This window comes from Acinonyx jubatus, chromosome A2 (assembly GCF_027475565.1).
Source record: "Acinonyx jubatus isolate Ajub_Pintada_27869175 chromosome A2, VMU_Ajub_asm_v1.0, whole genome shotgun sequence".
Taxonomy (NCBI): domain Eukaryota; kingdom Metazoa; phylum Chordata; class Mammalia; order Carnivora; family Felidae; genus Acinonyx; species Acinonyx jubatus.
This window is the reverse complement of record NC_069383.1, coordinates 46,419,854-46,989,218: the sequence shown is the minus strand read 5'-3', so window position 1 is coordinate 46,989,218 and position 569,365 is coordinate 46,419,854. Positions and strand designations below refer to the sequence as shown.

The following is a 569,365-nucleotide window of genomic DNA, read 5'->3' as shown; positions in this document are numbered from 1 at the left end:
CCGAGCGCGGGTGATTGTGTTCTGTAGATGCCACTCAAGTGTGGTGGCCTCTGTGTTGACACCGTGTTGACTCCACGGGCTGAAAGAGTAAGAATGACTTCTGCCACTGAAATGAAGAAGGTTGACGAGGGACACTGGAATTTTACACGGGGAGGCTCAAAATCTGAGTTTCCATATGTTCGAACGTGGACGTTAATAGAAAAATGTATTTTATGAGAAAGCGTTTAGGCTTTGACCAAATGCGCTCTGGTATTATTGTGTTAATGTCTCTGTTTATAAAAACGGCCCCGAGGTCAGCTCAGCCGGTCACTGGGCTGAGGAGAAATCTCGTCTTTGTTCTGCCCCCGGGGTTGAGGATGCCATTGCTGCGTGTTTCCTCTCCAACTTCCTTTCCTCTGATTGTGCACACCCGCGCCTGTGCACACGCTCACGCCCACCTGGCTGTGCGTTGTGTGTGCGGGTCGCGTGCGGCGTCAGAGCTCGCCTGGTGCAGAGCTCCACCCGGATGGGTCAGCGAGGCAGGCCGCCTGCGGTGGTTGTCACGGAAGAGGTTCCATAGTTAGACACATTCCTGACTTTCCCGAACATAGAACACTTACGAAGAGGCAGTGTGGTGCAGCGGAAGGAGCGCCGGCCCAGGAGTTAGGACAGAGACCTGGGTTCTAGTCCTGGCTCTGCCGGTGACCGTGTGACCTTGGGCAAATCACCTAACTTGCCTGAAACAAGGGGTGTTTTCCCTTCCTGCTTCCACCACGGTCGCCCCATAACTGCCTTAGGACGTGTGTGTGTGTGGAGAGCAACCGTCAAGGAAAGCTTTAGGGAAATGAGAAAGAAATACATTTTGAATCACGCCAAGATGCTAACCTGAGGATCCTGGCCACAGGACCACCTTGGAGTATGTTTCTGTTGGTCTGTGAGTGTTGAAACCCCCTAAAGCGTGATCCCGAGGGGCTGATGACTTCCTGTCCCTTACACAAGAGGATAAAGTAAGGCTTCTGAAGATCTAGAAACACACTTGTCCCGGATAGGCAGGCTTCGTCATTGGAAGGCATAGCTTTTCCTTGTGCCCTGATAGACGGTGGCTTCGGAAGTGGAATAAGTTCCCTGAAGAGTAGCTGGAAGAGAGTGGAAGAGGAATACTTTTGCTTTTTTGCCATGTCATCCAGTAGAAAGAAAAACGCGAGAGAGAATGTGTGTGAGTGCGTATAGATGTGCGAATGGTGGTGGCACACGTGTGGGGGGGTGGCGATCGGTGGCTTGTTGGTCATTGTGGGCCAGCTGTGAAGTCAGGCCTCTGGCGACGTGAAAAAACCTTGATCCTGGGTTTGAGAGACATTTTCCGTATGGCAACTGGCCCCTGTCTCTGCCTGATGGTCCTACTGAGCGCACTTCGGGGAACCGGAGAATGAGTTAGGGAGCCAGGGAGGGAGGTGGGACCCCACGCAATGCCTGCCAGCACCCCGGATTCAAGTACACGGAGACGTCCCCTCAAGTCTCCCAGGCTCATAGCAGCACGTAGGACTTTTTTTTTTTTTTTTTTTTTTTTAATGTGACTAGAACATGAAAAGTCTTTGATTTAGGAATTCTCCTTGGGTCCTGGTTGCCAGAACCAGGTTTCGTGTCCTTCAGTGAAAAATCTCTCTCCTCTCGTAGCTACTGTCATTTTTCACATACAAACGGAAACCTTTCCTCCAGCACAACTACGTCTCTAACTGTTGTGTCTGTCTCCTAAGAGCACAAAGCGGATGGACCTAGGGGGGCTGTGCTTGCAGAGCATCGTCGGAACTCATATTTTAGAAATCTACCTTGCACGTGAAAATTCACAGGTTGGGAAACCGGTATGAACACATCTGATTTCCCACGGTTCGAGAGGCACATGGGAACAGGCGGGACTTAATCTGGGGCGGGAGGAGATGAGAGAGGGAGAATGGGAGAGTTAGGGAGTCCGATTCTTAAAAGAAAAAGCCCGAAGGCAGTTATCACGTAAGGTATAGGAAAACTGTCTTCATGGCATTCACGCTAGGAGCCCGCTTTCCTCAAAGGGATGGCCTGAATGTTGAGAGGCGAGGCCTGTGTCGGGGGTGGCTTTGTGGCTTTACAGATGCCCCCCAGCCAAGGAGACCGCGGGCGCGTCCTGCAAATACGGTGGGGTTTTCCTCAATAAGCCAGCCGTCAGCCAGAGAAGCCTGTCTTCCCAAAGTGCCAACGGATCGGGGGGCTCTCATCACCTGGCAGGCGGAACGTGAACCAGACTGGATCTTGCCCTCAGTGTGGAGGCGGCCGGGGGCTGGAGGGCAGAGCCCGCCCACTGACTCCAAGGTGCTTGAGGGTGGTAGAAAGAGCACAATGAAATCCCAAGGGGCTCACAGATCCCTCTTCCCTATAATGAGTGTTAACCCCGAAGAGGTGCCCCTGCCTATTGCTTCAGATGACCAGAGAAGCCTGAGAGTTTTTTGTTTTGTTTTGTGTTTTTAATTAAAAACTCATCCTCTTCCACAAAGACCCAATTAGTTATCTTGGTTTTGTGACACCAGGTATGACACGAAAGGCTGAAGTGGCTTAGATTCTCTACAGCATATCTGAAACTTGCCAGAATGCCGGGAGCCTCTGGTGTCCATGGCAACGTCGTGTCCATGGCAAAATATCTATAGCTTGTGTTCCCCGGACAAATTGTTAAATAATATGTTGTCGTCGATATTTTTATTTAAATGCGTATTATAAAAATAGAGGGCCCGTGAGCGTTACATGTTAGAAGCCTCATGTAAAGCACTGTGTGGCCGAATGGGCCCAAGCCATTGAGAGCGTGCGCCGGGCCACACGAAAATAAACATTTAATTTACTGAGAACTGGATTCAAATTCTTCGGTACTGCAGAGAAGGCGGATAGTCTGTTCTTTGTAAAACTGCCTTTCCCTGGTTTTTTCTTTTGTTTCGTTTTTGTTGCTGAAGAGTCATTCTTTAAGTACCTTCTGAGAGCCAGATGGATAAAGACACAGAGCAGTACCGTGCACCCCTGTCGGCTTTTTAGAGGAGAAAGCAAATCGTCCACCCTGGGGAAAATCCGACACTATCTGTGGGCCAGTCTTAATTGGTGTGTGAGAGCAGAGTTGAGTCATCTACTTGAGAAGCAAAATCAAGGAACAGTTTTGGGTTTCTTTTTCCTTAGGCAGAAACGTTTCATGCAAGGTGTGTATGTTTTCTTTGCCTTTATATTTCCTTTCCGCGGAATCTCTTGTACATTACAAAACTGTGAAATGGGTTGCCAAAAAATTGTTGCCCTTTGTTTTAGATGCCTCTGGCAGTGTAAATCCTAAACCGATCCCTGTCTGCATCTGCACCTGCCCCTCTCCCCTGCGAGAGAGGATCTCATCCACCCATGTAATTACCATACGCTTGCTATTAAAGAGCCTTCCAAACTATGGTGGTGTTTGCCTCTTTTTTACTCCCTCCACAATGTTTGGTCTGAGAGGACACCTCATGTGACACAAACAAAGGGACAAAGAATGAGGACCGTCAGCTAGCTTGTGGTTGCCAGTGTCAGGGCTGGGTGGGAGATGGCCGGCGGGGGGGAAGAGAGGGAGAAGGCAGTTACGTGAACCACTGACATGATTCAAATGCTGTGGAATTTTGTGACATTAATATATCTGTGCTGATGTCGTGGCTGGTGTTTAGTGCTTTCCCAGTCTTCCTTCAGACCTAGTACTTTAGGTGTGTATACGATGGGTATGACAACCCTATTTTCCCCCATCATAGTGAGGAATCCTTTGTGGCACCGGCTGGAAACCTGTGGTCACTCTGTGATGAATGACCCTGTTTCCCCACTACTCTCTTCCCAGTTATGACTATTTCGTAAGCAGTGACATTTAAAGGATCCGCCCGAAGTTCATGGTGAAGTCCCATTCTTTGATTAAGAGCAGGTTTCTTTCCCCAAATGAATAGGTCTCCATAGATTGTTAAATGAGATTTGAGATTGCCTCAGGAGACAACAGCGTAGAGGTTGGTGTGTGTGTCTTAGATAATTTCATTTGCAGTTCTTTGTGTTTGGCACGGCTGTTGTCAGAGATTGGACATGAGTAGTGGGCTGTGTGCAGGCATTCCCAGTCTCACTCAGTCAACGATTCTTTCTTCCTTTCTTTTTTTTTTTTAATTTATTTTGAGAGAGAGAGGGAGGGAGAGAGACAATTCCAAGCAGCCTCCTCACCATCTGCATGACGCCCGATGTAGGACTTGAACTCGTGGAACCGGGAGATCACGACCTGAGCCGAAACCAAGAATCAGACACTTAACGGACTGAACCACCCAGGCTCCCCCAGTCAACAATGCTGACCTCAGCACGGTGCTGGCATGATCTTCCCCAACCAAAGCCTTTCTTCTGGGGGAGTTTCTTTGTGACTGTTATTTGATCACTTTTCACAGATAAACTTTTTTTTAAAAAAAATGTTCATTCTTTTTGAGAAAGAGAGAGAGTGCGGGGGAGGGGCAGAGAGAGAGAGGGAGACAGAGGGTCTGAAGCAGGCTCTGCCCTGAGAGCAGAGAGCCCACCCGATGCGGGGCTTGAACTCATGAACCGAGAGATCATGATCTGAGCTGAAGTTGGACGCTTAACCGACGGAGCCACCCAGGTGCCCCCACAGGCAAACTTGTTAAAATGTAGTTCGACTCCTTTATCTAATTGCAGAGACCAGTGTTAGAAAGACCCACATTTCCCCCTTTGTGGTGAATCGTTCTGAAATCCATTGGCTGGGGGTAAAGGTTCTAGCCCGGGCTCCCCCCTGACCAGCGATGTGGCCGTGTCACCTCTCCCCGCCCCCCATCTTTGTCTCCTCATCTGTAAAAATAAGACTGTGGACTCATTTCTAAGTTCCTTCCAGGCACTAGCATTGTGGGGATGTGTCTTGTCTTGGCTAGTGGGGCTAGGGAGGGTGGGAAGCAACGTTTATAATGAAACTGTTGTCTCATGAAACCAGGACTGGGTGGTGACATTGGCAGAACTGTGTTTCTCTGATTTTGAGCCCATCTTCCTAGAATTCCTTCTAGGGGCCAAAATAGTGGGTGCACGTCAGCCCAGATGCTCATGTCCCAGGGTGCTTCCTCCTGCCTTCCTACACTTCTCTTTGCGATCAATCCTGTGGAATAAAGAGCCACAACAAAAGAGGAAGATTTGGGGTATTTTGCTTTGGACTGTAACTCGCAGTCTCATTTCCTTTAGAAACGAATCTCGCTTCCATAGGAAAGTCAGGTCCGGCGGGACGCTTTTTTTTTTTTTTTTTTTTCCCAGTGTTCATTGTGGACACGAATGGGTTGAAGTCAAACAAAGTAAACCGAACTAAACCCACCACCCAGTATCTGGACCCTGTGCCGGGGTTTGGACCACGTACGGGCTTGACGCCTGTATGCGGGGGGTGTGGCACAGCGTTTTGCCTGGTGCCCTGAATCGGGGTGAGCGAACGTTCTTTCCCTTTGGCAGGCCTGGCCATCTGTTACTTTGGAAACCCCAGAAACGCGTCCTGAGATAAGCTGGCACTGTACTTTTCCTCTTAGATCCGTAGTAGAAAAGTAGCTCTGAAACGCTCTATCTCTGATCTGCCTTTTTTCCCTTTTGGAGCAGAAAACATTGACATTTATGAAAATCTGGGCCAGCCGTAGTTAGGCAGCCTAAGAATGAGGTAGGCATTTCCTATTAGGTAACGTTGAAAGGAGCAGAGACATTTCCTCCTCCTCATTTTCTAGGAAAATACGGCAACACCACTGATGGAGAAACCGGCTGTAGAACGAAGCTGGTCCTTTGGGATGCTTTTTAATTGGAAGCCTCTAGAGGTCAGCACTGCATAAAAAAGGGCTTTCTAGTTCTGGGTCAAGCCGGCGCCCGGGTCTTGGTGGAGCATTTGGGAGAGAAGGGCCAGCAGACCCCCGGCACGAGGAGAGAGGTGAAGAGCCGGGCTGTGTGTGGGAGAGCAAGGCAAAGGGTCCTTTCCCTTATACAAAGCCCTAACATTTGTCCTGGGTTGTTTTTCTCCACCCCCCGCTTCTCATCCATCTTTCCCTACAGCTCCCACACCCTGGTGGGCACACACTGTCAGCTCAATAAACACGACTTATTGACCGATCGATGAAGCGTGGCATTTAGCTCATTCGGAGAAGGGCTGGGGAGACGCCAAAGAGGAGATGGACGGCACAGTGCACTTTGCTTTGAGCGAGGGGAGGGGCCCCTCTGGGCCCCGGCGGCCCAGAGCCTTTCTCGTTATTAGGCGGCAGGCTTTGCTCAGCCCTGCAACTTGCAGTCAAACTTCAGGGTGCCATGGGCAGTGCTGGGACCACAGGTTTCCACTTGGAACCCCATCAGGCTCCCTGATGCTCCCAGATCAGGAGTGGGTGGGGAAGGCTTTTAGGACCCTTAGATCTGACCAGAACGGAAGTGGTTGGGAGTCCCCCAAAACGGGTTGACACTCCTGGGGCAGGGAGGGGAGACTCCAGGGCACGAGATGCAGTTGGAATATTCTTGGGCTGGTGGCTCAGGCTTCACAGCCCGCCGCAGGCAAATCCAAACCCGGAGGCAGCGTTGGGAGCTCCCCGTAGCTCCCTGTGGTGCCTCGGAGTTTCTTTTTAGCCCAAGAAGGACCAGAAAAGCCCTTTCTCTCTTCTCTCTCTCTTGTTCAGGATTTTTCGTGTTCCTGTCTCCTGAGTTAGGCCTAACCTAGCCCACAAATGGTGTTGACAGCTCTCCTTTGCTGGGTGATTTCACTGGGCCTGGGACCCACTGACGGAAAAGGGATATTAGTGGAAAGGACAACTAACATGCCGCACACACAACAGAAGCCCAGACTCCCCGGAAAAACGTCTTACCAGTCAGCGACTTAACGGCAGTCTCACTGCTACCATTAGGTTTCAGAATCATCCTGGTGAGTGTGGACAAGGCCCAAGGTTCCCTGCTCCCCAGTGTTGGTTGTATTCTGTGCAACTGACTCTTCGGGCGTCTTGTCGTGAAGCCGGCAGTGCTGAGTGAATAAATCCAAGCTGTGTACGGCATTACATACAAAACTCTATTTTAACAAACTTTTATAAAGCTCCTTCTGAGTACCAGATTAAGTAGCAAGCACAAAGCTCCTTTTAACTCCTCGTATCCTTCCAGCATAAGGTAGATGTCATTTGGTAGCCCCCTTTGACAGATAAGGAAACTGAGGCACACAGAAGTTAAGCAAATTTCACAAAATCACACAGCTAGTAAGTTCTGGAGCTGGGATTCGAACCAAGGCAGTTTGCCTTCAGAGCCCTTTTAACTGCTCTGCTCTGAATAGGGTCATCGGGGTTGGTCTTAACGTTTAATGAAACCTCTGGCTCTTTGCTCAGCACTGCGGAGGCCCTGCCCGTAAGCTTCACGCAGAGAATGCTAAACACTATTAGTCTGCTTGGTTGCTGTGCACAGCATGGACTAAAGGGAACGTTACTTTAAGTCTTTGCCTTGCCCAGGACCAGGTTGGCCATGCCCGGTGGATTAGGGTGCTGAGACATTTTTTTTTTTCTAGTATCCATGTGGTGGCAAAGATTTAAAAGTGATTGGAAGAATTGGAACAACAGGTTTGTTGAAATAATTTAGTAAATTGGTAAGACAAGAGGATCTCTAGGCAGGTGTGCGGCTGTGGGGACAAACAGTACGCTGTCCTTTCTGTTCCCTTCTTTCTAGGTCTCGCCCCCTGAATGGCCCTTTCCGGGGCCGTTACAGACTCTTCTAATAACAGAAGAGGCTATTACAGACACCTGGTCATGAAGCGGCTTTTACCCAAGCTTGCCCTGAAGTAGCCAGGCGCGTAATTCGCTCTGTGGTCAGGCCAGGACCTGAGAGCAGGGAGAAAGCTCTCCTTGTCCGCTTACCGCTCATACCAGTCACCACCACACAATGGAGACTTCTGTCTCCGTGTATCTCCCTGGGTCGTCCCAACACGCTTCCAGCCCCCCCCCCACCCCCCCGCCCTCCAGCCCTTGCCTTCCGCCTCTGTGCCAAGACAGCAGCGTGCACCCCGTCAATGCCCCCAGCAATGCTGCTTGTCTTAGCACGGCTTTGTGCAGACTGCCTGGAAATCGAAGGACGCGTTGCAAAGACAAAGTCAAGTTTGATTTGGAGCTCGTGTTCTTGTTTGGATGACCTCCACCGTTGTTTCCTCTGCAAATGCAGGGGACAAAAGAGCCGGCCAGGTCATAGCCCGTAAGAAATGTTGGCGTCCCAACCCGGCCTTCCTGGGTTCTGAGGTCTCGGGTGGCCTCATGCAGATCCCCCGTGATTGGGACCTTGTGGTCTTGGCACGCCGGCGTGGGCTTGTGGGCTCCTGGCTGCAGGGAGAGTGGGCGGCACCCTGGGAGCAGCGCTTTCCCGTTTGTCAAACGACGTGCAGCTGAAGGGAAGAAAAGCAGAAAAGGTGAGTCAAAAACACTCCTTTGAAAACGGTAGTTCTCCAGGGATCACGAGGCTGCGCAGGTTTGGAAAGAGAAGGGCACAGTGTTACATTGTAACGAAGACAAAGTTGGTTTCCTGGATCCGGCTCTTCCTTCCCATAGGGCCTTGGTCTTTTAAATCTGTGGTTTCTTCTGCTTAGATGTGTGAAGGGCCACTTGGAGCCTTAGGCTGCAAGGGGCAGTAAAAATACAAACCGTTGTGGAGGATCAACTTTAACATGGGTCTGGGGAGTGTCAGGGTTTAACAGTTTCTGACTGCAATATTCCCTGTCATCAGAAATAGAAATCTCATAGCTCGAGAGGACTTCAGCTACAGTCTCACCCCAGATCTCACCCTGCGATAGGATTTCAAGTCGCATGCACCCTTGAGGGCTGTGTCAGTGTCTGCCTCTCCCCCGACCGCACCCCTCCGTTCTCTCCTCCCCAACCTTGCCTGACATCGAGCACTCTGTATGTTACAGTTTATCCGCATTTAAAACGGGGATATAATTACGTCCTTTACTAGACAACGCTATGTCTTCAGAAGCAGGTGCTTTGTATTTGCGAGTGGCCTTAGCTTCCAAAGTGTACTCAGAGGAAAGTCCCAGTATGCAAAACAACTGTTGGGTAACCCAGGCCACTTGTGAGCTGGCTTGCGCGGTGTCACTAAAACCCGTGCTTTGGCGGAGGAGTTGGGTCATACTTCGTGATAGAGCTGGACTGTCCTGATCTCTTTTGATTCCCCCTTCCTTCGAAGACTATTTCTGACTCTTGCCAGCTCCCAAACAGCTCCTATAACTGGTTACAAGAAGGGCTAAGTGGGATGATAGGACTGATTTGGGGTGAAGCTCTTTTTTTTTTTTTTTTAATTTTTTTAAGTTTATTTATTTATTTTGAGAGAGACTGAGCCAACATGAGTAGGGGAGGGGCAGAGAGAGAGACAGAGAGAGTCAATCTCAAGCAGGCTCCACACCATCAGCACAGAGCCTGACACAGGGCTCGAACTCACGAAAAGTGAGATCAGGACCTGAGCCGAAACTGAGAGTCAGACACTTAGCCAACTGAGCCACCCAAGCACCCCTGGGGTGAAGCTCTTGCCGGGCTGGAAACATAATCTGGTGCCCTCCTCATGAGAGAGGTGGGTGGGAAGCGTCTCCCCATGCAGCTCGCGAGCTTTTGGAAAAGATCTCTCATCCGGAAGCAGGCCAAAAATGTCATCTAACTCCGTGCTCATGAACTCATCAAACCCACCCACATGGTGTGTTCTCTTCAGAACTGGGGCCAGCCCTCTGCATCATGCGTGAGAGAGTATTCCCCAAAGTGCACTTCAAACCTTGCTCTGACCCCGCAACTGTTCAGCTCTGGAAGAGTGCCGACAAAATTGGCCACGCGCTCTGGAAAATCTCATTTGGAAGCTCGTGTTGGTGAGTCTGGATGGGATTTTGACCCAACGGACGCGGGATCGGGTATTCTACTTGCTGCTTGGAGTCCACCCCCCCAGGGACGGCCCTGCCTGCTGCTGAGGGAGAGGGCTACAGATGTGGAGCGGGGCGCAGCGGCTGCTGGGAAACACAATGACCTCGGTCTCTTGGTCTGTCATCAAGACAATGGCACTTTTGTGCATCCTCTAGAAATAGAACTTTTCATCTGGCACCACAGCGTGCTACATTCTGGAGCAGTGATGTCACAAGAAGGCAGAGACTAGGGGATTCATCCTCCTAGGCAGGGTGACTGACACTGTTTCCCGATCTCCGCACATTTACTGATGTCACCCATTTCCCCCAAACCACAGCGGCCTCGGGGGGTGGAGAGAATCACAACGAAAGGCAGATTCTCATGTCTGTGGCTCTGAAACTTACTCTGGGGATTCCCAGCCCTTCTCTCTCCCGTTCCTCCCAAATAGCCCGGGCTGTTCCTTGAGATGTCTCTTGTATGTTTCACAGGCTCGCCTTCACTGGTACCCGGTGTTCTCCTTTCTGGCTTTAACTCACGGCCGTTTCTGCTAATGCTGCACAGCTCCAAAGCGTAGCTGGGCTGGGACAGGCTCAGTCACTGTCCACCAAAGGTACCCGCCTTGTGCCACTGCCTGCCAGTGTGGGCCCCGCGGCCACCGGTCCAAGGCGTTCAGGCCCTGGCCGTGTGGCCCAGGGTGCTGGCAACCATGCAGGTGCTGCCCTGGTGACAGCCTGCTCTGTTTGTATTTATCTGTTAATCCAGCCACTCACCAGAGGAGTCTGAGTCCCGAAAGTTCAATGTGCTTCTGCATGACGGGCTCAGAAAAAGCTTTTATCCAGCCTTTCCCAAGGTCACCCTCCAACGTTAGTGAGCCTGGCATGTTTCTTGTGAGTTCTGCCCACGGAGGCTCATCGGCCCCTCCTGGAACAGGCTCTTGAAAGGTCTACCTGTCCTAGACCTGGTCAATCTGTCCAGAAATGGCAGAAGCTGGAACTTGCCATCCTCCTGTATTAGGGTGGGTAGGTGCCTCGGGTGACCCCCACCATGCTGAGTGGGGGGGCAGGGTTTAGCCAGGACTGGAAGGCTCAAGGTCCCGTGATTTGAAGTATCCTGTGCCACACAGGAAGTACTTTAGTAAAGACATGAGTCAGGTGACTCCACACTGTAAAAGCTATTATGCATAGAGTTGACCATTAAAAAGTGATTTCTTGGGGCACCTGGGTGGCTCAGTCAATATGTGTGTGACTTTTGCTCAGGTCATGATCTCCTGGTCCATGAGTTCAAGCCCCCTCGTTGGGCTGTGTGCTGACAGCTCAGAGCCTGGAGCCTGCTTCAGATTCTGTGTCTCCCTCTCTCTCTCCCCCTCCCCCGCTCACGCTCTGTCTCTCTCTCTCTCTCTCTCTCTCTCTCTCTCAAAATAAGAAATACACATTTTTTAAAACAAAGTGATTTCTAGATCCTCAGTCTAACAAAAGCCTAGGCCACCAATCAGGCTTTTAAGTGGGGAGCCTGTGAAACGGGCAGGTTCTTGGACTGGTGCCCCCAGGGCCTGGTGAACACGGGCAGCTGTGTGCTTACAGATATTCCAGGCGGTGCTGTCTCAGGTGGTCCACACTCGGAGAAACCCTGCGGTTGAGCTGGCCTCCAGGCTAGGAATCATTCACTGTGTTGGGAGGGAGCCAAAGACTCACCAGGCAGTCCCTGTGTGCCAGGCGCTGGGCAAAATGCCTTCATGGTCCTAACGCATCTTTTTCCACAAAGAGAAAATCCTTATAGAGATGCCACAGTTTTGTCTCCATTAAAATCTCATGACTTGGAGAAAAAAAAAAAAAAGCCACTCCTCTAAGCTCACGTGGTGGCAGAACCGGGAATAAAAGCCAGTTTTGTCTAATTGCAAAGCCTTAGTCTCTTGTCACAAGACGTCACGCTGCTCTTGCGGCATTTGGGGAACAATAATGGGCAGAGGCCAAGTTGTATTTGTCGGCGGTGCTTTTTTACAGCTAAAAACTATTAACACCACCCTCATTACATGGCAAAGAAATGAGAAGATCGTAAAGAGACCGGAAGGCTAAAGAACCGAGGACCCCCTGAAATTCACGACACTCTCCACAATATAAATGTACCATCCAGCGGGCCAACTGAAGATGACATTTCCCACCAGATAATAAGCTACATGCGGGTAGAGGTGCTCTCTCTTCCACTCTCCACGTATCCCCTGTGCTTAGCACAGTCCTGGCATGGGGTAGGCGATCACGAAACCTTTGTGGAATGAATGAGTGAATGAATGAATGAGGTATGGGGAGAAGAAAGAAATGTTCCTCTTTCTCTCAGGAACGTGGAGAGACTGCTTTGCTCTGAGATTGACCTGCTGTCGCTCACTCATGCGTGGAAGCACACAGACCCCAAGACACAACCTTCACGGACCTGCCTTTATCCCTACAACTCAGAGAAACTGTGTCCAAGAGTTGGTAATGTTGTTGGTAAGTCTCCAAGACTTTTGCGTTTTACCAGGGGATGGGAACAGCAGCGGGTGGATGTCCCAGGTCGCTGTGCCCGTGACCTCGTGATCCCTGAGTGACCATCAAGGACGTGCCAGCAGGAGATAGGAAAGTCATAAAGCCAGATGCAGCCCTAGACGCATCCTGGGACACATCCTTTCCCCGGTGGGAAAGCAAGAAATGTGCCGTGGCCCTTCCTGCTTTCTGCGCGATAGCTGACCTAGGATAGAGGCTGCCCGAGACACAAGACACCCACTTTCTGGTGCTCTCCAAGGCTGCCTGCGTCTACACCATCTCGGAGAAGACTCAGAAACTGCCCCATCCCAGCAGGACAGCCCAGGAGCAGAAAAATGCCCTAGGTGCCTTCTAGGCATGGTGAGAAATCAGTATGACAGTTGCTCTATCAAACTGTCTTAATCGTTACCTTCAAGAAGATGGAATCTTTTGGTGCCTCTTTTCCAGCCGCCATGGTATGAAACTCCAAATCAATCAGAAGAAAAAATCTGGAAAGAACATAATGCCTTAATCAGCTTGGGCTGCTATAATAGAACACCACAGACTGAGTGGCTTATAAAAAACAGCAATTTATTTCTTACAGTTCTGGACGTCCAAGATCAAGGCACCAGCAGATTCAGTGTCTAATGAGGATCTTCCTCTCGGTTCATGTGTCCGCACATGGCAGGATGGGTTGAGGGAGCTTTCTGGAGCCCCTTCTGTAAGGGCACGGATCCCATTCACGAGGGCACTGCTCCCGTGACCTCATCACCTTCCAAAAGTCTTACCTCCAAACACCATCACGTTGGAGATTAGGTTTCTACGTATGAGTCTTGGGGGAACACGTTCAGTTTATAGCATAAAGTCACCTAGGTTTCTGCATCTAGAATAATGTCCATGGGCCCCCCCATCACCTGTGCTCAGTCACAGGAACTCTCGGGCTTCTTTTTCCCAATTCTCTCTTTAAAAAAAAATCTTCCGAAATACTCACCACCCCCCCCCACCCCCCGTCAGGCCCCAGAATTTCATGATCACCAAGGAAGGAAGTGGGGTGGGTCCCTGAAGGCCTCACAGGCCCGGTCCACCAGTGCTGGGCCACCGATTCTGTGAAAGCTGTTGGCACAACTGGCCTTTGAGACCCAGTGTCCTCAGAACCCTGTTTTTGTCTTGCTTCCTCTTTTCTTTTCCGGTCACTTCATTCCAACTGGTTGTTCCTTTCCTACCCCTCTTCCACCTCCCTTCTCATTACTGCACTGACATATTTCCCATTACGGGCCCGCCTTTCTCCCTGGTGACCTTCGAGCAGGCTTTGACTCCCAGGTGTGGTAACCAAACGATAGCCTTGACCCTTCTGCTTCGGACCCCACAGAAGACCGAGTGGCGTTTCCCTGCTATTTCCAAAGATAGGAACTGGGATTTTTGACTTGAGAGAGCTGCATGAGGGCTCTGACACCTTCTCGAAGCTGGGCCACTAGGGGGTAGAACTGAGTTCTGATTGGGACCAGGTCCCCCTGCAGTATCTTCCAGTCGTGTCTGTGTTGACCTCCGGGAGCACCAAGTCGTGCTAATTAACGTGTTCACAAAAGACACGACTGGAATCACTGTTCAAGAGGATCGGTGAGCCTGGCGTGATTCGAGAGTCGGGTTCATTTACCTGCCAGTCAAACAAAACCTCCAAGCTGCCTGGTTTCCCCGTAACACTAACCGCAGCCGCCTTCAGGAGGGGTCCGCCCCAGTGCTGGTTGGTGACGGCCCCAGGCTACGGGGTTCTCTGCCCAGCAGCGGCCCCTCTGCCCAGATTATCTTTCCCCACCGCGCCTGCAGCTGGTCCTGCGCAGAACGCAAAGACGTGGTGTGGATGCCGCTAAGACTGCTAGTCGGGAAGCCCTGCAAAGGACTTCTATTTTTAGAGAAGGCATTCCTCTGGCGCTCAGGCGCTCTCCGGCCTGCTGAGAAGTCGGCTGCCCTTCCCAAAGGGCAAGGCTGCAAACCTCCTCTGCCGCAGAAAGGCGTTGTTCTGCCACAAACAATGGTAGGGTGGCCCTGGCACGATGTCAGATGAGTTGATGGCAGCTGGTTATGCGTTCCCTCTCTGCGTTGACAGCTGAGCCCCGCCAGATCCAGAGCAGTCTTGGATTTGGGTTTTGGAGGATGAATCACACCGAAAGCCAGGGATGGTCTAGCTCCCGTTGGCTTAACTAAGGAAATGGCCATAAGCCATAGGTTGTTATTTAGTTCTGGCTGCCTGTGTCTTCAGGGGCAATGTGATTGCTAAATGCGGCCCAACGGGCAGCCAGGGCCGGCGCAGGGCAAGAGTCACGGTGGTCAGCCAGGTGGCCGTCCTGGAGGGAACTGCGGTAGACGGCCGGGCTGTTTCAGGTAAAAGCAGAAAGGGCCACACCTCTGCAAGTGAGCGCTATCCGTGTCCTTATGAAGCCTTCACGTTTTCATTCATCGGTTCACCTGGACGGTACCTGGGATGCAGAGTAACCGGCCTTGTGGTTGAGAATGGGCGCTTTTGAGAAATACAATCACCCTCCAGTCCAGCCCGGCCACTTACTCGTGCTGGGACTTGAAGCCAGTTAATTTCCCCAGTCCTCAGATTTTCCGTTGGTAATTTGGGATAAATAACCCAATAGAAAAACAAACCAAGAAAACAGAGAGGCGACCCACTGAGGAACAAATGCAAATGGCCAATAAATACATGAAAACGTATTCAAGCCCTGGTTGTCGGGAACCTGTAAATTAAGACGGGACCTCATTCTTGGAAATTCTTAGAAAGATCGATAATGTCCAGCATTGGCACGGAGGCCATGCCCCTGTTGGTGGGAAAGTGAATTGGTTCAACCACCTTAAAGGATCATTTGTCAGTCTCTTACCATATGTTTTCTGTGCAAGTCCTTTGACTTCACAGTCCCGCTGCTAGGAACCTATCCTGAAGAAATAATTGTGCATATGGATATGGGTGTTCATTATGGTATTGCTTGGAGTATGCTTTTTTTTCAAAAAGGAATGGAGATGATCTGTTTCTCAGCAGAGAGGTAGTAAGTCCCAGGCGGGTGACTGCAGGTGGCCCTATAGTTTCTGATACCAACAATTGGAACATAATGTGGCGGGAGAGGGGTGACGACAGCAGGAGGGAGGAAGGAAGATGTTCACGCTTCACTCTTTTTACTTAAATCTATGCTTTTGCATCTTTTCTGTCCCAGTTCACCTCTCTGCACCGCATTCCCGCCAAGTTCCGTGGCTCAAGTTATGCAGATTGTTGTGGTAATCCCCAGATCGATTTCCTAGGTGTTCAAACATGGTTTGGGGCTGATCTAGCTGCGTTTCAGGGATGAGACAAACTCAGGGTCTCCATGCTCCTCCGCCATCTTAACTCCTCTCCAAAGAACTATCGTTTCTCATCTTCAACAGTATGCCCTGTAAGGTCATCCCTGTTCCATATCGAGCTGTCAGGGCAACACTGAGATGTGAAGGCTGCAGCCACAGCAGAGCTTAGAGGGAGAGTGTGAAATCAGAAGTTCGGATCTGGGCACCTGAAATCTCAGATGCCCCTTAGACATCCCAGTGGCGATGTTAGAGGAGTCTGATGTGGGGGTTGGGAATCGCATTTGATGAGGAGTCCCCTAGGGTTTGTGGGTGGTGTGGAGAGAAGTTCCCTCAAAAAGAGAGGGTGGGTACCCAGAGCCAACCATAGTGGGTACCCAAGCCCTGGATTCCAGTGCCTTTGGCACGAATTGACTTCTGCTATGTATTTAAACACTCGTAGTGTCTTAATCAATCCTTCCCACCTATTGGCATCATTGGCACCTTATAAAAGTCTCCCTCCATCTTATTGTTAGCACTGCTTCCTGCTTTTCCTTTGAACCTACAGCCCTGTCTGGCTGAACTCTTTTGGTGGTTTCTGGAGTTCCCAGCTTTGCCTTCACTCGACATCCCATCTTTAGCTCCCCAAACTCCAAGCTTCGTAGCTGATTCAGGGAAGCCCTTCCTGCTCTTCCCACTGAGTACCTCTGCCCACTGCTCTCCCCCACTGTCTTCAAGACCCAGCCTAGGCAGAGCCCAGACCGCTTGCTCACTCAGATGTCAACAATTGCACACTTCTGTGTGTGTGTGTGTGTGTGTGTTTTTGCAGTTTCTCACGTAAATCCCCAAAGATAGCCATTAACATCATCATTTCTATTATTATCCAGGCCACGTTGACAGATGAGAAAATGGAGGTTTCAAGGGCAGGCGGGGAATAACCTGCCAAATCCACCCAGATGGGAAGTGTCTTAACATTCTATTGCCGCGTAACAAATTGCTACAAACTCAGCACCTTAAAACAGTGCACATGGATTGTTTCACGGCCCCCGTGCTTCAGGAGCCTGGGGGTAGCTTAGCCGGGCGCTCTGCTTCTGAGTCTGTCACGGGCTGCCGGCAGAGTGTCAGCCAGGGCAGGGGTTTCATCCGAAAGCTCAACGGGGCAAGGATCCGCTTCCAAGGTTCTCAGTGGTTGTTGACAGAATTCAGTTCCTTTGAGCTGTTGGTCTGAGGGCCTCACATCCTTGCCAACTGTTGAACCGGAGGCCACTCTCTGCAGCTTGCTGTGGGGGCCCAGATTTCAGTCTGGGTGATGAACCAACCCCTGACTGACAGAATGTCCTTCTGTGGTGACAGCTGGGAGAGACGGCCGCTTGCTTCATCCGTGTGTGAGCTGAGAGAGCAATGGAGTCTGCTGGCAAGGCAGAGCCCATCATCTCTTCTAACCTAATCTCAGAAGTGCCATCCTGTCACCTTTGCTATATTCTGTTGGCTAGAAGGAAGTTGCCAGGCCAGCCCACGCTCAGGGGGAGGGACCATACTAGGAGGGGGATCACTGGGGGACATCGGAGTCAGGCTGCCACAGGAAGTAACAGCTGAGGTGTTAACTCAGTTATGTGAGCCTCCTGTCTTTGAGATCTTCTTTCTCTGCACGCCTGGATCCTCATGGTTGTTCCCTGCTACAGTCTGAACAGAAAGATAACAGTAACATCACTTTCCCTGTGTGACTCCACCAGTTGAAAACTCTTAGCCAGTGATATTAAGTAGCCTGATTTTAATAAGCAAGAAATGGGAGTTTCAAAATCCAAAACAAAGTGTTATTTATTTTAATGTTTTTAATGTTTATTTATTTTTGAGAGAGAAAGAGAGACAGAGTATGACTGGGGAGGAACAGAGAGAGAAGGAGACACAGAATCAGAAGCAGGCTCCAGGCTCTGAACTGTCAGCACAGAGCCCGACGCGGGGCTCGAACTCACAAACAGCGAGATCACGACCTGAGCTGAAGTTGGACGCTCACCCTACTGAGCCACCCAGGTGCCCCAACAAAGGATTATTTAAAGCTGAGTAGCTTAAGTGATGCAGAGGACAGCACATGGTACCGTGTTATAAAGGCAGCTGATACAACTGTTGGCCCTTTCCAAACCAGTCTTGAACCCGCAGACCACTGTTAAAGAATCTCCATATGCCCAACCCAGCAAATTGGTCTTTTATTGAATGCCGCCACTCCGGAGAGAGAGGTGGGTCAGCGGAGCAGGAGAAAGAAAGCCAGGCATGACATTATCACCTCAGCCTTCTCTGTGAGCCGTCTTCCTCCAGGCCACTCGGGTGGACACAGATTTCAGTCTGGGTGATGAACCAACCCCTGACTGACAGAATGTCCTTCTGTGGTGACAGCTGGGAGAGATGGTTAGTGTCTGCCCTCTCGGCCCATGTCCCCCACCAAAACTCCCCCTGAAAACTTCTGACAGGGACAGTTGCCAGCACGGTGGCTTCTTGGCAAGAAGCACTTGGCTTCTTGTATGACAATCTGACATCCCTCTGCTCCCACGTCTGTTTTTCAGACCACTGCTGGGTTGGGCTCTCCCCTTACTGCCCCCACTCACCAGAATGGTCACTCAGTTTCCACGATTCCCATTCATCTCATCATCTGGGACCTTCTGTCTCTAGCTTGACCCCGATGGGTATGTTTAATTAGTAACTATTTATTAAGAACTCACCATAGGGACATCTGGCTGGCTTAGTCAGTACAGCATGTAACTCTTGATCTCAGAGTTGTGAGTTCAAGCCCCACATTGGGTGTAGAGATAAGAAAGAAAGAGAGAAAGAGAGAAAGAGAGAAAGAAAGAAGAAAGAGAAAGAAAGAAGAAAGAAAGAAAGAAAGAAAGAAAGAAAGAAAGAAAGAAAGAAAGAAAGGAAGAAAGAAAAAGAAAAAAAGAAAAAGAAAAAGAAGGAAGGAAGGAAGGAAGGAAGGAAGGAAGGAAGGAAGGAAGGAAAAGAAAGAGGGAGGAAAAAGAATTCACTATAGGTAGATGTTCTTCCAGGCACTGAAAAAGAGATATTCCTTGTATGTGGACATACATACGCAGATACCTATGACGTAGAGGTTAAGGGCACAGCTTAGAAGTCAGATAAATCCTGCGGCTCCTGGCTGGCTCAGTCAGTAAAGCACATGACTCTTAATCTCGGGGTTATGATTTCGAGCCCCACACTGGGTATAGAGATTACTTAAAAATAAAATAATTTTTTTTTTAAATAAAAGCTTTAAAGGGGCGCCTGGGTGGCTCAGTCGGTTAAGCGTCCGACTTTGGCTCAGGTCATGATCTCATGGTTCGTGGCTTCAAGCCCCGTGTCGGGCTCTGTGCTGACAGCTCGGAGCCTGGAGCCTGCTTCAGATTCTGTGTCTCCCTCTCTCTCTGCCCTTCCCCTATTCGTGCTCTGTCTCTCAAAAACAAATATATGTAAAAAAAAAAAGTTTTTTTTTTAAAATAAAAGCTTTAAAAAAAAGAAGTCAGATAGATCCTGCTGTTTAGTGGCAGTCGACTCTACTTGGCAAGTTCCTTAAACTTTCTGAGCCCCAGTTTCCTCTTCTGTAACGTGGAGATCAGTAGTCCTACCTTGTAGGACTGTTGTGAGAATTAAGTGAAATCATTCGTGTGCAGCACTTAGGAGTATGCCTACCACACACGAAGCACTTAACGGTACTTCTCCGTGATCAGCACAGGACAGACCCTTAGCAGCAATTTCCCGTCCCCACCAGACTGTAGGCTCCATGGAGGCTGGGACCACATCTCTCGCCTTTGCAGCTGCGGCCTCAGTACCTAGCACAATGCCTGGCACACGGTAAGGGCTCCCTAGACCTTTGTGGAAAGGGCTTATAAATAAATAAATAAATAAATAAATAATACTGCCGTGAAAGACAAAATATTTACCTAGTTCCGCTTTCCAGGGAGCGCGGAGGTCTCTGAATATCATCTAATTCAAAGTCCACCTTGGGTGGTAAGTGGCAAGTTCGGCCACCTAGTTAAACAGTTGACCAGGGTCTAATGGCACAGGCTGGGACTCAGGATTCAGACTCTCAGCTCACTGCGTCCAGCATACCCAGTACGCTGACATCATCTTCCCAGCCTGACTGATGTGGCAAATAGGGAAAAGCCCCTCCGATAGGGACTTTCTAATTTGTGGTGACCATGACTCATTTTGAAAGAAACCATTCAGTTATCCCAGGCGTGGTGCTGAGCAAGTGGCAGAGGGAAAGCCAGCTGCCTTGTTCTTGTTGGTCCAAGAGTGTGATCCAAAGGTCTCTGCAGACTTCATCCGGTACCCCCGTGGGTCATTTTCCTGCATGGTGAGGCTATCCGCTCAAGCGTGACCAGCGGCTATTCTTGAAGATCAAGAGCAAATCTCAGTGTCAGGTGATCTGGCTTCTAGTCCGGCTGCACTAGCTGGGTGACCTTGGACACGTTTACTTAATGTCCCTGTGTTTTCATTTTCTCCTCTGAAAGGGAGGGAAAGTAGCACCTGGTAAGGATTTGATGTTACGATGCGTGACAGAAGGTACCCAGCACAGTTGCTAGGGCAAGCTTGTGGAATGGGATCCGAATGTGGGGCCGGCATTCGTCATCCCCTGTGGTGACAGGCCCAGGAAATCTCCTGGTCCCCTGAATCTCCCTCGTAGCTGGCCTGATGCCCTCTGGCACGCGGGGCCAGGTGGTGATTTTCAAGATTGATTTCAGAACAGAACTCGTTTGTATCGTTTTGTCTAAGTTCCATCCAAAACTTGACATGGGATTGGAACCGAAGTGTATGAAGCCAGTGGAGTCTGCACTCATCAGAGCAGAGCCGGGGACCTGTGACCTGCCCCTCGACCTTCTGAGGTGGCCTCCCACGTATCCCCCTGGGCCCCAGGGCTTCCCGGAACTTGGTTTGAAAACGACCCAACTAAAGTATTTTACATGGCCTCTGTCAGAGTAAGAGTCGTATCAACACGTTATTATAACGCATCATTACTATTTATTGCTGACATTTACAGCACTGGTTCTCAGACTTCAGCCTGCGTCAGAATCGCCTGGACCTCTTGTTAAAACACAGGTTATTGGGCCCCACACCCAGAGTTTCTGATTCCATTGTTTTGGGGAGGGACCGAGAGAGAATTTGCACTTCTTTTTTTTTTTATTTATTTATTTTTTTAACGTTTATTTATGTTTGAGACAGAGAGCGAGCATGAACGGGGGAGGGGCAGAGAGAGAGGGAGACACAGAATCCGAAACAGGCTCCGGGCTCTGAGCGGTCAGCACAGAGCCTGACGCAGGGCTCGAGCTCACGGACCGCGAGATCATGACCTGAGCCGAAGTCGGCCGCCCAACCGACTGAGCCACCCAGGCGCCCTGAGAATTTGCACTTCTAACTAATTCGTAGGGCTGCTGCTGCTGGCGTCTGGGAACCCTGTGACAGCTGCCGATTTCACGTGTGCTTTCCGTGTGACGGGCACTGTGCTGGACTCTTCACCTGGGTCGTTTTATTTCATGCTCACAAGTGCGCTTTGAGGGAGGGATTGTGCTATTTATAACCCTTATTTACAGATGAGGAAACGAAGGCTGAGAGAGTCAGATAACTTGCTCAAGGTCTTACAGCTACTGAGTGGAAGATTCCAGTCCAGTCCCCACGCTGCACCATAACGTTCAAATGAAAACGTTTTGGAAGGAGGGGATGGGCACACTTATTGCCCTATACTTACTTTCATTCACTGACCCAGGGCAAACAAGTTAATGAAATGAACTGGCTCTGAGAGAGAGGGTTCCAGCCCGGTTGAGGTTTAACGGAGAGCAGGAAAACCAGACACAACAGCAATGCTTGAAGAATTGTGCTTACCGAGGTGTGCCCATTTGGAACACCTAGGAAGCCACACGACTTCTCAGATACCCTGGAGACATTTGACCAAGAAGGGGGCGGTCCTTGTGACAAAGGATAGAAAACAAAATGGCACTTCGTTGATTTATTACTTCGTTCATTTGCAAAAACTTACTGAACGAACCTACCGAATATGCTGGGTGCTGTTTGGTGCTGGGGATACAATGGGAAGTAAAAATAGGCATGGTCCGTGATTCTCAGACCCTACAGTACACTCAACATTATTAAGTCTAGTAACAATTTTGCCCGAGTCTTGATATCTTGAAATTCAGCTTTGGCCACAGGATTCTTTCGTGCCCCAGCCGGCTGGTTCTGGCTCTTCCAAATCGTATTATCTTATAGTATCCGAGCTGTCTGTTGACCTAGTGAATTTCCATTCTGACTCATGCAGTTCAACCCTGTCTGACATCATCATCTCAAAAGTCTGTCTTCTCAATAGATCTTTTTCAAATTCTTGATTACAGACAGGATTTGGCTGGTCTTTGGTGACTGGTAGCTTTCAAATATGACTAATAGGTAGATGGTGTTTAATTGGCCTGTTCTTGTGTTCTTACCCATTACTGCTAATTACCCAGTGTGTTGGATATGCCGGGTGGATGCCTAATGACTGGTCTAATGACGAGCTGGAACACCATATTCAGATCCAAGATATCATGGTCCTGGGAGGCAGGTTCATGTGGTTCTTCATTCTGTCACCTACCACCTTTCCTGTTAGAGTGGGTTTGAGGCGGCCACGTCAGATTCTAGAGATCATATAGCACGGTTCGATTGCAAGGAAATGTCCCCTGCATCCTGGGCCTCGCCTGCTATGTGTGAAAACTTATTTGGATGAACACTCTGTGTTACTTGTTCCGATTTGGATTTGCTCACTCCAGCAAGGTTATGACCTATAAAAAAAAAAAAAAAAAGTATTAATTTAGTAGTCTTGACAGCTCGCACGTCAAGTTTCAAAGAATCCTGTGAAAGAAAGAAAATGAAAAGGGAAGAAAGGAAGGCTAGGAAAGAAAGGCTAGTGAGAGATCTGTGACTGATGTGAAATACGGAGTTTTTACCATGAGCTCAAGGAACCCTCCAGGCTGCCTCCCAGAGACCCAATTTCTGGCTCTCTAATCTGTAGATGGGTTTGCATTAAAAACAAAGCTCAACTTAAGCGTCAAAGTAAGAAGTCAGTATTCAGGGCAGACAGAGAGACTGTTTGTTGTGAACAAGCGGCAGTGATCAGTCATCTCCGAGAGTTGTCCCAGAGAAAGAGTTTGAAACCCAGACTATAATGATAGCTGGCACGTGGGACCTGTGGAATGAAGTCAGTGCTTCCAAAAAAGGAAACAATGAAAAACAATACAAAGAAGCAGCAGCCTACACATTAACGTTCATGAACGTACGTTAACATTGACATTAACTTTGGGTTAATGTCAAATTTTACTAACCAATCCCAACAGACCCACTCGTGATTATTCTTACTGGGGCGTTTTCAGTGGAAAAGTATCCAGTCGGTAAAAAGCTTCAGTAGTTGTGTTACGAAGGACACTATTTTCATTTTGACACAAAATTAGCCTGGGCTCTTGTGCCCACCTAGATACCCTCATGCTGCCTACTCTGCCCTTGATTTGGGCAGAGTGCCCCTCCAGCATGACATTCAGCCTAGGTCCTATCCTTGTCTAGCCAGGGCCACAGCAGAATAGGGGACAGGGGAAGACGAGGGTGAGGAGTTGGGTATCACTGAGTGTTTAAGAGCTCAGGCTCTAGAGCCAGAAAAACATAGGTTTCGATCTCAAATCTGCCTCTTACTATGTGGCCCCGGGCCTCAGGTTCCTGATAAGTCTTGATAATAACGTTGACTCATTACAGAGATTCAGTGAGATAGTATACACTCAGGGTTTGGTGCATTGCATGGCGCATGATATATAATCAGCAAGTGATCCCTGTGGTTACTGGAGTCTTGGTCTTAGTATTTGTATGGGTGGTTTAAAAGAATAAAGTAGGTGGGTCAAGAGCAGTTCTCAGATGAATTTGTACCAGCTATGAAGTTGGTCCAAATTAGTCTCTAAATCCATTATACAGTGCCTTCTAAAGAACATTCTACAAAAATTAAAAAGCCCTATATCTGGGCTGCCCAGTATAGTTTAGCCATTGGCGCATGAGCTACTGAGCACGTGAAATCTGACTAGAGAGAGTAGATTTTCAAATGTAATTAACTTAAACGTAAGTAGCCATAGGTGATCTGTGACTACCACGTTGGTCAGCAGAACTTCATAAGATTAAAGTTGCCAAATCTGCACGAGAAAGGGCAGACAGACATTGTGAGGGAAAAGTTAAATGTGAGTGGAAGGAAGCGTAGAGCTCAGAGGATTGGAAACATCAGAAAGAATCAAATGTTTAATGAGTGATGGACATGATTCTGATTACAGCCCCTTAGCACAAACACCAGTAAAATATGAAACATCTGTAAACATTAGAAGTCAAACAGTCCAGTTTCAAGAGCTGTTTGACAAATTCCAATTCCACTGAAATGCAAGAGATTGAACTTTGACTTGGAATTTAGAGTCGCAAAACGTGCACCACTTGGTCAACAGCCCTGATGAATAAATGAGGCAGCATCAGACCTAATCGTGAATCCCATCAGGCAGAGAGGAGTTTCCTGAATGCCCTTCTCACGGTGCACGTTGAACTTGGACAGGTGAGAATCATTTTGGGGGAAAGATAATAGAGGAAGCAATGTTTACGTGATCACCGCTGAATTGGCAACGAGCTCGCTCTTTGGCAGCCTAATGGAAAAGCCCAGATGGGGAGAAAATAAAGTTGGCATGTTTTCTGTTCCTACCGGCACAACCCAAGATACAGGTATAAATGGTGTTTGTTCAGTAATAACTCAAATGTGTCACTGATATTGTGACAGAATGTCCGGGGTCTATAATAAGTTTCAATATTAAAAGAATTATAATCCAGAGGGTCAGGGGTCTAAGATGAAAAAAAAAGGCTCAAACGGCACTGGTTTTATTTACAGAGCAAGGCATATTTACACAGAGATCCCGCATAGTTGGGGTAAAAGTGGCTTTACCTTGGGAATGAAGAGACACGGTGCCTTCCTGGATACCATGTATGGATGAGACCTGGTTTCCGCTGGTTACCAGTTGGGGGCCCTTCAGCCAGTTATTTACATACTCTGTGCCCCACAGTTTCCACAGGTGTAAAAATGGGGTTGGGACTGACTGCCTCATAAGATTCTTACAAGGGCCAAGTAGAAAACAATTTGGAAAACTGTAATGTACTTTGCAGACGGGAAGTGTTATCATTGCCACTGTTGTTTTGACTTTCTCAGTAATGCTCCGAGAGAGGGAGCAGCACAGCTGACCGTTTTACAGATGAAGGGACGAAGCTGAGAGGGCGGGGTTCCATGACTTGCCCAAGGTCATGGGCTGCCAGCACTGTGATGGCGGTACGAAACATCGGGTGTTAGCCAATGGACACAGAAGGTTCCTATTTCTTTTGAATCCTTTGCTTTAAGAAATGCTTAAACTCATGGGGTTGTGAGACTGGAACAGCCAGACTGCCTTTGGGTCCAGACAAGAGGGCCCCGTGTGTTAGTTAGAAGGGCCTGCAAACTGGACCAGATCCAGCCTGTTTGGGTAAGTAACGTTTTATTAGAACACAGTTGCGCTCATTCATTTACGAATTGTCTGCGGCTGCGTTTGTATTATAGTGGTGCAGTTGAGCAATGGCAGTAGTGACCAAAGCCAAAACTATTTACTCTCTGGCCCAGGACCCACAAAGTGTACCCACTCCTGGGTGCAAGGGCCCCAGTATCGCCAACCACACACAAATAAGTGTATCGAAGAGCACACGGGCACTCTCTCCCTGGGGATCTGATCAGCACTTGGCAGGGTGTGACCCATGCCCCCAAACAGCCACTGTCGTTACCCAGACCTCCACGTCCGCATCGTGTCCACAAAAGAGACCACCTCTGGATGCCGATAGGGTTTAGGGCTTCCACTGTTCCTGACTCTGGTGGGTACAGATGGCTTTGGGGTATGAGGAGGATTTGAGGTACACTTAGACTTCTGTTACTTGGATCAGAAAGGACACATCGATTAATTTGTCAAACCCTTCCTCTCGGCCAGCATAACGGGACTGGATTGTTGCATAACCAAGTATCGGTTCCCAATGGAGTCAGGCATCTTTGCTTCTCTTTGAGTTTCGATTCCTGGTTCTGGTTCTAGGGGTGCTCAGAGATTGGCGTGGTATTTACAACAGATGCACACGGTAACTGGGGAACGGTTTGCAGTATTAGCGCATATTACATTTAAAAATTTTTTTATGTGGATCTCAAGATGAGATTCTTCAACTGGCAGCTTGACGGATGTTGAACACTAGAACCACGAGTGGTTTTATTTTTCGAAAATGATTTTATCTAAATCATTTAAAAATTTTTTTAATGTTTATTTATTTTTGAGAGAGACAGAGACAGAATGCGAGTGGGTTAGGGGCAGAGAGAGAGGGAGACACAGAAGCTGAAGCAGGCTCCAGGCTCTGAGCTGTCAGCACAGAGCCCGACGCGGGGCTCGAACTCACGAGCTGTGAGATCGTGACCTGAGCCGAGGTCAGACTCTCAACCGACTGAGCCACCCAGGCGCCCCTAAATAATTTTGATTTAAACTTTTGGCATTCGCATACTGTGCGTTGTGTTTTGCCTTTCAATTTTAAGGACAAATTTCTAATTTTTAGAAGACATCTTTGGGAACATGAACATTGAAAATGGTTAATTTTTTCACCTTTATTTTAATTTGCATTATTTGATGAAAATATATGCAGATTTCATATACTCTGAATGCTCTTTTGACTTATTTTTATAGTCCTTTGAGCATTAATGTCAATGAAATAAGATCTGGGTTTCTTATTTATGATGGGAGTCACTCTTCTTTGGTTTTGGCAATAGCAGAAATGATATGCCTATCTTTGATTTTTATTTTTCTTTAAGACAACAGATGGGAAAGAGACTGAATGGAATCATTAATATGGTTATTTTTCCCCATCCCCCAACCGCCTGAAAGGAATTCTCAGTTACATGCATTACCTGTTACCTCAGTATTTCTGGGAATCTATTTCTTAGGGGGGGAGAAAAGTTCTCTTCAGGATTAGGGCTACACAATCCCATGTGACTGCTTTCTGGAGGGTTCGGGTCTCTTTCTCCAGTGACTAATTACTAGGAGGCTGCTTCTCAGAGGTTCCTGCAGCTGCCAGCACCAAGTTCCTTGAAGCCCCATCTGTGGTTGTCTTGCCCAGGAGGAGCAGGAAGGGGCTGCTGGGCTGGCCTGGAAACTAGAAACGAGGGTCCCTTAGCCCCTTTTGGCCCATAGACGGCCGCTTCTCCAGGGGTGCCTCGGGACCAGCCAGCCACTCAAGGAGCCAACCAAAAGCCTACTTCTCCTGTGGTGGGGAGAGACATACTTCCAAATCCACCCACGGCTCTCCTGGAAAACTGGCACACGCCCTTGTTGAGTATCCAAGTGGCTCCAAGGCTAGCGCTCAACTCTGGCACCCCGGCACTTGGGGGAGCTTCTCCCACACTCCGGAGGAAATACGTATTCGTTCATGCATTAGCTCACTCACTCACTGAGCAAATGTTGACTGCTTGCCCACTGTGCCAGCCGCTGTGGTGGGCATGAGGCACACTGTGAACGTGGTCTTCTTGCGGTACAGTAAGAAATATATCTGGCCTTTGTCTCTGGTTCCTAGTGCCGAGCTTCCAAAACCCCTGGAACTCCGTCAGGGGACTGTCTGTTGTTTTTCGTGATGAGCTCCTTTCCGTCACCCTTGAGTTTATGCCAGGGAGGTGACATAGGGCGGGCGGGGTTCCTCGGTCGCCTCAGAAAGACCCAAAGTTTGGAAGGTTCGAGGTTTCAGCCCCGTCCGCCATCGTGGGGTGGGAGGACGGGTTGCTGGAGAGTGAACTCCACAAAAACTCTTGAGGTGGGTGAGAGAGAGTCAGAGCAAGGGTGTGATTATGGGACTTGAGCCCCTGGATGTCATCTGAAATGGCTGGGTATCTCACTTTGCAGTCCCACAAACCAACAGGCTCCCTTTTTTGTTTAAGTTCATTGAAATTGGGGTTTTCTTCACTTACAAACACGAGCCTTGATTCATAGAGCAGACGGGCAGAAAATCTACTTCACAGCGATGTGACGAATGCCATTATAATAGACAGAAGAAGGGAGGCATGGGTGAGTGGCTGTGCGGCAGATGCTGTTGGTGCCTATCTCCTTGGCCTACCGTGGACATCTCCTGTGGCTTCGGGGGCCCTTTCCATACTGTCATCAGCTTCCTCCTCAGTACCCGAGCGTGTCTGTCTGCCTGGAGGAATGTGCTTGGCCCCAGCACGGGACAGACTGAGTAACAATATCTTAAATGAGAGAGTTGATTTCTTCTTCACGGAATAGCAGCCTGGTCCGGTGAAGTTGTCAGGGCTTCAATCTCCTTCCATATTTTCTTCTCATCATTCCTAGGGTGCTGACCTGGTCCTAAGGGGTCCCAGCTGTGCCTATGTCCACATGTCTGTTGTTTTGCTTGTTGATTCACTGCCGAGTGACCCCTTGTTCCCTCCTATGACCACTTTTTAGTGCCACCCATAGGCACCTGGTGACCTGGTGGCTCTCGCAGAGAACTTGGGAAAGGCGGAAGACATCTTGGCTGCCATCTTGCCACTTCCATAAATCGACACACTCCAATCCCTCCCACCTTCCAGGTCCTTCCATCATCCCCTGCCTCCTCTAAATCTCAGTGTGGAGTGGAGAGCAGGGCAGGGCATGCCTTCAGGACCCGTCAGTGGCCTCCTGCTTCTTCAATCTGCTCTCCTTCTCCCACTGGGAAAACTCCAGTTTGGGTGAGAGAATGGGGATCAGGATAGCTGTGTCCCTTCATCAGGTTTTTCTTCCAAATGTATTTTTTCATGCTCTGGGTTTTCCTTGCTGTCCCTGAGACTTAAGCTTTTGAAATCAAAGGCAAAGAACTGACTTCTTAACGTATTTCTCAGCTTTTAGCACCGTCTCCTCATCTCTGAGGCAACTTGGGTGTCAGGCTGACTGGTGGGGAAAGGACACAGTGTAGAAGGACAGAGGGAGGGGAAACACATCAGAGAACACATCAGTCTAGCACCTGAGCACCAGGAAAACCACAAGGCTGTGACTGAATAGGACACCGTAGCTTCCTGCTACCAAGATTTGGAAACCTGGCTCGCACACTCGTGTCTGGTACATTTTTTTGTCCTGGAAGCCCGAATAACCCCTGAGAATATTTTAATTTTGCGAAGAAAATCATGCATATTTCCCTAACGAGGCTGCTAGGTTGTGGCCAATTTCAAAGTAACAGCAAATACCGTGACTATGCCCTCAAATCCAATATTCATCGGAAATATGCCAGGCTCTGATCTGCCACTGACGTATAAGTCAAATATGTTTCCATGGCAGCCACCCGTCCCTGTGACCAGCCAAGAGTCTATCCCTGACCAAAAAAAAAACAAAAAAAAAAACATTGTTGTGTCTCTAGGAATGAGACCCAAGCTGGTGATTGCCAGGTCTACCCCACGGCGCCAACCTTTGCAAGGCTATGAACCAAGTTTCCCGCTTTCAGGTCTTTCTGATCTACCCGCCAAGCCTCACTTGCAGGGTATGAAGCTAAATGTAACTCCTGTGGCAGATGGTCAGGTCACCTTTCAGTAAAATAAGGAAAATGACAGCCAAGGACCTGCATGCCATTTCTGGCACAAACATATTGCAGGTTGCAAATCCCTGCTCTACCTGCGTAAAAATGCCGTCAATGGACTACAGACAGAGATGTCTTTCTTTTTTCTTTTTTTCTTTTTTTTAACGTTCATTTATTTTTGAGAGAGAGACAGAGTGTACGTGGGAGACGGGCAGAGAGAGAGGGAGACACAGAATCCGAAGCAGGCTCCAGGCTCCAAGCTGTCAGCACAGAGCCCGATGTGGGGCTCGGACTCACAAACCGTGAGATCACGACCCGAGCCGGAGTGGGACGCCCAACGAATGGAGCCATCCAGGGGCCCCAGAGGTGTCTCTCTTAAAGTGTGTTCTGTGCAACATGTCAGACACTATAGGAAAATGGGATTGTATGATCAGATCTCTTTAGCATGTCAGCTTCTGTTGAAGTTGAAGAGTCTGTTGAAGATGAAAGATGGTGGTGCAATGTGTAATGTTGACCCATTCACATGGCCCTTGTGGACTTTCTGACACAGATAGCTCCTGGGACCGTGGCTGGGCGGGACACACTTTGAGAACTGCTGTGACAGCACACACGTCTCTTGTTACAGGATATTGCCCTGTGGTCCTGACCATTGTGGCTTGGGGTTAGAAGAAAATATTATTTTGTAGACGCTAAGTGACTAAGAAGCAGCAATTTGGAGTTACTATCAAAGCAGCATCTCATCATTCCTGTAAATGTCCAGATACCAAGAAATCAATGGCTGGATCATTGCCACTGCCCATTCCAGGGCCGGGCTTGTCTGGCTTTGTTTCTACGTGTCCAAGGTCCAAGTTGTTTCTCTTATTTATACTTTCTTTTTTGAGACACAAGCACGGTCTCGAATAACCCTGAAACACAGCAAGGATCACACAAAGCATCTCAAGAGTCTTTTCGGGTGATGAGTCCGTGGCCTATTTCTTATGAAATTCATTCATCCAAGTACTGGTTAGCACCTCCTATGTATTAGGCCCTACAGAACGTGCAAGGTTGACTAAGGTAAAGCCTCTATTCTTAAATATCTCCTGTGCCAGCCTCTTATGTTCTAGAAAAATGTTACAGTAATGCATTTATAGATAAAGGAACCCATCTGGAGATGAAGTAAATAGCTGGTTCCAGTTTTGGTGCTGTGAGATGAGAGGCTGTTCCAAGGCAGCAGAATAAGGAAGGAAGATCATTACTTCACTTCCACTTAATTTTAGTGAACTTCTTGGAAGAGGTGGTGTTTTGACAGATCTGAAAGAAGAGCATTGGACCGATCTCAAGATGAGTCGTTCAATAAATGTATGAGGATCCAGGCTTGGAAAGTCAGTATTGTGAACGAAAGGAGGCCACCTCCACTGACAGCTCAGAAGCAGTAACGCTGGGTATTCTAAATGTCTTTGTTCACTGTCGAAGAAAGTTTTTCTATGTTTCCTAATTCCCACCGTTGTGAACTGCCAAGCCAGTGTTTCATTATAATCTTGGCTCTTAAACAGTACAGTTCATCCAAAGACGACAGGGTCTTGTGAACAGAAATTCGGCCTTGGACCAAGGTTGTAATAGATTGTACTCTTCATTATACAGGTGAGGAAAAGGGACCATGACAGATTTGCGGTGGAGCAAGAGGGCAGACCCCATGCGGTGTTTCAGAAATTGTGAACTCTGACTGACCCACGAGATGACTTACTTTTGGAGGAAGTGGTGTGGAAGGAGGACCATAAATGGAAAATTGGGGAGGAGGGGGGAATGTTCCCTCCATCCACTACTCCCTCAAGCATCATTTGAGCCCCCCAGGGAAATGTTAGCATGGTATGATGCTTAACAAATTTTAAAGGAGAAAATAAAATGATTTTTCTATTCAAGCCCAATTAAGATCTACATGAAGACCTGGATAATTTCTCCTCTCACCCAAAATGAACAAAAGGCCAATTAATAATGTTAGGATGTGACCTCACTGTGGTTAAAAATATTTATGTTGTGGGACGCCTGGGTGGCTCAGTTGGTTAAACACCTGACTTCGGCTCAGGGCATGATCTCACGGTTCGTGGGTTCGAGCCCCGCACTGGGCTCTGTGCTGACAGCTCAGAGCCTGGAGCCTGCTTCCGATTCTGTGTCTCCCTCTCTCTCTGCCCCTCCCCCGTTCATGTTCTGTCTCTCTCTGTCTCAAAAATAAATAAAGGTTAAAAAAATTTTTTAAAAAAACATGGAAAAATAATTTTAAAAAATATTTGCGTTGCTTGAATGTAAAATGGCGGGTAACCCATTCAGGACTAGTGTGGGCAATAGGAAATAATAAACAGAAGAGAGAAAAGGAAATAAAAATGCAGTGGCAATAATAGGCTTGGATTAACACCAGTATTTTCAAAGATGCCCGCACAGCTTCAGGTTCAATAGAAGTCCTTTTGCCAAGGACTCTGACACATTTCATCCATCAGCAGACTGGCCACCGTTTCCTAAGGAATGTCCCTAGGATCAGCCCCTTCCCTCTCATCCTCTGTGCCAGAGCCCATCTTGTTCTCCCAACGCTGTAACCATCATTGCGTGGCCGTGAAGCTCAGTCTGGCTGCTGTGTATGCTGCCTCTGAGTTATAATCCACCTTATCTGATTTTCCCACATGCACCCCGTCGTTCATTTTTTTCCCTCCATCTGTAACTGAGGAAATAACAGATAATTGGTTAGATGGCTAATTGAGCCTCAACCAGGCACTTCAGACTTGTCCTGGTTTGTTTGGTGCCCTGCGGAGGCAGATGGGATCCAACTCTTTGGTTTATTTCAGTGGCTTGGAATCCTTGCAGTTGGCTACAAGGGAGAGGTGGTGCCTAGTGTTGGATGTTTCCTGGCCAGGGGACAGGGTGTAGGTGGCAGTGCCCCTCCGTGGTTCTGTGGACAGTTTGGAGGCCCTTCTAAGAGAGAAAGGTTCACAGCAAAAGCTGGAGAGGCTGTTCTTGTACAGTGATCTATGATATTGGGGTGAGATTGTAAGGCGGAGGGTGAAGGCGGGGTGCCCAAACAAAGCTGCTAAGCTGTGTCGCCACTGTACCACGTGATGATCTGTTGCAGAACCGGGAAAGGGCCACTTTCCCCACTGCTGCAGAAAATTCAGCCCCTGTCTGGCCCCATGAGACCTGGCAGCTTCGAGAACAGGAGGCTGTGATAAACGACCAGAGGCTGGCCGAGAACCTGGTGTGGATTTATGAGTGGGCCATTCTCTGCTACCCAGGGAGAGTAAACTAAAACGTTAAAAAGAATAAGCCAGCCCCCTTGAGCTAGAAGCTGCCGGTGCCCACCCATACCTGTGTGCACTGCTCCTCCCGTGGGCACCGGGCATCTCCCCGCCACCTTGCACTGTAGGGACCGTGTAACTAGTCCTGGCCAGAGACTAGTGGAGGGATGGAAGCCACTCTGAGGAAATCACTGGCTTCTTCAATCTTTCTGTGAGATCCTCGACCCCCTCTCTCTTCACTGAGCTGCTGGCTGAATGTAGAGGACCCAGTAGAGGATTCTAGAACCCTAGGTGATAACAGGGCCACAAGATGGAAGGAGCCTGGGGCGCTGAATGATGGCATGGAGCAATCTCTCATACCACACCCCCCTCTTTCCTGGACTATGAAGTGAGTGAAAATTTAAACTTTTTTGTGTGTGTTAAACCACTGAGATTTGGAGCTCGCCTGTTATAGTGACTACCACACTGGCTAATACTGAACTGACGGTGAAAAGTCATGACGTGGAGAGAGGGGCCAAGGCTACTTACTGGTACCTTCTCAAGTGTTTTTCAGTGACGTTTCCAGATGCAGATAAGAGTGCATGCATATCCCCAGGTCCTGGGGCTCATGACCCAGCTGGTTTGCTTTAAGTTTCCGTTCCCTCTTAGTCTTCTGAATGGAAAATTTGTCTTCCTTTCTAGAATATATTCATGTTTATCTTCATGTAAAAATAATATTTGCTGAGATTTAGCCCTCAAGTTGAATTGACTTTTAACCTAGCATCCCAAGTAGCAGCCCTGTTACAGTTTGTCTCCAAAGATCCCTTCCATTGCCTCCCCGCCTGCACCCGCCCCCGACCTCTCTGCCCTGGTTGTTGGTGAAAAGCAAAGCTATGTCAGGAAACCCCTTGCAGGGTTTCAGTGAGTTAACACCCTTCAGATTTCAGATGCCTGACTTAATTCTTTAAAAACAAAAATGAAAGCAAATTTGGTCTCATTTGGTGTTAATGCTGAGGCTGTTCAAAATGTCTTCACCACTTGGCTTCACAAAAAAGACAGAGCTGAAAAAAAAAAAAAAGTAGGGGCGCCTGGGTGGCTCAGTCAGTTAAGCGGCCGACTTCGGCTCAGGTCATGATCTCACGATCTGTGAGTTCGAGCCCCGCGTCGGGCTCTGTGCTGACAGCTCGGAGCCTGGAGCCTGTTTCAGATTCTTGTCTCCCTCTCTCTGACCCTCCCCCGTGCATGCTCTGTCTCTCTCTGTCTCAAAAATAAATAAACGTTAAAAAAATAAAATAAAAAAAAAAAAAGGTAAAGAAGTAAAAGAAGACTGAAGACGTTTCCTGAGGCTATGTCCCTCTCTGAGGTGGGAGAGGCAAGATGTAGAGACAGCTAATGTTTTTGCTCCTGCCTCAGTGGGTTTTCCTCCTGCTCTGATTGGGGTCACACGGCCCAGATGATGACAAGCCAGAAATGTAGCCTGGGTCCTGGAGCGTCACCTAGTCAACACTTGATTTTCAAAAAGGAATCCATCAAGATTACCTTAGATCAGGGGAAGTCACCTGAGTCCACTCCTGGGCACACTGAAAACCCCCCAAATCTCTTTGTCTTTTCTCAGGGTTCTTATTTGCTTATCTTCAGTGAGTTATGTGGGGGACTCACTGAGAAATTCACTGCCAGCGGCAGAGGTAGGAGCATCAAAAGAGTCTTGGTTGGACCGGCTTCTCCCTACGTCATGGACTTAATTTTATCCTATGGTCCTCGACATAGACTTAACCACCATTTTGTCAATACAGGACCGTGAAAAAAGCTGCTGAAACACAAAGAACAGAAAACAGGAACTTGAAGAGATATTTATATTTCAATATTCGTAGCAGCATCATTCATAGGACCGAAAGGTAAGAAGCGTCCATGCCCATTGTTGGCTCCATGGATGAACAAAATGTGATACACACACAAACAGTGGAACTACCCACCCCTTTAAAAAGGAGGAAATTCTGGGGCACCTGGGTGGCTCAATCGGTTAAGTATCTGACGTCGGCTCAGGTCATGATCTCATGGGTTGTGGGTTCGAGCTCTGCGTCGGGCTCTGTGCTCACAGCTCAGAGCCTGGAGCCTGCTTCGGATTCCGTGTCTCCTTCTCTCTCTGCCCCTCCCCCACTCACTCTCTGTCTCCGTCTCTCTCTCTCTCTCTCTCTCAAAAAAAAATACACATTAAAAAAAAAAAAAAAGGGAGGCAATTCTGACCCATGTTGCCACATGGATGAACCTTGAGAACATTGTGCTAACTGAAATAAGCCAGTCACCAAAAAAACAAATACTGTTCAATTCCTTGTATATGAAGTACTTAGAGTAGTTGAATTTCTAGAGACAGAAAGGAGAAGGGTGGTTGCCGCGGGCTGTGGGGAGGCAGGGGGTGGAGTTCGTGTCTGATGGGTCAAGAGTTTCAGTTTGGGAAGATGAAAAAGAAAAGCTTTGGTGATAAACGGCGGGGATGGTTGCACAACAGTGTGGACGTACTTAATACCACTGAACTGTACGTTTTAACACGGTGAAGACGGTAAATTTGACATTCCGTGCTTTCTACCACATAACATGTGGAAGGCAAGCGACATTGGGGAATACGTTGGGAGGAGGAGACGGTCCCCTTGCCCCTCCCCTACGCCCAGATAACCTGGGCAATTGGAGTCATTTCTGTAGTTACAGATTTTGTTTGCACGTAAGCACCCAGTTAGTGATTCATTTTGCTGCTTTCGACTCCTGAGCGAAAGAGTAAAGCAATTTCCTCCTTTTCCTCCTTCACGGCAAAGAACCAGGATTTTGTGTTCTTCAGTTCTGGGCCCACTTCTCCCGTGGAGAATGATTGGCTTTTCTGTGGTTTAAAGGCTGCTGAAAAGGCAACCCCCACGCAGGTCTCTATTTGGTCAATTTGGTCATTGGGGGCCCTTCTAAGGAGGGCTGGGAGTTACCCGAAATGGGGAAGGGTTGGAGCAGGGAGGTGGAGACTGGGAATTTGAGATGGGGGGGGGGTGGCTTTGAAGGGCTGGGAGGGGTTGCAGACTCAATACTAAAAGGAAGATGTGGATGTGGGGGGCATGGGTCCCCAGAGGGAAGTTATGTTAGTACCTGAGAGAAGGAGCCACTGATGGCTTGCAGAAGGGTTCAAGGCAGGGCCCGTGTCAGTGAGGAGGTGCGCATACGCTCACATGATGGCCACCTACGGTGTGGAGAGATGCCCACCAAGGGTACAGAACCAATGCCCGTGGCAGCAGCAGGTGGCAGAAGGGGCCTTCCGCCCAGGACAACCACAGTGGATTAGGGAGCAGGCACCACCTTTATTTTGGGGGACCACACACACTTCCCTTTCAAGTGCCAGTCCCTTGAAGGAGGGGAAAGAGCCCAGGCTTGGGTGGGGGGAAGGAGGGAGGAGTAAGTGCTCAGCTGGATAGGAGTCGATGGGGAAGAAACAAAGACGTGTGTCGCTGCCTACATCTTTAACAAGTGCCTTGGAACACATCCAGCCGTCACAATTGTCCAAATTTTACTCCAAATCCAATCTGTGACTCCTATTGTCTTCTTCCACTGGGGGACACTTAGAAAGACGTAACAGATGGCTGTGTGTGGCAATAGTGTTCCTTCCCCACTGCCAGGAGTGAGTTGTTTTTTTTTTCATCGATGCCTTTCTCTTTCATCCAAAAATAATTTTTCTTCATATCAAAAGCAATACATTGTTTTGATATCGTAGAAAAGCATAAAGAAGAAAATTTAAATCTCCCACAATGCTACCAGCCCAGAGACAACCACTGCTAAAATTTTACTGCACTTTCTGCCCGGTTTCTCCCCCGTGCATGGGTTAGTGTCTTTGGCCAAATACGTACGTCTTTCAGGTCCCGCTGCCCAGGTGTACTGATGAGCCTATACTAAACTTTTCTGATTCCAGGCCCTTCATGCAGCAGCAGACAAAGCTGGTGGGGGGACAGTGTGGGACATGAGTCAGAGAGAACACTAATCCACCCATAAGGGACTTAAATACCATCTTCTCAGCAGATTCCTGATCAGCCACAGACCTGATCTGACCATAAGCAGTTTAGATTACATTCCGCTGGTTCCAAATGTTTGTTGGAACTGGTGTGATATTTGTCCATAAAAACAAAATTATAAATGGTGGTTAGATTTGCAGGCCATAAAGCTCAAGATGACCAGCGGTGGAACTGAGAGATCGTTGATAACTGTTCTGATCACAGATTCCTCTTAAGCCCTTCTGAAATCGTCCCTCGGAGACCTGAATCCCGGATGTCTGAGTCTTGACCACTCCCCTTGTCTACCCTAAATTTTCAGAGGGTAGGAGGACTCAGGTGGGAGAGTCACAGCGTCATTCACAAGTCCAGCACTGCTAATTAGGGAGTCGGTATTGAAACCGTGGGCTTTGGAGACAGCCCTGCCTGGGTTCAAATCCCAGCGCTGCCTGGAATTAGTTATGTGAGTCTGGGACGCTCGCTTAACCTCTTTGAGTCTATTTTCTCGCCTATAAAGTGGGAATCATAATGCATATTCCTAAGGATTTCTGTGAAGGTTAGAGAAGATAGGACGTGAATTCTTGGACTCGAAAATGACAATATCCCACAGATTCCCACCATTGATTTAAATTACTGAAATGAGGACCTTTCTTAAATATCGATAAATACACTCTTTACAACTATACGACCAAAGGCAAGAGTACAAGTCGAGAAAAACCAACAGAACTAAAGTTGGCTCTTGTGATTAATGCTGTTATTTTGCTGAAATTAATCCGGCTTCTTGAAACACCAGTTTCTAGGACGGGGTTCTTTTGAGCCGGGCATCCCGAACCCACCATGTGCCGCGCGATGGTTCAACTTGCCGACAACCTTTCTCGGGTCTGGACATTGTAACCTGGAGGGCTGTAGGCTACGTGTGGCCCATGGATGGACGTGTTTCACCTGACCCTCATAGGATTCATTTTTTCCAATTAGCTGCCGTTATAAAAGAATGAAGATATTACACCTAAAATGCGCTGTTCCCGCTCCTCTTGAAAGGCTGGAAGAGCCAGCCCTGCAGGACTGCAGGGTCGGGGGGGTGAATGGCAGTCCCCTGTCACCTGAGCTGGGCTTCCCAACTCCACTCTCCTGGCTCTTCCCATGTGCGTAAGCTGCCAGCCTCTGTGGGATTTGCTCTGGGACCTCTTCCTCTGTGACTTACACCCGTTCCTCAGCAGCCCGTGACGGCCAAACAGCATTTCAAGACACCCCCAAAAGGTAAGAAACACAAGAGCAAAAAAACTTCTGCTGAAATTGTGAGCAGCATTCCGTTCTCCCGTGTCCATCCAGATGACCCGGACGAGTTTGTTTGCGTACATGTGCTTGAAGGTTTTTATTGAAGCGCAAAGACAAAATGTTGAAATCCTCCTAAGCTATCCTTCGTTCCTCCAGGATCCCCGAACCCCCACTTTGAGTGCCGATTCCCTCTCAGAGTCCGCAGGAGGAACCAACGCTGCCGACACCTTGATTTCAGACTTCCAGCCTCCAGCACCATGAGAGCATACATTTCGGTTGTTTTAAGCCACCCAGTCTGGAGTAGTTTGTTAGGACAGCCTTAGGGAGCTCAGATAGTCACCTTGCATAGAATCGGACCCCAGGAGAGAATGAACCGGACGTGACTATCATTGAAGGGAAAGAAACTGAAGAGAGGGAATAGTACCAGTCCAAAAATGCAGTAGGTGGTTCCCCATCCCTCGCCTCTGGCGGACACGCGAGTGGATTATGGCCCATTCTCCCCCACGCCGCCACCATCATCAGACCCCTGCCCTCTTCTGTCTGTGGCTTCTTCAAGGTATACTTTCCACTGCCTTGCACCTCCTTAATCTCCAGTCTTCTCTCTCTACGTATGTAGTGAGGGCTGGGTAGAACAGAACACCAGAACAGGTGCATGGCAGGGAGAGACGGATGAGAAGCAGGGTCCAGCTCGGGGGTGGGGGGTGGGGGTGGGAGATGGCTGCTGGGAAAGAGGAAGGCCAACGCAGCCAGGAAGCACACAGCATCTAATACACATTCTGTCCACAATTGGAACCAGGCAGACCCCGAGAGACAGCATCTGAAGACAATGCCGGAAGTATCTCAGAGAGAAGTCTTTGTTCTGGCCTCGCCAATACAAAACAAAACTGTTTTTTTTCTTTTCAGGCAAAAAGACACCTAAATAGCACTCCAGTCTTCAACAGAGCTGGGTGCAGAAACAAACCACCAGTTCATGCAGTGTGAGTTTTTAAGGGTATGTTCCAATTTTCTGCGCCCTCTTCCAGGGCAGATGTGAAACCTTGTGTTCACTCCAGTGCTCCTTTCCGGGCAGCGCGTGGGGGCTTTCCCAGCCAGTGTGTTCCCCCCTCGCACATCGCTGCCTGCCACGGTCACGGACAGCACCTCAGTTGAACTCTGACCTGTCTCGTCCTGACGCCCACCAAGCCTGCTGCTGTCTGTCTATTGTAACATTTCTGTCTGTCCTCAGATCTTTGGAATAAGCTGACTGTATTTCACCAGACCTTATGGCTCCTCGTCTGTTACCTTCACGCCCTTCACACTGACGTGCTGTGCTCAACTTTGCAACCAAGTGTTTCACTGGCTGGTGGCGTTTTCTCCCCCATTCCCGTCCTACCCTCCTGCTATTTGCATTGCATTAATATGCAAATAAAACGAAATGAAACACTTCCTCTTGGGTTGAGAATTCGCAGTTTTAGGGCTGAAGATGGGCTGCTTTAGTTTTTCATAGACTTTTGTGACACCACGTTCTGCTGCTGTGTTGGAACGTAGGACCGTTCCCAGATGTGTGCCTGCCTGCTTTCCTTATTCTCTTCCTTCCCCTTTCTCTCTCTTGCCCTTGCTGGGGATCAGGACATGCTATCCCAAAATATAGAATGCCAAAATATTGGCATATTGAATGTATTTTAAGCTGAAAGAGTTTGAGAAACTGGCAAAAGCAGGAAGGTCACTCTGACTCCCCTCCCCTCCGCCACCCTTCTTCCTTGAAACTGGTCGTAAAACTCGCATGTGAGAGGTACCCTCCCTACACCTGGAGGAAAGGAACAACCTTATAAAAAGAATCCCCCCAAACAGGTCTTGTTAATTTTTCCCCAGTTTACTATACTTACCTCAACATATTAACCTATCATATTCCTCCACGATTGTCCACTCGTCATCAAACCTAGCCTAAAAATACTCAGGTCTAATTGTTCCTCTGGATCTTCATTTCCTTATGAAGGCTCCCATGTCACGTAAAACTTAAATAAATTTATGTGCATTTCTTCTGTTAACCTGTCCTTGTTACTTTAATTCCAGGGACCCTAAGAAGGGCAAGGAAAATGTTTTCATCTCCTATACGCTCTATTTCTTCTTTCCTTTATTTATGTTGTGATGGTAAAATATATGTAACATAGAAGTTACCATTTTAACCGTTTTTAACGATATGGTTCAGTGGCATTAAATACATTTGCTAGCAAGTTAATTTTGTAGATATCAATAAACTGATTCTAAAGTTTATGCAGAAAGTCCAAAGAAAACAGAATAGCCAATAGTATATTAAAGGAGAAGAACAAAGTTGGGCAACTGACACTCCCCAGCTTCAAGACTTTTATTCATTTATTTAAAAAAGGTTTTTTTGATGTTTATTTATTGTTGAGAGAGACAGAGACAGAATGCGAGTGGGTTAGGGGCACAGAGAGAGGGAGACACAGAATCTGAAGCAGGCTTCAGGCTCTGAGCCATCAGCACAGAGCCTGATGCGGGGCTCGAACTCATGAGCTGTGAGATCGTGACCCGAGCCAAAGTCGGACACTCAACCGACTGAGCCACCCAGGCGCCCCTAGTTTTTTAATAAAGCTACAGTAAGTGTGGTATTGCTGAAAGAACAGACAAATAGATCAATAGAACAGAACCGAGAGCTCCGAAGCGGACTCACATAAATACAATGAACTGATATTTGACAAAGGAATGGAAGCAAATACAATATGCAAAAGATAGTCTTTTCAACAAATGGTCCTGGAATGACTGGACATCCACATGCAAAAAGACGAATCTAGACACAGGCCTTATATTCTTCACCAAAATTAATTCAAAATGGATCAGAGACCTGAATGTAGGATGCAAACCTATGAAACTCCTAGGAGATAATATAGGAGAAAATCTAGATGACTTCGGGTATGACAATGATTTCTTAAATACGACACCAAAGGTACATGAAAGAAGTCATTGGTAAGCTGGACTTTATGGAAATTAAAAATGCATGCTATGCAAAAGACAGTGTTGAGAGAATGAGAGAAAAGCCACAGAACTGGGAGAAAATATTTGCAAAAGACATATCTGATAAGGGACTATTATGCAAAATGTGCAAAGAACCCTTAAAGCTCAAAAATAAGAAAACCAACAACCTGATTAAAATCTCAGCAGAAAAACCTGAAAAGACACCTCACCAAAGAATACATACAAATACAGGGTCCCTGTGAGTGGTCAGTCATTTGAGCACTGACGGCGTAGAGCCTGCTTGGGATTCTCTCCCTCTCCCTCTCTCTCTCTCTGCCCCTCCCCCCACTCTCTCTTTCTCTCTCAAAATAAATAAATTTTTTTTTTAAAAAGAGAGAGAATACATACAGATGGCAAAGAAACATATGAAAAGATACTCCACATCTTACTTCATTAGGGAGATGCAACTTAAAATAAGATACCACCTCACACCTATGAGAATGGCCAAAATCCAGAACACCGACAACACCAAATGTTTGGGAGGATGTGGAGAGACAGAATTCTCATTCTCTGCTGTTGATGATGCAAAATGGTAGAGCTATGTGGAAGATCACTTGGAAGTTTCCTATAAAACTAAACATACTCTTAACATATGACCCAGAAATTGTGTTCTTTGGTTGTAAGTCAAATGAGCTGAAAAGTCGTCTGGCATCGTTACTCATAATAGCCCAAACTCGGAAGCAATCAAGGTCTTTTAGTAGGTAAATGGATGTATAAACTGCGGTACATCCAGACAATGGAATAGTATTCAGTGCTGAAAAGAATGGAGCCATCAAGCTATGAAGACTTCATGACAGATTAAGTGAAAGAAGCCAATATGAGTAGGCTCTATACTGTACAATTCCAACTATATGAGATTCTGGAAAAGGCAAAACCATGGAGATGGTGAAAAGATCAGTGATCATCAGGGGCCAGTGGGAAAGGAGGGATGAATAGTAGGAGGAGAGAGGATTTTTAGGGCAGTGAAATTATTCTGTATGACACTATAATGGTAGATATGTGTGATTATACATTTATCAAAATCCATAGAATGTACAACACCGAGAGTGAGCCCTAATGTGAACCATGGACTTTGGTTGGTAATGATGTGTCAATGTAGGCTCATCGCTTGCAACAAATATACCACCCTGATGAGGGATGTTGATAAGGGGTAGGCTGTGGTGCGTGGCCATAGAGTTATATGGGAACTCTGTTCTTTCTACTCAGTGTTGCTGAAAACTGCTCTAAAAATGTCTGTTTAATAAATAAATATTTTAGATAATTCAATATTCACTTACCATATGACCTTGTCCTTCCACTCCTAGGTATTTACACAAGAGAAACGAAAACGAATGCCCACACAAGGACCAGGACACAAATGTTCACAGAGCAGTCTTATTCATATGAGCTAAAAACTGGAAACAACACAAATGTCCATCAGTGGGTGAGTAGATAAATAGGGCATATCTATGAAGCAGAACACTGCTAGCAATAAAAAGGAACACGCTGCTGATATCCGTCATTACACTGAGTCAAAGAAGCCAGAAGCAAAGGGTACATATTATATAATGCCATTTATATAAAATTCTAGAAAATGTAAATTAATCTGTGCGGTGACAAGACAGATCAGCAATGTGGAGCCCAGGGGTGGAGGAGGAAATTACCACATGGGGCATAAGGAGACTTTGGGGGGCAATGGAAATGTTCTATGTCTTAATCGTGGCTGTGATTTCACACATGTGTATTCCTGTTAAAAGTCACCAAAGCGCACACTTTAAAAGGGTGTAGTTCATTATATGTAATTACATCTCAATCCAGTAGAAGAAATCTAATCACTTAAATTAACAAAGGGCTTTCACTTGAATCAGGTTTGTTGAAAAATTGAGCATTAGGACTAAAGAAAAGCCGGATCTGGAGGAGAATATGTATTAGAAGCTATCAAAATGATTTTTTGGTCCAGCGTTTCCACATCAGGAAATTGATTTTAAGGAAATCACAAGAATGTCCATCCTCATATTACTCATAAAGGACAAACTGAAATGACCTAACGGTTAATAAAGGGCATTATGGCATACACATATGCTATTCCATTATCTAACATGAAAAGTCATGTTATTTAAGGGTATTTATTGACACAGACTTTTACAATACACTAACAAGGGGAAGGGGGAGTCTGTTTACCAACACACATATACGGTATGATCCCATCTTTAAAAAATATCATTATGTCCCTAAATACATAGAAGTCTGGGTGGTAGTAGTCACATGGGTGGGTATGACATCCACATGGGTGGATCCAACATCTGTTCTCTCTTCCATGGTGGTAGAATGTTTGACAGGGTTCATGTTCATCCAGCTGAAGGCTACATTTCCCAGCCTCTGTGGCAGCTACATATGACTATGTTCAAGCTAATGGGATCTGAACAGAAGTGTTTGCGACTACAGGTGATTTCTCTGAAAGGCAAGGGGCACGTTCTCCCCGGTCTTTCCACCTTTTCCAATGGCGGAATGAAGCAGCGGTGAAGAGCCATCGTGGACCATGCACACAGGGGAAAGAGCCAGGAATGTTGGAGCAAGAAGATATAAAAAACCGGGGCCTCTGACCGTGTCACAGAGCAGAGCCAAATTACCGACTCCAGTGTTTGCATGAAAGGGAAGTGAAATCCTACGCTTTTTAAGCAACGATTTTTCTTTGGGTTTCTTAAATGTGGCGAATCAATAGCTATCCTACTCAATGCATGTAGGGAAAAGACGGGTTAAAGAAGGGAGTGGTTAAGAGAGAAATGCAGCCGATAGGTCAAATAAGGTGGGGGCCGAAGAGCTGGTGACCCCGGGGAGAGCGTTTTCAAGGGGGAATAAGATCAGAACCTCAGTTCTAAGAGTCAACTCCAAGTGAGGAAGGATGGACAGTAAATGTAAGCACGCTGCCAAGTTTCGCCATAAAGGAGGCAATAACTAGGTAATAACTGGAGAGCGACGTGGGGTTGGAGAAAAATCCTGCCTCTCCTCCGTTGCACTCTTCCATGGCGTTCTCGGAGAACAGGAACCTCTCCTAACAGTAATGGCGAATGTTCCCAGCCTGTTTTACTTACTGATGATTGTGTAAAAGTTACTCCAAACTACTGTGCCCTTCAACCGTGTTACATCTCAATAAAGCTGTTGTTACAAAGAAAGCAACCTACTGCAGAATAGAGGACTATTTCAGCAAATTGTGGTATATCCAGTAGGTGGACTCTTCTATAGCAATTACCAGCGATAAGAAGAGTAAGAAATAACACTGGGAACTGTTTATAAATGGGGACAAATGGAAAAGGCAGCACGAAGTTCTGAGCACGCTGAAAATTTTGTAGAAATGTGTATGTGCGGGCAAGGCTAGAAGAGCTTCTGCAAGAGGAAAATACCTTCGTTGGGGAGGTAGAACACCATGGATTTTCCCCCTTTAATTGGCGTTTTCTGCGATGTTGCTGTATTTTCTAATTAGGCTCCTGATCCTTTCGTTTTGCGTCCCTTCGGTTCTGTTCGTGTCAGGCCTCTTCCGCACGTGCTCTGACAGAGCAGGTCCTGTGTCGGTCTACAGTACTTTGTTCCTGTGTGGCCCACTCCCGAGGCAGCAGGGACACTTGCACGGGGCTTTAGATGGGGGCAGTGGCGCGGCCTGGAGTGACGCAGCGCTTGTGTGTTCGTCAGTCCTAATAACAGGCTTGCTCCCTCTCCTGCCTGGGGCTGTCACACGGGCTTCCAGGCGCAGACAGGTTCTATTTCATAATCACTTCCTTATTAGTCATTCTCTTCCCACTTCCCCTTTCTGCCACCTTCGAAAACACACTGGTTTAGCAAGCCCCGCGTGCCTGAATCACGGCCAGGCTTCCCGCTCCCCGTCTGCCCGCCCCAGCTGCTCGCCCTTCGTTTAGCAAACGAGACAAGGCTTCACTTACCTTGGCAGCATCTGAAGATGGAGAAACAGCTACTACCTGTGTCAGCGGCAAAGTGTCCCGCCTGCCCCTCCCTCTCTCTCCCTCGCTCCTGACTTAGTCTCTTTTCACTGAGAGGCTACTTGGGGAAACATGCTATTATGCTTTCCTAGGTGTCACGCAATTACAAAGGCAATTTTCCAGGGAGATGGGCTCAGCAGGCCAGTGCCCCAAAATGGGGATAGAAGGGAGTTAGGCCTTTTCATCATACCCCGTTGGCTCCAAGTCCCCATTTTGCTTGCCATGATGGTGCTCGCTCTCTGCTTAAGGTCAGCCCTGCCCCTCCGATGATACACACAGAAAGACAGCCGATGGCAGCCTGACATTTACAGTCTCGTGGGCCATGCTGTCTGCATTCCCAGAGTCAAGTGTGGGCAGCAGGTCCCTGATAAAGGTTTGCAAGTCAGAGCCAGAGAGGCGCCTGCCAAGTCCCTGTCACCTGGCTGCATGCAGGAGCCAGAGGGGTGGGGCAGACAGCCAGCGTGCCAAGGGTACAGGTGCAGCTCCAGCCGTGGGTTCTGCCGGGCAGGCCCTTTGGCTGTAAGCAGCCAACCTGATGTCTGTTACACTGTTCCCCAAGGTGGCCACGCTAAGGCTCAATGCAACACAGTAGAATGACCAGTATGCTGTCCAATTGATTGGTTCTTCAAATGAGACTTTTTGCTTTGGGAAGAAGACCAGTTTACAGTGAGGGCAGCCTAGGCAGTGCCGGAAAAAAATGTAGGTGCTCGGCAGCGCGTGGGGCATCTATGTGGCCTCCACCAGCTGTCATTTTGGGCCCACTGATTCTTGTGTCTACTCCAAAGCAGTCTTTCAGAGCCGTCTTCTCTCTTACGTTTCCTCCCTTACCCTTAGCCTTCCTCACTCTCTTTTTGACACTCTGTTTTACATCTGCACAAAACTTTTGGCAGAAATACATTTTGGGGGCGCCTGGGTGGCTCAGTCGGTTAAGCATCCGACTTCGGCTCAGGTCACGATCTCGCGGTCCGTGGGTTCGAGCCCCGCGTCGGGCTCTGTGCTGACCGCTCAGAGCCTGGAGCCTGTTTCAGAGTCTGTGTCTCCCTCTTTCTCTGACCCTCCCCTGTTCATGCTCTCTCTCTGTCTCAAAAATAAATAAATGTTAAAAAAAAAAATTAAAAAAAAAAAGAAATACATTTTGCAAGCTATAGTCACAGTAAGAATGCCAGGTGCCATCTGAGTGGGAGAGACGTCAAGCAACGTATGATGATGTGCTCTGTTGCAGCTGGGATCCTTCACCCTTTCTCTCTCCTCTTCTGCCTTTCCTGAATCCCCTACTGGGCAAGAGAATGCAAGCATAGGAACAGGTGCGCATCTCCTTTCCCCTCCTCCACATTCTGGAAGGCGGTACAGTACCAAGAAGTCTTCCTTCCCAGTGTTTGTGATTTACATAATGAAAAATGCTTCCTGTCTGTGCCCATTTCATTATTATGGTAAATAGACAGTATTCCAAAACAGTGGGGAAGAGTTATCAAGTTGGACCCTCAATGATTTAAAATTACATTTATTCAAAACCACAAGGAGATACCAACCTCACACCTGTCAGAATGGCTAACATGAACAACTCAGGCAATGACAGATGTTGGCGAGGATGCAGAGACAGAGGATCTCTTTTGCGTTGTTGGTGGGAATGCAAGCTGGTGCAGCCACTCTGGAGAACGGTATGAAGGTTCCTCAAAAAACTAAAAATGGAACCACCCCACGACCCAGCAATTGCACTACTAGGCATTTACCCACGGGATACAGGGGTGCTGTTTCGCAGGGACACAGGCACCCCCATGTTTATAGCAGCACTATTGACAATAGCCAAAACATGGAAAGAGCCCAAATGTCCATTGATGGATGAATGGATAAAGAAAATGTGGAGTATTACTCGGCAATCAAAAAGAATGAAATCTTGCCATTTGCAACTACGTGGATGGAACCGGAGGGTATGATGCTAGGTGAAATGAGTCAGAGAAAGACAAAAATCATACGGCTTCACTCATATGAGGACTTTAAGAGACAAAACAGATGAACACAAGGGAAGGGAAACAAAAATAATCTAAAAACAGGGAGGGGGACAAAACAGAAGAGACTCATAAATTTGGGGAACAAACTGAGGGTTGCTGGAGGGGGTGTGGGAGGGGGGATGGGCTAAATGGGTCAGGGGCACTAGGGAATCTACTCCTGAAATCATTGTGGCGCTATATGCTAGCTAATTTGGATGTAAATTTTAAAAAATAAAACTAAAAAAAATGCTAACTGTAATATAAAAAAGGGATGGTGTTGGAAATCCCTCGGACATCCTAAGTACTGGTAACGAAGATTTTAGATTTGATCTCCACCGTTGGCGGATTGAGACATTTGAAGGACAGATACGACTTGACTGTCCTGAACTGCAGACCCTTGTCAGTCCCCAGGAGGTGATGAAGCCCTTGAAGGTAGACTGTGTCATGTGGAAACATTTTTGCAGTTCTACTAGGTCTGGTGCAGGAGGGAGTCAGTAACTATCTGTTTATTTATTAATAGACAACTGTTTCCTGAAAAGGACCAACAATATCCATATGTTGAACAGAGGTACTTTCATTAGGACAATTAGTTATTTAATAAATGTATGAATTGTATATTCCCTCCATATTTCATCACACCAGGGGAATCAGCTGAGCTAGGAACGCACAGCAGCCGCCAAATTAAGAATGCCTTAGCTGCTCCGAGGGATACTATTTTCACGTATGGCATCGATTACTAGGAGTCTGTGGGACAATTAGGAGTATTTGTGCAATTTTACAGAGCTGTGACTGCTTACGTGAGCTGCTTTGCTCGACCTGGCTTACTCCAAAGCCCTCTAGGATGTGAGTTCAGGTGTATTCACCCCGTCGCACGGCAGGACCAAAGGAGGCTACAGCGTTGGGTGTTGGGCTAGCCTGTGACTCTCTGCCCAGGTGTACGTCACTGTCACCTGTGGAACTTCTTGAACAACACCTGTTGCCCGGGCTCCTCCCAGGACCGATTAAATCAAGATCTCTGGAGCGGGTCCAGGTATCATATTTTTCAGGCTCTCTAGAGGAGTCTCAAATGGAGCCAGGGCTGGCACCTTCTGGAAAGCCAGAGGGAGGAAGAGGCACAAAGAAGGAAAGGTAAGAGGAGAGCATTCCTTTCTGCTTTCTGCAAGCTCCCGGTTTGCCTTCAGCCAATAGTGCTGCTCAAACTTTAATACGTACGCAGACCACCTGGGGGTCTGGCTGAAATGCAGATTCTGATTCAGGGCTTGAGATTCCGCATTCCTAGTGAACCACCAGACGGTACAGGGGTGGCTGGGTGGCAGGCCACCCTTGGAGTAGCAACGATCCAGAGTTGCAAAGTCCAGTAAGCTGACCATGAGCCACCTGTGGCTACTGGGCAGGTGAAACATGGCCAGTCCACGTTGCAATGTGCTGTAAGTACAAAATAAACACAAGTTGGAAGCTTTATTACAAAAAAAGAACATAAAATATGTCAGTAGTAACTTTTGTAGTGATTACATGTTGAAATGACAATACCTTAAATATAGTGGGTTAAATTAAATGTATTATGAGATTAATTTTACCTGTTCCTTCTCATTTTTAAATTTATTTTAATGTTTATTCATTTTTGAGAGAGGGAGAGAGCAGGGGAGGGGCAGAGAGAGAGGGAGGCACAGCATCTGAAGCAGGCTCCAGGTTCCAAGCTGTCGGCATAGAGCCCAATGCGGGGCTTGAACTCACAAGCTGTGAGATCATGACCTGAGCCGAAGTTGGATGTTTAACCCACAGAGCCACCCAGGCACCTTTCTTCTTACTTTAAAAAAAAAATGTAACTACTAGGTCCGGGCGCCTGGGTGGCTCAGTCAGTTAGGCATCTGACTGGGGCTCAGGTCATGATATCACGGTTCATGGGTTCAAGCCCTGCATCGGGCTCTGTGCTGACACCTCAGAGCCTGGAGCCTGCTTCGGATTCTGTGCCTCCCTCTCTCTCTGTCCCTCCCCGCTTGCACTCTGTCTCTTTCTCAAAAATAAATAAATATTAAAAAAAATTTTAATGTAACCACTAGGAAATTTAAAATTACTTACTAATTGCATCATATTTCTTTTGGACAGTGTTGGCCTAGAATACTGTTCACAGCAACTGCGCGGTGGTGAGAGTATTTAAAGGGGCCTGGATGTGAACGCAGTTGTGGGTGGCTGGTTTCCTGCTTGGAACACAGACTGTCACTCACTGGGTGCTCACCGAGAGCTCTCACTGTTCTGAGTGCTTTGTAGGAATTCACTCACAACAGCCGGTGAGATAAGTGTTACTATAATTTCCACTTAACAGATTGGGGACTTTGAGTCAGAGATAGAATAAGCAACTTGCCTACACTCAGCAAGTGTAGTGAGTTTTAGAAGCCCCTGCTGTAGACCCTGTCTACCTATGTATGTCCTTCCTCCACAGAGCAAACAGACCAGGGGGCCAAGAGGATGTGCCTCCTGGAACTCGTACTCCCATCCCTATTCTAGAACATGCGCTGGTTACTCAGAATCTCAGAGTTCCCTGCCCACAGAGTTAGAAGGTAATTTGCAAGGCCTATGTGGATCTCTTCCCTGGATCCATCCTCCTAAGGTTGGATTGTTCCTGACGGATCTGGGTTGTGGCTGAGGCCAGCCTTTTGCAGGGGGCAGGAGGCATGGATAGAGCTTCACTGCAAGATGGAACCAGGGTTGGAAAGAGAGGTAGGGCAGGCTGGGTGATGGGGGCTTCCAGTCGTGCTGCTGCTCTGGACCCCACTAATGTCAAGAGCAGGCCTAGTGCCCAGATCTACAGGCTGAGGGGCTGACATAGCTGAAGATGGTTAGCTTCCAAGACTTTGCAGGTGACTCTGGGCCTGGAGACTCACCCTCACATACAACAGCCACAAGGAAAGCCTTACTACGGCGCTGATTGGAGGCCAGCGGTGACCTTCAGAAGTCCTGTTTCTGCCTTGGTATATAAGCCAACGTGGACTCTGACGGTGGCAGTTTCCATGCCTGCCCCTTCCCATTTTCTCCTCAAATTCAAAATGGCCCCCCTTATGGACAGCAGCCCTTTTGTTCCAGAAAGCAATAAATAAATAAATAAATAAATAAATAAATAAATAAATAAATAAATAAAAATAAGAGCCTCACTGTCGAAATCACAGTGCTGGAATGTATTTCAATAGTTTAGTACTACCAGAGGGAAAAACAAAACAAAACAAAACACCCTGAGCTTTGATAGAGAGTTCATTCTTGTAGGTGCAAAAGGGAAGAACGAGAATATCTTTGCATTTTTCTTTCTGTAACATACAGAGGGTGGTTATATGTACCCCTGAATCTTTTGTGCTGAGTGCCATTAGAGCCTTCTCAAGTCTTACAAAGGAAGATTCTGGAAAACAGAGCACTGTGGACCCCTACCCTTGCTGGGCCGGTGGCAAGAGACTTTTCAGGGCTCCAGTCCTTGCTGTGAAACATTGTTTTCTTTTGTCTGCCTTCCAGGCGGTTCTTTCCTGGGCATTAGATGGGACTTCAGTGATCAACATCAGGAGAAGCCCTCGCCATAGGCGGCTTTGTTAGCAACATGCAAATATTCCCCTTATCTAGAAGCCTATCCTCAGCCTCCTTCTGACGCTTCCTTTCTTGCCGGATTATCTTTTGAACTGCACGTAAGATAAATTCTTAATATTCCACTTAACAGCATCTAAAATAAATTCTTGGCTTTCCTTCACTGGGGAGAGGAAGAAGAAAACACAGCAGCAGAGCAAGAATCTAAACAGCCTGCAAGGTCAGGCCAGGGTGAAGGAGATAATCCTTATCTCCTCCGAGATCAAAATAAGAGGCAATTAATTCACTTGGCTGTGCAAGGGGCTCTGGGTAGACATTGAAAGAACGCCCAGATAATGAGGATTTCTGAACTGGGGAATGAATTGCCTGGGTGGGATAGAATCTTCTTCCCTGGAGGTACTTAGGAGCTGGAGCAAGAGCCAGGCGGTACGTAAGTGCTGATCGGCTTGCGTGGACGGAGAAGAATTCGCCCTGTGTCTGCTCAGGAGGACGATGAGGGCAGCTAGCTGAATAAAATCCGTCTCTCCCCTCCCTTCTAGGTCTTCTCAGGCAATTCACATAAACCAGGCCAGCTGTGATAAATACCTTGCATTGTAGATTTCTAAAACGCTTTCATGTTTTCCGTTGGTTCTTACAGTGGCTGCTCCACGAGTTAGCTGGAAAACGCTTGTATTGTGGCCATGGGGAGGGGACAGCAGAGTGTGGGGAGCTGCTCCCCCTCGCACAGCTGGTTAGCACCAGGGCCGGGACTACCACTGGGCTCCGGATGCGTTGCTCTTTTCCACTGAAGGTTGAACACTGAATCCGGTGAAGTATTAGGGGTGGTGGGGATTCTGCTATAGCTTACATGGCATTTCTGAAAATCTTCAATGTGTTTAAAAATGAAAATAATGTGGACTTCTCACCTTACCTCCTTGTTAATGTTTGGCTGGAGGGTGGGATGGCTTGAGCGTTATTAGAATTGACACGAACCACAGATGCCACTACATTGAAAAAAACAAGGTGGGGGCGGGGGGGTTGCTGTCCTCTGCCCAATTGCACGGTCTGCTTCCCTGTGAGGCTTTGTCCCAGGGGCTTGACGCCAAACCAGAAAACTCTGGGGAACAGCATTGCTGCAAAGAGCCCAGTCTCACTCCAGGCAGATAAACCAGATGATTTGGTTCCGGCTTCATCGGCCCGACTCAGTCCCGCATGGCTGCTTTCCTTAAGAAATCGAGAGTAAAACTGAATTTTAAAAAATAATGAAAACCACTCTATATCTCTTCTATGGATCTGAAGTCAAAGAAGGGTGGAGCTGAGTTTCTGTGTTCAGAGGGTTTTTCCAGGGAAGTGACAGGTGGGGTGTAGTCCTAACGTGGAATCCTGGAAATGGGCTGGCTGCAAGTATTCACCTTCGAATCAATTGCAAATGCCTTTCTGGCTGCCCACCACCTACGACTGCAGCCCTCACCTAGTCTCGTTTTAAGGTACAGGCTTGTTACAAAAATGTCACATGGAGATCAGCAATGTCTGTGAAAATCAGAAAAATAAACATTTAATATTCCATAGTATTTGTAAACATGAAAAAACCAAAGACCTTTTTAATTCTTCTATAGGAAATACCACTCTGGGACTTGAGAAGAAGGGGTTAGATTTTTCTGCTTTAAATTTTGGCTACGTATATTATATATATTATATATATATGTATATGTGTGTGTCTACATATATTATATATATAATATACACACACATACGTAGATACATATACACATACACACACACCTATGTAGACACGCACATATTTGCATATGTGTATGAATCCCTTAGACACACACCCTCTTCCAGATAAATCATCCAAATCTGTATTTGCCTGTGTGCAAACATACCATACAGATCCAACACACACACACACACACACACACACACACACACACACACCAGAACCCACAGAACTGAATTCCAGCAATATTTGTTTTGTTTTGTTATCTACTGATGATGGCACCTTTAATTTTACCCTTTTGTAACAGAAGGTCTGGGGCTCCTGGCTATGACACTGAACAGTGTTTTCTTCCCTTAAGTTTATTTATTTATTGGGGGCGAGGAGGGGCAGGGAGAGAGAGGGAGAGAGTGAATCCCAAGCAGGCTCCACGCTGTCAGTGCCGATCCCCACGCGGGGCTTGATCCCATGAACCGTGAGATCATGACCTGAGCTGAAACCAAGAGTCTGATGCTTAACCAACTGAACCACCCAGGCGCCCCACCAAACAAGTTTTTGTTTTTTTTTTTTAATCTGAGAAAGGAAGGAAGGAAGAAAGGAGGAGTTTTAGCAGAATTAGTTGGGTGGTAGAGGCCTCTCGAAAGCACCTTGCCTCTCACAGGTAGCAGAGAAGGAAGAACGAGAAACTGGAGGGGAGACTTTCCTGCTCCCATTTCCTGCACGAAGAAACTCCCTCTTAAAGTGAGTTGGTACAACCCATCTGCAGGGTATATTTGTCTTATCCATCCATTTGGATCCCATTCTTGTTGCAGAAATTATCCTTGAGAGGCAATGGAACAAATGTGCAAAGATGAATATGTTGGGATGCACATTAGTGACAAGCGAGACAATTAAAGACAACGTAACGTCTGTCAAGGCAAGACATTATTTAATGTGTGGTAAATGTACCATGCTATACCCCCACATATCACAATGAACTGCCATTCAAATGGTGATCCATATTCCTTGCCTGGAAAGATAATGAGAAGTGCTATTTAATGAGTGTTGACCGTGTGGCAGGTGTTTTACATATATGGTGTTACTCAATGCTCATAACCAAGTTCAAGGGATGATAATCCTCATTTTACCGATGAGGAAAATGGCCTGAGGTTAAGTAGGACCAAATCACAGATTCAGGAAGCAGTCGGTTAAGATTTAAACTTTACAGCCCACTTCGAAACATCTTTGCCCATAGCACTGTTTTGTTTTTTTTTTTTAATTTTCGAGACTGAGAGAGAGAGAGAGCACAAGCCGGGGAGAGGGGCAGAAGAAGAGAGAGAGAATCTTAAGCAGGCTCCATGCTCAGCGAGGAACCAGATCCACAGCCCTGGGATGATGACCTGCGCTGAAATAGAGAGTCGGATGTTCGACCAAGTGAGCCACCCAGGTGCCTCTCACAGCACCTTTTTGGATGAAATGATTAAGGTAATAAAGGGACTCCATTTACACAAGTCCATATACAGAAACAGGAAAGCAGGAGAGTTGGAGAAATCACCCAATGGGTGAGACCTACAGGCTTTGGAGTAAGAATGAGATCAAATCCCAGCTCCCCACATAACCTCGAGCAAGTAACTGGACATCTCTGACACTTCGGTTCTTGTAATTATAAAAGAAAGGCAATGTGGCCCATCTCATGAATTTGTTATAAGATTAAACACTAATTGGGAGCTATCATATAATGCAAAGAGACATCTGGAAAGCTGTTCACCTATGTACAAACAGAGGTCGTATCACTAAGGAGCAATATTTGGAGGTGATTTTTTTTTTTTCTGCGTGTCTTCATATCGTTTTCAAGACAGGAAATCCAGGAAAGCTTTTGTTTGTTTGTTTTGGAAAATAATAATCAGGTGGCAAAGAATGGGGGTGAGGAGGAAAAGGGAGAGAAGATGAATTCAGTGAAGGGGATGTGGCACCATCCTTGCTAAACTGTTGCCAGGGGGGTTGAGAGCTTGAATCAGAGCGTTCTGCCTCATGAATGAGCATAATGTGCATTTTCATCAGCTCAAAGAACATTCGGTAGGAGTCACACAGGTCTGATTGTAGAGGAGGACTTTTGCTAGGGCTGCTGTTACCAGGCCTGGCCCATGTCTCTGTGCCCTTGGCCAGATTCCTGACTTCTCCAGAAGCTCTGCTCTTTCCTCTGGGAAGGAAAGCAATCTGAAAAAGGAATCGTGTGAAGATATAAGGGATTCGTCAAGTTATGGGAGTCCTCTCTAAGTCATTATATTAATTAAAAAAAAAAAAAAAGAGGGGCACCTGAATGGCTCAGTTGGTTAAGAGTCTGACTCCATTTCAGCTCTGGTCGTGATCTCAGGGTTAGTGGGTTCAAGCCCCACCCTGTGAGTGCAGAGCCTGCTTAGGATTCTCTCTCTCTCTCTCTCTCTCTCTCTCTCTCTCGGCCCTTCCCTGCTAGGATTCTCTCTCTCTCCCTCAAAATAAATAAATAAAATTAAAAAAAAAAAAGAATTCAGTGGAACTCTTGGCCTCTGAGGGAGAGACTATATTTGTCTAACCACTTAAAGTTAATTTAGATTTGTACCAAACTCTTAGAATTATACATACAGTTTTTAAAATCTTTTTTTAATGTTTATCCATTTTTGAGAGAGACAGAGTGTGAGTGGGGGAGGGGCAAAGAGAGAGGAAGACACAGAATCCGAAGCAGGCTCCAGGCTCCGAGCTGTCAGCACAGGACCCAACGCGGGGCTCGAACCCATGAACCGCGAGATCATGACCCGAGCTGAAGTTGGATGTTTACCCAACTGAACCACCCAGGAGTCCCAGAACGATACATACGTTTTGATCTAGCAATTCTACTTTTAAGAATTTACCCCAAGGAAATAAGCATAAGTATACAAAATGTGTAGCTATAGGAATATTCATTATAGTACCCCTTTATAATTGTGAAAATTAAGTCCTGACTACACGTCCAATAGGGGATTGCATAAATTACATAGCTCTGTTCAGTGTAAAACATAGGCCCCTCTCAAAGTGCTGTTGTAGGAGTATATTTATTGTCATGGTGAAACGTTCACGATATGATATTAAGTAAAAAAAGCCAGGCCCAAAACAAAGTATTCCCAAGGTGAAAAAAGGATATTTATACTAAGGCTTTTGAAGCATAGAAAACTGTTAGCAATATTTGTTTCTGAACTGTATGAGATTATTTTCTTTTGTTCACTTATTGAATATATATCATTTTGGGAATAAATAAATAAGTAATGCTATTATAATTTTATTTTTTTAAGGCACAGGAACCCAAAGTATACCCGCACTGCTCTGCATCACCCTAGGCCGCTAGCTTCACGAGGTCATGTACCACCCCTGCTTTAGTCCGTCATTATGATGCCAGCACCTGTCACGATGCCTGACATGGTAAAGTTCTTCATATATATTTGTCGAATGAATGAATGAATGAAATGTATGAAGAAACAAAGTGATGGCAACAGGGGGCCCAGATAGAAGAGAAACTCAAAACGAACTCAACATACAGCTGCTTGACCTCCTCCGTGTAATTTGGTAGGTGAGCTCTGTAGGATGAGACCCAGTCATCTTTTTTTTTAAATGCTTATTTATTTATTTATTTATTTAGAGAGAGTTCACGGGTGAATGGGGGAAGAGCAGAGAGAGAAGGAGAAAGAGGATCCCAAGCAGACTCCACACTCAGCTCAGAGCCCGACATGGGGCTTGATCTCACGACCATGAGGTCATGACCTGAGCTGAAATCAAGAGTTGGATGCTTAACCGACTAAGCCACCCCGGCTTAGTTCATCTTGGAACCCCTCACAGTGCCTTGCATATAGTAGGGGGTGCTCAATAAATGTTGCATGAAAATGTAAACAATGGTTTATCTTTTTCCTCCTGGGATCATTTCTGCAGACTTTCCAGTAACATGTAAACGCATGCCTGGTGGCAGGTCATGTGCAAGAACTGTAATAATGGCCATGGCAACAGGAAGCTGTGCCAGTTGGGGTTAGGTTTGTTGTAAAGTAACAGAAAAAAAAAACAACAAAGAATGATTTTTTTAAATGAAAAGTTCATTTCTTTCTAATGTTTAAGAGATCTAGAGGTAGGCAGCCCAGAGTTAGAAGAGAGTTCTGTGGTGTTAGGGACCCAGCTTTATTCTCTTTGTTGCTCTGCCACAATGGCTTCCATTCCCAAAGTCAACTCATGGTCCAAAATGGCTCCTGGAGCTCCAATCATTTCATCAGAATTCCAGCAAGAAGAAAAGAATAAGAGAAGAGATACCTGCTCCCTCTCCAGAAGTTGCATACATGACCTCCACTATATCCCATTGACCAGAGCTTTGTCAAGGGAGCCTGATGAATGTAATTTTTATTCTGGGATATCTTGTTCCCAGTTCATGATTGGCGGTTCTCTAACCGTGGAAGAAAAGAAAAACTGACCTTGGAAAACAACTGGCAGCTTCTGTCACCGAGGTGTCATTGACCATCCTATCACTAGCCAACCAGAGTCTCATCAAATGCATAGCACCTACAAAGGAAAGTCACCGGGTACTTGGGGCTGCTGCTGACAAACACTGCTCTTTAGTTGCCTTTTAACGACACATTTCCATTTCTAGCACAATCTCTGCCGCTGCCACGGGGGTGATCGGGGTCACTGCTTTCTCCCTAGCAGAGCTGGACCATAAACCAGAAGTCAGCATCTTTCCTGCTTCAGCAATTGCTTATGTCCTGCCGATCATGACTGGCTACAGCATTCAAATCATCAGAGAAATCCAGAAGTGCTGTGAGGGAGTCTCATTACATAAATGAGGAAAGAAACAGAGGAGGCTAAAAGTCTCAGAGTTTATCTTTAAGGTATTGGAGTGAGGCCACGGGGTGCTGCCCTTCCTGACATCACCATGGGTCTGGCGGGCCACTAGACGTGAGAGGAGAGAAGAAATGGTTGGCCCTTAGAGCAAAAGACAAGGAAGCGTTCTTTCTTTGTGGAAATGATACGAAGCAAAGAATCATAATCCTCTTAGCAGCTGCCATTTAGTTAGGTGTTGGGCAAGCCCTTTGGTTGCCAACATCCAAGGCAGCCCTCCACAATCCTCACTTCCCAGCGTGCATGTGCTTACATGGTCCCCTTCTGTGTTGAATCAGGACTGACCTGTACGACCAACAGAATACAGTGGAGGTGGTGACGTGCAACTCCTGGGGCTAAGTGGTAAAAGGTATTGCAACTTCTGCCTTGGTCCTTGGATGGATTGCACTCGGGGAAGCCAGTCACCATGCACCAAGGACACTCTACAAGTCCTGTAGACAGGCCTGTGTGGAGAGGAACCAAGACATCCTGCTAAACACCAACTTCTCGACCTAACATAGTGACCAACACTAGATGTGGTTCCTCCAGCTCCTGTCTGTCCATCAGATGAACTGCAGCCCAGGCTGCCATTGGGCTGAACTGGATGAAAAGTTCCATCCAGGGGCGTCTGGGTGGCTCAGTCGGTTAAGCATCCACCTTCGGCTCAGGTCATGATCTCATGGTTCGTGGGTTCAAGCCCTGTGTCGGGCTCTGTGCTGACAGCTTGGAGCCTGGAGCCTGTTTCAGATACTGTGTGTCTGTGTCTCTCTCTCTCTCTCTACCCGCTCCCCCACCCATCCTCTGTCTGTTTGTCTCTCTCAAGTGAATAAACTTAAAAACAGATGATTTTTTAAAAAAGAAATTCCATCCAGAACCATCCAGCTGAGCCACTCCTAAATTCCTGACCCTCAAAAACCATGAGATAATAAAAAGACTTATTGTTGCTTTAAGCCACTATATTGGGGGGTAATTTGTCATGCGGCAGTAGATAACTAACACATCCTTTATATATAACGTATTTATCACAACACTCTGAACTAGGCATTATGACCCCCATTTTACTGATAGGGAGACCAAGGCCTAGAAAGGTTAGTTTGTTTTCCCCAGTCAGAGCAGCTGGTGAGGCCAAGCTGGCACTCCAGATTAGCTCTGCCCGCACAAAACCTGTGCACTGAACAGCTGCTCGCTGTGCTAGAGACCGTGGGGACCCATCTAGGACTTTCCACAATGCCTGGAAACAGAGCTAAATGCTCCCGAATGAACTGAGTGGTCCTGTTATGGTGAGGTTTACCTGCTAACGTCTGGGATTATGCAGGCCCAATAGACAGTTGTGGGTCTGTGGCCTAAAATCCACAGCCAGCGTGAAACTCAAGGGCACAGTCATGCTGTGAAACATCAGGCACTGCCTGCCGTGGGAGCCCCATTTAGGCCCTTGGGATGCAGAAATGTTCCTGAAGTCACAGCAGACGTTTAAATTTTTTTTTTTTAACGTTTTATTTATTTTTGAGACAGAGAGAGACAGAGCATGAACAGGGGAGGGGCAGAGAGAGAGGGAGACACAGAATCGGAAGCAGGCTGAGCCATCAGCCCAGAGCCCGACGCGGGGCTTGAACTCACGGACCGCGAGATCGTGACCTGAGCTGAAGTCGGCCGCTTAACCGACTGAGCCACCCAGGCGCCCCCACAGCAGACGTTTAAACAGCCTCAGGACAGTTGTCTCGCATGAGGTCTCACTAGATCAAGTTTTAAAGTTTTCTGAATACAGAGGGCCGGGATGGGGTCTCTGGCCAGGAACGTGGAATGCAATGATCATTTGCCCTTCACTTTTTTCCTATGGTGGGTCAGTTTCCATTTAACAACATGGCTGCCTGCCAGTGTGCTAATGGGGCCAAATTCAGTCTGTGCCTCCTTGTCAGCAAAAGGATGTGAACGTTCCTCTGAAGGCACATCAAGGAATGGGCTTCTGAGCTCCTCGTTTGAACTAACTGGTTCATGTGTGTCTCATTCTGACCAGAGCCCTCACTGAGAGACCGGCAGTCACTTGATGTCTAGTGGAAACTTCTGGTCCTGCCGTCCTGTTGACTAAGAAACCCGAGGTCGTGGGTACGAGGTCTGTCCTCATTGCCCAGGCTTCTCTGTTGCACTCCAGACGCAAATCTGCTCTGGCAACCACATAAGCAGTCCAGTAAATGAGGGAGGAAGGTCTCTTTCTGAAGGATGAAATGTCACTTCTAAAACAGAACTCATTCTCTCTTTTCAGCTCTCTCAAACTTTCCGTCCTACGAGTGGTGCCAATATGCCCCTGAGCTCAAAATTTTGGCATCAACATTGACAGTTTCCTCCGTTCGGCCCTTCAAATGGAGCCAGCCATCCAGGCTTCTCAAGTGCGCCTTCAAACTCTCCTAGGATGATTTCTTTCCATTCCTGCTTTGCCTTTGGGTCGTTACATAGTTGGATACCTGGGCCTAAATTCCCCTTCCCTTCAACGGCTCTAAACTACCTACTGCAACGATCCTAAATTTGTTTGTCTACCTTTCAAGACCCTGCATAATTTTCTCCTACCTGATTTTATTTTCCACGGCTCTCAATGCTAATCCGTCTACACAGACATGCACATAGACACATCCACATTCCCGTGGGTGTACACGCCCTTCCACCATCACCCACCTTTCCCTCGGGCTGCCTCCTCCTGCACACTTTTGGATGGTCTCTGTAATCCTGGCTTTGTCCGTCGGAACGCACCCCGGGAGGGCGTTTACCACCTCCGGCACCAGTCTACCGTAATCTCTCCTTCGACCACCTCCACAGGCTGTGGTTTTCGGCGACAAGCCACACCTCTGCACTTACCCCCGTTTTCCTGATCCCTCAGGCTTCTGGAATCCCCCTGGACTCAAAAAGCCTTCGAGAAAACAAAAGTAGAACCGATGGACAGTAGAGCACCGCGGCTGAGGGCCAGCTCACCAGCACTGCGAGGCAGAGCCACTGTCCAGGGACCGCACGGTGCTGAGATCCGTGGCTTGCTGGGCTGAAGGAGAAGCCCCCACTAATTGGTTCAGACCACAGAGGTCAACCCCACGAACATCCGGTAAGACAGGCACGATGAAAGCCATACAAGCCGGGAGAGAAGAAAGCAGCTGTGGTGAGTGGGGCTGGGTGTGATTAGAAGTGCCAACAGGCGCTGTGGACGGCGGTGGAGAAGCAAGTTGATGACGAGGCGACAGAAGACGCCAGCTCTGGGGTCTGCGGGGGTGGCAACAGGCCCACGCTCACTCGTGTGCTCGCTCTCTCTCTCTCTCTCTCTGTGCAACAGCCCTTGGAAACGAGGAAGATTCTGGGGACGCAGCAGCTTCCTGTCCTGCCTAGAAGGCATGGTTCTGCTGCCGCAGGTGGAGGGGTGGGAGTGGCCAGCCGTGTGAAACCCCTGGCAGTGTGTGTGGCCCCTCTGCCTCGCCTGCCAGAGGCTACCACTCAAGTGCCCCCAGGGACCAAGCAGGGAATGCGCGTGTGCAAGGTGGGGCAGGTGTCAGGAACAGAGAGGGGTAGGGACCATGACGAGTGGAAGAGCACACACGCCATCAGAAAGCATCCGAATGCGCATCGTCTTAAGATAGCGTGCAGGCGAAACAAACATGGGTTTGGCCCACATGTGGCCCACAGACACCCCGCCTATTGTCTCTGGGCTCCGCAGGTGCGTGTGCAACACACTACAAGGACTGACGATGGCAGGGGTGACCCTGAGTTGCCAACACGTTGGTGAAGCTCTCTCAAACTGCCAGTACAGATGTGGTCCGATGCGGTTATCTTACCTGGACCTGGGGGGGGGGGGCTCAGCTGGATGACACGGCTTCACCAGCCGTGCTCACAGTGTATGCTCAGTGAGCAGTCAGGGATCCTAACAGCTCCCGTGGCTGCACAGAACTTTATTATTATTATTTTTTTAATATTTATTTATTTTGAGAAGGGGGGAGGGAGGGGCAGAGAGAGAGAGAGGGAGAACGAGAATCCCAAGCAGGCTCCACGTTGTCAGCACAGAGCCCATCGCAGGGGCTCGATCTCATGAACCATGAGATCCTGACCTGAGCCAAAGTCAAGAGTAGGACGCTTAACCGACTGAGCCCCCCAGGCCCCCCACAGAACTTTAGAAAGTCAACGGGGGAGAGGCCTGGAATCTTACTGTTCCCTCAGTAGCAGTCATTGGTGGCTTCCTGCCTTAAAGGCTCGGCCATAGTTACAATTCTGCTGCTGTTACCCCGTAACTCTTCGACTTTCCCTCTCTCTGCCTCTTGGCTTCTACTTGTCCCTGACTTAACATCGCTTCTTAGCAACTGCTTATTCGTGACTTGTCTTGCCTTGTGGCTTCTGCCTCTCCTTGCGTGACCCAGCTTCCGTTTCATAGGTGAGCCAGTCAACATCTGCCCAGTGCCTTTGCTGGAGAGCTCTTATGCCAGATGGCCTCATAGGCTACTCACTACCCTACAGATGGGTGCTTTCAGTGAAGTTCCAAGAGTCAGAGTCAACTTTGGCCAGAGAAACATGGTCCTCGGCACAAAGCATGGGACTCATTTATAAAGAGCTACTGATGCTTGCTCTCAGAAGGGGCAGTGAGCATAGCAGATACTTGGAACGTCGTGCCCACAACACTAAGATATATATAATTTTTTTTAAGTAATTTCTACTACCCACAATGTGAGGATCAAATTCACAACCCCCAAGACAGAGAGTCTCATGCTCTACCGACCGAGCCAGCCAGGCGCCCCTAAGATATCTTAAGCTACATTCAGGATACTCTCTTTGTGAAGGCAGGGGGAAAAGTCAGTTCGAATAGGCATGGAAATCAAAGGCTTACCTCTCAGATAAACTGACAGAATACCCAGTTCAGAGCAGCTTAAATAACTATGGACTCTTCTCCCGCTAGAAGTAGAGAGAGGTAGTTATTGGTATTGGTTCAGCCACTCTATGATATTAGGACAACCATCTCTGAGATTCCTTTGGCTTGTACCTCCTGGTTACAAAATTGCTGCTGCAGATCTGTGTTCAAGAACGAAGGAAGGTTCAGGGCACCCGGGTGGCTCAGTCGGTTAAGCGTCTGACTTCGGCTCAGGTCATGATCTCACAGCTTGTGGGTTCGAGCCCCGCATCGGGCTCTGTGCTGACAGCTCGGAGCCTGGAGCCTGCTTCGGTTTCTGTGTCCCCCTCTCTCTCTGCCCCTCCCCCACTCACACGCACTCTTAAAAATAAACATTAAAAAAAAAAAAAGAATGAGAGAAGGTTCTTACCAGCTGAGTTGGTCCCTTTTATCAGGAGAGCTAAAGCCTTCCTAGAACCCACCCACCTTCACCAGTCCACTTTCCCTTAACATCCCTCTGGCCTGGGCTGTGGCGCCCTCGTTGCAGGCAGGCTGGGAAATCGAGTGCCTCGCTCTCTAGTGAGATTGATAGCACCTTGTTTCTTACGCATAGGGATTTTCTCGCGTTGTGTTTTCAATGCACCATACAGCACTGGGCGCCTTAGGAAGGAAGTATGAAGTAACAAAAAAAAAGCACAGAAAAAAGGATAGGTTTAAACACCAGCTCCATGATTTCCTCTGTAATCAAAAGCAATGAACTTGCTGAAAGTCATCCTCAAGCTAAAGAAAAAGGGGTACCAAATACTTCCTTGCAGGGCTGTTGTGAGAATTAAATAAGATAGTGTGTTTACAATCCTTGGCCAGGAAGAGATACCCCCAAGTGATTACTGTTCTACCATGGTCTGTTGTCTTCTGTTTGATGGGCACACGGTGGGTGGACACATGGTGGAAGGCAGTAGAGCTTGACGGTCAAGAGCACAGGCCCCAAAGTCAAGTGGTTGGGTCCAGTCCCATTCTCCACCACTAACTAGCTGTGTGACCTCGGAGAAGTTTGCAGTCTCTCTGAGCTTCAGTTCCCCTCTTGGAGACTAGAGGTAATAGACCATAGCTCATAGGGGTACACTTGGAAGAAAAGAAGAGATAATGTCCCTTTAAAGCACTGGGCCTGGGCCACAAAGCACACATGCGGTAAATGTTGGCTATTATTATTAATTGCCGGGGTGCCTGGGTGGCTCAGTCGGTCGAGCTCAGCTCGAGACTTCGGCTCAGCTCATGATCTCACGGCTCATGAGTTCGAGCCCCGCGTTGGGCTCTGTGCTGACGGCTCAGAACCCGGAGCCTGCTTCGGATTCTGCGTCTCCCTCTCTCTCTGCCCCTCCCCCACTCATGCTCTGTCTCTCAAAAATGAATAAATGTTAAAAAAAGATAAAAATATATATATATATATTAATTGCATTTTTTTCTCCCTTGGCCCAGAACTAAAACCTATTGAACCAGAAGAGCAAGTACCTTGCTGTTGAAACTTTTAAAACCAAGTGGTCTTCAATGCCCTAAAATACACAAACTATCGAACCAGAAGCAGCAGCGCACCAAGAGTCGGGGAGTGTTGGAGCAGGTGGGGTGGGGTGGTCTGCCCTGGATTCAGGCAATAAGAAGGTACATTGTCTGCAGAGCACTCTTTTAATAATAATTTTTTTTGACACAGGGCTTGATCTCACGGCCATGAGCTCGTGACCCGAGCTGAAATCCGATGCTTAACTGACTGAGCCACCCAGGTGCCCCAATAACTACTTTAAAACCCCCAAGTAAGATAAAAAATTTATTTGCTTTTCATTACCACCATGTGCCAAGATTTCTAAACAATGTAAGTGATCAAATAGACTCCCCAAACCCCATCACGTTTGCCCAAGTTCTAAAGGATTGCTACAATTACTGTTGAGTTTTAATAATAGGCAAGCTTCGCATTAGCACATTTTTATTAGCCTTTAATACATATCGCATTCTACTGGAGAATTCCAAGTTCTGCAGTCAGCCTCTGACACCCGCAGAGTCTGGCCCTAACTGTTTGGAATCACAAGAGCCCCCTTCAGATTGTCTGCAATTCCCTAGTCCTTCACTCTCCTGCATGTAAACCACAGCCTCTGGATCGACCATGAGAACGCAGGGCCCCTAGAGACAAAGAGAGGAAACTCGAGTCACTTCAATTCTGTGTGGCTTTGGGGAATTTGATGTGTATTGAAAGTTAAAACAGCTACCAGATGGTGAACTACAAGGTGTGATATTTTCGTTTGGCAGATGCAAATTTTATTTCATACATGGTATATCGTACCCCAGTTGAGTGAACTTTTAAAGTAAACTCCTTCTTTGAAATTATGTCTTTGTTTTTAAAATTAAAGAGCAAATCAAGATGCTGGTGCTCATTGCTGATTGCTTCACGATCATTCCTGAAAACAATTTGTATCAGAGAGGAAGATGTGAGGCATGATTCGCCCTGATTAGATTAACGTTGCCGCCCGGGTGCTGCGATCCGCAAAGATGGGAGAAGGCGGAGGAAGGCGAGCAAACACCTGTATGTTTTTATTCACATTTCAACCTATCTGAAATCACAATGTGTGTCACTGTTGCCCCTAGATGGGTGGTAGTCGTGACGTATCGTCACTGCCAGAGCCCGTGCGTCAACACCAGCGTCCGTGTGGAAGAAAACCCCAGGGATAATAACGAGTCACTCTTCAAGCAATGCTGCAGGAACCACTGCCTTGCTGGACCAAGGAACAGCAAGATGGGGCAGGTGGAACAGAGGGACACTGAACTGGGCATGGCTTAAAAGAGTTCTATGTTTTTTTTTTAAATTTGTTTTTGATGTTTATTTTTGAGAGAGACAGAGGGAGAGTGCAAGTGGGAGCAGGGGAGGGGCAGAGAGAGAGAGGGAGACACAGAATCCGAAGCAGGATCCAGGCTCTGGGCTGTCAGCACAGAGCCCGACGTGGGGCTCGAACTCACGAACCGTGAGATCATGACCTGGCGCTTCCCTGAGTGAGCCACCCAGGCGCCCCTGTTTCTTCTTTTGATGTATGAATGCACAAGAGTGATAGAAGATAAATGTGTGGGTACAAGGATGCTCTCTGCATAAATACAAAATTTTTAAATTCTAAAAAAAAAAAAAAAAAAAAGGAGCTACTCTGGTAGCAAACGTGGCCACATAGGAGGGGTCTCAGAGAGAACCTAGCCCAAGCCCCTCATTTTACAGCCGCCCCAAAGAGAATCGTCCGAGGTCACCCTGATGGTCAGCGAAGACAACTAGACAAAAGTCTCCTGGCTATTGCTGGACCACCTTCTCCTTCATCCGCTCCCAAGCTAAGGAAAGTAGCACCACAGTGTTGGTGCTTTGTAAACTGTGATAAAGAAGCAAGTGTTTAGAAACTTACAGTCAAATCCTAGCACACACTGCAGGCCTCTTTTGTGACTCATCGTGCAAGTTCATATCCACCCGGCCTCACCCTGCTCAGTGAAACAAGTATGCTCGGCGAGGCAAGTGCCAATCACGTGGACTAGCTGCCACGCCAAGTCGCCACGGAGGTCTCAACGTTTTCTCTCAATTCCGCTCTTTGTCATGGCTGGTACCGGTTCTCAGACCGGCCCTGAGTAGCTCCGTCCCACCATCGTACAAAGTCTGTAACAGACTGATGACAGAGAACATCCCTGGATATCTCCGTAAGCAAAGGCTTAAGTCTCTGCGTTGTTTTGTTTTCATTTCGTTCCCCGGGCGTGGTCTGTGAGGGTTAGGAGCACAGGTTTGAATGAGAATCACGACTAGCTGTGTGGCCTTGGGCTGGTGCCTCAACCTCTCTGAGCATGAATTTTCTCACCCGTGGAATCAGGGCACGTGAGTAGCCAGCTCGAGGGACGCGTGTGCAAACGCCAGGGGGCCTCGTAAGCATTAGCTATTATTAGTGTTATTAACCCTCGCCTACTAATGGGGAAGGTCATCAGAAACACCTGACGGCCAACTGACCCGTGAGTTGGACCCGGGCATTTAGAGGCTCCTCACCCCCACCCCTGTCCTGGGAAGTTGGGTTCCGCTTGCCTTTCCCGCTCCCAGAGGCTGCTCAAGAACGTAGATGTGAGATAATGATGCGGTTTAACAACACCTGCACGGTATATGTGCGCCTAGTTAAAGCCTCTACATAAACTTCTAAGATCTGGCGGGGGCAGGCGTGGCCACCTATTCGTCCCGCTCCTGACCAAGAGAAGCCTCCTATGTAAGTTCCCTTTGCTTATTAGCATTGCCACCTATGACCTGGAGCGGCCTGCCTCTTTCTTTGGTCCCTCCTTGCCCTCCGTGTACAGGGCCAATTTTAGATTACACCAAGGAGGATCCCGAGAGGGTCGTGAGCCAATACTTACCTTTTTGGCTGGGGGGGGGGGGGGGGGAGATAGAGGTCGTGATGTGTGTCATTGTGCAGCTACCATGGACGTAGCATAGGACAAGGAGAGCACTAGGCCAGGAGTCAGGGTTGTGGCTCCTGCCATGTTCTCTGGTGACCCGGCCTGTGTCACCATGTTGATGCACATTCAGTAAGCAATAATGGGGCTTTGTCTGGTGCCAGGCCTTGCGCTGGGTGCTGGTTGAGAAAGGGTCTCTGACCTGGAATCTCTCACGTTATGGAAGAGACAGAGACACTGACGGCACATAGTAGGTGCACATCCAGAAGTTGCAGTCCCTCACAGAGGAGCCCCAGCCAGCTCTGGTGGGAGTAAATGAGCCTCTCCGTCTATAGTTCTGAGTTCGAGCCCACAGAGTGAGCGTGAGTTAGACTCACGTTAGAGAGGGACGCCTTCCCCTTCTCTGCCTCCCTTGAGGAGAGATTTTGCCCTAAGTGTACCCGTGACCCCCCCTCCACCTCCTGACCCGATCTGATCTGAGTGGTAAATCTGGGAGAACAACTGGGTGCTGGATTCTTTGCTTGGCTGCTCCCCCATGTGGTCCCTTGGGAGCCTCCTCTCGCAGGAAGCCGGCCCCCTGTGCTGAGTTCCAGGGCAGGCCCCTGCCCATCCTGGGGACCTGTGGGGAGACCCTCACAGGCCAGCTCTACCTGCGAATGGGTGAAGGGTTGGCCCATTTGGGGGTTCAGCTCACAGACCTACTGAGCCACATTCTCCTGCTTCACTTCAATCAGCAAGAAAAGATGATACACGGGGGCGCCTGGGTGGCTCAGTCGGTGAAGCATCTGACTTTGGCTCGGGTCACGATCTCACGGTTCGTGAGTTCAAGCCCCACATCAGGCTCTGCGCTGGCAGTGCGGAGCCTGCTCGGGATTCCCTCTCTCTCCCTGTCTCTTTGCCCCTCCCCTACTCTTTTTCTCTCAAAATAAATTTAAAAAAAGAAAAGACGATACATGTTGGGCATCACCTGCAGATATTCTTTGATTTATTTCTCAATAAGTTTGGAATTTGGTCAAGAGAGAGCGATGTTATTTCCTGCGCCCCTGGGGGATCCCAGAAGTTAGGTATAACATGTCACTAGACGGACCGCAAGCTCCTTGCCGCAGGACCCAGGGGCGTGTTCACAGAGTGGCATCTCTGGCTAGGACACCATTGATGGTTGCTCACTGATACTGGTTAAATCACTTAGTGGTTTAGGTGCGGGGGGCTGGAGGGAGGCGCAGGCAGAGGGGAACAGAAAAGCTACAGAGAAGGTGAGGTGTTTTATTCAGGCTTCAAGAGATAAGAAGCAATCTGCCAACAAAGCGAGGTAGAAATAGGCACTGAGCAGTGAGTGTCCGGGGCGGGGCTCGTTCTGTGACCATTTGTGAATTTCCTTCATTGTGAAACCCACTTTTTTCATCTGTAGAACGAGGATAAGACAACTGCCCTCGCCTCCTTCGCTCGGTCCTTGGGAGTGTCCTACAACATACCAGGGGGCAGAAATGTTTGCAAACTAAAAAGTGCTGCGCGAATCGTTATCTAATACTCAGCCTCCAGCACAAACATCAACTGTCAGCAGAGAGGGTTAGAACAGAATTCTGTTCAAGTTGACGAATTCTTTTAATCTTTTAGAAACTGAACCCTCCCAGAAATGGTTTTTTGTTAATGTCCGATGCCCACAGCTGAACCACCAAGCCTCCTGTCTCTTACTAAAGCACGGGTCCCACACAATCTGGCTCGCCTTTACGGATGTGTTAAAAATGATATTTTCAGGGAGAAAAACAGACAGTGTTGTCAGTTTGACATTCCTGGCTGGGATATTTCCAGGCTGCTGATGTCTATATGCAAACAATACATTCAGAAACCAAATGGGTGCCTTATGAATTTCTTTCTTCTCCCCAGTTTGCGCGGAGGGGAGGCCAGTAGAAAATGTAGTGGCAATCAAATTTCAATGGTAATGAAACAAAGAGACGTTTTTGACTGTGGGTAGTATTTAAATAATCATGAAAGCAGCAGCTGGCTCCTTCCTCTCTTTTGTCCAATTAGGAGGCTCTTTCTCTGCGAGGAATACTCCATGGCAAGCATACCTGACCCTCCATGTGTCCAAAGTCTGTCTGAAAGACTGACTTCTCATCAGACAAAGCCACTTAGAAAAAGAAACGGCACAATTTATTTTTCTGCCTTGGTACGATGCCACCTCAGAGAAAGGCTGCTAGCTCGGAGCAGAAACCGTCTTTCATCCCTGGCGTGTCAGGGAGGGCTGTTTCTTCTAGGGCTTGGAGGGGATTGTGCTAGGTGAGGTAAGAACCCCGTAGAGCCAGCGGCTGTCGGCAAACAAAGGGGCTCGGTGGGACGTGTGAGAGAACGTGTGCATTAGGGCGAGGAGGTTCGGAGTTGCCGCGCAGCAGCAGCTCTGGGAAGGGAGAAGCTCTGTAAATAATCCACTTGCAGACAGTTTTAATGCTTGGAGAATAGTAGCAGCCCATGTGCAGAAACCACCTGATAGGGCACACTGCAAATTGCACTTCTAGCGATACGGATGTGCTTTCGCTGCGAGCTGAAGTTCTGGCAGCCTAGGGAGGAAGAGGGACAAGAAGGAAGGCTTTGAACTATAGCTGTAGCTGTCCTCTGCTCCCTGGTGCCGCAGGGAAGGGGCTCTACCGCAGGGGGGATCCTAGCTATTGATGAGAGCCAGCGTAATTTCTCCCCCAGACTCAAGACTGATCTCCAGTTGCTGACAAAGCTCACGGAGCCTGGTCGTAGTGGTCACTGATCACCTCTAGTGTGTCCAGCTCGGTGCGAGGTCCTCTGGGGGAGTCAGAAGACCTCACCGTAATCCCTAGCGTCCGTAGAGCGCTGGATGGCTTACAAAGTGGTTTGCACTTCAGGAGTTGTAGCTTTTTGCCTCCCAATAATCCTAAGGGGTAAGAAGGGATTTGGAAGTTATTTCCCAGGGAAGAGGAGTAATGCAGTCAGACTTCATAATACTAATAACTCAGATGTATTGAGCATTTGCTGGAATTACCTTCTGAATTTTCACATGGAGTTTCCACAAGCACCATCATCTCCAACTTGCAGATGAGAAGACAGAGGCTCAGAGAAGTGAATACGCAGGTCCTACCACTGGGCCATGGCAGAGTGAGGCTCTCAGCCAGCCAGCTATGCTGCCTGGACGGGCAGCCTCCCCGTTTGGACATTGGGTCCTGTTCTTCCTCCCAGGGAGAGAGCTTCAACAAGCATTAAGAACCTACTGCGTGGGGTGCCTGGGTGTCTCAGTCAGTTAAGCATCTGACTCTTGGTTTCAGCTCACGTCATGATCTCGCGGTTCGTGGGTTTGAGCCCTGTGTCGGGCTCCTTGCTGTCAGCACAGAGCCTGCTTAGGATTCTCTCTCCCTCTCTCCCTCTGCCCCTCCCCTTGCCTCTCTCTCTCTCTCTCTCTCTCTCTCAAAATTAATACACATTTAAAAAGAGCCTACTGGGTGTCAAAAATAGCTCTAGATGCCATTCAACACATATTTCCTGAGTGCCCACTGTGTGCCAGGCACTGTTTTGTGCTTGGCGTACATCAAGGAGCAAAGCTCTCTGCCTTCCAGGAGCTTACATTCTCTTGGGGCGGGCCGATGTAAACATGATATGGTTAAGGAAACAGCGTGGTATATTAGAAAGTGATAAGCTCTATGGAAAAAAAGAAACTTCAGGGCACAGGAAAGGGGACCAGGAGCGCTAGAGTTAGGGGTAAAAGAGACGGGATATGATTGTAAATAAGATGGTCAGGGAGGTCTCATTGAGAAGGTGACATTCAAGTATAAACATTGACAGATGTGGGGGAAGTAATCATCCCCTCGCATAGCGAAGAGCACTTCAGGCAGAAGGAACAGGAAATGTGTGGTGTGGCCAGAACGGCGAGGAGAGCGGAGGGCAATGGAAGATGTGTAATGGGGGACCAGGCCATGGCGGGCCTCGTGAGCTCTTGACTTTCCCTCTGAGTGAAATGGAAAACCCTGCCAGGCCCTGAGCAGCAGAACAGCCTCTTCTGACCTCTGGACCACACTGGTTGCTATTTTGAAAATGGCCTCCAAGGGGGCAAGGGTGGGGGCAGGGAGGCCAGCCAGGAGGCTGCTGCAGTGATCCAGATAAGAGGCGATTCGGCCTGCGATGGTGAACAGAGGTCGGATTCTGCATGTTTTTTGACCATAGATTCCCCACCAGGTCATTAGACCTGCTAAAACCCGGTGAAAAGAAAGTTGTTTTCGTCAAAGAGGAGAGTAGAACATAGGAACTCGTGAGTGGTGATTAAAACAACAACAACAACAACAACTGAGAAACAGTGCCAGCTAGGAATGAACTATACTTATAATGACCCAACAGAAAGCACCAAACTGTAAAACCAGAAAACATAATAGAGTCTTTGTTTTTATTCTTTATATCATTAAATTCAATGTATTCATGCAAATTAGCGAGCCTGGCGAGCAAAGCCACGTCATTTATAAGTTTATCCTCGTGATTGTGCTGTGAGTGCAGTCCAGAGAAAGAGTGACGGTATTTTAGGAACCATTGCTTCTTTGTCTTCCAAGCTGAACTCGTAACTATTTTAATCCACTGGGAAATGCAAATAAAAGAAGAATAGGAAGGAAAAGAATGCATGTATTATGGAACTGTTCCTGATCCCTAGGACGATGACATCTTGTGATTTTGAGGATTCAGAGGAGATTGGGTCTTTCTTGTCTTATAGATTCCATCTCTCAGATACTAATTTGGAAAACAAAAGTGGCCAGATGGACTTCCCATCCCTATCTCATGAGAGGAAGGTGAGTTGTACACAGTGTGGAAGGCAGTCATCCCTGGCGTGGTGTTTTCATCCTCTCTGAATGTAGCAAAGGAAGTGTTTTGCTGGGAACACAGATTGGATCGTCACTTGGTCTTGTATCACAAGTCCGTGTGGGCGGGGAATGAGCACCAGCAATGTTTTCTGATTGACTCCTGTGTGCCAGCCCTCTGCTGTCTCCTTCACCTTTGCTTACCCAGCGTCCGGTCTTTTAAATCAGCCCGATGTTGTTCCTTATTAAGGTGCACGCCATCTTTAATAGTCACAGTTGAATGAAGATCTTGCTTTCTGCTCAACTATATCCTCAATGCTCTTCTATTAAGGGGACATTATTCTTAATGGAATTCCCTCCTAAAAGTGGGCTTTTAGAATCAGGAACTAGTCTGGAAGATCCATATGGTCCTGCTTGCCAGGGTTGGGTCGGGGAGCAAATCGTACAGCCAATATCAGACTGTGGGGTGAGAAAGTATGACCCAACTTTCCCCTGAGGAGACTACTATGGATAAATGTCTCAGCTTCTTCTCTGCCAAATACACTTAAATACTCAAAGCATTCTTACTAATCAGGATCGCTATTTCTGGAAATTCTAGCCACCAACAGACAAGAAAAGGAAATAAGTAAACAGCGTGATTATTCTTTGTGAAACTTAATCAGGGAGGGGAGGGAAAAAAAAAAAAAAAAAAAGCTCAGTAAGGAGCCACTGCTAGAAATCCGCTTTGAGGGAAAGCTAAGAGACCAGCCCTGGCTCAGCAGAGCCTCAGACATCAACTTGCTGACTTATGGTAGACAGGACGTTTATTCTTACATCGAACTTTGTCCACACTCGATGTAAGATCAGAAGAAAGAGAAAAGTTTGTGAACCCTATGTCCAAGAAGAAAACAGAGGGCTGAAAATGAAGGCTTCCTTATTCTTTAACCATCTAAAAAGAAAGTCGGACATTCCAGACCAAGGACTATGGCTACGAGAACTTCGGGTATACAGCCAAATTTCTCACATTTTTTAAAACTCCATGATGCATGATGATCCTTTATATGCCTGTCCCCATCACTAAACACACACGTACACACACACACTCACACAGGGATTAGTGATAAACCTTTAATAAGACAAGAGTCTACAAGTCTGTTTTCAGGAACAATGACCGTAAGATTGTTGTCCTATCCCACAGACAGGTTTGAGAAACCCAAAAGTGATGCAGTAGGTGGTAGCAATGACTGAGGTTGCAGTTAGGCTGGATTTGGGGGAATGGAGTGCCAGGTGTTTAAAAATGGATCCAAAATTCTGCTTGGATGTGGCAGACAGGTCCAGCCCATGAGAATGGCTGGGGGAGACAGGGATGGTCACTTGACCTCTGGGGGGGCAACCTCAAAGAATATTAGAATAATTTTTCTTTTGGTTTCAAAATATCTTCTCCATGGCTTTCAGTACATGGATCTTTCTAAGTGTGTCTGAATCTAAGAAGGCTGTTTCATGGCAAGGCAGACTTTTCCCCTTGTTGCCATGGAAACGGCACGGTGCTCGTGTCTCGGCAGTGTATGTGCACATATACGCACTGTATATTCATATGTTCTCAGGGAGATGCCTTTTATGCCTTCTCCTTCTGGTGTTCTCTAGAATTTTAAAAGATACATCCAGAGCCAGAAATTATAATTTTACTAATTATTGCCACCCAATGGTTATTATCCCCTTAGCTTTTCATTAAAAATTCTGATGTCAGGGGGCGCCTGGGTGGCTCTGTCGGTTAAGCGTCCGACTTCGGCTCAGGTCGTGATCTCACAGTCTGTGAGTTCGAGCCCCGCGTCGGGCTCTGTGCTGACAGCTCAGAGCCTGGAGCCTGTTTCAGATTCTGTGTGTCTCTCTCTCTCTCTGACCCTCCCCCATTCATGCTCTGTCTCTCTCTGTCTCAAAAATAAATAAAGGTTAAAAAATTTAAAAAAAAATTCTGATGTTAGGTTTTTCTACGACATAGTCTCTCCTGGAGGTGAAATAATCTATTATTTTCCCCTTCATCTACCTCCAACTTTTCTTCCACTTCTTAAATGAACATACTATAGATCTCAATATATCTAGTTTATTAATTAAAAAAGAAACCTAGGGGCACCTGGGTGATTCAGTCGGTTAGGTGTCCAACTTTGGCTCAGGTCATGATCTCCTGGTTCATGAGTTTGAGCCCCACGTCAGGCTCTGGGCTGATAGCTCAGAGCCTGGAGGCTCCTTTGGATTCTGTGTTTCCCTCTCTCTCTGCCTCTTCCCCACTTGTGCTCTGACTCTCTCTCAAAAATAAATAAACATAAAAAAAAAAAGAGGGGTACCTGGGTGGCTCAGTGGGTTAAGCATCTGACTTCTGCTCAGGTCATGGTCTCCTAGTTCGTGGCTTTGAGCCCCATGTTGGGCCCTGTGCTGACAGCTCAGAGCCTGGAGCCTGCTTCAGATTTTGTGTCTCCCTCTCTCTCTGCCCTCCCCTGTTCATGTTCTGTCTCTCTCTCTCTCTCAAACATAAACACTAAAAAATTTTTAAAAAGAAAAAAGAAACCTAGGGGTGCCCAGGTGGCTCAGTGGGTTAAGCATCCAACTCCTGATCTCAGCTCAGGTCATGATCTCACCTTTCATGAGACTGAGCCCCAAGTCCGGCTTCACTCTGACAGCCGGAGCCTGCTTGGGATTCTCTCTCTCCCTCTCTCCGTCCCTCCCCTGCTCACTCTCTCACAAAATAAAGAAAACATTAGAAAAAAGAAAGAAACCTAGTCCAGATTTTACTCAACCTTTCTGATGGGTAAATGGTGCATTTTAGGTACTTCATTCCCTTAACTATTCTTTGTCCAAAATATTTTTAACTGGCAACACAGCGATTTTTCAGAGGAGTGGTGATGAGTCACAAGTTTGAGTGTGGGACTGATGTTGTCTGGTTTCATTTTCAATCTATATAAACTTGAAAAGAAACTAAACGAATCTCTGATGCAGAGGAGTAATTTATTTCAGCAGGTCTTTCTTGGGCACCTACTCTCTGACCGTAAATGACCCAGTTCCCTTGAGAGCTGATTCTGACTATGTGGAGAATCTCAGGGACAACTTTCAAGCTGGCCGGGCAGCACAGTGTGTGTGTGTCAGGAGACCCGTCCTGGATTTCACCACCGGCTCTGGGCTTTCACTTCAACTGAATTGGGCTGTAGGATCGTAACCTATAAAATGAACGACTTGAATTAGACTATCGCTCTGGTCCTTTTAGCTCCGTGATGCCATTCCTGTAATTCCGTTTCAGAGCCCGGCCTGATGGAGGTATGTAGTTGATCAGGCAGCCTGAGCAAGGCCCACAGGCTAGGGAGTGACTCAGCTGTGCCAGTGGGTGAGGTCTGACACCGTATCAGTCTTCCTGTCCCTTGTTGTACCCATATCTACCCAATGCGTTGGCCTACACAGTGGGATGGCGCTCCTTCCCGAGTGTCCCTCCGAGACCATGCCCTCTTCTGCTTTCATCAAATCTGACTGTCCTTTGTCACTCCCCCACTGAATTCCTCAACCTGCTACATTCCTTCACGCCAGCCTATCCAGTGGCTTCATTAGCTACATTCAAGGTCCTATTCTTTCATTATGAAGTTACTTTTTGAAGATCCAGACCCTGCCAAAGTCTCCAATTCAGTTCCTACAACTTGCCCTCTCACATGCTTTGCTTTAGCCTCAGGGACAATTCCTGGAACTCACCAAGCTCCCAACTGCCCCGGGCCTTGGCCTATGGCCAGTGCCGCTGCGGCTGCCCAGAAGGGCTCTTCCTGTGCTCAGCCCTCGGTTAACTCCTTCCCACCCTCAGGCTCACTCAAAGTCCCTCCCCATCTGAGCCATTGCTCTCCTCTTCTCCTTCTTGAATCTTCCCACCAAGGACAATTTTGTAATCCTTGACTGTCCATCTCCCCCGGTAGGTGATAAAACTCCACAAGAGCATTGTGTCATCATATACACAGTGCCTGGCCCACCCGAGATTTAGTGCACGGACGAGCAAACGAATGACAGCTCTTGTCCCAAAGAGGAGACAAATGTTGGCAATCTCAGGCCCCAACCCACGCTGACGGGGGAGAGACATTTTTGAACAGGTCAGACTTGCCTCTCGCCTATATTTGCAGTGCTCACCTGGCTCTTGAAGGACAGACATCAGCAGCAGAAAACCTCATTACTTCCAAAGGTACCGGCTTAGCCTACAATTATTTGTCAACAGGAAGGCTCTGACTCACTGTGAAACATTTCTTTACAGAAATCCAAAGCGTTTTACAAAGGGGCGAACGTATTGGTGACGACAGCTCTTAGAATATAGAGCACGATGGTAGGAACAGCAGATCGAGATAGAAAAGTTGCGACTTGCTCCCATCTCATGGCGAACCTTTAGTGGAACGAGGACCCGAAGCTAACTTTTGCCCACCAAGTCACTGCCTCTCTGGGCCTCAGTTTTCTTCCTCTATAGATGCATTTCCTCCCTTCCCCGATGTCATTCCTCAATGGACACTGGAACACCATGATTTAATGCAACTCTTCTGAAATCGGTAATGCCCAAATCCCTCCCTTGTATTTAAAAAAAAAAAAGAGTATAGACGAATGTCAGGCATTTAAGTACTACACATAAAGTAATTTTTAAGTGTTGTGATGTTTGTGATTTTGTCAGCTCTTTACAAATTGTTATATTCTCTAAATATTCATGTTTATATCTTAAAAAAATCACTCACGGGGCGCCTGGGTGGCTCGGTCGGTTAAGTGTCTGACTTTGGCTCAGGTCATGATCTGACGGTCCGTGAGTTCGAGCCCCGCGTCGGGCTCTGTGCTGACCGCTCAGAGCCTGGAGCCTGTTTCAGATTCTGTGTCTCCCTCTCTCTCTGCCCCTCCCCTGTTCATGCTCTGTCTCTCTCTGTCTCAGGAATAAATAAACGTTAAAAAAAAAATTTTTTTTTTTAAATCACTCACACGCGAACTTTTCCTTAAACAATTGGCTGATAAGAGTACACATATTTCTGGGAATACAAAAAAGCATTAGTGCCATTTTTGCAGCCCAGATTGATGCTGGCAGGCCTACAGTTGTCCCGCTTGTTCAATTTGTCCTGCCTGAAGAACAGATAGGACTGAGGGATTGCCCTCAAATCTTTGAATGTTTGTTCCAGCTTTAGAATATGGTTTCACATCCTGTTTTTACCGTTAAATCAATGCGAATTAGAAAAATCATCCAACCCCTTTATGTGTTAGTTTTTTCGCACGTCAGAGGTAAAGAGTACCTGGCTCTACGTATGTCCCAAGGGATTTGGCAAAGACTGTCGGAATTAGTGGCTGTGGCCGTGCCAGTTCCGTGGAGAGGTCTGACCTCAGGGCAGCACAACGATGTAGGCTTGTCAGGGATCTGTGGCACTTCTGTTACCGGGTGCCACAGAGGATTTCTGGAGTGGAGTTCTGTGGCCTAAGAAGACCGATTTGATGTTACTTTTAGAACAGTGCCTTCCCAGAGGACCAAGTCCCATTGGGTCTGGTCTACAGACAATAAGCGAATTAAAGATAAGCGTGCTATATGTGTCTGTGTGCAAGTGTGTGAATGTGCAGGTTACTGTCGGCTGTTCTTCTGAGGTAATTTCCTTCCTCAAATTGGTGTTTTTAACATCCATAAAATATACTCATCCATAAGATTCTGAAGTCCGCTTAGAAAACCTGAGCTGGGGCGCCTGGGTGGCTCAGTCGGTTAAGCGGCCGACTTCGGCTCAGGTCATGATCTCGCGGTCTGTGGGTTCGAGCCCCGTGTTGGGCTCTGTGCTGACAGCTCAGAGCCTGGAGCCTGTTTCAGATTCTATGTCTCCCTCTTCCTCCTACCCTCCCCTGCTCATGCTGTCTCTATCTCTCTGTCTCAAAAATAAATAAATGTTAAAAAAAAAAAAAAAAACACCTGAGCTGAAGGACAACCTTGTTATTGTTTCTTGGATCTTCTATGACCTGGTTTTGTCCATCAATGATTAACTTACTTTGGCTAGCAGGGGTAATGCTAAAGTTTGAAAATTCACCTAGCTTTCTAAGTGGAAGGACGCTAACATTTACTGAGCTAAACTGTGTGCCCAGAACTGCTTTGGTGATTCCGTGCCCATTATTGCATTAAATCTTCTTCGTAACGTGATGAGGAAGTATTACGCTCCCTGAAGCTCGAGGAAGACCAGTCACTTGATCAAGGTCCCAAGTTGCTAGCCAGCAAAATCTGAATCTGAACTTAGTTTGTCTGAGACCAACGTCCATTGCCTTTTCACCTCACTGGCTTAATCCCCCAAATGAAACCACTAGATACATATTCTAACCTGGAATATGCCTCTTTTATGTTGCAGTATAATTAATGTCAGTGTGATATTCGTTTCAGGTGTACGATACAGCGATTCAACAATTCTTTACATTACTCAGTGCTCGTCACATCATGATAACTGTACTCTTAATCGCCTTCACCTGTTTCACCCATCCCCCTACCCACCTCCCCTCTGGTAACCATCAGTTTGTTCTCTATAGTTAAGAGTCTGTCGTTGGGGGGGGGGGGGTGGGGAGGGATACAATTTTGATGTCAATTGAAGGCTATTTTCTGTCTGTAGAGTGTGTGACAGAATCCGAAGAGGTCCCAAGGCCAAGCACCAAGTAAGACCAAATGCCCAAGTCACACCGTGTCTCTGAGTATGCTCCAGAGCTAGGTGTAAAACATTCTGGATTATCTCCTCTTTGGTACCATCTATCCTTGATTGTCCCTTTGTCTTTTATTCTCCTTAAGAATAACTAGTGTTGGCTAGACTTCATGACGTCAAAAAACAAATAATTCATTTGCCCTCCAGGGCCATAACCAGTGATTGCCCTTCTAGTCAGTGATACATGGGCCAGTGTTTATATCTGATACCTTGTTTTATCTGTGGTCAAATTCTGCTCTGAAGATAACAAAGAAAGTTGAACGTTCTGAATTTTAAAGACTTCATTGTGAAGAAATTTGCTCAAGAAAAGGCCAAGTCTCTGGGAAGAAAGACCGAGAATCTCTAAGCCCCAGGTTTGCAAGCCTTGGTTAAAAAGGTAGAGTCCTAGCCTGCCTGCCTGCCTGAAGGTTCCCATTTAGTAGGTTGGTAGTGGGGTCCTGGAATCAACGTTTTAACAAACCAGGGGATTAAGTACAAGCAAAAGCTGCAGGGAACACACATTGGGAAACAGTTCTAAGATACATCTCATCCAAGGAGGATATAATTCTTCACTTACTAGATGGAGGTTCTTTCCTTTCTTTTTTTCTTTTCGGCTGACAGAGATAAAAGACCGCACCTCTTTACCCTAATGCTGAGAGGGAACTACGTGAACCTCCACAAAACAACTCATTTTCTGGGCATGTTTCAATATAAAAAATGGTTAGCTGTGGAGAATTCCAGAGAGCTGAGGTGGGGGAGGGGTGGTAACCAAGGAATGCTAAAGATCCAAGAGAGGACGCCCTCACGAATACCCTTCATGAGGACAAGGAATGTGCTTGGCCCAATCAGTATGAAGGCAATAAATCTGGACTAAGCAGTCGCACTAATTCAAAAGTCCTTTGGAATTTCCAGACAGTTCTGTTTTTTATCGAGTATACGAGTCAGCATATCTTTCAAAAGCTGCCTGAAAATGCCAACGCTCTGGCTGGCTGCCATGTTTCTCCAAGGTGACGCGTACCGTGTGCAGGGCTGTCTTCATGGTTGTTTATGGGCAAGGAGCCATTTTGGTTGATCAGCACCTGAGCCAAACCAGTTGTTAAATATACTGAATGCCATCCCTGACTGTGCCAATACCTCTTGGGCAAGTGTTGGCCATGGAGGTTCACAAAGAGTGAAGGGTGTAAAGGGTGCCTTGAGAAAGGAGAGCTGGAACCTCAGGCAGGGTGGGAAGAGGAGGGGCAGGGAATGCAGAAATACTTAGTTCACTGTCCCCAATTAACTGGGGTGGCAATCTCTTTAAAGGAGTCAGGGCTGAAGGGCAGGGCATGGCTCCTGGGGCCTGAGCTGAACTTGATTCAGAGATCATAGTCTCAGCAGTGATCATCTGCAGTGATTGATTACTGATGTCTGCCAAGGGCTCAAGAAGGGCAGTGTATGTGTGGCATGCTTGTTAGCTGGGCTCTAACTGACGTGGAGCTACATTTTGAACTCTCCAGCATTTTGCTGATCTCTCCCTTCAGAAACACACACCAGCTTTTTCTTTCTCCTCATGAATATACATAGCCATCAACATGCTGCTCGAATAAGAGATTTATAGTAGTTTAGGCAGACTCTCTCAGAGGTATCTGGCCTAATGAGCAGTAAATGCCACTCAGCATATGTCGCTAAAAACTATGAACAGGGAAATCCCTATAAGATAGCTTTCCCTGTGTAGCCACTTATTTTCTTTGCAACAGATGTCCAACGCATCAGGTTCTTTCGTGCCCTGGAACCAACTGTCACCCTCAAATCCCCTGGAGTGGATCATGACTGTGGTAGGATTTATGACATCTGTCACCGGGCTTCACACAGAAGACCTGGTAGATTAATATGAAATATGACTGAGTTCATCAGCACTTTCAGCCATAACTGAGCACTCTGGAAACATCTGTACCACTTGAGCATGCTGATGTTCCCAGTTGTGTCCAGCTGAATGGATAGGAAATGGGACCAAATAGGGCACTTATCTCCCTTCCTTATCACACTCCACTGCCTGGATTTTGACCTTTTTTTTTTTTTTTTTTAATAAAAATCAAATATCCTTGGGGTACCTGGACCACTCAGTCAGTTAAGCATCCAACTCTTGATTTCAGTTCGGGTCATGATCTTACCATGTGGGATCGAGCCCCATGTCAGGCTCCACGCTGAGCATAGAACCTACTTGGGATTCTCTCTCTCTCTCTCTCTCTCTGCCCCTCCCTTGCTTACTCTCTCTCAAAATAAATAAGTAAACTTTAAAAAATCAAATATCCTTTTTAAAAAATTGTTTTTAAGTTTATTTTGAGAGAGAGAAAGAGAGTACACAAGTGGGGGGAGCAGAGAGAGAGGGAGAAAGAGAGAATCCCAAGGAGGGTCCGCACTGCCAGCATAGAGCCTGATGCAGGGCTTGAACCCACAAACTATGAGATCATAACCCAAGCCAAAGTCAAGAGCCAGACGCTCAACCGACTTGAGCCACCCAGGTGCCCCACAAAAATTAAATACCCTTAAATATTAAATCATATTGATTAAATCATCTTGCTACAAGATTTCTAGAACTTGTGTTTTCATTGGAAAGCACCAGTCTTTGATAATGTAACCAAAGTTTCTAACACCAGAGAGTTTGCTTTACAGTTTGATCTGGAAGTTTTGTGCTTTGGGCTTTTTGGGGGTTGGTGTGCTTATGGTACTGGGTTGAATTAGTCAGGATTCTCCAGAGAAACATATATGTATATATATATATGGACCTATTATAGGAATTGGCTCATGGGAATATGGAGGCCGAGAAGTCCCACAATCTGCTGTCTGCAAGCTGGAGAGCCAGGAAAGACAGTGGTATAATTCAGTCCAAGTCAGAAACCTAGGGAACCAGGAGCACTGATGGGCCAGGGCAGAAGAAGATAGATGTCCCAGCTCAAGCAAAAACAGCAAATTCTCCCTTCCTCTACCTGTTTGTCCAATTCACTTCCTCAATGGACTGGATGATACCCACCTACGTGCTAAAGACGATCTTCTTTACTCAGTCTACTGATTCAAATACTAATCTCTTCTAGAAACACCCTCACAGACACACAGAGAAATGATGTTTTGCCAGCTAACTGGGCATCCCTTAGCTCAGTCAAGTCGACACATAAAATCAACCATCATATGGCTTGAGAGCATAGATTCTTAAAACTCATTACGATTTAGAGAAATCATACCCTTTAGAGAAATGGTATTTGTCAGTTTTTTTTAAAAAAAAAGCAGTGTGATATTTGATTACTAATGTGAATTGTAGAAAAATGCCATTGAGGAATTGTGTGGAGAAATACCAAGAAGAAACAGCAGTAGGATGGGGAAAATAGTTTGGGCCATCGAACCTGTTTTCTGTTACGTGATGTCAAATGACAGTTCCATTTGTTGAGTTATCAATGTGATGTAGAAGGTTAGGAGCCACACCTGACTTCAGATCCTAACCCACCACCTATTAGCAGTGTGGCCTTGGGCTAGTTTTTAAATCTAAGTCCCCGTTTTGTCCCTTTTGAAACAGGGATAGTAATAGCTTTTACTTCATGGGATTCAATGAGAAAAGCCAATGGGAATATACGCGAGGTAACCTAGCACCGTGTCTGGAACACGGTAAGTGTGTGTTAAGTGTTAGTCATCGTTATTATCGTTTATTATCAGCATTAGGAAGCAGGAGCCCTTTCCTCAACGACTTACTTAAATTAATAATCAGGGTAACAACAACAGTAGCAAACACACGTCCAGGCCCTTAACACGTATTCAACTACAACCACCCTATGAGGAAGGTACTAATGTTATTACCACCCGTAACTTATAACTGAGGAAACTGGGTCACAGTGAGATTAAGTATTCACCCGTTTGTGTCTGGCTTACTTCCCTTAGCGTGACATTTTCAATGTTCACCCGCATTGTAGCATGTATCAAAGTTTCGTTCCTTTTCGGGGCTTTTTAAAAATTCAGGCACCTGTTGGGGCACCTGGCTGGCTCGGTTGGAAAGGTGTGCGACTCGTGATCTTGGGGTTGTGAGTTTGAGGCCCACGCTCGGTGTAGAGTTTACTTAAAAAATAAACTAAATTCATTCGTCTGTTGATAGACACTTGCCTTGTTTTCATTTTCTAGCTACCATGAAAAGGGCTGCTAGGGACATGGGTAAATGAGTATCTGTTTGAGTCCCTGCTTTCAGTTCTTTTGGGTGTATCCCTGGAAGTGGAGTTGGTGGATCACGTGGTAATTCTATGGGTAACTTTTTGAGGAAACACGATATTGTTTAGCACCAAAGCTGCACCATTTTACATTCCCACCAACAGTATACCACAGTTCTGGTTTCTTCAAATCCTCATCCACACTTCCTCCTCCTCCCTTTTTGGTAATAGCTATCTCAATGTGTTTTTTAATATACCTTTTTAAGTTGTTTGTTCTTAAGTTTATTTATTTTTAGAGAGACAGAGATAGTGCGAGTGGGGAAGGGCCAGAGAGAGGGGGAGAGAAAGAGAGAGAGAGAATCACCAGCAGGCTCTGGGCTGCCAGTGCAGAGCCCGACGTGGGGCTTGAACCCCCGAAACTGTGAGAGTGTGACCTGAGCCAAAACCAAGGTCAGACACTTAACCTACTGAGCCACCCAGGTGCCCCAAAGGTGCGATAGTTAATTTTATGTGTCAGCTTGACTAGGTCATGGGGTGCCCAGATACGTGGTCAAGTTATTCTCCATTCTCCATGTGCCTTTGAGGGTGTCCCTGGATGAGGTTAACATTTAAATCGGTAGACTGAATAAAACGGATGGCCCTCCCTAATGTGAGCCTCATCCAATCAGTTGAAGGACTGATTAGAAACATAAGACAGACCCTGAGTAAGAAGGAACTTCTCCTGCCTAACTGACTTTGAGTTGGGATGTTGGTCTTTTGTTGCCTTTGGACTCAAACTGAAACACTGGCTCTTCCTGAGTCTTGAAGCCTACTGGCTTTGGGGCTGGAACTACATTAGCATCCTTGGTTCTCAGGACTTCAGAGTTGGACTGGAACTACCATCCACTCTCCTGAGTCTCCAGCTTGCCAAATGCAGATCTTGGGACTTTACAGCCTCCAGAATCATGTGACCCAATTCCTTATCATAAATCTCTCGATAGATAGACAGACTGACAGATGGATAGATAAGGGGCAGGGAGGAAGAAAGGAAGGAAGGGAGGGAGGGAAGGAGGAAGGAAGGAAGGAAGGAAGGAAGGAAGGAAGGAAGGAAGGAAGGAAGACCCCTCTTATTCTGGGTTTGTCTAGAGAATGCTGGCTAACACAAATGGAAAGAAAAAATAATAAAGTAAAACCTTGGATTCTTATGTACATGTAACCTGAAATAATAAAAACCGACACAGTGTTGGATTTCATTATGTAATCCAAGGAGAGACAGGCATATTTGGATCCTGAGATTCCGCTTTGCGATAAAGTTTTAAACTGAAATCTAAATTCCAATGGTTTGGACAAAGTGTTTCTCCTTAGAATCTCTAAAGATAGGCTACGGAAAACTATAAAACAAGAAAGATCACAGTTAAAAACACTACAATGAAACATTAAGGAAAAGAAGAATGGGAGCTCCATAGAGGAATGAGAAGAGACAAAAACTTAGGGCAAGTATATTTAAATGAAACTTCCTCTTCTATTAACATTTCTAGGCCCCAGAGAAGGAAGTTCCATGAGTATATATTGACAAGTCACTAGAAAGGAAATATAAGAGGTATCTATACATTTGAAAAAAAATGTTCAACTTCATTAATGAAAGAAATTTCAAACCATTGAAATAGCCATGTTTTTGCGACAATGTGAATTCTCACTGCTGGTCAGGATGTGGTAAAAAATTAGCAGGAAGGGAAATGGATATGAACAAGGTTCATGGATATGAACTTGGATATGAGCTTTCCGGACACCATTTGGCAACACGTTTTAAGAGGCTCGAAAATGCTCATCCTTTCGACACTGTACTTTAATTCTTAGGGAAATATTTTTCTTAGGGAAACAAACTTTATATCAAACAATGTGCACTGCGTTATTACGTAGGACAGTAAAAGAAAAGAAAAGAAAAGAAAAGAAAAGAAAAGAAGAGTGCTACAGACAGCTTAAATGTTCACAAAAGGTAATGATTCAGTAGATCCTATCTATGAAGTAATCTATAAAGTAGTTTTTAAAAACTGTGTTCGTGAAGTGTTCGTAACGTTGCAAATGCTTATAATAAGGTTAAAGAGGAAAAAAATCAATACTAAACTTACATGCCAAGCAGGGCCTAAACTGCCTAGGACAGGTCCTAGAATGCCAGCCATTCCTTATGGTTCTCTCATATGGGTCTTTTATCCGGTGACCTTTCCAGCTGACCACAGCTGGGCCAGGGATGGAACGCTGCCCAGGAAAAGGCCGTTTATCTACAGAATGGCCACCAGGGAAGATAGTGATTAACTGGACCATGCAGAACATTCCTCGGCAGAACCTGAAGTTGAGGCCCAGGGACAGCAAAGCAATTGGACACAGGGGAGAGGTTAAAAAGTTGTCAAGTCTCCACCATGGTGGCGATGAAGCAGTGTCTCCATTATCTACTGTTGTATAACACACCATCCCCAAACTTGGTGTCTTAAAACAGCAATAAAAATTTACCTTGCTGGGGCACCTGGGTGGTTCAGTCGGTTGGGCGTCTGACTTCGGCTCAGGTCATGATCTCACGGTTCGTGAGTCCGAGCCCTCCATCGGGCTCTGTGCTGACAGCTCAGAGCCTGGAGCCTGCTTTGGATTCTGTGTCTCCTTCTCTCTCTGCCCCTCTCCCGCTTGTGCTCTGTCTCTGTCTCTCAAAAATAAATAAATGTAAAAAAAAAAAAATTTACCTTGCTAACACATCTATTTTTTATTTTATTTATTATCATTTTTTAAGTAGGCTTCATGTCCAGGGTGACGCCTAATGTGGGGCTTAAACTCTTGACCCTGAGCCGAGATCAAGAGTCGGGGGCTTAACCGACTAAGCCACTCATTTGTAGGTGCCCTCACAAGTCTATAATTTGTCAGAGCTGAGTGGTGACAGTTATTTTCTGTTTCATGAGGAGAGTCAGGGAGGGAAGTTCACCTGGGGGTAGAGGGTCCAGTTTCAATATGGCTCACTCACAGAGCTGGCACATTTGGGCTCACTATGAGCCATGGGCCTCTGTTCTCCTCCACATGGTTTTCTTCATGGACTTCCTCCCAACATGGTGACTGGGTTTCAAAAGGACAAGGTTGAAGAGCATGACTTTTCTTTTCTTTTCTTTTCTTTTCTTTTCTTTTCTTTTCTTTTCTTTCTTTTTTCTTTTCTTCCCTTCCCTTTCCTTTCCTTTCCTTTCCTTTCCTTTCCTTTCCTTTCTGTTCCTTTCTTTTAGCACATGGCATGTTTATGACCTGGACTTAGAAGTCAGAGCGTTGTTGGAGGTCACCAAGGTCATCCTAGTATCAAAGGCAGGGGTCATAGGCTCCCCATCTTGCCACAGGAGTGGCAACGGTCTGCAGCGGCACGGGGAATAGGAGATACTGTTGCAGCCATCTTTGGAAAACACCGTCTGCCACAAGTCCATAGGGTTAAGGAAGTGAGAGGGAAATAAATAACCTGGTTTGCTAAAGTTGTGCTGGGTCCTGCATGACCTGAAGTCTCAGAGCTACATTCTAGACACCATGAGACCTGATATTCAGTCCTGGGGGCCCATGATATCAGGCCTGTGCTCTTACAGTAAACTTCCATTTCTTTATTACTTAAGGTGACTTTAGCAAACCTTCCACCTTGCATCAACTGCAACAAAAGCCCAACTAATCCAGACACATCATGATTTCAGTTATTGAAAGAAAAATGAGGGGTAGCCTGGGTGGCTAGGTCGGTTAAGTGTCTGACTCTTGATCTTTATTAAGGTCCTGAGTTCAGTCCCCATGTTGGTCTCCATGCTGAGTGTGGAGCCTACTAACAAAGGAAAGGAAGAAAGAAAGAGAAATTAATGGAAGGAAGATTGGAAATATGTTGAAATGTTAATAGTAGTTGACTCCGAGTGGTAGATTCTTGGGTGATTTTTTTGGGTGATTTACCCCCTTTGAGATTATTATTTTTTAATATGAAATTTATCATCAAATTGGTTTCCATACATTTAAGATTATTTTTAAAACACTGAGGGGTGCCTTGGTGGCTCAGTTGGTTAAGCGTCTGGCTTTGGCTCAGGTCATGATCTCGAGGTTCATGAGTTTGAGCCCCGCATCAGGCTCTGTGCTGTCAGCTCAGAGCCTGGAGCCTGCTTCAGATTCTGTGTCTTCCTCTCTCTCTGTCCCTCCCTTGCTCACTCTCTCTCTCTCTCTCTCTCTCAAAAAATGAATAAACAGTAAAAAAAAAATCATTAAAAAATCAAAAAACACAGGAAGGCTAAAAAGAACTAAAAAGCTTTACTCAGAAAAGAAATAAGGTTCTTCATGGTGTGGAGATCTGTCTTATAAATGAGCCTTCTATCATGTTATGTCCAGTTCCTTAGACCTGGTTCTCATAATGGCCCTGATTGTACCTCGTTCTTCCTAAACCTCATTTTTAATAATCCCAGCTTGGGGCCAGTTATTTGCCAGATGGCTTTCTAGACATCATCGTGTGTAATGAAGACCCTACAATTGGGAGTTCAAGGAAATTGTAAGAGGCCTCTTGTCTGGTCTGCTTCTCTCATTCTTCCCTGCCCTTGAGCAAGCAGACCCTCAGAAAGGGCAGACTATTAAGCCCACTCTGCAGACAACCACTGCATCAGGTTGGTCAGTCAGGCCTGCCAGTTTCTCGAAAGCTCTGTTGCTTGTCACAAAGAACAATGACACTCCACCGCGGGAAAGTCCTCATGGGCTCAGGACTCCATTTCAACTCAAATCCACTGAAGGGTCCCCATTTTGTTATTTCTGCTCTCCCACGACTGCTAGCTGGTCCAAAAGTAGCGATGAAGCAAGTTCAAGCCAAACTCTCTCCATTCTACAGATCCTCTAGAGCTGTCCCCACTGGCTCTGTCCCTTTCACATTGTCTTGTATGGGGACAGGACACCTACTGTCACCAGCAGGCATGGCCCCTCAACGTGGTGGGAAGTCAGCTCAGCTCCCAGAGATTACCAGAGCATTCTCTCTCATCCCCCTCCCCCACTTCTCTTTTCCTTTTCTTGCTCACCCTGCCTCACACACTCCCACCCCCTTTCACCTCTCTCACATGTGTCATTGCATGCACGCATGCACACACACACACACACCCTCTACTGTCACCTCGCGCAGATCTGTTCATCAGGGTTTTTGTTGTGCCTTGGTACAGTGTGGTTTCCCCTCATTCAACACCGAAACCTCTTTTATCCTTTATCCTCAATCCCTACCTACTATCTTATTGCCTGCAGATAGGCTATGTTTCCAAGCCTCTGTGAGCTTTGTAAGTGTTGTGTTTGCTGAGAAGTTCCAAGCATCCAGGTTTTTTTTTTTAAGTTTACTTATTTTGAGAGAGATGGAGACAGTGCCAATGGGGGAGGGGCAGAGAGAGAGAGCGAGAGGGAGAATCCCAGCAGGAGGCTCCATGCTCCCAGCGCAGAGCCCCGATGTGGGGCTCAAACCCACAAAACTTCCTGATTGTGACCTGAGCCGAAACCAAGAGTCGGGTGCTGAACTAACTGAGCCACGCAGGCGCCCCGCATCCAGACACGTTCATGGTCAAAATGGCTAGGGAAAAAGGGGTGGGGTCAAGCCAACATAGGGGATCTGTGACATTTGTTATTCCAAATGTGTGACCTCAGGAGGAGCCCTGCCACGTACTAGTGAGACCGGGCTTTCAGATCTGCCCCATGTTCCCTTAGAAACGGTGAGGGCTTCTCGGACAAACGAGATTGCTGTATCTTGGAGGCACCTCTCCGTAAGCGCATGTTCTGGCAAGAAGTAATCACTGTTGTGACCTACAGTAATGGGTCTGAGCGCTGGTGTGGAGCGACTTCGACGCATTTCTCATTGGCTCGTTTGACAATTGCAGAAGTATTAACAGCAGCTTGGCAGAATCATCTCGATCACACGAGCACAAGGTGAAAGCGGCAATTGGTTTTTCCTTGGTCACTGCGTTTATGAAGAAGCTTCACCTGTGAGGCCTCTGCCTGCTCGCCCGGCACAGAGACTGCCCAGCCAGAAAGAGTCGTCCCTTCGTACAGCCATGCTTGTGTGCCAGGAACGTTGGGGTTTGGTGCTAAGGCATTTTAGTCCTTTTGAAAACCTTGGGGAACAATTAGCTGGAATAGTTTTGTATCGCTAAAGCCAAAAACTGTCTGATGAAGGGCCCATCTCTTCCTTGCTTTCTGAAACAAAACAAAAAAACCCCTGTTACTTAATGCAGTATGCAGCATGAAATACAGTTTTAACTTTAACTACAATTCAACAAACCTTTACTTAATTGCAACGATTTGTTCTAGGCCCTGAGGAGGGAACAGTCTTTAAAACAGGATTCTCTCTCTCAAAGAGCTCATTTCCTAAACAAAGTAATTAGACCTGTGTGATAAATGTTGCAAGTATATACGAGGGACAAGGGGGGGACACAGGGGAGGAAGAAATGAACTCTGGAGGGTTCAGGAAGTCTTTCTGCAGGAAAAAAGTGCTTGCGGTTTTGCGGAATGAGTAGGAGTTAGTCTTGCAAACAAGGTGGAGAACAGGACATCATTCCAGACAGAGCGACAGAGGCAATACTGTGGGTAAAGGCATAGACAACCGATCTGTATGGGGAAGGCAGTGAGGTCAGGAGTCGATAAGACAAATTGGGAGAAAATGGTGGGGTCAAGAGCCTAATGGTGTTCATGAAGTCTTTTTAATTTTTAATTGAGATACAGTTTACAACCATAGGATCTGCCCTTTTAAAGTACCCTTTAAAAAATGGTTTTTAGTACATTCACCAAGTTGTACAACCATCACCCCTTTCTAATTCCAGAGCATTTTCATCACCCCAAAAGGAACCCTGTCACCCCCTTTTTCCCTCCCCCTGGCTTGCTTCTGGAAAACACTAAGCCACGCTCTGTCTCTATGGATTCACCTACTCTGGACATTTTATATACATGGAATCATAGAATATGGGGCTTTTTCCATCTCGTTTCTTTCACGGAGCATAGTGTTTTCAAGTTTCATCCATTTTGTAGCATGTAACATTATTCCTTTTTAGGGTAGAGTAATATTCCATTGTATTTGTTAATCAGTTGATGGCCATCTGGGTTGTTTTCACCTCTTGGCTATTACAAATAATGCTGCTATGAACATTTGTTTACACCCTTTTGCGTGACACATGTTTTTAATTCTCTTAGGTATGTACCTAGAAATAGAATTTCCGGGTCTCGTGATTACTCTCTGTTTAACTATTTTTGTTTGTTTAGTTCTTATTGCATAATCATAAACTTAACCCTGCAATCCAGCCAAACTTGGAGGAGAGTAAGGAAAATGTGGAACCCACAGAACTGCAGCGAAAGCACAAAGATTATCGAACAATTTGAGCAGATGGGGGTGAAGGGGGCTCTTCTGAGCTACAGAAGGAATGGTCTGGTAGTTAAGATAAAAACACAAGTCAAATGGTGATCTTCCTGCTGGTCTTGCCATTCATGGACCCAAAGTGTTTCATGGCTTCTACAACATACCCTCTTTCGCCCTGCCAAGACCACATGCTTGCCATCCAGCCACTCAGTGTCGGCAGTGCAGATGAAAAACTGGGAAGCATTTGTGTTGGGTCCAGCATTGGCCATGGACCAGATGCCGGGGTCCATGTGCTTCAGAATGAAATTCTCATCATCGCATTTCTCCCCATCGATGGACTTGTCGCCAGTGCCATTCATGGTGTGGGAAGTCACTGCCCTGGCACAGAAATCCCAGAATAGTCCTATGAAAGCAGGAACCTTTAGAGCCAAATCCTTTTGGCCCAGTGCTCAGAGCACGAAAGTTCTCTGCTGTCTTTGGAACTTTGTCCGCAAACAGCTCAAAGGACACGCGGCCCAAGGGTTTGTTGTCCGTGGCGATGTTGGAGAACGTCATGGGGTTCACCACGGCTAGGCAGCGCAGGCAGCTCTGGGGTAGGGGTGTCTCCAAGGTCTCTGTTTAACTTTCCGAGGAACAATTAGACTGTTTTTCAAAGAGGCCATGCCATTTCCCATTTCTGTGAGCAATCACAAGGGGTTTCAATTTCTGCGCATCCTTACCCACACATGTTATTTCTGTCTTTTTTTATTCTACCCATCCTAGTAGATGATGGGTAGACTAATGATGTTGAACATCCCTCTGTGTGCTCATCGGCATTGGCAAATATTCTTTGGAGAAATGTATATTCAAATCCTTTGCCCATTTGTCAATTGATGCGAACCTCATAAAATTTACAAAGCTTTAGTTGGACTGACACCGAGAGAAGAATAAAAGTACTAAAATCGAGACATTACTACCAACCTTACGGGGAATTCTATGAACATTCGTATGCCAACAAATAAATCAACTGGATCTTCTCAAAATAAAAAATGTGCTTCAAAGGACACGATTACAGTAGAAAGACAACCCACAGAATAGGGGAAAATATTTGGAGATCATGTGTCTTGTAAGGTTTGCTCTCCGGCATCTATAAATAACGAACTCTTACAACTCAATAATAAGACAAATAACCCAATTGCTCTCAGGGCACAGGATTCATCCATCTTTGGTCTTACGCACAGAGTCATGAATATTCATTAAGTAAACTTCTTTCAATTGATTTTTTTCATTGTTTATAATAGCAAAGCGCTCGTGGCCTACACCACCGATGTGTGTGCGAAAGTATCAGACACTGCAATGTCCTAACCGGGCCATTACCAAGTTACATCCAAATACAAGCAAAGACATCAAGATTTGGGGCTGAAAAACACTCTCAACACAATTGCTTAAACCCGCTACCGCTCTGGACAAGGAAAACACGCTTCAAGTTCAACTCCCAGACTGTGAAAGTGAGACCCAGGGGACCTGGGGTAAATTCAGCGTCTCTGTCTCTAATTTCCTAACCACATGTTTCCACTAGACTCAGAAGTAAACAGCATGAGGAAGCAGGGAAATTGCCTCACCCTCAAGCCGCTGCAAGCTCCTTCTCCTTCAGATCCATCGGAGCCTCCAGGGAAGAGGGTCCAGATTTGGCTTCGAGGACTCATGCCCCTGCTGCCTTCAACGTGCCGTGTGGCCAGGGTCCCACTCCCACTGCTCCAGAAAGTTGAACAACGATGGACGCTCTCGCGTCAGGAATGGTGTCAGTCTTCATCCCACGCTAGCTGAGGGTCCTGAATGAACGAATCGGTCGTCAGTCCCCAAACCTGCTCCTTCTATCACCTTCTGGGGCACTCTCTCTCCCGTTTGCCCTTCTACCCGCTCTGACCCCATCTTTCTTCCCCAGCTCCTCTTCTCCCACCAGCCCCTTCCCGTTTCTTGCAAGTGCATCCTAGGTTTCATATTTCATATTTTCTCCCTCCCTAGCTCCTCTCCCTTGGTGATTTTCAGCAACTTCCTCCTAGCACCGTTATCTATAGTGACCCAGTCTCTGTCCCCAGTCTCCACCTGTGAGCTCCACGCCTTGAGCCCTAACCGCCTGTGGGACGCTGACACTGACAACGGTTTTGAGCAAGTGTCTCCAACTCGACGTGCCTCGGACTGTACCAGCTCTCCCCCAAACCTGCTCCTCTTCTTGCCTTCCTTAGCTTAGTCCTCACATCACCCAGCCTGGAAATTCTGAGTCATGAAATATTCTCCCTCCCCCTCCCTCTGTCCCCATATATTCAATCCACTGCATTTCTGACAAAACCATTCCTGGACATCTCTCCTCTCCACCCCCCGCTGCCTTCCCAGCTATCTGCCCGACTGTAGGCACGGCCTCTCCTTCCCAATCTGCACTGCTACCAGAGTCTGCTCTCATACACCCAAACGTGAACAGTGTCCGGCCTTCAGGTTTTTCCGGAGCTAGGGTGACTGGACGTCCCTGTTAGCCTGGACCAGGGCAGTTGTGTGTTGGGTGTTCTCTTATTCCCTCTGGGCTACCTGCCCTTTTATTCCCAAAAGTGACCTAGATGGATGATGAATTACGTGGTCATCCTCTGACGGCTAACAGGATGAAATCCCAGCTCTTTTATCTGCCTTAGAGTCTGGCCCAGGCTAACTTTCTAGCCCTATCTTCTTCCACTCTGGCCACCTGCCATTCCCCAAACATACTGACCTGACCATCCCAAGCAGTTTCCTACCTTATCGCCACTGTCCATGCTGTTCTCTCTTCCTGAACGCCTTCCCCCCCTTCCCACTTATCAACTCCTCCTGAACCTTCACTGCCACAACAGCACCTCTTCTGTGACACCTCATATGCGGTCTGTCCCCATCCCCACCTGTCAGAGCCTGCTGCTCCCCGTCCTCCCCCAGACCCCTAGCCTGTGATCCTGCAGAGGTTCAATTTGTTCACACCTCTGCCGTGGGTTCTTGGAATCCGGTACAACACCTGGAATGTTGCAGTCTTCAAAGGGTTTTGCAAGAGAGGATTTAAAGAAGCATGAAGTCAGGAGTATTTTCTCTGGCTCTGATTAGAATTAGGAGCTTTTATCCTTCATATGGGACTTGCTCGAGAAAATCCAACATGTCAGAGCCACGTCTGTTTCTTCGTCTATAAATTAATAAGGACAATAATTGCTGCTGCCCAAAGCTACCCATGTGAACTCAGTAGGGTAATAAAAACAGGTCCTGCTGTTGAAGTATAACACGTTGAAATAAAGAGTGAGATGAGCTTTGCATCTCCTGTCATCTGGCCCTCAGCCCGGGGCCTGTGGAGGGTGGGGGCAGGAGAAGTTTCTGAGCGCTGGCAGATGGCTAAATGGAGAATTACCTATGGGAGGTCAAAATGATTTATCCCCATTCAAATGAAACTAATGTGAGGAATAACCATCTATTGATCACGTGCACGGGTCAAATACCGTGCTAAGAATGTTACATGCCGTCTCTTTATGTAAAGCCCATCTCATAAGATGGATGTTATGATTTCCCATTTCACATTTGAAGAAGCTGAAGCCCAGAGAGGTTAAGTTCATTTGCCAAGGGCACGAGGCTAGTAAGTGGAGTTGGGATACATAATCATGCTACTGATAATGCACATGTATGTGTCTGAGTCTTTCGGAAGTGTGCTGCTTGGTCCTCACAACCACTCCACGAGTTACCATCATCAGACGGGAAAACTCTTAAGTAGATGGCCCAAGGTCACACAGCTAGTAAGAAACTGTGCCAGGCACTTTACTCCAGAAACCACACGCCTGGCCACCACCTTTGCTGGCTTTCAGGTCTGTTTGATTTTGCTGTCTCGGCTTATTCTATGTTGCCAGCCTCCATCAGACACTCTACTCTTGTTCCTGAAAGTGTAGTCTGCAGACAAACAGTATCAACACCACCTGGAAAGTACGTGAGAAAGAATCTTGAACCCCACTGCAAACCTAGGGAATCAGAAGGTGCATCATAACAAGATCCCGAGGTCCTGGTCTAAGCCCTTGGGTCTCAACCTTGTCTGCATGCTGGACTCCCCAGGGGAGCTTGAAAGTGTCCTGATGTTGGGGCTCCACGGACAGCGATTCTGTTTCATTGTCTGGGTGTGGTGTGAGTCCTGGGCTTTTAAAAAGCTTCCCAGGGGATTCTGATGTGATGACAGGGCTGAGAACCACTCTCTTAAGCAAATACACTGTTGGTTCCTTCCTTCCCTCATTCCTTTATGTGCAATAGACCTCACTAAAGGGCACGCACAGCTTGCTGGGGAGATGGACAAAAAAAAACCCACCCAATTACAATATAGTATAAGAAGCACTATGAAATCATTATTCCAGGGCCAGGAGAGACTCAAAGGAAGGCCCAATGTCTGGGTCTGCATGAAGGAATCAAGGCAAGTTGCTCACAGGACTCTCAAGGACAGATAAGAGCTCTTGGATCTGCTGAGGGGGGTGGTGAGCTGGTGTGGGTGAAGGGAAGGTTCTGTGTTTACTAGTAAAATGAGCTTTATAGAATTTTAAGCTAGAACAGATTACACAGATCACTTAATGAATCCAATGGTTTCCTAACATTTTTGACTATGGCCCGATTTAGGAGACACATTTTATGTGTTGGCCCAGAATATATACAGAGTTTCATGGAATAGTATTAACCTTCACTACATGTGATGCACTTTGATATCTTCTAGTCTTTCAACACACTTCTCTTTCATTAGATAAAAAAAATCCTTGGGGCCCTTGGGTGGCTCAGTCGGTTAAGTGTCCAACTTTGGCTCAGGTCATGATCTCACCGTTCATGAGTTCAAGCCCCGTGTCGGGCTCTGTGCTGACAGCTCAGAGCCAGGAGTCTGCTTTGGATTCTGTGTCTCCATCTCTCTCTTCCCTCCCCCACTCATTCTCTCTCTCTCTCTCTCTCTCTCTCAAAAATAAGCATTAAAAAAAATTTTTTTAAGGAAAAAAAAAAATCCTGGGCATGCCTAACTGAACTGGTCTTCTGTTCCACTAACAGGTCATAACCTGCAGTATAAAAGACCTGACTTAATCTCTTCCATTTTTTCCTTGAGGAAACAATGACCAAGAATATTTAGACAAGCTGGCCTGAAAGAGTAAGGAAAAGTGTATTTAAATCCCAGTGTAAAGAATTAGTCTTAGCAATAAAGAAACCCTTCTCTAGGGGATTAGTTGTTGGAGATTTCAGAAGGACTTGTCTTCTTTGGAAGTCCTACCAATTTTCTGGGAGGCTAAGACAGCCCTGTAGAGAAGGCAAAAGGGTGAATTAACAAATGAAGTGTCCAAGTACTTTCTAGCCCCACTAAAATATCCTAGATGGATGAATATTACTAAGCAAGAATTCTCAGTTTAGCTAGGTTTGGGGAGGAGTCAATGTCACCTGGAACGCAGGGGGGAGGGGGTTGTGGAGAGAGCCCTATTAGACCCCCCTGGGGCCCATCTAATATTCATGACTCCCAGCCATTCTGATATGCACCCTGCCCCTTTAAGGCCAAAATTCCAGCTGACAATAAGCGCTACTGAGGTTGATGGAGGTCTGTCATTCACTCCAGTGCATTGGGACAGGCAGGAAAAACAAAGGTGAGAACCACTGATCTCTTGAGCAATGGTTCGCCAACTTTTTGGTTTCACAGGCCCCATAAAAATTCAAACTGAGTTTAGGAATCAATAACAGGGTGCAAACGTTTATTGTGTCAAATAAGGAAGTAAAAAAGAAAAACCCAAATACACAAAAAAACAAATCTCCCCCCCCCCAAACTACTGCCATCTACAACTATCATGAGGATAGAAGGGACATGATCTTAAACGAAAGGAAAGTCTTGCAAATTGAATACATTTAGCTTTAAGAAAATTTTTTAGAGTTTATTTTCATTTATTTTGAGAGAGAGAGAGAGAGAGAGAGGGAGCGAGAGGGGGAAGGGCAGAGAGAGAGGGAGACAGAATCCCAAGCAGGCTCCGCGCTGTCAGCACAGGGGCGGATGCGGGGCTCCAACTCACACACTGTGAGATCATGACCCGAGCCAAAACCAAGGGTTGGACGCTTAGCTGATGGAACCACCCAAGCATCCCTCCCTTTAACAAATTTTAAAGAAATGTTTAATTATGGTAACTATACATAAGACAAAATGTATCGTCTTAACTGTTTTTCAGGGTACAGTTCTATGGCGTGAATTAAATTCAATTGCTGTGCGACCAATCTCCAGGGCTCTTCCTCTTGCAAAACTGAAAATCTGTATTCGTTAACGAGTCACGAAATCCTCCTCCCCGCAGCCCCTGGGAACCATCATCCTACTTTCTGCCCTATGAATGTGGCTACTCTCTAGCTACCTCATATAAGTGGAATCATACACTATTTGTCTTTTTGAGACTGGCTCATTTCACTTAGTGTAATGTCCTCAAGGTTCATCCCTGTTGTAGCACGTGTCAGAATTTCCTTCCTTTTGAGGTCTGAATAATATTCCATCGTGTTACAATGTTACATTCATCCATGGATGGACACAGGTCGCTTCCACTTCTGGACTGTTGTCAATAATGGTGCTATGCACATGGGTGTACAAATATTTGTTTGAGTCCCTGCTTTCAGTTCCTTTGGGTGTAAACCCAGAGGTGGGATTTGGGGGTCATATGGTAATTGTATGTTTAATTTTTTTAGGAATCATCATACTGTTTGAAGACATTGAGCTCTATATAGATTAAAAAAAAAAGCAACTACTCATTGTCCTAATTTTTTTTATTTCACTATGAATATTTCATTACAGACTGGCATTTGTTTATAGATCAATGCCTAGAATGACTGCTCCAACACATACAAATAAATACAAGAAACCAGAAAATCTGGATTCTTTATATTTTGTCTGACAAGAAAGCGAATTCTTTTAAATCATAAAACATCCATTAAGTAGTTTGGAAAATTATACATAAGCCACTAGCTTGATTACACTAAATATGAAAAACAAGACAGTTCCTATTATTCAATTTATCATGTTATCATCATTTCAAATTTGACCGTAAGTCACAGTCATTCTAATATTGGGCATTGAAGGTAACAGACACTTGTTTTTCTCCTTATATGAAGTCTGTGTATATCAAGCTAAGTAAATTTTCTGCATGGTGGGGCTTTGAAAAAAAAAAATTTTTTTTGGAGTGGTATGTACATTTTAGGTTCTTTGTGAGCTACAGAGGAAATTCTTTTCCTACTGAAAGTCATGAGTTATTATCAAACAACCTTAATTCAGTAGAACAAAAATCCTACCGTATTAAAATGAAATCCTAACCGTAGCTGTCATTCTCCTCATTATTACTGGTCTTGGCAGGGGGTGCGTGGGTGGCTCAGTTGGTTCAGCGTCCGACTTCGGCTCAGGTTATGATCTCACAACTCATGAGTTCAAGCCCCGCGTCGTCGGGCTCTGTGCTGACAGCTCAGAGCCTGGAGCCTGCTTCAGATTCTGTGTCTCCCTCTCTCTCTGCCCCTAACCCACTCACATCCTGTCTCTATCTCTCTCAAAAATAAACATTAAAAAAAAAGTACTGGTCTTGGCAGTATTTTTCACTTCTTCACCCAATCATTGGTGGGAGATGGTGATGAAGAGATAACAAAATTTATTAGTAGTATGCCATCTGGTTAAAAAATATGCTGGAGAAACCAGATAGACATACATTTGAACATTTAATTGAAATGTTTTACTGAAGAAATTAAAGATCTCCTCTAATTCCTCCCTAGAAGTTCAGTGAATCACAATCTCAATGTATTACAAGTTCTGAAAAGCAACAAATTGTCTTTTCCAAACCTATGAGTCTGTTGTTTGCACAAGTCCTATCTGAAGTTCCTTCCTATTTATCTTTCCTTTTTTTTCCTCTCCTCACGGAAGTAACTGAATTCTGGAAATGCTTTTACCGCTCATATTTTTGACGGTGAAAACTGAATCAGAAGATGCCTAATGGACTTTTTTCCCCCCATTTTGCCCTGTCTCTGCAAAATATGTGTTTTTAGTGCAGCACATTTTATTTTCCTATTTGTATGAATTGCTTGAAGCTTGACATTAACATGTCACAGAAGAAAATGCTCTACAGGTATGAAAAAAACACATCGTAAGATCTGATTATTTCATGATGTTTAGGTCTGTTTGTTTCAGTGAGAAGGTTGTAAGAGTGTTTTGGACATTGGTGTGCTAGAGGTTAGTATTTGTTCATCTGTAGTTAATGTGCATGTTTTGCCCATGAGAATGATAGGAAAATGTATCTGCCTCCAATCATTTGATTAGACCTGTGGAATCTTCTTTCATGCCCACTGCTACTGATGTGGGTCAGCCTCTCATTAATTTTTTATTCTGGTAAGATATACACAACGTAAAATTTATCACTTTAAACATTTTTAAGTATAGAGCTCAGTGGCATTAAGTACATTCACATTATCGTACAGCTAATCATTTTCTACCTGGGTTGCTGCACTAGCCTTTAAAATCTAGCCTTGTTATGGGATGCCTGGGTGGCTCAGTCACTTAAGCATCTGACTTTGGCTCAGGTCAGGATCTCACGGTTGGTGAGTTTGAGCCCCATGTCGAGCTCTGTGCTGACAGCTCAGAGCCTGGAGTCTGCTTCAAATTCTGTGTCTCCCTCTCTCTGCCCCTCCCCTGCTCATGCCTCTGTGTCTCTCTTTCTCTCAAAAGTAAATAAACGTTTAAAAAAAGTTAAAAATTCAGCCTTGCTTCTAATTTTGCCCCCATTACGGAAAGACATAGAAATCTGACCTCTGTTGACTTATTTTCACCATGTGCATAGGGGAAAAATGGAAAAAAATGGATGGGGCATTCTTTGCCATTTCTTCTGTGCTTTCGGCTTCAGAATTGATGAAAACCTAATGGGGATCAAGTTCTAGGGGCAAAGAAGGGCATACGTACCTGCCGCCCTCGTTCCATCCCTGATGCGGGTTATTTCTTGCTCGGGACATCACACCCAAAGCAATTGTTCTGTGAACCTAGAAAATATACATGCTCTTAAAAACTCATCTGGCATTCAAGTGTCTAACCACCGGAAGCACGAAAAGGTTTTTAGAAGTAAAATGTTTTGGCTTTACAATGTGTGCAAATAATCATTTCAAAAACTTAAGAGCTAGGACTCTCAGGTGGTTAAACTTGGACAGGTTCACACAAGTGTTAAAGGAGCCTGCCTTGCCCTCGGCCCCACCGGTGGGGGAGCTGGAATCCCCTGGTCTGCACTGAGTCTTGAGTCCTGGAGAGGGGTGGGGGGGGGGGGGTGGGGGGAGGACTTGTGCTTTAGAAACAAGGAGCCCATCCATGCAGCGGGCTCAGGTTTCAAGCCTTTGGCAGTGCAGTTTTGTATCACTAGATGTCAGTGTGGGCTTTCACAGCTGCCACCTTCTTTCCTCTGTGGGACTCGTACCAGACTTCACCCAGGGGCCTTCCTCAAGTCCTGGCATACGCAGGCCTATCTTCAGAACCGCAATTTCACCAAATCTATCATCCGCTTTCGAATTTTTAAAACACAAAGACCCCAAGACTGCTCCTTTTAATGCTATGGCCTTCTGATCTCAATGCTTGCATTTAGAAGGCGGTCTGAGAGGCTGTTGTGAGGCAGGTGATGGGACGTCGTTGGGGCTATGCTCCACGTGGGGTCTTTTAAAAGCACCGTAGATACTGGTAGTGCCCGGCTGCAGGAGACCACAATGTCCTATGCTACCAGGGCTCAAGAGTGGGGCAGGGAGCCAAGAAGAAATACGTATGATCCACCACGTAAAGATTTAAGGATTTCATGGTCATGTTTATTAGATTTTTTTCTGGTTTTCAGGCAGATTATAGCCGGGGGCTAGGGGGCGTTCTGAAACCTTAAAGGATAGTCATTAGTTTCCCGTTGCTGCTGTAACAAGTTACCACAAACTTTGTTGCTTAAAACCACAGAAATCTATCATCTTATGGCTCTAGACAGAGCTTGGAAATCCCGAATGGGTCTAACTGGGTTAAAGTCAAGATGTTGGAAGATCTGTGCTCTTCTTGGAGGCTCTCGGGAAGGATCTGTTTCCTTGCCTTTTCCAGTTTCCAGAAGTCACTGGCATTCCTTGGCTTGCAGTCCCTTTCTGTGTTCAAAGCCAGCAGCGGCCAATCAGGTCTTCCTCCACTCCACTTCCTCTGTCCCTCCTCCTCCCTCTTTGATTTTCAAGAACCCTTGTCCTTACATGGGGCCACTCAGACAATCCAGGACAATCTCCCTGTCTCAGGTTCCTTCATTTATTTGCACCTGCAAAGTCCTTCTTGCCACAGACGGTAACATATTCACAGGGATGAGCGCATGGACATCTTTAGGTGGGCATTTTTCTGCCTGTCGTAGTCATCATTTTAAAAATAATAAACGATGCAATGTTTGAGGTGATGAGCCTTTTAATAGCCTAATTTAGTGTAATAGGACCCTGCTGTTTGTACCGTAGACCGTGTTAGAAACTAACAAGCCCTGGATTTCCTTCGTTCCTGGAATGTTAACAATGAAGAAAAATAAATTTGCCACGCCTAGCATTAATATTTGGTCGCCCTCCAATCTGACTGCACAGCACTAACTCTGCTGCCCCTTGTGACTCCCCATTTTCGGGAGGTCTCTCCTAGGGATGGCACCCAGCTAGTACAGGGCGAACACACACGGAGAACAGGAGACGTGGCTCCAGCGCTGACAAGCGTTGTGCAAGAAGCAATCCGGGGCTCGGAGAAACCTGACTAAAGTAACCCACGTACCCCTCCATGAAAATTCCACATCGGCTGGGTGTCTAAAGCCAAGAGAACTTAACCCCATGCCTTGCCACAACCTAAAGGCCGGTTTTGTTCTGCTTTGTAAACCTGACTTGGTCTCCCTACTTCTCACACTTGATCTTTCCCCCATATTTCCCACCTAGCGATACCAGGGACCAGAAAGCTTACCTGTCACCCTTGAGCGTCCCTTCTCGGTCATGCACAAAATCCAATTGGTTTCCAAGACATGTGGAGGCTTCTCTCTCTCTCTCTCTCAGTTTATTTATTTATTTTCAGAGAGAGAGAGAGAGAGCCTGCGAGCAGGAGAGGGCAGAGAGAGAGAGAGAGAGAGAGAATCCCAAGCAGGCTCCATGCTGTAGCATTTGAATCTGCCCTACGTCAGTCTCTTCTGCTTCACTCTTTTCCCCCCTCCTATCAATAAATACTCCAAAATGCCTCCTGAGTTATCCTTCTAAACTGTAAATACAATCACGCTACTTCCCTGTTTGCAGGGTGGTTCCCTTTTGCCTTCTGGAATGATTCCAACCTCTTAGCCCAGCGCACCAAGCCTCTTAGACTCTGCCTCAACCTACTTTCCCAGGCTGTTCGCTCACCTCAAGGCCTCCTAATCTTCATTCCAGCTACAATGAGCTGCTTGCAGCACTTCAGAGGCTCAAAGCTCTCCCTTGCTTCATGTTCCCTCGGCCTGGAATGCCTGTGGTTGCTTAAGCCAGCTCTCTCTCTCTCAAGACTCAGCTCACTATCACTTCTGGGAATGCATCCTTGTCCTTCACCCAACCCCCATCCCTGCACTCAGCTCCTGCGTGCACTTACCACACTGCACTCGATACATCTCATTATTTATGTCTGTGTTCCTGATGATAAGCTGTAAGGTTCTTGGAGGCAGGGACCCTGTTTGATTTAACTTTGCATCCCCTGTGCTAAACACAGGGCCTGACATATTACTGACGTGCAGTCGCTTTTGGTTTAAGGAACGAAGACATCTCCGGTTTGGGTCCCAAGGTATCCTGATGTCTCCAGGCACCAGGGACGGACTCAGATCAGGGCTATGTTCTGAAACCTCCCCAGTTTAGGCCTGTGGCCTCTAGAGTACAGCCAGAGAGCCCAGCTGGCTTTTGGGAAATGGGGGGTGGGGCAGGTTGAACTGAACAGTAGCTTTTATTGCTCTGGATTTTTGTTTTGTTTTGCTTTGGTTTTTTGTGGGTTTTTTTGTTTGTTTGTTTTGTTTTGTTTTTCTCGTTTCCCAGGAAAGTTAGTCCCGCAATTATGAGCTTACCGCTTCCAATCTGGCCCAACCTGAGAGCATATATCAATCAGTAGCAACTCTAAGGGAATCGACCACCTAAGGCACGGGCTGCCCTGGCCCAAGAGTGCAGAAGACAGCAAATGTGGCCCACACAAACGTAATGTGGTAATAGCAGCCTGTTAAGTCAGTAGTAATTCAGGACATGCGTTATCACCGCTAGCCCTCGTGATCCCCAGCAGTTACTGAATGTCTTGTGTGTGCACGCTGTCTGGGAGCTCTACAAGCAGGCACTGTAGGGACTTAAAAATAAAACAGAAACAGAGTTTCCGTACTTGGGAGGCTTGTGCAATCTATAGGCCAAAAATAGGGAGCTTGCCTTTACTGGGGCTTTTGGCTACCTCTGGGGGGAGGGGGGAAGGAGGTGGTAAGGGAAAATGTCTTATAAGACTTTTTAATCATTCATGTCTAACCATAGTGATTTAAACCAGTGGTAGGAAGCAGGGATGAGAGAGCATAGGCATTGGGGGCGGAGCCACATGCATTATGTAGCAGAGAACTATTTTTTCCCCAGATTCTTCTTCACTTCAGTAGGCTGGGAAAATTCCCTTGATACTGACGCCGTGTCACACCTTTCCACTGAGCGTTATACCTTTTCAACAGTAGGTCCCTAATAAAGATCAGGGATTCCTTTGAAAACGCTAGGTACGGAATCTGAGCGATTTCTTCATAATGGAGGAACAGTAGCATGGGTTGTGGTTGTTTTGTGTTAAGGGTTTTAAAATAAGGGCTTTTAACGATTTTTTAAAAATACCGTTCGCAAGCCAAAGTGGATTGAAAGTAGAGCATAATATAAATATTTAAGCTCTGATTACTACTTTATGCCATTTTGATAAGAAAGAATTAAGTTATTTTTATATAATAAAGATTGTGTCTCGACCTGTATTTAGAAAGGAAAATGATTCAGAATCTATGTTTAACATGGCTTAGGGATCTGGTCACCGACTGATTAACATGAAGTGCTTTTACAGCACATTTAATCCTATTCAGGACCCCAAAGTCTCCTTAGTGGAAGTGTAATTTAACTGCCCTCTAGAATCAAAAGATATTTTTTTAAAAAGTTTTAATTTTTTTTTAAATGTTTATTTATTTTTGAGACAATGCGAGAGACAGAGTGCAAGCAGCGGAGGGGCAGACAGAGGGAGACACAGAATCTGAAGCGGGCTCCAGGCTCTGAGCTGTCAGCCCAGAGCCCGACATGGGACTCGAACTCACGAACCGCGAGATCATGACCTGAGCCGAAGTCGGACGCTTAACCGACTGAGCCACTCAGGCACCCCCAAAAAGTTTTAAATATTAGAGATTTCAAACAGATAATCCTGGTCTCTCAGTGACAGTTTCTTTTCAAATTTCATTGAGATATATATGCATGCACACCCATCCGTCCCACGGTAGAAAGATATAGGCTGGCCATCATGATATGTCAGAGTGTCCTCAAGATTCATGATGTACATATTTCTTAGTAAATCACTGCTAAACAATTATCACCCATAAAGCATTAAGTGTCAATGATGCATTCAAATTACACAAAGTGGACGGGACACCTGGGTGGCTCAGTCAGTTAAGCATCCGACTTGGGTTCAGGTCATGATCTCACGGTTCATGACTTTGAGCCTCTCATCAGGCTCTCTGCTGTCAGTGTGGAACCTGCTTCAGATTCTCAGTCTCCCTACCCCGCCCCCCCTTCCCGGCTTGTGCGCTGTCTCTCTCAAAAATAAAAATAAAAAATAAACATTTAAAAATTTAAAAAATAAAATTGCACAAAGTAGTAAAATCAGTACCAGTATTGGTATATGTGACAATATCACGACCTGCTACAGATCATATGCAAATTAGTACAATTTGCTAGAGATAATGACACTGAGATAAAAATTCGTGTATCTATTAACAAATTTCAAAGTCTTTTCAAACAGAGACTGAGTCACTTGAGACTCGCAACTCCTCTGTGAGACTGGTATTATGATCATCTGTGTTTTACAGAGGAAACAGGTTTAGCCAGGTTCACTAGTTTGCCCTAAATCCCACAGTCAGCGCTAGACAGAGCCAGGACCTAACTCTGGCCTGAGCTCGCCCACTTCATGGTGGGTGCACTTGTACTCCTGTAGCACTTGGCTCCTTCCTTTGGAAGACAGACATGATTGATTAAAGCATCAATGCGAGTAAAGGGAAAAGAGAATTTGGCGTACTCAGAGAAAAGTAAAAGTGTGTTAAGGGCATTGTATACATTATGGATGTTCTCTGTAAAAAATTACCCAACGATGTGGTCCCTAAATATTCCTCTAAACTAACTTCAGTTTTACAATGTAAGAGACAAGTTTCTAATCACCACTAAAATCCTAAGCAGTGTTTTCTGTATTAAGATGTATCAAGATAAATTTTAGATGGTCCATTTATGTCTTTAAAGAAATGAAACCTATGGGGCGCCTGGGTGGCGCAGTGGGTTAAGCGTCCGACTTCAGCCAGGTCACGATCTCGCGGTCCGTGAGTTCGAGCCCCGCGTCAGGCTCTGGGCTGATGGCTCAGAGCCTGGAGCCTGTTTCCGATTCTGTGTCTCCCTCTCTCTCTGCCCCTCCCCCGTTCATGCTCTGTCTCTCTCTGTCCCAAAAATAAATAAAAACGTTGAAAAAAAAATTTAAAAAAAAGAAATGAAACCTATTTAAAGATAGGTAATAATACGGACAGTCCTATAGTTTGGTAAAGAGACTGGGTATTGTAAAAGAAAAGAGACAGAGAAAGAGAGTTTGTAGTGTGTAACACTAAAAAACAAACAAACAAACCAGGCAAAACCATGGCTATCTTTTACCTACTATAATGAGAGGAAATGTGGGCTGGCAGAGACCTTGGCAAAAAGTGCTGAAGTCCTGCTGCCTGCAGGAGGGCCTTAAGACTATGCCACACAGGGGCACCTGGCTGGCTTAGGCGACTCTTGATCTGGCGGTCAAGAGTTCGAGCCCCTCGTTGACGGTAGAGTTTGCTTAACATAAATCAGTAAGTAAATAAATAAATAAAGAGGGGGCGAGACATTTGCAAGGACATGGATGGAGTTGGAGAGAATACTGCTAAGTGAAATAAGTCAGCCTGAGAAAGATGAATGTGGGAATTTAAAAAATAAAACAAACGAGCAAAGGAGAAAACACAGAGAGAGAGAGAGAGAGAGAGAGAGAGCACCAAGCCAAGAAACAGATTCTTAACTATTGAGAACAAGCTGATGGTTAGCAGGGGGGAGGCAGGTGAGGGCTGGGTGAAACAGGTGGTGGAGATTAAGGAGTGCACTTGTCCTTGTGAGCACCAGGTGATGTTGAATCACTATCTTGTACACCTGAAATGAATACAACACTGTATGTTAACTACACTGGGATTAAAAACTTTTTTTAAGTTTTATAATAATAAATAAACAAAAGAGTGGGCAAGAGAGGGAAGAGAAGCACAGAAAAGAGTAAGTGCCAAAGAGAAGAGACTCACCTAAACTGAAATTCAAACGGGGTCACAGCAAACCCAGCAGTCAGGTGTGGGTTTGTTGTTGTTTTTTTTTTTTTTAAGATTTTTATTTTTTTAAGTAATCTCTATACCACTAAGCTCTACCAGCTAAGCCAGCCGGGTGCTCCATTAGTCAGGTATTTTTACTGACAAGCCCCAAACTAGCTTATCTGTTCCAGTGTGGGTTTCTGGCCACCAATGTTGTCAATGTGTGGTGCTTTAACAATTCAAAGTAATTTTGAACCTCAAAAGCCATGGGTCAAAGTATCACCATTTAAACCATGTGAGGAGGAAGAAAAACAGAACATATTTTTTCATATGATTATGAAAAGCTTCAAAGATTAGGAATTTTAAAGAGCTGGGACTCTGTTCTCTTTAAGAGTCACTGAGACATGAAAAGAACAATTCTGATGATGTACAGGAAAGCATCATTTAGACCAGTGCTTCTCCAAATACAGTCTGAAGTGGTGTGGCACCAGCTTCCCTGGGCTGCTTGTTAGAATGCCAATGTTCAAGGCCCAACCCTGAACTAGGGAGTGGGAATCATGGAGGGTGGGGCCTGGCAATCGGCTTTAACAAGATCTCTAGATGATTCTTTTTCGTACACTAAAGCTTGCAAAGCACTGATTCAGACCATCCTTAGTCAAACTGCAGATTACAACCCATTAATGGGTTGTAAAATCAATTCTGTAGGCAGTGACCGGCATTTTACAAAAGTGAAATGGAATACAACAGAAAATGGAGTGCATCCCAAGTTGCATGGGTATGAGCTCATAAAATTTGTTTCAGTTCTAGATCTGTATGTATACCCATGTGTACCGATTTAGATGAAGCAGCACTTTTAATTTTTGAAGAACTGGTAGGATATAATAAGAAGCTACAAATTTTATATGAAGCCAGAGCTGTTTGGTTGACGATAAAACACAGTGACAGCTTAATGTGGATTCCTGTTTGGAGAGAGATTGAGGAAGGAAGGAAAAGGGCCAAGGAAAAAACATAGCAAGCCAAGGTTTTCTAACTCCAGAATCCTCATGGGGAAAGAATCAAAAAGGCCTATCCAGAGAGGAAATCTACCACAGAGGAGATGTCAAGGAGGGTAAATAGAAGATAAGGTCATGTATGACCTTCAAGAAACAATCATTGGGGCGCCTGGGTGGTTCGGTCAGTTAAGCGTCCGACTTAGGTCATGAACTCTTGGTCCATGGGTTCCAGCCCCGGGTCAGGCTCTGTGCTGACAGCTCAGAGCCTGGAGCCTGCTTCAGATTCTGTCTCCCTCTCTTTCTCTGCCCCTCCTCTGCTTGCGCTCTCTTAAAAATAAATAAACATTAAAACATTTTTTAAAAATAACAATCATTTAAGTAGGAATATTCATTCACTCATTTATTCATTCACGGATCATTTGTTTTCCATCAAAGGTGCCAGGCACTGTGTTTGGTGCTGGGGGTATAGAATACATGTGAGGCCTATCGTGGACTGCATTATTTAGTGACAAGCAAGCAAGGTCAATAGCATGATCAGTGCTGTGAAGAAGTATTAACACAGCATTTAGTGGGAATACAGAAGTCAACCTGCGATGGCGAGGTTGGGACTGGGGCCACAGGGGACATCCACATGGAGAGGGCATTTAATCAAAATGGTGATCACATCGTAACATGGTATTCTACTGTGAAACTAATCAGTGATTATTTAGAGTAGTGTTTTCTCAAACATTAGTGTGCGTCAGAATCACTTAGCGGACTTGTTCAAGCACTTTTCCATTCAGTAGGTCTGGGGTGGGGGTCTGAAAATCTGCCTTTCTGACAAGTTTCCAGGCAATGCAGATACTGTTAATCTGGAGACTGTTTTTTGTGGATCACTGATCTACATGGCTAATTAAAGAGTTGTGTTAGACAGCATTTCTAGAAACACAATTTAGAGTAGATAGAATTTAGGGGCACGTGGGTGGCTCAGTTGGTTGAGTGTCCGACTTCGGCTCAGGTCATGATCTCGAGGTTTGTGAGTTGGAGCCCCACGTCGGGCTCTGTGCTGACAGCTCAGAGCCTGAAGCCTACTTTGGATTCTGTGTCTCCCTATCTCTCTGCCCCTCCCATGCTCATGCTCTGTCTCTCTCTCTCTGTCTCTCAATAATAAATAAACATTAAAAAAATTTTTTTAAAATACAAAAGATAGAATTTAGCTGATCCCCATGCACACAAAAAATTAGTTTTTCTTCACTATATTTTGATGGCTTAATAACAGTAACTGTCACTAGAAAATTTTCATTTAAATTAACTTGATTGTAAAATGTTTTACTAAGATTTAATACTTAGATATTTGACAGTCAGGCAACTAACTGTTCTTGTTTGTGACAAAGACATACTTGCTTTGTACTTGCCAAAACTGTTTCCTTTTCTTTCTGGGCACACACATAAAACCGCATTTCCTGACCCCTTTGCAGCTAGGTTAGACCATGAGAGTGATTTCTGCCAGCTTGGGTGGTGGGTAGGAGGGATGCAAACCCTTCCAGGCTTGGCCAAAACTTCTTTCAATATCAGTCCTTTTCCCTTGGCCAGCCAGGTACACAGGTTCTAGAGAAGGGCTCTGTTAGGGGTCCGAGGGCCTGCGTAGCCATTAGGTAAGAGTGTGGGTCCCTGAGTCACCACTTGAAGAGAAACCCAAGATTGCCACTCAGGTGGGAAACCGTTTGAAGAGAGATGAGAGGGCAGATCAAGTGAGCTCACAAATGTGCTTTCCTTCCTTGCATCATGGCCCTCAAGGTTAGGGGTTTGATTCCACTGAGTAGCTTAGCCTGTCCTGACTAACATGCTTTGCCTGGTGCTGAGTAACACAAAACACATGTTTATGAGCTAAATAATTAATTTCAATTTGTGTTCTCTTCTATCCAACATTCAGCCTGTAAAATGGCCTCCTGGCCACTCATTTGTTCAACAAATACTTACCTAGAGGCTACTGTGTGCCAAGCACTGCCAATGGTGAGCAAGAAAACTACACACTTTCCATGCTCTCATGGAATTTAGTCTTGTGAGAAAGGGACATAAATCAAACAATTGCTCAAATGTGTAAAATTCCAGCTGTTATGCGTGCTATGAATGTTGGAAACCTGGTACTATAAGGGGATTTTTTTTTCCTAGTTAGGAATAAATATTGAGTGCTTTCAGGTGTAATTACCGTCTGAGTGAAAATGATTTAAAAATATAAGTTTGGATGTGATGATGCAAAATATAACTAAATCTGGATACAACTAAGAGTCATACAGTTTTATTAAGTCGTTTCATTTAATAGTTTTAACTACTGAATGGCATTTGCTCCATATTATAGTTACATAAACTTTTTTTTAAAGTTTATTTATTTATTTTGAAAAGAGAGTGTGAGTGAGGGAGAGGCAGAGAGAGAATCCCAACTGCCTCTGGCTATTAGCGCAGAGCGTGACTGTGGGCTTGATCTCACCAATCACATGAGATCCTGACCTGAGCCAAGATCAACACTGAGTCACCCAGGCACCACTACCTAAACTTTTAAAATGCATATATGATGATGAATGTGATATCCTTTAGCTTATCAGTTGTTATCTCCTCAGAGACTTGCAAAACTCTTTTACTTTTTTTAAATCATAGTGTCTGTTACTTTTCTATATTCCTGCTGAACCAGAGTTTTACACTGAAGGCCCCATTCAGTAAAAGTTAAATCAGATCAAATCACTAAATACCTTCTTGAACTAGAACTTATTCTGGTGACCACTTTAGCCTTTCAAAATTTTCTCTGCTTACCAAGTAAACAATGGTTTCAGTAAGCTCATACATAAGATGACAGAATTTTAGATTTGCATGGAATAGTTTTGTTTTCCCATTCTCAGATACACTGATATATACGCATATGTACATACACACACTGATACATATATATTGATAAATACACATACACGTTCTCATATATATATATACATACATACACACACAATGCATCTATATCTGTACATATATTCTTCACTTCTGTTTAAAAACTTGATTCTCATACATAAATGATGAAAATACACCAATGACATTACAAATATGGGAAAAATAGATTTATTTTTACAGTTTGTACAAAAATACCGGTTGCTATTTTCACAAGAGAGGACACTTCAGCCATTTTCAAAACGAATTTCCAGACCATGCTCTGTCACCAAGATACTACATCACAGTAATGAACCGAAGAGAATTTTCCTAAATTCCATTTTAGAGACATAGTGGGATCTTTTTTTTTTTAAGTTTATTTATCTATTTAAGTCATCTCTACACCCAACCTGGGGGCTTAAACTCACCCCCCACGGTCGGCAGACCGAGCCAGTCTGGGGCCCCTAGAGAAATTATTGCATTTTAAGGCTGCGGGTGCCCTAGGGATTTAATCCCAGGTCAGGAAACTAATGTCCAAAAAGGTAAAATTTGCTTACTGCATGTAAGTTATTTCTGCTCCCAGACCCAGACCCCTGGTCTCCTAAATCGGGTGTAGCTTTCTCTGCACCACAGTTTTTGCTTTACTACTGAAGGTCAGGCTCGATTATCTTTCGTTCTTCCAACTGCGCTTCCTCCACCAGCAGTTTTATGGGATAGGTCTAATTAAGATGGAGCTGGCTTCTGCCTTCTTGGTTATTTCTTTTGTTTTCGCTGTTCATAGTCTTATCATCAATATTGCTGAACTTCTGTTTTATTAAAAAGAGATGCTCTGAATAATACCAAAGAGAACCTTAACACCCACCCAAACTGAAAGTTCCGGACCCAAGACCCAGCCATTCCCAGGCTCAGCTGGGAAAACGTGAAGTTCCTACAGCCGGTGTAACCCAGGGTCCTGGAGCCACGTGCAAGAGGAGGGGCCGCTTTCTGGTTGGCGCCCCGAGGGGCTTCATCCCTCCAATCCGCTTAGGCCCCGCGGTGAAGGAGGGGGCGCGCCCTGGGGAGGGGGCGGAGCCAACGACCTGTCCATCACCGAGTCCACGGGTGGCAGCACCTACCACACCGCTGTACCTAGGCGAGGCGGGGCCGGGGCGGGAAGGCCGCGGCCGGGGGAGGCGGAGCCGGGCCGGCGGGAGCCAATCCGCCGGGCGGCGCGAGGGGGTGGGGGTGGGGCTACCGCCCGCGACCCAAACACCCGGCCCGGTGCACTTTGGAGCCGCGCTGCTCCTCGGCCTTCCGGTGTGAAGGCCGGGGAACCTCCTCCCCTACTGGGCACCCCCACCTTCGTGGCCCAGACCCCCCCCGCCCCTCTTTTGCGGGGGGGAGTGCGGCGACGGTTGCCGGGAAGCGCGCGCCGCCCCTCCCTTCCCTCCTCCGTCCTTCCCTCACGCGCCACCCGTTTTTCCTCTTTCTCCGTTAATAACAGCTGGGTGGCTGGGGGAGGAGGGAAGGTGGCCCCGGCGGAGTCTGGGCGGGCGCCTCCCACTCACCCGCGAGCCGCCGTGTGAGCGGGAGGATGGCGGCGGTAGTTGCGGCCGCCCGGGAGGAGGCGGTACCGAGGCCCCGGGCGCAGAGCGCGGCGGCGGCGGCAGAGAGCGGCAGCGGCCCGTCCCGGAGCACCAGAACCGAAACCAGCGGCAGCCGCACAGCCACCTGAGCCGCCCCTCCCGCCGGAGCTAGAGAGCGGCGTCCGCCGCAGCCCGACCTCCTTCCTCTCCGCCTCTCCTCGTTTCCTGCGACCTCCCGCAGGCCACCGGTCTCGCCCGCCGCCCCCGAGCACAAGAGCGCGCCGGGCGCCTACCGCCCTTCGGGGCGCGGGGCGGCGGTCCTGGACGTGCGGGCTTCTTCTTGCGCGGGGCGCGGCGCCTCGGCCCTTCCCGCTCGTTCCTGCGCTCGCTCCCGCCCTCCCGGCGCTCCGGGCGCCGCGCGCGGGCCCGGCCTGGGGCTGGGCGGACATGGGCGCCAAGCAGAGCGGCCCGGCCGCTGCTAACGGCCGCACTCGCGCCTACTCGGGCTCGGATCTACCTTCCAGCAGCAGCGGAGGGGCCAATGGGACCGCGGGCGGTGGCGGCGGCGGTGGCGGCGGAGGGGCGCGGGCCGCGGCCCCGGGGAGGTTTCCGGCTCAGGTGTCCGGCGCGCACCAGCCCAGCGCCTCGGTCGGCGCCGCGGCGGCCTCGGCGGCCCCGCGCAGCCGCTCCCTCGGCGGGGCCGGGGGGAGCGTGGCGTCGGCGGCCCGCGCGGCGCAGTCCTCCTTCAACATCCCCAACAGCAGCAGCGGCCCGTACGGCTCGCAGGACTCGGTGCACAGCAGCCCCGAGGACGGCGGCAGCAGCAGGGACCGGCCGGCGGGCGGGGGCCCCGGCGGACCGCGCCTGGTGATCGGCTCCTTACCAGCTCACCTCTCGCCGCACATGTTTGGAGGTACGGCTCCCTCCCCTCTCCGGCTCCCCGGTTCCCTGCCTCCCGCGGGCGGCACGTGGGCCGCGGCCGCGCTGGGTTTTTACCCTTCTCCTTTTCTCCTTCAGCCTGAGCGCCGCGGCTTTGCCTCGCGGCCCCCGCTCGCCCCTCTGGGGAGGAAAAGCGCCGCTTAACCCTGGCGGCGCCGCTCCCGCTGCGCCCTGGGCTTTGGGTTTTAGACACCGGGTGCACCCCCGCCTCAGAGTGGGTCCCCAGCAGAGGAGGCACACGTTTTCCCCTTGGGGTGCAGGGAGCAAAGATTGTTTTTGAAACAAACCGACCTTGCAGCCCTCGTGCTTGTGGCTTTTTAGTATCAGGAAGTGAGCGGAAGACCCATTGCCAAACGTAGTGCTAACTGGGGACCCAAGTGGTGAGCGTTTTCTAAAGGCCAAGAGTCAAAGGGTCTCCAAGGAACGTGGGAGTATTTGGAAAAGGAGGGAGTTCTCTCCTTTGGACTGGCTGTTAATATAAAACTGTAATTCTTAAGTCTATGTCAGTAGCCACACCTACTGCGAGCAGTTGAATGGGTTGAATGTGTGATGAAAAAAATGCATTTTTGACTCCAGTGAACTGCGACTTTAGGTAATGGTTAATGCGAGCTCCTCTTACTTTGGAGGAGGAGGGCATTTTAAACATTGAAACCAGTTTCTTAAAGAGAGGCTGAGTATCAGGACTCTGCCCAAAAGATGCAGTAAGAGCCGAGGTGCTTCGGAAAAGCAGTGTTGACAAGAGTTCAGGAAAAGTCACTTGTGAGAAATGGACATTTTTAATAGGGAAATGATGTGCTTTTGTGTAGAAACAGAGGAAGGGTGCACTTGATCTGAGGAAACGGAGTTTGGCCGCCTCGTGTGTTCAGTGGTGATTTACTTTACCTCAAAACGGTTAATACAGTAAATGAATCAAGAAACCCCTCCCTTCCCAGTTCATGAAAAGAAATTGAAGTTTAATCTGATTAGAGATGCTGACTATAGAAGATAAACCTCCCCATATCATTGCATTATGTTCACAAGTGAGCGCAGCTAGAACAGTGAAAACACTATCCCCTCCATTTTTGTGGCCCTTTTATTCATGTTTCCAAATGTGAGAGATTTGAGTTGAAGTGAAATGTTCAATAATGTTATTTATCTGCCCTAATGTTCTGTACTATCAATATTCATGGTAGCATAATTGAAAACGAGAATGTCATGTTTAGTTTTTTCCATGTTTTTAATGCTGCTTTGCACATTCAATATAGAATAACTCTTTACCTATCTTTAATTGTTACAATTTTGATACGTAAGTAGAAATACTGACATTTCCTAAAATTGGGCCATTAAAAGCTTTTCCTTTTTTGAGAAAAAGAACTAGTGCCGTCCTTACTGTGGCTTGATCGTAATTAACATAGTTGAAGGTTAGTTTGATCGTAATTAACACGGCTGTAGTCACTACATTGAGGAGTAACAAGAGTTTCTTGAGAATGGGAGATTAAAGAGCACCTGGGTGGCACAGGTGTTTAAGCATCTGCCTCTTGATTTCAGCTCAGGTCATGATCTCACACAGTTTGTGGGTTCCAGCCCCGTGTTGGGCTCTGCGCTGATGGTGTGGAGCCTGCTTGGGATTCTCTTTCTCCTTGTCTCTCTCTCTCAAAGTTAAATAGGTAAACTTTAAAAGTTAGGGCCGCCTGGGTGGCTCAGTCGGTTGGGCATCCGACTTCGGCTCAGGTCACGATCTCATGGTTCGTGAGTTCAAGCCCAACGTCGGGCTCTGGGCTGACAGTTCAGAGCCTGGAGCCTGTTTCGGATTCTGTGTCTCCCTCTCTCTGCCCCTTCCCTGCTCATGCTCTGTCTCTTTCTGTCTCAAAAATCAACATTAAAAAAAAAAGTTAAAAAAAATCTTAAAGTGAAAAAGCAACTGCATTTAGCAGTTATGATCATCAAAAAATGTATTTAAAAGCTTGCTAAAGGAATACGAAAAAGCCTGTCAAATTAATATCTCATTTCTTTAATATACTGATTACTATCTCTTTTTTACGAGCTGGTAATTTCCTTTAACAAAGAGTCAGTAGATCTGTATGGGTTTATTTTCTCAAAAAAGAAAAAAAACAAAAAAAAAAAACCCTTCCATTTAGAGCAGGGGAAGATAGTTGACATTCATGCTATTGCTATTAATTCATAGTAAATTAGCAAATGAAAAGACCTGGTTCCTAAAAGTAGAAGTAAAGCAAATTTATCTTGTTGAAGTTCCTAGTTTTGTTTTGTGCACCTAGTTTTGTTTTTTTGTTTGTTTTTAAATACCTTGGGGGTTAGGATGACTGGAGCCTACTAACACAGTAACACTGTGGAACTTGTGGCAGTATTTCTTCCAGGTCTGTATACAGAATGGCATCCTAATGGCCTAAGTTCTCTGATGTATGCAGCTAATTCAGTTTTTTCTACTATGCATTTAGAAGGATTCTAGTTATGTATCATTCTTGGGAAATTGGAGAAAACGGTCAAATTATCTGTGCTTGGTAGTTCAGATGAGGAACCCCAGTTAAGAGAGCCTGGAAGGGGATCAGAGAAATTACTTGCTTCTATTGTATGGTAGGAACAAATCAGTATGCCACTACCTTGAATCCTAGTTAAGACAAGTGGATGGAGCACACTTATGCAGAAACACATCTTTGTAGTGGCATTTGATTTCATGAGATTTTTGCTTCTATTTCAGTGGATAGGTTCATCAGGGAGATTTAATAGAAGCAAGATTTTCCTCATCCTGAGATTTAGGAAACCAGATGAATCTTATCTTCTTTTTATGTATTTTTCAGATGATGAACCTTATTTTAAAAATTAGACTTGATTATACTTCATTTTGACTTAATTTCTTAGTATGTATTATGGTATTAATGTGTTTATTCAGTTACAGGTTGTACAGATGTTTGGGTGTATATAAAGTAAGGCCCTCTGAAAATTGAGAAAAGGAATTATTTCTGAATTAGTGTGAAGTTTTGCTGTAATTTTGTAAAACTTATTTTAATTGATGTTTACATTATTCCTAAAAAGAAAATACAGTGCTAATAAGATTCAAAATTGTTACTCTCTTTTAGGATGTCATGTGATTTATGGAAAAGGAAAATCTAAACGGTACCACTTTTTTTTTTTTTAAATATTAGTCTAACAGGTTGAATTGTTACTAGTTTCGTCATAATGAATAACCAAATTGCATGAAGTTTTCTCTGTTGGTTTTATGTTTTGAATGTGCATTTTAGCTGTGTATACTTTCTTATTTCTCTCTGGAGAAAACCTGAAGAGAGGTGCTTAATCCAGATACTTTAGTTTACAGAAATTCCCTAGAACTGAAGGATGTTTCTTTTGTTTTATGACTGCTGAGTTTAATACTATTAAAATGAACAAAAGCCTTCTCTTGGCTATCATGTTTGTTTTAAAACAGGTCTTCACTGATATATAGGCCAATAATTTAAAAGCCTTGGTGGCATTTTAGGATTTTTTCGGCTTTTTGTCTACATTTTCCCTATTAAGTTGCTGGTGTTCATAAAATCAATTATTGTGGGGGCACCTGGGTGGTTCAGTGGGTTAAGCATCTGGCTCTTGATCTCTGCTCAAGTCATGATCTCAAGGTTCATGGGATCGAGCCCGGTGTCAGGCTGTGTGCTGTTTGGGATTCCCAACGTAGCCTGTTTGGGATTCTCTCTCTGCCTCTCCCTCCTTTTACCTCTCTCTCCACCCCCCGTCAAAATAAATAAACTTAAAATCAATTATTGTGAGTGGTAGAATAGTAGTCTTTAATGATCCAGCAAGGATGGGGAAGGAAAATTGGAGTATACAAATATACCAGTGAATGGAGATTATTTCTGGAGAAATCATGTGGGCTTCTGTTAGAACCTATCCATGCACCTAGAAGTGACCATGTAAAATGAATTAATCTGGACAGTTAACTGGTGGTACTCAATTGCTTTTGGCCTTCTAATTGGCTTGAGTTGTGTCCTTGAGTGTTTCAGTAGTCTGTAATTCAGGCGCCTCCTGTTCCTGAGGAAACTTGCTTCCTTATGTTGGAGTGTATGTTATCTCTTAACACGAATATGTTAAATAAAACCTGTATTTCCAGGCAGATTTATTTCTCTTAATCTTCAAGATAGGTGAAGGTTTTTAAGGTAGTTGATTATCTTCATTAGTTGTTACTGAATTGTTCTCATTCTTACCAGTTATCTAGTGCCAAAAATGTTTGAATTTGGGATGTTGTGATTAATCTTCCTTCGCTGAATTTTATTCAATTGAAAATCTTTGTGCAGTGTGGCAGAATAGAAATATGTGCTTTTTCCTAAGCAAAATTACACTTAAAACTACCACCTCTGTCACTTCTCAAAAGAACAAGAACTCTGGTGGTTAATATATTTTTTCACATTTTTTTTTTAAGGATTTCTTTTTTAAAATGTTTTCGAGAAAGCATGAGTGGGGGAGGGGCAGAGAGAGGGAGAGAGAATCCCAAACAGGCTGGGCACTGTCTGTGCAGAACCTGACTTGTAGGGCTCGATCTCATAAACCATGTGAGATCATGACCTGAGCCTAAGAAATCAAGAGTTGGAGGCTGAATCTACTAAGCCACCCAGGTGGCCCAGTGTTTCTCACTTGTAATCCCACGTGTCTTTAAACACCGTAGAAGATACCTTGCATCGTATGCTTTGCTAAAGTGTGGACTCTGACCTAGAAGTTTCTGCATTGGGAATATTTTGAGTGTCATCCTTGTGCAGGGGCCATGCTAATCTTGTCTGTATCATTCCAGTTTTAGTATAGGGACTGCCGAAGGGAGCACGGGAATATTTTGACAGTTCTTTTTTTCCCTCCTCTCTTCTACCTCCAGCTTTATTTTATTACTTTTTCCCCTGGAAACTTCTCTTGACTGCAGGGTAGAAGATGGGCTGGAGGGAGGGGTGGTTTGTGTTGCACCGGGCATCATCTGATAGGAAAGCTGTCTGACCTAAGTACCTCAGATGCTTTGCTGGCTGCAAAGACAGTTGTTTCACTAAGGATGGTGCCTCCAGCAAGTCCCCAGCCCCCTCCAATTTGATTGCTTTGCCTGGTAACTAGTAAATGGGTTCTTATTTGTTTTTTGGTTACCAGTGTCATTAGATACCAGCTTTTTTTAATGTTTATTTTTGGGAGGGGGGAGGGCCAGAGAGAGAGGGGGATAGAGAATCCCACACAGGCTCTGTGCTGACAGCAGAGGCCGATGCAAGACTTGAACTCACGAACCATGAGATTATGACCTGAGCTAAAGTTGTACGCTTAACTGACTGAGCCACCCAGGCTCCCCTAGATACTAGCTTTTAAAGTATTATTTATTCTGTGTTTATAAGGAGAATTGCCTTAATATTATACTTATTGCATATACTGGGTATATGTACAATTGGGTATATTAGTAAGTTGGTTAAAAAAAGAAATACAGGCAAAGTTTTATGTAGCAAAGTATTTTAATTTAAAAATTAAATGTTTTAATTATGCATGCACTTGACTGGTATTAACTGATGATTTAAATTTGTTCTGTACTTGTTTAAGTGTTTAGAAATTGGGGAAAACATGTCTTGTGTAAACAACAAAGGGTTCAGAAATACCTTAGGTTCTCATTATATGTTTTCCATGCTCCTTATTAACAAATTACTATAATTTTTTTTTTTTTTTTTACATTTTTTTATATTTTAGAGACAGAGTGCAAGCATGGGAGGGGCAGAGAGAGAGGAAGACACAGAATCAGAAGCAGGCTCCAGGCTCAGGCTGTCAGTACAGAGCCCAATGTGGGCTCGAACCCATGAACCGCGAGATCATGACCTGAGTTGAAGTTGAACACTCAACCAACTGAGCCCCCAGGAACCCCCCCTTTTTTTTAAATTTTAGAGTGCAAGCAGGGGAGAGGGGGCAGAGGGAGGGAGATAAAACAGGCTCCACACTCAATGCAGAGCCTGACAAAGAAGGGCTTGATCCCTCGATCCTGGGATCATGACCTGAGCCAAAATCAAGGGTCGGGTGCTTAACTGGCTGAGCCAACCAGATGCCCCAAATTACTGTAAATTTTGCTGACCAAAACAATGCATATTTATTATCTCACGGTTTCTATAGGTCAGGAATCTGGGTTCAGTTTAGCGTGGTTCTTTTGCAAGACTGCAATAAAGGTATGCTAGGACTGGGTTGTTTTTTCAAGACTCGACTGGGATAGCATCTACTTTCAAGCCCCCTCTGGTTGGTAAAATTGATTTCCTCATGGTTGCTAAGCTCATGGCAGCTTGCTTCTTCAAAGCCAGCAAAGGAGAAAGTCTAGCAAGATGAACTGATGCTATACTCTTACGTAAATACGTGCGTGTAATCACACACAGCCCGTTGCTTTACTGCTTCCACTGGTTAGAAATCATAGGCCCTGCTCAGACTCAAGGGGAGGGAATGACAGGTGTAAATTTCAGAAGGCAGAGATCATATGTGACCATCGTAAAGTGTAACCACCTTTGGTTATAGACTTCGTTTGGCCAGTTAAAGATGGAACTGTTCTAACTTTATTTTTAAATTCATTTTTTATTTACTTTAGAAAAGTTGTAATAATGAATGTGGTAAATGTTGCTTTAGTAAACATAATTTTTTTCTTTTTAAGGGCTGGCATTGTAGTTGTCAGGGGTACAAACCTGGCCTCTCTTGTGCTTGCTCAGGTCCCAGTTGAATTTGAGATTATTATATATTGTAACAAGTGCCATAATAAGACTATTACAAAATGCTTTGTAAGGTATGTTGTCTCAGGTAAGGAATACTTCACAGAGGAAGGTAACACCTGAACTGTATTTTGAAAGGTTTAGAAGTTGTATGCAGGGGAGACGCTATAGACTAAAGAATCCACAAAAGCCTTGGATTTTGATAGGGTACACTGAAAGGTTTGGATTGTAGTGTGTAAGGAGGACTGATGAGGGCATGAAACTGGAAAACTCGGTTTGGACCATTTGTTGAAGGATTTTATAGTGCTCTGCCTTTGTTTTACCTAACCAACCAAGTTTTAAAGTAGCAACACTCCTATCATAGTTGATACGGATGGCAACCTTCCTGAGTACTGCAGTGTGCAGTCTGTGACACTGTTTATGACATTGCTAATCATGATTAAGTTGGTTGTTAGGAGGGGAGAGGTAGCAGGAAGATAAGCTAGGAGGACTCTTGCTTTAAATTTTTTTTATTTCAGAGAGCGCGTGAACAGGCAAGGGGGGGGGGGGGGGCGGGGAAAGAGAATCTTAAGCAGCCTCCTCACTCAGCTCAGAGCCCAACCCAGGACTCCATCTCACTACCTGGGATCATGACCTGAGCTGAAATCAAGAGTCAAAAGCTCAACTGAGCCACCCGCGTGCCCCAGGCTAGGACTCTTTTAGACTATAATTGGTGGAAGATGCCTAAATTGAAATTATGGCATTGGTGAAGGAGAGGAAAAGTTGGATTTGATTAAGATTTCTAAGGTAGAACCAATAGGATTGAGAGCCTGGATGCATAGTGATGTCATTAACCAATATTAAAAAAGGAAAGAAGAAATTTCAGGAAATGATTAGTTCTTTTAGGCCTGCTTAAATTTTGCGTGGTTATAGGAGTTCCATTTAGAAGTATCCTTTAAGCAGTTGGAACATCACTAATGTAGAACATTACAAAAACTTGAGAAATAATCAGATTGTAAGTGAAGCCAAAAAATGGACAAAATTACTATGGGATGAATATAAATTGAGGAGCAAGCATGGAGGCCTGGGGAACAAGAATTTTAAGAGACAAGCAGAGTAGGAGAACAGCCATTAGAATTGAACCCAAGGAAAAGAAGTTGATTGAAATATTTTTTATTATAAAAATAATATTGATTAGAAAAAACCAGAAAATACTGAAAAACACACAAAAGAAATAGCAAATCACTTGTAATCTTGCCACCAGAAATAACTAGAAGAAAATGTCGATGTCTACTTTTTCATATACATGTTTTTGGAACATTCATTCTATGCTTTTCATTTTAAACTTTTCTCATGTTCTAATGTAAGATTGTAAGGCTACACATTTCCCTCTGAGAGTTGCTTTAGGTGAATCCCGCAAATTGTGAAGTGGTTTTACCTTGGAGTTAAAAATATTGCTTAATTTCTCTTGTGATTTCTTCTTTGATATATGGGTTTGATATTCTTTGATAACACCCTGTTTCCACTTCATCAGTTTCTTCCATCACTTTGAATTTTTTATAACGTGGTTTTTAATGACTGCTCAGGGTTCCAAAATTCAATCCATAAACATTTAATGAGAACCTATTTTGCCATTCACTGTCCTAGGGATACAGAAGTGAAGAAATAAAACACATGTCCCTGCTTTCAGGTACCTTATTTTCTACTCTAGGGAGACAGTAAACAAGTAAAAACATAGTGTGTCAGAGGGTGTTGAATGCAATGGGGAAAAATGGAGTGGGAAGGTGGGTAGAGATTGTGGGGTGGAGGCTTGCCCCTGTTTTAAATGTTTTGGAGATCACCTCACTGACAAGGTTGACATTCAAACCAAGGGGAGGGAGCAAGCCATGAAAGATCTCTAGGAGAAAAGCATACCCAGGCAGAAGGAACAATTTCTAGAAAGGCCCTGAGAAATGAATGTACCTGATGTGTCCTGGGAACAGCTGTGAAACCAGTATATTTGGAGTGCAGAGGGTTGTAGGTGAGAGCAGAGAGGGGTTGGGTAGGACAGAATCCTAAAATGTCTTGTAACCACTGACCTGGTGTTTTGACTTTTGTTTTAGGGAGAGATGGGGAGGCATTTGAGAGTTTTTTGAGCAGAAGATTGACATAACTGGACTTGGGCTTAAAAAAATTTTTTTTTATGTTTATTTTTGAGAGCGAGGACACACGCACGCACAGGGGAGAGGCAAAGAGAGAGGGAGACAGAATCTGAAGCAGGCTCTGCGCTAACAGCAGCAAGAGTGACACAGGGCTTGAACTCAAACCATGAGATCATGACCTGAGCTGAAGTCAGATGCCTAAGCCTAACTGACTGGGTCCCCCAGTGCCCCCCTCTCCTCATACTTGGGCTTTAGAGGATTACTCCGCCACGATGTGAGAGTGGATGCTGGAGGGCAAGACTCAGGTAAGGAGTTAAAAAAATCAGGGCAGCAGATAACAGTGGCTTGGGCCAGGGTGGTAGTGCTGGAGGCGGTGTGGACTGGCCAGATTCTTGATGTCCTTCCTGTTCTTACCAACCAGATATGCGAAGGAGGGAGAGTGAGAGGGGAGCTGGGGTTTTATACAGTTTGCTTGCAGTGGGCGCTGTCACCGTGTACTATTGCTGTCAGAACCCTGACTCACAAATGTTTTATGTTTCTCCAGTCACTTCTTAAAAATTTATCAGAGATGTGGCATTGTTTGAACCAAAGGTATGCATTTGTTCAAGGCATTTGATGTTTATTACTGAATTGCCCTTTGGAAAGGGCTGCTTCTTCAAGCAAGGTATAATTTCAGGACTATCTGATTTTTTTTTTTCTCCCCATGAAAACTCCAGTGAGGTTTTTTAATACTTAAAATGGATTTTGAGTAATGTCTGTCAGTCATTATTGTATTCAGTGCCCGTTTTTTTTTTTTTCAACGTTTATTTATTTTTGGGACAGAGAGACAGAGCATGAACGGGGGAGGGGCAGAGAGAGAGAGACACACAGAATCGGAAACAGGCTCCAGGCTCTGAGCCATCAGCCCAGAGCCTGATGCGGGGCTCGAACTCACGGACCGCGAGATCGTGACCTGGCTGAAGTCAGACGCTTAACCGACTGCGCCACCCAGGCGCCCCCAGTGCCCATTTTTTAATAATAAATTTAGTGTATCAAAAAAGAATAAGTACATTCCATCATTTGAATTTAATGAATTCTGACATCTTGTATATCCTAATTTTTGTTTGAATTCTGATTAGTCTGTGATAATGTGTCAGTTCTATTTGTATACATATGAGCTGAGAAAAATAAACCATATACTGTGCATAGTGAGTTATTACATGTAATTCATTTCAAAGAACCAGCTTTTGGTTTGAATAAATTTTACTACTTTTATTGATTTTTTTTTAATTTTTTTTTTTTAACGTTTATTTATTTTTGAGACAGAGAGACAGAGCATGAATGGGGGAGGGTCAGAGAGAGGGAGACACAGAATCCAAAACAGGCTCCAGGCTCTGAGCTGTCAGCACGGAGCCTGATGCGGGGCTCGAACCCACGGACCATGAGATCATGACCTGAGCCGAAATTGGAAGCTCAACTGACTGAGCCACCCAGACGCCCCTATTATTGATTTTTAAATTTCATTAGTATTCTTTTATTTTCTTTCTCATTTTGTAAAGTTAATTTTGCCCTTTCTCCTAGCTTTTCTTAAATTTTATTTTTTTTTAAAAATTTGTTTAATGGGGCGCCTGGGTGGCGCAGTGGGTTAAGCGTCCGACTTCAGCCAGGTCACGATCTCGCGGTCCGTGAGTTCGAGCCCCGCGTCAGGCTCTGGGCTGATGGCTCAGAGCCTGGAGCCTGTTTCCGATTCTGTGTCTCCCTCTCTCTCTGCCCCTCCCCCGTTCATGCTCTGTCTCTCTCTGTCCCAAAAATAAATAAACGTTGGAAAAAAAAAAAAAGACCTTTAAAAATTTGTTTAATGTTTTATTATTTTTGAGAGACAAAATACTAGTGGGGGAGGGGCAGAGAGAGAGGGAGACACAGAATCTGAAACAGGCTCCAGGCTCCGAGCTGTCAGCAGAGAGCCCTATGCGGGGCTCAAACTCACAAGCTGTGAGATTATGACCTGAGCTGAAGTCAGATGCTTAACCAACTGAGCCACCCAGGCACCCCTAATTTTTTTTTTTTAAGTAAGCTCTACACCCAGTGTAGAATTCACGACCTTGAGATAAAGGGTTGCGTGCTCTACCAGAGCCAGCCAAGTTTCTTAGTTCATTTTATTTTTCATTTGTTCTTTTTTTAATGATAAAAACAGTAAGGCAATGATTACCCCCTTGGTACATATAAGTAGTCATTTCCCATAGCTTTAGATACTTAGTATTTTCACTGTCATTAAATGAACTCCCTTGAGAAATAATTTTGTTCACTACATTTATTTATTAGTTTTTAAGTTTATTTATCTTGAGAAGGAGCATGCATGGGATAATGGCACAGAGAGGGAGAGAGAGAATTCCAAGCAGGTTCTGTGCTGTCAGCGCGGAGCCTGATGCAGATTCAATCTCATGAACGATGAGATCGTGACCTGAGCCAAAATCAAGAGTTGGTCGCTTAACTGACTGAGCCACCCAGGTGCCCTTTGTTCACTACATTTAGATTTTTTTTTCTTTTAGCGAGGAGTTAAAGTGTGGCTTTAACATGTTTTGGTGGGAAATTTACTGTTCTTACTGCCCTTTTGTTATTTCTAGTGTTCCCTAGAAGTGTTGCATTGTGGTCATAGAGTCTTAAGACTTTTTCAGTGGCAAATGATAGAAACACAGTGCAAAATAGCATTAAGTGGGAAGACGATATTACATGTGTTGGAATGGTTCTGTGTTCATTCATGCACTGCATATTTGGTAGGTCCTTTCAATCTGCTAACTCTGGTCTTTCATTTTGGGTAGTTTTTAAAAATTATTTCTGTGATTATTTCTTCCACCATTTTCTTTTCTCATTATTTCAGTGTTGGATATAGAGTGATCCTTTGCTTTATCTTTTTTATATCTTTTTGTTCTTTAGGGGGGATTTTTCCCCCCAGCTTTTATCTTCTAATCCTTTAGTTGATTTTTGTCTGTTTCTGTAATCTTTTAAAATTTCCGAGAGTTTTTTATTGTGAATTTTTTCATACATTTTGTTTGTGTTTTGTGGGTACAAGATCTTATTCCTAAGACTATTAATGACATGTGTTTGTGTGTATGCATATGCTTTTTTTTACCCTCCCAATTACTCAGTTTCTTCCCAGTTGCTTTTTCTGTTTGACTTCAGTCTTTCATTAGGTTCTTTCTTCAAATGTTTGGTGATCGTTGGTTGGTTATTCACTCATTTTTAAAGCACTAAAAAGCTGATTGGAAGCTGTCTGAACACCTAGGGTTATCTGTCTGTGCCCTTTTTCTTAGGAATTAAGAAATTCCTAAGAATTAGTGTCTTTTTCTCTTGAATTGGTCATATTTTCCAGAGTGGCTTCTCTCTCTCTCTCTCTCTCTCTCTCTCTCTTTTTGGCCTGGAGGATGCACTTTTTTATACCTCTATTCTAGGAGCGGAGGAGAAGAAAGTCGGGACTGTTAACACTCAGTGTGGTACTTTTCACTTAATTTTCATATTCGTTATCAGTAGGGACCTCTGCCTGTCACTATTCCTGTTGTCCCCAAGTCCAGAAACTTTTCTCCCTCCAAATAACAAACCTTCAGTCTAATGCCAGGGTTGGGGTGGAATAGCTGCCTGGTTGCTGCAAGTCAAGGAGGACAACTGGAAAGAGACTTGGAGTAACTCTCTTTTTAGTCCTTTTCTCGCGCCTGCCACTTCATGTGGCTGCTGTAAATCTGGTTGCTTTTCTGCTTTCCTAGTTCTGTGATGAAAGTTGCCACTGCTTTTCTTTCTGTAGTCTAACGATAACCCTTTTATCCCCTCTATCTTTTATAGGCTTATTTCCTTGAAAAAAATACATTCTTACAGATTTTAGTAGGATGTTTGAACTGAGCAGAGGCTGATAAATATGTTCAGGCAATTGTCTTTAACTGGAAGTCCTCTTTTTTTTTTTTAATTGCCTAAGAAATATGAATCCATTTTTATGAAATTTTGACGGCTCGGATAAAATGAAAGTCACTTTCACTCCCCTGGTGATGCATTCACTCCCCAGATGTCACTATTATGATTGTTTTGTATGTGTACTTCCTAACTTTTTGGTAAATTGATTCACATACTTGGAGAAAAACGGTTTCATTTGTATGAAATTTTGTGATAGAGCTTATTGACAAGACCGGCGGGGGCGTACTATCTTCTGAAACCTGTTTTTTTCTCTTTAATGGGTTTAGGAACTTTTTATGTGGGAGGACATAGGAGTGTAACTCTTCTGTAACTGCCGCATACTTACTATTCCATAATCTGCATATATACTGTAGTTTAACCCTTCTTCTGTCGGTAAGCATTTAGGACATTTACAGTTCACCAGTGTTGTAAAAAACACCTTTATGAATATGTGCACATGTATGGATCTTTCTCAGACATCAACCCTCTGGAATTAATGTCAGACTCCAGGTTTAAGGGCACTGAAGACTGCCCTCACTTCAGATTCAGTTACCTTTTGGGGTTCCCAGGCCATCTGTACTTCTGATCAGCTGACTACAAATTTGGAGGAACTGGGGTGGCAGGGGAAGGTCCCATGACTGTTCAGGTTTGGGAATTCACTAGAATAACTCATGGTACTCAGGAAAATGCTATACATGGGACTATAGTTTTATTATTAAAGGATATAAAGTAGGAGCGGCCAAATGAAGAGACACGGTGTGAGGTCTGGGAGGATCGTGAACACAGTGCTTTCCTGCTTTCTCCTTACCCTCCTACCACAACTGTGTGTTCACAAACTAGAAAGCTCCCCCAAACCAGGTGTCCCTTTTTATTTGGGTTTTATTACGTAGATATGGTTGGTTAAATATTGGCCATATGATTAGCTTAATCTCTGACCCTCTTTCCTCCCTAGAGGTTGCCTGGCTCATTGCCCCTCACGCCTTCACTCACAGGGTTGGTCTTTCTGGTGACTAGCCCCCATTCTGAATTGTCTCAGTAGCATGAAGTCACATGTCACCGAGGGGGCTTGTGAATAGTGAAGACATTCTTATCACTCGGGAAATTCCAAGAGTTTCAGAAGCTCTGTGCCAGGAACCTAGGAACAAAGACCAGACGGACACCTAGAAGTAGAATTTTCTGATTGAATGGTATACACACTCTAATTTTTAATAAATATTGAAACTCCCTCTCAGAGGCATTAGTAATCTGCTTTGTACCATATATGACAATACTAAATTTTCCATAGCTTTTCTGGTATTAGATGCTATTTTTCGTTCATTTCACTTGATGAAAACTTTTGATGTGCATTTCCTGATTGCTAGTGAAAATGAGCATTTTTCCATATATTATTAGCCATGTATATTTCTTTTTTGAATTGCCTACTCATTGACTTTGTTCATTTTTCTGTTATGTTGTCATCTATTTTATTTATATTGATTTGTAGTTCATTATATATTCTACAAATTAGTTTTGGGTTGTTTATATGTTTTAAATATTTCCTCTCAGGTTATTGACTTAAATTTTTATGAATTAGATTTATTGTGTCAATTCTAATGGCACAGGGTTATGAATTTAAATTATTAAAATGCTAAGCTCTCGTTTCCTATAAGTGAAGAAGAAAGGGCCTTTAGTAATGGCAAGATTTTGGGGAGTGATTTTTAGCTATCTCAGATATATTAGAGCTAGTTTCATAGGGATTTAAATTATATAGGCCCCCATTTGTGTCTGTCCCATTATTTGGGAACATTTAAACTCTTTAAAAGTAATGAAGAATGGAAAGAAGAGGGAGAATATGTATTGTGGCAGTATGATGAGAGAAGTCCAAGGGTAGTAACTAATTTTTTAAAAATTGTGTGAATGGTATTTATCCAGATCATTCCTCTTCTGTTTTATTAAAGGTGATGTAAAATTGACCATAACTCTAAGTGACATAATTCTATAAATATTAAATTCTCTATTCTAATAATTTATTATATGTATAGTATCCTTATAAATTGCTATGTGATGTGTTCTTTATGGAATGAGAAGTATGTAGTAGAAGACTTAGTTCTTTTAAAATTTTACCATTGAGGGGCGCCTGGGTGGTTCAGTGGGTTGGGCTTCTGACTTCCGCTCAGATCATGATGTCGTGGTTCATGAGTTCAAGCCCTGCGTTGGGCTTTGTGATGACAGTGTGGCACCTGCTTGGGATTTCTCCTCCCCCCCCCCTTTCCCCCCCTCCCTCTCTCTCTCCCCCCTCTCTCTCCCTCTCCCCCCCCCTTGCACTTTCTCTCCCTGAGTGAATAAACTTTTAAAAAATGTTTTTTAATTTTACCGTTGAAGGGGCACCTGGCTGGCTTAGTCAGTAGAGCATGCAACTGTTTAAAAAAATTTTTTTAATGTTTATTTATTTTTGAGAGAGACAGAAACAGAGGATGAGCAGGGGAGGGGCAGAGAGAGAGATACAAAATCCAAAGCAGGCTCCAGGTTCTGAGCTGTCAGCATAGAACCCAACTAGGGACTTGAATCCTTGAACCAAGAGATCCTGACCTGAGCTGAAGTTGTATGCTCAACTGACTGAGCCACCCAGGAGCCCTGGGCATGCACCTTTTGATCTTGGGGTCATGAGTTGAAGCCCCATGTTGGGTGCAGAGCTAACTTTATTTATTTATTTATTTACCATTGAAGAGATTTCTTAGAAATTTAAATGATTTTTTTTGACTTAAAACTTTCAGGAATACATAGTTCAATAAATATCAACGAAGCCTTGTTTATAGAACTCTTAATTGTATATGTATATACAACATACTGAATATATCTTTATATCCCAGCATGAGGGTTACCTTAATATTGATCTTGTGTAATATTTACTAGCTCACATCTGTAGACATTTTATAGTTGATAAAAACATATTTACATATACTCTGTTTTTTGGGGGGTAGGAGGCTTTATTTCATTGGAGGGACAGGAGGGAGAATCTGGACACAGGCAGCACGTGGGGTGGGGGTCAGGGGATACCCTCTATATTTTCAAGTAAATTATATAGGCATCTTTGTAAGATGCAGAGAACATAGTTTCCCTGTTTCATAAATGAGAAAACTGAGATGTAAAGAAATTTGGCTTTTAAGTTGTATAAATCATAATGACTCTGAATCAGGTCATTGCTTTTTTTTCATTCCATCCTATGGATTAGTTTCCTATGGATGTTGTAACAAATTACCACCAGTAATTTGTCATTACCACTAATGACTTAAAACCACACAAATTTATTACAGCTGTGGAGGTTAGAGATACAAAATGGGTCCCACTAGTTTGAAACCAAGGTGTTTGTAGGCTGCTTCTGGAGGTTCTGAGGGAGTACCTGTTTCCTTGTCTCTTTCTAGCATCCAGAGACCACCTGCATTTCTTGGCTTAGGACCCCTTCCTCTGTCTTCAAAGGGAACAGTATTGGGCCAGGTTTTCACACGCTGACCTCTCTCTGGTTTTGACTCTTCTGCCTCATTTCCATATTTTAAGGACCCTTGTAATTGAGTTGGGCCTACCCAGATAATCTAGGATTATCTCTCTATTTTAAGATCAGTGATTAGCAACCTTAATTCCACTTTGCCATGTAACCTAACATGATTCCAGGGATTAGGCTGTATACATGAAGCAATGACAATGAGTGGACGGGTTTACAAAAAACCAGTAACAAAAAAATGCAGTGATCATCAGATCTAGTCTCTTGAATGATTGAAAGCAGAGTTGTCACTTCTTTGACAGACCTCTTTGTGGAAAGGAAGTAACTACTTTTTTTTCCTTAAGAACGTAGGGTTAATTTGCATACGTTGGAATGCACAGATTATAAATGTGCGGTTTGAAGAGTTTTGACAAATACATTAACACGCCATCAGAGTAGAGAACATTTTCTTCACCCTGGAAGGTTCTCTTATGCTCCTTCCCAGTCATTCTCACCCTGCTTCCAAGAGGCTGATTAATATTACCTATTTCTACGTTCGCTGATTAGTTTTGCCTGTTCTTGAACTACATATAAATGGAGTCATACAGCAAGTCCTCTTTGACGTTGAGGGTTTGGGGCAATTGTAAAGTAAGTTAGAAATGGAAGACCTTGGAAAGATGCATGCAATTCTTCCCTAACTGCTGCCATTATCCTGCTCTGTCCCTTCATGCTACTCCATCCCCACTTGCTGTACAACTCTGTAATGTGTGCACACCGAAACTAAGAATATGCTAAGTACTCGATGGATATGTAGTAGAAAGCATGATTGTGTAAATATCTTAAAATTCAAGATAAACTGAACTTGAAAAAACTAATGCTTAAATTTATCCCTACTTGGTATATTCTTTCAGTTATCTGATTGGCAAAGTTTTTGGATGCCATTAAATGTTTTAGATGGTATTCACTATAGCAAAGCAGGATATAGTGGTTGATTCATTTGCAAATTGTCAATTCTCAGGAGAAGGATAAAGTTCAGGGAACTTTATTTTTAGGGTCAGTATTTTCCAAGTAGGGAAGTGGTTGAACAAAAACTTGAGAGTTGGAACTTCACTATGTTTTTGGTTTAGTATAAAACTTTTTTAAAAATTCAGGGGGCGCCTTGGGTGGTTCAGTCAGTTGAGCATCTGACTTTGGTTCAGGTCATGATCTCAGGGTTTGTGAGTTTGAGCCCTGCGTCAGGCCATGCAGAGCCTGCTTGGGATTCTTTTTCTCTCCCTCTCTCTCTCTGCTCCTCCCCTACCTGCTCTCTCCTCTCTCTGCCACAATAAATAAGTAAACTTTAAAAAATTCAATAGACAATGGCCAGGCATAATTTTCTTTACGCCTGTAACTTGTTTTTGTTTTCATACGAGTCCAATAAGTATAAATGAGTCAGGTCTCATATTAAGTTTTGTGTACAACTCACCTGTACTCCAAAATAACAGCTTGGCCAAAGAGAAATTCGGCCTTTATGCAAGAGGAATCAGCAAAGGGAGTTCTTGTGGCTATTGTGATGGCGAGGTGGACTGTCCCCACTCTCAGATGTGAAATCTGTACTCCCCAAAGAGGACACTGGTGAAGAGAAGGATGTGCTCATCTGTTGTAGCCTTCAGGGTAGAGAAAGGGGACAGGGGTGGAGAGCATCAGCCGGGGGATTCCTTTAGTAATTAGGAGGAGGAGTGTTTTTATTTATATATTAAAAAAATAAAATTTGACCTAACATTGTGTAAATTTAAGGTGTACAGCGTGACGATTCGATGCACGTACGTGTGAAATGATGATCAAGATAAAGTTAACATTTCATCACCTCACATAATTACCAGTTTTTTGGTGGAGAGAACATTTCGGATGTACTGTCTTAGCAAATTTCAACTCTAATGTAGGACTACTAGCAATAGCCACTATGCTGTACTTATTCATCTCGTAACTGGAAGTTTGCACCCTTTGACCAACATCTCATTTTCTCCACCACCCAGCCCTGGCAGCTACCACTCTGTTTCTACGAGTTTGGCTCGTTAAGTCATTTATTATTTATTAAAGTATAACTAACATAGTGTTAGATTTCACGCATACAACATAATGACTCAGCAGTTCTGTACATTATTTGGTGCTCGTCACGATAAGTACAGTCACCATCTGTCACAGTACAACACCATCACAATATTGACTATTTTCTGTGCTGTACTTTTCATCTCCGTGACTTCATTTTATTTTTATTTATTTTTAAGTAAACTCTGCCCCCCGACATGGGGCTCAAACTTAGGACACTGAGATCAAGAGTCACACGCTGTACTGACTGAGATAGCCAGGCATCCCACCAAGACTTTATTTTATAATTGGGAGTTGGTACCTCTTAATCTCCTTTATCCATTTCACCCATCCCCTCATCCTCCTCCTGTCAGCCACCAGTTCTCTGTATTTAAGAGTCTGGTTTTTTGCTTGTTTCTTTGTCCATTTATTTTTTTTGGTTTTTGGTTTTTTTTTTTAGATTCCACATAAAAATGAAATCATATGGTAATTTGCCTTTTTCTGTCTGGCTTATTTCACTTAGCATTATACCCTCTACGTCCGTCTATGTTGCAGATAGCGAGATCTCATTCTTTTTTATGGCTGAGTAATATTCCTGTGTGTGTGTGTGTGTGCGTGCGTGCGCGTGCGTGCATGCATGCATGTACCGCCTTGGGGAAGGAGTGCTTTAAAAAGCTAGTAAACAGGCTTGACGAAAATTCCTAAAAGTCGGGAGTATGGTTAGCTGCATTCACTCTTGATATGTTATTTTTGGAAGGGTCACAGGTTATGGTGAGAACAAGTTCTACCTTGAAGTCAATAAAAGTAGCTTTATGACCTTCATTTTTCATTTTCTTGGATTTCACTTTCTGAGGTAAACTAAAGAATAATAAGGCTTTTAAATAAAAAGCCGTGTCCATTTTTAAAAATTTGAATATACTAGTGCAGGCGATTTTCATTATTAGAGGTTCCACAAAGACAATTAAATGTACAGTATAAAACCAGATGATTAGGTCAGCAGCCCGGAGACACTGCCCTCTTGCAGGCTAGTGCACTAAAGGGAATCCTGATGGTACTTGTAGAAAGTTACCTGCTGTTGCTTGTTCAGAGAAGGAGGTGGTTTCACTTTGTTCAGAGGTGGTGGTGAATTTGTGCTCTCAGCATCATTTCCTTGGTGTTCTGAAAGCAGTTTTCCCCCTGGGAGTCCAGCACTATAAAGGAATGTGAGAAATTTGACAAGCTTATTACTCCACAAAAAGTTGGTCTGTTGGGTACCAAATTGTCTACCATCCCATTGACATTATCCTTTTGCTTTGTATGCACATATTGAACATCTTAAGCCATTTTTAAAAAGTAGTGTCATATGTAGCAGGGACTAGAGAAAAATACTCCTCATGCTATATAGGAAAATGTGATAGTGGACTTCAGAAGCAAAGGTAGCACAGGGCTTAGATATTTTGTGTTTTAGCTGACTTTAAAATTGAGGGGTAGAGGAAACTTGTTCTCTTACTGTCGTACATAATCTGATTTTTTTCTTTGTTGCTTACTTAGTCATTAAATATTTTTTAAGTTTATTTTGAGAGAGAGAGCGAGAGAGATACAGAGCACGTGAGCAGGGGAGGGGCAGAGTGAGAGGAGTGCGAGAATCCCAAGCAGGCTCAGCACTATCAGCGCAGCAGATATGGGGCTCGAACTCCCAAACCACGAGGTCATGACCTGAGCCGAAACTAAGAGTAGTATGCTTAACTGGCTGAACCATCCAGGCACCCCTCAGTCATTAAATATTTAATACCTGCTGCAGTAGGCTACATAGGTTTTGTGGTACTGAGAATGCAAAGGAGAGAGACACTTTTGTTCCCTAAGAGCACATAGTCTAGTGGAGACATAGCTTGGAAACAAATGATTATAAAAATGGTATGTGGTTTGTTTTGGTAATTTTGTACTAAATGAGTGTATATGTGTAATGAAGAAAAAAGGCCTAGAGGTGTTATCCGTAAATTAAAAGTTGGTTATCTCTGGCAAGTAGGAACACTGCTTTCTATTATGTATTGCTTTGTGTCAACAGTAATACACCTGTAATTTTTATAAACAGAAGAGAATTGGTAGTGGTGTCACCACCATGGCTACTCTGTTCCTCTTCCTGTACTCCCATTACTCATACTTCCAGAGTTCAGATTCACGCTCAAGTCTGTCTGGCTTGGCTCTGGGTAGTGCACTCTGGTCCCAAGGAGCAATACCTACTTCAGATAGCATCCTTGACAGTTTAATCCTATTGAACACTTCTCCCATAAGATTCTCCTGGAAGGAAGAGCTCTGTATGTAGATAGGCAAGTTTGTAACCTATTCAAGGTCTGCAGTAAAGAAATATGAATAACTCATTTTTTTCAATGTTTTTTTATTTTTTTTATTTTTGGGACAGAGAGAGACAGAGCATGAACGGGGGAGGGGCAGAGACAAAGGGAGACCCAGAATCGGAAACAGGCTCCAGGCTCTGAGCCATCAGCCCAGAGCCCGACGCGGGGCTCGAACTCGCGGACCGCGAGATCATGACCTGGCCGAAGTCGGACGCTTAACCGACTGCGCCACCCAGGCGCCGCATGAATAACTCATTTTAATTCCTCATTTCCCAAATTAATTTCATAGTAACTCCCTCCCCCCCCCCCCCCCAGTAATACTTTACTGATGTTCTGTGGTTTTCACACTTCAGTGGGCCTGAGATTCCCTCCTACCCCCACAGTTTTGATTCAATTAAATTCGGGATGGGACACCAGAATTTGCACTTTTTTAACGAGTTTCCAGGTGTTGCTGATGCTCCTGGTCCAGGAACTGTATCTTGTGTTCACTTTTGTATGTGATTTGCACTTCCATCTTGCCTTGATGTATAAACTCAGAACTCTGCTAGATTATGATGTTGTTTTCCTGCTGGAAGAAAAGTATCTTAAAAGCAAAAAATGTGTTTAGCATAGAAGGAGCTTCCAAAGGGGGCTTCATTAACTAAATTACCCCAGGGGCATTATTTCCCCTCTATCGTCAGTATTTTTCTGCTGCCCTGTGAGCTTCAACTTAGTCATTTGTAGATGGAAATGATTAAACCTGCTCTAGAAGGTTGTGATAAAGATTAAATGATATAATATTTGCAAAAGTGCCTAGTATAAGGCATGGTGCATTACAATTGCTTACCACCTTGCTAATTGAAGTTCATTTTCTGGACCAATGGTATTAACCTTCACTTGGGAGCCTATTAGAAACAATTTCAGGCCCCACCTCAGGCTTATGGAAACAGAATCTGCATTATGAAAATGCCTAGGTGATTTGTATGCACATAACTGCAGGAAAAGCTTTCCTGGTGCATTATGTGACTTATTCTCTACTTTATAAACTGACTACCCAGGACTCTTTTTGTATAGATGTTAACTATTCCAGAGCCCAGAAATACTTTGCCCAAAATGACAATATCCACCTTGGTGTTTCCTGACCATAAAATAATGTATACTGGGGTGCCTGGCTGGGCCAGTTGGTAGAACATGTGATTCTTAATCTCAGGGTCGTGAGTTCAAGCCCCTGCCCCGCCCCAGGCATGGAGCCTGTTAAGAGAATAATGTATACTATTATTAAAACTTGAAATAACACATAAAACAAACAAAAAAAAATGTGGAAATCCACTCCCTGTGATAGATAAATAAATCACTGGCACTTTTGTACAGTAGTCAGCATATGTCTTTCTACATGTGTATATGTGCACACCCAGTTTTGGGGTGCCTTCTTTCCCTTTTCTCCCCCACACCCATACCTTATTCTGCAAGATAAACTAACCCAGTGTTTAGCTTCTGAAAGCTATCCATTGATATCCATTGATACAGTAAATACATGTTTATAGGGATTTTGTGGTCCTTGTTTTACGAAAATGGAATTATATGGGTGCTTGTCTGCATCTTTTCCCACTTAAAATACTGTGGAAATTCCTCAATTAGTATCACACTCTTTTTAATAACTGCTTTAGGCCATGGTAAGGATATTGGACAAATTATTCAGCTGTTTTTACTGGCCAGTTTTTGTTACTACATACAGAAGAATCCTTATTCTTTATATACTTGATTCCATTATTGCTAGGATAAATTGCCAGGTGGGAATTTCTGGATCAAAGGGTAATTTTTAAAAATAATTTTTATTATGAATTGTATTTTACATACGCAAAAGTATGTAACACACATATGCATCTAATGAAGTGAATCTTCCTGTATTACCACCCATGCTAAGAAGTAGAACACTCATAGTTTCTTAAAATCTCCCTCCTATTATGTGCCCTTCTATTATTTTCTCATTGTTTTTCTTTATAGCTTTCCCACTCAGTTAGGCATCCCTACACAGTTGACATGTGTAACAGTAAGCTTGGTTTTGAATATTTTGAATATTATATTAATAGAGTCATTCTAAACATATGACATTATTTGTATATATCACTTATGTTATTGTCTGGAGCTATAGCTTATTCCACTTCATTTATCCATCACATTCCATTGAATGAATACCACAATTTATCCATTTTTATTGTTGATGGAATTGGAGGCGTTTTTAGTTTTGCATCATTATAAACAGTGCCACCATGAACATTTTTATTTGTGACTCCTGGGGCACATGTTCACAAGTACTCCGGGGCAGTGGTCTTCAAACTTTTTTGGGTTTTTTTTTATCCCCCTAATAATTTTTTTAAGCTGTCTATCTCCTTGCACATTTTCAAGTTGATATCTGATTTATCATGTTTATTTTTTTTTTTTAATTTTTTTTTTCAACGTTTATTTTTTTTTGGGACAGAGACAGAGCATGAACGGGGGAGGGGCAGAGAGAGAGGGAGACACAGAATCGGAAACAGGCTCCAGGCTCTGAGCCATCAGCCCAGAGCCTGACGCGGGGCTCGAACTCACGGACCGCGAGATCGTGACCTGGCTGAAGTCGGACGCTTAACCGACTGCGCCACCCAGGTGCCCCTGATTTATCATGTTTAAATAGTTGCAATTATGTAATTTCAGAAATATTAAAAATACTGATCTTTTAAGATACCACTTTTATTTTTTTCAAATTTTAATTCCAGTATAATTAACATAGTCTTATATTAGTTTTGGGTGTATAATGCAGTGATTCAACAATTCTGTACACTACTTAGTGCTCTTCATAAGTGTCCTCTTAATCCCCTTCACCTGTTTCACTCGTTCCCCCCCCCCCCCCCCCATCTCCCCTGGGGTAACCATCAGTTCTCTATAGTTAAGAGTTTGGTTTGTCTCTTTTTTCCTTTGTTCTGTTGTTTCTTAAATTCCACATATGAGTGAAATCCTATGGTATTTGTCTTTCTCTGCTGGCTCATTTCACTTCGCGTTGTGCCTGCCCTCCAGATCCATCTCTCTGCTGGCTCATTTCACTTCGCGTTGTGCCTGCCCTCCAGATCCATCCACGTTGTTGCAAAGGGCAAAATCTCATTCTTTTTTAAGACGGAATCATATTCCATGGTGTGTGTGTATCACATCTTATCCATTCATCTATCAGTGGACATTCAGGCTTCTTCCATAATTTGGCCCTTGTAAATAATGCAATAAACACGGGCACATGTATCTTTTCAAATTAGTGTTTTCATATTCTTTGTATAAATAGTAGTGGAATTACCGGATCGTAGGGTAGTTCTGTTTTTAACTTTTTGAGGAACTTCGACTGTTTTCCACGGTGGCTGCACCAGTTAGCTTTCCATCCGTGCCAACACTTGTTTCTTGTGTGTTTGATTTTAGCTATTCTGAGATGTCTGAGGCGATACCTCGTTGTTTTAAGTTTTTAATTCCAGTTAACATGGTGTTGCGTTAGTTTTAGGCTAGGTTAAATTACTATATTGCACATCACCCTGTGCTCATCACAAGTGCCCTCCCTAAATCCCTATTACCTGTTTAACCGCCCCCCCCCACTTCCCCTGTGGTAACTATGAATATATATATATATATGAATGTGTATATAAATATATATAATCATCAGCTTGTTCTCTATAGTAAAAAGTCTGTTTCTTGGTTTGTCTCTTTTTTTTCCCCCTCTTTGCTTGTTTGTTTCTTTTTTAAGTTTATGTGAGAGAGAGGACGTGAGTTGGGGGGTGGTGCAGAGAGAGAGAATCCCAAGCAGGCTCTGTGCTGTCAGTGTGGAGCCCGACTCCGGGCTCCATCTCATGAACCAGTTCTGGCCTAAGAATTTGTAGCTTTCTTTGCCAGCTTATTAATGTTCTTAAGATTTTTTTGTTTTTAATCCTGGATTTGGAGTTGCTTCTGTTAGGAGGGTTGATCTCAGTACTGTTCCGCTATATTCCTGGAACAGCATTCTCTATTATTCAGTAGACTTTGCCAGACTGCTTTCTAGGGAAATACAAACTTAAGTAGTAATGCGATAGCACTTTATGCTGGTCAGACTGGCAGAAAGGAAAGTCATAGCATACCGTTACAGGTGATATGGGTTGTAAATGATACTCGTGGAAATGTAAATTGCGCTAGTCTTTTAGGAAACTTCGACAGCTTTTATCAGGCAAAAATTGTCATGTCAAAGGAGTGGATTGGGGGAAGTATGTGGCTGCAAATGCAGCTGGCCATTGCTTTCATTTTTCTGTGGTGAAGAGTGGAGAAAAATGTGAATGAATGTTACCAGCCTCTCAACGTTTGGGGGCAGCGGGGTGGGGCTTGCTTAACTAAACAGCAGGAATAGGTGGACTTAGGGGACACTCACATAGGCTTAGAAGAAATAATTGAGAGAACCTGATTAGAATATTACAACTTTCTTTCTTGCTAATCTACCCAAAAAAGTGTAATAGGAAAATGAGAAATCAACAAAGGACTGGGTGAATTAAAAAGGGAACTTTATGACAGTGGTGTTCTGGAACAAGCTCTTCCTGGAGTTGATGGCTAAACTCAGGATTTTGGCAACCACTGTTGAAGTGAAATTATGTAAACTGACAATTAAATAAATTGTATTTAAAACATAGGTAGTAGATTCTCAAAGCTCATCACTTCCTAGTTATTTTACTACATTTTACTTTTTTGTGTTTTTGAGGTTATTGACATGCATTGTATATGGATAGATATGTATATGTTATTTTATTACATTTTACTTTTTTGTGTTTTTGAGGTTATTGACATGCATTGTATATGGACACTATATCAGTCAGCTGTTGCCTGCCTCTTCCCGGTTCTGTGTTCAGTGAGGACCGTTTGGAAGTTTGAAATCGGTCATAGATTATACCATTGAAATCAGTAAATACTAAAAGTCAGGATTTTTTCTCTTTTGGAGAGTAGTTGTTAAACATCTACCACTGGGTATAAATAACATTTCGCTGTTTGAGATTCTGATTGCCTTTCATCGTTGTAGATGTACTTATTTTCTGAAGATTTGGGCCTTCCAGTCTCCTCCGTAAAACATTAATTGGGAGTACCCCGGTGGCTCAGTTGGTTAAGTGACCAACTCTTGATTTCAGCTTAGGTCAGGTTCTTATCCGTAGTTAGACTGAGCCCCGTCAGGCTCTGTGCTAACAGCGCCCAGCCTGCTTGGGATTCATTCTCTCTCTCTCTCTCACTCACTCACTCACTCACTCATACTCTCTCTCACTCTGTCTCACTCTCTCTCTCCCTCCCTCCCCTGTGCACAAGCACTCACTCTGTCTCTCAAAATAAACACATTTTAAAAAATAAACGCTAATTGTTCCTAAGGAAATGAGGAACTATTTATACTAGTTCTCAAATATTGTAAACATTATCTTGAGCTAAGGAAAATATGCCTCTACTTAGCTTCTACTTGTATGTAGACTGTATTTTTGCAAATTTGTTCTCCTAGTCTTTTAAAACAATGTTATTTAAAGGTGTCCTTGAAAAATCTTTCTTTATAACAACCATACAGAATTTGTCTGCCTTGAAAGCCATTAGTTTCATTGAGTTTCTTGTAGCAAGAAGGAATATACTCTTTTTTTGTTCTTTCTAACATGGACATGTTTGTGTGTACTGTGTGTGTACATGATTTAATTCTTAACAGTGGTGTTCTAGATGAGTTGATCAGTTAACACTAAGAAACATTACTTCTCTAGTATTTCTGCTTATGATTGAATTTGATTTTTTGTAAGATTAAAATGTTGTTTTAATTATTTCCTACTTGTATATTTGGTGTCTTTATGTTCTGGTACTTTAGAAAAATCAGTGAATTGAGGAAACTTTCCATGAGACTTGTGATTCACTTTTATCTGTCATGCATATTTTCAGCACTTACAGAAATAAGAAAATTCTGAAACATTGTGAAAATATTATTCTAAGTTGCTTATTTATTACCATCTATTTAGTATAGTTTAAAATTTTGGGTCTGTAGTTGGACCTTTGTGACTTTGGCCAAATCATTTAAAGTCTATCAGCCTCTTATTTTCTCGGTATTAAAGTGGTGATAATAACACCCCTACCACATATAGTGGTTTTGAAGATTGGGTGAGATAATGTAGTATTTAGCAAATAACTTGGCTCATGGTAAAGTGCTCTGCAAATGTGAGCCAGCATCCTTATCAAAATGATAAATTCTCCTATCTACAAGTTTCCTTATGGTGGATATGAAAGCTGGTAGTAAGTAAAAGATTGCATGAAACACTTAAAATAGCAAAACCTATTATTGAAACAAAGTCATGAAGAGGAAAATTCAGTCTTTGGTGGCATATTATTAGGTGCATATTAGTGAGGTGATTAAGTGTTGTCACCTTTCATTTGTTCAGGATAATAGTTTGATATCAGCCGTGCCAGCAGATAATGAGACCGTGTGTTTTGTTCACTGCGATGCTAATCACCCACTTTGGTTCTATAAATATATTTTGGATAAATGTAGATGATTTTCCTAAAATACTGGATAGCCTACTTGCTATAGAATAGAATTTAAGTCAGAATAGGATTTTCCTGCCATTAGTCATTTAAGTTGCATGTTGCCTTGTTGGCCATAATAAAAGTTAGACTTTACCTTCTTTCCCTTCCCAAGTCTGCTTTTCAAGATAGCCAGCTGTTAAGTAGTTCTATGTCCAAATAATAAGCAAAACAGGAATAAGAGGCAGAAGCGGGGAGCATTGATAACCCACCTCTCAATACTACTAGAAAGTTGGCTGCCTAACCTCGTATTTTGTATTTATTTGCTATTTTATTCTAGGTGCCTAGAGTTGATACTGTGTTGCCACTTTTTATTCTTAGTATTGATTGGGTTTTCCCTCTTTTTTCTACTCTGCTACCTCTATTCCTTCTGGAACCAGTAGTTTAATGGTAAGTATTTAAATAAGATTTACAAAGTTTTTGACCTAGTGAGGAATTTTTTACCCTCACCTGTCTCGGTGAAAACTTTGTAGACTCCAGATGGTCTCTGTGGTTTCCCAGGTTTTCATTGTTGCCTTGTTTGTGTGTAGACTGACAGAACTTTAGTTTTGAGGTACTCCTGTCCTTGCATGCTGTGTCAAATGGCATCCATTGTTTGTGTGTTTCATAGTGATGTTTTTCTTGGAGCTTGCACTCTTTTTTCCCTTCTTTCTGCTGGTTGTTTTTGTTTTTGTTTTTGTTTGGTGGGTGGGTTGGGGTGGGAAAGAAAAAAAGCACACATCTGCACTTTCATTTCTCCTGCAGTATTTGGAATCTTTCCAAATTTTGCCAGTTAGCTACTTGTAAGATGTCTCTTCTGTATACATTAAATGTATAGTTACTGTTATCTTTGGGCAGAATTGTAGATTGAGTCCAAGGCTGTTAAGTGATACTGTTGTCCTCCATTGACTCTTAACTGCTAAATTTTCTACCAAACTCTGTTGCTTTATTTCTAGTTAGAAAATTCAAGGTGTTTGAGCCTTTGGGGTATTTTCGAAATATGATTTCTAGGATTTATCATAGCAGTATCTATTCATCATGCTGTTGCCTCAAAACTTTGTATTTTAATTTAATGAAACTTGCATTTACCACCAAGCCTAATATTTAATTTTTTGAACTCAGCTTATGAAATAGAACTTTATTGATTAAAAGGGTGAGGCTAGGTTTAGTGCACTAAGATTTAAATAGGAAACTTTAGAAAGTCACTTTCATAACATTCTGTCATCAAAGACAATCTCTTAAAATTTTTTTCTTGTTTATACATAAGAAAAATGTGTAAACAGAATATAGTTTTACAAAATGAATACCAGTGCAACTATCATCAGTGTCTAGAAGTCGATAGAACATTGCCGATACTTTAGAAACCCTCCCCTCTGTCTTTCCCGATAACTTTTTCTTTCTTTTAAAATAACCATAATCTTTTATGATATTTCCTTGCTTTTCTTTGTTTTGTCATTTCTATATGTAATTCTAAAGCATATCTTTGAATTTATCAGCTTGATATAAGTGGAATCATACTCTTGTTTTGGGTCATCTTTTCCCCCCAGTATTATTATTGTAAGATTTATTTATATTGTGTGTAGGATAGGGGAAGAAAAATAACTTTCCCTCTACCTTTCTGAGTTCTTAGCTGAGACTCCTGTACTAAAAGGTTAATAAGACAAAACCAAACAAGTTTATTAACATGTATGCTTTATGAATAACATGGGAGAAACCCAGAGAAAAAAGAGTAGCTCTCCCATGGTGGCTTAGATGGCTTAGAAATCAGGCCTGAATATCATCTTAAGAGGGAAAAGGAGCGAGGAGAGGTAGTCCTCTCAGAGGAGAGTACGTGATTTTCTAGGAAAGCTGAAGGGGCTATTTAGAAGAGTAGGTGAGAGGTATGTGTGTGACTGTTGGTTTGGATGTGGTGGCAACTTCTAGTCTTCTCTCCTGTGATAGGGTCAACTCTCCCTGGTTGATGAAACTCCCAGGGAGGGGATTTATGGCAATGGGAGATCATTTCTTTAGATAATGAGGGAGTTCGGAGTAAGCCTCCCCCTGTATTTGCTGCTTTCAGCTGAGAATGACCGCTGTACCGAAGAGGTCTGCTTCAGAGTGGTGTCCTCTGCTCTTCTGTAGCCACCGTCATCCACACCCATCAGTCCGTTCTATGAATACGTCCTCGTTTATTTAGCCCTTCCGGTTATGAACACTGCTGCTGTATTTTGTTAACACGCATCCAGGTGCACGTGTGCACAGATTTCTTTAGGATGCTGTTCGCTCGAAGGTGTGGTCCTCTGACCGTCTGGCTGCATTGGTGTTGTCACCTGGGAGCGTGTCAGAAATGTGGATTCTTGGGCTCCACCTTCACCTTGGTGAAGTCTCAGGGGACCAGGAAACAAGCTCTCTGGATGACTCTTCTATACATTAAAGTTTGAGAATCACTGCTCTGGGATACATACTTTGAAGTGGAATTGCTGAATCATAGGTTACACGTACCTTCAGCTTTGTTTGGTTTCTGATATAGTTGTATCAGTTTATACTCAGGTTGGTGGTGGTTGAGAGTCCATTGTTAGCCTGCATCCTCTGTAGCAAGTAGTATTGCCAGAGTGTGCATTTTTTTAAATTAGAATTTTAGTATTTTCTGAGTTCACTTTAACAACAGTTGAATTTTGTCTTTTTGTATTTACTGCAAAAGTTAACTTCTTACACTTGTGGAAGACTTTCTAAAAAATATTTCAGGTTTTCAGATACACTAGAAGAAGTAAAGTGAACTCGTAGACTTCATGTACCCATCATCCACATTTACCAGTTAATTATATTTTGCCGTATTTGCTTCATGTGTCTCTTTTCTCTGAAATATTTTAAGGCAGATTGCAGACACCCTATCATTTTCCCCTATGTATTTGTGCATATTTGAAATATATCCCATTTTCTTTACGTGATGATACTGTCCTTCTTAATGAGGGCCTTTTTTATTTTAAAAAGTTAGAGCAACATCATATTAAAAACATGTAAAAACTCTGAAATAATGACAAAGCACAGTTTGTAAACTCTTACCGTTTGGGATATCGTGAGTGAGAGATTTTAAGTGAACTTCTGGTCTTTGAACATTCTCTACATTCTTCTAATGTATTCAGTTAAGTAATCATACTGAATCCTTTATATTTCACCAGCAGAGTCAGAAATTCAGGTTTCTTAAAATGATTGATTATCCCAGGTTTTACTTTTAGGGACAAGAAAATGTTAGTGCTTAGAAATTTACTGCTTCTCTAATAAAATGCAACATATGTAATGATGTCTGTCCTAGTTGAGGATTTGAATAGACTGTTAAAAAAGACCTTATTCTGACTTTTTATTCTTAGAAGCAACCCTTCCAGAGTCCATACAGTCTTTCACATCTGCCACTGGTTTGCTGTTGAGTTGTGCTGAGTTCAGTGCCCTGAATCAGCACATCCTAGTCTAAGCTTCCAGTAGAATTGAGAGCACATTCATGGTTTTATAAGGAATCAAGCAGTGAGTAGTTTTTGAGTGGGACTGCTATGTTGGCCATTGTTGGATAAAAGTAAAAGTGTAGGTAACTTTCAGGGTGGTTAGGAATGCAAAAATTAAATACTGTAACATGCATGTTATTTATTATGCAGCACAAAAGATGTGCAGTAATTTTTTTGTTGATTTTTGCACTTGTGATTCAACTAAATACTAAATCATGCTGATAGGAAACTACAGATATGTGGTATGTAATATATATCATTTTTTTAAAAATCAGCGGCTGGAAGAGAAATGAAGCTGGAGTTGGGAGCGAAGAGATAATGCAAGGCTTTGTATAATGAATAAAAAGGTGTGTGCGTGCGTACGTGCGCATGTGTGCGCTAAGCAGGAGCGTTGACAAGATCAGATTTGTGTCTTGAAGATGGCCTATAAAAATAGTTTGGGGAATGGAAGGGCTAGGGCAGATGTGAGGTTACTGCAGTAGTCAGGGAAAAAATATAGTAGCTAGATATAGGATGGTGATGGATGTGTGGAGAAGTGGGAGAATTTGACAGATACTTGGAAGGTAAAATCTACCAGTTTGGTGACCGATCGAGAATATAGAGGTGTGGCTTCAGGGAGGCAGTGGTAATACTGGCCTGACTGGAGCATCATCATTATCCCTCAACTCTTTTGTAGATTAAACTTTTCAATCAAGTTCGCCTGCAGTTTACAGAGTTTTTGTGATGACCAAAATTTGTCAAAGGAGTTTTCTAGTTTCCCTTTTGAAAACAGATATTCAGACCTTTTGAACAATTTTTAGTGACTTCAGAGATCAGACTTTCAGTAAAGGGCTAGATAGTAAATATTGTAGGCTTTGCAGGCCATTTGATTTCTGTCACCATTGTTGTAGTGTGAAGCCAGCCATAGAAAATAGGTAAAATATATAAATGCATACATGTAACTGTTCCAATAAAATTTTATTAGTGGAACTAAAATTTGAATTTCATAGAATTTTCATGTGTCAGTATTACCCCAGACGTTTAACAATCATTCTTGACGAAACAGCTGTACAAAAAAGTAGGTGGTCGAGCTTTTAGCCCATGGGCCCCCCAGTGGTTTACCAGAATTACTCCAAGTGCAGTTTCTTTGCAAGAAACGTTTAAGGTAAATAGCAAATGGGCTGTACGATGGTAATTCCTTTCATTACTAAAGAGTTATAAATCCTTAAGTCTGTAATGCTGTCATTCGATCCTTCCGTTTGTGAGTTGCGGGGGGTGGGGGGGACCCAAGAGACAGGAATACACATAGAAACAAGGAACTCCGCAAACTCAGTATTGCTAGGGAAATATTTAATACAGAATGAATTCCCTGAAGAACTGTAACTTTAAGAAGGTAATTAACGAGGTACCAATGAGAAGTAGTTTCCAGAGGTCAGCACCTATGGGAAAGAAAGTCAATAACTTTTGTTAGATTAAATACAAATGTGTTAAAAAGTGGAGTTGGGTTATAGTGTAGGGAATTAATGTGAACTTGGGAGTTGGCATTTCTTTTAGTCTTTGCTCTTCTCAGAATCTCCTATTCTAGTGATATCACGACTGTTAAGCTAGAAAACCTGTATAGAACCAGTCCTTTAATTCTAAATCAAATTTGATACGACAGGTCATAAGGATTAAATTATGCATGCGTGGTGTTAGGAAGTTCAGGCAACACTGAGCCTGCTTATTTGAGCACAAACAGAGTGGGCAAAGTTTCATCTACATAAAAGCGATACTGATTACGGTCATGTGCCCAACTGCTACAGTTAACATTTGATTGTAATTGGGATACTAAACTGTTAATGGGAGTTTAGCCTTCATAATTACCTCTTTATTTGTCATGGTGGTCGTAAAAAAAAAAAAAAGTAGATTATTGACATGGTCGAAAAAATTAGATTGACAAAACTATTTTTAACCAAATGTATTTAATGTTTTAAAGCTCCAGTTGCCAAAAGAGCATTTCTAAAAATTCAATCAAATTTTGTTAGGTGCATTTTACATTTGAGTAGGTATATGAAAACAGTTATTTGGTAAAGAATGTAGTATTTGTGATTTATGTTAAATACACGTTCTTGAGAATTGCTATATTCACACTGATGATAAGGATATACAGCATCAAAGACATTTTTAGTGGAAAACTAGAATATTTAATATTTTACAAAGTGATATCTGGCTACTATTTAAATTACAATTTTTTGTTTTAATTATTACTTTTGTCTCACATTTCAAATTATAGTGCATTAGTATGTGGGGGAAAAGTAGGTTTACTAACAAAAGTGTAAGATATAACTAGGACGGCATGAATATACCATAAATCTAATTCTAGGAACTTTAAAAATGTAGATGTTTTGCCAACTAGCCCTGTATACTATCTGTGGTCCAGTGTTTTTTCTTTCAACATTGTTTTGCATTTTCAATTAAGATATTTTTCCCCCTTTTTTGGACAGTATAGAGCACACTGAGCAGGAAGATGCAATGGCAGAAAAAGAGGATCTATTTTTTATTCTTGGCTCTGTGTTCCTGTTTTCCTACCTATAATCTAACAGCTCTGCTTTAGCCAGTACATTGGGGCTCTTGTACTTTCTTTTGCTCTTGAAGCCTCCCTAGTTGGGTCTTAACTTTTCTTTTGCTTCTTTGTTTAAAGTAGCTATTCTTGGGGCATCTTTTCTTTAAGTCTCTAATTCCATGAGAATGAATGAGATGAGTAAAGATTTTAAGATTTAGTTGATCAAGATGAGTGATAAAAGATTGCCTCCTTTAGAAACGAAGTACACACAAAAATTTTAGCATTTTATTAAAAAGTCCTCTGAGAATATAATGTACATATCATTCCCTGCTCCTTTCAAAGAAACTTTTTTTTATGGTCAATTAGGGAGAACTTATACTGTGATTATTTATCAGGAGAATCTGTGCCCCATTATGTTGGCTTCTCTCTCATTTTCCTGTGGCTGTGAATGGAACATTAAACCATTTAAATGTGTTTTACTTGAGGGGCACCTGGGTGGCTCAGTCAGTTAAGCGTCAGACTTCGGCTCAAGTTATGATCTCATGGGTTCATGAGTTCGAGCCCTGCGTCAGGCTCTGTGCTGACAGCTTGGAACCTGGAGCCTGCTTCAGATTCTCTGTCTCCCTCTCTCTCTCTGCCCTTCCCCCACTCACACTCTGTGTATCTCTCTCTCTCTCTCTCAAAAATATTAAAAAAAATTTTTTTTAAATGCATTTTACCTGAAACAGCAGCAGAAAGGCACCAGCTATTGTCCACCAAATACATAGATTTATATTTTTAAAAAATAACAAATCTTGGAATTTGTTCAACCCTATGGTCTCTACCCCATTTTCTACTTTTTGAGAATTAAATTTTACATATTTTGTCATCTTTGACTTAAGCTTAATTCTGACAGCTGACACCCTGTTTGTGTGTGTGTAAGTTACATGTGTGTGTGGGAGAGGGAGAGGGAGATGTGGAGAGGAGGAGGAGAGAGAAACATAGTGAGCCATGCTTTAAAAATGTCATTTAGCCAGCTGTTCAGAGCTGCCATTGTTAATTTGAGGACTTAGAGAATTGTGGAAAGAGAAAAAACTCTACACTTTATCCCCAAATTTGGCAAGAGGGAGGATATATTAGTGGGAGGACATAGTTGTTCATCCATTCAATAAGTATTAATGAGTGTCTACTCTACCTTGGCATGGTGCTGTGAAGTAAATGGGTATGTTGATGTGAAGATTTAAAGTGTTTTCAGTTTTAGTGGAATATTTTGAATATTTTTACTTGAAAGTTCTAAAGTAATTTGATAGTAGTTTCATTAAGACTATAACCGTGCCTATAGTTCTTGTATAAATTTTAAGTCTAATGAAGTCTGGTTATTGTACAGTAAGAGCAGTTATTTCGTTTTCATTGACAGTTTTTCACTTATTTATTTTTGAGAGCGAGAGCAAGTGGGGGAGGGACAGAGAGAGGGAGATAGAGAATCCCAAGCAGGTACCGCTCTGTCAGCGCAAATGTGGGGCTTGAGCCCCTGAACTGTGAGATCGTGACCTGAGGTGAAACCAAGACTTGCCAGGTTGCTTAACCAACTGAGCCACCCAGGCGCCCCTTCATTTACATTTTAAAGAGACTTAAGACCTTCAATAAAATCCACCTGAACCTTCAGTAGATAGTTTCTAGAGTATCTAAAACATGGTAAAACAACAAGTATAAATATGATAGAACACTATGTAGATCTTACAGACCCTGAAATGAAACTGGTGATAATTTTAAGCCATGTGGGCTGTACCCAAGTTGATCCTGTTTCTCGGGTTCATTTCCAGACTTTGATCATGTGTTTTCTGCAAGTCAGGGAGATTGGAAACATGTATGTTTAGAAGCAAATATCTTGAGAATTTTAGCTGTGGCCTATATAGATTTATCATAGTGCTGTGCGTAAGCCTACGGAGTGTAAATGGTTATTAGTTGTAGTGGTTAGAGTTCATTGTAATAATTATTTTGAAATCTAGAGTTTAAATTTTTTTCTCTTCATTTGACTTCAGTGTTCGTCCAGGGCCACGGCATACGTACGTTACATATGATCCCATAGGCTAGTGGGTATTATACACATGAACTGTGTCCTGGATAAAAAGCTGTGTGGCTCCAAGGCACCTTTTTCATCTGTGTGAATTCCTAGAGCACATACCAGTACTCCATCCTCTGCCTCCCACCCCCACCTCCCACTGAGAGAAAATTCCAGAACAGAGGCCGTTATCCTATTTATGAAAATAAGCAAATAGCCTCTGATTACTGTTGAAGGTCAAGCTCTGTTCCAGTAGTGCTTTGCATACTGCTGTGGTTTAATGTTTGTGTTCCTCCCAGAGTTCTGTTGGAAACCTAATGCCCAAGGCCAAGGCCTTAGGAGATGACGCCTTTGGGAAGCGATTAGGTCTTGAGGGTGGAACCCTCATGGATGGGATTGGTGCCATTATACAGGAGGCTCCAGAGAGCTCCCTAACCCCTTTTGTCTGATGAGGTTACAGTGAGAATTCTGTGACCAGGAAGACCTCATCCAGTGGTTGTGTGGCACCCTGATCTCCGGAACTGTGAGAAATAAATTCTGTTGTTTATAAGCTACCTAGTCTCTGATATTTTGTTATAGAAATGGACTGAAACACATATGTGGTCAAGTGTCTAAAACTGCCCCAAGAATGCAGAGACTAAATTACCCCTGGCACTGAGGCCTCCTCCTCCTTTTCTAATAGTGATAAAAACTGCTTATCTCCCTTTGTGTTTTGGTCGTTCTATACTCTGCTTCAGTAGCTTCCAACCCCAGTGAGGGTGTGTGTTATTTTGAGGTTCATTGATGACAGAAGAGACAGAAGATATTCAATATATTGAATTTTGCCGGACTCATTTGTACTAGTTAAGCCACTGATGCCTAGGTCCTTATACAATTATTGACGTACTTTTTATAATTTAATTATAAATTAAAGACACCTTGTTTATATTGCCATGTGGAATTTACTTAGTTTTCCATGAGAGCTGACCTGCCTCATACTACCATAGTTTACTTTTCTACCATTCTGAATAATCGTTTGCTGCTTCTGTTCCCCTTCTAGCTGTTTAATAAGAGCAACCACATCGTATCCTATTTAGTATTCTTGTGTAAGATGGGTTAATTTCTTTTTTTTTTAATGTTTGTTTATTTTTGAGAGTGAGAAAGAGAGACAAAGCACCAGCGGGGGGAGGGGCAGAGAGAGAGAGGGAGAATCCAAAGGAGGCTCCAGGCTCCGAGCTGTCAGCACAGAGCCTGATGTGGGGATCAAACCCATGAACTGTGAGATCATGACCTGAGCCAAAGTCAGATGCTCAAATGACTGAGCCCCCCAGTTGCCCTTAGATGGGTTAATTTCTTAATTCATTCAAAAAGATTTTTTTTTCTTTTTGGTTTTTTAAAGTTTATTTATTTATGTTGAGAGAGACTGTGAGAGAGCGGGAGACTGGTAGAGAGGCAGAGACAGAATCCCAAGCAGGCTCCATGATGTCAGTGCAGAGCCTGATGCAGGGCTTGAACCCAAGAACCCTGAGATGACCTGAGCTGAGAGCAAGAGTTGGATACTCAATTAACTGAGCCACCCAGTGCCCATAAAACAGATTTAAATAAAAATGTTTTCCAAGGGAAAATACCCATGTTGCTGAAGATCTTTATTTTCTAATTAAGCTTTGAATTTCAGTATCAGAATTATTTTCTATGTATAATGTAGTGCTCACAGAAATTACAGTGACAGAGAAGTGTTCTCTGTCAGTTGTGGCCCACCATTAAGATCTTTTGTAATTAATTGATCGTATTTGTAGGTTGTATGTATTTAAGATAATCTAGATAATAAAAAAGCCAAAATATAGGATGAGAAATGAAGCCAATGGGGTATTTTGGGGAGTGGAGTTGAGGAGACAAAAAGTTGATGGGAAGTTACTTAGTAGGGTATAAAAAAATAAAAGGAATAATGAAATAATGGAAAAAAGTAAAATAAATGGGAAACAAAAGCCAAAAGGTGGACATCTTTGCTGTTTTTTTTTTTTTAAGGTTCTGAATATGCCAAGGACATGAACAATTATGCATGTTAAGCTTGCATTTTACGACTTTAACAATGCAAAAATTTTTTTCACTTGGATGGAGGAAAATTATTGAGTCTCCAATACTTCATCTCTTTGGGTGTCTGAATAGTTTCCCGAACATGTGAAGTAACATTTGCCAAGATGTCCAGTATGGATTTTGATTTGCTTGTGGTTTCTAGTGTATGTTCTTAATCCTAGCCATTCATGTTGTAGAATTTTGCCAGTGTTCACAAGGAATATCACCACTCTTTAAAAACAAGGTCAAAATGGATCCCTTATAAGGGTTTCGTGGTTCTAACAGTTTTATGTATAAGATTTTGCATGTTGTTAGTTTAGTTGGTTGTAAGTGCCTATGAGAGAGGTCTGGTTGACAAGTGGTGTGCCTACTTCTGGCCGTAGTGCTAACTCATTTTATGACTTTCGGCAAACAATTTCACTTCACTGGGTTTTCTTATCGCTAAACGATGAGAGTAGATGTTCACTTAGGGTCCTAAGTGGTGTGGGAGTGATGACAGTGAACATGGAGAAGTAGCTGTTTTTAAACAACACTGAGGGTGTTGTTAGGTGCACCCGGGGTAAAGCATATGAAAATATCCAGTCCCATAAGTTTGTTTTTTGTTTTGTTTTTGTTTTTGTTTTTAATCAGGAACCAAAAGAGCGAAAAGAAATCTTCAGGGCATATATAAAGAACTCTTGTAGAACATTTTATGAATCATTTCAGTGTGCTATTTAATACTAAAAAATTACACATCTTTGGATAAGCTTTTCACTCATTCTGATATTTGAATATCTACTATGTCTCATATAATAGGCACACTAATAGATTTGGGATACAAAAAAGAAATTAGATCTTAATTTTCACTTAAAATTGTTTCATTCATTTTCTCTTTCCATTCTCAGCAGAAATAGTTCTTTTAAAAATATAGTATATGAAAAAAGAATAAAATGATAGAATTGTCACAAATAGGTCGATAGTAGAAAATAACAGCTTTCCCTAATGGACTTAAAATATGGTCCTGATATAAGTGAAGCTTTTCAAGAATGTTTATTATGCAAATTGATGTATACTGATGTTTTGTAGGTTCATCAAGGCTTGTTTTTGATGATTCATAGAATTCGATATTTAAACATTTAATCTGGTAAATAGGCTTGTTGAGCAAGGTTGGTCTTCCGTATTGTGTTGTGGAAACATTTGCTATTCTGCCCCTTTTATTTTGTTAGATTTTTGCCTCTGTCATTTTGGCCCCGTCCTTTGTAGCTGTCATTATTAAACAGTGCAGGTTTTACTTAAGTGTTTCCTTTTGGCTTTCTCAAGCATCTTTAATCAAAATACAGCAGAAGTTTCACTTACCAGGCAATCATGATAATTAGAAAACAGGTAGCCTGCCGTTCATCTTGCTGCTGGTTATTTAGGTTACTTGGCTTACCTTTTCTGAGGAGTTTTGTTTTTTCTTTTAAAGAGAGGGAGCGAGCCTGCATGTGTGCTTGGGGGAGGGGCAGGGGCAGGGAGAGACTCCCAAGCAGGCTCTGCGCTGTCAGGCCAGAGCCTGACACGGGGCTCCGTCCCCGGAACCGTGAGATCATGACCTGAGCCCAGAGGAAGAGTCCGATGCTTAACTGACTAAGCCACCCAGGTGCCCTCTGAGGAAATTTTTCGTAACATATATAATCCTGTATTTGCCAAACTCTGAACAGGTCCTGCTGACAAATGAAATGTCTTCCTCCTCAGTTCACGCTCCAGACCTTTTGTTTTATGGCACATGTTATATATACTATAAAACTTTGCTTATGGAAGTTGATTTATTTACCTTTGTTTTTATTGGCATGTTTAGAACAATTTTACCTTTACCTTTCAGCTTAAAACTGAATTTTTAAAAAATGCCTTTCTTTCCTGCAAGGAATGGTTGGGACTTTTTAAACCGCAGGTAGAATTCCCAATAATTAGAATTCCATCATCTGCCTTTAATTGTCGCAACTCTTGCAACACTAAGACCAACTATGCAGTTCATTCATGAATGCTTTTCCATATTTATTGAGTCAACTATAGGTCTAGCCTGGATGCTGGGATAGGGTGGTTGAATAGAATACATAGAAGAATATACAATTTCTGTCCCCACAGATAATAATCCAATTTGGGAGATAAATCTAAACACAAGAAATGTTGTAGATGATATATATATATATATATATATATATATATATATATATATATACATACATACACACACACACATATATATCATCTATAGATATATATACATCTATATATATGCATCTATATATATACATCTATATATCTATATATATACATCTATATATACACGTATATATATATAGATGTATATATAGACGTGTATATATAGATGTATATATCTATATATAGATGTGTATATATAGATGTGTATATATATACATCTATACATCTCTATATATAGATATAGATATAGATGTATATTTATATAAAATGACTTAACCACTAAAAAGAATGTAGTAAGAGAAGGACATCATGGTTTTGAGTTCTCTTAAAAGGCTTCATTGCAATGGTGATACTTGATCTGAGCTCACTTAAACAGATAGAAATAGATTTTTAATAAGATGAGAGAAAAGCAAGACATATTGGTTTAAGAGCAAGGGCACAGAGGTGTGAATGGGTATATTCTGTTGGAGGAAAGATTAAACTGGCTACACCAAATAGCGATTATATGAAAAGCCCAGTGTGGGAGAAAACAGGGTATGTGTGTGTACAGTAATGCAAAAGATGATCAAGAGCCAGGAGCTGTGGTAAAAACCTTGATAGCTAGGAATCTGAAGAGCTGAATTGTGTCACTTTTGATTTTTTTGCACTTTTAGGTTGCTGTTCTCTTGAAGTGAGCAGTTTTAACCAAGAGAGTCCTTTTGCTTAATTTTCTTCAATTCCATTATTGAAGATAGGAAATGGCATCTACTGTTTTGCATTACCTGGGGAGTTCGGTGTAGCAGATGGAGGTCTCTGTTATTGATCTGTTCTGTTTATCCTATTCATTGCGCATATACCTAAGTTTTAAGCTTATTGGTCATTTTCTTCCAAATTATGTTTGTCATTTAAATTAAGTGTAGAAGAGTAGTTGTAATTTTGGGAAAACTTGGAGTACCAGCTTTGAGTAGAGAACATTGGCAACCAGTGGGGATAATAATAGATTGACAGCATCTGGGGGAGGGACTTAAGTGCCATTCCCAGGGTCACGTAGTTTGCATATAGTAGAACTGGATTTGCACCCAGGCCGTTTGGACTTGAAAGTCTGTATTTTCGGGACACCTGGGTGGTTCAGTCAGTTGAGCATCTGACTTTGGCTCAGGTCATGATCTCGTGGTCCTTGAGTTCCAGCCCCACATCGGGCTCGCTGCTGTCAGTGCAGAGCCCGCTTTGGGTCCTCTGTCTCCCTCTCTCTCTGCCCCTTCCCCACTTGTGCTCTCTCAGAATAAAATATTAAATTTTTTTAAATCTGTATTTTCACTAGCCCATTTAAGATAATAAGGAATATAGAAACAAGTAATTACTGTGCCATGTGTGTGCGACATTTTAGTATTGGAAGTATCATCAAAACATAGAAGAAATGGAGAGGGAAAAATTAAATCAGCCTTTGCTTGCATTGGAGCATTTAGAGAAAGATTCCTGGAGAAGGATGATACCTAAATAGGGCTTTGGTGACAACCTAAGAGTTGTGTAGGGTAAAAGGGAATAATAATATTCGTGTTTCAGCACCTCTATACTTTGCTTTTTAAAAGACCTGGGTTATCAGGCTCATTTCTACGGTCCATTGTCTTCCATTATTAGTCTCCCTTGTCCTCTTTATACACAAACATGATCGTGCCGTTCTCATCCCAGTTTTTGGTGGTTGTATCATTTTCACATTGTTGATATATCTAGTATTTGTATACTGTACCAGAGCAATAGCTCCTACAGTTGTTTTCACTTATTTCTCCAATTAAATATTGTATGTAGTGTATGTACTATGTATGAGTGTGTATGTAAAACACCATAGCTTGTCCATTCCTGGATTCTTTATTAAGCTCTTGTTTGAGTTCTGAGTCTTGAGTCCCACTTTTAAGTATTCTGTAAAAGACAGAATACTTGTAAGTATTCTGAAGACACCCCCTCCAGGCATGCACAAAAATGTGTCCACAGTAATATCTGTGTATTCTGTGGATAGTTCTGAGACCAGTAAGAGTTCTGCCACTCTCACCCCTCTGTCGTAGACCTCTTATATTTTCTGTTTGGTCACTAGGATTCTTTTTTTTTTTTTTTTTTTTTTTTTTTACGGTCGTTGATAATTTTGATGTGTTCTTTTGATTCCATTCTTATTTTTGGGAAAAGCAGTTAGCCTTTGTTTTCCATGAATTTGTCTTTTTTCAGATCATTTCTGTACTGTTTTCCATAATTCCTTTTCTGTGTCCGTGATGTTGTCACTAGCTATTTGTTTCTTTCTGGTTCTTCTGTGGTTTTTATTTCTGTTACAGGTTTATTGTTATATTTAATTTATTTGCTGAACCGTGACAGCTGTTTCCTGAGTTAATTTTTTAAATTGTCTCATTCATCTGCCTTTTTCAGGTTTTTGTCTTCCTTATATGGTGAATTCCTACAATGCTTATTTAGGTCCCATATTGAATCCTTTATTATTATTCATCAGAGAATGAAGTCACTTCAAGTTGGGACTGCTGTAAAAGTGAAAAGCAATGTGGGGAAAGGGCAGAGAACGTGATTTAGGGAAGGCACCATCTTTGGCTGAGATACATTCTTGCAGAATACTTTTCCACTAGGCTAATGTGTCCTATGCTGTAGATACTTCTTCCTTTAAAATAGTTTTTAATTAAATTAAAAATTAAAATTAAATCAATATATGTATATATTTTGAAAAAAGAACTTCTAGTCTTATAATAACAATCTTATGCTTCTGCCCCAACTACTAGTTTTTATTTTCCTGAGACAACTTTCAGTACTTGTAGCTGTCACTTATAACATTTAATTCCATATTTATAAGTAATATGCTTATTTAATTTAGATGCTATTAACTGCTCATTGTGGGAGATTAGGATTTATATATTATGTGTGTTAATTTTTATCCATATACCTTTTTAAAAAACTTTATTTTTTAATTTACATCCAAGTTAGCATCTAATGCTATAATTTCAGTAGATTCCATTGATTCATCCCCTATGCAAAAAAAGTTTTTAAATTTTTTTTTATATTTGAGAGAGATCGTGAGCAGGGGAGGGGCAGAGAGAGACAGAATGTGAAGCAGGCTCTAGACTTTGAGCTGTCAGCACAGAGCCCCATGCAAGGCTTGAACTCATGAGCTGTGCGTGAGATCATGACCTGAGCCAAAGTCGGATGATTAACCCAGGTGCCTCTCCATCTACCTTTTTTTTTTTTTAAATGTTTGTTTATTTTTGAGAGAGAGAGAGAGAGAGAGCAAGCGAGGCGGATAGAGAATCCCAGGCAGGTTCCGCACTGTCAACGCAGAGTCCAACGCAGGGCTTGAATTCACTAACCGGGAGATCATGATCTGAGCTGAAATCAAGAGTCCATCCAGGTGCCCTGATCCGTCGACCTTTGAACATCTTTCTAAATGATGATCTGCTTAATTTCATACTCCTTGTTTATGACTCTGGATTGCATTTCTTGTGTATTTGTCTCGTAGTTAAAAATTGCCTTGTCTGTTTGCTTACCTGATTTTCTAAGTTCCTCTTCTTCCCCAACTTGCAAAAGAATTGTAAAACTGTCAGAACCTAATACTGTTTTCCACCTGATAAAACACATCAAGAAATCTTATCTGTTCATTCCCTACCACTCTCTACCCTCTACCCTTTTCCTCTCCTCCTTGGATCCTCTACTTCCTCTTTGATCTAAACCAAATACCTTCTAGACCACAATTATCCAAGGATTTCCTTACACCTCTCTCCTATGAGAGATCTTATTTCCTCTATCTCAGTGTCTTTCTCTCTCTCTCTCTCTCTCTCTTTTTCTTTTCTATTTGCTCCTTTGTTTTAATTAAAACAATTTTTTTTTATGTTTATTTTTGAGGGGGAGAGAGAGAGAGAGAGAGAGTGCAAGCTGGGGAGGGGCAGAGAGAGAGGGAGACACAGAAACCAAAGCAGGCTCCAGGCTCTGAGCTGTCAGCACACAGCCCGATGTGGAACTCAACGAACCATGAGATCATGACGTGAGCTGAAGTTGAACACTTAACTGACTGAGCCACCCAGATGCCCTGTTTGCTCCTTTGTTTTAGTGTGCCAGGTGTTCAAGATACTTCTCCAGGTGCATAGGAAGGAATGTTTTTGATACTTTGCCTGTGCTTTAATGAAATGCATTGATCAGTCCAGTGTGAATATGTAATAGCTTGGGTATATAGTCTAGGTGAAATAATTTTCAGAATTTTGAAGTTATTCACTTATCTTCTTCTAAGTGTTGCTATTAAGAAGACCAGTGCCATTCTGATTCTACAAAGCAGTTGAACTAGACTCTCAAAATATTAATATCATGAAAGACAAAAAAAAAAAGTTAAAAGTCTGGGAAACTGTTCTTGATGTTTTTCATTGATCTTTTTTCTTTTTGAAAACTTTTAGACTTCTGTTCTTTAACCCTAAGGCTCTGTTATTTCACAGTACCGTACTTTGATATGGCTATTTATTTTCATTTGTTACATGGGTGCATTCTTTCAGTCTGCATAGTCATGAACTTCAGTTTGGGAAATTATGTCTGTGGTAGTTCCTTCCTCTTTTCTCAAGTCTGTTTCTAGTTGATTGGATGTTAAGACCACTTGGATTGATCTTCTGGTTTTATTACTTATTCCCCTATTTGACTTTTGGTTCTACTTCCTGCAAGATTAAAAAAAGATGTGTAGAGTGATGGTTAAGTTAGGCTTTTAAGCCAGAAGCTTGGTTTGATTTCTGGCATTGCCAGTTTTTAGCTGTGTGATCTTATGTAAGTCACTTACCCTTTCTGTTTTTCATGTGTAAAATAGGGTTTATATTAGTACCTAACTTAAGGATGTGGGAATAAATGAATTAATTTAGCCAAAGTGTTTAGTAATTTCTTAGTACATAGTAAATATTCGTTGTTATTATCCTTTGACATCATTATTACCTCAAGTTAATATTCCATCTGTCTATTTGAATTCTTAATTTCATCAAAAGTTTATTTCAAGAGTTTTTGTTTGCTTCTCTGTTCCTAGTTTATAGTCTCTTGTCTTGTGGATGCAACATCATCTTAAATTATTGGGAAAGTTGAGGAATTTTGGAAAAAACTTCCAACATATAAGATGGACACCAAAACTAAAGAAAACGGAATCAAATAAATCTACAGAAACAGAAGTAAATAGAAATCTTAGGAGATTTTTGGGGTTTGGCAGTGCTAATGTTTTCTTCTCTTTCCTGTGTCAGTGTTACCATACTTCTGCTATTCTGTTTATTTGGTGTATATCTTCTATGTTGGAGACTTTTTTAAAAGTTTCCTCATAATGAAGATCTAACTATATTTGGTGGAAACATATAGAAGTTTTGTGTCTTTGGTGAGTCATATCAGGGAGCACAGTTGTCAGCTTGCCCTTTTGTTGCTGATCCTAAGTTTGAACATGGAAGCTGATGGCAGGTAGTTTCTCCATCTTAGAAGTATCTTTTTATCTTTGTTAATTAAGTGATTTTAGGTTGATATTTTCAGAATGTATAATTATATATACTTCTGCATTCTTTTTAAATACAAAATATTATAATCTATTAAGTCATTATCCATTTGGCTTGTCAGATTGTCCAAATCTGACCAGGAGAAGCTCCTTCAAGGGCTTGATGGGGAGTGATATTAAGAAACGTAAAATCTGAAGGCTGAATCTGCTTTTTGAGAGGTATCCTTCTACATCCTTTTAGTGGACTGAACTCTGTGTGTGTGTGTGTGTGTGTGCACATGCGTGTATATATTTTCTTTGTATCTGATGTACAGTTACATTCGTTTCCATTTATATTTAATTTTAGTAGGGATTTTCCCCTAATCATTTATTTTTGAATATGTATATCGTTAACATTTTTCAGAAGTCAAGAACTTTATTAAAAGGTATACTCAGGAGTACCTTTTTCCCTTTTTTCCACCACATTTCACTACCTAAAGGCAACATGTATGTAAACCTTAGTTTGAAGTTCCTTGTTTTTCTGTTTGCAGGTACATATGTGTACATGTATTCTTATTTACCCTTTTTTGATACACAGTAGTTTGCATAACATGCAGTCTTTTTTCACATTGCTTTTTTCACTTAATATAGCCTTGATATCTCTCTGTATCCATTCATAGAGACTTTTCTCATTTCTTTTTTATACTGCGTAGTATTCCATTGTGTAGATACCTAATGGTTTCTTCATTATGTCTCTTATGTTTACAGTATTGTGCTATTCCAAAGAGTGTCATAGTAAATTACTCTGTGTGTGTGTGTGTGTGTGTGTGTGTGTGTGTGTGTGTGTGTGTGTGTTTTAATTAAAACATACGTTTATTATCTCTTGAAGTTCTAGGAGTAGAATGGAATCAGTTGATGGGGCTCTCACTCGGAGTCTCTCAGGCAGTTGCGATGGAAGTTGGGGCTACAGTCATCTGAAAGTTCAAAGTAACTTAACATCAAAGGTAGCTCACTCACTATACCTGGAAATTGATGCTGGTTTCAGCTCAGGCTGTCAGCTGGAATGCCTATCTATGACCTTTCTCTGTGATTGGAACTTCCTAGAGCATGTCAAGTGGGCTCTGAAAGGGAATATCCCAAAAGTGAGCATTCTAAGAGGTCCAAATGGGAGCTGTGAGGCTTTTCAAGATTTATCTGAGAAATCCCAGAACATCACTTCCGGATTCTCGTGATTGACTAACTCATTAAGGCTGGCCCAGATTTAAGGAAAGGAGAATTAGGTTTTTTATCTTAGGATGCATGAAATTGAAAGCAACTATCTTTGGAGACTAAATACCAGAGTCACCTTCTAGCCATCACAGTTCACATTTCTTCCATATGTAAAATGTATTCGCTTTCTTTCCAGTACTCACACAGTCTTATCCCATTAAGGCATCAATTTGAAGTCCAGGATCTTGTTATCTGAGTCAGGTCCAGATGTGGATAATACTTCTCAGGTGCAGTTCCTCCAGCACAGTTCCTCGAAAACAGTTCCCCTTGACCTAAATACCTTTACTGAGAGCTTTATTTCTCCTTATGGCTCTGAGTTACTGTCTGGTGTTCTTTCATGTCACTTTGTAGGACTCCCATTTCTTTTAGGACAGGTCTAGTGGTAATGAACTTCCTCAGCTTTTGCTTATCTGGGAATTTTATAATTTCTCCCTTACTACTGAAGGAATTTTGCTGGATATAGGATTCTTAGTTGACATTTTTTTTTTTTTCATCAGCCCACTGCCTCCGGACCCCAAAATTTCCCATGAGAAATCTGTTTATAATCTTAGAATCCCTTAATATGATGATCACCTTTATCTTGCTGTGTTCAAAATTCTCTGTCTTTTCAAAGTTTGATTATAGTGTATCCAGGTATGGATGTCTTTGAGTTCATCTTACAAAGAGATTGTTGAGCTTCTTAGATATTTGTATCCATGTTTGTATTCATTCACCCATCAAACTTATGAAGTTTTCAGCCATTATTTCTTCAAATATTCTCCCCCCTTACTCTCTTCTCCTTCTGGGACTCCCACAATGCATATGTTGGTCTGCTTGTTGGTATCCCACAGGCCCCTTAAGCTCTGTTCACTTGTTTTCAGTCCTTTTTTTCTTTCTGTTCCTCAGACATGATAATTTCCATTGTCCTATCTTCAGGTTCACTGATTATTTCTTCCTGCTCAAATCTGCCTTTGAATTCCTCTGGTGAATTTTTAATTTCAGTTATTATACTTTTCAGCTCCAGAATTTCTTTGTAGTTTCTATTTAGGTTTTCTACATATTGATATTTCCATTTTATTCATATTTTGATCATATTTTCTTGACCTTCTTTACATCTTCCTTTAGTTCTTTGAGCATCTTTAAGAGATAGGCATTTAAAAATCTTTGCCTAGTAAATCTGTCATCAGATCTTTTTCAGGGACAATTTGTTGTTTTTTTTTTTTCCTCTAAAGGAGCCATGCTTTTCTGTTTTCTTGTTTTTGGTATGCTTTGTGGTTTTTTGTTGTTGAAAGCTGGATATTTGAATCTAATAATGTGGTAACTCTGGAAATCAGATTTTCCCCCTCTTCCCAGTGTCTGCTATTTTGTATTTTTGTTTTTTGGGGAGTATTATAGCCTGTCTCTGAGGATCATCAGCCTGAGATATAAACTTAAGGTCTTCTCTGAGACCTGCCCTGGGCATGTACAGTCCCTTTCTAATTTCCCCTGTGTATATAGTTGTTTTTGAATGTCCTAATATTTAATGTCTGGCTCCAAAAAAGAGAAAAATAAAGGGGGAGAAAGGGGTGTAGGTCCTTTAAATCCCCTTACAGTTTCTTGAGCCAGAATGGGAGGGGCTTAAAATGGGGAAGGTCCAAAACAATGATACTTTGTCTGTATCCTTCTCTTTGTCTGTATCTCCTGTATCTCCTGAATCAGAAGCAGCAATCAGAGTGCAGAGTTCCAGTTTTTGGAGGATAGAGTCCTTTATGTCCACCCTGAGTTCCTGCAGGGTGTGTGTAAGCTGCTCCAAGAACAAGTGCACTGCTGCCTGCCATGTAGCTGGGCTGGGCTGGGCTGGGAAGGGTGGCTGCTACTGTGCTAAGAGCTGAAAATAACCACAATGTACTGTCCAGGTTTTTCCCCTGGAAGTTGCAAGCTTTCAGTAGTCTCCAGAGTTCCAAAATAGTTCCCTCAGACAGATGCAAGCATTTAGGTGGGGAGGCCGATTCTGCCAGTGCTTCCTACTCGGCTGTCTTCTCAGAATCCTCTGTGTGTGCACTTATTTTTTTGTATTTTGGGGACATACCTTCAGGGTAAGATCCTAGAAATGGGATTGCTGGACCAGAAGATAAATACATATGTAGTTGATTTACATATTGCCAGATTGCTCTCTGCAGAGGTTGTATAAATTTGCACTCCTACTAGCAATGTATGAAAGTGCTTGTTTCCACACAGCCTCACCAAACAGTGTGTTGTCAAGCTTTTGAGTTTTTGCCAATTTCGGGTAAGCAGTGATATCTTAAATGTAGAGATAAAGTAAAGCCTAAGGAGAGAGAACAGTTATATACAAAGAACTGACCTGGATTTTTAGTTAAATAAAGTGAATTGAACACAAGTGTTACTTTTCCTTCCTAAAGCCCACTAAAATGAGAATAAAGAAAAAGAACTTAAGACAAAAGTGCTTCTTGGGGTGCCTGGGTGGCTCAGTCAGTTAAGCATCCACTCTTGGTTTTGGCTCAGGTCATGGTCTCTGATGTGTGGGTTTGGGCTCTGTGCTGAGAATGCAGAGCCTGCTTGGGATTCTCTCTCTCTTACCCTCTCTCTCTGCCCCTCCTTTGCCTGTGCTCACTCACTCTCTCTCAAAATAAATAAACTTAAGAAAGGACGGGATATTTCTTTTATTCTGACACTGTGCAGTTTTTCATTTATTCGAAAAAATTTTTTAATGTTTATTTTTGAGAGAGAGAGAGAGAGAGAGAGAGAGAGAGAGAGAGAGAGAGAGAAACAGTGGGAGCAGGGGAGGGGCAGAGCAAGAGGGAGACACAGAATCCAAAGCAGGCTCCCGGATCTGAGCTGTCAGCACACAGAGCCCCATGCAGGGCTTGAACCCACGAACCTTGAGATCAATGACCTGAGCTGAAGTCCGATGCTTAATCAACTGAGCCACCCAGGTGCCCCAGTTTTTCATTTGTTTAAAGAAAGGTCAGTTGAAAATAGCTTTTTTGGTGAAATACTGGTTTAAAACTTTTGCCCAGTTTTCTAACTGATACTTGGTTTTCCACAAATTTTAAGAGTTCTTTATATATTAAGGGTATTTTTTTTATGATACATGTTGTAAATATTTTTGTCTTTTGAATTTGCTTCTGCGTATTGTTTTTCAGTCATGCTAAATATTTTCTTTCATTGAATTATGTTTGAGAGAGGCCCTGAAAAGTTGATTAGAAGCTTTATGTATAAGGCTAGGGCTTATCAACAGACAAGGGTCTTGATGTTTCATCCTGCGGGACCTTTTGATTTAAGAGAAGAATCTACCAGGGCAGGCAGCCGGGTGGCTCAGTAGGTCAGGCGTCCGACTTCGGCTCAGGTCGCGATCTCACAGTTTGTGAGTTCGGGTGTGTGTCAGACTCTGTGCTGACAGCTCAGAGCCTGGAGCCTGCTTTGGATTCTGTGTCTCCCTGTCTCTGTCCCTCCCCCACTCGCTCTCTGTCTCTCTGCCTCAAAAATAAATAAAATGTTAAAAAATTTTTATTAAAAATTTTTTTTAAAAGAAGGAAGAATCTACCAAGTTCTTGGTAAAGATGGAGTAAAGGAAATTGCAGAGGGGCCCTTTTCGGTACATAGGTCTTTATTCCTCTGTTTTCTTTCCTTCCCATTGCTCAAGTCATTCTACTTTGGGTTTTTTATTCTAGAAGTTAGCCTTCTTTGTCCTGCTGTAGTTGGGGAATTGTAGTTTCTTACAGCTGCTGTATGTCATGGTTTGGAGACCTAGGGAATTTTTTTTTTTTTTCCTAGTCTTTGAACCAGTCTAGATTTTATCCTCATGCCTCCCCATTGTCTTGGGAAGTCATTTGGAGGTATCGATTTTGCAGTCTTTTGAGAACTAGATAGTGAGAATTGACTTCTGCAGACACTTAGGGTGTCTTTTCTCATTGGCTGTCTCCTTTCAAGGTCTTCATCTTATTTTATTCTCATTCTCTTATAGATTCTACTGAAATCTATTTCAGTAGATTTTAGAGGGGAAGAGAAAGAAACACATGAATTTATAGTATTTAATTAGAAATCCAGGTGGTTCTTTGTACAGAGTTTTCTCCTTGAGCTCTACTTTGTGGGCAGTTGGATGGCTCTCAGTAGTTCACAGTATTGTACTTTGATAATTTAGAGTTTATGTGCCTATACTCAGGTGATTCTGATCAGTAGTTAAAAAAACTGGCCTTTTGCCCTCTTGTATGTCCTGTTGAAAACCTCAAGGGAAGAAAGTTTTTACAGTTCCAAGTGAAAGATAGATAGTTGGTCCTGGAAATATGAATGCTACTTGAGAGTCTCTGTCTTCTCCCCATTTGATCTAAGTTTCCTTGTATTGGTATATTCTGTATTTGGGGGTTATAGCTATTTTGCAGTTTCTTATTTACTTATTAGTGGGAGTGGGGGAGGGCCAGAAGGAAAGAGAATCTTAAGCGGGCTCCACCCCTGATGTGGAGCTTGATCTCTTGACTGTGAAATCATGACCTGAACCGAAATCAAGAGCCAGATGCTTAAACGACTGAGCCATCAAGGTGCTCCTGCAGTTTCATTTTAGACGGATTTCTTTCCTCTTTCTTTTTCATTTTGGTGGTTTTCAAGAAGGGGCAGTAAACATTCATTTACATACGTTTTTTTCACATTGTATTAAGTGCATTTTACTAAAAGAAAAAAATGTATGTTCTTTGAAAATACATTGACTACAATGTGAAAAATGGTGTTCAGTAGCATTTATTTCATTTAGGAAGTTGAATACCTGGATTAAGTACCCACGCCAAAACCTTGTCCTAATTTGTACAAAATTGTGCATGAGGTATGAGTCTAGTCTGACACATTTGGTCACAGTAAGTTTTGAGTCACGATGAAGGGAGGAGAGTGCCTCTAAGAACACACATGTGCCAGAAGTACAGAGCTGTCAGACTCTGAGGCAGCCTTACCTTAGGGACTGGTTTCTGTCACTCCCCTTCTTAGTAGCTTTGGTCTCTCACTGCGCTTCTGCTCCTCTCTACACATCTGCTCTGGGATCTCCATGCAAACCATTGTCCTTCGCTGGCTGATAGTTGCTATTCTCTTGTAAGCTCAGCTTACACGTGAGCCACTGGGCTCTCTTTTACCTACATGTGACCTTTCTGCTTCAGCTCTTTACACCTGACCAGTGTGTACTCTCTTGCCATTTCTGGTCATGTTTCCAAGAAAACCAGATTGGCCCAGACCATCTTTTTGTGCCACTTCTGGTTTGTAGTTCTTAGCCCTGAAGTATTAATTGGCTGTCTACAATCAGGTGTCCGGTGCTGCTCAAGCAGTGTAGGGGTGTTGAGGGAGCTGTAGGGCAGCAGGGGGACAGCAAGGAACCAGAGATGGGACAGTCCCCTGGGAAGTCAGGGAGCAGGATAGAACTGAATACATAACATACTCTCTCTTCGGTATACCAGTTCATTTTTAATAGACCGCTTTAAGCAAATACTTAGTAGTATAGATTGAATATGGTAGGAAACAAGCTAATATTTAAGTGTCGAAATTGACTGGGAAATCTGCCCTGTTTGGTGCTTTTTTCTGTTTGCCTTGTGACTTGAGTAGCATAGTGTGACAGATCACGATACTGGAAGATGGGCGTCTTAGGTTCTAGACCTGATTTTGCTGATTTTTGACTTTCTTCATCAGAATAATTTTTAAAAGATCAGTGCAGTAGAATAGTTTCTAAAGTACCGTCTAGCAATAAAACCTTGGGATTCAAACTGTGCTCTACCAAGCTGGGAAAGGTAATTTCCACGAAATGATAAGTCAGGTTAAAGGAAAAAATTAGAAACAAAAATGATTGGACCCATACATTAGAAAAAGATTTGGGAGTTTTGTAGTGAGCCTACTTCTTCTCATTTGTACTTGTTTTATTTGATATGGGATGGTCTTTGTAAAGTGATTTAAGTCAGATATTATAGTTACAAACCCTTTTCCCAAACGAACTTGCGGTTAAGTAGTATATTACTGTACGTGTAATACTGAAATTTGAAATGCTTTTAGTCTTCTGTACTTTATTAAAAAACAGAATTGGACATTCAGAATAATTAAGTAAAATGGGTTTCTTTTACTTTTTAGGATTTAAGTGCCCTGTATGCTCAAAATTTGTACCTTCAGATGAAATGGATTTGCATCTTGTGATGTGTTTAACAAAGCCAAGAATAACCTATAATGGTAAGTCCAGTGCTTTGAAATGCTTTTTAGAATGACCTTAGATTTTATGATTTTTATGTTTCAGATAAAATATAAAAGGCGAAGGAATGACCGTCTATGAGCCCTGGAGCTAACTGGTGTTTCAGTTATAGGTCTGGTGCTCTGGCTTTACTGCTCTTTCCTGACCACAATCCCAAGACCTTCAAAATCCTGGGGAAGATTTTTCAGTGTAACCTTGGTACATTTTGAAATAGGCTTAAAAAATGATCACACGGTTCATTCCTAATTTTAAGTAAATGGAATGAAATAAAGGACGAGTGAGAGCTTTTTAAAAAATTTCCTAAGTAGACAAACTTCAAATGCCTGCAAGAAATTTTCAGGAATTTTTCAAATGTAATTTTGGTTTGAAATAGAATGAGTCGGAAGAATACCAGTGAACTGTGAAAGGTTGACTTCATTCAACAAATGTCTTTTGAGCACCTTTGGGAGTATGAGGTGTGGTGTTAGGAACTTGGGATACAGCAGTGAATAAAACAGAAGTGGGTCACTACAGCCCAGCATCAGCCACAGGTTAATCAATGCAGCAGCACTTAGTTAAGAATCTGAGGTTTCTTGTCAGACTATAAAATGTTGGGGGTTGGAGGGTAGACTTTAAAATTGAAATGAACATGTTACCCTGACTAGCTTTTTTGCAGACTGATTTAGGAATCTCTCTCTAATAAGTTAGGGCTTCAGCCACACTATTATTGTAGTGACAATAGAACTCTTTTTCCCATTTATTTTCCAATGAATAAGTAAAAGGAGGTTGTAGCAATTCCTTTGAATAGTAAATGTACCTGTTGATTATATTTAGACCTTTCTGCATTGTGAAATTGAATGGGCTACTTTGCATAATATAGTTGAAATTCAGTTACTTAAAAAATAAAAAGAATTCTCATTCAGGTTCAGAATTTGAGGTGAAATGATTGGGCTTGTTTCTCGTTTGTACTCCATTATCATTAGCCTCCAAAATTATGATGTTTATTACCAGTGTCTTAGAAATAAATACCCTTGAATGTCAAGAGTTTGTCCTTCAATTTTGAAAGCACAAATGTATTTCCTTTGTGTGTATTTGCACACAACCTCAGTATTCTGTACATTGACTTTTTGTGTAACGTATGTACAGTATGGTCTATGAATGTTGATATTTGGCAGTTTTTAATTTCCCGATTTAACTATGCTCAAGTCATTAAAGTTTTTTACTAGATCATGTATTTGGTGTCTTAAAGATGTCTTCAAGAACCAAGATGTAACCTTCTGCTTGGGCACACTGTTGTTAAACCCACAGGCCCATAATGGTGTTACTTAGGTTAAAGCACCAAATCAATAAACCAAGACTTAATACCTAATCTAACTGCAATTTCAGCCCCCCAGAAATGTAACCTTTAACCAGTCACCATGAGAATTTCCTGATCAGCACTAGGAAATTTGATACACTCCTTCAGTTCCCCTAGGCAATGGGTTCTTTTCTAATAATTTTCTTTTTTTCCCCCTCTCTTTTTACCTCTTAGAATCCTTTCCTGCAGCCCTTTGGAGCTCCCCTCTACTTGCTAGAGAGGATACTGCCTAATTCATGAATTGATTAATAAAGCCAATTAGATCTTTAAAATTTACTCAGTTAAATTTTTATTGTTGAACACTGTAAACCAAGGATTTAGGTTTCAAATATTTGACAGTACTCCAGTTCTGAAGTCAGTAACTTAATGTGAAAAGCAAATAAAGTTGCAAATACTTTTAAGAATCGCTGCCTGCTTCACAGTAGGTGGATCTGAAACGTTTTAAATTGTTAAATACATATTAACTGTCAATAAACATTCAAAACAAAAAGCAAAAACAGCTTCTTCTAAAAATTATACATAGCTCTTGAAGTTTTAAAATTGGACAGTGGCCAGCTGTGGTGAAAGAAGGTGGAGTTTTGATTTAGGTTAGAGAGTGATGAGTGATTGATAATATGCCTCCCCATCACAGTCTGTGGGAATTCTTCCGCTACAGTTTTGAGGGCAGAGCCCTGTAGGTAAGGAAAAAATAATCCTTCTACCCGTCTGAGCTCTTGGCTGAGACCTCTAGTAAAAGACAAGAGAAAAACAAACAAAAATGTAACATGCTTAAGTCTTGGTATGTATGGGAGATACCCTGGGAGAAATGAGCCTGGTTTAGAATGTGGGTTTAAACACCCTCTTCAGTTATGGAAGGTTAGGGTTAGGAAGGGTTCCTTCCTAGTTATGGAAGGTTTCCAGGAAAATCCTGGTAAACTAGTAGTTTGTTATGCATATTTAAGTCCTGTGCCTTCTCCATTGATAAGATTCTCTTGTAATATTCCCTTATGATTTGGAGTCAACCTTTTCTTCCTGGTGTAAAAGGGAGACACCCTTACAAATGGAGATTTCCTTTATAAATTTAAATTTCCCTTACAAAAATATAACTTTTACTATGTTTAGGGTCTCTCCTGTGTCTGTCGTTTTTTAGTCATCTTAATCCTTATGCCAGAGAGGCTTATTTTATCGTAGCATGTTTTGTTACCCTTCAGTCTCCTGAAGCTCATCTATCACAGGTGAGGACTCTGTGAAAATTGGCCTCTTTAACACCTAAACTAGGCATTTAGGATTACTATGAAGTTTAGAGCAGGATGAGTCCGAGAATCAGTGAAAGGGAATCGGTCCTTTTAGTCACCTGGGCTTCTTAACGCTTCATATTTGAATTCCTAAACAACTGATTCTGGCATCAGAGAGATGGGGCCTGCAAATTGCATTTGATACTCAAGTGAGAGTTTTATGCAGCATAGTGCTTATTAATGTATATCTTTTACAGCCTTTCCTAGAGTAGTGACATCTGAAATTTTGAAATTTATTTGTTAAATGTATGTTAATTTAACTGTCTGTAGATACGCACAGCGAGGAGATTAGTTGGGCTTGTTTTTCAGGCTGGATATATTTATAGTCAAACTCTAGGATGACTTTCAGAGATTTGAGATTTGAATATAAACTGGTGTTTTGGAGTTCCAGATTTATACTCCCAGAGATGGTATTCTAAATGTTGGTTTGGTTTCCAGACTAGTTCACAATGATTCTCTTAATTTTTTTTTTCCTTTAATCTGTAATACTATATCCAAATACCTAAGTCCTGGTAACTGAAGAAGAAAATTGGCTAGGTGGGAGCTCTTGGTTTAAGCAGCTGTCTCAGCAGAGGTTCAGGTAGGAGGCTCAAGGCAGTCTGGCAGAGAATGATTCAGAATGATGTGAGTGGTTATGTATTGCAGGTGGTGTTTTGGCAGGATGGAAAAAAAATTCATAATGCCACAATCAGCGTTAATCTACATAGATTGCTCTTAAGTCAAGGACTGCCTGTTGCGGGATTATTGAGCATTCTGTGCCGGTTAAGAAAGAATTCTTGAGACGTTTTACAGTGCACCTGAGTACATTTGTTTAAGTAGCACAGGGACAGGACCTGTGGGCAGAAAGAGCTGCACTTCTGTATGAAGCTGATTCTATGTGGTTCTATGCTTAGTCTTCAGGGGGGAGGGAACATGCAGGAAGTATTAGATCATAAATGTTTTCCTTGAATTTCTACTTGTAAAACCACTTTTGCAAGATTTCTCTGGTGCTTATAATTCAGCTTGATATTAACTATTGGTGAGATGTACAGGCAGTCATGAGACCCTTTAAGAATGTAGCAGCCAGTAAGCATTTGATCCTTATCAGAACTATCTAGTCTATAGGTCCGTCTTCTGGGCTAAAGGTGAATGTTTTTCTGCTTCTGTCCCTCATCACTGCCTATTTCATATACTTTCCCCTTTATTTGTGTGCTTCATTGTTTAGTTTATGGAACTAGTAATTCATTATGTAGTCTGTGAACCCAATACAGATTTTATGACCATAGTAGAGTCTCTCTCTTTTTTTAAATTTTTTAATGTTTATTTTTGAGAGAGAGAAAGTGTAAGCGTGGTAGGGGCAGAAAAAGGGAGACAGAGGATCCAAAGCAGGTCCGCGCTGTGAGAGCAGAGCCTGATGTTGGGCTCGAACTCAGGAACCGTGAGATCATGACCTGAGCCGAAATCGAGTCGGCCGCTTAACCGACTGAGCTACTCAGGCGCCCCAGCAGAGTCTCTTCATTTCCTTTATCCTCATCTTCTAAAGTGTTTTAGAACCAAAACCAAAAAATGAAATAAATACCGTTGGCAAATTCTTAGACTTGATTTTATTGGTCTTTAAAGTTCACTAGATCATAGCATGTTTTGTGTCCTATAAATTTCAGTTTTTATTTTAGCCTCCTGTAATTGAGGGTAGTAGGTTTGTGCTTAAGATAATCTTTGTTTTATTGGTAAGTGGTACAATGTGTGTGCATGTGTACCTGGAGGAGATGGAACTTGAAGAGTTAAGTTACTCTTTTCTTCTGAGACTTAATAACAAACTGCAGTGTATCAAAGCAGAACTTTTCAGAACCATCAGGAATATAAACCTGACTCTGTGGACAGAATAAGATGTGACTATCACTCTGTTAAAGTAAACATACGTGAAAGATGGAGTCACTTGGAAACTTGTTCTGTTATGAAAGGGAGGAAAAAGGCTCCCACTTCCTTGCGGTCTGCGGAAGAGTATAACTCAGGCTCGCTCAGGTGTCGAAGGTAGATTGCACCAGGCCGTCAGCACTTTGATTCCAGGGTGACAAGCCGCCTCCTAAGGGCCTGGCTTCCCATGTAAGAAGAAATATACTTTCTTCTTTTGTAGATACTGTGGCTTTCTAGGTGGTTGTGGTGCTCACCTTAAGTTATGAACTTGCTCTTGGCCTTACATATTACATTTTCTTGGTTTTAAGATCCCCCCCCCACTTCATTTTAATCTTTCTGAATTCAAGATGCTTTCTGAAAATGGCATATCTCTTATTATTGAGGTAAAAAAAATGCCAACCACAACACAGAATTTTAAATAAGAGGTAGTCATCATGGTCTTTGTGTGAACTTTTCCTTTTGTGGAATTTCTGTTATGTGTGATTTGACATCTCTCTGTTTATTTGTTAGTGTTCTGTGGTTGAGTTTTAACTTAAATGTGGATTCCTAATAGTTGTAAATACTACATTAGGGGACAGCATTGAAGTAAAGTTATTTTTTTGTACCATAAATTGACTGTCCTGAAATGCAGTGAAATTAAAGGCAGTAGAAAGTGTCAAATCCATTATACTATGTTAAAAAAATTTCAAAGTAGATGATATCCCAGAGGCTTTTGGCAAAACAAAAACGAAACTGTTCTAAAACCCATATAGGATTCCTATAGAAAAATGTAGTCACCATCTGTTAAAGGTGAACTTGTGATTAAAAAATTTTAGGGATGCCTGGGTGGCTCAGTTGGTTAAGCATCCGACTTTGGCTCAGGTCATGTTCTTGCAAGTTCACGAGTTTAAACCCCATGTTGGGTTCTGTGCTGACAGCTCAGCCTGGAGCCTGCTTCGGATTCTGTGTCTCCGTCTCTCTCTGCCTCTCCCCTGCTTGCGCTCTCTCTCTGTCTCTCAAAAAATGAATTAATGTTAAAAAATTTTTTTTTATTTTAAATATGCATGGAGTAAGAGCAGATATGATCAGAATTACCACCCCAAAAAACTTTAGAACTATAGATTGATTTCAAATCATTACAATCATAAAAGGACGAATAGGAAATAAGTAAAAAATAATAATAAGATATCATGAATAAGACAGAAATTGAACTCTTTAGACTTTAGTCACTGAAATTAACATCCCAACAAATAGATTAACTAGCACATTAGAGCTGCAAGGAGAACTAGTGAGGTATAAGGTGGATCTGAGGAAATTAAGCAGAGTGTAAAGAGTGATGGAAAATAGAGCGGTACATGGCTTGTCAGAAGTGGTCACTCCATCCTGACAACAAGTAATAAGCTGAACAGACTGAAAAATCACTGACTTCTTGGATTCATAAGAGATAGAAGGACGCAGGCAAATGGCCAGCCCCTGTGATTGCTGAGACAGGCAAATACAGGCACTCTCTGGTTTTGGTTTATTGCAGCAGAGACTCAGTAGTGGGAACCATTGCAGGAACCAGTGTCAGGGTCAACCTGAACTGTAATTGATGAATTGCTGGGGGCTCGGTGCAGACAAGTTGAGAGTTTAAAACTCCAGGGAGACCTAGTCACAGTGGAGCCCCCACAAATTTGTAAGATTTTCTTCCAGGAGCTTGACCAGGTTCCCATATTAAATATGGGAGAAAAATTCCCTCCTGCTTCTGGTAAGGGGAGGGACAAGGGACCAGTTTGAAATATGCCAGAGGACTCTATTTTAATGAGGTCTGCCTGGGAGAAACTAGTTAACCAGACCCTAACTGACCTGGGAGAAGGGAAATACTCCAGCCTGCTCTAGCCATTCTGTTCCACCTAACAACGGAGAGAAAAAAACCTGAGAAATATTTGTAAAGTTTATAGTCCAAAGGCATAGGATCACTAAAAGACTGTGGGATAAAAGGTGTATAACATGTTACACAAAAGGTACAACTTGCGCATCATGGGAGATGGAATTGGCAAGAGGCAGTATTTGAAGGGAAATGGCAGAGAACCTTCTAGAATTGCTGAAAGATAGGAATTCTCTGATTGCAGGAGCACTGTGATGCTGAGCAGTATAAATAAAAGTAAATTCATACCTAGGGACACCGTAAACCAAGTCCAAATAAAAAGAGTAAAATGTTAAAGTAACCGGAAAAATACTTTACCCTGTTCCACTTGTGTTAGCATTTCTAAAATGCTTTTTGTTCTGTGTAGCAATTTAAAATTTAGTATGTGTTTACTTTATAAAGACAAGGGATCAGAAATGGTCATACAGGGGGTGCCTGGGTGGCTCGGTTGGTTAAGCGTCCGACTTCGGCTCAGGTCATGATCTTCATGGTTCGTGGGTTCGAGCCCCGCATCAGCCTCTGTGCTGACAGCTCGGAGCCTGGAGCCTGCTTCGGATTCTGTCTCCCTCGCGCTCTCCGTCTCGCTCGCTCTCGCTCTCTCGCTCTCTCTGTCGCTCTTGCTCTCTCTTGCCCTCTCTCAAAAATAAACATTAAAAAAATTTTTTAAAAATGGTCATACAAGAAACTTAAACATTGTTACAGTCTTACCCACTTAGGAAAATTGAATGCCTATTTTAGAAGACACCAGATTCAGTTTTACTGCCCTACTTTTAACATAGCTGCTCAGGAGCAGCACCTGTTTGCATTTAAAATGTTATGCAAAACAGCAGTACTTGGAACAAAGTACCAACTTTGAATTCAGCTTGCTGAGTTCAGATCCTTATTCTACCACATAATAGCCATATAACCTTGGTCTTGGTTTTCTCTTCCAGAAACTGAGGACTAGAGGTAGTGCCTCTTACTAGACTTGTAAGAATCAAGTAAGAAATCATGCATAGTTCTTTGCAGGTATTGAGTGCCAAGTAAACAAGACCTGTTCTTACTAAGAAATACTATTTTTGGCTTTGAGAGGTAAACCCGTAGTTGGTGCTATATTTAACATGCTAACAAATCTGCAGTTCCTCTGATATTTTATTTTAAAAGCCCATAGTTATTTAATTCCAAATTAGATACCAGAAAAGCTTGGGCAGCAGTAATAGCTCTGTAATATATGGAGAAATCGGGGATGGGTGGAAGGGTAATTAGAAAACTACCTGCTGTCATATAATGTGACAATTTAAAGCTGCAATTTAATGAAAAAAAATTTTCCTACTTTTTATGAGCAACATGGTGGGCTACTCAGCTAGAATCTGAAGTCTGAATTTGATAGGCAGATTGCTTAATCTTTGTGGAAGCATAGATCCTTTCATACTCCCTATGGAAATAGAATACTGTAGAAAGGTGACTACCCATGGATAACTGTCTTGAGATAGACCCCTTCCTTGTAGTATAAAAAGAAGATACATAGAATAGAAATTGAACTCAAGTACATAGTTCAGTGAGAAGGAAGTTCTGATAGATTTCTTTTTTTTTTTTTTAATTTTTTTTTTCAGCGTTTTTTATTTATTTTTGGGACAGAGAGAGACAGAGCATGAATGGGGGAGGGGCAGAGAGAGAGGGAGACACAGAATCGGAAACAGGCTCCAGGCTCCGAGCCATCAGCCCAGAGCCTGACGCGGGGCTCGAACTCATGGACGGCGAGATCGTGACCTGGCTGAAGTCGGACGCTTAACCGACTGTGCCACCCAGGTGCCCCAATTCTGATAGATTTCTAAAGCACGAAGAGGGTTTCAGATTTCATTTCTGATTTGGGAAGGATGACGAAGTTTCTTTACTGATTCTTGATTTGTCTCATTTCATAGAGCTTTCATATCATAAGTCTTGCCTCTTTTGTGTTCTCCTTATCTTTGTATCACTGTCATAATGTTGATTAAAAAAAAAAATCATTCTAGGGGCACCTGGGTGGCTCGGTTGGTAGGCGTCCGACTTCAGCTCAGGTCATGATCTCATGGTTCGTGGGTTCAAGCCCTGCGTCGGGCTCTGTGCTGACAGCTCAGGGCCTGGAGCCTGCTTCAGATTCTGTGTCTCCCTCTCTCTCTGCTCCTCCCCCACTCACACACTCTCTCTCTCTCAAAAATAAATAAACATTAAAAAAAAAACCATTCTAGGGGTACCCAGGTGACTCAGTTGGTTAAGCATCTCTTTTTTTTTTTAATTTTTTTTTAATGTTTGTTTATTTTTGAGACAGAGCATGAGCAGGGGAGGGGCAGAGAGAGAGGGAGACACAGAATCCAAAGCAGGTTCCAGGCTCTGAGCTGTCAGCACAGAGCTGTCAGCACAGAGACCTATCTATGCAGGGCTCGAACTCGTCAACTGCGAGATCATGACCTGAGCCGAAGTTAGATGCTCAACCGACTGAGTCACCCAGGCGCCCCAGGCATCCAACTCTTGATCTCCGCTCCAGGCTTGATCTCAGGGTTGTGAGTTCAAGCCCTTGTTGTTGGGCTCTGCACTGGGTGTGGAGCCTACTTAAAAGAAAAAATTCTAACATTCCAAGTAAGCTTTCCTGATTTTAAGAATGTGAAGAAACAAAACAAAGACCTTAGAAGGACCGAGTGAACTGACATACCTGTCCTCAAAGGGAAAAAGGTCTTGTTCCCTGGTCCCAGTTTTTGTTAAGGTGTGTGACATTGACAGAGTCTCAATTCCAAGGAATTCTAATACAAATATGAATAAAGTACATTTTCAGATTTATCTCATTTTTTGTTTCCTCTATATAAGAACAAAGCTAGGACCTCAGCCCACATCTGTCAACAATTTTGACCTTTCACAAAATATTTTATATGTATGGTGATGTGCATAGTAAAAGTTGTAGTCTATTTAGATATTTAATTTAGATCTTGGAAGTATTCATAAGATTTGGAGAGAAATGGAGCACCTGTTTAGAAATAACAAGTAGGCAGGCATAGTTTGGAGCAAGGGAGACCTCAATAAAAGAGAATTGAAAGTGAAAAGATAGGACTATATAATGAAGTTTTAAAATAAATTATTTCGAACTTCAATCATTCATATGCAAAAATGTTTGTAAGGAAAAGAATTTCTCTAAAGACCAGTTTAGAGAATGGTGTGGGACTTGATGTGGAAGTGGTTAGCTGGAGCCTGGGGAGGAGAAAGAGAGCCGGGAGAGAGGATGAACGGGCTGAGAGCTAGAAAAGGTGAGGGAAGAGTGTCCATTCCAGAGCTCCTCTCTTCGGGAGTTCCTGGCTGTGATCTCAAACTGTCCCCCTATGCAAAGGGCAGGGAGAGGCCAGAGACTAAAAGAAGAGATAGATCACTTCAGATTGAGAGGTGACAGTTTTTGTTTTTGTTCTTGTTTTTTATTTTTTATGGATTTTTTAAATAGTATTTTTATTTAAAAAAAATTTTTTTTAATGTTTACTTCTGAGACAGAGCATGAGTGGGGGAGGGGCAGAGAGAGAGGGAGACACAGAATCAGAAGCAGGCTCCAGGCTTTGAGCTGTCAGCACAGAGCCCGACGCAGGGCTTGAACTCACTGACCATGAGATCATGACCTGAGCCGAAGTTGGATGCTTAACTGACTGAGCCACCCAGGCGCCCCTACAGTATTTATTTAAGTGATCTTTACACCTAACATGGGGCTCGAACTTGGGACCCTGAGATCAAGAGTTGCATGCTCCTGTGACGGAGCCAGCCAGGTGCCCCAGTATACTGGGAACAGGTTTCGTTTTTCTTTTTTTAAATGTTTATTTAATCAGGGGAGAGGGAGAGAGTCCCAAGCAGGCTCCACGCAGGCAGCGTGGAGTTGATGCTGGGCTTGATCTCATGAACTGTGAGATCTTGACCTGAGCAGAAATCAAGAGCTAGAAGCTTAAACAAATGTGAGTCACCCAGGCACTCTGAGGACAGTTTTAATAAGGGAGCTGACATAAGAGGCTTGTCTCAGGCGGTAACAATACGAGTAGATCTCCCTCTGCCAAATCTTAAAAGATTATATAGAGGCCCTAACTTAGGTTCAGCCTCATATGTTGTCTAGATGTTCTCAATACCACCTAACTGTTTCAAGGGTGTATCCTTCGGGCGGCTTCAGGGATCAGGGACGGGAAGCAGAATGCACATTTTAAGGACAGAGGACGGGGTGAGGAGCCTCCAGATTGCTTGGGTCCAGCTAGTGAGTTAACCTGCAGTTAGGACTCTTCAGTAACCTTCTCCAACAGAGTGTCAGATGACTTGAGGGTCAGATGTGGAGTGACTCAGTTTGGGGTAAAAAAGATCGTAAGAGTACCTAGTTGCTTTAAACACAATGCCAGCGATGTTGATCTTTGCAAAGTGTGAAAATTAGGAATTGTGATTTTTTTCTCCTGCCGCCCCCCCCCCCCCCCCAAAGGAGGTGTAAGTATTTGGCAGAGGGAATATTTTGTTGAGTTCAAGAAAGATTTTAGGGAGGAATGTTAAAGAAATGCTTGTGATTATTTTTTGTTATTCAAGTAATAAATGACTTTTTCTTAAATGACTTTTTTTTAAGTGCTTTTTCTCCCCCTCTTTAAGTCCTCTTAGTCTGGACAATTCAAAATACTTGCCTGGATTTGCCTCAGAGATGGCCTTGAGAAGTGTCTTCTCAGCCACTCAAACTGAGTGGTTTGGTTTCAGGGAAGACAGTATTAATTTAGTGGCTCTGCATTGTTGGAGAAGTTGTATTTAACTCTTAACATTTTAACAGTGTATTAAGTTAATAGAACAATAAAAGTAATAAAGAGTATATTCTAGGTGGTCCTCTTTTGCCATCTAAATATTTACTAAGATTTATGATTTGCTTGGTTCTTCCATTTTCTGATAGACTGATTTTGGAATCTCCAGGCTTCTTGACCTCTCAGCACCTCCTAGATTATTGTTACTTAGGTGTCCTTTTTATCTTAATCTTTTTAAACTGTACTCCTCAGCATTTTACCTTAATCGTAGGCCCTTTCCTCGTAATGCTTTTTGGTATGAGCTACCGTTTTATAACTAAAAAAATCTTTGACATCCAGCACCCAGATCTTGGTTTCTAAATATTTAGAAGTAAATCTCTAGGAAAAAGGAACCAGGGCCCCTGGGCGAAATGGCTGATTCTAGGGCTAGAGCAGAGAAAATAAAGAAAAGCCTGGAGATTATGTATTGTCTGAAAGAAAGAAATTGTTCAAAAACCAAAAAGATAAGGTTGTATCAGAGGGACACAGGAGCCAATCTCAAAGAGCTCCCAATGAACAATTTAAGTAACAAAATTAGTATAGCATAATACTGAATTACACCCAAAAGTATAATAAAATAAATATATCAATCAGTAAATGCATATAGAATTGTAAAAGTTTAACCTGGAGACTGAATCCTAAGAGATTTATTTAAAAAAATTTTTTTTTAATTCCATATTCCCATTACCGGTGATATAAAAGAATTTTCTTCCAAAATTTTCTCATGTGCCATATATACTCTCTGATTTTAAGTACTCCTAAGATATACTAAAACATACTGTATGTGGCACATGTATAGTTTGAAATACGTGATCTTAGTTTATTGTAAATATTCCAGTGTGTCTGAGAGGGATTTAGGGGAATGAGAGCTACTGTTATAAGCCCAGCAACAAAAGACTTTATCGTTTTTTAGATGGAAAATGTGAGTTAATTCTGATATTGTGTTAGGCTTTATACTATGGAATTCTCTCAATGAGGGGTTCTACCATGAAGTCTTATTTTCTAACTTTAAACATTTTATGTTTATTATATATAGAGAAGAGAGGAGTTGAATATTTATTAACAAAAGACACTTGGACTCTGTATGTTACCCCTTATCAAATCACTAAGAAAGATGTGTGCTCTCTTTTGAAATTGAGGTAAAATTGGTACATAACATTACGTTTAAGCTTCAGGGTGCATACTGTCTTTGCTCAATGCTGTTCTTTAAAAATTTTCGGTTTGCTAATCAACATGGTTTATCTACATTTGTTTTGATTCTTTGAGAATCTATATATTTAGTGTTAAACTTGTTAAGTTCATACCTAGTATTTTATAGTTTTGTTACTGTTACGAATGGCATTTGTTTTTACCATTTGAATTTCATACTGGTTTTGCTGGGATAAAGAGAAGCTATTGCTTATAGGTGAATCCCTGGATTTTCTAGATTTACAACCGTCATCTTCAAATGAAGATCATGTTTTCAAGTGTCATGTACATGTTTTGTTTCTTTGTCTTATTGCATTAGTGTGAAGCTTAAAAACAATGTAGATAAAATAATCACGCCCGTTGACATGCTTGTTTCGTTCGGTGTCTTTAGTATTTCACTGTTTAATAGAGGCTTGCTTTGAGTTATGGTAAATTATCTTTATTGTATATGTATCATTTTTTCTCTTTTTTATTTAAAGCAAAAACAGCTTAATTTTACGAAATGCTCTTTTCTCTTACTTGTTGATAAATTAGGTTGATTTTTCTAATGTTTTAGTTGAGTTCTGTTGGTTTCTAATGTGGCTGGATTGAACTCCTTTTGATCATGTGTTATTGCTCCATTGAAGCACTGATACCAGTTATGTCAGACAAAGATTATGCTGCAAAATGAATTGGAAAGCTTTCCGTCTTTGCTCTGGGATAATTTACCCCAGGAAGTACTGTTCTTTTCATATCAGAGTTCAACTATAAAACCATCTACCTTTTTAAAGGTAGATCTTTGGCAGTCTTTCTAACTTCTGTGATCATTAGTATATTCAGGTTTTTCTGCTTCCTGAGTCAATTTAGAAAGTTTGTATTCTGCTAGAAAATAATCCATATCCTCTAAATTTCCTAAAAATTGCCATAGAATTGCACGTATAATATTTCTTGACAGTTGTCTTAATCTTCTAAATATCCTTTATATTGCCTTTTTTATTCAAATAAATACTTTTGGTTTAGTACTTTATGTGCCTTAGGCTAGCCAAAAAGGGCATATATTTCATTGATATTTTCAAAGAGCTACTTTAGACTTGTAGATAAAGGTACTAACATGACTAACTTTATACTAACTTTGTACTAACTTATTAATAAGTACAAATTAAAGCTGCTTCACTTTTTTCCAGTCTTTCCATTTTAATAAAGGTATTTTAGAAATAGAAATACTTTTCTTATAAGAGGGTTAGTTATAATTGAGGTTTTAATGTAAAATGTTCTTTTTGTTATTTTCTAGATAACTTCTCATTTCAGTTTTTAATCTGCTTGACTCAGAGGTTAACTAAAAAAAAAAAAAAACAGCCTTTTTTTTTTCCTTTAATGTTTATTTTTGAGAGAGAGAGAGAGAGAAACAGAGGTTCTAAAGCAGGCTCTGTTTATGCCAGCAGCGAGCCTGATGCGAGGCTCAATCTCACGAACTGTGAAATGATGACCTCAGCTGAAGTCAGACGCTCAACAGACTGAGCCACCCAGGTGCCCCTAAAAAAAAAAAAAAAAAAAAGTCTTCTTAATTTCAAAGATGCCTTTTTTGGAGGAAGGGATATGTGTAATGAGCAGTCATTTTGATCTTGATATTAGAGAATGCTGCTTATAATATCTATGTTATTAAAATTTATTCATGTTTTCTTTGTGGCCGAGCACATTGTCGAGCTCTATAAATCGCGAATGTATGAGAAGCATGTATGTCATGTAGAGTAAAAAGTTGACATGTTGTTTCTTTTAAATGTTTATTTTGAAAGAGCGTGCATGAAAGCAGGGCAGGGGCAGAGACGGAGACAGCGTTCATGAAAGCAGGGCAGGGGCAGAGACGGAGACAGACAATCTCACGCAGGCTCTGGGCTGTTAGTGCAGAGCCCCATGCAGGGCTTGAACCCATGAACCACGAGATCATGACCTGAGCCAAAATCAAGAGTCCGATGCTTAAATGACTGAGACTCCCAGGCACCTCTACTTATTATTTTTTTAATTGCATATGTATGTATGTACCTAGAATAAATTGAGGTTGATTGCATTATTGAAATAGTCGGTTTCCTTGCTTATGTCTGGTCTATATCGTCTGACAGATTTAGGAAGAAGTTTGTTACAATATACCCTCTATGGCTGTAATTTTATCAATTTTTTATTTTATTTACAGTGTCTAGTTCCTTTTGGTGATATTTGCCTTGGCTAGCTGTATATATTTCATAGCTGTATTATTTGCCTAAATATTTATGATGTATTTTCCTTTTGGATTGGATCTTTTTGTATTATATACTTCTCTCTTCTACTTTACCTAATAATCTGGTTTATCTGATAATATTTTGACTACTGCTTATCAAAAATTATGAAGGGCCTGAGATTTTCCTCTTTCTGCAAGCTGACAAGTTAGCCTGCTACAGTTTCATGGATTCTGGCAGAAACCGGAATCAAAGGACTTTCATTATTATTACTCACAGCAATAGCCAAGATATCAGCATTTTCTTGTGCCACTTCCTCCAGCCCCAGTTCTCTGTGAGAAGAGCCAGGTGGTATCTGCACGTTCATTGAGTTGCTTTGCAGAAGAGGAACCCTGAGCATGGTTAGGGAACCCAAATCTTTTATTGTGGGAAATAAGGAGATCTACTCTTGGCTCTGGAGAGGACACTGCATCTGTCTTCCAAGGCTGTTTGCTCTACAAAGATCATTGAAAAGACAGTCCAAAACATGTTGAAATGTGAAAGACCTATGGAAAATTATCTCCCAACAGTTTTTTTATTTGCATTTGCCTGCTATCTTTTTGCTCATCCCTCTCGTAATTGATTTTAATTTTGTGTTTGAATAGATAACATGTTTGCAGTGGTTCCAAAGCAAAGAGATGCAAAGGATATCCAGTGAAGTCCCTCTCTCACCTCAGTCCCTTATTCACCCTTTCCAGAGGCAGCCAATGCTATCAGTTCTTGGGATCGGTTCTTGTGATTGCACATGCAAATATATATACACATATTCTGCCCCCAAACTTTTTACATGGTGATATCATGCTGTAGATGGTTCTGAACCTTAGGGTTTTTTTCATAATACAGTATATCCTGGAAATTATTCCAAATAAGCATTGTTCTTTATAATTACCTTACATTTTATAGATGGGTGAGTCACAATTTATTAATTAGCCCATTGTTAATGGATGTTAAATTGTTCCTGGTATTTTGTATGTGTATGAGTGGGTATATGGGATACAGTCCTGGAAGCCTTGCTTGGTCAGGGATATATGTGAATTTGTTATTTCTGATAATATTTCTTTTAATTAAAATTTTTTTAATGTTTATTTTATTTTAGGGAGAGACAGAGCACCAGTAGGGGAGGGACGGGGAGAGAGAGAGAGAGAGAGAGAGAGGGAGGGAGGGAAAGAGACGCAGAATCTGAAGCAGGCTCCAAGCTCCGAGCTGACAGCACAGAACCCTGTGCGGGGCTCAGACTCACAAACCACAAGATCATGACCTGAACTGAAGTCGGTGCTTAACTGACTGAGCCACCCATTTCTGATAATACTTCTAGTTTAGTAATACTAGTTTAGTAATACTTCTAGCTCTAATAATACTGAGTGTCCCTATTTCTGATAATACTTCTAGTTTTACCTTTAGTGTAGAGCTGGAGTGATTTTGCTAGTATTTTATTTAGGATTTTTGCAAAAATGAGGTTGGACCAGTTTAAGGGTAGTCTTTTTTGAGTCTTAGAATCAATGTAATGCTTGCTTCAGAAGAAATAATTCAGATTTCCTTTTTCTATGTTCTGCAGCTGTATAAATAGCATTGAGACCATCTGAACTTCAAAGGTTTGGTGTAACTCCCTATGGAAGTGTCTGGGCCTCATGCTCTTTGAGGATCACTCTTAGATAGCTGTCTCTGATTTCTACAGAAATTGATCTATTTGGATTTCTGTCTTTCCCTCCTGAAAGTTACATATTTCATTGCTGCATATTGTTACTAGCAAATTTAGTCTCTTATGGATTTTTAATTTTCTGCCCAAATGTGATTGTTTTCCCATTTTTTTCTTAACTTCTGTATCTGTGTTTACTCTCTTTCACCCTTTTTATTATTGCCCATAGATTCCTTTGGGTCTTTTTTATTTCCTGTTTTAAAACTTTTTCGTGGTGCCTGGGTGGCTCAGTCGGTTGAGCGTCCGACTTCGGTTCAGGTCATGATCTCACGGCTCGTGGGTTCAAGCCCCACAACAGGCTCTGTGCTGACCGCTTGCTCAGAGCCTGGAGCCTGCTTCGGATTCTGTGTCTCCTTCTCTCTCTGCCCCTCCCCCACTCACGCTCTGTCTCGCTCTGTTTCTCAAAAATAAATAAATGTAAAAAAAAAAAAAAACAATCTTTTTCCTGTTCTTAGGCTTTTTAAAATCTTATTTCTTCTGGTTTCCTTAGATGTGCTTGTCCTTGTCTGTTGTATTGGGAGTATTCATTTCTTCCATCCTGTCTGCCTTCCTTCCCTTCCTTTTTCAGCATAAATATGCAAGGGTATGAGTTTTTCTCTGATATTTTAGCTCTGTTCCATAGATTCTTTTTATTCACTGTTTATTTATCACTGTTACTTTCTTTTTTTTTTTTTTTTAATGTTTATTTATTTTTGAGAGAGACAGAGATAGAATGCGAGTGGGTTAGGGGCAGAGAGAGAGGGAGACACAGAAGCAGAAGCAGGCTCCAGGCTCTGAGCTGTCAGCACAGAGCCCGATGCAGGGCTCGAACTCACAAACCGTGAGATCATGATCTGAGCCAAAGTCGGACGCTCAACTGACTGAGCCACCCAGGCGCCCCTATCACTGTTACTTTCTTGTTGTTTAGATATTTTGTGTTTTGAGGGCTCTCTTCTTTAAGTTAAAAGTTATGTGAGAGTCTTTTAAAATTCCCAGGTGTTAGGTGCCTTTTCCCTCCGGTTTTGCTGTTTTCTGGTTTTGCTGTATTGTGATCAGACGATGTTACCGGTACTATTTCTGTATTTTAATTTACTAAGTTTTTCTTTGTGGTTTACTATGTGGTCATTTTGGCAAATGTTCCATATTCGTGTTCAATTTAAAAAGTCTTTCATATCCATCTTGTTTTTCAATTGATTTGTCATGGACTGAGGTGAATTAAAGTATCCTTCTGTTGATGTTTCTATTTTTCTTTGTTTTGTCTATTATTTTTTGCTTCATAGATGCTGTTATTTGTTTGATGCTGTCATTTGTTATTTATAATAACTATATACCTTAGGTACAAATTGCATCTTTTAGTATTTAAAGGGTCCTGTGTCTCCTTTAATGCTTTTTGGACTATATAACTTTGTCTGATATTAAAAGTATAATAATAATTTTTCTTTTGTTTCTATTTGCCTGATAAGTGTTTTTTCTTCCTTTTATTTTCATCTTTCATCTTTTTGTTTCAGATACGCTTCTTGTGTACAATACAAGGTTAAGTTTATTTGGGATCTGATCTAATCTTTTTTTTTTTTAACTATTTTGGGTTAGTCCATTTACATTTAGTAATATAGCTAGTTTTAATTCCGTCATTATACTTCCTGTTTTTATAGCTTTTTAAAAACATTCCACCAAGTGGCCAGTTTTTCTTTGCTCCATGTTTCTTCTTTTAATTGAGAACAACTGCATTTCTTATTTTAGAGCTTTTTAGTTCATAAATGTAACTATATAATAACCTTGATGCTCCTATTTTTATACTCTGTTAATTTATTTCTTTAAAAAAATTTTTTTTAATGTTTGTTTATTTTTGAGAGAGAGACAGAGCACGAGCAGGGGAGGGGCAGAGAGAGCGGGAGACACAGAATCTGAAGCAGGCTCCAGGCTCTGAGCTGTCAGCACAGAGCCTGACGCGGGGCTCGAACCCATGAACCGTGAGATCATGACCCGAGCCGAAGTCGGACGCTCAACCGACCGAGCCACCCAGGCGCTCCAAGAACTTTTATTGTTTATGACCAGTATCTGCTGTAGGATATACTTTAAATAGTATTGGGTTTTCATGGCTAATTTTTCTCGAGGACTCCATGTGTCCTTCAAATATGCAGCTCTAGTTATATTTTCATTTTCGTAGTGTTTTCTTGCATTTTACTTTTGGCTGTAGATAGCAGTTGGAGCTCTTGTTTTCAGTAGATACCTTTTTTGTCCCCGTTCAATTCTTAATAGTTTCTTCATTTCCAGCTTATTTTTCTGGTTTCTAACTCCTTCTGTCCCTGTGATTTCAGGAATTTTTCTTTGTGCTTCTTCTTAGTTTCCACCTCATTTTCATTTTATAAGTTGTTTTTCCCCTTCTTTTTCATCTTCTTTCCTGAGCTGTAATATCTTTGCATGTGTTCTAGGGTAGTTACTTCTCTGTGTTTTTGTTTGTTTGTTTGTTTGAATTCATGGCAAATAAATTCATGTTGAGGCTGGATAGTAGCTATATGATGTTCTGTTACACTATCCAATGCACATATTTTATAAAGCTGGCGAATTTGGTGTTGTTCCGTGACTTATTTTGTATTATTTATTTTACTTTGTTCCTGCCCAACCTTCCCTTGATTAATGAAGTTGCTTTCCCTTCCCTCCAAGTTAATTAACAACTTTTACTCGGCATCTTGTTTTTCCTATGATAACCTTACTTTAGTATGTATCTTTGAACATATATTTCTATTTTATTCTATCAAAATTAAGGGTTTTCTTTGTGCTTTCTGCCATTCTTATTCACTTTCGTGTCCCCGACTTCTCTCCCGTGTATCTCCCAACTCCTAGATGTTGTGAAATAGAGTTTACATTCTGCATCATTAAGTTTACACTAGTGAAACACTTTATTTCAAAAACCTATAGTTACATTACAGTTTCAGTCACAGTATTCTCTATTTAAATTTTACTTATACATGTTTAATTCCCACTGCTGTTTTTTATACTCTGTTTTTTTCTATTTGAAATTTTTGTGGGGTTTTTTTGGGGGGGGGGGGTTCTTGGTTTTTTAATGTTCTTTTGTTAGAAGCATTTCCATGAATAATTTCCTTAGATACCTTTCATGGATTAATCACTTAATGAGTATAATAACATTTGGATGCCCAAATGTTTTTGGTTTGCCCTCCCACAGAATAACTATCTTTGCTGAATATAGGATATTGCTATTTCAGTTGTTTTGTTTGTTTTTTAAGTGTATAAAATTGTTCTGTGCTGTGACTACCAGTATTCTAGATGAGAAGTCTGGCTAACTCATTATTTTTTTAATTTTAAGGTTTCCTGTTCTTTATGTTTGGAAGCTTACGGGTTGATTTTGTGTTTTGAAGGTTGGAAATTGTATTTTTTTTCCCCCAGGATGCATCGATTTTAGTATTTTTCAACCTTACTCCCATCTGTAATCAATCCTGCTTAAAACTTCATGAACCCTTTCAGTTTAAAACTCATTTAGTCAGCTTGGGGTTTATTTTCTTCTAGTATTTCTTTGATTAGTATTTCTTTCTGTGTTCCTTTTTCTCTTTCTGTAATTTCTCTTTTTGAAAAGTGTTTTTTGTTTGTGTGTTTGTTTTTACTTAAGTAATCTCCACATGCAATGAGGGGCTTGAACTCACAACCCTGAGATCAAGAGTCGCATGCTCCTCTGAGTGAGCCAGCCAGGGGCTCCTCTTTCTGTAATCTTTGGAATTTCAGTAGTAGAGCTGGATTTGTCCTCTGTGTCATATGTTTTCATTCATGACATGTTGGGGCTTTTTTGGAATGACGTGATATGTATTCTAGATTGCTAATAAAGTCGTTTGATGTTTCTTTTCCTCCTTCTCTGAAGTATTAACAAAACATGGGTTTTGGTTCTAGCAACTTGTACTTATAAAGTGGTTGTCCCTCCATCCCCTCCATCCCTTCCTTGCTTCCTTCCATTCATTCTTTCTGACACTGCAGTAAGCGTCTGTTTCAGTTCTTGGGCTGGTTCACCTTCATTCACATTACTGTGTGTACTTAGTTAGCTATGACCCTTCTCCGTTACATCATGTTAGCTGTTGTAGAATCTCTCCACATTCATGTAGATCTTAGCGTTACTTTCTTCTCTGATAGAAGAAGAGCTTAGTCGATCATTAACTTGACACACTAAGCCCTTTTTGTTGGAAGGTGTGAGGAAAGAAGTTTCCCTCTTCTTGGGTGTACAAGGAGAGTGTTATCCTCAGCCCAGCTCTGTGGCTTTTTTCTGGTTTCTCAGTGTCGAGGCAGCCTTGTTCCCTTGTCCATGTGAGAGTCACTCAGATACTGCTGACTGCCTGGGCAACTTAAGGATTGGTCGGTCAGCTTTGAGCAGATCTGCTGAAAGGAAATAGACCTTCCAAAGCAGTGTGTTTTCCCCATCCTTAGAAAGATTTTTTTAAAAAACCCTTTTCATACTTGCTCTTTCTTGATTTTCATGTGACGCTGGGGCACTTTCATTACCTGAAGTTCAGATGAATCTGGGTTTAGATTCTCCATGATCCGTCAGGTAGTCACCGTTATTTTAGTAATTTAGTAGCAGGATAAGAGGGGATCAAGAAAGAAGTCTGAGTTATCAGTGTTTCATGACTGTTACTATCACAGCTACTGGTTCACCCCTGTTTGCTGTTTCCAGATACTTTTGAGTTTCACACTCTGTTTTCTCAGGAGTGGACATTTTAAATAGCTTTCCTGTGCATACATACTTTTAATACTTTACTCATATATACTAATAAACCTGTAAGTATTTGTTGGCAGACTCAGCATATGTCCAGTACTTTCTTGTTGATTGGCTGATAACCTCATGGGTAAAGAATTGAGTACACTTAACAAAAAATAGATCTGAGCTCATCTGAGTCACCAGACTGCAAACAAAGCCACTGAAGCAACAACTTCTGGGCTTTGGGGCGTTTTCTCTGTTTTTGGCTGTTTATTTGTCACTTGGTGTTTTCTCTAGTCTCCTGAGATCTTTTGCTTCATTAGTTATTCAAAAAATGTTTATTGAGCACTTGCTGTGTACAAAACACTATGCTACTTGGTAGAGTAAGCAGAGCATAGAGGGTTCTCTGGCCTCATGGAATTGACTGCTTCTTTATTACAGAGATTACAGAGTACTGACTACATCTGACTACATTCTCAGAATGTAGACTCATTCTACTCTGTTTGGTTTACACAGTATCAAAGTGAGGTTTTTTTCAGTGAGTATTTTGAAAATGAGAAATTTCACCTAGAAACCTAAATTTGCAGCTGCCTTAAATATGTAATATCTGGCTACACTGGGCCCTCATTCCTACATGGCATTCTGCTATCATAGCAAGTGCCCCTTTAGATAGGACTGTGTACATCAGTTTTAATCCATAAAACTGAGGCCTACTTCATTTGGTATTTATTGTCACAACTGTGCTGTTCTTTTTCTTACAAAATGATTAAAAAGATGAGCTACTTCTTGAATGTCTTCTTGCTATCCTTCAGGCATTTGAGTTTGTGACCTTTGTATAATATTTATTAGTCAGCCTGCTGATTATCTTACAGCTTCAGGAGGAAGCAGAAGGGAAAGACACCATGGTTTAGCTTCAGTCAACAAAAGGAGTAGACAGACACATTGTAATGCTCTTTCTCAAATTCATTCTAACAAAGAGATAGAATCCTGGTTTATAAATCTAAAAAAAAGGGGAGGGCACCTGGGTGGCTCAGTCGGTTAAGCATCCAACTCTTAATAATGGCTCAGGTGATGATCTCATGGTAGTGGGCTCCAGCTGCACATGCTGAGCAGAAGCCTGCTTTGGATACTCTCTCTCCCTCTCTGCCCCTCCCCCATGTACAAGTGCACGCGTGCTCTCTCTCAAAATAAGTAAACTTAAAAAAAAATCTGATGATAGTTCTGACATGTGTTTTTGCATGTTATAATACCATTTGAGTTGACATGTTTCAGTTTACTTCAATAATGCTGTAGTAAAATGGTGTTTATATTCAGTTAACGCTTAGTTAAAGCCTTGTAAGTATTTTCACATTCATTAGCTCTTTTGTTTTTAATCATCAAAATAAAATATCATATGAGATACAGGTATTATGACCTGCAATGTAGTTGAAGACAAACGAGGCTCAAAGAGGTTTGCACATTGTCCAAAGGTCAAGCCTGTTCTCTTTCCACGAGGCCGCCTTCCATTTGCATTGTCTCATTCGATCTTCACAACCGTCTTAAGAGACAGGTGGAACGGGTTTCATCATTTCTTAGATTGGAGAAAACAAACTCAGAGGAAGAGTCCTTTCTTGGCAGTTATCACATGCTAGTGTTCAGAACATGCCTGCTACTATGAAGCTACACTGCTGGACGTTGAACAGGTCTCCTGTAATTCTTACCACCCCCTCCGTGGGATAGGTATTGTTATTCTCATTATATTCCCCAATAAGTGGACAAGTTGGAACTTGAACCTAGAACTGTCTATAAGCAACACTGGGTTTTTTTTGTTTTGTTTTTGTTTTTGTTTTTTGGTGGTTTTTTTTTTTTTTTTTCCTGCGTCATATTACAGAGCTTGCTTGACTCCTTTTTATTGCCATTAAGAGCCTATATTTTAGAAGTACACAGTGGTAAATTAAGCTTGAAAATCAGCTTTTTGTATTTTTAGGACAGGTGTTTTCTCTGTGCAGTGTGATTCAAAAGTGGACCAAACTTAAGTTTAGTTCAAAGTATATTCAGTTTTTGTATATATTCGGCTGTTTTAAAATAATTCTCTTGCTCTTTAATGGGCATAACTTATTTAGGAAAGTACTTGTTCAGCGTTTAGCAAATCAGTGTATTGGTTGTGAATTTTGGTTTATTGTTGATTTGTGACAGAGAGAGGCATAGGAAAGTTACCTTGATTTGAAGATTGGGGAACAATTTGGTAACCTAACAATTACTTAGGTTGACTTGTGTGACTTTTGGCAGCTTGTTACATACCTAATTTTATATAATACCCAACCCTAGCTAGCCTTTTAAAGTAAGTTAAGAACAAAAAGCCCAAGAAAGCTAAATCTATTGAATATTGAGTTTATGTTCCATTTGTATATTTTACCCTTCAGAGTTTGGGTTCCATTTTATCTTACTTACATTTTCTCGGAGAGGGCACCAAATGTCTATTTCCAAAAATATTCCCAAGAATACACATTTTCCCTTAAAAGTCATCAGAAGAGTCACAAGTTCCATCTACCCACTTCTAAAGAACTAACTAGTCTTCATATTAAATTGTTTCTAACAGTGCAGATGAAAAGTAGCTATATGCTTAGTCAATTCTCCGTTATATTTAAAGAAAGCATTGATGCAGTAATTGTCAGTGGCACTGAGGCAGAGGAAGCCAGTAATTTCAAGCTGAATGAGAGTGTCTAAAAAGGATAAAAGCATAGGCTGACCATGGACTTTGAGTTTTAGTCACTTTAATAAAGGTCATTCCTATGTTTTTATTTACATATTTGTCTCATAGTGAAAATGGCAATTTCCCTAAGTATCATCTCTAGTTCCTCTTATGACATTTGAGTACAGTAATAGCTCACAGGTCTATAATCTAGAATATTAATGGTAACTTCTTAAGTCCATTAGAGATAAATTTATATCTGAAAGTATTTATTAATAAACCTTGTGAGTCCCTGTTTTTCATTCTTTGAGTAATTGCTTCTTACTAATGTTGTGAATTTTTTTAATTCTTGATTTTTCTAGGGATTATTTCACATTTCAGCTGCTTTTGTTTTCTACTGCTATCATTGAGGGTTCAAGAACAAAAAATAAGTCTTCAGGTAAAATGCCTGATCCATAATAGTGCTTGGCATTGTATTTTGCTGAAAAGGTCATATAGCTGTTTGGATGCTTGATCTGAAAATACAGTTGTGATGACTATGAAATTTCCGCATGGAGTTTTCTTGGCTGCCTCTAACAGAGTTGGTCTCACTTGTTCGTTCGTTCTTTCTTTCTTTCTCTTTCTTCCTCTCTTTTTCTCTTTCTTAATTTTCAAAAGGATTTTGGCTGTCTGCTTTTTTTCGTGTTGTCTTGATCTGCAATAACTATGGCTATGTGCTTGTATCTGCTAAATATTTTAATTTTGCATTTTTGGCTGCTTGAATTTTAAGTAATGTTGGGCGATGCAAATTAAGAGCTTGAGGCTATAAGTGAAAGAGTAATCTACAGAAGTTTTTAATTAGCTTATAAATGTATGTTCTTTACCTATTATATATTTTCAGGTTTGGTATTTTACTAACATTAAAATTTAAAATTTAGTTTCTCAGTTGCACTGACCACATTTGAAGTGCTACTTTCAGGCCATATGTGGCTAGTAGCTACCAGACAGCACAGATAAAGGACTGTTTCTGTCATCATAGAAAGTTCTAATTGGACAGGACTATTTTCCTGTCCAATAGAAGCAAATAAGCAGTAAATTGTAAGCTCATTTCCGATGATACCAGTTTTTAGAGCAGTTTGATAACTCCAGAAGCTAAAGCATGTGATCAGTCTTGAGCGTACATCCTCTAAGTTAATGTGCCAACTCGATCTTGAGTACTTCATACTTAAAGTTGTCTGAAATAGTTCATTTGCTTCACTATTCTATTTTAAAGTGAAATTACTTCTTGTAACAAAATTCATGTAGTAAACAGCCCACCACCGATTTAGCCTAATTTTGAGTCCTGACCCCAGAACTTACTTGGGTTAGTAACTTCTGGTAAGTTACTTCTTTGAGCCTCAGTTTCCATATCTATAAAGTGAAGGTAACATTAGTTACGTCATAGGATTAATAAATAATATTAACTATATGTAAAGATATGTGACAGAGTGGACATTTATAATACTTTTAAATATAGAATGAAGCCAAAACATTTAAAAATTATGTGATGTTGCTTGCATGAATTTGTGTTCCAAGCCTTGAAATTTATAATAGGTCTCTGGAAATGGTTAGGTCGAGTGTCCTATAGAAGTTTCTGGTGGCCATGGGATTATTTATGACATCATGTAAAGTTGAAACAACTAGAATACCAGAGTGAGGAGAAAAAGAGAGAGCAAAGTGAGCAACTTTGCTTTTGGAGAAGTTCGTAAAGTATTTTCTGATAACAATGGCAATAAAAATGAATTTTTTGTATAATGTTTTCATAACTTACCACGTTTTTCACATAATTCTTTAAAATTTCATGTCCATACTATTTTAGGTACCTTTATTGTATTAATATTAGGGGAAAAAAAGAATAAAAGGAAAACTCAAAGATGGCCAATATTTGGGAGCTTATATAGCTAACTGTGAGGATGGAAATTCATATTAAGTTTTCAACTTTAAATCTTACACTCTTTTCTTCTTCAGCATGCTTGTTCCATTATTAGCAGTTGTGTTTCTGAGGCAGGGGTGTATTTCAGAATCTCTAGGGATGGAGCCCGGGTGTATGTAATTTATTTTCTTCTGTGTTGAGACAGAATGCATACCCAAGTGATTCTGGTGCCCACCTCTGGTTAGAAATCATTGGTCTCTTCCTGGTTGAATTCTTCTTTACCTAAATTAATGCTTGCATCATATGAATAAGACAGAAGAATTAGCGTGATAAGCAATACACTGGTTTAACTTTCAGTGTTCCAAATGTTTAAGTAGGACACCAGCAACGATTGAAAAAGCAACACAGATTTACTTTCCTCTTCACTATCTTTAGTGCTTGTCCTTTTGTCAGTGCTTGTGGAGAGCGGGAATCCAGACTAGCTCTCTGTGAAGTGAAATCTATTAGTGTTCCCTCCTCTGATAAGAACTTTGGCTAGTTAGTAGCCTGCCCTCAATGTATTGCAGTTGTAAACTGTTGACTCCTTATTGCTTATAGTAGGAAAACATTTATGAATGTTTTCGATTGACTGGCTAAAGATTTTTATCAGTATTTTCCCAGCTGTCTTGAAGATGCTTCAGTATCCTGGATTTAGTGGTTTTTCCCAGCCATATATAATCTGAATGTTTCACAACTTTTCCTTTGAATGAGAGGACAGTGTCATAATGGAGAGGGAAAAGGGAATATTCTAGCAAACTCCCACATAGGCAAAAATAAATCATGTTGCATAGTGAATTTTAAAAATGAAAGACATTTTCAAACATAAAAAGACAGCTTTTTATGGGAAGTGACATTTTCAAATTTGAAAATTAGGCATTTGCTATTTGAGACCATAAATAAAGTTTTTCAGTGAGTGAACTGTGTTTTGACTCAGTTGCTTATCAAAATGCAGTTGGATAGTGGCATTGTTAACGTTAGCTTTTAACGTTTTCTGAGTAGAGATCATTTCACTAGAAGCTATTTACAGTGGATATTGGCTGCTTCTGCATTGAAATTTGCTTGGGATGTTCTTGTATATAGGTGTACCTTTCTTAACGTAGAAAATGAAGTTCTGATTATTTTTCATGACTGGGGCTTAGGGAGCTTATGATTAAATGGCTGACTTTAATATGGCAGTTTAGATTAAACTGAAATGATTTTCTTAACTTAGTACCTGCAAAGCATAACATTATATTCTTTAAATAAATACCATTATGTTAATTATATGCAGATTATATTTGTGTTGTACTGTAAATAAATTCACTTAAAAACAGGATGAAACCAAGGCCGTCAAGATATTAAAATTTTTTCAACTCAAAGATTGATTTTTAAAAACCTATTGTAAGAATTGAGACTTGGTCGTAAGTCACCATAAAAGTATTGTTAAGACAGCTATTTTTCTGTGAACAATGCATTCAGAAGCTTGTACTTGATGGATTTCGAGTTCTTTTCACTTGGTATTGACAATCTGTTACCTAGTAGTGTACGGCAAAAATAAGGCAATACTTTTTCTTTATTTTTTAAAAGCTGGCCTGTCTTATTTTCTTAATTTAAGATAATTGAGATTATACGGTTCATATTTACTTAAATCTAGAAGCAGTGTTAATGCATTCCAAAAGGTAGAAAACATGATACCGTATTTCACCAATTCTAAGACACACTTCCTTTTCTTACTTTAACTGCCCTGGAAAATGAGACGTATCTTAAAATTGGTTGGTGTCGTTTTAATGGTGGTGTTTTTTTTCTTACTTGCTTATGTGTAAACGAATGGTACGTGTTATAATCATTGATGTTTTAGGCTTGGTAAAAAGTGATCACTGATGTTTTGAAGTTTGTTGTAGAACTTAGACTCATTGTTACGATGCCGTATGTCTTTGTAGTGGAAGAAATCTATGCTGTGACTATACCATATTATGTGGAGTTACAGACCTTTACTAAGATCTCTTCCTCTTTCCTTCACATCCACTCATTGCTATCACCCTAGTGTCAAATGGCACAACTAAAACAATTTAATAGTGAGTTTGATGTACTTTATTCAAGAGAAAACAATGCATGGATTGAGGGAGTATGGTACATCACAAGCACTGCCCAAGGTATTTTCTTACAGGATGTTGGAGGAGACAGCACTGAAACAGGGCACGACTGGCTAACAGGGTCCTCTTGCCTAGGGTAATGTAAGCTAGCTAAAGCCAAGTTGGAAGACTGTGACTGGTGTTAAGTTGCCTTGACAGTGAGGTGTTTTCCATAAGTGCAGGATGATGTAGGTTTAGATTTGTGACATGGGTGGGGCCAACTGGAGTGGCCTCATTTTGTGTGTCCCAGTGTACCGGTCAACAGTCACTAGTTAGGTTTTTTACATCACACTGGTTTCCTATCTGTGGAAAGCCAGCCAGAACAATAACAGCAAAATGGAGATCAAGAAAAGGAGGAAAGACTTGGGGTCAGGGTTGGGGTGTGTAGAGTGGAGGTAGGGATGGGACCTCCAGGGTGAAGAAGAGAAAAATGGGGATAGCACATTAGGGCACGTGTTAATGAGCAAGCAGCATTTTCTGTTTATCCAGCTTGACTTATCCTGGTCAAATCTCTGGTTGTGATATATTAGCTTGTGAACTACCCAGCAGTTAGCTAAAATCATCTCAGTCGTATCCCCTAGATTCTTCTTGCCGAGGCCTTTTTCTGCAGAAGTTGCCCTGTTACCCCTCCAGCTTTAGGGGTAAATTATCTGCTGGTATAGACCCAATAAAGGCTGTGCTTCCTTCTAATGTGCTGTCTCAAAATGAATGACTAAATGGGGAACTACTTCTTATGGAAATGAATTTTTCTACAAGGAATGACTACAGATATATGCACAATTACATTCGCTGTTTTTTATAAGAGGTATGAGACTACCAAACAAATACTTCATTTTAGGAACTTTCCTACCTTGCTCTGTCGTTCAGCATTTAGAGATTGGTGTAGTCTTTTCTCTTTATCCTATTTTATTTTCATTTCTAAACACAGTGATTTGTTTCTTTGTGGTGTAAATGTTTATTGCGTGTTCCTGCTTTACCTTTCCATCCTCTGCACTTGCTGGGTACACATTCTCCTGCGTTGAGCAGCCTCTCCATACTCTTCAGTAATGGTGGTTTCAGTTCTTCCTCACTTAAAAAGAGTTACAAAGAATTATCTGGCTAACATACTCTGTTTTATGCAAGATCCTTTGAAAAATTAAGCTTTAACATTAATAAGATACTTAAATTTCCAGTATAAAACCTAAATTGAGGGTAACTTTTTTTCCAAAAGGAATTTTTGCTTTGTAAAGGGCTTTATTTACCGGTCAGGTGTTTTAAACACTCTGCAGGGCCCTCTGGAAGCCACTCTAATTGCTGCCTGGTGTGGGCTTTGCATTGTCCCAGAAAAGGATTAAGAAGAATTGTTGCATGCCTGAAATCCTCAGGTTTCCAAAAGTACCTTTCAGAATCTTTGGATCTTCTTGAGTTAAGCAGACCTTTTAAAAGAAGTACCATATGCAGGGTGATTTCTTTAACTTAATCCAATTTTGCTATTTTAGAATTTTATAAGACACTCTTTTTTTTTTTTTTTTTTGAAAGAGACAGGGACCGCGTGAGTGGGGGAGGGGCAGAGAGAGAGGGAAAGAGAGAGAATCCCAAGCAGGCTCTGCACTGTCAGCACAGAGCCCGATGCAGAGCTCAGACTCCCAAAATCGTGAGATCATAACCTGAGCCGAAACCAATAGTTGGACGTTTAACCGACTGAGCCACCCAAGTGCCCTGTTATTTTAGAATTTTAAAAATTATAATAGTAGTTTCATGTCTCTTCAGCCACATTACGCTCTAAGGTTTTTTGAACTATCTTAGGCAATAATTAATAATGATTAGTAAGAGAAGGAAAATGGATTCCAAATTGCAAATAACTGACTTGATAAAGTTTTATAGCAAAAGCCTTTGCAAGTTAGAGGACTCTGTACTGTTCTTGCTTACTGAAATGCCTCAATGAAATGTAAATGGAAATAAGAGATGCCGTCTATAGGTAAAGGTAAATATTATTCACTGACTTATGAATATTGTGTTAAATACGGTTGCCAAGTTTTATGTATTTCAGACAAAATATGGCAATCACCACTCTATAACGTTCCCATAATTCTTCTTTCAGTTTTATTGTCCTGAAATCATTTTTCTCTTTCCTCAGAGGATGTACTGAGTAAAGATGCTGGGGAATGTGCAATATGCCTTGAAGAATTGCAGCAGGGAGATACTATAGCACGACTGCCTTGTCTATGCATATATCATAAAGGGTAAGTTTATTTTTATGTTGACCAAGTTGATAGTAAAAAGATGCTTCTCAAAGTTTCAAACGTTGTTAGTGCTGAAAAGTTTTCTTCTTAATTGAAACCCCCACCCATTTCTTAAAAATAACAGCCTTTGTTTCCTGCTAGAACTAAGATTTGAGCCCAAATATGTTTGTATTCAAAAATCTACCATTTGTTAAACGTTTACTGTTACCCAGGCATTGTCCGTAATGGCTTAGCCAGGCTAGCCCATGTACACCTTGTAATAATCTCATGTTAAAATCGAAGGAATAAACCAAGGGACCATAGGAAATCTCCCCAATGCCATGGCTAGTAAATGGAAGAGCTGAGATTTTAGCCATGCCTATTTGACTCCCAACACCCATCTGGATTCTCATAAAAGATTCTTGGTTTCAGAGCAACACAGGAAAATTGGGGGTAGAAAATTATTTAAAGCAAACACAAAAATCTAGAAAACTATAACTTTCGAACAATAAAAGGAATAAGGTAGAATTTTATTTAAAGGTAGGGGGTGGAGAAAAGCATAGAGAGCACAATAAATTATACAAAATAAAGAGACAAGAATAAATGTACTATCAGCATAATTCTAAATGAAACAAACTCACCAATGGAAAAGAGCTTGAAAGATCAGGATATGCTGTTGATGAGTAACACTTAAATATAAGGATATAGAAAAATATGAAAGTGAGGGGATACAAAACTGTATCCAGGCAAGTATTAACTACAGGAAAACTGACAAAGCTAGAATAATAGCAGGCAAAATAAATTTTGGCAAAAATATTATTAGTATGATATGATAAAAGTATATATAAAATTCAGTTTTTGGTGAACCTAAGAACAGAGTCTCAAGGTAAAATATTTATAGAACTGTCAGAAAAGAATTGACAAATATGTCACTATAATGGGAGATTTCAATACAGTTCTCATTGTGTCAAGCAGACACAAAATGAGTCAAAACCTAGAAGAATGTAGCAACAGAGTTAACAGGTTTGTCTGATGGATGTGTGTGTATCTGCACCCAGCAATTAGCATCTTTACTTTTCAGGCACTCATTACATATGCAGAAATTGATGGCATACTAGGCCATAAAGCAAGTTTGGCAAACTATGAAAAATTATACCATACAGAAAGCGGTTCTTTGGCCACTCTTAGATGTCAGTAATAAAAGATGAATTATCTTCACACATACTTTTAAGTAACTTGTGGATTAAAGAAGAAATCATAATGGAACTTAGAAACACTTGGAACTGGATAATAATGAAAAGTCTTGCCATTTTTCTAGAGTGATCCATGGAGAGCTTGTGTTAGAGTGGGGGAAAAAAGACTGGAAATCATTAAACCCAATTCTTCCTTAAGAATTTAGAAAAATGAATTAACACTGAATAGAACAAGAAAATAATAAAGGTTAGAGAAGGGGAAAAAAAAGGAAAAAAAAATACACTAGAGGCCAGCAAAGCCAAAAGTTTGTTTTTTGAAGACTAATGAAATAGATAAGCCTCTGGCAGGATCATCTCTAGGAGGCAAAAATGAACAGTATAGGAATGACACATCAGGCATAGTAGAAATAAAAAACAAATGGAAAAATCTGTGAGAAATTTATTTACTCTTCGATTTAAAGAAAACAGGCAATTTCCTTAAGAACGTTATTTTATATATTATTCATTATATATTATGTAATATATAAGTATATTTATTATGTTACTAACTATATATCTCAATATATAGTAATTACCAAGATATTTCAAAAAGAAACAGAACACGTGAATTGACTATAATAACTATTATAAGTAATTATCAAGAAAAACTTTTTAAAAAACAACAAATATTAAAAAATAAAACCCCAAAAACTAAAAAGAGGCCTACAAAATTGGTCTGACAGCAGGTTCTACCAGACGTCCGAAGAACACCATGTTAACCATTGTTAAACTCCCCCCAAGGTAGGAAAGGATGGTAGGTTCCCCCACTTATTTTGTAAAAACAGTATAAACTTGATACCAAAATCAGACAAGTAGAGTATAAGAAAGAAAATTAGAAGGTACTCTCATTTATGAACATAAATAAAAAAAAAAAAAAAAAAAAAACCAAAACATACTAGCAAACCAAATTCATCAATATCTATCTGAAGTAATGCCTCATGACTAAATTAGACTTATGCTAGGAATATAAAGACATTGTAAGATTAGAAAACTTACATATGCAACATATTATGTTAATAAAGGAGAAAGACCATATTATCTCAGTAAATGAGAAAAAATGCATTACAGTTCTATACTTGGGTATTAATGATTTCAAAACAAAAGCAAAGAATAGATGTTAGATAAACTGTTAAAATTGTTAACAGCTTACCAGGGTTTTCAAATATAAGCTCAACATGAATGTTAGTTTCATTGATAACTCAGTAAGAAAAAATAAAAGCTTTTTTTTTTTTTAGAATAATACTAACACCCACAGAAACTACAATAGCAGTAAGCTATGTTAAGAATACATCCTACAAAAGATACAAGGATTTTAAAACTTTACTGAAAGATCTAGAAGATCCAAAATGTAGAGGTATATTGTCTTGTGGATAGGAAGACTCAGTGTCATAAAGATGTCCCTTAATCCCAAATTAATCTATATAGTTAATATTATCCCATTCAAATCTCGACTAGTTTTTTCATGTAACTTGACAAGTTGACTCTAAAATACACATGGACCAAAGAGTCCATATGGCAAGAACAGTCATATTCACAAAGAAGAAAACTGCCGGGGGGTGGGGGCTTCCCCTATGCAGATACATTTTAAGACCATTAATTAAGACATGTGTGGAAAGGACATAGGAATAGAGCCCATAAACACTCACGCATATATGAGAGACATCATAGCACAGGGGTTAAGAGCCTGGACTCTTGGGAGTCAAGCCTTCCTCCCAAGGTTCAAATCCCAGCCCCTCCACTAATTCACTGTGTGATCTTGATCAAGTTACTTAGTTTTTCCCTCCTTCGATCTATAAAATGAGGCGACAGTACCAACTTCATAGAGTTGTTTTGAGGTTTGAAATGAGTTAAATTTTAGAAAGTCTGGCACATGATGGATAGTATGTAAATATTTGTTAAGTAAATGAAAAAATTAAAAAATTGATTTGGCAGTGGTGGTATTGTAGCAGTAGAGAAAGAATGAACTATTCAAAGAATGGTACTGAGATCACTTGGTTATTGATGTAGAAAAACAGTTGAATCTTTATATTTGAAATAGGAATCAATTCCCAATTGACTGAACATATGCCTATGGAAACCAAAAAAAAAACTCTTACAAGTGTTGGAAATGTTCTTGGCCTCTTTGGGGGCTACAATACAAGCCTTCCCCCCCACCCCCCTATAAAAACTTGAAGGAAAAGTTGATCAGTGATCTGAACTGAACCCCCAAAATTGAAGTGTGCCTGCTCTTATAAGGATACCCATCCACTGAATGTTTTTACACCCAGTTCAGTTAGGCCACAGGCTTTATTTTTAAAGTACTTGCTTGCTTCATTCATGGTTCTCAAATTTGGACCATATTAACATTTTAAAACTTTTTTTGCATCGTGATACTGTGAAAAAGTAAAAGAAAACTAGAACTCAGGCTGAGGTTTTTTTTGTTTTTTTATAATACACGAACAACAGTTGTAGTATCTGAAACAGTACTCTCCTTCGGCAACTTTCTGTAATGCAGTTAGCGCGTTGCAGTTGGTAAGTGGAAGAAACGGTGACGGTACAATGAGATGATCTTACTGGTTGATCCATAGTATTTCTCAGCACATCAGTGTTTTGCTCCAGCAAATAAAAGCAGATGAAAGCGTATGTGGAAGCAAGCCATGGGAGAATACGATGCAGGTATACCGTGTTTCGTTGCACTTCGTTTTATTGCGCTTCACAAATACTGTGTTGTTTTACTAATTGAAGGTTTGTGGCAGCCCTGTGGAGCAAGTCTGTGGGCACCATTTTTCCAGCAGCATCTGTATACTTCGTGTCTGTGTCACATTTTGGTAAATCTCAGAGTATTTCATACTTTCATTATTTATTTGTTACGGTGATCTGTGATCAGTGATTATGACTCACTAAAAACTCAGATGGTAGTTAGCCTTTTTTAGCAATAAAGTATTTTTTAATTAGGGTAAAGTGTGGACATAACTTTGATATGCACTGGGAAACCAAAAAAACTATTTGACTCTTTTTATTGCGATATTCACTTTATTGCAGAGGTCTGCAACCGAACCCCCATGTATGAGGTGTGCCTGCTGCTATAAAGATACCCATCCACTGAATGTTTTTATACCCAGTTCAGTTAGGCCATGGGCTTTATTTTGGAAATACTTGCTTCATTCATAGTTTGTGCATTGGGCTTTTGTCTCCATATTAATCCTTCCTTAGTCCTCTTAGGTCAAAGTTTACACCTTCGGGAAAAAAAATCCTGTATTTATAGTGGTATTTTAATTATTTGGAGCAAACACATCTTTGTTCTAGTTACCAGGTTGTATTGTTTGAGTAGTCTGCCTTTAACATTTTTCCCATAAGCCCTGTTACTTTTAGTGTATGATTTTGTAGACAGCAAGGACCATCAAAAATGTGTATACTATATTATAGCTGAAGTATCTGGATGATAACTTCCTGCAAACCTATAAGAAAAAGACAAAACAGAAAATTTGGCAAAAGTTACCAGTCAGTTCGGGGAAAAAAAGAGCCCCAAGTGCCAGATGTAAGTTGGTGTACTTACTTGGTGGATACCTGTGTAAGAGCTCTGTGCTGTCTACATCCTACAACTCCGTAATTCCACTCCTGAGACCAGGCCTCCGGGGAGTCTGTCAGTGAAAGAATGGATACATACACTGCAATATGCTTATGTTAATGGAATATTATACACAACAAAAATGTAAAAACCAGAGCCTTATTAGCAGTTGTAAATCTCAGGTTGAAAAACACAGTTAGAAAAAGCATACTTGACGGTAGCATTTGTATAAAATTTGGAACACAGAAACAATACTATATGTTGTTTTGGAATATGTACTTATGTAGTGATAGGTTAAGAAAATGTCCAAGAATGAGAAACCCCAAATTCAGAGTAATGGTTTCCTGCTGGAGTTGGGAGAAGGGATTATAATATTTCAAATAACATGGGTTGATAGCAATTTACATGAGAAGGACCCTGGGTTTTAAATGATTAATTTCTCAGTATGAGCCGAAATTACATGGCTGTAAAATAAGAAGTGCCCATTTTAAATCACATAGGTACCGTGAATTGTTAATTCATGTGGAGTATTTTGTTCAGTGCTTCATTTAAAGGGGTATTCCAGTAGACCAGGGGACTGCTGGAGCCAAGTAAGTAGGATAGAAAGCAGGCTGAAAACCATGTCAGAAGCCAATTGAGGCAAGGTTATTTAGACAGCAGAAGTCTTAGTGGCAACAGAAATTAGTGGTTGAAAGAATATTATATGGATGAAATACTTTATCTTTTTTCCGTTCAGTTTTGTCCATTATTTTTACTTACCAAATTATCCTGTCAGGATATGAGAGTGATAAATACTAATTTTGCCTGTAAGCATATTTACCAAGCCTGCTAGCTTTGTGGCGTGTGCCAATTTGACACATCAGTGGGAGTGTTGAGCAGTTTGATTTCTGCTTGGGTAACTTCCTAGCTGCTGGGCGAGTTACTTAGCCTTACCGAAGGCTTTACCATTTATCACAGTGAAAAAGAACTTTCTGCAGTGATGAAAATGTTTTGTATCTGTGCTAATAGAGGGGCAAATAGCCACGTGGCTTTTGAGTGCTTGAAATGTGGTCGTATGACTGAGGAATTGTATTTTTCTTTTATTTAATTGTAATGAATTTAAATAGCCACATGTGGCTTGTGGCTACTGCAATGAACAATGCAGATTACAGTGAGGATAATTATATGCACCCTAGTATTTAACTTCCAATAAAATCATGAAATACTTTATAAATACCAAGTGGATGATGGTATATTTACTTGTGTATGTGTATGTATTGTGTAGGGTGGGATAGAATTAAAATAAGTATTCAATACTCACATATAAAGATAGTCTTTTAAAAGGTGATTCAGGGGCACCTGGGTGGCTCAGTCGGTTGAGTGTCCGACTTTGGCTCAGGTCAGGATCTGACAGTTCACGAGTTGGAGCCCCGTGTGGGGCTCTGTGCTTACAGCCCAGAACCTGGAGCCTGCTTCAGCCTGCTCCCTCTCTTTGCCCATTCCCCGCTTGCACACACTCGCTCGCTCTCGCTCTCTCTCTCTCTCTCTCTCTCTCTGAAAAATGGATAAACACTGAATAAAAGATTTGAGAGGTGATGCAGTATTGTCCAGAATTAGAATTTAAAAGCTGCTTTTGATTACATTGATCGGTGGCATGAACAGAATAATACTTGTGTGAATGAATGACTATTTTGGAGAGAGAAATATCTGTCCAGATTTGTCACTTAATTTTGAATACTGGTAAAGTAGTGGTTCCTCAGATTTGCTTTTGGTGTAATGGTTGTTCTATTTAAACTTGAAAGTACTTTATAGTATAATTTTGCAAAGATTATTTCCTTAACTTCTTTGAGTAATCAAAATGTGGGGCGCCTGGCTGGGTCAATCGGAAGAGCATGCCTCTCCTGATCTCCGGATCATGAGTTTGAGCCCCACGTTGCGTGTAGAGATTACTTTAAAAAAAATCAATAAACTTAAAAGGTAAGTAAATAATCAAAATGTAGTAAACAAATCCTTATCTTTTACTTAGATATGCCAAATATGATCATTTAAAATACTGATTTTTTTCCTGAAAAGATACATTAAAGTCAAGAAGTAAGAATTTTTTATTACAGCTGTCATGATATAAATAAGCATAAGTGTTTCAGTTTTTCTGGTTTTGTTCTTTTCTAGCTGCATAGATGAATGGTTTGAAGTAAATAGATCTTGCCCGGAGCACCCTTCAGACTAAGCATCAGCTTCCTGTTTTATAGGTAATTCTCCCTTTTTCTGTTCTAATTGGCTTTTTAATTGTTACCTGAGTTATACATTCTCTGCCACCATTTTTATTCATTTATTGAAGCGTGGGTATGTGCGTGTATGTATCCCAGACATTGTGTTTGGCTACTATATAGAAAACTCACGTGAAAAGATATGTAGAAAACAACTTTGCTGATTCCTGAAAAGAGTCATACATTGAGTAACTTCCCCATTCTTGGTACTTTAAAATACATTGGCTTGTTTAATTTTAGTTTAGTGCTTAAACCCACGAACTCTGTGGTCGATATATTACTTCATACATGTACTACATATTAGTACACATTACCCCATTTTACCCCTGAAAACCTCAAGGCCTAAGTATTTAATTTCATGACTTTAAGAAGCAATATGCATAATAGTCAAAGGTCATGTATTTAGCAAACAGAATCAAATTCTGTACTCTTATCCCTCACTTTACAAGTATATTCTTGGGTAATGCAATATATTGTAATTCTAATCATAATAATTAATTAGCATTTATGTTGCATTATGTGCCAGGCATTGTTCCAAGCATTTTACATCTATTAATAACTCATCTAATTGTTGGAACAACCCTTTGAACTCAGGACTCTTGCTATTCCCATCATATAGATGAGGAAACAGTTAAAGAGAGGTTAAGAAACCTGACCTGTCAAGCCGAATTCCTCGGTAGAACTGGGATTTGAACCTAGGCATATTATCTCCAAAGGTTGTGTTCTTAGCTATTTTGCTGCTATTAGGTAGGAGCGTTTTCTTCAAAAAGTTGCATCATGCATTCATTCATTCAGTTCAATCTTTCACCTTAGTATCCTCAGCATATAATAAAGTGCCTGTCCGTACAGTAGGAGGAAAAAAGAAAAAAAATTGAATTTTAAACCAAATACAGAATTTGTTTTGGTCTGCTGATTTAGCTTATTCATTATTCTGCGTTATCTAAAAATGTTCAGTGAATTGAATGATAACCTCACTTGACTATTGCTTTTTTCCACATTCTGTGAAGTGTGTTCATTTGACTTTCAAAAAAATAGTTAACTTAAATGTTATCTGCATATATGTGAAAAGCTTTTTACACGAAGACTTGGAGAAATGACATAAGCATTGGGATTTTACATCAAGGCATAACATGTTAGCGGATCCTGGAATCGTTTCAGGAGTTGGAGCCTCTGTGTTCAGAGGTTTAAGGTAGCAATCGACAACAGTCTTTCCTGAATGGTTAAGACCAAAGACAGGAAACTGGAGCAGAAAGTTGCTCTTAATGATGATGATTAATAGCAGATTAGAATATTGACAGGAGATTTGAGGTAACTTAATAGCCACCATAGCAACCAAAGAAAGAGCTGCAACATTAATTGAGGCCTCTGTCACAATTGCAGTCGGGTATGCGTGTGAAATGTGAAAGCCTTGGTGAACTGTAGGGTACTAGAGGACTGTCAGCTTTTGAACCTTCTACTGTGAGCTGATTCAGACCACTTTGACACATTTGAAATATGAATTGGGATAAGATGGCCATGTAAAGAAAGTGTGGCGATAGAGTGATATTTTGAGTATATGTGCATAAATGTTTTTATTTGGCTGTGAAAAGGTTTTTTGAAGAGGAAGATGCTTTGAAATATCCTCAGTATAACCTTATGTCTGGGCCAATAAACTAAAACTATAGCTAAAACTGTAGCAGCATTTTAAGAGAAGTACTAAAAACCAATGCTGATAAAATGAAATTTTTATCATAGTGTTTTACGTACCAAGGTAGTATGTCTAAATTTTTCACCTGTGGGTAAAATTAGTCTTCTATAGGCAGTAAACTTTTCTGTGTGAGGTTGAATTTTATGGTTAAAAATTTTATTTTATAAAAAAGTTTTGGAGCACCTGGGTGGCTCAGTCAGTTAAGCGACCAACTCTTCATTTTAGCTCAGGTCATGATCTCATAGTTCCTGAGATTGAATCCGCATCAGGCTCTGCACTGACAGCACAGAGCCTGCTTGGGATTCTCTCTCTCCCTCTCTCTCTGCCCCCCCACCTCACATTCTCTTTCTCTCTCTCTCTCTTTCAAAATAAATAAACTCTAAAAAGTAAATAAAATTTAAAAGTTATTTCATGATCTGATCAGCTAAATTCCTTTAGCGTCACAGTGAGTTATGGGGTATAAGGAACATGCGTCTCATCTCATAGTCATTATGCATATTGGTCTTAAACAGCATTTCAGTTTCATTACCTATGTATTGGTGTTATCTTTTCATTGTTTTTGTTTTTGTTTTTTTTTCTTTTTGTATATAGAACCTGAGTTTGGTAACAGCTGCCTTAGAAACTTTAGAAATCAATGGAATCTGTCTCTGTGGGTCTTGAGTCATTTTTAAGAATGTATAGACATGGAATGTCTTGATTCTTTTATATTTTTGCTCCTGTTCTAACTGCTCTTATTTGTCACATGATAAATTCCTCCTATCCCATTTGATGTCCCAGATTAAACATACAGGTTTTGGTTTTTGTTGTTTTTTTTTTAAGTATTTTTTAAGTTTATTTGTTTCTAGAGAGAGAGAGAAGGGCAGAACAAGAATCCCAAACAGGCTCTGTGCTTAGTGCAGAGCTGGACACAGGGCTTGAACTCATGAACCATGAGAACGTGACCTGAGCTGAAACCAAGAGTTGGATGCTCATCCAACTGAACCATCCAGGAGCCCCTAAATGTATGGGTTTGAGGAGTATTTCTTGTTAAGACATTAAAAAAAAAATGTAGCAACACTTGCAACATTTCTGATATTTTTTAGCATAAGAATTTAATGGATGGCCCAAAAGAGATACAGGACTGTCTAAGGTTTTGACAGGTACCTTTGTCTAAGGTAAACAGGAAACTGTTTACCATTTTTATTTGGTGATTTTAATTATATGGGGGAAGGTTAATAGGTATGCATAGGTATGTGTGTGTGTGTGTGTTTTCTGTACTCTGGTCTTAATTGTGGAGGGAAAATGACTGTGATGTGGTAGATATTTTTCATGACTGTTTTAAGCTTTAACTGGTCCTGCTGTGTCCTTTACCTGTTCTTTTGCAAAACATTGATTTCATGAGTTTTCAGAATAGTAAGTAAATGTATGAAAACTTATAGCAACTAAAGCAGTGTTCCTGGGGAAATGGATGTTGTATTTTGATTTGTATTAGTATTATGAACCACTGCTTGAACTTCATGTGTCTGCTTCTCCACAGGTTTTCTTGTGTTTTCAAGATGCTTGAAAAACTGAGAGGAGATGAGGATCTGTCTCTGGAAAAAGAAAAACAAAACTGCAGGCATACTCAGCCAGAGATCTGAGTTCTGTGAGACTTGGTAACGCAGAGATGGACAATCACACGGGGAAAAACCCTGCTGAAGAGAGGGCAGTTGCCACAGAACTCAGTGTACCGAACATGCATATAGAGGACACACAGGGATTTTGAAAATGCTGCACCTCCCTTACTAGTCATCTACATAGGTAATACTGATAAACATTTTGTATTCAGACGCCAAAGTTAACTGATTTAAAAGTTGATTTTATTAAGTTCTCTAGAGCTGCGCAACTAGTTGTGTTCGACTTGTTTTTTTCTTGTTTGGGGTCACTTTATTTTCCCCTACATGATGTTTCTGTATTCGTCTGTTCTTAAACTGAAGACCACATAATGTACTTCCTATAAATTAAAGTCTTAAATGTGAAACCAAGAAATGAAATCAAGCAGTAAAACATTTTCTGAATGTAGACCATGATCTCAAGTTCTTCTATTTTTTCTCCTATGAGTAGAAAATAGACTTCTGCATAGGGGAGCTAAAATATGTTAGTATTTTAAATTCAAGGTTTAACATTATCAGAATGCAGTCCAAAGAGTAAATCAAGTTACATAATTACATTTTAATGAACTGAGGCTAAGATTGTCTATTGAATTGCAATTTATTACACGTGTTATTTCCTCTTAAGTAAAACTGCTCAGTAGTTAATCAGTAATGAATCATCTTGCAGCAGCTATGCAACTTTTTAAAAAATACAAATTACCAATTTTAAGTGCTGCCAGCTATAATAACTTTGTTTTAACGGGTATTTTTGTTTGTTCTTTTCATGTAATTATTTCATTGTGCTTTGCATCTCCAGACAGTTTTCCCACATTTGGGTAGAATGTTTAGCAGGTTGTAAACTTAGTAACTTATGAAAAGGGTAAAATTTTCTTGAGTGGAAACTTGGAATAACTTGAGGGACATTTTATATACTTTTAAAAATCAGAATTTAATTGGGATGCCGGATTTATAGCAATTTGCATCTTTAATTTTCCAGATAATCTGGAAGTTAGTGTTTGATAAATGATTTTTTAAAGCAAATATGAAGATTTTGTTAATTTATAATTTATTAATGTGTTATTACTGTAATTGAAAATGTTATAGATAATAGACTTTTAAATTCAGTCTTGTGTAGAAAGAAATGTATTAAGCAAAATTATGTGAATAAATATTCCCACAAAATACATCTGAATGGTTACAAAATACTGGAAGAGAGCTATCAGGCTACAATAGTGAATGTCTTTTTTTTTTTTTTTTAATCTAAAAAGATACCAATAAGTAGATTTCATATTTTCAACATACAGGGAAAATGTTATCAGTGAACATTTAAGCAGTGCACTTTACTTGGTATAATTGAAAGTTGCACAAGTACTGTTTCCTTATTTTACGCTTTCTTTAACGTATTTAAGTATTTGCTTTTCTATTTAATGCTGCTACTCTTACTCTCAAAATTTTTCCCTATCCTGCTTCTGTTTCATATTTTTTGAAAGGGCACGTACAGGAGCAACTGCTGCTACCCAGAAAAATTGGTGTTTTAGAAACAATTGAAAGAGTTTTTCATTGCTTTCTGTGTGATTCCAGACCAGATAACATTTTCCCTAAAGTTATGCTGTGAAATGCCTTTTGTTATGCTGCAATTGACAAAAGCGTCCCAAACCTCCATTGTGACGGCTGACAGCACGGTTTCATAGGTGCTTTTTAAACCAGTTATGGGAAATACTCTTCCCTCACGGAAAATCTTTCCTTCAATTTTCTTCTGTTACCATGAAATCTTAGTATGAATCCATTTTGTTTCACATTTTTAATTTTGTAAGCTTCCACACATAACACATGTACCCGCTCACCCCAGGAAAGACCTCTTAGAGTATTTTGTGAATGATTCATTTTTCTGGAAGATGATTTTCTGATATGTGATTTACTCATTGACTTTTTAATTTTACAGACTTTAGTTCTTTTCCTTCTGTGTCCTGTTCCATATCAGCCTCTCTCGCTCAGCCTCTGACCTACGGTTCTGTGCTGCAGCAGCTACAGCAGAAGAAAGTTCAGTGTTTGTTAGTTCAAGTGCTCCTTGATTATTATATTTGTCTAGAACAGTACTTACTTAAAATCTGTTTATAGCAGCCCTTTTGTGTTAAAATTGATAGAGGTTAGCATTTTTTACTTTAGGTTCAGTCTCTATCAATGACTCCCCAGAAAGAAGAATTTAGGAATTGAAAATGTTTTTATGCCCAGATGCTCTGGTTATTATTCAAAGTCAAAATTGCTACTCTGGAAAATATTATAATATTCTACATAATGTCACTTACAATATTTGTGTATCTGTATGTGGACACTGAATAGCGTAAGTAGGATACAAAAATCACATTAGATATTTAAATATGTTGCTTGAAACTACTGACAACTGAATATTATGGAGACAAAATAAAGATTGAAAACCTAGCTATCAAGTTGGTGATTGATAGCCTTCCAGAATCTTTGTAAATACACGTTTTAAAATGAGATCGCACTTGCGTAAATAGAAAGCAATATGTTCTGAAATTTCACTTTAGTGCCACTCTTCATAATGGGTTTATTGCCAATTTTGACTCGTTTTACTTTGATCTGGCTTTTTGAATTTTGTTATTGTTATTGCCGGAATGTATAAGAGATAGTAAAATTATCCTGTCTTTGGGCTTTTTGCCAGAGAAATTAGCTAAACCTAGTCTTAATCTATGTTTTTCAGATCTGGTTATAAATCTGATATAGATCGTGTTTTAAGAGCAGTGTTTGTGATTGAAATATAAGTAATGAATTCTATAACTGATTTTTTTGTGGTAGCTGAACAACATTTAAAAGGCCATATTGTTAACTCTTGCATGCTATATGGGTTTTGGTTTCTTTGTGCAAATCTTCTGTTTCTTTTAAGTGATACACAGTTATTTCTGTTCTCACCACTAAATACTTTATTAGAATGTAGCCCAAACGAAATGCCTGAGGATCACTGTCAGCATATTTTCAATATGTATTTTGAAAAGATTTCAGGTTAACAAATGTATTAGTGAAAATGGCAGATTCCTTTTCAAAGTTTATTTTACTTTCCCAATTTGGGTATAGTGAAGTTTAAGGGCAACTATTTAAATTAACATACTATAGCAAGACTAAGAGAAATGTCTTTAAATGAAAAGACAGTAAATTAAATGTAAATATTACCTAATCTTATTTACTAACTTGGAGAGCTGAAGAAGAGAAATTTCCTAAAAGTAAGCTACATTTGAGCAAAGCATGAAACTCTTTAAAAATTCAAGAATAATTGAATTTACCATCTGATTGACATCCCTTTTATGCATTGATAATAATATCCAAATCATCCTATTTTTTCACAGAGGGGTTTCCATATAAATCAGATGAACTTTGTAAGACTTCATAGAGGTAAATGTTGCGTATTAATTGTGAGTACAGTCTGTGAGCTGCCGGAAATCTTCTAGTTCATTTGGGCCATTTTCTTGCAGTTTGATTTATCCTGAGGTGAACTCAATGCATATTGACAGTGTGTTAAATGTGAAATGTCCCTTGTTCTTGTACAGGTATTTTCTAAGTTAAAAAAAAAAAAATTTTAGCATGCTGATACTTTTATCTCTGACCCCATCACTCCCCCCTTTTTTGAAGTGCGTAACTTCTGATTTTTTTCTTTACTATATTGTGAATGACAATAGTTAAATTATGTTTTACTGTTCTATTCCTCTGTATCCAGACCTTTTCATTCTGATACTAAATTGCTACTTGTTTTGTTTTGTTTTGTTTTGTTTTGTTTAGAGGAAATTGCTACTTGGTATACTCCTAGTAGTGATTCTTATTCATGAACAGCTGAATAGGTAAAACTTTTGGTAATAATTTACTCAGGCAGTACTTGGAGTGCCATATTCTGGGAATGCTGTGTTGAAGCTGGGAAACTGAATGTTCTTTTTCCATCATAGAATTCCTGAATTGAATGGGAAATACCTGGTCTTTGAAGTTCAGCTGATTCTCTGGAAAGAACTAGAGGCATTGAAGAAAACCAGATATATTCATATTAAGTTTTAGCTGAAAATGCAGTATGACTAAGGGGAGTTGGTGTATTTTCAGATGTGAAGCCATCATTAATTTTAGACCAACGGCTAACAATAAGATAAATTGTTAGTTGTTTATAGGGAAGCAAAGAGCAGTATGGCATAAACTCATATCTCAGAAATGAAAAATTTCAAAGTAAGATTGCAGTATTTGATTAACCAACATTGTGCTTCCTAGCTCTGCCCTGGACTGTGAGGCCGCTGTCAGGACTGCAAGTCTTAGAATCAGAAGTGACTGATTTCTCCTATTATTAAATTCTCATGCCTTCCCTTTTGATTTGATATGCTGAGATTGACTGATGGTTTATGTTTATAAACTTACAGTCCTGCCTGTACCCTGTTACCAGTGACCCTGGTGCTAGCATCTTGAAAAGGTTATGTTATTAGTCATTAGCATTTTGAGCATGTGTGTGCATAGAATACAGTTAACAGACCCTATAGGGAGATCAAGAGATATTTTGGAATTTGATGATGATATTGGTCTTTATTACAGAAGTCCATTTCATTTTATTTCTTTCCAATGATTATATGAGTGTCTTTTTTTTTTTTTTTAAAGAACATCACAGTAATAGTATTTATTTCCATTGGTTTATTCATGGTTTCAACAACTCTTCTGTAATACCTCTTAATTTCCTCTATTAGAAAGTATTTTCCTGTTAAATAAGGCATCAAAAGCATCCATCAGAAGAAATCTAGAAAATGTATTAGGAACAACTTGTATTAGTATGTTCTAAACTAAAATGGAATAATTCATGATTGATATTTTAATAAATAAAACTTCCGAATGATCTTGCCAAATTATCCTGTTATTTAGAAGTATAACATAAGAGAATGCTTTCAAGGAAATTTGTCATATCCACTGTAATGCCTAGAAGTTGACAGTACATTATAATAAAACTGAGAATTACCTGATTGCTGAAAGGTTACCACGAATTAACTGTTGTCACAGTTTCTTTATCTATTTTTGTATACCCGTTAAGTTAAAAATCTACAATAGCTTGAGAAATTACGTAATGGTAATGAACAAAGAAAGAGGTCTTCGTTACCTTAACCAGGAGTAAAAATGTACTTTGAAATTTCTACTGTGAAACCTATTTGTAAGTTTTTTAATTGAAATATGATTGTAGTAGAGCCATTAAGTTTTGGGGTGGGGTGGTCTGTCAATGTGTAATCATAACTTTAAAAATTTAGACTGTATTTAGTAACATTCCATCATGTTTTTGAAAAGGGAGTAATTGATCTTTTGAAGTACAGGTTTCATGATGTGTAAGAGGTATTGAGCTTTGTAGCAGAGTGGTTAAGAACATGGGTTCTGGGGCCAGACTGCCCAGTTTTGCTATCTTTGTGACATTGGGCGAGATGCTTAACTCCTCTGTGCCTTGCCTTTGCCTATAAAAAGAGGTAAAAACAAACAAACAAACACAAACAAACAAAAAAAACTACTGCCTACCTCCAGGTTGTTGTGAGGGTTAATTGGGAAGGTGCACGTATGCAACAGACACACAGCAAGCACTTCATGATGTTAGTGGTGGTTAAAGATGATAAAAATATTTGTGCTTATCTATAAATAAATAACTTGTCATTCTCTTCAGTCACGAGGTGTAGAAGTAATGTCTTAAGCCTTTAGCTGACGCATTTAAGAAACCTCTGTATATAATAGAGGGCATTGTAGATTCTGTTCTTGCTTACAGATTGACTCTTTCAGCAAGTATGCATTAAGCAGACTTGGTTTTATGGACTGTTATGGACCAAGAATACAGAAATCCAAGATAGCTAGCCTCTGAGACCTTAATTAAACTTTAGTGGGTGAAGCAAATAAGTGAGCAAACCTATAATAATATGTTGTAATAATTGTTATAGACACATACACAAGATGCATATGGTCATTAGACCATAGGTCATGAGACTAGGCAAGAGAATGATTAAGTCTTTAAGAACAAATAGATCATACATAGCTCCAGGGGGTATGGATAAAAGGACTTGTGGAGTGGGAAGTGAGCCTAAGGCAGAAAGCATAGCACACACAAGCAGGACATTCTTGGAGTGTTGCTATGTCTAGAGAGGTAAGCAGGTGGCAAATCACGAAGGAATATACGTCCCAGACTACAATTCAAGGGTTTTAAACAGGAAAAAGACCAATTTACCCATACAGAAGAATGAAACTACAGGCAGAGAGACTTTGTTGGAAAATTTATAGCAGTTCAAGCAAGATAATGAGGGACAAAACCAAAGGAGTGACAATAGGAAAAAGAAAGATGGAGGCACTTACAAGTTTTGAGAGCAAAATGAACTCCACTTTAGTAGTCATTTAGATGTGAGGATGAAGGACAAGACCAGGACAACTCCCGTCTGTCCTTTTGCCACAGCTTGGAGGGTTGACTCTTAAGGACAGAATATTTCCACTTGGGGAAAGCTGATTATGCCAGAAATACTCCCTGGAGAACCAGAGAGAAAGATTATCAACTCTAACATAAATTAGATCTGAATGGGAGGCAGAGCCTTGAGAGAGAAGCCAGGCAGTTGGCAAGTTGTGAGAAAGCGAGAGAGAGAGAGAAAGAGAAGGTTTAGGAGTGCTCTAGACACAAATGTTGCCAACACTGTTAGGGCAGTAAGTGCACGCGATAAGTAAGGTACACTTTTCTAGTGCAATGACTTCTAGGTCGGTTGAGTTGGGCCTTCTCCCAGCCGCTCCCCCCACCCCCATATTCCCCCTTAACATCCAATACCTGTTGGAATAGGGCCATGCTTTCCCAGCTTTGTCTAGTGAAGTGCTGAAATGCATTCTGAAGCATTCATGAGGTTTTCTCTCTGGTTCATTTGTCCCAAACTCTTTTCATTATGCCGGTCTTCTCAGACATTCACAGCAGAAGTAAGCTATTGTTGGAAGTAGAGTATTCCAGAAGAGGCTTATTGGTTCCTGGAAGGCTATGGGTTGCCCGTGGGTGCACTATGATTATCTTTGTTTAGCAGACAGAGAAAGATGACTGATAAACTTATATTTAGTTCCTGGAGAAGCAGCAGAAACCTTGGGGCATGCTTGTATTATCTTAGGTCAAGGACTCCCCCACAGACTCCCTCATCTAATACAACATATCTGTAGGAACACCAGACTTTCACAGGTTTCTCCAGATTGGTTCAAAGATACACCTGTAGATAACTTGGAACTTCCTAGACCAGGAATTCCTACAAAGCAAGATCTGTGAGAATAGTAGAAACTTAACACCTTAGAGGGAGTTGTCCTAAAATGTAAAAAATAAAAAAAAAAATAAAAAACATAAGTATTACTGCATGATTTAAGATTTGATTTCTCACATAAAATGAAAATAATTTTTCTGCAATATCATACTGATGCTGTAATTATAAGACCATTCCGCCATATAGTGCCTTATTTGTCTGGTTCTTTTCCATGAATTCATGAATTCAATGTTCATTATTTTATCAGCATTAAAAAGTACTTGACCAAAAACTACAACAAAGTCAGTTTAAGACTTAAATCCTTCGGGTGCCTGGGTAGCTCAGTCGGTTAAGCCACCAACTTTAGCTTAGGTCATGATCTCACCGTTGATGAGATCAGGCTCTCTACTGTCAGCACAGAGCCCACTTTGGATCCTTTGCTCCCTCCCTCTCTCTCTGCCCCTCCCCTGCTTGTGCGCTCTCTCTGTCTCAAAAATAAGTGAACATTTAAAATAAAAGACTTAAAGCCTTTCTGACTGGCTCGATAATTTAGTGGCTGGATAACTGAAAACAAAACTGTTTAGCTTTGTTTACATAGTTAACAATGTAAATTTGTATTTCAGAAAAATGTCAAATAACTGTCATAACGTTTTAAAGTAGCTCGTTTACGGGCACCTGGGTGGCTCAGTCGGTTGGGCGTCCAATTTCGGCTCAGGTCATGATCTCGCGGTCTGTGAGTTCGAGCCCCGTGTCAGGCTCTGTGCTGACCGCTCAGAGCCTGGAGCCTGTTTCTTATTCTGTGTCTCCCTCGCTCTCTGACCTTCCCCCCCATTCATGCTCTGTCTCTCTCTGTCTCAAAAATGAATAAATGTTAAAAAAAATTTTTTTTAAATAAATAAAAAAATAAAGTAGCTCGTTTATAACTGAAATGTTGAAATGTTATCAAGTCTGTAAATGTTAAGGATATTCATTATCCAAATATTCGGAAGATATCCATCAAGGAAGTCAAATAGTATATAGTTCATCATTTTGGGAGCTCAAACATTGTGAAGGCTAAAGGCCTTAGGGTATTTAAATATCCAAACTATTGTCATTTTAGCATGTAATCAGTATAGAAATTATCAGTGAGATTTTAGATATTTTTCAGTCTTTGAAATCTGATGTATATTTTATACCATATCTGTACTCGGAAATAGCGGCATTTAAGTGCTCACCAGCCTTATGTGACCAATGGCTGATAGGTCTTACATGAGCCTGGGAGTTTGGTTTTCCATTCCAATCTATCCTCACCTAAATGTTTTCAAAGGTCTTATAAGTCCAACTTGGTAAAGACCTGGGTCCTAGAAAGTTAATTAAGGACTGCATGAGCAGAGCTGGTCCTATGTCATTACTAAATGGAGTCCGAGTTTCCTAATTTTTTCAGTGAAAGAGGCTGGAAATACCTGGAAAAGGTGGAAAGTCTGAGGAACCTCTGTTTGCTTTCCCAAATGCCACTAGCTTTTGTTATGACTACAGTGTTTGGGTAAGAACACACAAGCTCTGAATAACTGAGCTGGTGTGTTTGTGATGACCCACGGGAATTGTGAGCAGTGCTGATGAATAGCTCCAGTCCGACTTGTCCCCTGTGTTGAGCTCTGCAGGGACAGTTGCGTGAGTTTCAGGCCTTCTAGCGGTAGTTAACTTTGTATCACATCCATGCTTAAACCGCGAAACTTGTCCACCAGACACTCATTCACAGAACAGACTCTTCAAAATCTAGCTTTGAGAGTTACCAGTAGTGAAGTCCGAGCTGTGTTCAGTAAGATGCTCCCTGGTTTGTGTGGGGAATTCTGTGCTCAAGCGCCCTGTGAAAAGGAGTCAGTGGTGGAATTGCCAGGGAGTTTACACACGAGGGATGGGTATACCGTGGAAGACAGGTACTGCACTCTTCAGCTGTGGGATCCCCGTACGTCGGTAATCCTTAACACTTGGCTGAACATTAGATCAACTCAGGAGGTAGGAAGGGAGGACAGTTTTTTCAAAAAAATTATTAAGGCCTTGGGGTGCCTGGGTGGCTCTGTTGACTAAGTGTCTGACTCTTGATTTCAGCTCAGGTCATGATCTCGTGATTTGTGAGATTGAGCCCCACGTTGGACTTTACATTGGTAGTGGGGAGCCTGCTTGGGATTCTCTCCTTCCTCCCTCTCAAAAATGAATAAAAATAATAAGGCCTGACCCCACGCCAGAGACGCTAAGTTAACAGTTGTGGTGTGATCCTGTTGCACAGCCAGGGTACAACTTTATCTAGGGTTTTCTCACACATTCCCCAGAGTGTCGGCCATTGGAGAGGAAAGTGCCAGGCCTGTCGTAGACCTCTACAGCCAAGATCTAGCGACACTACCTCCGGTTCTCTTAGGAAAGAGACTTGATCAAACTTTTGGCTCTTTTTGAGTGAGAAAACTATCCTCTATCATTGCCCATTCTTCCCATCTCCCTGGTTCATAGAATAAACTGCCTGATGGAGCCAGGCTGAGGTCCTCGATGATTTCTTTTATGTTGCGCACCCAAGTTGGCAAATTGCTAAAAGCCCTTTCTGCCTCCAGAATGTGGCTCTGACAAATCAAAAGTTGCCTTTTAGGTTCCTCTTTCTTCCCTTGGCATTAAAAAACCTTGGACGTCAAAATTGAGCCTTGATGTCTTTGTCTTACGCTTATCGTCTCTCCCTACTGAAGCAGCAGCTCCCAGTGATTCACTAAGTTGCCATAAACAGCCAGAAATGCAAGGCATGAAAAATGTGGCAGTTAACAGTTCAGAAATCACGTTCTGCTGCGCTGACATCGATCACTAGAGAGCGCCTGTAGGTCACTGCATGTGAGCATGTGAGTAGCTGTAGTCTGATTTTCGTTCTTAGAGTTCTGTTGATAATCCTGAAGTCTTCTCGGCCTGAAGAATATGCGGCAGTTGCTTGAACTGGAATGCGGGGTGAGTGAAGTGTTGGTTCATTCATTTAGCCTTTGTTTTTTGAACACTTGATAGATGCAAGATACTGTGTGAGACACTGCATGTACATTGACGGGGAAAAGCGAGTTTCTGCCCTTAGGGAGCTTATGGTTCTGTAGTTTTAGCAAAAGCTGGTGATCAGGCGTGACATAGCAAGTATGTAAATAACACAGCTGTGTGAAACCTCGTTCTTGAATAAGCATTTGTTGTCCTATCTCTCAAGGAGTACGATTATTAAAGTCACTGGAAACTACTTGATCTGACTGTGCATCTGTTAACAGTTTTACGCTTGTGCCAGACCCTGGTCCGTTGTCAGTGCTGCTAAAACAGGTGAAAACAGATGAAAGTACAAAACACACTAGGATTGCAGTGGAGACAGCCAGACAGATGAGTTTGCGCATTTCTGTTTTTTTAGAGGCCTGTTTTCTCAATGAGAGTGGGGATCTATTTATTCCTAATCAGATTTTTTTCTTCACGGCTTTTTAAAAGCAACTCCAGTAAGTGATAGTTTACGTACAACAAAACACTCTTTGTAAGTGTCCGGTCTGATGGGCTTGGACACATACATACACCTGTGCTGTCACCATAGCCAGGATAGAGAACATTTCCATCACCCCTCAGAAGGTACCATAGGCCCCTTTATACCTTGTTCCCACCCATCCACCCTCAGCCCCTAGGCAGCCATTGATCCGCTGTGTCGCTGTAGAGTAGATGAAAACATTATTTGTGTAAGGCTTGCGTTGCTCAGCGTATCTGTGAAAGGCATCAGCGTTCCTGCTTGAGTCGGTTCTTTTTTATTGCCGAGTATTGTATGAATATACTACATTCACTCATACTACATTCATTGTATGAATATACTCCAGTTTGTCATTCACCAACCCATGGGTGGACACCTCGGCTATTTCTAGTTTGGGCTGTTATGAATGAAGGGACTGTGAACATTGATCTATAAATCTTGATGGGAACATGTGATTTCATCTATCTTGAATAAATAGGAATGGAATAACGGAGTCACAAGGTAAATATTTGTTTCCGTTTCTAAGATAACTGCCAAACAGTTTTCCAAAGTGGCTGTACCATTTTACATTCTCACGAGTACCGTATATGGTTTCCCCTACATTATTGCCAACATTTGATACTGTCAGTGTTTTGAATTTTGGCCACTCTAGTGGGTACATAGTGGTATCTCACGATTTAATTTGAATTTACGTAACCACTAATAATATTCCCAGCTTAACACCTGTTGCTCCTGTGTATTTTCTTTGGCGAAAGGTCTAATCAGATCTTTATCCCATTACTTTTAACAGTTTGGTTGAGGTATAATTTACATACCACAGAATCCAATCATTTAATGTGTTCTCAGGTTCGTCCGTGTCTAGCGTGTGTTAGTAATTTTAAGTTTTTATTTAAATTCTAGTTAGTTAACATACAGTGTAACATTAGTTTCAGGTGTCCAATGTAGTGATTCAACACTTGCATATATCCCTGCTGCACATCACATCAGATGCTCTCCTTAATCCTCATCGCCTGTTTCACCCATCTGCCCACCTACCTCCCCTCTGGTAACCATCAGTTTGTTCTCAACAGTTAAGAGTCTGTTTCTTGGTTTGCCTCTCTCTCTTTCTCTCCCCCCCCCACCCCCCAGCGCTTTTCCCCTTTGCTCTTTGTGTTGTTTCTTGAATTCCACATATGAGTGAAATCCCATGGTATTTGTCTTTCTCTGACCAACTTATTTCACTTAGCATTATACCCTCTAGCTCTATCCATGTCGTTGCAAATGATGTGTTAGTAATTCTTATTTTTGCTGAACAGTATTCTGTTGTATGGATATACCACTTTGGTTCATTCACCAGCTGATGGAAATTTGGATTGTTTCCACTTTTTTGGCTATTATGAATGATGCCACTATGAACATTCACCTTCAAGTCTTTGTGTGGACATGTTTTTCATTTGTCTTGGGTAAGTACCTAGGAGTATTGCTAGGTTATATGCATGCATCCGTACATACCTTCCCATCCTGGGATATGGTGGAGGCTTACTCACTCTTATCCCCAGATCACTGTGTTAAATTTCCACGGTTCTGCTTATCTGTTGCTTGCTGCCATCAGTATCTTAACCTCAGGCTAGCTACCATGTTGGCCTTCCCTGACTGCCACTAGCATTGATGTTTCCAGCAATACCTGTGACCGTGAGTTTTTCCCACATTTTGCTCCAAAAGCAGTTGAGCCCCCGCTCCAGCAAGGAGGCTGCAGGTTCTCACAGCCTGCCCCTCTCCGGTGGAACTATAATGCCCCAGAACTTGGGAGGCTGTGGGGGGATTATGTGTGGGGCAGAAGGGCGGGGAAACTGCTCTGGGCTAAAATGCCAGATTCACACTGTTTCTTACTAAGGATCGGTAGGTCTTCTGGAGTAAACGTTTCTGTTTGTTGCATGCCGTTGGTCATTTTCCAAAGTTCTAAAATCATTGTTTCAACAGTTTTCTCAATGTTTTTCACTACTTTCTGGGGAGAAAATGTGCCATACTCGTTTCCCAGTTATTCCCAAAGTCTCATGGGGCTCCTTATTTTTAAATTGGGTTGTAAGAGTTCTTTATATGCTCTGCATGCAAATATTTTTATCAGACGTATGACTTGCAAATGTCTTCGGTCTATGGCTTGCCTTTTCAATTTCTTAACAGTGGTTTTGAAAGAGCAAAAGTTTTAAATTTTGCTGAAGTCTAGTTTATTAGTTTTTTGTTTTCCTGTTTATGCTTTTAGTCCTGTTTAAGAAATTTTTGCCAAATACAAAGTCACAGAGATTTTCTCTGTCGCTCTTACATTTGGATCTGTGGTACAACTCAAGTTAATTTTTGTGTATATTGTGTGAAGGTATGTATTGATGTTCATGGTTATCCATATGACTCCAGTTTGTTCCAGATTGTTTGTTCTAATGACCATTGAATTAACTTGGTATCTTTGTTGAAAATCAAAAAGCTTTATATGTGTGGTTCTGTTTCTGGGCTCATTTTTGTTCCATCGACTTATATATATTACATTATCTTGATTACTGTGTATTTATAAAAGTTTTGAAAGCATTGTTTTCAGTTTTGAAACAAACTTTTTCTGGGCCTAGAATTCTAGATCATCTTTTTTTTTGTTTGTTTTTATTGTCTTTTAGTACTTTAAAGATACTCTCCCATTATCTTCTATCATACAGTAGCTTCAGGCAAGAAGTTTGCCATCATTCTTTGTAAAAAAATTTTTATGTTTTATGTGTTTGTTTTGTTTTCGGTTTTTTGGGGTTTTTTTGAGAGAGAGCATGAGCAGGGGAGGAGCAGAGGAAGAGGGAGAGAGAGAATCTTAAGCAGGCTTTTCACTGAGCATGGTGCTTCATGCGGGGCTCCATCTTACAACCCTGGGATCATGACCTGAGCCGAAATTAAGAGTTGGGCACTTAACCAACTGAGCCACCCAGGTGCCCTTATAAGATTTTTTTCTTTTTTTTTTTTTTTGAAAGTTTATTTTGAGAGAGTGGGGGAGGGGCAGGGTGAGAGGGAGAGAGAGAATCCCAAACAGGTTCCATGCTGTTAACATGGAGCCCATTGTGGGGCTCAGACCCACAAACCATGAGATCATGACCTGAGCTGAAATCAAGAGTCAGACGCTTAACCAACTGAGCCACCCAGGAGCCCTCCCCGCCCCATGTAAAAACTTTATAGTTGAGACTATTTACATACTATAAAATCCACCATTTTGAAAGGTACAATTCAGTGCTTTTAGAATATTCACAAGGTCACCACTGTTTAATTTAAGAACATATACAGCAGTCCAAAAAGAAATCCCTGCCCATCAGTAGTCATGCTCCATTCTTCCCTCCCTCCCCATCGCCTTTCTCTTGGTAATCACTATTCTACTTGTCTCTCTTTAAATCTGCATATTCTGGACACTTCATTAAATGGAATCATACAATACGTGTCCTATTGTGTCTGGTTTCTTTCACTTAGTGCAATATTCTCAAGGTTTATCCATGCTGTAATAGGTATCAGTGCTTAATTTTTTTAGATACCTAAATAGTATTGTATGGATACATCACATTTTCTTGATGGATATTTGGGTGGTTTCCACTTTTTGGCTATCCTGAATACTGCTGCTGTGAGCCTTTATTTGAGCACACATCTTTTTGTGAACATGTCTTCAGTTACCGTGGGCATATACCCAATAGTAGAATTGTTGGGTCATATGTATGGCAGCTTTGTGTTTAACTTTGTGAAAACTGCCAAACTTTTTCCAAAGTGGTTTCATCATTTTACATTCCCACCACAAATATGTAAAGGTTTAAATTTCTCCACATCCTCACTGACACTGGTATTTGCCCATCTTTTTTAACATAGCTAACCTAGTGGCTATGAAGTGGTATCTCGTGGCTTTGATTTGCATTTCCATGACTAATTATGTTCGGTGTCTTTTCATTTGCTTATTGGCCATTTGTGGATCTTTGGAGAAACGCCTGTTCAGATTCTTTCCCCACTTTAAAATTATTTGTCTTTTTATTACTGCGTTGTTTTTTTTTTTAACGTTTATTCATTTTTGAGACAGAGACAGAGCATGAATGGGGGAGGGGCAGAGAGAGAGGGAGACACAGAATCTGAAACAGGCTCCAGGCTCTGAGCTGTCAGCACAGGGCCCGACGCGGGGCTCGAACTCACGGACCGCGAGATCATGACCTGAGCCGAAGTCGGATGCCCAACCGACTGAGCCACCCAGGCGCCCCTATTACTGCGTTTTAAGACTTTTTTTTAATATGTTCTTGATTCTAGACTTTTGCCAGATATGATTTGCAAATATTTTCTCCCGTTCTGTGCATTGTCTTTCACTTTTTTTTGGTAGTGACCTTTGCAAGCACAAAGTTTTTAATTTTGATGAAGTCCAGTTTATCTAAATTTTTGTCTTTGGCTGCTCGTGTTTTAGGTGGCATCTAAGAAACCATTGCCTAATCCAAAGTTACAAAGATTTACGCTGATATAAAAGTTTTTTTCTAAGAGTTTCATAATTTTAGCCCTTACATTAGGTCTTTGATCCATTTGGAATTAATTTTGTGTATAATATGAGGTGTAACAGTCCAACTTCATTCTTTTACATGTGGATGTCGTTGTTCCAACACCATTTGTTGAAAAGACCATTATTATTCACCCCCATTGTCGAAATTCATTGCCTCCCTTGTCGAAATTCAATTGAAGATAAATGTATGGGTTTGTTTCACAACTCTTAATTTTATTCCATTGATCTATGTCTATCCTTATGCCAGTACCAAACTATAATCTTGATAACTGTATTTTTGTAATATGTTTTAGAACGAGGAAGTGTTTTTGGCTTGGAAGTGGAAGTTTTCCTTGTCACTTGAACTAAAGATTAGGTAATGCCAGTTTGTAAAATATTAGGCAGCTTTAACATTTTTGCATACAAGGAAATGATGCCATCATACAAATGATAGGAAAGCTCTCGACTGGGCATTTTTCCCTTATTAGAGTTGACCATAATCTGGGCTTGGGAGCTCTTTACACCCACTGCCCTTTCCCTTGTGTGGCAGGGTGAAAACTCAAAGCATATTGATGATTGCTGGTAAATATGTGAATTGTTAGCTAACTGTCCAGTTAGTATAGCTTTCTAAAATCCTTCTTTGGGACAGCTCCAAAAGTAAATATGTAAGTACTTACCCAAAGAAAAAGTAATATTACTTCAAATCCCATTGTGTATAGATAATCACCATTAGTCTTTGGTGACTATACCCCCACTTACCAATCTGTATAAACCTAATTTAACATATGTAACGTCACACCAAACATGCTCTCTTTTGGGCGTGTTCAACAGTATATCATAAATACTTTTGTCATTAAGTACAAATCTTCACAATATTGATGATATAGTACTATTAGGATATTTATGATTTCCTTTACACTTTTATTGTTAAAATTTTAAGCTGTTTCTATGTTACATTCTTAACAGGACATGGGAGTTCAAGTTTCTCTGTACTTTGAGCAAAACTGAGTTTTATTGCTGTGTTTCCACCTCTGCTATTCTGATAAGCACAAACTCAGTTTTCGTTGCATTTCTTTCATTATGGCTATAGTTAAACATCTTTTCATTAGTGTACTGGCCATTTGTGTTTCCTTGCAAATTATTTGTTTATGACTATTGCTGGTTGTTTTGGGGTTTTTTTCCTTAGTGGTTTAAGATATTTTTAAGTGTTAAGACTATTAGTTTTTTAATATACATTACAAATGTGTTTATTAGCTTTTCATTTCACTTTGAATCTAATTTATGGTAGTATTTTTTCTTAGGGTTGTTTTGCTTTCCTTCTGTTTAACATTTTTAAAATAGTCACATTTATTAATTTTGGCCTTTGTTTATTTTGTTGTTGTTTATTTACTTATTTTGAGAAAGAGAGTAGGGGAGGGGCAGAGAGAGACAGAGAGAGAGAGAGAGAGAGAGAGAGAATCCCAAGCAGGCTCCACACTGTTGGTGCAGAGCCCGATGCGGGACTTGAGCCCACAAACCATGAGATTGTGTGTGACCTGAGCCGAAGTCTGACATTTAACCAACAGAGCTACCCGGTGCCCCCTTTTATGTTTTTGACTTTCATGGTCATCTTTAAAAGGATTTTATTCATCCACCCTCCCATCTCGTGCTCTGTCTCTCTCTCAAAAATAAACATTAAAAATTGTTTTTTAAAAAAGGGGGCACCTGGGTTTCTCGGTTAAGCATCCAACTTCGGCCTAGGTTGTGATCCTTGCAGTTAATGAGTCGGAGCCCCAAATTGGGCTCTGTGCTGACAGTTCAGAGCCTGGAACCTGCTTCAGATTCTGTCTGTCCGTCTGTCCCTCCCCCACGCATGCTGTGTGTCTCTCAAAAATAAACATTAAAATTTTGTTTTAAATAAAGGGATTTTACCCATCTTAAGTTTATATAAGTATTTGCTTGTATTTTCTCCTGGTGCTTTTATATATAATTTCCTTTCTAAATATATTTAAGTATTTAATCCATCTATTAAAATGCAACTTTAAAAAATTATAGAGCTTTTTGTTTGGCACAATATGTTTGAGTAATAAGTGTCTTAGTAGGTGGATTTTTGCATTTTTTGCAGAAGCGTCTACTTAAGCTTTTAAAGTCTCATTGTGCCAGTCGATGCTGGAATACAAAATAATGGTGAGATAACAGTTTTTTATATATAATATTTATGCTCTTCTCAATGTTCTGATCTTTGCATAAACGTCACTTCCTCAGATAGGCTGTCTCTGACTACCCTGTCTTCATAAAGTACGATCCCTGATCACTCCATCTCATGAAGAACACACTCCTCTTCCGTAATTTTCTTCATAGCACTTAGTACTATCTGATCTCATCGTGTTTGTTTGCTCATTGTGTCTCCCATTGGAATGCGGATTCCATAGAAGCAGGGATCTCTTCTGTTTTGTTCATTGCTTTATCCCCAGAACCTAGAGCTGATTCTGGTGCATAGTAGCCAGTCCATAAATATTTGACAGTGACCGTGATTTAAAGTATATCCTTGTGGTAATTTTTGGATGTGTCAACTTTTGTTGAAATATATGAAAGAGGGGTGCCTGGTTGGTTCAGTCGGTTAAGCGTCTGACTTCAGCTCAGGTCATGATCTCACAGTTTGTGGGTTGAAGCCATTGGGGCTCTGTGCTGACAGCTCAGAGCCTGGAGCCTGCTTCAGATTCTGTGTCTCCCTCTCTCTCTGCTCCTCCCCCTGCTTGTGCTCTGTCGCTCAAAAATAAATAAACGGGGTGCCTGGGTGGCTCAGTCAGTTAAGCGTCAGACTTTCTCAGGACATGATCTCATGGTTCCTGGGGTCGAGCCCCATGTCGGACTCTGTGCTGACAGTTCAGAGCCTGGAGCCTGCTTCAGATTGTGTGTCTTCTCTCTCTGCCCCTCCCTCGCTCATGCTCTGTCTCAAAAGTAAACATTAAAAAAATAAAAATAAAAAACACTAAAAAACATGTGAAAGTTATCCACCAGTATCTCTGAAATTAGAAATCACAAGGCAATAGAGGAATAGAATTCAATATAAAATAAAACTGCAGTCATCTAATGCTGGGGCATAGTGACCACACCTAATAATGATAAAAATAAAACTAAGCTGTTCACATAGGCCTTTTGATTGTTCTTTTTTCAGGGTTTTGTGTTGTGTCATTGTGCTAATAAAAATGATAAGTCGTATTTTGGTGCATTCACTGAGTGCCAGCCATTGTGCTCAGCACAATTATCTCAATCCTTACAACAACCCTATCAGGAAGGTATTTTCATCCTCATTCATAGATGAGGAAACTTGAGGTTAAGTGATTTGCCCAAGAGCAAACCAGTGGTAGGTGACTGAACTTGAAATTGCAAATACGAATATCAGGATTCCTGGCTCCAGAAGTTTGTAGAGAAGTTAGAAAGGCCAAGCTCACTGATCTGCCCTTGCCCCCGTATTCCCTATTTTCCTTACCCTGCTTTTTATTCTTTTTCTAGAATACCTGTCCGACAGATTTTGTGTTTGTTTATTGTCGCTCTCTGTCCTTCTAGAATCGAAGTGCTGTGAAGTCAGATTAGTCCATGAGTTTTGTTCACTATCGCATGCGTGGGTCTACAACACCACCTGGCATGTAGTGGGCTCTCAGAAGGCTAAATAATAAGACTAACATACTGGAGGTGTGACGAGGCAAATCTAGTGTAAGGGCTATTATCTTTTTACACCGGAGTTTATGAACCAAGAAGCAGAGAGAGAAGGATCTTCATTGGAGAGCTGGAGGTTGTGACTATCAGAAGAACTAAAACCAGACTCAAACCCAGAGCATTAGGACTTCTAAGGAGCAGGTTTGGGTGGGACTAGCATCAGGTGCGTGGGGGCAGTGAGGAGGCTTTTTTCTTGTACGCTTCTGTAAGATTTGAATTTTTACCATATACACCCGTTACTTAATAAAAACATTTTTGGACTTCAGTTTCTGGTGATGACTGACTAAACATAATAATAAAATGTTGGATTTAAGAAAGAAGGAAGAAAGGAAAAAATAGGAACTGCCAGGTCAGTTTTTGGATGAAAGTCTGTAACAAAGGAGGAAAATGGAACATTAGAACAACGACAAAGCTACAGCCGTTGTGAGCTGTCAAGAGGACTGTCTTGCTGCTCTTGGAGCAGGTGAGGAAAAGAAATAGAAAAAGCAATTTCCCTGGGTGGTTTGGGCAGATGCGCTTTCCCGAAGTTCAGCTCTTCAAGTACGCATAGCTGGATGGACCAGGATTCTCCGAATCTGAACTTAACAGCAGCTCAAGATCTCTGGAAAAAGACTCATCCCAAGCCATTGCTTTTTCAAGGTTAATATCCAGCAAGCAATAAAGATTATTGCAAGCTATGCAAACAACCTGATGGTGAACGAGAATCAACTTTGGAAAACACAGAGTGCATAGACCAGTTATTGTAATGGTCCTTTTTTTTTTTTTTAAGGTTAATGAGATAATTTACATAAAGTCAAGTTCACCCTTTTCAGTGTGCAGTTGTATGAATTGTGACAAATGGATGTTCTCACGTACCCATCCACACAAGGTATAAAACAGTTCCATTACCCCAAAAAGTTCCCTGTGCTCCCCAAGCCCCTGGCAACTGCTGGTCTGGTTTCTTCCCTAGGGATGTGTTTTAAACAATGGCCTATAACTGAAATCACCTATGATATGTAGGTTTTGAGCCCACTTCTTTCACTTAGCATAATCATTTGAGATTTCTCCATGTTGTTGTATGTATCCGTACTTTGATCCTTTTAATTGGTGAGTAGTAATCCATTGTATGAATGTATCACGTTTTGTTCATCCATTTACTAGGTGAAGGAGATTTGAGTTGTTTCCGATTTTTACTGATGACAAATAAAGCTGCTGTTAACTTTCACCAAAAGGTTTTTGTGTGTGAACAGATTTCATTTCTCTTGGGCGTATTTCTAGGAGTAGGATTGCTGGGTCGTATGATAATCATATGTTCACTTTATAAGAAACCGCCAAACAGTTTTTCAAAGTGGCAGCACCATTTTCATCCCTACCGCAATGTACAGGCATTCCAGGTGGTTCACAGCCTCACCAGAACTCAGTGTTGTTAGGGGGGTTGATTGTTGATATGTTTTTGCTTTGCCTTTTTGTTTTGTTTTTGTTTTTGTTGTTACTGGGTGTATGGTGTGTATCCTTGTTTTCTTTATTTCCATTTCCCTAATGATAAATGATGTTGAGCGTTTTCATATTCTTATTTGCTGTCTATGTAGCATCTTCAAAAATGAAGTGGGAAAGTCCTACATTTTTAAAAGACTGGTGTTTTTTTTTTTAATTAGTGAATCTTGAGAATTATTTTTTCAATATTTATTTTTGAGACACACACACACACACACACACACACACACACACACACACACACACTGGCAGCAGGGGAGGGGTTAGAGAGAGAGGGAGACACAGAATCTGAAACAGGCTCCAGGCTCTGACCTGTCAACATAGAGCCCAACGCATGGCTCGAACCCATGAACCATGAGATCACGACCTGAGCCAAAGTCAGATGCTTACCCGACTGGGCCACCCAGGCATGAACCATGAGATCACGACCTGAGCCAAAGTCGGATGCTTAACCAACTGCCACTCAGGCACCCCTCTATAGAAATTTTAAAATCAGCCTGTCAGTTACTTACTAGGATTTTCACTGGGATTCCATTGAATCTATAAGTCAGTTGTTACAGTCTTAATAGTATTGACTCTTCTAGCGAATGAACACAGTATCTCCATTTAGTTTAGTTTTTTAAGATGTCTTCAGTAATTTATACTTTTCCACATATAAATCTTGCATATAATTTGATAGATTTATACCTATGTATTTCATGGTTCTTAGTGTTACTAAAAATGTTACTGTTCTCCGGTTTACTGCTATTATATAAAAATTAATTTTTGTGCATCGACTTTGCATCCTGTGATCTTAAACTCACTGGTAGCTTTTTTGTAGATTCTTTATTGTTTTCTGTATACCCAATCATACTGTCCACAAATAGAAATTACTTCTTCCTTTCTAAACTGTGTTTTATTTACTTCCTGTTTTCTTTATTGTTTGCTCCTCCCTCCCTTCCTCCTCCCTTCTTTCCTTTTCTCTTATTACATTGCCCAGGGTCTCCAGTACGATTTGAACAGAAGCCCCAAAAGCTGAGAACCTTGCTTGTTCTTGAACTTAAAGGGAAAGCATTCAGCCTTTCACTATTAGGTTTGTTGTGGATGCCCTTTATAATATTGAGGAAGTTGCCTTCTGTTCCTCTTTCCCAAAAAGATTTATCACAAATGGATATTGAATTTTATCAAATGCTTTTTATCTACTGAAATGATCATGTAGGTTTTTTTAATCTACTGATACAATGAATTTCATGGATTTTTTTAATGTTGGGCTACACTTTTATATCTGGGTTCAATTTGCTAATATGTTTGCATCCATGTCCATGAGAGATATTAGTCTGTAGTTTTCTTGCAGTATCTTTGGTTTTGGTACCAGAGTAATGGAGAGCTCATTAAAAGAGTTGGGAACTATTTCCTCCTCTTTTCTTTTCTGAAAGAGTTTGTATAAAAGGCTATAAATATTCCTCTCTGCCCTGCTATAGCTGTATCCAACAAACTGATAACACTGGCTGAAAAGAATGGTGAAAATGAGATTGGCTTAAAACAAAGATGAGGATAGACTATACTGGGAGTGTAAATAACATTGACCACATTACATAAATAAGATTTATCATGTTAGGGGCAACTGCGTGTCCCTTGAGGCAGGCAGATTCTTGCAAATCAAGCTGGAGAGTCTCTGAGGAGAACACACTGAGCATTGCCACAAGGATAGCCCCAGAATTCGTTCCCGCTTCAAATGAGCTTATAAGGCCTGTACTATAATGAGTTCCGCAGAAGTATTTTGTTGAAGTCGTGTTCCCGTTTTTCAAGGACTGGAAGTTGGGCTTAATAAATACGAGGAAACTTCAAATATCAGAAGGAACCTGAGGTATATAAAAAGTCAAGTGTTCAATTTTTTTGTCACTGAGTTCAGGTCAGGGATGAAAATAATCTGGAAGTCCGCTGGATTTAGAGCAGTAGCTATGGACAGAAGTACGCAAGAGCGTTGCCTTTTCTTAGGTCGCAAGGAAGATGGGGAGAATGAAAGTACAACAGTGAGAATGTATGAAAGCATTCTGTGAAACCATTAGGTGACTGCTAGAGGGCACCCAAGGACAGTAGTAAGTATGACTTGAAGGAAAGCAAAAACACAAAAGTTGAGCCATGAAAATCCATCTTGTTCTGCCATGCTGGGTGGGAGTTGTCTGCTTTGTGTCGTCATGTCTTGGATCGGAAGGTCTTGAGGTAGCAGACCTCATCTGAAGATCATCTGCTCCTAGCGGATTTTTAGCATTCAAGAGCTCAAGATCTCCTGGGAGGGCTTATTTCATCAAAATTTGAAGGTACTTTTTCTCTGATGTTACATCACTTGAAAAAATTTCTCTTAGGATTTTTCAGGTTTTGTTCTTCTAGCCTATGTCTGGAAAACTAAAAAGAGCTCTCCTAATAGTTCCAAATGAGTTAAAATCTGAAGCACCAAACAAATCCAGTTCATTCTAGTATTCTTCCTTCTAAAGATGAAGAAGCAAATCACTGGTTACCTTGTAGCAATCCCAGGATATCCAAAGAACATGTAGTTTTAAAAGACACATGGGCAGTTTTATTCTCAAATTGGGGAAGGCAAAAAGTTGACCAGGAGACAAAACAAACCTAATTAAGAAGTATCTAAATGCAGGAATTTTTTTTTCTTACAAGTTTTTATTTAAATTCCAGCTAGTTAACATACAGTGTAATGTTGGTTTCAGGTGTAGAATTCAGTGATTCACCACGTAGGTCCAACACCAGTGTTCATCATAAGTGCACTCCTTAGTCCCCGTCACCCATTTCACCCATCCCCCTGCCCCCGTCCCCTCCAGTGACCATCAGTTTGTTGTCTGTAGTTAAAAGTCTGTTTCTTGGTTTGCATCTTTTCCCCCACTGTGTTCATTTGTTTCTTAAATTCCACATAGGAGTGAAATATGGCATTTTTCTCTCACTGACTTATTTTGCTTAGAATAATACTCTGTAGGTCCATCCACATCATTGCAAATGGCAAGATTTCATTCTTTTTGATGGCTGAGTAATATTCTATCACACACACACACACACACACACACACACACACACACATCTTTATTCACTCATCAGTTGATGGGCACTTGGTCTCTTTCCACAGTTTGGCTGTTGTTGATAATGTTGCTATGAACATTGGGGTGCATGTCTCCCATTGAATTGCCTTTTAGTATCTTTTGGGTACATACCTAAATAGTGCAATTGCTGGATTGTAAGGTAGTTCTATTTTTAACTTTTTGGGGAACCGCCATCCTGTTTTCCACCAGTGGCTGCATCAGTTTAAATGCAGGGCATTTTAATAAGTTGCTAATGTAAGAGCAGCAATAAGTGATGATAATTACAAGAAATTTCATCTTTTTCAAAAATAAGGTACTTTGTGTTAAAACAATTTATGAGTATGCCACAAGTATAGATATCTCACAGTGTGTTTAAATTTCTTTTTAATGTAATGGGGGAGGGGGGGTAGAGAGAGAGACTAATGGTGGAGGGGCAGGCAGAGAGAGAGGGAGACACAGAATCCGAAGCAGGCTCCAGGCTCTGAGCTTCAGCACAGAGCCTGACATGGGGCTTGAACCCATAAGCTGTGAGATCATGACCTGAACCAAAGTTGGGTGCTTAACTGATAGCCATCTGGGCGCCCCTGTATGCCTTTCATTAATGCACCTTTCTCAAGCCCTCCCAGATAGTTATTTAGATGCATGTAAACATGTTTTACAGTTTTAATTCAGCTCTAAAATAGTTACCTTGATGAGCATGTTAAATGAACATGTAATATATTGAATTTACCATTCTCATAAAATTGGCAGTTCCCTTAACAAGTAGATAAGCCAAAACAATTATCCCATATGTATAAGATATGTCACTTTATAACTGTGCTATAGTATAGTCTCAAACATTTTATTAGTTACTACCTTAACCAAAATAACACATTTTGTTTCCTCCAAACACAGAACTAGAAAACCTATAACCAAAGGCTTAATTTCTTTTTACTCCATAGCTATATATACATTTTGCATCTTTTATTGATTTTCTGATATACAATGAACCTCTGTGTTCATAAGCCAAAAATTCACATCATGTCAAAAGTTTTAACTTTCCTGCTTTGTGGGACTGATAACCTAATAACCAAGGTCATTATTCAAACAGCTTTTTCTTCTGTATTGGTTTTAGCAAGAAAATTTGAAGAACCAATATGTGTAAAGCTTGAGACTTAAAAAAAATTTGGGGAGGGGGGTGTGGGGAGTACCAGGGTGGCTCGGTTGGTTAAGCATCTGGCTCTTGGTTTCAGCTCAGGTCATGATCTCACGGTCATGAGATCAAGTCCTGTGTCTGGCTCCAGCATGGAGTCTGTTTGGGATTCTCTCCCTCTCTCTCTCTGCCTCTCTCTGTCTCTCAAATTAAAAAAAAAAAAATACTTAAAAATTTTTATTTGAATCTTATCTGGACTGCATGAATATGTGAATAACAACAGAATTTCCATTTTTAACTTTTTTATTCCTAAAGTCTTTCCAATGAGACGGGAAGGTGGAGAGGAAATGAGAGAGGGCCAGCCTAGGCAGATAAGACAAGGACAAAGTTAGCCTACCACTGATAATTTTATAATTCTGAAAAATATACTTTTATAATTATAGAAGCAGTTGTAGGATTTATAGTATAACCTGTGCCCCCTTGAAAGGTTTCTTTCTATGCTTCCATCAGAAATAATTCACCTTAGGGGCACCTGGATGGCTCAGTCAGTTAAGGGTCCGACTTCAGCTCAGGTCATGATCTCATGGTTTGTGAGCTCAAGCCCTGCATCAGGCTCCATGCTGACAGCTCAGAGCCTGCTTAGGATCCTCTGTGTCCCTCTCTCTCTGCCCCTCCCCCGCTCATATGGTCTCATTCTCTCCCTCTCCCTCTCTCCCTCTCTCTCTCTCTGAAAAATAAACATTAAAAAAATAACAATTCACCTTAAGGCTCTTGGCTGGTTCAATCATTACAGCATGGGACTTTTTTCAATATATGAAATTTATTGTCAAATTGGTTTCCATACAACACCCAGTGCTCATCCCAAAAGGTGCCCTCCTCAATACCCATCACCCACCCTCCCCTCCCCTCCCCTCCCTCCCACCCCCCATCAACCCTCAGTTTGTTCTCAGTTTTTTGGTTTTTTTCAATGTTTTATTTATTTTTGGGACAGAGAGAGAGAGAGCATGAACGGGGGAGGGGCAGAGAGAGAGGGAGACACAGAATCGGAAACAGGCTCCAGGCTCTGAGCCATCAGCCCAGAGCCTGACGCGGGGCTCGAACTCACGGACCGCGAGATCGTGACCTGGCTGAAGTCGGACGCTTAACCGACTGCGCCACCCAGGCACCCCTGTTCTCAGTTTTTAAGAGTCTCTTATGCTTTGGCTCTCTCCCACTCTAACCTCTTTTTTTTTTTTCCTTCTCCTCCCCCATGGGTTTCTGTTAAGTTTCTCAGGATCCACATAAGAGTGAAAACATATGGTATCTGTCTCTGTATGCCTTATATCACTTAGCATCACACTCTCCAGTTCCATCCATGTTGCTACAAAGGGCCATATTTCATTCTTTCTCATTGCCACATAGTACTCCATTGTGTATATAAACCACAATTTCTTTATCCATTCATCAGTTGATGGACATTTAGGCTCTTTCCATAATTTGGCTATTGTTGAGAGTGCTGCTATAAACATTGGGGTACAAGTGCCCCTATGCATCAGTACTCCTGTATCCCTTGGGTAAATTCCTAGCAGTGCTGCTGCTGGGTCATAGGGTAGGTCTATTTTTAATTTTTTGAGGAACCTCCACACTGTTTTCCAGAGTGGCTGCACCCAGGAATTTGCATTCCCACCAACAGTGCAAGAGGGTTCCCATTTCTCCACATCCTCTCCAGCATCTATAGTCTCCTGATTTGTTCATTTTGGCCACTCTGACTGGCGTGAGGTGATATCTGAGTGTGGTTTTGATTTGTATTTTCCTGATGAGGAGCGACGTTGAGCATCTTTTCATGTGCCTGTTGGCCATCCGGATGTCTTCTTTAGAGAAGTGTCTATTCATGTTTTCTGCCCATTTCTTCACTGGGTTATTTGTTTTTCGGGTGTGGAGTTTGGTGAGCTCTTTATAGATTTTGGATAGTAGCCCTTTGTCTGATATGTCATTTGCAAATATCTTTTCCCATTCCGTTGGTTGCCTTTTAGTTTTGTTGGTTGTTTCCTTTGCTGTGCAGAAGCTTTTTATCTTCATAAGGTCCCAGTAGTTCATTTTTGCTTTTAATTCCCTACAGCATGGGACTTTTAATCTCAGGATTGTGTGTTCAAGCCTCATGTTGGGTGTGGAGTCTACTTAAGAAAAAAATTTTCCCCCTTGTTAGGCAAAGGGAACCTTTGGGATTTGGATGCTACAGTTTCCCTTGGATCTCCTTTGTAATCACTCAAAAGTTTCTGGTTCTTGGCTAGAAGGGGTCAATTTTCCAGAGAACTTTTTGTTTACATTATCAAGTTTCTGCATCTCCTGGCTCCACCAAAAGAACAGCTTGATAGTGGTCAAGAAGGTTTGGAGTATATGGACCAAGACAGGGTTTGGGAAGTCCTTAACAATGGCACAAGGATCAGAAGTTGACATTAGGAAAATCAGAGACCTCTTCATCTGGAGGTTGTAATTTTAAGGGACTTCGAGTATGGATAGTTCTGAAGATGGAAGAGGAGGGAAGAGAAAGGAAAGATAAATAGGAAAGTGTGGAACAGAGTTTTAGATGGACGCACAAAACTGAGGCAGATTAAAATTTTTTCACATCTCTTTGGTCTAGGCAAAGAGTTTTAGGGAACCTTAAGAATCTGGATTCTATCTCAGTTTCTTAGCTATATTTTAAATTTAAACTCACAAGGAATTACAAAAGATAATACCAAGCATTCCTGTGTCCTTCATGCAACTTTCCTGAGGTGCCTCAGTGGTGATATCTTGTATAAGCATATTTCGTTATCAAAACCAAGAGATTGACATTAGTACAATACTTTTAACGACAGACCTTATTTGAATTTTTGTATAGTTTTATGAAATTTTATCACATAGGTACTTTTTAAAGTTTTTTTTTTTAATGTTTTTAGTTTTTTTGAGAGAGAGAGTGCAAGCAGGGGAGGGGCAGAGAGAGGGAGACCCAGAAGCCGAAGCAGGCTCCAGGCTCTGAGCTGTCAGGACAGAGCCTGATGTGGGGTTCAAGCCCACGAATGCGAGATCATGACCTGAGCTGAAGCCATACGCTCAACCGACTGAGCCCATAAAGATTTTTTTTTTTAACGTTTGTTTAGAAAGAGAGAGTGCAAGCATACGCAAGTTGGGAAGGGGCAGAGAAAGAGGGAGAGAGAGAATCCCAAGCAGGCTCTGTGCTGTCAGGGTGAAGCCTGACCTCAATTCAACAAACTCTGAGACCATGACCTAAGCTGAAATCAAGAGTTGGACATTTAACCGACTGAACCACCCTGGCATCCTGTAAGATTTTTATTTTTGAGTAATTTCTGTACCCAGTGTTGGGCTCCCACTCACAACCCTGAGATCAAGAGTCCCACACTTCATTGACTGAGCCAGCCAGGTGCCCCTATTCACATATGTAGATTCTGATAACTACAATCATCAGGGTACAGAACTTTTCTATCTTCACAAAGAAACTCTTATGCTAACCTTTCTATAACCTTCTTCATATTTCTAACCACTGGCAACCACTGGGGCAACCACTGACCTATTCTTCATCTGTATAATTCTGTCATTTCAAGAATGTTATAGAAGTGGAGTTATAAAGTATACAACCTTTCGAAATTGGGTTTTTTTACTCAGCATAATGGCCGCGAGATCCCTTCATGCATCCACAGTTTGTTGCATGTATCGTGTTGTTCCTTTTCATTGAGTAGTAGTCCATAGTATGGGTGAGCCACAGTATATCCATTCATTTTTCATAGGACATTTGGATTGTTTCCACTTGTCAGCTATACAAATAGAGCTACTACTATAAACATTCATGTATGGATTTCTTATGTGGATGTGTGTTTTCATTTCTCTAGGATAAATACCCAGGAGTATCATTGCCAAGTCTTATGGTAAGTCTGTGTTTAACTTAATAAGGAACTGCCAAACTTCTCTTCAGAATAGCTGTACCATTTTATATTCCTACCAATGATGTATGAGAGATCTAATTGCTCTATGTCCTTGCCAGTGGTTGGTATCGTGGAATTTTTTTTTTTTTTTTTTGCCATTTTAATAGAGGTATAGTGGTGTATTATCATGGCTTTGATTTGTATTTTTCCAGTGGGTAATGATGTTGAATATCTTTTCATATGCTTATATATGCCATTAAATACTATTTGCCATTCAAATATCTTCTATAGGGAAATGTGTAAGTCTTTTGCACATTTTCTAATTGAATTTTGTGTTTTTACTGTTGCATTTAGAGCATTCTTTATATATTCTGAATACAGATCTCTTACCAGAACTGTGCATTGCAAATATTTCTCCCAGTCTGTATCTTTCTCTTAACAGGGTCTTGCTCAGAGCAAAAGGATTTGGTTTTGATAAAGTCCAATTTATTGGTATTTTCTTTTATGGATCATGATTTTAGAGTCATGTCTAAGAATTCTGCATAACTCAGAAGATTCCCTCCTATGTTGTCTTCTAAAAGATTTATGGTTTCACGTTACATGTGGATTTATGATCCATTTGGGGTTAATTTTTATATCAGGTGTGAGGTCTAAGTCAAGGTTCATATTTATGCCTAGGGATGTACAGTTATTCTAACACCATTTGTTGAAAAAAAAAAATCCTTTCTCCTTTGAATTGCTTTTGCCTTTTGGTCCATATCCGTTGACTGTGTCGTGTGGGTTATTACTGGCACTCGTTTCCATCGATCTGTGGAATCCACGTGGCCACACTGTCATGATGACTGTGGCTGTATAATAGCTGCTTGAAAATGAGGATAGTGTGAGTCTAGCAACTTTTCTTTTTTTGTCCTTTTCGTTTCATTTTCTGTTCGTGTATTTCCCTATAAATTGAGAAACTGTTTCTCTAGATCTACAAAAAAATTTTTTTCATAAATTTCATAGCATTTCAATAAACATATAATTCAGTTTGGGGAAGACTGATACCTTTAGTATGTTCAATCAGTTTTTCAGTCCATAAACCTAGTAAGTTTGTCTATTTAGGTCTTTTAAAAACGTTTGTACCAAAAACAAAAGTTTTTATCAGAGTTTTGTAGGGTTTGCATACAGATCCCCTACGTTTTGTTAGGTTTAGACTGCAGTATTTTTCTTTTGAGGAGAAATTATAAGTGGTATTGTGTTTTTAATTTCAGTTTTGACATGTTCGTTGCTGATATAAGAAACAGAGTTGATTTTTGTATATGACTCTTGTGACCCTGCAAAATTCAATTATAAGTGTTTCCTTTTCTTCCATTTCCTGGAAGAAATGGTGTAAATTCCTGTTATTTGTTCTTTTAATATTTGGTACAATTCAGCAGTGAAATCATCTGGCCTACACACAGCTTTATCAAAAAATTCTAAAATGTTGATTCAATTCCTTTAGTAGTTACGAGACTATTCAGTATATCTATTTTATTTGGGTAAGTTTTGATAGTTTGTTGCTTTTGGGGAATTGGTCAGTTTCATCTAAATTGTTGAATGTATGTGCATAGAGTTGTTTGTAGTAACTATTATCCTTTTACTGTCTGCTGGGTCTGTAATGTCTGCTGACATCTCCTTTTTCATTCCGGATGTTGGTAATTTCTCTTATCTCTTTCTGGTAGACATGAAAATGCTTTGTTATCCATTGTGCCCATCTCTTTTAATTCATGTATATAAACTGTTTACATTTAATGTAATTATTGGTATGTTAGGATTTAAGTCTGCTATTTTATTTTTCTGTTTCTTTCTTCTGTTCTTCATTGATCTTTGCTGTCTTTCTGTGAGTCACCTGAAGACTTTTTAGTATTCCGATTAGATTGATGTATAGTGTTGATAAGTCTATTTCTTTGTATAATTTTGTTAGCAGTTACTGTACATTTGCATATGTAACTTATCACAGTCCAGCAATATCAACCTTACTCCACTTCAGATGAAATGTAGAAGCATACCATTGGATAGTTGGGATTTTGTTTCCTTTTTGTGCTAAGGTACCTGTCAAATGAGCAATTTGCCCATGTCAGATTTCCCCAAAGTGACCACTGCTATAATACCTAATTGTCCTTGATGCAATTGTGCAACTTAGGAAGTTGTATGCAGGATTTAGCAGTATAACAGTATATCATGAAGGAAAAATTATTTGGTCTGACATTGAAAGCAGACTTAGACTAAAAAGACCTCATGAGCATCATTGCACTGATAATATGTTGTGCAGGCACATAACCTCCAAGAATCTGGCCAAGCACCAGCTGTAGCCAACTGAGAACTCATTTAAAAACAAAACAAGAACAGTTCTAGGAAAATGAAACTAAAAGGAGTAATTCTTTTTTTTTTTTTTTAATTTTTAAATTTAAGTTTTTGTCAACATACAGTGCAATGGTGGTTTGGTTTTAGGAGTACAATTCAGTGATTCATCACTTACATACAACACCCAGAGCTCATCACAACAAGTAGTGTCCTTAGTATCTATCACCCATCTAGCCCATCCCCCACCCACCTCCCTCCATCAACCCTCAGTTTGTTCTCTATGGTTAAGAGTCTCTTGTGGTTTGTTTCCCTCTCTCCTCTCCCCCCACCCCATATGTTCCTCTGTTTTTGTTCCTTAAATTCCACATATGATTAAAATCATATGGTATTTGCCTTTCTCTGATTGACTTATTTCACTTAGCATAATACATTCTAGCTCCATCCATGTTGTCACAAATGGCAAGATTTATTTGTTTGTTTGTTTGTTTATTGTCAAGTTAGCTAACATATAGTGTATATGGTATGCTCTCGGCTTCAGGAGTAGATTCCCATGATTCATTCTTCTTGATGGCTGAGTAATATCCCATTGTGTATATATACACCACATCTTCTGTATCCATTCATCAGTCAACGGACATTTGGGCTCTCTCCATAGTTTGGCTATTGTTGACAATGCTGTTGTCAACATTGGGATGCGTGTACCCTTCCGAATCTGTGTTTTTGTATCCTTTGGGTAAAAACCTAATAGTGCAATTGCTGGATCATAGGGTAGTTCTATTTTTAATTTTTTGAGGAACCTCCATACTGTTCTCCAGAGTGGCTGCACCAATTTGCATTCCCACCAACAGTGCAAGAGGGTTCCCCATTTTCCACATCCTCACCAACACCTGTTGTCTTATGTTGTTAATTTTAGCCATTCTGACGGATGTGAGGTGGTATCTCATCATGGTTTTTATTTGCATTTCCCTGGTGATTAGTGATGTTGAGCATCTTTTCATGTATCTGTTAGCCATCTGGATGTCTTCTTTGGAAAAGTGTCTATTCATGTCTTCTGCCCATTTCTTAACTGGGTAATTTGTATTTTGGATGTTGACTGTGATAAAGCTCTGTATAGGTTTTGGATACTTACCCTTTATCAGATATGTTTGCAGATGTCTTCTCCCATTATGTAGGCTGCCTTTTAGTTGGTTGTTTCCTTTGCTGTGCAGAAGCTTTTTATCTTGATGAGATCCCAGTAGTTCACGCTGGCTTCTGTTTCCCTTGCCTTCGGCAATGTGTTTAGTAAGAAGTTGCTGCGGCTGAGGTCAAAGAGGTTGCTGCCTATGTTCTCCTCTAGGATTTTGATGGTTTCCTGTCTCACATTTAGGTCTTTCACCCATTGGGAGTTTATTTTTGTGTATGGTGTAAGAAAGTGGTCCAGGTTCATTCTTCTGCATGTTGCTGTCTAGTTTTCCCAACACCATTTGTTGAAGAGACTTTTTTCCATTGGACATTCTTTCCTGCTTTGTTGGATATTCATTTCTGGGTTTTCTGTTCTCTTTCATTGTTCTGTGTCTGTTTTTGTGCCAGTACCATACTGTCTTGATGACTACAGCTTTGTAATGTAACTTGAAATCTGGAATCGTGATGCCTCCAGTTTGGCTTCTCTTTTTCGGGATTGTTTTTGCTATTATAAGGGTCTTTCGTAGTTGCATACAAATTTTATGATTGTTTGTTCTAGCTCTATGAAAAATGCTGGTGGTATCTTGATAGGGATTGCATTCAATGTGTAGATTGCTTTGGGTAGTATAGACATTTTAACAATGTTTGTTCTTCCACGGACATGGAGTACTTTTCATTTCCTTCTGTCCTCTTCAGTTTCTTTCATGAGTGTTCTATAGTTTTCAGAGTGTTAGATCTTTTACCTAGGTTAATTCCTAGGTATCTTACTGGTGTTGGTGCAATCGCAGATGGAATCAATTCCTTCATTTCTTTTTCTGCCGCTTCATCATTGGTGTATAGAAATCCAACAGATTTCTGCATGTTGATTTTATATGCTGCAACTTTGCTGAATTCATGTATCAGTTTGCACTTCTGTGGTGAAGTCTTTTGGGTTTTCTACATAGAGTACCAGGTCATCTGCAAATAGTGACAGTTTGACATCTTCCTTGCTGATTCGGATGCCTTTTATTTCATTTTGTTGTCTGATTGCTGAGGCTAAAACTTTCAGTACTATGTTAAATAGTAAGGGTGAGAGTGGACATCCTTGTCTCGATCCTAACCGTAAGGGAAAGGCTCTCAGTTTTTCCCCATTGAGGGTGATATTAGCAATGGGTCTTTCATATATGACCTTTATGATGTTGAGGTATGTTCCATCCATCCCTACTTTGTTGAGGGTTTTTATCAAGAATGGATGCGTCTATTGAGAGGATGGTATGGTTCTTATCCTTTCTTTTATTAATGTGGTGTATCATGTTGATTGATTTGCAAATATTGAACCAGCCCTCTAGCCCAGGAATAAATCCCATTTGATCATGGTGAATAATTTTTTTAATATAATAAAGAGTAATTCTTAAAATACCTTGAAAGGTGATTGTTGTGGGTTGAATTGTTTTTCCAAAATGTTATGTTGAAGTCCAAACCCCAGGTACCTGTGAACGTCACATTATTTGGAAATAGGGTCAAGTTAAGATGAGGTCATATTGGATCGTGGTGGGCCCTAAATCCAATGACTGGTGTCTTTATTAGGAGAAGGAGGTTTGGAGATGCAGAGATCACAAAGAGGGAAGTAGGCCATGTAATGACAGCAGCAGAGATTGGAGCACTTGCTGGTACAAGCCAAGGAGCACCAAGGATTAAAGCAACTACCAGAACCTGGGAAGGATTTTCCCTTACAGCCTCCAAAGTGGGTATGGCCCTGTTGCCACCTTAATTTGAGACTTCTTGACTTCAGAATTACGAGAGAATCAGAATCTATGGTATTAAGCGACCTAGTTTGTGGTAATTTGTTGTGGCAACCCTAGCAAACTAAGAGCGACCCAAGGCAAAGTCTACTCTGAAGATGCAGGGCGGATGAGATGTCCTGAGCACCTTGGCCATCAGGACCGGCCTCACTGACAGTTTATCTGGCCTGTATCCCTCACTATAGGCGTTTCTCTTACAGACGAGTGACAGTTAGGACAACAGACAACCAGACAGATAATAGGAATGCTGAGTTAAATGCTTAGAAGCAAAATTTCACCAAAGAACAGTGCAAACTGATCAGAATTCAAAAGCCCTAGGAACGAAATAGAGACCAAACAGTGAAGGGCTCAACAGATTATTTGGAGTTCATACTCAGCTGCTGTCAAACAAGGTGAGGTTTCTTGGGCTAGCTGAGGAACCAAGGGGGCGTCCCTGTAAGAAAATTGGACAGGCCTGCAGGTTTGGACTCGTCCTAGGTGATTCAAAGAAGGGTTAACGGGAGTGGAGACCAGTCGTGATTTGGGGCTATTTGATTGTGTACCTTGGTAATTTTATCTCAGAGGCCGTACCTTTAAAGCCCAGCTAGAATCCTCACTGGCAAAAAACTGTGTTAGAAGAGTGGGGGGTATAATTACATTTGGAGCGGCAGTTCCATTGGTTCAGATGTGCTCACAGAGTGGTTGTGCTCTATCTTGGTTCATTAGAGCCGGGTGGAAATGTTACAGTCTTCCTATTAGCTGCCAAGGCCATTTTTCACTTTCTGAGGGCCCGGCCTGGGGAGAGCCCATAGCACTTTCGCCTACAGTCCCTTAGTTAAAATGCAGTCATGTGGCCACATTAAATGCACAAGAGGCTGGAAAGTAGACTTTGGCTGTGTGCTCAGAAAGAAATGTGAATCAAGTTTTACAATTACATAACCATACTCTTCGTTTTGGGTTTTTCATGGTGGTTGTCCCTTTTAAATTATGTTTTGCCTTTGTCCCCATTCCCACTCCCGCAGACCTACACCCTCGTGTATTTAACATATGCCCTTCTGATTGACCTTCTGTATATTAATTTGAAGTTATGAATCTCTGAAAAATATGATTGTTTTGAATATGTTTTTAAATGTATATAAATGTTTGTTGTCTGTATGTCATTCTGATTATTCATTTTTTCACTATATGTTTTTGAGATCTATCCACGCTGACACCTGTAAACCGAATTCTTCCCTCCTGATTGCTTCAAAATACTCCATTTATTCATATTATTTCAACATTTTATTCTGCCATGTACAAAAGACAAAAATGTTTTAGTAACTTAATAATGTCATATTTACTTTTTGTTTATTGTTTTTAAAATTTTTAAATGTTTTTTTATTTTTTTGAGAGAGGGAGACAGAGTGCGAGCAGGAGAGGGGCAGAGCGAGAGGGAGACACAGAATCCGAAGAGGCTCCAGGCTCTGAGCTGTCAGCACAGAGCCTGACACGGGATTCGGACTGATGAACTGCGAGATCATGACCTGAGCCGAAGTCGGACGCTTAACCGACTGAGCCCCCCAGGCGCCCCTAATAATGTCATATTTATTCTTTATTTTATTCTCAAATGCGCAATTTGGGCTGGGATTGCAGGGGCAGCTCATCTCTGCTCCATGCATTATCAGCTGGAGCTGGCAATGACTCAATGGGTTGGGGTCAGAATTAGCTGAAGGCTCGCTCTCTCACACGTAGTGGTCAGTGTTGGCTATTGGTTGGGACCTCAGCTGGGGTTGTTTGGTGGCACACCTATACATGACATGTCCGTGTAGCTGCACGGCTTCCCTGTAGTGCAGTGGCTCAGTCCCAAGAACTGTTGTCCCAAGAGGGCAATGCAGAAGTGCGTGAGTCTCTTGCGACCTTGTCTTGAAGTCACGTGGAGTCGCTTCCATTGTACCCTGTTGGTTGAGGGGGACACAGGGTCTTCCCAGGTTCACAGGGAGAAGACATAAAGCCCACCCCCCAATGGAAGGAATGTCCGTGTTACATGGTTAAAAAAAACCCAAACAAACATGTGGGAATGTGGGATGGAGTATGTTGTGGCATCTATCTTTGGATAGGACAGTCTGCCACATTTGTGAAAATAAAAAATCTGATTTGGATATGACGACATGATTTGGATACCAAGGCTGGTTAGCAAAGCTTTTTAATTATAAAAGTTATATTCCAGTATGCTCTTTCTTTTTGGACAGAGTATTAGACTGCGGTCAATAATTGCTTGCTTCCTGTATTCTTAGACTTTTGTTCTAAGATTATCAATACCTTTCCCCTCAGTCCTTGTTTTTTATGTGATCGATATAATGAGATCAACCAGTTCATAGGACATGAAGAATGTAATACAGAGAAATTGATTTTTGTTTTCTTTAAAAAATACATCCTGTAGTGAAATGATGGCAATCATCTTTCAGGACTGACCTGCGATGAAGAGAGTACCCATTGCCCACCACTTGGTTATTTGGGGGGGGAAAGCTTAGAAGAAAGAGTAATAGCTAGTTCTCAACCTCTTTTTTTTTTTTTTTTTTTTTTCCTGGAGCTGCCCAGAGAATCTCTTAGGTACTGGATATTCTGATTAGATACCCTTAATGCACATGTGACTATTCTGAGCTGATGGTCTCCATCACTAGAAAGTAGGTCTGTAATTTTTGTCGTTCTCATGCTTGCTTTCTCCGATCTGTTCTCTCCTGAGACTCTGTTAAATGTGATGGTGCTTAAGGACAACACTGCCAAGATCGCTCTACCTTTCTTAAAGAGATACAATGTGAGAAGAGTGGGGAAGCGTTCTCACAATCAGCAAGGCCAAGAAAAGGTTGTAGTTGAAATCATCCAACCCTGTGCTGAGGTCTGTGTATCACTTTAGCCATTTCTCTCAATCCAGAAAAACCATGGCCAATCAGATGGCAGTGGTGATCATGGCAGCATTTCCCTTTGGGTGCATAGAGTTTTCACCAAGGCAGAAAGTCACTGCTTAAAAAAATGTGACGTATGGTGGGCCAGTCAAGTCTGTCCCTCCTCCTCCTTGATTCTCTAGGTCAAGATGAGATCAGTCTTGGGCTTTTCTTTTCTTTTGTTTGTTTGTTTAGTGGAAATTTCCAAATGTATACAAAAGTAGAGAGAACAGTATAGAGAACTCCCGTGTACCCATCCCCTAACTTCAGCAGTTACCAACTCAAGGCCAGTAGGACATGCTTTAAAAATATAACCATAATATCCTACATTTGAAAGTTTGCGATTTTTGAGGCTGTTGAAACATGCAAAGGTGTGCCATTGGAGAGAATGAAGCAAAGATACAGATACGTGGCGTATAGCATGACAAAGGAAAAGAGCTCCAATCGCTGAAGTCTTGGAGAAGGCTCCAGTTTGGCAGGTCTCCCCTTGATGTGAAGAGCTATGCCCCGTTATTCTATCCTAATAAATCCCCTCCTCCTTTTTTTTTTTATAACATTGGTTTGAGTTAGACTTTCGTGACTAATGTTACTGCTATCTAGATAGCTTAGTGTTACTCCTCTCCGTGTTCTTTGATTTTTCGCACCACTCAACTTAGTTTAGCAATGGTAATGCTAACAGCTACCATTTATTGAATGCCTACCGTGTGCCAGATCCTCTTACCAAGTACTTAACCTTCATTCCTTATAAGGACCCAGCGAAAACAATTATTTCCCTGTGTTGTTGATGAAGAAAAGAAGATTTACATGGCTTAGGTAGTCTGTGCTCAGGTTACACAGTTAGTAAGCATGGAACCAAAATCCTGTTCTAACCCTCAACCTCTGTTCTCACTGTGCCATGCTGCACGTGACGGACATGATTTTTATTTTCTAAAAAGCTGACCTAAGTCTGTAGCATTAAACCATGAGGTCGGCAGACTGTTGCCTCGCCTTTCTAGGCACACAACTAGACTCCTTCTTTGCATTTAGGGTTGGCCTTGTGGTTGGGCTCTACCTTTGAAATGTGAATAGAAGAGACGTGCCCTGTTTCATGACTGGGCCCATAAAGCTTCCCGTTGGCTGCCCTCTGTGCTCTTTCTGCTTCTGCTATCTGGTTTACACTGCCGAGGGTGACCTTGGCAACCACATGTTGAAGATGGCAAAAGCTGACAGCCTGGGTCCCTGAGTGACTATGCAACAGAGCTTTCTACCACCAATCTGAAACCTTCTGGAACTGTTTATATGAATCATAAAGTCCTACTGTATTTAAGCCATTGTACATTTAGGGGTCATTTCTTAACAGCTAGCTTTCCTTAATTTTTATGTACTGTTTTGGTTATTCAGTATTTACCTGTGAGAGAGAGGGAGGGAGAAATGGATGGATGGATGGATGGATGGATGGATGGATGGGATTTCTCAGCTCTGCCTAAGGCATTGCAGAGGTCAAGCCCTTTCAAAAGAGCTAAATATCTTCTGGAATTACTCTGGGGTAGTGAAGGAGATAAATGAGCAGGATAATGATGGGGGAGGTAGGCACCCTGGGGTGAGCAGAGGCTTGATTCTGTTTCAAAAGGGGAATTGTGGACATGGGTGGGTCCCTTGGAGGCGTTGTGAGGGTGGGGGAATTAGGAAGTGAGAAAGGGAAGTGGGACAACAGCAAAGGCGAAGTTGGCCAGCCCCAGGCTCTGCCCAAAGGCCTGGTAATGGTCACAGAAGTGACCTTCAGAGCTCTGAAGCTGCTGGCGCCAGAATGCTCCAGATGGGAATGACCCCTGTTAGGACAGACTGTTCTCCTTTTACCATTAGCGGTTTTTAAAGCAAACGCAAGCAATGTTTTTGCACAATGATTAAAATTGTTATAGGACAGATTAAAAAAGTGACGAGAAAGAATGAGCATGTTAGAGTTGTAACTACTAAAGTGTATTGTACTGGAAGATAAATAATGTGTAAAAAGGCAACTCGTAGTTAGGGTGGTGGTGGGGTTCTTGGAGACGGCAAGGGTAACGAGAATCATTTAGGGTTTGACTGGATCCAGCATTCTCACCCAGGAGGATATCGCCCCTAAGAGGGTGAAAATTGGTTCATGGGGGAGCAAAAAGAACTTGGATATTCAGTGGTTTGTGGCCCTCCAGGGGGCCACAAAGAGAAATATATCTGTGGTGGTAGAATTTCATGGTGGGAAGGGGGAATTAGGAAAAAATGTCTAAATATCTCCTTAAAGGGGTGATGATGAAAAAAAGGTTGAGGCACACTGGACTAGATGATTCCAATGGAGGAATTTTGTTGACCATCCATGGGTCCTCCTGGGAAAATGAATTAGAAATAAGTGCATTATCTTGACGGAAGGAAAAAGACCTTACACATGGCCTAGGAATGTGGGAAATATAAAATGCACTGGGAAATATAAAAGCAGCAGTGGGCAGCTGGGCCACCCCCACAGCTGCTCAGTAGATGATCAACTGCTCCCTCCGTAAATGTCAGTGTCCAGGACGCTGGGCTGAGGGCCTGAGACACGCGGGGCCATTTCCCAGACAAGGCGATAGGAGGGGACAAGGCAGGGTGCAAGTCAGGATTCAGGAATTAACCCACCCACCTCCCACCCTCCCGATTTGTTTTGTTTTTTATTCCCTTGTCTTCTGCCTCCTTCCCTCTTCTCTCAAGACGTCCATCATTCATTTCTTCTACAGGCTGGGGAATCAGTAGCAATGTTAATGAGTGAAAGAAAAGAATGCTAGAAACAGCCGCGGGCTGACATCAAAGAAATGAACTTCAGCCCTGTGATTGTCATGTGGAAGGCCTGGAAATACACGCGAACATCTGTGAAATCAAATCAAAACGCAGACAGGCTTTTGGCCTCCCTACTCCATGTTTCCAGATATGATTTGGATGCGCAGTTCCTTAACAAAATAAAAATGAAGGACCATGTTAAGTATGGGGAATGGTTCTCATCCCACGGGTGTTCAGCCGTGGAAATGGCTTCTGGCTCTAGGCTGCTTGAAAGTCTAGAGTTTGCTATCAGTCTGAAAATAGCGATGTTGTTTCAGAGGGGCTCTGAAGGATGGAAAGGAGGGCCCAGCACAGGCCACTCTTTCCTCTTGCCTTCTCCCTGGTGCTCATTAAGGAAAAGGTTCTGATCAAACAGTAAGAGTTACTACTTCTGGAGCCCTTACTACAGGTCAGGTAGTTTTAAGTGCTTTACATATATTAATTTACTCCTTTAACCAAACAGCCCTGTGAGGGGAGTACCATTATCACAATGGGAAACTCAAGCTCCGAAAAGCTAAATTGCTTATCCAAGGTCACACAACTACTGGTGGCACTGAGAATTGAGACGATAGGAGCCCTGGGGCCAACTCTCTACTTGCCAATGATGTCTTTGAGCACAAGAGTGAATGGGCTTACACTGAAATTGCTTTTGACATTACATCCTTGGTATGGAGTCTTATTTAATTTTTTAAAATTTACATTCAAATTAGCATATAGTGCAACAATGATTTCAGTAGATTCCTTAGTGTCCCTTACCCATTTAGCCCATCCCCCCTCCCACAACCCCTCCAGAAACCCTCTGTTTGTTCTCCATATTTAAATGGACTCTTAAAAACTGAGAATAAACTGAGGGTTGACGGGGGGGGGGGGGGGGGGGGGGGGGGGGGGGGGGGGGGGAGGGAGAGGAAAGTGGGTGATGGGCATTGAGGAGGGCACCTGTTGGGATGAGCACTGGGTGTTGTATGGAAACCAATTTGATGATAAATTTCATATTAAAAAAAAAAGTCTCTTATGTTTTGTCCCCTCCCTGTTTTTATATTATTTTTGCTTTCCTTCCCTTATGATCATCTGTTCTGTGTCTTGAAGTCCTCATATGAGTGAAGTCATATGATATTTGTCTTTCTCTAATTTCACGTAGCATAATACCCTCCAGTTCCATCCGTGTAGTTGCAAATGACATAGAGTCTTCTTTAAAGAACAATGTGTCAATCAGCAGGCCTCTGGCGCAGTTGAATCCTTGGGGGGCACTGACAGGATGGACTAATTGCTTACCGGACACATCTGCCCTCTTGTGATGAAAATTATTCAAATAGGATCTTCTCCAGGTCTCTGGAATGCACCTACTTAGTCCTTTGGTCTAGTTCCGTGGTTGAAGAATGAAGAATGGATAGCCAATGAGGAAGCTGACTCTGTAGAGTCAGACTTATGCATCTCCCAACCTTCTCCAAGATGTTCCTAGCTTTGTGACTCTCAGACAGTGAGGCTTATAAATGTGACTCCAGAGTCCTGTAACTTTTAGCACCAGGGATAAGGGGGAAACAGATTAGGCTTCCTGAAGAGTCCCAGGGACACTAATGAGACCCCATCTGCGTCCGTAGGGAGGGAGTTTATTTTGTTTAAGTGGCCCTAGTGGATTAGGACCAGATGTACAAGACTTGGCAGAAAGATGGTCAATTGCAGAATTGAACTGAAGGTCACAAACTATCAGAACAGAGAGGAAACAGAAGCAGACAGGCCCGTGTTCTAGTCCGTGCTCTACCGGTGACCTGCTGTGTGACCTTGGGCAAGTTGCTTTTGTTTGGCACCAGTTTCCTCAGCGGTAGAGTAACAGAACTGAACTACATGAGCTCAAAATCTCAGGTGTCGCCAGGTGCGTCTTTCAACGTTCACCAAAATCCCTTTCCTGATGGGCTCCCCATCACACACACATTTTTATGCACATTATGATTAGTAAGACAAGATCCACACCCATCGTCACGTGTTTTCTCATTCATGAAGTAACTCCTACTTCTCTGGGTTGTTGGGAAGTCATCGTCTCCATTTGATGCAGTGTTAGGGGATCCCGTCAGACTAGGTTTGTTTGGGCGAAGCAAGGACACGTATGCACAGCTATATATTTTTTTAAGTAAGGAAAACTGATTTTGAAGATACTGATGCCTATGCTGATGAATTATTATGCTACACAGTGCCAGCTTCAAACAGAGGCTGATTTAGGGATTATTCATTCTCCCTGAAATTGTGGTGATTACCAGTGCCAGCCTGTAGCTCTAATCTGTAGGGTGGGGGTCCAGGGTCAAAGGAGACCTTACTGGCTTCACTTTACATTACAGATTATGTTCTGTAACTTCCATCTGCTTCCAGACCATTTAGTTTACCCCTAGACTTCATGGGCTGACATAGGTTAAAAAAGAAAGAAAGAAAACTTCATAGCAAAAATCTTTGATTGATAATCCTACTCCAAAGAAACAACCCTAAAGAATGTTCTACGTCCACAGAGACATCACGTGAAATAATCACCACCACAACCAGTCTGGAAGACTGGATCTCTAACATTTGGAACATAATTAAGCAAATTCTCTAACCAACAGAATTCAAACGATAATGATGAAGCCTATGTAACAATGTGGGAACATGTCTGATTGAAAGAAACCACAAACGTCCACTGTGATCATAACCATGTAAGTTTCCAGAAGGAAATCCTGACGCATGGCTACAGCATGGATGGACCTGAGGACATCATGCTAAGCGAAGTGAGCCAGTTACGCAAAAATGCTGTGTGATTCTACTTATATGAGGTACTTAAAATAGAATCCTAGAGACAGAAAGGGTGGCTGCCAGGGGCTGGGAAGAAGGGAGAGTAGGGAGTTCTCTCATGGGTCTAGAGTTTCAGTGTTCTAAGAAGAGAATTCTAGAGATGGATGGTGGTGATTATTGTGCAACATGACAAATATATTTAATGCCACTGAACCGTTCACTTAAAAATAGTTAAGATGGTGGGGCGCCTGGGTGGCTCGGTTGAGCGTCCAACTTTGGCTCAGGTCATGATCTCACAGCTTGTGGGTTCGAGCCCCGTGTTGGGCTCTGTGCTGATGGCTCAGAGCCTGGAGCCTGCTTGAGATTCTGTGTCTCCCTCTCTCTCTGCCCCTCCCCCCCCCTTGCTCTGTCTCAAAAATAAACATTAAAAAAATTAAAAATGAAAATAGTCAAGATGGTAAATTTTATGTATATTTTACCACAATAAAAACAATTGGGAAAAAATGTCACAAAGTAGGTAAAACGGGAAGATGGCACGCAAAAATGAACTGTTACTATTGTGTTCTGTATACACATTATCTTTAAAATTTCCTTTAATATAGCAACACTACTGCTTTCATAACAGAAAGCACTGACAGAAAAAAAAAATCAGGGAAAAAATTTTTGAGATCTTTGGGTAGTTGTTATTTGCCCCAGGAAGTACCCAGGTAGTCATGGGAAAAACTTGTTTAACATCCTCGCACTTTATAATTTGCTATTGTTTTAAAAGTTTTTTTACTACAGATCATTGGGGGCCCCTAACCTTTCCAGTTTTAGGTTTTAGTTTAGGTTTATGTTTTAGGCCGGTCTTGGGTGCAGTCCATTCAATTTTCAGGCTGAGGGACTTGTGCCGGGATGGCCCCCGGGGCCCCGCAGCTCTTCTGAGAAGCGCATCTGTGTGGTCACAGGAGCCCCGGCCACCTCACCAGCTTATTCCATTTGCGTGAAAACTCCTCCCCATGGACCTGGGATAGTGATCCTGGTTTTGTCTTTCAACTCCAGGGCTAGGGTGGTTTTTTTTTTTGCTTTTTTTTTTTCTGTAAGTGATCAATTAATCACTAGAAATAGACATGTGGTGTACCTGGAAGTGGACCCAAATATCCGGGAGCCAAATGCTTCCAGTCCGGCAGAAGGGGACGCCTGGCGAAGGCTCGTGGGCCCAGCTTGGTGTGGAGCAGGAGACGGGGGCTCCTGCTCCCATCTCGACTGTGTGAGGAAGACCTGGATGTGCCTCCTGCTGTTCGGTGAGTGACACTTAAATGGTAGCGCTGTTTGGGGATAACAATGAAAACTAACGGCTATGCTTTTCACTGACAGAGCTAGACTGGTCCAAGAAGCTTGAGGTGGACTATTTTTGGACTTGACTTTGAGAACTTCCAGGCCCATATTTGACCTTGTTGGGAAGTTCCCTAAGCCCAAGCGTTGAGAAGAGGACCACCTGGGCGGTCCATCGGGAGCTGAAATGAACAACGTCAATTTCACGGTAACTGGCCTATATTGAGCAGGGACCCTGTGCTGGATGTTGCTGTGCTGCTTACCATGCATCAGCACGTCTGGTCCTCACAACCACTCTGTGAGCAGTACTCTAGGATTCCCATTTTTCAAAAAGCAAATTAAGATTCCTATAGTCTTAGGTGCTGGCCCAAAGCCACCTAGTGACTTGACCTGGCTTTTTTTTAGAAGTTCCAAATCAGCACAGACATGCCATAAATGCAGGTCTGAAATATGGGAACTGTCATTTCTTTCCCTAAACCAACCAAAATGTCCTGTGGGAGGAAACAGTCCTAAGTCTGTGGCTTTTTTTTTTTTTTTCCAATTTTCAATGGATTTCTTCTTCTTGATTAGGAAAGGTCTCCTCTTCTTGTGCAGAAACTCACCAGTGAGTAATGGAGAACCTTTCCAGCAAATTAGGAGACTTGAGAAATAGAAAATCCTTCATTTACCATTGGAAGACCAGCGCATTTCCAAATAGACTTTAAGCCAACACTACATAAATTCGAATTTCCTTAGAGGCAGCAGTTTTAATGTTGATAATCTCTAAGAGCAGTACTATTGGGTGGTTTCTGAGTAAACTTTAGACTCTCAAAAGTTTAGTTTTAGTGGTTTAATAAAACCTGAATCTGTATAGTTCTTTTAGCCGGGAAGTCTGAGGTCGAAGCACCCCTGGCCATCAGCTCACCACGCTCGTTCCACATGCATTGCCCAGAATCTCTGGTAGAGACAGTCACCCCGTGAAGCAGCCACTCTTAGGTGAGTAGTCGGGTCTGGGGTGAGGGCAGAGGTGAGGGGGGCTACCAAAGCAGTCCCTTAGGGGGACGGCCACCACGTGGCTGAATGGCTGGATAGGATTTTCAGAGTTAACTTCCTAAATTGTACTGGGGCTGCTGTACAAAGCCAGACTGGGCCTCCGAGAACTCAAAGGTACTGTCGGTAGGCACCCCCCTGCTTCCCCTCTCCTGTTGGATCTTTATCTTGCCACAGTGGATGAAAGGTCCACCTGGATCTTCCCCGCAGCAGTGAACAGCCCCAGAAAGGAGTCCGTGTGGAACATGGCCCACCAGGGCCCACTAGAGCGTGGGGCGAGGGCCCAGGGGCCATATCCTAACCCCAGCCGCCCCTGACCAAGTCTGTTCCTCTAAGAAGCCAGCTGTGCGGATTCACAGGTCAGATGGAGGGAAAGGCCTCAGTTACTTCCTCGGCTTTTCTTGGTCCCTCGGTAGGTGGAGAGGCCTGCGAAGGACCATACCGAAGACTGCTCTGGCCTCCCTCCCCAGCCTCTTCACAGCACCGCACCCCAGGGCCCCACCCAACGCAGTGGGTGTCTTTGAAGGGAGTCAGGCATGCAGTGCAGGGATCCCAGCACGCCTACCAGGCTGAATCCCTTTTTAAAAACCCCAGACTTGGGCAATGAGAAGGGGTGTTTTCAATATTTTATTAACAAACAAATTGGTAGAAGAACAATTTCTCTGGTAATCTCACCCCCCCCCCACCCCCATTTAACGTCCAGCATGTGGCCGCCATGATGGTCGGTGTCTAACCTGCTCTGCTAGCTGGGTTCTCAGCGGCCCCCTCGGCCTAGTTCAGTCATCCTCCCAAGGACTTTGGGGCAAGGAGAAAACTCCCCTCCTCAAGAGGGCGAGAGAGAGACAGAAGCTTCTGCTTGGAGGCCAGGGCCACAGAGGCAAGCCAGGCCTTATTCCTTTTGGAGGAGGGGCACAGGTTCTTCTTCTTAGGGCAGAGCACTTGTGCCCGCCCCCATCCGCCTTCCGGAGGAGGTGAGCCCAGCGTGGGAAAGCCCTGAGCGGAAGCTCAATGTTACGAGGACACCACTCTTTCCTCTTAGACCTGCTAAGAGGGCACCCGGCGATCTCTGTCAGCAGAGTGAGACTCTAGGACTAAAACAAAAGCCGAGCAGGAGCCCTTGTCTTGGCAAAACCTTGGGTGGATCAAATCGCAACACTGCACAGACCTAGTATCTACAGCGGTGAAGTGAGCAGACCGTCAACCTGTTGGGGAGTACGGAGGAGGAAGAGACTATTCCAGGTAAAACACTTGGTCGTCGAGTACCTTTTGTCCAAGAAGCTTGGCACTAACTCTATACCATGTCCTCAATTCTTCCACGAAGACAGCGTGTCCAACTCATCTCCGGGGTCCTCAGGGCAGGCGTTTGAGCTCAGTCTTCTTCCTCTAATGTCCGATAAAAATAACCCTACACGTGCATTACGTCTCTTCATAGTGTATTTACAGTAAGTAAAACGGCCCACCAGGCACACTCATGCCCTGCAAAATTGTAACAGCTGCTCAGGGACGCTCGTGCCCGTCACCAAGGCAGCAGGGTCCCCTGAGACTCCGAGAGGGACGAATGCACGGGGCGGCTGGCTCTGCTAGCGGGCCGCCCGGGGCCCACACCCCGTGCACAGCAGTGGCCTCTCAGAAGCAGACGATCCGCTTCTCATCTTGGAAGACTTTGGCCTCCTCTGGCTTTATCAAGTTTCCATTTAGGCTGTCGGGGAGAAACAAAGAACACAAAACATTAGCGGTTTGTAGGAGCCTTCCCGGGACGTGTTCCCGACACCCTCCTGTTCTTCACGTGGCCCAGAAGTTCCGGAACGTGCTCCATTCAGACACTTGCTTGGTAAGATTACTCCCTTCCAGCTGTTGTCGCTCTATGAACTGGGTCTCACCAAGGTCACCAATAGCCTCTAGGAGCCTGAACTTCATGACCTTGTCTCAGGCCTTGTCTGTCCCGTCCTTCACGGGCGTTTGGCTGTTCTCTCCCCTGCCTCCTTGAACCACCACATTTGCTCGGCTTGATTTCTTGCTCTCTGGTTTTCTCCTGTGTCTGCCACTCCACCTCCGTCTCCTCTCCCATGTTCTCCCGTACGTGGCCTCTAGATACTGGATTTCCTCTAGACTGGGGGCTTGGCCCTTTGCCCCAGCTGACCTCATCCCTACGTGAGTGGACCTGCGGCCCAGACCTCTCGCGTGTGGCTCCACTTACTTGACATCTTCACTCGGACGCCGCCCAGGGACCCTGGCTCAGTGCACGGGACCACTCTTTATCCATCTGTGCAAGGTAGCGACCTGGGGGTCGGCCTTGACCCCCTCATCTTCATAGTCTATCACAAAGTTCTATCTTATTCCCTAAACATCCCCAGAGTGCCTCCCTGGGACCTCTCCACGTCCTCACCACCACCATGGTGGTCTGAGCGCCATCGTCTCTTCTCTGGAGCGCTGCAGTGCCCTCCTGCCTGGTCCCTTCACACGTACTCTTCTGGCCTCTTCAAATCCATTTTCCTGGAGGAGCCAGAACGGTCTTTGTAATGCAAATCTGATCATACCCCTCTTTGCTTCACACCCCTCCACGACTTGCCATTGCTTTTAGGATATAGACCCGAATACGTGGCACGACCCACAGATCTCTTACGGTCTAGCCTACCCCCTCTCCTCCGCCCCCTGTTGCCCCTTCTCCTGCACCGTCTGAACCCCAGGGCCCACGGACATCTTGCCGTTTTTCAAGGGCACCAGGCCCCTTCCTGCCTCCGAGCCTTGGCATTATGCTATACCCTCTACCAGTCAGCCAATCAGACCTTCACATTTACTCGGCTGAATTTTGTCTAACAGACTTGGTGGCAGCGTTGGGATCTGAAGCGAACTTCCTCCGGCCTCCGGGGCCAAGAAGACCCACAGGCAGGGCGCCCTGCCAGCGCACTTCTGAGTTCAAGGTCAGCCTCGCCCGTTTCCCCATGTTTCCGGGGTGCCACCGGGGAGTCCCTCTCCATTCGTACTCCCCTCCTTGCATCGGAGCTCCCGCCCTAACAGGCTTGCCAGTCTAGGGTTAACGGGTCAGCACAGAGCGATGGGGGTGGGATGGGGGGAGGTTCTCAGCACCAGCCCTTACCCTTGGGTCAGCCCGCCAGTTCACGTTGGAATTCCTCCTCAGCTCCCATCCGCAGTCCCCATTTCCAGTCTGCAGTCTCCGTAGTGGAGACCACTGGGCGGGTCCGTGCTGGGAATGGCCGGTGGTGGGCACAGCCTTCTCTCTGCCAGCCCAGGCCGCGGTTAACAGGTTTTGGTTACCGCTGGCGTGTGAACGTTTGGGTTGTTTGGTGTAAACAAAGGCTCAGCTAACGGGATCCTTAAATTTTACAGACATGCCACCTTCCAGCCCACCTGCCCATTTTATGTCTGAACACGATGGTGCCAGGACCTGTGAATACCTACTGAAATGGCAAAACGTTACCAAAAACCACCTAGAAGTACAATGGCCACTATGGGGAACGTTCCCATTAGGCGTGAGGGCATTTAGAAGCGCATCTGAGAGCACGGGTTCCCCAAGTAAAACGCATTGGGATACCTGCGTAAATTGCTGCGTAAAGCAGCAGCTCTGAAAGGTTTCAAGATTCCAAAAACAGTTTCATTAAAAGGTTAATTAAAAGATTTAGCAAGAGACTAAACACGACACCACAAATATTAGTAATGTAGGGTCTTTGCATCTGCGTGTTTGTATGTACGTTATAAATACGACATATTGTCCCACCTCTGGATAGTACCGCTGACGTTAATTTGTAAAAGAGCTCTAGGCAGTTGGTTTTGTAGGGGCCAAGGACAGGCTGCTCCAAAATTTGCTGCGCTGGCATCCTGAAAAAATTTGTTGTAATGTTTTTCTTTCTTTTTGAGAGAGAGAGAGAGAGAGCACAAGCAGGGAAGGAGCAGAGAGAGAGGGAGATACAGAACCCGAAGCAGGCTCTGAGCTGTCAGCACAGAGCCCCACAGGGGGCTCGAACTCATGAACTGTGAGATCATGACCTGAGCCAAAGTCGGATGCCCAACCGACTGAGCCACCCAGACGTCCCCATGGCATACTGATTATTTTGAATAAAACTTATTTAAGAGACAGCCTGCGCAAGAAGGCCATTCGGACCCTCCTCTGTCCCCTGGAAGCAGGAAGTAAATCTCCCATCTGAAAGATTACCCTCCCTTTACCAGGGAGGTAAAGAGACCTTATTACCAGATAGGAAATTTAGAGGCAAGAAAGCTGTATAAACACCCCTTGTTAATTTTTACTAATATATATCACACCCCAAATTCTGTCGACAATTCCTTACTAATTGGAACTCCTGAAGTTAATTGAGTTTTCTCTGTCCTGCGGATTTTTTTTATGTTTACTTATTTATTTTTTTAGAGAGACAGGAGGAGACACAGAATCAGAAGCAGGCTCCAAGCTGTCAGCACAGAGCCCGACGCGGTGCTTGAACCCATGAACCGTGAGATCATGCCCTGAGCCCAAGTCGGTCACTTAACCTACTGAGCCACCCAGGTGCCCTGACCTGTCAATTCTTCATGGATTCATTTATTGTCTCTTTGTCTACAAAGTAGAAAAACTGCCTGCCTTGGCCATTTTGGCCCACTGTGCACTCATAATAAAACTCTGTGGTTTTCTCCCCTGGTTAATCTGTTTTATGCAAATTTAACTCTTAGCCCAGCTGGAAGACCTTGAAGGGTAGAGGACGAATTTCTCCTTCCCTTTGGTTGGCATTATCGGCAGGATACTAACTCACGGGACAGGTGCTTGCCTGGTATTGCTGCAGCTGAGATCCTGGGACCAGCAGAAGGTGAGATTTCTGACCACGTCGGCCTCCAGCCACCTCTGTCTGCGGGGTCTGGTGGAAGGAATGTGGTAAGAATCCTTCTGTCTCCAGATTTAGTTAGCAGGAGAAAATACTGTAGAACCAGTTCCTTGGGTGTAGCCACTTCTGGTAAAAACGTGGTACAATACTCCTTGGCTACTGATCATTTCCTCCCAGAGACGGTCACTGTTTTGTCTGTGTCTTCTGTGTTGAGTGTCACGGAGAGGAATTATCGTAGGACAGAACACAGGTATGGGCCCTGTAAACGCGCCGCTGGGGCCCGCCTCACAGACTAGCGAGGTCCCAGTCGCATCGGACCCGTGGCCATTTACACAAACCTTGCTGTGGTTAACGTGCACATGGGGTACAGGCTGTTGCTAGGAAACATCTTGGAAGCCAAAGCCACGAGTGGTCACAAGTCAGGCACCTAAAAGCTGTTAGAGTGCTTGTCATCTAACTCAAAGAACCCCCAGTAGGAGAAATTGGTCATGGAACAGGGTAGATTAAGCAAACATCTGGGGGGCAAGGTACACTGTGAAACACCGAAGGCACATCTCTCCTACGGATTAGTTTGGCCCCAGAGACCCAAGGCGTAGGCGGGGCTGTTAATATGAATATAAGAGAATTTTGCTTTCATCTGGTTCTGTGTCCTAAGAGCTTGGCTTTGTGACCTTTCTCTGGTTTCTGTCACGTGGAGGGCGCACCTACCAGGGTGCACCGTGGTGGCCAGTCCAACAGACCGGGGACCCAGAAACACAGTTATAAGCAGCATGCTCTGTCGGGGCCGTGCCGCCTCCCAAGAAAGTGTCAGGAGAGGTCCAAGCCCATAAGGGCCTCTGTTGCCTCAACCGCTTGCTTGTCAAGTGCTGGGAAATGCCACTCCATTAGCGTCTGCCTGTCCCAGATGAGCCTGGAGGTGTCTCACATTCTGGGGAGACGGGAGACACAGCACACGTGACCTCACTCTTCCGGCCGGCACAGTGAAGCTGTCTGCTTTCTCAGCCTGGTCCTGGAAGTAAACTTTTGGGTCACCGGGGCTGCCTCGTCTCTGCCCCTCTGGGACACACCTCTTTGGAGTTTTCCGTTAAGCCGCTTATGGTTTTGAGTCGCTACTGAAATTAGTAACATCCTATTTGTCAATGGCCAGGTACCAGATCGTTTAAATTGGCTATTGGAAAAAAAAAAATTCTTTATAAAAAGCTCTCAGTTATCTTAGAACGGCTAGCCTTAGGGATTCCCTTGACAACATAAAAGAACAAAAATTAGACTTAAGACAGATAAGTGTCCACCTCCGATGAAAACTCCCCTCTTAACATCCAGCCTGACCTCTAGGCTCAAAGTATAAAGGCTACTCTTTATATTTACTCTTTCAGTAAATGCTGAAAGCCAGAAAGTGACTTTAACAGAAGCACCAAGCACTTAGGACGACACAGGAGGGCTTGGTTTACCGTAATCGACCTCTGTCGGCCTTAGACTTTTTTGGACAATTGCCTTTGCAGATGTCTCCTGTCCCAATGCATGCCCCCCAAATGGCAGGAAATCTTCTATAAAGCCCTTTTTCCTCCACTTTCAGAAGATCCTACCAAATTTAGAGAAACATTAAAAAGATTTGACTATTCACCCACCTCCCCTTCACAGAGGAAAGAGATGACCAATAACATTTCTGCTTGGCCTTCTGACAAATGATCAGAGGAAGGTTGGTGTTCAGAGGCTAATAGAAGCCAAGGTTGACGTGTGTAACCGTGAAGAAGGCTTTTTGTTAAAATGCTTTGTACCATTCTGTTCATTCCCATTAATCCCCCTGATATATAGAAGCAAATTTAGGGGCACCGGGGTGGCTCAGTCAGTTAAGCCTCTGACTCTTGGTTTCAGCTCAGGTCATGATCTCACAGTTTGTGAGTTCAAGCCCCACATCGGACTCTGTGCTTACAGCACAGAGCCTGCTTGGGATTCTCTCTCTCCCTACCCCTTCCTGGTTCACTGTCTCCCTCCCTCTCCCTCAAAAAATATATAAAAATAATTTTTAAAAAAAGAAGCAAATTTAGTTAAAAAAGTGGGCCTGTCTCTTGATATTCAGGCTGGAATGATCTTTGTCTTACAAATCTCTACAAAACCAGACATGCAACTCCGCAAACAAATCAAAACCCACCTATCTTTACCAATCTCCAAACCTCTCTGGTTCCTCTCAAAATTTTTGTGGACATCATCAACGGTCAGGATATTGGGACAAAATTGCCATGTACTTAAGGAAAAAAGAGTACATTTTTTTCCCAGATGAATCAAGCATTTTATTTAATTATAACCAAGTACTCACGTATTCTCTTTAAATGCTGCGTGTAGGCAGAAATAATATTCAGGCCCATATTGAAAATATTGCCCTACCAGTTTCCAGAACATTATTCACCATTCAGGACCCAAGCTGTTGAGACTTAAGACTTCACCCATATCACTTTGAATTTCTTGATATCTTGCCCTGTGTTCTATCACCCAACAGAACAATTAATTCAGCTTCCTAGAAACATTTGAATAATAGGGGCGCCTAGGTGGCTTTATAGGTTAAGCGACTGACTCTGGATTTCGGCTCAGGTCATCATCTCACTGTTCATGGGATTGAGTCCGGAGTCGGGATCCTTGCTGACAGGGTGGAGAGACTGCTTGGGACTCTCTGTCCCTCCCTCCCTCTCTCTCTGCCCCTCCCTCGCTCACTTGCTCTCTCTTTCTCAAAATAAATAAGTAGACATTTTTTTTTAAATTTTTTTTTCAACGTTTTTTATTTATTTTTGGGACAGAGAGAGACAGAGCATGAACGGGGGAGGGGCAGAGAAAGAGGGAGACACAGAATCGGCTCCAGGCTCCGAGCCATCAGCCCAGAGCCTGACGCGGGGCTCGAACTCACGGACCGCGAGATCGTGACCTGGCTGAAGTCGGACGCTTAACCGACTGCGCCACCCAGGCGCCCCAGTAGACATTTTTTAAGAATTAAAAAAGGAACATTTAAATAATAGTTAGATATATGCCCAATAACCCCTCCATGTTTTCAAAAGTGAAGAATGTTACTAGCGCAAAAAAAAAGGTAGAAAAAAAGAAGTCTTTGCATTCTTTCTCTGTCCCTTAATAGGTCTTTGAAATGTAAACACAGAGGTCTTCTTAAAATACAAACTGCTGGGTCACCTGGGTGGCTCAGTCTGTCAAGTGTCCGACTTCGGCTCAGGTCATGATCTCACAGTTTGTGGGTCTGAGCCCCGCATCGGGCTCTGTGCTGACAGGTCAGAGCCTGGAGCCTGCTTTGGATTCTGTGTCTCCCTCTCTCTCCACTCCTCCCCAACTCATGCTCTGTCTCTCTCAAAAATAAACAAACATAAAAAATAAATAAAGTAACATACAAATTGCTAACAGGGATCTTGTGCCCAGACTCCAGCACCTCTGGTAACAGGCAGATAATGCTCCAAATCACCTCGGACAAAACTTAGATACGTTCTCTATAAATTTTCTACCCCCATCTTCTCTAGCACCTAAGAGCCCTTCTTTGAAATGCAAACTTTAGAGGGAAGTTGTTCATCAAAAAGAGAGAGAGGGACGTACTTGGAAATTGGGCCCATCATCTGTCTACAAACATTAGTAAATCTGAAAGCCATAAGAATTTGTTTGCATCTGTTCTGTGTATTTGTATGTGTGTCCGTGTATGTTGTAAATGTGTGATATTTTCTCTACCTCTGGATGGTATGGTTTGAAGGGAAGCTCCAGTAAGGATGGGGCATTCTAAAACTCAGAAAGCTAGACAGAAAAAAACATTTGGGTTAAAGTGAGCTGGGAAAATATTTGGTGTTAAAGCTAATTTAAGGTTATTGATTTAATTAAAATAGACCTGTCTTTAGAGTTACCAGCATTTAAAAAAGTTTTTTTTTCTAATGTTTATCTTTTTTTTTCTAATGTTTATTTTTGAGAGAGAGAGACAGAGCTGAAGCAGGGAAGGGGCAGAGAGAGAGGGAGACACAGAATCTGAAGCAGGCTCCAGGCTCTGAGCTGTCAGCACAGAGCCTAACATGGGGCCTGAACCCACAAACTGCGAGATCATGACCTGAGCTAAAGTTGGCCACTTAACCAACTGAGCCACCCAGGTGCCCCTGGAGCATTAAATATGAAACTTTTATTCTGCTTTTGTTTACTGAAAGATTAGTTTCATGATATCTCTGTTGCAAAATCTGTCAGAAAAAACAAAAAAACTAAACAGAATAATGGTTGAGTTTGCCTATGAAGTTTGATGGGTACTCCACATATAATTGTTAAGAACAAGTAGATTAAATAGATGTAAATAAGATTAAATAGATGTAAATAAGATATAAAGATGTAAATAGATAAGATGTAAATAAGATAAATAGCTTCCAAATTCTTTTTTGGTGGTAACCCAAAACGTTAAAGTTTTGCTAAGTTACATGGTAAGGTAAATTCACTGAAAATCTAGATCACTTCCAAATAAGAAAACACTAAGTATTAACATAGGTTTATCCACTTTTCTCTTTAGTTTCTCTGTGTGCAACAGATTTGCACGTGTTAGCAAAACCTGTTTTGTGCTCTTGTACCATGAAAAAACACATTTCTAACTATGAAATGTATTCGTAAATTCACCAATCTAGGGGCGCCTGGCTGGCTCAATCTCAGAGCCTGGCGACTCTTGATCTCAGGGTTGTAAGTTCAAGCCCCAGGTTGGGCATGGAGGTTAAAAAATTAAAATATAGGGGCACCTGGGTGGATCAGTCAGTTAAGCGTCTGACTTTGGCTCAGGTCATGATCTCGCGATTTGTGGGTTCGAGCCCTGTGTCAGGCTCTGTGCTCACAGCTCGGCACCTGCTTCGAATTCTGGGTCTCTCTCTCTCTCTCTCTCAAAAATAAACAAACATTAAAAAAAAAAAAAAGGCATCTGGGATCCCAATTAAAAGGGTCCTGTTGGTCACAGTCTAGAGCCTGGTGGTGATTAGGTATTTTGGAAACATCACCAGAGAAAAACAGCTCTTGAGCCCCATTGGAAAGGACCTTACAAAGCACTCCTGAACATGGACAGTGCTGCACAATCAGAAGGCACTGAGCCTGGGGTACATATCACAGGGCTCAAGAGGGCTCCTCCTGAGCCCTGGTCCCATGCAGACGCTGGAGACCCACAAATCAAACTGACAAGGAAAAGAAACAGCCGCCCCCAAGGTAGACGGCTTCTGCTCAAGACACCTGATCAAGGCTTCATACATGAACTGAACATGACACGCTTTCTCCTCTTTCCTTCACTCTGGCATCGGCTAGGAAAGGTAATGCCCTTATCTTTATTTCCCAGGCCACCCTCTGGACTTTGGAGCAACCTTTTATTTCAGGCCGGGAGAAAATCTTTTTTATCATTGGTCAACTCCTGTGAATTTACACCATGAGTTGGAAAGGACCTCCCAGGAGGCTTTCATGATTCAGAACTCTGTTTGGCAGACCCCTACTTCTCTGTTTAGGGATAAATACAAACGGAGCTATGAACAGGAACTTCTCCTTAATTCTTGAAATTCTTGCAACAACTGCCCAACAATGATCCCTAGACTCTCTGGCCAGTGTTGTTCTTGAGAATAGAATAGAATAGAATAGAATAGCCCTTGATTATCGTTTAGCTGAGCAAGGAGGTGCCACCTGGATTACACTCCTGGGAAAGCTGAAACTCGATTACATCATATCCCAAAACAAGGCGCTTGCCTTAAGAAGATGACTCCTTCCACAGGGTCTTTCTTTGATTTGTCTGATTTTGATGGCATTGGGTCTTGGAGACCAGGGCTTCAAAGTACCCTGCAAACATTGGGGAAGACCCTGCTTATCATAATCATAAGAATCGCCCTGGTGCGTTATATTTTCTTAAATGCTTTAAATGCATGTTTGAGGCCTCCAACCGCTAAGCAAATGGTCTCCCTCAGACTGGACTGTCCAAAAAGGTACAAAGAGGACAAAGTGACTTAACAGAATGTAAACCTGAGCTCGTAACCTGTGACTGTCACAGAGACAAAGCGAAAACATCAGGACCTGAGAATGCCACGCACAGGATCAACAAAGGCTTCGAGAACTACAGAGCAGTAGCTGAGAGGGGCGCTAATGCCCTAAAGTTTGATCACAGCTCTCAGCAAAGTGGAGAGGCCGGTCCGAAAGGGGGCCACTGTTTTGTTTTTTGGGTTTTTAAAAAATTTTTTTTTCATGTTTATTTATTTTTGAGACAGAGAGAGAGCATGAACGGGGGAGGGTCAGAGAGAGAGGGAGACACAGAATCTGAAGCAGGCTCCCGGCTGTCAGCACAGAGCCTGACAGGGGCTCGAACTCATGAACCGCAAGATCATGACCTGAGCCGAAGTTGGACGCTTAACCGACTGAGCCACCCAGGCGCCCCGGGGACCACTGTCACACACACACACACAGGCCCAAAATAGCATCGCTTAGGTTAAGGCCCCAAATCAGTAACCAGTTAATACCTAACCTAACTCCAACCTAATTTTAACACCCCAGGAATGAATGTAGCCTTTAATCAGTCAGCATAGAATTTCCTGGTCAACACTAGGAAATTTACTGTCAGACCTTCCTGCTCCCCCGAGGAGGGCAACCTTGCTTACAACGATGTACTCTCTGCTAATAAATTCTTCCTTATTGATGTCCTCTGCCTTTAAGAACCTTTCTCCTGTTTGGCTCAGCAGAGCTCCCCTCTACTTTCTGGAAGGAATGCCGCCCAACTCAGGAACTGCTTGCTAAAGCCCATCAGACCTTCACCTTTACTCACTTGACTTTTTTTTTTTTTTTTTTTAAACACCATGACCCAGGCTCCATCCTCAAAGAGCTCACAGTCTGGAGCAGACAGCCTCCCAGGAAGCTACTCCAGCGGTATGATAGATGCCGCGCAATGTCAGGGCATTGTTCACCCTGCCTCCTGTCTCTGAAGCAGAACTCACTTGGGGCATCAGACCGCAAGTTTTCATGGGACAGGGATGAGGTAGAAATCAATGTCAGCACGAACAACGAGTCCCTGTGCCCCTGGTGACTGCGGACAGAGCTGCTCCCTGATCCCCACAGCCCTGGACAGGGCCGACGCGACAGGACGTCACTAAGCCTGGTTCCATGACATCACTCACACACACGCCTCTAGGCCCTGGGTAGCACACCTTCAAGCTAAAGACATCTGGCCCTGCACACGTAGTTCCTTGTATAGGAACAGTGGTCATTCCAAGGCAACAAATGCACATTTTTCAAGGCGGACAGAGTTAAAGCAGCTACGTGTTCTTACAACTGTCCTAAATCAGCCTCCGAGAAAAGTAGAGGCCAACTGTTGTCTGCAAACTTCTGCAGCCTGGCCTGCCCCCTCCTCCCCCTCTGCCTGCTGTTCTCGAACCACAGAGTCAGCAAGAATTGACGTGCTTCTAGGGAAGGGACCACGGGCAGGAGGGGGGCTGGCGATTAATGCAAACCAGAGTTCCAACAGCTCCCACATGCCTTGCGGACTCAGGAGCGGGCACAGGGTCACACGCACCCAAGCCCCAGCGTCCTCCGTCAGCCTTGCTGGAGCTGGGCTCTCCCCTCTAGGACAGCGTCTTCCAAATGTTTTTTCAAGCACGACCCAAACGAGAATTACATTTTACGTCTTGAACCAGCATCCACGCAGGCACACGTACCCACACCTGACCCAAGATTCTAAAATAACACTTCGTGCTGTGCACGGTGACTTTTGGTGTTCTGCTCGACCTCGTTTTCCAAATAATGTGCTGGTTGCAACCCGCCCAACTGATTTTATGATGCACTAACAAGTTCCAAAGCAAAGTTTAAAAAACGCTGTTCTGGGAGCCCAGGTCAAGGAGCTGTACCTCGATGTACTTTTTTTTGGCTGGGAAATTCTCCCCCGGCAGGACGAAATGAGGTAGTTGATGAGTAACTACCCCCTGAGCTGAGGGTTTGAGTTCACGGGGAGGCTGCTCCTTGGACCTCAGGGAAGCCACGGGGAGAGCGTGAACCCCTCCTGTGGCCCGTGTCCTCAAGGGAAATGTGGCTGTGCCCCCCACCATGCTAGGTGCCCCACATGGTCACGCTGCACGGCTGTCTCATGCCGAGGGCTGAGGCTCACGGCACACTCCAGAGCGCTGGGGAGCCTGCTCAGGGCCCCCTGTCCGCAGCCCCGGTGAGCCAGTGCTCTCAAGCCATCAGGACCCTTTCTGTCCGCCTAACCGCCACATCCCCAGCACCCAGGCCGCTGCCACACCTGTCACTGATGGGAACTCCCCCTACCCTGCCCACACAGTCCACAGGCCGGGACCCACTTAGGGGGGACGATGTATGGGTCTTATGAGGCAGTAACGAAGTGGAGTGGGGCTCAGTGTTGTAGAAGCAAAACAATCCAGCTCCCTCCCACTAGCATAACAACTCCTCCAAGCAGAAATAAGAAGAAAGAGCACAAGTCGGAGCAAATCCAGCAGGGAAGTGTCTCCTCAAGCCTGGCAAAGCCCAGAAAAGGAGAAGAAGGGGCCCCAAACGCCAGCTACCCCATCCACATCTCAGCCTCCTGAGTCCCTGAGTGATTCACTCTCAGCAGGATCCCTTTCCTGGGCCATCTGCCCCGTGCATAGCGGGGAGGTAGAGGAGGGCAGGGCACCTACGAGGGGAGCCCCAGGCCACAGAGTCAGGCAGCCTGGACCAGATTCCAGCTTCTCCTCTTAGGTGGCACCTTGGGCAAGTATTCCCTCACTGCTCTGGGCTCAGTTTCTGCCTCTGTGAAGTGGAAATACTACCAGCCTGCTTTCCGGGACTACTGGAAACATGAGGAATAAGTGGCACATGCTCTAAATTGTGCCTGGCGCCCAGTCAGGGTGCTGAGTAGGCAGTCAATGTTCTCATTACTACGACTGGCGCATGTGTCTTACCAAATCTCCATTATGCCAGTGTTCCTCTGTAATGCGTCTGCCAGCTGGGCAATCCCCTTGGCCGTGATCTGGTTCTGGATAAGCCTGAAAGAAGAACATATCTTGTATCAGATACATGATACTGGATTAAATCTGCCCCTCCGTTAAGGAGTGGTAAGGGCATGGTGGGCATGAGACGGGGTCCGGGGAAGCGCTGTGTCCACGTGATGTTTAATCTGGCTGAGGCTGTCCAGATCAGATCTACAGGGCATGTTTTAAGACGTTTAATTTTTTGGTACATTTCTAGAGTGAGCCTAATAGATCTGTGCACTCACACGTAGATAATTTAATACACGAACCCAGATATGTATGTGTCGGCATTTTTCCCATTTTTTCCTGCAGGGAGGGAAGAGGACGATTCTCCTTCCACTCGTGGGTCCCAGTGGGAAAGCATCGATAATGGGGCCTCTGAGGGTGCACCCCATTATGTCTAGTTGCAGTGATCCAAATGAAACCAAGGTGTCCAATAGAGCTGGGGAGCCCGGGAGATCTCTGAAGTGCTCCCCTGAGCAGCTATGCTTCCGACCCAAGAAATACACCCAAGAAATTCACCCAAGGCACTGAGGTGTCTCTGCTTCATCACAGGCCCACTCCTCACTCCTGGCTATTGGTAGAATAAAAGCCTACTGCTCAACTTGACCCTAAGAAATCCTGGCCACTGACCCAAGAACACAACAGCCCCACCAGGAAGACAGGGTTGCCCCGTCATGATTGATGAGATTATAGAAATTAGGCGAGAAGGGGCCAACCCCATGAAGAGGCAGTCAGTGCAGTGGTTCAAAGCTCCCCTCCTACACACACACCCTCCACCCCCTACTTCTCAGCCACAGATCCTTGAAGAAATAAGCTTACACTATCTATGCCTCGGTTGCCTGATCTGTAAAATGGGAGTAACCAAGGTTTCAGTGGGAGGATGTATATGTAGGAAGTAGTCCTCACGGTCTCTGCCACAGCACCCGATGGCAGGGAGCACCTGTCACCATTACTGCCCGAGCACACGGGACTGTGGCTGTGCTGTGGAGGGGCCCCAATCTCCCAGCCACATGCCCCAAAGGGGGGCGCCTGGGCTCAGTGGCAGAGGTGATGACTCCCTGGTAAGAACGACCACAATGTAACTCGGACATTTTTGCAAGAGGAGCAAAGATAGAACCTAGAAGTGAGCAGAGAATCGTGCATTCAGCCAAACTCTGCTGCTTCCTAATCCCCTCCTTCACGATTGCCACCACCACCACCACCACCTACACTTTGCTGGGTGAGCTGCTTCCAGCCAAGACCTGGCAAGAGGCCGGGCAGGAAGGGAGCCAATGAGTATGGCAGTGCTCAGGCGCACCTGTCCCCTGGGGCCACCTTTGAAGACAAGGGCCAGTGTGATCTGTGCACCACCCAACAGCCAAGACTCGCTCTCTAGCCCTGTTCTAGCTCTGTTCTCCCTCCAGGCCGGGCCCCAAGGGAAAGAGATAAAAGAAAGTCTACAGGCCAGAAAAACAACAGCAAAACAGACATAAAAGTAGCACAGTCTGGCTGTTTTGCAGAAATTAACAAGGTTATCTAAAACTCATACAGAGGCGTGCCTGGGTGGCTCAGTCGGTTAAGCGTCCAACTTCAGCTCAGGTCATAATCTCTCGGTCCGTGAGTTCAAGCCCCACGTCGGGGTCTGGGCTGATGGCTCAGAGCCTGGAGCCTGTTTCCGATGCTGTGTCTCCCTCTCTCTCTGCCCCTCCCCCATTCATGCTCTGTCTCTCCCTGTCTCAAAAATAAATAAAACTTAAAAAAAAATTTTTAATAAAAAAATAAAATAAAAATAAAAATAAAACTCATACACAAGCACAAGGGACCCAGAATAGCCCAAACAACCTTGAGAAAGGAGGACAGAGTTGGGAGACTCACCCTTCCTGATTTCAAAACTTACTGCACAGTTAGAACAATCAGGACAGTGTGATCCTGGCATAAAGACAAACAAACGGATCAATGAACTAGAATAGAATGTCCAGAAATACACCCATACATTTATGGTCAATTGAGTTTTGGCAAAAGCGTCAGGGCCATTTAACAGGGAAAGACAGTCTCTTCAACAAGCGGTGCTGGAACAGTGGGACATGCCAAAGAAGGAGTTTGCACCCTTTGCCTCATATCACACACAACAATTAGCTCCAGAAATTAGCGTTTAGGATCAAAGACCTCAATGCAAGAGCAAAACTATAACACTTAAAGGAAATCTTAGGTGTCAATCTTTGTGACCTTGGATTACGCAACAGTTTCTCAGTAAAGTATCTAAAGCACAAACAACCAAAGAAAAAATAAATTGGACTTCCATCAAAATGAACAGTGTTTGTGCTTTAAAGGTCACTAACAAGAAAGTGGAAAACCCCACAGAGGAAATACGTGTAAATCATGTATCTAGTAAATGTCTAGTATGCAGGATGTATAAAGAGCTCCAATAATTCAGCAATAAAGAGGCAGATAACCCAGGGTGGTCGGTTGGTTAAGCGTCTGACTCTTGATTTTGGCTCAGGTCATGATCTCAAGGTTTGTGGGTTCGAGCCCTGTTTCGGGCTCTGCGCTGACAGTGCCTGCTTAGGATTCTCTGCCCTTCCTCTGCTCGCACGCGTGCACCTGCTCTCTTCCCGCCCTCCCTCTCTAAACCTTAAAAAAAAAAAAAAAAATGGCAAACAAAATTTAAAATGGGCAAAGGATGTGGAGACATTTCTCCAAGAGAGACACACAAAAAGATGCCCAATGTTAGTGGGCTTGAAAATCAAAATTAGTTAGTGGAAATGAAAATCAAAACCACAATAAGACACCACTCCACACCCACTAGGATGGCAAGATTCAAAAAGATAGACACTAACGAGTGCTGGTAAGGATGTGGAGAAATGGGAGCCTTCCTACGTGACTGGCGGGAACCTAAAGTAGAGCAGTCACTCTGGAAAACACTTCGGCAGTTCCTCAAAAAGTTCGGAACAGAGTGGCCATTTGCCCCGGCAATTCTATTCCTAAGCATATACCCAAGAGAAATGAAGACGTATGTCCACACGCGGACATGCACACGGATGTCAAAGGCATCATTATTCACAACAATCGAAAAGGCAACGTTATTCACAACAACCAAAAAGTAGAAACAACCCAAATGTCTACCAGCTGATGAACAGACAAAATGTGGAATATCCATATAACGGAGTATCGGCCCTACGGCGCAATGAAGTTCTGACACGTTCTAGGATGTAGATGGCCCTTGAAAACCCACGTAAGTGAAAGAACACAGACAACGAGTCACACGTTGTAGGATTCCATTTCCAGGAAATGCCCAGAACAGGCGAATCCACAGAGACAAAAAGTAGATTAAGGACCGGGGGAGAAGGATGGGGAGGCTTAATGCACACTGGTATATTCCAGTGGGGGCAGTGGGGAGGTAAAACTGTCCTACAACTAGATCGTGGTGATGGTTGCACAACTTTGTGAATACGCTAAAAACCACTGACCTATACATTTTACTGTCTTTTTAAGATTTTATTTTTTTAAGTAATCTCTACACCCAGCGTGGGACCGGAACTTCCAAACCTGGAGATTGAGAGTCATACACTCCACTGACCAAGCCAGCCAGGGGCCCCTGACCTGTACATTTTTAAAGGGTGAATTTTATGCACGTCCATTTTATCTTACAAAATATCTTCTCTTGGGGCATGTGGATGGCTCAGTTGGTTAAGCATCTGACTTTGGCTCAGGTCATGATCTTCTGGTTCCTGAGTTTGAGCCCCGCGTTGGGCTCTCTAATTAGCACAGAGTCCACTTCAGAGCTTCTGTCCCTGTCGCCTTCTGCCCCTCCCCCACTCTCACTCACACGTTCTCTCTCAAAAAGAAGTAGGCTTTAAAATATACTAAAGAGAGAGAAATATATTACTGAGACAGCACATGCGTGCACACACGCAAGCATGAGCTAGGGAGGGGCGGAGAGCGAGGGAGAGAACCCAAGCAGGCTCCATGTGACAGCACAGAGCCCAACATGGGGCTCGATCTCACAAAAATTGGGAGATCATGACCGGAGCTGAAATCAAGAGTCGGGTGCTCAACCGACTGAGCCACCCAGGCACCCCTCAAAAAATGTTTTTGCATTTAAGATTTCATTTTTTAATTTTTAAAAAATATTTATTTTTGAGAGACAGAGAGAGAGAGAGAGAGAGGATAAGCAGGGGAGGGGCAGAGAGAGACACACAGAATCCGAAGGCAGGCTCCAAGCTCCGAGCTGTCAGTACAGAGCCCGACGTGGGGCTCAAAGCCACGAACTGTGAGATCATGACCTGAGCCAGAGTCAGTCGCTTACCTGACTGAGCCACCCAGGCACCCCTTAAGATTTTCTTTTTAAATAATCTCTATACCTAACACAGGGCTCACACTTACAAAGCCAAGATCAAGAGTCGCATGCTCTATCAACAGTGCCAGCCAAGCACCCCATCTCAAAAAACATTTTTCAAAAGTAGAACAGGAGAATTACAGGCCAAAATCCCTCATGAAACTAGATGCAAAAATTCTCAATAAGATACTAGCAAATCAAATTCAACAGTACATTAAAAGAATTATTCACCATGATCAAGTGGGATTCATTCCTGGGCTGCAGGGCTGGTTCAGTACTCGCAAGTCAATCAATGTGATACACCACGTTAATAAAAGAGAGGATAAGAACCCTATGATCCTGTCAATAGATGGAGAAAAGCATTTGACAAAATACAGCACCCTTTCTTGATAAACACCCTCAAGCAGGTTGAGATAGAAGGAACATACATTAACATCATAAAAGCCATATACGAAAGGCCCACAGCTAATTATCATTCTCAATGGGGAAAAAGAGCTTTCCCCCTGAGATCAGGAACATGACAGGGGTGTCCACTCTCACTACTGTTGTTCAACATAGTGTTGGAAGTCCTAGTCTCAGCAATCAGACAAAATGAAATAAAAGGCATCCAAATTGGCAAAGAAGTCAAACGTCCACTCTTTGCAGACGACATGATACTTTACCTGGAAAATCCAAAAGACTCCACCAAAAAACTGCTAGAGCTGATACAGGAATTCAGCAAAGTCACAGGATATAAAATCAATGTACAGAAATCGGCTGCATTTCTATACACCAATAATGAAGCAACAGAAAGAGGAAGCAAGGAATGGATCCCATTTACAACTGCACCAAAAACCATAAATACCTAGGAATAAACCTAACCAAAGAGGTAAAAGATCTGCATACTGAAAACTATCGAAAGCTTATGAAAGAAAGTGAAGAAGACACAAAGAAATGGAAAAACATTCCATGCTCATGGACTGGAAGAACAAATATTGTTAACATGTCAATACCACCCAAACCGGTCTACACATTCAATGCAATCTCTATCAAAATAGCACCAGCATTCTTCACAGAACTAGAACAAACAATCCTATCATCTGTGTGGAACCACACAAGACCTCGAATAGCCGAAGTAATGTTGAAGAAAGAAAACCAAAGCTGAGGCATCACAAACACAGACTTTAACTTTTACTACAAAGGTGTAAGCATCAAGACAGTATGGTGTTGGCATAAAAACAGACCACAGATCAATGGAATAGAATAGAGAACCCAGAAATGGACTGACAAATATATGGCCAACTAATCTTCGACAATCAGGGAAGAACATCCAATGGAAAAAAGATAGTCTCCTTAGCAAACGGTGCTGGGAGAACTGGACAGCAACATGCAGAAGAATGAAGCTAGACCACTTTCTTACACCATTCACAAAAATAAACTCAAAATGGATAAAGGACCTGAATGTGAGACAGGAAACCATCAGAACCCTACAGGAGAAAACAGGCAGCACCCTCTTTGATCTTGGCTGCAGGAACTTCTTACTTAACATGTCTCTGGAGGCAAGGGAATTGAAAGCAAAAATGAACTATTAGGACCTCATTAAGATAAAAACCTTCTCCACAGCAAAGGAAAGAATCAGCAAAACTAAAAGGCAACCAATAGAAGATATTTGCAAATGACATATCAGATAAAGGGTTAGTATCCAAACTCTATGAAGAACTTATCAAACTCAACACATGAAAAACAAATAATCCAGTGAAGAAATGGGCAAACGACATGAACAGACACTTTTTCAAAGACATCCGGAGGGCTAACAGACACATGAAAAGATGCTCAACATCATTCTTCATCAGGGAAATACAAGTCACAATCACAATGAGATATTATCTCACACCAGTCAGAGTGGCTAAAATGAACAACTCAGAAAACAACAGAGGTTGGAGAAAATGGAACACTTTTGCACTGCTGGTGGGAATGCAAACTGCTACAGCCACTCTGGAAAACAGTGTGAAGATTCCTCAAAAAATGAAAAATAGAACTACTCTACAACACAGCAATTGCATTACTAGGAATTTACCCAAAGGCTACAAAAATGCTGATTCAAAGGGGCACACGCACCCCAATGTTTATAGCAATGCTATCAACAATAGCCAAATTATGGAAAGAACCCAAATGTCCATTGACTGATGAATGCATAAAGAAGATGTACAAACATAAAATGGAATACTACTCGGCAATGAAAAAGAATGAATCTTGACATTTATAACAATGTGGATGGAACTGGAGGGTATTATGCTAAGCAAAATCAGTCAGTCAGAGAAAGACATATATGATTTCAGTCATATGTGGAATTTAAGAAACACACCAGATGAACATAGGGGAAGGGAAGGGAAAAATAAGATAAAAACAGAGAGGAAGGCAAACCATAAGAGACCCTTAAATACAGAGAACAAACTGAGGATTGCTGGAAGGGGTGGGGTTGGGAGGTGGATTAAATGGGTGACAGGCATTGAGGAGGGCACTTGTTGGGATGAGCACTGGGTGTCATACACAAGAGATGAATCACTGGGTTCTACTCCTGAAGCCAAGACTATACTGTATGTTAACTAACTTGAAGATGGATGGATGGATGGATGGATGGATGGAAGGAAGGAAGGAAGGAAGGAAGGAAGGAAGGAAGGAAGGAAGAAAGAAAAGGACTCAAAAAGAAAAAAAAAGGAAACAAAACAGATGAACATATGGGAGGAGGGAAAAGAAAGAGGTAAGTAAAACAGAAGAGCCTCTTCAGCATAGAGAACAAACTGAGGGTTGATGGAGGGAGGCGGGTGGGAGATGGGCCACGTGGGTGATGGGCATTAAGGAGGGCATTTGTTGCAATGAGCATTGGGTGTTGTATGTGATGAATCACTGAATTCTACTCCTGAAACCAATATTGCACTGTATGCTAACTAGAGTAAAAATTTAAAAAAAACTTGAAAAGTAAGTAATAAATAAAAGTAGCACAGCCTGAAATTCTGAGGTTCTCTGAGTTACCATAAATGTTTCAACGTCTGGTTGACTTTCAGCATCTCTGCCAAGCTCTCTGCCACTTCATCATCGAGTTCATTTTTGGTGAGCCTAGAAAAGAAAGCAAGTGTTTACTCAGGAGAGCCCTACCTGGCACACATTTTTAAATGAGTTCTCAGAAGTGGGATCCCAGCCCAGATCTCTCCAGCTCATGCTGCTAATCGCTTGCTGAACTGAGCAAACAGCCAGGCCCCAACCCCAGCCTCTGAGCCCCATAGACAATAAATAAGGCTCATTTCTAGTGCAAATCCTGTCCCCAAGCTCCTACTCCTTAGTCCTGCTGCCACAGAGGAGCCCACGTTCCCTGCCCATCTTTGCTGCGCCCTCCGTTCTCACAGAAGCTAGGGGCTAAGGCCCACTTCCCCCAAGTCTCCCTGAACACCCCTGACAGCACGTTACCAAAAAGTCTGTCATATGAAGACCTGGAAAAGCCTGCCAACTGCACGTTAAAATGTGCTCAACGCTTTGCTCTGAGGCCAGTTGCGAAGGACCCAAGTTCAGTGAGTCAAGGTTCAGGAAGCCTCTTAGTTGTTCCTAAAAGCAGCAGTGGTCTGGATAAAGCACTCAGGACTAGAAGCTCCCGGCTGTAAACAGGATTGGACCCTGTCACGCCAGTGGATGAAAGAATAAATAAGGAAAAAGAATGACATAGAACATTAAACAATCGTTCCTCAAAGGGCAATTTGGTAGCGTCTAGCTGAATTTTAAATGTGTTATACTTTGAGTCAATGATCACACTTCCGTGTGCAAAGATGTACGCACAAGGATCTACACATGCAGTACCGATCACCGCGTTACACGCTTATACTGTGAAATGTGAACACATGTAAGCATCGGCAGAGGCTTCTGGGAAACTAAACTGCAAACACCCATTCAATGGGACGCTGTGCAGCCCTTCGAGGGAACGAGGGGTAGAGAGAATGAGGCAGAAGATGACGCTATTTAAGAGTGCTCCGGAGCCAGACATGCCGGGCGTGTGTCGCCTACTGGCACGACAACCTCAGGCGGGCGGCTTAACTTCTCTGGGCCTGGGTTTTCTCACCAGAGAAATAAGGGTGAACAGTCACGGTACAGACATTATGGGGTGGCTGTGAGTCAACACGTATAAAAGGCAGAGAATAATGCATGCTGTACCATCAGCCCTCGAGAAATGCTGGGTATTGGCATTCTTACTATCTGTGAGGGGTAGTGGTTCTCAGCTGGGTGCTTTCCCCTCCAGGGGACATTTGTCAACATCTGGAGACATTTTTGATCATCACAATTGTCGGCGGAGGGGGGGAACGTACTGCTAATGGGTAGATGCCTGGGATTCTGCGAAACATCCTATACTGAACAGGACAGCCTCTTACAAGAAAGATGATTTGGACCAAAATGTCAATAGTGTCGAGACGGAGAAACCCTGACATAAGAGGACATGTAAAATGCGGACACTACACGGTTGAGATGTTTTTTAAAGTCATTTGCTAAATGCTATTCCATGTTGTAAGAAAAGCGATATACATACAAGCATGCATTCAAGTGCTAGGAGGCTAGAAGAGAAAGGTTCTATCTGGGAAACACAAGGGAGGAAGTACTTTGCCTTCCGACTTTTCGAGTTTCTTACAGGTTTTTTTTTTTTTTTTTTTTTTTTTAGATATTTCTTTTAAAAACATTTTTAAGGATTTTGTTTAGAGGAAAATCATTGAAAATACATCTAATGGCCAGCAGGTCTAGTATCAGAACTCTCAAGATGATGACACTGTCGTGCTTAACCAACTTCGCCGATAGCTCCCTCCCTTGGAAGGCAAGTAGAGAAAGTACAAAGAAATAAAACTGAAATAGAGCAGATGAGAAAAAGGAAACCAAAACCAAAAAAAAAAAAGCACTGTCAGAAGGCAGCATACACTAAATGAGTACGAAGAGGGGTGAGGAACATGGGCTTCTGGGGAGAGGTGACAGGTGGGCTGGGACCTGAAGGCCAAATCGTGATGTGGCTGCTGGGGAAGGAGGAAGCAGCATGAAGAAGGCAGTTTAAGAGGAGGTAGGGAGAAAAGTTTGAGCCAAGTGCATGAAGGTTGGACTCTGCAAGGCGTATCTGAGGGTCTCCTAAGCGTCATCCTGACAGAATGGCCAGCCTTCAGGTTTTCCTGAGGCTGAGGCGGAAGCTGGCAAAGGCGGCTAAGGTGGAACCCATGCTGCTGGGGTCCCCGTCCCCCTTCTGTACACCTGTCTGTGCTTCTAGGAATGGCTGCTTTCTATTCTAGGAAGAAATTAAAACTATCAACCCAACCCTGAGGAAAGGCCTAGAACCTTTTCAATTAAAGGCGGCTTTTCAGTTAGGATTCCAGGCTGTGCAGTCTCTGGAAGAGTCCCTGAGACCCAGCCTCTCAAAATGGCTTTGCTTATTACCAGAATATTCTCAGAGAGGTGTTCCACTGCAGGGCCTGGGCGAGGCTCTTTCCACCCTCCGTAGAGATGCCGTTGAATGCAAGACTAGGAAGGAAAACACTTGGGGTCAATTATCAGAGACACGTCTACACTTGGCTTTGGCTTCAGTGACCGAAACACCCGGAAGATGCTGCTGGGAGGTGGCTCCTGACTCGAGGCAGGAAGCAGAAGTGCTCAGCCTTGCCTGCTGTTGTTCCAGAGCATACTCCCCGAGCATCAGGACAGGCACAGACGTGTCAAGGAGAGTCCAGACAGGACATGGAACACCAGTGAGACCTGGTCACAGGCACACGGTGGGGAGGGGGGGAGCTCTGCTTCAGGTGGCTGACGTTCTCCAGGTGCCCATCGATGAGACCCGGAGAAGTTTCCTCTGTTCTCATAAAGAAGAAAGTCTGCTACTGCCCCCACTATGTTGGACTCTCTTTCAGTGTTAGGAAGGACCCGAGCAACACGGAGATGCCCAAGGCTCCGAGGTTTGGCCCGAGGCCTCCAGGAAGGCCAGGGAGGAGGAGGTCTTTACCGAGATGAAGGGTCCCCCTCTGTCTCAGCACCGTCCTGTGAATGCGGAACGGATGGCATCCCTTCCAGTTTTGTCTGGACTTAAGAATTCCACCCCACTTCCAACTCCCAAGGGACCTGGGCAGACTGCTGAGAGGTCTCTTCCCCGCCGTGGCAATGGCCTAGGTCTTAATCCGGGTGGTGGTTACCCTGGTGTGTACATTCGTCAAGTCACCAAGCTGAACGACGAACAGTAATGCCTCTTACGTGTCAATAAAGATGTTCTTTAAAAAATCCCACACACGCACACGCAAATACCTTCTCTCTTAGGAAAGCCAACCACCCGCGTCCCTTCGGCTCCTCCCTGGCAACCACGAGGTACAACCGAGTGACCAGGTTGGACCCTGGGGACAGCGGGTCTTGGAAGGCAGCGCTTACCTCAGGTTGGTCAGGCTGGGGTGGTTCCTCAGAGCCTCTGCAAAGGCCTTTGCTCCTTCGTCACCGATTCTGTTGCCCCACATCCTGAGGGCAGAGGCAAGACGGTGAACGTTAGCCTGCGCTCACCACTCACTTTCTGCTGGTGGCCGAGCCCACGGGACACTCACCGGCAGATGTCTGTCCTCTGTCCCTGGAGCCGTGGCCTGGAGCAGATTCCCACACCAGCCCCTTAGTGAGCTGCTCTCGGTTTCCAATTCAAAGGGAAATGTAAGGGTAAGAGCAGCAGAAGCCTCGGGAACAGAAGTCCATCAGATAGTTGCACAATTAGAGACTAAGTTCACGCCGCTGGGCTTTCCAAGAGGCGTTGGTGGGGGGGGGGGGGAGGTGTCTGAGCACAAGGCAGTCCCAGATGCCCCTCGAGGAGGAGACAGGTTTGCAGAAGCCTAAACAGGAGGCCTGTGGAATTGCCAACTCCAGCATCCATTTGGCTCGGTGCCGGGGCGCGAGACATTGGTGAAGACACAGTCGGTCTTCCAGGAAGCAAAGATCAGGAAGCACCCTTGGAAACACCACCAGCAACGCTGCTTTTCTGGAAGAGGACCCTACTACAGCGTGCTGGCGGGCCGATGTGGTCTAGGGGGGAGCTGCAATAATGAAGCCTCGCCCCCTCCTTCCCCACAGCGGATAACCTGCGAGGGTCTGCGCGGCAGGATGCTGGGCTCCAGAGCCACACCGCTGGCCTCCCGTTTTAACTGGATTTTTATCTGGATTTAAGGTTCACTTGGGTGAATGATATAAGCTCTTGGATCTTTGTCTCCTCATCGGTAAAATGGGGCTAATAAGAAAATTCCCCCTAGAGTTGTTATGAGGATTAAGTTAGTTAACATATGCAAAGCCCTTAGAACAGCACCTGGCCTATGGCAGGTGACAGCTATTGTTATTAGGCTGAGGGCACTGCCTGCCCAGCCCATGCACAGCGGACCTGGGGCTGCCTGGGCACCATGCCCTGTGCCCTGCCACCATCCCTCCTGGGGACGCTAAAGCCCTGGAATGAATTCTCAGTATTTTGTACAGAGAGTATGTGTACAGGAGGAGGTGGAGAAAAGGGGAACCTCTTAACACACCAACTGGTGCAGCCACTGTGGAAAACAGTATGGAGGTTCCTCAAAAAGGTAAAAATAGAATTATCCTATAATCCAGCAATTGCACTACTAGGTATTTACCCAAAGAGTACAAAAATACAGATTTGAGAGGGCACAGGCACCCCCATGTTTATAGCAGCACTATCAACAATAGCCAAAGCATGGAAAGAGTCCCAATGTCCATCGACGGATGAATGCATAAAGCAAATGTGATAGATATATACAACGGAATATTACTCGGCCATTCAAAAGACGAAATCTTGCCACTTCCACCAATGTGGACGGAGTTAGATTGTATTATGCTGAGCGAACTAAGTCAGAGGAAGTCAGAGGTGGCTCAGACGGTTAAGCGTTCAACTCTTGGTTTCAGCTCAGGTCATGATCTCACAGTTTGTGGGTTCCAGCCCCATGCCGGGCTCTGCTGCTTACAGTACAGAGCCTGCTTGGGATTCTGTCTCTCCCTCTCTCTGCCCCTCCCCGCCTCGCTCCCTCAAAATTAAATTTAATAAATATAAAATAAAATAGGCAGTGGCTGTAATGAGCACTGGGTGTTATATGTAAGCAATGACTCTCTAAATTTTACTCCTGAAACTAATATTATACTATACGTTAACTAACTGGAATTTAAATAAAAACTTGAAACTACAAAAAAAAAAAAGTACGTGTACTATACAATTGAACGATATCAAATTTTTAATGAAGGGGAAAACTACTCATGAGATTAAGTGAAAAGGAATAAAATTCTGTACATATAGCCTGACCTCTACTAGAGTTTAAAAAAAAATTTTTTTTTAACGTTTATTTATTTTTGAGACAGAGAGAGACAGAGCGTGAATGGGGGAGGGTCAGAGAGAGAGGGAGACACAGAATCCGAAACAGGCTCCAGGCTCCGAGCTGTCAGCACAGAGCCTGACGTGGGGCTCGAACTCACGGACCGCGAGATTATGACCTGAGCTGAAGTCGGCCGCCCAACCGACTGAGCCACCCAGGCGCCCCTCTGCTAGATTAAAAAAAAACCAGTGGCGAGCACACGCTGCATGAGAGAACACGAAAGCTTAACCGACCTCAGGTGTTGACAATATTTCCGAGATGATATTTATTATCTTTTTCGTATTCGTCACAGTTTCCAGATAAAGTTATCGGTGTTTCTTTTGTAATCAGGTAAAAATTATAACGCTATAAAAAGCTTTTTTAAAAAGCCTCTGGAGTCCAAACCATAATGAGATACCACCTCGTCCCTGTTAGGGTGGTTACCATCAAAAAGAGCAGAAAATGACAAGCGATGGGGAGGGGAGGGCACGGAAAACCTGGATGCACTGCTGGTGGGAAACAGTGTGGTGGGCCCTCACAAAATTAAAGACAGAATCACCAGGGGCTCCTGGGTGGCTCAGTCAGTTAAGCATCCAGCTTCAGCTCAGGTCATGATCCCATGGTCCGTGAGTTCGAGCCCCGCGTCAGGCTCTGTGCTGACAGCTCAGAGCCTGGAGCCTGTTTCCGATTCTGTGTCTCCCTCTCTCTCTGCCCCTCCCCCACTTGTGCTCACGCACTCCCTATCTTAAAAATAAACATTAAAAAAAATTATTTTAAAATAGAATGACCAGGGGCGCCTGGGTGGCTCAGTCAGTTAAGCGTCCGACTTCGGCTCAGGTCATGATCTCACAGTCCATGAGTTCGAGCCCCGTGTCGGGCTCTGTGCTGACAGCTCAGAGCCTAGAGCCTGCTTCCGATTCTGTGTCTCCCTCTCTCTCTGCCCCTCCCCCACTTGTGCTCACGCACTCCCTATCTTAAAAATAAACATTAAAAAAAACTATCTTAAAATAGAATGACCAGCCGATCCAAAAATTCCACTTCTGGGGACACAGCCCCCAGAAATCGATGAGACATTTGAACGCCCACGTTCATAGCAGCACTGTTCACGGTCGCTAAAATGTGGAAGCCACCCAAGTGCCCAGATGAATGGACAAGATATATCCAATGAACCGCTTCTCAGCCTTAAAAAGGAAGGAAATTCCAACACATGCTACAACACAGATGAACCTCGAGGACCCTGGGCTGAGTGAAGGAAGCCAGTGACAAAGCGACACATGCCGTATGACTCCACTTAGGTGACGTACTCACGGCAGTCAAATTCACAGGGACAGGTAGCAGAAGGGTGGTGGCCAGGGGCTGGGAGGAAGGGAGAAGGGGGAATTATCGTCTAACGGGTAGAGAGTCGCTTTTTTGCAAGATGGAAAGGGTTCTGGAGATGGATGGGGGTGATGGCCGCACGACTACGCAATAAACAAAACAAAACACAACAAGCCCCCGGGGGCACCTGGGTGTCTCAGTCGCTTAAGCGTCAGACTTCAGCTCGGGTCATGATCTCACGGTTCATGAGTTCAAGCCCCACATCGGGCTCCCTGCCATCCGCACAGAGCCTGCCTGGGATCCTCTGTCCTCCTCCCTCTCTGCCCCTCCTCCACTCCCACACATGCTCACTCGCTCTCTCCAAAATCATAAATCTTCTTAAAACGCCTTCCCAAGATGAAGAACATCGGCCCGCAGAAGCTTACCACCTCGGGCTAGAACGGCACCCCCTCCGTTTGCTGGTGGCCATCACGGACTTGTGCAGCAATGAAATAAAAGTCTGCACAGCTGACTTCCCCAAACGGTTCCCGGTCCCCGTGCAGAAGAAGCCAGAGGGCGCCAGGGAGGATGCCCTCTGTGGCCTCCCCACAGCCGGCCCCAGCGGTCCTCTGGGCGCTCTTGCGCCCAGGACAGGCTCAGGTGCCTCTGCCTCTACTCACCCAACTTCAAAGATGGACTTGCTCTTCTTCACAGCCAGGGCGAGACACTTTCCTCCTTCACTCGTTATTTTGTTCTCCCCCAGTCTGCAGAGAGAGCCGTGCGCACGTCAGCTCCCAGCTGTGAGGGGACTCCGCCGTTGGCACCCTCGTCCCCAGTGTGGGGCCCCTCTTGGGAGGTGTGGGCTTTGCCCTGGGACCCGCGGCACCCATGCCCTGGGCTTCCTCTCGAGGAAGGACCCAAAGCCCTAAGGAGAGCCGTTGGATTCCTCTCCAGGAGGTGGTTGCGGTCTCTGCCGAAACTTAGGGACCCGTAAATAACCGCCTTTAAACGTCACTCGTTTCCATCAGCAGGCCAGGGAGGCGCCCCGTTCAAGTGCAAGTGGCCAGCCTGTGTGTGTTCCCGGCCCCAGTGCTGTTCCAGGGGCTCCTCTGGGCCTGGCGCTCCGTCACCTTTGGCAGAGCATTTCTGTGACGGGACCGAGGATCAAGCCCCTGCTTGCAACCAGGTGGGTGCTAGGTCTGAATGGCTGTGTTCCCCCCCACAAATCCATATTCTCAAATCCTAACCCCTAAGGTGATGGGATCAGGAGGCAAGGCCCTTGGAGGTGATTCGGTCGTGAGGGTGGAGCCGTCAAGAATGGGATCAGTGATTTATTAGAAGAGGCCCCACACAGCTCCCTTGCCAAGATTTCCCCCCAAGGTAGGTGGCCCTGCCTCACCCTCAGGGCACGATCCCCCCCCCCCCCCCCCCCCCGCGGTCAGCTCTCCTTCCCACACACAGGTCTCTCAATTTGACCCACGTGGCCTGGGGCAAGCGGAAGGCTTTAGGGCGAGTGCACCTTCTGGTGACTTATATTCTGTGTCTGAATGATGAAGGGGTGACCCACAGGGGCTCCCGAATAAGCCGCCACACCCAGCCCACTCACTTCAAGTGCGTGAGGCCCTTGCACTCGTCCAGGATTCTGGCGATGTACCGGGCTCCGACATCGGTGATCTGGTTGTTATACAGGCTTGGAGAGAGAGCACAGCGTGAGACTTTGGGACCCCCGGCGTCGGCTTTTTTGGGGTTTTTTTTTTTCTTGGTACAGTTGACACAGTGTTGCATTACTTTCAGGTGTACAACATAGTGAATCCACAGGTCTACGAGTTATGCTATGTTCACTACAAGCGTGGCCACCGTCGGTCACCAGACGATGCTCTCACAGTATCATCATGTTCCTTGCGCTGTCTGTCCCTTTTATTCTCGCGTCCCCACGGGACATTTTTAAGTGGGTATGTGCTGGCTGCCGATACCTGAAGTCTGGGCTGAAAGGAGAGAGGAGGGGCACACAGAGAGCAGTTTGGGGCTCGGGGGTCTCGAAGGCCGGGTGCAGAGCCAGCTCCGCCACTTTCCCAGCCTCTGCTTCTGCCTCTGCGATGAGGAGGAAGAATCACCGTGTCCCCACGGGGTCATTAGGATGATTATGTGCGACCAGTCAAGCAGCAAGTGATGGGTATTTTTCGATTAAGGTCACAAGCAGCAGCTTGAGGGACAGTGAGTGTTGGAAGCTCCCGTCTCCCTGTTAGTCATTTTACCGCCTCGTACCAATTCAACAAGAAGGAAGAAAAAAGCGGAAAGTGGTAAACAGACAGGTTTCAAGTGCTCAGCAGTTTGGCGACTGATGTGGAGCCTTTTGTGGGCTTTATCCCAACTGCTCTGAATATTCATACGTTTTGCTGCAGGTAGATTCAATTACTTGAAACCCGGGTAATGCCCTCGACCTCACTGGCCATATCGCTTTTACACGGCACATACACTGACTCCGGATTTGTGTCTTTCGCTCAGGGCTCTGGATGAGGGACTGTGGATCCACAATCTAATACGTAAACAGCATATGGCATTTATAAAAGGCAGCCCTAGCCACTCCCTCAGCAACCCCCAGTCACCACTTGTAAAATACTGGCCTGGATTAGGATCTCAAGAGACAAATGAAAGACACTTCTGGGCTTGCTCAAAGAGTGGGCTGCTGGCCGAGCCAAGAGCAGAACCCAAGACTCCTGGCCCCCTGTCCAGGGCTCTTTCTGGTGGCTCAGCCATCATTCCAACCCTCCAGTGACTCGCACGAACGGCAGTTTCCTGCTCCTCTGTATTATTACTACACAACTGATCTGGTGCTGTTGAGGAATACGTACCCTAAAAACGTCAGAATTTTGTATTTGGTCAGCTCTTCACATAACACCTTTACCCCACTGTCAGTGATCTGGTTTACGCTGAGTCTGAAACAAAACAGCAAAGGAAGTTGAATCACGGCAGCTGCTCACTATGGAGGAGTATGAAGGCCACAAGATCCAGAAGCCTGTAGGTCCTGGAGTTTTCCCAGCTATAAACGCTCCCCTGAGACAGTGGCCATGACAGTCAGCCACAGAGCTCCTAAAGGATCTGGGCGTCGTGGGGCCAACAGACCCACGTGGAACTGGCCTGTCAGCAAGACTACAGCAGAGCCCTGACTCGACATGAGGGCTACGAGAGACACATAAAGGACATGTGAGGCCGGTCACCTCTGACAGCCTGCATTTGCGGGTGGCCTACGTGTCGGTCAGGCCTTCTCTGTGGCTCTCACAACACAGCAGGGGCTGTGGATTTGGAAACGTGTGGAGTGGCTTGTAGTGATGGCAAGGCTCGGGGAGGGAAGGCCCTGCCACCTGGCAAGGGGGGGCCAGAGCTATCAGGTGTCCTGCGAAAGGCTGGACAGTCCCCACGAGAACTGTCTCCCCGCAGCGCCAACAGCCTCCCCATCTGGAGGTCACATTTACAGATGGGGGCAGGAAAAGAGAGCCTTCGGGATGATGGATCTCTCCTGCACAAGGGCCGGCCATTCACGGGAACTGTTCTGCACAGTCCCTGTACTAACAGGATATTTTGATGTAGCTAATATGTGAATTTTTTTTTTTCTACTACCAAGTAATCTGTGTAACAAACTACCCTGATTTTCTCAATCCTTCACCCCGTCATTTACATGAGGCTGAGGGATGGAGGAGAGTGAGGGAGCAGGGGTGGGTGAGACAGTAATCCAAGGGTCAGCAAACTTTTTCTGTAAAAGGCCACAGAGCAAATATGTGAGGCTCTGAGGACCATGTGGTCTCTGTTGCAATTATTTGGCTCCATAGTATGAAGCAACTGTCGGGTGCCTGGGTGGCTCAGTTGGTTAAGCGCCCGGACTTCAGCTCAGGTCATGAACTCATGGTTTGTGAGTTCGAGCCCCGCATGGGGCTCTGTGCTGACCGCTCAGAGCCTGGAGCCTGCTTTCCGATTCTGTGTCTCCCTCTCTCTCTGCCCCTCCCCCACTCCTGCTCGTGCGCTCTCTCTCAAAACTGAATAAACAGTAAAAAAAAAAAAAAAATGTTTTTATAGTGTGAAGCAGCTGATATGTAAACATATGGGTGTGGCTATGTTCCAATAAAACTTTATTTACAAACGCAAACCCTGGAACAAACTGTGCCAGCAAGCTGACCTCTCTAATATGAAAGGCTGACCACGTTTGATTTTTAGGCCACGTCAAAATGATCAGGTCAGCCACTCAGGGCCCCTCCTCCCATGGTGCCCACCTTGGTGCTGGGGCACACTGTGTACACACACTGCGTGGCCATCCCAGGGTGGCAGAGGCTGCTAGTCACTTCCAATATCTGTGCTTTCTTAGAAATAGGATCCCCCATTTTTTGAACTGGGCACATGATTAAGTTTGCCCCTGTGAAATGTAAGCAGAAGTCTCATTAGCCATAGCTGACAAGTTCTCAAAAGAATGAGGTATGTCCTTCTTTGCTTGCCCCTTCTTCTTCCTGGAGGCTGGAACGTCACCAGAATGGCTGGAACTAAGCAGCCATATTGGGCCAAGAGGTGGAAATCAGGTAGGGAGGGCAGCAAGGCCACTGTAAGGCTGAAGACAGCCTGGGCTCCAAAGATAGCTACTTGGGGCAGGAGCACCACCTTGGAGCACTCCATCTGAGGAGATGAGCACAGGGAGGCCACGGTGTGTGAGAGTGCCCCAGGTGGAGAGCACAGACCTGGGCTCCTTGCATCTCACTGCCCCCACATAAAGTACACTCTAGCATTGGTGTAACAGGTACCCAGAACCAGTTCCAAATCCCCTCTCCCCATCAGAAATGCACGAGCCAAGTTATGGAGAACTGATACCGTCAGAGAGATTTACAGGCTGTCTTTTATACAGGAAATGCTAACGGGAGAAAGCAGACTGGCCTCCTTCCTCTAAACCATCAAACAGGAAACCACTCGAAAGTGAGCATTCTGTACTAAGATCCCTGGCAGCTCGGGGCAGCTGGCTTTGATCGTGGAAAGCAACAGAGGCCAGTGAGCACACAGTCTGCTTTTTATGCAATCCCAAAAGCACCCACGTGCCAGAAACCCCTCACTGGCTATCTTTGGGCCTCCCATGAATCTCAAAAGATTCATTCTTTAGGATTCTGCCTCTACCATGGCCCTGCTGCGTGACCTTGAGAACATCTCTGTGCCTCCACACCCTCATTTGCCAAAATGAAGGTAAGAGTCCCTACCACCTTAGAGGGTTGCTAAGAGGATTAAATCAGATAAAGCTTGCAATGCACTTCACCCTTTCTCAATAAACGCCGGTTGTTATTACTGTAATTGCTAGGATACCAGCGTCTCCTCCTTCCAGATGAGGGCTCAGAGAGGTTAAGCAACTCACTCGATGCCCAGCCGGGGCCGACCCAGCTCTGCCCGCTGCGGAGGCTTCTCTCCCAGCTGTCTGCCACTGTGAGATAGAATAGGCTCGGGTGCCCCCAACACCAGGGGTCACGAGTGCCAGGGTAATTCAGGAGCTCCTACCCCAGGAGGCTCCTCCTGGTGTTTCCCCGAGCTCGGCCCGCCCCGGCCCACCCCCCCTCCCCCGGCTGCTCCCTGTGCCTGGCGGCCTCACCTGATGACCGTGAGGCGGCTGAAGCAGGGCTGCAGCTCCCGCACGCCGTAGTCGTTGAGGTTGTTGTTGTCCAGGTCCAGGGCGAGCCGCTTGCGGAGGTGGTGCAGGACGAACGAGAGGGCGCTGCAGTCGGCCGAGCAGGCATTGCAGTAGGTCAGCTTGAGGTAGTTCGCACAGATGCCCTTGGCCGCCAGCCGCCCCACCTTCTCGCTCTGCGTCTCGTAGATGCAGCGCAGCATCCAGATGAAGGTGGGCATGGCCTGCACCTGGTTGTAGCCCTCGTACTGGAGCCGGGGCAGGCTCTTCAGGTGGGCCCGCAGGCTGGCAAACAGGTGCGCCCACAGGGCCTTGCGCTTTCTCCGCAGGACCGCCGCGGGCACCAGGTGCCGCAGGAGTTTCTGCTTGGCCTTGGACAACAGCCCGCACAGGAAGAGGTTGGTGAACTGGAAGTGATCCTTGTTCTTGAAGAGGTCCTCCCCGGCCAGGCCGGGGCCCCTCAGACACCGCACAGGGAGAAAGGAGGGGTAGCAGGACTCCACGGCTGCCTCGCCAGGAAGCCCACACTCCCGGAAGAACCTGAGCAGCTGCTGCGTGCCTACCTTGTGGTCCGCCACGAGAAAGAAGGCGGTAAAGAAGGCCTGGAGGGTGACGTGGAAAAACTCATAGGCCTGCTGGTCACCCCCGAGGCCCTGCTCTGGCACGGCCCGCAGGAAGCCCAGCTGCAGCTCTCCGTCCTGCACCTCGGCGGCCCGCACATCCTCCTGGCCAAAGACAAAGAGGTTCTTCTCCATGCCCTGGTGGGCCACCCGCCCCAGCGAGCGCAAGGCGGCGCCGCCGGCGCGGAAGGTCTCCGTCCGGCTGCGCGTGTTCCGCTGGACCAGGCTGGTGGGCTGCGTCCTGTTCAGGTGGACCTCGGTGATCAGCAGGAAGACGTCGGTCAGGGTCACCGTGCAGTCAGGCAGCTGCGTGGAGATGTCCGCAACACTGTGGAAGTGCTGGAAACAGCGGAAGACGATCCAGCAGAAGAGGGGCACAGCGCACAGGCTGCAGAGGTTGGGGTTGGCCTCCAGGTGGGCCAGCAGGCGGTCCCGCACGGCGGGCTCGGGGAACACCCTCTGGGTGTAGGCCCGCAGGTGGCTGGGCGAGAAGCCCCGCAGAAACACCTTCTTGCGGAGGAGCTGGCGCGGGATCTCGATGCCCGTGCGGGCCGTGAGCAGCTTGGCGGCGCCCTTGAGCAGCTTCCCGCTGAGCAGGTTGGCCAGCAGCGCCAGGGGGTGGGCGGGCTCCCAGGGGGAGGAGGTGTCAGGCACGCTGCTCAGGTCGAAGTCCGAGTGCAGCTCGTCCAGGCCATCGAAGGTGAAGAGGGCCGTGTGGGGGAAGCGCAGCAGGAAGGCGAACACCTCATCTGGGTCCTGCTCCGGGTAGCAGTAATGCTTAAAGAGCAGGTCCTGCAGGCACAGCGCGTCGTCCTCCTTGAAGCAGCTGAACACGCGGCAGCGGAAGTGGAAGAAGAACTTGAACTCCGCGTCCAGCAGCCCCGCGGCCCACAGGCCCTGCAGCCGCTGAAGCAGCATGGACTTGCCCACGCCGGCGTCCCCGAAGATGAAGATGGTCTCGCCCTGCTCGCTGAGGACGCCGGTGGAGTGGTCCAGCAGGCAGGCCAGGCTGCCCAGCAGGCCCAGGCTCTCGTTCCTGAAGCCCACCAGCTCCACGATGGTGTCCGTGTACATCTCCTCCAGCAACAGCTCCTCCTTCTGGGCGTAGCACAGGATGAACTTGGAGTCGAGGCCCAGTTGCTGTCGCAGCTTCTGGGTGTACCTGCTCACTGGAGGGGGGGTGGGGGGTGGGGGGGGGGGTAAGACTGCCAGTTCCATTGAAACTCTTTAAGTAATCTCTACACCCAACATGAGTCTCGAACTCATAACCCCGAGATCAAGAGCCATATGTCCCCCTTGACTGGGCCAGCCAGGCATCCCCTGAAACTCCTATTGTTGAGGCAGAGATTGCCTTGACCATTCTTTTGCTTATCACTCTGCTCTGAAAACAACCGGTAGTCTTACAAAACTACATGCCAACACTTTTGGTGAGAAAATACATTTGACATTAATCCCGATTATAAATGAGCTGTGCCAAATTGCCAAAACGGAGTAAACTGAGATGAAAACTAGCCTTATTCAACCTGAGGGTCACTGACTTAGCGCCTGCCCACAGGGGAGCTGGCAGTAACATGCTCTCATGGGCGTGGACTTAAGCAAACCTGAGCTAGAGATGGGCCTTACACAGAGAGGGAGGTGGTCCTTCCCCAGACAAGAGGCTGTTCGATAAATGCCTTGCAGATACTTTGGTGGGTGGGGGGCTAGGTGGTTAGTGGGTTAAGCTTCCCAGTTGGGCTCAGGTCAAGATCTCCCGGTTCGTGAGTTCAAGCCCCGCACCGGGCCCCACGCTGGCTGGCGGCACAGAGCCTGCTTGGGATTCTTTCTCTGCCCCTCCCCCACTCATGCAGGAGAGCTCTTTCTCTCAAAATAAATAAACTTTAAAAATACTTTGGGATTTTAATTATAATTCAGGTACAAAAATGAGACATACATGCCCATTTCCAAATTCATCTATAACTTTTTCCCATCAACTTAGACCAACTTGGCTGCCTGCTTAAAATTTGTGAATTATATTTTTTATAGCTTTCGTAAGGCATAACTTACATACTATAAACTCACATATTTTACAATAGGCATTGTATACTACTCAACGATTTTTTACTCAATTTGCAAAGTTATGCAAACACCGCCACAATCCAGTTCTAAAACATCTCCATCATAAGCCCACTTCTAGCCAATCTCTGCCCCTGGCCCCAGGCAACTACCAGTCTTCTTTCTGTCTCTATTAGTTTGCCTTTTCTGGACATTTCATATAAACAGAATCACGCAATATATCGTCTTTCATGTCTGGCTTTGCAGAGTGACTCATACTTTAAAAGCAATACCAAAGTAGCTGGTTAAAGGAACCAGTGGAGACATCTTTTGAAAGAATTATTCCTCACAGGCAGGAACATTTTTCTTTTCTCCTGTGGAAGGAAACAGAATGAAGCAGGAAGGAGCATTAAGTGGTAACAATGGCCACAGGTATCTGCCAGAGCTTGGCCCTGACATTGCTGGTTGGCCTGTTTTCCCCTAAACACACACCTGATTGTCTGGGACTTTGTCCTTTTTTGTGTGTGTTCAAGGTCAAACTAGGTTCTTTAAACATCAGAGTCTGGGACCCTGGTGTGAGGATATTTTCAACAAGTGTCTCAAACTAGAGAGAGCACAGGCATGGAGAGAAGACTCCCTGGTTCCCAGACCAGATCATGGCCCCGATTATGTGGGCTCACTGCAGCTTGAACTGCTCTTGTCCTTATCACCATGCGCAAATACACATTTTTGTGATTAGCATCGGGGCTCCTTCACTGGCCTCCGAGCTCCCTGAAAACAAGAACCATGTCTGATCTGCTCCACACGGAACCCGTGGCACCAACACAATGCCTTTGCCTATAGTGGGTACATCATTAATACCTGTTGGACTAATGGATTAGCTAATGCAGTACCACTGTGCTTTGGAAATAAGGATTGGCAACTAGAGGTGATAGAAGAATAATTTGCCTAGAATAAATCCCCCAATGAATAAGAATCCTGGGCCAGATGTCTTCCTACAGACCATGTGAAGACGAGTTAATACCTATTCTACTCGAACTGTTCCAAAAAAAATAGAAATAGAAGGAAAACTTCCAAACTCATTCTCCAAAGCCAGAATTGCCTTGATTCCAAAATTAGACAAAGACCCCAGTAAAAAGGAGAAGTATAGGCCCATATCCCTGATGAACATGGATGCAAAAATTCTCGACAAGATACTAGCAAATTGAATTTGACACTACATTAAAAGAATTATTCACTGGGGCACCTGGGTGGCTCAGTCGGTTAAGGGTCTGACTCTTGATTTCAGCTCAGGTCATGATCTCACAGTTTATGAGTTTGAGCCCCGCATCAGGTTCTGCGCTGACAGTGTGGAGCCTGCTTGGGATTCTCTCTCTCCTTCTTCATCTCTCTCTGCCCGTCCCCTGCTTGTGTGCTCTCTCTCTCTCTCTCTCAAATAAACTTTAAGAAAAAAAAAAAAAGAATTATTCACCATGATCAAGTGGGATTTATTCCTGGGCTGCAGGGCTGGTTCAATATTCACAAATCAATCAAGGTGATACACCACATTAATAAAAGAAAGGATAAGAACCATACGATCCTCTCAGTAGATGCAGAAGAAGTATTTGACAAAATACAGCATCCATTCTTGATAAAAACCCTCAACAAAGTAGGGACGGATGGAACATACCTCAACATTAAATGTTGCCATTAATTGTACCCCAAACGTAAAGGTCATGTATGAAAGACCCGTTGCTAATATCATCCTCAATGGGGAAAAACTGAGAGCCTTTCCCTTACAGTTAGGATTGAGACAAGGATGTCCACTCTCACCCTTACTATTTAACATAGTACTGAAAGTTTTAGCCTCAGCAATCAGACAACAAAAAGAAATAAAAGGCATCCAAATTGGCAAGGAAGAAGTCAGACTTTCACTATTTGCAGGCAACATGAAACTCTATGTAGCAAACATGAAAGACTCACCAAAAAAATTGCTAGAATAAATGAATTCAGCAAAGTCACAGAATATAAAAACCAACATGGGGGCGCCTGGCTGGCTCAGTCGGTTGAGCAGCTGACTTCGGCTCAGGTCATGATCTCGCGGTCCGTGAGTTCGAGCCCCGTGTCGGGCTCTGTGCTGACAGCTCAGAGCCTGGAGCCTGTTTCAGATTCTGTGTCTCCCTCTCTCTGACCCTCCCCCGTTCATGCTCTGTCTCTCCCTGTCTCAAAAATAAATAAACGTTAAAAAAAAAATTTTTTTTTAAATAATAATAAAAAAAAAACCAACATGCAGAAATCTGTTGCGTTTCTATACACCAATAGCGAAGCAGCAGGAAAAAAAAAATCAAGGAATCAATCCCATTTGCCATTAATTGTACCCCCAAACAATAAGATACCCAGGAATAAACCTAACTAACTAAAGAGGAGATCTTTGGAAAGATTTTAAAGAGGAAAAAAATTCATTCTTGAATTTGTACAACCATTAAACTGTCTATATATGTCAGAACAGTAAGTAACCAAGAGGTCACGAGAGAGGCCGTTCCCACAATTGCACAGGCCTCTATACAGATCAGACCAGCTATGTGTGCTCGGTTCAGTCACAGTCCCCAGGCTGCCCTTGGACAATAGGGAACACAACACTGGGCCTACTGCCTGATGTAGAGGCCAGGGCTGACCGTGGTGGACCACGCTTTCATGCGCTGCTGGGCCCACACACCGCAGCATTTCCAAACCCCAGGGCCTTGCTTGCTTAGTGTCTGCAGTCCCCCTGGGGAGGACTCGTACCTGGGTCAGTGTTGACAACAACTCTGCTCCGAATGAGCTCGGAGGGGGAGAAGCCAGTCTCCAATAGCCAAGGCCTGAGATCCACGTAAGCATCTGCAAGTTGCTGGAGCACGTAGAGGAAGAACTCGGACACTTCCTCGCCCTTGCTCTGTACCAGGTCCAGAATTTTGCGAACCTTAGTAAGAAATTAGACCACACAGCTCTAAGAAACCAGGAGGCTTCCATGAACCCAAAAGTAAAAAGGTCAGACTGGCCCAAGAGGTGTGCCCACCCCCAGGATTCTTCCTGTGTCTCCTTGTCCCTCTTCACCTAACACTATTGCCAGCCAGGAGTGAGTGTTGCAGGGAGAAAGTTACCTCTTGGGCATAATGAGGTGGGTGCTGGGCCACAGAGCAAGGGGCTAACAGACCCCCATGGAAGTTACACCCTTAAAAAGGCTTTTTGTATTATTCAAAATGCACGAAAAAATCACGTAAGTCAGTTACTGTGCTTCCCCCAGAAACCCTCTGTCTCCTCAGAGCCTGGCAGGATCATGTGACAAACAAGTTCTGTCACTCCTTGACCCAAAGAGTGTTCAGTCTTGCAATTCTCTTTTTCAGGAGATGACACAAAGCTAAAATGAAACTAAGGGCTGTTAAGACCTCCTCCAGTGGCGTATGGAAAAGTCTTTACTGTGGACCCAGCCTGGGACACAGTTGTTCCCAAATCAGAGGCAAGGCCATTCTCAGAGCCTTACCCAGCAGTGAGCAGCTCTCTGGAGTCTAAAGGCACTGAATGAACATCACTGGTAAGGGATGAGGTGGTCATTTTCTTTTTCTCTCCTCCTACTCGAAAGTGGATTGAAATCAACCAGTTTGGGAAGCAGTACACAGGGCGAGGAGAGCAGAGACGTAAGAGGAGTCTGCTCTCAATGCACACACAAAAAGCAAAATGTGCAATTGTGTAATCAGCTGATAACCCCAGCATTTCTGTTTTATCAACGACCCCAGTGGGAAATTCCGCCAATGTACTAAACTCCCAGAGGTCCTCACTCGGATCAGCAGGAGAAGCCCCTTCTGGTCACCAGCCCCTGTCACCCGCACCTTGTCAGGCTGTGTGGGGCAGGCACACACGATCTCCGCATCTTCAGAGGAGAAGTAGTCATTCTTCAGCAAGTTGTCCACCAGACACTGGGTGTTGCGGATGTGAGTGACCAGAAGTTCCCGGTTGATTTTCAACAACTTAACATGGGAGTGAGACTCTGATGGAATGATTCCCATCTCACCGTGGCCCTGCTTTTCCATGGCTAAAGGAGCAAGCAGCTACTTTGCCCAAATTCATCTTTGGCTACACGTATCTTCCTGGCAGAAGGGCAATCAGGATCCAGGGCGCCCGCCTCTCTCTCCGTGATGCCCCTGAAGAGACCAACGAAGTCACCAGTGAAACCAAAGCCATGGGAAAGATCCCTCCCTGCCCTTTGGTCCTGGAATTTCTCTACTTCAAGCAGGAGGAGTCCTGCTTAAGATGGTGATCTGAGATGTATTAAAGAAAAAAATCTTAATTGAATGGCTTCTGCTTGTGGGTTACATGCCTAGAGAGGGTGACCAGAAATATATAGCAAATATACAGCAAAACTTGTTTATTTCCTTTTGAATAAAACAAAAGTGTGCTTCAATCCTAGCCTGGAATAGGGATGGAAAGATATATTATTTTCCATAAAAAGGTTAACCGGGACTGGAGGTTTCCACATACCCCAAGAGGGGAGCACCCAGAATTGGGAGCAAAGGAGCCATGGGGTGGGAGGGGTTGTTGTGGGGGGCAGGGTCTGAGCGCAAAATGGACTGAGGAGGGAGACAGGCAGCATGAAGTCTCCTGTGGTAGCGAAGCCTCCAAGAACCTGGGCACAGTGACGTCTCGGTCATTCCTGCCCATTCTGGGTTGTGCCGTAGCCCTCCTGCACCCCTGCTCTAGCTATCCTCATACCTCCAGCAAAGTCTGCCATATACAAGCACCTCAGGCAAGCAATGGCCATGTGTGGAATGAAATGGGGCAGGGGGAGGGCAAGAAGGAAGGTGACATGGACTTCAAGTGGCAGCTGACCAGGAAAGGCCATCTCCCTGGAAACCCTTGAAACCCTTGTGCACCTGCTGAACCTTCTGTCTGGGTAGAAATAGGGACCCAAGCCATTTTATGTGGGTATTAAAAACTAACTTGGGGGGCACCTGGGTGGCTCAGTCAGTTGAGCGTCCGACTTTGGCTCAGGTCATGATCTCACGGTTTGTGGGTTTGAGCCCCGTGTCGGGCTCTGTGCTGACAGTGTGGAGCCTGCTTGGGATTTTGTTTCCCTCTCTCTCTGCCCCTACCCTGCACATGCTATCTCTCAAAAGAAAGATAAACAAACATTAAAAATTAAAAAAAAAACAAACAAAACTGGGGCGCCTGGGTGGCTCAGTCGGTTAAGCATCTGACTTCGGCTCAGGTCATGATCACACGGTCCGTGGGTTCGAGCCCCGCGTCGGGCTCTGTGCTGACAGCTCAGAGCCTGGAGCCTGCTTCAGATTCTGTGTCTCCCTCTCTCTCTGACCCCCCCCCGTTCATGCTGTCTCTCTCTGTCTCAAAAATAAATAAAACATTAAAAAAATTTTTTTTAAATAAATAAAATAAAATAAATAAATAAATAAATAAAATAAAATAAATAAATAAAATTAAAAAAAATAAAAAAAATAAACTAACTTGGGTTCACCTGAGCTAGATGAGATAAATAAACCTTCAAAAAAAATTTAAAAACCTAACTTTAAAACATAATTTGAGCTATCCCAAATTGCGCTGATTATCTTTCTTGTTCCCTAAGATCCTGTGGCCACTGCTCCACTCATCCTTGTGTATATAAAATGGGTCATCATCTTAGAAGCAGAAAGGCCCCGACCTGGCCACTCAGTCCCTCATCTAGGTAGGAAAACTCACAGATTTCAGACAGTTTTTAAACTTTTTGTTGTGCCGTGCCCGCCCTCCCCCCCGCCACAGCCACAAATGACAGACCTGTAAACACAGCATCACTCATGTTTTACGAGCCCACGTCCGTTAACATTCAAGTCCAGCGGTTCTCAGCTTTTTCCCCCAAGTCACACATGAGGCTCCTGGTCTTTGACACACTTCCAGTTTTCCTTATTTTACTTATCAATTTGCTCAACATTGCAAGCCTTCCAGAGATTTCCCAATGGGACCCCACGCAATAACTTTCCTTTTATAACCTGAGTGACTGAGCAAGACAGACTACAGTTGAACATTCTAAGCAGCAGGAGGCCAAGACATCTTTACCAAAAAAACCCAAAACAAAACCTTTCAGGGATGGAAATGATTGGTTAGTTACTGTTGTGCTAGTAACACGCTCAGCTCTCAGATGTTAAGGCAGCCTTTTCCGCTGAGGTCAACTGTATGCCCCATTTTAGGATCCACAGCTTTGGAAAACTGGTTCCCTGAAGGGACACCAGGTGATAATATTAAATTTAAATTAGGGGTTAACGATACCTTTTTAAGTTTCTGGCCTTAGTCTTTGAAGTAAGTCAGAATATTTTAGAACAACATTCTCTCCTTAAATCTTCGATTTCCAACTTCTTTCTGGAACCTGCAAAATAAAAAAAAAAGTTTTCCTTGAAAATACTATTGCAATGAATGGCGAACAAACAAATGAAATTGACGACTAGATAGTTTCGAACCCAGAACTCAAGGATGCTGGGTACCACCTGGAGGGTCTTCCTCAGGGCAATGTTTTCTACATGTCATTCAGACAACACACTCACCTTTTTTTTTTTGGCCATAATTGAGTCCTACCTGTACTTTATTTGCTTCACTTTGTGCTTTAAATTGACTGTTTTATTCTATTTTTTGTTTCACTTCTAGTATAGTTACTACACAGTGTAACAGTAGTTTCAGGGGTAGAATAGATTGATTCAGCACTTCCATACGTCACCTGTCACCCAGCGCTTATCACAGCAAGTGCACTCCTTAATCCCCATAAATAAACTATTTCGAAACCCAGATTAATTTTTTTTTTTTTTTTTTTAAGTAGGCTTTCCACCCCGCACAGAGCCCAACGCAGGGCTTGTACTCATGACCCTGAGATCGAGACCTGAGCTGAGAACACTAAGCCACCCAGGAGCCCCAACATTCAGATTCATTTTATTTTATTTTATTTTATTTTTATTATATGAAATTTATTGTCAAATTAGTTTCCATAACAGATTCATTTTAAAGGAAATTTTATACTGCCATTGTAAGTGAAAACTAACACTTTCGATAAATAGAAAGTTACACAAAAATAAATCCGTCGGAAATAAAACCATGCTGTTGGATTCCAGCTCAACGGTGCTGCCTGGGGAGATCCGAAGTCTGAGGCCTGAGGCCTGTGTGTTCTTAGACACATTTGAGGCCATTAAAGACACAGTAGGACAAACTGAGCCTTTTTTTTCCCCCTTTGGTGATAACCCTAAATCTGAGAGAACTGGAAAGGGAACTGCCCACTTCACGATGCTGTATTTTGCCGGCCACCACTCCTGCCGAAGGCGGCTTGAGATGGGTGTTACCTCTCATCTGTTCAAACCTAATCTGCATCCATCTGCAATGAGGGTCCAGTTTTACTCATGGCTCTAGCCTCTTCTGAGCCTGCGATTCCCACAAAACCAATGATCTCTCCCCTCAGCCTGCCCCATAATAGCCCCACAGACATTTCTACTGCTTACCATCAAAGGCAGAAACTTCAGTCTCCTGATTTAGAGCCACCTAGGCAAAGCAACAAATTATGTGCCAGCCAGCTGGCAAGGGGGCTATTGTACTATAATTTCCAAAGCCCTGGTTTGAGATTTAATCAGATTTGCAGAATGAGCTCAATTCAGCAGGAACTTACAGTAAAGAAAGCTGAACCTGCCCAGGTATACAGAATCCAAGGGTAGACGGAATATATACCATAGGACGCGATAGAGAAATTCAGTTCACAGGCATCTGGAATACCAAGCAGAGTCAGGGATCTCCTGGCCCCAACAGGGGATCCATTACTATCTTCGCCTGGTTAAAGGTGGGTCTGGCTAATGAGGCCAGTCTAGTTGTCACTTCCAGGCAAACAGAAGACCAAGGTTGGCCAGGGTCAGGTTTGGTGAGCTGGGCCTGCTCTGATGGGTGGGGCTCTCCCGGGCAGTGGTGCAGAGCCAAGAAGACAGAAGGTGGAGATCCTGGTGAGGCATGTCCAAGAAACAACCATAGAAAACATGAAGCCAATGGAGGTGGCTGGAAAAACTAGACAGACCCATGGCAGAATAAAAGAGGAAGATGAAGCAGAGGAACGAAGCAGAAAAGGTCAGGGAAGGGCCAGTCTACCACCTAAAGCCATCTCTTGTGACAAAGGCAAGCGGGGGTAGAGCCTATTGGTGGGGAGGGAGCCTCTTGGGAGCTGAGGGGTTTAGATGGCACCCCCACCCACTCCTCTTCTTCCTGGCTTTCTGATCTGCCCTCAGAGAGGTTTAGTTCCCAGGTAACAGAATGCCAGGGTCCATCCACCACCTTAGGCTCCTTATTGGAAATCTGTGCCCAGGTCCCATCTTGGAATTTGATCTTCTAAGCTAAATATAAAGTCTGCAGAGCCTCAAAATAAATGAATGAATGAATGAATGAATGAATGAATAAATAAATGGCTCAGGGAAGCTTCTCTGAAGAAAACAAAGCAAGTATTGGTGAAAGGCAGGCATTCAAAGGAAAAAAGAGGTAGAGACAGGAGAGAGACATTCTGTAAGACTATACAGCAGATGGTTGACTAGAAATGAAATGCAAGCCACATGTGCAATCTAAGATTTCCTAGTAGCCACATTAATGAATGTCAAAAGGAATCAATTTTAATGTTTTATTTAACCCAATGTATTAAATATATTATTGCAATATGTAATCAATATAGAATTAAGGAAATATCTTTCATTTTTTTTTTCCATACTAAGACTCTGAAACCCAGTGTGCATTTTATACTTAGACCACTTCTCGGTTTGGACCAGCCACACATCAAGTGTTCGCCAACTACATGTGGCCAGGGGCTGCTGTGTTGGCACAGCTGTAGAGGAAGCACTGGATGCTGGCATAGGAAGACATCAGAGCTCCTCCCTGTCCCTGTTCCATTTTATTTTTTTTTATTTTTTTATTTTTTCAAAAAATTTTTTTTAATGTTTATTTATTTCTGAGACAGAGAGAGACAGAGCATGAGTCGGGGAGGGGCAGAGAGAGAGGGAGACACAGAATCCGAAGCAGGCTCCAGGCTCTGAGCTGCCAGCACAGAGCCCGACGCGGGGCTCGAACTCACGGACCGTGAGATCATGACCTGAGCCCAAGTCGGACGCTCAACCGACTGAGCCACCCGGGCGCCCCTCCCTGTTCCATTTGAAATACCAATGCCAGGAATGACTGAATTGGCTTTTCAGCTTAGTTTCGCAGAAAGTCAGTGAGGCAGGTAGTTAAAAAAGTGAGGTCACTGATAGTTCTGCCAGCTCAGAAAGGAAGTAAGTACTGGTTTATAGACCTACTGGTTTATAGTCAGTGTACAATTCTTTTCAACTATCACATACAAATTTATAGCTTTTTATGCTTCCAAAGATTAAAACTAAGAACTATTTTTTATCAAAGCATTTTTGTGAGGGGCGCCTGGGTGGCTCAGTCGGTGAAGCATCTAACTTTAGCTCAGGTCGTGATGTCCCAGTTTGTGAGTTTGAGCCCCGCGTCAGGCTCTGTGCCGACAGCTCAGAGCCTGGAGTCTGCTTCGGATTCTGTCTCCTTCTCTCGGCCCTTCCCCGCTCACACTCTCTCTCTCTCTCCCTCTCAAAAATAAATAAATATGAAAAAAATGTGTTTTCAAATGCTATAGATAGTATAATGAGACGTTCACACACCATGGGTAGGAATGTACCCTGGTGGAGACCATCTGGGAACCCATTTGACAGAACATATCAAGAGCCTGTGAAAAGTTCGTTTTAGTGATTTCCCATTCTAGAGACCTGTCTTCTGCAAATATTTCCTATTCTAGAAGTCTGCCTTCTGAAAAGATTCAGAGGCTCTGACAATTTTGTGGTTTTTTTTTTTAAACAGTTTTCTTCTGCTTCTAGCTGTAATACAGTAGCTTATGACTCCCACAGAGGTCAACTGCAGGTGAAGTGATCAACAAATTGGGGTATAATCATACAGTACAGCGCTATTTGATAATAAATATGAATGATACAACACGAATATCACAGATATTATGCTAAGAGAAACCAGACTCAAAAGAATCTGAATGATTCCATTCATACGATTCCAAAAATCCGACCTAGAAATCAGAGCAGTGGTTCCCTGGGGTGGGGGGTGGGAAGACAGGAGAAACTGCCTGCATAGAGAAACACGAGAAATTTCTGGGGAGACAGAAATGTCCTTTATCTTTTTTTGATAAGTTTTTTTTAAATGTTTATTTATTTTTTGAGAGAGAGAGAGAGAGAGTGAGTTCTGAAGCTCTGTGGAGGGTAGGGAGCCATTTTGGCAGAGACAGGACAGAGAGAGAGAGGGAAAATGTGGCACGTGGAGATTGCACAAGAAGAGCACTTCCCCTGGAAAGGAGCTGGACAGAAAGAGTGCAAACACTCACAGGGTGCTTGACAAGAAATCTGTCCCCCAAAACCATTGATGGGTAGAAAGGAGAGGGTTTCAGTTCTACCAGGATTCTATAAACAGTGGAGGGCAGAGTCTGAAGGTTCAGAGCTCATTAACTGGTGGCGCTCCAGTGATAAGAGTAGGGCAAAACCCCAGGAGTGGGCAGCACAGTCTGAGGGTTCCCTGTGTCTTGTGGGGAGAACCTGTTCCCCTGCTTGGAGTACATGTGGTAGAGGCCATATGGCCTCCTCACAGGCAAAGTTCTCAGTGGACCCCAGAGAGAAGCCACGTCTGCTGGTATTGGGACAAAGACTTTAGAGTGTGGCAAATTGGCGCTGGGTAGGTGTTGTGATTTGCCATAGACTTTTTTTTCCTCTATTCTATCAAGCTTCTTTCAACAAGCAGACTGAAACACACCTAGGATCAAGCTTCCTTTTTTTTTATTTTGTTTTGTTTTTAATTTTTACATTTTTATTTTTTATTTAATTTTTTTCTTCCTCCAAAATGACAAGATGGAAGAATTCACCCCAAAAGAAAGAATAGGAATAAATGACAGCCAGGGATTTAATCAACACAGATGTAAGTAAGATGTCTGAACTAGAACTTAAAACCATGATTATAAGAACACTAGCTGGGGTTGAAAAAAGCATAGAAGACACCAGAGAATCCCTTTCAGCAGAGATAAAAGAACTAAAATCTAGTCAGGCCAAAATAAAAAATGTTGTAACTGAGATGCAATATTGAATGAATGCCACGATGGTAAGGATGGATGAAGTAGAGCGGTGAATCAGTGATATAGAGGATAAAATAACGGAAAATAATGAAGGAGAAAAAAAGAGGGAAACGAAGGCAAAAGCATGATATAAAACCTAGAGAACTCAGTGACTTATCAAAAATTAATAACATTTGAATCAGAGGAATCCCAGAAGATGAAGAGAGAGGAAAAGGGGCAAAAGGTTTATGCAAGCAAAGTATAGTGGAAAACTTTCCTAATCTGGGGAAGGACACGGATATCAAAATCCAAGAAGCACAGAGAACTCCCATTAGATTCAACAAAAACCAACCATCACCAAGGCATATCATAGTCAAATTCACAAAATACACAGAGAAGGAAAGAATTATGAAAGCAGAAAGGGGAAAAAAGTCCTTAACCTACAAGGGATGACAGATCAGGTTCGCAGCAGATCTGTCCACAGAAACTTGGCAGGACAGAAGGGAGTGGCAAGATATATTCAACGTGCTGACTCAGAAAAATATTCAGCCAAGAATTCTTTATCCGGCAAGGCTGTCATTCAAAATAGAAGGAGAGATAAAGACTTTCCCAGACAAACAAAAACTAAAGGAGTTTGTGACCATTAAACCAGCCCTGCAAGAAATTTTAAGGGAACTTTTTGAGTGGAGAAGAAACTAAACAAAACAAAAAAGACCAAAAGCAACAAAGAAAGGACCAGAGAACATGAACAGAAACACCAATTCTACAAGCAACACAATGGCACTAAATTCATATCTTTCAGTACTCACTGTAAATGTAAATGGAATAAATACTCCAATCAAAAGACACAGGATATCAGAATGGATAAGAAAACAAGACCCATATATATGCTGCCTACAAGAGACTCATTTTAGACCTAAACACACCTGCAGATTGAAAGTAAGGTAATGGAGAACCATCTATCATGCTAATGGACACCAAAAGGCAGCTGGAGTAGCCATACTTATATCAGACAAACTAGATTTTAAAACAAAGGCTGTAACAAAAGATGAAGAAGGAAATTATATCATAATTAAGGGGTCTATCCACCAAGAAGGTCTAACAATTATAAATATGTATGCCCCCAGCTTGAAACAACCCAAATATATAAGTCAATTAATCACAAACATAAAGAAACTCATTCATAATAATACCATAATAGTTAGGGACTTTACACCCCCATTTACATCTAAGCAGAAAAATCAACAAGGAAACAATGGCTTTGAATGACACACTGGACAAGATGGGCTTAATAGATATATTCAGAACATTTCATCCTAAAGCAGCAGAATACAGATTATTCTCAAGTACACATGGAACATTCTCCAGAATAGATCACACACTGACCGGGTCACAAATCAGCCTTCAACAAGTACAAAAAAACTGATATCATACCATGCAGATTTTAAGACCACAGTGCTATGAGACTTGAAATCAACCACAAGAAAAAATTTGGAAAGACCACGAATACTTGGAGATTAAAGAACATCCTACTAAAGAATGAATGGGTTAACCAAGAAATTAAAGAGGAAATTAAAAGGTACATGGAAGCCAATGAAAATGAAAACACAACAGTCCAAAACCTCTGGGACGCAGCAAAGACAGTCATAAGAGGAAAGTATATAGCAATCCAGGCCTTCCTTAAGAAGGAATAAATGTCTCAAATACACAACCTAATCTCACACCTAAAGGAGCTGGAAAAAGAACGGCAAATAAAGCCCAAAACCAGCAGAAGAAGGGAAATAATAAAGATTAAAGCAAAAACCAATGATATCAAAATCAAAGAAATAGTAGAAGAGATCAAGAAAACCAGGAGCTGATTCTTTGAAAGAATTAACAAAATTAATAACCCCCTAGCCAGATTTATCAAAAAGAAAAAGGACCCAAATAAATAAAACCATGAATGAAAGAGGAGAGTTCACAACCAACAACAAAGAAATACAAACAATAATAAGAGAATATTATGAGCGATTATATGCCAACAAATTGAGCAATTTAGAAGAAATGGACAAATTCCTAGAAACACATAAACTACCAAAACTGAAACAAGAAGAAATTGAAAATGTGAACAGACCCATGCCCAGGAAAGAAATTGAATCAGTAATCAAAAATCTCCCAACAAACAAGAGTCCAGGGCTGGAAGGCTTTCCAAGGGAATTCTACCAAACATTTAAAGAAGTGTTGACACCTACTCTTTTGAAGGTGTTCCAAAAAATAGAAATAGAAGGAAAACTTTCAAACTCATTCTACAAGGCTAGCATTACCTTGATCCCAAAACCAGACAAAGACCCCACTAAAAAGGAGAACTATAGACCAATTTCCTTGATGAACATGAAGGCAAAAATTCTCAACAAGATACTAGCAAACCAAATCCAATAATACATTAAAAGAATTATTTACCATGATCAAGTGGGATTTATTCCTAGGCTGCAGTGCTGGTTCAATATCCACAAATCAATCAACTTGATACATCACATTAATGAAAGAAAGGATAAGGACCACATAATCTTCTCAATAGATGCAGAAAAAGCATTTGACAAAATACAGCATCCTTTCTTGATAAAAACCCTCAACAAGGTAGGGATAGATATAACACACCACAACATCATAAAGGCCATATACCAAAGACCCACAGCTAATATCATCCTCAATGGGGAAAAACCGAGTGCCTTCCCCCTAAGGTCAGGAACACAACAGGGATGTCCACTCTCGCCACTGTTGTTCAACATAGTGTGGGAAGTCCTTGCCTCAGCAATCAGACAACAAAAGAAATAAAAGGCATTCAAATTGGCAAGGAAGAAGTCAAACTTCCACTCTTTGCAAATGACATGATATGCTAGGTGGTAAACCCAAAAGACTCTGCCAAAAAATTGCTAGAACTGATACGTGGATTCAACAAAGTATCAGAATATAAAATCAACGTACAGAAATTTGTGGCATTTCTATATGCCAATAATGAAGCAGCAGAAAGAGAAATCAAGGAGCCGATCCCACTTACAACTGCACCCAAAACCATATAATACCTTCAAATAAACTTAACCAAAGAGGCAAAAGTTATATATGCTGAAAACTATAGAAAGCTTATGAAAGAAATTGAAGAAGACACAAAGAAATGGAAAAACATTCCACACTCATGGACTGGAAGAACAAATATTGTTAAAATGTCAATATTACCCAAACCAATCTACATATTCAATGCAATCCCTATCAACACCAGCATTCCTCACAGAGCTAGAACAAACAATCCTAAAATTTATATGGAACCAGAAAAGACCCCAGATAGCCAAAGTAATTAATTTCCCCCAGAAGGAAAAGGAAAATTAGGTATATCCTCACCAAGAAAGAGCTGGCATAGCTACATTAAAATTAAATAAGGGAAGAAATGTTACTAGAGGTAGAAAAACATTTCATAAGACAAAATGATCAATTTTAAAGGACAATACAAACATTTTAATTTGTATGCACCTAGTAACATTTTCAAAATAATAAAGCAAAAATTGGGGCACCTGGGTGGCTCAGTCAGCAGATAGATCCTCTGACTTCGGCTCAGGTCATGATCTCATGGTTTGTGAGTTAGAGCCCCACATCAGGCTCTCCGCTGTCAGTGCAGAGCCTGCTTCAGATCTTCTGTCCACCCCCAGCTCGCTACCCTTCCCCCTGTTGCACTCTTTCTCTGTCAAAAATAAACACTTAAAATAATAATATAATAATAAGGCAAGAATCGGCAATCCTGAAAGGAGAAATAGACAAATCCACAATCACAATGGAGTTTTTTTTTAAGTTTATTTATTTATTATTGAGCGAGAGAGAGCGAGAGAGAGAGAGAGAGAGCACACAAGCCAGAGAGAGGTAGAGATTAGAGACAGAATCCAAAGCAGGCTCCAGGCTCTGAGCTGTCAGCACAGAGCCTGACGCGGGACTTGAACTCATGAATGGTGAGATCATGACCTAAGCCGAAGTCAGACACTTAACTGACTGAGCCACCTAGGCGCCCCACAATGGAGGACTTTAATACATGCTTCAGAGTAACTGAAAGAAAACACCACAAAAATTAACAGCCAGTAAGAACGTGGAGAATCTGAATAACAAGTCTTCTAACTGACATCTACAAAACATGTACCCAACAGCAACAGAATGCCTCACATTAAACTGACATTCATAAAGCAAGTTCTTAACATATTTTTTTTAAATGTTTTTATTTATTTTTGAAGGAGAGAGAGACCGAGCATGAGCAGGGGAGGAGCAGAGAGAGAGGGAGACACAGAATTTGAGGCAGGCTCCAGGCTCCGAGCTGTCAGCCCAGAGCCCGACGCGGGGCTCGAACTCACAAACTGGGAGATCACGACCTGAGCTGAAGTTGGACGCCTAGCCGACTGAGCCACCCAGGTGCCCCTTAACATATTTTTTAAAGTTTATTTTTTATTTTTTAGAGACAGAGAGAATTCCAAATAGGCTCTGCACTGCTCCAATGCAGAGCTCGAACTCAGAAACTGTGAGATCATGATCTGAGACGAAGTTAAGAGCCAGATGCTTAACCGCCTGAGCCACCCAGGTGCCGCTTAGCACATTTTAAAGGACTGAAGTCATTCAGAATATATTCTCTGACCATAGTGGAATCAAGCTAGAAATCAAAAATAAAAAGACACCTAGAAAATCCCCAAATCAACTGGTCAGAGAATAGAAATTAGAAAATATTTTGAACTGCATGATAATGAAAATACAACATACCAAAAATATAACACGTGTGGGATACAATTAAAGAACTCATAGAAATGTATAGACTTACATGCACATATTAGAAAAGAAAAACAAAAATTCTATCTACAAAGTGGGTTTAGGGGGAACATACGTCAACCTAACAATGAAGGTCATATATGAAAACCCCACAGTGACCATCATACTCCATGGTGCAAAACTGAGAGCTTTCCCTTTAAGGTCAGGAATTCATTTAGAACAACAGGCAGATGAGGACAAGCACATGGTCAATGCAGGTCGCTGTGTTCTCTAGCTGCCCCCACACCCTCCTTCGCTGGCCAGCTGCCAGGAGAAGCTGGAGCGGAAGTGGGTCTGGAGTGGCAAAAAGCTACACTTTCCAGAGAGTGCTCCTGTAAGTCAGTCTTACTGCAAGAGGGTCAGCAGGGCGCCTTCCCAGCTGAGGAGCACAGTGAGAGTGAGCTGGCCTCCTGGAGAGTGGAGACCTCCGTCCATTTCATTTGGTCATTTACACTCATCTTGCACAAAGGCAACTGGACCCAAGGGGGCTCACGGACAAGAGAAACAGCACAAACAGAAATCTAGCCGCTCACCAAATGCAAAGAAAACAAACTAATAGAAGAACGGAGGAAACAAAGCAAAGACTTCTGCCTGAGGTAAAGTTACAACCCTAGAACGGAGTGAGGTCTCTGCTAGCCAAAAGTCTGCCAACGGCAAGCAAAGCCCGGGGTGCTTAGAAGAGCCCTGCGACCGACCTGCTGTCAGAAGGCATGTGATGAGGTCACAGGAACACATTGGACAAAGTATCACTTAGAAAGGAGCCCCACTTGGGGGTGCCTGTGTGGCTCAGTCCATTAAGCATCCCACTTCGGCTAAGGTCATGATCTCCCGGTCTTCTCCCCATCTGTGAGTTCGAGCTCCACGTGGGGCTCGGAGCTGACAGCTCGGAGCTTGGAGCCTGCTTTGGATTCTGTGTCTCCCTCTCTCTCTGCCCCTCCCCTGCTCACAGTGTTTCTCTCTCTCTCTAAAAATAAATGAACATTTTTTAAAAATTGAAAGAAAGAAAGAAAGAAAGAAAGAAAGAAAGAAAGAAAGAAAGAAAGAAAGAAAGAAAGAAAGAAAGAAAGAAAGTCCCACCTGGGGAAAGAACAACTGGGACTCACATGCAGAGACTGAGCGACTTCTGTTCCCCTTTCATCTCGGAATCACGGGGAGGCCCTTCCCCTACATTCAGTTTCACTTTCTAAAGAGGGATTTTGCCCAGTCCTGCGGCTTTCTTCCTTTTCTACTATCCCAAGGGACCCTGAAAGTAAATGCGCACTCTTTGTAACTAAGATAAAAAACATTTTATAAAGATGCTCATCTCTATAGAGGTTTCTTTTTACTTTTGAATAACTTTCCCCCTAGTAGGAAACTGTGGAAACTTTGGGAAATGCAATAAATAAATTAATTAATTAATTAATTAATTAATAAGACAAAAAAACCCAAATCACCTACACCACTGTTAACATTCTAGACTAACCTTCTACATTTTGGCATCACACTATATATATATATACATATATATATGTATATATATATGTATATATATACACACATATATATGTATATATATACATATATACATATATGTATATACTTATATATATATGTATATATACACATATATATGTACACAGACATAGGGACAGCATATAAATGTATATATAAAGGGACAGCATATATATGTATATATATACACATATATATGTATATATGTGTGTGTGTATATATATATATGTATATATATGTGCATATATATATATATATATATATATATATATATATATATATATGCTGTCCCTTTACCATTATCTTGTGTTTCTGTGTAACCACCAAGGCCCTCTCTTGAGCTGCAGAAGCCAGTTTCTGACAGATGCTTTACTTCCTCGGTTTTTATTTTATAAAGAAAAATAAGAGCCACCTGCCACTCTTTGATCTTTTAAAGCCCGTAACTGAGAAGTTCCAAGTGCCAAACAAAGGATCAAACGTGATGCCGGCTGGTGACACCTCCGCTGGCCTGGCCCTGCCTGCCTGAACCCCCACAGCAAATCCAGAAGCCTCCATCCGTGGCCAATCACAAGACAACACAGTATCGTCAACAGGACCTGCAGACCTGCCGCCAGGGAACAGGGCGGAGGAGGGGCACCGGAAAGACTCCAGGATGTCGGCCTCCCGTGTCCTTCTGCAGAGGTCGGGTGTCACGGGCTGCACTGCGTGGTGGCTCCAGCAGGGCACAGAAGGACCATCACTAACACTGAGTAAGCACTTTACTAGGGGCCCAGCATCCAGCCAAGGCTTTCCAGTACCTGCGAGAGATACAGTAACAAAGGGCTAGATGTGGTCTCTAGAGCCAGCCAGGCCAAGGGACTGAATTCAAACCCTGTTCCCTTACTCGTTAGCAAGCTAGCCGCAGCTTCTCTGAGCCTCAGTTTCCTCACAGTGACAGCCCCTGCCTCAAAGTGTTGCTACAAGGACTGAGTCATTATTCAAAGTGTCTAGACTGGGCATCAAGTAAATATCCTCAAGTGATTATCACCTAATTTAATCTTCTCTATTATCTCCCTCAATTCTTCGGACAACCCTAGGTGGCAGAGGCCATTGTTATGGGCGATTCACAAATGAGAAAGCTGAGGCACACAGAGGTTAACTATCTTCCCAGAGTCACCGAGTTTATAACCTGGCAGGGCAGACGGACAGAACACAAGATTTCGAGTGTGGGGAGCACACCGAGTGGAAAATGAACCAAGAGCGCCAGTGAGATGTGCAGCGGCCCGCGGGCCTTCCTTGGGCCCCACTGGAGCCCTCTGCAGTGGCAGGTGGCCGGGAGACGTGCTCAGAGCCCCTGTCTCTTAGGAGCATGAATGTGAGACACACTGAGTCCCAGGAAACCCCCAGCACATGAGGACTGGGTCAGGGCTGCCCACTGCGGAGAGACACAGTCTCCACAGCCACCCAGGGGTCATACTCCTTAAATCCCGTGTATCTTTATAATAAACCTCCATGCACAGAGAGGACCTCAGTGTTATCTCCGAGTGAGATCGTGAGTTACATGCAGCAGCTTTGCCCTGAGCAGAATCACTGAGCAGAGCCCGGGGGCAGAGGTCACCCTGCCCACGGCATAACTGTGCATGTCAGCTACCAAATTTGGCTTCTACCCCCACAGACAGGGCCTCAATCAACAACAGAAGCCTCAAGAAAATCTTTCCCCATAATCTACACTGATCCCATGATTTCACTCTTTGACACTCAGCTGCTGGGAATTCATCCTGGGCCTGGAATACTTGTATTTCAAGATAAATGACACAGCTTTCCATGAATTGGTGTTGCAATACCAGGCAAGATGAACAGATCCGAAGCCTATTCCTTCCAACATTCTTCAACAATGTAGCAGATGCAAACTGCTACATTGTGTAGTCAAGCCATTCTACAGGCATTTCTGCTGCTGTCGCTTTCGGAGGCTGGGAACACATACTAACAGAAGCAAAACCAAAGCCAGCTTTGCTGGCATCCAGCTGCTATGGAATCTGGCCAGGGCTATGAGCGCCTGTACCTATGCTGACCCCAGCGCCACCTACATCCCTCACTGCCCTCCCCCCCACCCCCAGTTCAGTTCATTTCTCTGAGGTTTATTTTTGAGAGAAAGAGAGAGAGAGAGAGAGAGCGCGCGCGCACACGTGTGAGAGGGGCAGAAAGGAGGAGACAGAAGATCTGAAGCAGGCTCCACACTGTGAGCGCAAAGCCTGATGCGGGGCTTGAACTCACAACCATGAGATCATGACCTGAGTAGAAATCAAGGGCTCCTTTGGGGGTGGGAGGGAGGGGAGGGTGGGTGATGGGTATTGAGGAGGGCACCTTTTGGGATGAGCACTGGGTGTTGTATGGAAACCAATTTGACAATAAACTTCATATATTGAAAAAAAAAAATCAAGGGCTGCTTAACCGACTGAGCCGCCCAAGTGCCCCTGTACATTTCTCTAAATGTGAGTTCCCAAACAGGCTGGTGCTCCTTGAAAAATAGACACAGTGATAGAAGTAGGTGGCTCATTAAATAGTTTGGATTCTTGGGGCGCTCAGCTGGCTCAGTCAGTAGAGCGTGCAACTTCTGATCTCGGGGTTGGGAGTTCGAGCCTCACATTGGGTACAGAGCATTACTTAAAAATAAAATATTTAAAATACATAAATAAGTAGTTTGGACCCTCTTCCTAGGTACCAGGGAGGGTTACAGTTCCCTACCCCCTTGAAGTCACTTGCTTTGAATCATGACCCACCAATAATGACAACAGGGACTGCCTCCTGCCACATTGGGACAGGCACGGTATGAGCAAGACACAAACCTGTTGTTTGAGCTGCTGAGATTTTGGAATTATCTGTAACCCAGCCCAGCCTGAGGGAGACCACGCTTTTGGACAAGAACAGCATTCAGCACGTTGCGAAACTGAGGCCCAGAGTGGAGAAGTGGGTTGTCAAAGTCCAGACAGCTAGGCAGGGCTGGATGCACACCACGGCTCCCACCCTTCCTTCACAAGACGGCAGTTTCTGGAGGACAGAATCCCGGGACATCAAAGGACCACGCGTAGTAAAGAGAAGCCACTACAATTTTTTTTTTTCAGATACCATAAAACTGACTGTAGTTATGGAGTTCAGGGTTAGGTTAAAATAAAACACCATTCTCCGTCTCGCTCTGACTTAGTCATCTGTAAAAGAAGATACTAACGTATGAAGCAAAAAAAAGGCACACGAGCAAGTCCTGCATATCCTTGATTTCTACCGCAGCGGACGCATCTGCTTGTTGTGGTCCCACATCCTGTCGTTTCACCCAGCTACCTGCCCGGTGCCAGAACCGCTGCACCTCAGCCCAGTCCACCGTCACCATGTCAGGACTGTCACGTACGAACCATCGTCAGTGACGAAGACATACGTACTGGCACCGAAAGGTCTTCCAGACCTATCATCACTTGAAAAACACACATTGCTGGGGCACCTGGGTGATGATCTCGCGGTTCATGGGTTCGAGCCCTGCGTCCCCACCAAATGAAGTGACAGGTCATGGAAACTGAGCAAACTCAGAGGAGATGCTACGACTCTTTCTGGGCACCTGTAAATAAAAGAAATGCTCTTTCTGGTTTGGTGAAATATCACAGTCAAGCTGACAGGTTTGTGGGCAGGAACAATTTTATTTTGTCTTCAATTTTGTAGGAGGCTGTCCACTCATGGTATTGCCACTAACTTCGGTTTGAAATAAGGAATCAAAAGCGAAAATATCAATCCTCACGAAAAAAATTATACAGCAAAAGAATCAACAAAACTGACTTGCAAGTAGATATTTTTCAATCTTCGGACCTCAAGCAATACCTTATTGAAGAAATGCTCCGTGATTACCAAATATTTCATCTCCTTTTGTATTTTCCCCTTCCTTTCATGTAACACAAGCCTCTCAACGGTTTAAAACAATATCGGCTCATTTGCCTTCTGTGGAACATCTTGCCCCTGAGTGATGTTTGCATTTTGATGGAGGATTGCCACAGGAAGCTCACATTTTCCCACCCGATATCCGCTCCCCACCCAAAAGGTACCGTTACCAGTGAAACCATTTGAGATTCTTTCCCCTCTCTGTTAAAAGCACATCCTAACGTGAATGTCAAACCAGCAAGTACCATCTCAGCAAAGCCACAAGCTGCCACACGCACTATGGGTTTCCAAAACATTCTCAATCCCACAGCCCTGAACAACAGAAATCGATCATTGATATCAGATAATAGATAACTGGTGTTTATTTATTGAGTTCAGATTTAAGAGGAGCTCAAGAAAGCCACCATTCCCGGCCTGCCTCGGAGATATTCCCCAGATTATAAAACATCAATCAGAATGGACTCTGCCAACCTGAACATAGACCCCAGCGAAACCCACACACGCCCATGAGGGTCGACGATTACACCTGCAGTCTCCTCAAGGAAATTTCTCCTCTCTTGAAGAAGATTCATTTTGGTGAATAGGACCCACAGCCTCCTCAGACCAGTCTTAAAATGACGATGATAATTATACTGTGTTTATTGACGTGGACTGGCTGGAGTGAGGATTTTTTTTATTTTTTATTATTTTTTTTAACGTTTTATTTATTTTTGAGACAGAGGGAGACAGAGCATGAACGGGGGAGGGTCAGAGACAGGGAGACACAGAATCCGAAACAGGCTCCGGGCTCTGAGCTGTCAGCACAGGGCCCGAGGCGGGGCTCGAACTCACGGACCACGAGATCATGACCTGAGCCGAAGTCGGCCGCTTAACCGACTGAGCCACCCAGGCGCCCCTGGAGTGAGGATTCGAAGAGCATGGCCCCACCGTTCTTCAAGGTGCCCAACCACGGGGTGGGTGGACTAACCCATCCCAACAGCAAGCTCACAGAAAGCGAGTGCCTAGCATATGTTTACACAGTATTGGCAGTGCTGGGCAGAGAACACACACAATGGGGCGACTCACACTGGCTCCACTTTCCCTGCTGCGTAATCCACAAAAACATTAGCTCAGTTATGCTCCCAGGCTTCTGACATTAGACAAATGCAAACTGCCATTCTTTAATGGGCCTACATAGAACTCTTTCTCTCGCTCTCATGGGCTGGTTGTTGTTGTTGTTCCTATTAATTTTTCTTACTTTGTTTTCAATTTCTTATCCTGGGACACAAGCCCACTCCTGTATGCCTCTGCCATGCCGGAAAACGATTGACAGTTTCCTCTGGAGAAAACGTAGCAGATGGGTGAGGCTACAGTTTATTATTTGAAGCTTTTAAACTCCATTAACACTCGTTCGCTTTAAGTATCTGAAAGCCCTTAATCCCTCAGAATTTCCAAGCAGATACAGAAGTCGATCTCCCATCATCTCTCTTCTGTGCCACTGCCCCCGCCCCCTCTCCTTCCATCTAGCTTCCTTTTCTTTTCTATCTTGCTTTCTTGGGCAAGTGCCACAGAACTCCAGATGCAGACGCAGCCAGCCACCCTGCCTACAAAGGAAGGAATGCTGCCCCAGCTGATGTAAGCCCTTGGGAGGGGATGGAAGCTGACAGAATGCAGACCTCCTGTCGCGGAGCCTTCTGGGAAGTCCCACTTCTGACTCCACATGGCTCAGAGTCAAGCCTCCTGGTTGAGAAACACTGCATATAATGTATGCAGAACCAGCCCCTTGCTTCTCTGCTGGGACCCTGGGGCTTTTTTTTTTTTTTTTTTTTATCATTTATTTTTGAAAGACAGAGCATGAGTGGGAGAGGGGCAGAGAGAGAGGGAGACACAGAATCCGAAGCAGGCTCCAGGCTCCGAGCTGCCACCACAGAGCCCAACATGGGGCTCGAACCCACAAACCAGGAGATCATGACCTGAACTGGAGTCGGCACTTAACTGACTGAGCCACCCAGGCGCCCCTGGAACCCTGAACTTCTTGAGTGGAACAGAATGTTGTCCAAGGCTCCCATTTTCGAGGTGAGGAAACCGAGGCCCTGGGCAGTATGGATCAACCAGAACTAGAAGCCAGGCCTCCTGGCCCTGAGGCAAAGGCTTCTTTTGCTTCCTTGTGATTAGAATAGCTGCCTGGGTGGGCGGAAGCATACACCCTCCCCCCAAGTAGCAATGGGCAGACACCTTGTTCTTCCCCTCGGCCCCTGTCTCCCCGCTGGGAACTCCCGCTTCTCTCAGAGGACAAGGTACTTCACGTTCTCCCTTCTTAACTTCTCCCTTTGTGCTGATTGATGGTGGCCATCAAGGGCCAAGCAAGACTCTAACACCAGGTTACCCGATTCCAATCATAGCGGTGTGATTTGGACAAATGACACCACACCCCCCCTCTGTGCTTCAGTGTTCTTCCCTAGAAAACGCAGACAAGATTAGCGCCTACCTCCTAAGATTGCCGCGAGGGTTTGATGAGTTCATACACACGCGGTGGTTAGGGCAGCGCGGGTCACGCTGCAGGCACAGACCATGATGGAGAAGGCAGATTTCTGCCCCGTTCATCCTTGAGGTCCAGCATTTGACTGCGAGTGAAGAGGCCTATCTGGTTAGTCACTGCACTCTAGAACACAGAGGATGCGAGATAAAAAAAAAATTACTGAGGGGCGCCTGGGTGGCTCAGCTGGTTGAGCGTCCGACTTCGGCTCGGGTCACGATCTCACCGTTTGTGAGTTCGAGCCCCGCGTCAGGCTCTGTGCTGACAGTGCGGAGTCTGCTTGGGATTCTCTCTCTCCCTCTCTCTCAAAAATAAATGCTTAAAAAAGTTGTGGAGTGAATGAATCTGGCACAACACACTGCTTAGGGCAGGGGCTTCCTTACTGTGCACTGAATGAATATGCGAATACTTAGGGGAAGTTGCTTGCTAAGGTGATTGGTGGATAAATTCAAATCTGAGGGCACGAGTATTTTCTATTGCTCTAAGGCATTTATATCAGCTGCTGCGTTGAAAAGGCCAACCAGAGCCCAGCTCTCAACTTCTAGGACATTGTCTATCCATGCACCCAGGACAAAATCACTTGTGCTTTGTGACAGTGCCCCACCCCACCCCCTCTCCTGCCATGGTGCCTTATGGGGGCTGACATGCAATTATTGAGTGACATTTTCCTGGTGTCATCCAGGCTTTGAAAAACGAAGTTTCAAAAACACCCTGCCTGGGATCCACCTCTGAGGGGCCAGTAAATAAAAGTACCTCAATAAGGAAAGAAGACTGAAGACAAGAGACGCTTGAATCAGAAACTCAGATCTGGAACTCTGTAAGCGGGTTTAAGCACTTAGGCGGAAGGAAGTGCTCCAGAAGCAACAGGTCTGGGACATCTGGGGGTGGCACTGAGAACCAACACAGAGAATGTCTGGGGTTGCTCAAAGGAAAGGCGTTCCACCAGAACAGAATAAGTTAGTCACTTCAGAGGCTTGAGTTGAAACTTGACCTTGAGTAAATAAACACTGCTGACTGCTGGCCAAAACACTTAGCTGGAGAGTTTTATTCACCCCACTTGAACATGATGCCACAGTCAGAACCACGTGGGACCCAAGTCTACCCAGGAGCTCGGCTGCAGGGTATCTGGGACGTGAGTAGGGTGACCCTGAGGGGTGCTGAGAGGTTGAGAAGATGCTGAGTTCCCCCAGCGGCAGCACCACCCTGGGCCTGGGCCCTCCAGAGCCCTCAGCCAGTGTGGTCCTGTGGTAGGGAGCAGGCCTCCCACTAGCCAAAACACATCACCTCCGACTCTGTCACCTCATGACAACATCACAGAAGTATGGAGAAAGAGGGCAGTGTAGACCCCCCAAAGCAAGCTGGCATGCCATGGTGAGGTCTCAGCCCCCTTACGGTTTGGAGGCTTTTCCTATGACGTGAAAGCTCCAAATAAAGAATTTGGTTTTTTTCCAAACCCTGTGCCTTTTAAAGGTATGCCATTCCCCCAGCTAACGAACAGGGCGGAGAAAGCACCTCTTTCAGGGCTTTTGGGCAATGCCAGACGAGAGCAGACTCGTATGAAAAACTATCCGATGTCCCTTCCCTTGGCCAGGGAGGCAGGGTTCCCAGGATTTGGTACCTGCAGATCCTGACAGTCTGATACCCACACTCCCACCCTGCCTCTGCTCATTAGGTCCTTTGGTTCCTGTTTCCAAGGAGCCAGAAAGGACTGATCCACCCACCTCCATCCACCGAGGCTCCTGCTGAGGGATCCTGGCACCTAGGAGGCTCGAACACGTTTACACATCTGCCCCAGAGAACCACGGAGCCAGTGCTGTGGTTAGGTGGGTCAGGCTCCGATGTCTGATTCTGCCATTTTTTACTTTATTATGGGCTTCAGCTGTTTCATTTAGAAACTGAAAACCGAAATTTCCGTCTCCAGAATTGTCTCACACATTAAGACGAGGTTTATAAAGCTTAATAAATAGGGGTTAACTATCTTTTTCTTGTTCATTACTAACAGAAAAAGCAGGGGTTGGGATGGGGGGTAGGGATCTCCTGAAGCCCCACCCCACAGCCTTTTAGAATAAATTTCCAAATCCTTCCCAGCCCAGGAAGCTGGGCTTGGCCTGAGTTTGGTTCATTCTTTAGCTCTCTCGGCACATTCCCCAACACAGCCGGTGCCTTCCCGCCGCTGAGCCTTCAAACATGCTGTTCCCTGCGTTTGGCTGCTCCAACTCCTTCTCATCCCAAGTTCTAGTTGAAAAGGCTCATTCTTGGAAAAGCATATCTCAGACTGCCTTAATCCTGGTGCGGCTCTGATGGTCTGTCTCATGGCATACCGTTGTTTTCACTTACGGCGCTTACCACAGTTTCAAACTATGTGTTTGTTGTGTGTTGCACCCCTTCCTCCTCCAGGATCCTGCAAACTCCATTTGGCCAGATGCTGGGTCCAGTTCATTCACTGCTGTATCCCAGTGATACAGATAGACTCCTGGCACTAGCAAGGCCTTCCGATAATATTTGTTGAATTAATGTGTTGAAGAATTGAATCTCCAGCGAGCCAGGAGGAACCAGGCGCTACAAACAGCTTTCTAACAGCCCTCAACACCAGACTGGGGAGCCAGCAAAGCACTCCACACTTTCTGTTTTCCCAGAAAAACAATCGCCACCTCATTATCTGAAAGGCTGAAGCATCCTCCATTCACTCAATGCAGAATGTGCGTATCTGGGCCCGTGTTCCACTGGCTCGGGTCTCCTGGAAGATTGCTAGATCTCCAGAAGAGGCAAAAGCTCCTGGGGTGTAAAGAAGAGGGACGGGGAGGAAGGAATTTGTGAAAAGGCAATCACCTTGGACCAGGCACTTCACTTTCGATGGCATGCTGTTTGAACACTGTGCCCAGCGCAGCCCCACCTGGAACTTCCAGGCCTGCTCTTTCCGCACACCTGTCTGGGTGAAGGTAGGTTTTATTACACCCAGGCTAACTGTCTCAGTGCACTGAGAGGACATTTCTCTCAAATAAACATCATAACCCACTCTAAAAACATCAGTCAATAGGAATATCAGGGCTCCCCCAGCCCCACCACACCCAGGGGATGTTAGATCAGCCAGTGGAAGCAACTGTTGAGGCTTAAAAGCTGCAAGTCTGGGGTTGAGGCAGGGGCGGGGGGGGAAGTCCCCCTTTATAAGCAGGCAGTTCTTTGGCCACTGGGGCCCCCGTGTCCAGAAATACGGGTCTTCAAAGAGCAGAAGCACGTCTGCTGGCCAATTACAGAAGGCAGGCATGGGGAAGTGGGGGAGGTGAGCAGAGGCAGGGGCACCCACAGAGTGCAGCTTCAGTGGTTGATAACAGGGTTCCGCTTCAAATCCTGGGTGCAGCCTTTACTATTTGTTCACTTTGGACGAGTTCTTTCATCTCACTGAGCTTGGGTTGTCTCATCCGTAAAATGGGATAACCAGCACAGAGGGCTGTTGGGAAGATTAAATGCGCTAAAAAAAAAAAAAAAGGCACCACCACCACCACCACCACCAAATCCCCAAACCCTAAAACCTTTAGACCAGGGCTACACACAGTCAAATCTATGTAAGTGTTTGCTATTATTTAGGGTCTTTCAGATCAGACGCATCATCATTTCATTCCATCAAGCCTCAAACCAATGCTTCCACATAAGGTAGAGTTATCCATCCCCATTTTGCAGATACAAAAACTGAGACTCACGACTGTTAAGTACGTTAGCCAAAGCCACATAGCTCAAGGGGTGGCAAGACCAGCACTCTGACCCCAGTATCTGCGTAATCATTATCACAATAATTGGCATTTCCTGAAAGCCAGGTGGCTTATATCAATTACCTCATCAAATACGCAAAACCACTCGGTAAAGAAAGAATTCTTATAACTACTTGACAAAGGAGGACACAGGGTGAAGAGGTTAAGTATCTTGGCGAGCTCACACAGTTAAAGAACAAAGTAGGAGCTTGAGTTCAATTCTGACCCCAAAACCAGTTTCTTTCATTTACATCCTGCCTGTCTGTATTTGTTACAGATCTCATGTGTCCACTTGAAACCATGGATGTCCCTGAATTTATATTAAATGTAAAACACCTCCTTGTTAAACGGGGTCCATGAGTGGCTCCATCCCAATGAAGGAGCCTGCTGTCATGAACTGTAAGAAATAAGGATATCCCCAAAGAACAGCCTAGCTTTCCACCAAGTTCCTTCTAGAAGGTTTGGTTTGTGGTCATAGATAGCAATTGGGGAATGTGTTAAAACGGAGTATGGGAAGTTCTTAGCCATCTGGCTTTAATCTTTCGGGAATTAGAACACCACAGATATTTTCTCAAGTTAGTCATCACCTGCCATGGAAGGGTTTTCCCTAGCAACGCATGACTGTCCTACCCAGTTGCGTGTGCCTCTGAAAAACTCTATGTCCTCCCAACTCTTTTCTTCCCTTAGGTGAAGACACGTAAAGAGGCCAACTACCAACATCCTGAAACAAACAGAACAGTGGCGACTTTTCATGTTTTATTAAAATACCGACCTACTAATCTGTGCTAATCTGGTGCTCACTTGGCAATTACCTGGGCCCTTATGTTGACCTATTTATTAATACTTGAAACTATAGTTGTGAAACAAATTCCAAAGTGGCAGTTTACTAGGCTACCTTCCGTTTTTAACAAAGTGCAGTACAAAACTGCCTTGCTGGCTTTAGAGCAGCCCCTTGTTAGGGCACTGTGCCCCAGCAGAGGCCAGGACGCCCTCAGAGTGACCGCGCCCAGGCCTGCCTGACACAATGGCTCCAGAGGCTGGGGCGGGGGCGGGGGGATGACGAAGGCAGGGGTGGTGGTGAGCTTGGCTTGGCCAACTCCGCAAAGTGATCTCTGCCCACAGTTTGGTCTGCAGCAGTTCTAGATAAAACGCAGGGATAAAAATTCAAGCCAGGAAGTCTGGCTTCGACACACTTAACGGCACTGGGTAAAAACCATAAATTAACTGAAATGGCAGGGACTACTCATTTCTTACTACAACAGGCAAGTGTGGAAAAAACACTTGCCCTCAATGAGCATTATCTGATGCACCAAAGACTTTTCCTCAAAACAAAAGTTGAGACTTTGTGGATGGATGGAAAGAGGCCCTGCGGGTGGAACACAATTGACGTTGCCCAGGCGGTAAAAGGAAACAGGGCTTCTAGAAACGTGCAAAATATCTACAGCTTCTGCATGACAAAAACTCAGCACAAGTACAAATTTTAGCTTTTCTAATTTCATCTTGCCTAAAGTCGTCCCAAAAAAGAGAGCCGTAAAGTCAACTGGTAACGTAAACCTCAAGTCCCAGGCTTATGTCTTAAGGGTTGGAAGAAATAGTGAACTCTCCGGCTAAAAAGGGACATGAATTCGATAGTCTCACGTAAGCAAAAGTCAGCGATTGCACATATACGGCAAAAACACTTGATCCTAGTTTTCACATGACATCACTGGGCCGAATGCAATTGTCCAGTCCAAACAGTGCTATCGTCACTACAAGCGATCGTCAGGGGCACACACAGCGGGCCCCAGGGTGAGAGGTTCATCTGGGATGCAGCATCGACAGCTGTAGGATCTGGGTTCCCCTTCCCCAAATTCCTGACTGTTCTTGGTCACTGAAGAACGATGCGTTGTCCCCAAGCCAAGAGGCAGAGGCAGAACAGAAGCAGCCTAGGTATAGTCTGGGCAGGCTGCCAGGAGGAGAGCCACGTGTGTGTGCCCACATCAATTCTGAGACCCTACAGACAGCACAGCTTTCTTAGGAGCCCATTTTTCATAGAGGTGGCAGCGGGATGGAGAAGTCTTAGGATTAAGGGCTGCTTTTTTTTTTTTTTTTTTTTTTTTTTGGCAAGAAATTCATTCCTGTCACATGCAGTAAAGCTGTATTCCAGACCCATCAATAAACCCTGGGGGAAGGGGGTGGAGGGAACCAGTGGCTTGAAATTCCAGACCTCAAAGCACCCAGAGGCCCAAGAGGAAAGAAGCCTTTCCTTTAGCAGGGCCAGACAAGAGCAGGGGAATGGAGCGTGGAGGGAGACAGTTTCTACACAAACACCCCACCCCCCACTTCACGGCTGTGTCAAGTAAACAGCAGTGACAGCTGTGAGACACAAAGCACTGCCACTGTGCCTCATGACCACCACTCACAGAGCACCTGCCATACGTCACCTGCCCTGCCAGGCATTTGCTACTCACTATCTCGCTTAACTGTAAGAGTCCTCACACAGCTGTTATTTTTACCCCCAGTTTTCAGGTAACTTCCCTATGGTCACATCTCATAGAAGCGACAGAAACTGAATTTGGGCCCAGGTTTGTTGGGAGTCCGAAACTCTGAACTTACTTCTCCATTCCACAAAAATTAAATGTACTCTTCTTAAAATCTTTGGAAGGCCCTTCTTCTACCTCTAGGCTGTTGTTTGTTTTCAACCCACCTGTTAAAGCCGCCCCGCACGTGGGGTAGAACCGTGCGTCTTGCCCAATGGCGCTGCTTCTGGGATTACAGCTACTTGCCACCAACATCGCCCCCACGGTGAGGAAGGGTCCATCCAGTGAAATCCACTCCTCTCAGAAATCCACAGGAGAGGCACCCCGCCCTGGACATGATAGCACCCAGACGGGGGCTTTTGGAAGGACGGACAAACCCAACCCTGTGGCAACACCCGGCCTCATCCTTAAATCACCCAGAAGTCGCGGAGGCCGCGGATTTCCTGGTTTCCCCCAACTTCATTTCCAAGGCAACAATGGAGCAATTTCCCAGATGCAGAGTCAAGCGGGGATCGTAACCAGGCACGCCTTCTGTTTTTCACAATGTGCCCAAAGACTGACGAACATAAGAGGGTCTCTTCAATACACTATTCGCCCTGCCAAGCATAGTCTCGTTCCCCTTTTGGTGGCTCACAAAGCCTGAGGGAAGCCCGCCGCCAGGCCCCCAGGACCACACAGGACACTGGGTGCCGAGGGATCCGTCTGCAGCTGGACTCCATCAAGACCCCTGTGTGCCTTCCCACCTTCCTCAGCAGCCACGCTTTCTTCCGTCATTGGCTCCCAACCCTGGCTGCACATTGGAATCACCTGGGGAGTTTAAACGCTATCGAGGACTGGGTCCCAGCCCCAGGGATTCTGATGTAATGGGTCTGGGATGGGGCCAGGGCAGCTGCATTTTAAAAGTGCCCAGGCGATTCTAAGGTGCAGGCAGGATTGAGACACCCTAAGGAGGGAATCAGTGATTCTGCAGATGCTCAAGTTCGTCCCTCTGAACTTTCTCTGCATTCCTCAAACTGTCTGCACTTTTCCGACTCATTTCACCTGTAGCTCCTCTGTTACGGAACCAGGCTGGAACGCTGGCGGAGAAACCAAGCAGCACTCGGAGATCTTGGTGGATTGGAGATTTATTTAGCACCGGCGGGCCCAGAGGAGACCGTTTCTCCAAAGATCTGAGCCCCAAATGGAAGTGGGAAGGGCAATTTATAGCTGTCAGCTTCCGTATTCGTGGCGGGTTTTCGAGCGCGTGCGCGACAAACAGGGCAAGAAGAACCCGGAAGAGGGGTCTCTAAGCCAGAGACCAGAGCTTGTTTTAGCCCCATCGGCCATCTTTGGCGTACTTTATTCACTTCTCCAACATTTCCCCCCGCTTTGATGCCTTTTAAAAAAACTTTTAGCAGTCATCACCTTTCAGTTTTACAGGTTGGTACTCTCGGAAGGCTAAGATACGTGTAGTAGTTTGGCAAGCAACAGTGTTTTCAATAAAATGTACCACGGCATACAGTATACAGGGCCCGATGGATACAAGTAAAATTATGGAGAGGAGGGGCCCCTCCAGGGCAGGAAGCCAGGATGCCCAATCTGTGAGATTCCATCCTTCTTATTGATTGATACTTTCCTGTTGTCTACGTTGATTTTTTTTTTTTTTTTGAGTTCCTTAACCTTAGTTGTAACTGTTCCTGATTGGTTTACGAAATAGCAACATTCCTCCCCCAGAAAGATGCAGATCCCTCTTTTTTTCTGAAGTGACGAGGTGGAGGGACTTGCCGATTTTGGAGGGTCACTGCCGCCAGAGAGTTTATTTGGCTTTGTAAGGTTACCAGAGAATCTGCCACCTGTTCCATGTCTTCATTTATCTCTTGAGATAGTCTATGGTATAGTCCTACGGATGAACCTATGCCCCCAATTCTGGTTCCTATTCCTGTCGCAATTCCTGCTCCTATCAGAACGGGTAGCAGGATTGCCTGTTTAGCCAGGCACTTGGGGCTGAAGGCTGTTAGGAACTGATCTTCAGTGTATACGGATACCTCTGGGGTTAGGAAGACGGAATAACATATCTGAGTCCAGTTGGCTTCTAAGCATTGGTAGGCCAAATTAGAACACAGATAGAACACTCCAGGGGTTGAACATAGGGTTCAAATATAACCTTCTTCTTTAAGGTTATATTTTTTGCACATAGAGAGGTACCATTCATACCTCCAGGGACTGTACAGGTTAGATTGTCGGTATTTGTGAGACGGACCCCAGTGGCCAGGGGTCCAATTAAGACAGAGGTGTTGGTTTTGAGATTTTCAGGAGCTTCCCAGGTCAAAGGGATGGGAGTGGCTAAGTGAGCCCTCCGGCTGAGGGGCAAGCACATCCAACAGGTTTGGATGTGATTATGTATTTTATGGAGGACTTGTAGTGTTGGCCCAAGGCTGGAGTGGGGAATTGGTAAGCATCTGATTGAGGGCTGAAAGGTTCAAACCCTGGTAGGCTGCCCAGGGAGCGGTTGCCTTTACGGCTTGTATTACCCCATCCTGGCTATCCTTTATAACTTTTTGAAGGGCCCTGTCTTGCACCCCTCCCCCATCCGAGATCCCCCACTGAGGAAGGTAACTGTAGCAAGCTCGCTTCCCTCTCTGGAGGCCCTTGTTGTGACATGGGTTCCTGATATTTTGGGTTATCTCTACGGTCCAATACTTAGCCCTTGGGGCACTGGGTGACCGACAGAGAGTGGGTGTTTCTCCCTGGTAGCAATCTTTGTGGAGGGAGGTGAAGGTGCTGAATGCCCTTGACCCCCTTATTGTCATATAACAATCCTGGGGGCAAAGTGGGTAAGCGGCAGTTGTGAGGGTGAGAGACGTTATCATAGTATACAGGCAATACTTAATAATCTTCCCATCCAGAGGAGGTATGTGAGGCCCAGCATGCATCTTTTGTCCCATGTCTAGCTTGTTGATGCAGTCTCTATCAGCCCAACAGTAAGAAGTAAGATCAGGGCTATGACACCAGTAAGGGGCAAGGGCTGGCAGAGTTGCATCTGAACCCCTGGGCTTGGTCCATGGGTTGATTTCTCAAGCTTCTGCCGTGTACAGGCCAGCCAGCTTCTGGGCTGTGGCTGGAGCAGGGCTGGAGGTCTCAGGGGCCAGTTTCCCTTTTGAGGGTCAGTTTAAGCAGGTTGACTGGATCTGGATCACTTCGCCAGGTTGTGGGTTCTTCTGAGTTGGCCTTCTTAACTCTGGAGTGATGGACCCAAGGGGTGATACCGGAAACTTTAAGGGCTGCAGGAGTTGTTAGAATAACAGTATGAGGCCCAGTCCACCATGGTTTAAGACGTTCCCTCTTTCAATCTTTGACCCATACAGAGTCTTCTGGCAGAAAGGGGTGAACGGGGGTCCCTAAGGAAGTTGGGGCCCTCTCTATGGTGTATCTCTATAACTTGTTTAGGACTGCCCCCGAGGTCTGGAGCTGTTCTCTTATTCCCTTGTCTTCAGTCTGGTGTAGGTCTCCTGGGAGTTTTTTTAAACATGGGGCAGGGGTCGCCCATATAATAACTCGAAAGGGGAGAATCCTAGTGCCCCAGGCGTGCATCGGGCACACAAGAGGGCCAGTGGTAGAAAATCTGGCCATGGGAGATTAGTCTCTTGGTGGAACTTAGCCAGGGTTTCCTTGGAGGGTGCGATTCATCTGCTCTACTTTCCCTGAGCTCTGGGGTCAGTAAGCAGGTGTGCAGTTTCCAGGTAATGTTGAGGGACTTTGTCAGGGTTTGTATAATGTCTGCCACAAATGCAGGTCCCTTATCACTGTGTATGGTTAAGGGTAGGCCAAACCGAGGCACAATCTCCCGTAGAAGAGCTTTGGCCACCTCGCGACTTCGTTCCGTTCTGGTCGGGAATGCTTCGACCCATCCTGAATATGTGCAGATTATTACAAGCAAGTACCTGAACCCTTTATTTGGTTGTATGTCGGTAAAGTCCACCTCTAAGTCTTCAAAAGGGGCGGCCCCCATCCTTTGTGGGCCAGGCGGGGGCCGAGGGGCAGACCGAGCATTGTTTTTGGCACACGTTACACATTGTTCACGGACAGCTCGGCATAATGCTGGCAGCTGGCTGATACAGTAGGTCTTTTTTGAGGAGGGCCTCTAGAGCAGTTTTTCCTTGGTGCCTGAGCTGGTGATACTCCTTCACTAGGTGTCTTCCCATAGATGACGGGACAAAGATGTGCCCATTTGGCATGACCCACCATCCCTCTTTGTTTAGTGTGCCTCTTTCTGTCGAGGCCCAACTTTTCTTCTCGTTTGTATACAGGGGTGGGGAGACTTCCCTCTGGGGTGCGAGAGTCATAGTGTAGGTAGGAGCTTCGCCTGGGTCACCACAGGCGGCCACGCTCACTGTTTTGTCAGCCAGGTGATTTCCTTGAGATCTGGGGTTGTCTCCTTTCTGATGTCCCTTACAGTGTAGGATAGCTACCTTGTCTGGCAGCCATACAGCCTCAAGAAGCTTTAGTATTTAGTATTTTTGATAGTGTTCCCTGCAGCAGTAAGGAGGCCTTTTTCTTTATAGATGGCCCCATGTACATGCACAGTAGCGAAGGCATAACGGGAATCAGTGTAGATGGTAACTCGTTTACCTTTGCTAAGGATGAAGGCTCAGGTTAAGGCTTACAGTTCAGCTAGTTGTGCCGACCATCCTTCCGGCAAGGCCTTGGCTTCCAGAACTTCGGTGGTTGTGGTTACTGCATATCCTGCTCTACGGCTGCCCTCTTGTAAATAGCCGCTCCCATCACTGAACAGGGTGATCTCTGGGCTTGTTATAGCCTGGTGTTAGAGGTCCAGGCGGCTGGCTTAGACTTTATCCACTACTTGGGAACAGTCATGGTCGGGTTCTCCCTCCTCCGTGGGAAGGAAGGTGGCTGGGTTTGGTGTTCTTACTGTTTCAAGAGTGACCCTTGGGTTTTCATAGAGAAGGCCTTGATATTGTGCCAGCCGAGAATTGGAGAGAAAACTAGATCACCGGGTGCTCATGAGGGACACGACCGCGTGTGGGACGTTAACATTAAGTGTTTGTCCCAGTGTCAGTTTGTCCGCCTCCTTAATGAGCAGGACTGTGGCTGCCAGCACTCTGAGGCACGGTGGCCATCCTGCAGCCACAGGATCAAGTTTTTTTGACAGGTAGGCTACTGGCCTCTCTCCAAGTTTGGAGACAAGATCCCAGCCCAGGAGAGGAATCAGGCAGCCAGGTAAGTAGAAGAACTCATGTCGGACCTTGTGACCCCCAAGTTCACATTGTCGAGCTTGACAGAAGGGCTATTGTATTGCCTGTGTCCTACTAGCCCCAAGCATGGTTGCTGTTTTTTGGCTGAAAGGGGCCACCGGGGAAGTGACAACCAAGTGTTCAGCCACAGTGTCAACCATGAAAGTTATTGTTCGGCCCCCTACTTTTTTTTTTTAATTTTTTAAATTTACATCCAAATTAGTTAGCATATGTTGCAACAGTGATTTCAGGAGTAGATTCCTTAAGCCCCTTACCCATTTAGCCCATCCCCCCTCCCACAACCCCTCCAGTAACCCTCTGTTTGTTCTCCACATTTAAGAGTCCCTTATGTTTTGTCTCCCTCCCTGTTTTTATATTATTTTTGGTTCCCTTCCCTTATGTTCATCTGTTTTCTCTCTTAAAGTCCTCATATGAGTGAAGTTACATGATATTTGTCTTTCTCTGACTAATTTCGCTTAGCATAATACCCTCCAGTTCCATCCATGTAGTTGCAAATGGCAAGATTTCATTCTTTTTGATTGCCGAGAAATACTCCATTGTATATATCTATACCACATCTTATTTATCCATTCATCCATCGATGGACAGTTGGGCTCTTTCCATACTTTGGCTATTATTGATAGTGCTGCTATAAACATGGGGGTGCGTGTGTCCCTTTGAAACAGCACACTTGTATCCCTTGGATAAATACGTAGTAGTGCAATTGCTGGGCCGTAGGGTAGTTCTATTTTTAATTTTTTGAGGAACCTCCATACTGTTTTCCAGAGTCGCTGCACCAGCTTGCATTCCCACCAACAATGCAAAAGAGATCCTCTTTCTCCACATCCTCACCAACATCTGTTGTTGCCTGAGTTGTTAATGTTGGCCATTCTGACAGGTATAAGGTGGTATCTCATTGTGGTTTTGATTTGTATTTCCCTGATGATGAGTGATGTTGAGCATCTTTTCATGTGTCGGTTGGCCATCTGGATGTCTTCTTCGGAGGAGTGTGTATTCATGTCTTTTGCCTATTTCTTCACTGGATTATTTATTTTTTGGGTGTTGAGTTTGATAAGTTCTTTATAGATTTTGGATACTAATCCTTTACCTGATATGTCATTTGCAAATATCTTCTCCCATTCTGTCACTTGCCTTTTAGTTTTGCCGATTGTTTCCTTTGCTGTGCAGAAGCTTTTTATTTTGATGAGGTCCCAATAGTTCATTTTTGCTTTTGTTTCCCTTGCCTCCAGAGACGTGTTGAGTAAGAAGTTGCTGCGGCCAAGATCAAAGAGGTTTTTGCCTGCTTTCTCCTCGAGGATTTTGATGGCTTCCTGTCTTACATTGAGGTCTTTCATCCATTTTGAGTTTATTTTTGTGTATGGTGTAAGAAAGTGGTCCAGGTTCATTCTTCTGCATGTCGCTGTCGAGTTTTCCCAGCACCACTTGCTGAAGAGACTGTCTTTATTCCATTGGATATTCTTTCCTGCATTGTCAGAGATTAGTTGGCCATATGTTTGTGGGTCCATTTCTGGGTTCTCTATTCTGTTCCACTGGTCTGAGTGTCTGTTTTTGTGCCAGTACCATACTGTCTTGAGGATTACAGCTTTGTGGTACAGCTTGAAGCCTGGGATTGTGATGCCTCCTGCTTTGGTTTTCTTTTTCAAGATTGCTTTGGCTATTCGGGGTCATTTCTGGTTCCATACAAATTTTAGGATTGTTTGTTCTAGCTCTGTGAAGAATGCTGGTGTTAGTCTGATAGAGATTGCACTGAATATGTAGATTGCTTTGGGTAGTATCGACATTTTAACAATATTTGTTCTTCCTATCTAGGAGCATGGAATCTTTTTTCCATTTTTTTGTGTCTTCTTCAATTTCTTTCATAAGCTTTCTATAGTTTTCATTGTATAGATTTTTCACCTCTTTGGTTAGATTTATTCCTAGGTATTTTATGGTTTTTGGTGCAATTGTAAATGGGACTGATTCCTTGATTTCTCTTTCTGTTGCTTCATTGTTGGTGAATAGGAATGCAACCGATTTCTGTGCGTTGATTTTATATACTGCAACTTTGCTGAATTCATAAATCGGTTCTAGCAGTTTTTGGCAGAATCTTTTGGGTTTTCCATATAGAGTCTCCTCCTGGGTGGTCTGGATGACTTTTATTTCTTTGTGTTGTCTGATTGCAGAGGCTAAGACTTCCAATACTATGTTGAATAACAGTGGTGAGAGTGTACATCCCTGTCTTGTTCCTGACCTTAGGAGGAAAGATCTGATTTTCCCCATTGAGGATGATATTAGCATTGGGTCGTTCATATGTGACTTTTATGATTTCAAGGTATGATCCTTCTATCCCTACTTTCTTGAGGGTTTTTTATCAAGAAAGGATGCTGTATTTTGTCACATGCTTTCTCTGCATCTATTGAGAGGATCATACAGTTCTTGTCCTTTCTTTTATTGACATGATGAATCACGTTAACTGTTTTGAGGATATTGAACCAGCCCTCCATCCCAGGTATAAATCCCACTTGGTCATGGTGAATAATTGTTTTAATGTATTGTTGGATCTGGTTGGCTAATATCTTGTTGAGGATTTTTGCATCCATGTTCATCAGGGAAATCGGTCTATAGTTCTCCTTTTTAGTGGGGTCTCTGGTTTTGGAATCAAGGTAATGCTGGCCTCATAGAAAGAGTTTGGAAGTTTTCCTTCCATTTCTATTTTTTGAAACAGCTTCAAGAAAATAGGTGTTAACTAAATGTTTGGTGGAATTCCCCTGGAAAGCCATCTAGCCCTGGACTCTTGTTTTTTTTTGGGAGATTTTTGATTACTAATTCTATTTGTTTACTGGTTATGGGTCTGTTTCTATTTCAGTTTTGCTAGTGTATATGTTTCTAGGAATTTGTCCATTTCTTCCAGATTGCCCATTTTATTGGCATATAATTGCTCATAATATTCTCTTATTGTTTTTATTTCTGCTGTGTTGGTTGTGATCTCTCTTCTTTCATTCTTGACTTTATTTATTTGGGTCCTTTCCTTTTTCTTTATGATCAAACTGGCTCGTGGTTTATCAATTTTGTTAATTCTTTCAAAGAACCAGCTTCTGGTTTCATTGATCTGTTTTGTTTTGGTTTTGGTTTTGGTTTTGGTTTTGGTTTTGATAGCATTAATTTCTGCTCTAATCTTTATTATTTCCTGTCTTCTGCTGGTTTGGGTTTTTATTTGCTGTTCTTTTTCCAGCTCTTTAAGGTGTAAGGTTAGGTTGTGTACCTAAGATCTTTCTTCCTTCTTTAGAAGACCTGGATTGCTATATATTTTCCTTTTATGACTGCCTTTGCTGCATCCCAGAGGTTTGGGGTTGTGGTGTTATCATTTTCATTGGCTTCCATGTACTTTTTAATTTCCTCTTTAACTTCTTAGTTGTCAGCCCCCTACTTTCATTTTGACTGTGGGCTCATGCAGCCCAGAGAGAAAAAGCCCGGTCCCCCTCAGTCCGATTCTATCCTGGCCAGACTAACGAGGTTCTCTCCTCGAGGTTCTTCCCGATATTGGCTGGGTTTTGAGGGCCCCTTCCAATTTGGACATTCATTCTTCCACTGTCCCTTCTCTTTGCAGTATACACATTGGTCCTTTGCTAAGGGGGCTCTGGGCTTCCCCTCTTTTGATGGTTGGGGTCTTCCCATCTTTGCAGTGTCTGTTTCTTTTAGTGTTGCTGCGAGAAGAGTGGCCTTCTCTCTGCTTCTCTTTCGGCTGCGACTTCTCTGTTTACGAAAACTTTATTGGCGACCTCTATCAGCTGAGTGATATTCATCCCAGCACAGCCCTCTAACTTCTGGAGTTTTCTTCTGATATCTGGGGCAGCCTGTGCCACAAAGGAGGTATTTACCATTTGTTGACTTTCTGGTGCCCCATGGTCAAACGGGATGTATGCATGGTATGCCTACATAGTTTTTTACAGTAGTCTCTGGGAGACTCCCCAGGCTGCTGTGTGACTGACGATATTTTAGTCATGTTCATGGGCTTTTTTCTTCCAGCTCGGATTCCCCAAAGGAGGGTTTCCTGATATCACCAGATATGGCCTTGTCCTTCTTCTGTCGTGAAATCCCATGTTGGGTGTTCTTCAGGCGCAGCAGCTTGAGCCCAGACAGCAGGGTCATTGATCCCTGGAGGTGTGTGATTTTTTAGATACTGTCGTGTTTCTATACTTCTTCTTTTTTCTGTATTAAACAGAGTATGGAGTAACTGTTGACAATCTTCCCAAGTCGGTTGGTGGGTCTGGAAGAGGGACTCCATCAAGTTGACTGTTGCTTGTGGCTTTTCAGAGTATGATGGAGTGTTGTGTTTCCCATTGAGGAGGTTGGTTGTAGAGGAAGGTTGATAATACATCATGGAACGGCTGGCTGGACTGTTCCATCCTCATTCTGTCTTTCAGGCTCTCTCATCTCCCTTACAGGCATTTGGAGAGTGTCAGGTCTGGGTCTGGGGCACAGTCTGGCTGCTGGCCCTGGTTGGGGAGGGTTCTCCGGGTCTGGGAGTAGAGGAGAGATGGGCGGCACATCCGTCCGTCCGTCCCCGTCCGGTAGAGGAGAGACAGACAGAGGAGGAGTTTCAAGCTTAGGGTCAGCGGGGAGGGAGCCCGGTGAGTCATAAGGTGGTGGAAAGACGGGATCTTCCTCCAGGTCTCCTGAAAACACTAGGGGAGCAGTAGGTTGCTTCTTTGGTTTCCTGGGTGAGTCTCTTGATAAGGCAGCTAAAACCTTTGCCTGACTCTGCTTGCTATGGATGAATCGCACCCAAGGCGGAGGATTGGGCAATTTCAAGCCAGAAGTCAATGTATGGAAATTGATCAGGGTGACCTGGGTTCCCAGTGACCATCAGCCAAACCCACCGCGCCACTGGAGCATCTAATGTCCCTTCCGGGGGTCATCCTACATTGAACATGGGCCATTCTAGTTCACAAAAGGTCCTTAACTTCCTGGGTGTCATTTTCACCCCATAATTGCCTGAAAATCCCTTTGAAAAATGTTTTCAGCATGACCTCTAAAATCACAGGCTTATTCTGTTTTGATCCCATTATTAATTCCTTTCTTGTGTTCAGTGTGGAGGAGACAGACAAAGGGAGGGTATCCCGTCAAATGAGAGGACCAATCAGATACTCCACTGGTCATGTTCAGGAGGGAAACTTTAGGTGAGGCTTGGCCGAAGTGGACTCAGCTTTGTGACTTGCGATCGGAGTCTAATCCAATGCCACCCTGGACCGTATGCCTTTCACCGCCACACAGGTGAGCCCACTCAGACTCCATAGACTTTTGGGGACCTTAAGGGTGTCCATCAGTGGAGCTACAAACTCAAACTCAACTGGCAAGTCTGGCCGAGCCACACATTCACACACATACACACCAGAGGCTATTACATTCCCTCCCACAAATTTTTCTACCTGTGAGACCACTAAGGTCTCTGGGGAGTGATCAGGTCCCCTTTCCATCCTTTTGGGTGGGCCTGACTACTTTGGGGCCCTGGCCTTACCGGTTCCAACATCCTGTCCAGGTCCTCACCTACCAGGTCTCTTTGAGTCCCACGAGAATGAGGGAGCAGGCCAGCGGGAGGCGACCAAACAGGGGACTGCCGAAATCCAGGCAGGACGCCCATTCTCCTTTGCGATCCCTCCTTCCATCACCGCCTAGCCGTTTTCCCAAACCAGTGGCAACAATGGGCCAGAGCATTCTCAGTCAGGGAACCAAATATGTTACAGAACCAGGCTGGAACACTGGCAGAAAAACCAAGCGGCACTTGGAGATCTTGGTGGATCAGAGATTTATTTAACACCGGCGGGCTCAGAGGAGATCGTTTCTCCAAACAGCTGAGCCCCCAGTGCAATTGGGAAGGGTAATTTATAGTTGTCAGCTTCTGTATTCCTGGCAGGTTTTCGCGCCTGCGGCAAGAAGAACCCAGAAGAGGGGTCTCTAAGCTAGAGACCAGAGCTCGGTTTAGTCCCGGTGGGCCATCTTTGGCGCGGTACTTTATTTATTTCTCCAACACTTCCAGGGGAGCTTTGCATACTGCCCACAAACAGTACCCCTTCTCTCTGAGCCTCCTCGCTCAAGGCGCGCAAGATCCCCAGGCAACTTCCCTGAGCGAAGCACCCCCAGCCGCGGGAACTTACTTGGGTTCCACGTGTAGAGACTTCACAACAGCTGGGAACCGGGGCGAGAGCCAGGTGCTCAGGGGAGCGCCGAGGCCCGGGAGCCACCAGCCAGGAGAGCGCGGAAACCCGGGAGCGGCGAGCCGGAGGAGCGCGGAGACCAGGAAGCCGCGAGCCGGGGGAGCGCGGAGACCCGGGAGCCGCGAGCCGGGGGAGCGCGGAGACCCGGGAGCGGCGAGCCCGGGGACCGGAGGCGCGTAGACCCGGGAGCGCTGGGGAGCTCACAGCACCAGCAGCTGCGGGAAGCGCTGGGCGGGTGCAGCCTTGCGCCCCGGCCCGGAACGGGAACTGGACGGGAGGGCACTTGCGGCCGCGCCCGCCTGCCTCGCCTGGCAGAGCAGAGGGGCGGAGGCGGTGCCGGCCGGACGGGGCGGGGTCGGCGCTGGGGCAGCTGGCTCGCGGGAAGTCTGGAGACGCGGCGCACAGAAAAGTGGCCGCGGGCAGCCTCAAGGCGCGCTCCGCGCTGGCCGAGAGCTACCAGCCGCGGGCAGGGCCGAGTGGGCAGGCGGGAGAGTTGGCCCGGGGGTGACACTCTTGGGAACTCCTTGCGCCACGGTGGCCGCGAGTCCAGACCCTCCCCTTAGTAGTATCAACCCAGATCCTGCAACCAGAGGCAAATCCTGGGCAAGACGGTGAAACTCTCGTTAAAATGGGACACGTGCGCCTGGATGAAAACTAGCTTGGAGGAATCAAACTTTTTACGACAGAGCATATACGTAGATTTATACTTTAAAAATTTTTTATATATTTATGTATTTAATGTTTTCTTTATTTTTGAGCGAGACGGAGCATGAACTGAGTAGGGGCAGAGAGAGGGGAACAGAGGATCCGAAGCAGGCAACGTGCTAACAGCAATGAGCCCCATGCGGGCTGGACCTCGGGAGTGAGATCATGACCTCAGCGAGGCCTGGCCCTCAAATAAACGAGCCACCCAAGCGCCTCTAGATTTATACTTTTTATTTTATTTTTTTTTTAATTTTTTTTCAACGTTTATTTATTTTTTGGGACAGAGAGAGACAGAGCATGAATGGGGGAGGGGCAGAGAGAGAGGGAGACACAGAATCGGAAACAGGCTCCAGGCTCTGAGCCATCAGCCCAGAGCCTGACGCGGGGCTCGAACTCACGGACCGTGAGATCGTGACCTGGCTGAAGTCGGACGCTTAACCGACTGCGCCACCCAGGCGCCCCTAGATTTATACTTTTTAAAATCTAAGTCTTTCTTTCCGTTCTTAAATGTTTTCTTGACGGTGTACATTTTATACTGTATACATTAATCAGTGATGACTCATAAAGGAGTTTTTAAACACACTAATAAGTTTCCAATAAAATATTTTTAAACGTTTTAAATGGAGAACGTCTACATAAAGCATACCTATAAAAAGTGGTCATTCACATTAAAATACATTCGGCCACGTGACCACAAATATGCATGAATATTTAAGTTCCTATCAAAAGGCTGCCTTCTGAGAGACGTATGTTCATAACTCAAAAGTAAAACTTCGCAGGGTTGCCTGGGTGACTCAGTCGGTGGGGCCTCCTACATGGGCTGAGATCGTGATTTCCCAGTTGGTGAGCTGGGCCCCCAGACTGGCTCTGTGCTGAGAGCTCAGAGCCTGGAGCCCTGTTTCAGATTCTGTGTCTCCCTCTCTCTCTGCCCCTCCCCTGTTCATGCTCTGTCTCTCTCTGTCTCAAAAATAAATAAACGTTAAAAAAAAATTAAAAAAAAAAAGTAAAACTTTGCAAAAATAAAATTGATGGGATACAAAGTACAACTTGTAAGGACCAACATGAAGACAACATACTAATCCTTTCAGTTTACCCTTGTTGTAACCTCTGGTAGAAAATTTTTAAAAATTCTCTGTTCTTCTCCGATTCTGATATGTATCTTCCATGACTTTTAAACTCTCGTATTTCCCATATACTGCTTCTGTGGCTGCATTCTGAGTAACTTCATTTCTGTCTTACCATTCCCCAATTATTTTGCAGATATTTTGTAGAGGTGTGCAGACCTCGCAACAGCTGGGAGCCCATCTGCTCTTTAACCCATCTGTGGTAGGCAGAATGGTGCACATCCCTCCCACACCCCCCACCGCCCCCATAATGTTCATGTCCTACACCTGGAAACTCTGAATATGAAAAGCAGAATTAAGGTAGCAGATGGAATTTAGGGTGCTAATCAGCTAACGTTGAGCTGGGAAAATTATGGTGGATTATCCAGGTGAGCCTTACATAGTCATAGGGGTCCATAAAAATGAAGTGGGAGACAGAAAAAGGAGAATCAGAGAGATGGTAACCAGAGAAGGATTTGGCCTGATGTTGCTGGCTTTGAAGATGGAGGAATAGGGTTCTGAGCCAAGGACCATGGTGGTTTCTAGAAGCTGTAAAGGCAACAAAATAGATTCTTCCATTGAGCCTCGAAAGGAACAGTCTTGCTGACACTTTGATTTTGGCACAATGAGACTCATTTCAGACTTCTGACCTCCAGAACTGTAAAAAAATTAATTTGTGTTGTTTTAAGCCACTAAATCTATGGTAACTTGTTACAGCAGCAATAGAAAACCAATACACCATCACTTAAGTTCTTACTGTTAACAATATATTTACTTTCTCAACATCATGGTTCTATTTCTAGTACTCTTGGTCATTTTTAAAACTTTTTTAACATTTATTTTTTTGAGAGACAGAGAGAGACAGAGCCTGAGCAGGGGCAGAGAGAGAAGGAGACACAGAATCTGAAGCAGGCTCCAGGCTCCAAGATGTCTGCACAGAGCCCAATTACAGGGCTTGAACCTATGAACTGTGAGATCATGACCTGAGCAGAAGTCAGACACTCAACAGACTGAGCCGTCCAGGCGCCCCTCTAGTTTTCCAATAGTCTCCTGTTCTTTGCTGATTCCATCACTTGTTCTTTCTTTTCTTTCCTTCCTCCCTTCCTCCCTTCCTCTCTCTCTCTCCCTCCCTCCCTCTCTCTCTTTCTCTCTCCTTTCTCTCTCTCCTTCTCTCTCTCTCTCCCTCTCTTTCTCTCTTTCTCCCTTCCTTTGTTTTCTTTCTCCCCTTCCTTCCTTCCTTCCTTCCTTCCTTCCTTCCTTCCTTCCTTCCTTCCTTCCTTAGTGGTGGGTTGGGCAGAGGGAGAGAAAGAATCCCAAACAGGCTCCATGCCCAGCACAGAGCCCGAGGTGGCTCTCCAGCCCACAACTGTGAGGTCATGACCTGGGTGGAAATCAGAAGTTGGGTGCTTAACTGACTGGGCCACCCAGGTGCCCCAAATGCCATCACTTTAAAAAATACATAGTTATTTTTTGTTTTGTTTTTCATTAAAATTTTTATTTTGAGATAATTACAAATTCACGTGCAGCTGGAAGAAATAATGCAGAGAGATCCATTTACCCTTAACCCAATTTCTCCCAATGGTAGTATATTCCAGAATTACAGTGCAAGATCACAACCAGGGCATTGGCACTGATATGGTCAAGATACAAAACATTTCCATCATTACAAAGATGCCTCATGTTGCATTAAATCACCATTAAATCACCTTTGCACCTTTGTGTGGGTCTGGTTCTGGGTTCTGTTCCATTGGTCTATGTGTTTATCCCTTTGCCAGTACCATATAGTCTTGAAATGATTCTTCTCATTTTATTCTTCTTTTTCAAAATTGCTTTACCTACTCTAGTTCCTTTGACTTTCTACATAATTTTTTTTGTTTAATTTTTAATTTTTTTATTTTAGACAGGGGGAGGGGCAGAGGGAGAGAGAATCTCAAGCAGACTCCATGCCCATCACAGCGCCCAACACAGGTCTGGATCGCATGACCATGAGATCATGACCTGAGACAAAATCCAGAGTCAGACCCTTAACTGACTGAGCCACCCAGGTGCGTCATAATAAATTTTGGAAAATAATCTGGCTGGGACTTTTATGGGAATTGTTTTAAACCTGTACCAGAGAGAATTGACATCTTTACTGTGTTGAGCCTTCCAATCCATGAACATGGTATGTCGTTCCATTTATTTAGATCTTTGATTTCTTTCATCAGTGTTTTTTCGTCTTCAGCATATGAGGCTTACATATGCTTTGTAAGATTTACACTTAAGTATGTCATTTTAAAAAAAAATCAATTGTATATGTCGCAGGTAAGAATGTAAAATGGTTCAGCCAATGTGGGAAATAGTTTGATGGTTCCTCAAAAGGTTAAACAGAATTACCATATGATCCAGCAATTCCACTCCCAGGAATAAACCCCCACAAAACTGAAAAAAAGATACTCAAGTTCTTGGAAAATAGTGGACTAAGTGAGATCCTAAGCTTACCTTGTCCCATGGGCACACCTAGATAACAGCCACGTCAGTGCATCCAATCCAGAAAATGACCTGAAGACTGAGAGAACAGACATTCCACAGTTAATTGTAGAGATGATACATCAAAAAAGATAGGAGGGGCAGAGACGGGCTTGAGAACCAAAGTCCCAAGGAAACTAACCATAAATAGGAGGGATACCACAAGCATGGAGAACGGAAAGAAGCAGACCCTACCTTAGGTACTCTAGATATGGGGGACCTGCACTTAGAAGATGAGTCCCCATAACATTTGGCTTTGAAAACCAGTGGTGCTTAACTTCATGAGGCTTTGTAACCAGAGGGGCTTAACTCCAAGTACTTTAAAAATCAACAGGCTGGAGGGTGATAGGAAACAGTACTCACTCTTAAAGAGACAGCATAACAAGAAGCCCCAGTGAGACACAGCATAGAGACAGCAATTTGAAAAGCACCTGGGGTGTGCCCGAAGGAGGTTGATTTACTCATCCCAGAAGGTGTGCTGGAGGGGCAGGGATCTTTAGACTTCTCTAAGAATCAAAGAGCTGGCAGGAACCATTTCTCTCCACCTTCCCTTCAGTCTAGATAGCCAGACACCCGCAGGAAATAGCACCAACACTCTCCATCTACCTTGTTCATACCACATGACCCACCCCTACATTCTCCTGCAGATCTGCCCCATCCAACCTTCCCCATTAGGTAGAAGTCTCTCCAAAGAAGCTCCTGCTACATCTCATCCTGAAAGCAGCCCCTGCAAGACCATTGTCACTCCAAAGTGACTCCTGCCCAGAGAGAAGGGAAGATAACAACACACACCAGGACACTCACAATCCCAGAAGCCCATCATTATAACTGGCAGTGTAGAGAGAGTGCCCCGCTGATCAGTGCATCTGCAGCCCCTGCAGGCATCTGGCTTGATGTCTGGCCAACCCACCAACAAAAGCCTCTCATGGGATGAGGCAAGAAAAGCACCTTGCAGTTTGGTGCTACTGCAGCCTCAGAAAATGGGCTGAGGACAGGTATCTGGTCTGATTGCTGCCACCACCCCACTACAAGCCCATGACAGTCTCAGACTGACCCCTTAACAGCACAGTGATCAAACCTGGCCCACAACAGACAAAGTGACAACTGGACTGTAGGCAAACAAGGATCTGCCACAATGGTAGAGCACACAAAACTCACACAGGAGACACCCTGAAGTGCTTGGTTCTGGTGAGGAGGGGACATTGTGCTATAGGGTACTACAGGAACTCTTCTTCATAAGGTCACTCCTTTCAAGTTCAGGAGATGTAACTGAATTTCCTAATACATAAAAACAAACATGAGAGTTAGACAAAATGAAGAGACAGAGGAATATGTCCCAAAGGAAAGAAAAGGACAAAACCACAGCAAAAAAGCTAAATGAAATGGAGATAAGCAGTATGCCTGATTAAGGATTCAAAGTAATGGTCATAAAGATACTAGACTTGAGGAGCCTGGGTGGATCAGTTGGTTAAGCATCTGACTTTGTTTCAGGTCATGATCTCACGGTTCATGGGTTTGAGCCCCACGTCGGGCTCTTTGCTGACAGCTCAGAGCCTGGAGCCTGCTTCAGATTTTGTCTCCCTCTCTCTGCCCCTCCCCCCCCCCCACTCTGTCTCACTCTGTCTCTCAAAACTAAATAAATATATATATTTTTAATTTTTTTTAACGTTTATTTATTTTTGAGACAGAGAGAGACAGAGCATGAACAGGGGAGGGGCAGAGAGAGAGGGAGACACAGAATCTGAAACAGGCTCCAGGCTCTGAGCTGTCAGCACAGAGCCCGACGTGGGGCTCAAACTCACGGACCGTGAGATCATGACCTGAGCTGAAGTCGGACGCTTAACCGACCAAGCCACCTAGGCGCCCCAATAAATATATTTTTTAAAAAAGATACTTATTGGACTTGAGAAAAGAGTGGAGGACCTCAGTGAGACCCTTTACAAAGAGATAAAAATATAAAAAAGAACCAAGTGGAGATGAAGAACTCAATAACTGAAATTAAAAATATACAAGATGGAAACAATAGTAGAGTAGAAAAAGCAGAAGAATGGATCAGCAACCTGGAGGACAGAGTAATGGAAAGCAATCAAGCTGTACAGCAAAAACAAAAAAGAATAATAAAAAAATGACAATAGGTTAGGGGGATTCAGAGACACCATCAAGTGTAATAACATTCACATTATAAGGGTCCCAGAAGGAGAAGAGAGAGAAAAGGGGGCAGAAATTTTATTTTTAAGAAATAATAGCTAAAAATTTCCCAACAAAATCAACGCAAGAAGGTCCATACCAAGACAGGTAATAATGAAAATGGCAAAAAGCAGTGATTAGGAGAAAAATTTTAAAGCAGGAAGAAAAAAGAAAACAGTTACATACAAGAGGAACCCCATAAGGCTATCAGCCAATTTTTCAGTAGAAATTTTGCAGGACAGAAGGGAGTGGCATGACATATTCAAAGTGCCTAGCATTGATAGCAAGCTTATCATTCAGAATAGAAGGAGAGATAAAGAGTTTCCCAGACAAATAAAAGTTAAAGGAATTCATCACCACTAAACCAATCTTACAAGAAACATTAAACAGAATTCTTTTATTTATTTTGAGAGAGAGAGTGAGAGCAGGGGAGGGGCAGAGAGAGAGAGGGAGAGAGACCACAGAGCCTGAAGTGGGGCTCGAACTCACAAACCATGACATCATGATCTAAGCCAAAACCAAGAGTAGATGCTTAACTGCCTGAGCCACCCAGGCACCCCTAAATGGAATTAAAAAAATTTTTTTTCTTAAGTAATCACTATACTCAACACGGGGCTCTAACTCACTACCCTGAGATCAAGAGTTGCACGCCACCAGGCACCCCTAAATGGATTCTTGGAGTGGAAAGAAAAGGCCATAACGAGGAATAAGAAAATTATGAAAGGAAAACATTTCACAGGAAACTACATACATAATAAAAGTAGTAGATCAATCATATATAAAACCACTACAGAGGTAAAAGGACAAAAACAGTAAAATCAATTATATCTATAAAAATTAGTCAAGGGATTCACAAAATAAAAGGATGTAAAGTGTGGTATCATACACATAAAATGGGTGAGGGGAGTAAAAATACAGTGCTTTTAGAATATGTTCAAATTTAAGTGACCATCAACTTAATATAGTCTGCTATATACATAAGATGTTATATATGATCCTAATGATAACCACAAATCAAAGAAATAAAGAGAAAGAAATCCAAGCACATCACTAAAGAAAGCCATCAGACCACAAGTGAAGAGGGCAAGAGAAGAAAGAACAGAGAAGAACTGCAAAAATGACCACAAGACAAGTAACAAAATGGCAACAAGTACATATCTATTAATAACTACTTTGAATATAAATGGACTAAATGCTCCAATCAAAAGACAAAGGGTGATAAAATGGATAAAAAAGCAAGGCTTATCTATATCTTGCCTATAAGAGACTTGCTTCACCCCTAAAAAGACATGCAGATTGAAAGTGAGGGGATGGAAAGGTGCCTGGGTGGCTCAGTCAGTTAAGCATCCAACTTCGGCTCAGGTCATCATCTCACGATTGGTGGGTTTGAGCCCCATGTGAAGCTCTGCACTGGCAGAGCCTGCTTGGGATTCTCTCTCCCTCTCTCTCTGCCCCTCCCTGCTCTCTCTCAATCTCTCTCTCTCTCCCTCCCCCTCTCCCTCTCTACCCAAAATAAATAAATAAACATTTAGAAAAAAAAAAGAAAGTGAAGGAATGGCAAAATATTTACCATGCAGATGGAAGTGAAAAGAAAGCTGGGTTAGTAATGCTTACATTGGACAAAACAAAAACTGCAACAAGAGACAAAGAAGGAGTGATGAAGGGAACAATCCAACAAAAGAATATAACAATTGTAAATATTTATGCACTCAATATGAAAGCACCTAAATACATAAAGCAACATAAATATTAGCAGACATAAAGGAAGCAGACATAAAGGAAGAAATTGACAGTAATCCAATAGTAGTTAGGGACTTTAACACCCCACTTACAGCAAGAGATAGGTCATCCAGATAGAGAATTAACAAGGAAACAGTGACTTTGAATGACATTTTGGACCACATGTACCTAACAGATACATTCAGAACATTCCATCCCAATACAGCAGAATACACATTCTTTTTTAAGTGCACATGAAACATTCTTCAGAATAGATCACTTTTTAGGCCACAAAACAAATCTCAATAAATTTAAAAAGATTGAAATCATATCATGCATCTTTTCTGACCACAGTGATATTTAACTAGAAATCAATCACAAGAGGGGCACCTGAGTGGCTCATTTGGTTAAGCATCTGACTCTTGATCATAGCTCAGGTCTTGATCTCAGGATCATGAGCGAACTCTGTGTTAGGCTCCACAGTGCACATGGAGCCTACTTAAAAAAAAAAAAAAAAAGCAATCCAAGAAAAAATCTGGAAAGAACACAAATACATGAAGACTAAATAACATGCTACTAAACAGTGAATGGGTCAATCAAGAAACCAAAGAAGAAATCAAGTCATGGAGACAAATGAAAGTAAAACCACAATTGTCCAAAATCTTTGAGATGCAGCAAAAGCTAAGAGGGAAGATTATAGCAATACAGGTGTACCTCAAGAAGCAAGGAAAATCTCAAATAAACAACCTAACCATATACCTAAAGGAGCTAGAAGAATAAGAATAAACAAAGTCCAAGGCCATTAAAATGAAGTATATAATAAAGATGAGAGCAGAAATAAATGAAATAAAGATTAAAAAAATAGAACAGACAAATGAAACCAGGAGCTGGTTGTTTGTTCGTTTTTAAGTAAGCTCTAGGCCCAATGTGGGGTTTGAACACATGACCTTGAGATCAAGAGTCACATGCTCTACTGACTGAGCCAGCTAGGCATCCCAGGAACTGGTTCTTTAAAAGATCAACAGAATTGATAAACCTTTAGCCAGACTCATCAAAAAGAAAAAAGAGGACTCAAATAAATAAAATCACAAATAAAGGAGGAGAAGTAACAACCAACACCACAGAATTATATTTATTATTTATGATATTCTCTTACAAAGGATTATAAGAGAATATTATAAAAAATTATATGCCAATAAATTGGACAACCTAGAAGAAATGGATAAATTCCTAGAAACATATAACCTCCCAAAACTGATTCATGAGGAAATAGAAGATTTGAACAGATCAATTATTAGTATTGAAATTGAATCAGTAATAAAAAAAACTCCCAAAACACAAAAGTCCAGGACCAGGTGGCTTCTCAGTTGAATTCTACCAAATATTTGAAGAAGAGTTAATACCAATTATTCTCAAACTGTTCCAAAACATAGAGGAGGAAGGAAAGCTCCCATATTCATTTTATAAGGTCAGCATTACCCCCAATCACAAAACCACATAAAGATATTGCAAAAAAAGAAAACTACAGACCAATACCTCTAATGAACACAGGTGCAAAAATCTTCAACAAAATATTAGCAAATGGAATCCAAGAATACATTTCAAAAATCATTTGCCATGATCAAGTAGGATTTCTTCCAGGGATGTAGGGCTAGCTTGATATTCACAAATTAATAGATGTGATACATCACATTAACAAGAGAAAGGATAAAAAAATTATGATCATCTCAGTAGATGCAGAAAAAGCATTTGGCACAGTAAAACATCCATTCGTGATGAAAACTCTCAACAAAGTAGGGTTAGAGGGAATGTATCTCCACCTAATAAAGGCCATATATGAAAATCCCACTGCTAACGTCACAAAGGTGAAAAACTGAGAATTTTTCTCTAACATCAGGAACAAGACAAGGATGTCCAGTCTCACCACTTTTATTAAGCTTAGAAATGGAAATCCAAGCCACAGCAATCAGACAAGAAAAAGAAATAAAAAGGTATCCAAATTCATGAGGAAGAAGTAAAACTTTCACTATCTACAAATGACATGATACCATATATACAGAAAACCCCAAAGACTCCACTAAAAAACTACTCAAATTAATAAATGGATTCAGCAAAGTTGCGGGACACAAAATATATGCAGACATTGGCTGCATTTCTATACCCTGATAATGAAGCAGCAGAAGTGAAATTAAGAAAGTATTCCCAATTACAAATGCACCAAAATGACAAGAAGAATAAACCTAACCAAAGAGGTGAAAGAACTATATTCTGAAAACTATAAAACATCAATGAAAGAAAGTGAAGATGACACTTCAACAAATGGTATTGGGAAAACTGGACAGCTACATGCAAAAGAATGAAACTGGGTGATTCTTTCATCATACACAAAAATAAAGTCAAATGGATTAAATACCTGAATGTGAGACCTGAAGCCATAAAAGTCCTAGAAGAGAGCACAGGTAGTAATCTCTCTGACATCAGCCATAACAACATTTTTTTAGATATGTCTCATGAGGCAAGGGAAATAAAAGCAAAAATAAACTATTGGGACTACATCAAAATAAAAAGTTTCTGCACAGTGAAGGAAACAATCAACAAAACTAAAAGGCAACCTATTGAATGGGAGAAGAAAGACATATCCAATAATGTGTTAGTATCCAAAATATATAAAGAACTGATACAACTCAACACCCCCCAAACTCAAATAATCCAATTTAAAAAATGGACGGAAGGTATGAACAGACATTTCTCCGAAGAAGACATACAGACACATGAAAAGATGCTCAACATCACTCATCATCAGGGAAATGCAAATAAAAACCACAATGAGATATTACCTCACACCTGTCAGAATGGCTAAAATCAACAACATCAGAAACAACAGGTGCTGGTGAGAATGTGGAGAAAAAGGAACCCTACTACACTGTTGGTGGGAATGCAAACTGGAGCAGCCATTGTGGAAAACAGTATGAAGATTCCTCAAAAAGTTAAAAATAGACCGACCCTATGATCCAGCAATCACACTACTGGGTAGGTACCCAAAGAATACAAAAACATTAATTCAAAAGGTTACATGCAAACCCTGTGTTTATTAAGCATTATTTATAATAGCCAAGATATGGAAGCAGCCCAAGTGTCCATCGATGGATGAATGGATAAAGAAGATGTGGTACCTATATACAATGAATATTATTCAGCCATAAAAAGGAATGAAACTTTGCCATTTGCAACAACGTGGATGTTGTTAAGCGAAATAAATCAGAAAGACAAATACCATATGATTTCACTCGTATGTGAAATTTATAAAACAAAACAAATGAGCAAGAGGAAAAGAGAGAGAGAGCTAAACCAAGAAACAGACCCTTAACTATAGAGAACAAACTGATGGTTATTAGAGGGGAAGTTGGAGGAGGGGAGATGGATTAAATAGGTGATGGGGATTAAGAAGCACACATGTGATGAGCACCAGGTGATGTATGGCATGTTTGAATCATTATATTGTACACCTGAAACTAATATAACACTGTATATTAACTAACTGGAATTAAAATATAAGCTTCGGGGTGGCTGGGTGGTTCAGTCGGTTAAGTGTCTGACTTTGGCTCAGGTCATGATCTCATGATTCATGAGTTCAAGTCCTGTGATGCAGCATGGAGCCTGCTTCGGATTCTCTGTCTCCTTCTCTGTCTGTCCCTCCCCTGTTCATACATTCTCTCTGAAAAATAAATAAATACACATTAAAAAATAAACAAAAGCTAAAAAAAAAAAAAGAAAACAATCAAGGTCACGTGGGTGGCTCAGTCAGTTAAGCATCTGACTCTTGATTTTGGCTCAGGTCATGATCTCATGGTTTGTGAGATCAATCTCCACATCAGGCTCTGTGCTGATAGTATGGAGCCTGCTTGGGATTCTCTCTGCCCCTCCCTGCTCTCTCTTTCTCTCTCAAAATAAATAAACATTAAAAAGAAAAGAAAAGAAAACAATCCCATTTCCAATTGCACCCAAAGGAATGAAATACCATAGAAAAAACATAACCCAAGGAGGTGAAATATTGTACTCCAAAAACTATAAAACACTGATGAAAGAAACTGAAGATGACCCAAACAAATGGAAATATATTCCATGCTCATGGACTGAAAGAATAAACATCATTAAAGTGTCCATCCTACCCAAAGCAATCTACAGACTTAATGCATTCCCTACCAAAGTGCCAACAGCATTTTTCACAGAGGTAGAATAAATAATTCTAAAATTTGTATGGAACCACAAAAGATCATGAATAGTCAAAGCAATCTTGAAAAGGAGGAACAAAACTGAAGGTATCATGATCCCAGATTTCAAAATATACTACAAAGTTGTAGTAGTCAAAACAGTATGGTATGGCACAAAAATAGACACATGGATCCATGGAATAGAATAGAAAACCCAGAAATAAACCCACATTTCTATCATCAATTCCTCTCTAGAGTGCAAATACAATAGGAAAGATATTATCTTCAACAAATGGCATTGGGGAAACTGGACAGCTATATGCAAAACAATGAAACTGGACCACTTTCTTACACCATATGCAAAAATAAACTCAAAATGGATTAAAGACCTAGATGTGAAACCCAACACCATAAAATTCCTAGAAGATAACATAGGCAGTCATTCCTTCGTCACTGGCTATTGAAACATTTTTCTAAATATTTCTCCTCAGGCAAAGGAAACGAAAACAAAATTAAACTACTGGGACTAAACCAAAATAAAAAGCTTTTGCACAGTAAAAAAACAAGACAAAAAGCAACCTACTGAATGGCAGAAGATATTTGCAAATGATCTACCTAATAAGGAGTTAATTTTCAAAACATATAAAGAACTGATACAACCCTGGGTGGCTCAGTCGGTTAAGCATCCAACTTTGGCTCAGGTCATGATCTCACAGTTCGTGAGTTAGAGCCCTGTGTTGGGCTCTGTGCTGACCTCTCAGAGCCTGGAGCCTGCTTCAGATTCTGTGTTTCCCTCTCTCTCTCTCTGCTCCTCTCCTACTTGCACTCTATCTCTCTATCTCTCTCTCAAAAGTAAATAAATGTTAAAAATTTTTTAAAAAATAAATGCAATCATCTATACATTAAAAAAAGAAAGAACTGATACAAGTCAACACTAAAGAAATAAATAATCTGATTAAAAAATAAGCAAAGGACATCAAGAGACATTATTCCAAAGAGATACATCAAAAGATGCTCAACATCACTAATCATTAGGGAAATAGAAATCAAAACCACAATGAGATAAAACTTCACAACTGTCAGAATGGCTAGAATCACAAAGATGAGAAATAATAAGTGTTGGCGAGGATGTGGAGAAAAGGGAACCTTTGTGCACTGTTGGTGAGAACACAAATTGGTGCAGCCACTGTGGAAAACAGTATGGAGCTTCCTCAAAAAATTAACAACAGAATTATCATATGAACTAGTAATTCCACTACCTGGTATTTATGCAAAGGAAACAAAAATACTAATTCAAAAAGGTATATGCACCTTTAGCATTACTTACGATAGCCAAGATAGATACCAATATAATATATACATATATATATATATATATATATATATATATATATACACACACACATATATATATACATGTATATACATATACATATACATATACATACATATGTATATATACATGTATATACATATACAATGGAATATTATTCTTTGGTTTTAGTACCAGGGTAATACTAGTTTCAGAAAATGAATTGGTAAGGGTTACTATAATGCCCCCTGTCTCTGATAATTTTCTTTGCTTCAAAATCTGCTTTATCTGATATTAATATAGCCACTCATTCTTTCTTTTTATTAACGTTTGTAGCATATATATCTTTCCATCCCTTTACTTTCAAACTGCTTATATTGTTAGTGAAGTGAGTTTCTTGTAGACAGCATAAGGCTGGGTCATATTTTTAATCCACTCTGCCAATTTCTGTGTTTTAAATGGTGTATTGAGATTTATTGAATTTAATTATTGATATGTTAGGGTTTAAGTGTGCCATCTTATTTTTTTTTCTATTTGGTTCTATTTTGTTTTGTTTTCATTTCTGTTTCCTCTTCTATGACTTTCTGTAGGTTGCTTGAACATTTTTTTTGAATTCCATTAAAAAAATTTTTTAATGTCTATTTATTTTGAGAGAGAGAGAGAGAGAGTACGTGTGTGTGTGTGTGTGTGTGTATGCTCACAAGCAGGGAAGGGTCAGAGAGGAGAGACAGAATCCCAAGCAGGCTCTGCGTCATCCGCACAGAGCTTGATGTGGGGCTTGAACTCCCAAACCATGAGATCATGACCTGAGCCAAGATCAAGTCAGACACTTAACCGACTGTGCCACCGAGGGACCCCACTGAATTCCATTCTTATTTATCTATAGTGGTTTTTTTTTTATTTTTTTAAACGTTTATTTATGTTTGAGACAGAGAGAGAGCATGAACGGGGGAGGGGCAGAGAGAGAGGGAGACACAGAATCCGAAACAGGCTCCAGGCTCTGAGCCATCAGCCCAGAGCCCAAAGCGGGGCTGGAACTCACGGACCGTGAGATCGTGACCTGAGCTGAAGTCGGACCCTTAACCGACTGAGCCACCCAGGCGCCCCTATAGTGTTTTTAAGTGTATCGGTTTGTATAACTTGTTTTAGCCATTTCTCTAGCTATTACTACATACACACACACACACACATACACACACACACACACACATATATATAATTTTTCAGTCTACTAGTGTCATTTTACCAGTTCAAATGAAGTATAGAAACCTTACTTCCCTTTACTTTCCTATTTTAAATATTACTTCTACTTCTACATATATTTAGAACATTATAATTTTTGCTTCAACCACTATTTCAGAAACTCAAGAGAAGTCTATTGTTTTTACTCATATTTTCGCTTACCATGTTACTTTTTCCCTTTCTGATGTTTCAGTTCCTTTTTAAAATGTCTTCCTTTCTGCTTGGAAAACTTTCTTCAGCTATTGTTTTAGGGTAGGTCTGCTAGCAACAAATGTTTCTAGTTTTCCTTCATCTGAGAATGTCTTAATTTTCTCTTAACGTCTCCTTAATTTTCTCTTAACGTCTCCTTAATTTTCTCTTAATAACTCTCACAAGCTATTTTCACTGGATTCTGATTTGACAGTTTTCTTTCAGCACTTGCAAAATGTGCTACTTCCTTTTGGCTTTCACGGTTTCTGATGAGAAATCTGGTGTCATTTGAATGGTTTCTTCTGCCGGTGAGGTGTCCTCTCTCATTCGCTGCCCTCAAGAATTTTTGTAGTTAGTTTTTACAAGTTTGACTATAAAGTGTCTGGTGTGGATTTCTTTGGGTTTTTTGGGGTTCATTCAGTTCCTCCTTCACCTCCTTCTAATGTTAACTACTGCTTACTAAGCAACGGCTGTATATCAGACATTGTGCTGGACATTTTATGTACACTCTTGCTAATTCCACCCACAAACTTGGGAGTTAGGTGTGTTAGATTAAACCACATGAAACTGTCATGGCTTCACTCAGCTTCTCGGATCTATAGGTTTATGTCTTTCGCCAAATTTAGTACATTTAAGATGTTATTTCTGTGGGTACTTTTTCAGCCTTCCCTTTCTCCTGTCCTTTTTTTTTTTTTTCTCCTCTTCTTCTGAGAGTCCCAGGACATGAATGTTAAATCATCTATTATAGCCCCATAGGTCCTTGAGGCTGTTAATTTTTTTCTCGGTTAGATAGTACAGTTTCTATTGTTCTCTCTTCCAGTTCACTGCTTCTTTCCTCTAACATAATTGTTTTGACATCTACCAATGATCTTTTCTCGGTTTAAGATCTTCCTGGCTCTTGGAATTGATTTTCAATTAAAACCTGGACATTCTGGAAATTATAAGGCTCTGCATCTTATTAGGATCTACTTTAGTTAGTTTAACCTGAAACCACTCCAGTGGAAGGCAAGGGTCATTGCCTTGATATTGCTAAATGGAGGCTGAAGTTCAGGTTCCCACTTAGCTACTGTTGTCACCCAAGGGTGTATCTTGTTACTGCTGAGTGCAAGTGGAAGTTCCAACTCCCCAGTAAGCCTCCACTGGTCCTTCCCCAGCTCCTAGGAGTGAGAATGTCTTATTACTGCCCACTACATGGCCTTCACTAATGTAACAGGGAAGGGTGGCGTTTTTACCACTGGGTGGTGATGAAAGTCCTGACCTACCACTTGGCCTCTGACACCACCCCAGCAGAGAGGGAGGCACCTTGTTACTGCCAGATGGGCAGTTGGAAGACCAGGATCCCTGCATGGTCTCTACTAACACTATGGTGAGTGGGGGAAGAGGGAAGGCCTGTTATGGCTGGGTAGCTTCCTACTCAGCCTTTTCTGACACCACCCTGGTAGTTGTGGTAGGGGACAATGTTAGGGTGCCCCATTACAGCCTGGTGAGGGTGTTAAGTCTAGGCTCCCCTCCTGACTTTTCCTGGCATGTGTAGAGATGGGGGGGGGGGGGGGGGGAGGGGCCACAATTTTTCTTTGTGGTATTTGGCTGGAGAGCATTTTTATTCTCTGAAAGTTTCATTTTGCTAGATTGTCTATTTCCTATTCCTTTGACTACAGAGTAGGTTTTCCTTGTTTTGCTTGTCTGAACTCATTGGTACTTTGATTGCTGGCTTCTTCAGCTACAAGCCTGAGACAACCCAGTACCATGTTGTCTTGGGTCCTGAGGTCCCTGGCTAGTCTTCCTCTCCCTCTTTTAGAGTCTTATTTATTAGTTGTACTTAACTAAAGGAGTAAGAAAGAGTATGTCTACTCCATCTTTTCAGAAGTCAGTCTATATACTTATACTGTTTTTGATCAGTATCTCAAAACCTTAGGGATCTAGATGATTTTTCTGTTCTCACTTATATCATTTTCCTTATCTTAAAATTTTTTAGGTGGAGATTCTGAGGACCTAAATTAGAATTGCCTTCTTCAGAGAGAATTGGCATTTGCCTCTGCTGGAAGCCACTAATCTTACTAATTTAGGGATTTTAGTTGTCTTGAAGCATCCTAGTTTCATACAGAATTCTCAGGTTGTTTTCCTGTCCTGAAGCAGGATTGCTCAAGGGTTAGTAGTCAAATTCCAGGGCTATAATAGGCATTTGTATGCAAAGATGTCAGGTACAGTGCTAGAAAACAGTTTATCTTCTTTCTTTTTGTGGGAAAGGGATTGGTATGCCTTGAAGATTTTCCTTATTTTCTTGCAAGCCCAGAAATGCTTTTCAAAAACTGTCAATAGTTTATCCAGGAGTTGGTTGTATTGTAGATGGAGGGCCAAAATCACTGATAGAAATGCAAATCTCTTGTTTGCGACATTTGGTAGTACTTCTTTGAAAATGACTGGCAAAGCAATATTCCTCATGATTATCAGATTTTTTGTCAAAAGGCCAGACATGAAGGTTTTATTGAGTTTCAAATTCCTTAATGAAAATTGTCATTTTAGGTGGGTGAAATAGATTACTAGAATAATCTATTTTTACATCAAAACTGAGCCTTGCTCACTATATTACCATAACTGAGTTCCAGGTACTGACAAACTTGGTCTTCCTGGGAGGAGTTAAGAACTGGAGAAAACTAGAATATTGGAGGGTGTACTTGAAAACAGTGAGGTGTAACAGCTATAAAACATGATCTAACCTGAAGTCTATGGTTCAGTTCCACTACAGCAGCTGTAGCTGAAAAGTTATTTTTCCTAAGAGAACAAACCAAATCTTTATTTTATGTTCCTGCACCTAGCTCACTTCATTCCAATAACCTGTTTCAAAAGTCCAGCTCGCTGCATTCCAGAGATCTGATTTTTTAATAACCAGTGCTGTTTTATTCATGACTCTTCTTTCCTCCGTTTGTTCAGTAAATAAATTTAAGAAGCCAAGAGTCAAATTGGAGCTTCCATAAAACGTGTTCCCTCATCATCTTGACTCTTCTACTTTAAAATACTGTTCCAAGGATGGCTCTGTATAAACTTAATTCTTTAAGAAGAACATTAGTGATTTCTAATACTTATTATGCGTCAGCCTCTGTTCGAAGCTCATTACATATATTTACTTCTCAAAACAATCCTAAGACATAGGTGTTTCACCTGCCCTCACTCTATAGATGAGGAAACTGAGGCACAAAGTAAGAAAACCCAGTCTCCCAGCTAGAACGTGGTGGAACTGATAACTGATCCTAGGCTGTGTGGTTCTAGAGTCTATGCAATAATCCTCTAGTACGGACTGTGTAGAGCCAACGCCAGACCCAGTATGTGTGAGGATATGAGTCTCTTAAAGTGAAATCTGGTACTTTAGTAGGGAATACAGGTTCAACCACAAATACATTTATTTCTCTAAGAACAGTATGCCACTTTTAAATTAAAAAAAAAAAATTATCATCAGCTGTCTCAGCAGTTTGCTCGCTCTTTATTAAGCTGATAAAAAAATCCCAGAGCAGAGCAATTCACCAGCACGATCATTAAATTGCAAATCTCTCCTTTGTCACAGAGCAAGGATACACTCAAATGCAGAAAATAACTTTGTTCATAGGAGTACCTGCATCCATTTGTCATGCATTCCAGTGCCTCCCGGCCTGCCTCCCGGCCCCCTTTTCAATCATCTAATTCCTAACCTAGTTTCTTTTTATAGTCTGAAAACAAGGAATCACCTTAGTAAGATATCCTTTCAGAGCACTGTTGAACACAGAGATACCTCAGATTCCTGTTCTAAACGTTAAAAATATATTAGCACATACAGAAAATATCTGTAGATCTATTCTGTTATGTTCTAGTGAGTTTTTGTTTCTCCCTTTTTGATAATGTCTTCAATTTCTTCTGAGACTTCTCCTTTGTAGTCATTTGGTTCTATTGCATGTAACTTCTTTTGATACTCCAGTGGCAAACCATTTTCTTTTGCACCTAGGCAAATGACCTAGAAATGGTTAAACAAACAAACAAAAAACCTTTTAGTTAGGAACATAACTTAATATACCACAGCTTCATGTGCTGTATCAAGTGTGAAATATTAGCTTTCAGATAACTCTAGAATAAATAATTACAGGACAAAATACAGACACAGAGTCATTCCCCTCAAAGTAAGCATGAATGTGCTGGGAGTTTTCAAAGTCACATGACACATCCTCATTGAATTTCAATTTTACTCAGTAACATGATTTAAAATGTTTTTAAAAGCTGAAGTATAATTAACATACAATGTTGTATTAGTTTCAGATACACAATATAATGATTCAACAGTTCTTTACATTACTTGGTGTTCATCATGATTAAGTGTGCTCTTAATTCCCTTCACCTATTTCACCCATCACCTCATCCACCTCCATTCTGGCAAGCACCAGTTTGTTCTCTGTGTTTAAGAGTCTGGGTATTTTTTGTTTGTTCTTTTGTTTTATTTCACAAATTCCACATATGAATGAAATCATGTGGTATTTGTCTTTCTGTCTGACTTATTTCACTTAGCATTATACCTTCTAGGTCCATCCATGCTGTTACAAATAGCAAGATCTTTTTTGCGGCCGAGTAATATTCCATTGTATATATATTGTGTACACGTACACACACACACACACACACACACACACACACACACACACACATCTCATCTTATTTATCCATATTATTGACTATTGATGGACACCTGGGTAGCATCCATAATTTGGCTATTGTAAATAAATGCTGTGATAAACATAGGGGTGCATATATCTTTTCAAATTAATGTTTTCATTTTCTTTGGGTAAAAACCCAGTAGTGGAATTCCTGGATCATATGATAGTTCTATTTAATTTTTTGAGGAACCTCCACACTGGTTTCCACAGTGGCTGCACCAATTTGCATTCCTACAAGCAGTGCATCAGGGTTTCTTTTTCTCCACACCCTCACTAACATTTGTTATTTCTTATGTTTTTGATTCTAGTCATTCCAACGAATTTAAAATATTTTTGTATTAAGACAAAAAATTATTGTATGAAGTTGGCATGATCTATTAAGAAAAAACACGATTCTTCAAAAAAAGTTATAGTTTGGGGCGCCTGGGTGGCTCAGTTGGTTGAATGTCTGACTTCACCTCAGGTGATGATCCCATGGTTTGTGAGTTCGAGCCCCACATCGGGCTCTGTGCAGACAGCTTGGAGCCTGGAACCTGCTTTGGATTCTGTGTCTCCCTCTCTCTCTGCCCCTCCCCTGCTCGTGCTCTGTTTTTCTCTCTCTCTCTCTCAAAAATAAACATTAAAAAAAAATTTTTTTTTAATTTATGGCTTATAGGGAGCAGTTTTAGTTTAATCCTGGAGCCTACTCTACCTCTAAATTACACATGAGGGAATAAATAGCAACTATGTTCAGTTGTACTTCCCAGATCCATACCAGGCTAATTCTAGACAATTCCAGATTAGGCCCAGGAACTGGGTCATCCACTCCAGGTGCTATGTCCTGATTAGGCCTTCCAATAGTACCTAAGTTTGGGTTTCTAAAAAGGGATTGTGGGGTTTCTATCCCACATTCTTTTTCTATGCTTGTGGGAGTGGTTTCTCTGATTTTGAAAGACAGTGTAACTTTTTTCCCTCCATCCAGGGATGGAAACATTTCAGTAGTAGGAAATATATTTTTTTCTCCATAAAAATAAATCTTGGTGCTATGAAATACTGGTTTGTGGAAGAAAAAAATGATTACAAAAGCCTATGTATAGAATAAATCTACCAAAAATTTACATATATGTGTTATTTTCTACTTTAGGAAAGAAAATGCATGTCTAGAATTATGGCTCATGTATATTTCTAAAAGTTTTTTATTTTATTTATTTATTTATTATTATTTTTTTTAACGTTCTTATTTATTTTTGAGACAGAGAGAAACAGAGCATGAACGGGGGAGGGTCAGAGAGAGAGGGAGACACAGAATCTGAAACAGGCTCCAGGCTCTGAGCAGTCAGCACAGAGCCCGACGCGGGGCTCGAACTCACGGACCGCAAGATCGTGACCTGAGCCGAAGTCGGCCGCTTAACCGACTGAGCCACCCAGGCGCCCCCTAAAAGTTTTTTAAAATAAATACATGTTAGGAACATGGTTCTATCGTTACAAATAAATCTGAACACTTTCGATTTGCATTTGCATGTTAGGTAAATATCATATTTGCATTAAAAACATTTTGATTAAAATGAAGTGTTCATGTAGAATTTAACATACACCAAGTCTTATTAAAACAAGATATTTTTTAGCTTAGCTCAGTGAAAATTAAAGAGCAATCGCCAAAAGTCTTTGTAAGTAGCTTACCTTTTTATACTGGGGAGATGGGGGAGCACTCTCATAATTTTTCATCTGATAACTTCGACAAGTTATTTCTTTTCCTTCTTGAGTATAAACATTAACTTCTATTGGGACATATGTTCCACTTTTAACTCCTTCTTGCCTGAAACCAGAACAGCCAAATTTTAACATACATGACTTAGCCAAGTTAGCTTACTGAATTAAAAATTTAACTGTATATGGATATATGTCCTCCCTATGTATTTGGGGATATAGTAGAACATATTATAAAATTACCACATCAAAAGTAAACTTAGCATTCCAAGTAGAAAGCCTCAGCCTTACTATTACTTGGTATACTTCTAACAGATCTCTATATTTATTCTATTGGAAAACATGCTTGAATGTAGTTATTTCAATCTTTGTACCCCTAAACATTGTTCTCTAGGCTACTAAGCAAGAGAATATCCACCCAGAGAAAAGTAGAGAATGGTTCACTCTCATTCACCAGTGACATAAAGTATGAAGCATGTCAGATAATCTGTTCTTATCAAGTCCTACTCTATTCTGCCAGCTTTCTTTGTATACATGCTCTACCATACAACTCTTGAGTCCTAGTTATAAAAAGTATCAAAGCATTTCTGATATGTTATCAAAGTTTTTATAAATTATTATTACTTTTTTACTGATTCAACTGCTACCTTAAAGAATTGTTTTTTAAAAACTGACTCTAATAAAAATTGAACTGCTTTGAAACCAATTAAGAAAATGCAATAATTACAAACATCTTTGTGACTTTTCACAATACGAAACTGCAAAGAGATTTTTTTATAAAAGATAAAAAGAACAAAAATAAGGGCTTCCATTTTTTGCAGAAGAGATTATAAACATCCTCCCCAAATCTTAATCAGAACGTGTGACCTCTGGGTGCCTGGATGGCTCAGTTGGTTAAGTGTTCAACTCTTGTTGATCTCAGCTCAGGTCTTGATCTCAGGGTTGTGAGTTCAAGCCCCCCATTGGGCTCTATGCTGGGCATGAACCCTACTTAAAAAGAAAAGAGTAGGGGCGCCTGGGTGGCTCAGTCGGTTAAGTGTCTGACTTCGGCTCAGGTCATGATCTCACGGTCTGTGGGTTTGAGCCCTGCATCCGACTCTGCTGACAGCTCAGAGCCTGGAGCCTGTTTCAGATTCTGTGTCTCCCTCTCTCTCTGACCCTCCCCTGTTCATGCTCTCTCTCTGTCTCAAAAATAAATACACGTTAAAAAAAAAAAAAAGAGTGACCCTTCTAGGCCTTTTTTTTTTTTTTTTTTTTTTTAATGTAAGCTCTATGCCCAACATGGGGCTTTCACTCACAATACTGAGATCAAGAATTGCACACTCTATGGGCTGAGCCAGCCAGGCACCCCTAGCTTTTCTTTTTAGGAAATGCATAATATACCTTTATATTAACCCTAAAGTATAAAGAATATAGTATATGGTTTGAAAAACCAATACACATATACACATCTTTGCATATGATCCACTTTCTGAATTAGTTATTATTTAACTTATAATTAGAAGCCACCTACTCATCCAGAGAACTTAAATTGCTTTTGTTCATTTTCCATACTACTCCCCATACTTCATCGCCAGGACTTTGAAAAATGGTGGCTATACCTCCATGCCAAGTTTCACTTGTTTTGCCTTGGGAATTGCCAAAGTCAAGCTTAAAATCCTACAAAGGAAACCAAAAAGACAGGATCAATATCCACTGGAACCAAAATTTCCCTCCTCAAAATAAAAAAAAAATTTACCTTGAAATCCATGCAATTAAAACATAAACTTTGAGTTCCTTCTCTGCGTAAGAAACTGTAAAAAATACAAAGATAAACAAGGACCCAGATCTCGACTTTATTTTTTCATATTCTTCTTTAAAAATGAAACATACTCTAAATATATTAGATGTATACATATCTTATCATAAACAGGTTTGAAGGTTTAAAAAAAAAACATAATCCCAATGCCTTAACACAACTATTTTCATTTTTGAAAATTACTTCCCAGTCTACCTACATACTCATAGATTTTAATTTAGAGGCAACCATAGTACACATAATTGTTGAAGATGAGTAGCTGTGTAGGGGTTATAACCTTTTCTCTACTTTTATGTATGTAGAGAGTATCCTAACAGCATATATCACTACGTCCTCAAGGAGCTGGCATTTTGAGGGTGATTTGGATACTTATTCATCTAACATTCATGAATTGTACTATTATAATAATCATAAGAGCAGCTAGCACTAGAATTTTACTAGGTTATATACACTGTGCTATGAGCTTTACATGGACTCTCATTTTTATCCTGCCAACAACTTTATTTTACTAATTCAACAGCAAAAAAAAAAAAAAAAACACAAAAAAACCTGTAGTTTATAAAGATCCAGTAACTTGTCCAAGATCTCACAACTAATAAGTAATGGAGCCAGGTTGCTAGTTTTGCTTATTCCCTGTTAGGGATGGGTAATCAGAGGAGATAATCCTGAGGAAGATTAAAAACCCTTCCTTGGTTGTTTGGTGTAGGAAAATTTCTTTCCATCTTTCCAGAGCTTAGTTTCCTTAATAATAAAATTAAAGAGGTTGGACTCGATATTAAATCTAAGGTTAATAATTAATCTTTATCACCTTATTTTCTTAAAAATGTCAGACATTCAGGAAAAAGGCTGCTTTGAGTGACCAGTGCCTTTAGTTGGTATACTGGATGTTCTAGAACCAAGTAGCCCTGGCAGGACATCAGGAGAGCTGTTAACAACTTACAACCACACTAGGTACTGGCTGTCTATTACTAAATCCAAGTTCCACTTTTCTGCTGCTTTTGACATAGTTAACCACCCTGTCTTGATCAGCCTCTTCCTGACTTTCAAACTGTTTCCTGCTCTCAATTCCCTTTGCTAATTCTTCCTCCATACAAGGTCTTTAAATGTTAGAGTTTCTAGGGCTCAGTTTAGGCCCCTTTCTCTGTTCATCAGCAATTTGCTCAAGATGATCTATCCCCTCCAATGACTTCAAATACCATCCAGTATTCCAATTCTCTTTTATTTTTTTTAAATTTTTTTAACGTTTATTTATTTTTGAGACAGAGAGAGACAAAGCATGAACAGGGGAGGGGCAGAGAGAGAGAGAGACACACACACACAGAATCTGAAACAGGCTCCAGGCTCCGAGCTGTCAGCACAGGGCCCGACATGGGGCTCGAACTCACGGACCGCGAGATCATGACCTGAGCCGAAGTCGGACGCTTAACCGACCAAGCCACCCAGGCGCCCCTCGCTTTCCAATTCTCTTTTAATCCAGCCCAGATCTCTCTTCTAAACTTCAAGAGTGCTTAGAACAGGGCCTCCCAGACAGTGAATACTTAATCAATGATCACTAATATTTTTCTGCTCATTTGGATGTATAACCAGCATCTCAAACTCAGTATGTTCAAACTGAGCTTAACTTTCCCGCCAAAACTGATGCTCCTCTTCTCTTTACAAGCATCACCATCATCCACGCTATTGCCGCAAAAACCTTAGTTGCCTCCTCCTCCCTTCACAATCAGTCACCAAGGCTTAACACTGTTATCTCCTAAATATCTCCCAAACCCATCTACCCTCGACTGCTACCACTCCAGTTCGAGGTGCCATGATCTTTTTTTTTTTTTAATTTTTTTTTCAACGTTTATTTATTTTTGGGACAGAGAGAGACAGAGCATGAACGGGGGAGGGGCAGAGAGAGAGGGAGACACAGAATCTGAAACAGGCTCCAGGCTCTGAGCCATCAGCCCAGAACCTGACGCGGGGCTCGAACTCACGGACCGCGAGATCGTGACCCGGCTGAAGTCGGACGCTTAACCGACTGCGCCACCCAGGCGCCCCTCGAGGTGCCACGATCTTTAGCATGAATTGCTTCAGAATCTTTCTAACTGGGCTTCCCACGTTCACTGTTGTCTCCCTCTTCCAATCCATTTCCCACAGCAACCAGAAGGGGCTTTCAAAGTTGTGAATCTGATCTCTCATTTGCTGAAATTCTGCAATAGGGCTTTTCATTGCTCTCAAGATAAAAACCAAAGTCTTCTGTGGTCCTATAACATGCGGCCCTTTTCCTACCTCTCTAGTCATCATTCTTTATCCTCCTCACACACTGAACTCCAGCCATAGTAGCTGGATGATCTAGCTTCTTCTTTCCTGAGGACATTTGTACATGCTGTCCCTTCTATTTTCTTTGCCTCCCCCTGCCCAATCATTCAGGTCTCAGCTTAAAAGTCGTATTTTCAGGAAGAGCTTTACTGAGCTCTTAGGTCGGGACTCAAAGTCATACATACACTTCCATAGCACCTAGTACATCCACCCTCCCCCACCCTTTTTTTAAAGCCTTCATTTTTTTCTTTTTTTTTTTAAAGATCGGTTTTAGGGGCGCCTGGGTGGCTCAGTCGGTTAAGCGTCCGACTTCGGCTCAGGTCATGATCTCGTGGTTCGTGAGTTCAAGCCCTGCGTCGGGCTCTGTGCTGATGGCTCAGAGCCTGGAGCCTGTTTCAGATTCTGTGTCTCCCTCTCTCTGACCCTCTCCCGTTCATGCTCTGTCTCTCTCTGTCTCAAAAATAAATAAATGTTAAAAAAAAAAAAAGATCGGTTTTAGGAAGGTAAAACTGAGAGGAAGGTACAACATGTCTCCTTTTTAAACTCACCATATCTGTAAATGAAAAATCATTTGCTTGGTAGCTCTTCCATTGGTCCCAACTATAAGCATCTGAACTTCTTTTCCACATTTCGGCAATTCCCTACCTTCTGAGTCTGGGAGATGGGTAGAAAGTTCTATAGCCCACCTCCCATTTTTGAAGCTTCAAATGCCAACAGTTGGTTCTCCCAGCTTTGCTGGTAGTCAGGGCATGGGCACTAGCCAAGAGTTAGCCGGTCAGGACACCCATATGGGGCTTTGAATCAGAAGCTGGTGCTAGTGCCCAAGGACGGCAGAAACTACACCCTGGCGGTGGTGGCCACATTTAGGTTTCAGGAACTGCAGGGGTGTAGTGGCGGCAGCCCAGGCAAGGTCCAGAGCAGGTGGTGTCAGTGATGCACATTGCAGCGTCCATGTTTACCAAAGTCAGCAGTGCTGCACCAGCGGCCTCCTGGGCTGGTTCTGTCTGTGATACTGACTGTGTTATGGTGGCTGTGGTTTCCTTTATGCCTGCCTCTGTGTGTGTGTGTGTGTGTGTGTGTGTGTGTGTGTGTGTGTGTGTGTGTTTCTAAGTAGGCTCCACAACCCAAAGTGGGGCTTGAACTCACCACCCTGGGATCAAGAGTTGCATGCTCCACCTACCAGCCAGGCACCCCTATGCCTGCTTGTTTTCTCAGCTCTGTAGTTCCTACCTTCCTGGTCATTCATGAGCCCTCCAACAGCCTTTCAACACATTCTTTTTTCTGCTTAAATCAGCCACTTTCTGTTGTTTGCAAATAAGAACCCGACAACAACAGCAGAGACCATGCCTAATTCAACAATGTCAAAAGGTTTTACACAATTTTCCTTCTTTCATTTCTTTCTTTTCTTTCTTTTTTGCGTGTTACCTCCTACAGACCTAGAGGTCCTCGAAGTAGCCAACTTTACTCAATCACCTTTGTATCTGCAGGGAAGAACATCTACCAAATGAAGGAATGGACTGTAGTGAAGAGCAATGATTTTTACCAAGGTGGGTTACGGTTCATCCAGACACTGGACTTAGCTGAGCTCAGCCCTCACTACGGATGAGACTCCCTGCCAGCTTTCAGGACCTCTCCAATCAGGAGCAAAAGGCGGGTGAATGGAGTTTTACAACAACAGGTGACAAGTCCTGCAGCGAAGGTGTGGGAGGGAACAGAAAGGAACCGATTCCCTGCCCTGGGGTCGGAGAAGGCGTCTCAGGCACCAAGCGAATGGATCCTGTGAGCGTGCCCATTCAGCGGGTGGGCACGAGAGGGGTGGCCGGACCTGGGCAGAACGAGCAGCCTAGGGAAAGTTAGGAGGGGACTCTAGGAGACCCAGACGGGCTTGCTCAGGAGGGCAGAACCCAGACGGCGAAGAGAGCCCCGACGTACTCTCATCAGCGAGAGGTGGATTCCCGGCCCTGAGGAAGCGACTTCTGGAAATCCTGCTCCCTCGTCCGAGGGGTGGGCACGACGCTTCAAGGGCCGCGGGCAGCACTGACCTGCAGGCGGGCCACGCAGCAGAACACGGCTGACGGGTTTCGGAGGTGGATCCGCTCGGTCAGCAGATTGCTACCGTAGGCGAAGTACAGAAAACTCTCCCCCTCCTGGCCCCGGAGGTCCTCACAGCCCGAATTCGCCATGCTCCACCCAGACACCTGCACCGCAGCGGTGTCGGCGGCAAGACCGTGAGGAGATGACTGCGAGCGTCCCAACTTCAGTGGCAAACCGGCCGGCGACTCTAGGGTTAGGGGAAACGCGGGAAGCGTGGGCGCGGCGAGTCGGATGCGACCGCCCTTGCGATTGGCTGCCGGTCACAAATGTTGAGTCACCCCATCTGATTGGCCAAGCCCATCACCTCCTCTCAATGCTCCAGTAAGGATTCTGAAACACTCAGACCTGAGGCGACCGGGAGCCGACTCCTCATTGGACATGATCCTCTTGTTGTCCCGCCCCGGTGTTCAAGCCTCCCTCTGATTGGTGAGTGGGCCGGCACTACGCGAAGGTGGGTCAGGTCTGGAGGGTTTGGTTTAGGGGGCCGCTCGGCGAGCGTCCCAGCCTTGTTTTTTCAGCTTCAGGTGGCGCAAGCGTGCTTCCCTGGCTGTGGGTGCATTTTAGGTAGCTCTGGGCACCCCTGAAGCGAAACAGCTGCCCTGGCCGCGCCCCCGACGGTTCACTCACCTGGCAGCTCACTCCCGTACCGCCCTCCCGGTTTGGAGCAGTCGGTCACTACGGGTCTCTTCCCCCCCACAGGCTGGTTCCGGCTTCCCCAGCCCTGATCATCTGCGTGGAGAAGCCCCTCCGAATGTCTGGGATTCCCTTCCCCGACGGAAGTAGCGAGCCGGGTTCAAATCCCGATGATGCCATTTACTGGCCACGTACGCTTGGGCAGCTCTCATCTGTTTCCTCCTTTTAAAATAGAGATTTTAATATAAATTATGATCACAGTTACATAACTTATGATCCCTTATCTCACAGGGTTGGTTTAAGTACTTAAAGAATAGTTTTGTTAATGTGATTACGAGCAAAAACTCCAGTGTAAAATAAGATATAAAAGCCTAAGAACAATGAAATAAAACCTTGTATCCTTAAACTTTGAAATGAAAGTATTAATTTAAACTCAGGGGAATGGCTGGCTATCCTTGGTACCCAGATTTTGATTTCTAAATACCACTCTCCACCAAAAGGTATGAGGGATCGTCGGAGAAATTGTTTATGCCAGGTCAAAAGCTAGGAATGAGTAGGAGCGGTTGGAACATCTTGTGACAGAAAGTCTGGAAGTATCCAAGAAAAATGAGGTCCTTTCAGAAGGACATGGGAGCCAGCTTGAAGGAATGCCCACTGGCCAAAAGTAGAACAATTTGAGTACCAAAAATAATGACTGCAATTGATTGAAAATGTCAGACAGAAAAGTCCCACCAAAAGAGTAAACCAAATATAAAACGCAATTTTTAAAAACCTAATTTGCCATGGTGACTATTACAGCAACTCTTTACTCTGAAAAGTGGTAATTTAAGAAAATTTAAACATTTATCCTGCCCTTCTACTTGCGGCTGTATTTCAGGGGTAACCAAATAGTCTCAGTTAATGAGGAAGCGGTTCTCTTTACAAAAGTGTGCCAGCTAAATAATGCAAAATGAATGATACAATGAGAAAATCACCATTTTGTAGCCCCTAATGAAATAATTGATTTATGCCAGGATCATCAATGAAACCATTTGGTGAAAGGGTGATGGGGAACAGAATACTCGCATAGGGCCAAATTATCCCCCAAGGATTACTCGCTGTAGTCAGAAGGAAAACATAATGACAATGAAGAAATCTGTTCCCTCCCACCGTAACCTAGATCAAACTTATAATCACGAAAAATGTACCAACCTGACATTACGTCTCTCCTGATGTGATACAATGGGAGGCTCCAGTATGGTCTATGAAGTATTGTTTCCCAAACTCTTTCACTTCTATACAATCAAGCATAAGCAGGAACTACAAGGATAGAAGAATAGAAATGACACCAAGAGGAAACAATCAGAAAAATCATGAACAAATGGTGGGGCATCCTGCAGAATAAATGAACAAATGGCTGTCTCTTAAATTAAGTCAGTGTAATTTAAAAAAAAAAAAAAAAGGCAGGACTGAGCACAGGCTGTTCTAGGTTAAAAGAAACTAAGAGACATGATAACTGCATGCAATGGCTTGTCCTTGGTTGTAGTTCAATAAACCAGATATAAAAGATATTTTGGAGACAATTAAATCTGAATACAAAGTAGGGGATGAGATGATATTAAAAACTGCTTTCTTTATTAGGTATGATAATAGCATTGTGTTATGTGGAAAGATATCTCTATTTTTAGATATACATATTCATGTATTTAGGGGCAAAATGTTTGCTATCTATATTTATTTGAAAATAATTCAGAAAAATTGAAATGTGGAAAGTGTTAAATGTTCAATCAACTGATGTGGATATGGATGTTCATTTTATTATTCTAGCTATTCTTTTCTATATAGTTGAACATTTTCATGTTAAAAAGTCAAAAAGGGAAAATGGTGATATTTGTAAAGCACTGGGCAGACAGCACTCAGAGAGCAATAACACTGTTGTTAGATAATCGGAAAATAGGAAGGTCGGTCCCCTCCCCCTCCCCCAAACATCAAGGTGGAACTTGAAATGCAGACTTGGGAACTTGCTGGCAAGATAGTGCTCTATTGCATCAGAATTCTCAAGGCCTCTGCTTCGGAGCATCCCCACTTAAAATGTCCTTCTGCATTTTAAATTGCTTTTAGACATTCTAAATGTATTTATTATTTAATGATTTTCTAAGTCTTTGACTTTTTTTCTCACCCTACATTTCTCACTAATTGCTTAATTTTATGGTTATTGATTTTTCTTAATACCCTTTTACAAAAATTTTCTGAAGCACTGCTGTTTCCTCAAACACTGAAAAATCTTTTCTTAAGCCCATGAAGCATTTTATTTAGCTTCCCCATGCAGATTGCTGTGTGCTGACCCCTGTTGGCCAAGGCAGTAGATAGCAAGCTTTTTTTGTTTTTCCGAATTTAACCAAAGCTTGGTTAATACTCGTTAACATTCATTGAACACTTATCAAATGCCAGGCACCAACCTAAATTCATATATATTAGCTGATTTAATCCTGAAAATAGCCCTATGCAGGAAGTGCTAATACTATTCTCCTGTTACAGTGGAGGAAGCTGAGGTAAGTTAACTAATTTGCCCCAGGCTGTAGCTAGCAATGACTGGCCAAGCACTCTGATTCTAGAGGCATTACGGGGTACTGCTTCCCAAATTTCTCAAGCTGAAAAGCCCTGGTGGTCTAGAAAAAAACTGGTTATTAATAACCCTCTTTCAAGTACAATCTCTACCTTACCCATAAGGGTATTATAAAATAATAATTCTAGCTTTCACTCACTTGATAATGGGTTAATGAGGTCAAATTTCTTTCAAGGGCCATTATTCAGTCTAGTGGTGTTTAAAGTTTTTTTATTGTATTATTAAAGTTTTTTTATTGTATTATTAAGATTTTTGAACACACACACACACAATGTATATGGTATACTACTTACAAAATGACAATTTAAAAATAACTATTTAATTGTCATGTTAATGCAAAACATACATTTAGGGTCAAGTTAATTACAAATAATAGTGGATAGAAATCCATATTTCAAATAGTCCTCTTGCAAAATTTTTTGGCTGACCGTGTCAGATCTTATCAGATCATCATTGTTTTTATACCATAATGTAGGTGATAAAGAGCTTGTACCAGAAGTCAAGAACGTGAGCTTGGTACCTTTCTTTTTTTACTTGTGCTTGCAATTTCAGTAAGAGCTTTAGTCCAGTTTTTTACAGAAATTGTTTTTTGTGTGAGAATTAGTTAGTTCTCTGTGAGTCCACTTAAGCAAACACCAGTGAGTTGCAGCAGGTCACAAGACACAGCAAGTGAATGAATGAGGGCCATGCCACCATTACCCCTCCTCGGGAAGACATTCCCACCTGTCCTCTAGGATACCGCACCTCTTATTAGATATAATAACTATCTGACTGACTCTGGGGTCTAGTGTCAGAGTAAAGCTAAATTCTTATATTAGGATATAAGCATATATACTACATATAGTAAAATACAGTAAATCGAAATTATACTATTTTAGCTCACAAAATAGATTTTTGTTTTCACACCCAGTAGATCAACTTGCTCACCCACTTTGAATAATTGTTATCTTATTTATTTATTTTTGAGACAGAAAATGTGAGTGTGAGCAGGGGAGGGGCAGAGAGAGAGGGAGAGAGAGAGAATCTCAAACAGGCTCCACAAGATGTGGGGCTCGATCTCATGACCCAAGCCAAAATTAAGAGTTGGATGCTCAACTGACTGAGCCACCCAGGTGTCCCTAACATTTTATATATTTATTTACTTATTTATTTTAGAGAGAGAGCGTGAGCGGGGGAGAGGGGCAGAGGGAGAAAGAAAGAGAATCTTAAAGCAGGCTCCACTCTCTGTGTGGAGTCTGACCCAGAGCTAATCCCTTGATCCTGGGATCATGACAGACACTCAACCGACTGAGCCACCCAGGCGCCCTTAGCATTATCATTTTAAAAAGAACACTTCAATGTCAAATATTTGCACATTATGGCAAGTTTGAAGAGTTGTATAGTAAGAAGACTATGTGTCTCCTGAGTAAGGCCAACCTGGCTGCTTAGGCAAGGTCATTCAGGGCAGTAGTACTATAGTGGGACAGATAGGACTGGTTCTCATGAATCTGTTTCTTAGCTCTGTGGATTGGAAAATTCAGTCTTGGCTCTGGGAGCAGATGCACACTAACTAGACTTATAAGAGACAGATGTACACATCAGAATGCCAATTAGTTGATATGTGATGAGAGCTGTAACAAATAAACCAGATTCGTGTGTTCACTGATCAATGCATTTTCTTCCATTAGGAAAATAAATAACACGAGAAGTCTCCAGACATGAGTTTAGCATGTTTTAGGAACTACAGGTCAGGTGGTTAAAGAGGAAGGAATACGAGGAGTGACAGGAGATGAGGCTGAGAGACAGGCAAGGGCAAGCTCACGTAACGCCTCGAAGGCCATGTTAAGGAATCTGGATTTTATTCTAAGAAATGAAAAGCTGTTTGGGCAGAGATACGATCTGACTTACTTTCCAATAGGATAATTCTAGATGCTGAGTGGAGAATCAATTCCAAGGGGATAAAGAGGATATTTAAGAGACACATAAAGAAGCTGTTGCAGAAGTTTTGACAAGAGTGGATGGTGGCCTTGGACTCCCTAGGGTAGTGGGAGGGAAGCGAGAGAGAAGAGGACTGATCTGGGGTGCCATTTATGGTAGAGAAGATTGGACTTGCTGAAGACTGGAGGGGTGATTCCATGCCTACCAAACAACTTTCCAATTCTAGTCTGTGTCCTTAGTAGATTCTCCTTCTAGAAGGAAGCCTTGATCAGAGATCACAGGGACGTGATTTTCCTGCTAATTCCAATTTTCTTTCCTGAGAATTTGAACTTGAGTCTGGGAAGGGTTAGGTTACTTTCTGGGCGCTGAGACTATAGCTTGTGATGCTCTGAGCTGGTGTCAGCCACGTTTGCGCAGATGGAATGGGAAGAGGAAGAAGGTGACCTGAGTGACAGAAAAGAAAGCAGACCGCACCTAAGGAGAGAATGGTGCTAGAGAAATCCAAGTCCTGAGCTTACTGAAGTGTCTGGATCCTGGTGTTACCAGACCCAGCTGAGTTTCTCACTTTGTTTTTCCCAAGATAGTCTCATAAACCTTATTCTCCACACTGGTAATTAAATGATTCTATTAAATGCACATAGGTTATGAGGAATACAGCATATTTAATCCTGCCACAATTTTATTTTATTTTATTCTATTTTATTTTGAGAGAGAGAGAGAGAGTGGGAGCAGGAGAGAGGGGCAGAGGGAAAGACAGAATCCCAAGCAGGCTTCATGCTTAGCATAGAGCCTGACATGGGGCTCGATCCCATGACTCCAGAATCATGACCTGAGCTGAAATCAAAAGTGGGATGCTTAATCAACTGAGCCACCCAGGCGCGCCCCCCCACAACAATTTTTTAGAGTGCGTTTTGACGATTTCTAGCTCCCAAAGTAAAGTATTTTGCTATGCCTGTATTATTTTAAATATATATTAGTGAGCTAAAGTATAGAGAAATCATTAATCATATGTGGTCCCAGGCTACACAGGCAGTATGAAATAAACATGAACCTCCAAAACTGCAAGGATGTGGAATAAGCAGGTATGGAGAGAGAATTGCATTTGCTGCCTAAAACCTAAAATGAGTTACCTTTGACTCATCTCTTCCTTTCAAACCCTATATCCTATCAGTCAGTAAGATCTGCTGCCATCAGCTGTCCTCTGCATTCTCATACTTACCACCCTCTCCCTGGTGGCATCATCTCACACCTGGATTATGGCAACAGCTGCCTGTTTCTCCTGACTCTGCTTTTCTCTGGAGATGGGGTAAGGTTGGGGATCACATGAGGGCAGCCGGGAAGGGGTTTGGAGAATGGTAAGTTGTTCAATTTCAGTAGAGCAAATAGGTTCATATCAGGGAGTGGGAGACAAGTCTGGAAGGAGACTAGCATAATTTATGGGAGGGTCTTGAATTTTGAACTAAAAAGCTCAGACTATTTGGTGGTCAAAGGGGAGATATTTTTGACTTTTGAGCAGACAGTAACCCTCCTGCACCTTTGGAAACTCATTTTTGTGGCTGTGTGTAGGATGGCCTGGGAGGGAGTAGGATGGGGAGATGGTTGAGTACTGGACACAAGTTCATTGCAATAGGCCAGGTCATAAAAGTCAGAGCTAGGGCAGTAATTACAGAATGGAAATGAAGGGATGGGAAGGATTGAAGACCTATTCTTTTAATTTGCTTTTATGATATCACCCCTTTGTGTGGAAAACTTGTGAGGCTGTCTGTTTATTACTTTATCAAGTTCAAGCTCTTGTGCAAGCTTTTTGTTATCTGATTCCATTCTGCCTGGCCGGTCTGATTTCTCAGCTGATGGTAAAACCCTTTGGAAGCAGAGACCACACCTTATATTTCTGTACACCTACAGCGCTTATTACCACAGCATAGATGAATAATAAATATGTGCTAATTAATCAAGCCAGGGCCAAAATCTCCCCTAGCCTTTACACAGGCTCCCAAAGCCTTTTTTCTCTATGATTTTTTTTCCCCAGCTTTCCTTGACTTACTGGGAGGCATTTGTCCTTTACCTCTGATTTAAGATTTAAAAATTTATACTGATGCTTTAGCATACAGGATTCTGCATACATTTTATTAGCCATAGTGGTATTTATATCTCCTCCCAGCTTATGGCCACATGACTGGGAAGCATGCCAGAATAGATGAAACCAGAAATGTTCTAGAGGATAAAAAGAGTAAAACTCGGGTAGGCAGTAATTTCTCAGGATGTTTGACAGATAATCTGTATTCTTGTTTTGAGATTAGCCCTGGGAAGTAGTTCCAATACAGTTTTTTAGTGCTCAGTAAATGGTCTCCTTTGTTATCTCTCTATTTATATGTATTTATATCTATAACCATACACTGTGGAAAGGCACACACAAAACTGCTGACAGTGTTTACCCGTGGGAAGGGAAATGGAGTTGGAAGGGTGGGGAGTAGGGGAGAGGGTTGGACAAAAAGCTTTCATTGTTTCCATTCTGTATTCTTCGGTATTTTTTGCATCTTTGAGCATGTATTCTTGTATTACTTTTATTATTTAAAAATACCTTATTAAGTTCACATCCTATGGAATTTTAAGTCCATATCTAGAGATCTAGTGTCGGGAGGGTAGAAAGAGGGTGATGACTAAATTAGTTGTTCAAAATAAAAACAGATGCAGCAAACACATTTCCAGGTAGGTCTGCCTTTTGATACATCAGTTAATTAGGCCAGAGTAGGTCAGTCTTGCTCTGTGGAAGGAGGCCTCTGGGAGGCCCGCAGCTGCAGGATCTCAGTGCGTCTACCGGGACGAGCACTCTTGGCCTTGTGAGGTGCCAGTGGGCACAAGACCCTGTATATTTCCCCAGTCTGGTTTAGGAGAAGGCCACACATATAGTCTAGGACAATGGCCTGCTATATCCTACTGCCAACCTTAAGTCACTTCCAGAAGGTTCTGGAAATATAGCAATTCAGCTATCTCCATGTCATTTACCACAGCTACATTAGATCGAGACATACCAATTCCAAGATTTACTACCATTAATGTTAAAGTCTGACAAACTGCTTCATAATTAATATGTCCACCTCCTCATTGTATATGTCCATGTTATTTGTAACATCTTAAGTTCAACTGAAATTAAAATGTAAAGCAAGAATATTGCTGCATGTTTCTACTGCCAAGAATAGAGGGAATATAAGCAATAACACTTTAGAATGTAGATTTTTAAGTGAGAATCCCAATGTTTCCCTTGGCGATAGACCTCATTCTTTTCTCCTAGAAGTTTATACTCAGTAAATTCTAACTATCATGTATAATAATTAGATGAGAGCCGAGGTTTTCTCAATGTCCCCATAGGAAGCATGGCTTTGGAATGAGGCCTAGTTTAAGCATTTGGAAGCATTTATGGAAAGTGAGAACTGTGCTTGAATTCTCTGCTTAATTAATGTGCTTGGATTTCATGTTTTCAGTCTACTCAACAATATTTAATCAACAATTAACACTTCTCAGACACATACACTCAAATGAAGCATTTCACTTGACTATAAAACAACTCTGGATGTTTGGAAATCTTTCCAGAATAGCTGATCTAGTGCTGGTGTCAACCTTTTTTCTTCTGCATTATTTTCTGCTTTCACATGAATACAACACATCCCAATAATAGAGCTCCCAAAAGGCATCTCTACTTATTGTCTTTGTTAAATGCTTATTGGCTGAGAAGACAACAGAAACTCTAGATAGCTGAGTAACAGAAACTCAGATAGCTCGCTGAAAATGACAGTCATTCATGGGAGAAATAGGTAGGTTTTGTGTGTGGAGAAGAAACTTCCTTCCGTAAGTCATTCTCTAAGATTCCCGAGGGTAGTGCATTTTTTTAGGTGCTTTAAAAACTATGTCTCAAGCTAGCCAAATCATCGGAATTTTATTAGCATGTGTATATTTTAGAATTTTATTTCCATGATCCAACAATTCCACTCTTAGCTCCATACCCAAACAAACTGAAAACAGGTACTCAAACAAATACTTGTGCATGAATATTCACAGCAGCACTATTCACAACAGCTAAGAGGTGGAAATAGCCCAAAGTTCATCAGCTGATGAATGGATAAATAGAAGGTAGGATAACCGTACAATGGAATATTATTCAGCCATAAAAAAGCATGAAGGACTGATACTTGCTACAACATGGATAAACCTAAAAAAAAAAAACCACACACACTATGGAAACTGAAAGAAGCCAGACATAAAAGGTCACAGATAGTATGACTCCATCTATATGAAATATCCAGAACCGATAAACCTATAGAAACAGAAAATTGACGGGTGGTTACCAGGGGCTGGGGGAGGAGGAGTACGTACTTCATGGGTACAGAGTTCTATTTTGGGGTGATGAAAAGATCTTGGAACTAGAAAAAGGTGGTGATTGCACAACATTGTGAATGTACTACACGACGCTTGGTTGTTCACTTTGACGTGGTTAATTTTAGGTTATGTGAATTTCACCTTAATAATTAAAAAAAAAAAAGCCAAAAGCCCTTGTTTCCCAGGGATATCAAGTTCCTCTGATTTGAAGCGAGGGTGAGGAGTTTTACTGATTGGACATGTCTCCCTGAAGGTCACTCCCGTTCCCTTATATACTACACTGGAGGAATGTGATGCCCTTACTATTCTTCAAGGGATGATGGCAGAACCTTTGCCTCCGGTAGGTGTTTGGTAGATGCTGTGGGAAGGGAAAATCAATCGTTACTAATATGCTGCTCCTTCTCTGGTGTGTCCCTATAGTGTTCGGTGTTCCATTAACAGGAGGGGGATGTTCAAGAATAGCAATTCTATTTGAACAGCAATATTTCTCAAGGTATGATTCTTGGGAGACATTGGCCCCACTAGATGGTCCTCCATCCAAAAACAACTCTGTGGTCAAATGAACTGGAAAACAGTATATTCTGTATTTCCTCTTAGAGATTCACCATATCTATTACCACCGGAAGGAATTGAAGAATGCCTGTAGTGAAGAAAACTGGTGAGCTGTTTGTCCTGACTCTCCCAAACCTTTTTGGTTGTAGTACCCCTTTGATGTGGAAAGCATATTACTCAGAGTGTGGAAAATGCTACGCTGTATTGATAGGCTAATGACTGTTTAGTTCTTGAAGAATCATATTAAATAAAACCCTAAATTATCTAGAAAATGGCAGACAAGCAATGGTGTGTTAGCTAGAAAGGGAGGATTCTAAACCTTTGTATTGTTCTGGTTTCCCACTGCTTGACTTGGTGGGTGATAACCTTTTATCATGGATTGACCCATTGAAATGTTCCATGGCTTTGTTGGCTGAATACCTGATAACCAGAAACTGCAGAGTTATGTGTAAAAATAGCCATCAGCCATCAACTTCTATTAAATTCAATAATGGATGCTGGGGCGCCTGGGGGGCTCAGCCGGTTAAGTGGCCGACTTCAGCTCAGGTCATAATCTCACAGTCCGTGGGTTCGAGCCCCGAAATGGGCTCTGTGCTGACAGCTCAGAGCCTGGAGCCTGCTTTGAATTCTGTGTCTCCCTCTCTCTCTCTGCCCCTCCCCTGCTCATGCTCTGTCTCTCTGTGTCTCAAAAATAAATAAAAACATTAAAAAGATTAAAAAAATAAATTCAATAATGGATGCAAGCTGGTGAAAATAAGAATGTGATTGCAAGGCTGCAAGTCAAAGTGACAGAGTCCAAAATTATCAAACTGGGAAAGGATTTGGTTCCTTGGCTCAATTTCCTACCCTTCTTATTTTGCTCTTTCTCAGTTCCTTTAAGATTGTCAAAGAAGTTTACAGGCTTAATAAAACAGGTTAGACAACTTCATGGAAATGTACCTAATTACTATTGGTAACAGTGGCAGATCTTGTTAGGCCAGTAGCTTCTTGAAACAAAATGCTTGAGCTTACTCATTAAAACATTTTAGTAAGTGTCAGTATTGATTCATGTTTCCTGCTGCAAATTAGAGTTCTTTCTAAATTCCCATTTGGAGGAATCTGTGGGCTTAGCAAGTTCTACTCCCTAGTGTAATACGATTTTCCAAGCTGTCACGCAATTAAGAATTTTCTCAATATGTATAATCACTAATGAATTGATAATGACAAATTAGATTAACTGCATTTGGCTGTTGCAAGTCCTGCCAATCTGGTTTAGTGTGTTCAATATCTGATGTTCTTCAAAGTGAGCAAATAACAGTAAACAGGGGTGTGGCATGGAACAGGGGTGTTCCGTGGGTTCTCAGCCAGGTGTCAGGAAGGTTTTTGGAAGCAACAGGGAGACCATTTTTAAGAAGAATATCTTCCCTCTGGCTTAGAAATGAAGATATTTCTCAGGAAGAAACTTAGAATACATCCTTTTTTTCCTTGAATTAATTTCATCCACTCTGTCAAAATTAATCTCTTTTGTAGAACTGTTTTGAATCTTACTTTGCCAAGCTATCCTGCCTAGGGAACAAAAGCAAAAATAAACTCGAATGACTGAAACCCAGCAAAATATTGGTTAATATTTACATTAGCAAAGTAGGACTGGACTGGAGTGAAAGAATCCTGCTAAAAATAGGCCCTGCGGCACCTGGGTGGCTCATTGGCTTAAGCATCCAACTCTTGACTTCAGTTGAGGTCACGATCTCACGGTTCGTGGGTTCGAGGCCTGCATCAGGCTCTGTGCTGACAGTGCACATTCTCTCTCTCTCTGCCTTTCCCCAAATCTTGCTTCCTCTCTCTCTCTCTCTCTCTCTCTCAAAATAAATAAATAAACTCAAAAAAAAATTCTGTGCACATAATTTCATCCTGCTTGCAAAAACTTGTCCTACTTTCCTGGAAAACTCTTATTTGTTCTTCAAGATCAAACTAATGTTGCCTCCTGTATCACACCATCCCTAACTTCTAGCTAGATACAGTCTTCAATATTTATAATACTCGATTGATTCCTTTACCCTTGCATTAAAACCATTTTAATTATTTGTTGACATGCTTCCTTCCCCTTCTAGACTAGATGCCCACAGAGGGCCAGAATCATTACTCGTTCAGCATACATTTATAGAGTGCTTAGTATGGGCCAGCAGGCCATTTTGCTATTCTTTAAAACCACAACAGTCATCTTTATTCCCAGCACTTAATACATGCCTCTCATTATTGAGTAGGCACTCAGCAATGAGTTGCTAAAGAATTAAATAACTGAGTGAGTGAAAGGATGAATGAATGAATGAATGAATGGACTCAATTATATAAGGTAGAAAAGGCACAATTTTTGCCAGGAAGTTTTAGTTTCCCAATTTGCAAACAGAATCAGTGCAGAGAGAAGTTAAGCTTCCAAGAAGAGCAGGACCTATCATTCTGCAAGGAGACCAGGGACTCAATGCCTAGTGGACCTCAGAGGTTTAAAGACACCAGGGGTATCAAGAGGTATGACTTTAGGAGGAAGCAGTCCTAGCCAGGTGTCTTCTACGTGCTATATCATTTCTGAGATAAGATGGAAGGCTGGCTAAATCAGCAGAATTCCTAGGGCTCCCCTGCAAATAGCCAGAATTGAGAGAAAGAGAAAGGCAGGGGCACTGGACTAAGGAGGAAAGAACAAGCACACACGACATTTAAAAGACTGTGAGTTTCTCCCCTTACTGCAACATGCTTGCTGCAGAATATGTAACGCTTGTTGATTTTTCTCTTACAATACTTCCTCTGATATTCTCTCTCTCTTCATAAATAATGTGCTTGGCCCTATATAGCTGCTGCAAATCATTTTTGACAGCAGGGAGTACTTTTCCAAGATGAGCCTGAGCGATTCTGAGCCTTGAACTTGCTCATCAGCAGCTTGCCCACATGGCAGTCTCTGGGGCTGGCCCAGACAGGCTACAATGCCTCTGAATTTCACACTTGAGATGAAAGGTCATTACGTGGAGTCTGACCTAGTTGCAGTAGCCAGTGTGATTTCTGTGGCTGGGTTTGGCATAAAGGAAGACAAGCACAAAAGAAAACCATCAATCTTACGTGTGTTCCTAGTTAATTTCCTTTCTGGTTTTCTGCGTGGCTTTCAGCCTCCTGCCAGTCTTGTCAAGCCACTGTATGCTCAGGAAGTAGCACCCCTCATATTTTAATTTACAGAGAAAAAATAGACCATCAGCCATCTAGTTTCTTTCCTTTTCTGTGTCAGGCATGTCTTCACCTGTCATTCTCCAATTTCCTTCGGACTCAAAAAAAGAGGTGATAACAAACTTCTGTGTAACAATGACTGAGTAGAGCTTAAAAGAACAAAAATTATCTCATAGTTTCCATGAGTCAGGAATTTAGAAGCAGCTTAGTGGGGAGGCTCTGGCTTAGGTCTTTCACGAGGTTGCAGTCGCAATATCAGCTGTGGCTGCATTCATCTGAAAGCTTGACTGGGGCCGGAGGACCCACTTCCCAGATGAATCATTCACATGGCTGTTAGCAGGAGACCTCAGTCCCTGGCCACATGGGCCACATGCTTGCTTGCATGTTTTCATAAAATTTCAGCTGGATTCCCCCAGATTGAATGATCCAAAATAATGAGCATGGAAAATGCAGCAATGCCTTTTAAAACTTCTCAAAAGTTGCACATTACCACTTCTACCTCATTTTATTAAGGTCATTAAGTACCACCTACATTCAAGAGGAGGAGGAATTAGCCTCCATCTTTTGAAGGAAGGGGTATCAAAGAATTTGTGGCCATCTTTTAGAAGCACCTCTTGTCAAAGAGTGATCCCTATTCCTTTTCAGGACTAATTCATCCACCTGTGAGCTTGATTCTATCATTTCCCATCTGGACTTGGCTAATCAGTTATGCTCTCTCTCAATTTCTTAATAGTAGATCCCATTTATGGAGCATGTGATATGTCCTGGCTACTGTGCCAAGCACTTTATGTGGATAATCTCAATACATACAACCATGTGAGGTTGGGAACTGATGACCCCTCTTTATATGCATAAAAAAAGATTCATTTAATTATTTATTTATATAGAGAGAAAAAGCATGCACAAGTGGGGGATGCACCAAGAGAGAGGGAGACAGAAACAATCCCAAGCAGACTCCACACTGTCACTACAGAGCCCGATATGGGGCTCGAACTCACCAACCATGAGATCATGACCTGAGCTGTAGTTGGACACTTAACCGACTGAGCTACCCAGGTGCCCCTGATTACCCCACTTTTTACAAATGAGGAGATCCAAGCTCAGAAGGATTCAGTGAGATGTCCAATGTCAGATGGCTAGTAAGTAGAAAAGTTACCATTTAAACCCAGTCTGGACTGTCTCCATAGCTGTGCTTCCCTCCACTAATCTATTCTACACTGCCTTGCGTGGACTTCATTTTTATTATTATTTATTTGTTTGCTTGTTTGTTTGTTTGTTCTTAGAGAGAGAGAGAATGAGCAGGAGAGGGACAGAGAGAGAGAGAGACAGAATCGTAAGCAGGCCTATGCTCAGCACAGAACCTGACACAATGTTCAATCCCATGGCTCTGGGATCATGACCTGAGCCAAAATCAAGAGTTGGACACTCAACTAACTGAGCCACCCAGGCGCCCTTGCATGGACCTTTAATCTCTACCGCTCTGTCAGCTTCTCCTTAGTTTTTTTTTTTTAATTAAAAAAAAATATTTTACTTATTTTTGAGAGAGAGAGAGAGAAAGCTAGGAAGGGGCACAGAGAGAGGGAGTCACAGAATCTGAAGCAGGCTCCAGGCTCTGAGCTGTCAGCACAGAGCCTGACGTGGGGCTTGAACTCACAAACCGTGAGATCATGACCTGAGCGGAAGTCAGACGCTTAACAGACTGAGCCACCCAGGCGCCCCTTCTCCTTAGTTTTCCAATAGGCTCCATTCTTCTTCATACAAACATTGCCTTCCTTTAAACCCTGCCACATCTCCAGCCTCATCACATCTTCCCATCACCACAAATTTCTCAAAATAGTGGTCGGCATCCTGTCCCTACTTCCACAGCTCCCATTTGCCCCAGCTCATGGCCATCAGTTCTGCGCTTACCAACTTCATGAAAGGGGATTCTCTAAGTAAGGCCAATGCCTCCCTAATTTCCAAACCCAGTGCGCTCCTCTCAGCTCACATTCTGCTGTATTTCATCAATTCTACCCCACACAATTTTCCTATTTCTGAAATCAGGATGTCTTAAAATCAGTGGTACTTTGTATTTGGTAAATTCAATTTCTTTACCCTTCTATACATTTCATAGCATGCCTGTTCCCTTCTCCTGGAACTCTCTGCTCCTGTGCCATAGACATCCCTGTGAACAGGCTTCCCTCCTTCCCCTCTGTTCGCTCTATGCAGTTTTCCTCATTGATTCCTCTTCCTCAGACAAACCCTTAGATGATGGTACAGATAATTTGGTGGTGATTCACTCTTTTTCCTTCTGCATTGTGGGTAATCTACTTTAAAGTATCTTCCATACCACTTTTGTGTTACTAACTCCTAATTTCTGCTCCAACCTCCATCTTTCCCTTTAATTATTTATTTCCTGTAGGTCTTACAAGTACTACAAACTCTGCATGTGCTAATCCTTAATCCCTTTCCAGACTATCTGCCCTGCTCTTTTTTTTTTTTTTTTTAATTTTTCAATTTGCATCCAAGTTAGTTAGCATATAGTGCAACAATGATTTCAGGAGTAGATTCCTTAGTGCCCCTTACCCATTTAGCCCATCCCCCCTCCCACAACCCCTCCAGCAACCCTCTGTTTGTTCTCCATATTTGAGTCTTTTCTGTTTTGTCCCCCTCCCTGTTTTTTTTTTTTAATTTTTTTTTAATGTTTATTTATTTTGGGGACAGAGAGAGACAGAGCATGAATGGGGGAGGGGCAGAGAGAGAGGGAGACACAGAATCAGAAGCAGGCTCCAGGCTCTGAGCCATCAGCCCAGAGCCCGACGCAGGGCTCGAACTCCCGGGCCGCGAGATCGTGACCTGGCTGAAGTCGGACGCCCAACCGACTGAGCCACCCAGGCGCCCCTTTGTCCCCCTCCCTGTTTTTATATTATTTTTGCTTCCCTTCCCTTTGTAATGCCCGAAGTTCCGAAACCTCCCACAAAAGTCCACCAGAGTCGTAAGTCAAAGCCTAGCGGCAAGGGTCGTTTATTGCAGGTTCGAACCTGGTCCTCTGCGCACTCGTCGCCGGTGACGCAAGAGGCCTCGATCAGGGTTGGTACAGCGTTTTTATAGACAGAGACAAATAGCACAGGGGAGGTTTCAAATTATGAGGGGCCTGATTAGTTGATTTTAAAGTAAGGACATTTGTTGTTCTCTGATTGGGCGTCCTTTGTCTGTCCTTTGGCGGGAAGGCTTTGTCCCTTACTTGTGGCGGGAGGAAGAAGGGGGAGGGGGGAAGAGGGTAGGGTAGGTGAGGAATGTGCTAAGCAAGCAGGTTTACAGAAGCGAGAAATGCCGGTTAGTTTATGTACAATCACTCATTCCATTACATATCAGACTACATTTAGGAAGGTTTACAACCCATTCTACTACACAGCGGGTTACATTCAGGAAAGGCCTCACAATGCTCGTAGCAAACAGCAAGCAAAACAGACTTCTCAGCAATTGTATTTCTTATCAAAGATCCATAATAAGCAGAAAAGAGAACCTAGCTTTAAACTAAGGCAGGGCTGTCATTTGGATTGTTCCTTTCACCCTTATGTTCATCTGTTTTGTCTCTTAAAGTCCTCATGTAAGTGAAGTCATATGATATTTGTCTATCTCCAAATGGCTAATTTCGCTTAGCATAATACCCTCTAGTTCTATGCACGTAGTTGCAAATGGCAAGATTTCATTCTTTTTGATTGCTGAGTAATACTCCATTGTATATATATACACCACATCTTTATCCATTCATCCATCGATGGACATTTAGTATCTGCCCTGCTCTTATTGCCTATCTTGGATGTTGACATCACCACTGTCAAAGCATATCTCACAGACATTTAGTTTGAAGCACAGCTGATGTTTACTCATATATAGGGGAGATATAGTCATATATAGATTGTCACCAAAGAGGCAAAACAGGAACCCTTAGTTGGTGGGACAAGGACAAAGCTTTTTGTTTTGTTTTGAACTTCAGCACGTTAATCGGCTGAAAACTATCAAGGGAGCAATTTGTACCCAAGCAGACTGCATTATTGCCAATATAGACAATTTCAGTTATTTGTGAATTTTTCCTCCCAATTCCTATGATTTCAGCTGTGGAACAGATAGGAAGTATATTTATTTTTGGTATTGGCTGCTGATGTCCTGCCTTTGGTATCTATGTCATAGTTAATCTAGGACTGCCCCATTTCTCTCATTATAATTACTCACTCCCTTTTTGGGGTCAAACTCAGACCTAGGACTGTGGTTGACCGTGAAGACTTTAGTATCTTCCTGATGCAGTATCATCCACTAGATGTTGCCTTGAGATAATAGGTCATAGTAATATTTAAGTAGCTGGATAATCAGACAGTGGAAGAACTCACAAAGTATGAGAACAATCATAAATATAATAAAAAAACACTTGGAACCCCATTTGTAACCAAGTTTCCTAGTTGGCCTAGACCAAACCAGGAGAATAAGTCTCACATCTTTTTTTTTTTTTTTCTATCCCTCATATTCCTTGAATTCCTTTGAGGCTTAGGTAGGTTTCAGTAAGAGCAGCTAGTGATTAAGAGGCCAAGGGTACAGTTAAGACATATAGATATATTAGGGAGTCTTATTAAAGGGATCGAAAGCCACTGGCAAATCCATCCATTGGAAAAATTGGCAGCCATTGCAATTGTCTGAGATCGGTGATTTAGGAAGTTCAAACAGTTTATGGGAAAGAAGGCAGCTGAGAGAAAGGCAAACAGGACTATGGCAGTCATTTTACAATCTCATCCTTTGACTCACACAAAGAAAAGTATATAAGTAATAAAAGGAAGAGACAAATAACAAAATATAAATCCTAACCACAGATCTTAATCTGAAAGTCTTAGGTAGAAATTGTTTACACCTGATAGCATCATTTTGATTCATACATCTTGGAGTAGCTCTCAATTTCCAGAGCTGTGTGCTTCTAAAAGCTTTTTACTAAGCCTCAAGGTTGTATATCTCTGGTGGAACTGGATGTTCAGGTTGTAGAGCCCTTAGCACGCTTGCACTGGGAATCATGAATCCATGAGTACATCCCTAGAGTTTAACAGCAATATTGGCGGTTCAAAGTCTGTGATGTGACCTTTCCAAAGCTGATGTCTTCGTGTCCTTCTTGGTACACCCAGTTTCCTGGTTTTATATCATGTAGGAATGTGTTTGATGTCACTGTCAAAGTGCAGCTTTCACCTGTTGGGCTTGTGACTGAGTACATGATATTAGTTTTGACAATACTTGACAAGATTGGAACGTAATAAGGTAAGGTCTGTTGGAGAAGGAGTTAATCTGAGCCTCATCAGTCTTCTCCTTTGTCGTTTTTTTTTTTTTTTTTTTTAAGTGAACTATGCCCAACATAGGGCTTAAACTCACAACCAATCAAGAGTCACATGCTCTACTGAGCCATCCAGGTGCCCCCTCATTGGTTTTCTTATATGGATTTTCTGTGGTTAGAGTTTCAGATTTTGCGGTGTAAATCACATTATAATTGGGGCAAAGGGTAGACCTTTAGGCCAAGAAACATTAGGCTCTTCTAGAAATTTGGACAGCTTCAATTTAAAAAAATCATTAGTTTTACCCTTCTAGAACTTTAGGGGAAAAATGGACCATAAAGTTTCTATTTTATGTGAAGATTCTACATAATTCCTTAGAATAGAAACTGAGCTCCTCCTTCCAGGTAGAGAAAACAAAACCCCAAGTTTGTTTTCTTAAATCATGTAAAGCATTATCCTTTTAGCAGAAGAAAGCTTTTGTTCCAATAAGAAAAACTGCAAAAAAAAAAAAAAAGTCTATTACTGAAACGCCTTTACAATTTTATCATTTAGGGGTGCCTGGGTGGCTCAGTCAGTTAAGTGATTGACTTTGGCTCAGGTCATGATCTCACAGTTTGTGGGTTCAAGCCCCTCACTGGGCTCTGTCAGAGCCTGAAGCCTGTTTCGGATTCTGTGTCTCCCTCTCCCTCTGTCCCTCCCCAACTTGCAGTCTGCCTCTCTCTCTCTCTCCCTCTCTCTCAAAAATAAACATTAAAAAAAATTAAAATTTTATCATTTGGGCAATAGAATGAATCCACTTGTAAATGTTTAAATGAATCTTGAGGTGGGATTCTGAGCTTTGCCCTTTATAGTTTTTCCTGGATTTTTATACTTATACGTAAAGGAAGTTTTAGTCACCTATTGGGCCTCAGGTAAAACTTCCCAACCATATTTTTGTATTTTGGATCTTTTCATCCTGGGCATCGCAGATGCTGCCCCGTAGCTAATGTAATAGAGGTTTGCAGGTGTACTTGGGAGCCGCCAGGTGGCCATCACGGGAAGTCCAAAACCCAATGCTCTGCATGAGAGTTTAGATACATGTATTTACTATCTTTTTCCCTCCTGTAGCGACAGATCATTATATTCAAATAAATCCTTCTGGATTGATGAAATCCTACTAAGTAACTCTCCTTATAATAACAGTGGTGGGAAGATCAGTAAGGACTGTGTGTTTTACACAGTAGATGTCTATAGCACTTCCTTTAGCTTCAAAAGTATTATTAGTATGCATTTATAGTAGTATTTAAGTAGTATTTTTGATAGCATTTAAAAAATATTTCTTTCAGGTGTTGTCTTGTCTCTAGTTAGGTTTTTATTTTTTTAATTTAGTTTTTAGAGAGAGGGTGTATGGGTGGGAAGGGCAGAGAGAGAGAGAGAGAGAGAGAGAGAGAGAGAGAATCTTAATCAGTCTCCATGTTTAGTGCAGACCCCAATGCAGGGCTTGATCCCATGACCCTGGGATCATGACCTGAACTGAAAGGAAGAGTTGGATGCTTACCTGACTGAACCACCCAGGCACCCTTCTAGTTAGTTATTAATTCATTTTCCATTTTTGATTCAGGTACCCAAGGAATTAAGAAAACCCATTTGCTTTCAAAACATGCCAACAACTTGAATGATCCAAAAAGGCAGATCTACTATCAGGGTGGGGATTTGAATTCTTACATCTTTAAAAAGACGGCATGTTCTTGTTAAGAGTCAGAGAGTTCTGAAGTTACAGTTTATGCAGCACAGAATGTACATTGATTATTTTTAAAATAAGAACCGTGAGGGGCGCCTGGGTGGCGCAGTCGGTTAAGCGTCCGACTTCAGCCAGGTCACGATCTCGCGGTCCGTGAGTTCGAGCCCCGCGTCGGGCTCTGGGCTGATGGCTCAGAGCCTGGAGCCTGTTTCTGATTCTGTGTCTCCCTCTCTCTCTGCCCCTCCCCCGTTCATGCTCTGTCTCTCTCTGTCCCAAAAATAAATAAAAAATAAACGTTGAAAAAAAAATTAAAAAAAAAAAATAAAATAAGAACCGTGAAAAGATAACACATCGGCGTTGGCCAAGGGAGTAACAGGACAGGAAATGCTGAGACTTTGAAGAGCTGTTCACAAGTCATGGGGTTCACTTTTATCAAGAGGGGAAGTTGTTAGATTGGTTTCTTAGGTCGGATGACTGAGGTTAGAGTGGTGTTTGACAATTACATGGGAAATGGACAGTGAAAAAAACGTCACATGTGAAATGCAAATAACTATTGTGCATTGTTTGAAACAATTAGGTTTGAACGACAAAATTCATGAGGGCAGTGGGTAAGAAGTGGAGCCAGAAAAATTCCTGCTGTGGTTTAACTGTCTCAGCTACAGCAAGAAACATGGTACCGAAACCTATCCAAGTAGGCCATAGGCTTGTGATGCGTTGTTAGCTTTTGCATAGCACTTTAATTTTTTTTTTTTTAATGTTTATTTATTTTTGAGAGACAGAGACAGAATGGGAGTAGGTTGGGGCAGAGAGAGAGGGCGGCACAGAATCTGAAGGAGGCTCCAGGCTCCGAGCTGTCAGCACAGAGCCTGATGCGGGGCTCGAACCCACGAGCTGTGAGATCATGACCTGAGCCGAAGTCGGATACTCAACCGACTGAGCCACCCAGGCGCCCCTGCATAGCACTTTATTTTTTTATTTTTAATTTATTTTTAAGTTTATTTATTTTTGAGACAGAGAGAGACAGAGCATGAATGGGGGAGGGGCAGAGAGAGAGGGAGACACAGAATTGGAAGCAGGCTCCAGGCTCTGAGCCATCAGCCCAGAGCCCGACGTGGGGCTCGAACCCACGGACCGCGAGATCGTGACCTGAGCCGAAGTCGGATGCTCAACCGACTGAGCCACCCAGGCGCCCCATGCATAGCACTTTAAAAGCACAACTTACAGGGGTGCTCGGGTGGCTCAGTTGGTTAAGTGTAGATTCTTGGTTTCGCCTCAAGTCATGATCTCACAGTTCATGAGTTCAAGCCCCACATTGGGCTCTGACCTGATGGTGCAGAGCCTGCCTGGGATTCTGTCTCTGTCTCTCTCTCTCTGTCCCTCTTGCTGTCTTTCTCTCTCTCTCAAAATAAATAAATAAACTTCAAAAAAAAAAGCACAACTTGCCTTTTCAGTAGAAACAATGCAAAGCGTTTAGCATGATCAGGTTGCCTAAAGTCAGGAGTTGCTCTAACGTGGGCTCAGGAAAGGAAAAGGCCTATTTAACGTCTGACTCCCAGGAGAGGGGCTCTGGAACATTTAGGTAGCTCTTGTAGTGATTCAGCTAAGAGAAATATGGAAAAGCCCAACACGTCTAGTTATCTCTAGTATCTCTCCTTGAAAAGGTGAAGAGACGAAAGACGGTGCAACCCAGTAGCCACCAGAAGAGTGTCAAAGTCGCAAAAGGCATCTTAATGGTTTTGCCGTCTTGAGTTAGAGCTTGAATATGGGAAATGACATAAAGGAATTATCAGATCAGATATGAACACACATAAGGAGAAGAGCATAAATAATAGGTGCCTAAAGGTAGGAAAGTTATGACAATCTTTGTCAGATGGACAATTTAAAAGAAAAACAGTAAAAAGCAACAATAATTCCTAAGAATCCTAACTTTCTCAGAAGTGAAGAGTTTTTGTTTAAAAGTGGTTCCAAAGCATGTCAAAAGCAAAATAAAGGATATTCAAAGATCATCCTTTTCAGAACTATTTTTCATCATTCACAAACTTTTTTTATTAATTCACATGACTTGATATGTATGTGTTTAGACCTACACTTAAGTGATAAGTTTATAGCTTTAGAAGATAAAACACATACCATATTGAATTTACCATCTTTGTTTTCTTAAAATTTTTTTTAATGTTTATTTATTTTTGAGAAAGAGAGACAGAGCATGAGCAGGGGAGGGGCAGAGAGAGAGGGAGACACAGAATCCGAAGCAGGCTCCTGGCTCTGAGCTGTCAGCACAGAGCCCAACGCGGGGCTCAAACCCACGAAGCACGAGACCATGACCTGAGCTGGTCAGCCACTTAACAGACTGAGCCACCCAGATGCCCCTGAATTTACCATCTTAATAAAACTACAGCAATTTCCTTGAAAACCCAATAAAACATATCCACCACCTTACACATTTGTATCTCTTTGCAAATACTATTTAAGCACTCATTTTATTACAGCTTTTAACCAAAGAAACTAACTTTTGTTCCCTCTCAGTCGCAGAGAAAACTGGGAGGGGAAGTAACTGAACACTTTCTGCCCCACTTAAGTACCTTAGCCTACCAGCACTCCTCAAGGACGCCTGATTGTGTACTGTAAACACACATTCCACATTCATTCGTTCTGTATGTCTTTAGTGTGGAAAATGGTATCACGCATGTTAATATGACTCAAGTGCATCACTTACTAATCTACTAACTGATAGTCACTCTCTAAAGAATAAAAGTAGGAGGCAGATATAACTATGTTAGCTTGTTTTTATATTCTTGACCTTTTGGAATTTTAATCTGGTAAGAAATTGGGCATCCAAAGGTTATTTATTAATTAACTCAATTAGCCCAAGGTCTCAAAGTCAATTTAGGATCTTGGATTATGATTTAAGCTGAGACTATACAATAATGCAATCACTGTTGACATCAAAAATATTGTCAGGGAAGTGATATTATAAATTTTATGTAGAAGTGGAGTAACTGAGTCTAGATAGGTTTTAACACTGTTTTGAAATTCTTAAAGGTAAATCTTTTAAAAAGATATAATTATAACTCAGTGTAGTTGGACATATACATTTCTTAACATTTTTATATTATTAAATAATTAGTAATGTAAGCTTATCTGAAGAGCAAGACTAGATTTAGGAACTTCAAAGATTTAGGAACTTCAGATTAGTAAGACTTTCAATGAATAAATAAATCCAAGTCTTGCAAAAGCTAGGATATTAGTTACCATTATTTTTTTTCCTTGTTAAAAACAGAGAAAACATACTACTATTTTAATTTTTTTAATGTTTATTTATTTATTTTGAGACAGGGAGAGAGAGCATGTGTGTGTGAGTGGGAGAGGGGCAGAGAGAGAGGGGGAGAAAGAATCCCAAGCTGACAGGGCAAAGCCAGACGTGGGGTCAATCTCACAAACTGTAAGATCATGACCTGAGCTGAAATTAAGAGTTGGATGCTTTGGGAATGCAAGCTGGTGCAGCCACTCTGGAAAACAGTATGGAGGTTCCTAAAAAAACTAAAAGTAGAACTACCCTACGACCCAGCAATTGCACTACTAGGCATTTATCCAAGGGATACAGGTGTGCTGTTTTGAAGGGACACATGCACCCCAATGTTTATAGCAGCACTATTGACAATAGCCAAAGTATGGAAAGAACCCATGTGTCCATTCATGGATGAATGGATAAAGAAGTGGTATATATATACAATGGAGTATCACTTGGCAATCAAAAAGAATGAAATCTTGCCATTTGCAACTACATGGATGGAACTGGAGGGTATTACACTAAGCGAAATTAGTCAGAGAAAGACAAATATCATATGACTTCACTCATATGAGGACTTTAAGAGAGAAAACAGATGAACATAAGGGAAGGGAAACAAAAATAATATAAAAACAGGGAGGGGGACAAAACATAAGAGACTCATAAATATGGAGAACAAAGAGAGGCTTACTGGAGGGGTTGTGGGAGGGGGGATGGGCTAAATGGGTAAGGGACACTAATGGGTAATCTACTCCTGAAATCATTGTTGCACTATATGCTAACTAATTTGGATGTAAACTAAAAAAAAAATTAAATTAAAAAAAAAGCCTAGAAAGTAAAAAAAAAAAAAAAAGGTGCCTGAGCCACCCAGGCACCCCCATATTACTGTTTTTAAATCAAAACAATCCAACCAGTAGATCTAAAGCATATAGAATTAAATATTTTTATTTTCTTGAATTCTTCTAAATTTACATGAAAAATTACCAGTTTCTGGTTCTATGCTTATAGAATGGAAGAACTGATAATGTTAAAATGTCTATACTACACAAAGCAATCTATACATTTAATGCAATCACTATCAAAATACCAACAGCATTTTTCACAGAACTAAAACAAGTAATTCTAACATTGGTATGGAATCACAAAAGACCCAAATAGCTAAAATAATCTTGAGAGAGAAGAACAAAACTGAAGGTATCACAATCCCAGATTTCAAGTTATACTACAAAGGCGTAGTAATCAAAACAGTATGGTACTGGCATACAAATAGACACACAGATCAGTGGAACAGAATAGAGTCCAAAAATAAACCCACACTCATATGGTCAATTATCTATGACAAAGGAGGCAAGAACATACAATGGAGAAAAGACAGTGTCTTCAATAAATGATGCTGGGAAAACTTAACAGCTACATGCAAAATAATGAAACTGGAGCACTTCCTTATACGATAAACAAAGATAAACTCAAAATGGATTAAAGACCTAAATGCTACAAGGAATCCCATAAAACTCCTACAAGAAAATATAGGCAGTAATTTCTCTGACATTGGCTATAGAAACATTTTTCTGGTTATGTCTCCTCAGGCAAGGGAAACAAAAAGCAAAATTAAACTATTGGGACTACACCACAACAAGAAGCTTTTGCACAGCGCAGGAAACCATCAACAAATAAGAAGGCAACCTACTGAATGGGAGAAGACATTTGCAAATGAGATATCCAATAAGGGGTTAATATCCAAAATACATCAAGAACTTATAAATTTACCACCAAGAAAATAATCTGATATAAAAATGGGAAGAGCATCTAAATAGACATACAAAGACATACAAATAGGCAGCAGACCCATGAAAAGATGCTCAACATCACTGATCACCAGGGAAATATAAATCAAAACTTCAATGAGGTATCACCTCACACCTGTCAGAATGGCTAGAATAAAAAGGACAAGAGATAACAAGCATTGGTGAGGATGTAGAGAAAAAGGAACCCTCTCACACTGTTGGTGGGACTGTAAGTTGGTGCGGCCACTGTGGAACAGTATGGAGATTCCTCAAAAAATTAAAAATGGAATTACCGTATGATGCAGTAATTCCACTACTGGATATTTATTCAGAGAAAATCGAAATACTAATTTGAAAAGATATATGCACCCCTATGTTTACTGCAGCATTTACAACAGTCAAGATATGGAAGCAACCCAAGTGTCCAATAGGTGAACAGATAAAGATGTGGTATATATATACAATGGAATATTACTCAGCCATAAAAAAGAACGACATCTTGCCATTTGCAAAAATATGGATAGATCTGAAGGGTATTTTGCTAAGTGAAATAGGTCAGACAGAGAAAGGCAAATACCATATGCTTCTCACATGTAGAACTTATGAAACAAAGATAAAAAAGACAAACAAAAAACCAGACTGTTAAATACAGAGAACAAACTGATGATTGCCAGAGGGGAGGTTAGTGGGGAGATGGGTGAACTAGATAAAGGGGATTAAGAGCATAATTATCAAAAGTGATGAACAATCAGTAATGTACAGAATTGCTGAATCATTATATTGCATACCTGAAACAAATATAACACGGTATATCAATTATACTTCAATAAAAAAAGATTAATAGTTTCTATAAGTCAATCAAAATAGAGGCATCTTCAATTTTAAGGTGTTCTATAATGAAATTTATAAATTCTCTCTGGAGGCAGGCAAAAATACACCAATCCATTTGTTTAGAAATTATTTATACCCTGTATTCATTAGAGTTCTCCAGAGAAACAAACCAATGGGATGCATACATATAGAGAGAGACTTATTATTATAAGGAATTGGCTTACAATATTATGGAGGTTGGCAAGTCCAGATCTTCAGTGTGGACCAGAAGGCTTGAGACCCAGGAGAGTCAATGTGCAGGTGAAATCCAAAGACAGTCTGTAGGTGAATTCCTTCTTGCTCAGGGAGGCTGGTGTTTTTGTCCTATTCAGTTCTTCAACTGAATGGAAAAGGCCCACCCACATTTGGGAGAGTAATCCAGATTTAAATATTAATTTCATCCCCAAATACCCTGTAAACTGATACATGATGAACCATCACATACCCATACATTGAAAATACCTTATCAGATTGTTAGGAAAGCTAGGTAACACTATGGAGGAGTTTAGAGATGCATTTCTCTCTATTTTATTAGATGCTATTTTCTCTATACTTGCTGAGTTAGATTGAGTTGAACTAAGGGTTCAGCTTTAAGATTAACACCTTGCTGTTGGCTCAAAAGACTTCCCTTCTATCTTGACACTGCTCATTTGGATATATTTCTACTGAACTTCCCTATTTCTTTTAGTAGAGAATGGAAAAAGAAAAAGCCTTGTACGCAGAGTCTTTATGATTTCTCAGGATGTCATGAAGTCTGACAAGCCAGAAGCAATCATTCCTACTCCATCTCCATTCCCCAAACACACATTCAGATATATTTAATTTGCTATCAATTAGAGTTCTTTATTTTTCAAGTCACGAAAAACCAGTTTCCATTGTTTCTTTTTTCTTTGTATACATTTCCCTCTCCTTTGATAGAAGGTATGCCTGTTTGAATTAGATATAACCTATGGTGTTCACAAATGACAAGAAAATCTTGTGGCTAATTAATTTCCAATAATTAACAACAAAAAGAAAGCTGTCTGATGGAACTTCTGGAATGCTGGTGTGAGTGGCCAAAACAATTTGGAAAAAAAAAAAAAAAGAATAAAATTGGAAGATTCACATGTCCTAACTTTAGAACTTACTACAAAGCAGTAAGACGGTGTGGTCGTGGCATAAAGAAAAACATACAATTCAATAAATTGAGAGTCTGGAAACAAACCCTTGCATTTATAGTTAATTGATTTTCAACAAGGGTACAAGATAATTCAGGGAGGAAAAGAACAGGCTTTTCAGCAAATGGTGCTGGGACAACTTGATATCCACATGCAAAAGAATGAAGTTGGGCTCTTTTCTCATATCATACACAAAAAACACTTCAAAATGGTCATATACCTAAACATAAGGCCTAAAACTATAAAATTCTTAGATAGAAACATAGGAGTAAGTCTGTATTACCTTGGGGTAGGCAAAGTCTTGTGAAATGTGACATCCAACACGCAAGTGAAAAAGAAAAAAATAATAAATGGATTGCATCAAAACTAAAAACTTCTGTGTTTCAAAGGGCACCATCAGTGAAAAGTGAAAAGAAAATCCACAGTGTTGCATCCACACGACTCCTGAAACAGAATGCTATGGGCACTGGTGACAGTCACAACAAAGTTTATTACAATGAGAGGCAAGGCCGACCGATCGGGACCAACATTCTTGATAAGAGTGTGGCCCCCGAACAGCCGGGGTACAGAGTTTTTATAGCTGATCACATTGTTTTATTATCAACTGGGAACAGAACAAAGAAATAGTTCCCAGATGAGTTAGATACAGTTTCCGGATGGGGTGATTATTTTAGACTTTCTGCCGTTAAGTTGCAACCAGTGGATCTCCTTGACCCTGCCTCTGATGCTCTTTTCTTTGAACTTTTGTTTCCTTAATTGGTGAAGCCTAATTTACAAGAGTATGAAGCGTAATTTACAAGAGTAAAGCAAGGCAGTTATCTCTTAACCTTCAGTGTCAGAACAAAGCTGTTACTTTACAAGCTAAGCGTTAGCCCTACACTACAATTTAACCCTTACAACAGAATGGGAGAAACTGCTTGCTAATCATATACCTGATCAACATAGATAGTCATCAGAGAAATGTCAAATACAATGAGATATCACTTCATACCACTTGGATATTATAATCAAAAAAGACAGTAATAGGTGTTGGGGAGGATATGCAGAAATCGGAACCCTCATGTATTGCAGATGGAAATGCGAATGGTGCAGCCACTTTGGAAAACAGTCTGGCAGTTCCTCAAAAAAGTTAAACAGAGTTAACCACATGACCCAGCAATTCCACTCCTTGGCATCTTCCCAAGAGAAATGAAAACATATGTCCACACAAAAGTTGTATACAAATGTTCATAGCGTCGTTATTCATGACAGCCCCAATGTGGAAACCACCCAAATGTGTAGCAACTGATGAATGAATAAACAAAATGTGGTATATCCATACAATGGAATACCATTTGGTTATAAAAAGAAATAAAGTACTGATAGGTGTTACAGTATGAATGAACCCTGAAAACATTGTTAAGTGAAAGAAGTCAGGCACGAAATACCACATATTATATGATTCCATTTATATGAAATGTCCAGAATAGGCAAATCTCTCTATAGAGAAAGTAACGGTTGCCTAAGACTTGGGGTGGCGGTGGGGGCACAGCTACTGGGGAAAAAAGGGACTGGCTGCAAATGAGTCTGGGTTTTCTCTTTGGGGTGATCAACACGTTCAAAAACTGTCATAGCTGCACAATTCCGTGGCTATACTAAAACCTACGATATTTTATGCTTTAAATGGATGAATTTCATTATATGTGGATTACCTCTCAATAAAGCTGCTTAAAAAGATTTCCACAAATATGGGGCCCCTGGGTGACTCAGGTGGGTAAGCGTCCAACTCCTGATCTCTGGATCTCAGCTCAGGTCTTGATCTCGGGGTCATGAGTTCAAGCTCTGTGTTGGGCTCTAGGCTGGGTATGAAGCCTAATTAAAAAAAAAGATTTCCACAAATACAAAAGAAATATAATTATTAACAAACTGCTTAAAAGAAAATATTTTCTTAGTACTTCCTTCCTTTGCAAGGAGAGGCAAAGCTTTTTTCACTTATAAATCCTCAGAGAACTGGCAAAGGTAAATATAGAGCATAAGACAAAGAACACAAAGGATTCTATCAATACTTGAAAAATACAATAAATCAGCACTGTTAGATATGACATAACAATTTTTTTTAATGTTTTATTTATTTTTGAGACAGAGAGAGACAGAGCATGAGCAGGGGAGGGTCAGAGAGAGAGGGAGACACAGAATCGGAAGCAGGCTCCAGGCTCTGAGCTGTCAGCACAGAGCCCGACGTGGGGCTTGAACTCACGAACTGTGAGATCATGACCTGAGCTGAAGCCGGACGCTTAACCGACTGAGCCACCCAGGTGCCCCGACATGACAATTTTCAATGTTACAGTTGAGGGTGGCAAGTTCCTGATTAAATCATTGTATTGTGATCTCAAGGCATACATACCGGCTTCCCAAATAGTAGAAGCTTCAAGAAAAGCAGGAACAAAAAAAAAAAGACAGAGACACTAAGCTCCCAGTCTTTGCCACTTAACAGAGATCAGATAATCAAGGCCTAACAACCACCTTTTTGTCCACCAATGGAAAAAAAAAGAAGCAGCTGCTGTTGAGACAAAACTGTTCAGGACCCAGTTTCAGCATGAAAGAGTAACAAATTTTTTCTTTTTTAAGTTTATTTATTTTTGAAAGAGAGAGGGAAAGGGAGAGAGGGAGAGAGAATCCCAAGCAGGCTGTCAGCACAGAACCCGATGTGGGGCTCAAACCGACAAACCATGAGATCATGACTTGAGCCAAAATCAAAAGCCAACTGACTGAGCCACTCAGATGCCCCGAGTCACAAATCTTAATGGCCACTGAAAGAGTCCCACCAGAGGGGCTGAGGGAAGACGATTCAGAATTCAAGGTGTCCAGAAGAGATGCCACATATAAGCTCCAATGAGGGAACTAAGGTGCCCTGATCTCGATGGAGAGTCCAGAAATAACTATTGAAGAACAATTTTGAGACATTTATCACAGCTGATATTTACTCATATATGCGGGAGACCAATCAAGCACAGACTGTGGTAGAATAAAGGCAGGGCAAGGATTATAAATGCAAACACCACACAGTGTGTGAAACAGTGAGACTTCCCTTTTGTCTTTTGGCAAGCTGACACCTGAAAACCACCAAGGAGAGTGGTTTGCCCCAGGGAAGCAGAAGGGACCTTCGGTGATTTACAGATTTTTGGAGAAACCTTGTGATTTTGTCTATGGAGTGTATATAGTGTGCTCTCCTCTGTGTAATGGCCCCTGGTGCCCTTCCTTGGGCATTTCCATCGTAACCCAGGACTAAACCTGTCAATTATAATTCCTTACTGCAAATCCAGTTGTCTAAGCTAAAAGCCTAGCACCCCCAATTCTTCTGTTTCACTCCCTCCTGACATATGAGGTTCCCAAGTCCCACTAACTCTGCTTTCTTAATACCTCTTAAGCCCATTCTCTCCCTCCCAACCCACGACCCCCACCATTTGTCAAGTTCAGGTCCTTATAATCTATGGTCTCTTAAACCGGGCGTCCCCATCCATCTGCCACATCGATGCCAAAATTATAATACAACACAGACGTTTGACATTCCTGTGCTTAGCAGCCTGCATAGACTCCATGTTGCGACTAGAATGAAATCCAAATGCCTTATAAAAATGGCAACAAGGCTTTTCACAATCTGGTCCCCGTGGACAGTGGCAGCTGCCTCTCCACCAGCCCTCCTCTACCCACCTGCCCTCCCCTAGTACCTGGGCTACTGTGCATTCTGTCACATTCCCTCTGCCTGGATGTTTTACTCCTTCCCTGCAAACCTTTCATCCTTCAAAACTTAACCTCTTTGGTGAAGCCAGATTTGCCAGTCAAAGCAAGTTACTTCCTTATTTGTGTTCCCAAGGCACTTTGTACTTACTTCCATTCCTTTGTATGTAAATGTATGTATTTACTCGGCCGCTTTTCTCATGCCCTGAGGCCAGCAGGCAGCCACAGCCACATCTTTGTGTCCTCCAGCACCTATCTTCTGCTTTGGCAGGAAAGCTCTTCTCAGTTAAGTACTGGGGAGAACGAATGTGTCACCCTTCACAGAGATGCAGATCAGCCAGTGTTGTTTCAATGCCAGTACCTGCCCTGCAGGTGATAAAACAAAGACAGCCCACAGTCTGTTGGAGGTTAAGAGAAGTCAGTATGAATACAATAAACTATACAGCAATTTAAAAGCCATAGGAGAATCATAAACCAAAGCTATGGGCTCAGGTGGGGGAGAATGATTCTCAGAGACAATTTTAAAGATTTCTAGTTAAAACTGATGGTAGGAGAAGGGCAGCAAATAAGCTGTTTACAAATGTGATGCTAGGACATGTTGACTGACATCATTTTCAAGGCAAACTCTACTTCTGAAATAAATACTCAGGGATATTGGGGATTTCATCGAAGGGCTGTGCTCTCGGGGAATTCCTTATCTTACACAGTGTAACTGGAGTGCTTCCTTCAGCCATCAAGATAACCTTCCTCTTAAATATTTGGAAAAAGGGTTCTCACTGTGACTCCTGAGCGGGTCCATACTGCGGCAGTGGCTTCCCTGTTGTTATCTGCCTCTCCTCATTTTCAGCTTTGGTAGTGGCTCTTATGCCCAGAATTCGTGATCCCCAAATACCGCCAGGGAGCCAAGTCCGATGCAAAAGCAAAAGAGCCTTTATTCGAGCTAGCTCGAGCTCAATCCCCTACCTGCACCGACGCGGTGGTGAGATACCGGGGAGAGAGAGCGAGTTTCAAAAGGACAAAGGTTTTATTGGGGCCCAGGGGCAGTTGGTGAGGTAATGGCTATGGCCTCAGCCGATTGGCTGGGGAAGGGTCCGAGTCCTGTTAGGCAGGTGAGGGGGGGGTTACTCAAGGGGAGGAGGTGTGGTCAAGGTGAAGGACACAGAACAAGATGGAGTCGGCCGGTGTAGGCCCGCCCTTTCAGTGGCCACATCTGGAACTTCTGGACCATTGTCCCCCTTGATCTGACATTGCTATTGCCACACCGGCCTGAGCAGAGGGGGAGCAAAGAAAGCTGACCTTCCCTTGGATGCGCATCTTTTTGTACTCCTGCAATCCACCCTCTCTAGACTTTCAGGCTGAAACACTTCAAGGTTTGGTAGTGAGACACTAACTACACAAATGGACAATGACCAGACCACATATACAAACTGAACTCTAGCCTACACTCTGAAGCAACCACGGGAGCCGATCTACTCTCTGTTAGTCAGAAGTGTGGGAAGTTGGACCTCCACCTCTACCCATCAGTCCAGGAAGTCAAGCAATAACTCCTGTAACAGTCAGACCCAAATGGTCAGCCCTTTATTAATAACTGACCATCTCCCTATCTCTTGCCCCTATTTTTTCCATAGAAAGGAAATATGCACTCCTCATCAACCCCGTACAATACCCCACTTCTAGTTGGCCAGCCTACAGTTTACACACGCCAACAGCCTCCAATCAGGGCAAGGCCACAGCCTTCCCTTCTTTCCATGGTGAAGCTTTTCCACTCCTCTGCCTGCTTCTGAGACTCTGCCAAAATGTGTATTGGTGGCTGACTCCTTTGCTACAGCAAACCCTGAATAAATGATCTCATTTGGTTGATCTTTGTTGATTTTCACAGCAGAAAACGTTTCTTAAAACTGGATGCTAAATATGGTTCCTGGAGTCAAAAGGAGAAAATGTTAAATACTGTATAAGAGTCCTCTTGTGGGCATAATGAGTTCTCGCCTCACTTTGGGTTTCTTAAATTTAACCCTCCTCTTGGATTCTGTAGGCTGTACAGGGAAGCATACAGAGCCTGGGATCTGTACCTCTACCCTGAACAGCGCAGTGGAACACAGTAAACCCCAGAAATCCCTTTCCTTGAGGGTGAGTTTTGTTTTAGAATCCTGTCACCAAAGAGCTGCTACAGAGGAGCCCAATGGGCATTTCTCCCCATATCCCAGACTGCGAGCTCTCTCCCCCAGGGCAAGGTGATGTCACCTTCTGCCTTTCCCCTGTGATTCTTCAGCTCCCCGGAGGGTGACTCTTGGACAGAAGCCCACAAAGCAGCTCACATGATAGACACTCCTCAGAGACAGCACAGTGGGGATCCATGTCAACGAAGAACATTCTCCTACAGCAGTATAAATGGAAATCACATCCTCTTCCTTCTACCTTACTTGGCAGAGAAGTTTTACTTTCACCGTTCTCTTGCTCTGTGGGGCCCCGCCCCAGGTTGTCCCAACTGTAATGGAGTCCTTGCTGGCTTCCTTCTGGACAGCTGAGCCCCTCACTCTGGACACCTGCAGTGACCATACGGAGAATTAGCAGGAGCCTGCCAAGTTTTTCTTTTCCAGTTAGTTCATGTTCTTAGGCCCAGTGGGGTCTTCCCACCAGGCCAGATTAAGAAGAAAGGAAGATGATAAGATTTGCTCTCCCAGTATCCACAGCAAGCCCCAGGGCTGGGGCAGGAGGAAGGCTGATGGGGGAATTTTTCTTGTCAAATGTGTGTACAAAGGTATACTTTGAACTATTTTATTTAAATATTCCTGCTTTAAAAATGTTTTTAAACTGTGGTTAATGTACAAATAAAATTTACCATCCTAACCATTTTTAAGTGTACAGTTGAGTGATCTATTTTTTAATTTATTATCTTTTAATGTTTATTTATTATTTTCGAGAGACAGAGAGCGCGAGCGGGGAAAGGGCAGAGAGAGAGGGAGACACAGAGTCCGAAGCAGGCTCCAGGCTCTGAGCTGTCAGCACAGAGCCTCATGTGGGGCTCAAACTCATGAACTGTGAGATCATGGCCTGAGCCAAAGTTGGACACTTAACCAACTGAGCCACCCAGGTGCCCCCAGTTCAGTGGTGTTCAACATGTTGTTGTGCAACTAAACTTCAGAACTCTTTTCATCTTACAAAACTGAAACTCTACGCCCATTGAACAATTCCCCACTCTCTCCTCCCTCCAGCCTACTTCCTGTCCCTATGAATTTGGCTACCCTAAGTCCCTCGTGTAATTGTGGAGTCGTATAGCATGTGTCCTTTTGTGGTTGGCTTTTTTCACTTAGCATGGTTTCTTCAAGGTTCATCCCTGTTGTAGCATGTGTCACAATTTCCTTCCTTTTTAAGGCTGAGTAGTATTCTATCAATGTACACATCACATTCTGCTTATCCATTCATTTGTCAGTGGACAGGTTGTTTCCACCTTTTGGTTACTGTGAATAATGCTGCTCTGAAATACAGATGTTGCTTTTCTCTATTCCCTTGTTAGTGGCTCTGGTCTAGCCGGAGATGCTGACAAAACCAGAGTAGGGTTATTAGTGTGAAATTAATCGACGCTAATGGAATTAAATGGAATTATTTTACTCTGAATTATTCCAAATTAATTATTCTGACATTCACTTTGAGAGGAAGGTCTGAGGACAACAGATCCCCAAGTTTATGCTAAAACAACAGATTTTGATAGAAAACAGGACAGAACTACTTGGCTTGGGCTGTCCTGGGGAAAATCGAAAAAGTACCCAGTCCTACACCCTTCAGAGTCTGAAATAATTGATCTGGGCCTGCTGGAGTCACCTGTGAGCTTTTAGTTTAGTTTTTTTTTTTTTTTTTTTTTTTTTAAAGCAGGCTTCATGCCCAGCATGGGGCTTGAAGCCATGACCCCTGAGATCAAGACCTGAGCTGAGATCAACAGTCAGACACTGAACTGACTGAGCCACACAGGCACCTCTCACTTGAGAATTTTTAAATAGGAACAATGCCAATAGCACCAAGCTTCACCCGAGACCCATTAAATTAGAACTTCTAGGGGTGAGGCCCAGACACTGATGTATTTCAAAGGTTCCCCAGGTGAGTTTATTGCTAGCTGGGACTCTGAACCATTGGCATAGCTCACAACTCCACCCCCAGAGGGACTAAAGATGGGTCACCTGAACTGGAGAGGAGGAGGGAGACGGCTGGGGCATAAGCCTACATAAAGGGGGTCACCTTGATGGGGTCCAGGTGGAGGGAAGCCATACCCTGAACCTGTTCACACTTTTTTTTTTAATTTTTTTTAACGTTTATTTATTTTTGAGACAGAGAGAGACAGAGCATGAATGGGGGAGGGTCAGAGAGAGGGAGACACAGAATCTGAAACAGGCTCCAGGCTCTGAGCTGTCAGCACATAGCCTGACGCGGGGCTCGAACTCACGGACTGCGAGATCATGACCTGAGCCAAAGTTGGACACTTAACCAACTGAGCCACCCAGGCGCCCCTGTTCACACTTCTATAAATGGGACTGAGCCACCCAGGCGCCCCTGTTCACACTTCTATAAATGGTCCTTTCGTTAAATTCTCCTCAGTTACCTTGTTTGAGTGAGTCACTTTCCTGCCAGATCCTGACCTATGTAGCTGTCCTCACCTAGATAAGGTTGCTAGGTTAAGCACCTGGTTGCAGAAATCTGAGATGTTTGGTTTGCCCCGAGCAGATGCCATAAGGCTACGTCAGAACAAGACCTTTTTTGAGACTGGCTTATTTCACTTGGCATGATGTCCTTAAGGCTCATTCTCATTATAGCAAGTGACGGGACTTTCTTTCTTTTTAAGGCTGAATAATATTCCATTGTATTCAAATTTTTTAAATGTGAAATTTAAATTCAATGAAATGAAAAAAAATCTTAAGTGCATATCCACTAAGTTTTGACAAATGTATCACCCCCAAATGTTGATTCCTTCCCAGAAAATCCTCACCCTCACCCCTTTCTCCCAGAGGCAACCACCATTCTTCTGATTTTCCAGTGTAGATTAAATTTGCTTTTTCTAGGACTTCATTTAAACCCAATAATCCTTAAGTGTTTTTTTTTTTTTTTCATTAGATGTATGGGAGTTTGGAAAGCAAAAAAATGAAAAATGCTAAATGAGAAGTGTCTGCTAATTGCTTATCAATCAGAAATTCAGTTGGAAAGGAAAGACACAGGGGATCCTAATTTTAGATTTAATTTAAATCAACAGGAAATCTTACTAGGTCATCCAGGTTCATTTTAAACACAACTTTCTGGCAAAATCCTCTTTAAGGATATTAGTTACCTTTTCACATATCAATTCAATGATTCACAGGATTATACAGAGACAGTAATTTTCAAACTGAGCTCCTTGGAGCCCCTAGGGCTTTCAAATTTAAATCAAATGGTTGGAGTGGCCCAAGGGAATCTTCAGAAACCTAGGAGGGGGTTTAAAGCTAAAAAAGTTTGAAAGCCATTCTCCTAAATCACTTAATTTTAATAATGCAAAAGAGCTTAAACATTATACCATCAAATGCTTTTACTACTCAGATAAGGAAAACGAGAAGCTGGGCCTTTAAGTGCCCAAAGCCACCAAGCTTTTATGGGCAGAGCCAAACTCAGGGGGGCCCCCTTATTGTTGCCCAGGGCCCTTTTACACAGACTCTAGTTAGCTTTAGCTTGGTCTGCAGGTCTATAGGAGAGAAGGATGAAAGTCTCCCTGATCAGCATCATCACTTATTTATTTAAAGCTAATAATTTTCATAATAATTCCTAACGGTAACATTTTCAGACAAATCCCATTTTGCCGACTATTCCAGGGGGTATGTAGACTCCTAGAAGTCTGGCCCTGAACTGGAGATTAAGTGCTCGTGTTCAATGGCATATATCTAGCCCCATAAACATCCTGCACAGGACTCTTCATCTGTCTTTTTTTAAGTAGGCTTCGCCCAGTGCGGAGCCTGATATGGAGCTTGAACTCAACGACCCCAAGATCATGACCTTAGTGGAGATCAAGAGTCTGATGCTCAACCTACTGAGTCACCCAGGCTCCCCTTCATCTGTCTTTGCTGGAGGATCAAGATAGCCAAAACTTTTTGGGTTTGGACATACATCTCTTTATTTCAAACTTATTTTGTCTAGTGAACAGATGTACAACAATGATCATAACCTTCCAAGTTATGTTAGAAAAGGGAATAAAAGGACAAGTGAGTCAGGTAGTCAATACAAATGGGTGCTTGGGCAGGAGGGTGTTTTGCTGCCTTTAGTACCGCAATGATTGAGAGCCTCTCATCCTAGGCAGAGTGAAGCAGACAAACCCAACAGATGGCACTTGTTTTGTTTTTTTTAAATTTTAAACGTTTTATTTTTATGTTTTTATTTTAGAGTAAGAGAGAGGGAGAGAGTGAGCAGGGGAGAGGGGCAGAGGGAGAGAGAAAGAATGCTATGCAGGCTCCATGCTCAGCACAGAGCCTGACTCAGGGCTCAATCCCATGGCACTGGGATCACAATCTGAGCTGAAATCAAGAGTTGGATGCTCCACTGATCCAGCCACCCAGGAGCCCCTGTTTTTTTGTTTTACCCAACGTGGGGCTCAAATTCACACCCTAGATCAAGAGTCACATGCTCTACCTACCAAATGAGCCAGCCAGGCACCCCTACATGGCACTTTTTGATCATTTACTCTGTGCCCTGTTCATTAGATACCAGTCAAACAACCCCTGAAAATGACCTAGGAGATCTACTAAGTATTTAAGGTGTGTGAACATCAGAAGTAATTTCATTATAATAAAGTAAGAAAAAACCATTTTTTTTATGATTATAGGAAAATATACATAATCTGAATTTCTTCAAGCCTTATCAGGATATGGGGAGAGTTGAGGGTGACATCGGCAGTTATAACTCTTGTCCCTACCCGCTAATGCAGAACTCCAACATGTAAATTTCTTTCCAAATATTTCTTTTGCCGGGGAGGGAGTGTTTCAGAGCCAGTCTTATGTTCTGTACAACCAATTCCACCAGGTGGCAGCATTTCATTTGCAGACACAGCCATTTCGATTCATGGCGCTCTCCTCCCAGAGTGTGACAAAGAATTCTTTTCTGCTTCTTACATTATTACTAAAGAGTTCCCAAAGAGACTCTGTTTTGCTTTATTTTCATTTTTAGAGAGTACAGCTAGTTCAGCCCTTGTCTCTTCAGAGGAACTGGGCATTAGCCCCTGAAAGTTCCATCTGAGTTGCAGCCATGGGGCTGTATTCAGAATTGCCTTGCCCCTCTGATGACAAATGCTTGACTGGTGCATCCTTCTGGTCCCTGGGCTGCTTGAGAGTTTGAGAATAAGACAAGGTGAGTCTTGGATTATTTCTACTTCTGCCAATTCCTAGCCATGAAAATTTGAGCAGATTAACTTCAAAACCTGTTTCCTCATTAGTAAAATGATGGTACCCACTTCATAGGGCCCATGATGAAATGAGATTCCAACATATGGAATGCATTTAATCAATGTCAGTGCTTATTATAAGCACACATAGCTACAAAAACATTAACTGATTATTGCTGCTGGCAGCATCACAGAAAAATTTTAATTTCTTCTTTGTTTTCCCAATTCTCTTTAATAAGCATGCATTGTTTTTATAATCAGGGGGAAAAAGGCAATTTAAATATAATAGATTGTTGATCCCAGTTCCTGATGATTCCTGCAGAAACATTCAAATACTTTTACTGCTCAATGAGCTCTGGAGGGCTGGGTGTAGGTCTTACCTATTTTAGTACCATTTGCATGAAATACATCATTTGGCACCCAGTAGGTAGTCGATACTCATTTCCCCGAACCAAAAACCTCAGTGGTAATTGCTTCAGGTTTTAATTTCTCTGTGTAATGAAATAGCTTTTTCTTTTCCATGAATTCCTTTTTCTTACGTAGGTCCAATTTCTAAACCTTTTATCAATTTAATTGAATCCTCCCCAAATTGAGTCCCCTCCAAATTCTCCCCATCAGAATTCCTCTTAGATTGTGAAGTTGGCTTTAGGCAGGTTTTCAGAAAGCATTTCACCTGACCTCCACACAACTCATGCCAATAGGGGATATGGATGGGACTGAGTTGAGGTAGAATCTTTTTAGCAGAGAAATGAAGATGGACCCCGGTAACATAGATTATATAAAGATTGTAAAAGGAAACAGACGTTTCCAAAGATGTGTCATATTTTAAGTTGAAACCCATAGTGAAGACAGTGGTTGGTTGGTTTTTACCCATGGTAAAGGGTACAGGGTTATTGATGATTAAGTCTGCCTGTTGCCATCCCTTGGTTCCTTTGATCTTAAATGAATAAATGAAATGGTCAGGCGGATCTCTAGGGAGGACAGGCTCAAGCAGGATACTGCGCTGGTGTTTCTTCTATAAAAGCAAAAGCAAAAAATATGACATTAATCCTTGGCAGCTGATCTATTTTGGTTCTTTTCTCACATTATCGATACACATAAAACTCTCTCTCCGGGAATTTGAATCTGAAGGGAAGTCCAAAGTTGATTACAGCTGAGCCACCTGAGGCAGGACCCCTGACAGGCATGGGAACTCCAGAGGGCCCCATCTATACAGAAGCTGATATTTAATTCCTCCTTTGATCTTTCAATCTTTAATAGATTCTTCTTTGATTAAGATGTCCAGACATTTAGACTCCTAACTGGGTCTTAAAAGGTTCTAGGCCAAGCTTGGGTCCAGAGCCAGGAGGTGGCCAGGGGGGCAAGATGTGGGGAAGGTGGTCCTATTGTTGATGGTGGCACTGGGCACAGAAGGTGGAAGTAGGTGGAAGGAGAATGGAAAGCTGGCTGCTTGCACACATTGTTTGGGCTGGCTTCTGTCCTCTGTAACCTAAGGTTTCAGTTGACGTGATGCCAAAGCAGGGCTGTGTTCCTCTTGGCCCCTGCTCCTGGCAGGAGTGGGGAGAAGCTCTTGCCCTTTCTGTCATGCTGTGGTCTCTGATGTGAGAGCATCAGGGCCCGAAGAAGAGCTCTGTCTTCTCCAAACTGCTCAAACCTGGTCCTTGTGAGGCTGACTGCAGACACTCTCTTTCTACCTTCTCTCTGCCCCCAGGCACTGGGACATAAGCTTCCTCTCTCATCATTCAGGCAACAAATGAATAAATAAATGAAAATCAAATCATGTAAGTCTCCTTGGCAGAGGCCAGCATTTCTTCCGTAGGTCCAATTTCTTACGTGGGTTGTCAAACTTGCCCAGATTTGCCTAAGCTGAGAAGTGAAGGTTGATCAGGCTCACGTGTAAACCCTGGGTCATCAGGAAAATTCCGGCCAACAGGGAACATTGTTTTGAAGCCTCCCACATGACACTCCCAAAAAGAGTTGGTCCAGGAAAAACCCCACCTGTTCAAAGATGAATCATCAAAGAGGAAAAGGCAAAGGGTCTCTCCATGCATAGGAAAGGGACAGGAAAAGCAAGTGGCAGATGTGGAACCCTTACCAGGAAAATGCTGCCATAGAGCAGACAAAAGCTATAACCAAACAGTTGTCAGGCATTTAGAAAACTTAATGAAGGGACTGCCTCTAAGAAGAAAGAGTGAAGGGATAAGATGGTAAGACATCAGGGGGCAAAACATGAGCTCAGGAAAAAAGTGGAAAAAGAAAATAAAGGAAAACAGAAAATAGCCCAAGGGAGAAAACAAATAAACAAACAAACAAACAAACAAACGCAACACTGCTGAAAATATTAAGGACACAGAAGGCAGGAATGACAAAAACTCAGCAAAATAAAATAGAAGTAAAAGAGTTTAAAAGAGATAGGCCAAGAAGTCCAGTGACTATAAATTTATTGAGCACCTGTGATGTGCCAGGCACTGTTGTAGGCACTAGGACTTACAGCAGCTCCATAGCCAACATCCACCCTATGGCCCTTGAAACAAAACTGCATTTTTTTTCAGCTTCCCATACCACCTACAGTGGACGATGCAAAGTCCACCGAAGAAAGGGCCCCTTGTCAAGGTCTATCATGGACTTGACATGTTCTCCACCTGCAGGCAAGTGGCATTATCCAGCAGTGGAATCGTCTCCTCCAAACTTAACTTATAAGACATCTACGTTTATCTCTGTCACCTCCTCCTTAGCTGGGTTACTGTTATGGGCTGAATTGTGTAACCCACCCCCCAACTCATAGGTTGAAACCCTAACCCCCAAGTGATTGCATTAGGGGATAGGCCTTTAGGGGTAATTAAGGTTAAATGAGGTCATTTGTGTGGGGCCCTGATCCAACAGAACTGGTATCCTTATAAGAAGAGGAAGAGACTCTAGGCCATGGATAATACCAAAGGCCATGTGAGCACATGGTGAGAGGGTGGTCCCCTCTAAGCCAGGAAGAGGGCTCTTATCAGAGCATGAATTTGCCAGCATCTTGATCGTGGGCTTCTAGCCTCCAGAAGGGTGAGGAAGTGAATGTCTATTGGCATTTACTTGACCCAGGGTTTATACGTTTAAGGCACTCGGCCTGTGGTATTTTGTTATGTTGGCTCTAGGTGACTAACACAGTCAATGAATGTGCCATGCCTAGCATGGGGTCATCTCTCCTTGGTGCTTCCTGAGTAATGATCAGGACAAAAGGGATGATGAACTATATAAGCCTATTTTGAAAATTCGGGATTTACCTTGACCATTCCTGGCCATGATGCTCTTTTCTTTCTCCTATAAGCAAAAAAGGGACCCAAACATGGGCCTAAAATGGCTTGTGCCGATTTTGTGCTGGTAGAGAGAGAGCAATAACTCCAGTATCTCGGGAGGACAGGGGAGAGATGAACCCTGGAGGTGCTGAGCTGTGAGGGCAAGGGTACAATTATTGCATTCCTTGTCCACTGAAACTCAGTGCAGTCATGGTCTGCCTGGGTTGGGTGACAGCTATGTCTACAACTTGCCCTTCTGTGGGGTTTGTCATCCTTTTCTACATACTATGGAAATAGGAAAATTCACGAGCTCATGGCCATTTCTGAAGTATGCCTCTGTGCCTGATGCTCCAATAGTACCCCCAAATGTGCATCCGAACATCCCCTCACACCGTTCAAACACCCGACCGCCGGTTCAACCTTGTTTCTACCACCTGACTGATACAAATTCACCTGCTTCTCCCAGTGCCCAAGTGGTCTTGGGTGAGGCTATGTATGGCAATCGGAGATCTGTTCATGTTCCCTAAGCAAACTGACGTAACGGTGATCCAAATCCAAGTCAACAACAAAGCCCAAACTCGAGTGACCTGTGCCCCTTTAAACTGTACCTTTGTGTGTGAGGGAGAAAGGACACAATGTCTCTCCAGCGAGTTCTGAATCTCGGTGGTGGGAAGGCCTTTCCCAGGTTGGTTTCTTCCGTGGGTATTCTGTTTCAGTGCTAGGGTTAGTGCCAGCTACTAAATCCACTATGCCTGTATACTTTTTAAAATTGGGGTAAAATCTACATAAATAAAATTTATCTTTTAAATCATTTTTAAGTGTATAATTCAGTGGCATTAAGTACACTCACAATGTTGGATAACCATCACCACTATCTACTTCTAGAACTTCTCTATCATCCCAAACTGAAACTCCATACCCATTAAACAGTAAGTCCCCATTCCCTGTCCCCAGCTCCGGGTAACCTCTATTCTATTTTCTGTCTCCATGAACTTGCCCTTCTCAAGTACCTCATGTAAGTGAGGGCTACAGTATTCATCCCTTTGTATCTTTCTTATTTCACTTAGCATACTGTTTTCAAAGTTCATCCATGTCACGGCATTTCAGAATTTCCTTCCTTTTATGGTGGAATAATATTCTACAGTATGTCTATACCACATTTTGTTCATCCATTCATTTGTTCCTGTATTTTGGGGGGCTTTCTTTATCCTTGTGTGGTTAAGCCTCTGTTATCATTAATAATCATTTATATTCAACTCTATCAACACCATGTAGTTTCTGTCTCCTGGCTGGAGCCCTAACTGCCTTTGAAAGCTGCCTTTCTCTCATTCCATGTGACTTTGATGGGGCCAAGCACTGAACCTCATTTCCCTCATCATAAGCCATACTGCCATACTATTATACTGATGATACTATCATCATAGTGATGGGTCCTAGGGCAGGCAAGTGACGCAACCAATGCCAATCAGAGTCATTCTCCAGCATCAATAGATGGAATGGGGGAAACACCTTTCCATGGGGTTTGCCACACTGGGGTTCTTGCAGACACATTGCAGACACGTGTAAAAAGCTAATCTTGTGGTAGGAGAAACTGAGACCAATATGCAAAGAGAAAGAGAGATGGAAAGGAGAGATTTCTAAAATATCCAGAGGTAGCATAGCCTGAGAAGGTCAGAATTTAAGGAAGTGAGGGAAGATATAAGAAGAGTGAGAAAGGGCAGCCAGAACTGCAGAAGAAACATCAGGAGAAGGTGGTGTCATGCTTTCGTGATCATTGTGATATCGAGAGGATTGCTTTTCTTTTTATTTTTTCAATGCTTTATTCATTTTCTGAGAGAGAGAGAGAGAGAGAGAGAGAGAGAGAGAGAGAGAGAGAATCTGAAGCAGGCTCCACGGCCAGGAGCCTGATGTGGGGCTCAAACTCAGGAACCATGAGATCATGACCTGAGCTATAGTCAGACATTTAACTGACTGAGCCACCCAGGCACCCCAAGAGAGGATTGTTTTTAAGTTAATATGTATTTTTGAGAGAGACAGAGAGAGTAGGGGAGGGGCAGAGAAACAGAGAGAATCCCAAGCAGGCTCTGTGCTGTCAGCATGGAGCCTGATGCGGGCTTGGAACTCACAAACTGTGAGATCATGACCTGAACCCAAATCAAGAGTTGGATGCTTAACCGACTGAGCCACCCAGGTGCCCGAAGAGAGGCTTTTTCTTTTTAAAGTTTATTTATTTATTTGGGGGAGGGGGACAGCGGAGGAGGGATAGAGCGAGGGGGACAGAGGATCCAAGTGGGCTCTGTGCTCACAGGAGTTGTTGGGCTCAAACTCATGAACCGTGAGATCATTATCTGAGCCGAAGTCGGACACCTAACCGACTGAGCCACCCAGGTACAGCCCAAGAGAGGAGATTTTAAAAGAAGGGAGGAGGTAGGAAGATAATGGGCTGGAAAATGGCCCTGGATTGGGCACTGGATTGTGGCTGACCGGAGTGAGAGCGATGGCAGCAGAGTGCTCTGCTTTAGCACCTGTGCGCCTCTCCTGGTCCGTCTCCCGCACCCTCAAGAGCCCTGGGCTCGGGCCATGCTTGCCGTTCCTCAAAGGTGCCACAGCTGGCAAGCTGCCCCAGCTCATGCTCTTGAACAACTCTGACTTGACTCTGCAAAATTCAAGGCAAGCTCAGCTCTTCAGAGAAGCCCAGCAGGTCAGTTCCTGGATCCCAGGGAGGAGCAGCCACTCCCGTAGCACTTGCTGTGTCCTTTCCTCGCATTACTTTAGTAGCTGCTGGCTGTGCACATCTGTCTCCCTGCCAGCCTGTGGAGCCTCTTTCAAGCAGGGGCTTCGGTTTATGCATCTTTGCATTCCAACCTCTCAGCCCAGGGCCTGGCCTGGAAAGGAGCTTACTGCACGCTAATAAGGGATCAGTGCCTGCAGGGATGCACTCGCCAATTCTCCTGCTACAGGGCGATGGAATCTGGTTGCCATGGTGCTGAGAGAGTGATTCCTCCACCTGCTGTTTTCAGGAGGAACAAATCACAGTGAGCTGAATGCATGTTGGCATCTGGCCAGCAGGACGGATGCTGGGCCAACCCTGACATGGCAGAGACACCTTTCCAGCAAAACAGACCTTTTCACCCTTTTCTTCCAGGCAGCTAAGACTGTTGAGTAACATCAGAGTTTCCTTGCTTCTGTCGCTGGGAGATTTAAAGGGCTCCTCTTTTGCCAGTATCCTCCTCCGCTCTTATGCTAGTTTTCTCTCCTCCTCTCCTGCCTCCCAACACTGTACTTTCTATCTCCTTGTCTGAAGCTAAGACAGGCTCCCAAACTAAAGCCTGTTGGCCAAATGCTCAGAGGACCTCAGTCTTTTTCTAAAGGCCTTTAATGGATTGGGTGAGGTGTACCCACATTATGGAGGTTTGCTTTACTGATCTACTGACTGCAATGTTAATCTCATCCAAAAACTCCCTTTACAGCAACATCCAGATGTGTTTGACCAAGTATCTGAATACTGTGGCCTAGCCAAGGTGACACATAAAATTAGCCCATCAGAGTGTATGACCCAGTTCTTGTCAATGAGATGTCACAAGTTGTTGCGTGTGGCTTCTGGAAGGGCTCCTAAGGAGAGAGACAGCTGTGCTGGCCCACGTCTTGGTCCCTCTTCCTTATCCTTTCTGCCTAAGAGGTGGGCCTAATGCTGGACACTTCATCAACCGTCAGAGAAGTCAGCTGCAACATCTTCAAGCCTTGAGCCTGCCCTGGGCTTCTCATCTTTGTGCTTCTTTTTAGATGGCAGAAAAACAGAGTGCTGTTGTGCAGTTCTACATCCGTTTTTCACGTCTCTGTGAATTGCAGTTAAATGCAACTCCTAATACACCAGCCTCTGCTTCTTGGCCATTCAAAGCTGTTTCATTTTCTGAGCCTGCCCTCGAGGCCCCTGCTGACCCTGTGAGCCATCTTGCTGTCCCTTAATACATGTTCTGTCATTTGGGCTAGCCTGAATGGGATCTTATTTATAACCAAGAACCCTCCCCAGTGTAAGGCATATGCTAGGTGGGAGGGACTGAGGAAATTAGGGGTGTGAGGCCAAAGGCAAATGACTACTCCTCTTGAAAGTCAGTAAGGCTGGATCATAGAGCGCGTGTGGAGTGAGGGTGGGAGGCAGGCCTTGGTGAGACTGGACTTTATCATGAAAACAGGGGGGTTGGTGGGTAGGCTTTGTGTAGGTCACATGATCACACTTTCAAATCAGGAATCTCACTGTAAGTGTAGCAAGGAGAAAAGATTGCTGGGAGTTAGTATGGAGACAGGGAAACTTGGTGTAGGGATCCAGATAAGAGATGATGGAGCAGTGGAGGAAGAAGAAACAGACTTTAGAAAGACTGAGAGATAAATAAAAGGCAAGACTGTATTTGACAAGTAACGGGGAGAAAGAGGTCAAGTTCAGAAGCAAGAATTCTGGCTTGAGCGCCTGGATGGACACCATCCTTTCCTCTGGCAGGCAGTTTATCATCCTCGCACCATACCCCATACCTGTGGAAGTGTTGGTGGACACAGAACCTGTCACCTCTCATCCCCTTCCTGAAATCATAATAGCTAGTCTTTCAGGTGGTCTTAGGCTGCATCATCAAAGGTACTGAGTTCAGAACCAGGGAGGTGATGCTCTTGTCCCCTTGACTCTGGTTAGAACATACACCAGGTAGATCATGTCTAATCTTAGTCCCTAAACTACAAGGTGGAGTTTAACAACTAGAACTGACTAGGTAAGAGGGTCATCAGGAAACCACACCAATGAGGAAGTTCTAAGGGATCTGGGACTGGACCATTTTTAAGGGTATAATGCTCCTGTGTGCAAAAGTTTAAAGGCAGAGGGTACAGAGTGCTCCTTGCGGCCCTAGAGTACACAACAAGAACTGATGGACTGAAGCTATAGGGAGGCATATTTTTGTCCAACATAAAGAATCTTCTCTGGATCAGGGTTGCCCTGTGTCGATACGAAGCCCAGGGAGGGAAGGAACAGCCCATCTGAGAGGTACGTGGGAGGAGGCTGAGGGGTTCTTCCTCCCAATCCACCCCAAGGAAAGATGGAGTAGGGACCACAGCTCAAGTAGCCACAGGAGTCAGGTGAGGCATTAGTGGGAGCAGTCCAGCTAACGGTGCATAAACTCGAAATTAAAACCAACAACAGCAACAAATGGTGTGCAGTCCAACAAATCCTGCTGCAGATGTGGGATGGGGTCAGTGCACAACTTCTGCCATGGAAGGTCGGGAGCGGAGTGTGCTAGTTGGCCGGGGCTGGTCTAACAAAGTACCCCAAACTGGGTGACTTAACAGAAATTTATTGTCTCACAAGTGTTCGCAGGGCCGTGCTCCTTCTGAAACTTCTAGGGGAGATTCTTCCGGCTTCTGGCAGCTCTCGGTGTTACCCGGCCGCTGGCAGCATGATTCCCATCTCTGCTTCCATCCTCACGTGGCCATCTCCCCTCTGTGTCTGTGTCCAGGTTTCCCTCATTTTATGAGGACACCAGTCATGTTGGATTAAGGGTCCACTCTCCTCCTATACGAACTCAACTGATTCTATCTGCACGGACCCCATTCCAAATAAGGGCACATCGTGAGGTGGCCTGATCTTTTGCAGGGGCACAATTCGAACCACACCCCCAAGTCTGAAGTCCCATTCAGCTGGAGGGTTGTCAATCCAGCAGTCACACGTAGCTTGGGTGAGCCTTTTGTCTGTTTTTGCCTGTCTTGTCTTTCTAGCTTAGGGAAGGAAGCATCTTCCTTCCCATCAAACTGGCAAAGCCTGAGCCCCACGAATGTTCAGTGACTGACCCACCCTCTCTCTGCAGGAGAGGCATAGCAGATGCCTCTCACGGCATAGCTGGATGACTTCTCATGGGGCTGAGAAGGGCTTGGAGAGCTTCCGTGTGCTCACAGTCTTGGGGCAGGGTCTCTAGCGGTCTCAGCTCTGGTGCAGAGGCTACTTTCTGCTCTGACAACCTCGGAAGGCCAGGCCTACATGTGCCTGACACAGCCCGCTCTCTGCCTAGGTGCTGGTTTGTGGGGAACTGCTCCCCTCTGCTGGACAGAGGGAAACCTGCTCTCCTTCCGTTTCTCAGGATTTGTTCCCCTAAGTCACAAGTTCATAAATCCATAGTAAGAATGGGAAGGGGCCAGAGGTCAGCAGGTCCAGTCTCCTTCACCGTTCAGAGAGGGAGACCGAGGCCAGAAAGGGGAAAGGCCTTGTTGAAGGCCACAGAGAGAGTTAGAGGAGGGGCTGGGATTAGACATGAACCCCCTCCCTCCCACACCCCGGTCTGGGAAGCATCCCTGAAGATCCTAGCGGCATGGGCTGGAAGAAAACCAAGCGGCTCCTGGGAATCCTGCACATACATTAGACGGGAGGACAAATGGTATAAGAAGGCAAAAGAGAAGGAGGGGGTAGTTCACCTCAAGTAGGGGCATCAGAAAGCTGGAGAGATACTGGCCCAGGGAAGTGTACCAGGACCATCAGTCCATCAGTCCACTTACTCCAGATAATTCCCCATCATCAGCCTGTGTGAGTGATCTGAGCACAGCCTAACTCCATACTCCTAAAAAGTCACGTATCCACACAACTGTCAATCAAATGCTCTTTTACTCTCTCCCTCCTTCTCCTGTGTCCCGATATCCTTTCCATCTTTCTCATACCTGGCCCACCTAGAACTTGCTATTGCAAGCTTACCGCGCTCATAAGTACACCAGAAGGTATCACCACTCAAATGCAACAGAAATTTACATTTTGCTCATGTCAACAGTTCAAAGAGCTTATCAGAAAAAGGTGGAGCGACAGGCTCTGTTCACACAGTCACTCAGGGACCAGGTTCTGCCGTAACGCATGGACATCAACAGCCAGCCAGCAGAAAGGGAAGGGCACAGAGGATGGCACATGGGAGTTTGAGGCTGGGCTGGGAAGTAGTGTGCAGCAAATTCAATCATGTTCCATCGGCTGGAACTCAAAGGATCCAAAAGGGACGAGACAAAACTAAACCTAAAGCTGGGTTAAATGTTGATCGGATGGGAGGTGCAGCACCATGAGAACATGCCTCAAAGAGCTCCTACACCACGCCCAGGACCCCAGCTGCTGCCCCTTGAAATTCATGACAGAGCTGGTGCTGAGGCACGCCCCCTGCAGGCTGCTCCCTGCCACTGAATGAGTGTAGTCCACACACTATGGCAGATGGTTCCTCTGAGTACTGGGGACTCTTGTGTTGTCAGCTTTGGTTCCAGAACTCCCCAATGGCTTTACTGAACCTTCCTGAGACTATGTGGCAGGCTAGGAGGCTTCACCCAGCTGTTGCTTGCTCTCCTTCACTCGGTGGTCAGACTTGCATCATGGGCTGGTGGTTCTCCTGGCCTCCCTGCTTCTTCTCAACTTCCTTTCACATAGGTGTTTCTCCTAATAATAAACTTGCACACATAGTCCCGACTGGTGTCTCCATCTTGGAGGACCCAGTCTAACACAGGAGCCAACTCCCTGGTATTAACTACTCCAATTCCATTGGGGTCATTTAGTGCAGGTGGTGAAGACAGACAAGACTTGTTGAACAAATGATGCTCTGGGTACACCTAGAACTTGCTAGCTGCAAAAAGAGGTACCAGGGTGTTAAGATCACCACATGCTTTTTTATGGGGCCACGATTTGACCCATGAAATTCTCCAGGCTCAGCTGGGTGACCCCTTTCCACATTTCCCCAGCGGTATTGCTCTTTAGTTCTTCACAAGAGTTTTATAACCCTCCCCAACATCACAGCCATGCAATGTTTCCCCTCGCATTCAACAAATGGCTGTCGCCCCTTCACAGAAAACCAAACCCTGACAGAAGGGAAGTCCCTTAACTGCATGCAGCATCTGCCTCTGCTTTATCCACCTTCTTCTCCTGCCCTCCATCATCATATTCTTCCTTGAGTCTAATCTATATCCTGTTTAAGGGTCCCTTTGCTCTGATGCAGGGATCCTGCCTCTCCCCAGTTTTCTCCATTCCAGAAAATGACACCACGATCTACTGATTTGCTCAGGCTAACAATATCCACAAGTCCATCTTTATGCTTTTCTCTTCCTGACTCTCCTTCTTCCTTTTACAGGACCAATCCATCGGCATGTCTGATTTGCTTTACTTTCAAGGTATTTTCCTAAACCAGTCCATCTCAGCATCTCTACTGTTACTCCTCTGATCCAGGAAATCTAACTGGCAGTTACAAAAACCTCTTAACTGTTTTCCCCATATCCATTCTTGTTTCATTCCAGCCCATTCTCCAAACACAGCCAGAATGATCATCTTAAAACAGACGTCAGACCATTTACTCCCCTGCTTAAAATGCTTCAGCAACTCCCCATTGCAGATGAAAATAAACAACATTTTTTTTTTATCATGGCCTACAAGATCTGTATGACCTGGACTTTGCTGACCTCTGTGATCTTATTTCATATCCCTCTCCTTTTCATTTACAACATTCTAGACACGTGGATTTTCTTACTATTCTTCACAAAGGCCAAGTAGGTTGCTACCTCAGGGCCTTTGCATATGCTATTACTCAGATCTTCTCTTGGCTGATTCCGTGTCATCTCTACATCCTAGATCAAATGTTGCCTCCTTGGAGAGGCCTGACCACCTGTCTAAAGATGACCCTCATCCCATATGCACATTCTATCAAAATTTCCTGCTTTGTTAATTTTAGAGTTTTTATCATTATCTGAAGTAATTTATTAACCAGCTTATTTTTATGTTGCACACATGGTCCCAAATAATATAAGCTCCTGGGGCACATGAGTGGCTCAGTTGGTTAAGCATCTGACTTGATTTTGACTCAGGTAATGATCTCATTGTTCATGAGTTAGAGCCCTGAGTCAGGCTCTGCACTGACAGTGCGGAGCTGCTTGGGATTTTCTCTCTCCCTTTCTCTCTGGCCCTTCCCCGCCAGTCCCTAGAACAATGCTTGACACATGGTGTGTGCTTGGTGAATGTTTATTGGATGGCTGTGTGACAGGTGCCAGGGCCCTTAGGCAGCATAGAAGTTCCAGAGAGGACACTATCTCACCACTGTGACATTCCCAAATCCTAAAAGGGGTCTTGAAGGCCAAAGGTTTGGTCACCTGTGTGCCAAGCTGGAACACAGGAATCCTTTCAAAGGCTAAGAGTCCTAGCACTTGGATCCAGCCTCCCTAGGGTGCTGCATTAACCATCTCTCAATGAGACCCTGGCACCGTGACCAGATGGTGTTTGGGGACAGTTGCTGGTCTCCATTTCTTTCTTCTTTCTTTCTTTCTTTCTTTCTTTCCTTCCTTCCTTCCTTCCTTCTTTCTTCTCTTTCTTTCTTTCTTTCTTTCTTTCCTTCCTTCCTTCCTTCCTTCCTTTCCTTCCTTCCTTTCCTTCCTTCCTTCTTTCTTCTCTTTCTTCTCTTTCTTTCTTTTTTTAATTTTTTTAAACATTTATTCATTTTTGAGAGACAGAGAAACAGAGCACAAGCTGGGGAGGGGCAGAGAGAGACAGAGACACAGAATCAGAGACAGGCTCCAGGCTCTGAGCTGTCAGCACAGAGTCCAATGTGGGGCTCGAACTCACGAACTGTGAGATCATGACCTGAGCCAAAGTCAGATGCTCAACCGACTGAGCCACCCAGGTACCCCCTGGTCTCCATTTCTTCTGGATCCACAGACCTCTATTCCTCATCTTAGAGAATATCTTGCTACTCTAGCCACTTGTGCTTCTCACTTTACAAGCCCCTGAGTAGGGATCTCCCCTGACTCTTAATTTAACAGTTTTAGACGATAAAATCTTTTGTTACCTGTGCCGTGGGAATCAAGGAGGGAAGGGAAGAGAAGCAGTTCTCTTTCTTCTTGATGCTTCTACACCAGTAAAATCAAAACAGAAATTAATCTTACATTAAATTACCCTGCCTCAGCCACTGACATTATCGTTAAGGTTTCAAGGGACCTTACCTTGTTGTTTTTGGAGGACGGAGTCTGAAACAAATATTTGCTAAGGGAGGCTGGAAATTGAGGCAAAATGTTGTTAATGGTTCAGGGGCCAGAAAGGAAAGTCAGTGAGAGAAAATTAGGGAAGCCAGACCATCCGGACCACAGGCCAGGTTCACGCACCCTATATTCACAAGCTTCTTCAGGGCACCTCTCTGCTTTAGCCTCTGCTGTAGCTGCCTGCACCCAAGGGGAAAAGAAGCTCAAAATCAAGCCTTGGAATTTTCTGCTTCTTAAGTAAAGGGCTAAAGGTTTATTGAATTGACAGGTACCCGGCGTTTCTGTAGTAAGGAGATCCAGGGAGGACATTTTTCTCACTGCGGTGACAATCACAAAGGTGATTGAGGGCCAATAGTTTGATCACTCACATCTCAAGAAAAGGGATTGTACAGCCAGTTCAGGGAAGAATCCATCACTGTGTACCAAATTACCCTCAAACCTAGGAGCTTAAAAGGCCACAAAAATTTATTATCTCATTGCTTCTGTAGTTCAGAAATCTGGGAGCAGCCCAGGAGGTGGATCTGGATTGGGACCTTCCATCAAGTTAGATGCAAGAAGTTTTGACTAGGCCTGTAGTCATCTGAGGGGGGACTGCGGCTGGAAGGCATGACTCCTAGATGATGCACTCACGGGGCTTATGGCAGGAGGTCTCAGCTTCTCATTGGCTGTTGGCACTGATCATAAAAAAGCTTGAGTGGCTATATTAATATGAGACTAAGAAGATTTAAGATGAAGATGAATAGTGCATAATAACAAAAGCGTCATTCAGCCAAAAGATGTAACAATTATAAATGTGTCTGTGCCTAATAAAGTCAAAATGCATGAAGCAAACATGACAGAATGAAGGGAGAAATAGACAAATTCACAATCACAGAGATTAAAAAAAAATTTTAATGTTTATTAATTCTTTGAGAGAGACAGAGAGACAGAGTGGGAGCAAGGGAGGGGCAGAGAGAGAGAGAGGGAGACGGAATCTGAAGCAGGCTCCAGGCTCTGAGCTGTCAGCACTGAGCCTGGTGAGCGGCTTCAACCCACAAACCATGAGATCATGACCTGAGCCAAAGTCAGATACTCAACTGACTGAGCCACCAAGGCACCCCACACAGTTAGAGACTTTTTCAAAATTTATTTATTTATTTTGAGAGAGAGAGAGTGTGAGTGAGTGGGGGAGAAGCAGAGCGAGAAGGAGAGAGAACATCCCAAGCAGGCTCCACGCTCAGTGCAGAGCCCAATGTGGTGCTTGATTCCATGACCATGAGATCACAACCTGAACCGATATCAAGAGTCAGACGCTTAACCAACTGAGCCACCCAGGCACCCCAGTTAGAGATTTTAATATCCTCTCTCAGTTATTGATAGAACAACAACAACAAAAAGTAGTAATGACACAGAAGATCTGAACACTATCAACCACCCTGTCTAACTGACCTTTATAAAACACTACTCACAACAACTGCAAAATGCACCTTTTTTTTTAAGTGTACATGGAGCATTCACCATGGTATTGCCATATGCTGGGTCACAAAATGTACTGATGATGATAAATTTCAAATGTTTTTCTCACACCATGTGGGAATTAAAGTAGAAAACAACAATAAAAATAATAGTATATGTTTAAAAGCCTCAAATATTTGGAAGTTAAACAACACTCTTCTTGATAACTAATGGGTCAAAGAAGACATCATAAGGGGAATTAGAAAGCATTTTAAACTAAATGAAAATGAAAACGCAATGTATCAAAAACTTTGGGATTCAACTAAAGCAGTACTTAGAGGCAAATCTGTAATTTTAAATGTTCATTTAAGAAAAGAAAAAAGGCTTACAATAAATTAAGCTGCTACCTTGAGGAGCTAGAAAAAGAAGAGCAATTTAAACACAAATTAAGTAAAAGAAAACAATTATAAAGTAGAAATCAATGGAATAGGGCATGTACAAAACAATAAAGAATGTTAACAAACCCAAAGGTTAGATGTTTGAAAAATTGATAAATTGGTAAACATTTGGCAAGACTGATCGAGAAAAAAATAGAAGAAGAAAAAAAACCCTAATTACTTATATCAGGAATGAAATAGGGGATGGGGTTTTACTCTAGACCTTACATGAATTTAAAGGATAATATTGGAATGTTATGAGCAACTTTATGCCAATAAACCTGACAACTTGTATGAAACAGACAGATTTCCTGAAAAACAAAATTTACCAAAAAAAGACAAAAGAGGAAATAGAAGATACGGATAACTTTCATTTCTATCAAAGGACCTATTCACAAATTCACTGGTAAACTCTACCAAACAGTTATGGGAGAAATAATACCAATCCTACAAAGATGGGTATTTTAGGAAAGAGGAGAAACTCTTCCCAACGCATTTTATAAAGCCAGCATAACCTTGATAGAAAGACTTCACAAAAATATTGCAAGAAAAGAAAATTATAGGCTAAAATTGCTCATGAACATAGAGGCAAACATCCTTATCAACATATCAAATCCAAAAAATGTAAGAAGGATAAAACCAAGTGGGGTTCCTCCCAGCAATGCAAAGTTGATAGAACATTTGAAAAATTCAATAATGTAGTTTAGTTACATTAAGAGAATCAAGGAGAAACATCCTCTCAGTAGAAGCATAAAGAGCATTTTACAGAATTCAGCACCTATCCATGACAAAATCTTAAGCAAAGTAGGAATAGGCATGAACTTCATTAAAATGATAAAGGCATCTACTAAAAATTCTACATCTAACATGATACTCAAAGACACAATGAACATTTTGCCTCTAAGATCAGAGGCACATTTTTCCCTTTAAGCACTTTGAATATATCATGCCACTCTCTTCTGGCCTGCAGAATTTCTGCTAAAAAATCCGCTGATAGCCTTATGGGGTTTTCCTTATAAATAACTGCCTTTTCTCTTGCTACTCAAACATTTTTTTCTTTATCACTAGTTTTTGCCATTTTTAACATGTGTCTTGGTGTGGACCTCCTTGGGTTGAATTTTGGGAGGATCTGTCTGTCTCCTGGATCTGGATATCTGTTTCCTTCCCCAGATACAAGGAAGGATGTTCCCTTAACAAGGCAATATGTTCATCCTCACCACTTCTTTTCAATACTATACAAGATGACCTAGATATACAACCAGGCAAGTATATAAAAAAAAAAAGCACAAAGATCAGAAAGAAGTAAAACTGATTCTATATATAAATGACATGATTATTAATGTAGAAAATCCCAAGAAACCTATAAAAAACCCTAAAAAACAAAAAAACCCATTACTGAAATTAGTAAATGAAAGATCACTATATAAAATCCATTACGTTTTTATACATTAGCGACAAACCATTGGAAAACAAAATCATGCTCAGCGTCACCTAGTCAAACACTTAGAAATAAATTTAACAAAAGACATCCAAAGCCTGTATTGCTAAGCTGTCAATTCTCCCAAAATTGACCTATGGATTCACAATCCCAGCAAGTATTTATTTTTTTTAATTGACAAGTCAATTCTAAAATTTATATGGAAATGGAAAGGATGTGGAATAGTCAAAAACAATTTTGAAAAGGAAGGAAAGGTGGAAAATGTACACTATTTGATTTCAAGACTTACTAGAAAGCAACAGTAATCAAGAAAGTGTGATATTGGCATAAAGGTTGATAGACAGATGGAACACTAGAACAGAACAGGAATCACAGAAATAGACTCACACTTATATAGTCAATTTATTTTTGACAAAGACACCATATCTGATCAGTGGTGTAATAAATTTTGTGAGCTTTTTTTCTTTTAACAATTGGTGCTTGGAAAGATGGTGGAGTAGGAGGACCCTAAGCTTGCCTTGTCCCAGGGATCTAACTAGGTAACACTCACAGCACCGTAAATAACCCAGAAAATAATGTGAAAACTGGCAGAACAAATTCCACCATTAAAGACTGAGAAGAGGCCACTTCGAAGAAGGTAGGAAGGCTGGAGATGCAGTCTGGGAACAAAATAGACCATGGCCATCTGTGGTGGGGAGGGAACCGGTGGCATGGAAAAGGGCAGAAAACAGACTGTCACACCAGAAAGCCCACAAATGGCGAGGATGAATCCCCATAATACTTCCCTTTGAAAGCCAAAGGGGCCAATTTCATGAGTTCTTATGAGGAGCAGGATTTAAAGCCTGAAATATTAAAAATCTGTGGGCTCAGTTCTGGGAGAGTCCGGGTTAGGAAGTGGAGTCCTTGTCCTTAGATAACATGACAAACAGCCTATGCAGATATGGCATAGAACCGAAAGGTTTGAAAAATGCCAGGGGCAGAAGAGAGGGAGAGTGGCTTGCTTATCTCAGAGTGACAGGGAGAGACTGGGATCATGGGGAGACCCCTCTAGGAACAAAGGAGCTGGCAGGCACCATTTCCCTCCCCTAGCCCCAGCATAAACAATGGCTACCTGTAGGAAGCAGCACTTCAGTAAAACTCATTACCTAACTTGCTTGCACCAAGCCCTACTCCCTACTTTGCAGATGCACCCTTTCCAGTCATGCTCAACTTAGTGCTGGTGCTGGGGGACCCTCCCCCCGTCCCCCCCACTTCCCCTCCCCCCCTCGCAAGAAGACATGTGCAAATCCTGCCAGCACCACATTTCTTGGACTTGTGCATTTTACAGGACCTCAGTTCCAGCACCATTGGGGCAGGTTTCATTTCACAAGCTGACCACTGCACACCTTGTTAAAATGTACCCCACCCCTGCTGGGGATCAAACACAGCCCACAATAGGTAAAGAGAGCCTCTACAAACAACCGGACTGAAGGAAACAGAAGACTCAACAGCAGAGCACATGCAACACTCATAGGAGACACTCTCTGAAGCACCAGGCCTTGGGGAAAAGGGAACACTGCACTTCAGGGTGCTATAGGACTTCTTCTTCATAAGGCTGTATTGTTAAGAGCAAGAGAAGTAGCTGAATTTCCTAACACACAGAAACAGACACAGAAGGTCAGACAAAATGAGGAGGCAGAGAAATATCTCCCACATGAAAGAACAGGACCAAACCACAGCAAGAGACCAAAGCTAAATGGATATAAGTAATATGACTGATAGAGATTTAAACATTTTTTTTAACGTTTATTTATTTTTGAGACAGAGAGAGACAGAGAATGAATGGGGGAGGGTCAGAGAGAGAGGGAGACACAGAATCTGAAACAGGCCCCGGGCTCTGAGCTGTCAGTGCAGAGCCTGATGCGGGGCTCGAACTCACAGACTGTGAGATCATGACCCAAGCTGAAGTCAGACGCTCAACCGACTGAGCCACCCAGGCGTCCCTGACTGATAGAGATTTTAAAGCAATGATCATAATAAAGATAATCACTGGACTTGAGAAAAAAGTGGGAGACATCAGCTGGACTTGAGAAAAAAGTGAGAGACATCAGCGAGACCCTTAACACAGAGATTAAACAAGAACCAACCAGAGATCAAGAACACAGTAAGTGAAATTAAAAAGACACTTGGTGGAATAAATAGCAGGCTAGATGAAACAAAGGAACGAATTAATGAACTGGAAGACAGAGTAATGGAAAGTAAACAAGCTGAGCAAAGGAAAGAAAATAATGCAAATTGGGAATAGTCTTAGGGAACTTGGTGATTCCATCAAGACTAATAACGTTCACATTACAGGGGTCTCAGAAGAAGACAAGAGAGAAAAGGGGCAGAAAATGTATTTGAAGAAATAATATCTGAAAACGTTCCTAATCTGGGGAAGGAAATAGATATCCAGATCCAGGAGACACAGAGATCCTCCCAAAATTCAACCCAAGGAGGTCCACACCAAGACATATAGTAAAAATGGCAAAAAGTAGTAATAAAGAAAAACAATTAAAAGCAGCAAGAGAAAAGGCAATTACTTATAAGGAAAACCCCAAGGCTATCAGTGGATTTTTTAGCAGAAACTCTGTAGGTCAGAAGGGAGTGGCATGATATATTCAAAGTGCTTAAAGGGAAAGATGTGCAGTCAAGAATACTCTATCCAACAAGGCTATCATCCAGAATAGAAGGAGAGATAAAGAGTTTCTCAGACAAACAAAAACTAAAAGAGTTCATGACCATTAAACCAGCCCTACAAGAAATATTAAAGGGGATTCTTTGAGTGGAAAGGAAAGAGCATACGTGAGAGTATGAAAAGTAAGAAACACAAAAGCAGTAAAAATAAATATTTTTGTAAAAATCAGTCAAGGGAATCATAAAATAAAAGGATGTAAAATATGACACCTTATACCTAAAACATAGGGAGCAGAGGAGTAAAGAATGGGTTTAAACTTAAGCAACCATCCACTTAATATCGATTGCTATAAGCAGCTGTTATATACAAACCTAATGGTAACTGCAAATCAAAAACTAGTAATAGATATGTAAAGACTAAGGAGAAAGAAATCCAAATATATCACTAAAGAAAGCCAACAAACCATGAAGTAGAGCAAGAGAAGAAAGGATCAGAGAAAATCTATAGCAACAACAAATTATAATTTGGCAATAAATACATATCTGTTGACAATTACTTTGGATGTAAATGGACTACACATTCCAATCAAAAGACATAGGGTGACAGAGTAGATAAAAAATCAAGACCCATCCATGTGTTACCTATTAGAGACTCATTTCAGACAAGATACCTGCAGATTGAAAGTGAGGGGATGGACAAACATCATAAAAATGGATGTCAAAAGAAAGCCAGGGTAGCAATACTTCTATCAGACAAAGTAGACTTTACCTTTTTTTTAAAGTTTATTTATTTATTTTGAGAGAGAGAGGGAAAGAGAGAGAGGGAGGGGTAGAGAGAGAGATGGGGAGAGAGAGAATCCCAAGCAGACTCCATGCTGTTAGCACAGAGCCTGACATGGGCCTCAAACCCACAAATTGTGAGATCATGACCTGAGCTGAAGTCAAAAGTCGGGTGCTTAACTGACTGAGCCACCCAGGTGCCCAGACAAAATAGACTGTAAAACAAAGACTATAACAAAGACTGTAACAAGAGACAAAGAAGGACACTATATAGTAATAAAGGGGACTATACAAGAGGATATAACAACAGTAAATATTTATGCACCCAAGATGGAAGCACCTAAATACATAAAACATTTAAAAACAAACATAAGGAAATAATCGACAGTAACACAACAATAGGGAACATTAACACCCCACTTACCTCAAGGGACAGGTCATCCAAACAGAAAACCAAGGAAACAGTGGCTTTGAATGACACACTGGACTAGATGGATTTAACAGACATGTTCAGAACATTCTATACTAAAACAGTAGAATACACATTCTTTTTAAATGCACATGGAACATTCTCCAGAATAGAGCACATATGAGGCCACAAAAAAAGTTCTCAACAAATTTAAAAAAATTGAAGTCTACCACACATCTTTTCTGATCACAGTGCTATCAAACTAGAAATCAACACAAGAAAAAATCTGGAAAGAGCAGAAATACATGGAGGTTAAATAACATGCTACTAAACAATGAATGGGTCAACCGGGAAATCAAGGAAGATATCAAAATTACATGGAAACAGATGAAATGAAAACACAGTGGTCCAAAATCTTTGGGATAAAGCAAAAGTTCTAACAGGGAAGTTTATAGCAATACAGACCTGCCTCGAGAAGCAAGAAAAATCTCAAATAAACAACCTAATTTTACACCCAAAAGGAGCTAGAAAAAGAAGAACGAAACCCAAACCCAACAAAAAGAAGGAAATAATAAAGATCAGAACAAAAATAAGTGACAAAGAAACTTAAAAAATAATAGAACAGATCAATGAGACAAGGGGCTGGTTCTTTGAAAAGATCAACAAAATTGATAAATCTCTACCAAGACTCATAAGAAAAAAAAAAAAGAGCAGACCCAAATAAACAAAATCGCTAATGAAAGAGAAATAACAACTGATACCACAAAAATACAGTTACAGACAGTTGTAACAGAGTACTATGAAAACCTATATGCCAAAAAATTGGATAACCTAGAAGAAATGGATAAATTCCTAGATACAAATAACCAACCAAAACGAAAGCAGGAATTAATAGAAAATTTGAATAGACCAATTACCAGCAATGAAATTGAATCAGTAATAAAAAAAACTCCTAATAAACAAAAGTCCAAGACCAGATGGTTTCACAGGTGAATTCTACCAAACATTTAAAGAAGAGTTAATACCTATTCTTCTCAAACTATTCCAAGCAATACAAATTAATTCTATGAGGCCAGTATCACCCTTATGCCCAAACTAGATAAAGACACCACAAAAAAGAGAACTAGAGGCCAATATCTCTCATGAATATGGATGCAAAAATCCTCAACAAAATATTAGCAAACTAAATCTAACAATACATTAAAAAATCATACATCATAATCAAGTGGGATTTATTCCCACGATGCAAGTGTGGTTTAATATTTGCAAAACAACGTGACACATAACATCAATAAAGAAAGAATAAAAACTATATAATCATTTCAATGGATGCAGGGAGAACATTTGACAAAGTACAACATCCATTTGCGATAAAAATCCTTTGCAAATTAGGTCTGGAGGGAACATATCTCAACATAATAAATTCTTACATGAAAAACCGAACATCATATTTAATAGTGAACATCATATTTAATAGTGAACAGCAAACATCATATTTAATAGTGAAAAACTAAGAGCTTTTCCCTTAAGGTCAGGTCAGGAACAAGACAACGATGTCCACTCTTACCACTTTGATTTAACATAGTATTGGAAGTCCTAGCCACAGCAATAAGACAACATAAATAAAAGGCATCCAAATTAGTAAGGAAGAAGTAAAATTCCCAGTTGCAGATGAGATGATACTGTATATAGGAAACCTAAAGACTCTACAGAAAAACTACTAAAACTGATAAATTAATTCAGTAAAGTTGCAGAATATAAAATCAGTGTACAGATATCTGTTGCATTCCTATACACTAATAATGAAACAGCAGAAAGTGAAATCAAGACAATAATCTCATTTACAACTTCACCAAAACCAACAAAATATCTAGGAGTAAACTTAACCAAAGAGGTGAAAGAACTGTACATTGAAAACTATAAAACACTGATTGATAAAAGAAATTCAAGACAATGCAAAGTGGAAAGATAGTCCATGCTAATGGGTTGGAAGAACAAATACTGTGAAAATGTCCACAATGCCCAGAGCAATATACACATTTAATGCAATCCCTTTCAAAATACCAACAGCGTTTTTCACATAACTAGAATAAACAATCCTAAAATTTGTATGGAACCAAAAACCAAAAAAAAAAAAAACCCCAAAAAACCCCCAAACCCCCAAAACCCAAAAACCAAAACAACAACAAAAAGAAACCAAACCCAAATAGCCAAAACAATCTTGAAAAAGAAAAGCAAAGCTGGAGGCATCATAATTTTGGACTTCAAGTTATATTACAAAGTGGTGGTAATCAAAACAGTATGGTACTGGCATAAACATAAACATATAAATCAGTGGAGTAGAATAGAAAACCCAGACACAAACCCACAATTGTATTGGTCAATTAATCTTTGACAAAGTAGAAATGAATATACAATGGGAAAAAGATAGTCTTTTCAACAAATGGTATTAGGAAAACTGGACAGCTACAGGCAAAAGAATGAAACTGGACCACTTTCTTCCACAATACACAAAAATAAACTCAAAATAGATTTCAATGTGAGACCTGAAACCATAAAAATCCTAGAAGAGAGCACAGGCAGTAATCTCTTATTGCTCATTGGCATATTGCTCATTGGCATCGGCCGTAGCAACCTCTTTGTAGATGTATCTCCTCAGGCAAGGGAAATAAATGCAAGAAATAAACTATTGGGACTACATCAAAATAAAAAGTTTCTGCACAGTGAAGGAAACAATCAGCAAAACTAAAAGGCAACCTACTGAATGGGAAAAGATATTTGCAAATGACATATCCAATAAAAGGTTAGTATCCAAAATATATAAAGAATTGATACAACTTAGTACCTAAAGCCCAAATAATCCAATTTAAAAAATGAGCAGAAGACAAACAGACATTTCTCCAAAGAACACATACAGATGGCCAACAGACACATGAAAAGATGCTCAACATCATCACTCATCATCAGGGAAATGCAAATCAAAACCATAATGAGATATCACCTCGTACCAGCCAGGATGGCTAAAATAAAAAACACAAGAAACTACAGGTGTTGGCAAAAAGAAAAAGAAACCGTCTTGCACTGTTGGTGGGGATGCAAATTGGTGCAACCACTGTGGAATAGGGTATAGAAATTCCTCAAAAAGTTAAAAACAGAACTACCCTATGATTCAGTAATCACGCTATTGGGTATTTACCCAAAAAACACAAAAACACTAATTCAAAGGCGTATGTGCACCCCTGTGTTTATTGCATTATTTACAAAAGCTAAATCATGGAAGCAGCCCAAGTGTCCATCAATAGATGAATGGATAAGCAAGAGGTGATATATATATATACAATGGAACGTTATTTAGCCACAAAAAAGAATGAAATCTTGCCATTTGCAGCAACATGGATGAAACTAGAGAATACAATGCTAAGTAAAATAAGTCAATCAGAGAAGGACAAATACCATTTAATCTCACCTGTATTTGGAATTTAAGAAACAATACAAATGAGCAAAGGAAAAAAAGGGACAAACCGAGCTTCATTAAGTTATGTGGTAAAACTGCCTCTCCTCCTAACTCACATTCTGGCCCTCCTCCACTCAGTAGTTGTGTGACCAGAGACAAGTTGTTTATATCTTAGTGTCCTGAACCCTGAACCTATAAAATGGGAATTATTATGGAGTCCATCTCACTGGGCTGTGAAAATGCAGGAGATACTTAAAATGCTAACTGGTATGTAGTAAGCCTTCAATGAATATAATCTATTATTATTGTCTTGTAGATATAGTTTTTTAAGGGAAACCCTTAGGAAATTCTACTAAGGGCCATGTGGACCTATTGAAGATGCACAGCTTTGCCTTTTAGGGATAATTACTGAGGCAGCAGTGGGGAGGATGAACCAGAGTGGGGAAAAAGGGATTTGGAGACTAAAGCTGAGATTGTCCTCACATGAAAATCAATGAGACATTATTCATCTAAAGAATTAAAGATATACATATACATACATATATATATAATTGTTTCCAAAGTATACAGAATTTGAATTTTTCATAAAAATTCAAATAAAAATATATGTAAAAATTAGAATTGTTTTTCATTACAAATATTAAGCTAAATCCAAAATTATCTATTAAAGGGAAGCCAACTACAACTGTAATTAATGAGTATCAAATCTTGAAATAAAAGTTTTTAAAACACAAATTGCTTAATATTACAGAAGCTTTTTCTGCACTTGACCTGCTTATGCTAAACTGTCAGTACTTTTCCAGAACCACATATTGGAACGGGAAGAAGAGAATACGGATTTCCATAGTAGTGGGAAAGGCAACTTCATTTTGGTGAGTCTGTCTACTCTCCTAAACTCCTGGGGTGGAACTGTGGGTCACAGGGAAGGTGTGTGTGGCTGGCTTTAGCAGGAAACCCCAGACAGTTCTTTAACGTGGCTGAACCAGTTGACACTCCTCTCAGCAGTGTGGGACCGTCCCAGAGCCTTATTTGGCATTTTCCATAATTTTCATTTGGACATTCTGGTGGGTGTGCACAATGCTTTTTCTATAACCAACAGTTTATCTTTAACGCTTTATTAATATCCATTCTCTCTGGAAAGGGAATCCAGCTTTGCCAGCCCACCCACCTTTGGGGCAGAGGGGAGGGAGGGAGGGAGTCATCTCCGGAAGGTCCTCAGCGGGGGCCCAAGCACAAGAGGGCAGGTGGGCTGCTGCAAGGCCATGCAGAGGGATTCTCAGCTCCACTCCCCTGCATTACCTTGTTTCCTAGTCTTTCCTCCTCTCTCTGCTTCTCGCTTTTCCACATCTCTGCTGGGTCAAACCCTGCTCGCTCTGCAAAGGTTGCTCAGAACTGACCTTCTCCAAATAGCCCCTCACCTCTCCGCAGCTATTTTCTTGAGGTCGACAAGGCAAGGGCGTGGTAAGACGGGCAAATCATTAACCAAGTCTCTTGTTTCCTCCTGTGAGGAACAGGAGAGCCTGAGCAACATTGAGTCTGCGTCCTAGAGTCTATGTTTTATGAACCTTTAAGGCACTGGGAGCGCAAAAACACAAACAGAACTGTGTATTCCCGTGGGTGAGCCCCAGTGCAGTGCCCAAAGCCTATGCCTTGAAGGTCTTCGGGCGTCTCTGTCTGCAGGTCTCGGATGCGTCTGCGTCTTGGACTGTCCACTCTATTGGGGGGTGGCCTGACGCATCTTTGTGCAAGTCTGTTGGCGGGGTGTTACCTGAGATCCCGCAGCCCTCCCAGGCGCCGGAAGTGGAGCGAGCCCTCTCCAGGCTCCGAAGGATTGCGGGTGCTGTGTCGAATCTGCTGGCGGTCACCCACCCGGCGCGGCGTCGCGGGGTTGGGGAATGTGCGGCTGCGCGCGCGCCGCGGCGTTTACGCGGCGATTTCATCATGCTCCGGGCCGGGTCGCGCGCGCCGCTTCCGCCGCCGCCCGCCCCGGACCGCCCAGGCCCGCCGGCTCATGCCCTCTCTGCGCCCAGCGCTGCTTAGAGCCGCTCGCGCCGTGCTGCTGCTGTCGCTGCCGTCCCGGCTCCCGGCCCAGCCTCTGCTCCGGCCCTGCCGGCGTCTCAGCACGCCCGCCCGCGCCCCGACCTCATTCCCCGCCGCAGCCTCCCGGAGCAGCATGGACGGCACCGGGGCTGAGGAGGTGCTCGCCCCTCTCAGGCTCGCAGTGCGCCAGCAGGTACCGGCGTTCTGCGTCTCCCCTCGGCCCCGGGCTCTTCTCCCTCTGGTCTGCTCCGCGTCATCCTCTGTCCTTCTCGGGCACCCGTCCACCTCGCGAGTTGCTCCTTTCCTTCATCCGCTGGAAGCCCTTGGTTTCCTGGCATCTTCCTCGTCTCCCCCGATTCGGACTCAAGTCCCCGCGTGCGTCGGCCACCTTCCGTGTCGTGGACACGCGTCCTAGCCTCTCCTTGGGTGACTCCCTCGGATCCCCTTCGACATCCTGAGTCCGTCTCCTCGCGATCTGCTCTCCTTTCCCAATCCTTGTTAATGTCTGCGCCTTTCCTCTCTCCCATGGGGCTGGGATCTGTGACCTTTGGTACTTCTCCTGGCCTAGCTCAATAACCTCAACTTCAGTTTTCCAATCTCTGCGGTGTTCTTTGTGCCACCCGGGTGGTGAGGTTCCCAGTTCTTTCCCGGTCAGAGGAGAAGCTGTCTGTTTTAAGACCGGACTCTTTTTTTTTTGTAAATCTTCAGGATGCTTTGAACGTTTCCTCCTTGACACCTTCCTTCATTTAGTGCTTGGTTTTGCCGAATGATCGGCTGAGAAATAAGTTGAAGCGTGGATGTGAGGAGGTGTTGAACTTCTTTTTCTAATCATGATGTGAGTTCATCATCCTTAGCTCATCGTCCTTCGCTCCTGTCATCTTCTCTGGGTTCTTAATAGTCTTTTAGACTATTTGGAGTGAGTGAGCTTTCAGATCGTAAACCTGGGAAACTGTAAATATTGTTGGGTTCCTGGGTGAAGTCAGCCATCCTCTGTATGGAACACTGAAATTTGATTTTGCGGAAAGGAGGGAAGTTTCATGGACTGGAGTGCTTGGTAATTTAATACAGGCCTCCTTTTCCTAGGGTACTGCATGAATATTAGAATTTAGAAAGAAAAAGGAAAAGATTAGTTCAAGTGGATTCCTACATCAAGTCAGGCAGAGCCAAAAGCTTGGAATAGGACCCCAGAATTGATGACCTAGGAGTAAATACCAAATAGGTTTCTCCTGCACGGGTGCCTGATGCAATAACTTCCCTTAGCTACGGAGGGTGGAACCCTCTGTCTCTCGGAAATAATTCATTGGGGCACAGTTGCCAAAAATTCAGCAAATTTTGCCACTTTGTAATGTCTGCTTCTCTCTAGTTTGAGAGTGACTGATTCAATAGTATTTTGTTTTGAAATTTCACTATAGGCTTAATTTTTTCTTATCCTTGGTGTCAGAAGGCTGTGTATGCTTATTCTCTGTTTCCCTCCACCCACCCTACCCAAATAAATTAGGTGTGGTTCCTTTGTCTTTCCTGTAACTCACAATTTTTTTTCCATATCTTTTACTTGAAGAAGGAGAATACATCTAATTTGGGAAAACACACCCCCAAACCCCTCCCTCTGCCACGTTTGCCTGAAACTGCTGTGCAGATTATCCATGTGTAGTAAGACTATGGGACTAGTGTAACAGAAGTCAACTTTGATCATGGAACAACTTTCCGATGCAGTTACTATTAGTGTATTGTTTATGTTAGCTTGGGGTTTTTTTTGTTTGTTTGTTTTTGTTTTTGGGACTTTAAATTTTTTTCTGAAGATGTAAGTTAGTTGATGTCAATTCGAGTTCTTTTTCCATTTCTCTAGGACCACACATGTATCAGTTAGCTACCTGGAACTTTGAATCACACAGATTCCAGTGTCAACTGGAAGGGAATTTAAAGATCACTTACTTAAAGCCTTTTTTTTTTTGCTTATGAGGAGATGAGACACTATCACATCTATCCATTTGACATACTTCCATTGGGAAGTTAGTGCAGTTGAAGACATTCTTGGAGTGGGATTTTTAAGGCACTTAACAACTGGTCTTGTTAGTGGCATGTGTTTTTTTTTTTTTTAATTTTTGAAAAAATTTATTTATTTTTGATAGAGACAGAACACAAGTGGGGGAGGGGCAGAGAGAGAAGGAGACACAGAATCCAAAGCAGGCTCCAGGCTCTGAGCTATCAGCACAGAACCCGCCGCGGGGCTTGAACTCACAGACCGTGAGATCATGACCTGTCTTTGAGATCATGACCTGAGGTGAAGTCAGACGCTTAGCCGACCGAGCCACCCAGGTGCCCGTCATGTGTTTTATATAAATTTGCTAATCTGCTAGACTACGTGGATGCTGCTGCTTTTTCATTTGTTGATTGACTGAATTGTATTTTCCCATGGCATATTCTTAGTCATTTCCTGGAGAATTAGTTATGGAACTTGTTGGAGGGCTTCAGAGTATCTAGAAAACGCATTAGTTGTTTGATCAAGGGCACCCTAAGGCAGTTGAAGTTTTTAAAATTTTTATTAGTATTATTATTTTTAGTAATCTCTACTCCCAAGTTTGGGCTCAAATTCACATGCTCCCTGAGCTGAGCCAGCCAGGCAGCCCAGGGCAATTGAGTTTTAAAAAAAGGTGGGTATAAGCACAGTATGGCCAACCTTCGTTTTGCCAAATAAGAGTAATTAAAAAATTTGTGTAATCCTCAGACCACCATCTGCTTTCCCCTTTCATTTTATAAAAGAAAGTATATTTTAATACAGAAAAGCACATTATAACTCAAAGAACAGTCTTTTTTTTTTTTTTTTAAGGCTTTATTTTTTAAGTAATCTCTATACCCAGGGTGGGGCTCGAACTCACAACCTGGAGATCAAAAGTCATATGATCTACAAACAGAGTCAGTCAGGCACCCCGTTTTAAAAATTTAATTATTTATTTGTTTTTAATATTTTAGTTAGTTAATATACAGTGCAATATTGGTTTCAGAAGTAGAATTCAGTGATTCATCCCTTACATACAACACCCCCATCACAACAGGTGCTCTTTCTTAGTTACCCCTCACCCATCACCCATCCAGCCCATCTCCCACCCATGTCCCTCCATCAACCCTCAGTGTTTTCTTTATTGTTAAGAGTCTCTTGTAGTTTGTTTACCTTTATTCTTTACCCCCCTCCCTGTATGTTCATGTTTTATATCTGAAATTCCACATATGAGTGAAATCATATATTTGTCTTTTTCTGATTGACTTATTTAGCTTAGCATAATACACTCTAGTTCCATCCACGTTGCAGATAGCAAGATTTTGTTCTTTTTGATGGCTGAGTAGTATCTCATTGTGTATATGTACTACATCTGTATCCATTCATCAGTTGGTGGACATTTGGGCTCTCTCCATAGTTTGGCTATTGTTGATAATGCTGCTATAAACATGGGGGTGCATGTACCCCTTCAAATCTGTATTTTTGTATCCTTTGGGTAAATACCTAATAGTGCAGTTGCTGGATTGTAGGGTAGTTCTATTTTTAGTTTTTTGAGGAACCTCCATACTGTTCTCTAGAGTGGCTGCACCAGTTTGCATTCCCACCAGCAGTGCAAGAGGGTTCCCCTTTCTCTGTATCCCCGTTTTTAAGCAGCCTTTTATATTTATTATTTATTAATTAATATTTATTTTTTATATTTAATAGGTTTAGGTTTGAAAAAAAGATCTAATGCATTGCCCCTTTTAATTGTTTTTTCCTTTTTACTGTGTGTTGGAAAAACCTCTGTCTTGGAGTGTCTTGTTTGGGAACTATTGCTCTATGGCAGTGGTTCTCTGGTCTGCAAACCCTTGGTGGTCCTTAAGGTCAAAGTCAGTTTCATAATAAAACTGAGATGTTATTTTCGTTTTTTACTGTGTTGTTAATTTGCACTGAAAATGCAAAAGCAGTGGTGAATATAACTGCCTGCCCTTACTGCTAATCAAATGAGGACACCAAACCAAGTCCTATTGTCTGTCATACTCTGACAGTTAAAAAAAAAAAAAAAAAAAAAAGAAGTCAGTTTTGCTTTAGAGTGTCCTTGATGGAGCAGTAAAAATTATTAATTTTATTAAATCCAGGCCTTTGTTCTTACATCTTCTTAATGTTCTGTATGACAAAATGGGAAATGCACATAAAGCATACTGAAATATGATGATTGTCTCAGGAAGAACACTCATGTGATTGAGTTGCAAGCTGACCTATCTGCTTATTTTCACAGAACACTATTTGTAAAATTCAGTTTGAGCATTCATTTTCTGGAAAATGAGTGACGTGAGTCTGTCATTTCAAGGAAACAACTGATGGTATATGTAGCCAATAATAAGATCAGGTTTTCGGTTAATTTTAGAGTTTTGGAAAACTTACCTGCTGCATAAGCTTGACAGACTTTTCTGATGGGATGAGTGGTGATATTAACAAATGTACTTGTTTTGATACAGTATGATAAACAGGTCAGTATTTAGAAGATCTACATAACTGGGTTAACATTTTCCAAATGACCAGTACATGTTGTTATGGAATCAAATATTGGTAAGAGATTTATTCAGAGTCTAAGATACATCAGTGAATTTAATGTAACAGAGTATAAAAAGTTCCTTGTTGTAGTTTCCAATTCCACATTGCTACTAACCTTTAAGAAACTACGACTTGTCAGAATTTTGGCATAGTCTAAAGAAGAATATTCACAATTATTTAGAAAGACTTTTAAAATTCTCCCTTAACTTATGGTATTCTTTGTATACTTTACCATTAAAATGTTATTTTGCAAGATGGGCAGATACACACATCTAACTGTCTTCTATTAAGCTAGAAATTAAGGGATTTGCAAAATTACAAAACTGTCACTGTTTTTCGTTTTGTTTTGGCAAATACAGTCATTTTTACAAAAATGTTATTTTTATTCACGTTAGCATATATTGAGCTTTTATTTTTACTTTAAAAGAATTAATAACTATTTTTAAATTTGCATTTTAATTTTTTTTTTGAATGGAGCCCTGCTCAGCTTTTGACTTTTTTTTTTTTAATTTTATTTAAATCCAAGTTAGTTAACATGTAGCGTAATAATGGTTTTAAGAGTAGAATTTAGTGATTCACCACTTCCATGTAACACCCAGTGCTCATCCCAACGAGTGCCCTCCTTAATGCCCATCACCCATTTAGCTCATCATGCATTTTAATTTCTAATATAGCACAAATAGGTAGAAATAACCCACAATAACAAAAGCTGTTTGGGATCCTCAGTATTTTTTTTTTTAAGTTTATTGATTTATTTTGCGAGGGGGGTGGGGAGAGAGAGAGAGAGAGAATGAGAATCACAAGCAGGCTCTGCACCATCAGTGCAGAACCCGATGCAGGGCTCGAACTCATGAACTGTGAGATGGTGACTTTAGCTGAAACCAAGAGCTGGTTGCTTAACCGACTGTGTCACCCAGGCACCCTGGGATCCTCAGTAATTTTTAACAGTAGAAAGGGGTTCTAAGACCAAGAAGGTGTAGAACTGATGCGTTAGGGGAATGTAAAGGGCTCAGAATGCTGCCCACAGTGCATAGTATACTCTTGGTAAATGTTAAGTATTGATCTGAAAGGATTGTGGCTTGTTAGAGCACTAGTGTTACCAAACAAACCATTGCTGGCATGGAGCTCACATTTTCTTGGGATTGCCAGTTGGATAACATTTTGCACCTTTACAAGAGGATTGATGTCTTCTGAATTTGGTGAGATAGGATGATAGAGGAACCTTTTTAGTGCTTACTTGGGAGGTCTTTAATAATGATTTACTGTCTGGACCTCTTACATGTCTAATGGTGGGAATAGACATGTGAATAACATTACTTGTGTTTCAGTATTTCAAATTTTCTTTTGCTGTGATGGGGAAGATACAGGTGAAACTCTCATCTTGGTAGCAGTAAGAAGTCTTAGGGTTAAGAGCCCTGGATTTTTCTCTGCTTTGATTTTTCTGGACTGTGAGTGTACATTAAAGCTCTTGCTTAATCCAAAGGGCAAGTGAAAAGTTTATGAAGTTTTTGTCAAGGATTATAATACACTTGGGAATCTGAGATGAACTCAACAAGAGTCCTCTACCCACGTATGTGTAAAGGCAACATCTTACAAGGCCAGAAAATGTTTTCTTGGCCAACTGAATATGCACCATGATATATATGAAGGATCCATTAAGAAGATCCCTTGGAATGATTTCTCATCTAATAGCTACCCTGCTTTATAATCAGAGGCTTTTAGTTATTAATATGTGTCTTAATGGTAGGAATTTACCCAGGAACTAAGCTTCTCAAGGATAATTTAGAGATGTTGATGATATTTCATGTCAGTTTCATTCAGTACATACATACCATACATGGAAGCACAACCCAAAATATAATTCATTGGTGAACAAAGAAGGAAGAAAAATAGTTAGAAGTTAGGACTTCTTAAGTACCTTCATTCCATGTTTAGATCACCTCCAGTTCTTTTGTTTTCAGGATTGGATCATTATAAATCACGGTTTACTTATTCTATTATTCAGAATAAACACGATTATTTCCTTTCTTCACTGCATTTTACAGATGACTAACCCAGTGTGGGAATCCTCACTCACATACTGCTTCTTTTTAATAGCTGCACTTTCTTTGATGTCTGTATTCTATGCCTGAACCTTAAAAGACCAAAAAAAAAGTGCTTCAAAGGAATTTATTTTAAATTCTTCCTGTCTTTACTTTTACGTGTGGCCTTGCTTGGTAGTGTTCTATGAGAAGCTCCAAAAGAAAAAGTGTATGAAATATGTGGGAGTGCTAATACTTGACATATAGGGGATAGGTATTCAGAAGAACTACTTGCTTACTTATTCAGTCATTCATGAAGAACCACCATTTGCCAACCTCTTTTCAAAACAGAGGTTTTCACAGAGTTCTTATCTTCATCAAAAAGCAGTTAGTGAACATTTATGAGATAGGTGCTCTTGGTAGGTAGAGGAAAGGAAAAGAACCACTGAATAAAGAATAAGTCACTAGATATTGACTGAATACTAAGTGCTTTGTACTGTGCTAGGTTTAGTTTGTGATATCAATCAACAAATATTTGAGTGCCAGAATTGACATGCCAGAATTCCCATCTTAAAAGGGCCTACTTTATACTGACAGGGACAAATAAAATGTGTGTAAATAAATAAGGCACTGGATTGATAGGGTGACTTCAGTTATTGTAAGTGAAATGAAGAAGCTAAAGTTAGAAGATGACTGAGGATGTTGCTTTAGCTGGAGAGGCCAGCACAACGGTATAAAGACTGTTAGTGTGTAATCACACCAGACTCATTTGCATAAGATAAAATAAGAGGAATAACCAATTCAGTGGCTCTCAACTTTCAGACCCAGTGTCCCTTTTTACACCAGATATTTTGGAATCCCCCATTACGATCTGATAATGAAATTCATAGAAAATATCTATAAAATCTAATTAAAGTATGTGTACACATTATGTTTTAAGTGTAATACAAAGAAATAACTTATAATAAAATAATTTGTATTTCTTTTTTAAAATGTTTATTTTGAGAGAGCATACGGCATCCTGGGGAGGGCCAGAGAGGTAGGGGGAGAGAGAATCCCAAGCAGGCTCTGTGCTGTCAGCGTAGAGCCCTATTTGGAGCTCAGTCCCACGAATTGTGGGGTCATGACCTGGGCCAAAATCAAGAGTCGGATGCTTAACCAATTGAGCCACCCAGGTGCCCCTAAAATAATGTGTATTTCATTGTGTAAATTCTTGGGTATGAATCCACTGGAAGTTATGCAGAAGTAAGCGAATGCTTATACCTGTACATGGATTTACAGTGAGTGTGATTGTAATGGATACACATTGATAAAGGTGTATCCTGTTGGTTGCCCAGATACCACGACAACATTGCCATTGGTTACATGTTGTTGTTTGTTTCAAATAATAACTCTTTGTAAAATTGTGAACAAAACAGTGTATAGTTTAGTCTTCATTTAAATTATATTTTCCTGGCATTCCTAGAAAACTCAGTGGAGGTTAAAACTGGGAGAATACTTCTTATTATATGTAAGCAGAGTTAGGTTCTAGGTTCAGGTAATTATAAACATCTTTGTCACCTCGTGACAAAGATGGACATTCTAAAGTAGAGTGAATTGCAGAGAGGGAAACTGTCACTGAAAGAGGGGAAGTAAGTGGGAGCTTAGAAGATGTCAGCAACAAGAGGAAAGGGTAATGATGGGCACTTCAAAGGAGCTTGTGTTTTAGAAGGAGGAAAGAGAAATCAGTTTGAAAGTGCAGAGAGGAGTAAGGAAGACATGATCCCATTTCCAGCCTCTGAGGCTCAAAGGGCTGGGATAGAAAACTCACCCTGTAGTTGAAACAGCGTCAAGAGGGGGAACTATTGTAATGCTGGAGTATTTGGGAAATGAGTTTCATTAAGTGAAGGAAGATGCTTTTGGATAAGAGGATGAACATTGTTGAAAGCATGGGGGTAGGAACAGTCACCAAACTAAGAATGCTATGTGTTTGTGAGAAGTTTACAAAGGTGGGAGAGAAATGACATGAATTAGGGTGGTTTGGGGTGAGTGTATCTCAGTGCAGACACCTTTGGATGAGAACCAAACTGGTCATCTCTTCTAGCAATCTAGTTTGTGAGGTGTGAAAGGGGGAGTGTAGATTGAAATTTGAAACTGACCACATATTGGAGGTAAAGAAGGATAACTTGATGTTTCTTGTTTGGAAAGTGGTAGATGTTGTTAACAAATAGCAATACATAGGAGAAGGAACAAGTTTAGGACAGAGAACAATAATAATTCAGTCATAAACAAGTTGTGTTTGAAGTATTTGAAAATAACTCAGCCACAACCAAGTTCGGGTATTTTATAGCATGATAACAGCTATCAGTTTTTGTGTGTCTGATGTTTGTTAGGTACTGTTGAAAATATTCTACTTAAATTGTTTCATTTACTCTTTATAGCAATTCAGTGAGGTATTATCATCCTGATTTTATAGATGAGGAAACGAGCTCAAAGAGGTTTCAGCTTGTTCAAGGTTTCACAGTTACCTGATCAGGGATGAAAAATCCACGTCTTTAATCCCTCATAAATACCATATTTTACAGACTTGTCTAGATGTGGATTTTTGTTTTGCATGTCGTTTGAATTTCATTGTGCTTCCTAAATCTGAGAATTCCCGTCTTTGAGCAATTATAGAAAAATTCATAGTCATTATCTTTTCTTTTTTTTAATATTTTTTTTTAACATTTATTTATTTTTGAGAGACAGAGAGAGACAGAGTATGAGCAGGGGAGGGGCAGAGAGAGAGAGGGAGACACAGAATTCGAAGCAGGCTCCGTGCTCCGAGCTGTCAGCACAGAGCCCGACGCGGGGCCCGAACCCACACACTGTGAGATCATGACCCGAGCCGAAGTCGGACACTTAACTGACTGAGCCACCCAGGCGCCCTAGTCATTCTCTTTTCAAATGGAACCTCTTACAGATTTTCTTTACTTTCTTTGAGAATTCTGGCTGGATAAACGTTAGACTCTCTTTTTTCCTGTGTCTCATTACCCTGTTTATATTTTTAACTCTTTGTCTCGCTGCTCCATTCCATGGATTACCCATGGCTAATTTATTTAGGTCTATACTCTTAAGTCACTAATTCTCTCTTCTACTTTGATCTGCTATTTAACGTGTCCAGTGAGTTTTTAATTTCTGTGATTCATTTCTAGATGACCGATGTGGTTCTTTTTTCCCCTTTTTTATTGTTTATATTGAAGTATATCTGACACACAGTGTTAACATAGGTGTACAACATAGTGATTTGACAGGTTTGTACATTATGCTGTGCTCACCACAAGAATAACTACCACCTGTCACCATACAACACTATTACGGTATCATTGACTATATTCTCTGTGCTGTACCTTTTATCCTCATGACTTATTCATTCCATAACTAGAAGCCTGTGTCTCCCACTCCTCTTCACTCATTTTCCCCAGTCCTCACCCTCTCCCCCTGTCATCTCATGGGACCTGAACCTGTGTGGTTCTTTTTCAGGTTTCCTGATGGTTTTTGACAGTCTCTTATTTATTGCTCATGTTTTTGACTCCTTTCGTTATTTTTTTTAAAACCGTCTTAAGCGTTTACAAAGTGTATTTGATCATTCTAATGCTTTGGAGGCTCTAATTCTGTTGTCATTTCTGCTGAGTCTCATCTATGGTGGCTTGTTTCCTCATGTGTTTTTAAATTTTGAGTTGAGTGCTTATTATTTTGGTGACCTTGATCTGTGAAAATCCTAAAAAGCCTATGTGGAAGGTCTAGAGAGCAGTTACTTCTGCCGGAAACCCAAAGGCTCTATCAAGTTGACAACTTTAATTTCTCAGCTTGAAGTTTCCCAGACCATGTAAGTAATGTTTGTTTGCCTTCTCAGATTACTTACTCCACCACATTACCCTAAGTGTTGGGATCAGTGTACAGGTGGTAGGTTGTTGGAAGTGAACAAGATATTCCAGAGAAATCAGTGAGGAAAAATTCCAACAATTAAGAAAAGGGCAGAGGCGGGGGATGGCTGGGTGGCTCAGTCGGTTAAACGTCCGACTTCAGCTCTGGTCACGATCTCGCAGTTTGAGTTTGAGCCCCACATCTGGCTCTGTGCTGACAGCTGAGAGCCTGGAGCCTGCTTCGAATTTTGTGTCTCCCTCTCTCTCTCTGCCCCTCCCCCATTCATGCTCTGTCTCTCCCTCTCTCTCTCTCTCAATAATTAAAAAAACAAAAAGTTAAAAAAAATAGAAAAGGGCAGAGGAATATGAGTCAGTAGTGACCCAGAAGAAATGGGGTGTCTGGGTGGCTCAGTCAGTTAGGCTTCTGACTTTGGCTCAGGTCATGATCTTATGGTTCTTGGGTTTCAGCCCTGTGTCTGGCTCTGTGCTGATGATGTGGAGCCTGCTTGGGATTCTCTCTCTTTCCCTCTCTCTCTGCCCCTCCCCAACTCACGCTATCTCTTTATTTCTCTCTCAAAAATAAAATAAATAAACTTAAAAAAAAAGAAATGGCCAGAGAAGTAGGTGGGAAAGCAATATAGTCTGTTTTTTGTAAATAGGGGAGAGATTCAAGGGGAGGGTGGTTGATTTACTGGCTCTTCGTGTTCTCAGTACTAACCTGTTCTTTCATACTTTTTATCAATGCTTTTCTCTCCTCCTTTTCCATTTGTCCCCTCTCCCAAAAGGAAGAAGAAAGCACACTAGTACTTATCCCCTTAGAACATAGTTATTTGTATAGTAATCTGGGTTTGTGTGTTTTGCTGAGGGCACAGACCTTCAGTTATTTATGACCTCTCACGTAATAAATATTTGAATTGCCTTATTCTTACACAGATGCTTTTTAAAAGGCATGCTTAAAAACACATTCAAAACTTTTCTTGACTTCTGAAACCAGTCCTGACTATACATTCTCTTTGTTGGCCAGGGAGATCTTGTACGAAAACTGAAAGAAGATAAAGCACCCCAAGTAGATGTAGACAAAGCTGTAGCAGAGCTCAAAGCACGAAAGAGGGTCCTGGAAGCAAAGGTGAGTCTTGGGAGCCTAAAATAGGAACGTAAATTGGTCTAGGATTGTTAATCTGTCAGGGTGGGAAAGACCTAGAAGAGTGTCTGAACAAGTATCATTTGCTTTATCTCTATTTATCCAGAATGCCTTCTCCTCCCCCCTCATCCTTTCAAATTGCATCTCAAAATGTCACCTTTTCTATGAAGCCTCCCTGACTTCTGACCTCCCCCTCCCCCAAATGCTAGACTCAGTATGCTCCGTGAATTTCCCTGGAAGGCATTGTGCTCACTCTTCTTTATGAATTCTTCCATGCCTGTAAATAGTGGTTTTGTGTTAAATTTTTTCTTTTAAGGAAAAGGTATATCCATCTAATACTTGCTCCCAAATCTTTCAAACAATAAATCTCCCATCACCAAATTGAAATCGTGTGGAGTTCTAATTCATGATCTTACTACTGTAATCCACTAAAAATTCAGACATTGCTTATCAGTATCTGCATCTAAGGAAGCTTAGTCTTGTAATCTTAGAAATGATCATATACTTTGCTAAATAATTAAGTAAAAGTACCTTTTCTGTAACTCAAAGGGGGAAAAAACCCTAAGGTTTCTATTTTTTAAAGGTATCAAAATCTTGTCTGATAAATTTTATATTGAATTTTGTTGAGGAATAAACTGAATTCACATATATAAATTCATATTTCCACTCACCCCTCCAGTCACACGTTTTCTATTTAAAAATCCCTTACAGGAGCTAGCATTACAGCCCAAAGATGACATTGTAGACAGAGCAAAAATGGAAGATACCCTGAAGAGGAGATTTTTCTACGATCAAGCTTTTGCTATTTATGGAGGTAGGGGATTAATGATAGAGCAGTTATGTTGTTGGTGGCTTTAATATGTGTTTAAATCAAAAACATGGCTTTTCAATTGATACCTAATTGTATCAAGTCACGTAAAACAGGATATTTTGCTTTTGTTCCTTTAAAGTTGGCCATTTGGTGTAAAATGAGTTTATGTCTTTCCACCCTACTTATTCTTAAAGACTGCTTTTTTCCATTAGGATGTAGGGAATTGGTAGGGGCCCAGGTATTAAGCACTTAATATGTCCATATACCTATCAGATAGACTCTTCTTTGGAGCACTCGAGCGCCATTGTAACATTGGCCGGCTGTACTGTGCACCTCCACACAAAGGCAGTGATAAGCCAGGGTCCCCCAGATTATTCTTTATGGCAACTGCCAAGAGAAAACGTTCTTCACAGGTATGTAGATAAATCTCTATAATTATATTTGCCTATCTGCCTATCTGTAGGCAAATACAATTACTGATTAAATGTGTAGTGGTGTTTTTCAGTTAGTGGAGATCATTGCAGTAGTATTAGACTTTTAGTACTTTGCCACTGAAACTTGATTCAGGTTTGGCTAAGCAGATCTCTAAATGTTTAACTTCTTAAGGTTTAAATATAGTGGCTCATATACCCAAGATTAAGTATAGTGGCTCATATACCCAAGAATAATTTAGAGAATTGGGTGCTAAAATGTTAGGTCATTGTTACCAGCTGCTGCAACAAGTTGTATCTATGGCACAAAACTGTAATCTGCTTTTTCATTCTGTTTCTCATATATGGAGGAACATCATTTGCTTTTAGTTTTTTTCTAAACCTACTTGGAATTCTTAATGTGTAAATATAATAAATGGAGTATGAGCTTTTAAATGTTACATCTGTTAGCTAGCTGGAAGTAAGACTCTTCAGTATTGAGAGATTCGAATTGCCGACTTTAATACCTTTTTAGGGAGTATGTGAAGTCTTACAGTTTCTTGTGTCTTTTTGCTTTCATTTGCTTAGAGTGACAAGTTAAAGTCCACGTTTTACTCATTCATATTTTATAGGCGTTAGTGGTCTGTATGATTTTGGGCCAGTTGGATGTGCTTTGAAGAACAATATTATTCAGACCTGGAGGCAGCACTTTATCCAAGAGGAGCAGATCCTAGAGATTGATTGTACTATGCTTACTCCTGAACCAGTTTTAAAGTAAGATCTCTACTTTGGGGGCTGAAATTCTTTAATAATGCATATTTAAGTAACTTCTCCTGATTACAAAAACTACCCATATTCACTATAAAAATCTGGAAAATAAAGACAAACAAAGAAAATGTCCATAGACAGCCATGTTAAAATTACTGTATTTATTCTTACTGTGTTCTTTCTCTGGAAGTCCCTGTATGTACATCAACATTAGCAGCACACTGCTTTTTTCATGTAACGTAGGTGAACATTTATTTACATCGCTAAATGTTCTTCTAAAGCGTTTTTAATGACAGCATAGTATTCTCTTGTGGATGTGCCATAATTTATTTAGTTAGTGCCATATTGTAGGCATTTAAATCATTCCTCATTTTTGAGTCTGCTGAACATCTGATAGATGGATTTTTGCAAATATATATGATTATTGCCTTTGAGTTTTTAGAAGTTCTTGGCAAAGATGTGTATGCATTTAGAATTGAATACTGCTATTTGTGTTGAAGTTTTAACATTCAGGATCCATACTGAGTATCATGAATTCTTGCCTAGTTACATTCCCTATGGTTTTGGCCTTTGCTTAGATCGTTAATAATGGGATAAGCATGGATTAATTGATTCTGCAAAGTAGCACATGCTTTATGGCAACTTGTGGAAAAGTATAATCTAGTTGATGTCTTTTCCCTATGGGAAGAAAGAATTTAGGGAAAGGGTGAGGATATATTTGAAGAAGAATGTTCTCGGCATACATTATTATCTACCATGGATACATCATTATGTACATACGGGAGCTTCCACCTCTCAGATGCATAGATATAAGCTTAATATACTCCATATAGCAGGAAGATTGTCTTATAAGGTAAAGCCTATGTTTTAATTTGTATGAAAGTGACAGATTGGCTTGGCATTTGTTAACTTAGGACCTCTGGCCACGTAGATAAATTTGCTGACTTCATGGTGAAAGATGTAAAAAATGGAGAGTGTTTTCGCGCTGACCATCTGTTAAAAGGTATGGTTTTTCATCTCAGATACTCTTCCAGGTTGAATTCATCAAAACAAAGGGTTTAGATTAAACTTCTCTCATATTTTTTCTCTTAAAAATTTTTTGGCGCACCCGAAACCGATTTTACCATATCTGTTAACTACAGATATGAATAAAAATTTGAAATAAAAAAAATTGGGGGGCATAACATAAAAAGATTAAAGTGCGCAGATCTTACATATACAGGCATACCTCACTTTATTGCATTCCACCTTATTGTGCTTGGCAGATACTGCATTTTTTTACAAATGGAAGGTTTGTGGCAACCCTGTATGAGGCAAGTCTGTCAGCACTGTTTTTCCAACTGCTTTTGCTCACTTTGTCTCTGTCACATTTTGGTAATTCTTGCAATATTTTAAACTTTTTCATAATTATTGTATTTGTTATGGTGATCAGTGATTAGGACTTCCTGAGAGCTCAAATGATAGCGTTTTAGCAATAAAATATTTTTAAATAAGGTATGTACTTTTTTAGATATAATGCTGTTGCATATTTAACAGAGTACAGTATGATGCAGACATAACTTTTATATGTACTGGGAAACCAAAACATTCATTTGACTTGCTTTATTGCAATATTTGTTATATTGTGGTTTGGAACCGAACCCACAATATATCTGAGGTATGCCTGTATGGATCAAGTCCCTTATTTAACAAGAAGTTTTTATACATGATAAGTAGAAACTCTAAGTCCTACAAAAGAATCAAGACAGTGTTATGGTTCTCCCTGTAAAATCAACCATGGAGTTTATATAAAGTAAGAACACTATCCTTGGATTCATTTTCTTACCACTTCAGCACTGAATCTCAAAGCACATTTTCCTTTTTCCCATTGATTGAAATTGACATGTACCAACACTGTTCTTGTAGCTCATTTACAGAAATTGATGTCTGATAAGAAGTGCTCTGCTGAGAAGAAATCAGAGATGGAAAGTGTCTTGGCTCAGGTGAGTACTTTAGAGATGTTATCACAGTAACTCAGGAAGGTGCTGTCTTTCTTTCAGTGTTTGGTGACTGTTGAATTTCACATTGCGCTGACCCTGGCCACAATTGTAAAGAAGTAGAGTTTACCTTCTGTCTCTCTTTGCATTTTTATTTTCTTCTTTCGCTGCCTTTTGTGGCTAATACTTTATGTTAGCCCAAACTAGCAATTCAGTGTAAATAGGCATGAAATTTGTTCTATCTCTTTCGAAACCAGTTTTCTGGATTCAATAGCAAAAACCAGACGAGTGGCTGAAGATGAGTGTTGTTCAGTCTTGCTGTAGAGATTTTGGGGAAGATACCTTCATGAGCACTGTCTCATCAGCCACTCGATCTACTTGTGGTTGCACCGTCCCTGACTCCATGCTGTTATTGTTAAAACCCAATGAGCAGGCCCCTGCTTTCCCTATAGACTAAAAGTTTTATAATTTCTGTTTAAGTTGGCAAAGTTTAGGGAAGACAAAAGAGACCATAGAGATAATCGATTCTTTTACCAAGTGCAGGAATACCTTCTATATCAGAAATAGTTCTTATCCTCCTTTTGGGTCACAGATCACTTTAAGAATATTATGAAAACTGCACCTCTTTGCCCCAGGAATATGCACATGCCCATGTACATATGTTGCTGATTTCTCATGTCGTGTATTCATTTAAGCAAAGTACATTTCTCCAACACCATGTTTGATCATGAGGGTCCATCAAAGCTTACCTCTTAAATTTTATGTACTTCCTTGGGTAAAAATACACACACACACACACACACACACACACACACACACCCCACTGCTATATTTATACATCTTTTCTTTATATTGGTGTATATATATATGTGAGGCTGAATGTAGGAATCCCTACCTCTTTGCTTCTTACTCATGAGAATTTATTAGATACTTTTCCACTGTTGCCTTATTTTCTACAAATATGCTGATTTTTCCCTGTGATATCTAGCTTTCTAACAGTAGAGAAATTTTTTCCTTCCTCGTTTAAATTGAAAGAAAATCTCAATTTGGCTGTTGACTAATCTGCCAATTGATTTTAGTCCTTGTGAGGTATATTTTATCCTTTGCTTAAAGCTCATTGCTTTAGTATTGTTGTTCATGGTTTAGTAAATCAGTTCTTGAGTTTTGACAGTTGTAGTTACACATTCATTTCTCATTTCCTTTTCCAAAGGCATGACCTTTAATAGAAAGAAGAAATGAAAAGCGCTTCTAATTACCCCTAAATTACTGTTTCCCGTTTAGTATGTTAGACCTACTAAGTTTTTGTGAGTATGTATCTTTGATCTTAGCAGTTTCATTCATTTCCGAGTCAAGTGTCAGAGCAGGAAGTAATTAGCTGATTTGTTAAGTCATAATTTATAGTTTGAAATCTGACTCTGTTTCATCTCATATGCATGGTCTTAGGAGAGCAGTCTGTTTTTTGATTTGCCATATCAGATACACATACAAGCTGTCAATGTAATGTTCAGTGAAAAGTTGGGGACTGTGGTCTAGTACTCAGAAATGGCCCTGGTGGATTCACAGCCAAAGGCCCATCTGTTTACTTGAGTGAGTAATAATATTTTCTCCACCTGTTAGTGCCTTTGATTCCTTTCAGCTGTATGAAGCATGATAGCTTCTTTAAAAGCACCGATTCACCCTCTGAGTTAGGATGAGCTTTATTCCTGTTGTGTGGATCCAGTAGCTCAGAATTAATTGTTTTTCTTCTGTATCCATTTTTGCTGACCTATTTCTGAATGTACCAGTTTTTAAAGTCATTTTTTAACTTTCATTTAAAAAAATTGGTAATATATTTTTAAATGTATATTTATTTTTGAGAGAGAGCGAGCATGAGCGGGAGATTTGCAGGGGGGGGCGGGGGGACAGAGGATCCAAAGCGGGCTCCACAATGACAGTAGAGAGCCTGATGCAGGGCTCAAACTAAAACTGCAAGATCATTATCTGAGTTGAAGTTGGATGCTCAACCGACTGAGCCACCCAGGCGCCCCTAAAAAATTATTTTTTAAAGTTGACTCATTTGTTCCTTAGTGTTTCCTACTATCTGGATTTGGCTGACTGTATCATTTTAGTGATATTTTACATGTTCCTCCGTTTCCATATTTCTTGTAATTTGGTAGTCAGATCTAGAGGCCCGATCAGATATCTTTGTCAAGACACTGAGTAAGTAGTATAATGTATGCTATGTGCCAGGCCCTGTCCTAAGTACTTTACATAATCTTTTTTTTTTTTAAGTTTATTTATTTTGAGAGAGAGAGAGCACAAGAAGGGAAGGGGCAGAGAAGGAGAGAGAGAGAGAGAGAGAGAGAGAGAGAGAGAGAGAATCCCAAGCAGGCTCCGCACTGTCAGCACAGAGTCTGACACGGGGCTCGAACCCACAAACCGCAAGATCATGACCTGAGCCAAAATCAAGAGTTAGACACTTAACTGACTGAGCCACCCAGGTGCCCCTACATAGTTGATATTCATAGTAGCCCTTCATAGTGAAGTAGGTTCTGTTTTCCCGTTTCACAGAGAAGCAAAATGAGGCTCTGAGAGGTTAGGTAAGAACTTACTTTTAAGTCACACAACCCATTAGTGGTAGAGTTGGGCAGTTTATCTAGCGTTTTCTGACTCCAGAGCCTCAGTTCTTATGGCCATGAGTTGATTTATCTAATTATTTTGTTTCTCTTGGGAGATTTTTTTTTTTTAAGTTTTGAATATTCTTCAGTATTAGATGGTTTGTCATAGTCATTTGAAATTTTTGAATTGGAGGGTCATACATTATTTTAGAGTTTGGCATTGATTATCGATGTATAAAATGTGCAATAAATTGGAACAAGCAGACATGAATAAGAAACAGCTTCTGCCTTCAAGATCTTAATATCTAGTGGGAAAGAAAAGGTATATGCACATTTAATGAATAGACAGGGAAGTGAACCTGACTGAAATATGCACAGAGTGGTAAAATTCAACTTGGAACACTTACTTACATGATTTCAGATGCTTGCCAGTCAGTAACTATTATAACTGAACCAGAGATACTTTTGCTTTATCTTTCATTGTGAAATGGTGAATGTGTGAGTTTTAGGTCAGTCCCAGAAAGATACTCCATTTTTCTAGAATGGTAAATGGTAAATTGATAAATGGAAAGTGTGTGAACTGGTTATGATTCTAATTTGGATATCTTGGGGGTTAGGTTAATTCTGATGTTCTTGTTTTGGGTGACTTTTAATGATGGATGGGTTTTATATATAATACTCTTATCTTATGCCCTGTTTTTTTCCTCAGTCTTTTACATTAATTATTTTCTTGACCTATCCTTTAGCTTGATAACTATGGACAGCAAGAACTTGGGGATCTTTTTGTGAACTATAATGTAAAATCCCCCATTACTGGAAACGATTTGTCCCCTCCAGTATCTTTTAACTTAATGTTCAAGACCTTCATTGGGCCTGGAGGAAACATGCCTGGGTATGTATCACTTATTCTTTATGTAATGAAGGTATTAAAATTTCTCACAATAAAAAGTAAACATCATTATCAGCCATGAAGGAAAACTTTTGATAAGTGATATGTAGAAAGTGCAGATAAATATATTAAGGAGAAATAATGACAGACATATTATTAAGTATATTTCTTCTAATTCTTTCTGAATGTAATTTTTTTAGTGTATGTGATAATTTTTTTTTGTTACAAAATGAAAGTCTGTGATCATCATGTCTTCTAATTATAGCTGTATAGGGCAAAAGAGATAGTTGAAGAATGATTTTGGAAGTCATTGAATTTATTGCTGAAGGACACTTAGGGAAGAATTTTGTCTAGATCAGCACTTTGCAATAGAACTTTCTGCAGTGGTGGAAATGTTCTATAATCTGTGCTGTCCAGTATGGTGGGCATCAGCCACATGTGGCTTTTGAGCACTTGAAATGGCATTAGTGCTTCTGAGAGGAACTGAATTTTAAAATATATTTAATTTTAATTAATTTAAATAGGCATTCGACTAGTGGCCTACCATACTGAATAACATAGGTTTAGCTTGTTATTTTACAAGATGTGGTTTTCACAGTAAGGAAAGGTGAGCAGCTTACAATATGATCCAGAGCTGGAATCTGTATTTACAGATTTCTTCTCCGTGTTAACACACTTAGCCAAAGTATTACACTTCATAGTTTCAGATATTTTTCTTACGGTCTCATTGTAGAATAATGGAGTGTAGGCATTGGCTGAAGCTAGACAGATCATGTTTCCTGGAGTAGAAACTAAAGAACAATGAAAAGTAATTGTGACAGAATGTATTACTGGAATTGTTTTAGTCACACACTGTGTTGATTTGGGATATTTTATGGAGAGAGGCCAAAGGCAAGCCTTTCATTTTGACAGTACATACAGAGAGTCATTAAATGGGCCAAACCCTCTGACCTATCATCCCACTCCTGGGAATTTATCTGAGGAAATAATTCAAAAGGAAAGGAAGCTATATTTATCAAGAGTACATAAATTAAAAGTAGAAATAATCTATTTAATAATTTGAGATGGTTAAGTAAATTATAGTAAAGTAGTTCATTTTAGTAAAATACTCTGCAAATGCTAAATATGTTATATTTTTATGATTATTCAGAAAAGGGAAAAATAACGAATACATCATTTTACACACTCTACTTATAAATAATGCATATAGGGGCGTCTGGCTGGCTCAGTTAATAGAGAATGTGACTCTTGATCTCGGGGTTGTGAGTTTGAGCCCCATGTTGGGTGTGGAGCTTACCTAAAAATAAACAAACAAACTTACAGCTTTAAAAAAATGCATATAAACTGTAGTTCTGCTTCTATGTGTATCAAAATTGGAAAGCACCATCAAGATGAGGAGTTGGTGTGTTAGAGTGAGAGGAGGGTGAAATTATAATTTAATTTTTTTTGTTGTTTTGTTTTCAAGTTTGTTTATTTTTGAGAGAGAGAGGGTGAGTGCCAGGAGAGGCAGAGAGAGAGGGAGACAGAGGGTCTAAAACAGGCTCTGTACTGATATTAGCCTGATGCGGGGCTTGATCCCTTGAACTATGAGATCATGACCTGAGCCGAAGTTGGATGCTTACCTACTGAGCCACTCAGGTGCCCCCTTTTTTTGTTTTGAAGTTCTTTTCACAAAATATTTATTCTGCAGCAGGCTGTTGGGAAAGCTTTCTTAGTTGATGCTTTTGCACAGAATACTTTCTGTAAAATAGAGGACAGTGGATATCTTGGGGTAGTTGCTTGGCTGTATCTTTAAAACATGGAGGAAAAGAGAAGAAGTCTCTGGCTGGAAATGTAGAACACCACAGAAAAGAAAATGACAGGGAGGATCCGGAAAATTGCCTGGCTTGTTGTAATGATCGTGATGAGTGAGCTCTAATGTCAAGTGTTAGCCCATAATGGATTCTTTTGAGCCATCAGCAGCACTCTCCTGGGTGGGTTCGTAGAGGTACACTTAGGCAGGGTCTTATTTTCGGAAGGATCCAAAACTGTTGTCTGCCTCCGTGTAAATGATTAACCAGGTTTTAGGGACATTGAGAGGTGCTATTTGACTCACTAGGGAGATAAAATAAAATCACATTTCTAGTAGTAGTATTACCATACCAACTGCTTGATACGTTCTCTAACACGTGCTTGAGAATGCTCGCCACCAAGAAAAATGTGTATTCCTAAAACTTTTCTTTAGGGCGCATATGTACAGTTTTGTGCAAAAATAGTATAGTATTTAGGACTTTGAGGATTTGTATCTAGAGTTTCAGATTTTTGGAAAACAATTTCTTTCCTTCTAACCAACTGATTTATTTAAACTCTAGGTACCTGAGACCAGAAACTGCACAGGGGATTTTCCTGAATTTTAAGAGACTTTTGGAATTCAACCAAGGAAAGTTGCCTTTTGCTGCTGCCCAGATTGGAAATTCTTTTAGAAATGAGATCTCCCCTCGATCTGGACTGATCAGAGTCAGGTACTGCCCATATTATTCTGCTGGTAAAAATCGTGAATGACCTTGGCATTGAATGGGAAAGGAAATCTTGCTATGTTGAAACAATTCTGCTTCATTTTTACGTGGGTCAGAATTTATTTTTGTCCCCCAAAAGATTATGTTTTACATTTGTAATCTCTGGGACATCAGGTAGTTTTGAGTGACTAATGTGAACTGAAGGGAAAGGAAGGGAGGTGAAGGATAGGTCACATTTCTCACCTCCAAAATAATCTTTCCCCCTTATTCATCATATGTTTAGAGAATGGCAAGATCTTGACTGTCTAAACAAGGGCATTTTCTGTCAGTGGTGATATATATAAGTATAGGGTGAGGTGGGGATGAGGTGATGCTTATGAGAGGGAGTCCTCAGTGTCCAGGGCAAACAACAGTGCTTGACTTGGGCTGAAAGTGCTTCCATAACCAGTTGACATTCCTCCAGATACTTGAGGCGTCTATATGACAGAAAGGCCAGCTAGCAGGCTTATTTTTATCTAGCCTACTCACTCGCTTCTGTTCTAATAACCTCCCTTTGCCAGATGTATCCAGGAATATGTAGGGCGGCATATTAGCGCCTAGTTAACATTTTTCTTTAGAAACATACTGTGACTTAGCTGTTTGTGACTTAAGCTTTTTGTGGTTTCTATACATTTTTCTTACTAATATCATCTCTTGGGGTAATAAAGTCCATATAAAAATAAGATGTAGGTAAACCTAACTATCTTAGACTCCAAGTGATTTTCCATAGCCCCACTACCCCATCCTTCTCCTCTCTCCTTACTCACTGTAATTACAGACTTTAGTAATAGCATGTCCCAGCCACTGACTCTACATCAAAGCACCCAAACCACCTGCCTAATCTTGTTAGTCCATGACCCCCACTGAGGAAACACTCCTGTGATTGACCAAACTGTATCTTCAGGCCTATGATTCCTTCAGCCTTCTGGTCTAGAAAGGGGAGACTGCACAGAGGAAGGGCTTCAAGACTTAGAAAAACAGGTGGGAGAAAAAAGAGGTGCAGAAAAAAAGAGGTGGTCAGAAACTTTAGCCAGCTATGATAACAGTGCAAAATTTGTCAGGTTTGAATCTTTTATTTTTCTGTTTTTTTCTGTCTTTTTTTTTTCCTTTTGTTTTTTGGCTGTCTGCTCCAGTAATGTCTGCAGGCATGCTTTCAAAATACTGAGGAAGCTGGGTAAGACTAACTTTGTCTAAAGCTGGTGTTTTAGAGAGGGTTTACATCATGTAGAGTAGCTCTTGGAAGTTATAAAGGATCACAAAGTAAGGCCTTTGGAATAAAAAGTGGTAAATCGGAAAACCAACTCAGAACTGAGGAGTGATTCTAGGAGTTAACTGGCTGTGGGACTTCATGACATTTTATTCCTTGGTCATTTTCACTTTATTATTATTATTTAAATTTTTTTCAATGTTTATTTTTGAGAGAGAGAGAGAGCACGAGCAAGGGAGGGGCAGAAAGAAAGGGAGACCCGGAATCCAAAGCAGGCTCCAGGCTCTGAGCTGTCAGCACAGAACCTGATGTGGGGCTCAAACCATGAACTCATGACCTGAGCCGAAGTCGGAGCTTAACTGACTGAACCACTGAGGCACCCCGGTCATTTTCACTTTAAAGCATCCTGTCTGGATTCTGGCTGGTTTTTGGTATATGCCCCTGTAAGATCCTGACTTAGAAGGCTGTTCATTCTTCCATGAGCCAGTAACCCCGTGTTTTTTGTTACATGGGTTGGGTAGGGCTAGGATTTGTTTAGTGTTATGATTTCCTCTTGATGACATAGAGTTATTAGGTCTTTGCCTGGCTGTGATTTCTTTAGGTTGGGAGTATTGGAGTGTTCATATGAAATTTTTAAAATTAATTAATTATTAATTTATATTTATTTATTTGTTTTTGAAAGAGAGAAAGAGAGAGGGAATCCCAAGCAGGTTCCACGCTCTGTGCCGAGCCTGATGTGGGGCTCAGTCCCACCACCCTGGGATCATGACCTGAGCTGAAATCGAGTTGGATTTTTTTTTTTTAAGTTTATTTATTTATTTTGAGAGAGAGAGAGCAAGAGCGAGCATGGGTGAGAGAGGGGAGAGAGAGAGGGAGACAGAGAATCCCAAGCAAGCTCCACGCTGACAGCTCGGAACTGTGAGATCATGACCTGAGCCGAAATCAAGAGTCAGAAGACGCTTAACCAACTGAGCCACCCAGGAGCCCCTAAAAATTTATTTTTACTTTGGTTGGCTGGTTCTGTCTTCTAGACCTGTATGTGTTTTTGTTCCCCGCAGTTCCAGGTACAGTCTCTGAACTCAAAGACAGGAGACTGCTGGTAAAATCCGTGTTTAGTTTTGATTTCCACCTCCTGTCTGTGAGCTGACAGATGGAAAGGCTTTGGCAGCAGATTATTTTGGGATTCTGGGCCGGGCCCTTATTTTGATATGCCCTGCATTTTAGATGTTCTGTTCCTAACAGCCCAGCTCAGCTCTAAGCTATGTAAGGACAGACATTGTGCTTCTCTGTCATGTTTCAATGCACACAGATGTTTGATAGTGGTCAGAAGACAAGATATAGGTGCTGTGGGGCCAAGTAAATACCATTAAAAAATAAAATTTAAAAATCAGAGCTCTTTTGCAATGCATTTCATGTATTGTTAAAACCCATTTAAGCAATTTTTCTTTACTTTGAAACATCTGAAATAATCATGAAAGTGCAGTAGTAAATGTGCGTGTGGGGGGGAGAGTTTGTTTAAAGAAGAGAGATTTGATTTTCACTCATAGCTTAAACCACTTTTCCCTCAATAGCTACTTAATTGCCATTCAGAGAAATCTCTTTGGGAAACCATTACTATATGCATATTTATTTCAGCATTATGCAGTTAGCTTAGTGTTAGCCTGTTCAGTTTATACCTTATGTCCTCAACCTTGAATAACACTTTATTCAAGAAGCTGTTACTCTAAAGAAGCCAGCCGTATGGTGCCATTATCTGTCATTTACTTGTTCAGATCAAGAAAAAGGAAGAAACCAAACTGCTATAAAAGCTAAAGAACAGTTTCACTTCACTTTTAATTTCACATTGGAACTCATTTAGTGTATATTTATAAAGACTTGCTAGTGCTTTAAGGAAAACCATTTTATTTGGAAGTCACTATTAAATATCTCATTTCTTTTTTGCATCTGACTTTGGCTTAAGTTTTCCTAATATTGAAAACTGTATCAATCTGTTCTTTAAAAATTATTTTCCATTGAAAGTAAGAATCTTTTGTTGTTGTGGTTAGTATCAAAGGAAAAACAGAGATGGACAGTAATGAAAGTGGTAGAAACAGATTTTATTCAAGATTATTATGGTAGGGGAAAAGGATCTCAGTATAGAACAGGGCCCAATTTTGAATATAAGTAAGAGGGGATTTATAGCCAAGGAGCATGGTGGGAGTCAGTAGTTAGAAAATTACTAAAAGGGAATATCAGGGGAAAGGGGGATTCTGACTAAACCAGCCTAACAGGATCTTGCCGAAGGCAGGCCAGGGTGATCAGATACCATGTGGGGGATGGTGGAGGATGACAAACCCAAAAAGATACCAGAAGTGATCACACGTAGCAAGCGGGGGAGGGGTTCTGGTTAAATTGACTTAGCAGGGTGCTTGCTAAAATTGGATTTTATAAGGAAGTGTACAGATGGCCTAGGAGGAGGTTCAGGAGACTGATTAAAGTTTGGCCAAGCAAAGAATCTTTGTCATTAGATAGAAGGAGTTAATATTTGAGAGAAATTTGACTGTATTTCTTTAAAATACTATTTAAGCAAGTAGTGAAGTTTTCATTAATGTGTTTAAAAATAACAACTACCTACACAAACTTAATCAGACTTTTTTTTTTCATGCCATTCCCTTAGGAAACAATTTTCTTGTGTAGTGATAAAAGATTCCTGTCGTGTGAGGGGTTATATCATTGTAGAATAAAGTTGAAAATAAGGGCCTCATTTATTTTTTATAGTTAAGCATGCCACTTTTATGTTTTTGCTTCCAGAGAATTCACAATGGCAGAAATTGAGCACTTTGTAGATCCCAGTGAGAAGGACCATCCCAAGTTCCAGAATGTCGCAGACCTCCACCTTTATTTGTATTCAGCAAAAGCCCAGGTCAGCGGACAATCTGCTAGGAAAATGCGCCTAGGAGATGCTGTTGAACAGGTAAGATTCTGTCGGTAACTTCCTTTAGGTTATTCCTCTTCAGGGACTCCAGCACTTAACAAATTCTGTGTACTGAATGATAAAATATTTATTTTAGCAGTCATTGTATTATTTTATTATTTTTTAATGTTTATTTATTTTTGAGAGAGACAGAGAGCATGAGTAGGGGAAGGGCAGAGAGAGGCGGGGACAGAGGATCCGAAGAGGGCTTGTGCTGACAGAAGAGAGCCTAAACTCAAGAACTGCGAGATCATGACCTGAGCTGAAGTCAGGTGCTTAACTGACCGAGCCACCTGGGCAACCCGGTCATTTTATTTTTTATATAGAGTTTGTCTTTATATAGTATTTATTCTATACTATTGTTATAATGGGAGGAAATTACGTGAACATGCCGATTTGTGGGCCATGGGGTCTAACATGAAAAACATATTTAGCAGAGCACTTGGAAAAAAGATCTTGGTTTGAACTCTGCATTATCAATCCAACTTTTTTCAATATGTGTTACTTTTGGGGAGACATTGTGACTCACAGAAAGCAAGCCCTCGGGATTTTAATCTCTTCTGTATTGGGATAAAGTCTTGCGTAGAATAAAATTTCTCCAATCATTTGGAGAAATGAGTGAGTGAAAACTTTCTTATAGTAGCTGTGGCCTGATAGTGGAGTGAATTGCTTCAGGAAACAATGAACTTCCTGCCCCTGAAAATACTCCACTGGAGGCTGGGTGATAACTTGGCAGCTATTTTGTAGAGAAGAGCCCAGCAGCAGGTTGGAGATGGGGGCTAGATGATTTCTAAGATCCTTCTGGTACTGTAATAGTAAGATGACACATACAATGTGGGGTGTACAAACTTCAGTGCATAAGGATACGTTAAAATCCCCTCAACGTGTCTTATTACTTCTGTTAATTCAGAAGAAATATATCTTCCAATCCATTGGGTCATTATTATGAATGTCATTTTTAATACTGTAGTTATAGAGGGTGTGAGGTATTGGGCTGAATTTTATGCTGACCCAGTGAGTATGGCAGAAAGATTTTGAATCACTCCCATTATTATCAGCTTGTTAACTTGACGTTAACCCCATTAAAAATAGCCACAGTCACATTCTGGGTATTTGAGATTGTTCTGAAAGCTGGATAAATTAGCTTACTTTGTGTTTCGAATGTTTTTCAGTAGATTATGAATAGATTGAAAACGGTATGTTGGCCTTTGAAAGAATGTGCATGTTTTTTTCCTTCCTCTGTGCTTGCTCGCATGTTTGCTTGCTTATTTATTTACTTGTTTATTCATTAATTTTTTTAGGGTGTGATTAACAACTCAGTATTAGGCTACTTCATTGGCCGCATCTACCTCTACCTCACGAAGGTTGGAGTATCTCCAGATAAACTCCGCTTCCGACAGCACATGGAGAATGAGATGGCCCACTATGCCTGTGACTGTTGGGATGCCGAATCTAAAACGTCCTATGTAAGGAGAATGGGAGGGTTGTTAGCATGTGACCGTCACGCTGTTAACTTAGGAGCATGAATATCAAAATTGCCTTTTATGTGCTTTATGTCAGAGTGGAACAAGGAGAAAAGGTTTTTTGTTTTTTTTTTTCTGAAGCAAAATGGAAAAGGCAATTGCCTCGTGCCCCCTTATAAGGAAGGGGTTACTCTCATGTCCCAAGAGGCCTTTGTCGACTTAGACGGCTTTAATGGAGACAGAGAGTAAGAGAGAGACACAGGGAGAGATGGAGAGAGAGTGAAAGTCTAATGGGGCAGTGTTGGTGTGTACATTCTCGGGGTGGCCAGTATTTTTGGTAATATCCCTGGGTGCGCCTAAGATGGGGTGGCCTCCTTCCTGACAAGGACCCCAGAAAGTGTTGGGAATGGTGGTAGGGCCGAGTACAGAAAGACATGGTGCTCTTTGTTTAGAGAGCTATTTGGTAGGTTTTGGCAGTAGACAAGTAGATTATGATCTCTTGTTTAGGAGCTACCTTTCTTCAAATTCTGTGTATTTAACGGTTATTCAGAGAAGACCCCCAGGTTACTGCTTCACTGTACCACCCCATCCCCACCTCCCAAACATGAACATTCGTACTGGAGCTTAGAAGTGACAAACATTTGGGCATAGAAGGGGCGCCTGGCTCTCTCCGTCAAAAGAGCATGTGAACTCTTGACCTCTGGGTCATGAGTTGGAGTCCCACATTGGACGTAGACATTACTAAAAATAAACGTTTAAAAAAAAAAAGTCATTTGGATATAGGTGATGCTTTCTGCTCTGGTGGCAGTGAGAACAAGGTGGCATCCAGAACAAGGAGGTGGAGAACCTTCTGGCATTTCCCTTATTTGGTGCTGGAGAGGAGTCTCAGTGACTTTTGACAGTCATTGGTTCCCATATGCCCTTCACTCTTTACTTTTCAAAATGACTTTCTTTTAATAGGTTCATTTTTAAGAATTAAACATAAAAATGAGTCATTTAAAGATGACTCATTTTTGTAAAACGAAAAACAAAAAGTAATTCTGAAGAATATTATGTAGAAAGCGAAACTTCCAGTTGTATACATCTCCCCAAAAGTGGTTCACGTCTCTTCTAGGTGAGGGATCAGCAAGCATTTTCTATGGTAAATGTAAAAATATTTTAGGCTTTGTGGATTTCTGTTGCATATTTTCTTTGCTGTTGTTTTTTGTCTTTTATTCTTTTTTTTTTTTAATGTTTATTTATTTTTGAGAGAGAGAGAGAGACACAGCACGAGCAGGGGAGGGGCAGATGAGGGGGAGAGACACAGAATCAGAAGCAGGCTCCAGGATCCGAGCTGTCAGCACAAAGCCCAATGCGGGGCTTGAACTTCTGAGCCGTGAGATCATCATTTGAGCCAAAGTTGGACACTTTGGCTGAGCCACCCGACTGAGCCACCCAGGCGCCCCTTATTCTTTTTTTAATAACCTTAAAAAATGTAAAAATCATTCTTAGCCCCATAGGTTTTTCCAGCCACTGTGTTAGATGACTTCACATGCATTGCAAACATACACGCATGTATATATGTATAATGGTATTCAAATACCTGTAGCGGCTGTCACCGATGTTTTAAAATATTCTTTTTCTTTTGTGAATTTAGGAAAGAATTTCTGTAATCTGCTAAGATTTTCTTATTACATTCTTTTCCTCATAGGTTTGCATGACAGACGTATGCCAAAATGATAGTAGTCGTTATTTTTGGATTATAGGTGAATGCTCACTTCTTTACATGTTTTAGATTTTCTGGAATTTCTTATTTACAGATCAAACCAACAAAATATTTCCTGTTTTGTGTGAGAGAAGATTATTTCTTTTCTCTTTAAGTTCCCTTTCTTAATTTGCCCTGATTCTTAATTTCACTAAAGCAGATATAGATTCTTGTCTTGCAGTCTCAATTTAAATTCTGGATGTGGCCTGGATTACATTTTATTTATTCCATTTGTTTATTCATTTGACATGTATATTTGGCAAGGGCCGTGTACCATTCTAAGTGCTTCATATGTATTATTTTATGTAATCCTCCTCATAGGTTCTATTTCTGAGGAGGCTGAAGCACCGAGAAGTAATATGCTTGAGCCACACAGGTAGTGAGTGGTAGAGCTGGGACACGAACCAGGGCGGTCTCACTCAGGCCCGTGCTCTTAACCATTGTGCCGCATTGCTTTAATAAAGCCTGCTACTTCATGCTCCTCCTTTTCTGAGGGCCCCTGCGAGCCGTGGCCAAGCCGTCAAGTATTGGGAATGAGAAAATGTGGGCTTCAGTCCGGGAGAGGTGACGAACAGCATGGTGACTGTGGTTAATAACGCTGTTTTATATTTGAAAGTTGCTGAGAGAATAAATCCTACAAGTTCTGTAAGCATGTCTGGTGCCGGATGTTAACTGGACTTCCTGGGCACTCAATTTGCAGTATGTATGAGTACTGAATCAATACATTGCACACCTGAAACTAACACAATGCTGCATGTCCATTGTACCTCGATTTTTTTTTACAAATAAAGAAAATATTTTAAAAAAGGGTATGTGGGCTCAGCATTGAGATTAGGCTGCAACATTTTATGGAAGGTCATTGGAAAGCTAAACAAAACCAGAAGCCTAAAAGTACCAGGCACTTCTCAGGGGAGGGGAGAACTCCTTTCAAGATTTTTTTTATTGTTTTAAGTCCTCACAATAGTGATTTTATTAAATTAGCTGCTTTATAAAATGTCATAGTTGTTAACAGTTTACCAAACTGTAGTGACCTGGTGCAATTTGCTGAGCATGTTGTAGAAAGGAAAGGAAATGCCAAAACCCTATTCAAGTTGATCCATTGCAGCCTAGAACAAAGGAGAGTTGTTTCTCCCTCACTTAAATCAGGGAAATGAAACAGGTAAAGAGCTTCCCTGCCCATCTGAAGCCTCTGTCAGTACAGCAGTCCGCTCAGTAGAAACTAGATGGTCTATGCATTCAAGAAAAGACTTTAACAGTTTATTTTTATGTACTTCATATTTTTTTTTCAATTAAAAAAAAAAAAAGTTGCTGAGACCTCTAATGCTTCACCCTTTTCTTCTCCTTCCTCAGAGGTAAGCCCAGAATTGTTGCTTGCCATCCTCAGACATGTTTTTGAAATTTTACCTTTTAGTGTGTAAATATGTTGACATCTTCCATGAATGTCAGATGATCAAGTTACGTGCTTTTAGGCTTCGTTTTTTCTCTTTAATTCCTGTTTTGTTGTTGTGGTTATGTATTGGGGCTTCTGAGCTTACGAGGTTTATATTTGCTCTCTTTAGTCCACACACCCCGTGTGGTAACATGTGCTTGGAAAGCTTATGGTTGCGATGGTTGCATTTTTCCATTCTCTTTGGATCAAAGGCCAAAAAGTACATACGAGAAGGACTAACTAGATATCTACTAAAATAAGCCTTTTACTTCTTTAGATCTTACTCAAATAACAGGTTATTAAGGGTCTTTGAAAACAATGTAGATTGTGCTTTTGAAAAGTATCATAGATATTAACAGGAAACGACCCTGACATCTCTGTGGTGGTAATGCTGGGAAGTTTTAGTCTATGACTTAAATGTTACCTGCTCTTTACCGAGATTTCTTTTGTTGGGTAGGAAACTGAATTGAACATTAATGCCCACACTCATGGCCAGCCAAGGTGTGTGTTTAGCACAGCCACATGATGCCAAGCTGTGACAGCAAGTGGACACTTCATCCTCAGAGAGTAGTGGTTTTTGCCAGATTCATTTGGAATCACGGTCACAAATTTGAAACACATCTACTGGTTTTGTCTAAGTGCACATTTTATTTCCATAAATAAATCCTAGAATATATTAGTTTACCCACATTCACAATATGGCAGAATAAATCTGTCCAAAAAACAAGACAGTTTTGTGTATATGTGTGAATTATATTTTATAGGGTTGTTAGCTGCCTGATATATAAAACTATTCCCATTCCAAATATTTATAAAAGTTGAATGAAGATGCTATAATTGAATTATCTTTGGGTATGTGAAAGAGTTATAATATGCATGCATCTGTGAATGAGCTCAGCGTAAGTAATAAGTGTTTTTATCTGTTATGTCTTCTTAGGGCTGGATTGAGATTGTCGGATGTGCTGATCGTTCCTGTTATGACCTTTCTTGTCATGCTCGAGCCACCAAAGTCCCACTTGTAGCTGAGAAACCTCTGAAAGAGCCTATATCCTTTCTGGTCACTTTAACAACTCTGGACTCAAGTGTAAACATCCTGAAAATGGCTAAGTCCATTTCTGTACACTCTGTGGATAAACTGAGATGTTTTGGATGTTGTGGCAATATCTACCCTTGTCATTGCTTCTTTCCTGTTCTCATTTTTCTAATCTGACACACCCATCCGATGTTTGGTCTTTAAAAGAAGCATATTCAGAAAAATGCTCTGAACATCTTTCACAGTATTGGCCAGTTTTTCTCAGCTGTTTCCAAAATGCATTTCCCCACATCTGCACCCACCTACATGCTCTTTAAATAAAGGGCACCTGGTGAGTACTTCTATTAAAAGATGAGTGCCATTTAATGGTAGGTGAAATAATAATTTAGTTCACTTGATCTGTAAATCCGTAAAGCAGAACTTTCCATTCTTTACCAGGCAGTGAGTTTATGAGCTTACCTCAGGGCTAGGCCAGTGACAGGAAATAGATCCTGTTGTGTTTGAGACATCTCAGAAGTCCGATAAATGGTTAGCAGAGGTTATTATGCTGTGTACCAGGGTGTGTTGCTGATTGATAATATCCCTTTCATGTCACTATAACTTTGTAAAAATCTCTGTTGACAGCGTTTACCTGTTTTGAGTGAGGATTTGTCTGAATGATTTTGAGGGTAGTTATTTCATTTTGCATTTGACGTCAGTATAAACAGTGTCTAGGATGCCAATAGAGAACTGGTCGTTGTTTTATGTCGACGATGGATTGTTCTCAAGATCATTCCCACAGTATGGCAGTTCTGTGTTTTTGGATTCCTTGACTACTTCATACAAAACAGTCAATGTTGTTCAGTTTGAACCCAATAAGGGAGCAATTGGGAAGGCATATAAGAAGGATGCAAAGCTGGTGCTGGAATACCTTACCATTTGTGAGGAGTGCTACATTACAGAGATGGAAAAACTACTGAATGAGAAAGGGTAAGATTTAAGATGTGTATTCTTTTTTTTTTAATCAGGGAGAGAGAGAGAGAGTGTATGTGTGGGCAGAGGAAGAGAGAGAGAATCTTAATCAGGCTCCATGCTGAGTGTGGAACCCAGTGTGGGGCCCAGTCCCATGACTGGTATCGTGACCTGAGCCAAAATCAAGAACTGACTGAGCTACCCTAGGCGTCCCTAAGATGTGTACTTTTATTTGCTTCAGTTAGAGATGATCTCTCTGCAGGTTCTGAAAGGGTGAGATTAGTTTCTTTAGAAATTTTTTGCAGGTAAGTATGATCTCTTGGCTATATTTATAGAACTGTCATTCCTGAGATTTTGGCATTATAGCCTGGAAATAGATTTGAAATGAACTATAAAGATCTTTTTTCCCCCAATAGCTTTCTTAGAGGAGGAGACTTGTCCAAGGAAGTGACTGAGGAATAATTAGAAATGGCATATACCTCTCAGTCATTGCTCTTTTTTTGAGCTTTGGAGTGGCCTCTGTAATTGTTTTAAGCATGAATATAAAAACAGTAGAGACAAATCTATAAAGGAATATGACAAAATCCAGCACTAAACGATATAAAATGTACCATGTTTGACAAACAATAAAAAAAATTTGTAAACACATGAAAAAGCATGAAAACATAGCCCATATTGAGGAGGTCAGTCAGAAGAAACACCTAGAAGTGACAAACATGATGAATAAATACATAAGGATGTTAAAACAGTAATAAATATGCTTCATATGCTCACAGATGTAAGGGAAAACATGAACATCTGAGGTGAGAAATGGAAATATATATATATAAAAAGAGACAGTGGACATCTAGAGGCAGTTTTGCAAATGAAAATTCACCAAATGGGATTAACAGTAGATTAAACATTGCAGAAGGAAGATCATTGAACTCAAAGACATAGCAATAGAAACTATCCAAAAAGAAGCTATAGAAAAAAAGAAAGACTGGGGAAAAAATGTCCTTTGGACTAATATGAGGCTGTCTAACATATCTGTAATTGGGAGTCCCAGAGACGGTATACAGAGAAAATAGCTGAAGATACATACAGTTGCTCAGAAATTTCCAAATTTGTTACAAACAGAAAACCCAGAATTAAAAAGTTCAGACTCAAGCAAAATAAACACAAAACCACATGAAGGTACATTAGAATCAAATTGCTGAAAACCAGTCATGAAGAGAAATGTCCTTAAAGTAGCCAGGGGAACAAAGGCTCATTACATTAAAAGGAGCAAAGATAAGAATGCAAACCACAGCACAATAGAATAAAATCTTTTAAGGTGCTTAACAACCAAAAATCCTCTGCCAAGCAAAATACTTTCTTACAAACAAAAGCTGAGAGAATACATTGCCAGCAGACCTATACTAGGTGAAGTGTTAGAGGAAGCTCTTCAGGCAGAAGTGTGGAAATTAGCTACCAAAGAAATAAAGAGCTCTAGAAACAACAATTCACAATATGGGTAAGATAAAGGACACTTTATTTAATTTCTTTAAAAGATAATGTGCTGTTTAAAGCAAAAACAATAACAACGTATTGTGAAATTTACAACATATAGAAGTAAAATGTGTGCCGTCAGTAACTCAAAGGATGAGAGCAAAGAATTGGAATATACTGTTGTAAGGTGCATATATTATATGTGAAGTGGCATAATACTATTTGAGAGTAGACTATGGATAAGTTTGAAAAAATACATATGGCGAACTCTAGAGCAATTACCTGGAAAAATACAAAAACCAAAGGAATGTAACTAATAAACCAATAAGGGAGATAAAATAGAATAATAAAAAATACTCCAGAAGAAGACAAGAGGGGAAAAACAAAGAAAAGTTGGGACAAATAGAAAGTAACTCATGAGATGGTAGCTTCAAATTCAGCAGTATCAGTAATTATATTAAATGTAGTTATCTAAACACTTGAATTAATAGCCATCAATTGTCAGACTAGCTAAAGAAATCAAGACCCAATTAAGTGCTATTTACAGGAAATTTGCTGTGATTATAATACACAAATAGGCTTAAAAGTAAAAGAATAAAAAATATTTCCCATACAAACATTAATCATTAAGTTAGAAGTGGCTGAGTTAACATCAAAGTCAATTCAGAACAAGGGAAGTTAGTACGGAAAGAGTTACATTTCATAATGTTAAAGGGATCAGTTCATCAAGAAGGCATATTCTAACTGTATACAACTAAAAACAACCTCAAAATATGTAAAACAAACCTGATAGAACTAGAAGGAAAAATAGACAAATCCACAATTATAGTCAGATTTCTATTCCCTTCTTTCAATATTTGGTAGAGTAAGCAGACAAAACAAAAATCGGAGTTTAAAACAAAACAAAAACAATGGGAGTTTAAAGGTATAAACACTTAATCAACTTAATTGCCATTTATAGAATACTTAATAACCAAAGAATACAGGTTTAAAAAAATTTTTTTTTATTGAGGGGTGCAGAGAATGAAAGGGACCGAGGATCTGAAGCAGGCTCTGTGTGACAGCAGACAGCCTGATGCAGGGCTTGAACTCATGAACCATGAGATCATGACCTTAAGTCAGACGCTTAACTGACCAAGCCACCCAGGCACCCAAGAGTACAGTTTTTTAAGTGCACTTGAAAAATCTTTTACATTTTTTTTTGTACAGCCCTCCAACTAAGAATGAGTTTTGCATTTTCAAGGAGTTACTTAAAAAAACAAAGAGTACGAGAGATTGCATATGGCCCGCAAACCCTGATATATTTCATACTTGACCCTAGACAATAGGCTAAGTGAAAGAAATCTGACACAAATATGCAAAACCTTGGGAAAGGTGAAACTAGTATATAGTGATAGAAAGCATGTCACTCGCTGATTGTTGTGGAGGGGATTGAAATGGAGCCATGGAGCCTTAGGGTGATTGATGGTGGTTGCACGTGTACATACATTTAGTCAAAAGAACTATCATACAGGGCACCTGGGTGGCTTGGTTGGTTAAGCGTCTGACTGGATTTTGGCTCAGGTCATGATCGTACGATTCATGAGTTCGAGCCCCACATCCGGCTCCACGCTGACAGCACAGAGCCTGCTTGGGATTCTGTCTCTTCCTCTCTCTCTTTGCACCTTCCTTGCTTGTGCTCTCTTTCTCTTTCAAAATAAATAAACTTAAAAAAAAAAAAACTGTCGTAAGATGAATGCTTATAACAAGTTGAAGATATGATCGTCCATTTCAGTAGGAAAATTTTAAAACATTCTGGTCTCCCAGAATTAACATTGCTTATGCTAAAACAACATCAAATCCCATTAAAGTGGACAAGTTAGAGCACTAGTTAGATACCATTATTTGTCACAAACATGACCACTTCCTTTATTAATTATTCTTACGTAATGGGTATCTTTTTGCTAATTTCAGCTTTTTTATAACTGTTACCTACTCTGCACTTAGACTGTACTCACAGAGAGAATATATGATAATGTTTATGTAATGGAATTTTAATGCACTTAACAAACGTCAGACAAAATGGTAAAAATGAAGGAAATCAGTGAAAACCACTCAAAAAATGCATGAGATTATCAGTGCTACAGACTAGCAAAAACACAGTGCAACATGTGCCAAGTATACAGCTCCAAAGACAACCACATGAGGGCTCTCTTTTCCTGGCACCGAGCTGCTTGTGAGCCAAGATGAATCCAGACCAGTTATAATGTGAGAAATACCTCCTAAGTGGAAGTATAGGTACTGCAATGAAGTGCTTTGTAAAGGTAAATTGTTATAACCTGAAATGGAACGGGCAGATCTCAGGACCTGAACACAATGCAAGTCAGTGATTTTTGGAGGGCTATCAGACAGAATCATTAAACTTCTTGAAGCTGATCTTCACCAACAGAAGTGTCAAAGTTTATTTTGGAATAGTGTGGAGGTTTTAAAATTACTTCCTATTAGATGACAACCTTGTCACTTTTACATTAGTTGGAACAATAATGAGAACAGTGGTCTTTTTGCCAGCAGGCCTGTTTCTGACAAATTCATTGTAATTATTCTAAAACTGAATTTTAAAAAAAATTGGTTTGGGCTTTATTTTCATCTCAAAACAAAAGGAATTAGTCATTGGGTCACTTGTGGAATTTTATAAGACAAGTCATATTTTTGGGTGCTTCCTACAATATTATTTGGTGCCATTGTTAATATAATACTTAGTTTGGTATTCCTTATGAAATATTTTAAATTTGGCTTTACCTATTTTACCTGGAGAGTTGACCAAGCTGTATTACACTTAAAATGAAAACAGTAAAGCAGTTGGTAAAACTCCTTTAAATTAAGGCATAAGGATGCATGATTTCACTAATGCAAGATGTGTTTTGTTTGTAGGGAATTCACTATTGAAACTGAGGGGAAAACATTTCAGTTAACAAAAGACATGGTCAACGTGAAGAGATTCCAGAAAACACTACATGGTAAATTTCTTAAAATAATTAAACACGGAGTGCCTGGGTGGTGTAGTTAGTTAAGCGTCCAACTCTTGTTGGCTCAGGTCATGATCGCAGGGTTCGTCGGTTCCAGTCCCATGTTGGGCTCTTCTGGCAGATTCTCTCTCTGCCCCTTCCCCCCGTTTCACGAGCATTCTCTCTCTCTCTCTCTCTCTCGAAATAAATAAACAAACAAACAAACAAACAAACAAACTTAAAATCATCACAATCCCTGAAGTTTTTTTTTCTTTAAGTTTTATGACATAACCATTTTACAGAAAATTTGAAGAGGAAAAATAGATCTTTAATGCCACAACCCTAAATCTGATGAATATGTTTAAGGCATTATTTTTTGCCTTTTTAAAAAAATTTAATTGTGTCAATATTGAAAAATAGTTTATAATGCCACCTTTATATTTCCTGTGGCCTGAGATGCATATGAAGAATATCTCTTTGATGAAAACCGTCTTTTTTTTTTTTTCCTTCATTTTAAGGAAAAGTCCTTTTGTTTCTTAAGCAAAGGAGAGAACTCACCCCTCCTGTCTTTTGTGGCAAAATTAATCTTTTAAAAGTCATTTAGATTAATGATCTTTCCTGCTTCTTTAAAAGACAAGGAGATGATTATTTTTATAGAACAAATTATATGAATTGGGATATGAGTGTTTTGGAGAATATACAAAGGATGCTTATGGTTAATTGTGGCTGAGTAGAAGTTTCTGGAAACTGAGAGTAGTAGGTGGGTATTTGAGAAGGGACTGCTAATGGAGAGAGTAGGCCTACTTTTCCATTTGTGTTTGGCCTGCCCTATAGCCAGGCTTCCGTGAGCTGTAAAAGCAGTCTGAGCAGTGATGGGAGTAAGCAGGGGATACTTCTTGCTTTGGGGCTTTTTAGCCACCACTCTGGTGGCCGGTTCAGAACTGCACTTTACTGTTGCTTGGATGACCCAGAAGGATGGGCAGAAAATACCTTGGTCATATTTCTACCATGTCACTCTTACTCTTTATCACAGACAAAAGAAACAGCCTCCCTTTTCCTCCACATATGTGAATTTTTGGTTCTACTTATCTCGTTTCCCTTGAAACAAATTCTCTAAGGTTAAGCTCAGTTACCTTAGACCCAGTGCTTAGCAGTGTTTTCTTTGTGAGTGGTAAGTAATGAATACATTTCCTATGTGTACCACAGGTATAGCCTCACCCATGTGGGGCCTCTGGTAAATGTCTTTGATTGAGAACAGATTCCTGCACAAACTTCTCTGAAGGCCTCTTGACCCCAGAACCTTGGAAGTACAATGGCAGTAACTTGGCTTTCTTAAAGAGTTCTCATCAAGATAGCAAGATAAAAACACAAAAGCATGTGATACTTGTTGTGTGTAGGAATTGTTTTTGTTAGTTTTGTCAGCTGTGGTGGTAGATCTTTGGTTCTAGCAAAGTCTTATAAAAGCTCGAGAGTTTTAATGTTTTCTGCAAGGCAAGGCAAGGCAGATGATGGAGTAGCTGCTGTTGATCATAGCTTACCAACTGTGGTATACTGTGGAAGGAATACTCTGGTACCTTGTGTCATTTTCACTGCCATATAAACAACTAAATTTGGTGAAAAACTTTTTCACTCCACTTTCGCTCTTTAAAGGCATCATGTTTCCTATCAGCAAATAGTTTTAAGGAATGTTCTGCTTTTGTTCTGATGTACGGGAGCAGTCAAATCCATCCAGAATAGATATTTTTAGTATCTAAGTATATAAGACTTGTTTAGAGAGGAGCTGCAATGCATTACGCAGGGTTTGAGAGAATGTTACTGGATTTCTATCTTGTTTGCAGTGGAAGAAGTTGTTCCGAATGTAATCGAACCCTCCTTTGGCCTGGGCAGGATCATGTATACGGTATTTGAACATACATTCCATGTACGTGAGGGAGATGAACAGAGAACGGTAAGTTGTCTTGTACAGTACACTATTCTCTTAGAGTGTCAGAGAATGTAATTTCCTGAAGTACATTATTAAGAAGACTCTGGATGATTGATTAATTACTAAATGTTTTAGTGATGTTAACATTCCTCTTTGCTTAACTCTTTACAAAGCAAAAAACTTTCTTATGTAGCTCACTTGAGCTTTAGGATGTGCAGGTTATTCTAGATGCCATTGTGTTAGTTGGCTGGTGCTCTTTATTCTGAGACAGAACATATTACTTTGGGGGAACTATCTGTGTTGCATCAATGGAAGATACTGGTACATGTTTTCAGAAAATTGGGAAGAAGGGGACGGCTCAGAGAATTTAGCCAAGCCACTTAACTGTATCTGTGCACTAAGTGTTAAAGAGAACTTTCTCAAACAGCATAAAATTGGGGGATTTGGGGGGTAAAAGTTCTCCTCCAGAGATACTGATTCACAGATCTGAGACCTAGGGATCTGTATTTTTTTTATAAGAACCCCAAGCGATTCTAGTGCGGGAGATTGACAGGTAGTAAATTGGGCAGTAACGTCCGCGGTACAGCCCTCCTAGCATTCAAGCTCTGCTAAGGATAAATGTTTCTAAGAAGTCTTCATTAACTCCCACAAGCTTTCTTTTGACCCTGATGCTTCTGAATCACTGCTCCATGCCTTCCACTTTATCTCTTCATTCTGCCTCCCTTCACCTTTCTTACCTCGCTACTGCCTGCAGAAATTACACTCCTTTAATTTATAGGCACAGATTTCCAGGAAATCAATCAGAAGACTGGCTAGAGTGGAGAGACCGTGTGTATCAAATTAACTGAATGAAACAGTCTTACCTGCATGGCCATTCTGCAGCTGAGTGTACGTGACGTTAGACGTCAACTCTCTAGTTCTTTTTAGGACATTTAACCTTGAAGAATAGACTGATAAGTTCTTGGTGCCAGTATTTTAAAAAGTCTGATATACTCTTGGTAATAAGGCAGCTAATAAACTTACTATTTTGTTCTCTGCCCTCATTGTGTCTTCATTTCCTGACATTTGAGGAACAGCTTTTCATTCATTCAACAGAACCTAGTCTAGACACCAGACATGTAAATATAAGGCACGGTTATTCTTGAGGCGTGGCAGGATACGGAAAGTGTTCTTTTTAGATATCAGCTTTGCTGCAAGCCTTTTCTGTTTATTTTTCTAATAAAAGGATTAAAAAAATCTTTTAGCTGTTTCTTTGAATATAACAATACGGATATAAGTAGGATTTTAGTAGAAGTTTCATAAGGGCTAAGCAAGAATAAATTAGTGACATGTTTTATGAATGGCATAGAGAGTACCCTCATGAAGAGAAATTTCAGTAGGTTCTGGGAAGCCAAAAATGTTTCTAAACTATTATCACATAGTCCCTTAATCAATTTTCCTATAAGTTTGGTATAAAAACATTGCCAGTGAGATGTAAAAAATTATTTTTCTATAAAGGCAGGTCCTCGCTTCTCTCTCACATTAAATAGAATTATCACAAGATAGAGGAGAGGAAGGGTGCCTGGGTGGCTCAGTGGTTAAGCATCCGACTCTTGATTTTGGCCCAAGTCATGATCTCATGGTCGTGAGAGCGAGCCCCACATCAGGCTTCACACTGAGCTCGGAGCCTGCTTGGGATTCTTTCTCCCTCTCTTTCTCTGCCCCTCCTTTGCTCTCTCTCTCTCTCAAAATAAATCAATAAACATTAAAAAGAGAGAGAGATTGAGAAGAGGGGCACCTGGGTGGCTCAGTTGGTTAAACATCTGCCTTCAGCTTAGGTCATGATCTCACAGTTTGTGAGTTCTAGCCCTGCTTCTCTCTCTCTTCCTCTCTCTCTGCCTTTCGTGTGAGTCTCTCTCTACTCCTCTCTCTGCTCCTCAATCACTTCTGCCCTCTCTCTCTTTCAGGAAAAAAAAAAAAAAAAGAAGAGGAATGCGAATGTTCTAGGATTTGGGCAGCCTTGGAGTCTAGGGTTTACTTACAACGGGATAGTCACAGTTGCTTAGCATTTAAATAGGCTTTTGAGGGACTTAGCTGGAACCCATGTCATTTATTTTTGTGGGACCTATTCATTCTGCGTTCCATATTCTTGCTTTGCCATGGACCTTTTATACAAATATTATTGAAAAACTGGTCAGCTCTTATTTCCAACTCAAAATGGTAGACTAGTTTGCCTTCCACAAAATATCTTTGCTTTCTTTATTTCTGAGTAACTCTGAAGCCTATTTCAGGAGCAGTTTAGGAGGGTTGTACTTTTTATTATAGGTATACAAAACATCTCTTTTTGTTTTATACTGTTTCTTTTGGATATACAGTTGTGAGGTAATTAAGCTTGTCTATTTTACCTGGTCACTAAGACTCATAGATCCTTTGGCTATGCTGAATTTTTTAAAGGACCGAATTGGATCTTGTGTTTTGGCACTATTTACTATTTGATGATTTAGAGGGAAGTTCCACAGAAAGAAGTAAGACTTTTATGTGGTACCAAAAAATAACCATCTTATATAGTAGCTTTCTGTTTTTTATTTTATTTTTTAATTTTGAGAGAGAGAGAAAGAGAGAGAGAGCATGCATGTGCATGAGGGGAGGAGAGGCAGAGAGAGAGGGAGAGAGAATCTTCCAGCAGGCTCTGCACTGATGTGGGGCTTGAACTTAGGAACCGTGAGATCGTGACCTGAGCCAAAATCCAGAGTCAGATGCTTAACCGACTGAGCCCCCCAGGCACCCCTATGGTAGCTTTCTGAATGCTTCACGTCATTCAGCTTTTTATAACAGACCTATGAAGTAAGCAGAGCAGATGGTCGATAATGTGCTTTTTAGATGAAGAAACCAAGATCCAGAGCTCACTAAGGCGGTTCGAATTCAGAGCTGCAAACCAGATCCTTCTGGTTCTATCTTGTCTTCTGTCTTTTGTCACACCGCTTTTCGTGTCATATTTTCTGGTATTTTGATAATGAAGTTTGGACAGCAATGTTTATAAACTAATGTATTTGGATGTTCTTCTTTTTAAATCATGTAGTTCTTCAGTTTCCCTGCTGTCGTAGCTCCATTCAAATGTTCGGTCCTGCCACTGAGCCAAAACCAGGAGTTCATGCCATTTGTCAAGGAATTATGTAAGCAAATCTAATCGGGTAATCTCCAGGAGAACACTGTCAAGTAGACTCAGTTTTAGGAAGTGTATCTTTTTTTCAGTAAAAATACATGTCGAATAAAGAACACATCTAAGTGATTTTAGCCTCTGCTCTTACTTCTAAGAGACGTATGCTTGTTCAGGACGTTTTCTCCTAGCATTTGAGTTAGGGTGGGACCCAAGTGTCAGATTTGAAATATCCTTGCTTCTCTTCTTGACCTCAGTGCTGCTCCCTCCATCAGGGGCTCCTAAGTGAGTGTTAACAACCCGAGGGGGTCTGCATCCACTGGACCCACAGTACTGAAAGGGCTCCTCCTGGTCCTCTGGCGGTCCACTTATTTCAGAGTTGGGAAACGGGAAGAGTTCACTGAGTTGCTTGGGGTCGTACAAGTAGAGGTGGTGGAGTCTGGATGGGGCCTCCTGGCCTTGGCTTTTGATTGGATACTTGTTGCCCTGCAGCTGTGTGAGATGCAGGTAGGACTGAGGGGTTGGGCTCCAGCAAGCCACGTAGGAAACTTTGGGGATTTTTCTTTCTTTTGCAACTGTTACTTATTGCTCTCTTGTCTCGGTTCCTTTTATAAGTTTCCTGAGCTTGTATGACGATATTTAGTTGATATTGGGACTTTTTCCATTTTTTACTTTTAATTTACTGTATTTTGGACAGCGGAAGCCCTGACCAGGAACGGCGTCTCTCACAAAGTAGATGACTCCTCTGGGTCTATTGGAAGACGTTATGCCAGGACTGATGAGATTGGTGTGGCTTTTGGCATCACCATCGACTTCGATACGGTGAACAAGACCCCTCACACAGCAACTCTGCGGGACCGAGACTCCATGCGGCAGATTAGAGCAGAGGTGGCTGGCGTTCTCTTTGGCTTTTTTTTTTTTTTTTTAATTTTTTTAATGTTTACTTATTTTTGAGAGAGAAAGACACACAGAGTGTGAGTGGAGGAGGAGCAGAGAGGGAAGGAGACACAGAATCTGAAGCAGTCTCCAGGCTCTGAGCTGTCAGCCCAGAGCCCAATGCGGGTCTCAAACCCATGAACCGTGAGATCACGACTTGAGTTGAAGTCGGACATTTAACTGACTCAGCCACCCAAGCGCCCAGGCATTTTAATCTTAGAAATGTGTACTGGTGCCTTCTGATTTGAGCTGGATTTTGTTGTATTTATGCTCCCCCCCTCTTTTTTTTCATTTGAATTTTAATCATAGGCTTATATCAGAGCACAGATTCACAAATCCCCTTGGTTTAATTATGAAAATACCCGTTAACAGTTATCTAATATTTTATAACCATTTGGCTCACTCTGGGCTCATTCTCCAGCAGTTTGCTTTTATGTAGTTGTTTGTTTACTTGAGCAAGAGAAGTATGATCCCAAGTGGTTGCTTCCATAGTTTTATTGGCAGGCTTGGGCGGGGGGCGGGGGCTTAGACATTTTATCTTTATATCTCTTTTTAAATGTATACATGTGCATGTCTAAACTTTTCCTGTTAATCTATTCAAAACAGCCAATAATGGTTCAGTAATTTTACTTAGTGAGAAGGGATGATAGGGATAATAGGAAAAGTATGAAAGGGGAAGGAAAGAACAGCCACTTTGACAACTGCCTGACTCCTTTATTAATTTTTAGCAGAGGTTTTATTTAGAGTACGTATTGTGTGCTCAGCTTGCTACAGAGAATTAATTAGGGAAAACAAAAGTAAAAGACTGCTTTTTTCCACAGGAATTTATAGTCTAAGTTGTAAGTCCTGCATTTCTGGTTTGTCTTTTTACAAAACCAGTTCTGGCTACTCTGGACCTACATTCCCATCTGATAGTGATTCTCAGAATGGGGTCCCTGGACCAGCAGCCTTCACATCACCTGGGATTTTGTTAAATAAGCAAAATCTTCACCCCAGACCCACTGAAACAGAAGGGTGGGCTGGGAGGTTGGAGATGGATAGAGGGTGGGCACGACTGTTCCAACGGTCTGGATGATTCTGATGCATGTTCAGTTTAGGAACTTCTGCCGTGTGGTAGCCAGTGTTTGGTTATGGCTGAAGAACAGCTGGCCCCCTTGGTTGGGGCTCTCCGCTCATTCGTGTTCCTTGACGAGCTCCTCTTCTTAGGGTTAAATTTAACACCTGGAGTAGCTTCAGGTGACACAAATTTAGAATAATTAGGAAGGGCTCTGGGGGAGGATTGAGTTATCCAGGGGGAGCCGGTAGACATTCCGGGCTGGGAGGAAAAGCGTGAACGCAGGCCCGGCAGAGAAGTCAGTATAATTAAGGAGGCTTCCGTGAGAGTGACGAAAAGCATTCTGTGGGGACCAGTTTATAGAGGGACCTTGTCATTAGTTAGACACTGATTTGGCTCTCCTGAGTTCAGGGTGAATTTTCTTTCTGACAGTCTAATCAAGTCGGTTGATTCTTGGAATTCTCCTTCCTGTTACTGCAGGTCTCTGAACTGCCCAGTGTGGTCTGCGATCTGGCCAATGGCAGCATCACGTGGGCCGATGTGGAGGCCAGGTATCCTGTCTTTGAAGGGCAAGAGACTGGTAAAAAAGAAACAATCGAGGAATGACGACAGTTTTGGCGACTTCTGACCACTTGCCCTAATTGAAAAAAAAAAGAAAAAAAAGCTCTTCTCATGTCCACTTGACAAACAGCATCGCATTTGCTCCCGGGGACTGCATTTTATCCTCAGTGGCTGCCTGACCTTACCCCACAATTAAAGTCGAAGGAATTCTGAACAAACTTGTAATCCATTTGCTCATGTGTCTGCACTTTCAGTAGAGCTGTTTTTCCCACCGTTGGGTAGACATGCTCATGCTTAATGTTAAACACAGTTGATACATGTTTTTCAATTAACGGCCATATTGGGGTAAAAGTTACATACCATAAAACGCACCAGTTTTAAGTGTCCAATTCAGTGACGTTTATTTAGTGTATTTTAGAGTTGTGCAGCCATCGCTGCAATCCAGTTTTAGAACATCTCCATCACTCCAGAAAGAAGTTACATGTGCGCTTAGCATCACAGTTCATTCCCAGCCCCAAGCAACCACTTGTCTACTTTCTGTCTCTCTGGATTTGCTGTTCCTACTCTTTCTCTTTTTCTGAGAAAGCGATGCATTGCGCTAGAGAGGCAGCATTCCCTAAGCAGCTGGAACAACGACGAGGAGAAGCCGAGGTGGGGAAGGGCGGCAGGGGCGGTGGGGGGGGGGGGACACCTGCTGCTGTGGGGGTGCAGGGTGCCAACCATGATGCTCTGCGGACAGAAGATGACGCTCTGCTAGGTCTCCGGGAGGGAACACGTTGGCAGAAACCTGCTATTTTAAGGCGTGCCTGTACTTGGCTTCTCGTCGAACCCCTGATGCTGAAGGAGCCCCACCCCTCATGCCTGACTTGGCATTCTTCACCATCCCGGTGATGATTCCAGCTGGGTGGTTTGGGCTCAGCTTTTGAGGGACTTTACTCATGTTATGTTTTTGCATAGAACATTCAGAACACGTATATTTATTTGTCAGGAAGATATTCAAGGATGTGTGAATTTGAACAACTCTTCCCAGGGTTAGGACTTTGTCTAGTGTCTCAGCCTCCTCTCAGACAGTATAGGGCGGGGGCGGGGTGATCTCCAGAATGTTGCCTTAGCCTTGGGTGTGAAGAACAATTGAAGTAGTGGATCTCTCCCCCCCCCATCCCCCCCCCACCCCGGGGATTCTCTCATTTTTCTCTCCTCTCCGATGATGCCTACCACAGCACTGTGCATAGTAGGTATTCAGTGAATAGACTTTGGATGAGTCTTGAATTTTTAAGCAAACCTCTTGGGAAGAAAGCCTTTTACTGAAGCTTATTTCTCTCCTGCCTGCTGCTTTCATTAAGCATCAAGGAACTAGATTTTGAATAAACTGAGTATCATTTTCTAGGGATTTCTTTCACCTCATACTCTTATAGCTCTTGACTTGGTGCATATTCTTACGTTGGGACTGGGGGTTGTCTTTTCTTTTTCTCACGGACTTCTTTTACAGCGAGTACCTCCATAGTCAGTCGGTCATCACCACCTCAGACGTTGTTACGAGCTCATTAATAGTAAAGATACATGTAATCCATAGTGGGATCTGCCTACTTTGGATCATAAAGGGATTAGAAGTAAAGCTCTTTTCACTTTTCATTGGCAGATACATCTGTCATGAGTTCAGCTGCTGGATACTAATTCTGGGAGCCCTCCCTTTCTCTGTACCCGCTCCCCCCCCGCCCCAGGGCAGTGCATGATTTCTCCTGAGAGAACACACGCGGTCCCTGAAGTGACTGATGACCTGAGTGGGGTCAGTGGGCCAGTGGCAGAGCTCGCTGGTTCTGTTTGTGCCATATATACTTGATTCTGAGCACAAGCAGAAGGGGCTCTTCACACATGAGAGTTTTGTGTGTGCACACGCACGTGACATACCCCTCTTTGGTTCCAGCTCAATGTGTATTTAAAGCCCGTTCTTTCCAGGTGGCTGTGCTGTGAGGCCTTTTCATTATATATTTATATGTATTAGACTGTGGGCTAGTTCGACAAAAGCTAGATCAATAGTACCGTCTCCCAGAGAAGTTACTCTTGCTCATCACTTTCTCCAAAAACAGTGATGGAGAAGAAGGGTCAGATTTGGACTTTTTCACGGAATGTACATAAGAATGCAGTAGTTTCTTTGAAACAGGTGGGATTTGAGGGCATTTGAATACGATGAGTTAAGTCCGGAGAAGTGGCCTGTGCCCGACTTCTGCAGGAGCCCAGAGCCTTAATATGGCTTAACAGCTCATAATAGTAAACTACGGAATACAGATGGATGTTCCGGAAAAGGAATTCATTGCCACGTCATAAAAATACAGAAATGATCTTACTAATTGGGTGAGATGGTGCTAGAGATGTCAAATGGCTTTCTGTGACAACAGCTTGGAAAATTATCTTGTTCAATAAATCACTTGAAATAGATTCATTTGGGCCCTTTAATATGTTTCCCTGAACCAGTATAAACTTAGGGGAATGGTACCAACTGTCTTAGCCGATGGAATCTATTCATGAGAGAACTGGATGCCCTGGAAGTAAATCCAAATTCTCTCTGGATACAGTTGCACTTAACCTTCTGTCACCAGGAAAAACGATTACTCTGTATCTCTTGGTTGGGGCTACAATGGAGAGGTTTTGATAGCATTGCTCACATTAAAGAAACTTGCACCGGTATCTTTGCTGGTAGTCTGTTTAACGGCCGCTTGTAATTTGGCATTGGGCCAACACCATGAAGCAATTTAGTTGATTCAGTAAGTGAACGGATGAATAATTTTGCTGTGCCTCAAAATTCACCTTATTACCTCTTCAATAATTCTTGCTTATTGGGCTGCTTCTGAGCAGTAATTGTGTTAGAAATCATGTGGATGGAATTAAGTTCTCTTCCGGAAATTGGGATACAATCTGGGAACTTCGACAAGAATTGCTGGAGAGAAGCAGCCTGTGGCCCTGCCCTCTTGTGTTTGTGACATGCTGTTCTCCCAGCTGGATGGTGTATCTTCCTAGCCATGGTAAAGGACGTCTTTTTAAATCTGTTGCACCAATGAAAGGTGTTAACCCCGGCTGCACATTAGAATCACAGGAGCTTTAAAAAAAAATACCCATGTCTCTGTCCCCTTCAAACCAACTTAATAAGTTTCTCCAGGGTGGGGCCTACATACCAATATTATTTTGAAATCATCTTAGGGGAGCCACTGCTGTAACGTATGCTTCAGCTCAAGCCATAAAGAGCCTGAGAACTCCCGCCTCCAAACCTGGGAAGGTCTTCTGAATGAAGGGTTTCTTCTGACAATAGGGGTCAAGTCAACACCAAAGTTTCCAGAAAAGATGAATTCCATGGGTGTTGTTTTTTTCCACTCCACTGAGGTGTCTCTAAATGTGCTGTCACAAACCCCGAGCATCTTGTGTTGGGGGCTGCACTCCCCCCTTCTGTCCCATTTGCCTGCCTGCTCTGATTCTGTCCAGAGACTTCTGTGAACTTGTAACAGGATTTCCAGAGGGAAAGGCACTTTTGTAGGGTACCTACCATGTGCCAGGCGGTGTTCAAAGAGGGTCCCTGTGTGTTCGGTCTCATCCATATAATAATTTAAGTATTATTAATGTCCTTTCACATAAAAGGAAAAGAAAGCTAAACCTTTTCAGGCTCATTCAGCTAATTGAGGGCAGAACCAATTTTGAACCTAGTTCAACGTACGTGATTGTGTCACACTATGCTGCCACCTGGGTTTTGCTACTTTCTATCATGACTACAGATGAAGATCACTTGAGAAAGAGTGTCTTGAAGTGTCTAAGAAAATCTCACCTTTAAAGAAATGTTTCAGGATATTCAACCTCAATGAGGAAATCCACATGTTCTCCGACAGCAGCAGGAACACGGGGAGGCTCAAGAGGTAAATGCAGTCAAAATGTCTGATCTTGAGCTGAGAGCCAGCTCGATCAGGGTCTTAGAATCCTGGAGTTGGTTTTGTGGCTCACTGGATGGGCTTGCACGTCTGTGAGGGACAGGGCTTCTGGAGAAGCCTACGAACTTTCCTTCCTGTCCCAGCCACTCTCCTAACTGCACCAGAGCCGTAGTCAGTCACTTATTACAACGTTTAAATAGTTTATTGCTCTCAGAACATGCTTACTTGCATATAACCTTGCCCTAGAACTCAAGACCTTTCCTTCCAGTGCCACACTTTGGAGTTGGTGAAAGATGCTTCCAGCCAGATTAAGTCTATTCTGTCATCGTGACTTACCTTAAGAGAACTGTCTGTAGGTCTTGCCTGGAGGAAGGTGTTGCTTACACTAGAGAAGAAGATGAGAGAAGGTGCGAGAAGACTATTTGTAGGCTTGCTGTGTGCTACAGAACCGCTATTTCCTGTGTCCGTGCACCTCACTTTCCGTCCTCAACCACTGACCGCTTAATGCCCTAGCTAGAGAATTTCTTCCCCATCTGTCCTTCCCTCCCTTCCTCTCCCTTCCCCCGACCCCCCCCCCCCCGCCCCGCCTCCTCTCCCCACTCCTCTCCTTCCCCTTTCTTCTCTCTCTGATCTGGCACTTGCTCGTCTTCCTGCTTTTACCTCTTGTTTGCTGTTCAACATCAGCCCGTTTGGGGATATTTGCCCAAAAGAACATACAGTTTTTACTTGGCATCAGGGACTTCTTTCAGAACACTCCTGTTTGCCTCGATACCTGGATTTACCCAAACCATTTAGGTACCATTTGGGAAACTGTTTAAGATTGTTTTGCTTGGGTCAGGGCTCATGTCAGAACTGAGTCAGTGGCCCAGGCAGTTAGCAAGGGCACAAACCTGTGCACAGCTGTGTGACGCACAGTGCTGTGATGGGTGCTGAGGGAAGTATTATAAAAGGAACCATGAAGTAGGGCCCTTGTTTGGAGAGCAGAGAGGTCAGTTGTCGCTTGAGTCACTTGGTCCTTTTGCTGCTGTCCTCGGGGGTTATTTCCTTTTCTGAAAGCCGGTTGAGCAGAATGAGTCAGTTTTTACTTAGCCTGCTCGTGAGACAGCCGAATGTGTGTCTCTCCCTCCCCCTCACTCCTTGAAGTTTGCCATCAGAGCTGGTTGAGGGGAAAGTTCCTGTCCTGGGCCCAAATTCTCACACCAACGTGGGAATCGGGCTCTCACCCTGCACACAGGTAGTGTTACCTTGGGCAGTTTGTATAATCTAAAGCTGACAAGCCTTCACCATTACAGATACTTCATGTCCTCGTTTAAAAAAAAGGAAGCAGCCCTCCGCCAGCAGAGCTTTAGGTAGAGATGAACCTGTGTTGGGCCCAGTGGGGTGGCTGGCTCTCGTGTTTGATGAAGAAGGCCAATGAGAGCCATTTCTGGCTTGAGTTTTAAATCTAAGGCCCCTCCAAGCTGGCTAGAGAGGAGATCACAGAATGACAGCCAGGATTGGCTTGAGACGCATCCGTCCTGGTCATGTGCATTTGGATTTCACAGAGAAAGGGGTCTGTTTAAATTGGCAAACGTCCATCTACCCTGAGGGAGCCCAGACTCCGTAATGGGTGTGTTCGGAGCAGGGACAATGTAGTCAAGATGAGTGCTTTGGAACCCCTCAGAGGGGATTGTGCTTCCTTTTGGTATTTACCCGACCATCTATCATTGTGAACTCTCTTACCATGTGAACGCTGGACCCATTGCTCCTCCGAAAGGGCTTTCTTTTGAGAAGGTGAATTTATAAGGACCTTGCACCCAATGAGACAATTAGACAAGCGGGGCTGGGTAGGGGGCAAGCGTGCTGTGGGTTTTCAGTTTCCCTGAGTGATCCCATGGAGCCACAGGCTTGCAGGATATGGGGGGGGGGTGGGGGGGTGGGGCTGTACTGGACACAGTGCATTCTAGTCCCGACCCTTCCAGAACCTAGCTGTGATGACCCTCTATGCCTCTGTTCCAAGCCACAGCCTGAGCCTGAACCTAACCGAAGCTTCATGAGCATGAGGCTGGGAAGAGAGAGCCCTTCCGACTTTGGGAGCCAAAGGTGTCTGCTTCCTCTTGTAATATTCTGGACTTGGTGCAGAAGTGGCCCATGTAGTGAAAGAGCAGACCTAGGCCGGCTGACTAGTGACTATGTCCCCGACATGGGCGCAGAAAGAAGTTCCCGCTCAAACCTCAGACCACGCATCCTCCCCTTGAGTAACTTATGTTTTCTAAGAAAGCAGGCTACTGATTGATGCATACTTCCGAAGTCTGAGGTGGGAGGAAGGGGAGTGTGAGAGGCATGGAAAGTGTGAGTAGAAGAGGGAGGGCTTCTCTCAGGTAGGGGCCAGAGGCAGGAGCCCTGAACCCTGTCCAGGCTTAGAATGACCTGGGAGCATTTTAATAACTGACCCCTCCCCAAACCAATTAAATCAGAGTCTCTGGGGATGGTGTTTGGTGCTAGGTATTTATATAGCACAGCAAGGCTGACAGCCAATGGTTAATAGGTGACCAGTGAGAAACGTTCTGTATATACTGAGGCCAAATATGTTAACCTCAGACACAGTGGTTCTTAAACTTCAGGTGCATCAGAATCTCCTGGAAGACTTGTTCAAACACGGATTGCTGAGCCCCACCCCCAGAGTTTCTGATTCAGTGGGTCTGTGACCACCAAGCCCAACGTTTGCATTTTTAACAAGTTCCAGGTGACGCTGATAATTGCTGATCTGGGACCACACTTTGGCAGCCAATCGGCTGAGGCCACGGACCCTTCCCCAGCCAATCGGCTAAGGCCATGATCCCTATAAAACCTTTGTGCCTTTGAAACTCGTTCTCTCGCTTCGGTATCTCACCGCTGCTTTGGTGCAGGTAGGCGATTGAGCTCGAGCTAGCTCGAATAAAGGCTCTTTGCTTTTTGCATCGGACTCGGCTCCCTGGTGGTCTTTGGGGATCACGAATTCTGGGCATAACAGTAGAATTTTTCCAGACGGTATCTGCATTTGTTATGTCTTAAAACTCAATCACCAACAATGAACGCAAAAGCAGTTATGCTACCTAAAATAACTCAGGCTAATTAAAGCCTTTTTTTGGTCATCAAAACCCACTGTTCTACATCTGAGTGCAAGTTAATTGATAGATGAAACACAGCGAGATTGTGGGAAAGGAAAAAAACACTGACAAGCTTTAAAAAAAAAATCCTTATTAGCATTCTTTTAAAGATCGAGACCTGGGGCTTCTGGGTGGTTCAGTCAGTTAAGCGTCCGACTCTTGAGTTCAGCTTAGGTCACGATCTCACAGTTCGTGAGTTTGAGTCCTGCATCGGGCTCTGGGCTGATAGCACAGAGATTGCTTGGGATTCTCTGTCTCCCTCTCTCTCTCTCTGCACCTCTCCCTCTCATGCTCTCTCTCTCTTTAAAAACTAAATAAAAATATATAAAATCGAGACCAGACTTTCCATTTTCTGAAAAGAATTCCTAAGTAGGCTTGTGAACCTGACCTCTCGGTTAGTAACTGCTCCTCAATGCCAGTCCTGACTGCTTTCTCTTACATGCCTCTTCCAGGCCATCAACTCCATCCTTACTGGTATTCTGAATCTGACCACCACCATCTCCCCACTGGTTTAATGCAAGACTCTCATCTGCACTCTACCTCACAATTTATTTTCTTTTTTTTTAATTTTAATTATTTATTTTGAGAGAAACAGAGTGTGACTTGGGGGAGGGGCAGAGACAGAGGGGGAATTCCAAGCAGGCTCTGTGAGGTCAGTGCACAGGGCTCGCACACACAAAGCCATGAGATCATGACCTGAGCCAAAATCAAGAGTTGGACACTTAACCGACTGAGCCACCCAGGCGTCCCTTGCAGTGTATTTTCTACACAGCGGCTGAAGTGACCCCATTCATCCTAAAAGTTCAAATTCAGTGGGTTTTCTTCTCAAGAATAACACCTGCATGATCTCCCCCATCTTCCTTCCCATCACACACACACACACACACACACACACACACACACACACACTCACACACCTCTTTCCTGTTGCCCCAACACACCCAGAAGCAGGACCTTGGCATTCACTTTTCCGTCTGTCTACAATGCTTCCCTCCAGGACCCAGATGCTCATGAGTACCTCCCAACCCTCAAGACTATTCGGTAGTCACCCCAGCGAGGCCTCCCTCGCCATTTCACTGACAGTGTCAACCTCCAGCCAAACCCTCCTCCCTTCACGTTCAGACCCAAGCACACTTTATATCCCCTTCCCTGTCTTCTTTTTCCTCCGTAGTGATTAACACTTTATAGCACATTTTACTTCCTTATCTTGTTTAATTTTCCCTCTCCTGGTCAGAAAGTAAGTTCTGTGAGGTCTGGGATCTGGGTCTGTTTTCTTCATGGCTATATGCCCGTTATGCCCAGAGGAGAGCCTAGCATTGGGTGGCTGCTCAAAAAGTATCTGAATGGTTGATGAATGAATATTCTTCAGGGCAGCTCCCACATTCAGTATTTTTTTTTCTTTTTTTTCTTTTTTTAAATTTTTTTAACGTTTATTTATTTTTGAGACAGAGAGAGACAAAGCATGAACGGGGGAGGGTCAGAGAGAGGGAGACACAGAATCTGAAACAGGCTTCAGGCTCTGAGCTGTCAGCACACAGCCCGATGCGGGGCTCGAACTCACGGACCGCGAGATCATGACCTGAGCCGAAGTCGGCCGCTTAACCAACTGAGCCACCCAGGCGCCCCCACATTCAGTATTTTGATGTCAAAACTGGCTAACTTCAGAACGTCTACCCCCTAACGTACATACATAACTTTGTAAGAGCCCTGCAGTCACGGAGTAGTTAGTACCAAGGCAGGGTCACAAAGTTAGTGTGTTATAGTGATTTTTGTAGCGGAAACAAAATCTCAACCCCCCCATGGAATACATTAGGGAATCCCTGGTTCGAGGAACTTTAGCTAATGTTTTGTTTTGTTTTAAGTAGGGTTTATGCTCAGCACGGAACCCAATGTGGGGCTTGAACTCACGACCCGGAGATCAAGACCTGGGCTGAGATCCCGGAGTTGGATGCTTCACAGACCGAGCCACCCAGGGGCCCCAGTGTTTTGTGTTATTAACCTGTCTTTCAGCTGACACCGTGAAAAGGGCGTTTTAAGGTAAAATATTCTTTTAAGATGATTACTAAATTTGTACGTGTATCACTAGCTTTTTAAGGTTATAACTAAAATGAAAGCAGGAGATTAAAAAATTCTTGTACAACTTGTAGACTCTGAGAAGAGGTTCCAGGTAGAAAACCTGTAAGACTTCAAGATCTTTTAGGGACAAGAGTTCCAGGCCCGGGTTAGACTCTCTGAAAGGAACTGGTAGCTCATAGTAGTTAGCATTTTTTTTTTCTTTGTAAGATGAGTTTTTCAATATTGCAGGATTTTAAAAGATTAAGTGAGAAAGTACCTGGAAAAACATGCAGTCCAGTCTGCCACGCAGAGAGGCAGGTGGTGTTCCCTTCTTTCCTTTCTCCCTCCAAATTCAGCACACTGATACATCCGGACCTGCTACGTGTACTAATTTGTGCACCGTCTAGTTTGATTCCACTGAGCTTTGGTAGAAGTTGCCTCCAGCAATCTCACTTAGAAAACTACTTCCTGGGGCGCCTGGGTGGCGCAGTCGGTTAAGCGTCCGACTTCAGCCAGGTCACGATCTCGCGGTCCGTGAGTTCGAGCCCTGCGTCGGGCTCTGGGCTGATGGCTCAGAGCCTGGAGCCTGTTTCCGGTTCTGTGTCTCCCTCTCTCTCTGCCCCTCCCCCGTTCATGTTCTGTCTCTCTCTGTCCCCAAAATAAATAAACGTTGAAAAAAAAAAAAAAAAAAAGAAAACTACTTCCTATCCTGGACACCACGAGTTGAGAGTCCAAGGGACTAGGATTGTGTAAATTCAGTGGTTTTCAGATGTGTGCTTTTGGAACCCTTTGTTCAAATGAAGTCTCTCTTGGAACGCTGACATTTCCTGGATCCTGGCAATTCAGGGCTGGGGCAGACAAGGCCCTGCCCTCGTGCCCGTCATGACCTACTGGAGACCCAACCTTCGTACAGGGGGTGGGGCAGGGAAGGCAGAGCCGTGCTTCGCAGGGGTGAGGTGGTCACGGTGGGAGACACAGGGAGCCAAGGGTCTTGTGTGCCAGGGAAGGAACGGGGGAGGGAGAAGGGCCTTGTGGGCTGGTGGCTCCCAGGGCCTTTCTGTGTGAGAAGCACTCCTGGAGCCTGTTAAAAGTGTGAATTCACACCTCCTGGGGTCATGTTCCAGGAGGTCTGGAGTGGGCTCAGAAACCTGTGTGACGCAGAACGCCCCGCGCTTCTAACACACAGGCAGGTTTGAGCACCGCCGATGTAGCAAACTCTTGAATTAGCTACATGAGAGCGTTTTTATTTTATCTTGAGGTCGCGGGCATTTAAACATGGGTCTGTGGTTCTTTTGAGGATTTCTGTAGAAATTTTGTGCATTATTTAATGCACAGTATTTGTACATTTTATACGTTTATATTTTTCTTTTTAATTTTTTCAAGTTTATGTATTTTGAGAGAGAGAGAGAGACAGAATCCCAAGTGGGCCCCACACTGTCAGCACAGATCCCGACGCGGGCCTCGAACTCACAAACCACGAGTTCATGACCTGAGGTGAAACCAAAAGTCCGATGCTTAACCAACTGAGCCACCCAGGTGCCCCTATTTTTTCTAGGTAGGGAAAAGAATCCATTATAATTCCAAGGAAGGGCCTTTTCCCCCTCATTCCTTCAGTTGTAAATGTTGAGAAAAACAAAGGCGGGAAAAATATGACTAAGAATAAATCATCTTATAACTTGTGGCCCACTGTTGTACATCTAAGACACACAGAACATGACATTCTTAAAGGGTCTGATGACTAATGTCTAGATTTACCAGTTAATTAAGGGTAACCTTATCTTGACAATAGCCAGACCTTCAAGGTCCTGTAGACCTCACCTTCAACATACACGAATTCCTTAGAGACTCACTTATCCATCACCCCCGCTAACTAAAAAGAGTAGAATCTGGGGCGCCTGGGTGGCGCAGTCGGTTAAGCGTCCGACTTCAGCCAGGTCACGATCTCGCGGTCCGGGAGTTCGAGCCCCGCGTCAGGCTCTGGGCTGATGGCTCAGAGCCTGGAGCCTGTTTCCGATTCTGTGTCTCCCTCTCTCTCTGCCCCTCCCCCGTTCATGCTCTGTCTCTCTCTGTCCCAAAAATAAATAAACGTTGAAAAAAAAAATTAAAAAAAAAAAAAAGTAGAATCAGTCACTCCTTGTAATCACAAGTGCAGTGTGGCCCCGTAGGTCCTGTCCTGGTGCTATAATGAAAGCAACTTTTTTCACTGGGAAATGTTTCAAGAATTCTTTCTGGACCTTCACACTCCACACTCCTGCATTATTATTTTTTTTTAATTTTTATTTTTTTTAACATTTATTTATTTTTGAGACAGAGAGAGACAGAGCATGAGCAAAGGAGGGTCAGAGAGAGAGGGAGACCCAGAATCCGAAACAGGCTCCAGGCTCCGAGCTGTCAGCACAGAGCCCGACGAGGGGCTCGAACTCACAGACTGCGAGATCATGACCTGAGCCAAAGTCGGATGCCCAACCGACTGAGCCACCCAGGCGCTCCACACTCCCGCATTATAAAGACCTTAGCATTTAGGTGTGCAACGTTAAGGGGGTGGGGGCAGCCAAGAATCTGTTTCAAACTGAGGACTGAGATAGATTTGGAGCCACAGGGCCGGGGGAGGAACAGAGAGGAACGAGAGGCACAGACTCCATAGTGCATTCTTTGGAAAGCCCCGAAAGGGTAAGATATTCAGGCCAAGCAGGAAGAATAAGAAAAGGAGGCATCTGCAGGGCTCCTCAATAGGTCCACCACCAGTCTTCTCCAGGGGACGTGGAGACCAGAACTGGGGAGAAGCAGGAAGAAAAGACAAGTCTTAGGATTTCCCTGTCTTCTTGGGCAGAGAGGCCTCCGTGGGGATGCGTGATGCTGGCCTGTTTATTGCACGCGGTTGGGCCTCAGCGAGCCAGAGGAGGCCTTGCTCGGTGCCCCGCAGATCTGATTACGAAGCACAATTAACTACTGTCTTGTTTTCACAGCAGAAGCAGAGTCCGTTTTCTTCTGGAGCTAGGATCAGCTCCCCCTGCCCCTTTCTGCTCACTCACGTGCCCAGCAAGACCAGATACGGGGCTTTGCCTTGGAAGGGCCCTTTGCGCCGGTTGTTTTTCCAAAGTGCAGTAGCTAACATTCCAGACTTTCTGTGGCCCTGGCTTTCTTCCTTCATTTCTCCAGGCAGCATGTGTGGCCCATGATGCGTACTCAGACCAATGTGGGGTTTCAGCAGAGCGATCGTACAGTTAATCCTCTAAACCAGGACGTGTGCTTGGGAGAGCTGCTTCGACTCCTCCAGCACAGGACAGCAGGCACAGCCCTAGATGGGTGGGGCACAGGTCTGGTCGGCCCAACTCTACCCTGTAGGAAGTCAGGGCCCATCAAGGCCTGGGGGCCCCTCAGCCTGAGACTGATGGATGGACACCTGCAGGCGAGTCTTGGAAGGATGTGGGGGTGCTCTTCCAATTTCCTGCCTGCATGCGGAGAGGGGGATGCCCGCAGGCTGGGCCTGGCCCCCCCGGTTCTGGTGGTGAGGGGAGATATGAGCCGGAGAATGGATTTTCTCCCTCTTTCAAAGCTCATAGATCTCTGGGATTCTTTGTGTCTTTGGTCTGTCCTGCTGGCACTGAACGCTGGCCTGTGAGTTGCTAGCAAATACGAAAGGCCAGTTTATTCAATGAATATTTCTAGAGCTCCTCCTGTGTGCAGAGTTCTTGCTGTGGGCGTAAGTAATGGCACATGCCTTGAGCAGTTCCCAGCCTGGTGGCAGAGCCTGGCAAGGATTGCCCTGGGAGCTCCTAGAGGGGCCTTGTCTGACTGACACTGGTAGGACGGCTTCCTGGAAGGGAGGCTCTTCGGGCTGAGTCCTGTAGGATGGATGGGATTTGCCAGATGGAGTGCACCGTGGTGGTTCTGTGGTGGGGGAAGCATGCTCCAGCTCTGTGGGAGGGCCTCAAGCTCTGAGCAAAGAAATCCCTGCCGACAAAATCTGGGGAAACTCAGTCAACACGGGGCAGTGATCTCAGGGCGCTCTCCGCCCATTCCCCCTGCTAACTGACTTCTCTAGGTGTGGTGGCTCCCTCAAGAGGTTTAGTGGCATCTCAGGGGTAAAGCCTGGAAATCATACTAAGCATATTTATGGGAAAATTTACGTGTTCCGTACCTGCTTCTTTCCCTCCTGCTACAACTGCCTTCCCCTAGAGGCTTCCAGAAAGGCAGGCGAGGTCACTCACCTTTCCAAAGTGGTACATGTGTGCGTGTTGGAAAAAGGAGACGAGACGTTTCCTTGTTCCACAGCTCCCACGCCAGACAGCAACAGAAACGCCTGGGGGGCTTGTTAATGTGCAGATTCCCAGATTCCACCCCGTCTGGAAATAGAGGTTCCCAAAGTCTCTTCTCAAAGAGCAGCCCAGTCGGTTCCCTTGAGCCACCCAGGCGTGTTCTCAGAGCTGTGGGCCCCTGGCCAGCCTCTTTTCCACAGACTTCTCCCTGACCCCGGCTGAAGCGTCACGCTAGGAAAGGACTCCCTTGGGCCTTGCAGCCCCAGACATACCCCGCGTCAGCCTCAGACATGTGAAGGGGAACCTATTGTGCGACAGCCCCCTTCCCACCCAGCTGCCTCATTGCCCACCGTGGCAGTCCCGGGTTCCCTGGACAGTGGGAGAAGGGAAAGGAGTAGGGGAGGGCATCCGAGGTTCTTGTGTCCCCCAAACCTTGTCTGGCTTGGGGCCACCATGGGTGTGGGCTCAGAGAGATGGAAAAACCAGGAAGCTGAGGAAAGGGCTGGCCGCAGAACCTGACTTGTTTTCGGTCCTCGGACCCGACCCTCTTCTCCCCTCACCACAACACGTGGACGTGGACACCAGGGATCCAGCCAGGCGGGGACACAGAGCACAGATCCTTTCTTCTGCTTTTTACCTTGTACTGTTTGGGAGCTGTTTCTTCCCAACTAGATTCTGAGTTTCTTGAAGCAGGAACCTCGCGTTATTAGTGGTGTTATTTCCATACGTGGCACAGGGTGGTGTCCAGGAAATGGGGAGTGACTGACGGATGGGCGCGTGTGTATCTAGTGTCTGGGTGCACCCGTGCGTGTCTCCAGGGGTCTCTCCGGGTCCCTCTGGGCCTCCCCGTGTGGCCCCAGGAGTGTTTGCCTCCACGTCTGTGCACCTCTGTGTGTCTCTGGCTACGGACCTCCACATGTTGGTGGTCAGTTTCTGTGAGCCTTCATTCCGCTCTGTCCATTTTCTTTCCTACTGCTAGTTAGCCTCCTCCACGGGAAACCGGGGGTCTGGAGGCTTCAGCCCGCGGGTAGCACCTCCCCCACAGACCCTCCCAGCAGGAAAATGTCAGCTCACCTTCCACCTCCCACCCCACAGATGCTCCACACCTGCCATGCCTGCTGGCATCATTGCCATCTACAGGTTCATAACTCCAACAGGCACTTCGTGGCCCCACTTTGCTGCATAGCACTCAGGTGCGTTGGCCAGCGGTTAACCTCTCCTGGCTCAGCCCAAGGGCCAAGCAGCTCCCAGGTGCCCCTGCGTAGCCAAGCCCTTGGGGAAGGCTGATGGTTTTCATTTTTTTTTTTTTTTAGCCAGATTTAAAGAGGACTTAATCAAGTGGCTGACACATAATTTTTGATGATAGATCGTGATGCAGTTTTTGGCATCCATCTGGGGAGTTCAGAGAAGTGTGTGACCTCTACTTATTTATGTGCAAAGGCTTCTCAGCGTGTGGGGATATAAAAATAAAGAAAAGAAAAAAGAAAAGAAACGATGCTGAGTCCTGATTCGTTCTTGCAACAAATATTCACCCATGGATTCATTAACGATGAAATGCCTATCCATTCCATTAAGATGTGTTTCCAATACATTTCCCTTTTGAGGTTTAACATCGACTTACAAAAACGTTTAGTGTCTGTGTTGTGTGATTCAATTGTATACTGTATCTTATATGAAAAATAGTGGTAACAACTCAATCTGGAAGACGTTTTCAAAAAACTTACAGATTTCGGTCGCAGAAAATTAAATATTTCTATTTCAATTTATAAATATATTTTGTGGCAGAGAAGTATGATAAGGTGAGCAAAGGAATACTTTCAACCGTAAAAATACTGCATTACTAGAAAATTCCATAGGGGAAATGGAATGAAGATACAAGTTCAAAGTGAAAAGGAACAATGTAAAATTTTTTGCTGTTGAGGGAGAGTTAGCTGGTTAGCATGTTTTTTTAAACAGATGAGGGTGGTTATTAAATCACTGTTGTGTTGGGATTCTGAACGATGTATTTTAAAGTGTTGTGGCAGGTTTGTGTTAAAATGTGAATATTTGCCGAATGCCAGATATCACTCTCTCTTGCACATTTAAAAATGTATGTAGAAAATATTAGATGTCAACTTAAAAACATGCAAGATGGGATACCGGATTACAAAAAAAAAATGTTTTGGGAGTATTCCCAAAAGCCCTTTTGAATCCTGGCCTGATGGCTCCTCAGTCCCTTCCACTCCCACCGTCTCCTGGAAACTCCCTCATGGTTGTTCACGGAGACCGTTGGGGCCTTGTCTACACTTGCCTCTGGATTTCAGGACACTGGCCTTTGGGACGGGCTGCGGCCTGCTGTGTGAATTGCACCCGTCCTCTGTGCTGAATTAAACTGCCCTTGGTTGGGGAGGAGGGGCAGACACTGTCCTGGGGAATGATAATGGACAGACCTGCAGACACATAGGTCAGAGATGGAGAACCAGCCCTAGGCCAGGGCCATGGGCTCTGCAAACGAAAATGGATCCAGCCCCCCATCCTTGGCCACAGCACCCCTTCGCATGCCTGGTTGACTTGACCTGAGGGGAGGCTGTTTCCACAGAGGCATGGTTTATTTCGCAGAGAGCAGAGACGTGGTTTCTGAAGGGGAGGCTGAAATGAAGCCCAGTCTGAGGTGGGGGTTGGGAGATTGGTTCTAATCATCAAAGACCCACTTTGGTTTCTGATATTCCAGTCCTACTCCTTGCCCCGGCGGGGGAGTCGGGGGCAGCCTCCTCCTCCCTTGTCCTGCACTACACCTTCTGGTTGGCCTAACTGTATGGCTGCCCTAACTGTGTCTTCCTCCCCACAAGTCCCTCCCCAAGGTCCCGAGCCTGTGGAGAAGAGGTCTCCCAAGACAGGAAGCAGCATCCTTCCTAGGACCCCAGGGACAGGAGCATGGTTGGGGAGGGGCAGAGAGATGACCTGGTCTCGGGTGGGGGGTAGGTGAGAGCCCCTGGGATGAAGCCAAATTAATCCTTTACTTCCTATTGCTGTGACCACCACCCTCAACCGCAGAGGGCAGCACTGAGCACGGAGGCAGAAGGCAAGGAGAGCCAACCGCATTGAAGGGGGCAGTGGGGACCCCCGGCTCTGCAGAGAACTAGCTGTAGGACTTGGGCAGGCCCCTTCTGGCTCAGGGCCTCAGTTTCCTCATCTGTGAATGGGGCTACGGTGAGGATACAGTGAGAGGCTGGTATGGGCAAATGCCTGAAGACTTGTAAACTGCTCCTCTGGGGGGGGTGGGCTGGTCCCTGTGACTCCCCTCTGCTCCCTCTGCACTGACACTTCCGGCCCAGCCGGCCCTGGCTCCTGAGAGCCTCTCACGCCGCCTGCTGCACAGCCTCTCTCCGGCTGGCCGGGCTGGTCTCTTCCCTCCCTTCCGCCCCCACCAGGGCCCGCACAGCAAGGTGAACCCAGAGACAGGCGCCAGACAAGGATGGGGAAGCTGTCCCTAAGGTGGAGTGATGGGCGAGCGGGGTGGCGGAGGGGTCACACGGTGGCCGTCTGCTTGATGCTGTGGAAGCTGATCCGTGTGGGCGACGTGGGGATGGACGTGGCCCGGGCCACGGGCACTCGGAGGGAGTGGTGGTCCTGCCAGCGGTGCCACCTCTTTCTCACGGCCGAGCGCACCTGCGGGAGAGGCAGAGGCTCAGCCGGGCCTGCGGGGGCCAGTCCTGGGACCCAGAGACTTCTCCCCTGCCCCCTGCCCCTCGCAGGGCCCTTCAAGGGAGGTGGGGCGCCCTTCTGACCGCCACCCTCACACCCAGGCACTGGCTGGTTCCAAAGGCAGGTCCTCCCCCTGAAGCCCCTGTTGGCCTTGGAATCTCAGCCTTGGCGCCTCTTCCCTCCTCTGCACTGACCGGGGCCCTCTGGCCTCATCCCTCTCCTGGAGAAGTTCCCAGTCCCCACTCTTCCTTGGGACACCCTGCCTTCCCTGCCCCATCCCTCTGCCACCTCATCGCTATGGTGGGACCACAGCAGCTTCTCAGATCTGCCTCTCGCTCTCCTGGGGCATCTGCCGAACTGTGAGCTCCTCGTGCATACTCAGCACCGCTCTCCCTCCTGAAAGTCCTTCCTCCAACCTCCTCCACCTGCTGACAGACCCTGCCTCACTGGCCACAGCATGTGCTGCTGAGATGGAGAGCCAACGGTTCTGTTCGTTTCAAAACCTGACTGTCGCTGATGCCGTATTATTCTCATTTGCATGGTAAGAATTTTTCTGCACAATGGATCATGTTCCCCATATGCTAGCTTAGCACACGGCTGGACAGAAGAAATGCCCCAGAGACATTCATTGTTTGTTTGCTTTCACAGCTCTTTCTCTCCCTGCCCTCCAGCCCCGGCCAGTCTCCACTGCTGGACTTCGCCGTCTGTGGTCTGCATTCATCAACCGAGACCTAAGCGAGCAGAGACACCCCACTGTCATCCCCTGCGTCGGCAGGTGACGTGCCTCAGGATGGCACTGGCCCTCCTCCTGTTTGGAAGCTCTCAGCACCTGGGGACTGTGTCTACTCTTTGCCCCTTAACCCACCATGTGTCCTCAGCCACCACCGGCCTATGTGAGCGTCTCTCCCAAGCTGGTCACACTAAGATTCTGGGCTTTGCGAGCTAACCAACCAGGCCGCCCCCGGTGCCTCGCTCCCTGGAGCTGGCCTGAGGGTGTATGGTCCTCCCTGTCGTGGGGGAATGTGCTGGTGTCTTTCCTGCTCCCTGGGTCCATAAAGGCCTGGCTGCGCGGCTCACACCTGACTCGCTCCTAGAATGCTTTCCCCTGTCACGCCTGTGTTCTGCTTCCCTCTCCTATGGGACCCCTGCAGCCCGGGCTCCTCTGCTCATTGCTCGTCCGGCTCTCCGAGTGCATTTGTGAAGCGCTGGCGTGTTGTTTCTGGCCGGCACGGCTGGCCTTCTAAACTGGTTTGAGACCCTCAGGCAGGATTCCCGTTTCCCGAAGTCGGGTGGTAGAGCTCGGCAGAGCCAGGGACCCAGGCACTTCCAAAAGGCTGGGCCACTCCACCAGAGTGGGAACTGAGGACTAACCCGGAGCCTGGTCTCCTACCTCTCCATTGAAGAAGCAGTAGAAGACAGACACAAAGAAACCCTGGAAAGGAAGGAGGGAGGCGTCAGTGACTTGCTTGGCGAGCCGTGCGGCAGGGCTGGCCCGGAACACTCTGCCCCCGAGGACCCCAGAGGCTAAGAGCTGCGGGGAGCCCAGCCCTCACGGCGCGGGTGTACTGGGGTCCACTGCAAGCGACAGGCTGCCACGAATCCTCAGAACAGGTGCCGGACCTTCGGTAGGTGCAGGCTAGGGTGACTGAGACCCAGTCAAGAGGGGAGCCCACCCTGGGGTGGGGGTGCCAGGGGCCGGGGCTCGGGATTAGTGTGTGCATGCATTCGTATTGCAGTGTGCACATATATACACCAGTCCCGGGGGAAGTCTCTGTGAGGACACTGGTGCCCGAGCGTTCTAGGGCAGGAAGGAGTCCCCATCAGGTCACACGCCCCACCTGGAATGACTGCAGGAAGGAGTTGAAGTAGACGAACACGATCTGCGACAGGTCGTCCTCCCCAGGGTTGACGAAGAAGAGCATGTAGGTGATGCCCAGGAGGGGCAGGAGAACCAGGGTGGCCTTCACTGCCTTCCTGGGGGGCGGGGGTGAGAGGGTGACAGGACTGGTCTGAGACCACACTGCAGGCAGGGCCCCACTCAGGTGCCATTTCTTCTGGGACCCCTCAGCAAGCTCCCCGGCTGAGGACCAGGAGGACTAAGAGGGCCCGGCCGGAGGCAGGCTCCCCTCGGGGGGCTAAGGCGCCCACGCTCACCGGTACTGGATTGTTTCCGATGTGGTGGATGCTCGCAATTTCGTCATTAGGATCCTGACGATGTTGAAGAGAAATACAAAGTTGATCTGGAGGGGGAGGCAGGGAAAAAGGAAGGCCCATGAGGTGGGGAAAGAACCGACAGGCAGCCACTGACGCCTGGAGCCCACCGAGACGCATGCCCCATGCACACATCCATCCTACCGGTCACCCCAGCCCCCGCCTGGGGGCCCGGGGCCTCTGTTTCTCCCGCACCAGGACAGGCAGGCACTTTGCTCAATTCCTTGTCACCCGAGGGCTCCAGAGCCAAGAGGAAAAGCAGCCTTAGAAAGCAGTGAACAAGGGCACAAAGGCCACTTCTCCTGAACCGCAGCTCCTCAGAGAGTCCCCAAGCCCCTGCCCCTGCCTTGTTGATTGAGGGTTCCCCTGAGGCCCTTCAACCCTTGGAGCAGACCTGGCCAGGAGTGACTAATCTCTCCCCATCCGTCCCCTGCATCCAGGAAAACTCTAGAACCGTCACAGACACATCTGAGGCCACGGAGATGAACGATCTGCTGGGCTGACTCCCAGGCTCCTGGAAGGACCTCATTTATCTTCATCCTGAGCCTCTTCCTCAGCATCAGAGCCCGCGCACGCAGCCTCTTCCTGGGACCTGCCTGTGGGGCTTCCTGAGTCATCCTCACGCTGTGTACGGTCACCGTGGGCCACAAGCGTCCCGTCCATCTGTGTCAGCTCGTCTGTGCGACTGGTCTGGGGCGGGTCGAACCTTCCGGTGGGTCTGTTCTCCGTGCCTGTGTGTGTTTGCCTCAGAGAGTGTGTGTTCGTGTGTGAGCGTGTATCTGGGGGCGTGGGCAATGCCAGTGTTTCTCTCTATCCATCTCCAAGTGTGAGCAGACAGGAAAGTGAGACTCCCTTTCTTGGGAATCTCTCCCGAGAAAGTGCACGAGTCAGAGGGTGTCTGCTGGCTCATGCAGATGCACACACACGAGTACATACGTGTGCACACGCATACACACAAATTCCTCCCGTGTCTCTGTCCTGAGAATCCGTCACTTCTTAAGCCCTCCTAAGTTCTGGGTATATACCAGGCTGGCAGTTGGGCTATACGGCAGACATGATCAACCACAGCTCTCGTGCCCATGGCGGCATGGCCAGGGTATGGGGTGGGAGGGATGCCTTCAGCCAGCGGCCCGCTGCGCTCTGTTTCTTCTTCAGGCTCGTCTCATTTCTAGCCCCTGCGTTTCTGGTATATTTCCTTGGATCACAAGAGCACCATAACACATTGACATAGGTCAATCCTAATTTTCTCGTACAAGTGATACAAAATACTTGACCTTTTCTGATTCTTTCTCACTTCTCTGAGAGTAGAGGCAATATATTCTCATTTCTGCCACATTCCCTGCATTATATCCATTTACCCATGATCTATCAACCCGCTACCAATTCATTCAATTATCCATCCATCATCCATCCAAGTATCTACTCAACAATCCATTCATCAGTTTATCTACTCACCCGTCCATCCACCCACACACCCATCCATTCTGTCAGTGAGTTGCAGAGCACCTGCAGGCTGCAGGGTCCTGTCCCATGTGCTGAGGCAAAAGCAGGGACAGGGTCTAGTGTGGAGGATCTGGGAGATAAGGCCTTATCCTCTCTACTCCGTGAGGCAGGCAGTTAGTGATGCTGCCCCTGCCGCATCACAGCCTGGGTCTGTGCAGCCCGGGAGTCACTCTTCCCTTGTGAGCGTGGTTCCCAGCCTCCCCCTTCACCACACCTTCTCCACCTCACCCTCTCACAGGCACCTTCCCCCTCCTCCAGGGAGCCTCTCACCATCCAGCCCACACGGAGCTTTCCCTTTCTGGCCTCCCAACCCTGCCCCAAATCCCAGCTCTTCAGTGAGCACTGCTTACTGTCCCATAGCCTTGACCAGCCTAGTCTCTTCATTCATTCATTCATTCATTCATTCATCTAACTGACTTGCTATGTGTCAGGCCCCTGCTCCCAGAAGTCTTGTGGTCTGGAGGGAGGGGGGACATGCGTCTTTCCTAAGGGGTCAGAAAGGCCTAGAGAAATGGCACTGAAGGAAGGTGGGGGATTGTGTCCCAAGCAGAGAAAGGGCCAGGGGAGAAAGCCTTGGGGTGGGGGAGATAGGCCAGCTGGGGCCACTGCAGTGAGTCCAGACAGTGGAATCTATCTACCTCCTTCTACAACAGCAGCTGCAGGGCCCTCCCGGCCTGGGATGTTCCCAGGGCAGCCTGTGTGGCACAGGCTCTGGGAATGTTGAGGGGAGAGGGTGCAGGATGAGAGGGCAAGGCCAGACCCTGTGGAAAAACTCCTCCAGAGAAGTCCAGCCTCGCATCCTCCTGCCCCGTGTGTCCGGAAGCTCTGATGCCGGCAGCTTGGGTTCCCACTGGCACGTTAGGTCCTTATGAGGCGCTACAGGAAGAATGCCCCAGGCTGATCAGAGCTCTGGCAGGTGGTGGGTGTCAGGCCCAAGCTGGGGGTCTGGACATTACGGTTGCTACCAGGACCGACACGGGAGGTTCGGTGTTCCCTAATGTGGCCCAGGACTCACACCATTCCAGGTTTTGTTTTAAGCACTACACAGCTACTCCTCAAGCAGCAGCTGTGATCATTATTCCTATTTTACAGATGGACAAACTGAGGCTCAGATAGGCTACATCACTTGCCCCTGCCACAGACGTAGAAGGCATTGGTGTCAGGATTCGAACTGAGGCAGCTGGCCTCGGCATCCTTCTCCTCACTCCCACATCATGCTGCTGCTCCTGCAGGGGTTAATGAAATCTGGGCCAGACAGAAGGAACTAGAGTGAAGGCCCTCAGCACATAGCCAGGGAGGGGTGATCAGAGCTCAGGATAGCATCGCATGGCCCGTCAGCACAGGATCCAAACCTGTGGCTCCAGGGGCTGGGCAGTGCGCCCGTGTCCCGGGCCGCTGGTCCTCACGGTGACCCCATGAAGCAGGGACTGGCATTCTCGTGTTACAGGTAAGAAACTGAGGCTCCAAGCAAAGAGCTCCCTCGGGGTCACCCCACAAATCCCAGGTGGCTGCCGCCAGTGCTTGTTCAGGATGCCACAGAACATATCGCCTCCCACCAAGGCAGAGACGATGAACAGACGCAGCTCACTGGCTCTTAACCTCCAGCGCATGAGTCCCATGGACCCTCTCCACCCCTGCGAGGGGGAGGGTGCTTGCTGACTCCTGGTGCTCATGGGAGACCCTCCTCCAACTTCACTGTCACACCTGCAGTGGCAGGGAGGGAGGGAGAAGGAAAGGGGATGACATTTCTGCCTCCTGCCTTCAGACACAGTTCCCAGCCTTGGGAGGCTGGGAGGGAGCCTCCCTCCAGTTCGGGTATCCAGTGGGTTTACTGGGGTGCTGCGAGGTTCCTCCTCTCACCGCTCCACGGTTCTCAGCCTCCTGTACTGCACATGCACCCGGGCAGTTAAACACGACCAGCCTGCCTGAGCCCCGTGCATCCGTGGAGCCTGGTAACTTGTCAAGATGGAATTGGGGGTGCCCTCAAAACCTGGAGACCAGTCTGTGTCACGGCCCCTGGGGGCCTGGTCCTCACTGGATGCCTGTTTTCTCCTCCTGTTGGCATTTTCTAGGCAGGTGAAGCCTTAAAGGCCTACGTCCTGAATCCTATGATGCGCGGGGTCCTGGCTGGGCCGTAGAGAACCGGACAACACACATCCCTGCTTGGCAGGGCCCCGGACACTGTGGTTCTCCAACTAGAGTGTACGCATCAAAGGTACTTGGGGCCATTGGTCCAAATGCAGATCTGGCCCCCTGCCCCAGACATTCCCAGTGGTGGGTGAGGGGCCTGGAATTTCTATTTGGAACAGGGGCTGCTAGGACATTGCTGGGGGGAGCACCGAGCGAGGAGACTTTAGTCAGACCCGATGTGGCACACCCTGTAGGCATGCGGGGTTCCGGGGACCTGCGTTCACCAGCAGCTGCAGGGGACGTTTCTTGGCCTCAGGCTTGCTCTGGGGCGGGGGAGCTAGTTCAGCCTCAAAGCAGGGGACCTGGAAATATGGGGGTCTCCTGTCCACAGAGCAACCTCCACTGATGGGGCATGAAATGTGTAGATACGTAACCTAGCTTCCAAACCTTCCACGGGGAGCAGTTCTGAGACTCTTCTGCGTGGTTGCCTCCATGGAAGCCAGCTCGTCACCTCACCCTTTGTTGGTTTCCTTCCTTCCTTCCTTGTCTTCCACTCCCCCCTCCCTCGCTGTACTTCCTTGGACCACCTCTCACTTGAACGCCTGGCACACGATCTTGTCACATGGCGCTAATTCTGGCTGTTCAACTGGCATTCGTGTGGCCCTGGGCAAGTTGCTTAATTAACCTCCCTAGCTTCTGCTTCCTCACCGGTCCAAAAGGGATACCACAGAGCCTGTCTGAGAAGGTCGGCACAGGTTAAAATACTCATGGAGAGCACTGAGCCTCGGGCCTGGTCCAGAGCGGAACCCAAGAAGTGCCACATGCCTTTCCCATGACAACAGCTTCCTACAAACTGAAACAGCCAATTCACTTCCCGGAACCCAGAAATAAGCTCGTTCATGTCTTTCAGCAGCAGGAATGCAGCTGTGAACCATTGGGGGAGGGCAGAGCACTGAGCACGTATCCAATGCAGAGGACAGGCAGGTGGTGGGTGACCAGCCCCGAGTCTCAGCTCAGCAGGCAGTTTCATCTCAGTTCCTTCATCTGTAAAATGGGCATCATAATTCCTGTTTCCAGGCAGTGACGATATGAGATTTGGAAGTAATGAAGACGGGGCTTCTGGACAGGCTCACTCTGGAACCTGGAAGCCTTTTACGTGTGATGGCTGGCCGTGTGCTAGGCCCAAAGGGAGAAGCAAAGGGCTCTTGGACCGAGAGATGAGGGCAGAAGCAGAGAAAAAGGCGTGGAACAACAGGTGAGGAGTGGGGGCTGGCACGGAGCCCTCCGTGCCTTTCTCCCCTTTTCCATTTCCTTACTGCTGCCCAACATCCTTGCAGCCGGGAGTCCCTCCCCACTCTTGCTGACCATACCCCTCCCCCCCCCCCCCCCAGGCCAGCCTTCCTCGGCAGGATCCCAGATTCACAAAAAGCCCTGTCCCTCCACGATGGGCTCTCAGCAGCTGGCTGGGAGGGGACAGGTCTCAAGGGGTTTCCGTTCACACTGGGGGTAGGGATGAGTGACTCATTGCAGCTGGGACTCCAAGGACACTCACTACTTCTGCCTTTGAAATGAGGTGGAATTTCTGATGGTGGAATTTCAGGCAGTGGGTAGAAACCTCCCTAGTCATCTCTAGTGCATATACATCAAGGACACTCCAAAGATGGGGGTCATATGAATCCCAGAAGAAGTCACAAAAAGGAGGAGAGTCAGGAAATGAAAGAGATAAACACTCATTGTCTCCAAGGTAGACCAAAGAACCCCCGTTAGGCACCTGCTGTGTACAAGAGGAGGATGGCGATTGTATCCCACAAGGAGCGGGTGGCCCTTTAAGGAAGCTGGTGCATACAGGAGCCCGAAATTACCAAGCCTGAAATAAGTCTTACATAAATGCCAATTTCTTATGGGGCTTTTTTGCATGTCTCTTTTTTAAAATGTGTGATATATAGTGGGTTCGCTTTTGCAGAACGCAGCCTCTACTTAAACTCTACCTTAATTAAAGCTCGTTATGGATTAAAGACGTGGCGCAATTATACCTTAGATGTGAATACATTTGGCAAAGGGCGGGGAGCTGGACAAGGAACAATTGCTCATTACGCTTCATTCTGGTACCACTGTACCAGGCTGGGGGCGGTGGGCTGGGCCCCGGAGGGGGGCGCTGGGGGCTGAGGAGGATGTTGGTCTGAGCTGAACAGAAGTCCACACCCCCTTCTCTTGCCACCAGCTGCCCCCTCACCTGGCTGTCTCAGGACCTGGCAAGGGGACGTCAGATATGGGAGGCGCTAGAAATCTGCCGGTCAGAACCATTCTCTGCCCAGAGAGAGAACCCAAGGGCCAGAGGTGATGGGGCTGCGCCAGGGCATGAAGCTGGAGAAGGGATAGCGGGAGGGGGCTGCCGGGAAGTGGGCTGGCGAATACGGAGTGTGTGCAGGGGCCATTCCAGGCCATGTCTTCCCCAGCATCCCTGCTGGGTAGGTCCTCTGCTGTCCTCCTGGTGCCCTCCCCATCCCAGTCCCCACTGAGGACCTACCAGGAGCACGAGGATGATGGGGCCTTGGTAGATATAGTCCACCAGGTCACCAGGCTCCTTGCCAAACCAGCACCTGCAAAGACGGGGTGGCTGTGAGTGGCCTGCTGAGCGGTAGTCTGGGCACCACAGTAGACCTGTGCCCAGGGTTCTCCGGCTTGACCCTTCCTGAGACCCAGTCTCTAGGGCTGTGCCTTCCCCAAAACCATGGGACCTTCTTGGCTCACCCCCGGGCTGCCTTTTACCTTCCATGGAGGGCCTGGTCTCCCCAGCTGGAGACCTGGGTCTCCTCCTCCTCCTCCCTCCCCTCCTCATTCCAGACTGCTGGGCCCAGGGCGGGCCATGCAGGAGGCTCGTGAGTGATGGGACAGCCAGTCCCCGCCTCGCTGGCCCAGGGCCCAACCACCCTGTACCACCTGTTTCTGCATCGCCTGGAACCTGCCACCCCACGTGCCAGGTACTCGGCTGCACAAAGCAACAGATGTAGAGGCGGGAGCCTCCGGGCCTGAACTCTGGCCTTTCTCTGAGCTGAGCCTCATTCACCCAGTGAGAGGAGCCCACTGCTCCCAGGGGCTTGGTTATTCTCTGGGGATGCCGGCGGGTGGAGAAGCTCGAGTCCAGGGGAAGGGTGGGCCCGGGACACAGTCTGGCTCTGTCAACAACTCCTGCTGCACCTCAGGAAGGTCCACGTGGACTTTGGGCAATTCTGGCTGTGTCCTCGGAAACCTTAGAGGTCACCCAGTGCACACGGCCTTAAACAGGAATCTGCCCCTGGTACCTGCCAGCACTGAGGTTTCTGATCTTTGCTTCAACACCCCCTTGGACGGGAACCTCACTACTTTACAAGGCGGCCTTCTTACTCTTGGGTAGTTTTTATCATCAGGAGCTCTTTCCGATGTTGAGCTCTCGGAGCCCACCCAACTCTGCCCCTTGCTCCCAAATCCCATGCTTTCTCTCGCCTCGGAGACCCCTTGGAGATTTTTCTCCAGAGACTGACATTCCCCTGTCCCCTCTATTTTCAGCTGGAGGTACCCAACTTCCCAGCCACTTCTTGGCTGACACGTGGCCAGAACTGCCATCATCTGGGTGTGGCTTCTATTATCAGCATCTCTGGTGCAGGGAGGGTCCCAAGATGGGACAATGTACCCTTGGCAGAGACTGGGAGGCCTGAATAAAACAAGCATCCACTGCCCTGGTCCAGGGGTCTGTGAAAAAGGCTCAGTGACACAGCCTTGGATGTGCTCTAGGCTGAAAGCCTCCTGTATATACCCTTGGCCAGACCTGCCACTCCGAGGGGGAGGCCTTACCAAAGGGGGTCAAGCGTTAGGGCACTTAAAGGAGCTATGACTCCTAACTCAGATCAACAAAGTTGACTTGACATCTACCACATGAGTACCCCTGGGTGCCAGGGATTTTTTTTTTTTTTTCAATTTTTAAGACAATGGGAAAATAAATCTGTCCTGGAAGGACTTCATTTCCTGCCCCATGGCTTGGCTGGAGCCCTTGGCTGACCTTTTCTAACACCCCGTGGACCCCTGTGACAGGTCAGTCCTACTTACTGTTCATTTTCATAGTAGAGTTTGCCAATGGCCCAGGCGATGATGATGGGGCAGGGGATGCCTGAAAGAAGGACACACACAGGCTACAGCGGACAGACAGACGGACAAGGACCCTCCTGTAGAACACAGGGTGAGGGGACCACAAGGGGCCTGGAACCAATCGCCAAGCGCATGGCCATCCATGGTCCCAGGAGGGGTCTGCCCTAGACCCTGAGCGCACCCTTCCCCCTCTCAGCATCCCCCTGCTAAACAGGTCAGACAGATGAGGGGATGGCACAGTTTTCTGAGATTGTTGGATAGAGAAGTGATGCTGGCTGGCTTCTCTTTCCCGGCGAGAGACAAAGGTCCTTGGATTGGCCTTTCCAGGCAGAGAGACGAGGGCTACTTGTAAAATGTTCTTTTGGAGGGACAATTTGCTCCTTCCTCACCAGCAATGGAAGGGAGTGTGCATCCTCAGACTGTCCTGGGGACAGCAGGCAGGGCTGTGGACCTGTCCTTGGACCCAAGATGAAGGGAGGTGACCTTGTCAGCAGTGCCCCCTCCCCACCAGGCCCTGCGGCCTCCCCGGGAACCTCACACCATCCGATGAAGAGGAAGAGCCACTTGCGCAGGCGCTCGGTGGAGTAGGTCATGACAATGGCCGTGTGCAGGTAGCAGCCCTCCACGAACATCCAGAAGAAGTTGGTCACCACGAAGTAGTTGAAGATGGTGGTAATGCAGCGGCACCAGACCTGCACGGGGCAGGCGGCGGTCAGGGGCCGCCTGGGGCCGGGGCCCAAGTGCGCCACGGGCGCCCGTCTGAGTTGTCTAGTGGACATGGTGTTAAATACCCTCGAATCTCGCTCTGGGAAGCTTCAGCCGCCGCCATTTCTCTTTCATGGTTTTGGAACCAGTTAAGGCGCCGGTCTGCCCTGGTTCCTTCTTCGGCGTCTCCCTAGCACTTTCTAATCTCCCTTTTTAACAGAGAAAGAGGAAGCCCTGGCTCTGAGCTTTCTGCAGGCAGGGGCTGGAACTGAACAACACTGTGGTGTTTTCGTGGTCATTTTTCTGAGAGTCACCTTCAATCCACAGCAAGTCAGACTGGTGTCCACTCAGTATGAAATTGCATGTAGGAAAAAAGGAGGGGGGTCAATGAAAAGAAAGTTGTTATGTAAATAACAGAACAGGGTTCATGAAGGGGAGCTGTAGCTATGGAGGGGTTCTGTAGAATCTCCCGTTTGGGAAGATTCTGGGCTTAGTATGATCACTGCTGGCTACGGAGGGAGACTTCACCAACGCTGGGCGAGTCGACACATCCCTCTGAGCCTCAGTGGGACATGGAGAAAATAATAATGCCATCTTACAGGGCAGTTGAAGAAGATGAGAGTGGCTAAGGCAGGCACCAAGAAATGAAGGTTACGTTGCCATCTGCCTTCCCGGCAGAGGGAAGGGGATTGGTCCTTGTCCCGTTGAGCAGGGCTACTTTCCTGATACCCTGCAGACTGAAGGTGGGCATGCAGACAGACAGAAAGGCTGTCTGGGCCACAGCAAGCCATGGCCAGGCCTCAGGCCTCCAGGCCAGACCTCTACTCAGCAGAACCTCCCTGGCCACCTTTCCCCAGTCTTTGTCCCCCAGGCATACTCAGAGCTGAGGCTGAGATAAGGGAATGGTGGTCAGAGGAGCCCAAGTTCTCTGCCCCCACCTCCCCGTGGACAGCGCATCCCCTCTCTGGCTGGCTCTGACAGCTGTCAGACGGGCCTGTGCTGCTCTGGTCTCTGCCTCTGCAGCTTTCTCCCATGGTCCCAGCCCTGATCTTGGGCCCCATGTGGTTGTCTGTCTCCTCTTCTCAAAAAGTCCTGCCGAGGGGGAAAGCTAAAGATCCCCTCCTCCCAGCCTTGCTTTTTCTCCAAGTTAAGCGACAGTTTATGAGCTCAAACATCGGGCTGCAGCATACCCAAAATGGGGTTTAACTCAGTTAGCACTGAGGCAGGGCTTAATGTGGGGCCAAGTTAAGGGTCAAGCCAGGCCGCATGTCGGCACAGGCCCGCTGTCCAAAGAAAATGTATTGAGAAGTCTCTGATGGTGTGCCACAGAACTCTGTGCTTGGCCTCATTAGTCTCAGTGGCCTGGACATACATAGTACAGTGGCAGTTGACGCAAATCCAGGGGTGCATAGCAAACACATGGGGTGGCCTGGTCAAGATCCTGCTGGCTCAGATGTAGAGGCACCAGTAAAGACTCACATAACCTGGGGCGCCTGGATGGCTCAGTCGGTTAAGCGGCCGACTTCGGCTCAGGTCATGATCTCACGGTCCGTGAGTTCGAGCCCCGCTCGGTCGGGCTCTGGGCTGACAGCTCAGAGCCTGGAGCCTGCTTAGGATTCTGTGTCTCCCTCTCTCTCTGCCCCTCCCCGGTTCTCTCTCTCTCAAAAATAAATAAACATTAAAAAAAAAAAAAGACTCATATAACCTCCCTGAGCCTCAGTTTCCATGTCTGTGTCATGGGGAAAATAATCCCTACAGGCGTCTCATTGGAATTAAGCGACATAAAGCTCAACAGAGCCGACTTCCAGCCTCTTCTTCTCTAAGGGATCTTTGGGAGGTCCTGAATTCAGAAGATGGGGAGTGGGACAGGATCAGCCAGTCTTGTGTGAGTTTAGTGCTGCTTCCAAGAGCCGGGCCTGGCAGTGCCTCCCTGCCCCCACCCCTACCCAGCCCTGACTGGCCCCAGCTCTGGAGGGATAACGACTGGGGCAGAGGTGAGCTCAGGCCAGGCCTACACCTGAGGACTGGGCCCGAGAGGGTGCCGCCAGAGACCGGACCCCGCCCCGCCCCCCCCCCCCCCCCCAGCCCCAAGCCTCAGCCCAGTGACCTCGTTGCTCTCATGCACTTCGTGGTCGATGAGCTGCAGCAGGAACCACATGATATTTCGCAGGATAAAGGTGGTGATGAGATTCCAGTGAATCACGTTCCGCAGACAGCGGATACTCCTGTGGGAGGCCCAGGTCAGGGGTCAGCCGGGGACGGGGAGTCGGCAGAGATGGGCTCTGCCCGGGGTCAGGGACCAGCGGGAATGGCGCCTCCCAAGGCCAGGTAGAGACTCCACCGGGGGTGAAGGCAGGTCTGCACCAGGAGCCACATTCCCGCCTGTGGCGGCCATGGCTGGGTCGCTCAGTTCCCCTTTTGCATCCTGCAGGCCTGCCACAGGTTGGTGGCCTGGCACCTCCCCCGCACTCCTGTCCACTGGCTTCAGGGCCCTCAGAGTGGAGGCGAGAATGTCTGGGAGGGGTGAAGGGGGTGCTGTGGGGGGAGGGGCAGGGAGAAGCGGCCGTGGGTAGGGATGGACTCACCGCAGAGCCAGGAAAAGCAGGAAAGCGGCCACCAGGGCTGCCACAGAGACGCAGTGGCCCAGGTAGTTGACGACGAGGGCGACGTGGTAGTGTATGTCGTACTTCCTTTGCTGGACAGACAGACACGTACACAGGCAGACGGAGGCACGGGGCGCATGAAGGTTTGGCTGGGCACTCTAGCTATGGCCACCCTGCGTGTCCTGACCTTGGAGGCAGAAGTGGCTTCAAGTGTCATCATCACACCTGGCTCCCAGGGCTCACGCCTGTTGGCCATGAGGCTTTTGGTATAAACGGCTGTACTCAGGCCTCCCGACATGCAATCTGGGGGCAGGCTTGGACACAAGGCATTCTGAGATATGCCCTGGGTGTGGCTCCCTAGATTTCACGGTCTCTTTAACTCTGGACTCGGAGTTGCCGCACCTGTGTTTCACCTCAGCTCAGACCCTTGCTGGCTGAGTGACAGTGAGTTGATTTCTATCTCTGGGCCTCGGTTTTGACATCTGTACAGTGGGCCAAAATGCCCTCCTGCCCCAGAAGCAACAAGCCCTGGGAAGTCTGGGGGAAGCCTTGGGATCAGTCTGTCCCGGATGTAGCAGGGAGGGGGTGCAACGTCTGTAGAGAAGTTAAGAACAATATCAAAACCAAATAGAAGCCAGTCTCCTTGTACTGATCCCCATGTGCCGGCAATTGTAAACAGAAACAGTGGTACAATACTCCTTCCTGCCAGGGCAGGCTGTCCCCCACCCTGTGCCCACTGTGGTCTGCCGCTGCTCAGAGGGGCCGTGAGGTGGGGAGGGGAGGACAGAGGTCTGGCAGGAACCTCCTTCTTTCCTTTATGACCTGTCCCACTAGCCATTCCTGTGGCCCCACCGCAGACCCCCTTTGGCTCGCATTTTGTAGAATCACTTTCTCAGGGTAGATAAATGTTTTTCCTCGGAACTTGGAACTTCTTTGGGGGGGCAAGTTCCAGCCTCACTGGGGGCTGTAATGGGTGAAGGAAGAGGGAGATGAAGGGGGCACGTATCATTTTGGGTCAGGAGGGAGGCGTAGCTTCAAAGGAGAGGAGGCTGGCACCGGAAGCGGCAGGGGGTCTGGTTCCTGAGCAAGGGGGCTGGTGAGGTCTGAGCAGGACCCAGCTTCTCATGGGGCTCACCCTTCTGGGGACTGTGCTTATCTCCCTGCGGAGTCACAGAATCAGAATGCCAGATGGGTTGGGGCGCCTGGGAGGCTCAGCTGGCTAAGCATCCGACTTCGGCTCAGGTCACGATCTCGCGGTTGGTGAGTTCGAGCCCCGCATGGGCTGTGCGCTGACAGCTCAGAGCCTGGAGCCTGTTTCAGATTCTGTGTCTCCCTCTCTCTCTGCCCCTCCCCTGTTCTCTCTCTCTCAAAAATAAATAAACATTAAAAAAAAATTTTTTTTTTAAAGAATGACAGATGGGGAGACTGAAGCCCAGGGGAGGAAGGAAGTCACACAGCCTATTAGATGTTGGGACACTGATCACACCGTCATTCCTTTCTTGTGTCACGTGCCATCTTGGTTGTGTCTTCTGCTAGCTGGAGCTCTCCCAAAGGTGGGGGTCCCTGTCCCCCTTCTCTACTATAGTGTCACTGAGCAGGGGACAGGACATGGGGGCAGGAGAAGCAAGTGCAAAAAGGTGTGGTTGGATTGCACAAGGACCGATTCTGTCACTCTTGGGATCCTCTGTGCTCAACCTGAGTCCTGATGCTTATACAAGGACCAGGGTTGGGGCTGGTGGGAGCCACTCACCTTGTCATCCAAAATGGGCTCGCACTGTGAGTAGTTGATCCGTGAAGCCCACGTCCCATTCTCCAAGCACTCTCTGTAGGCGTTCCCTACAAAAGATGCCGACCACCAAGGGGCAAGTCCCTCCTCTCCTCAAGAACACTCCCTGGCTCCCTGGGGCCCACAGGACGAGGGCCATACTTCTCAGCCTCTCTAAGCCAGGAAACACAACGCCCGTCTAAAAGTTCACGTGAAAGTCATTTATGTGAAGGTTGTGCAAAAGGCTGCCCACACGTGGCAGCTAAAAGGCATGATAAAACCCGTTTCTGACACAATCTGTGACTAGCATTGTGTATACTTTCTTCAATTGTATTCGAAACGGAACCTGACTGTGAGCCCTGGGTTGTGGCTGAAGATTCGCTGCTTTCAGCACACCACATAATTTCCATTCTTCTCTCGTTTTATACTTATGAGATCTGTCCACCAGTACCAGCACTTCTGTTTTCGTAACTCTGGGGGGCCTGGGTGGCTCAGTCTGGCACGTGTCTGACTCTTGATTTTGGCTCAGGATTATGGTCTCATGGTTTGTGAGATCGAGCTCCACACTGGGTTCTGTGCTGACACTGTGGAGCCTGCTTGGAAGTCTGTCTCTCTCTCCCCCTTTCCCCCGCTGTGCTCTCTTCTCTCTCTAAAATGAATGAGTGAATGAATGAATGAATAACAGCTACCATTCACATAGGCGTTTACCACAGACCAGAACCTCTTTTAACCGCTTTGGGTATTGTCCATTCAGTCCTCCCAGCAACCCCATGAGTAATATAAACCCATTTTACAGAGGAGGAAACTGAGGCACAAAGAGATTAACCTACTTGTCAAGGATATAAAAATGAGAAGAGGTAGAGCCAGGCTTCAAATCCAGAAGGTCTAGCTTCGGGTTGCCTGTTCTTAACCCCTAGGCTGCTGAGCAGGGGTACACGGGAATGAGGCACGTTTGGGGAAACAGGACTGTGTTGCCAGACTTGAGCTGCCACTGCCTGGGAGAGCACCCCCCATGTGAGATCTCCCAGTGTCTGACAACCGGCCTCCCTGTTAAAACTGGAACGTGATACGTGAAAAGACATTTCAGAGCACCGATGTCTGAGATATAGGAGTGCAGGTTTCGTCAGCGGGGAATGTAGGAAGGCCAGAGAATGCTTAGACTTACTTTCCTTGAAATCCTAACTTGACCGTCAGTCCTAGCTCTTAAGCCACCTCCTCCAGGGAGCCCACCCTCAACTACCACCCAGAAGGAACCCTCCCACCTGAGAACGCCAAAGCCCTTTGCCAGCCTCTGCTTTGCAGCATTAGAGTGTATCTGACCTCCCCCACTTCGTTAGGAATCCTGAACGATCCATTGTTTGGGAGTGACATGTACTAGGGTTTTCTGCTCTCTGGCAAATGGGCAGTTGTTTGTAGATTTTTCTTTTGGGTTGATGTTAGATATATGACATAAAGCTAATTAAAATAAATAGGTCACAGAGCACAGAGTCACAGAGTTGGAGGGGGAAACTTGGGTTGTTTTTGGAAGCAGTGAGTTCTGAAATAATTAAGGTACTTAAAAAAAACCCACTTCCGTTGAGCTGACAGTTAAAAGCAATGGAATTATTGAGGGAGCACTTGCTAAGGAGCAGAAACAATGGGGGAGATTCTACTAGCTTAATTGTTTTTTAATTTGGTGCTCAGAGCTCCCGGAGTTTTCAAATTCAGGGTCGTTACGGATACCGGCCTGTTCCTGCCTCCCGGGCCTGTCAGCTAGAGGCTGCCTTGGGCAGGGCTCTGGCCCTGGTGGGAGTCAAGGCGGTTCTGACCCCAACGTGAGGACACCAGCTCTTCGCCCCTCACCCGGGCACGCACATCCACTCTTGGCACCCTTGGGTTTTCTCATTCCTCATTCCTTGTTTTGCTACAGAAAGGTTGTGTGTTAAGAGAATTTGATGCACAGGGTTAGTGATGTTACTGAACTAAAGGACAGAGTGTGGAGTGAGTCAAAAGGACCCACGTAGAGGTATCCCGGGAGGACAGATCCTTTTGTAAGATGAACAATCCCTTTAGAGTCCCTCTCAACAGGCCTGGTTTAAAGCGCAGAACATTTATCTTCCGGGGATGTGTTCATAGATGTTATCCAGCTTTCCTGAAGTTCAGTGCTAAGCCCCTTCTTCCAGGAAGTCCTCTTTGATTGCTCCCATATCACAGATTTCTCTCCCCTAAGCCTCCCCCCGCCCCCCGCCCCGCACCCGCCCCCCACCTCACCCCAGAGTCCTCATAGCCTGAGCCTCACGCTTCATCCCTGGCTCATTACCTGGCCCGAGTTGTTCAGGTGTCTGAGTCTGGTCTTGCTGATCAGTGTGGAGCTAACCAAAGATGGGAACTCAAGAATACTTTCCCGAGTATGATAGCGCTTGATGGCACTGACTACAGGGTGGGCTTGAGGGTGGGAGGGAGTCAGGATAGAGATGCTGCAAATCTGAGACCATTCTGGTCCCTCACGTCAATGTTCTCCCGGGGTACCAGGTTTTATGAATTCTGTCTCCTGGTTTTCTTTCTCTGGAACCCACCCCCCTTCCCGCCACCTCTCCACATGGCACTTATCACTTGCCCTTGCAGGTCTGGCACACAGCCGGATCTAGGCTGAGCCACCCCTTGAAACACACTCTTTGCTGCTCTCACCCGTGGCTCACTGACAAACGCCTACCCCAGCTCAAATGCCATCTCCTCCTGAAGGCTTCCCCAACACCCTAGGCATTTAAGGAGTCACTTCTTTTCCCTCTAAAAGCCTTCTCTAGGTCTTGCCATCTCTCGAAACATAGGCCATCACATTCTACTGTGCTTGAACCACAGCAGTGTATCTACTTTATGTCAAAATCCCGTACTCACCCCTCCACCCCGCCTCACACACACCCCCTGCATTGGTAGGTCCCGTTTCACAAAGCAAAATTTATCTTGACCACAGCTATAATACTTCTCTTCCTATTCTGTTCTACTGAGTTCTATTTATTTTATGTACAAATGCTGGTCATGACTCACTAAATTGACTTCATAATCCACTATTGTGCTATAACCCATAGTTTGAAAACCAAAAAGCTATTTTAGACGATTTGCCATAATTCACTACGGATTTCATCTTTTTGGACCTGATTCTTTTTTTTTTTTTTTCCCTTTGCTGCTGAAGTCAAGCTCCCTGGGGTAGGTAGGCAGAGACCATATGGGAGTCTCTGGACCCCCCCTTAGGAATCAGCCATCAAATACACCTTTTCAGCATCAAACAAACTCAGATGTGCCAAAACCTTGGAAAGCAGGGTCTGAGATGTGGGATGTGCTGGTGGAAAGGGGCTGCCCTCTTGGGGCCCAGTTGTGCCTGGAGATGAGGTTCTGGCTACAGACACCAGGTACCAGAGGACTGGAAGACAAATGTGCCCAGTTCTCCAGGGGAGCCGGCTAATGAGGACACTGTGCCCTCAAGCACAGCTTTGGACAGGAGAGACTAAAACAGGAGTCCCCTGCCCCCTACACCTGGGAATTATGGGAGGATGAGCACGGAAAGTCTGAGGGCAGGTGGCCAGACAAGAATCGCAGGGATGGATGAAGCGAGGTGGGTGCCTGTTACCACAGCAACACAAGCGCCCCTGCCAAAGATCAATGCTGATGGTGTGCGGCATGGCCTGCCAGGGGCATTAGGGTCTGGGTGATGCAAGCAAGATCCTCTCTTCCAGGGCTCTGTGGCCTGGGAATCCTGGTCCCTATTGCCAGCAGCGTGCCAGATCTCTTCCCGCAAAGTGGCCCTGGTCTGCCGAAAGCTCCCATTATAACAGCCTTTCCCTCTTTCAGATGCCGACCCCTTTTGGATAAGAGTTCCTCGTTCAGATGGTCACCTGCGTGGTTCAGAAGCCAGGCTGGGAGAAGATGAGGGCTTATATGCTAGCTGTGGTTTTGTCTCTGGCTGGTGGCTAAGTGACCTTAGCAAAGTCCCTTCCCTCTTGGCCTCGGTTTCTCCTCTCAGTAGAAGTAATGTACATCATCTAGAGGATGTTACTTATTGGCATGTCAGGTAGGTCAGGTATCTGTTGTGTGGACTTTTCAATTCACTAAATGCCAGTGGAGCCATTATGGCAACCCCAAACACCCCTATGTCACTTTCAAGTGCTCTGTAGACTGGCATTTCTATCTCTGATAGTCTAGCTGACAAGGCATGGGGGACAGGGACTACAGGGACCGTTTGGGGTGGGAGTTATGGGGGAGTAGGTGCCAGAGACAGGCTGGGCATGGGGAGTGAATGGGACTGTTGGAAGGGCCGCAACATGGTCATTGGATATCTGGAAAGAAAATGACAGGAAGTTAGGGCAAGAAGGTGCTGGCAGGGAGGTGGGAAGGGCCAGAAGTAATATTTACTGAAGGAATGGGGTCACTGTGCATGGCAGGACCTTTCAGCACTGCGGACAGCAGAATGACACCACTCTCCGCTCCCCACCAAGGCCTGTGTGAGACACTGGAAAGCTCCTGGGACACAGCCCTCCCACCCCGCATTCACCCTGCGTCCCTGGGCCCAGCCCAAGAAGATCACACTAATTCAGGCCCTGTCTCAAGGCCCGGCTTCAGCCCCAGCTCCTCTAGGTGCTTCCAAGGCTGCTCCGGCCCCTCAAGGGTTCCACTACTCACTTCTCCCAGGCCACTCTGGGTCAGGATTGCTCTTTCCCAGCTAGTGGGGCAAGGCCAAGGTTGCCCTCCCCTCCGGCCCTCTCTTAAGAGCTACATAGAATAGAGTGCACGGGATGGACCGAGATGGTGCTGTTGTCTATGTGACTCTGGATGAAGACAAGAGACTCACTTGGAGTGGGCCGAGAAGACCGCTGGCCACCTCGGGGGCCCAGGCTCTGGAAGCTGCACTTTGTAAATGCAAGACAGTCACACATGCAGCAGGCATCTCGGGTCTCATACACATGCCACAGGTGGGCCGAGCACGACTGCCAGAGCTGCGGACACCGTCAGGACAACCCCACGAGGGGTAGGAATGGCAGTCCAAAATCGCAAAGCTGCTGTCAGGCATCCTCCAGATTCTAGGCAAGAAAGCCTCGACCATTCCCAGGAAAGCACGCTGGAAACGGAGTCAGCAGGCACCCTCTTGGGAATTTAAGAGGGGGAGCCAGTTTCTCCCTCATTTGGTCTGGAGGGGCCCGAAGAGGGACAATGACACGTTGGGGGTCGCCGAGCAACTGTGTTCCAGAAGATGCGGCAACTTGTGCCTCTACGGCGGTGTCTTAGCTACTTCATGTCCAGATCCCCAGTGCGGGAGATGGCTGCAGGACATGCCCGACGTCCCATCCTCAGTCCCCTTACTGACCTTCCCTGGGAGTTGGGCTACTCCAGACGTGGCCATATCCTTCCCGTCTGGCTTGGGGCCTTGCTGGGAAACCGTGGCCCTTCACCTTGCTCACCTTTCTTATCTCTTAATCTCTACTGCCTGAATGAGGCAGTGATGCTGTGGGGCATGACAAACAGTTTTCTTGCCTCCAGTTAAGACACCCTTTCGGGAAGCGAGGCAAGGTCATGGCACCAGCGGTGAGTTCCCCCGAGCTTCCCAAACACAGGGCTTCTCCCTGAGTTAACACTCTTGCGTCGCTGAAATGCTGCTGCGGCTGACCAGGGCCGGCCTGCTCTGGGGCCTGGCTTCAGCGTGTCCTGTCTTGGTCTGATCGCAGCCCGCTGGTGGCGGGGGCTGCAGTGGTGACGCTCCTCTAAGCTCAACCAGCATGACCTGGGTTGCGACACTGGGAATCTGCCAGCGTCCACACGGTCATCAGGTTGGGAAGGGCCTCCCCAGGGCCATCTGCTCAGGATATGTGGGACAAGAGACAGGGAACTGCTATTCCATTTCTTCAGTGTCATGTGGACACTGCACCTGGGGCCCCAGCTGTCCGTCTGGACCTCCGAAAAACCCTCAGCTCCTTATTTCCAAAGGCCTTTTCACTAATGATGTCTTTCCCTCCTTGAGTACGCATGGCACGGTTAAGTGTCTAAACTTAGAGCAGACGGGGGGGGGGGGGGTGGAAACTGAGTCAGGGAGGCACAGAGCAGTTTAATGGAGACCACACTGGGCCCATGAAACAGGGAAGAGGTATGACTGGAAGGCAGCTCACAGTGTGAGGTCACTGCCCTCCCCAGGGTGGGTGCAAGTGGGAGGAGGTGCCTACCCCCTGCTCTCGCCTCTACTGTGCAAGGCTTCCTCCTTGTAGACTTCCCTAGCAACACTCAATGGGCTTGTCGCCATGACGCCAGTCTGTGGCCTGCAGGGGGAAATAGGGAAGAGAAGGCGAGCAGGGGACCCTTGAGGCAGAGGCAGAGGCTGCTGTGTGGCACAGAGGAACGTCAGGGTTTGGGGACCATGAGAGCTTGTCAAGCTCCCCCCCGCCTAATACAGAGACACGAAGCCTCAAAGAGGATAAAGTATAGCCCAAAGGGGAGACAAGCAGGCCGTGGCCTGGCCGGAATCAGAACAGGCCTTCAGGGGCGCCTGGAGGACTCAGTCGGTTAAGCGTCCGACTTCAGCTCAGGTCACGATCTCGCGGTTTGTGAGTTCGGGCCCTGCGCCGGGCTCTGTGCTGACAGTTCAGAGCCTGGAGCCTGCTTCAGATTCTGTGTCTCCCTCTCTCTCTGCCCCTCCCCTGCTCACCCTCTGTCTCTCTCAAAAATAAATAAACATTAAAAAAATTTTTTTAATAAAAAAATTAAAAAGAACAGGATTTCAACTTGAGTTTCTGTGAGGTAATGTGGAGTCAAGACATCTTTGTCTGGCAGAATCCTATGTCCTCCCTTTACCAACAATGGCATTTCTCTGGAGGGCCAAGGACCTGCCTCTCTCCAGAGGCCTTTGGGGATCAGGCCTCCAAGTGTAGGTGGATGCTCCCTCCCACAACACCATCCAGGGGCCACAGACTTGTGGTGGCTCTCGGAGATGACCGAGGCCACATCCCCCAGAACGAGGATAACCATCCTTGGCATGAACAGGACCCTCAAGGACATGATCCCAAGGATACAACTGCCCCTTGGTCTGGGCCCCATACGCCCCCTCTACTCCTCCTGCTGACAACACTCCAGCTGTCCTCAGGAACCCCAAACAGCATGATCTCCCCAGTTTTGACAGGGCCTCACAAGGTCAGCATGTTTTCTGTCCCTGTCACACAGATGACGACACTGAGACTTGGATGAGGGGGACCTCCCTGTCACTCAGTGAATCAGGGCATAGCCAGGATTTAGATCTGCCCTCCTGAATCTGGGCCTGGGTTCCTCCTGGTCTCCTTCACCCCAGCCTCCACCCCTGCAGGTGCTATGAAAGGAACTTCCCACCAGACTCTGGAGCGCCTGATTTCGGGTAGGTGGATTGCACTTGGGGCCTTTGGGAGGATGGTCCCTGGGAGTCAGTGGGGCTGGGGCTTTGCTGTGGGGTTCCAGACTCAGCAGGTGGTTGCTTAGCGCATAGAGGGGGGTTCTCAAAGTTCTCAACCACCCTGGATTTAGATTTCAAAGGTACATCCTGAAAATCAAGCAGTGTCCCACCAGAATATTCTGTTCCTGCACCATGGGGCTATGAACAAGCATCTGGGAGCACTACCACTAGCAGAATCGAGGCCCACACCCTGGTTTGGCATTCAAAGCCTCCATGACCCTGTTCCCTTCACCCACGTCTCCTCTCCATCTATTCCCACTCTCCCTTCCAGCTGGCACAACACTGGCCCAATTTTTCAAGGCCCCATCCAACAACACTTCCTCTGTGAAGTCTTCCCAGCTTGCTTTCCCTTCCTTTTGGAATCGACCTCCTCCCATGTGCTCCTACAATCTTGACTTCACTTAAGAGTAAATATCAAAAAGTTCTCTTCAAGAGTCTCTCTGGGGAATCCCTGGAAGGCAGGCTCAGGTCTTATGCACGTTTGAAAACCTTGTTTACAGTGAGAAGAGGCCAATACCCCCACGAAGCCAATGAGAGGTGAGCCTGGGCAGGAAAAGGGCCTGTAAGCAGCTGGAGAGGTCCTGGGGAGGAGGGAGAGGAGATCGGGAGTGGCTGTGCCTTTGGTCCTCTCTGAGATGAAGGGTCCTCAGGCAGGGAACACCTGAGATTCCCCCAGCACACTTCTTGGCCACCCGGGCCCCATGCATGCAGAGGTGGAAAAATGCCAGAGCAGATGCCAAGAGCTCTCACAGCCAGCAGATGCCGTTCAGGGCCCTGGCTTTCTGCGAGACCCTGGGCAAGTGTCTTTTGCTCTCTGGGCCAGTCGTTTCCCACCCTTAAGTAGCAGGGGAGGAGAGGCCTGGATGGGAACAGGCTCCTGGCCTCAGGGGTCAGGGTGTGAACAGATCTCCCTGGGGACTAAGAATGCAGACCTGAGTTTCTGGATTCTACTTCCTCAACCCAGAGGGGAGACTGTTTAGAGCCCTCCCTGAGGCTCATACCCTTGCCTCATGGGCCAATAGGTGCGACATCTCCACCATCAAGAAGCACTCCCACCTCCTCAAGGAAGCTTTCCAGGAATGCTCCAGTGCCCACCGCTCGAGCCCCCCTTTCCAATCCCTGACTGCTGGCTTGTGTGAGCCTGGCCTTGAGGCAGCCTGGGGTTCTCTGAGGGCCAGGCTCAGCACTGATCACCGCATGCCCTCAGGGCTGAAGAGGGGATTTCTACAGAAGCAGGCGGTCCCAACAGTTTATGTGTTTCCAACGCAAGCAGTGTTTCAGCATGTCTCTGGAGTGGGGTTCTGGGAAGTAGGGACGCACAGTCCTCTCCGTGGGGTTAGGTTAGGTGGCGTGTCTGTTTTCCCCTTGTCCTGGCAGATGCCTCAGTACACATGGGCCCAAAAGTTCCTAATAGGTTATGGAGGGAGTCTGAGGTCAAGGAGACTGAGGCTGAGCTGTGCTGGGTTTAGCAAGTCTGCAGGAGGAAAATGAAAATGAACCCCATCCAGGGGGCAGCAGGACTCTCCTTGGCAGCTACAAGGGCCACAGAAACAGGCAGGAGGAGGTATAGGACCATGGCAGATAAAATGAGGGATGGGAGGAGGGAGAGGCAGAGGATTGAGCAGGGGGTGGAGAGGGGGAGGGAGGGAAAGAGGGAGTAAGGGAGCTGGAAAGGGAGAGTGGAGGGTGGGAAGGAGGGAAAGAGAAGGAAGCAGGGATAGAAAACGAGAGAAACCGGGAAAGACAGAGACATACACATAGAAAGAAATAGAAAATATACCCACAGACAAAGACAGAGCCACACACAGGCAGGAACAGAAACAGAGACAGGGAGACATACAGACATGCACACACAGACATGGGCTCAGGCTCTGCACAGGATGGTGGGAGGTGGGAGGGAAAGGAGTATATTGCCTGATTCTGGCCAACCCACTGGGGCTAATCAATTTCCTTTCTCCTTACAGGCAGGGAGACTGAGGCCCCGGAAGGGTTTTAGAATTGCACCGGCTTATACTATGTACGGACATTATGGAATTTGGGTGGCCCAGGACTTGAACCTGCATGCTGTACGGGCTCCGGGAAACCTGTGGGGGGCCAGAGGCCACTTCCTGCCACAGAGCTGAAATGCCAGGTTCTCACCTTCCAGGCTTCCCCTGGAGTCAGAGCTTCTCCCCTAGTCAGAGCTGGAGTGTGGGACCTAGAGCCTCCCATATTCCCCCACCCCACCAGATGCACCTGCTCCAAGGGAATTATGGAGCTGGGGGTCCACAAAACAGAAACGGAGAAGGCCTCCCTGCGGCCACTGCAGAAAGCTTAAGCATCACAGGCGGGGTTGGTAGCAGGAGTGTGGCCTATCTGGTGGCCGGTCTTACTCAGAGAGAGTAAGGTTCCCTCACTGGGCCAGCTCTGCCCTGAGCTCTTGGCTGGGGGCCCCAGCCCACCCAGAGATTCCACAAGCTCCTTGATATTCTTTTACGCAATCCCTTCTCTGTTTAAACCGGCACAGTTGCTTTCTGAGAGGCAGCAGAGCCCGAGTTGGAATCCTTACTCTTTTATAAGCTGTGTGACTATCATCAAGTCAATTAACTTCTCTGTGTCTCCGTTTCCCCATGTGTAATATGAGGATAATATTACACCTCATCAAAGGGTCAATGTAAAGATTAACGAGTTAACAAAGGTGAAACGACAACACAGACACGTGGACCCTGGGACACGGAAGTGTGGGTGGTGGGCAGAACCCTGGAGGGAACTCAGACACACGGGTCCTTAACTTGGCTCTGCAGGGACAGCATGTGTGACCACGGACAAGTCCCATCCCTTCCTTTGGTCCTGCTGCAGCTGGAGATAGTCTCTGGGTGAAAATCATTAAGGCTCTGCATGGGCCTCCTGCATTGCCCCCTGCAGCAGTTAGCTAACCACACATCCAAGAACTCTCAATGCCTTGCTTCTAGTAGGAAGTGCTCTCCTGGGCTTTCCTCTTCCGGCCGACTGCATTCTGGATGGACACCTGCACTCAGATGTCTCTCCAGCACCTGAGGGACTATGTGTCTCCAACTATGCTCAGCATTTTCCCGGTGTCATCCCTGACTCCTCCCGCATCCCCGTCCCACCCCAGTCCTGTACGTGACAAGTGCCCAAAGTCTCCTGCCCCCATCCCCTCCTCTGCTCCCGCAGCCTCCATTAGACTTGGGCCAGCTGCAGTAGCTTCGTAACCCCTCCTCTTGTCTCTAGAGGCTCCGTGCCCCAAAGCTGAGCTCCTCTGCCCCAGGTTCCCTCCTGCACCTGACAGTGAAGTCCTCTGCAATGCCCTGCATCATCTGACCAACATCCACCCATCTGCTCTTGTCTGTTTCTGTCTCCTCCTACCTGTGCTCCACACAACACTCGCCAGTCCCGAGGCACAAAGCATGGTCCCATCTCCTCCTGTATACCTGTTACACTTTCACCTGCTCAAATCCCACTGGTCCTTAGAAGTCCAGCCCAGGGGGCTAAGCCCGCCCAGATCTTCCAGGGTAGAAGCAGCAGTCCTTTTTCTGTCTCCTCAAGAACTTTTTTGGAGGCAGTACTGCCCCAAAGAGAGCGAGGGCTGCGGATTCCTCTGCCTGCACTGGTGCATAGGAGGGGATTATATAACTTTGAAAAGTCACTTCGTGTCTCTAAGCCTCAGTTTTCCTGTCTGCAACATGGGCGTAAAAGCAGTACATATCTCAGGGGGCCTTCGGGAGGTGGGCATCGGTGGGATCACGTGTGCAAAGCTCTCTCAGTGGTAGGTGGTGCCTGGAAAATGATCCACTCTTGGTAGCTTTGCGGCAGACTCTCTGTGCTCAGCTGAGTGGAAGAAAGTTCATGGGGACTAAAGGCTAAGCTGCTGTCTTACCCTGGGAATGCTGGCCCTCTAAAGAATGAGGCTTCAATGGAGGGTTGACTATAGCATAGCAGAACTGGGCAGGAAGAGGAACCAGGTCCCTGCTCCTTTTCCTCAAGGCTTCTCATAGGAGTTCATTTCCTCCCTGCATCCTTTGTAGAGGAAAGATCCCACTGAGAAGGGAAAACAGCGTCCAGGAGGCAGGGCAGGGGAGAAATCAATCACATTTCCATTGCCATTAGCTTCCTCGCTCTTCCCACCTCAGCCGGCCGCTCTGGTTAATGGCAATGCTCCCAGCACCCCATGCTCCTGTTCCCCAGCAGCTGTAGTGTGGGCAGCACTTTGGTCCAAACGAGGAAAATTGCTCATTAGGTACCAGGAGCTAATTGGCACTCCATTTGCCAACTTCGGTGGCGCCCTGACCGTTTTTCAGCCTCTCACTTGATGTGACATGAGTGGTCTGGTATGTGCTCCAGCATCTCCTTTGGGAAGTCTTCCCTGCCTTGTCTGTCCCCTTCCTCCCATCCTACAGTCCCCTTGCTCTGCTCCATCAGGGCATTTATCACTGTATTCCTTTGTCTGTTGCAATTGTGAGAGAGGGTGTCAATGATAGTGCAGTGGCTCGCATATAGTAGCTGATTAGTAAAAGGGTTGACTCAGGACCATGCTCAGCTCTGAAGAAGAGACCCAGGCTCTGCCCTCAAGGAGCTCCAGGCTGGCTGGGGAGAGCAGGGGACAGCCCAGGCTGAGGTAGGAACCAGAGTGGAGCTCCCTTAAGGCCACAGACCATGAGGTTGAGATGCCTCATCACCTCACTTGGCCCTTTGCCTCAGGCCCAGTCTGAACTAGAGACCCTATGATCCTGTGATGTGAAAGTACAGTTTTATAATCTCAGGACTGGAAAGGAGCATAAAAGTCACTCTTTCCGCTTGCATACTTCCTGGGTCGGGGAACTCACTTCCTCCCAGAGAGGTTGTTTTTTTTATCACGGCTGGGAAGCACGTCCTTAGATAATGCAGAAATCTTCCTCAGCGGCTCGACTACCTCTACCACGGGCTTCCTTGGGAGCACCTCTCCCGATGGGCTCCTCAGAGCGCAGCCCCTCCCTGGGCCCACCAGAGCCTTCTGTTGGGGCAGACAGGGAGTGCTGCTTAGCATCAGAGGCAGGCGAGGCTGTCTTGCTCTCTAGCCATCTCCTCAGCCCCTAAGAGTCTGGACAGGTGTAAGTCGGGGCGGCGGGGGCAGCGGGGGCAGCGGGGGGGGGGGGCATACACATGTGCCAAGTGTGAGGTAACAGGGGGGGCTATGCTACTGTTCAGGCACAGACATACAGAGAGAGGTTGCTACAACGTTTCCAGGTTCAGGGGCTTCAGATAAACAACCCAGCTTCCCTGAAGGTCTGAGAAGGACCTCTCTCTGCTGGTGGGCTGGGGCTGGAGATGTGAGTGGCCGGTCAGGGTGGCCAGTGATGCTGTGTCCCACAGCCTCACAAGACACTCCCACTTGGCACCCGTGAGGCCTTCCCCAGGGCACAGATTCTGGTCCCCTCACTCCCAGTGCCCATGCTGCATCACCCCACCTGGGTGCTCTGTGACTCCAGCAGCTTCCGCTGCCGTCTTCCCCAGAGTGTCAAGCCAGCCAGTGACTTGCCAGGAGGAAGGAGGGCACAGGCTGTTCTCCCTAGGAGATGGGGGGTGGTCCTGATTCACACACCACACATTACCTGGGCAGTAGGAGTAACGCTGCCCAGGAGCCCTGACTCACTGCCCAGAGGGCCACTCTCTGACATCCAGGTAGGGATGAGGTCACACCCACACACTCTGGCCCAGAAGTGCCTGTGCTCTGTCCCCACCCAACACAAGCGCACACTCCGTCTTTCCTGCCTCATGGCCCTCCTTCCTCTCTGGCAGGAAAGAGTCTGACCACCCCACTCACCCTGGGGTCTGGAAACCTAGCATATGAGACCCCTCCTCCCTCGAGTGGATAGCATTGACTAAACAAAGAGGGGGAACTTCAGGCACTCAGAGTATATATTGTGAGAGGCAGGCCTGCCCTCAAAAGGGAGGAAGAATTTCCTCCTTCCCTTCCTGGGCTCTGGGCAAATCACTGTCTTACTGAGGTCTGAAGCTACCGTGGGGTAGGGCCAGGGGGAGAGCCCCCGACATTACAAGGGGCTCAGCGTTACGACGCTGCCACCGCCTCAGCAGGTCTCCGACGCTAGGTCCGGAGCCGTCCCTACTCCCTCAACTGCTCTTCTGGGCGGCGGGCGCAGAGCCCGCGGCAGAGAATCGGGCGTGGGGGGGGGGGGGGAGGGCAACTCACGGGTCGTGTTGTACTTGACGCCGTTGAAGTACTCAGGGCATGGCCTCTCCACCAGGGCTCCGGCGGCGCTCCGGGGCCAGCACGTCCCGATCTGGTCCAAGGTGGTGTTGCAGTAGGAGTCGGGACCTGGAGACGGGAGAGAGAGAAGAGGGGCTCGGGTAGGTGGCCGGCGGCGCGGAGCGCTCAGAGCGCGGGGCCTGGGGCGCACTCAGCACGCCGGGGAAGGAGCCCCGCGCCTCCCGCTCCGCTCGCCTCCGCCTACCCTCGGGGTCCAGGGTCAGCCCCCAGCCGTCCAAGAGCAGCTCTTCGGCCAGCGCCAGGCTGCAGTTGGCCTCCAGCAGGCTGTAGAGCAGCGCCGCGTCCATCGCGCCCGGGAGCCGCGCGCCGACAGGGAGTGTGAGTGCGCGCCCGGCGTGGCTGCGAGGGACTGGGTGCCAGAGTGAGCGGTCCCGAGAGCGCCGGGTCCCGGCCCCTGCCCGCCCAGCCCCGACCTGCCCGGCAGCCTCGGAGCGCTGCGCCCTGCCGCCCGTGGCTGCCAAGTCGGGACCCTAGCGGAGAGGAGCCGCGGAGCGCGCGGAGCCGCGGGTCCACCCGCTCGGTCGCGGCCAATGGCGGCGCCAGGGGGCGGGGCCGGATGGCTCCAGTCGGCCGGGCCCAGCCTCCAGCCCCCCGGCCACCAGTCCCCCCCGGTCCCCGGCCCTGCCCCGAGTCCGCCTTCTCAGGCGCGGGCGCCGTCCAGACGAGGGCGGCGGGGATGGACCAGGTGGGCCTGGGGTGGTGGAATGGCCCGTCCGAGGACCGCAGGCCCCGGGGCTGCACGGGGCAGCAAAGCGCGCTCGCCCCCGCGCCGGGGAGCCCCCCGCGGCATCCCTCACCGAGAGCCAGGACTGGGCGGCTTGACGCTTGAGTTTCCTCTCCTAGAGCCAGGGCACTGGAGACGGGAGGCGGGAGAGAGCGGAGAGTCCACGTGCAAGTCTGTGCTCTAGAAGAGCCCCGGTGGCCGATGGGAAGGAAGTGGACTGGAGGGGCTTTGAGGGCAGCAGGGAGGCCACGGAACAGTCTAGCGAGATCTAGTGGGCTGAACGGGTGAACACTTGTCCCAGGCGGTGGGGCTGGGATGGAGCGGTATTTCAGAGGACGGCTTGCTCTGGTGAAGACGGATTGGAGAGAGGGGCGGGTGAGCGGGTTCCAGCAGGAGCCAGGAAGGCAGGGATAGCACCACGTCTTCCCCTTGGGTGACTGGGGAGGGGACAGTGTTGCCATTTAATGAGATGGGCAAGTCCAGGGGAGAAATTGGCTGAAATTATCTGGAGGACTTCAAACACCCTGGTCTTACTCTCCCGGGCTCCAGAGAGAATAAAGTGAGAAGTGAGAGCCTCTCTCTGTTCTTGGCTTTGGGCAGGGCCACCTGAAACTACTTTCCATATGTGTGTGTGTGTGTGTGCGCGCGCGCGCGCCCACGCATGTGTGTATGGTACCTAAACACCTTTATATGGAATTTGCCCGTAATGTGTTCTGATTTCACTGTCAGAGTGCGCAAGGTGGGCCGGCTGCTCACGCCTGCTGACCGGGGGGATCCTGGCTCAGGAGGCAGGGCCTGGGTGTGGTACGCGTCAGCTCAGGCTGGATTCTGGTTTTGCCTCTCTCTATTCTCCCTGCATGTTACCCCAGTTCCTGCCCTCCCTTTTGGGGCTGTTTCTCCATAAGGGAAAGGTTCATCTGAGGCCCCTCCCATCCCTGAGAGTCTCTGGTTCTGAGTTTTGAGATGCAAAGGCAGAGGGAGATGTGCATGTGAGTGTGTGTTGAGTGTTTCTATCTTTAGACGGCAGGGAGAGCTGGGACCCAGTCCCAGCTGGGCTGGAGGTCTCAGAGGAACTAGTCTTGTCCTCCCCCTTGCCGGTCTCCTCTGGGGACAAAGCTGCCAGAGAAGGTCAATAGCACCCTGAACCAGCACTATGCCCTAAGCAGAGAGAGGGGGAAGAGGCAGGCTGGGCTGCCTTTATGTGCTCCGGTTTCAGCAGCCTCCGTATTAATGCTTCCGTCACTGCCCCAGCAGAGCCAGAGAGCACTGAGACCAGGGATGAGCACTGGACTCTCTCCAGGGCTTGCTGATTGGCAAGTATAAGGTGCAGATCAGCCAGCCAGCCTGTCCTCTGCCTCTTGAATGGACAGTTAGAGCCCTTGGCTCAGCTCTGGGCATCTGCAGAGGCAAAGATCCCTTGGTGTTCATAACAACCATTGCCAGGAGCAGGGGAGGATAGGTTGAGTCCCAACCCCAGCCTAAGATCTGAGTCTCAAACCCAACCCTAGGCAGAGCACTGTCCCCAGTCCCGGGCTAAGCCCTACCCCACAGGGTCCTACATAGGCCAGAATGTGGCAGGCAGGGTCAGCCCACGTCTTCACTGGAAAATAGTCTCATTCATGTACAAAGGAGGGCGCTCCACACGTGGATCGCAGTACAGGGGGAAAGGGAGACATCAAGCTTATGAATGTGCTTGTCACCAGAGTCACCACGCAGGGGAATTAGCTATCTTGGGGTGTGGGGAGTGCCCAGCAACAAGAGGCCAAGACTTCTTGCCCCACGTGCAACTTTCTGCAGAGCAGAATGGCCTGGGACACTTGGATCGTTCTTCACTGGGAGAGCACATGTAATAGAGATTCCTCTGGGAAGTGACTATTTTAACAGTAGAGCCAAAAGATGTTCTGCATCCTGATGGACAGTCAGGGCCTGAGCACAGACCCATGGACCCAAGGTACCCTGGCTTCCAGGATGAGGGGCATTTCTTCATGGACCTTTTTACAAGCACAATTGTTTGTTACCCTAGATGTGACAGAGAGGAAACAGCTTTGGAACGAGTTGGCTTTTATAGCTCACTTGAGTGTTTGAAAACAGGTGAATGAGGAAGAAATTGTAGAGAGCTAAAAATTTCCTCAATTAGGTTACATCCAACTGCAAATAAAGTCTGCGCCTTTTTGCTAACTAAGGAAGCAGAGGCAGAGGGGAGGCCCCTGGGACGGAGAGGGGCTCTCAGGCTGGGCACTGGGGGAGAGGTATTGGGATGGTTGTGTGCCCCCAGGCTGGTGAGACAGGTTGCAGGTAAGTTCAGGGAAGTGTGACACCTGCGTGTCAGGAGCAGTATGGGGTGAGGTAGGAGCTCCTGGCCCACCTCTGACGTCAGCTGCAGTGGCAGGGGACAGTTTCAGACATCCTGGTCCTCCAGAGGACACAGCCTAATAGGCAGGCAGAGCGCACTGGAAACACGCACAGCATCTCACGGTCATTGCCTCCACAGAATCACCCACTTCCTCCCATTCATCCCACCATCCATCACATGTCAGCTGGAAAACAGGGTTTGAGGAGATAGTCTGTCTCTGCCTCTCTGAGGGGCGATGCCTGGTCAGACGGAATACACAAGGAGTGGGCAGGTCCGGGTCAACGCTGTGGGGTTTTCTGGGCGTTTTCATGGGTCTGCTCAGGGCATGGAGTCTTGGGAGAGGCCAGAAGGTGCCTTACGCTTGTCTGGTGGCACTGAAGATCGTGGCCCCAGGGAAGATGCTTCTCCCCTACACATCCTACGCCATCCTGGCACAGGAGGGTGGCCAAGGGGAGATGATATCTTCAAGTCCAACCATGGGCCAGGCTGTGGGATCAGGAAGGGCCCTCAGACACTTTCCAGTCCCACATTCTCATTTATAGGTGGACAAAGGGAATTTCTCCCTCCGACCTCTCCTGGGCCATCTTCAACTCTGCAGCAGCCAGACTGGGCTCCCTGTTTCTTCCACTGGGCAGATGAAGTGATTTTTCTACAATTAAGGTCATGGCATTCCTCCTAAGAGTGGCTCCCCATTGCCCTCAGGATGGAGCCCAGCTTCTTTGGCAGTGCAAAGAACACTCTTCAAGATTGTCTATCCTTCCTGCTCTCCCTCCTGCCAACCTTGAGATGCTTTTTGGAACAACTTGTCATTCCCTGGAACCATTGTATACCCCCACACCTTTGCATGTGCTGTTCCCTCTGCCGGGATGCCCTTACCGCTCTACACTCCAGTTAGCCTAGCTGACTCCCGCTTGCCCTTCAAACGTTCAGCTTGGCTCTCCCCTTCTTGGTCTTGTCTGGGTTGGGTGGCCCTCTTCATTGCCTCCATCTCTTGCGGCTGATCTATATCACGCCAAGGTTGTTAGTTTTTTACTGTCTCCTCTATCAACCCATGGCTCCTTGAGGGCAGGGCTGGCCATGTTCACTGACTGGTCCCCAGCACCCATCAGAATGCTCTAGGCCTTGGCAGCAGCTTTGTCTCCCTGACCAAGACTCTTTTCCCATTTGACCAGCCTTGATGTGTGTGCGTGTGTGTGTGTGTGTGTGTGTGTACACGCATGTTGGAATGGGGAGTTGCTTTATTTCAGGGGATCCATGAATCCATTGGGATCCTTATGTTGCCTAAAGACCGAATAAATAATATGCCATACAGTCTATGCCCTAATAGGTGCCTCTGTGATGAACAAAACAAATAATCCATTTAAAGCCTGTCTGAAGTCTCTTGTGGTTATGTGTGGTTTTCCTTGATTTGCACCTCAGAGGCATACAATTTAACTGGTCATAGCCTTTGACTTATGACCACCTGTCATCGTTAGCCCACACATGGCCCAAATTTATTTTATTTTAATTTTTTCTTTTATGGAAGTTTGGGTACAGTGGTAAATACACGGAATCTATCACCAAATCCAAAACTAGATCATTGCCAGTCACTTCCATATTTATCTAAATACTCCTTCCCCGGAGGGAACATTCTCTTGGACATTTCATTGATCATTCCCTTGCTCTTAGTTTTTCGGTTTTATCATATGTACGTATGTCTAAAGAACAGATTGGTTTTACTTGTGTCCGCACTTTATGTTAGTCATGGTCCATTTTCTCAATCGGTGGAGATCACTGAAATCATGAAAGGAGATCATTTTCCTGTGGGAACCTCAGGTTGAAGGGCATCTTATCTGTCTGAGTCCCAACCTAAGGGCATGGTGAGTGAAGGAAGGTGAGTCCCACCACTGCTGCTGCTAGGAAGCATCATCAGTGATATGGTGGAGGCATATTTCATGACATGGGAAAGCGCTCACCCTGAGTTATAAGACCAAAAAAGCAGGTTACAGAATTGTGGACACAGGATCATCCCAGTTTGGTGAGAAAACATGAGGCTCTCTAGACCGATAGACTCCTGGGGGATATAATAATAAAAATTCCCAGATGGTGGGATAATGAGTCCTCGTGGTGTTCTTTGATTTGTAAAAACATCCCCCCCCCCAAATTTATATTAATGTAATGTACCCCATTTACAAATGGATGAATGATATTATCAGTTACATAGGGGAGGCCTATTTGGAAAAGTTGAACCCCTCCCCACTAGACTCAGACCCGCATCCACCAGGGGTCAGGGGAAGGTGAGGATCTGTGCCATGTACTGGAGAAGGCAGGGGGTTTGTTGATAAACCAGTGTTTCCTTCCTGACAGCAGAGAGCTCTGGTCGGGGACCCCCTGAAATAGGGGTCTTTCATTACCTGGCTCATGGAGCATGCTGGGTGTCTCCGTGACCTCTCGTTCAAACTCCAGAGTAAGCCTCTGAGCCTGACTTAGATCTGTTCCTAACAGACAAGGAAACTGAGGCTCAGACGGTCTTATGGGCTGAATGGCTGAATTATGTCCCCCCCAAATCTATATGTTAAAGTCCTAACCCCCAATAACTCAGAATGTGACCTTATTTGGAGACAGGTAATGAAATTAAGACGAGGTCGTCAGTGTCGGACCTCATCCAAATGTGATTGGGGTCCTTGCAAGAAAAGGAATCGAGAGGTGCCTGGATGGCTCAGTGGCTTCAACGCCGACTTGGTTTCAGCTCAGGTCATGATCTCACAGTTCGTGAGTTTGAGCCTCACGTGGCAGAGTGCAGAGCCTGCTTGGGATTCGTTCTCTCCTCTCTCTCTCTCTCTCTCTCTGCCCCTACCCTGCTTGTGCTCTCTCTCTCTCTCCAAATAAATAAATAAACTTAACAAAATTAAAAATGAGTAAAATAAACAAAATTTTAAAAACAAACAAGAAGAAGAACCAAGGACCCAGACATGCACAAAAGAAAGAGCACGTGAAGACAAAAGGGAGGAGATGGCCACTGCAAGCCAAGGACTGAGGCCTCAGAAGAAACCACCTCTGCTGACACCTTGATCTTGGACTTCTAGCCTCCAGAATTGTGAGAAAATACATTTCCCCTGTTTAAGCCACCCGGTCTGTGGTATGTTACATCAGCCCTCGCAAACTAATACAGATGGCTTAGGTGACTCAGCCATTGCTTCTAGGTGGAGAAGGTGGGACCCAGACTTGGGTCTGTCTGACCCCTGCACTGAAAGGCAGGCTGGTAACAGGGCCGTTCTCCTGGACACCTGACCCAGGCTGCGTGTGGGGCTGGGCCCCATTGCTGGGCAGCACCCTTACCTCCTTGTTGCCTTGCCAGCAACTTCAGATCCTGGGGCCCTCCCCAGGCCTCCTCCTTCCCTGCTACTACCGTGGGTGCAGACCTGAGACCACCACGACACCGGGCAGGGCTTGGGGACTGCTCTCCAGAGCCCATGAGAGCCCAAGGCTTTTCTGAGCTCCGCAGGTGGCTGACCCTGACTCCAAGTCGGTAGTGGGGGGGGGGGGACTCTGAGGAGTCAGAATTCAGAGGCCCAGCTGCTGTCTTGCAAGTCCTTACCAGGAGGTGACACCTGTAGCCACGGCAACCAGAGAATGTGGTTGACATCTTCTGCCGGTCTTGCTCAAGTTTATAAACAGAGGGTTACCCCCTCCTTGGGTTCTTGAATGCCAGCCCAGCTAGCTTCCATTACGTGCAGGGAGCTGGGAGCTGAGGGCTGGAGGAGGCTGTCCAGCCAAGTCCTTCATCATCCGTGAAGGGCTGGAGCCCCAAACGGGGAAGGGGCCTGCTCAAGGACAGAAGCCGGCATCCGCCACCCCACATGGCTTGGGCTGGTCCAGGAGAGCGGCCTCCTCCCTCCTGGCCCTGAGGCTCACCGTTCTCTCTTGGGGTCTGCCCCAGGGTGGCGGCAGTGGGCTTACCTGAGAGGTTGGCGAGAGTCATCACTGCCCGGCAGTATTGCTCCAGCATTGCCCACAGGGGCTGGTCTGTGGGCGCCTGGTTTGGCACGGCAGCCTAGGGGATAGGACAGATGAGGGTCAGAGGTCAGGCCCTGGCTAGCCCCTGTAGCACCCGTCTGCTCCCCTTACCCGGTTTTGTCACTCATGCATGCAGTGGAATGGCAGCCTGGCCAGGCCAGGAACCCCAAAAAGGTCTCAGAAGTGTTCCAGTGCAGCTTGACCTCGGAGGCAGGGATCTGTGCTTTCTAGCCCCTGGCATCCAAAGCTCTCCTCCTCAGGACGGGATGTGCCCCGTGTCCTTCGGTCAGCAAAGCCAGGTGGGGAGTCCACCAGCTGTTTGTTTACCTAACAAATATTTGTAGAATGCCTGCTATGTGTCTGGCCCTAGTTGGAAGACCCAATGGCTGTCCTTGGGGTAGTCCCAGGCCAGGCAGGGATCCCCTAAACTTAGAAGGTACAGAAGGGAGGGGAGGAGAGGAGACAGTGTAACTTTGTTTCCCTCTCACACAGGGAAACAGGCAGTTACAACAAAAGGTGTCTCCCCGTGGAAGAGATTTCCCTGGATTTGGGAAAGCAGGGAAGGCTTCCTGGAAGAGGTAGCACTTTGGGGGCAAGCAGAAGAATGAGTAGGGGAAAAGGAAGGGACCACTGTGCCAATGTGGACACTCACCAGGGAATAGACATGGTGTTGCTACCATGGCAATTCCATCCAAAAGATAAAAAACCATCCAGGATCCCATCTTCTGAAAACACCATGAGAATCGGTGCTGGTCATGGAGGAATAAAGTAAAGGTGGTTATCTCTGCCCCTGAGGAGCCCATCTTCTGGCGGGAAAGAGGGATGGGTGACCAAGTTGCTACAGCATCGATAACTTGCTGAGGTGGAATGGGGTAGCATCTCGGAGAAGGTCATGCTGAGGTGGGCTTTGAAGGCTGAGTAGGAGTTTGCCCAGCTGACAAGGATGGTGCCGGGAAGAGCATCCTAGGTAGAGAGCACAGCATGTGCAAAGGCAGAGAGTCTGGAAAATGGCGTGAGACTGAACGAGAGTAATGGACTCTAGAATTCTAACTCTTGCATGCTATTTCTCCCAAGGGCACCACTTTTCCAACTCTGTGGCCTGTGTGTGTGTGTGTGTGTGTGTACGTGCACTTGTGTCCCCGTACGTATGTGCATGTATACGCAAAATGACTTCTGTGCCTCTCCCAACCCTGACATTCCTGATTCCAAGATTGTAGAAGGCACTGCCCACCAGTGGGCAGCCCCTCCCCTTTCCCTGGCCAGTCACATGTTCTCTCCATGACAGCTGGGTCAATGTTTGCCCCGGGATGTCCCCAGAGCTAGAGCCCAACAGCCCTCAAACATCACGTTCCCCACATCTGGCTCGATCCATTTCCTGTACCGGGCCTGGAGGCTGCACGTTTAGCCTCAGCAGGCTGGCCTGGAGCTCCTAATAAATGACCCCACCTGGCCAGATGGGTTTACACTGCCTGCTGCTTCTCAGAGAGCCGAGGGCAGCAGGGATGCCATTCATAGGGAGTCACTGCACCTGCGACCAGCCAACTCTCTCTGAGGAGGCTGGGTACAGAAGGAGGTGATGGGGAGCAGAGACATGTGTGCGTAAGGTGTATGTGTGTGGGGTGTGTATTATGTCTGTGTAGCACCTGTGGTTGTGTGAGTAGTATATGTGTAGGGTGCATTGTGTGTGTGTGTGTGTGTGTGTGTGTGTGTGTATGTGTGTCTGTAAGGGGCTCTCTGGGCCGTGAGCTGGGAGCTCTGGTCTCTTGGCTTGCAGGACAGACACTGGGGGCCACGGCCTTGCTGTTCACATATCCCGGAGGCTACTGGGAGCTTTCAGCATCAGCTTCTCGGGCATCAGGAAGGCCTCGCTGCCCAATGAGTCCCTGCCAGCAGTGAGGTGGGCTAGGAAGGAGAGGGGACACTCTTTGTCTTGGGATCTCCAGAAGAATTCTGAGGCCCCACACTCAGCTGGATCTGGGGAGATTGTGGGCTCTAGGCCTGACCCATCATACACTTCCCAGCCCCCTTCTTGTTTGAGAAGCAGCTAGTAATGCCCTCCCCGGGGGGGACAGAAGTTCCAGGGAGTCAGCCTCATCTGGAGGTCATGGCAGAGGCAGTGCTCCACCCAGAGGTGCGTGGTGTTGCTGGTGGACCTCCAGGCTGATCAGATTTTGTGTCTTAGATGCAAGCTCCTTCTCTCAGAGCCCCCCAACTGCCACGTTTTGACCGCATCCCTCAGCTGTCTCATGTTCACCTTTGGGCGGGCAGTCTGAATCCCTGGCTCTGAGCCCACAGACGGAGGGGCGGGGTCAGGGCATCCTCACTCGGGCAATGCGGGGCTGTCCCTGCATCAGACGCTATGGTCTCAGGCTGTGGCTGGGTCCCCTTGCTGCACAGAGCACTGGGGCGCAGGTGACCGTGCTCAGTATTGACGTGTGCCCTTCAGGCGTGGGCAGCATGGGCGAGCAGCTCAAAAGAGGTTTTGGAATGACTCCCAGATCTGGGTTCCATCTTCTGTAACTTCTCCACCGGTCCAATAAGCTGGCACAGCTAAAGATGTTCTTTCTCTTCAAGGGGGCTGGCTGGGTGGATCTGACTCAGTTCAAACCCATGACATCCCTGCTGCTGGCGGCGGTGGTGGGTGGGCAGCGAGGAGGGAGAAGAGGCCGCCGCTCTCTGGAAGCACACAGTGGCCCCGGGAAAGCAGAGACACGGCCATGAACAGTCACACCTCAAGGCCTGGGCCGTGGGCTCTCGGAGCAGCTAGGCTGTAAACACCCCCATGTTCAGGGCTCCGGGCATGGTGCTTGTTAGCCCTGTGGCCTTGGCCAAGTGACTTAACTTCTCTGAGCCTCGCTCTCCTCATCTGTAAAATGGAGACAATACAGAGCCCATAGGGCTTTGGAGTACATTAAACAAATGACTGTACGTCACGAGCCTGGCATATAGAAGGCATGTGTCAAATGGTGCCCCTGTCAAGGGCTTGAGGAGGGGTCCAATCAGAGAGCTCAGAGATAGGGGGTGGGGGTTCAAGCCCCACTGTGGGGAGTTCCGAGGCCCAACTCAAATCCTTCTCCAGAAAAGCTTCCTAGAACCGTGTGTCCCTCCTTCCCCACCTCTCTCGCCAGCACAGATACCCCTCAGCTTTCAGCACCCCTCCCAGCACTGGGCCCTGGCAATGCAGCCTGGAGCCCCCTCACTGGGCACACCGTTCAGCAGTGCCCAGTCAACGCTGGCTGGGGAAACTCAGGGCTCCGTGGAGGGCTGGGCACTGGAGCTCAGTCCAAAAGCATGGAACCAGGGTCCAAGGTAGGGGGAAGGATAAGAAGAGCAGAAAGAGATCCCCGAGGCAGGAGCCGAGCAAAGGCTTGGAGGCAGGAAGGCACAGGGCCTGCTCAGGAAGCAGCCGGCCTCTGGTTTGAGGATGCCATTCACAGGGCAGAGGGAGACAGGAGAGAAGGAGAGGCTTCTTTAACCTGAAATCAGCACTCACAGTGTGCCGCACACAGCTCTCAGGGCTTCACAACAGCTCATTTGAGCCTCACAACAGCCTCTGAGGTAGCTATAGATAACCCCATTGTACAGATGAGGCAACTGAGGCCCAGAGAGGTAAAGTCATCTCCCAAGGCCGTGCAGCAAGCAGGTAAGGGGCGGAGGCAGGACTGGACAGCCAGTCTGGTAGGCTGTGGCCTGGTCAGATACACAGAGAGGCATTGGTCCTGGGTGGGGAATTAAAGGAAGGCCTGTGGTCCACAGATGCCGAGAGTATCACACAGTCCCAAACAGGGTGGCTGTGGGGCTTAGGAGGCCACTCAAGTAAGAAGCTGTTGTCACCTGTGCGGTGGGGCCTATAGGCAGAAAGCTGGGTCACAGGAGGAGTGTGGGCGGACCCAGCCAGCCGGACAGGACCTTGCACATGAAGAGGTTTGGGCTCTATAACTTATTCTGAGCTCCCTGAAGACCCATTATTTTCTCTTCTGCAGAGAACACTTGAGGCTTCTGTACCCAGCTATTGGGTGTCCTAGGGGCAGAGAGCCACCCTCCACCCCTCACCTCTACCCAGTGAGACCATAGTCTGTCTAGTTCGCATCTGTGTCCCCAGTTCTCAGTCCAGAGCCTGGCACATGGCAGGTGCTCAACAACTGTTTGCTTGGATGGACGGACGAATGCGACCACAGTCCCATCAGCCAGGTGGAGCTGCACCCCTACCCCCAGTTCTGGGAAGCTCAGGTTCTGGGCTCTCTTCCTGCTTGTCGGATTCCTTCTCTCTCACTTTTCACTTTGAGGCCAGCCAGTTCCTGGTTCCAGCCTCTGCGTGTCTGGAATTGGAAGCCTTCATGTTACAAAGGGCAGGGGAGAGGCCCCGGCAGGAGGAGGCAGCAGGTCAGAGCCAAGATGCCAGCTGCTCTTCTTCCACCTTGGGCCCTGTCCAGGCAGAACCTGTGCTCCAGGGACCAGGCAGGCCTCAAAGGTGTCACCTCCCTGGAGCCACGGTGTCGGCCCAGCCTGGTGTTGCCTCCTGTTCTGGCTACAAAGCTTCGTCTAAATTTAGCCCCTAGTCTAAGCCTGGGAGATTTACGGACCACAGGTCCTGTGGCCAGGCTGTCAGTCGCCAGAGAGGAATGGGGTGAGCTCCCTTCCTGCCTCCTCCCTCTCTGCCCAAGGTCAGGGAGGACTCCTCTGGGAGGGAGAGGATCCTCCCCACTGTTTTCTCTCGTTCACTGGTTTCACTGAGCCTGAGTTAGGGCTAGAGGAGGAAGAAACTCAGCCCTGAGAGAAAGAGGAGAGGAGGATGCTGGAGATGGGGAGAAGGTGGGACAGGGGAAGGGGGGAGGAGGGGGAAAAGGAGGTGCTGGGGGGATGGCAGGAAGGTGAGAAGGAGGGAGACCCTGGGCGCTGAGCAGACCCACAGGAGGCAGTACTGGAGTTGAGGCTGCTTGAGGCAGAGGGGAAGGGACCGGAGGTCATAAGAAGGAAGTAGGCCATTATTTTCTGGAGTATCTGGGCAGGCTTCCTGGGAGGGGAGACTAGATACTCAGTTCTAACTTACCAGGTGCTACACTTCAAGTGAGGACCTCAAAAGCCCCAGCAGCTTCCTGTGGGTCCTCCCATCCCTGAGGGGTCCAGGAGGTGACTCTTCTTAAGATGCCCACTCTCCCATCCAGTTCTAACAGCCAACAACTCCCCTGGAGAAACTTCCAGGCCTCTTTTTACCATGTGCTCTCTGACAGCCTGTGACTCTCTCTTCTCCATGCCTCTCCCCTTCCTATGCCAAGCTCTGGGCCCTCACGCAGATGTCTGAGGATGGGGGGACATGTAGGATGGGGAGGCCCACTAAAGGGGGAGGCAGCTGGCCAGCAGGAGGCCCTAGAACAGGTCACTAGGCCTCAAATGATCTCCTTACTTATCAACTCATCTAATGTCCAGTTGACCTAAAAGTCACTCCATTCTGATTTGTTTTAGTTTCTGAGTGTCCTAATTAAATTCTTGGAGAGGGAAGATAATCTGGAGTCAGGCTGCTCGGTTTGAATCCTGACCCTGCCACTACCAGAAGAGTGACCTTGGGCACGTGACGTCACCTCAGCTCCCTCATCCGTAAAATGGGAGTATTGATGGTCTTCTCCTCTAGGGATTTTACAAAGCTTAAAACAGGCAATGGGTACCAGGACTTAGGACAGTGCTGAGCATGTGCTGAGCCCAGTGTAGATGCTAAATAGAATAAACAAAATAAGCTTATTGGATAATCTATCCTTCCCTCTGGTGGATTTGAAATGACATTTTAAAAAAAATTAGAATTTTGAAGAAAGCGACTTTAGACAAACTGGCTGAGGATTCCTAATAATGGCTAAAATCAGATAAAAGTAGAAAATGGCAGCTAAGAGGATACAGAGTAGTCCTGTAATTTGTAAAGTGCTGCAAATTTAAGACTTACCAGGAATACAGAATTCGGTAAGCAGTGCTCTCAGACAAATTGGTTTTTTAAAAAGTACATAAACATCAACAAAGTGGCAAGAAAAAAAAAAAAACCCAGAAAGATTAAATTAGATGATTGGCTTAGTCAACTACTCTGAGAGTAGTTGAATTTTAGGGAAAGGTTATTACGATTTAGCTCCTGGCAAATGGCCCTTGAGCCCCCTGCCCACACCCTGCAGACCCTGGGTGTGTAGGAGAGGTGTGCAGGGCCCTGGCCTTAGTCTTGGGGAGGGCTGTGCAGCTTAGGGGGGGTCCAGGCTTCTGGAGCCAGGGACTTTTCTTGTTGCTGAGCCTCCTTGGGCCAGAGCCCCCCACCAGAAAGCAGGACCTGGAGTAAGAGGCTGTTCTGAGACCTTGGGGTGCTACCCAAAGGTCCAAGAGGCTGAACCCAGCCAAGAGGAACTGACAGACTCCTGGGATCTTCACAGAGGGTAAGTCAACTACCTCAAGAGGTTAGAATCAAGAGTTTCAGAATCCAGCGGCCATAGTACTTAGCCTCACTCAACCTCAGTTTCCACCTTCCGCCCTTAGCCCAGCCTGGTGCACGAGATAGGCTTCATGATTCCATGCTGCCACCTGAAGCAGCTTCCCAAAGGCTTCGCAGGGCAACCAGGAACACCAAGGTCAAGGCTCAGCTCCTCTGGGCTCTTGCAGTGTGGGCTGGGTCCAGGGGTCTGCCCCACTAAACTGCCAGTTGGAACTTCCACAAAGGCAAATCAGGGCAGCCCCCTCCCCTACTCAGGAAGCTTCCAGAGCTCCCCAAGCTTTTAGGACAGAAATCTGATCCCACCAGGGCCCAGCAGACCCCAAAAGCCTGGTGCCATCTCTTCTCAGGGTTGGGGCTTGTCCGGGGCCCTCACCCATTACTTGCTTTCCCCTTGGCCATCTTCCAGGGCTGCCCCATCCCTACCCCTGCTGTCCCATCCACCTCCACCAGACTTTATCATAACCCCCACACACTTTTCTTAGTTCCAAAGACCAGAGTTTATAAAGGCACACTTATTCCTAGCCATTATTTTCTTCCTGCCGGTGCCTCTGGCTGGGCCATCAACTCCAGAGGGCAGGAGCCCTGGGCGGGTGTTTTCACCTCCTTGTCCCTACCACGCATCATCCTCCTTAAATGCCAATTCAGTAAACGAGAGGGCTGGAGACCTGGCTCCTCCTGCATCACCTTCCTTCCCTACCGCCTGCTCTGGGTCCCATGTTCTCTTTTCACAGTGAGCAGAAATCTCAGAATAGTTGGACGAGGACCTAGAAATAAATTCTGTTACCACAAGGAAGCCTGTACTTTAGGGCCAGAGAGATCACAGTTCAGTTCCTCTCCAGGAGGTTATGTGCTGAGCAACTTCGGGCAAATGACTAATCTTCAGCCTCAGGCTGAGGTCTCCCTGGGAGGGTCTGGTTGACTCTAAGGGGCTACAGACTGTTGCCTCTGAGCTTCTCAGTTCTGACACCCCCAGAACCCAGGGGACCCTCCCACAGACTCCCGCTGCTTTGGCCTGGCTCTGGGGCAGGGACCAGGAAGCTCTCCGTGGCTCACCAGCTTATGAAATTGGCATCATGGCCCCCAGAGGGGAGGGTCAAGGGGCAGCCCTGGGCCTAACATCCGGCTCTCTTGGAAGGCATGTATCTTGAGAACACGTGGCAGGAGGCAAAAAAGAGCTTAAAACTCAGGGGATGTGGGGTGGGGGAAGCAGGTGAGAGTGAACCCATCCCACAGCCTCTACTCATCCCAAGTATAGACTTCAATGTCGTTAAAAGAACCTGGCAGATTTCAGGACCATCTGCCCATGGGGGGCACTGACCACCCCTCTCCTGCACCTGACTGGACCCACCGGGAGGGCAGGGCCCTTAGTGGCATCATGCCTTATCTATAGTGCCTGGCACAAAACCATAGCTGAATTTACTGAGTGCTTACTCTGTGCCAGGCACGGTGCTAAGAGCTTTACTCTATTATCTAATATAACCTAATATTATCTCAACTATTCCTCATGACAACTCTATCCAGTAAGCACTGATATCACCTTCATTTTACCCATGAGGAAACTGAGGCTTGGAAAATTGGAGTAACCTGTCCGAGGTTACACAATAAGCGGCAAAGCAGGGATTTGAATCAGGTGTGTTGGCAAAGCCACTTTGCCACAATGGATGCCCACTATCTCTCTGTTGAATGAGCGTTGAACAAATGAGTCCTCTGTGTATATACGGGACATGGCGACCCAGGCAGTCCCAGAGGCTGGCGTGTGGTACAGTAGGGACAAGACCAGGTTTTCTGACTTCTAGCCTGGTTCTTCTCCCCTGCACTGTGTGGCCCCGGGGCCCCTCTTGCCTCTCTGAACCCCTTTAATGTCTTGGCTCTTCATGAGAAGTGTGACTTAGGACAGATGTCCCTCCTTCTCTGAGCTTTGGTTTCCCCATCTGTAAAATGGGGAGAGGGTTAAAGGTGGACTCCTCCTGCATCTGTTTCTGGGAACCATTCCGTCCCAGCCTCACCTCCACTTCTTCAGCTCTTTCTGTATAGTCCCATCCCCCCTCCACCCCTGTACCCACCTGTACACCTTGACTCTGGCCACAGGCAGGGGTGGGGGGTGTGCCCACAGTTTTCAGAAACCCTTGGCTAGATTGGTCTTCGGTGCCTCCTCCTCCTCATTGCTCAACGGGGACTGGGGGTTGCTGCTTTAAGGCACTGAGAGGAGGGTAGGCAAAGGGTGGCAGGAGATGGGGGGCACAGCTCTGGTGGGAAGGGCCAGAACTGAGGCGGGGTGAGGAAGGGTGTGATGGGAAGATGGAGAGGGACCCGCGGGGGAGGGTACAAAATGGACAGGGGATAGGGAATGCCTGGACCTGAGGACGAATTTTTGTCCTAGAAATGAGTGTCACCTGGAACACTCTGCCCATCCATAAGGGTTTCCATGTCCCATCCTAGTTGATGTTAGTTTCATCTCCCCTCCACCTGCCCCCCCCATCCCCGCAGGAGATCTATCTGCACCCCCTCATCCCATACAGGGATCCCCAGCCTCAACCCGGCCACCAAGTCCTGAGATCTCCCTAACCCAGCTCCTAACTGGGCTGAGTGAAACCCGGACCAGTAACTAACTGAGCAATGAGACCCGCCTCCCACCCCGGAGCTCCGCGCTCCCGGGCGCCCCCACCCCGAGCCGGATCCCCATCTCCCTGCACTTACTTTGAGCAGCGGCGGGAGGAGGCAGAGCAGGCAGAGGAGGGGGTGTCCGGCGTGGACGAGGCGTGGGGGCCCCTTGGGACCCCCCATGCTCTCGGTGGCTCGGGAAAGGAGCGCACCTCCCCTGCACGACGGTCCCGCCCAGCTTGCCCCTCCCCTCTCCCCCCTCTCCCCCAGCCGGAGCCCAGTTGGCCACCTCCCTCCCTACCCGCATGCGTTGGCCCAGGTAAGGCCCTGGGCCCAGGGACCATTCTCCCCACCCCCACCCCCACCCCAGGGCGGCGTGACACCTCCCCACAGCCTGCCCCTCCGGGTTATTTATAGCGGGTACCGGGCAGCGGCTCCTGCCTCCGCAGCCAGGGGCCAAGCTCTGTGTCCAGCCTGCACACAAGGGGTTAATGCCTTTTATCAGCCCGCCCCTTTTGCTAGGGCTGTAGCTTCCCAACTTGGGAAGAGAGGAACTGAGAAAGGAAGGAGGGGGCTTTGGGCTGTGGTGGCGGCCACAGCACAGAGTGGCTTAGGCGGGTCGCATCCCCACCAGGCTTCCTGAGGGCATCTTCTGATTATCTGGGGAGCTTTACCAGGCTCCAGTGCCTATTGGGATAATTGAATTTGAATGTGGCAGCGAAATTAAATAATAGTACTGTATCAATGTTCAACTTCCTGGTTTTGATAACGACACTGTGGGTAAGAGAATGTTCTTGCCTTTACAAAGTACACATTTAGGGATAAAGGGGCACCACGTTTCTAAGTTACTTTCAGATGGTTGGGAAATACACACACACGTGCACACAGAACAACAAAGCAAAATGTTGATAATTGGTAAATGTGGGCAATGGGTATATGGTATAGATTTGATCATTCTTCCAACTTTTCTGTAAATATGAAATAAAATCCTAAATTAAAAAAACAAACACACAAACCCAGGGGCTCCTGGGTGGTTCAGTCTGGTAAGCATTGGACTCTTGATTTTGGCTCAGGTCATGATCTTGAGGTTTGTGAGTTCAAGGCCCACGTGGGGCTGTGTGCTGATAGCTTGGAGCCTGCTTGTGATTCTGTCTCCCTCTCTCTCTGCCCCTCCCCTGCTCAAGCTCTCTCTCTCTCTCTCTCTCTCTCAAAGAGAAATAAACATTAAAAACACAAGACGACAACAAAAAAACCAAACAACAATGACAACAAATGCATCAATGCCAGACCCCCCACCCTCGCGGATTTTGATTATAGGTGGTGATGGTCAGGGACTCAGGCACTGGTATGTTTCAGAATTGCTCAAGGATCCTAATGTCAAGGCAAGGCTGAGCAGTATTGGCCTTGGGTGGTGACGGGCCTGGGTTCAGGGTTCAGGAGGTGAGGCCTGCTCTCTGGGAGCCACTGAAGCCGCCCTTGCAATTGTTCTAAAGGCGGGCCTGGTGTAGGGACTTTAACAGCTTAACCAGAAGTTCCAGCGTCTTAAAATGTGAGGCGAAAGCATTTGAGGAATGTGATTAGTGGGGCATTTAGCTTTTCCTGGAGGTTGCAGACAAGGTGGGGACAGGCCCTGGAGAACTCAGCCTGCATTCAAGAAACTTAGACACTCTGTGTTCACTCTGGTCTCTCTGCCTGGGACACTCTTCTGTCCCTCCGCTCCTCCTCCCCTCCACCTGCTTCCTCCAGGCAGCCTTACTGGACTGCACCAGCTGTGGAGTGTGACTGTCCCCTGAAATCTCACAGGCCAGAGTCAGCCCCTGGCTCTTCCTCAATGTGGACTGTTCTCTGTCCCTGGGGCGGTTGAGGCCGGGCTCCAGCCAGCTTGGGGGAGGAGGCAGGAATCACTTCCTGAGGGCAGACCCCCCCCCCCCCCCCCCCCCCGTCTCCCCTCCTCTGTTTATTTCTTCTCCCCTCCCTCCTCTGTTGCACAGAGCCTAGCCCCAGTGGTGGTGGGTGGGGCGGGGGGACTCTTTATGGAAACACTGAGGAAAAGTTGACCAGATCTCTCCATTCATTTGAAGGTGACAGGGTAGAAACCCCCTTCCAAGTCTTGGGACAGGATATGGCTTGCTGGACTTAGTCAGATGGGCTTCCGGGCTCCTGGCAGGACATGCTCGCTTGGCAGGACTCAGAAGGGTGGGCAGACTCAGAAAGAGAGCTGATGGGTCGGCGTGAGGTGCACCAGTGCTCTTCAGCACCTGTCACTGAGCATCTCCATGGCTGGTCTCACCATGACCCTGTTCAACAGACAGCAGAAGCTCTGACCTCAAGGCTGATCTCCTAGCCTGGGGAGTGTGAGGAGTATGCCAGAAGAGGGAAGGGATGTGGAGCCCATGAGGTGTGGGCATAAATAACGGAGATGGGAGCTGAGAGATGGTACAAGGTGTGGGGCAGCTCAGGGAGTGACGGACAGGACGTCAGGGGGAGGTGCTGCAGAAGCACCTTGACTGGTTTAAACAGATGGAGAAGGGCACATCTTTACTCCAGATGTAGGAGTCAGGGTGGGCAGAAGCAGGGAGCTGAGCAAGTGCAGGCTGGCTGGGCCGGGGGCCTGGCTGGGTGGGGACAGGGTAGGGCCAGGGAATGGGGGGCAGGCTGGAAGGAAGCTAGATCCACTCTGGTTCTCGGGGGATCTGTAGAGCAGGCACATAGGTGCTCGGCCGCAGTCCTCCCTAGCAGGGCATTCCTTGTTGGAAAACTAGAACTGTATTTTGTATGAGGTGGGGATCCCCAGGCATCCAGAGTTTACATCCCCCCATGCTCAAAGGCATGCTTAACCATTGACTGCCTGGTGCTCCTTTGGCCAGAGGCGGGTGAACGCCAGGTGTAACTAACACGTGGGGCTCCTGTGGGGTCAGGGGAGTCTGGCACTCGGCATGGCATCTCACTGTGGTGGGACTTCTTTGCTTTCTCTGTCCTGCTTTGCCCCTTCTCTTCCAATCTCACCTGGGAGCACTTCCCTCATGACTGTGAATTCTTATCTCACCCCTAGGGACCTAGGGGAGCCTAGAAGGTCGTGGAAGTCTGAACTGGACCTCTCTAAATGTAATGGGTTAAAAACAAACTACAACAACAATAAGACACCGAACAAAAACGGCTGAGCCTCTGGGGTATCCTCTGAATAGCGCTTCTTGACTTTCAGAGGCTGTGCTGGTGGAAGAAACCCAGCTTACAACTGTGATCTGAGCAAGCGAATACAAAATTGTCATGAATACAACATTGTCATTCTCGAGCTTTGTGTTCCTGAGGGCAGACTCCAGGGCGGAGAAGCCTTTTTATTTTTGAAATGCCTTCAAGGCTCTTTTTGATTATGAAAGACGAACTCAGGGTGGTCTGGAAGGAAGGTGGGTGGTTTGCTTTGTAAAAATCAAACAGTGGAAATTCTTACAGTGAGCTTGGCATCCAAGATGGTGAAGGGGAGCAGGTCTAGGATCAGGGCGGGGGATTCTTCCACGGACTCAGAGGGAAAAACGGGCACAAGGACTGGTGGGGCTGACCAGGTGCAAGGGGGATGGGCGGGCAGGCCTTCCCCGTGGTGTGAGCGGTCACTGAACGTTAGTAATGGGGCTGTGATGAGCCTCCCTGGTCTCCGTCTTCAGAAGTACACACCAGCGTGTGTCACGGTGCTTGGGGGGGGGGGGGGGGGAGGTGCTGCAGGAAGCGGGAGGGGGACTGGACATTTGTTTGTTTTGTCCAGAATGCTCCCGTCCTTCTGAGATGTGCCCCATCCTCAACTCCGGTGTTGCTCAATGTTGCTTCTTTTCATGATCACCACCCCTCCTGCCCCCGAAAGAAGCCTTTTTAGATTTTTTTCCTTAATTGCCCTCCCCACTATGAAATTTCAGTACTATGGATATACTGTGTGTCTGGTTATGTACTGTGGTTCTCTGGAGGGCCACCAACCTTGTCACACCCAAGATCGTTCTGCCCTCTGAGAACTGCCTTTGCCTTTTGGGGGGGGGGGCACTGTTGCCCACTTTGAGAGTACATGCTCTACTCCCACACGTGATTTAATTTTTTATTTTATTTTATTTTATATTTGAGAGAGACAGAGCGCAAGCAGGGGAGTGGCAGAGAGACGGAGACAGAATCTGAAACAGGTTCCAGGCTCTCGGCTGTCAGCACAGAGCCCGACATGGGACTCGAACTGACGAACCGCTAGATCATGACCCGAGCCGAAGTCGGACGCTTAACCGACTGAGCCACCCAGGGGCCCCTCACACCATGTGATATGATTGGCAGCGGCCACTGTGGACTGGCCCAGTGCACTCGAGCAGGCAGGGTACATGGGAGGCCTTCCTGCACTGACCACAGCTGGTTGGTACAGGAATGGACAGCTGATCTGAACTGACTCGATCACGGTCTTTCCCTGGGATTCAAAAAACTTTGCATCAAAGAGGGACTATTCCTCTTGGAAACAGTGAGAGCGGCCACGTGCAGCAGCTATGTGGCTGTGGGCTGCTGTTAGGAGAAGGCCAAACTAAGAGGATGAGCATCCACACACAGGGAGCAGGGAAGAGAGGGGGAGAGGAGGTCCTGGTGGCCTTCCAGCCTCTGGTTCCAGTTCAGTGGAAGCCCGCTTTGCCGCTGCCCCCAGTAAGGGAGCTTTCCAACAATTCTTCCCTGATGCTTGAGCTACTTTGAGGGGTCTCTGCCGCTTACTACTCTAGGCATTCTGACCAACACAGAAGGGAACAGAAATTGAACAGGAGTAGCATTCAGAGTGAAAGGTGACCAGGAAAATGTGTGGGAACGACAAGAGGTGAAGGGGGTCCAGAGTTTTCTGTAAATCTGATGGGCTGGGGACAGGCGAGTCATCGTGTGTGGCGATGCAAGGAAAGGGTGACTTTGGAGGACTGGAGTTTTAGAGGGACTTGAGTTGAGCAGGGGAGGGACGGGATTGGGTCTGCGTTCTAGGAGGCTTGCTTGAGCAGCAGGGTGGTCTTGGGTTGGAGACAGCAAGCCTGGAGCTAAGGAGAGAGCAGGGCAATGGGTACAGCCGTTCAGGCAAGACATACGATGGTATCTCAGTCCAGAGCGGGGTCTGTGGGGGAAGAGGCAGGGCCTGCACCACGCAGAGGCCATCAGCCAGACTCCCTGTCCTACCTTTTGGGGCCCCACACTGACCCTCTCTCTTGTCTGGGGCTGAGCCTTGCCAGACCAGGCACCATAGCAGATGAGGGGGTGCTCTCCCCCATCTTGTCCCCCAGGCTCATGACGCCTTTTATTTTAGCTGTGGTCACACCGATTTAGCCTCAGACTGAAGAGTCTGCTTTTGCAATGCAATTTCAGGATACAATTTTATAACCTTGGTAGAAGAACAGGCATTGATTTTGCTCGTTTTTATTTTTATTTTTTTCTGTGGGTTCTGTGGGATTTTACTTTGATTTCTCTCTCTCTCTCTCTTTTTTTCCTCCTTAATCCTGCTTCAGGAAGGCCAGGTCCAAGCATGAGTTCTGATCCGCTATTGTTGTCACTCGACTCTAAAGAAAAACAAGTTATCGTGTTGATTAGTAGGGATTAAATCTGCTCTGGCAGAGTTTCTACCTGCCCATGAAGGAGCCTTGAACTTTGTGCCTGGAGAACAGCTGTGGGGCTAGTGTTTTCTGGAATAGTTTGGGTTCCAGTGTCGAGTGGCACTCGGGGCGTGGCTCCTGCTTGTCATGTCTGTGGTTTCAGGGTCCTCTGTCTCCTGTGCAGGCTCCTCCCAGGAGCAGGCGCCATGGGCTGGGCTGGGCTGGGCTGGGCAGCAACCCATGGAGGGGATCCCAAGGGCAGTGAGGAACAGGCTGATGCTGTCCCCTGGGAATAGTCTATGGGTCCCACCTCCGCCCCTGCTCCAGCATTTGCTGTGACCCCTGTGACGCACATCTTTCTCCCTTCACCTTTTCTCCTGAATTCCTCCACTGCAAAATGAAATAATAACACCTGCCACGGAGGGCCATACCATTTTGAGGACTGGGTGGGAAAACCACTCCCTAGGAATGTGAGGACATACCATTACTGTCACTGTTTCTTCCAGACACTGAGGGGCACCCGGGTGGCCCAGTCGGTTAAGCATCTGACTTCAGCTCAGGTCATGATCTCGTGGTTTGCAGGTTTGAGCCCTGTGTCGGGCTCTGTGCTGACAGCTCGGAGCCCGGAGCCTGCTTCGGGATTCTGTGTCTCCTGCTCTCTGCCCCTCCCTTGCTCACACTCTGTCTCTCTCTAAAAAATAAATAAAACATTTTTTAAAAATTAAAAAAAAAAGTCAGCAGACATTGAGGACCCACTAGGCACAAGATCCTGTGCAAGGCATTACTATAGATGCCTAAAGTGGAATAGATTCTGAACGAATGTTTGTCAAGTGAACAAATGAATGAGGATGACCATGGGGGTCGCAGGGCAAGAGGTTTGGAATGTCAGGGACAGAGGGATTTGAGAAGCCCTGACACAGTGGGCAGAATCTGGCTGTTTCCACCCAGGTCTGTTTCCTGGACTCCTACAAGAGCACTGGGCTAGAAGACAGAAGACTGTCCTCAGTATGAGGTCCACATACATTTATTGAGCACCTGTTAAGTGCAGGGTGCAGGGAGAGAAGACATAGTGGCTGTCACAGCATGGGGGGGGGGGGGACACAGACCAGTAAATAGGCAAGGGCTATGAGAGCCAGCGAGTATGGGGTCACCAATCCAGCCACCAGGATCGTGGAGGATGAGCAGAGCTCAACTGGGTGAGGGTGAAGGTGGGCCAGTGGAAGTCGTGGTCAAGGTGGAAGGAGGGACTCCCAGAGGATGAGACAGGCTCAGGGACATGTGGAGGTTTGTGGGGGTGGAGTCCATCGCAGATGGTAGTGGGGACTACCTTGGTGACCCTGAGCAGTGGACAGAGCCCCGGCCAGGGGGTGTCGGGGCTGGGCAGGGCTGCCACTGGAGGAATCAATCGTGGAGGCGACATGGTCACATGGGCATTGTAGAAAAAACTGGGTGGAGAATGGCTTGGCTGAGATAGGAGAGAGGCAGGAGGCCGGTCAGGAGGCTCTGCAGGTAAGAAGTAGTGGGGGCCTGAGTTCTGGTTCTGATTCCGGTCCCCAGAGAACCTTGGAGCCAGAAGGGACCTTAACAGTCACACAGTTCACGTTCCTATTTCATAGATAAGAAACTGAGGCCCAGCGAAGCCTGATGGCCTTGCACCTGCAGGAAGGCCATATCCCGGAAGGCTTCTCCTCGGCTGCTGTGCTGGCTCACCCCCCTGTCCCACTCTGTCTGCAGAGTGAGATGAGACAAGGACACATGTCCCTTGCCCTTCTTCTGGATCAGGTTGCCTCTGTTTTGGGGTGACTTGTGGGCAGAAGCCTAAGACATAAGTTAAAAACAGGTGAGTGGTCTGTGAGGCTCGTAGGGCCTGGATTCAGCCTTTTGCTGGTCAGAGGTCAGGGCTAGTACCTGGGTGGCTTGGGGGGCATCTGATTGAACCTCGGAATATGACCAAATGTGTGGCGAAGGCCAAGGCTGGTGGTACCAGACTGGCAAGGCGAGGAGGTGGCCTTTGCTAATGGAGCTCCCTGGGGCCACAGGAGGACAAAGGAGCAAGCCAGAGGAAACCAGAGTTCGACACCCCATCTACTCCAGACTGTTCTCCCGGTGGCCAGTGGGACAGGCTGGGAGAGTGTGGTAGCAAGGCCAGTGGCCTGGAAGTCTTGTCCTCTGCCTTTCTCACTTGGCCCCACGCCCGGACTGGGAGTGAGTGTTCTGGTCCTGCTGTATCACTTACCAGCTGTCCACCCTTGGAAGAAAACGTCCCCCTCGGGGCCGTGAGGGCCTCGGGCTTCTCATCTGTTGAGTGGGGATAAGGATCATCTGTGTGGCTGGGCTGCCTTACATTACCCTCAGGTCATGGAAGAAGCCAGAGAAGTTCAGATTCCCGGGGCTGTGGGCTCCCTGTTGGGGCCCCTGTTCTCTGCGTGGCCACTCTCCATGCTGGCCTCTCCGGCAGATGCTGTGATAGCCTTCCTGGTCTAGTGGTGGGTGGAAAGTCCGCTTTGCTCCCTCAGCCTCAGCCAGCCCATCAGTAACGTGGGATGAAATCCACTTCCTTCCACCCCGATCTCTTCTCCGTGGTCCTCAGCTGTTCCTGCAACAAGACGAGGCCCTGAAAAGGACAGATTAGGCCCTGAGAAGGACAGCTGAAAGTAGGCCCTCCTGATTCACCCCCCTCCCACCTTCCCAAGATACACAAAAGTCACCAACAGGGCTGAAGGCTAGAAATAAACCAGAAACAAGGAGGCATTTAACTAATCAAAATCCAAGAAAGGCCTGAAGCAGGACACTGGACCCCTTCTATGCCCTGCCTTCCTGCCAGCATGCTTTGGCCCATGGAGAAGAGGGAAGCCGGGTCCCAAACTGTGTGAGGGCTGCTGTCTCCTCAGCTGTGCCCATCCATATCTCTTTCCATGTGATGACAGCTGTCCTTTGAGATTTAACTCAAGTCGGTGCAAGCACGCTATCCTGCATCCCAGGGGAGGCTCCGTGACCTCCCTGGGCGGTTATGTATTCCAGGGAGCTCAAGTTCTCATGGTTGCCTCTGGGCAGAGTCCTGCTTTCCGCTGGTTTCTTGATCTAGCTCTCGTCTCTTCTCTCTGGCTTGCACAGACTCATGCGTGGATGTCCCCTGAGCCCCTGACCGTGGAGCAGGGTGCAGCCACTCCTGCCACACGGAAACGCTGCTGCAAGACCGGCTTCCACCTCCAGGAGCCGGAGACCCTGCCGTTCCAGACCAGCTGCGCTGGGACCTGCTGCCTCTAACTTGGCGTCTGCCACGCGTTGGCCCCACTCGCTCTTGCCTGGGGACAGCACATGGCTGACCGTGTGGGCCCCTGACGTCCCTGCAGCCTGCTGGGAGATAGGGAGGGAGAATTGTCTCCTCCTCTGGTGTTTCTCTGTTTGGGATCCCACAGCAGGCTGCTGTGGTGGGGATGGTTCAAATGACAGTCACTGGGACACACTGAGGCCATTCTTTTTCTCTGGCCTCTGGCCTGCCGTGTCTCCCCCTTGAGGGTCTCAGAGCAGCTCTGCCATTCCACCTTTGCTTATGTTAGGGTTCTCCAGAAGAACAAAACCAGTAGGATATGTATACAGAGAGATTAAAAAAAATTTTTTTTTAACGTTTATTCATTTTTGAGAGACAGAGAGAGACAAAGTGCAAGCAGGGGAGGGGCAGAGAGAGAGGGAGACACAGAATCCGAAGCAGGCTCCAGGCTCTGAGCCGTCAGCACAGAGCCCGACGCGGGGCTCGAACTCACGGACTGTGAAATCATGACCTGAGCCGAAATCAGATGCTCAGCCGACTGAGCCATCCAGGCGACCCCAGAGAGATTTTTTTGGTAAGTTTATTTTATTTATTTTGAGAGAGAGAGAGAGAAAGAGGGAGAAAGAGAGAGCGTGCGTGCATGAGAGTGGGGGAGGAGCAGAGAGTGAGGGAGAGAGAGAATCCCAAGCAGGCTCCATGCTGTTCCTGCAAAGCCTGACGGGGGAGGTGGGGGCTCGAGCTCACACACCGTACGATCATGACCTGAGCCGAAATCAAGAGTCAGACGCTTAACCAACTGAGCCACCCAGGAGCCCCTGTAGCGAGATTTATTTTAAGGAACTGCCTCATATGGTTGTAGGGACTGGCAAGTCTGAAATCCAGAGGTAAGCCGGCAGGTTGGCAATTGAGGTGAGAGTTGATGTCGCAGTCTGGGGTCTGGAATCTGTAGGTCAGGCCAGGCAGTCTGGAAACTCAGGCAGGGCTTTCATGTGGCCGTTGTTTGTTTGTTTTTTAACTGAAGTGTAGTTGACCGATGATGTACATTGGTTTCAGGTGTACAACATGGTGATTTGGCAAGTCTGAACATCATGCTGTGCTCCTCACAAGTGCACCGACCCTCTGTCCCCGGACAGCGCTTGACGACACCCACGGGGCAGACCTGAGGCTCAGTTCCTTCATCTTTGGGAAAACCTTACTCCTTGTTCTTAAGAACTTCCGCTGATTGGCTGAAGCCCATCCACATTACAGAGGGTAATCTGCTTTACTTAAGATCTGCTGGCTTAGGGGCGCCTGGGTGGCTCAGTCGGTTGAGCGTCCGACTTCGGCTCGAGTCATGATCTCACAGTTTGTGGGTGCCAGCCCCGCATTGGGCTCTATGCGGACAGCTCAGGGCCTGGAGCCTGCTTCGGATTCTGTGTCTCCCTCTCTCTACCCCTCTTCTGCTCGCATTCTGTCTCTCTCTCTCAAAAATAAATAAGCATTAAAAAAAAAATCTGCTGGCTTAACTGTTAGTCACATCTGAAAAATACCTCCCTGGCAACACCTGGACAGGAGTTTGACCAAGAAACTGGGTGCCGTAGCTAGCCAAGTTGGCACATAACATGAACCATGGCACAGCCCTACACCTGTTTATGTTATAGTCCTGTGTGGGTGAACCCTGAATGTGGTGAGCTCGGCTTTGATTTTTCCTGGGAGCCCCGTAGACCAATGCTGGGAGCAACATCCAATGCTGCCAGTTGAGTGTAGAGGCCTAACTCCTTTCCTTGGATATTGCTGAAGTTTGTGCATCTAATATCATCTATTATGAGAGGATAGAACCATGTTGTCAGACAGATAATTCCAGATCATGGGAATATCAATGATTTATTTTGTGTGTGTGTGTGTGTGTGTGTGTGTGTGTGTGTGTGTGTGCTTTTTAGTATTTTCCAAACATTTGCAAGGATATATATTACTTTTAATAGTAAGAAAAAAGTATTTAAAATGGAAGGGATTGGCCTTTAGCAGGGGAGATAGGTTATGGCTTACTCTGTGGGATGGAAAGGGTTTCCTTCAGCCCTCTACTTGGGTGGGTTAGTCGGGGCATTTGAGCAAGGGTACCATGGAGTAGACCACAGACCTCCTGACCCCTGGGCCTGAGCTGCCCCCACCTCACTGCACAGCCTCACGGTTCCCAGTTCCAGTTGGAGACTTGGAGGCTAGAGGGTGCAGCGAGAGTGAGGCCATTTGGGTTAATCCAGGGCCTGGAGCCTGGGGATCTGGGGATCCCTCACGTACAAGCCTGCAGGGTGTGGTGGGGGATCTGTTTCTGGGTCAGACTGGGGCAAAGTGCAAAAATTAAACCCCAGCCAGGCTTTTGAAAATCCTAGAAGGCATCAGAGAGTAGGCCAGCCCTTTTAGGCTGGTGGAAGCCATACTCTGTAGATGGCTTTGCGGATTAGTTGTGGCCAGAGTCACCCTAGAATGTCTTCAGAACAACCTTGTTGCCTGCGGTCAGTTGGTATGATTAGCCCTTCTCCTGATCCTTTCTGTGGGCCTAGCCCTGTCTCAGCTCTTCTCAGGGAGGATGAGAAGAGGTGACCCAGGCTGATCCAGAGGACAAGAAGCAGGGGAGGAGAAGCAGAGGGAAAACCCAGGCCCCCTTCTCAGCCTGACTCCCCCACCACTGGAGAAGAACCCAGACTGGGGTGTACAAGGCAGCCAAGGAGAGGCCGTGGGAACCCAAGGATGGGTACAGTTGGACAGTGGAAGGAAGAAGGGAAAGATGGACATTCTTGTTGCTTTGCATTCAGGGAAGGCCGTCACACTGTTCTTAGAAGGAAGCATATTTAACGAGAAAGTGGAATCCCACACTTAAACTCTCGCACTTCCAAATAGTGGACTTTGTGAGTTACCCGGAACTGAAATAATAACACTGATGCATGTACTGAATGGAATTCTATATTCAGAAACCTTACTGGAGTCCATTTTGGGGATGAAGGAACTGAAACACAAGAGAGATTAGATAATGGGCCCAAGGTCACAGATCCAATAAGTGGTAGGCCCAGGAGTTGAACCCAGGCAGTTTGGGTTAGGAGACCATGCTCTTAACCACTATGCTAGGGTATCTTTCTGCAGAAAGTGCTCCCTAGGGTCTGCAGGTCCTTAGAAAAGCCACTCTTGTTTTCTCAGAGTTTGCTATGAAATCTCCCACCCAGTTCTTTTGACAAAGTTCAGAGCCAAGGGGGTCATCACCCATCTGCTCCCCTAGCTGCCCCCCTAGCCGGTCTTACCAGGAGGCTGTTTGTGAAGGAAGAATTGGAATTTCACTCAAAAACTTTTTCTTCCCCTAAGAAAGATAGTGCTCTCCAACTTGGCACTGAAGCCACTGACTCAGTGAAGTAAAGATGTATTTGTGTGGAGGACTGCATCTCCCTGCACAATCTGCTAATGTTCTCTTTGGCATGTAGATAGAATATTGACAGGAGAAATCCCAATTGTCATGCATTTCCCCTGGCTGCTCGGGAAGAAGGAGCAATTGGTGTTTAACAAAGCAAAAATAGCATCAGAGATGTCCCCGAATATTGATTCTGTGCAGGGGCTTAGATCATATGCACATAGTAGGGGCTCAACAGCAATTGATTGAAGCCAGACTGCCTGGTTAGAATTGTGTCTGTTGCACTCTAGTGGCATGACGTTGGGGGAGTTCCTTCAATTTTTTGGGTCATAATTCCCCATGTAAAGTGGAGCTCAGCAGGGTACCTTTTATAATCCCTACCTCCTCTGAGGATAATGGGGTAATCATAGCAGAGTGGTTAGTTCAATGATAGGCCCATCACACACTCTCAACCCGTCTAGCTGCTGCTGTGACAGGTTTTATACGGGAAAGTGAGTGGAGAATGTGGCCAAGATGGAGGAGATCACCCTGGCTACCCTGTTCCCGATGGTCTAGGCCAGAAGTGATATTGATCTTTTACGGATGTTTCTGTTGTGATGGAAGTCTAGCAATAATTGGCAAATTAATATAGAGTTTTCAAGTGACTTTAGAGAGCATCTAACTTAATTACCCTCATTGTAGATGTGGAAACAGAGGCCCAGAGAAGGGAAGTTCTAGAGTTGGGACTTAAGTCCCTCTAGGGTGCATTGCTTTCCAGATTTGTTTCTCTATCCATGACTTTGATCTGATCATAGGTCTGAATGTCAAAGAATCAAGAACTCGCCTTTAGGAAAAGGCAAACACAGCTCATGGTAGCAAGTTGGCACTGAGGTGGTGCCAGGATCTACCTACGGAGGGACAGCAGCCATCAGTTTAATCATCAGACCTCTTAGGCTCAGTCGGTTAAGTGACTGAGTTTTGATTTCAGCTCAGGTCATGATCTTGTGGTTCATGAGATCGAGCCCTGTGTCAGGCTCATGCTGAAAGTGCAGAGCCTGCTTGGGATTCTCTCTTCTCTCTCTGCCTGTCTTTCTGCCACTTCCCAACTTGTGTGCATGCTCTCTCTCTCAAAATAAATAAATAAATAGATAGATAGATAGATTAAAAAATAATCAGACCTCTTAGTTCTGTGACTAGTTAGCCAGGGAATTCTTTCTGAGAGGATCTCACCATGATTTCCATCCCAGCCATTGATGACCGAATCTATGGGGTGATAGGCATTTTCCAGATCACCAGAACCACAGTAATGACATTGCAGGATCCAGAGACACCTTTCTGCCCAGTTCATAGGGAAGGAAAAATGACACCCAGGGAAATATTATTTGCCTCTTAGCTAGTGAGTGATAGACTTAAAACCAGAACCCAGAATTGCTGACTTCACAACCAGGGATCTAACTGCAAGAAAACAGTTCTTGCCGCAAATCTCCTCTTACTGATTTTCCTAGTAGTGATGTTTTTGAGAGGTATTTCAGAAAATACCCCAATTCTGGCCCTTATAAGGATGGACCCTATGGATATGGGAAAGAGGATCTGATGCTCATCCAGATTTGAGAATGGTAGACATGACTCCAGGAGCAAGTTAGGCTTTGGTCATCTTTGGCTTTGACCGACCCTGAGAGTCAGAGGTCTAGCCTAGCGCTGCTCAAAGCAGGTGTCCACAGATGCTGTCAGTTTGTAAACTTTTGGCTACCAGTCTGCAGTAATTACAGAAATTGAGAAGAAGCATATGGAAACTTTTATGGCAATTGACAGAGCAGTTTTGTGCTTGCTGAATCTAAGAATTAAAATGTGACCGTACGTTTGTGCAACTTTACGGTTTATTTCATTTTTTCTAGGTGTCTCTTGTGTGTGTGTGTATTTCTCGAAAGTGCTGCTCTACAACTGATTGACAATAATGGACAAGTAGCGGTCCTTCACCTTAGATGAAGTCTGAGAAGCTCTGCTGCCTGAGTCTCTTCTCCAGAGATTCTGATGTAATTGGTCAAGGAAGCAATCCAGGCACTGGGTGGTTTCAGAGCCTCCCCCCAGGGAATTCTGACTGGGAGTAGGACTGCGAACCACTGCTGTTCCGGATCAGCAGCATCAGCATTACCTGGGCACTTGTTAGAAATGCAGACTCTCTGCTTCACCCCACACCTACTGGATCAGCAATTCTCTGGATGGGGCACAACAATCCTCCAGGCTGTTCTGATGCAGTCGACTACTGCCTTTGACTGAGTTCCTTAAGGTCAAGGTCTGGTCATCTCCCAACATTGCTCAGGGCCTAGCCCCGTAGGCACAGGCACACGTGTACTCATCTGGTGAACAGCTAGACCTGAAGCCCAAACATACCCTCCAAGGCCTGGAGCCTTTCCCCTCCCCAGCCCCACTCCTGCAGGCACACGAGGAGAGCAGAAATCTTTTCTCTTTACACCTGTAGAGAAGAAAGCCTCTCTCTCTCTCTTCTCCTTTTTCTCTGATGAGAAAGCCAGCATTGCCTATTTTTTACTTAATCATTACTTATTTATTCATTTATTCCATAATTTGTTGAACCAAGCGTTTTGATCTCTCTCTATACGTAAGTGCAGCGTGGGGGCTGGGAGAGTTGCAGGGAAGATGCAGATGAATGAGAGATTGGCAGGTGGGGTGGGGTGGGGTGGATGGGGCAGGGCACCTTCCTCGTCCTGGTTCTGGCCCGCCTCTCTGTGCACCCCGGGCAAGTCATGCTCCTGCTGGTATCTATAAAATGGGTGAAGTTCGGACTAGATGAACTCCGAGGGCCCTTCCAGCTCTAGTGACTTCGGCCGCTAAAGGACGGCAGATGGCTGACGGAGAGTACTGGGTCCATAGGCACACAGGCGGGAAATGAATGTACGATTTAATAAAGAATATGCAAATGAACAGATGAGCCAACAAAGAGACACGTGGATGAATGTGAAGGGGCAGGAGAGGTGGCGTGCGTGTGAGTGGTCCTGTGGCTTAAGCAATGGGGACATGTCAAGCCCTGCATCTCTGCTGTCCTGCACCCTGGTCCCCAGCATCATGGGCAGAGTGACCAGGACTTCCCAGCAGCCCGAGAAATCAGAGCACAGGAGAGGCTGGGCCAGGATCAACTCTATGAGGTTTCCTAGCCCTATTTCCTGTCTGGGCTGGAAGCTCCCTATGCAGCTTCCCAGGGGCTGGGCATCCAGCTTCTGCTGGGGCAACTCGTCCTCCTCAGCCACTCAGATCTCACCAGCCTTTGGGGGATCCCTCCTCCAGGCTGCTTTCCTTGACCGTTCCAGCCCACAGTGACCTCCCACCCCTGTGCTCCCCCAGTCCCAAGTCTGAGCCTCATACGCCAGTTCTTTTTATTTGTTTGTTTATTTATTTATATTTTCTATTTATTTTTTATTTTTATTTATTTATTTATTTATTTATTTATTTATTTATTATTATTTTTTTTTTTAGTGTTTATTTATTTTTGAGACAGAGAGACAAAGCATGAACGGGGGAGGGCCAGAGAGAGGGAGACACAGAATCTGAAATCTGAAACAGGCTCCAGGCTCTGAGCTGTTAGCACAGAGCCCGACGCGGGGCTTGAACTCACGGACCGCGAGATCATGACCTGGGCCGAAGTCGGCCGCTTAACCGACTGAGCCACCCGCAGGCGCCCCTCTATTTATTTTTTGTCTTTTAAAATTTTTATATTTTATTTTTAAATTTTATTTATTTGTTTGTTTATTTGTTTGTTTTATTTTTTAAATTTACATCCAAAGTAGTTAGCGTATAGTGCAACAATGATTTCAGTAGATTCCTTACTGTCCCTTACCCATTTAGCCCATCCCCCATCCCACAACCCCTCCAGGAACCCTCTGTTTGTTCTCCATATTTAAGAGTCTCTTCTGTTTTGTTGCCCTCCCTGTTTTTATATTATTCTTGCTTCCCTTCCTTTGCGTTCATCTGTTCTGTGTCTTAAAGTCCTCATATGAGTGAAGTCATATATTTGTCTTTCTCTGAATGACTAATTTCGCTTAGCATAATACCCTCCAGTTCCATCCACGTAGTTGCAAATGGCAAGATTTCATTCTTTTTGATTGGTGAGAAATACTCCATTGTATGTATATATGTACATATATATATATATATGTATATATATACACACACATATATGTATATGTATACATATATATATGTATACATATGTATACATATATATATATATATATATATATATATATATATATATATATATATATACTTCTTCTTTATCCATTCATCCATCGGTGCACATTTGGGCTCTTTCCATACTTTGGCTATTGTTGATAGTGCTGCTATAAACATTGGGGTGCATGTGTTCTTTTGAAACAGCACACCTGTATCCCTTGGATAAATACCTAGTAGTGCATTTGCTGGGTTGTAGGGTAGTCCTATGTTTAATTTTTTGAGGCACCTCCATACTGTTTTCCAGAGTGGCTGCACCAGCTTGCATCCCCACCCAACAATGCAAAAGAGATCCTCTTTCTCCACATCCTCGCCAACATCTGTAGTTGCCTGAGTTGTTCATGTTAGCCATTCTGACAGGTATAAGGTGGTATCTCATTGTGGTTTTGATTTGTATTTCCCTGATGATGAGTGGCGTGGAGCATTTTTTCATGTGTCAGTTGGCCATCTGGATGTCTTCTTTGGAGAAGTGTCTATTCATGTCTTTTGCCCATTTATTCACTGGATTATTTGTTTTTTGGGTGTTGAGTTTGATAAGTTCTTTATAGATTTTAGATATGAACCCTTTATCTGACATGTTGTTTGCAAATATTTTCTCCCATTCTGTCGGTTGTCCTTTAGTTTTGCTGATTGTTTCCTTTGCTGTGCAGAAGTTTTTTATTCTGATGACGTCCCAATAGTTCATTTTTGCTTTTGTTTCCCTTGCCTCCAGAGACGTGTTGAGTAAGTTGTTGCGGCCAAGGTCAAAGAGGTTTTTGCCTGCTTTCTCCTCGAGGATTTTGATGGCTTCCTGTCTTACATTGAGGTCTTTCATCCATTTTCAGTTTATTTTTGTGTACGGTGTAAGAAAGTGGTCCAGGTTCATTCTTCTGCATGTCGCTGTCCAGTTTTCCCAGCACCACTTGCTGAAGAGACTGTCTTTATTCCATTGGATATTCTTTCCCACTTTGTCAAAGATTAGTTGGTCATATGTTTGTGGGTCCATTTCTGGATTCTTTATTCTGTTCCATTGATCTTTGTGTCTGTTTTTGTGCCAGTACCATACTGTCTTGAGGATTACAGCTTTGTGGTACAGCTTGAAGTCCGGGATTGTGATGCCTCCTGCTTTGGTTTTCTTTTTCAAGATTGCTTTGGCTATTTGGGGTCTTTTCTGGTTCCATACAAATTGTAGGATTATTTGTTCTAGCTCTGTGAAGAATGCTGGTGTTAGTTTGATAGGGATTGTATTGAATATGTAGATTGCTTTGGGTAGTATCAACATTTTAACAATATTGTTCTTCTTATCAGGAGCATGGAATCTTTTCCCTTTTTTTTGTGTGTGTGTCTTCTTCAATTTCTTTCATAAGCTTTCTATAGTTTTCATTGTATAGATTTTTCACCTCTTTGGTTAGATTTATTCCTAGGTATTTTATGGTTTTTGGTGCAATTGTAAGTGGGATCAATTCCTTGATTTCTCTTTCTGTTGCTTCATTATTGGTGTATAGGAATGCAACCGATTTCTGTGCATTGATTTTATGTCCTGCAAGTTTGCTGAATTCATGGATCAGTTCTAGCAATTTTTTGGTGGAATATTTTGGGTTTTCTGTATAGAGTATCATGTCATCTGCAACGAGTGAAAGTTTGACCTCCTGGCCAATTTGGATGCCTTTTATTTCTTTGTGTTGTCTGATTGCAGAGGCTAAGACTTCCAATACTATGTTGAATAACAGTGGTGAGAGTGGACATCCCTGTCTTGTTCCTGACCTTAGAGGGAAAGCTCTCAGTTTTCCCCCTTGAGGATGATATTAGCATTGAGTCTTTCATGGCTTCTATGATCTTGAGGCATGATCCTTCTATCCCTACTTTCTTGAGGGTTTTTATCAAGAAAGGATGCTGTATTTTGTCAAATGCTTTCTCTGCATCTCTTGAGAGGATCATATGGTTCTTGTCCTTTCTTTTATCGATGTGATGAATCACACTGATTGTTTTGTGGATATTGAACCAGCCCTACGTCCCAAGTATAAATCCCACTTGGTCGTGGTGAATAATTTTTTTAATGTATTGTTGGATCTGGTTGGCTAATATCTTGTTGAGGATTTTTGCATCCATGTTCATCAGGGAAATTGGTCTACAGTTCTTTTTAGTGGGGTCTCGGTCTGGTTTTGGAATCAAGGTAACGCTGGCTTCAGAGAAAGAGTTTGGAAGTTTTCCTTCCGTTTCTATTTTTTGGAGCAGCTTCAAGAGAATAGGTGTTAACTCTTTTTTAAATGCTTGGTAGAATTTCCCTGGAAAGCCATCTGGCCCTGGACTCTTGTTTTTTGGGAGACTTTTGATTACTAATTCGATTTCTTTACTGGTTATGGGTCTGTTTCTGTTTCTTCCTGTTCCAGTTTTGGTAGTGTGTATGTTTCTAGGAATTTGTCCATTTCTTTCAGATTGCCCATTTTATTGGCATATAATTGATCATAATATTCTCTTATTATTGTTTGTATTTCTGCTGTGTTGGTTGTGATCTCTCCCTTTCATTCTTGATTTTATTTATTTAGGTCTTTTCCTTTTTTTTTTTTTTTTTATCAACCTGGTTAGTGGTTTATCAATTTTGTTAATTCTTTCAAACCAGCTTCTGGTTTCATTGATCTGTTCTACTGTTTTTTTGGTTTCAAAAGCACTAATTTCTGCTCTAATCTTTATTATTACCTGTCTTCTGCTGCTTTAGGGTTTTATTTGCTGTTCTTTTCCCAGCTCTTTAAGGAGTAAGGTTAAGTTGTGTATCTGAGATCTTTCTTCCTTCTTTAGGAAGGCTTGGATTGCTATATACTTTCCTCGTATGACTGCCTTTCCTGTGTCCCAGAGGTTTTGGGTTGTGGTGTTATCATTTTCATTGGCTTCCATGAGATTTTAATTTCCTCTTTAACTTCTTGGTTCGCCCATTCATTCTTTAGTAGGATGTGCTTTAGTCTCTGAGTATTTGTTACCTTTCCAAATTTTTTCTTGTGGTTGATTTCGAGTTTCATAGTGTTGTGGTCTGAAAATATGCACGATATGATCTCGATCTTTTTGTACTTGCTGAGGGCTGATTTGTGTCCCAGCATGTGGTCTATTCTGGAGAATGTTCCATGTGCACTGGAGAAGAATGTATATTCCACTGCTTTAGGATGAAATATATGTTAAGTCCATATATGTTATATGTTAAGTCCATATAATATATGTTAAATCTGAATATATCTGTTAAGTCCATCTGGTCCAGTGTGTCATTCAAAGCCATTGTTTCCTTGTTGATTTTTTTTTTTACCTTGTTGATTTTTTGGTTAGATGATCTGTCCATTGCTGTGAGTGGGGTGTTGAAGTCCCCTATTATTATGGTATTACTATCAATTAGTTTCTTTATGTTTGTGATTAATTGATTTATATATTTGGGCACTCCCACATTTGGCGCATAAATGTTCACAATTGTTAGGTCTTCTTGGTGGATAGACCCCTTAATTATGATATAATGTCCTTCTTCATCTTTTGATACAGTCTTTATTTTAAAGTGTAGATTGTCTGATATAACTATGGCTACTCTGTCTTTCTTTTGTTGACCATTAGCATGATGGTTCTCCATCCCTTTACTTTCAATCTGAAGGTGTCCTTAGGTCTAAAGTGGGTCTCTTGTAAACAGCATATAGATGGATCTTGTTTTCTTATCCATTCTGTTACCCTATGTCTTTTGACTGGAGCACTTAGTCCATTGACGTTTAGAGTGAGTACTGAAAGATACTCACTCTATTTTTTGCCATATGTTGCTTGTAGAGTTGGAGTTTCTGGAGGTGTTCTCGGTCCTTTCTAGTCTTTGTTGCTTTTGGTGTTTATTTATTTATTTATTTTTCATCTTTTCTCCCATCAGAGAGTCCCCCTTAAAATTTCTTGCAGGGCTGGTTTAGTGGTCACAAACTCCTTTAAGTTTTGTCTGGAAAACTTTTTATCTCTCCTATTTTGAATGACAGTCTTGCTGGATAAAGAATTCTTGGCTGCATATTTTTCTCATTCAGCACATTGAATATATCCCACCACTCCCTTCTGGCCTGCCAAGTTTCTGTGGATAGGTCTGCTGCAAACCTGATCTGTCTTCCCTTGTAGGTGAAGGACTTTTTTCCCCTTGCTGCTTTCACGATTCTCTCTTTGTCTGAGTATTTTGTGAATTTGACTATGATATGCCTGTTGATGGTTGGTTTTTGTTGAATCTAATGGGAGTCCTCTGTGCTTCCTGGATTTTGATATCTGTGTCTTTCCCCAGATTAGGAATATTTTCCCCTAAGATTTGCTCACATAACCCTTCTACCCCTATTTCTCTCTCTTCCTCTTCTGGGACCCCTATGATTCTGATGTTGTTCCTTTTTAATGAGTCACTGATTTCTCTAATTCTTAAATCATGCTCTTTTGCCTTAATCTCCCTCTTTTTTCCTGCTTCATTATTCTCCATAAGTTTGTCCTCTATATCTCTGAGTTGCTGCTCTGCCTCATCCATCCTTACTCCTGTGGCATCTATTTGAGATTGCAGCTCAGTTATAACATGTTTTAATTTCATGTTGACTAGCTTTTACTTCTTTTATCTCTGCAGAAAGGGATTCTAATCTATTTTCGACTCCAGCTAGTATTCTTATTATTGTGATTCTAAATTCTGGTTCAGACATCTTGCTTGTGTCTGTGTTGGTTAAATCCCTGACTGTCATTTCTTCACACTCTTTGTTTTGGGGTGAATTCCTTCGTTTTGTCATTTTGAAGGGAGAAAAGGAATTAATGAGGTAGAAAAATTAAAATTAAAAAATATTAAAATTTAAAACATTAAAATTTAAAAATATTAAAATTAAAAAATTAAAAACACATACACACAAATCGAATAAATGATGTTAGATTCTAGGTGTGCTTTGGTCTGGGTGTTGAAAGGGGCTTGATGGATTAGAGAAAAAAGGGGAAAGAAAAAAAGATAAAAAAAGGAAATCGTTTGAAAATTTGAAAAAAATGAATACACTGAAGTAGACTAAAATGAAATGATGGAAGTAAAATAGAATTTGAAAAAATTTACACAAAAGTAAAAAATATAGTAGAAAAAAATTAAAGAAAAATATTTTAAATAAAATTTGAAAATAACAATGAATTTTTTCTTTCTATATTCAAGAAAAAGAAAAGACATGAAAAAGAAAAAAGAAAAGAAAAGAGATAAAATTGAATAGATGGACTGGCAAATAGACTGATAAATGACTGAAATTACTTCGTTTTCCCCTATAAGTCAAACTATGAAGCACTTTATAGTCCATAAACTAAGCAGGCGGAGAGACTTGTGTTTCTGAAGAGCGAGGTTGGTCCAGCTGGGTGAGGCTCTGTTTGTGTAATGGCTCAGCGTAATGGCTCTGTTCTCCACTAGATGGCGCTGCTAGCCTACTGGGGTAGATCGTTGTGGCGCTTGTTGGTGCATATGCGCATGCGTGGGAGCAGTGACAATGGCGTCACCCAGCTACCCAGTCTCTAGTGTCGGAACTGTGTTCTCCCAGATCAGCAATCGTGCACCCATCCTTTGTCTCTGGCTTCATCCACTCCCCGCTTTTACACAGTCCGTGACCAAGCCCCAGGCAGCACCTCCCTCCTGAGTTTTGTCTCCGATGTGGCTGTTTTTCCCGACCCCTTACTTCTGAGGGACTATGGCTTTGACCTGTTATGCCCCTCTACAGAGGGTCTCACTGAGCAATGGCCGTGTGCCGGCCGCACCCAGGAATGTTTGCGGGTCTGTGCTGCTGCCGATGTCCTGAGACTGTGGCCGGGTGCCAGCCCGCCCCAGAAAAAGTTCGTGAAACAGTGTAGCAGCAGCGTTTCGGGGATTATGGAAAATCACAACACACGTCTGGCACCAGGCTTCACCCACAACGACCCTGTTCCAGCACCAGCAAATGTGGTTGTTCTCTGGGGTCTGCTGGGACCCGGTGGCCACAGTCTCCGCCAGATGTCCTCCCAGCAAGGGAACCGCCTGTCCCGTGTGGCCCGAGGACCGCCCGGACCCCACTCTGCTCCTGGGGATTCGCCCTTCCCACCAGAGCACCGCCAGGTATGGAGCTGCGGCGTTTCAGACTCTGCCCTCCCTGTTTACAGTCTTAATGGAATTTAAACCCTCTCCTTTCTCCCTTTTTAGTTCAGTCCCTGCGGCTGTTTCCACTTTTCCACTTTCTCTCCAGATGCTTTTGGATGGGGAGGGTGCTTTTCCCAAACATCCCCCCCGCATCTCTGTCCTCTCTCTGCAAGCAAAATCAGCTCCCTGTCCTCCGCGGCTTCTCTCTCCCCCAGCTCACCTCTATGCACCGCGTACCTGCCGAATTCTGTGTTTCAGGTTGTGCAGATTGTTGTGTAAATCCTGTGATCAGTTTTCTAGGTGTGCAGGATGGTTTAATGTTGGTCTGGCTGTATTTCATGGGCGCGAGACACACACAAAACTTCCATGGTGTTCTGCCATCTTGGCTCCTCCTCCCTCATACTCCAGTTCTTTCTTCAGCCTGGATCCCGGCAACTGCCCCCAATAACCTAGAAGCACCCATAAGTATTCATAAATGCTTACTTTGAGAACTGTGTTCAGAGGCATCTGGGTGGCTCAGCCGATTAAGCATCTGACTCTTGATTTTAGTTCAGATCCTGATCTCACAGTTTGTGAGATTGAACCCCACATCTGGCTCTGTGCTGACAGCCAGGAGTCTTCTCTCTCACTCTCTCTCTCTCTCTCTCTCAAAATAAATAAACTTAAAAAAAGTTATGTTTAAAAACATAATATGCACAAATACGTTATCATTGTTAAAAAAATAAAAGTAAGACAAACATTTCCTCTGATGCTCCCAATACCATCAGTCTCCCCAAATACTTTTTATGCTTGCAGAGTTCCTTTCCATGCCTTAAACTTTTGCTTTTCCAGTAAGTTTTTGTATTTCTATTTTTCATGAGCTTGTTTACACAGATTCCATACTGGAAAGATGCCCTTTCACTTGACAATACGTCTTAGAGACCTTTCAGCGCCAGCCCTTCTGTGCTATGTGTCACATATGTGTGTCATCTATGTGTATCATCTATGTTATGGCATGAATGTGGCCTGGAATACCACTTACGGCAATGGCTGCCTCGTGTACCAGAGCAAGGATACACTGCTCTTGTCAATGGAGGTGCAGTACGTTTCCAGAATTCCACAGTTACTGACGATGCTGCAGAGAACACTTTTGCACATGCTTGTTTGTCTAACATGTGCAAGTATTTCCCTGGGGTACAAACTCAGAAGTGGGATTACCAAATCGGAAGATTCGGACATTTTGTATTTTAATATATGCCGCTAAACTGCCTTGCAGATTGCTTGCTTCTCAGCACCCGAGACCCTTGATATGCCCCACTCCTGTCTGTAGCAGCTATGATCAATCTTGATTTTGCCAACCTGATAAACAGGAGGGTGAATCTCATTCTTGCTTTAATTTGCATTTCCCTGATTATTCATGAGGCTGAGTATATTTTCATATGGTTATGGACCATTTGTAGAGGAAATGCTCATTGAATGAATTAGGTGCTTCGTAAAGGTACTGCTAAAGGAGGAGAAGAGTAAGGGGCATGGTTCAAGGAAGATTTTTCTGTAAGGTTCCAGATTGCTGGGCTGGTCCAGGAGCAGTACTCATGGGACCTGGGTGGGGTGTAGGGTGAGGAAGGCGGTTCTGACACTTAGGACAATAGAGTCATACAGCCAATCAGAGACAAGGCTGGGACGTGAACTCAGGGCCTCCTGAGCTCATGGGGTCTCACCCTAACTGTGTGTCTCTCACTATCAGAATCGTTGCTATCCAAACTCAGGAACCCAATAGTTGGGAGTAGTAAGGATTATAGTTTTTAGCTGCAATTTGTTTCAGTGATCTATTATTGAAGTGTAATGGTTAGAACAACAACAACATTTGTTTTCCCAGGCTTCTGCAATTTGGGGAGGGCTCAATGGGGGACAGCTCGGTTGTCAATAGCCAGCTCTATGAGTTGTCTGCTGGGGCTGGAACGTTCAAGAAGGCTTCTTCATTCACATGTCTGGAGGCTGGCCTGGGCTGGGCTGGGCATCTTTCTGGGGGCCTCTCCAAGTGGCTTAGCTCAGGCTTCCTCACAGCACCGTGGCTTCTGGGAAGTGACAGTTTTTACCTGGCAGCTGGCTGCCCCCAGAATGCAAAAGTGGAAGCTGTCAGATCTTCTTAATGCTGGTGCCTGGAAGCCCCAGAGTTTTATTGACCCCTCATGCCATTGACTAAACCAGTCAGGGGGCCAGGAGGAGAAACAGACATCACCCCTTGGATGGGGGCATGGCCAGGCCCCACTGCAAGAGTAAATGGGCTGGGAGAGATGGTTGTGGTCTCTCGAAACACAATCTGCCACACAATTGAAATTGTCTCAAACCAGATTGAGGAAAGGAGAATGGATTATAAGCAGAGATCTTAGACGGGTGTCTCAGAGAGCCCAAGGCCAGGACGTGCGTCAGAGGGAAGGTCTGGATTGGGAGAACCATCTAAAACTTAGGCTGCATCCCTCTGACCTCCCCAGGGCACCATAGTTTCCCCAGCACACCTACTTTCTCTGTTTGTCCGTGTTCATAGACTCCGTGAGGCTGCTCCAGGAAAGCACCCTCAGCCTCCCACTTCAACTACCCCCAGTTTTGGTGGATCCCAGTTGCAAACTCCAGAGTGTCAGGGCAGGCCAGCCTCAGGCAGGTTTTCCCCAGATGTGGAAAATGGGACTCAGAGACTTAGAAGGTATGGCCCAACACTGGTAAGTGGCAGAGCCAGGTCCTGAACCTGGAATGTCCATCTGACTCGAGAGCCAAAGCTCATTCCAGCTGCCCTTGAACGTTCATTTGTCCACCCCCAGTGCCGGTGCCCCTTGCCAAACTCTGACCTGTGGGAGCTGAGTGAGGCTGGATCCAACAGCCAAGCCTCTTCCTGATCAGCGGCCTCCTCTGGTTCCTGCTTGGAGGGGGTAGCATTGTGCCATGCAGGGTGGATGGGGGGGCTGCTTAGAGGTGTAATTCACCTAGAGTGAAGGGCTTCAATCACCCCAGTGGGTTTTCTGCCTTCCCACCTGAGCTCCAGCGTGGGCTGAGAATGTATAGTTTTTGAGGCAAGGTGCAGAACGGGCCGGGCAGTAATGTTCACTTCTGAGCCTTCTTTGTGAGGGCAATCCATCCTTCCGGCAGCTCTGATGAGAAGGCTCATTATATCTCCCTGGGGTCTGGCTGCCTGGCTGGGATGGGACTCCCCAGGGCTGCCTCTGACCTACACCCTCTCCTATAGTCTAGGCAAAAACCTGATTTGTGGCCCCAGGGTCAACTGCACCACTTTCCCGGCCCTGCCCAGGGGCTGGCGTGTTAGGGGACCTCTGTGCCTTCTTCCTCTTCTCTGCAGGGCCTTGGCTGATATCAGCCCACAGCTTGGAATGCCCCCCTCCCCTGCTCGACCTGAGTGTATCCTCCCCACCCTCCAAGGTGTGGTGCAAAGGCCATCTCCTTCACGATGTCTCCTCTAGGTCCCTGAGAAGCATTTCTACCTCCATTTGGACATCTGTCTCCCTTCAACTTGGATCACTGGACTTTGGGGCACAGGATATAAGGCTTGGCATATGCTCATAACACATTACTTTCTTATTCAACAACTGTTCATTGAGTGCCTACTATGTGCCAGGGCACTAGGGTAGCGCTGGGGAACAGAAGGGGTGAAAATCACTGCCCTCATGGGTCTGAGATTCTGTTGTGGGGGGCAGATGATAAACAAGTTGATCCATTCAAGCACATAGTAAGTCACGAGGAGGTAGGTGCTATGGGGTGAAATGAAGCAGGGGAGGGAGATTGGAGTGCTCCTGGATGGGGTAGGATGGTACAGTTTTAAAAGGGGTGAGGGAAGGACTCACTGAGAAGGAGACATTTGAGCAGACGTGAAGCAGGTGAGGGAGTGAGCTATGGAGCTTTTGGGGAAAGAGCCTGGCAGAGAACAGGTGCCAAGGACCTGGGGCAGGAGCGTATCTGGCATGTCTGAGACACAATGCAACAAGTGCATTTTGATCAGGGGGGAGACAGGTAGAAGATGGGGCCAGTGAAGAAACCAGGCAAGGTCAGGTGAAGTCCTACGGGCTATCAAAAGGCCATTGGCTTTCACACTGAGATGGGGCTACTGAAGGGTGTCATTATTATCTTACTATTATTAATAAAAGTGCATGACAAGTGACCATGAAATTAACAGCATATAATAACTAGTGCTATTATTTAGTTCTTCCTATGTGCCAAACACTGTGCTAGTACTTCACATAAATGACCCCATTTAATCCTTGTGATCACCCCGTGAGTTGGTACTCTCATTATCTGCATTTTACAAATGAGAAAACTGAGGCTCGGGAAGCTGTAATACATTTCCCAACATCACACAGCTAGCAAGTCATAGAACAGATATGTCAATTCAGGCTGACTCCTGAGCCATACTTGGGACTACTTCTTACATTACCTTAAATTCCGTATTCACGGAATCCCTCCTAGCTCTCATGCGGTTCTGGTCAGTTTCAAGATGAGAGGATATAGTCATGCCCTGATCTTACTCTTTTAGATGAATGCCCATCACCCACCCATCTACTCATCCATCCGTCCATCCATCCATCCATCCATCTGTCCATTCATCCATCTGGCCATCCATCTGTCCATCCACCCTTCTCTGCTTCCCTCCCTTCTGTCTATTTACCCATCCACTCATTCACCCATTCAGCATTCATTGAGGCTTCCTATGAATCTAGGCCATGCTAGACCAGGGTCCTCAGCTGTTTCCTGTTGACATTTTCTTTTTTTTTTTATGTTTATTTTATGTTATTATGTATATTTATTTTACGTTTATGTTTATTTTGAGAGAGAGTAAGCAGGGTAGGGGCAGAAAGAGACACACACACAGAATCTGAAGCAGGCTCCAGACTCTGAGCTGTCTGCACAGAGCCTGATGCAGGGCTCAAACTCACGAGCCGCGAGATCATGACTTGAGCCCAAGTTGGGCGCTTAACCGACTGAGCCCCCCAGGCGCCCCTGCACTTTCTTATTCAGTGGAGAAAGGCAGCAGGAATTGGAAGGGAGCCTCAGATTTCACCCAGCTCTATCCTAACCAGCCCTGTGACCTCTCTGAGCTTGATTTCTCTGCCTGGTTCCAGAGGGGCTTAGCCTGTGCTTGGCAGCCCACTCCTGGCTGTTGTATGCGCTCTTCTGTGGCAGGTGAGCTGTCCCCATGCTGCTTCTGCTGCCTGCAAGTGGGTGTGGGGAGGACACGTGTTGCGTATTTGGTTCAGGAGGCCCAGGTTGGGGGTGGCCTTTTTGTTGTACTCAACAAAGAGCTTTGTGTTCTGCCCTTTGCGTGGGGTGCCATGAGCCTGTTCCCTGCCACCTTCACTTTGAGTGAGCCCTGGGTGGGACCACCATCCCAGGGCCATAGAAACCAGGCTCATTTCCACCCCCTCCCCCGTCCCCATTCCTGCTGCAGGAGGCTGCCCACCTAGGCAGAGATGGGACCCTGGAGCAGCAAGGGGCTTCCTTTAGCCAAAGTGGGGGTCCCACCTACTGGGGACAGAATGATGGATTTGTGGAGAATGGCCTGATCCCACAGCCTGGCTCACTGCCCCGTCCTGCCCTTCAAAACTCTGCTCACATTTAACCTTCATGGAAACTCCTATATGAGACAGCCAGAGGGTAACGAAGGATTATGCCCACACCGTTAGGAACTGAGTGTGTTCCCCCCAAATTCATATGTGAATGCTCTAACTCATGTGATGGTATTAGGTGTGGGGGGGGGGGGTTGGGAAGGGATCCCCGTCATGGGGTTAGTGTCCTATGGCTGTGGAGGACAATACATTTGGGACTTGAGAAGGTTTCTCAGCTATACAAAAGCAGGGCTCAGCCTGGTTTCTGCTGATATTTTTAGGTTGCATAATGTAATTCTACCTTGAATTTGCATTGCCGATTTTTTTTTTCTTTTCGAAGCGCTGTCACATCAACCCCTTCAATGCCAGTACCTCCTGCCACAGTGTAGATCAGTCATAAGGCGTCTTCCCATTCCCCTAAAGCAAACTGAGGCTTCCTGAGTCCACCCAGCAGGTCCCAGGAGCTCGAGACCCGCTGAGAGCCCATGCTGACAGCTCCCACCTCTGACAGAAACATGACTCAGTGATGAACAGAGGCTTCATTATCCCCGATCCTCAACTGTGTGGACAGTGCTCTGGGTCCCAGTGTGAGAGCAGAGGGTGGAGAGAGCCTAGACTCTGGAAGGGAAGACACCCGCCCCCCTACTCCCAGGACTACACCTGGAGCATAACCACCCTCTGATCCACAGCATCTTCAAGGACCTGGCAGCTTCCAGGCAGCCTGGGGGGCTGGAGTCATGCAAATTGCTGGATTTGGTTTTAATTTATTTGCAGATGAATATCCCTCCCCGGAGGCAGGAGGAGGGGGAGTGAACAGTCTCTTTTTAATTATTCTGGGCGTTATTTATAAAGCCCTCTGAGCTGAGGGCATGCTTGAGTGTGATTCTGGTCTCCAGTGAGGCTCCTCCCGACTGTTCTTCCAATAACACACCCAAGAAATTGTCCAGGGTGCAGGAGGAGCCTGACGGCTTCTTTCTCTGCTGCTTCCCCAGCCCCGTCTCTTTGCATCCCCTGGCTTGGCGCCTCTGCTCACGGGGCTTTGGAAAGCACTGCTGAGCCCAGTCCTAAGCACCAGCACGGGTGGTGCTGGGGCTGGAACCAGATGCCCAGGCAGAGGCGTGAGGTCCCCAGGGAGCTGCTTTCACACTCACCTCCTTACGTGGGCCTTGAAGGTTAAGTCTGATCATGTTCCTCCTCTGCTCAAGTGCCTCCAATGACTTCTACCTTGCTCAGAGTGAGAGCCTGGGCCTTACCGTGGCCCGCAAGGCTCTCCACACACATAGGCATGCGTGTGCATGCACATGCATGCACATGGGCCCACACGGACAACACAAGTGCCACTGACAGACACACCTGCCGGCACACGTGTCCCCTGTGTGCATGCACCCGGATCCTTGCGTGAACCACACACACACGTGCCTGAAGACTTGCACGTCCCGTGCCCCCCCACCACATGCCTGCATGAACAACAAACACACACATGCACATACACACCGTTCCTGGAACTTGCCAGGCAAGTTTCCTTAGGCTGGTACACATGGCCCAGGTGTTTGCCCTTGCAGGCAGGAGAGCTGCCTGGCCTGGAACATTCCTCCACCTCTCCTCTTCCACCTGCCCTGGGGGACCAGGCTGAAGCCCCAGGCTTGCCCCCCCCCCCCCCCCCCCCCGCTTCTGCCTGCACGGCTCCTCTTCCCTCTGTACACCATGTGCCAAATCCTCACGACAGGCTCTGCTCCAGGGGACTGGGCAGAAGACACGCTATTTAGAATCGCAATCCCCATCGCTCACCTACATCCTCTCCATTCTTTGCTGGACTCTCTGCTTTATTGTTCCTATCTGGCAGCCTTCTAATATAGAATTTTAGTTGTTTCTCTTGTTTTCTGCTTTTTTTTTTTCCTACAAACTTAGAAGGTAAAGTCCTACTTAGAAGGCAGGGATTTTATCGGTTTTGTTCTCTCTGTTCACTGCCTACAAATAATAGGTGCTCAATAAACAGCTATTGAGTGAATGAACACGTGGAATAGGTATCACTGTATCTGTGAGGGCTGTGGGCAGTCAGAGGAAGGTGTTCCTGCCTAGGGCTGGGCCCAGGGATGGCTTCTGGAGTGGACGAGCTCTTTTGCCAATGGCATTACTGTCTCCCCCACCCCTTCCCAGTCCTTCCTCAGACCTAGGGCAATCCCGGACAGGAGAGCCACCCCTCAGCCAGGTCTCCCTGGCTCCACACCTCCAAGCATTTCATCCTCACACAACCCAAGGGGAAGATTTTATGATCACCCACACTTTATAGATGCAGAACCCAAAAGCTCACTCATGGCGCCTGTAGAGCAGAGCTGGGATTCAAATGCAGATCTGTCTGTCTGTCTGTGGAGTTATGCAGACTCTGGAAACTGCCTTCCTGGCCCCTGTGCCCTGGTGTACAGAGCATCCTCTGGGCACCGAGCACCTGAGTCACCTGCCTCACCATCCCCCCCACCCCCATCCCGCTTTGTAGGTGTGATGGCACAGTGAGGGTAGAGTGCCAGCCTGCCACTCACTTACTGTGTGGCCCTAGGCAGGTTACTTAACTTCTCTGAGCCTCAGCTCCCACATCTATAAAATGGGGCTACTTTGAATCACTGGGTGGTTGTTTACCGAGCACTTAGTACGTGCCAGGTGTTGGGGATAGACACAGTTTGTGGTGCGTGTGGACGAATGGGGAAGGCTGATGTGGAGCAAATAATTCTAGATACCTAAAGAATCACTGGGGCTTAACAGAGCTCCTCACACAGCCTTGTTTGTGAATGGCACGGCTGAGGGGGGAGGTGAGCCCACCTCTGCATGCAGACCTCAGTGTGAGTTAGGCGCCTTCTCCCTCGTAAATCTGCCCCTTGAAACAGTGGAGCTAAGAGGTGCATGAAAGAAGGAGCAGAGAACCAGCTGTAGAACGAGGAACCCCCATGCAGCAAATAGGGGGCTGGGGAGAGCTCCAGGGGGACAGCTGCTCCAGCCCAACTGGACACTGGATAGCCTGCCTCTGACGCCCCGTTTCGGACCAAGTCCAGATGCCTTTGTTTTCTGGCTTCGGGCCTATAGCCTTAATGCTTTGGTGTGAAGGGGGAAACTGAGTCAAGGAAAGAACCTATGACCTAATGAGGGTACCCGGCCCTCCTGCCCACCTCTGCACTTGCCCCCTCTCCTGCCCCGAGCCTTGGAAGAGAGCGAAGGCTTCCTCCGTGTGGGAGAAGCACTGAGATGGGCAGAAGGCCTGGGGTCCTCAGAGGTGCGCTGTGCAACACCGGTCTCATATTCCCTGCATATCAGGGAAGGCATGACCTGCCCAAGCTGATGTGCTGTGCAGCCAGCCTGGGATCCAGGGCACATAGTTAGCGCCGAGCATCGAGCCCTTTCTGGGAGCCCCAGTTTTCCCATTCATCAATCGGGTGGTTGACTCCACGGTCTTCAGGAGTTCTCCCGGCGCTGGGGCTCCCCTTTCCTGCCAGCTCTGGGGAAGGGCGGACAGTGGGCGGGCTCCATCCATGGTACCCCTCTCTCAGCCACTCTGGGGTTGCTGGCACACCTTTCCACTCCCCACCGCCATGGCCATGCAAGAGCGAGGGGGTTTATCCGGCTGTCTGAAAGCCAGACGGCTGGCTCTCTTAATGGGCTTCCAGAAGTTTTCCGCAGTAGAAAAGAGTTCCTTTCTCTGCGGTATTGAAGGAAAAACAAGCAGTTATGCCTTTTGGGGTCTAAAATGGGCACCATAACTCGAGGGGAGTGGCAGACTGGTATTTTGCCGGCCAGCAGAAATGACAGCTGACACCTGTCTCAGATCCAGAAGTTATCATTACAAAGAAAAACACCCTGCTTTCTTTCCAGTGCGTTGGGTAGTCTAACAGCAGTGGGAAATGGATTTCTCACTTAATTACAGATGTGCACTCGCTCTGCCTGCAGCCCCACGGGCCTTGTAGGGGCTCAGCTGGGCTGGCCTCTCCAGCAGCAGGAGCAGCCGCGGTTAGTATTTCCAGGCCACGTGTCCTCCTGGAAGGCCCCACGTCCCGCTTCCCGCTTCCCGCGTGTCTTGCCTCCCCACCCAGGCTCAGGCTAATGGCTGTCACCTCCACCGGAAAGTCCTCCACGTTCCCAAGAACATGTCCCTCGCTTCTCCACAGCCACAGAGAAGCATCTCACCCTCCTTTGCTCCTGGCCCTCCCCTGCCCAAGGAAGAGGCGCCAAGAGTCCTGACACGAGGGCCCCTGTGGTTCAGACCCATCGTGCTTCTCCAGTCTCTATCTGCCGAGCCTGTGTGCACCAGCTGCCCAGCCTTCCTGGTGCAGGCTCGTGGCAACAGCCCACTTCCCACTGCCTTCGACCACACCGGTCCCTCTGCAGGGACTATCAGCCCCTCCCCCTGCCCCTCTAAGCCCACAGCGGCTGCAGGAGCCTTCACTGAGGATCCCAGTGTGTCACACCCTGACCCTTGGCCTGAGTGGCTGCTCTCCGTCAGAATAAAGGGAAGCCCGGAAGTTACTTCTCTAGACCAGCTTCCCTCCGTGTGCTGGGCTGCAGGACTCCCTCTTCAGCATCCTGTGGGAGCTCTCAGACTCTTGCTTGCACACCCCACAGTGATGGAGAACTCATTCTCTCCCTTCCACATGTATGCACCCACTCACCCACCAGTCTCCCCCGTGGATGACTGCTATCCTTCCATCACCTGCCCCCATGGGAGACTCCTGCCATCTAAGTCCCTCTTGCCCTCTCAGGCATTCCGACCACTGCAGGAGAGCAAGCTGGGCATGACATGACAGCCATGTCAGGGGGTTCTGAGTGGACCTCCGCTCCAGTCGTGCAATGTGGTCTGGGCTGCCCCAACTTGCCCTGAGCTGGCCCTCTGAGGTGGAGCTCAAGACCCACCAGCAGATGGAGAGATTCACTCAGCATGTCTTTTTTAAATTTTATTTGTTTGTTTGTTTATTTATTTACTTATTTATTTTTATTTTAGAGAGAGAAAGAGTGTGAGCAGGGGAGGGGGCATGCTTAGCATGCAGCCCTAAACGGGGCCCGATCCCATGACCCTGGGATCATGACCTGAGCTGAGATCAAGAGTCAGAGGCTTAACTGACTGAGCCACCCAGGGGCCCCTCACTCAGCATGTCTTGAAGAGCCCACCCACCATCATCCAGGTGTATGGGGAGGGCAGGGCTTTAGAGCCCATCTGCACCCAGGCTCCCGCTCTCCTCAGAAGAATCTGAAAGCTCGACCAGGTTCTTACCACAAAGGTCAAATTGGGGCCAGCCTTAAGTACCCCTGTCTTCTAGAAGTTCCTAGAATCCTCAGCTTCTGTAGACCTGCAGGTTGGATTCTAAGACTCTAGTCAAGTATTCCATGAACACATATTCCATGAATACACTTCCAGGTTCAATAATTCCCAGAGCAAAGAACCATTGTTCTTTGGTGTTTGGCAAGTGGGGTGGAGGCAGGGTGCTGGGCCACCTCCCATACGCTGTGTGTTTCCCTGACAGATGGTGATGGCCACAGCGAGGCTGTGACCAGGGACGCTGTTGAAGCAGGAGCCGGGAGCTGCCTGCATGGTGCTGGCCACCACATCCGTACCCTGACGGGCCCATCTTGTCTGTCCAACCAGATGTCCTGCCTCTGTGTTCTCTCCCATTGTCTCACCAGGACCCCCACCCCCATACTTTCCTCCTTCTTTGTCACTCTGTCATTCTGGAAACCTCCGCCAGGGTCAAGCATCTGTCCTCTCCCCTGGCCTTCAGAGGGACACCCTCCATCCCCACTGACCTCCTCAGGGCTCACCAAGTCCCCACTGACCTCCTCAGGGGCCTCACAGCTCTGAGGGTGGGAGCCCATGCTCCGGCCCTACCTCTGACGGAGCCACTGCACAACCCCTGGATGCCCAGCAGGGTGGGGCTCCTCCTCTGTGTTCACTGGACGTGTTCTGGATTAAAGAGCAAGGAGTCCTAACAATAGCCAATGCTTCCTAGCACTCACTGTGGGCCAGGAGCAGTGCTGAGTATTTACCATATATGAACTCATTTCGTCTCCACCACCATCCTCATTATAGATAACAAAACAGAGGCAGAGAGAGCTGAAGTAACTCACCTAGGTTCGTATACCTGAGTGTCAGGGTCAAGCTGGAAACCCAGCCAGTGATGCCTTTGATCTCTACTCTCTACTGCCCCCTGTGCTGTAACGATGGAAAGGACTGTTGAGGTCTGGGGTCTCCAGGGATGCTTCCTGGAGCAGGGGCCCTGTGACCGGGAACAATTTGCTGGTGACACAATGGCTAGTTAAGGATCACGCTCATTGTGCGGATTCCCATGTTGTTACTGCCATGTACAGAAGTACTTAAGACCTGTCCCCGACTCGGTGAAGCTCACGGGCTTGTGGGCGAACAAGTCAACATGTCAGCAGGGCCTTTCCAAGCCATGTAGCGCCATGTGGGTGGTAAAGGGGGAAGGGAAGACGGCTCCAGGTGGAGCTGATAGACTACCTGGGTTTAGAAGGAAGGGGAGGATCTATCAAGTGTGGCCACAGCCAAGGCCAAGGGCATGAACCGTAGTGCAAGCAGTAATGCAAAGATCCTGTGGCAGGAAGGGCTGAGGTTTGGGGAACGGTAACGTCAGCGTGGCTGGAGTGTTTGGGGCACACGTGTGGGGTGACCCCTGAGGAAGTTTGGAGGAATCCCTGTTATCTGCCTGTCTGTGGTGCAGGGCAGAAGTGGAGGTCCCTTTCTTTCCTGAATTCCAGCCTCCTTACCTAAAGCTTGCATTTTCCTTTCCTGAATCTCCTGATTTCCTGCCATTTTAAACTCTGATTGCCTCCAGGAAGACAGAATCTGTTCTTTGTGGATGCCAAGGCCAAGAGGGGGGTAGCCACCTCCACAGGAGGTTTTGGGAGGGATGGGCTAGCTCTCTGTTGGAGAACCAGCTCAGGGCCCAGCACATGGGGCATGCCTCCAGAGCCAGGAGCGTGAGGAACAGAGCAGCACTCAGGCAGCTGAGCCTGGTCTGGGAGAAGCGTTCATGGGAAGGGCTGTCCTTGAAGTTCTGGCTCCAGCTCAGGGTGAGATGAGTCTCTAGTTTGGAGGGGATGGGGCCTGGGGTGGGGAGCAGAGACTGACGGTGGAGCAGGTGAGTCACTGGGTGAGAGAGAGAAGGGGTGGGGGAGAGAGAGACCTACAGAGGTGAAGAGACAGAGAGCAAAAGGCAACAGGGAAAAGGTAGAGATGGAGAGACGGAGACAGTCATGGGAGGGAGAGAGAGAGAGAGAGAGAGAGACAGAGAGAGACATGGAGGGCAAGAGAGACACACAGGAACCCAAGAGAGATACACAGCAACAGAGTGAGGGAGAAACACGACCCCAGTTAACCTAGCTAATGGGTAGTGAGCTCTTGGCGTGTGCTAGGCATTCAATGCTTTGCACGTGTGAACTCACTTTATGGGGAGCTGGAGAAGATTGAGGCAGACAGAGGAAACACTGAAAGTACGTAAGGACCCAGAGAGACCCATAGGGGACAGACAAGAGCAGAGATGTGTGTGTGTGTGTGTGTGTGTGCGTGTGTGTGATGTTTGTGATGTATGTTTATGTGGGGGCATGTATATGTGTAGACATGTATGTGGTGTCGCACATGTGTGTGTGTGGAGTATGTATATATAGTATGCATATACATGGTGTGTGTGCGGGTATGATGTTTATGATATATATTTACACGGGGACGTGTGTAGAATGCATAGGCGTGGGTGTGTGTAGGTAGTGTGTGATTATGTGTATGCGTGTGGGTGTATACGTGTTCCACAGGCAGCGTGTGTATGATCTGTGTTTGTGTGTGTGTGTTTGTGATGTGTGTGTATATAATGCACATGTAAAATGGTGTATGTGTGTGATGTAGTACGTAATGTGTGTGTGCCTGCACGTGTGGGTGTCAGGGTGGAGCTGGTGTCCCCGGAAGTCAGGGAGAGAGAAGGCTGCCTGGGGCTGAGAGCTGTTACTTCTGACAGGCTCTGGGACACCAGGGTGTCGGTCTCGAGAAGAGAGAAGCAGGCAGCCTTGACCTGGGGCTGGAGGCAGCAAAGAGTCAGCAGGCGCTTGGGTCTGCGAAGGGAAGGGTGCCATCCACGCAGCCACACTAAGTGAGGGCACAAGTCTCACACACACGTGGGATGAGGCTCCGAGGGGAAATGACTTGCCTGAGGTCATGCTGGGGTCACGGGTGGACTCAGGATCAGCATCAGGTGCCTCTTGATGCCCAGGCCAGGCCTCTGTCTCAGGGTCACCTCTTCCAGGAGCAGGGGCCAACTGTTTCCCCGGAGCGAACCTGCCCTGGGTGTGCAGTGGGAGCCCCTCTCCTCAGATCTCACTGCCTGCTTGGAGGCGCTTTCCTGCCATGTGGAAGTGCTTTCCCGCGTGTGGAGGACCCTGTTTGCAATGCTGTTGCAAACTGTTTCCTCCGGCATTTATCCACAGGTCTCTTCTCCCGCCATTGGAGAATCACCCTGGCGTGTTGATGCCCCCCTCCCACTCCTGGGCTGAGCCTGCAGCGGGTGGCTTGGTGGCTGCGGCAGTTTTGGAAAATGCCTCGAGGCAGAAAAGTGGAGAGACAGGGGCAGTCTCTGACTTGAGGTGGGACACAGCTGGACTATCCGTGGGCACGGGACTGCTTCCCCCGCTGTAGCCGAGGTGGCGAGGGATGTGATGTGGGGGCTAGCTCCAGCCTGGGCATGCTGTTACATGCACGCAACATCTCTCTCTGCAGGGGATACTGATGCTTTAAAAAAACAACAACAGGGGCGCCTGGGTGGCTCAGTCGGTTGCGTGTCCGACTTCGGCTCAGGTCACGATCTCACGGTCCGTGAGTTCGAGCCCCGCGTCGGGCTCTGGGCTGATGGCTCAGAGCCTGGAGCCTGCTTCCAATTCTGTGTCTCCCTCTCTCTCTGCCCCTCCCCCGTTCATGCTCTGTCTCTCTCTGTCTCAAAAATAAATAAACGTTAAAAAAAAATTAAAACAACAACAACAACAACAACATGTATTCTTCTCTCAGGATGCCTGGGTGGCTCAGTCAGTTAAGCGTCCAACTTTGGCTCAGGTCATGATCTCACAGTCTGTGAGCTCGAGCCCCATGTTGGGCTCCGTGCTGACAGCTCGGAGCCTGGAGCCTGTTTCAGATTCTGTGCCCCTAACCCCCACAAAATAAATAAAAACATTTAAAAAAAAACCCCAGTATTCTCTACAGAATCTGATTCTTTCATGTTGCTTTTTTCCCTGTTTCTTTGGTTTTCCACCTGGGCTTTCCTCATATATATGGCGATCCTTAGCTGTCTGCTCATGGAGTGGGGAGCTACAGAGATTAGAAGCTCTGTACTTACAGGGGGGGCATTCTGGCTGAGCTATTCGTTAGGGGACACTTGATGTCAATTTCTTGGGCTGGTCAGATTCTCTAGAGAAAACTTGCCTAAGCCTCCTGCTGGAGGATGAAACCCCTAGTGGCCAGCGATCTGGGAGCCCAGTGAGAGGCAGGAAGGCTGGGGAAGGGGATGGCCTTGATATTCAGTCTATAAATGTTTATGATCCTTTTATTTTTCAGTACAGAGCTTCCAGCACCCACTGTGCCTCTCAGTCCTTGGTCCAGACACCCTCTGTTTTGCCTTCTCTAAGGAACGAATCCTTGGGCCCGGCTGGGTGGGGTAAGGAGCTTCAGCCACGCTGTGGTGGTGGGCAGGGCGTGGGAACTTGGCCTCCTGCCACACAGCGTTCAGCAGGCCTCCTGTTGTGAACCCATAACCAGCCACGCTCACCCTTTCCGGAAGCAGCCAATCCAGTCTTTCCAGAAAAGAGCCAGTCCAGTCTCAGAACTTTCCTAAGGCAAATCAAGTTCCACCACCGTGGGCTTATGCCGCTGCTCTCTTGGATCTGCTGAGTTAGTGAACTCTCATCAGTCTGCTCCCAGCTCTCAAAATCTGGTTGCTGCTGTCTCTTCTCCCGTTGAGGCTTATGGCTTTAGTGCCATTGGAGTGGGGCTACAGCAGAGACAGATCTCCCACATGTGTCCAATCTGCCAATTTTAACTGAAGAGCCTATGTTTCAAAGGATCCCCAAATTAGAGGCTCAAAACAATAAGCGTCAATTCCTTCTCATGATCCTGTGAATTGGCTGGGCAGTCCTGCTGCTCAGGGCTGGTTTGGCTCCTCTCTGCAGTCAGCTGGCATCTTGGCTGGACTGATGGTCTGGGATGCCCTCACTCCCATGTCCGGCAGTTGGCTTGATGTCACCTGGGGCACTATGCATGACGTGGCTGTCAGCATCCAACAGACCCCCCTGGGCTTTTCCATATGCTAGGGGTCACAGGGTTCCCAAGAGCATCAAGAAAAGGAACAATCTCCAGTGTTCAAGCACTTAAAAAAAAAAAAAAATAAACTGTTTAAAGAGCAGTGTTAGGTTCACAGAGAAACTGTCATGTACAGAGAGTTCCCGTTTGCCCCGAGCACCCATACAGGCTCCCTGACTATCAGCATCCCCCACCAGAGGGCTACATTTGTTGCCATCAATGAAGTTACACTGACACATCATTACCGCTCCAAACCCACAGTTTACATTATGGCTCACTCGTGGTACGTTCTAGGTTGGACAAATGTATATTTTGACATGGATCCAATATGATTGTATCACAGACTAGTTTCACGACCCTAAAAATCCTCTGTGCTCACCGTATTCATCCGTCCTGTCCCCCAGCCCTTGCAAACATTGATCCTTTTACTGATTCCACAGTTTTGCCTTTTCTAGAGTGTCATATAGTCGGAGTCTTACGTTACGTAGCCTTTTCATATCGTCTTCTTTCACTTAGTGACGGGCATTTAAAGTGCCTCCATGTCTGTCACGGCTTGAGCAATCATTGTTTTTTAGTGTTGAACAATATTCCATTGTTGAGATGTATCATAGTTTATCGACTCACCTTCTGAAGGACATTGGATTGCTTCTAAGTTTTGGCAATCATGAATAAAGCTGGTATAGATGTCTGTGTGCAGAATTTTGTGTGCAAATAAGTTTTCAAGTCATTTGAGTAAATACCAAGGGGCGAGGGATGGAACAAGGCCCAGTGTGCAAGCACTCTTCAAGCTCCTGCCGGCATGGCTTTTGCCAATGTCGTACCGGGACAGATAAGTCACAAGGCCAAGCCCAAACTCTACGTGTCCATGGGAGGAGCAGCAAAGACACGTGCCTCCGGGAGCGGAAAGGATTTATGGTCATTTCTTCAATCTATTGCACTCGGTACACGCTTTTTTGCAATTCTTGACGCTCTGCCTGAAGCACAAGTTGATTGATCAAGGCACATTTGAAATGTAAAGATGAAACAAAGCCATTGGATTAGATGGCTCCGGAGGCTTTGAAGCTGAAAGGGTGAAGCTTGCAGCAGCAAGAAGTCCACTATGATAAGTTGCACGTATTGGACTTGCATACTCAACAAATACTTGCTGAGTGCCTACCGTGTGCCCTATAGGCACTGGGGGTGCAGCTCAAAGTAGAGAGAATGTCACTTCCAGTGAGGGGAGTGCGGATGGAGGCAGCAAATGGAGTATGTCCGGAGATGAAGGAAAGGAAGGGATGCTCTGGTAGCCACAGGGGAGTAAGGAGGGAGAATCGACTCTGTCTGAACGTAGTAGGGACAGGCAACAACCGAGGTGGGGTAAGTGCTGATCCTTCTCAGGCCCAGGAATTCTGGGTTCAGGGAAGGGCATGAACTGGAGGTGAGAAAAGAGGGAATGATAGGGCCTGATCTCTGGGCGCCTGGGTGGCTTAGCTGGTTGAGCGTCCGACATCGGCTCAGGTCATGATCTCATGGTTTGTGGGTTCGAGCCCCGCGTCGGGCTCTGTGCTGACAGCTCAGAGCCTGGAGCCTGCTTCTGCTTCTGTGTCTCCCTCTCTCTCTGCCCCTCCCCTGCTTGTGCTCGGTCTCTGTCTCTCAAAAATGAATAAACGTTAACAAATTTTTTAAAAAGGGTCTAATCTCAATTGACCTGTCACCCCTGTGCTCAGGAGAGTGGCATGGTAGTTCTTTCCTGGGACCCTCAGGCATCCCACCTGGCCCCTGGGGGAGGTGTGAAGGGGGAGAGTGCCACACTTGCCTCACAGGGATCTCAAAGCTGGTATTTAAGGATCACTGTATGGATACAGTGTCAGATGAGGACAGAGAGGCCAGGGAGGAGGAAGGGCTCACCCAAGATCAGTGAGCAAGTGAACAGAACCTACACTGGACACTGGTAACTCCCGGTTCGCTCCTCCCTGCAGACGGCATTTATCAAACACCTACTGTGTGGTAGCCTCACACATGGTGAAGACCCACTATGCTCCAAGGAGTTCATCGGCAGGTGGAGAAGATGGAGACAGACACAAAATGGCGGACATGGATGCTGGGGACCGGGTCAGGAAACCACCGCGGCATTGATGTGAAGGTAACAGAGCCAAATCAGGGCAGTGACAGGGCAGCGTGAGCAGTCGGTAGACTTGAGACTGTTCAGGAGGTAACATGAAGAGGCCTGGGTGAGCCAGGGAGGGGACCGAGGAGGGGAGAGGAAGGAGGCTGGGATGGGTGCAGTCAAGGGTGAAGGTGTCCTCACTGGGATGGAAGCATGGGAGGAGGAGCAGGTGTGGGGAGTTTGCTTTTGGAGCCGCTAAGTTGGAGGGGCCACGGGCCAGGAAAGGGAGGCGTTCGGACACTGTGGTCGGGAGGGCAGGAGAGCAAGCGGGGCTGAAATACAGACAGATGCTCTATAGGTGAACTTCTAGAAGACATGAGTGATTCTTGGATGATCCCAATGACATATTAATAGAGGCAGTGCTGATGATTCAGAAGGTCCCAGGTCCTGAAGGATGTGGTCATCAAGGGCCATTAGTCTACACATGGGCCCCTGTATTGTGTTCCCCAGGCCCCCTCCCCCAACTAGTGTGGCACCCAGGCCGGGGGAGGGGAAGGGGGAGGTGGAGAGGAGGCAGCCCTCTCTCACTCCTCTTGTTACCCAGACTTGTTCTTGGAACAGTAGCGGCAGCAGCATCTGGAAAGATGTTAGAAATGCAAATTCTCAGCCCACCTCAGCCCTACCGACGCAGAATCTGAATTTAAATAGACTCCAAGTGGTTATTCTGCAAAATAACATTTCAGAAGCAACGGTGCAGGCCAATAGTTCTCAGTCTCTGCTACCTGGAGATGGGGTTCCCCCCCATCCCCACCTCAGAGCTTTCGATCCGGTTGGTCTGGGGTGAGGCCCAACGGACTAGGTGATTCTACTGCATACCTAGGTGAAAACCCCAGCCCCAGCCCCTCTCTGATGGACCAGAGCCAGGATGTCGAAGGCCACTTTACATCTTTGGGTCTCAAGATGGAAGTCTGCAACAAAAGCCACCCTGTCCCCTCTGCCAGGTAGCAGCTGGGCAGGTGCTGTGGGAGGGCTCCAAGGCCACGAAGAGCTGGCGGGCAGGTGTCTAGTTGTTTGAAATATACACCAGGCTCAGCTGCCCCTCACCTCCCCAGGTACCTACTTTATGCCAGGCCAGACAGGGAACTGCTGAGCTGAGGAGTCCTCACCTGCTCCTCACCTTGCAGGAGGTCTATCAGGTAGAGAACTGTCAGAGACAGAGAGAGGAGAGCCCACCACGTCCAGGCTAAGAGAAAGGGAGTGGGGGGCGTTTTCTTGGCAGAATGCTGGGCCCTCCTCCTTCTCTCACCTGGAGATAGGAGCCAGACAAGTTATACGTATCAACTCCAAGGTCTGCCCAGGAATCCCATCATCTTAGGGAAAAGTCAGAATTCGAACATTCCTCACTGCCTTGCTACTCCAAGTATGGCCCTTGGACAGCATCAACATCACTTGGAAGCTTACTGGGAATGCAGAATCTTGGGCACTACTGGATCAGACCTACTGGGTCAGAATTCATAGTTTAACCAGCTCCCAGGGTGACTCACATGCATGTTAGTTTGGAAAGCCTTATTCTCCTGGGCCCTAGCTGAAATGCGGGTTCCAGTAGCCACAGAGACAGGATGTTGGAGGTTTTCAAGCTCCTCTGGATGGGCTGGCTCATGGCTTCTCTGCTGGGTGAGGACCGGTAGAACCTCAATGGGCCGAAAGTTGGCCCCCGTATGGTCTTCTTTCCTAAGGAATATCGTGACATCCTTCCTCCCTGCACCTTAGCCGGCAGCTTTCTGTCCTGCACTGCCCTCTGGTGGCCCCGGGGTGCCATTGCCATGTCACATTGCCTCCTGTCTGGTCAGGATCCCAAGACCGAGACGAGGTGAAAGGAAGACTTGCCTGTTGCTGATCTCTGACATAAGGCTCAGAGACCCTCAAGAACACCATGGAGGCAGTTTGGAAAACACTGGGCTTTAGCAGCAGGGTAGCAAATGGAGGCTTCTCTTTTCCCTGGTGAGGAGTCCTGGCTCAACCCTTCTCCCCATCACTCCTCACACCCTGTTGGAGGCTGTTCAGAGCTAGAACACAAGCTGGAGGAAAGAGTCCTGTGTAAAGAGGACACACACACAGGTAGGAAGTCGCTGGACTGGTTCAGGGAGGCTCAGTCAAGCTGAGTTTTCTTTGGAAGGCTGCTCGGTGGAGGATGGCTGGGTGTGAACATTGGGAGCTGACAGTCCGGGAAGGGGCCCATGCCACAGTTCAGAGGATGTTAGTGGCTTCGTGTGAGCCAGGCTTGGGTGGAGAAAGGCCGACACCCCTCCCACATCCCAGACAGAACATGTCAGCCAGCGTTGGGAGCTCACTGGAATGTGAGCTGACTGACGGCGTGGGCAAGGGGCGTTTGGGGAGACACAGGGCCTTGCGAAATTTTTCTAGGGACATGACCCTAGGCCTTCCCAAAAGCTTGAGAGCCCCTGTTCTTGGCCATATGGATGGAGCGGCCTGACTCCCTGTGCTGGCCGGCCTGGTTCAGCTGACTCCTCCCTGAGGCTCCGTTGCTACCAGGTCCATGGTCACCTAGACTCACAGGTGCTCTGGGGGAGCTCTGTAGCAGCCTCTGGTTCTCCTCCTAAGCCTGGGGAGGCTGGGCCCTTGGGGTGACCTTAGCAGGGAAGAATGAGGGGCTCGGAGTCCATAGGCTGTGTGCAGGCCCCTGCCTCCCCCTGGCGCCTTCCAGGCCCCACTCTGCACCCTGCTTCCTGGCAGCTCCTAATCCCCCAGGTCCATCATAACCTGGACCCAGGCTCTAATTCCGGCCCTGCAGCTGACTCACTGAGCCATCAGGAGCCATTCACCTCCCCTCCCAGGCCTCAGGTTCCTTACCAGAGGAGGAGCAGGCATCTGGCCTAGAAATCATCTAGTTCCTGCAGATGCCTTTGGGCTTTGAGAACCTGAGGTCATGTTCCTCCAGCAGAAGGGCCAGTCTTCCCAGAATGGTCCCCAGACAATGGGGCAGCTGTGTCTGCTGCAGTGCTCTTGGAGCCTCTTCCCAGTCCCCTTGGCCCACTGGCCCACCTTCCAGTGGCTGGCACCTGCGAGCCTTTGAACTTCGTCCCCTGCTGCCCACTCACAGGCAGGCCAAAAATGCTGGCCAGTTAATGTCCTTGGGGCACCCTCAGCCAGGACTGTGAAGCTCGACAAATGCACCAGCTCCCTCGGGTGGGGTAACTCCGAGGCACATGCCTGTCTCCCAAGGCCCCCGCACAGCTGAGAGCTCCAGTCACCCACAGCGGTAGTGGATTTGATGACACAACCTCTTGTCGCCTGCCCGCCTCATTTTCTTTTCCATGCTCCTGCTGGTGTTTCCTGAAATTTGCACTCAAAATTTGTCTCAAGGTCTGCTTCTGGGGGAGCCCAAATGAAGACAATATCCAGCTGAGCCATTTTATTTGCCTGATCTTTGGTTCAGGATGAACAAGAAAGGGGAGTAGGAGACAGATCCCTAGGCTGGGTGTGGGAGTAAGTGGAGAAGGACACCCTTGCTGTTCACCTGTGGCCTTGGGACAAAGTATAGGAGTGAAGGGATAGATCTCAGGCTGGGTCTGCCTTAGGGGGCTGTGGAGTGAGTCTCTAGAGATGCTGGGCCTGACTTCACCTCTGGGGCAGGCCCCCCTCTGCCAGGCAGACCTCAGGCCCTGGGGACCTCGTGGGTGACCACAAAGCAGATACCCTCATTTAGGCCTCTGAGTAGCTGATGAGGCCATAGTCCCACCTCAGCACCTGGTGGTCGGTCTCCTGCACTGCCTTCTCTGCTGTCTCCTCCTCCAGGTACAGCCCAAAGAACTTCTTGGAGACTGTCATGTAGTGCCAGGCGTCAAGGGCCAGGACAGTGGCCACCTGGCCGGCCTGGCTTCAGCAGCTCAGCCGGGCCCTGCGTGGCCACCCAGTAGGTGTTCACGTCCACAGCGCAGGTGGTCTCCAGGGCCAGTGAGGCCAGTGTGCAGTCAGCCGGAGGCACTTGGGCCCGCCCCTGTGGCTGTAACTTGGTCACGTCACACTTCAGCCATATGACTGTCCTTCGGAGCCCGCTTCCTTCTCCTGCTGCCCACTCCTTTGGGGGAGGCGGGGGGGGGGGTCACAGAGGGATGATGCACATTATGAAAACAGCCCCCCACCCTCACTGCCATCTAGGTTGCTTCTTATCAGCAAGGCCTGTGTTTTAACCCATTCAGCGACTCTTTGAGGGAGATATTATTTCCCTCGTGGTAGAGATGAAGAAATTGAGGCCCAGAGAGGTTGTGTGATTTCTCAAGATTTCTCAGCTGGTAGGGGACAGCAGATTTGATTTTTTTTTGGGGGGGATTTGGTGTTTGATTCCTCCTTCCTCCTCTTCTTCCTCTGCCTCCTCCTTCTTTTTAATAATTCAAAATAATCCAATTTTTGGTATATGATTAACTTTTAAGTTGTTAAATATATATAACAAAAAATTTGCCATTTAGATCATTTTTAAGTGTACAATTCAGTGGCCTTAACTGCATTTACAACGTCGTGCAACCCTCACCACTGTCTACTTCCAACATTTTTTTTATCAGCCCACGTAGCAATAACTATACCCGTTAAGCAATAACTCCCTGCTCCCCTTCCAG

At 44.3% G+C, this 569,365-nt stretch overlaps 5 protein-coding genes, 6 long non-coding RNA genes, 2 other non-coding genes and 1 pseudogene across 24 annotated transcripts; 6 read left to right on the top strand and 8 right to left on the bottom strand.

Moving 5' to 3' along the window:
- Nucleotides 1-1,522: 1,522 nt before the first annotated feature.
- On the bottom strand, nucleotides 1,523-7,935 carry LOC128314755 (uncharacterized). Its single transcript, XR_008296753.1, has 2 exons — nucleotides 6,843-7,935; nucleotides 1,523-4,255 (listed from the first exon to the last, which is right to left on the bottom strand). It is a non-coding gene; the product is annotated as an uncharacterized LOC128314755 (long non-coding RNA).
- Nucleotides 7,936-7,963: 28 nt separating this feature from the next.
- Nucleotides 7,964-17,721, bottom strand: LOC113604087 (uncharacterized). The gene is made up of 4 exons (XR_008296752.1): nucleotides 14,028-17,721; nucleotides 12,976-13,092; nucleotides 12,804-12,882; nucleotides 7,964-8,386 (listed from the first exon to the last, which is right to left on the bottom strand). It is a non-coding gene; the product is annotated as an uncharacterized LOC113604087 (long non-coding RNA).
- A 17,847-nt stretch (nucleotides 17,722-35,568) lies between these two features.
- LOC113604089 (uncharacterized) lies at nucleotides 35,569-43,115 on the top strand. The gene is made up of 3 exons (XR_003425905.2): nucleotides 35,569-37,790; nucleotides 38,712-38,799; nucleotides 42,125-43,115. It is a non-coding gene; the product is annotated as an uncharacterized LOC113604089 (long non-coding RNA).
- Nucleotides 43,116-48,819: 5,704 nt separating this feature from the next.
- LOC113604090 (uncharacterized) lies at nucleotides 48,820-65,661 on the top strand. The gene is made up of 3 exons (XR_003425906.2): nucleotides 48,820-53,503; nucleotides 55,324-55,450; nucleotides 59,145-65,661. It is a non-coding gene; the product is annotated as an uncharacterized LOC113604090 (long non-coding RNA).
- Nucleotides 65,662-88,479: 22,818 nt separating this feature from the next.
- Nucleotides 88,480-90,815, bottom strand: LOC113604092 (peptidyl-prolyl cis-trans isomerase A-like; annotated as a pseudogene).
- A 19,000-nt stretch (nucleotides 90,816-109,815) lies between these two features.
- On the top strand, nucleotides 109,816-243,195 carry ZNRF2 (zinc and ring finger 2). 4 transcript variants are annotated; one of them, XR_008296750.1, is made up of 7 exons: nucleotides 109,816-111,055; nucleotides 163,231-163,326; nucleotides 193,136-193,241; nucleotides 200,148-200,227; nucleotides 203,449-203,711; nucleotides 232,031-232,066; nucleotides 242,951-243,195. XR_008296750.1 is itself a non-coding variant. In XM_027075194.2 (5 exons), exons 1-4 carry the CDS (start codon nucleotides 110,590-110,592, stop codon nucleotides 200,203-200,205), a joined length of 726 nt encoding a protein of 241 aa, XP_026930995.1. In that variant the 5' UTR covers nucleotides 109,816-110,589; the 3' UTR covers nucleotides 200,206-200,227; nucleotides 203,449-204,728. The 4 variants fall into 4 exon arrangements, 1 of the variants encoding a protein (XP_026930995.1); XR_008296749.1 differs by lacking the exons at nucleotides 232,031-232,066; nucleotides 242,951-243,195 and adding an exon at nucleotides 207,496-208,560; XR_008296748.1 differs by lacking the exons at nucleotides 232,031-232,066; nucleotides 242,951-243,195 and adding an exon at nucleotides 205,485-208,560.
- Nucleotides 115,772-115,879, bottom strand: LOC113604264 (U6 spliceosomal RNA). The gene has a single exon (XR_003426142.1). It is a non-coding gene; the product is annotated as a U6 spliceosomal RNA (small nuclear RNA).
- Nucleotides 194,791-210,872, bottom strand: LOC113604094 (uncharacterized). Its single transcript, XR_003425911.2, has 3 exons — nucleotides 210,354-210,872; nucleotides 197,988-198,072; nucleotides 194,791-197,889 (listed from the first exon to the last, which is right to left on the bottom strand). It is a non-coding gene; the product is annotated as an uncharacterized LOC113604094 (long non-coding RNA).
- LOC113604280 (small nucleolar RNA SNORD2) lies at nucleotides 239,723-239,791 on the top strand. The gene has a single exon (XR_003426155.1). It is a non-coding gene; the product is annotated as a small nucleolar RNA SNORD2 (small nucleolar RNA).
- Nucleotides 243,196-248,739: 5,544 nt separating the features above from the next.
- On the bottom strand, nucleotides 248,740-326,075 carry NOD1 (nucleotide binding oligomerization domain containing 1). 7 transcript variants are annotated; one of them, XM_027075197.2, is made up of 14 exons: nucleotides 325,676-326,068; nucleotides 307,977-308,112; nucleotides 290,473-290,569; nucleotides 288,048-288,359; nucleotides 286,966-287,140; nucleotides 281,516-283,340; nucleotides 278,757-278,840; nucleotides 277,511-277,594; nucleotides 276,585-276,668; nucleotides 272,657-272,740; nucleotides 271,682-271,765; nucleotides 269,261-269,344; nucleotides 261,862-261,945; nucleotides 248,740-249,825 (listed from the first exon to the last, which is right to left on the bottom strand). In XM_027075197.2, exons 4-14 carry the CDS (start codon nucleotides 288,246-288,248, stop codon nucleotides 249,753-249,755), a joined length of 2,862 nt encoding a protein of 953 aa, XP_026930998.1. In that variant the 5' UTR covers nucleotides 288,249-288,359; nucleotides 290,473-290,569; nucleotides 307,977-308,112; nucleotides 325,676-326,068; the 3' UTR covers nucleotides 248,740-249,752. The 7 variants fall into 7 exon arrangements, with proteins under 7 accessions (XP_026930998.1, XP_026930997.1, XP_026931002.1 ...); XM_027075196.2 differs by lacking the exon at nucleotides 307,977-308,112; XM_027075201.2 differs by lacking the exons at nucleotides 307,977-308,112; nucleotides 325,676-326,068 and adding an exon at nucleotides 301,222-301,476.
- A 15,715-nt stretch (nucleotides 326,076-341,790) lies between these two features.
- On the top strand, nucleotides 341,791-359,351 carry LOC128314754 (uncharacterized). The gene is made up of 3 exons (XR_008296751.1): nucleotides 341,791-342,277; nucleotides 352,857-353,889; nucleotides 354,163-359,351. It is a non-coding gene; the product is annotated as an uncharacterized LOC128314754 (long non-coding RNA).
- GGCT (gamma-glutamylcyclotransferase) lies at nucleotides 344,286-353,552 on the bottom strand. Its single transcript, XM_015065054.3, has 4 exons — nucleotides 353,412-353,552; nucleotides 348,784-348,929; nucleotides 347,244-347,379; nucleotides 344,286-344,893 (listed from the first exon to the last, which is right to left on the bottom strand). Exons 1-4 carry the CDS (start codon nucleotides 353,550-353,552, stop codon nucleotides 344,750-344,752), a joined length of 567 nt encoding a protein of 188 aa, XP_014920540.1. The 3' UTR covers nucleotides 344,286-344,749.
- Nucleotides 359,352-417,849: 58,498 nt separating the features above from the next.
- GARS1 (glycyl-tRNA synthetase 1) lies at nucleotides 417,850-462,521 on the top strand. 2 transcript variants are annotated; one of them, XM_053218263.1, is made up of 17 exons: nucleotides 417,850-418,071; nucleotides 429,357-429,458; nucleotides 430,185-430,287; nucleotides 431,327-431,468; nucleotides 432,377-432,465; nucleotides 433,368-433,444; nucleotides 436,782-436,927; nucleotides 439,276-439,425; nucleotides 443,456-443,618; nucleotides 444,920-445,084; nucleotides 449,192-449,300; nucleotides 450,112-450,256; nucleotides 454,619-454,704; nucleotides 456,531-456,640; nucleotides 459,675-459,768; nucleotides 460,450-460,640; nucleotides 462,223-462,521. In XM_053218263.1, the coding sequence occupies exons 1-17, from the start codon at nucleotides 417,850-417,852 to the stop codon at nucleotides 462,346-462,348; spliced, it is 2,220 nt and encodes a 739-aa protein (XP_053074238.1). In that variant the 3' UTR covers nucleotides 462,349-462,521. The 2 variants fall into 2 exon arrangements, with proteins under 2 accessions (XP_053074238.1, XP_053074239.1); XM_053218264.1 differs by having other exon boundaries at nucleotides 449,192-449,304; nucleotides 450,116-450,256.
- A 14,868-nt stretch (nucleotides 462,522-477,389) lies between these two features.
- On the bottom strand, nucleotides 477,390-524,441 carry CRHR2 (corticotropin releasing hormone receptor 2). 2 transcript variants are annotated; one of them, XM_027075206.2, is made up of 13 exons: nucleotides 524,313-524,441; nucleotides 515,099-515,192; nucleotides 508,005-508,130; nucleotides 494,365-494,450; nucleotides 492,597-492,706; nucleotides 492,119-492,236; nucleotides 489,845-489,998; nucleotides 489,268-489,328; nucleotides 487,712-487,784; nucleotides 481,495-481,580; nucleotides 481,179-481,314; nucleotides 480,731-480,772; nucleotides 477,390-479,304 (listed from the first exon to the last, which is right to left on the bottom strand). In XM_027075206.2, the coding sequence occupies exons 1-13, from the start codon at nucleotides 524,397-524,399 to the stop codon at nucleotides 479,164-479,166; spliced, it is 1,314 nt and encodes a 437-aa protein (XP_026931007.1). In that variant the 5' UTR covers nucleotides 524,400-524,441; the 3' UTR covers nucleotides 477,390-479,163. The 2 variants fall into 2 exon arrangements, with proteins under 2 accessions (XP_026931007.1, XP_026931008.1); XM_027075207.2 differs by lacking the exons at nucleotides 515,099-515,192; nucleotides 524,313-524,441 and adding an exon at nucleotides 508,267-508,662.
- Nucleotides 524,442-569,365: the final 44,924 nt, after the last annotated feature.

Coding starts and splice junctions, on each gene's coding strand:
- ZNRF2 (XM_027075194.2), top strand. CDS start 110,590: ATGGGCGCCAAGCAGAGCGGCCCGGCCGCTGCTAACGGCCGCACTCGC. Junction 163,327..193,135: donor GCCAAGAATAACCTATAATG/GTAAGTCCAGTG, acceptor CTCTTTCCTCAG/AGGATGTACTGAGTAAAGAT. Junction 193,242..200,147: donor CTATGCATATATCATAAAGG/GTAAGTTTATTT, acceptor GTTCTTTTCTAG/CTGCATAGATGAATGGTTTG.
- NOD1 (XM_027075197.2), bottom strand. CDS start 288,248: ATGGAAAAGCAGGGCCACGGTGAGATGGGAATCATTCCATCAGAGTCT. Junction 272,741..276,584: donor AAGTCCATCTTTGAAGTTGG/GTGAGTAGAGGC, acceptor CTCTGCCCTCAG/GATGTGGGGCAACAGAATCG. Junction 249,826..261,861: donor ACTGGCATAATGGAGATTTG/GTAAGACACATG, acceptor TCTCCCCGACAG/CCTAAATGGAAACTTGATAA.
- GGCT (XM_015065054.3), bottom strand. CDS start 353,552: ATGGCGAATTCGGGCTGTGAGGACCTCCGGGGCCAGGAGGGGGAGAGT. Junction 347,380..348,783: donor AATTTAAGTTCTCTGGATGA/GTAGGTGGCTTC, acceptor TTCTGGTTTCAG/GCAAGAAGGAGTTAAAAGTG. Junction 344,894..347,243: donor CATCTCCCCAGTATAAAAAG/GTAAGCTACTTA, acceptor AACCATTTCTAG/GTCATTTGCCTAGGTGCAAA.
- GARS1 (XM_053218263.1), top strand. CDS start 417,850: ATGCCCTCTCTGCGCCCAGCGCTGCTTAGAGCCGCTCGCGCCGTGCTG. Junction 439,426..443,455: donor TCTGGACTGATCAGAGTCAG/GTACTGCCCATA, acceptor TTTTGCTTCCAG/AGAATTCACAATGGCAGAAA. Junction 460,641..462,222: donor TGCGGCAGATTAGAGCAGAG/GTGGCTGGCGTT, acceptor CTGTTACTGCAG/GTCTCTGAACTGCCCAGTGT.
- CRHR2 (XM_027075206.2), bottom strand. CDS start 524,399: ATGGGGGGTCCCAAGGGGCCCCCACGCCTCGTCCACGCCGGACACCCC. Junction 481,581..487,711: donor CCATCATCCTCGTGCTCCTG/GTAGGTCCTCAG, acceptor CTCCCCCTCCAG/ATCAACTTTGTATTTCTCTT. Junction 479,305..480,730: donor ACTGCTTCTTCAATGGAGAG/GTAGGAGACCAG, acceptor CCTCTCCCGCAG/GTGCGCTCGGCCGTGAGAAA.